Here is a 576716-nt window from a genome sequence, read left to right on the forward strand (position 1 = left end):
TGCAGGAGCCGGTAGAGTGGCAGAATACCCAGGCTAGGCAGGGCTTTGCAGTCTGTTGCTAAATATATAGCTGCTGCATGTGACCCTATTTTTTTTGGTGGTGGGCGAATTTACTATTTTGTCATCCATAGAGTTACGTGCTTTGTGTTCCGTTACAGTGGTATATAACACTCCAAAAAAGCAATGAACATTTTCTCTGCATTCGATTAGTCATTCATAGAGTATTATGTGCTTTCTATTAACTTTTGTTGGTATATAACACTCAAAAAAAGTATTCAAAATTTTTTCTAGAATGAATTAGAAATCCATACAGTGTAACGTGCTTTGTGGGAGACAAGGTGTCAAAGATGGCAGAATCTACGAGACTCATGAGGGAGCGACCAGAGGAATAGCAGAGCCAGAACAAGCTGGCTGTCAGCAAGGATTTGGATTTCTGGATCACGGAGTGAATTGCCTATACGATGGACTACTTGCTAGAGATGGGGTGCACATAACGAAGACTGGAAAACATGCATTTGGAAGTCGCCTTGCTACACTCATCAGGAGAGCTTTAAACTCGTACAATGTGGGAAGGGAAACAAAAGGCCAGAAAAAGCCATACACCTGGCAAATGCTATTGAGAACTCTGGTAATAGAAGTGGGAGGAAAGAACAAAGACAAAAAATCTAAATAAAAATATTGGAGAAAGAGAAACCAATCACAAACTAAAAGGTTTCTATACTAATGCACAAAGCATGGACAACAAACAAGGAGAACTGGAACTACTAACACAGGAAAAGAAATATGATGTCATTGGAATCACTGAAACTTGGTGGGACGATACACATGATTGGAATACAAGGCTAGAAGGATACAACTTATTTGCAAGAAACAGACTTGATAGACGAGGAGGAGGTGTCGCATGGTATGTTAGAAACGCGTATATCTGGACAGAGATTGAAGCTTCAGAGACTGGGAGTTCTGTGTAAACTGTTTGGGTAAGAATACAAGGACAGAACAATGGAAAGGACACCACTGTAGGCATTTACTACAGGCCTCCTGTGCAAGCTGAAAATATGGATGAACTCATTATGCATCAAATGGCCAAGTTCTACAAAAAATATGACATAGTTGTCATGGGAGATTTCAACTATCCAGACATTTGTTGGGAATCTCTCTCAGGCAAAACTAACAGGTCAAGGAAATTCTTATCCTCTTTTGCTAACAATTTTATCTTCCAAAAGGTAGGGGAGAAAACAAGGGGATCTGCTACCTTGGATCTAATACTTATAAACAGGGAGGAAATGGTTGAGGAGGTAAAAGTGGCTGGGACCCTCGGAGGTAGCGACCATGCTATTTTAGAATTTTGGATAACTAGAGGAGGAAGACCTGTGAAGACTCAGACGTCAAGGTTAGATTTCAGAAAGGCAGATTTTAAGGGATTCAGAAAGAGAATTGGAGGGTTCCAATGGCTGGATATCCTTAAAGACAAAAATGTCCAAGAAGGATGGGAAATCTTGAAAAATGAAATTCTCAAAGCACAATAGTTAACAATTCTGAAAAGAGAGAAGAATAGGAAGCATTTAAGGAAACCAGGATGGATGAACACAGAACTTAAGCACATGCTAAAAAGGAAGAAAGAAATGTTTATAAAATGGAAAGAGGGAGGCATATCTAAAGAAGAATATAATGCTGTCTGCAGAACCTGAAGGGTACAAATCAGATTACTAAGGCTGACAATGAATTGAGGCTTGAAAGAGACGTCAAAAGCAATAATAAAGGATTTTGGGGATATGTCAAAAGTAAAGGAAAAGTCAAAAGGTGCTATAGGATTTTTACAGGATGAAAATGATGAAATGGTAAGACAGGATGTTGAGAAGGCCAAAGTTTTAAATTCCTATTTTGCATCTGTTTTCTCTCAGAAAGGAAATGTAACATCACCTGTTCTTCACTGTCCTATTAAGAGAATAGAAGAATCCAGGATATCTATAAACAGAAAGACAGTGAGGAAACACTTAGCTAACACCTTAATGAATTCAAGTCTCCAGGTCCAGATGAATTACACCCCAGAGTACTGAAGGAGCTAGTAGAAGAAATTTTTCAACCCCTCTCCATAATCTTTGAAAATTCTTGGAGAACAGGAGAAGTCCCAGAAGACTGGAGAAGAGCAAATGTTGTTCCTATCTTCAAAAAGGGGAAGAAGGTGGACCCAGGCAACTATAGGCCGGTGAGTCTGACTTATATACCAGGAAAGATCTTTGAGCAAATTATTAAACAACATGTATGGAAGTACCTCGATAAGAATGAAGTGATTAAACAGTCAGCATGGGTTTGTAACGAATAAGTCATGTCAGACTAACTTAATTTCCTTCTATGACGGAATCACTGATTGGGTGGATCAGGGAAATGCTGTAGATATAGTATATCTTGACTTGAGCAAAGCATTTGACAAAGTATCTCACACAATCCATATTGAAAAAATTACTAGGTATGGAATGGACAAGGCAACTGTTAGGTGGATTCATAACTAGCTTAGTGATTGGACCCAAAGAGTGGTCGTAAATGGCTGCACATACAGTTGGAAGAATGTCTCAATTGGGGTACCACAGGGCTCTGTCCTGGGCCCTGTGTTGTTCAACATCTTTATCAACGATTTAGATGAAGGAATTGAGGGTAAACTGATTACATTTGCTGATGACACAAAGCTAGGAGGGATAGCTAATACTAGAGAAGAGAGGATTCAAAAATATATAAATAAACTGGAGCAGTGGGCAGCAACTAACAGAATGGTTTTTAACAGGGAAAAATGCAAAGTACTACATCTGGGCAATAAAAAAGAAAAAAACATATACTGAAAGGGAGGAATAGGGCTAAGCAACAGCACATGTGAAAAAGACTTGGGTATACTAATAGATCACAGACTGATAATGAGTCAACAGTGTGATGCAGCAGCAAAAGAGGCAAATGCAATTCTAGGATGTATTAACAGAAGCATACAGTCTAGATCACATGAAGTCATTATTGCCCTCTACTCCTCTTTGGTCAGACCTCATCTGGAATACTGTGTCCAGTTTTGGAAGCCACATTTTTAAAAAAAATCAGCAAATTGGAGCAAGTTCAGAAAAGAGCGACCAGAATGGTGACCGGTCTCCAAACCCTGTCTTATGAGGAAATGTTGCATGATTTGGGAATGTTTAGCATGCAAAAGAGAAGACTGAGAGGAGACTTAATAGCTGTCTACAAATATCTAAAGGGCTGTCACATTGTAGAAGGATCATCTTTATTCTCATTTGCACAAGGAAAGACTAGAAGCAATGGAATGAAACTGAATGGGAGGAGACACAGATTAGATATTAGAAAAAACTTTTTGACAGTTACAGTGATCAATGAGTGGAACAGGCTGCCATGAGAAGTGGCGAGTTCTCCTTCAATGGAAGTCTTCAAACAGAGGCTGGACAGACATCTGTCTGGGATGATTTAACGAATCCTGCTTTGAGCAGGGGGTTGGACCAGATGGCCCAGGAGGTCCCTTCCAACTCTACGATTCTATGATTCTATGACAGCAGAAGTGGCAGGAGCCTGTGGTCCGGAATCAGCTGCTTTCTCGAAACCACCAAAGCCTGAACTCAAGACGAAGCCTTCAACACTGGGGTTCTTGCGGACTGCAAATGAGAGAGCCAGGATCCAGCAACTAGTAAGCGGACTGCGGGCATAGGCTGGTCAGAAGAGAGGCGGCGAGCCAGGACCAGGGCTAGAAACATGCTAGATGGCCTGCCAGCCGCAAAGTAAAGAGTGTTGGCATGCCTGGGATAGGTCAACAACCGGCAGCGGAGATGGGGGTCCAATGAAGAGTTTGGGACCCATCATCACATCTCATTCAACCATAGGGCAGTAGAGACAAAACTCTTGCAAGAGGAAATTGGAGCGGCAACATCGCTGGTATGCGGTGTGTGATCTGAGTAGGAAGGGAGCAGGATGAACCTTTCTTGCGAAATGAATGGGCATTGGATAGGCTCCTCAAGGTGGCTTGAGACAGGGCTACCACCTCCAGAGAATCTGTATTATCCTTGGGGTTTCTCACCTCCAATGCAGGATCAGGCAAGGGTGCAGGTGACACATGGGAGTTGACACCCATTTCTACATGTCAGGGACTTCGGCACTACCTGAAGCTGCGTGACTTACAGCCCAGGCACCTGAGAATCGGGCTCCATAAAGCAGGTGGAAGCAGTTCTCTCAGCCTCCCGAGGAAGGAGAAGAAGTGGAAACCTGAAGAGGATTACTGTATTATCATCCTTATAATTTTTTCCTGGCTTTGCATTTTGTGCAAAGCCTTTATGAGTGTATGAGTAGGAGTACATCAACTGCACTTTCAATTTATTTATGTTCAAAAATTATTCTCGATTGAATTTGTCATCCATAGAGCATTACGTGCTTTGTGTTTATATCACACTGGTATCTAAAACTTTAAAAAAAGTTCACTTTTTCTTCTAGATTCAGTTAGCAATCCTTACAGTTTAGCATGGTTAATGTTACATTACGGTGGTATATGAAACCTCCAAAAAACATTCAAAATTTTTTACTGGATTCAATTACTCATCCGTACAGTTTGGCGTGCTTTGTACAAAATTATGGCGATTTAAAATTTTTTGAAAACTGCTTGGCCTGGTACAGTTCACAAAATATTTTTGTTCCAAAAATTTACTATTGTCATCCTACTGTATAACCTGCCTTGTGTGAAATTTTGTTGGTTTGAAATAAAAAAGAAAAATTTGCCTGCTACAGGTATACAAATTTGGTAGTTCAAAATTTGACTGTTGTCATATGTACTGTAAAACTTGGGTTGTATGAAATTGTATTTATTTGAAATAAAAACAAAAATTGGTCTGCTACAGGTGTAGAAATGTGGTTGTTCAAATATTGACTATTGTCAAATACCGGTGCTTCTCACAAAATTAGGATATCATCAAAAAAATAATTTATATCAATTCTTCAATACAAAAAGTGAAACTCATATTATATAGAGTCATTACAAAGAGTGTTTATTTCTGTTAATGATTATGGCTTACAGCCAATGAAAACCCAAAAGTCATTATCCCAGTAAATTAGAATAATTAACAAAAAACACCTGCAAATGCTTCCTATGCATTTAAAAAGGTCCCATAGTCTGTTTCCTTAGGCTCCACAATCATGGAGAAGACTACTAACTTGACAGATGTCCAGAAGGCAGTCATTGACACACTCCACAAGGAGGGTAAGCCACAAAAGGTCATTGATAAAGAATCTGGCGGTATTCAAGTATACTAATGGAAAGGTGAGTGGAAGGATAAAGTGTGACAGAAAAAGGTGCACAAGTAACCGGGATAACTGCAGCCTTGAAAGGAATGCTAAGAAAAGGCCATTCAAAATTCTGGGGGAGATACACAAGGAGTGGACTGCTGCTGGAGTCATTGCTTCAAGAGCCACCACACACAAGCGTATCCAGGATATGGGTTACAAGTGTCGCATTCCTTGTGTCAATCCACTCATGACCTATAGACAATGCCAGAAGTGTCTTACCTGGGCCAAGGAGAAATAGAAATGGACTGTTGCTCAGTGGTCCAAGGTGTTTTCAGATGAAAGTAATTTTGATGAAAGTAAATGTGGCCTCCCCGCCTTGTACCAGTACATTTCATTTGGAAATCAAGGTCTCAGAATCTGGAGGAAGAGTGGGTAGGCACTCAATCCAAGCTGCTTGACGTCTAGTGTGAAGTTTCCACAATAAGCGATAGTTTGGGGAGCCATGTCATCTGCTAGTGAAGGTCCACTGTGTTTCATCAAGACCAACGTCAGCGCAGCTGTTTACCAGGAAATTTTAGAGCACTTCATGTTTCCATCTGCTGACAAGCTGCTTGGAGATGGAAATTTCATTCTCCAGCAGGATTTGGCACCTGTCTACACTGCCAAAAGTACCAATACCTGGTTTAAAAACAACAGTATCTCTGTGTTTGATTGGCCAGCAAACTCGACTAACCTTAACCCTATAGAGAATCTATGGGATATTGTCAAGAGGAAGATGAAAGACACCAGACCCAACAATGCAGAAGAGCTGAAGGCTGCTATCAAAGCAACCTGGGCTTCCATAACATCTCTGCAGTGCCACAGGCTGATTCATTTACTGAACATACATTTCAGTAGGCCAACATTTTGGATTTTAAAATCATTTTTCAAGCTGGTGTTTAATTTACCAAGATAATGACTTTTGGGTTTTCATTGGCTCTAAGACATAATCATTAACATTAACAGAAATAAATACTTGAAAATAGATCACTCTGTTTGTAAAGACTCTATATAATATATGAGTTTCACTTTTTGTATTGGTTCGAAATAAAAATAAAAATTGGGCTGCTACAGGTGTACAAATTTTGTTGTTCAGAATTTGACTATATTCATATATATTGTAGAACTTGGTTTGTGTTAAATTTTGTTGATTTGAAATAAAAAACTAAATTGGCCTGCTACAGGTATACAGATTTGGTCGCTCGTTACTAGGTCCCCAGCCGCCATTATTTTTGCTGGTGTGGCCTCCCCGCCTTGTACCAGTACATGTAAAGGAACATCATCATTGCCCTTATTAACGCGGTTACTGGGATTGTCCACTTAGCAACTGACACCTGAACAAGTGTTTGGGGCAAGGGATGCTACATTTCACCGATGGCACACTGGATGAACATTGTGGAGGCCAGGGTCGAATCCCACCCTGGCACGGCACATGTGCTACAGACTTGGAGGATTGCTGGCCCTACTTCTATCAGGGTTTCTTCCACAGCCTACACTAGTTCCTGCAACACCTCCTGCTTATTCTCCATTTCCGATGTACTATCTCAGAGCACAACGTCCACATTAGCTGGAAACTTTCCAACACTGCCTCAGCAAAGTGGCAACTGGCTCTGCTGAAATTAATTTGTCTAGGAGACAAACCGCACACCGCAGCAGTTTTTTTGAAAGGAATAACAGACCAGACAAATTTGTGGGTCTCGCTGCTGAACCTCCATCCAGGCATGGTCGTGTGTGATAATGGCCGTAACCTGGTGGAGGCTGTGAAGCTTGGCAAGCTCACACATGTACCATGCTTGGCCACGCAATCAACTTGGTAATTCAGTGGTTTCTGAAATCCTACCCAGATTTGCCAGAGCTTTTGGTCAAGGTACGCCGCGTCCGTTCCCATTTCCACAGGTCAGCTGAAGCCACTGCTTCACTGGCAGCACATGCAAGTGACAGGTCAGTGACTGTTGTGTGACATCACCACATGCTGGAATTCCACACTACACGTGCTGGCAAGTCTTTGTGAGCAGCAGGAGCCAGTTTTAGAATACCAGCTCCAACACACCTGTTGATATTCTGGTCAGCCTCCAAACCTAACAACTGAAGAGTAAGCATAGTTGTTCTCCAAGACTTTGAAGACTCCACAAGGATCGTGAGCGGTGATGATGCCATCATCAGCGCAACGATCCTGGTTCTGTGCTTACTTAAGCAGTCGCTGCTCACTATTAACCCCTTAGTGACTGCCGATACGCCTTTTAACGGCGGTAATTAAGGGTACTAAAACCACAGCGCCGCTAATTCACGGCGCTGTGGAGAAAGTGAATAGCGCCCCCCAGTGTCGGATTTTCTCCGGGGTCTCGGCTGCCGCGGGTAGCCGAGACCCCAGAGAACATGAATCGGTCAGTTTTTACCGACCCCGCTTTTGCGATCGCCGTTATTAAACCTATAACGGCAAAAAAAAAAAAAACAGCGAATTTACATTTAATTTCTCTTTCCTCTGATGTGATCGCACATCAGAGGAGAGAGAAAGAGGGTCCTCAATCCCCCCCGGTACCTCTCCGTGGTCCAAGGTCCCCTCCCGGTGGTCCCGCGTCCCGCGGGCGTCCTCCGGTGGGCGCCGCCATCTTGGATTCGGGGAAAATGGCGGGCGCATGTGCAGTGCGCCCGCCGGGAATCTGCCGGCTCTGGCTGGCAGATTCCATTCATTCATTTTGATCATGATGATAAACTATCATCGTGATCAAAATAAACAAAATAGTGCATAATCCCCCCGTTTATCACCCCCTTAGTTAGGCCAACATGACGAAATAAAGAAAATATTTTTTTTTTCAGTTTTCCATTAGGGTTAGGGCTAGGGTTAGGGTTGGGCTAGGGTTAGGGTTAGGGCTCGGGTTAGGCCTAGGGTTAGGGCAAACTAGGATTAGGGTTAGGATTAGGGATTAGGGTTGGGATTAAGGTTAGGGTTGGGATTAGGGTTAGGGGTGTGTTGGGGTTAGGGTTGGCGCAAGAATTGAGGGGTTTCCACTATTCACCAACTTTGGGGGTCTAAAAATTGGGTCTAAAAAAATCACTTTTGTGGAAATAAAAAAGACTTTATTTTCACGACTCTGCGTTTATAAACTTCTGTGAAGCGCTTGGGGGTTCAAAGTGCTCACCACACATCTAGATAAGTTCCTTAGGGGGTCTAATTTCCAAAATGGGGTCACTTGTTGGAGGTTTCCACTGTTTAGGCCCATCAGGGGCTCTGCAAACGCAACATGATGCCCGCAGACCATTCCATCAAAGTCTGCTTTCCAAAATGGCACTCCTTCCCTTCCAAGCTCTCCCATGCGCCCAAACAGTGGTTCCCCCCCACATAAGGGGTATCAGCGTATTCAGGACAAATCGCACAATAACTGTGGGGGTATGATTTCTCCTGTTACCCTTGTAAAAATAAAAAATTTGGGGGCGAAAAGATCATTTTTGTGGAAAAAAATAGATTTCTTATTTTCACGGCTCTGTTATAAAATTCTGTGAAGCACTTGAAGGTTCAAAGTGCTCACCACACATCTAGATAAGTTCCTTAATGGGTCTAGTTTCAAAAATGGGGTCACTTGATGGAGGTTTCCACTGTTTAGGCACATTAAGGGCTCTCCGAGCGCAACATGGCATCCGATCTCAATTCCAGCCAATTCTGCGTTGAAAAAGTCAAACGGCGCTCCATCCCTTGCGAGCTCTGCTGTGTGCTGAAAAAGTGGTTTACCCCCACATATGGGGTATCGGCGTATTCAGGAGAAATTGCACAACAAATTTTGTGGTTGATTTTCTCTTTTAACACTTGTGAAAATAAAAAAAATTGGTTCTGAATAAATTTTTTGCAAAAAAAGTTAAATGTTAATTTTTTCCTTCCACATTGCTTTAGTTCCTGTGAAGCACTTAAAGTGTTAATAAACTTCTTGAATGTGGTTTTGAGCACCTTGAGGGGTCTAGTTTTTAGAATGGTGCCACTTTTGGGTATTTTCCGTCATGTACACCCCTCAAAATGACTTTAAATATGATGTGGTCCTTAAAAAAAATGGTTTTGTAAATTTTGTTGTAAAAATGAGAAATCGCTGGTCAACTTTTAACCCTTATAACTTCCTAACAAAAAAAAATTTTGCTTCCAAAATTGTGGTGATGTAAAGTAGACATGTGGGAAATGTTATTTATTAAGAAATTTTTGTGACACATCTCTCTGATTTAAGGGCATAAAAATTTAAAGTTTTAAAATTGGAAAATTTTCTAAATTTTTGCCATATTTCCATTTTTTCATAAATAAACACAAGACTTATCGAAGAAATTTTACCACTAACATGAAGTACAATATGTCACGAAAAAACATTCTCAGAATCAGCGGGATCCATTAAAGCGTTCCAGAGTTATAACCTCATAAAGGGACAGTGGTCAGAATTGTAAAAATTGGCCTGGTCATTAAGCTGCAAACTGGCTCTGTCGCTAAGGGGTTAAACATGAACCTTTGCATGTGACCCAGGTGGAGATGGAGAAATACATGAGTCAGGGAGATACTACCCAGCCCAATCTCAACTGCTCATCATGGATTGAGTGACAATGAGGAGGTGTAGGTTGAGGAAAAACAGAAGCAGGTGTAACAGAGGCTGGTATCCACACAAGCTCTGTCCCCTCTCCTATGTGGATGGGCTGAGGAGGGGAATGAGGCAGAAGAGATGGAGGAGTAGGAGGAGATGGAGAGTAGTCATCACTGTGGAGATAGGGAAGTGTTGGTTGTATGGCACTGCAATGTAGCGCTCACTGAGTGTATTGGGGGATACTCGCTTGGCTGCAATATTGATGCACACAGGAACACTTTCACTTAAAACAGTCCAATGCCATTTATTATGGCATCATAAACTGCACCGTAAGCCATGTTACACTTCACAGGCTTACACATACAGTAGTTCATAACATTTCAACATATGGCTTTTCCTTGCAGTCCCTAAACACGCTGGACCTCCTCACTGTCCAGTTACCATGGGCGACCACACGCCGTACAGTTCATTAATGTCCATAGAACACAACAGGCACCAACAGTCATATCCCCATGTCCGGGGTTACCTCGCAGGAGCTCCTGCTACAGATGCCACTCTTGGTTAGTCCTTTCTTCCGTGGAAGCGGCCGCACTGAGCTCACCGATCAGGACAGTGCCTTATTCACTAGGTGCCCCACGGTTCCAGAACCACAGCCGGGCAGTGGCTTCCCCAAACGCAGGCCGTCACAGACTCTGTTCATGCACGTGGCCTGTCCGGGTGCTGTTCAGGGATCCGACCCTACTCCATCTTGGCCAAAAAAAGAGCACTGGTTGTTCACCCTGCTAGACACACGCTACAAGTAAAATATTGCATCTCTCCTTACTGAGGCAGAGAGGTCTAGTAAAATGGTGCTAAACCAGAATGCCATTGTGGAAAATGTTGAAAAAATTCTCATCAGACAACGCTAGCAGTAGGGGGAAAGCTTCCTTTCCTAACCAAAGAGGAAAAGGCGAGAGAGACACACACCTCGTACAGCAGAGGCAGAGGCACACTGTTAAAGCCCTGAGCCAATTTCATGACACTCTCCCAGTGTCCAGGCCCTGATGATTGGATATTTTTGACAAGGAGGGAAAAATTTTTAAAGATGGTCAAACAATTTCTGCCCAACAAAACCAGTGTACTCCCCAATTACTCTGTGACATTCAGCTATTGAGTCTCAAAGCTGGACATCTGGCATGAGCTGTCTCTTTATGCCTTGGAGGTGTTTTGCTGTCCTGCCCCTAGCGTCTTGTCAGAGTGTGCTTTTAGTGTCGTGGGGGATGTCCTAACAGACAGGCAGTTTCGCCAGTCAACAGAAAGTGCTGACAGGCTTACCTTCATAAAAATGAATAAAGCTTGGATTAGCCCAAACTTTTTCAAACCACCAGATGACAACAACTCATAAAGTATTTTTAATCTTCAATATTTGAATGGGGCATGCCAGTTGTTGCCTTCAAATGTCTACGGATGACCCTTCTTATATTTTTTCTGGCTTTGCACTGTGTGCAGGGCCGGCATCAGCACTCGGCATACCCGGGCAAGTGCCGGGGCCCTGGCGAGATGGGGGGGGCCCACTCGACACCTGAACTAGTTTTTTTTAAATTTATAAGTCCGGGGGTCGGTCCCCCGCTCTACACCCTCTGCCCAACATCATACTGACCACCACCTTTTTTCCTGTGAGAGCGCGCGGTCCACATGTTACCACTCATCAAGGTCATGAATATGGACGCCACTCCTCTCCCATAGGCATGGCACACATATTCATGACCTTAATAAGCAGTACCATGTGACCGCGTGCTCTCACAGGAAAAAGTTACCGGTGCCTGGACTCAGGGGAGCGGCATTGAGAATGAGCGGCGGGGCTAGGGGGGAGAATGAGCGGGGGGCCCAGCGGAGAATAAGCCCAGCCCCCGGGGGAGATGAGAGTGAGCCGAGGGAGATGAGAGTGAGCGGGGGGGAATGAGCCCAATATTCTCTATGGGGCATTATATGGGGCCCATTATCCAGTAAGGAGCATTATATGGGGCCCATTATCCTGTTTGGAGCATTATATGGGGCCCATTATCCTGTATGAAGCATTATATGGGGCCCATTATCCTGTTTGGAGCATTACATGGTGTCCATTATTCTGTATGGAGCATTATATGGGGCCCATTATCCAGTATGGAGCATTATATGGGGCCCATTATGCTGTTTGGAGCAATATGTGGGGCCCATTGTCTAGTATGGAGCAATATATGGGTCCCATTATCCAGTATGGAGCATTATCCAGTATGGAGCATTATATTGGGCCCATTATCCTGTTTGGAGCATTATATGGGGCCCATTATCCAGTATGGAGCATTATATGGGGCCCATTATCCAGTATGGAGCATTATATGGGGCCCATTTTCCTGTTTGGAGCATTACATAGTGTCCATTATTCTGTATGGAGCAATATGGGGCCCATTATTCTGTATGATGCATTATATGATGTCCATTATTCTTTATGGGGTATTATATGGGGCCAATTCTGTATGGAGCAATGTGTGGGGCCTATTCTGTATGGAGAATTATATAGGGCCCATTCTGTATGAAGTATTAAATGTTGTCCATTATTCTGTATGGAGCATTATATGGGGCCCATTATTCTGTATGGATCATTATATGGGGCTCATTATTCTGTATGGATCATTATATTGGGCCCATTATTCTGTATGGAGCATTATATTGGGTCCATTATTCTGTATGGAGCATTATATTGGGCCCATTATTCTGTATGGAGCATTATATGGTTTCCATTATTCTATATGGAGCATTATATGAGGCCCTTTTCTGTATGGAGTTCTGTATGGAGCATTGTATGGGGCCCATTACTCTGTATGAAGCAATATATGGGGCTCATTATACTGTATGAAGCAATATATGGGGCCCATTATTCTGTATGGAGCATTATATGGGGCTCATTATACTCTATGAAGAATTATATGGGCCCATTATTCTGTATGGATCATTATATGGGGGCTCATTATTCTGTATGGATCATTATATTGGACCCATTATTCTGTATGGAGCATTATATTGGGCCCATTATTCTGTTTCGAGCATTACATGAGACCCATTTTCTGTATGGAGTTCTGTATGGAGCATTGCATGGGGCCCATTATTCTGTATAGACCATTATATCATGCCCATTATTATGTAAGGAGCATTATATGAGGACCCCTTTTCTGTATGAAGCAATATATGGGGCCCATTATTCTGTTTGAAGCAATATATATGAGGCCCATTATTCTGTATGAAGCAATATTTGGGGCTCATTATATTGTATGGAGCATTATATGAGGCCCATTATTCTGTATGAAGCAATATTTGGGGCTCATTATATTGTAGGGAGCATTATATGAGGCTCATTATTCTGTATGGAGCATTATATGAGGCTCATCATTCTGTATGAAGCAATATGTGGTGCCCAATAAACTGTATGGAAGACTATGTGATGCCCAGAATACTGTATGGAGTTCAATACTGTCCGGTCTTAAATGAAAACTTTTGAATCCCCACTAGGGCATGCACTGTGCTCTGCGAGGATTTGCTGGTTTCTGAGCTATTGTAGAATTTACAATAGATATCACTCATGTAATGTAAGACGTAAGTGATATCTTTGGCATTGTGCTATACCTATATTTCTTTGCCGTATCTGTGCATCATGAATTGTGGTACATGTTAAAGGGGCCCACTGAGACACTTTCGCCTGGGCGATGAGGGGTACCATGCATACCAGGATTGGGGGGTGAGGGGGCCATGCATACCAGGATTGGGGGGTGAGGGGGGACCATGCATACCAGGATAGGGGGGTGAGGGAACCATACATACCAGGATAGGGGGTGAGGGAACCATACATACCAGGATAGGGGGGTGAGGTGTACCATGCATACCAGGATAGGGGGGTGAGGAGACCATGCATACCAGGATAGGGGGGTGTGAGGAGACCATGCATACCAGGATAGCGGGGGTGAGGGGACCATGCATACCATGATAGGGGGGGTGAGGAGACCATGCATACCAGGATAGGGGGGGTGAGGAGACCATGCATACCAGGATAGTGGGGGTGATGGGACCATGCATACCAGGATGGGGGGGTGAGGGGACCATGCATACCAGGATAGGGCGGTGAGAGGGCCATACATACCAGGATTGGGGGATGATGGGTGCCATGCATACCAGGATAGGGGGGTGAGGGGTACCATGCACACCAGGATTGGGGGATGAGGGGTGCCAAGCATACCAGGATTGGGGGGGAGGGTACCTTACATAACAGGATAGGAATGAGGGGTGCCATGCGTACCGGGATAGGAGGGTGGCAGCACATAGCAGGATAGGAGACCAAATACCAATAAAAATGCTCGCCACCCGGGCGTAGAATGGGTTCATAGCTAGTTGGATTATATAGAGTCCTGTTTTTTTTTTATTAAATACCATCCTCTCTTGTTAGATATATAATGCAATGATGGCTGATGAAGCATGGGAAAGCGTCTTTTCTAATGGAGGAGATAATGGACTGTTAGTGTTAAAGGCTGGCAGAACACACCAAATAATGAAGAAGGTATAAGATATATGATTTGTTCGCAGCCCGGGGTCCACCGTGCAGAGATGTAAACTGCAGCTAGGCAATGACGAATTGGATATAACAGGAGGGTAACCTCTGACCCGGTGCGTGCATGGGCAGACTCTGTTACTTCACAGAGTCCGTACTAGCTGGCGTATAAGAGCGGCCTGTTAACAGTCACAGATCACGACTCAGTGTCAACTACCGCTCAGAGCGAGTACAATGTCTACCCTGGTGACCGCCACTAACCAGCATAAGAACAGTGCTGGAAAGCGCACGTATCAGCGCACGGCGCTGCTCTGGCAGACACTGCGGTATCAGCGGTATGTGAAGCCACCAGGCGCTACAGGAAGGAGAGCTGACTACACTGCGGCGCTAAGCAGTGTTAGGTGCTAACTCTGACTCTAGGACCCTAACTCATGCGTATCAAAGGGAGTCTTAATGAGTCAGTCACCAGTCACATACATCCGTCATCACACACACCACTAGACAATATAGAATCAAAGTCTATCATAGCGCATGGCGGAGCGGCCATGCAAACCTTCCGGGACCTTCCTGATGGTCCAATCTGAACTGGAGAAGGACCTGAGAATGTGACCTCCGATCTTCAATGAGAGATCGTTCCATGGGCATGTTCAGTGGACTGAAACGAGGACTTAGTCCTTGGAGATGTTTGCTGCTGACCAGCATGTGTTGCTATAGCTGGACCAGAGGTGGCAGCAGCAACCAAACCCACAAAGCTGGTCTGAGCAGAGCGCTGGGATCGACAAGTCTGCTGAGTAGGTTCCTCTGTGGCTGGAGAGGAGTGGGAGACCGCCGAAGGCAAGGCTCAGGATTCCTGCTGTGCAGTGACAGAAACCTGACACCTGGCAGGTAGTCTGGTCACCGGCTCCTCCATCAGCAGTCATTTTATATCTAACAAGAGAGCGGACTATGTAATAAAAGATGGTGCTGTGAATAACAAAATAACAAGAATACACTATGTAAGAGACAGCACTGTACATAACAGCAGAGGAAGCTATATAATAAGGGACAGTACCATACAGTTGCGGCCAAAAGTATTGACACCCCTGCAATTCTGTCAGATAATACTCAGTTTCTTCCTGAAAATGATTGCAAACACAAATTCTTTGGTATTATTATCTTCATTTAATTAGTCTTAAATTAAAAAACACAAAAGAGAATGAAGCAAAAAGCAAAACATTGATCATTTCACACAAAACTCCAAAAATGGGCCAGACAAAAGTATTGGCACCCTCAGCCTAATACTTGGTTGCTCAACCTTTAGCCAAAATAACTGCGACCAACCGCTTCCGGTAACCATCAATGAGTTTCTTACAATGCTCTGCTGGAATTTTAGACCATTCTTCTTTGGCAAACTGCTCCAGGTCCCTGATATTTGAAGGGTGCCTTCTCCAAACTGCCATTTTTAGATCTCTCCACAGGTGTTCTATGGGATTCAGGTCTGGACTCATTGCTGGCCACCTTAGAAGTCTCCAGTGCTTTCTCTCAAACAATTTTCTACTGCTTTTTAAAGTGTGTTTTGGGTCATTGTCCTGCTGGAAGACCCATGACCTCTGAGGGAGACCCAGCTTTCTCACACTGGGCCCTACATTATGCTGCAAAATTTGTTGGTAGTCTTCAGACTTCATAATGCCATGCACATGGTCAAGCAGTCCAGTGCCAGAGGCAGCAAAGCAACCCCAAAACATCAGGGAACCTCCGCCATGTTTGACTGTAGGGACCGTGTTTTTTTTCTTTGAATGCCTCTTTTTTTCTCCTGTAAACTCTATGTTGATGCCTTTGCCCAAAAAGCTCTACTTTTGTCTCATCTGACCAGAGAACTTTCTTCCAAAACGTTTTAGGCTTTTTCAGGTAAGTTTTGGCAAACTCCAGCCTGGCTTTTTTATGTCTCGGGGTAAGAAGTGGGGTCTTCCTGGGTTTCCTACCATACAGTCCCTTATCATTCAGACGCCGACGGATAGTACTGGTTGACACTGTTGTACCCTCGGACTGCAGGACAGCTTGAACTTGTTTGGATGTTAGTCGAGGTTCTTTATCCAATATCCGCACAATCTTGCGTTGAAATCTCTTGTCAATTTTTCTTTTCCGTCCACATCTAGGGAGGTTAGCCACAGTGCCATGGGCTTTAAACTTCTTTATGACACTGCGCATGGTAGACACAGGAACATTCAGGTCTTTGGAGATGGACTTGTAGCCTTGAGATTGCTCATGCTTCCTCACAATTTGGTTTCCCAAGTCCTCAGACAGTTCATTGGTCTTCTTTCTTTTCTCCATGCTCAATGTGGTACACACAAGGACACAGGACAGAGGTTGAGTCCACTTTAATCCATGTCAACTGGCTGCAAGTGTGATTTAGTTATTGCCAACACCTGTTAGGTGCCACAGGTAAGTTACAGGTGCTGTTAATTACACAAATTAGAGAAGCATCACATGATTTTTCGAACAGTGTCAATACTTTTGTCCACCCTCTTTTTTATGTTTGGTGTGGAATTATATCCAATTTGGCTTTAGGACAATTCTTTTTGTGTTTTTTCATTTAAGACAAATTAAATGAAGTTAATAATACCAAAGAATTTGTGTTCACAATCATTTTCAGGAAGAAACTGAGTATTATCTGACAGAATTGCAGGGGTGTCAATACTTTTGGCCACAACTGTATATATCTAGAAAGGATGGTAAGTAATAAGGAACGGTGTTATGCATAACAAAAGAGAAAACTATGTAACTAAGGGACTGTGCTATACATAATAAGTGAGTACACTACATTATATACTAAGGGACTGTGTTAAAGGGAACCTGTCACATATTTTGGCCACTATAGGATGCGGCCACTGCCTTTCAGGGCTTATCTACAGCATTCTATAATGCAGTAGATAAGCTCCCGATCTGACCTGAAAGATAAGAAAAATAAGTTTTATTATACTCACCCTGGGGCGGTCTGGTCCAATGGGCGTCGCAGGTCTGGGTCCGGCGCCTCCCATCTTCTTGCGATGCCGCCCTCCTGCTTGCTTCATGGCTCCCTGGAATCGCGCTCCTGCACAGGCGTACTTATCTGCCCTGTTGAGGGCAGAGAAAAGTACTGCAGTGCGCAAGCGCCGGGAAAAGTCAGAGAGACCCAGCACCTGCGCACTGGGTCTCATCATTGCTTTCTCCCCCACCACCCCATCATGGCCTTCTCCGCAATCACTACCCCCATCATTGTCCTTTCCACCACCTGCATCATTGCTTTCTCCCCAACCACCCCATCATTGCCTTCTCCGCAATCACCCCATCATTCCCCACTCCTACACACACACACACTCTCTCTCACCTCTTTGCACACTCTCCCGCAGCATCACCTTCGCCGGCAGCTTCCTCTCTCTGGTACAGCCATCAGCCGCGTGCTGAATGATGACGTCATCCAGCCGTGCCGCTGACTGCTGTGAGAGACAGGAAGCGCGGCCAACAAGCAGGATGGATTGCTGCAGCTCCGCTGCCATTTTCTCTTGTAGGCAGCGGAGCTGCAGGGATCTCTCCCTGCGTGCCGAAAATGAGAGTAATCTGGCCAAGGGCCCCCCCTGGAGCCTCGGGGCAGGATGAACAGGAATGGGCGGGAAATGGCGATAAGGAAGAAGATGACAAGGACATCACATGAGACATGTGGCTGCGGTATAGACATCACAGGAGACATGAGGCTGCAGTATAGTCATCACATGAGACATAAGGCTGCAGTATAGACATCACAGGAGACATGAGGCTGTGGTATAGACATCACAGGAGACATGAGGCTGCGGTATAGATCACAGGAGACATTGGGCTGCAGTATATACATCACATCGCTGGGGCTGCAGTATAGACTTCACAGGAAATGCTGGGGCTGCGGTATGGACATCACAGGAGACATGGGGGGGCTGCTGTATAGTCATCACATGAGACATAAGGCTGCAGTATAGACATCACAGGAGACATGAGGCTGTGGTATAGACATCACAGGAGACATGAGGCTGCGGTATAGATCACAGGAGACATTGGGCTGCAGTATATACATCACATCGCTGGGGCTGCAGTATAGACTTCACAGGAAATGCTGGGGCTGCGGTATGGACATCACATGAGACATGTGGCTGCGGTATAGACATCACAGGAGACATGAGGCTGCAGTATAGTCATCACATGAGACATAAGGCTGCAGTATAGACATCACAGGAGACATGAGGCTGTGGTATAGACATCACAGGAGACATGAGGCTGCGGTATAGATTACAGGAGACATTGGGCTGCAGTATATACATCACATCGCTGGGGCTGCAGTATAGACTTCACAGGAAAGGCTGGGGCTGCGGTATGGACATCACAGGAGACATGGGGGGGCTGCTGTATAGTCATCACAGGAGACATGGGGCTGCCGTTTTGTCATCATAGGAGACATGGGGCTGCCGTATAGTCATCACAGGAGATGCTGCCGATGCTGTCTTCTACTTTGGGATGGGAGCACATCGCATGCTAACTCTGCCTGCAAAGTATGTCCTTACGCTGGTCAGATGTAATATTTCATTGCAGAATTCAGTAGCGAACACTACTTGCGTGCAGAATAAGATAAATTAAAGGACCTGCAGCCATCAAAACATAGCTTCCGGCACAAGCATTGCAGTTCCCGGGAATCTGCCCGAGGGCTGGAGAAAAGGTCATCGCAAACTGTTAGGCTGTGTGCCCACGTTGCTTTTTTTAAGCGTTTTTGCTGCGTTTTTCGGGGTCAAACCGCATCAAAAACGCTTAAAATAAGCATCCCATTCATTTTAATGCATTTTGGCCTTTTTGTGCCAATGGATGCGTTTTTTACCGCTAAGGAAACGCTTAGCAGTAAAAAAATGCAGCATGTTCATTAATTTCCGCTTAGGTCCGCGTTTTTAGCTATTTCCTATTGTCCAGAAGACACGCAGAAAAAAAATTATCAAAAATGCCCGGTTCTTGCTCAAAAACGCGCAAAAATCGCGGGGAAAAAACTCACGGAAAAAAACGCGCGAATAACAATATTTTTTATTTTAAATTCTATTTTTTACAGGGATATGGTACCCACAGCCCAGAGGACAGTCTCCTCTCCTCCGGACCGTGGGTACCATCCGCAAATGTTCTGCTTACTGTTCGCATGGTGTGCACAGCCACATGCGAAAAGTAAGCAGAACAATGCATTCCTATGGGTGCGAGATCGCCGCGATTCCGCTAAATTAATGAGCATGCTGCGTTTTTTACTGCGAAGCGATTCCGCCGCGGAATAAAACACAGCATTAGCACAGCATTGTGAAATCCCATAGGAATGCATGGGATGCTTATTTTTCACGGCAAAATCGCGCGTTTAAAACCGCCGCGGAAGCGCGAAAAAAAGCTGCGTGTGAACTCAGCCTAACAAATAAAGTAAAAAACGTAAAAAAAAATATTAAGATATATTAAAAATCGAAAAATTCCAAGCACCCCCCCCTTTTTCCACTGTTTTTATTTTTTACATTTCTTTATTGTTATCGCTATATCCAAAAAAGTCACATGTATCAAAATAAAAAAATAATTAAGCTGATCGATAAAAGCCATAGTGAGAAAAAAATCCAAACACCAGAACTGAGTTTTCAATCATAATGACCTGAACAATCATGTTTCCAGATAGTTTCTATTGCAAACTGAACGCACTAAAAATAAAACCTAAAAAATAATGGTGGAATTGCGATTTTTCACCACTTCACCATACTTGCAATTGTTTTTCCATTTTCCCTAACTCTCTCTATATATAATGGTTAAATAATGGAGGAAAAAATGAAAATGCCCACTGAGTTATGGTTCAACCATAACTCCCAAGCAGCATGCCCGCTGTCTTGGGGTCATATTCGACACTGAACTTTCCTTTACTCCGTACATCCGATCACTCAGTCGCTCTTGTCACCTGCATCTTAAAAACATCTCCAGAATCCGACCTTTTCTCACCTTTGAAACTGCTAAGACTCTTACTGTCGCTCTTATTCATTCTCGTCTGGACTACTGCAACTCTCTTCTGATCGGTCTCCCTCTTACCAAACTTTCTCCTCTCCAATCCATCTTGAATGCGGCAGCCAGGGTCATATTTCTGTCCAGCCGCTTCACCGATGCCTCCATCTTGTGCCAGTCATTACACTGGCTACCTATTCGCTACAGGGTCCAGTATAAACTCATCTCTCTCACCCACAAAGCTCTCCACTGTTCTGCACCGCCTTATATCTCCTCTCTCATCTCTGTCTATCGCCCTACACGTGCCCTCCGTTCTACAAATGACCTAAGACTGACATCCCCCGTAATCCGAACCTCGCACCTCCGTCTCCAAGACTTCTCTCGTGCTGCTCCAGCTCTCTGGAATGCACTTCCCCAGACGATCAGACTGATACCTAGCCCTGACCTATTCAAGCGCGCTTTGAAAACCCATCTCTTCAAACAAGCCTACCATATCAACTACTCAGCAAGCTAACTTTGCCCTGTTCCCTCCTTCCAAATATTATTCTGAATCTGCACCCTACTATTCATCTGTCTCCACACCCTTCATGCACATGATAACTGCACTTGATACTTGTCTATTGCACTTAAACACACGGGCTGATGACCGGATCATGCAGCTTTATATGAAAATCCCTATTATAATTGCCAGACCTGAATTAACAAGCATTTCTCACCTACTGTGTCCCCCCATTTCCTTGTAGATTGTAAGCTTGCGAGCAGGGACCTCACTCCTAATGTCACTGTTTGAATTGTCTTAACTTGTATTGAATTTATTGTCTGTACATGTCCCCGCTTAATTGTAAAGTGCTGCGGAATATGTTGGCGCTATATAAATAAAAATTATTATTATTAAAATGCCAAAGTAAAAATTGTCTGTGGAGTGAAGGAATTAATATAAGTTCTTGAATATGGCTATTTCTGTATTACATTATTCTGCATGTTACACTATATAGTACACCATGTTATCTATGGGATATTTTTTATTTTTAGTTTGTTTTTCATCACCTATCATTTCGTGCCTATAGATCAGCCGTGTGTCTCACGGAGGAAGAATGAAGCATGCATCATCATCAATTGTACCTACTGGAAACCTGCAGTGTGTAAAGGACAAAATGGATTACCATGAAATCTTAGGAGAAAACGTCATGCCTTCTGTGAGGAAGCTGAAGCATGGGTGTCATTGGCCCTTCCAACAGGACAATATTAACAAGCATATCTCAAAGTCCACCAAGACTTGGTTTCAGAAGAAGTCTTGCAAGATTCTGGAGTGGCCATCACAGTTGCCTGACTTTAACTCCATAGAAAATCTTTGGTGGAATTTGAAGTAGTCATTTGCAGCACACAAATCCAAGAATATCATTGGAGTCTATTTGCTCACAATTGAGGAACGAGCTAAGATTCTTTAGGAATGCTGCCAGAAGTTGGTTTCTAGCCAAGCATCAATGTTGAAGTAGCATCTGGTTATAAGATATAAAGGGTACTCTACTGAGCAGTAAAGACTTCTCAGTAGAGCTCCTTGTCATAAATGTTTTAAATAATTTTTTTACTTCAGTAATCATTAAAAGTGGCATTTTATATTAAATTTAGATAAACCACTTGTTACATCAGTTGTGTTTGAAAGCTTTAAAATTGTGTTAATAAGCCTAATTTGCATAGGTTTGAATAATTTAGATTGCAACTTTATGTTGTAGTGGTCTATGGAGGGTCTAACAACTGAAAATATAGCTCTATATTCATTTGTACCTAGAATATCTGAGCATAAAAAAGCTTTACAACAGTTAATGAGTGGGTAATAAAAGTTTCTCTACCGGATATTTGAGCTAGGAGCCCATATCTTGCTCTTTAACAACTACTCAATCATAAATAAATAAAAAAAATAGTTATGGGTCTCACAATGTGAAACAAAACATTTGTTTTTTTAAGTAGTCAAACAGCAAAAAAAATATTGGAACCATCATAATTGTACTGACCTGCAGAATAAAACTAATACATCATTGCTTTTTGAAGGCGAGAATGAAAAAACAAATTATGGGGGAAAAATTTGTCTGGTTCATAAAAGATTAATCCTGAAATGTTTAACAATTCAATATGGAAAAGCTGAATAAATATAGAAGGGGTTAAATGGTGAAAGCTACTAGAGGAGTTTATTACTACTTATCTCAGACTTTTCATTTACATCCATATATAAAATATAAAGTAATGAATATTTGATATTATTTACCTGGTCTTTCTTCTAGGAGTTCAGCAGAACTATTAAACCTGCAAGTTTGATGATCTACCGTACAGGTACCTGTTATATTACTGGTGCAGTTATAGACATTCATCCGATACATATAGCTGGCATTATATGTTCCATCAGCATTTCTTGTAAGTACAGGATTCTCCAGATACTGGACTCTTCCACAAGTCGCTTTAAAGGAGACATTCACATTCTCTGGATAGAATTCTTGCAGTGAACACTGGGCAGTGACATTATATTGGTCAAGAATGATGTATTTCAAAATCACCTGTGGACAAGCTGGAAACATAGAGAATGATTGTGCTAAGTAGTCACAAAGGTAATTACAATGCGCCGCTGGTTTTTAGTCTTTTGTTCTTCTTTGGAAAATGAGTGTTTGCAGGTTGACATTTAGGCCAGTTTCACAGGTCAGTGTGTCCAGTATGTGTGGTGACAGTTTTACACATACCGGAGACACTTAGACGTGTAGACACATAAAAATCTATGTTGCTGTGCACATGTCAATTTGTTTCCACTGACCTTGTGTCCATTGTGGCTGCAAAATGTCCCGTACACATGCACACAGATGACACACTGGAAGGTCATCATCGATGTGACATGTCCCGGCGCCTGAGAAGCAGCAGTACAGTAAGCGGCTTTCATTATTCTCCCCTGCTCTGCCAGCGATCAGCACGAGCAGAGGAGAATGATGAAAGTTATATTCAAGTGATAACAATGAGAGCAGGAGGGTGGCTGATAGGACTATTACTCCCATCAGTCTACACCTGCTACCACTAATAACAGTGAGAGAAGGAGCGGCTGATGAGAGTATTCATCACCAGCTGCCTGCGCTGTAAATAAATAAATAAAAAAAAATCGGCCTGGGTTCCATTGTATTTTCTATAACCAGTCAGGCAACACTCACAGCTGGGGGCTGCAACCCTCAGCTGTCAGCTTCAGCAAGGCTGGTTATCAAGAATAGAGGGGTCCCCACACTATATTTTTAAATATATTTCAATAAATAATTAAAAAAACAACCAGCCTTGCTAAAGCTGACAGCTGGGCGTTGGTATTCTCAGGCTGGTGAATTTCTCACCATGATCTGCGTTGAAGTCACTGAGCTTGAACTGCAATTACCTTATCAATGACTTTTTCCCATGGTGCTGAGGTCACCGCAGTTCATCCCTGCTGGGAATGCAGCCTCACTGAACGGCGGTAACTTCGATGGTGTCACTACTGGTCAATGATGCTGCATTCACAGCAGCTCCTTCACCACTGGTTCTTAGCCTGGACGGTCGCATCTTGGCACTGTCAGGTTGAAAACTATTTATCCACCAGACATGGATTACATTGTGGGACAGAACAATGGAGAGGTGAGGAATATTGTTGTTTTTTTAAATTTGCTTTATTACAGGAGACGAGGGATTCTGTAGAATTACTGTAGGTGTTAAGTGTGTACTACTGTGTGTGCTTATTTAAGTAAAAATGGAAAAGTGGGTTTTTGGCTTATTTCTACTAAAAGACTTTATACTTGCTATGTCTTTATTTACCATATATCTATAGGATTAGTTGCAATGGATAGGTGTCTTATAGGTACCTCTCCATTACTAAGCTGGGGGCTTGATGTCACCTTTGTCGTGTCTAGTGACATCAACCCCACAAATGTGAACTCCACTTGCCACTACCACAGGGCAAGTGGGAAAAACTGGGTAAAGCGACAGAATTGGTGCATCTAATAGATGTGCCTTTTCTGGGTGGCTGCGGGCTGCTATTTTTAGGCTGGGGGATCAATATCCATGGCCCCTTACCAGCTTGAAAATACCAACCCTCAGCTGTCAGGTTTAGAAAGGCTGGTTGTCAAAAAAAGGGGGTACCCCATGCCGTATTTTTAAATTATTTAAATTATTTAAAAAAATACAGGGTGGGGACCCCTTTATTCTTGATAACCAGCCTTGCTGAAGCTGACAGCTGAGAATTGCAGGCCCCAGCTGTGAATTTTTCCTGGCTGGTTATAGAAAATAGAGGGGAACCCAAGCGGTTTTATTTATTTATAGCGCAGGCGGTGAGTGATGAATACTACCATCAGCCGCCACCTGCTCTCACTGTTATTAGCGGCAGCAGGTGAAGGTTGATTGGAGTAATAATCCCATCAGCCGCTGCTTGCTGTTGCTGGTTTCAGTTGAATATAACTCTCTTCATTCTCCCCTGCTCGAGCTGATCACTGGCAGAGTAGGTGAGAATGATGAGAGCCGCCTTCAGCACCCGGTGCCAGGTAACAGCGCTAACTGTACCGCTGCTTCTCTAGCGTTGGTGTGTGTGGTACTGATGCGGCACACAGGCAGCACACGGTTGCCACATGTGTGCCACAAGTATTACACACACAGACACTGACATCTCTGGTACCGTTTTTTCCGATATAGGAAATATCAGGACGTGAAACCGGCCTTAAGTATGGTATAAATGCGATAACATGATCTTTTGTTACTTCAGCATAGCATTAATTTACCGTATATGCTCGTGCATAAGCCGCTTTTTTCAGCACATTTTTTTGTGCTGAAAACGCCTCCCTTGGCTTATACATGAGTCAATGTCTCAGAAGACAGAGGGGGAGGGGGAGCGGCAGCGGCGGAGCAGTGGATCACAGGAGGCAGGATCCGGCTGCTGCAGCTAAAGCCTGTGCCCACTGCTAAAGAGAAATGAATATTCACTGTGCTGGCAGTGAATATTCATTTCTCTTATAGTGCGCACAGTTACAGCCGCAGCCACAGTCTTCCAGCCGCTACTGGGCTATCACGGGTGCATGCTACTTAAAAGTTATGAATACTCACCTCTCTCCACTCCCATAGGCATGGAGAGAGGTGAATATTCATTCCCTTAATGAGCAGGGACATGTGATTGCTCGGCCAGAGGAGCTGCTGGCACCGGAACAATATGCTGCGAGGGCACGCAGGGAAGGTAAGTAGGATGTTTTTATGCTTTTCTCATGGGGGCCATGCATACAAGGACAGGGATGAGGAGCCATGCATACCATGACAGGGATGAGGAGCCATGCATACCAGGACAAGGATGAGGAGCCATGCATGCAAAGATGGGGATAAGGAGCCATGCAGACAAGGATGGGGATAAGGAGCCATGCAGACAAGGATGGGGATGAGGAACCAATGCATACAAGGATGGGGATGAGGAACCATGCACACCAGGATAGGGATGAGGGGACAATGCATACCCGGCTTATACTCGAGTCAATAAGTTTTCCCAGTTTTTGCGTGGCAAAATTAGGTGCCTCGGCTTATTCTAGGGTCGGCTTATACATGAGTATATATGGTATATTGCTAATTAGTATGAATAAATAGTTAGACTGTGTGCTTTTAAACTTTTTTTCTATGTATTAGCTATATTTATTAAAAAGAATCTTCCATAATAAAATTACATATTGTTTAATCAAGTTTTTATGCTATAAGTATTTTTCAATAAATATATATTTATATTGTTTTAACTTTCCATATTGTTTTTCTTTAAATTACTAAATTCAAACTGGCTACTGAGCCTAATATTCGATTGATAACTTATTTTCTGTACAGATCACTTTTTAGTAGACATCTCACATAATTACAGGCAGGATTAAAATGACAAATATCACCTTTATATACAGTAGAATACACAATTCCCTTTAATCTTTTTCAGGACACCCCATTGTGTCTGGGATAGGGTCCCTCAAGGAACCCTTATCCCAATACATGGTCTGGCTACTCCGCCCCCTTGCTTAAGGGTGTCCCCTTGTATGTGAAAGACACAAATGGATTGTTATACAGTATGCCCTGCAAGATTTTTCCTGGCAAGAAAGCTCACTAGTCTCAATTGACGTGGAAAGTCTCTACACCAGAATACCACAGGAAGAGGGGGTAGATGCAATCTGAGCAGTATTGATGGATACAAATAGTAGTAGGGATTTCATTGATTTTGTTTTTGAGGGTATCAATTTCATCCAAAAACATAATGCCTTCAAATTCCTAGAGAAGTGGTACCTTCAACAGGTAGGTACAGCGATGGGCATCCCACAGCATGTACCTTTGCTAACCTGTTTCTTGCTGTCTCTGAAGAAAAATACATTTATTCTCTCAATAATCCCTTCATAAAATAAATCAGGCTCTACATCAGATACATGGACAACATTTTCATGGTGTCGGATGGCTCTCAGGACTGGTTCCAAGAATTAGTAACATACCTGAATCTGACCAACACCATGAACATGAAATTCACTACCAAGTTCGGTGGCACAGCAGGAATATCTATATGTCAAGATGCAGGTCGATGAGGCCTCTCTGACCACAGAGGTGTTCAGAAAGCCCTCATGAACCAATTCCTTCCTACACTATGGTAGTGCTTAGCCTCCCCACATGAAAAAATCCCTACCATACAGCCAATTCTTGACACTAAGGAGGATCAATAGTCATTATGATCGCTTCAGAGAACAATCTCTTGATGTCCAAAAAAGATTCCCAGACAGAGGTTACCCAAAATCATTATTAGATACAGCCCTAAGTAGAGCTGGTACGTCCTCCCAAAATGACCCTGTTAAAAATAACGAGAACAAAAAAAGCAAAAACCAAGGCAAGAGATTTATTGTTAGGTTTAAATACGGCCCCATGAATAAACAGAACAGGGCAGATATCAGCAAAAATTGGCATATTTTAGAAAAAGATGGAGACATAGCAGACATAGTGTCACGAGGACTGTTGGTCTCCTGCAGGAGGACCACTAACCTTAAAGACGTGTTACTGCATAATCGCATTAAAATAGAAATTGGTTAAAATCAAACAAACCGATGAGCAATTTCAAATGTGGGCACTGGTCTTTTTGCCCCTTTCACCTCACTTCACAATTCCTCCAAATAGGGGATTGTTATGATGAGTCACCGAAGGAGGAAAAAACAAAATACCAGCTAAGTCCAGAAAAACCAGAGAGGTTGGCAGATATCGGATTGCAGACCCCTGAACCTATCCACAACAACTAGCAGTAGCCGTGGGGGGTTCCTATGGTGCCCTAGACCCCTCGATCACAGCCGGAGAACTATATAGCCTAAAGACAGAAAGGGGAAAAAATAAACTGCCCCAGAGCAGACCCCAAAGCAATAGGCAGCCCCCAACATATAATGACGGTGAAGCAAGATGAAAACACTAACACAGATAGAAAGATAGTATATACCAAAAAGATCAAGGAAGCATAATGCCATAAAATGTAATTTACTTTATTGAATGACGTATAACAAAAATAGACATAAAAAATTGACATAAAAAGAGATGGATATATCGGTGGATATCACTGGTACAAATGTGCTAAGCGTGTACAGATACACAAAAAATGATATACCTAATAATCCGATGTCGAAGCTATCATAACCAAGTGTATCAATAAGAGGTATAAGAAGTATATAACGTATGTGCGTTCTTAGGCGACTAGATTGTAAAATGCTATAGTAATATTACTATCAAGAAAAAGAGCTGTAGGCATCCATGGCAGTGATATGGCCACCACCCAATATATATGACCCAAATGGCAAAAAAGAGCTCTTAGCAGCTAATGCATTAATATGGCCAAGTTGAGTGCACGACATTACTATAATAATTTGGACAAAAATTCATGTCCTAACAGAGAGGTAATGATATATGTATTCACCCCCTGTCACCGCTATGACACTGCATAGACACATATACTATTATAATATAACACTGCTATAATTTGGACAACCCAGTCCTAAAAAAGTGCTAATAGTGCAAAATGTAAGTCTGGGTTGGACTGGGTTGTCCAAATACATATATCATTACCTCTCTGTTAGGACATGAATTTTTGTCCAAATTATTATAGTAATGTCGTGCACTCAACTTGGCCATATTAATGCATTAGCTGCTAAGAGCTCTTTTTTGCCATTTGGGTCATATATATTGGGTGGTGGCCATATCACTGCCATGGATGCCTACAGCTCTTTTTCTTGATAGTAATATTACTATAGCATTTTACAATCTAGTCGCCTAAGAACGCACATACGTTATATACTTCTTATACCTCTTATTGATACACTTGGTTATGATATCTTCGACATCGGATTATTAGGTATATCATTTTTTGTGTATCTGTACACGCTTAGCACATTTGTACCAGTGATATCCACCGATATATCCATCTCTTTTTATGTCAATTTTTTATGTCTATTTTTGTTATACGTCATTCAATAAAGTAAATTACATTTTATGGCATTATGCTTCCTTGATCTTTTTGGTATATACAGTAGTTGGGGAGTGCCATGTATTTTCAGGCCCGAATTGTGGATATTTAGATAGAAAGATAGGTTGAGCAAATGATGGGGCCCAAGCTAACTACATAGGACAGGATAGGAAAGCTGCTGTCTGCCATCCACAAAAACCCTATCAAAAAGAGCCAACCGACTGATAGGAAAAACAGGCCCTGAAGTCGCTAGGCTTCAAAAGACTATATCAGCACTCAGGTATATTCTGAAGACAGAGCAAAATATCAACAGATCAGAGACAAAAATGGAGTTCAGCTCACCCCCGGCCGGGGATGGCAGAACTCCCAAAAAACAAGGCAAAACAAAAACAAAACTGAAGAGTACAAAGAAGAGCAGAAAAACTTAGCTTTGAGATGCAGGAACCAGACTGGTCTCCAAGAATCCAGCAGGAAAATCACCAGCCAGGAAGAAGGGCGTCAGCAGCCTTATATCCAGTCCTCAATTCCAGCCACCCAGTCATCATCTAGCTGCCCAGGTGTTTGGTAATCAGCCTCACTACCTTCCTTCACCAGAGGAGGGAGTTCATCAGACCTCAATGGTGAAGGGAAAAATGAACTCACAACAGGGGATACAATGCACCATGTACAAGATTTTATCTCCCGCCGTACTTGCTATATAGTTTACATGTTGCTTTGCACCTGCAACTTTTTCTATATAGGCAAAACGATTCGGCCCCTCTTTCTCCGTTTTCGAGAACATTTTAATTCTATACATTCGGGAAAAGGTTCTCAACATTTAATACATCACATGAGGGCAACCTCGAAGCGTTATGCTTTGCGGGATTGGAAAGGATTAAATTACCTGCGCAAGGAGGAGATCCCCATAAGCTATTCCTCAGAAGAGAAGCCAGGTGGATTATATGTACCCGAGCACAAGGTGTTACAGGATTCAGTAACAAATTTGACATGCTAATCTTTTTGTGACAGTAATGCTGTTTTGATGTTGTAAATTGTTTTTAGGGATCACAATGTTATTTTCCCATTCTATTTGTGTCTAATTTTAAAAGTGGAGGGGCGTTTCCTTGTTACATAATTACGTTATGTGTGTGGAGGTTCTTTTGTTACTTGTATAAGGGCTTTGTCACTTCCCACCCACCATAGGACCCGTTGAAGCGCATGTAGCTCGAAACAATCGTCTTCCAGCATGTTCCACAGAAGACTATCCTGTTTCCACTCGTATTCCTTTTTCTGACAGACATTGCCTTCTTGTAATTAAAATTACAACTATTGTACTCAAAACCTTAGTGCCCCTATTGTCTAACATAGGAATTTATTAGTATTATTCTGATGTACTGGTTATTGGAGCATTATATAATATAGTATGTTCTGGTTCGTAGAAGATAATTCTATATTTAAGTAAAAGTTAGGGTTCTTTGATCCCTCTCCAAAATTCCAAAATTCACGGTCAGCAACGAAGCAACGTGTGAAACACACGTTGGAGTGTGGGGCTGCAGTGTCATCATGCACAGCATGAATCCTAGTTAATATATACTGTAGATTCTTTTATTTACTCAAATGGAGATTTTTTGTGACCAGCATTATAATCAAAAGAACTTTCTAATGTATGAATAATATTACGCTTGAATGCACTGCACTTGGCACACATTACTTCCTTCTAGTTTCATACTCTGACCATGAATTTTGGAATATTTATTATATATATACCTTCTTGATATACTCCTAGATCATGTTACAAAAAATGTGTCTGATGGCCTGCTTCCCCTGCTTTTTTAAATACCCCTTTTAATTTGTTTGTCTACCATGTTTTATCTCTTTTTTATGTTATGTTTGGTGTCTCTAATAAAAGGTCATTTATATTAAATTGTACTATTTATGCATTTGTCTTAAATTACTTCAGTATAATTTTTTGTTGTTCATGTGGTTTTTCATCTTAAGCAGCATAGGAGTTAGGTAGATGGGAGGGGCACAGTGCAGGGAGATATAGGAAAGGGACTTCCTGTTTGGAGACAGACACCTGGGCAGTCTGCCCAAGGGCAGGAAGCATACAGTAAGACAGTTACAGGCCGTGGGGATAAAGCTGAGGATGACAGTAAGGGGCCCCAGGCTGGAGGACAGTGTAAACAGGCTCCAGATCAATAGGATCATCCCCAGGAAGAATTTGGGGTCTGAGACAATGGCAGCAGCAGCTGAGATGGCATTCCCGGCACCTTTTCCTAATAGAACCGGACGAGGGGCTGACAGGGAGCTGGTGATGTGTAACATACAGATGGGGCATGGATTGTCCAAACAGGCTGCCCGGACGGTAGGTACAAGGGAGACATGGGCTGGACATGGATTGTCCAAAGAGATAGCAGGGATTTCCAGGAGCAAAGAAAGAGAGATTATAGAGAGAATAGAGTCTGCCCGGAAGGAAGGGAAAGTACAGGAAACGTTGCCCTGTGTGAACTGTGCTGCTGATATGATGGATGCCTTACTGTTTAGTAAAGTTCAACTGTTGGAAAAGAACTGTGACTTTGTGGTGTTTCATGGAACTTGGAAGCCAGAAGCTGGAGTGACAGAGATTGAAGGGATTCCAGCAATGGAAGTGAGTACTCGGTTGCAACCATCACACACACAGCAAAAAGGACATGGTATTTCATCTGTAGGGCACCAGGGTATGGGAACAGTACAGCCCATTGGCATGACTACCACCCCGGCCACCTTACATATATACGGCAGCCCCATGTCTCCTGTGATGTATATATCGCAGCCCCATGTGTCCTGTGATGTATATACCGCAGCCCCATGTCTCCTGTGAAGTATATGCTGCAGCCCTATGTCTCCTGTGATATATATATACTACATCCCCATGTCTGCTGTGATGAACTTACTGCACCTGCATGTCTCCTGTAATGACTATGCCTCAGCCCCATCTCTCCTGTGATGACTATACATCAACCCCATGTCTTTTTGTGATGTATATGCCACATCTCCATGTCTCCTGTGATGTGTATACATTGAAGTCCCATGTCTCATGTGATGTATATACTGCAGCCCCATGTCTTCAGTGATGAACATATTGAAGCCCCATGTCTGCTGTGATGAATACGCTGCAGCCACATGTCTCCTGTAATGACTAGACCTCAGCGCCTTGTCTCCTGTGATGTATATATGGCAAAACCTTTTCTCCTGTGATGTACATACCGCTGCCCCATGTCTTCTGTGATGAATATATTGAAGCCCCATGTCTGCTGTGATGAATATACTGCAGCCACATGTCTCCTGTAATGCCTATACCTCAGCGCCTTGTCTCCTGTGATGACTATACCACAGCCCCAGTGTCTCCTGTGATGTATATACTGCAGTCCCATGTCTTCTGTGATGTATATACTGCAGCCCCAGCATCTCCTGTGAAGTGTATGCTGCAGCCCTATGTCTACTGTGATATATATATACTGTATATATATATATATATATATATATATATATAAATATATACTGCATCCCCATGTCTGCTGTGATGAACTTACTGTAACTGCATGTCTCCTGTAATGACTATACCTCAGCCCCATCTCTCCTGTGATGACATCTCCATGTCTCCTGTGATGTGTATACATTGAAGCCCCATGTCTCCTGTGATGTATATACCGCAGCCACATGTCTTCAGTGATGAATATATTGAAGCCCCATGTCTGCTGTGATGAATACACTGCAGCCACATGTCTCCTGTAATGACTAGACCTCAGCCCCTTGTCTCCTGTGATGTATATATGGCAAACCCTTTTCTCCTGTGATGTACATACCGCTGCCCCATGTCTTCTGTGATGAATATATTGAAGCCCCATGTCTGCTGTGATGAATATACTGCAGCCACATGTCTCCTGTAATGCCTATACCTCAGCGCCTTGTCTCCTGTGATGACTATACCACAGTCCCAGTGTCTCCTGTGATGTATATACTGCAGTCCCATGTCTTCTGTGATGTATATACTGCAGCCCCAGCATCTCCTTTGAAGTATATGCTGCAGCCCTATGTCTCCTGTGATATATATATATATATATACTGTGTATATATATATATAAATATATATATACTGCATCCCCGTGTCTGCTGTGATGAACTTACTGTAACTGCATGTCTCCTGTAATGACTATACCTCAGCCCCATCTCTCCTGTGATGACTATACTTCAACCCCATGTCTTTTTTGTGATGTACATGCCACATCTCCATGTCTCCTGTGATGTGTATACATTGAAGCCCCATGTCTCCTGTGATGTATATACCGCAGCCCCATGTCTTCAGTGATGAATATATTGAAGCCCCATGTCTGCTGTGATGAATACACTGCAGCCACATGTCTCCTGTAATGACTAGACCTCAGCGCCTTGTCTCCTGTGGTGTATATATGGCAGACCCTTTTCTCCTGTGATGTACATACTGCAGCCCCATGTCTTCTGCGATGAATAAATTGATGACCCATGTCTGTTGTGATGAATACACTGCAGCTACATGTCTCCTGCAATGACTATACCTCAGTGCCTTGTCTCCAGTGTCTCCTGTGATGTATATACTGCAGTCCCATGTCTTCTGTGATGTATATACCGCAGCCCCAGCATATCCTGTGAAGTATATGCTGCAGCCCCATGTCTCCTGTGTTGTATATGCCACAGCCCCATGTCTCCTATGATGTATATGCCACCACCCCATATCTCCTGTGATATATACTGCATCCCCCATGACTCCTATGGTGTACAGTGATGTGAAAAAGTGTTTGCCCCTTCCTGATTTCCTATTCTTTTGCACATTTTCTTCACACTTAAATGTTTCAGATCACCAAGCAAATTTAAATATTAGACAAAGACAACACAAGTAAACACAAATGCAGTTTTTAAATGAAGGTCTTTATGATTAAGGGAAAAAGAAATTTAAATCTACAGGGTGCTGTGTTTAAAAATAATTGCCCCCCTCTTAAAACATAAATTAACTGTGGTTTATCACATAATTGTGAAGCTGAGTTCAAATTCCCTAGCCCAACCAAGACCTGATTACTGCCACACCTGTTCTCAATCATCAAGAAATCACTTAAATAGGACCTGCCTCACAAAGTGAAGTAGACCAAAAGATCCTCAAAAGCTAGACATCATGCCATGACCCAAAGAAATTCTGGAACAAATTAGAAACAAAGTAATTGGGATCTAGCAGTCTGGAAAAGGTTATATTTATAAAGCCATTTCTAAAGCTTTGGAACTCCAGTGAACCATAGTAAGAGCCATTATCCACAAATGGCGAAAACACGGCACAGTGGCAAACCCTCCCAGCAGTAGCCCGCCGATCGTAATTACCCAGAGAGCGCAGCAATGACTCATCCAAGTATTCACAAAAGACCCCACAACGACATCCAAAGAACTGCAGGCCTCACTTGCCTCAGTTAAGGTCAGTGTTCATGACGCCACCATAAGAAAGAGACTGGGCAAAAATTGCCTGCATGGCAGAGTTCCAAGATGAAAACAAATGCTGAGCAAGACTTTTGGGAGAACACTCTGTGGACTGACAAGACAAAAGTTGAACTTTTTGGAAGGTGTATGCCCCATTTCATCTGGCGTAGAAGTAACATGGCATTTCAGAAAAAAGAAAATCATACCAATAGCAAAATATGGTGGTGGTAGTGTGATGGTTTGGGGCTGTTTTGCTGGTTCAGGACCAGAGAAGACTTGCTATGATAAATGGAACCATGAATTCTGCTGTCTACAAAAAAATCCTGAAGGAAAATGTCCGGCCATCTGTTCGTGACCTCAAGCTGAAGCACACTTGGGTTATGTAGCAGGACAACGATCCAAAACACACTAGCAAGTCCTTCTCTGAATAGCTTATGCAAAACAAATTTAAGACTTTGGAGTAGCTTACTCAAAGTCCTGACCTTAATCCAATTGAGATGCTGTGGCATGACCTTAAAAAGGCGGTTCATGCTCAGAAACCCTCCAATGTGGCTGAATTACAGCAATTCTGCAAACATGAGTGGGCTAAAATACCTCCAGAGCGCTGTATAAGACTCATTGCCAGTTATCGCAAATGCTTGATTGCAGTTGTTGCTGCTAAGGGTGGCCCAACCAGCCATTAGGTTTAGGGGCCATCACTTTTTCTCACAAGGCCCTGTAGGTTTGGATTTCTTTTTCCCTTAATAATAAAGACCTTAATTTCAAAAGTGCATTCTGTGTTTACTTGTGTTACCTTTGTCTAATATTTACATTTGTTGGTGATACGAAACATTTAAGTGTGACAAACATGCAAAAGAATAGGAAATCAGGAAGAGGCAAACACTTTTACACACCACTGTATATACTGCATCCCCCACGCCTTCTGTGATGTATACAGTCATGAACAAAAGTGTTGGCACCCTTGAAATTGTTCCAGAAAGTGAAGTATTTCTCCTATAAAATTATTGCAATTATTCATGTTTTGTTATACACATTTTATTTCCTTTGTGTGTATTGGAAAAAAACCAAAAATAGGCAGGATAAAATTGTTCGCACCTTTCCAAAATTGTGGGTAAACAACTAATTTTCAAGCATGTGATGCTTATTCAAGCTCATGTGTGGCAAGCCACCACTCTGAGTATAGAGCATGGCTGCTGTAACTGTGCCTTGCCACTGACTGAAACTGGCTCTGCATTGGGGCCGGTTGTTGTGAATTCTCTGGATCAGACTTCTGAGTCGGGGCTCCCTCTGGTGGTTACTGCGGGTAGTGGAGCTGGTCGGGTTGACAGAAGTCTGCCACCTGACGACGATGATTGGAAATCAGGGGGTACTGACTGGGAGGATATAAGTGAGCAGGCTTCCCTCAGTTGCTGCTGGTGATTAGTTTCTTCCTGTGCATCTTGAGGTCTGCTGTCTCCTGCCTGATCCTGCATTTTTCAGTTAAGGTGTTCATTTGCTAATCCTTTGCATCTGATCTGGTTTTACCTCTTTCTGCTTTGCTGTGAGGGTTCAGTGTGCTCACTGCTGGGGCTGTGCTGGACCCTGCTCCATATGTTACAGTTTGTGTCAGTTTGTTCAGTCCCCTGTTATATTAATCTCTTTTGCTTTGCTGCCAGTTCACACCAGAATGCTGATATAGTGGGGGAGAGGTCGTGAGACCTCAGTGTTTTTTGTACATCAGACGTGTTGAATTTTTTAGGGTTTTTGCGTGATTGCAGACAGTGTCTTTCCTTTCCTATCCTATCTAGACAGTTTTGGCCCCATCATTTGCTCAGTCTATTTTCTGTCTGTGTTTGTGCCTCATCTTGTCTCACTGACAATATATGTTTGGGGGCTATTTCTTTGGGGTTCTACTCCAGGGCAGTTTAGATTTCACCTTTCTTGCTTTAGGCTTAATTAGCTCTCCAGCTGTGCTGAGGCGTCTAGGGCATCGTAGGGATGCACCACCGCTACTGTTAGTTGTGTTGTTAGGATTAGGGGTGTGCAATTCACTAAGTAACCAACCTTTCTGGTTTCCTGGTGGCCTAGCCTATTTCTGCCATTCTCCTCGGTGACCTATTCATAACAGCCAGCTGTCAGTCAGAGCCAGGATCGCAGATACAGCTGCCGATTGGTATACGTAGAGAGGCGACTGAACCAGTGCTGCCATCACCCCCATGCCTGAAACCGGAATGCTGCAGTGGGAATTAAGTTATTTTTCTCCCTGGAGTGTTCAGCTAAGTGCAGGTGCCGGGCACGTTAGTAATGCTATTAACCTACAGATTAAACCCATATTTTCTGATGACAGTTTCCCTTTAAATGTTTGACCAAATAAATCAAGGCAATTTTCAACTTGATCATTTTTGTATGCCCCCCCCCCCCCCCCCCCCGAAAGATGGCATAAATATCCAAATGGCCCTTGGCAGAAAAACAGGTTCCCCACCCCTGCTTTAAGGGTTTCACCCACCCCTGCTTTAAGGGTTTCATGTGCATGCTGTAATTCTAGGCCCTTGAATTTCTGACATGCGGAGATATTTCTTCGGGGCTATTTGAACATTGAAGTATGTACAGGTGTACAATAGGACTTTTTCCTTCCTGCAATACATAGCCTTTGTGTTTTAATTTCTTTATTTAATTTATGGTGGACATCAGTTTCCATGTTTCAGTTCCACAAATTACTTTCAAACACAAAAGTGAAGGACAAAATAATATAAGCATTTCATGTGCAATTATGGCCTTTTGGGGCACAATTTGATTAGTACTTATGGATATTGATGATAAGTACCTTAACTGAGAGATAAAAGTTTGTAACAAGATTTTTCACTACCCATAAAGTTAGTATATATTTAGGTAAATATATTATTGTATTATATCACATATTTACTTTACCTTGGACAAAGAGCTGGATAGAAGTTGTGAAGGTCTTAAACGGTGGTGGTAGTGTGTGACGCATGATACAGTTATACTTTCCAATATGATATATTGTAGCTTTGTCAATTCTAAATGAAGCATCAGATGTGTTTTCTTTCCAATGAACAATCATATCTTTAGTAATTCTGTATCCAGACATGTTGACAAATTCCCATTGGGTGGTATATCTGATCATCTCTGAAAGATTTGTGGAGCAGTTTAAACTGATATGATCACCCCTTGACACAGTGACTTGTTCTTCAGTCATGTGAGTTTCTGTGTAAAAAACTATAAATGAAAAGTTTATTTGTAATAGGTTAGTCTATGTTGTATTTCCTAATATCTTTTATCGCTTTTATTAAAGAGGATAGCAAATTGCTAAGAAAATGTTGGATACTTTTTTTTAAAGAGTTTTATTTTTTATTATGATAATTATTTAAAAAAAAAAAAAAGTAAAATCAGTGTATGATGAAAAATTTTAATATAATATTGTTTAAGTTTCAATTTTTCTGGATTCTCTGCTTGCTGTCAGAAAATTGCAAAAATGTATATTTAGGGTATGTGTACATGACCTCTTTTTCAAGCAGGTCAGCTCTCAAACCCACCTGAAAATGCACCCTAAAACACTCCAAAAATTGAACACATGTATTTATATTTTTAAAGGCTTACTGTTCACATGCTAAGGCTTTTGATCATCTTTTAACTGCTTCAAGTTTCTAAAGACGCCAAGAGGTTAAAAGAAGTGACAAGACCACAAACTAAATAAAGATGTGTGTGGAAAACCCAAAGAGACAGGTGAAAATGCTGGGCATCTTTTGTACTATTTGAAAAACTGTAAAAATTGACAGCATTCCCTGGAGTGGGTTTTGCTCCAAAAATTCAGCTTGAGATTTGATCAAGTTTAAAAAATGTCGTGTGCTCCTACCCTTACATCCAGAGACTGAAAACTCTCACATATCTTATTCTTTTCACAGGAGATTGTTTCATACACTTTCATACTAGCAATTCTATGTCAACTGTACAGTTTGGACTTCCATCTGTCCCCCACATCTAAGGTCAAAAATATAACCTATTGAATATATCTTATTAAGAGGCAGGAACCAGATTACAACATAATATAATAAGTGCATAGTCCATTTCTTTCATCAGAAATCTATGTCATCATTGATAAACAGTATAACAAAAGGACTAATACTAATCTTCAGAACCAGTTTGCCTTAGAAATCCTAACAAATAACACATATAGTCTTGTATGATATAAAAACTTTAATATTAAATTTAACATTTATCTCTAATATAATTGTCCAACAGAAAGAGATTAAAACAAAATGTCTATATAATTAACAGTATATATTATATACATATTTCTATATATTATAGTATATTCTGCATTATATGTTGTGCATTTTAAATATAGAGTCTCACCTATAAGAAGTATCTTCCAACAAACATGAAAAATGTGAACTACCATCTCCATCAGTGTGACCTAGAAACAGGAATGAAACTGCGGGTGTTGTGTATGGCACTTTACAACTAGTAGTAACTCGCTCATACAAAAGCCCACAAAACTAACAAGTTGTGTGATAATACTTCTTACCCACAGGAAATACCAAGGTTGTATGTCACAGATGATTGTGAAAACGTTTGAGAAGTAATGCATAAATATTTCTATTTAATTGAACACTTTTGACTGCCCCATTATTATGAATTTTGGACTTCAAATTGAGTTATCCTAAATTATTCTATACCTATTTTGTGATCATTAAATTTGGCAATGATAATACTTGTGTTCTGCCCATTCATGTGCAGCAAGACATTTCTTAAGTGTTGTTCCAGCTATGGCCATTAGATGTCATAGTTGCCCTTCTCGTTCCAATTCATTTGTTTAGAATCCTCTGTCCCTTTAATGGTTATTCTGTTCAGAACCGCCCCTTCATCCTTCCCGGGTCAGCAACATGTAACCATTTCTCCTGGATTTCTGAGGAACTCACATGTGCTCAGCTCCCTGCAAGATCACTGCTTATATCAAGCGGATTCCGGTGAGGTTTTAATGCAGTTATGTAATATATGTTATGCACCTGTGTTAGCTGGCCATAGTGCATGCCCCATGATATTTGCAGTGCATTTTCAGTTTCTTGTAATGCTCTTGCTCTGCATGTAGTTATATGCATTTTCAGTTCAGTTAATGCAAGGCTGGCAGCCATAAGTTGTTTAGATATCTCTTTCTCTTTTCACTGCATTGTATGTTGTATTGCTCTGTATAATGCATGCTACTGATATAATAGCACTCTGTATCACTGCTTTACTGTTATGATAGCACCTTGTGTATTGCTGTGATATTATCTGCTAGCACTGACGTACTGTATTGTCTGTTTCTTATAGTTTTTACCTGATTCATCCACATTGTGTACAGCCATCTCCGAATCATCCACATTGTGTACAACAATCTCTGATTCATCCACAATTGTGTTTAACAACCTCTGAATTACTGTACTACTGTGTTCACCAATCTCATCTATTATACCATCTGTTATCTCCCATTGTTGTCCATATAATCCCAATAAATATAGACTTAAGCACCTATACAGTCTTGTTACTGGGAGTGGATGAAGGGTTTAGCCGTATGCTGGAATCCACACAGCATCATATGTGGAAGAAGGCAGAACAGTAAAAACGGAACTGCCGGTTGCAGGCGGTAATTGTACAGGCCGCTATCACCCAGACTGCACCGCATATGGGTATTACAGCAGCCGCCATACAGCCGCAGGGAATAAGAGTCCAGGGCCCAGTAAGAACAGACTAGCTGCCTTCAGTGAAACTGACAGCCAGTCGCAAGCTGCAGTTGATCAGACTGTACGTGACCGCTAACACCCACATTGCTCCGCATATGGGTATCACAGCTGCCTCCATACAGCCGCAGAACATTACTGCAGCCCACCAAGGAGTGCTACATCATTCCCGCCATGCGGAAGCCACCAAGCATAGACTGTTTTCCACCAATACACTCAGCAGTACGCAGCTAAACCCACAATGTCTCGAAACAGCACACCCTCACTCAAAATGAGGTCACAAACAAGTTCTAGGAGGTCATCAAAAGTAGAGCTCGTTGCTGTCGCTCGTGCTGAAGCCGAAGAGGCCAATGCAAGATCCTCCTTCGCCGAACAAGAGATGCATCTAAAGCTGAGACAAGCAGATCAAGATACGGAAACTGCACGCATGGAAGCTAAAACCGCATACTTGCAGGCAGAGAGAGAGGAGGAAACCGCCCGCCTCCAAGCCGAAACTGCATGTTTGCAGGCAGAGCTAGAAAGACTTGCGGGAGACAATGAGACAGCAGCTGCAATAGCTAAGGCTGAGTATTTGGAAGCTATGAAGAATCCTGATTATGAGAGATGCAGCAACATTCTTGGACCAGATCTAGAGCTGCAAGATCCAGTGCAGCGCGTCGCAGAGTACGTCCGTCAACATTCCAGTGTGGATGACAGCCCTGATGCATCATATCGATCAGTCCATGCCTATTACCAGCAACCCAACCCCGAACTTCTCTACCATAGATGAGCAGACATCCAGCACAGAGATGTCGACCACAGCTACCGTTCCACTGAGCAGAAGGTACAGCTCCTATCCCGCCTTAAAGAGACACCTTCTTCACCGAGGAGGTACAGCATAGACTATCCAAAGTCAGAAGTGTCTTACAGGTATGGTGATATACCACACACTAGACATGACTATAACACACCGGCTCGTGTTAGCACTGACGGGGCCACCATGGACTTTGCAAAGTTCTTTTCCCTACCGAGAACTGTTTCCAAAATGACTTGTAAAGTTCACTGACAAACCTGAGAACCAGAGGCGTATCTAGGGGGGGCAGCCGGGGCAGTTGCCCCGGGCACAGCCGGCAGGGTGGCGCAGTCGGGCCGCCTAACGCAGCGGTCCACAGTGTCTTCCCTGGCGGCTGCGTTCTGCCGCCCCCCCGCCTGAGAGTCGGCGGTTCTCTGTGTCAGCTGTCAAGCTGACAGCTGGTGCAGAGAAGGTGTGCGTGTCGGCTCCCAGGGAACAATTGTACTGGTGTCTATACAGACACCAGTACAATTGCAGCTCTGACCACCGGGTCAGAGCGACGTCAGCAGCGTGATCAGGTCATGTGATCACGCTGCTGACATCTCTCCCCAGCGCCCAGAGCGAACGCTGGTGGTAAGTGTGCTCCAATGTGGAGCTGAAGAGCCACCGAAGATGGAAGTTAGGAGATGGGGGGTTGTTAATGAGTGGGGATGGGGGTTAATGTGGAGAGGGGGTTAATGAGTGGTGGGTTAATGAGTGGGGATGGGGTTATTGAGTGAGGAGTTAATGTGTGGGGGGGTTAATGTGTGGGGATGGGGGTTAATGTGTGGGGGTTAATGAGTGGGGATGGGGGTTATTGTGTGGGGGTTAATGAGTGGGGATGGGGATTAATGTGTGTGGGGGTTAATGGGTGGGGATGGGGGTTAATGAGTGGGGATGGGGTTAATGGGTGGGGGTATTTGGATTGGGGGGTTCATAATGTGTGGGGGATTTGGGAATAGGGAAGGGGGGTTATTTAATGTGTGGGAGATTTGAAGTGGGGATGGGGGGTTAATTTAATGTGTGGGGGGATTTTGAGTGGGGATGGGGGGTTATTTAATGTGTGGGGGGATTTGGAGTGGGGATGGGGGATTATTTAATGTGTGTGAGGGATTTGGAGTGGGGATGGGGGTTATTTAACATGTGTGAGGGATTTAGAGTGGGGATGGGGGGTTATTTAATGTGTGGGGGGATTTAGAGTGGGGATAGGGGGTTATTTAATGTGTGGGGGGATTTGGAGTTGGGATGGGGGATTATTTAATGTGTGTGAGGGATTTGGAGTGGGGATGGGGGGTTATTTAATGTGTGGGGGGATTTGGAGTGGGGATGGGGGTTATTTAATGTGTGGGGGGATTTGGAGTGGGGATGGGGAGTTATTTAATGTGTGTGAGGGATTTGGAGTGTGGATGGGGCATTTAATGTGTGTGGGAGGATTTGGAGTGGGGATGGGGGATACTTAATGTGTGTGGGGGATTGGGGATGGAGGATTTGGAGTGGGGATGGGGTGGATTTAATGTGTGTGGGGAGATTTGAGGACACAGTATGGGGGATGGGTGCAGACAGTATGGGGAGCGAATGGGTTAACCCCTTCCTGACATCCGACGTACAATCCCATCCATGGGACCCGGGCCCCTATGCCCATGGACGGGATAGTACGTCTACCACGATCAGCGGCGCCCACGTGGTGAGCGCCGCTGATCGCGGTCGGGTGTCAGCTGATTATCACAGCTAACACCCGGCACAATGTGTCAGGGGCGGTCACGGACCGCCCCCGACATGTTAACCCCTTGCACACCGTGATCAAACATGATCGCGGTGTACCGGGGGATAAAGGGAAGCATCGGCAGGGAGGGGGCTCCCTCCGTGCTTCCCTGAGCCCCCCACGGCAGCACAATGTGCAGCGCTGCTGCCGGGGGCTCCTTTCCTGCAGGCCCCCGAATCCAAGATGGCGACGGGGGCCTTCGGGGGCCTTCAGGAAGCTGGCTTCCTCAATGCCTGCAAAGCGCAGGCATGAGGAAGCCTTCTGAACTGCCTGTGACAGATCGCTGATCTGTCACAGTGATCTGTGATGTGACAGATCAGCGATCTGTCACAGAACAGTGATGTCCCACCTGGGACTATTTAATAAAGTAAAAAAAAAAAAAAATAAAGTGTTAAAATAATTTTAAAAAAATCGCCAAATAAATTACAAAAAAAAAATATTCCCCCAAATAAATCCATTTTTTGAAAATAAAAAAAAACCAAAACAATAAAAGTACACATATTAGGTATCGCCGCGTCCGTAACGACCCGCCCTATAAAACTGTCCCATTAGTTAACCCCTTTAGCAAACCCCTTAAAAAATAAAAATAACGCGCGATCAAAAAGACGCATATAAATATCCATGGTACCGCTGAAAACGTCATCTTGTCCTGCAAAAAACGAGCCACCACACAGCATCATCAGCGAAAAAATAAAAAAGTTATAGCTCGCAGAATAAAGCGATGCAAAAATAATTATTTTTTATATAAAATAGTTTTAATTGCATAAAACCGACAAAACATAAAAAAACGACCTAAATGAGGTATCGCTGTAACCGTACCGACCCAAAGAATAAAACCGCTTAATCAATTTTACCGCACGCGGAACGGTGTAAACGCACCCCCCCAAAAGACATTCATGAAACGCTGGTTTTTGTTCATTCTGCATCCCAAAAATCGGAATAAAAAGCGATCAAAAAATGTCACGTGCCCGAAAATGGTACCAATAAAAACGTCAACTCGTTCCGCAAAAAATAAGACCTCACATGACTCAGTGGATCAAAATACGGAAAAATTATAGCTCTCAATATGTGGTGATGTAAAAACTATTTTTACAATAAAAAGCGTCTTTTAGCGTGCGACAGCCGCCAAACATAAAAACCGCCATAAATAGTAAATCAAACCCCCTGTTATCACCCCCTTAGTTAGGGAAAAATAATAAAATTAAAAAAATGTATTTATTTCCATTTTTCCATTACGGTTAGGGTTAGGGCTAGGGCTAGGGCTAGGGTTAGGGCTAGGGTTAGGGCTGAGATTAGGGTTAGGGGTGTGTTGGGGGTCGGGTTGGAGTTAGAATTGGGGGTTTCCACTGTTTGGGCACATCAGGGGCTCTCCAAATGCAACATGGCGTCTGATTTCAATTCCAGCCAATTCTGAGTTGAAAAAGTCAAATGGTGCTCCTTCCCTTCCAAGCTCTGACATGCGCCCAAACAGTGCTTTACCCCCACATGTAGGGTATCAGTCTACTCAGGACAAATTGCAAAACAATTTTTGGGGTCCAATTTATCCTGTTACCTTTAGGAAAATAAAAAATTGGGGGCAAAAATATCATTTTTGTGGAAAAAAATGATTTTTTTATTTTCACGTCCGAGCGTTATAAAATTCTGTGAAGCACTTGGGGGTTCAAAGTGTTCACCACACATCTAGATAAGTTCCGTGGGGGGTCTCGTTTCCAAAATGGGGTCATTTGTGGGGGGTTTCCACTGTTTAGGTACATTAGGGGCTCTCCAAATGCAACATGACACCCGTAGAACATTCCCTCAAAGTCTGCATTCCAAAACGTCACTACTTCCCTTCCGAGCCCCGACGTGTGTCCATACAGTAGTTTTCTCCCACATATGGGGCATCAGCGTACTCAGGACAAATTGGACAACAACTTTTGGGGTTCAATTTCTCCTGTTACCCTTGGGAAAATAAAAAAATGGTGACTAAAAGATCATGTTGGTGGAAAAAATACGAATTTTTTATTTTCACGCCGGGGCGTTATAAACTTCTGTGAAGCACTGGGGGTTTCAAAGTTCTCACCACACATCTAGATAAGTTCCTTGGGGGGTCTAGTTTACAAAATGGTGTCATTTGTGGGGGGTTTCCACTGTTTAGGTACATCAGGGGTTTTCCAATCGCGACATGGTGTCCGATCTCAATTCCAGCCAAAAACGTCAAATGGAGCTGCTTCCCTTCCGAGCTCTGCCATGCGCCCAAATAGTGGTTTACCTCCACATGTGGGGTATCAGCGTACTCAGGACAAATTGCACAATAACTTTTAGGGTCCTGTTACCCTTGGAAAAATAAGAATTGAGGGTGAAACGATCATTTTTGTGGAAAAAATATGATTTTTTAATTGTACTGCTGTACGTTATAAACTTCTGTAAAGCCCTTCTGGGTTCAAAGTTCTCACCACATATCTAGATAAGTTCCTTGGGGGGTCTAGTTTCCAAAATGTGGTCACTTGTAGTGGGTTTCCACTGTTTAGGTACATCAGTGACTCTCCAAACGTGACATGGTGTCCGATCTGAATTCCAGACAATTTTGCATTGGAAAAGTCAAACGGCGCTCCTTCCATTCTGAGCTCTGCCATGCGCCGAAACAGTCGTTCCCCCCCACATATCAGGTATCAGCGTACTCAGGACAAATTGCACAATAACTTTTGCAGTCCAATTTCTCCTGTTACCCTTGGTAAAATAAAAAAAATTGAACCTGAAGTACTTTTTTTGTGAAAAAAAGTTAGATGTTCATTTTTTTTTAAATATTCAAAAAAATTCCTGTGACGCACCTAAAGGGTTAATAAACTTCTTGAATGTGGTTTTGAGCACCTTAGGGGGTGCAGTTTTTAGAATGGTGTCACTTTTGGGTATTTTCTATCATATAGACCCCTCAAAGTGGCTTCAAATGTGATGTGGTCCGTAAAAATAAAATGGTGTTGTAAAAATGAGAAATCGCTGGTCAACTTTTAACCCTTATAACTTCCTAACAAAAAAAAATTTTGGTTCCAAAATTGTGCTGATGTAAAGTAAACATGTGGGAAATGTTAGTTATCAAGTTTTTTGGGTGCCATATCTCTGTGATTTAAGGGCATAAAAATTCAAAGTTGGAAAATTGCGAAATTTTCAAAATGTTCGCCAAATTTCCATTTTTCTCACAAATAAACGCAAGTTATTTGAATGAAATTTTACCACTAACATGAAGTACAATATGTCACGAGAAAACAATGTCAGAATCACCAGGATCCATGGAAGCGTTCCAGAGTTATGACCTCATAAAAGTACAGTGGTCAGAATTGTAAAAATTGGCCCGGTCATGAACGTGCAAACCACCCTTGGGGGTGAAGGGGTTAATGTATGTGGACACAGTATGGGGAGTGAGGGTGATGGGATGTGTGCAGACAGTATGGGGAGTCAGGTGTATGTGTGAGCAGACAGTATAGAGAGTGAGGGGGTAAAAATATGAGGAGACAGTATGCTGAACAGAGGGATGTTAGAGGAGACAGTATAAGGAGGGAGGCGAATAGTGTGAGGCGACAGTATATTGCAGATATTTTTATTTAGGAGCATTATAATGACACTTCTATCTTTAAGCAAAACACAAGCCGCAGAGACACCATCACGTTTCTCAACGCAAGCAATGACTAGCCAGGTCTTTCCCCAGGAAGGAACAACCACAACCCATACTTCCCATAAGGGATGGGGGCATTGCTCTAGAATCACTGCGTTGAGAAACATGTGATGGTGTCTCCGCAGTGTTGGATGTTGATCTCCATGAGTTCATTCATCCTCATTTTTCACAGTCTTCTACTAGGCATTGCTCCTACTGGCCAGTTTCCTACTCCACACTGATGAGGGGCAATACCCCGAAACAGCTGTCTGTGGATGGATACCATGTTTTGGCATAGGTGGTTTCCTTCATTGGAGACTGCCCTTCCCGTGGTTGTTCCTTCCCGGGGAAAGACCTGGCTAGTCATTGCTTGCGTTGAGAAACATGTGATGGTGTCTCCGCGGCTTGTGTTTTGCATATGTTTACATATTTCCCATAAGGGATGGGGGCATTGCTCTAGAATCACTGCGTTGAGAAACATGTGATGGTGTCTCCGCAGTGTTGGATGTTGATCTCCATGAGTTCATTCATCCTCATTTTTCACAGACTTCTATCTTTAAGGGCATCGTGTGAAGTTTTGCTGCAGAAGACCGGAGAAGATGGAAGTCTGCAGAGATGGCTGTGGATGAGAAAACTCATCATGGGGTCTGGACAAGAAGAAGAAAAGGAGAACAACTCCAGAGATGACATCATCTATAAGGTACCTGGATGTAAATATTATTTGTGATACTGACTAATTCTCATGTTTTTATTTATGTTAGGAACATTAAAGGTGTTCTCCATGTTTGTGCTGAGTCTGCAGTCATTCTATGTGACTGCAGACTTCTGAATACTCACAGTGCTCACTGAACACTGTTGTGCCAGTAATTTACATACATGCAGTCACATGTTGACTAGACGTGTGTGGCCTCAATGAAAATTAACAGAGCGAGGCCGGGCACGTCTAGTCGGAATGTGGCCAGAAGTATACAAATCACATACTTGTGCTGACATTACTGTACATCGGCAAGGGAGAATTCTAAATGTGTGCAGTGCATTAGTTGTGAGAATTCAGAAGCCTACAATGTCAGGATTCAGCTCTGCAGGTTCCAGTAGTCATCACATAGACACTTCACTCCTATGCGATTTTCTTAGTTATGGTCCTGTGACAACGAGCTTCTCTTCCTGCTTTCAGTTTTTTACTGAACATTGAGAGCATTAGGGAGAGTAGCTCATGGGTACATGGCTAAGTGTGCAAGTCGCATATGTACTTGGGGGGGGAGGGGGTGCGCCAAACCAAATCTTGCCCCGGGTGCCAGAAAGCCTAGATACGCCTCTGTAGATCATCACAAGCCTCGTTTCTGAACGCCATTCATGGCCTGGACCTTTCTTGTAGTGAGGAGTTAGATCTCCTAGTAAAGTGGCTCGGAAGTGAGTCGGTCAAGCATGCCAAAAGACTGAGAGACATTAATATAAAGCATCCACGCACAGGTCTACGTAAAGTGTGGGAAAGACTTGATGAATGCTATGGGACAGTAGAAGTCAAAGAGAATTCTTTATTTAAAAGAATTGATGATTTTCCTAAGATAGGACCTAAAGGTTCTCAAAAGCTTAGAGAATTGAGTCATTTATTGATAGAGTTACAGGTTGCTCAGGAGGAAGGAGACTTGCCCGGATTGGCATTCTTAGACACCGCTAAGGGTGTCAATCCGATAGTACAGAAACTTCCTTACAACCTACAAGAAAAATGGGTTACATGTGGCTCACGGTATAAACAAAATCATAATGTACCCTTTCCTCCTTTCACTGTATTTGTTGATTTTGTCACCAAACAAGCTAGGATCAGAAATGACCCTAGTTTTGACTTTACTCTGTCATGTTCCACTGCCCCTGGTGTCAAACCTGTTAAGACACCCGTAGCAGTCCACAAAACTAACACTGTTTCCACAGGCCCTCCTCACAATGTGAATAAACCCCCTCCAGACGAGAACAAGCTTCAGGATGTCAGTAAACAGTGTCCTCTACACAAGAAACCACATCCTCTACTAAAATGCAGAGCCTTCAGGGAGAAGTCTTTAGAGCAGGGGTGGGGAACCTCAGGCCCCATGGCCATTTACGGCCCTCGATGACCTTTTATCCGGGCAGATTCTCAGGGACTGCATTCTTGGGCAGGGAGCTCTATTTTGATTGCCACAAGCTCATTAATTTCTTCTTGCTCTGTTAGCACACACACGTAGTGTTCACTACTGAACATTGAAGGGCATGCAATGAAAGATTAAGTCATGAAACCAGTGCCAGAGTCAGGATGTACTTTGTGGGCGGAGTTTGTACGGCGCCCGAAGGATGGTATAAATATCCAAATGGCCCTTGGCAGAAAAAAGATTACCCACCCCTGTCTTAGAGGATCACAAAGGTTTCCTCAAGGAGAACAACATCTGCTTCAAATGTTGTGCCACAACCTCTCACTTTGTCAGGAACTGTGAAGCTAGCGTGAAATGTGCAGAATGTAGCAGCACGGATCACAATACAGCCATGCACCCTGGATCACCCCCGCGAGTGTTGTCACAAGCAGAGGAGCATGATGGGAAGCAGAAGGACACTGAAGAAGACACCCCTGAGGTCAGCTCTAAATGTACAGAGATCTGCAAGGGACTCTCAGGAGGAAGGTGCTGCTCAAAAATCTGCCTTGTCCGAGTCTATCCTGCAGGCCACAAGGACAAAGCCCTCGAGATATATGCAATCCTGGAAGACCAAAGTAACAGGTCCCTAGCCAGGTCCATCTTCTTTGACAACTTCAGCATTATAGGCCCTGGTTCTCCCTACTCTCTGAGGATGTGTTCAGGTACCATTGAGATGGCGGGGAGAAAAGCAACCGGATAAAACGTGGAGTCCATAGATGGCCAAATCTGACTATCGTTACCGACCATCCTGAAGTGCAACCAGATTCCTGACAACAGGTCACAGATACCTTCTCGGGAGGTGGCGACACATCACCCCCCATCTGAAGCGTATAGCCCACCTGATACCTGAGTCGGATCCAGAAACGCCAATAGCTCTACTCCTGGAAAGAGATATACTACGAGTCCATAAGGCTAGAGTCACGTGTACCTGTCCTGTGTGACACAACCCGCAGATCGGTAACTGAAACAACAAAACAATGGGGGAACACCGGGGAAACAGTTACAACAGTGGACCCTGGAATAGGGAATGGGGACGTGGAGACCTCCTGCACTCCCCTGAGGCAGTGTCCCTGAACACTCCTAATGTTCTTTAAACAGGCTTTTCACCTGTCACCGACCAGGATACCTGAATCCCTCACTAACCCTGCACCTATCCTTTACTAGGGAACTGGTTAGTACGGACACTGGTCCCACCGCTGCACTAATACACACGAAGGAAAATACACCAAACGGGGGAAAACAACAAAACACTTATCTTTCTCTGCTGCAGTCACCAGGCAGCAGAGTTCATCAATGGATTAGCTTTTAGCAGTGGCTTGGACCCTCAGAGCCAGCTGCTACCTTCACCATCATTCTCTGCTGCAGTCACCAGGCAGCAGAGTTCAGCACTAGATTAGCTTTCAGCAGTGGCTCTACACCTAAGAGCCAGCTGCTATCTTCACCATCATTCTCTGCTGCAGACACCGGGCATCAGAGTCCAGGACCAGATCAGGTTTCAGCAGTGGCTCAACACCTCAGAGCCAGCTTCTAACTTCACCGTGGTTGGAATCCACCAAGGACCTGCTATAACCAACACCAGCTGATACACCATGTGACCTTTTATAGGAAAAGGGAGTGGTCACATCAGCTGGGAAACCAAACAGACTTGTAATAACACCTGTGGCCACCGGGGGCAAAAACCCATATTAAGCCCCTAGGCCTGAAAGAAAAAAAAAGGTTTAAATGAGGGAATCCAGAATCTGACACAGATCCAAGCATTGGACTGTGACAGATAGAGAATGCATAAACGGCCCCAGGAATGCTCCGTACGCACAGAGGCTCGACCTCGGATGGGTTATCATAGGAGACGTCTGTCTAGGAAGAGCACACACGCTGACCGCAGTCAACAGTATGCTTACCAGTACACTAGAAAATGGACGTCCATCTCTCTTCCGGCCATGTCACAAGAGTCTACTGGTAAAGGAATTGCCAAACAGCACTCCCTTACCCTGCCCTTTCTCAGTACCTACCAACGAAGACCACGCCTGTGAAGGTGAACAAGACCACATGGGATGTACAGTCTTTCGCAGGACAAAGGAAGATGACAAGGTAGCGATGTCTATAGAAGATATGATGTTCTTAGACATCATGGATACACAAATAGTCAAAGACAAATCAAACAGTTGGGTCGCACCTTTAACATTTCGGCCTCAGAGAAGGCGTCTACCTAACAATAGGGATCTGGTCTACAGCCGATTCATCTCCCTCAGGCACAAGCTTCAGAAGTCACCTGAGACGAAGGAACACTTCTTTACCTTCATGGGAAAGATATTCCAAAACAACCACGCAGAGATTGCACCTGCACTTTGGCCCTCAGAGGAGTGTTGGTACCTGCCCATCGTCTGAGTATACCATCCTAAGAAGCCAGGTCAAATACGAGTGGTATTTGACTCAAGCGCAAAATGCGAAGGTGTTTTCACTGTTTTCTCGTCAAAGAGAAACACAGAAACTACTTGAGGTTCTTCTGGTACCGTGACAACAATTCAGAAAAAGACATCACAGAATACCGGATGAGGGTGCACATCTTCGGGAACAGCCCTTCCCCAGCAGTCATTATCTACAGCCTCCGAAATTCCACCATAGAGGGCGAAGAAAAGTATGGGTCAGACGTCAGATCCTTCGTAGAAAAGGACTTCTATGTAGATGACTGTTTGAAGTCCACACCGACAAATGAGACTGCAATCAGCCTACTAAAAAGGGCTCAAGAAATGCTCGCTCAGTCTAACCTAAAGTTACAAAAGATTTCCTCCAACAGCCGAGAGTTGACGGAAGCCTTTCCCTCTCAAGACTATTCCAGTGATCTAAAGGACCTAGACCTAAGCATCGACTCCCTTCCCATGCAGTGGAGCCTTTGATTGCTTTGGGATCTGAAGACAGATGCCTTCACCTTCCAGATCAGCAAAGAGTAGAAACCCTTCACACGAAGAGGAATTCTCTCTTTCGTGAATACTCTATACGACCCCCTGGGATTCGTAGCTCCAGTAACTATCCAAGGAAAAATGATGCTAAGAGACTTCACTCAAGACACGTCTGATTGGGACGATCCACTTCCAACAGAAAAGGCAGACCTGTGGGAAGAGTGGAGGCGTTCTCTCGAGGCCTTGACTGAACTTTGTGTGAAACGACCGTATGCTCCTGTGCCATCCACAGAAGTTAAGACACAAAGACTTTGCATCTTCTGTGACGCATCAGTCAAAGCGATCGCAGCAGTAGCATACCTCAAAACCATAGACATCAACGAACAGAGCCAAATTGGGTTTGTGATGAGCTGGACTAAACTGGCACCACTCTGTGAACACACGATACCCAGACTGGAACTCTGTGCTGCTGTCCTCGCAGTCGAGTTGGCCGAGCTTACCTCAGATGCGATGAATCTGGAGACCAAAGATGCAGAGTTCTACACCGATAGCAAGGTGGTGCTGGGAAACATCTGCAATGAAACTCGACACTTTTATATCTATGTCAGCAACCGGGTACTGAGGATAAGAAGATCCACCTGCCCTAATCAGTGGCACTATGTGCCTACTCACCTCAATTCTGTGGACCATGCGACTAGATCCATTGCTCCAAGTCATCTTAAGGACACCACATGGTTCACAGGCGCTGCTTCCTTGTACCGGTCGATGCCCCACATCGACAGACCCGATACGTTCGAACTAGTGGATCCAGATGCAGACGAAGAGCTCTGTCCTCGAGTGCCTGCTCTGCATACAGAGATTTCAAGTCATCACCTGGAATCTCATCGGTTCAGCAGGTTCTCAACCTCGAAGTCACTTGTTCGAGCCATCGCTTGTCTGCTTCATGTGGCCCAGTCCTACAAGTCAGCATTACCTGCAAGCCAGAGACTTTGTAAAGGTTGTCACCACTACAAGCATGCGTATACCGCCCTCAACCAAAAGAATCAAATAGTGGCATCTGTTTATGCCAAGTGGGGAGTGTTCTGCCCATTCTTAAGTGTTGTTCCAGCTATGGCCATTAGATGCAGTGTGCAGGCATCGGGAGAGGTCTGGCGCCTGCACACTGTAGTATTCTGCTCTGCCCTCAACAGGGCAGAGCAGTGCGCCTGCGCCGGGCTGGCTGTAGATTTGATAAAATCACTATTTATCAGCAGGGGATGCATCACTAGATGACTAGTAATCTCGCGGAGATATAGTCCTCCATATTTATGCAATATTTGGATCACCTTAACATTGTGGCCATTTAACACAAAACCCAAGAAAAAAATAAATGAGCATATGCCCTGTATATAGCCACAGTGTGTACGTGCTCCTACACATTGCACAGATACAACCTTGTGTTGCGACTCGTTTCTTTGGTTTTGCTGTGGTTTCTTGTACTTTGTACAAACGGGCATGGCACGCCATTTTTGAGCTAAGCATTTCATCTATATAGCTTCTCATGGGCAGGTGTCTGTACAGTTGTGCCTTGGTCCTGCTTTTCTCCATCTATATTGAGGTCGGCTGATACAAAGTGAGGTTTTAATACTCAAGATAGGACTGTCCTGATTGGGTACACCTTGTTGTGGTAGGATTGCTTTTACGATTTTTTGATCAAAATAGTGTTAACGAAGTACTGAATGTTATTTGCATGTGCTAGTACTACTTACCGCAGGGTACATGCTCATTTCGTTTGTTTCTTGAGTTTTGTCTGCAAATTGCCACAGTGTGAACGTGCTCCTACATATTGTACATATACAAACTTATGTTCGGATCTCTTTTCTTTTGTTTTGCTCTGGTTTCTTGTACTTTGTACAAACGGGCATGGCTCTCCCTGTTTGAGGTAGGAATTTCATCTATATACTGTAGCTTCCCATAGGAAGGTGTTTGAACAGTTGGACCTGGGTCCTGCTCTCCCCCCTTCTATATACACGTCGGCTTACACAAGGTGAGGTTTTAATACTAGAGATAAGACTGGGTACACCTTGTTGCAGTGGGATGGCTTTTATTCTTTTTTTATGAAAAGAGTGGCACTGGTACCCTATGTTATTTATATGTATTACTACTAGTGATGAGCGAGTATACTCGTTGACTGGGTTTCCCCGAGCATGCTCGGGTGGTCTCCGAGTATTTGGAAGTGCTCGGAGATTTAGTTTCTGTCACCACAGCTGCATGATTTGGGGCTACTTGATAGCCTGATTACATGTGGGAATTGCCTGTTTGCTAGGGAATTCCCACATGTATTCAGGCTGTCAAGTAGCCGCAAATCATGCAGCTGTGGTAACAGAAACTAAATCTACGAGCACTTCCAAATACTCGATCACCTGAGCACACTCGGGGAAACCCGAGCAATGAGTATATTTGCTCATCACTAGTGTTGAGCGATACCACCAGATATTGAAAAATATCAGATTGGATTGGATCGGCCGATCTAAAAAAAATATCGGGTATCGCCGATTCCGATCCCGGAAGTCCCATTCAAGTCAATGGAACAGAAATATCGGAATTGAAAAAACCCTTTCTTTCCTTGTAGGTTAATTCTACATGAAGAAAAACAACTAATAATAATGTAGAATGTATTGGGGGAGGTGGAGGAGACATTAAAGCCATAGAGGTTTAGCCCAATGAAATGGAATAGCAGGAATATTTTTTTTTTATTTTAAGGAAGTTTGGAGTTACAAAGATATTGACTATGTAACCTCTTTTATATTTTGTCAGATATGTATGTTTCACTACTTCCATGCTCTTCACCTTTTTTACTTCTCCCACACTTTCTCCTTAATGATCCTCAGAAGCAGCAGCATCTTTTTCATCAACTTCTTCTTCACCTTATTCATCTTCTTCTTCTTCACCTTCTTCCTATTATTCTTTTTTTTACATTCTTCAGATTCTTCTTATTCAACTATTATTCTTCTTCATATTCTACTTTTTCATCTTCTTCCTATTCTTCTTCTTCATCATATTCTTATTTGTGACAGGCATTCCTGTAGTTGTTATCTATAAAAGTTTGAAGATTACACCTTCCGGTCTGCCTGTCAAAAAAGATTTACAACAGGATTTGTCCGCGTTCAGTTTGGCCTGCAACAGCAGGCATTTTCCAGGGGCACCACGAGGAGGAACGGACTCACCCCCATACACTGCTTAGTCTTCTTCTGCTTATAATTTAGATAATATCATTTGCTCTTATTTTTAGTCTTATGCTTAATGTTCTTCTTTTGGTTATTCTGCTTCTTGGTCTTCTGTCTCTTGTTGTTCTGCATCTTGGTGGTTGCCTTCATGTTCTTTGTCCTCTTGGTCATCTTGAGGGTCATCTTTTTGGTCTTCTTCGGTGTGGTCTTCAGGGTCATCGTCAGGGAGATCCAGAGTGAGAATCAAAAAACAATTCCACAAGCTTGAACTTGGAAAAGTAGCAGAAGGTACAAGAAGGCTGAGGAACTGCCGAGAACCAGCTGACGGTACTGGAACCCATATGGGTAGCAGAAGGAACAATAGAAAATGGAACTAGCGAGGACCAGCTGACGGTGCTGGAACCCGGAGGGGCAGCAGAATGAACAAGAGCCAATGGCACGACCGTGGACCAGCTGACTGTGCTGGAACACGGTTGCTAAGCAGGAGGTACCTGTGCTCTAAAGCACTACCAAGGACCAGCAGACATTGCTGGAACTCGGATACCAAGAAGGAGGCACCTAGGCCAAAGGCGCTGCAGAGAACCAGCTGACGGTGCTGGAACCCGGATGGGTAGCAGAAGCTGCAAGAGCAAATGAAAGTAGCGAGGACCAGCTGACGGTGCTGGAACCCGGAGGGGCAGCAGAAGGAACAAGAGCCAATGGCACAACCGTGGACCAGCTGATGGTGCTGGAACACGGTTACTAAGCAGGAGGTACCTGTGCTACAAAGCACTACCAAGGACAAGCAAACGTTGCTGGAACTTGGATACCGAGAAGGAGGCACCTAGGCCAAAGGCTCTGCCGAGAACCAGCTGACGGTGCTGAAACCCGGATGGGTGGCACAAGGTTCCCATAATCAACAAAGTTGCAAGGCCGCGAGCAGGACGCAGTTACCGAAACCCACAGTCCAACAGGGGGTGCTTGTCCTATTGGCACTACGGAACCAGCATTTATTACCAGAACCCGCAGCCCACATAGGAAGCACCGAAACTGCAGGCACCATAGACTCGGCTAACCCGACCGCAACACGACAGGACAACGTATTGGTGGCAAAGTGACGTTGACACTACCCGGAAACAGCAGGCGTGCTGGAACCCGGCTGGGCAGGAGGGAGTGCCCGTGCCAAAGACACTGCCGAGAACCAGCTGACGGTGCTGGAACCAGGATGGGTAGCAGAAGCTACCAGAGTCAATGGAACTACCGAGAACCAGCTGACGGTGCTGGAACCCAGAGTGGCAGCAGAAGGAACAAGAGCCAATGGCACAACCGTGGACCAGCTGACAGTGCTGGAACATGGTTACTAAGCAGGAGGTACCTGTGCTCCAAAGCACTACCAAGGACCAGCAGACGTTGCTGGAACTCGGATACCAAGAAGGAGGCACCTAGGCCAAAGGCACTGCCGAGAACCAGCTGACGGTGCTGGAACTCGGATGGGTAGCAGAAGCTGCAAGAGCAAATGAAAGTAGCGAGGACCAGCTGATGGTGCTGGAACCCGGAGGGGCAGCAGAAGGAAAAAGAGCCAATGGCACAACTGTGGACCAGCTGACGGTGCTGGAACACTGTTACTAAGCAGGAGGTACCTGTGCTACAAGGCACTACCAATGACAAGCAGACGTTGCTGGAACTTGGATACCGAGAAAGAGGCACCTAGGCCAAAGGCTCTGCCGAGAACCAGCTGACGGTGCTGGAACCCGGATGGGTAGCACAAGGTACCCATAATCAACAAAGTTGCAAGGCCGCGAGCAGGACGCAGTTACCGAAACCCACAGTCCAACAGGGGGTGCTTGTCCTATTGACACTACGGAACCAGCCTTTATTACCAGAACCCGCAGCCCACATAGGAAGCACCGAAACTGCAGGCACCATAGACTCGGCTAACCCGACCGCAACACGACAGGACAACGTATTGGTGGCAAAGTGACGTTGACACTACCCGGAAACAGCAGGTGTGCTGGAACCAGGCTGGGCAGGAGGGAGTGCCCGTGTCAAAGACACTGCCGAGAACCAGCTGACGGTGCTGGAACCCGGATGGGTAGCAGAAGCTACCAGAGTCAATGGAACTACCGAGAACCAGCAGACGGTGCTGGAACCCGGAGTGGCAGCAGAAGGAACAAGAGCCAATGGAACAACCGTGGACCAGCTGACGGTGCTGGAACACGGTTACTAAGCAGGAGGTACCTGTGCTCCAAAGCACTACCAAGGACCAGCAGATGTTGCTGGAACTTGGATACCGAGAAGGAGGCACCTAGGCCAAAGGCTCTGCCGAGAACCATAATCAACAAAGTTGCAAGGCCGCGAGCAGGACGCAGTTACCGAAACCCACAGTCCAACAGGGGGTGCTTGTCCTATTAGCACTACGGAACCAGGGAGTGCCCGTGCCAAAGACACTGCCAAGCAGCAACTGGCGATGTTGGAGCCCAGGATCAATCACGGAGCAGGCTGAGGCCTACTTGGAGCAAGTTTTATATCGGTTGTACACCACTACTGATTGTAACCGTGCTCCACTTATGCCTCTGGCTCTACTGTCTCCAGTATTTCCCCTGGCCTCCAACCCCACCAGTTGCTGCTCTGAAGTGGCGTCTGCACAATCCACACTTGTTCCTGTGTTACAGGGGCTCTGTCAGTGGATCCCCTGATGGGTGTCCAGCAAGGTCTCCTGCTCTGTCCACATTCCCACTACTAATAATGGGAATGTGGACAGAGCTTGAGACCTTGCCGGATACACATCAGGGGATCCACTGACGTGACAGAGCCCCTGTAACCCAGAAACAAGTGTGGATTGTGCAGACGCCACTTCAGAGCAGCAGCTGGCGTGTTTGGAGGCCAGGGGAAATACTAGAGACAGTCGAGCCACAGGTCTAAGTGGAGCACGGTTAAAAATCAGTAGTAGTTTGAATGTGGATGGAGCAGGAGACTTTGCTGTCCACACTGCAGGGGAGCAGCTGGCATTACTGAACCCCACTAACACAGGAGCTAGTGTTTTTCTCTGTGCAGACGACACTTCTGAGCGACAACTGGCTGTGTTGAAGCCCAGGGATTATAGTTCAGGTGGTAGAAACATGAACACAACAGGAGACCTGGATACTGTTGCCAACCAATTATTTATTCGGGAAGAGGACTGGCAAATTCTGGCGAGATCCAGGCCTTGTTCATTTTCAAGTAAGCAGGTCAACGTTATCGGAAGATAGTCGCGGGCGACGGTCTGTTAGTACACCATCTGCGGCACTAAAGACGTGTTCCGATAATACACTGGCAGCAGGGCAAGCCAGCACCTCCAATGCATACTGGCTAAGCTCCGGCCATGTATCCAGCTTAGAGACCCAAAACTTGAAGGGGGAAGAGCCATCTGGGAGTACACTGACAGGGCAAGACATGTAGTCTGTCACCATCTGACGAAAACGTTGCCTCCTGCTGACTGGAGCCGTCTGTGATGGTGTAGACAATTGTAGCAGACACACAAAACTTTGCCACATTTGGGCCATAGTGGTCTTGCTTTGTGCTGAGGCGCTGCCTCTGCTCCCTCTTTGTGCCGAGTTTCCTCCACTGCCTCGACGCACAGAGCTGCTTTGTAAAGCACTAGCACCACTGCTGTCGGGTGGAATGGAAAACATGATGGACTGCACCAGTGTGTCTTGGTACTCCTGCAGTTTACGCTCCCGGTTCAACGGTGGTATGAGGCTTTATAAGTTGTCCCGGTAGCGAGGATCTAGGAGGGTGTACACCCAATAATCAGTCGTGTTGAGAATGTGGGCGATGCAGCGGTCGTTTCTCAGACACTGCAGCATGAATTCAACCATGTGCTGCAGACTCCCAACTGCCAAAGAAACGCTGTCCCCTGCTTGAGGCGTCATCTCTGCCTGCTCTGCATCACCCCACCCTCGCTGTACATACTGACTAGAGGATTGTGTACCTCCCTCCTCTGGAGAGATGTCTTCCTCCTCCATCGACTCCTCCTCATCCTCCTCACAAAATGTCCCCTGCCTAGGTCTTTGTGAGGAACCACGTAGCGCAGACTGTCCAAAAGCAGATGGCATTTGGGACTCCTCATCCTCCACCTCTTCCAAAACCTCCTCCCTTAGTGCTTGCAGTGTTTTTTGAAGCAGGCAGATAAGGGGGACAGTCATGCTGACTAGTGCATCATCTGCACTCGCCATCCGCGTGGAATCATCGAAGGCACGCAAAACGAGGCAGATGTCCTTCATAGAGGCCCACTCAGTGGTGCTGAAGTGTGACCGGCGCACAGTGCGACTTGTTTGCGCCTGATGCAGCTGGTACTCCTTGACTGCTGCCTGCTGCTGACACAACGCCGCAAGTGAGCGCACTCTATGCGGACCTTGTGCAGCAGTGCATCAAGATCCGGATAGTCCCTCAGAAAGCTCTGCACGACCAAGTTCAGCACATGTGCCAGACATGGGATGTAAGTGAGGTTGCCTAGGCCAAGAGCTGCCACCAGATTTCGGCCATTGTCACACACTACCAAGCCCGGCTGGAGATTCGCTGGCAGAAACCACACGTCGCTCTCCTGCTTGATGGCATTCCAGAGCTCCTGCGCTGTGTGGCTTCGATTCCCCAAAGAAATTAATTTGAGTACGGCCTGTTGACGTTTGGCCACGGCTGTGCTCATATCGGTCATAACAGGCTCCTGCTGCGCTGTTTCTGAGGAACTTGAGTAGGAGGTGGAGTCAATGTGTACAGACTCGATTCCTGCAATCCGTGGAGTTGGCAGAACACGTACAGCGCCACTCTCCAGATCTGTACCCGGCTCCACAACATTGACCCAATGGGCAGTGAGGGAAAGGTATCGTCCCTGTCCATGGTTACTGGTCCACGCATCGGTGGTCAGGTGGACCTTGCTACTGACGGCATTTAGTAGCGCATGTTGTATTTTTCCCTCCACATGTTTTTGCAGGGCAGGGACGGCTCGCCTGCTGAAATAAAAGCGGCACGGTGTATTGTGGTACTGCCAATGCCATCAAGTCCCGGAAGGTGTCAGTCTCCACCAGCCTGAATGACAGCATTTCAAGTGCCAGTAGCTTGGCAATGCCAGCATTCAGAGCCTGTGCTCGGGGATGGTTTGCCGAGTATGGCCGCCTTTTATCCCATGCCTGTGCTACCGATGGCTGTAGAGTGGCCTGGGAGTGTGAGGAGGACTGGGAACGTGGTGCTGTGAGTGGAAGTTCACTGGGTCTCCGGACAACAGTGCCAGAGGTTCTTCCTTGGCGATCCTGTGAGGAAGCCGAACCAGCTGTGTGTGAGCTGGAGGAAGAGGCCCCAACACGAGCTGAAGAGGTGGTAGGTGGTGCTGTACTTTGGCCTACATCTTCAGTGTGTCTGTGTAGCTCCACCTCATGCTTGGTCCGCACATTTTTCCACATATTTGTGGTATTGAGGTTGCTGACATTTTTCCCTCTTTTGACTTTCTGATGACACAGCTTGCATTTGACAAAGCAAATGTCATCTGCAACTGTGTCAAAAAAGGACCACGCACTGCAAATCTTGGGAGCGCCCGTTTTGCCTTTTGAAAGAGGAATGCTCCTACAGGGTGCCAAAGTGGAGGCTACAGGCAACCAAGTCTCCTTCTGTTTTGGCTGTTCGGGGAATCTCTTCCTCAGAGCTGCTCCCACCACCTTCCTGTTCCTCACGCCATGATGGGTCAAGGACCTCATCATCTACACTCCCCTCTTCAAACACCTGCTTCTCCTGGGTTGTCTCGCCAGCACCGTACGCACCAGAAAGTGGTAACTGAGTCTTGTCATCATCTGATGCGTACTGAGGTGTGCTGACCATAGGCACTGGCCCACCCGCCTCTTCAGATTCCGAGGGACAAAGAAGTTGCGCATCACTGCATACTCCCTCTTCTTCACATTCTTGAATGCTGCTTGGCTGGCCCCCTCTTTCCAAGCCAACAGATTCAGAGAACAGAAGTAGAGACTGTGATGGCTCCTGTCCAGGGCTCTCTGACTGCCTAGGCACTTTGGCAGGTGGTGAAGAGACAGATGGTTGCTCTTCGGTGCTCTGGCCCTGAGAGGACGTGGAAGTAATGGAAGTCGATGCGTTAGCTGCCATCCATCCGATAACGGCTTCAATTTGTTCCTCCCGCAGAAGTGGGGTACGGCGAGGTCCTACAAAGCTGCGCATAAAGGACTGTTGCCTGCTAAAACTGGGGGATGCTGACTCACTGGTTCCCGCAGCAGGCACAGAATCCCCACGTCCTCTCCCTGCAGAATCCCCACGTCCTCTCCCTGCTGAAACTCCACGCCTACGCCCCTTACTCCCTGCCTTCTTCATCTTGCTAGACTGATAAAGATAGGCAGAAAAGTACAAAGGGGGGGCTTAGTGTGCTTATTCCTGAACAGCTGGTAACAGGTATAAGAAACACTAATTTTATGAAGTGTGTGTGTGGACTATACTTTAATAGGAGCTAATGTGGCCTACACAACTGTCAAATGTAGTGTTTGGTGAACTTTATTTTGTTTTTTGTTTTTTTAAAAAAAACTAAAAGGATGTGACCAAAGATTTGAAAGTGATAGTATCACAAACTTTTTGGAGCTATTACAATGCAGGCAGGTAACCCACAATGCAAAAGATGAGGCTCCAAAAAAATTGGGTAATACTAATCTGGCTGCAGCTGAAGGGCACAAGCCAGAAAAAAGGCTCCTCTATCTACTCCTATATAGTGTTTGCAACCAACCAATGTAGATGGATACGGATGGATGCACACTAATAGGAGAAAAAAAAAGGAGCTGCAATAAAAGAAAAATGTGTGAGGCAGTGATGCACGCTGAGCGGCCTACAACCAGACGTAGCTGCAGGACACACTACTCAGCGTGAGCTGCACTCACGCACAGTCAGAGACCTCTCAGACAGCCGTGAACAGTGCAGAGAAGTGGGCACTAGCACTGAAAGGCTGCAGAAAGGCTCCACTGTGTACTCCTATAGTGTTTACAACCACCGTATATGGATACGGATGGATGCACACTAATAGAATAAAAAATTAGCTGCTAGAAAAGAAAAATATGTGTGAGGCAGTGACGCACGCTGAGCGGCCTACAACCAGACGTAGCTGCAGAGAAGTGGGCACTAGCACTGAAAGGCTGCAGAAAGGCTCCGCTGTCTACTACTAGTGTTTGCAACCAACGTATATAGATACGGATGGAAGCACACTAGATAGAATTTATGAAAAATAAGCAGCTAGAAAAGAAAAATATGTATGAGGCAGCAGTGATGCACGCTGGGCGGCCTACAACCAGACGTGGCTGAAGGACCCACTACACAGCGTGAGCTGCACTCATACAGCCCTTGCAGACAGCTGTGAACACTGCTGCTAGGCAAAAGAAAGCTACAGTGGTGGTTTATGTAGCCTGGGTAAAGCACAATAGTTTTTTGAGAATCGCTATTTCTAACTGTCCCTCACAGTCTTCAACAGCAGCCTGTCCCTAACTGAATTCACAGCACACAGCAGAGTGAACAGAAATGGCGGCGGCGGCTTTTATAGTGCATCATGACATCATTTCAGCAGCCAATCACAGCCATGCCAATAGTTAACATGCCTACATGCCTAACAGGATGTGCCCACACTTCTGAGGATTCCCATTGGCTGAATCAAATCGAGCGGGCTCATAGCATTATGGGAACTTCCGATTCCGGTATTCGATATGAAAAAAGTTTCGGAACTAAGTATCGGAATTCCGATACAGCTAATATCGGCCGATACCCGATACTTGCGGTATCGGAATGCTCAACACTACTCATAAATAATTACTGCTGTTTACTTACTACAGGATATATGCTCATTTTGTTTTCTTTTTTTCTTGGGATTTGTCTTTTAAATGTCCATAGTGTGAATGTGCTTCTATATATTGCTTGTATGCAAACTTATGTTCTGGCTATTATCTTTGATTTTGCTGTTGTACACTAAAATGCTGCAATTTTTGGCAGCAAAAATATGGAAAAAAGCTGTAAAAACTGCAACGTGTGAACAAGCCTTTAATGCCACCTATAACCTGTTCAAATCCACTGAGAAACAAACTGAAATTATTTTGAGGCGGAAAATAAAAATAACAAAACTAAACTATTATGGTTGCCTAAGTGTGAACACCTCCTGATATTTGTGGTTGTGTTCAGAATTAGCCAATCACATTTAAATGACAGAGCGGATCCAGAAGACTGCAGTGTTTGATTTCTCCTACTCCTGTACTGTTTAAAACTACTTCACCTTCTTATTAAATGGTGTAAATTTCTTTTAGAAGTTGCAGGGGTTAGTCTGCTCAGGTGAGAGCTCCTGGAAGCTTTCCTGACATAAGGCTCTCAGCTGTGCACTGTTAGCCACTCCTATCTCCTATATAAACTGGGTCCTGGCTAGTTCTCATTGTCAGAGTTAGCTTTTGCTGCATGGCTGGAGGTTGCTGATGGTTATTATTAGAGAAGGCATTTGGTGGATTTATCTGTGACTGTTGCTAGGTTTTGTGTGTGTGATAATTCCCTTTCTTCTCCTACTTTGATTTAACCCCATCCTCCACTAGCTAATGCATTCCTTAGTTGTCTGTGTGAGTATATTTGTATGTTTCGTATTTTTTGTTATTCGTGTTCTTATTACCTTGTGAGTCTGGTTAGTGTATTACGGTACACTACTACACCCCTCTTCCCTGGGTGGGGGAAAGGTACAGACTGAGGGCGGATTCAGGAGCTTAGGCAAAGTACTTGGCCCAGGTGTCTTCATCATCAGAAGTTATCTGGGGAACAGGGCGAGTTAGGGCGCCCCTAGCATTAGGAACAGGGAAGGAGCCCTGTTCCCGGGACATTCGACAACAGAGTCGTGACACATCATTTTTGGTGATTCCAATTAACCACTTACAAAGGTTTGTTGTTCTAGTAGGATTTTCCTGATATTTTCTTAGTTGCATTTACAGCAAAAGCTGTGGTCCATAAACAGCTTACAACACAGCAAAGGGATGTCAGAAGAAGGGCACAAAACATTTCCAAGGCATTACCTAGAACTGGACGTTGCTAAAAAATTGATGAAGAGACAAGAAGAAAATTTGTCCGATAGGGAGTCAAAAGTACTATAGCAACATTATAGAAGCTGCAGGAATTTCTGGTAAGTCCTGGATGTGTACTGCATGAGGCAACAATCTCCCCTATTTTTCGTATGTCTGGCCTGTGGGGTAGGGTGGCAAAATAGAAGCCTTTCCTTACAAAAAAATACCCTATCCAAGCTTGTCTATGTTTTGCCAAAAACACGTCTACAAAGAAGCTTGTTGAAAACCTTGTTATGGTGTGATGAGAGCAATGTTGAACTTTTTGGCTATAATTTCAATAGTGCATTCAATGTGAAAAAACATCTCATCATGAGCATATACTTGCATATACCTCATAACTGATAACACAGTTAATAAATGAATTAATGTTTAATGTTTTAGATTCCGAACTTTTGATTATACTTTTTTCCACAAATTTTCAGCTTCCCTTTGGCTACTGCTGCAAAACCATGTTTTAAAATGGTTTCCAGAATATTATCTTGATTCAAACTAGGAATGTATTTTTTTTAGAATGCTTTTAATTCCTTGACATTGCCTGCTGTATAGAGCAGAAAATATTACCCAATTGTTTTTACCATGTAAAAATTAATTTTGTGTTATACTAATTAACCCTGTCCACCACACCACATATAGTGCACTGGAAAATGGGGGGGAAAATTCCAAGCATTGTTTTTTTTTTTATTTACCATGTTCACTATATAGTTAAAACTTACTAGGCAGTATGATTCAATTTAAGTGGTGACATTTTGTTCCCATTTTTCGAGACCAATAAAGTTTTCATATTTCAGTATATGGGGCTGTGTAAGGGCTTAGTTTTTGCACCCTGAGCTGTCCTTTTTACTGACACTATTTTGAGGTAGATATGATTTGATCGCCCCTTATTGCATTTTATTGCAATGTTGCGGCGGCAAAAAAAACAGTTTTGGCGTTTTTAATTTTTTTTTCGTTTTGCTGTTTATTGATTGGATCATTTGATATTATTTTGACAAAACTTTTCTGAACGCAGAAGTACCAAATATAAATATTTTTTCTTTCTTTTATTTTCAATGGGGTAAAAGGTGATTTGAACTTTTGTGTTGTTTTTAGAGATGGATGGACACCTGGATGCTCGGGTTCGGCGGGTTCAGCTCAACAGTTACAAAAAGTTCGGGTTTGGGTACTAGAACAGTACTTGAATGGGGGGCCCGAACATCCAGTGTTTGCTACACTGTCATGTAAGATCATCACCGCCGGTCAGACAGCTGTGGCTCCCATGCTGTCAAATGATTGCGGGACCATGCAGCTGTGATCGGAGGTATAAAGTTTACCTCCGGTCACTGGTGTCAGCTGATGGGACTACTGCTCCCATTAGCTGCCGCGACTACTGCTAACATTAGCTGCCGCCTGCTGACGCTATTAACAGTGAGAGCAGGAGCGGCAAATGAGAGTATTCATCAGCCAGCTCCTGTGCTGTAAATAAATAATTTTAAAAAAATTGGCGTGGGTTCCCCTGTATTTTTAGAGATGGACAGACACCTGGATGCTCGGGTTCGGCAGGTTCAGCCCAACAGTTACAAAAAGTTTGGGTTCGGGTACCAGAACAGTACTTGAATAAGGGGCCCAAACATCCAGTGTTTGCTACACCGACATGTGCATGAGAGTGCCGCAAACACTGCTTCTAATTGGCGGTAAAATAATCACCGCTGGTCAGACAGCTGTGGTTCACACGCTGTCAATTGATTGCTTGAGTGCGCAGCTGTGATCGGAGGTATAAAGTTTTCCTCTGGTCACTGGTGTCAGCCTACGGGACTACTGCTCCCATCAGCTGCTGCTGCTAATAACAGTGAGAGCAGGAGCTAATGAGAGTATTCATCATAAAAAATGGCATGCGTTCCCTTGTATTTTTGATAACCAGCCAGGAAAAACTCACAGCTAGGAGCTGAAACCCTCAGCTATCAGCTTCAGCAAGGCTGATTATCAAGAAAAGAGGGATCCCCACAACATATTTTTTATTTATATAAATAAATAATAATAAAAAAAAATGTGTGAGATCCCACCCATTTTTGACAACCAGGGCAAGTGGGAAGAGCCTGGCAAAGTGCCAGAATTGGCACATCTAATAGATGCGCCTTTTCGGGGCGGCTGCGGGCTGCTAATTTAGGCTGAGGAGAGCCAATATCCATAACCCCTTACCAGCCATAGAATACCAGCCCCCTGCTGTCTGCTTTACCTTGGATGGTTGTCAAAAATAGGGGGGATAGAAACCCAACGCTATTTTTTTTAAATTATTTATTTAAATAATTAAAAAATATGGCATGGGGACTCCTCTTTTCTTGATAATTACCCTTACTGAAGCTGATAGCTGAGGGTCGCAGCCCCAGCTGTGAGTTTTACCTAACTGGTTATCAGAAATATGGAGAAACTCATGCTGTTTTCTTTTTATTAAATTTTTTATTTACAGCACAGGACCGGCTAAAGAATACTCCCATCAGCTGCTCCTATTCTCACTGTTATTAGCAGCAGCAGGTGTCGGCTAATAGGATCAATAGTCCCGTCAGCTGACACCAGTGACTGGAGGTAAACTTTATACCTCCGATCACAGCTATGTGCTCACACTGTCTTTTGACAGTGTGAGAACCGCGACTGTCTGACCGGCAATGATGATTTCACCACCGATTAGAAGCGGTGGCAAACACTGGAAGTTCAGGCCCTCATTCAAGTGAATGGGGTCCGGGTTCGGGTCAGGTACTGTTCTGGTATCCGAACCCGAACTTTTTGTAACTGTTTGGATGAACTCGACGGATCTGAACATCCAGGTGTCCGCCTATCTCTAACCATAACCATAAGAAAAGGCAACTTGGTTTCTGGTAATATCTTGGCTATCAGGTGTCTCTCACCTATCCATCATTCTGTCCCGTGCCGTAATCCATGTCTGAGGGATAGACAGTTTTCAACTTGGACGGTGCCAAGATGTGACCGTCCAGGCTGAGAACCACTGTTGAATGAGCTGCTGCGAGGACAGCATCAGTGACCAGCGGTGACATCATTGAGGTCACTGCCAGTCACCGAGGCCACGTTCCCAGCCAGGCTGATCTGCAGTGACCTCGGGGAAATCCCCACTAGCACCATGAGACTGTCTCACAGTGCAAAGGTGAGTTCACCACAGTTCACCGGGAGAATTTCACTGTGGTGAATTTGAACTGCGGTAAACTCGCCTATCCGTCATGAGACTTTCTCATGGTGCTAGCGGGCAAAGCACCAGAATTGGCACATCTAATAGATGCGCCTTTTCTGGGTAGCTGTGGGCTGCAATTTTTAGGCTTGGGGAAGCCAGTATTTATGGCCCCTTACAAGCCTGAGAATACCAGCCCCAGCTATCTGCTTAAGCAAGGATGGTTACCAATAGGCAGGCAGCTTGGTGTGATGAAATCACCTGTGGGAGCAATAATAAGAAAACGGAAGACATGCAAGACCTCTGATAATCTCCCTCGATCTGGGGCTCCACGCAAGATCTCACCCCGTGGGGTCAAAATGATCACAAGAATGATGGGCAAAAATCCCAGAACCACAGAGGGGGACCTAGTGAATGACCTGCATACAGCTGGGACCACCGTAACAAAGGCTACCATCACTAACACTCTATGCCGCCAGGGACTCAGATCCTGCAGTGCCAGACGTGTCCCACTGCTTAAGCCAGTACATGTCCGGGTCCATCTGAAGTTTGCTAGAGAGCATTTGAATTATCCAGAAGCGTATTGGGAGAATGTCATATGATATGATGAAACCAAAATAGAACTGTTTGGTAGAAACAAAACTCGTCATGTTTGGAGGAGACAGAATGCTCAGTTGCATCCAAAGAACACCATACCTACTGTTAAGAATGTGGGTAGCAACATCATGCTTTGGGGCTGTTTCGTGTGCATGAAAGAAAGAATGGGGCCTTGTATTGTGTGATTTTGAGTGCAAACCTCCTTCCATCAGCAAGGGTATTGAAGATGAAACGTGGATGGGTCTTTCATCATGATAATGATCCCAAGCACACTACCAGGGCAACGAAGGAGTGGCTTCATAAGAAGCATATGAAGGTCTTGGAGTGGCCTAGCCAGTTTCTAGATCTCAATCCAATAGAAAACCTTTGGAGGGATTTGAAAGTCTGTGTTGCCCAGCGACAGGCCCAAAACATCTCTGCTCTAGAGGAGATCTGCATGGAGGAATGGGCCAATATAGCACCAACAGTGTGTACCAACATTGAGAAGACTTACAGAAAAGGTTTGACCTCTGTCATTGCCAACAAAAGGACATATAACAAAATATTGAGATGAACTTATTTTAATGACCAAATACTTACTTTCCACCATAATTTGAAAAATAAATCTTGTCAAATCAGACAAGGTGATTTCCTGGATTTGTTTTCTCATTTTGACTATTATAGTTGTGGTCTACCTATGATGTCAATTACAGGTCACTCTCATCATTTTAAGTGGGAGAACTTGCACAATTGGTGGCTGACTAAATACTTTTCCCCCCCACTATATTAGTGGCAGCAGGTGTCGGATGATGGGAGCAGTAGTCCCATCAGCCGACACCAGTCACCGGAGGTAAACTTGATACCTCTGATCACAGCTGTGCTCACGCTATCTTTTGACAGCGTGGGAAGAGTGGCTGTCTGACCAGTGGGGAAGAGTTTACTGCCAATCAGAAGCAGTATTTGCCACGCTGTCATGCACATGACAGCATGACAAACAATTGATGTTCGGGGGGGCGAACCTAAAAAGTAACAATGACTTCCTGGTGAAGTGTTCAGTACGGACGCCGAACTTTACTGTTTGGGTTCACCTATCTCTATTTATAATTTGTCTCCCACCTTTATATTTACCGCATTTGCGTAAAAAATCCTTTGTAAAAACTAGTTTAACAAAAAAGGTGCCCCCTGTGTGCCCAAGGACACTGCTTAAATGTGCGGTTTTGGTGCTTTTTTTTCTCTCTTGTCTTCTATGCGGAGCGTTAAAAAAAAAAGCATGTTAAAAAGATGCAGTTACTTTTTAAGTGCAGAATCAAAGCTTTTCTGTACTATAAAAAGCACATTAAAAATGGGGCTTCCCATCTGGACTAAAAACGCATCAAATAAGGGGGAGAAGATTGTTACTGTGCAGTTTTTTGCAGAGCCTGCAGAAAACAAAATACAGCATTTCTGCAACGTGTGAACACGGCCTTACAGACACAAAAAGCCAGATGTCATATAGGGAAGCTACATAAAGATGAGAAAGTTCTGATGGCTTCAACTGTGAATGGTGGAACTAAAGATAATCCACAGGTCCCAACAACAGGAACGTCAGAAAGCTAGAGATTCGCGGCCTCCCACCCAGCCGAGAGTTAACAGTGACCTGGCCGCTGGACCAGAGACCCGTGAATAGGTCCACTCATCTCTAGTCCCAACTGTCTGGGATACAGCGGATAGTCCTGGATTTGAGTCTATGCCCTGCAGTCTTGAGTGTCTGTTGAATTTCCCTCACTGCCAGAGCCCCTCTGACATCTCCTCCTCCTGGGGTAGAAAGAAATGGTAAATGGCCACGGATTGGGGTTTAACCAGGGGCATGGCTGGGTGGAGTTGCATGCCTCCCCGAAACAAAGCATCAAAGAAGCTAAGCAACAAGAAAAAGCAGTTAATCTATTGCAAAGAATTAACATTCATCTTCTCTCTTCACACAGGTACAACACCACATTTCTGCTAGCTGTCTCATCCGCTGCAATATATTCTAATGGTACAGCTCCACATTACTGCTAGCTGTCTCACCTGCTGCAATAGATTTTAATGAACTCTGCTTATTGAATATTTGCTATAATTCATCTGTTGCATTGTACTCAGTACTCATGGCTGTATATCCATGGTTGGGGGTCACTGAGATGTTATCTTGGGAAAGGTGTTATAACATAGAGATGGAGCCTTGTGTCTTTGATCATCTATCCACACTTGGGTGTGTAGGGCAGCTGGTGCTAATTTATCACAAACCAGCTCCCACAATCCCTCTCTCCTGACCCTGTAGTGTGGCCTATAAATTTAGAAGCATTCTAAGGGGTGCACGCATTGTGGGGTTGCACGCCTCCCAGAAGCAAAGCATCACAGAAGCAAATCATCAAGAAAAAGCTGTTAATCCATGGCAGTTAGTCAGGTAACCCACACTTTGCTCTCCCTTTTAGCCTTGTGCTTTATTTCTAGCCTCCTGCGTTCCCTTGCCATCCACATTCACTGCCCCATCCCCCCTCAATCATGACTCATGCACATCAGCCCCTCTATACTTCCCTCTCCCATGTACAGCTCCCATGCACTTCTCACCTTCCTGAAAAACCTCAGCCCATCTTGCACAAAAAACCACTTACTCTTTATCTTCCGACTCCTACAGATTTCAGGGGACATCTCCCCTAACCCTGGTCCACCATCCCCTAACCTCATCCCCTACCCTACCTCACATCGAAACCTTACTTACCTGATTAACATTTGTTGCTCTACGTCATCTCCTTCTTTTAAATGTGCCCTCTGAAATTCATGGTCTGTATGTAACAAACTTCCTTTCCTGCACAACTACTTTATGACCAACTCTCTTAATCTGTTGGCTCTCACTGAAACCTGGATTTAGGTTTCTGACACTATCTCTCCTGCTGCCATTTGGTGGCTTACAATTCTCCCATTCCCCGAGACCCACAAACAGACCTGGTGGTGGAGTTGGCATACTCCTGTCCACACAATGCATCTTCCAGGTCATCCCCACAGTTCCATCACTTTCATTCCCTTCTTTTGAGGTTCACACCATCAGGCTCTTCCATCCCCTCTCCCTCAAAGTAGCGGTCATATATCGGCCCCCAGGCTCACCCACCCAATTCCTTGACCATTTCTTGGCCTGGCTGCCGCACTTCATGGCCTCAGAACCACCAAACCTTATCCTGGGAGACTTCAACATCCCCATTAACAGCCCCACTTCCACATCTGCATCCCAGCTTCTATCACTAACCACTTCTCTAGGCCTCTCACAGCTCTCAACCTCTGAGACACACAAGGACAGTAACACCGTTGACCTGGTCTTTGGCCAGCTATATTCAATCTTTTACCTAGATAGCTCAATGCTTCCCCTCTCTGACCACAACATTCTTTCCTTCAGGCTGTGTGCCCACATAAGCATTTTTCAAGCGTTTTTGAAGCGTTTTTGGGGTCCAACCGCTTCAAAAACGCTTACAATAAGCATCCCATTCATTTTAATGCATTTTGGCCTTTTTGTGCCAATGGATGCGTTTTTTCCGCATAGGAAATGCTTAGCGGATAAAAACGCAGCATGCTCATTAATTTTGCGGAAAAGTCTGCGTTTTTAGCCATTTCCTATGAGTCCAGAAGACGCGCGGAAAAAAACGCATCAAAAACGCGCGTTTTTGAGCAAAAAAACACACGTTTTCTGGGAAGGAGTCCATTTCTGAAGCAGAAATTTTCTGCATACGTGGGTACATAGTCTCACGCTCACAATTCCTCGCCCACCCCAGCACACGCCTACCTACCACACATTCAGAAATCTACATGTCATTAACCCTCATACACTTTCAGACTCACTACACTCATCACAGTCCCCAATCTCCTCTTTTTCCTGTAATGATCTGGCTGTACACCACTACAGTGACACTCTCAGAAGCACCCTTGACCAAGTAGTGCCCCTCACCCTCAGAACCTCCAAGCACAGAGTAAAACAGCCCTGGCTCACATCGCTAATTCTATTTCTCCAAACAAAAAAGAGAAAAAGCACCACTGCATAACAACGCACACTGACCCCATATAATACTTAGAAGTTTATTAATGCAAAAGAGTTATACATAAAAACATATAAAAAAAACACACACAGGCATCCCACAATATACAATGATAAAGTATAGAGCGCAAAATCATATATAATATAATTGCCTATCACAACTGATCCAACCACGTAATGCATCTATAACCTACTGTTGAGCTCATGAGGACCATTAAGTCCTAACACTATTCAGTAAATAAAACATAAATCCATCCCTACTAACTGATATGGATATATAGGCCATAATAAGCCACCAAAGTAATCCCCAGGGTGCTGAAAACACCCTATAACAGGGTAATATCCAAGAGTAGCCAGATCAACACATATGCATCCCTATAATAGGGTAATATCCCAGGATGGACAGACTGAGCAATGTGAATATAACCCCAGCAGGTTAGAAACCATAGTAAGGATCAGAATAAGTGGGCGCCCTGCCCAGAACCATACCCCACGCGTATCGCTGCAACAAGTGCAGCTTCGTCAGGGGAAGTGAATGAACCATGGTCCAAGGGGCTTTAAATACCTTGTTGAAATCCAAAGTGGGAGTGTGCGCGCACCGGTGAAAATCACCCTCAGTCATAAAACATGGCGACTGCATGAAGACCGGCGTCCCGGTCACATGACCAAAATAATAATGGCCACCACGCATGCGCTGTACTGTTCGCCTCAGCTCGATAGAGCAGCTCCAATGCGCCTGCGTCCAGTGGAACGCATAAGGCAAAACGCCTGCGTCCAACCGGACAGGCGCCAATTTACATGAGGCGCCTCAGAATTGCCCGATATTAGTCCTTATAAAGCGCGCGCCGCTCCCGGGAGCATTATACATAAAGCAACCAACATGGACATGGGACAAATACATAGACATATTTACAAGAGAAAAAAAGAGGACACCAGACAAAACATACACATAAAAAAAGAATAATAATAAGGCGATCACAAAACCAGACAAAACATACATATAAGGAAAAAGCCACCATGACATATAAATTGATATAGATAAAGGCCAATTGTAATCAAGAACTCTCTTCATCAATAATGCCTGATAATCAAGGATATCCACATCAAGGAGAGAATCCAAGTCATATTGTGGGGCCATTTTCCTATGTTTATATGATCCAAATCGGGGGAGCAATTTCTAGAAAAAGACCCCCCCAGGTACCCACCAAATCGGACATGTCCCACCACAAAAGTGGCCATAACCCTCATATTCAACCAACCAAAACTATATCCCAATGTTGGTCACTCCAACAATCAGTACCACCAATGTGACACCCTAAATGTGATCCCCATGAGCCCAGAATACCCAAATACATCTTATAAATATGAGCATCCATCAAAAGAGAAACAATTGATCTATCCAAGGAATAGACTTCAAGATCTATGAAATTATTCAAAAAATGAAGAGCCCTGATGACACAAATATACATATCGAAAGATCACTTGCTGATTTTATTAATCAATATATACAAATATTCCATAGGATGAATATCCCATTTATCCAATGGTTCAAGTCCAATATATCAGGGTTTGCCAACCATATAAGCAAAAGGAAACAGAATTGAGGCCAAATACATCCATGGCACGAATCCAATCAGACCATAGAGGGACCATAGTTCCTATTCATACCGATTTCCAAAGAAGATAATCACCTAAGGGAAGAAAAGAAGAGAGGGCATGGTGAATATTCAACCCAGAAACCCCGTAAACAGGAGTTCCTCATTCAAGCCCCCTGGGCTTAACGAATTCAAATTGAAAATCCATCGTGACTCCAGTTGTAATAGTCGTTTCCTGGGTGAGCCCCCTCTAATCAACACTGATATTTTCTCCAATCCCACCACCCTGGCATTGGCGACCTTCCCAGCATGGTGGATCAGAAAATGGGCTGCCACGGACATCAGGGCCTTACCCTTTGCATAGTCAACTCGCGCCAAATTGATTGTTGAAAAATGTTTCTGTATTCTTCGACGTAACTCCTGGGAGGTCTGCCCAACATACACCTGGTGACATGGACAAATCAACGCATAGATCACACAACTGGTTTTACAATTGATGTATGACCTTAACCCATGTCTAATTCCATCCCCTGGATTAACAAAATAATCTCTAGTGGGAAGCATGTAGGGGCAAACATTGCAGTCACCACACGCAAAGGAACCCCTAAGTGTTATTCCCCTACCCAACCCAATGGTGGGTCTCGTGTAGTGACTCTTAGTTAGGATGTCCTTGAAACTTGGAGCCCTTCTTGCTGTTATACAAGGGCGCTCCGGCACCAAAGCGGCAGTTTGTAGGTCCGTTGTAAGAATACCCCAATGCCTCCCAAGTATTCCTCTCACCTGTGACCATTGACTATTGTATTGCGTGATGAACCGGGGCCCCGATTCCCGCGCCTTAATACGTGTGGTCAAAAGCGAGTCCTGTGTACATCCATTTGCTCGTTGATATGCTCGCGAAATACTGCCCTTAGGATAGTTTCTCTTCTTGAAACGTTTCGTAAGGCATGAAGCCTCCTCCCGGAACACCTCATCCGATGTACAATTTCTCCATGTTCTTAAAAATTGCCCCACAGGTATTCCATTTCTAGTGTGAACTGGATGGAAACTTGTATAATCCAATAGACTATTTGTAGCCGTGGGTTTCCTAAACAATCTCGTGGCAATGCCCCCATTTTCGTTTGAGACCAAAAGGTCCAAGAAGGTAACTGAAATAGAGGACATTGTATAGGTCAGCACAATATTATACGGATTGGAATTCAATGATTCCATAAAACAATCACATTCCTCTACTGTGCCAGTCCAAATGAAAAAAATGTTGTCGATAAAGCGCGACCAATGTCGCACTTTATCTCTAAACCCTTCCATGTGATATACCCGGGTAGCCTCCCACCAACCAAGAAACAAATTCGCCAATACCAGGGCACATCTGACCCCCATGGCCACACCGGAGATCTGAAGATAATATGATCTATCAAAAATGAAAAAATTACGTTTCATAATGAATCCCAACAATTTCACAATGAATGAATCATGCATCCTGTCGGACTGTATTGCCTGATCAAGAAAATACAGAACCGCCATGACACCATCAGAATGATCAATGTTGGAATACAATGATTCCACATCACAGGTAACCAACAGGGCCCCGGGTGTTAGAACCACATCACGACATTTCCTGATAAAATGGGAGGTATCCTGAATATAGGAGGGTAATCCCTTCACTACGGGCTGCAAAAAATAGTCCACATAAATTGATGCCTTCTCACACAGACTCCCTATGCTGGCAACAATGGGTCTACCCGGGGGTCTCACAAGATCTTTATGAACCTTAGGCAACATATAAAAGGTAGGTATTACAGGGTGCTCCACCCACAAAAATTCCAACTCCTTTTTGTTAATAATCCCTAATTCAAATGCCCTATCCAATAACCTTCTGAATTTGGCTGAGAAGGATCCCGTAGGGTCCGATGGCAATTTTTTATAAAAACGGCCATTATCCAATTGACGAGAGGCTTCCTCCTGGTACAATTCATGTGGCCACAAGACCACATTGCCACCTTTATCAGCCTCCTTAATCACAAATAGTTTATTGGACCTCAGACCATCCAGGGCTGATATTTCCCCAGCATGTAAGTTATCGATGTACCGTGATCTAGCAGGGATAGCAAAAAATCTTTTTTAACAAGTTAAAAAAAAACCCTAATAGATGGAACCAGGGCAAAGGGTGGAGCTACCATCGACTTGTTCTTATATGGGAAACGATTATTACCGGTATTCGAATCCTCTTGCAAAAGATCCATTAGGTCTTGTAGCACCTGACGGTCCGTCTGATCAAGACCATCGACCACCTGTGGTTTGTTGTGTAGTACCTGAAGTACCAATTGCCTGCAAAAAATATAGAGGTCCTTAACCAAAGTGAACTTATCCACATCCTTGACAGGGGCAAAAGTCAGCCCCCTCTGAAGTACAGAAATTTCCAAGGGCGAGAGTTCATAATGGGATAGGTTAATAATTTGTAACACATTGTCCGTTACCTGTGCATCCATAATCCCATCACCAACACCATCCCTGTCCTTTATTTGCGGAAATTTCTGTACTGATTGTACTGTGGGGGCCTGCGTCCCCTGGATCGGGTACTCCTCGTGAATGTCCCGCCGCTTGCGACGGCCCCTTCTGGTCCGGTGTCGACCTCGCTCTCGGCTGATGATAAAAAAAATCACTGCCCGATGTATAGTCCGGTTTACGGATCACCTCCACTTTTCTGTCCGGCGCCCTATTCATGGGGGCCCCATGCCTAGTATTACCCTTATGTTTCCAAAGGAATGCCCGTTTCTCCTCAAAATCACTACGATCCCTCTGAAACTTGGACTTTTTCTTTTGGGTAATTTCTCTATCATACCTATCTAGAGTTTCCTTTAGTTTATTTTTAAAGGGCTGTATCTGGGTCACTTCATCAAAGGTACTCAACTTGGTATCTAGCTCCTTGATCTGCTTCTTAACTGATGCTAATAACTCCCTATCATGCTCCAACAGCATATTCATGATAATACCTGAACATCGAAGGAGCCCCTGTTCCCAAGTAGTGCGAAAACCAGGGGAGGGTTCCCATGCTGGATAAATGGCAACCCTCAAACCCCGCGGCACAATATTGGACTTAATGTATTCCTCCAAAGACCGAGTATTCCACCACAGTCTAATACCCAATTTATGTGCTGCGGTCAATTCCGAAGTGACCTTAACAAATTCTGAACTAGGTGTACCAACGTTAGTGGAAGAGAAAATGTCCGAAGACTGCGCCCTCCAAGCCGCCTCTCTTGTGTCCCAGTCCATTTACAGAACCAACAAGGAAAAAAAGCTGAAAAATACAAGATAAAACACAATAAAACTTACTACCAATAGAATTAGTAGATAATCATAACACCATGCATCAATGATAAAACGTATGCAAAAAACATACAATAATGTTTCAAGCCAATAAAATAGCACATACACCCCCAATTCTATTTCTCCAGTGATGCTCTTAGAGTGCTGAACGCTGAACGCTTTTTTTTTCCTTAATAGGAGCTTGGTGGGTGGTTATTATTCCACCCTTTCAGGTCAGGCAGGTCTCCAGGGCTCGGTTAATACTCTGCACACGTAGTGAGTATGTGATATTCATCTCATTGGCCCTGCTGGCCATTACGCTTCTGTGCCTTTGCCTCATATGGTTTATAGTAGACAGGATTCTAGTCCATTGGTGGATTTTGTATGGGCTCTCTTATGAATTGCCCACAGTCCATCCTGATGGGCTCTTATTGCTTGCAGTGATTTGACATTGGCATAAGGGGACTTATATTCCTATTTGGGTTATATGTGTCATTTGGATACAGGGGTGTGCTATTGGGACATTTATTGTCATATTTTAACTGGTTTTAATTGTGTGTTCTGTTTTTCCAAATAAAGCATTTTTTACATATCTATTTCTCATAGATTTATTAGGTTTGCATACCATTCTTTTGCTTGGTCTGTTCTCTTATTATTTTCATGGATTATCCCATGCAAGGTCTTTGCACCCTCTCATATGTTTACATTGATAGTTGACATTATGGTGCACCCTTTATCCTACTATTCATGATGACCTGGCCTCCCACTTTATAAATAAAATAGATAGTATCCGACAGAAAATCCTCTCCCAGCCACCAAGTGCCGTGACTCCCATCCCACCCTGCATTTCCTCTGGCTCACTCTCCACATTTGATCCCATCACAAAAGAAGAAGTCTCCGGGCTCCTCTCTTCTTCTCGTCCAGCTACATGCACTACTGACCCCATTCCCTCACATCTCCTCCAGTCGCTCTCTCCAGTTGTCACAACTCACCTAACTACAATCTTTAATCTCTCCCTTTCCTCTGGCATTTTTCCATCCTCCTTCAAACACTCTATCATTATTCCATTATTAAAGAAACCTGCCCTTGACCCATCCTGCACAAACAACTACAGACCAGTCTCCAATCTCCCCGTCATCTCTAAACTCTTGGAGTGCTTTGTCTACTCTCACTGTACCCGTTACCTCTCCACTCATTCCTTCCTAGACCCTTCACAGTCTGGCTTCCGCCCCCTACATTTGACAGAAACTGCACTCAAAGTGACCAATTGTCAGGGTCCTGACAGCGCCGACGTACAGCCTTCTAATCCTATCCTGTGTGATACTGTCTGCTGAGCTGTTTATCTAATCATATCCAGTTTGTTACTGTCTGCTGAGCTGTGTATCTAACCCTATCCTGTGTGATACAGTCTGCTGAGCTGTGTATCTAATCCTATCCTGTGTGATACTGTCTGCTGAGCCGTGTATCTAATCCTATCCTGTGTGATACTGACTGCTGAGCCATGTATCTAATCCTATCCTGTGTGATACTGTCTGCTGAGCTGTGGATCTAATCATATCCAGTTTGTTACTGTCTGCTGAGCTTTGTATCTAATCCTATCCTGTGTGATACAGTCTGCTGAGCTGTCTATCTAATCCTATCCTGTGTGTTAGGCCGGGGTCACACTGGCGAGGAATACGGATGAGTGAGAGGCGTTAAAAGCACGCATTACACACGGACAAATTATTCTCTATGGGTTTGCTCCCAACCGCCGTATATTTCTCGGGCGTATTCTACAGTCCGTGCCAATCGCAGCATGCTGCGATTGTCAGCGTACTACGCCCGTAGTACGCCAATGAAAGTCTATGGGTGCGCTAAAAATACGCATTACACACGGACCACACATGTGACTTGCGAGAAATTCGCACCCGGTGTCTTTTAGAAAAGCCGGCAATTCAGTGCGCTATACAGTAAACTCACATTGACAGGTTTAATAAAGAAATGAAAGAATAGATATACACACATAGAATGCATATATATATATATATATATATATATATATATACACATACATGTCATTGTTACAAACATGTATATATATTTATACTTCACAGAGTTCTTCATAGCAGAATAGCCGCTAATTAAATTTCCGGCTTCTATCAAATCATTCCCCAACCCAACATGAAATGACACATGGTTTACATTCAGTAAAGCATTTCATTTCATGTTTTTCTTTATATGTCCCTGACTAATAATTAGATGAGGGTTTGTGTGCAAAATTTGGGAGTTGTAGTTGTTATTTTAAGGGGTTAATTCGCTGTTAAAAAATGCGTGGGGTTCCCATTGCCCTATAGTGGTGGCGAGTGGGTTAATCTAACAAAGGGTTAATGTCACCATTCGATTGTAAAATGACATTAACCCTTTGTTAGATTAACCCATTCGCCACCGCTACAGGGCAATGGGAAGCCTACGCATTTTTTAACAACGAATTAACCCCTTAAAATAACAACTACAACTCCCAAATTTTGCACACAAACCCTCATCTAATTATTAGTGAGGGACATATAAAAAAACATGAAATGAAATGCTTTACTGAATTTAAACCATGTGTCATTTCATGTCGGGTTGGGGAATGATTTGATAGAAGCCGTCAATTTAATTAGCTTCTATTCTGCTATGAAGAACTCTGCGAAATATAAATATATATATATATACAGTGGGGCAAAAAAGTATTTAGTCAGTCAGCAATAGTGCAAGTTCCACCACTTAAAAAGATGAGAGGCGTCTGTAATTTACATCATAGGTAGACCTCAACTATGGGAGACAAACTGAGAAAAAAAAATCCAGAAAATCACATTGTCTGTTTTTTTTCATTTTATTTGCATATTATGGTGGAAAATAAGTATTTGGTCAGAAACAAGCAATCAAGATTTCTGGCTCTCACAGACCTGTAACTTCTTCTTTAAGAGTCTCCTCTTTCCTCCACTCATTACCTGTAGTAATGGCACCTGTTTAAACTTGTTATCAGTATAAAAAGACACCTGTGCACACCCTCAAACAGTCTGACTCCAAACTCCACTATGGTGAAGACCAAAGAGCTGTCAAAGGACACCAGAAACAAAATTGTAGCCCTGCACCAGGCTGGGAAGACTGAATCTGCAATAGCCAACCAGCTTGGAGTGAAGAAATCAACTGTGGGAGCAATAATTAGAAAATGGAAGACATACAAGACCACTGATAATCTCCCTCGATCTGGTGCTCCACGCAAAATCCCACCCCGTGGGGTCAGAATGATCACAAGAACGGTGAGCAAAAATCCCAGAACCACGCGGGGGGACCTAGTGAATGAACTGCAGAGAGCTGGGACCAATGTAACAAGGCCTACCATAAGTAACACACTACGCCACCATGGACTCAGATCCTGCAGTGCCAGACGTGTCCCACTGCTTAAGCCTGTACATGTCCGGGCCCGTCTGAAGTTTGCTAGAGAGCATTTGGATGATCCAGAGGAGTTTTGGGAGAATGTCCTATGGTCTGATGAAACCAAACTGGAACTGTTTGGTAGAAACACAACTTGTCGTGTTTGGAGGAAAAAGAATACTGAGTTGCATCCATCAAACACCATACCTACTGTAAAGCATGGTGGTGGAAACATCATGCTTTGGGGCTGTTTCTCTGCAAAGGGGCCAGGACGACTGATCCGGGTACATGAAAGAATGAATGGGGCCATGTATCGTGAGATTTTGAGTGCAAACCTCCTTCCATCAGCAAGGGCATTGAATATGAAACGTGGCTGGGTCTTTCAACATGACAATGATCCAAAGCACACCGCCAGGGCAACGAAGGAGTGGCTTCGTAAGAAGCATTTCAAGGTCCTGGAGTGGCCTAGCCAGTCTCCAGATCTCAACCCTATAGAAAACCTTTGGAGGGAGTTGAAAGTCCGTGTTGCCAAGCGAAAAGCCAAAAACATCACTGCTCTAGAGGAGATCTGCATGGAGGAATGGGCCAACATACTAACAACAGTGTGTGGCAACCTTGTGAAGACTTACAGAAAACGTTTGACCTCTGTCATTGCCAACAAAGGATATATCACAAAGTATTGAGATGAAATTTTGTTTCTGACCAAATACTTATTTTCCACCATAATATGCAAATAAAATGAAAAAAAAACAGACAATGTGATTTTCTGGATTTTTTTTTCTCAGTTTGTCTCCCATAGTTGAGGTCTACCTATGATGTAAATTACAGACGCCTCTCATCTTTTTAAGTGGTGGAACTTGCACTATTGCTGACTGACTAAATACTTTTTTGCCCCACTGTATATATATGTTTGTCTCAATGACTTGTGTGTGTGTATATATATATATATATATATGCATTCTATGTGTGTATATCTATTATTTTGTTTCTGTTAGAAACCCTGTCGTAGGGCTCCATTATAGGTCCATTTTGCAAGGCGGCGAGAAAATCTCGCCATACGGATGCCATACGGATTACATACGGATGCAGACATGCGCAAAATACGCAACCACACCTTGCTTACGGATGACATATGGAGCACTATTTAGGGGTCATTCATCCGTATTACGCCTGTAAACTACGGACCGTATTTTGCGTCGGTTAGTGTGACCCCGACCTTACTGTCTGCTGAGCCGTGTATCTAATCCTATCCTGTGTGATACTGACTGCAGAGCCGTGTATCTAATCCTATCCTGTGTGATACTGTCTGCTAAGCCATGTATCTAATCCTATCCTGTGTGATACTGTCTGCTGAGCCATGTATCTAATCCTATCCTATGTGATAGTCTGCTGTGCCGTGTATCTAATCATATCCTGTGTGATACTGACTGCTGAGCCATGTATCTAATCCTATCCTGTGTGATACTGTCTGCTAAGCCATGTATCTAATCCTATCCTGTGTGATAGTCTGCTGTGCCGTGTATCTAATCATATCCTGTGTGATACTGACTGCTGAGCCATGTATCTAATCCTCTCCTGTGTGATACTGTCTGCTGAGCCGTGTATCTAATCCTATCCTGTGTGATAGTCTGCTGAGCCATGTATCTAATCCTATCCTGTGTGATAATGTCTGCTAAGCCATGTATCTAATCCTATCCTGTGTGATAGTCTTCTGAGCCGTGTATCTAATCCTGTGTGATACTGTCTGCTGAGCTGTGTATCTAATCCTTTCCTGTGTGATACTGTCTGCTAAGCCATGTATCTAATCCTATCCTGTGTGATAGTCTGCTGAGCCGTGTATCTAATCCTATCCTGTGATAGAGTCTGCTGAGCGGTGCATCTAATCCTATCCTGTGTGATACTGACTGCTGAGCCGTGTATCTAATCCTATCCTGCGTGATACTGTCTGCTGAGCCATGTATCTAATCCTATCCTGTGTGATACTGTCTGCTGAGCCATGTATCTAATCCCATCCTGTGTGATGCAGTCTGCTGAGCCGTGTATTTAATCTTATCCTGTGTGATACAGTCTGCTGAGCTGTGTATCTATTCCTATCCTGTGTGATACTGACTACTGAGCCGTGTATCTAATCCTATCCTGTGTGACACTGTCTGCTGAGCTGTGTGTCTAATCCTATCCTGTGTGATACTGACTGCTGAGCCATGTATCCAATCCTCTCTTGTGTGATACTGACTGCTGAGCCGTGTATCTAATCCTATCCTGTGTGATACTGACTGCTGAGCTATGTATCTAATCCTATCCAGTGTGATACAGTCTGCTGAGCCGTGTATCTAATCTTATCCTGTGTGATACAGTCTGCTGAGCTGTGTATCTATTCCTATCCTGTGTGATACTGACTACTGAGCCGTGTATCTAATCCTATCCTGTGTGATACTGACTTCTGAGCCGTGTATCTAATCCTATCCTAGAATCATAGAATCGTAGAGTTGGAAGGGACCTCCTGGGCCATCTGGTCCAACCCCCTACTCAAAGCAGGATTCACTAAATCATCCCAGTCAGATGTCTGTCCAGCCTCTGTTTGAAGACTTCCATTGAAGGAGAACTCACCACTTCTCGTGGCAGCCTGTTCCACTCATTGATCACTCTAACTGTCAAAAAGTTTTTTCTAATATCTAATCTGTGTCTCCTCCCATTCAGTTTCATCCCATTGCTTCTAGTCTTTCCTTGTGCAAATGAGAATAATGATGCTCATTTTACAATGTGACAGCCCTTTAGATATTTGTAGACAGCTATTAAGTCTCCTCTCAGTCTTCTCTTTTGCAAACTAAACATTCCCAAATCCTGCAACCTTTTCTCATATGACATGGTTTGCAGACCGGTCACCATTCTGGTCGCTCTTTTCTGAACTTGCTCCAGTTTGTTGATGTCTTTTTTAAAATGTGGTGCCCAAAACTGGACACAATATTCCAGATGAGGTCTGACCAAAGAGGAGTAGAGGGAAATAATGACTTCACGTGATCTAGACTGTATGCTTCTGTTAATACATCCTAGAATTGCATTTGCCTTTTTTGCTGCTGCATCACACTGTTGACTCATATTCAGTCTGTGATCTATTAGTTTACCCAAGTCTTTTTCACATGTGCTGTTGCTTAGCCCTATTCCTCCCATTCTGTATATGCTTTTTTCATTTTTATTGCCCAGATGTAGTACTTTGCATTTTTCCATGTTAAAAACCATTCTGTTAGTTGCTGCCCACGGCTCCAGTTTATTTATATCTTTTTGAATCCTCTTCTCTAGCCCCTTCACCCCCAAGGGTGGTTTGCACGTTCATGACCAGGCCAATTTTTACAATTCTGACCACTGTCCCTTTATGAGGTTATAACTCTGGAACGCTTCAACGGATCTAGGCGATTCTGAGAATGTTTTCTCGTGACATATTGTACTTCACTTTAGTGGTAAAAATTTTTCGCTATAACTTGCGTTTATTTATGAAAAAAACAGAAATATGGCAAAAATTTTGAAAATTTTGCAATTTTCAAACTTTGAATTTGTATGCCCTTAAAACAGAGAAATATGTGACACAAAATAGTTACTAAATAACATTTTCCACATGTCTACTTTACATCAGCATAATTTGGGAAACAACATTTTTTTTTGTTAGGAAGTTATAAGGGTTAAAATTTGACAAGCGATTTCTAATTTTTACAACAAAACTTACAAAACCATTTTTTTTAGGGACCACCTCACATTTGAAGTCACTTTGAGGGGTCTATATGGCAGAAAATACCCAAAAGTGACACCATTCTAAAAACTGCACCCCTGAAGCTACTCAAAACTACATTCAAGAAGATTATTAACCCTTCAAGTGCTTCACAGGAGCAGAAGCAACGTGAAAGGAAAAAATGAACATTTAACTTTTTAGTCACAAAAATAATATTTTAGCAACAATTTTTTTATTTTCCCAAGGGTAACAGGAGAAATTGGACCCCAAAAGTTGTTGTCAAATTTGTCCTGAGTACGCTGATACCCAATATATGGGGGGGAACCACTGTTTGGGCACAAGGCAGGGCTCAGAAGGGAAGGAGCCCCGTTTGACTTTTTCAACCTAAAATTGGCTGGAATTGAGATCGGACGCCATGTCGCGTTTGACGAGTGTCTGATGTGCCTAAACAGTGGAAACCCCCCACAAGTGACCCCATTTTGGAAACTAGACCCCCTAAGGAACTTATCTAGATGTGTGGTGACCACTTTGAACCCCCAAGGGCTTCACAGAAGTTTATAACACCCGGGCGTGAAAATAAAAAATCATATTTTTTCCACAAACATGATCATTTAGTCCCCAATATTTTGTTTTCCCAAGGGTAACAGGAGAAATTGGACCCCAAAGGTTGTTGTCAAATTTGTCCTGAGTACGCTGATACCCAATATTTGGGGGGGAACCACTGTTTAGGCACATGGCAGAGCTCAGAAGGGAAGGAACCCCGTTTGACTTTTTCAACCTAACATTGGCTGGAATTGAGATTGGACGCCATGTCACGTTTGATGAGCGTCTGATGTGCCTAAACAGTGGAAACCCCCCACAAGTGACCCCATTTTGGAAACTAGACCACCTAAGGAACTTATCTAGATGTGTGGTGACCACTTTGAACCCCCAAGGGCTTCACAGAAGTTTATAACACCCGGGCGTGAAAATAAAAAATCATATTTTTTCCACAAACATGATCATTTAGTCCCCAATATTTTGTTTTCCCAAGGGTAACAGGAGAAATTGGACCCCAAAGGTTGTTGTCAAATTTGTCCTGAGTACGCTGATACCCAATATGTGGGGGGGAACCACTGTTTAGGCACATGGCAGGGCTCAGAAGGGAAGGAGCCCCGTTTGACTTTTTCAACCTAAAATTGGCTGGAATTGAGATTGGACGCCATGTCACGTTTGACGAGCGTCTGATGTGCCTAAACAGTGGAAACCCCCCACAAGTGACCCCATTTTGGAAACTAGACCCCCTAAGGAACTTATCTAGATGTGTGGTGAGCACTTTGAACCCCCAAGGGCTTCACAGAAGTTTATAACACCCGGGCGTGAAAATATAAAATCCTGTTTTGTTCCCACATAAATGATCATTTAGTCCCCAATTTTTAATTTTCTCAAGAGTAACAGGAGAAATTGGACCCCAAAAGTTGTTGTCCAATTTGTCCTGAGTACCCTGATACCCCACATGTGGGAGAAAACTACTGTTTGGGCACACGTCAGGGCTCGAAAGGGAAGTAATGACGTTTTGGAAAGCAGACTTTGATGGAATGGTCTGCGGGCATCATGTTCCATTTGCAGAGCCCTTGATGTTCCTAAACAGTAGAAACCCCCCATAAGTGACCACATTTTGGAAACTAGACCCCCTAAGGAACTTATCTAGATGTGTGGTGAGCACTTTGAACCCCCAAGTGTTTCACTAAAGATTATAATGCCCAGGCGTGAAAATATAAAATCCTGTTTTGTTCCCACATAAATGATCATTTAGTCCCCAATTTTTAATTTTCCCAAGAGTAACAGGAGAAATTGGACCCCGAAAGTTGTTGTCCAATTTGTCCTGAGTACCCTGATACCCCACATGTGGGAGAAAACTACTGTTTGGGCACACGTCAGGGATCGAAAGGGAAGTAATGACGTTTTGGAAAGCAGACTTTGATGGAATGGTCTGCGGGCGTCATGTTCCATTTGCAGAGCCCTTGATGTTCCTAAACAGTAGAAACCCCCCATAAGTGACCCCATTTTGGAAACTAGACCCCCTAAAGAACTTATCTAGATGTGTGGTGAGCACTTTGAACCCCAAAGTGTTTCACTAAAGATTATAATGCCCAGGCGTGAAAATATAAAATCCTGTTTTGTTCCCACATAAATGATCATTTAGTCCCCAATTTTTAATTTTCTCAAGAGTAACAGGAGAAATTGGACCCCAAAAGTTGTTGTCCAATTTGTCCTGAGTACCCTGATACCCCACATGTGGGAGAAAACTACTGTTTGGGCACACGTCAGGGCTCGAAAGGGAAGTAATGACGTTTTGGAAAGCAGACTTTGATGGAATGGTCTGCGGGCGTCATGTTCCATTTGCAGAGCCCTTGATGTTCCTAAACAGTAGAAACCCCCCATAAGTGACCACATTTTGGAAACTAGACCCCCTAAGGAACTTATCTAGATGTGTGGTGAGCACTTTGAACCCCCAAGTGTTTCACTAAAGATTATAATGCCCAGGTGTGAAAATATAAAATCCTGTTTTGTTCCCACATAAATGATCATTTAGTCCCCAATTTTTAATTTTCCCAAGAGTAACAGGAGAAATTAGACCCCAAAAGTCGTTGTCCAATTTGTCCTGGGTACTCTGGTACCCCACATGTGGGAAAAAAACTGTTTAGGCACACGTTGGGGCTCGAAAGGGAAGTAGTGTTGTTTTGGAATGCAGATGGTCTGCTGGCGTCATGTTCCATTTGCAGAGTCCCTGATGTGCCTAAACAGGAAAAAACCCCACATATGACATTATTTTGGATACTAGACCCCCAATGAACAAATCTAGATGTGCCCCCAACTAATCTAATGTAAATTAGTAGTGCATGGAGGTGTGGTACAATTTGAAGCAATCCTTCATGCACAGGCCAGGTTTTTCGGGGCAGGTGTCGCACTGGTAAATGGTGTCCCTGCGTATTCCTTTTTTGTAACACACTCAACACCTTTTTTGCGGCTTACCTTTTCTTTGGGTTGGCGGGACCACCCCCGGAAAATGCTGACCTGGGACAATAGGAGCACCTTCAGTTCCTGAAGTACTGGGGCCCGCTCCTTCCTGAGCGCCAAACATCATGGCCTTAACCACTACCTCCTGGAAATGAAGGTACGACGTATCGCTGGGCATGCACATTGTGACAGCAGGAATGCGTTGAGCATTGCCATTTGGACGATGTGCACGGCCAGCTTTTTGTACCACACCTTGGCCTTCCTCAATGCATTGTACGGTTGGAGGAGTTGATCGGAGAGATCAACTCCCCCCATTTTTTTGTTGTACCCCACTACACATGTCGGTTTGAGGACCTGTGTAGAGGTACCCCGTACAGTGCAGAGGGTACTGCCATCACCGTGTATGGTGGTCAAGAGATGGACATCTCTCTTGTCCTTGTACTTGACCACCAGCAGGTGGTCGCTACATTGGGCTCTGCTCTCACCTTTTCGGAGCATCTGCCCAAGTAGCGTCTTCGGGAGGCCTCTCTGATTTTTGCGGACAGTACCACAGGCTGCGGTACGTCGCTCAGAGAGGGATTTGTAGAGTGGGATGCTGGTATAAAAGTTATCAGTGTAGAGGTGATAACCTTTATCCAGCAGTGTGTGCACCAAATCCCACACAATTTTCCAACTCACTCCCAGGAAAGGAGGACACTCAGGGGGTTCAATCCGGGTGTCCTTCCCTTCGTAAACTCTAAACTTGTGGGTGTACCCTGAGGTACTCTCACACAACTTATAGAGTTTGATTCTGTACCTGGCCCTCTTACTGGGCAGGTATTGACGGAATCGCAGCCTTCCCTTGAAGTGAACCAAGGACTTATCCACGCAGATGTCCCTTTGGGGCACGTACACTTCAGCAAACTTTTTGTTGAAGTGTTCGATGACCGGCCGAACTTTGAACAGACGGTCAAAGTTGGGGTCATCTTGTGCGGGACACTCTGCATTATCAGTATAATGCAGAAACTTGTGGATGGCCTCAAAACGCGTCCGGGCCATGACCATTCGGAACACTGGAGTGTTGTATAAAATATCAACACTCCAATATTGCCGAATTTCCGGCTTCTTCAGTATCCCCATATGGAGGACCAGGCCCCAAAACTGCGTCATTTCAACTGCGTCTACAGGAGACCAGTTTGAAAATGTTGAACGCGGGTTTTGCTCCAAAAATTGACGAGCGTACAAATTAGTTTGCTCCACCATGAGGTTAACAAAATCCTCAGAGAAAAAGATTTTGAAAAAGTCAATTTCTGTGAGGCCGGTGGTGTCAAACTTGATTCCTGATTCTGCCACAAAATCAGGAATCAGTGGCTCGTAATTTTCGGGGGGCGAGGTCCATACGGGGAGCACTGGGTCAGCTGCGGGCATGGTGGGCGCTGCCTCATCTTCTGTCCTGGAGCGTCTGCGTGGCGGTTCCGCAGGACCCGAGGAGGAAGATGAGGAGGGGGAAGAGGAAGAAGAAGAGGATGAAGAATCCGAAAAATAAAGAAAAGTCGGATCGTCATCCAAATCGCTATCAGTTTCGGAGGCAAGTAAAGCATATGCCTCCTCCACTGAATAGCGCTGTTGGGATGAATTTGATGACATTTTTGTGTAAATATGGTGCTTGGGTGTACACTTTATTGAAAACTGTATGTGTACGTGAGGGGGGGGAGTGATTGGTGTAAACTTTCTGTAAAGAAAAAGCTGTGGAAAAAAAGTCTAAAACAGCAGGCCCTAGCTGATAAGTGTCACTTATCAAAACTAGGCTGCTGGATGTGCGCACGGGGTGGCGCAAGGGGGGGGGTGGAAAAAAAAAGAAAAGGAAAATGGCAAACTCTGATAAGTGAACTGTGTCACTTATCCAAGTTTCGCAGCTGCGGGATGTGTGTACGGAGGGGCTAAGGAAAAAAAAGCGAGCTCAAGTGTTGATCGGTGAACTGCGTCACCAATCAACGCTCGGCGGCTGCGCACGGAGGTGGCGCAAAAGTGGGGTGGAGGGGGGTAAAAATAGGGGGAAGGGGGATGGGGGGATTGGGGTGGATGAAGAGAGATTGGGCAGGGATCAACAGTTAGGGTTGTAGTTAGGTGGCACAAAGGGGGGTGAAAAAAATGAAAAGCGGCAGGCACAAGCTTGGATAAGTGACGTGTGTCACTTATCCAACTTTTGCGGCTGCGGGATGTGTGTACGGAAGTGGCGCAAAGGGGGCTAAGGAAAAAAAAGCGAGCTCAAGTGTTGATCGGTGAACTGCGTCACCAATCAACGCTCGCCGGCTGCGCACGGAGGTGGCGCAAAAGTGGGGTGGAGGGGGGTAAGAGGGGGCGTGGAGGGGGGATGGGGGGATGAAGATAGATTGGGGGGGTGAAGATAGATTGGGCAGGGGATCAGGGATCAATTAACACTTACAATTGTAGTTTTCTTTCTTCTGCAGGGATTGTGATGCTACAAGCTGTGGCACCACAATACCCAGCACAGGAGCTCTTGCTGCGTCCGACCTCTCTGCAGGAATCCTCAGCTAGAGTGAGGACCCCTGCAGACAGGTCAGACAGGTCAGAGGCAGGTCAGGGGGCAGGTCACAGAGCGGTCACATCGCTGCTGTGACCTGTCATTGGTGGGATCGAATGATTACATCGATCCCACCAATCCCTGATCTGCCTGGTGACCATGGCAACTGCCTAGAATCAGAGCTCACAGCTCCGATTACTAGGCAGGTCATGCCCAGGTCACCAGCAGGGCACAGAGCGGTCACATGGTGACCGTAGCTGTGCCCTGTGGTTGGCGCGATCGCCGATCTAATTGATCGTGCCAGCCAACTCCTGCAGACCCTGCTGGGCCTGCATCAGGCTCCAGCACGATCGGTGCTAATATAGCACCGATCTTGGCCGGCACTGGCAGGGCACAGCGGCGATATAGCGCCGCTGTGCACTGCGATTGGCGCGATCGATCAGATCGGCGATCGCGCCAATCCGGGTGCTTTTTGCGGGTGCCTGGCGTTGCCAGGCACCGGCTCTAGGATCGAGTACATCGGTACTCGATCCCAGCCTAGGACATCATTGTTTCAGCCAAGCTGATTGGCTGAAACAATGAGAAACGCTGCGATTGGCTGTTCAGAATTGAACAGCCAATCACAGCGCTCTGGATGCCGGGGGGGCGGGATCGCAGCCCGGGATGCCGACGCCATATTTTCTAAGGTGAGATGGCGTCGGAATTTTAATGCGATCACCGCAAGTTTAGTCGCGGTATCGCATTAAAGGGCCCGACGTACTATCCCGTCCACGGTCATACGGGCCCGGGTACCGTGGACGGGATAGTACGTCGGATGGCAGAAAGGGGCTAGTATTAGCTATCCCTCCTAGCTTTGTGTAATCAGCAAATTTAATCAGTTTACCCTCAATTCCTTCATCTAAATCGTTGATAAAGATGTTGAACAATACAGGGCCCAGGACAGAGCGCTGTGGTACCCCACTTGAGACATTCTTCCAACTGGATGTGCAGCCATTTACGACCACTCTTTGGGTCCGATCACTAAGCCAGTTATGAATGCACCTAACAGTTGCCTTGTCCATTCCATACTTAGTCATTTTTTCAATACGGATTGTGTGAGATACTTTGTCAAATGCTTTGCTGAAGTCAAGATATACTATATCTACAGCATTTCCTTGATCCACCCAATCAGTGATTCCGTCATAGAAGGAAATTAAGTTAGTCTGACATGACTTATTAGTTACAAACCCATGCTGACTCTGTTTAATCCTGTGTGATTCTGACTGCTGAGCCGTGTATCTAATCCTATCCTGTGTGATACTGACTGCTGACCTGTGTATCTATTCCTATCCTGTGTGATACTGACTGCTGAGCCGTGTATCTAATCCTATCCTGTGTGATACAGTCTGCTGAGCCGTGTATCTCATCCTATCCTGTGTGATACAGTCTGCTGAGCCATGTATCTAATCCTATCCTGTGTGATACTGACTACTGAGCCGTGTATCTAATCCTATCCTGTGTGATACAGTCTGCTGAGCCATGTATCTAATCCTATCCTGTGTGATACTGACTACTGAGCCGTGTATCTAATCCTATCCTGTGTGATACAGTCTGCTGAGCCGTGTATCTAATCCTATCCTGTGAGATACTGACTGCTGAGCTGTGCATCTAATCCTATGCTGTGTGATACTGACTGCTGAGCCGTGTATCTAATCCTATCCTGTGTGTTACTGACTGCTGAGCCATGTGTCTAATCCTCTCCTGTGTGATACTGACTGCTGAGCTGTGTATCTAATCCTATCCTGTGTGATACTGACTGCTGAGCCGTGTATCTAATCCTATCCTGTGTGATACTGACTGCTGAGCCATGTGTCTAATCCTATCCTGTGTGATACTGCTGAGCTGTGTATCTAATCCTATCCTGTGTGATGCTGACTGCTGAGCCGTGTATCTAATCCTATCCTGTGTGATCCTGGGCTCCCCCTGCAGTCTGTATCAGGGGGTGGTCTGTGTTGGCACAGTAATAAATTGTGTAATTTCTAGCTTTACAGAAGGACAATAACACCATAGAATAATAGGCCTCAGTTACCACAACTGTCTACAATGAAAACTGTTGCTCATAGAAACCAATCACAGCTCAGCATCTTTTAAACAGCTCTGGTGAAATTAAAGATGCTTAGTGATTGGTTGCTCTGTGGAGTGGGCGTGGCTGATACACACACACACATACACTCACACACACACATACACTCACTCATTTTTATATATAGATTATGGCTGAAATTTGCGACATCGTGCGTTCTGTCCGTCATCTCATTCTTCAAAAGTTTGGAGTTATGGGATTGATCAGCATGAATCGCCTGAAAGGTTCTATTTGAAAAATATTTCTGTTGTACTACAGGCTATCCCCTCTATCTATGCTGTGTACATGATCTCTTCTGACATCTAGTGGCAAAAACTGGATTTACAATATGTTTACTAGGAAAAGTGAAACTAATTGTTATCAGTAGAGAAATGAAACTAAACTGTCAAAGCTATGACTCCGGAAGCCGTGCAAATTGCAAAACTAATGGTGAGTAACATTCTTATTAGGCTGCATGCTCAAAAATAACCCCTTTACGGCGATGTTATGAGCGGCATCCACCAGTAAGCTGTACAGCAAAAAGTGAGGCTAAGGAAGGCCATATTTATGTGGTATAAGCAGCCTCGGCTGTGCCTGTCATCTCACCACCACCCTTCCACCTGCTTCGGGTTATGTTTGTATATGTGCAGGTCTACCTCAGCAGATTTTGGTGTCAGATTTACTGAAGTTGTTGCTGTGTTTTTCTACATATACCCCTTTTGCTTATGAAACCTCAGATGAGTGGCTACAAAGGGGATGCCTCTTTGCCTGCCTCAGTGGTCTGCCAGATTGCCTGCTCCTACTGATGCCTCCTATTACATCCCAATAGATATTACCCTTACTAATTGGTGGGCAATAAAATCTCACAATCAGTGGCGTAACTACAAAGTTATGGGCCCCAGTGCAAACTTTAAAATGGGGCCCGCCCATGCCAAAATACACGCACATCTCTGCTCCGTACACCTCGTACATGCACGGCTCCGCTCCGTACACCTCGTACATGCGTGGCTCTGCTCCGTACACACACGGCTCCGCTCTGTACACCCCGTACACACACTTACAATTATTATAACATTTAGTAAGTGAAAACAAGGTATAAAAAATGCATTTATAATGCCCCCGTTTCTATGCTAATGAGGGCTTTGACTAGTTGCTGTGGTGTTAGTTGCCCCAGACTAGTCAGCCATTTTATCACGGCCACAGTGGGCGTGATAACATAATTTGCAAGAGCAGAAGCTATTTTGTAAACTTTAGGACATGTGCACTGCGCGCCTCTTAAGGCTAGTTTCACATTAGTGCTTTTGAGCGCAGCGACGGCCCGCGCACGGCCGCCGCTAAGCTCCGCCCCCTGCCGCGCCTCCGGCGGTAGCTCAGCCTACCGGCGCATGACGCTGCATGCGTCCCCTATCTTTATCACTGGGGGCGCAGGCTGTGCGCAGTATGCGTTTGGCGGAGCATGCGTCCTTTTGATGGTACGCCGACCAGCACCAAACGCAACCTGTTGCAGTTTGGTTGCGCTCGGCGCACCGTGAAAACGACGCATGTGCCGCCAAACGCATACTGCGCACGGCCTGCGCCCCCAGTGATATAGGGGACACATGCATCGTCATGCGCCGGTAGGCGGAGCTACTGGCGGAGGCGCGGCAGGGGGCGGGGCTTAGCGGCGGCCGTGCGCGGGCCGTCACTGCGCTCAAAAGCGCTAATGTGAAACTAGCCTAAGCCGGGAAGCGTGCATCCAGCTTCAGAGACACAGTGACGCTGCCGGAATGAGCGGTGTGCATGCGCTTGATTTGCATGAGCAGCGATTACACCACTTGTGCAAATTATGTTATCATGCCCACAGGAGTGTAATGGAAAGAGGGCTGACTAGTCAAAGCCCTCATTAGCATAGGAAAAGCAGAGGTTAAAAATGCTTTTTTTATACCTTATTTTCACTTAATAACATTATACAGGGCTGGTTAGGCAGGGAGTTTGCTCACACATAGGTGAATGCTGTTGGGTTGGAGGGCTTGGGGGACCAGGCAGGTTCCCTTTAAGAAATTTGGCTATCTACCCTCTGTAAGGCTGGTTTCACATTAGCGCATTTTCAGCTCCGCCCCCGAGCCGGCTCTCTGCCCGGCGTGCCCGCCCCTTGCTTGTAGCGCCGCCTACTAGCGGACAGCGGCACCTGCGATCGGCGCACCCTATCTTTAGCATAGGGTGCGCAGATCGTGCGCAGGCCGTGCGCTAGTTGCGCTTTGACCTGCGCTGCGCACTTTTGACGGTGCGCCGTGCGCGCCAAAATCAAACTTTTCGGATTTTGGCGCGCACGGCGCACCGTCAAAAGTGCGCAGCCCAGGTCAAAGCGCAACTAGCGCACGGCCTGCGCACGATCTGCGCACCCTATGCTAAAGATAGGGTGCGCCGATCGCAGGCGCCGCTGTCCGCTAGTAGGCGGCGCTACAAGCAAGGGGCGGGCACGCCGGGCAGAGAGCCGGCTCGGGGGCGGAGCTACCCCCGGCCGTGCGCGCGCTGAAAATGCGCTAATGTGAAACCAGCCTAAGAGTGCTTTCACATTGCGTTCTGTGTCCCTGGCCGGGAATACGTCCGAAAATCCCCATCCAAACGGAGCCAATAGACTGTAATGGTGACGGAAGAGGGAAAGTGCACTTTGCCGTGCATCATTTTTGGGAGTGTACGCCAGTAGAAGGTAGACACAAAGACGTGGTAGACTATGTCTGAGTTTCTGTCACCTATAGGTACACGTTCCCGAAAAAAGTGCAAGGCAAAGCTCAAGTTTGCTGTGCCATCACTATTACTGTCTATTGGCCTCATCAGTGCATGTGTTCGGATGCCGTTTTGATTTTTTTTCTCGTGTGCAAAAAATAGAATGACTTTCATCAGTGCTTTAGTTAAAATTTTCATGGGAGATTTTACCATCAGAGTCTCAGCAGTTTTTCTCGCATGCAAACTCTCCCGTCCCCAAAAACTAGAGGTTTCTCTGGTTTCTTCTATTAGAAAGTCAGGAGAAAATGAACAGTGCATGGATGGCACCCAAGCGCTGTCCAATTTTTTTTGAAGGATTCATACACTTGCATTGGAGAGTTTGATACGGGTCTTGAATCAAAATCATTTAGGTCTCTGTATTTTGGTGTGGACTGCCCCATTACTAACAACATAAATCCCCCTTTATATTCAAGATGGAGCTTTTGCTGTCTTAAATGTTTTTTATGCCCTTCAGCCAAATGGGATATTCAAAATCCTGGTTTCCTTAAATGCTTCCTATTCTTCCCTCTTTTCGGAATTGTTTGTGATTGTGCTTTGAGAATTTCATTTTTCAAGATTTCCCATCCTTCCTGGACATTTTTGTCTTTAAGGATATCCAGCCATTGGATCCCTCCAATTCTCTTTCTGAATCCCTTAAAATCTGCCTTTCTGAAATCTAACCTTGACGTCTGAGTCTTCACAGGTCTTCCTGGGTATGTTCAGAAAGAGTTTATTAATGTAAATATTGAAGCAGATCAAAAAACTCCTTGTGAACATGCCATTAAGGTTTTAAAGAGGTTGTCTGATAGTGACATTTTTTTTTAAGGCATAGATGGTTTTAAATTAATACATGGAGGCAAACTCACCTTTCAGTGTGCAGCTGCTGCACAGTGTTCTACTCTGCTCGAATGTCAGAGAATCACTGCAGCCTGTGATTGGCAGCAGCGGTCAGGTGACGAGAGGAGTGCATCATCAGAGGTCTTAGGGTGTGTGCACACGCTGCGGTTTTTTGCTGCAGAAAAATCTGCATCGCTTGGCAGAAACCGCATGCAGTTTTCCCTGCGGATTCCTATACTTTGTCCAGCGGAATTGATGGAGATTTCATTGCGGTTTGGGCTGTGCGGATTGTGGAAGGAGAGAGAGACAGAGAGAGAGAGAGGTTTGTATGTTCGTTCTTGTCACTAGGAGTATGCCTCTGTTTATTGTTTTAAAACCATCCATGCTTATAAAAAATAAATTTCACTATTGTGCACCTCCTTTAGGTGTTTTGTCTGTGATTTCATGAATACATTATTGTGGGCAGTGAATTAATCTCTGTATTGTTCAGCCGTTCAACAGTGAATGTATTCAGGAATAAATATAAGGCCTCTTTCACACATCTGTATTTTTGATCAGTATTTCATCAGTATTTGTATGCCAAAACCAGGAGTGTCTCCAAAACAAAGAACAGACATCAGTCTTTCAATTATATTTTTTTCTTGGTAAGTTCCATTCCTGGCTTTGGCATACAAACACTGATACAAAATACTGACCAAATACTGATGTGTGAATGAGCCTTAGCACAGCTTACAACTGTATTTCTTATAGCTGGTGATCTTAGCATCTGGTCTGTCAGCTTGCAAAGTGAAAGTAAAATCTGCTCCAGCCACACACACAGTCAACAGGAACTTCCAGTTTTTTGTTTTTTTTAAACAGGGTTTTTCTGTCAATATAAAGGCCCCTTTACATTTAGCAATGCTCCAGCGATCCCGACCACGATACGACCCGGTCAGGATCGCTAAATGGTCACTAGTGAGCTGCCAAACAGGCAGACTCACCAGCGATGTAGCGACGCAGCAGCGGTCGTTACTTACCATTCAGACGCGGCGATCCTGATGTCCTCGCGTCGCTCGTCGGCGCCAGCAGGAAGCGTCCGAAGAGAAATGGAGCTGCGCGATCAACGACAGACAGCGGGGGAGCCGGTCGGAGGTAAGTATCACACATAGCGATATCGCTAGCAATATCGCTGCTGCGTCACCAAATCGGTGACGCTTTAGCGATATTACTAGCGATATCACTATGTGTAAAGCCTCCTTAACACTATTACTGGAGACAGAAACTCATACACTATTAATCAGTGGTAAATAGTAGTTGTTGCAACATATACAATGATAAGCATTATTCCAACAATTTCGTTAGGGAATTACCGTACTGCAATTTAAATTGTTATTCCACTTTAGATGACTGTCAGGGTGGTAAGTCCCAATCCCAAACACACAATGTAGTCACTGCCCGCCAGCCATACATATGTCACAAGTACAAGCTTAGAATTTCCAGAATCGGGCAGCAAGATAAAACTATTAAAAAGTTAGGATAGTTAACAATACAAAACAGTTCAAAACGCACATGATTTAAAATGCCCATGACAATTAATTTTCATTTCCGCTTGTCAATTGTGGGTAAATATGTTTTGTATATAGGTAATAATGTACGGCTGGTTTCACACTTGCGTTTTTTAGCGCTGCGCCTCGTGCGCATGCGCATTGCTCCCCTATCTTTAACATGGCGGGCGCATGGTATAGCGCTTGTATGCGTTCATGTGTGTTTTCGTGCTCTGCGTTTTTTCCAGATGTGCGCCCAAGCACGCCAGATGCAACATGTTGCATTTTTCTGTGCGCCCAACTGCTGCCAAAAAATGCATGCACACGTTAGCGCACGGAATGCTCAAAAAAACATTACAGTCTATGAGATCACACACGTGCTCTAGGACATGCGCAAGCATGCGTTTAAAATCTCATGCGTTTTTAAAGTTAACATGGCGACAAACTGGTTAACTCGCATGCGCAAAAAAACAGCAAACGCATGCAAAACGCTTGATGCGTTTTTTGCATCCGTTTGGAATGCGCACGAGGCGCAGCGCAAAAAAAACGCTAGTGTGAAAGTAGCCTAAGAGTGTATCAAATAAGATATATAGTATAAAATGCACATAAATAAATGCATATAAATATGTTTGTTAGACTGATGTACAATATTAGAAAAGACATGCGGTTATATTGAAAGATAAGGCAAGTGTAAAGAAAACTATTTATTGTTGCTTAAGGCTGTGTGAACACGTTGTGGATTTGTTGCGTTTCCACAGCGTTTTTTCCACGTGGAAATGCTCCAAAAACGCAAGTGCTTACTTAAGCAATGTTAATCAATGGCATTCATGAATTGGTGTTCACATGCTGCAGAAACTTCCGTCCTTATTTGCAGCATTTTATTTTCCGCAACATGTCATTTCTTTTTGCTGATCTGCAGCGTTTCTGCACCCATTGACTTCCATTGAGTCGGTCAAATCTGCAGCAAAACCGCAGGTGTAAAAAGGTTTGCGGATTTGCTGCGGATGTGCTGCCAAAACCGCTGCAGAAAAGGAAATGATGTCAGTAGGCGGAAGAATGTGTGGACGGAGAATATGTGAATGTCTGTCTATGGGTGTATGCAGGTGTCTGCGTGTGTCTGTGTGTGGGTGTCTGCGGCTGTGAGCAGTAACGCTACCACCGGTACTGTCGGTCATAGCGCTGCGGGATTATGCTGTCACATGTCAGCGTGACCCCGCAGCTGTGACTGTCACCCGCGGTAATGCTACCACCGGTAATGTCGCTGATGGGAGAGTAGTATCATCTGCCGGCACCTGTGCTCACAGTTATAAAAAAAAAAAACTAAAATTACATACTCACATAAAAATAAAAACCATTTAATACCCACCTCACACCAAATCCTCGACGACCTCATCTCCTAGAAATAATGTAAAATAATAAACCAACATATAATCCCTGTCCGCCGTAGTCCAGGTAATCCAGATTGGCCCACGGCGATCTCACGTGTAGAACAGTCACATCGGGAGATGTGACTGCTCTAGCCAGCCTCCGGCGATACACTGACAGGATGTAATCCCTCTAGTAGTGTATCACTGCACTACCATGAGAGTTCACCGGAGTACATCAGCTTACGGCACCGCTGCTTGGGAAAGTTCTCATACAGAGGTAGTGCCGTAAGTGAGAGCACCGGAGCTGATGAATTCCAGTGAACTCTCACAGCAGTGCAGTGATACACTACTGGAGGGATTACCTCCTTTCAGTGTATCGCCAGAGGCCAGGTAGAGCAGTCACATCTCCCGATGTGACTGTTCTGCACGTGAGATCGCCGTGGGACACTCGGAAAATGGACTACGTCAGACAGGGAGTATTATATGTTGGTTTATTATTTTATTTTTGTTACAGAAGATGATGGAGTAAGGGATTAGGCATTCAGTAAGTATGGTAAATTAAGATTCAATAAAGGAGTCTGTGTGATTATTTCAAATAAAGGACTATTCTGGCTGTGTGTTTATTTACCATATAACTATAGGATTAGTAATGGATAGATGTCTTATAGACGCCTCTCCATTACTAAGCCGCGGGCTTGGTGTCACCTGACAGTACAAAGGTAACATCAACCCCACAAATATGAACTCCACTTGCCACAGCTACAGGGCAAGTGGGAGAGTGAGGCTAGGTGCCAGAAATAGCGAATCTATAAGATGCGCCATTTCTGGTGCGGCTGAGAGCTGATGTTTTTAGACTGGGGGGTGCCAATATCCATGGCCCCTTCCCAGGCTATTAATATCAGCCTGCAGCTGTCTGCCTAGCCTTTGCTGTTTCGATTTTATAGGGGGACCCATGTCAATTTTTTTCTGGGATTCCTCTGTAAACTAGCCAGTAAAGGCTAAGCAAACATCAGCCCTCAGCTTTCCCTCTGCTGGTTATGAAAAAAAAAATATTTTGAAAAATAAGCAGAAATTGCGTTTCACGCAGATTTCGCATGTGTGTGTGTATGTGTCTTTAACTCTTTATGTACCGTTTTATTAATGAGGGTATGTGGCTGACACCTGCTCATTACTAAACCTCGGGCTTGGTATTACACAGGTTTCGAACAACAGGTAATCTACTACTTGTTACTCATGTGAACACAATATTTTTTGCTCTGTTTTGGACTTGTTTTTAACAATAAATTGGACTTGAATTTGCAAAGCTGACCTTTTTTCTTTTTCCTTGGTTACTGCGTGAAGACTGCACGTGATCCGGGCTATCCACTACACATGACTTCAGGTGAGCTGGCTTCTTTTTCTCTTTTTGGATGTTTTACACACACCAATAGACTTGAATGGGTGTTCGATATCTGATCTGCGGACCCACTCACAGCATGCTGCAATTTTTTTCATCAGACCGATTTGGTCTGTAGAAAAAAAATGTAGATCTGTACTGCCACACAGTAAAACATTGCTCCAAGTGCTATCTGATCATGTGAGCGAGTCCCTAGAGTTTGCTTACACTCAGTATTTTAGCAAGGATTTTAAAAATAGAAATCACAAAGCGCTTCAAATACTTGTTGACTACACTTAATATTGACTTCCATGGAAAACCCACCTTATTGTTCATACAGTCAATTTTTCCAACAAGGTTTTTTTTAATTTTTTTATTTAGAATGTGACATGTCATTTTTTTATGTCGATTCCTTGTGGAATCCACACCAAACTTGACACTATCAAGTGAAAAGTCTGCAAAAGACCACATCGAGAAAAGTGCATCAAAAATGATGTCAAAACTGATTGAAAGATCGCTTAAAAAATTGCATCAGATTTGAAAAATTCTGCAGCCCCATCTCAAATGGAACGGGTGTGCTGGCTCGACTTCCGCTCCATTCATTGTCTAGGGGACTGGCAAAATTGGTGGAAAATTGTACACGCCTTTCTTGTTCAGTCCCATAGATAATTAGTGGACTGGAAGTCGAGTAAGCGAACCTATGAATTTTGGGAATAACCTTTTATTTATTTTGCAACTTGTGAACACAAATAACGATTGCTTTTACGTGGCCTGATGATCAATCCAAACTAAAGACCCTGAGCAGTCAGTTTTAGTAAACTATAGGGATAATCCATTCACACTTCTTACTACACATTTTACAATATCTTGTATAAATTTTTTCTACAGATTTTAAACAGCTCATCATAATTCTTCATTGGGGACCTACAGAAATCCACAGCTTTACCGGCATGTATAAAGGAAACAGGAATCAGTTTCAAGACCTTTAGTAAGTACTAACCTTCCCAGAAGAGACAGTACTCACGTACCCTGAGCATCATTGACCTGTACAGTGAGAGTTATTAAATGTTTTATATATTAAACGCTATGTAACAGATCTGATGACGGCTCGTTCACATGATTGTATTTTCGGTCCAAGTGTTGAATGTTATTCAATGGGGCAGTGTAGATGAGTGGTTTTATTTCACTGTCTGAATCTACGTGTGAAAAGAATCGCAGCATGCACTCATTTATTTTCTGTAAATCGGATGAGACTCACTCATTCAAGTCTATGGGTGCGCAAAAAAATCAGATGCCATACGGAGCCACAGTATAGCATCCGATTTTTACAGATACATTGCAATAAAGTATCATAAGAAACAGTAAATGTTCTTGTAAATGATGAATAACTGCTGCAATAAAAAAAACTGATTGTACAGTATATGGGCTGCACATGGAAGAAAAGTTAGAAAAAAATTGTCCAACTTTGCTTTTTGAAACTCTGACGATTGCTTATACACTTATGTGAACCTGGCCTTATGGTGATAATACTAGTATAACTGTAATAACTTAGTATAGTATATAATATCATATAGGGCTATTCAAACTGTGTATTTTCCTTTGTTTTTAGACATTTTTTTCTATCCTCATCATGGATTCACAGAGCGCCAGTGAGAGACTAGTTACAACAAAACTTGCATCAAAGGTGAGCAAATATGAGGCACTGTGAAATACCGCAGAGTGTCAAACTCAAATACACAGTGGGCCAAAATCAAAAACTTGGCCAAAGTCGTGGGCCAACGTTGATATGTTGATATTTCTAAATTAAATGCAACAGAAAAAAAATTAAGGGGGGGGGGGATAATGGGTTTGGGAAATCTGTCTAGGATAGGGAGAGCCCCAATACTGCGGAATAAATTAGGGTTGTGAGGATGGGCAGATAGCAGTATACAGGGAAATGCAAAGGGTGTGGTGACTCTCAATTAGGAAATATAGGGAAGTACAGAACATCAGAAATACATAAACAGCACTGAAAAAATAATATTCTCTGAGTCAGAATGGTAGGTAGTGAAGAAAAAGAGTAAGAACTCAATACATAGGGAAATAATAACAATGTACAAAAAACCAAAATGGAGAATACATGATAAAATAAAGTAATAAGATAAATCATGGCATGAGCGCACCAGCTCCATGGCATACCTGCGACCAGCTTACGGAGGACATAGAGGATAGTAGGTACTATGGGTGCTGAGATGTATGGGAGAGCACAAGGGAAGTGCACGCTGATGTAGGGAGGAGAGAACTTGCGTGTCATAGCTGGGGAGCAGGTTACTACGCAGCAAGTTGAAAATGACCTTGTAGTAACCAGGGAGCGGGACCAGAAATGTGGGATTTGTAGTATTAGGCCAGAGTCACACTACCGTAGAATATGGACGAGTGCTATGCGAAAAAAAATTGCATAGCACTCGGACCAGTGTTAATTTATGGGGCAGCTCCCGTCATCCGTTTTTTTCTCGCCCCTATTATACGTGCGATAGAAATCGCAGCATGCTGCGATTTTCACCGTATTACGGCCGAGATTCGCAAATGCAAGTCTATGGGTGCGAGAAAAAAAACGGATTACACACTGATACTGTAAAATCACACTGACAGCTTACAATAGAATATTTAGAATACATGTATACACATAGTATAGGTATATGTGTGTACATATATATATATATATATATATATATATATATATATATATAATATTTCATAGAGCTATAGATAGCAGAATAGGTGATAATTCAATTGTCAGCTTCTGTAAAATCATTTCAGAACCCGACAGAATATAAGACATGATTTACATATAGTAAACCATTGCATATTCGTTAGCTTTATACTGTATATGTCCGTCACTAATAATGTTAGTAGTGTAAGTGTTTAAAAAATTGGAGCTGTAGGTGTTAAATTAAAGAATTAAATCACGGAAAAAACTGGTGGGGGCTCCCGCACAATTTTCTCCGCCGGAGAGGGAAAGCCATTGAGTGAGGGAAGATATTAATAGCCTACAGAGGGACCATGGTTATCGCCCCCCCCCCCCCCCCCCCCCGGCTAAAAACATCTGCCCCCAGCCACCCCAGAAAAGAGGCATCTGTAAGATGCACCAATTACAGCGCTTATCCACTCTCTTCCCATTGCTCTGTAGCAGTGGCTTATGGGGTTATAAGGGGTTAATGTCATCTTGCTATTGTAAGGTGACATTAAGCCTGGTTAATTATTTTGCCTTAATTATTGTATTGTTAACGTTGTTACTTATTACTTGTGTTTCGAAGCTGTTAAACTGTAAGGCGCTGTGGAATATGTTGGCGCTGTCACGCCGCGCTCACCTGGGGGCGGGACCTCTGTCCCGACGTCATCTCTCCCGGAGCTGCTGCCACTCCAGGAGTCCCACCGGGTGCGCAAGCGCACCTCTCGTACTTAGGTTCATGTTTTCTCCATGTTCTGTGTGCGCACGCTCGCTCTTCTCAGCTCTGTCTCCAGGTCCGTCCTCTCTATGGTATTGGAGGACTTGACCCGGAAGCCCTAGTGATCATGTGCTATATCAGGCTACCTCTTCCTATGGGAGGTGCCTGATTATTGTTGTACTTCCTGGCTTGGTCTGCCGTGTTCCTGCCTGGCTGTGAGCTGTATTCGGGTCATCTGCCTTGTACTCTATTGTGCCTCTTGGCACACGCTGTGAACCTGTACTCTGCCTTGTACTCTGTTGTGCCTCCTGGCACAGGCTCTGATCCGGTACTCTGTCTTATGCTCAGTTGTGCCTCCTGGCACACACTCTGTTCCTGTACTCTGTTACACCTCCTGGCACACATGCTGCCTAACTCAGTACTCTGATGTGCTCCTTTGCACGCGTCCTGCTTTGCTCACACCCGGACGTACTAGTCGCTGCACGCCATACATGCTCCCGTGTACCCGTCTTGCACTATCCTGTATCTAACGCACTCCCGTGTACACGCCTTGTGTTCCCAAGTAGGTCCTGTACCGTCCTGTACACCACATGTCCCTGTGTCTACGCTTTATACATTCCTGAAGACACACTCATTCGTGTGTCCTGTGAGCCGGCCACCTGGTGCCCGCAGTCGTGGTACCTTACCCCCTTGGGCTTGCCCCTGACACTCCCTGTATAGGGGGTGGTCCTCACTAGGTCAGCTCGCCCTGGGAGGGTTGGTGCCACGACCCAGAGGGTCCACTCCAGGAGTCGTCACAGTATAATCAGGCCATGGACCCCGCTGGTACTGCGGCTCCCGTCCAAAAGGAACTGGTGTTCCTCCGGGAAAACCAGACTAGGATTATGTCATTTCTTAAGTCCATGGAGACCTGTTTATCTGCCTTACAGTCCTCTGACCCTGGGAATACTTCCCAGTTGGCCAGCCTCCAGCAAGAACTCACACAGCAACGCGACACCCAGCCCCATATCCTCAACTATATGGCGTCGGTAGATAATCGGCTCCTTTCCATGCCTTCCGTTTTCGTACCTTGTCCTCCGAAGTCGGTTGGAACAACGAGGCCCTCGTAGGGGTCTTTTGGCGTGGTCTGTCCGGTCGGATCAAAGATGAACTGGCAGGCAGGGATACTCCCACCTCTTTAGAGGATCTGATCTCTCTGGCGACACGCATAGACCTGCGTTTCTAGGAGCGTGCCCGTGAATCAGTCAGAGAGAAGGCCTTCCCGCCTCCTGTCGACTAACCGCAGACCTCTCCACTCGCGCCCTGTGCCTTCTGCGGCCTCCGTTTCAGAGCCTACGGAGGTGGACCGTGGCAAGTCGGTCGAACAGCGTCGCGAGGAGAGGCTTACTCTTGGTCTCTGCCTTTACTGTGGGAGTTCCTCTCATCTCCTTCGTTCTTGTCCCAAGAAGCCGGAAAACTTCTCTGCCTAGGATTGTTGGGAGAGGCCTCCCTAGGTGTACGTGACTCCTCTCCCTCCCTGGTCGTGTCCCTGTTACTGAATCTTGGTACCAAGCGTTATTCAGAGGAGGCTTTTCTGGATTCTGGCGTGGATGGGAATTTTATCACACTCGAGGCGGTTAAAAAATACCGGATTCCTGTCAGATCCCTGGAGACTCCTCGGTCGATAGTTTCGATCAATGGTACATCCTTGCAGGAGATCGTTACCCAGGCCACCGAAGAGATCGAGCTGCAGGTCGGAGCCCTGCACCGGGAGAAGATCTCCTTCCACGTCATGTCTACTATGTCTCACGCTCCTTCTAGGTCTCCCTTGGCTACGGACTCATGAGCCAACCATGGACTGGCAGTCGGGCGATATACTCCGCTGGGGACCGTTCTGTCAGGAGAAGTGCCTGTTGCCTGTCCATCCGATAAAATCTGCCTGTCCATCCTCGGCACCTACGGGATTGCCGTCGGCTTACTGGTCCTTTGCAGACGTCTTCGACAAGAAGGAGTCCGAGACTCTGCCCCTCCATCGGCCATACGACTGTCCGATTGATGTCGTTCTTGGTTCTATGCCATATATCCGCTATCCCCTGCTAAAACCCAAGCGATGTCTGAGTATATCCAGGAGAACCTTGCTAGAGCTTTTATCCGTAAGTCCTTCTCACCTGCAGTAGCGGGGTTTTTCTTTGTCAAAAAGAAGGACGGCTCCCTTCGTCCCTTCATAGACTACCGAGGGCTGAACAATATCACGGTCAAGAACAAGTACCCATTGCCATTGATCCCAGAGCTCTTTGACCGGCTTAGAGGAGCTCGAAGTTTCACCAAACTGGATCTTCGTGGGGCCTACCACTTGATCCGCATTCGTTCCGGTGATGAGTGGAAGACCGCCTTTAACACCCGAGACGGTCACTACGAGTACTTGGTCATGCCCTTCGGCCTCTGCAATGCCCCAGCGGTGTTCCAGGAGTTCGTGAATGACGTCTTCCGGGATATGCTGTACTCCTGCGTGGTAGTCTATTTGGATGACATCCTCATTTTTTCTCCAGACCTCACCGCACACAGAAAGAACGAGCGTCAAGTCCTCCAGCGCCTGAGGGAGAACCGCCTTTATGCCAAGCTCGAGAAATGTGCCTTCGAGCAAACGTCACTGCCATTCTTGGGGTACATTATCTCAGACTCTGGTCTACGCATGGATCCGGCGAAGGTGTCCGCCTTCCTCGATTGGCCACGGCCCCATGGGGTGAAGGCAATCCAACGCTTCCTTGGTTTTGCGAACTACTACCGACAGTTCGTTCCCCATTTCTCCTCGTTGGTTCGCCCCATCTCGTCCCTTATCCGCAAAGGAGCTAACCCAAAGGCTTGGCCCTCTGAGGTTGAAGAGGCCTTCCAGTCGTTGAAACAAGCCTTCGCCTCTGCTCCGGCGCTTCAACGACCTGAGGTTAGTAGACCTTTCACTCTTGAGGTGGACGCATCCTCTACGGGGCTGGGGCAGTCCTTCTGCAGAAACCTTCTTCTGGACGTTTTGTCACCTGTGGCTTCTTTTCTAAAGTATTTTCCTCCACTGAGCAGTACTCCATTGACGGCAAAGAGCTATTGGCCATTAAATTGGCCTTGGAGGTACTTACTGGAGGGTGCCATACATCCGTTCAAGATCTTCACGGACCATAAGAACCTGGCGTACATCCAGTCCGCACAGAGGATCAATCCTCGGCAAGCCAGGTGGTCCTTATTCTTCGCCCGCTTTGACTTTGAACTACATTTTCGGCCCGGCGATAAAAACGTTAGAGCGGATGCGTTGTCAAGATCATTCCTGTCATCAGATGCAGAAGAAGAACCCTCTCATATCATTGACCCGTCCAAAGTAATTACCATGGCTCCTATCAAGTTAACCACGTTACCTCCGGGAAGAACCTTTGTGGCTGAGAATAACCGAAAAACGAGTGTTAAACTGGGGACATTCATCCAAGATTGCCGGCCACGTTGGTGTCAAAAAGACTTTGGGCTTAATCTCTCGCTATTATTGGTGGTCTTCTCTCTCCCAGGACGTTAAAGACTTTGTAGCATCTTGCCCTTCCTGTGCCCAGAACAAGATACCCAGACAACCACCCTCCGGTCTTCTGCTCCCGCTTCCCGTTCCATCGGCTCCATGGCAGCACATAGCCATGGATTTCATTACTGATCTGCCTCGCTCTTCCGGTTCTACTGTGGTCTTAGTGGTTGTAGACTGATTCTCAAAGATGGCCCACTTCATTCCTCTTCCCGGACTACCCTCTGCTCCTGACTTGGTGAAGATCTTCATTTCTCATATCCTCAGAATTCACGGCTTCCCTGGGCACATCGTGTCGGACAGAGGGGTCCAATTCACCTCCCGGTTCTGGAGAGCTCTATGCGGACTCATGAAAGTGTCATTGGATTTCTCTTCCGCCTATCACCCCCAAACCAATGGGCAGGTGGAACGTACCAACCAGATCCTTACATCCTACCTCCAGCACTTTTCAAATGCTCATCAGAATGACTGGGTCAGTCTACTTCCTTGGGCTGAGTCCGCCTACAATAATCACTCCAGTGAATCGTCCACCAAGTCTCCTTTCTTCATCGTCTTTGGACAGCATCCCAGTGTGCCTCTACCGGTACTTCCTGTCTTGGGGGTACCTGCTGCCGATTCTCTGTCTGTGGAGTTCTCCAGGGTAAGGCAGGAGACCAAAACCGCTCTCGAGAAAGCACGGGACAGAATGAAATTACACGCTGACAAAAGGCGGACGTTCCTCCATATCTCCCTGGTGACAAGGTGTGGCTTTCCACCAAATACATCTGCCTTAAGGTACCGTCTTACAAACTGGGTGTTAGGCGTCAGGTTTCTGCATCTGCTCTGCAGGAATCCAGAGCCTCACATTCTGTGGTCTCCTGCTGTCTTTCTACTGCAGAGGAGATTACTTTGCAGCAGACCGCTCCAGAGACTAAGTCCCTCTGTGCTACTACTGGGCATGCTCACGAGACGATCTCCCATTGGAGATCGGGAGTTATGTGTCCAGGTCTTGTTCCAGATCTCATTGGTCCATCTCGGAGATCTGGAAGGTCCCGCACGGCTATAAAAAGTGCGCATGGCCGTTCCGCCATGCGCTAGTATAGACTATACTGCTATGTGTGAATGGTGACGGATGTATGATTCTGGTGACTGACTTATTATGAAACCCCTTCCCTCTGATATTACGCATGTGGTTAGGGAATTAGTTCAGTAGTCTGCGCCAGTCTGTGGCAAGCCTTAGGCCACTGTGCACACCGCACCTCTGCGCAGTAGTGACGACGCACACACGGTAGGTCTAGAGGAACGCAGCCCCTCTGTCTTAGTTCCTGCTCCTGTGACCTTATACCTTGTGTGCATTTACCTGAGGCCTGTGACTCTAACAGGCTCAGCCTTTTGTATGTTTTTGTTGCGGTGCCTCTGTGTGTGAGCAGAGCCCGCTCTGCGCACTTCGGTGAAGTTGAACCCCAACTGCACGGTGGACCCCGAGCGGCGAACGCACTCTATTATTATTTTATTTAGTGCGTTTTGCCGTTCCTAACACTGGGTCCCCGTTACATTGGTCCTTTTGAGGTCCTCAGGCGTATTAATGATGTAGCATACAAACTAAAGCTACCTCCTTCGCTCCGTATTCCCAATTCCTTCCATGTATCTCTCCTTAAACCTGTGGTACTTAACCGATTTCATCCTTCTCCAGGCCACACACCCCAGCCTGTTGGCATCGGGGATGAGTTTGAGGTGAATGACATTTTGGCCATGAAGAAGGTAAGAGGGAGAACCATGTTCTTGATCGATTGGAAGGGTTTTGGCCCTGAGGAAAGGTCATGGGAACCCAGGGAGAATATCCATGCACCCCAGATTTTGTCTAAGTTCCTCTCCAGCTTTAGAAAGAGGGGCGTAAAGGGGGGTACTGTCACGCCGCGCACACCTGGAGGCGGGACCTCGGTCCCGACGTCATCTCTTCCGGAGCTGCGGCCACTCAGGGGGTCCCGCCAGGTGCGCACGTGCACCTCTCGTACTTTGGTTCATGTTTTCTCCATGTTCTGTGTGCGCACGCTCGCTCTTCTCAGCTCTGTCTCCAGGTCCGTCCTCTCTATGGTATTGGAAGACTTGACCCGGAAGCCCTAGTGATCATGTGCTATATCAGGCTACCTCTTCCTATGGGAGGTGCCTGATTATTATTGTACTTCCTGGCTTGGTCTGCCGTGTCCCTGCCTGGCTGTGCGCTGTATTCGGGTCCTCTGCCTTGTATTCTATTGTGCCTCTTGGCACACTCTCTGAACCTGTACTCTGCCTTGTACTCTGCTGTGCCTCTTGGCACACACTCTGTTCCTGTACTCTGTTACACCTCCTGGCACACCTGCTGCCTAACTCAGTACTCTTGAGTTACACCAGATCTCATTGGTCCATCCGCTGGGTGGGGCTTATTCAAGTGCTCCCCCCCTCCCTGTCTTGCTCTATGCATTTTTTCTTGTGTAGAGCAAGACGGGGGGGGGGAGCAGTTGAATAAGCCCCGCCCATTGGACCAGACCGTGGCAGTTTACATACATCTGAACCGATATAAAAAAGGTATTTATGCATGAAAGGTGCGGGGTCAGGGGGAAGCAAAAGTACTAAGAGAATCCTTATGTAACACACAATTGAATGATATCATTATATGATATTTCAAAAAAGGGGTGACAGATTCCCTTTAAAGCATAAATGCCATAGAGTGATGTCCACAGCTTGTGACCACTGTCTATTAGGTAGAAAGAAGAACCGAAACAAAGTGCAACTCCCTCTGGAGGACCTGTCTCATCTCCACATGGATGGTCCATTGCATTCAGTCGGCAATTTGGAATACAGCATTTCTCATGCAGAGACTCTGAAATATTGTACTTATTTTCAGAGTACCTTTCAAGGGAAGGGTTGCCAAAATGTTTTGGTTGTTTTTCCCTGTAAATTATGGAGAGTTCCTTTTTTTCTCACCTTTGAAGCGATTGTACAGCAACATACAGATATGTTCTGTTGTGTATGAATTGCTATGTAATTACAGTTAATAATTTACTTTATTGTTTGCCTTGATGTCATGTTTTTAAACGTTCCAATCCTCATTATGGGAGCTTCACTTTCACATTAATCTCAACACTGAAAAGGGTAAAATGTCCCTTCCTGTGTCCTAACATCCCTGGAGATGGAGATGCTGGTAATGTACATGAGAAAGCTCAATTATATAATATTTCATACCAAGTAAAACATGCTTTTGAGTTACTGGGCAACCCTATGAATAATATTATACACACAACTTTAGGTTCTGTGTATTTATTTCAGTTGTTGGGCCTTTCGGGATTGGTTACCCTGTAAAAGAGAGGCTGGTGTTAGATTTAGGCCAGATTTACATATCCATGTTTCGCTATTCAAATATGGACCATGATATATGGACTGGACGAGGATTTCCTGACCCAAACGTGACAGCCTCATCTATGTCTATGGGACTATTGAGTTCAGGAAGAGAGTCCCAAGACCGGTCTGTGAGTCACAAACCATGGCACACAGATGTCTGAATACAGTACTTCTTACAGAAGACTTGCTCCTTAGCAAAGTCACTGTATGAACACACATGGAATTCAGTTCATGTAAAAACTGCTTTCTATCTATATAATGATTGGGGCTTTAGTTTTGAACTTCTCTATGTGAATAATAAGTGCTTGTGAATACTTGCCAATAAATAATCTGTACACACTAACAATATAAATACACGTATATACATGTATACAATGCTTACATAGGAATTGTGTTAACATTTGTCTTATATTGACATTTCCAACAGACTATCAGAAGAAACCAGCACTCACTTACCCTTAAAAATCTATATATGAAGTTGTTTGGCTCTATTATCTTTTTGCCTGGTAAGTGGGTTTGTTGTTTTTTTTACTGTTATTAAAAAACTATTTTGGATACAAAGTGTCATAATAAAACAACAGATCACTAAACAGCATAAAATCTCATTGACTTTACAAAAAAAAAAAAGCATAGTTATTCAATTAGGTAAATACCTTTCAATGTGTATATCCAATCCAGTGACAAATGTGTGAAATTTGCTTATTTCTTATCTTGCACTGATCCTTCGTTTTAGCCAATTAACTTTCTCGCAAAATGATGTAACTTTATGTTCATCTTGCAGTAGATTTTCCACAATCCGAAGTACAGTTGCATCAGAGGGATGCTGCTGTCATTCATAGTTAGAATTCATACCCATCAGCGTGAATAAAAACGGTCTGTAAGCCCAGTGGGCAGGAGATTTGTATAAGTCCCATCCACTTTGATGTAATAGAAAAACGCCGCGTTTTCTGCTCAGTGAAATTACGCAGCGTCAAAAATTCAACGTTGGATTACAGCCTTAATGTGCATGGTGATCGCCTAGGCTCATGTATGTGTTTAGTTGAGCTTCATCCCCTTGGTTTACCTAAAAGCTTAGGCTACTTTCACACATCAGGTTTTCGGCGTCAGGCGCGATCCGGCGTCGTGCCGGAATGCCGGATCCGGCAAATGTTTTGTAAAACCTGATGTGCCGGATCCGGTTTTCTGCCGGATCCGTCTTGTTCTTGACAGACAAAACCGGATCCGTCTCATCCGGTTCATCCGTTTTTCTATCCGTTTTTCGACGGATTACGCCGGATCCGGTTTTTAAAATTGACCCTTGTGGCCTTCCGAACGGGATTGGCTACTGGAAAACTATATATAGCATGTTCCTACAGCCCTTCTTTGACAGGTTGTAGTGGGCAGAGCTACTGAGCATATTCAGACCAAAAAAACCGGATCCGGCCACCGGATCCGGCTTTCGCCGGATCAGGCGCATTGCGGCGCTCATAGGCTTTCATTGTGTGAAAAAGCCGGACGCGCCGGATCCGGCGTGTCCGGCTTTTTCGCCGGAGACAAAAAACGTTACAGTAGCCGTTTTTTCCAGACACCGGATCGCGACACATTGCCGGATCCGGCGAAAACCGGATGAAACACATGGCCATTCGGCGCGATCCGGCGCAAATGCAAGTCAATGGGGGGGAAACCGGATCCGGCATTGCATTTCGCCGGATCCGGTTTCTGTCAAAAGCGCCGGATCGCGCCTGACGGCGAAAACCTGATGTGTGAAAGAGGCCTTAGTTAACTTCATTTGTCATTGACTTCTAAAAAAAAAAACCTATATACTTCAGGCATATACAGTATTATCATTTTAGAATTGCAGTCAACTAAACTTTTCAATATATTTAAGGCAAGGATATACAAATGTGCATAGACAAATGACAAAAAGATGTTCTTTTCCCATGGTATAAGTCAAATGTAGTGTCACAGTGTGAACACCGACTTTACTGTGCTCCTATAGTAATGTGGGGCTAAAACCTGCAGACTTGTGAATGTAGTTCAGATTATGGGCTATAATGAGGATGAGTACGAGATAAGCCATTACAAAGTTAGGGTACATACATCAGAGAGTTAATTTATTTTCCAAACTTATATAGCGCCATTAATTCCACACTGCTTTACAGACATCATCATCACTATCCCCATTGGGGCTCACAGTCTAGATTTCCTATCAGTATGTCTTTGGAGTGTGAGAGGAAATCGGAGGACCTGAAGGAAACCCACGCAAACACGGGGAGAACATACAAACCCCAGGCAGATGTTGTCCTTGGTGGGATTTGAACCCAGGACCCCAGATCTGCAATGCTAACCACTGAGCCACTGGACTGTGTTATGTTATTTTATGTTGTGTATTCCCCTGCTGTATAACTTAGTAGTGCTACTGGAGTGCTAAGTGCTACTGAAACTTAGCATTATGTTTAGTAGTTACTGTAGACATGCACTAAATTTTGTAATTACCTATGCCTAGTCTACACCATAACAGTTATTATGATTGTGATGTGTAGTACTACGAATATATGCACTAGATGTGCGACAATTAGGAGATGTGTTACTTGAGTGATGTATGTGAATAGGAGAAATGCCCCTGTCAGATAGTGCCCGACAGGATTCTACTATTTAAGACTTATTGCAGCTCATCAAGGATGGCACATCAATGCGAGCTGTGGCAAGAAGAGTAGATGTGTATGTCCGCACAGTGTCCAGAGCATAGAGCAGATACCAGGAGACAGGCCAGTACACCATGTGACGCGGATGGTGCCGTAGAAGGGTAACAACCCATCAACAGGACTGTTACCTCCTCCTTTGTGCAAAGGGGAGCTGTGCCAGAGCCATGCAAAATGCTTTCCAGCAGGCCACTAACATCCATGTGACTGCTAAAAAGTCAGAAACAGACTCCATGAGGATGGTATGAGGGCCCTACTTCCACAAGTGGGTGTTGAGCTTACAGCCCTATGCAGGGCGATTGGCATTTGCAAGAGAACACCAAGATTGGCAGATTCGACATTGGCGCCCTGTGCTCCTCATGAATGAGAGCAAGTTCACTCTGAGCACGTGACAGAAGTGACAGGGTCTGGAGACGACATGGAGAATGTTTTGCTGCCTGCAACATCCTCCAGCATGACCGATTTTGCACTGGGTCAGTAATAGTGTGGGGAGGCATTTATTTCGAGTGCCACACAGCCAAACTCAGAGTGTAGGAAAGGTCCAATAGCTGAATGTTCTAAAGGACAGAAATGTCCAAGAAGGGTGGGAGATTTTGCTAAATTAAATTCTCACTGCACAACCTGTAACAATCCCGAAAAGAAGGAAGAATTGGAAGCATTTAAAGAATGAAGTGAGGCTTGCAAGGGAGACCAAAACAGTAAAAAAAGGATTTGGGGGGTATAGCAGAAACAAAAGAAAAGTCAAAGATGCTATAAAGCTTTTACAGGATGAAAAGAGTGAAGTGGTCAAAAATGATGTTGAGAAAGCCGAACTTTTAAATTCCTTTTATGCATCTGTGTTCTCTTAGAAAGCAACTGTAACATCAACAGTGCCATAGAAGGAATAAAATAATTCACACTATCTATAAAGAGTGAGATGGTGAGGGAACTTTTAGCTAATTAACCCCCGGTGCTGTTTTCGGTTTTGCATTTACGTTTTTCGCTCCCCTACTTCCCAGAGCCATAACTTTTTTATTTTTCTGTCAATATGGCCATGTGAGGGCTTATTTTTTGCGGGATGAGTTGTACTTTTGAGTGACATCATTGTTTTTACCATGTCGTGTACTAGAAAACGGGAAAAAAATTCCAAGTGCAGTGAAATTGCAAAGAAAAGTGCAATCCGACATTGTTTTTTTAATTTGGCTTTTTTGCTAGGTTCACTAAATGCTAAAATTGACCTGCTATTATGAGTCTCCAGGTCATTACGAGTTCATAGACATCAAACATGACTAGATTCTTTTTTATCTAAGTGGTGAAATAAATTCCAAACTTTGCTAACAAAAAAAACACGCCATTTTCTGATGCCCGTATCATCTCCATTTTTCGTGATCTCGGGTTGGGTGAGGGTTTATTTGCGCACCGAGCTGACGTTTTTAATGATACCATTTTGGTGTAGATACGATCTTTTGATCGCCCATTATTGCATTTTAATGCAATGTTGCGGCAACAAAAAACTTAATTCTGGCGTTTTTTAATTTTTTCTCGCTACGCCATTTAGTGATCTGGTTAATCCTTTTTTTATTAATCGGGCGATTCTGAATGTGGCTATACCAAATACTTGTATGTTTGGTTTTATTTTTATTGCTTTATTTTGAATGGGGCAAAAGGGGAGTGATTTGAACTTTTATTTATTTTTATTTTTTTTTTAATATTTTTAAACACACTTTTTTTTACTTTTGCCATGCTTCAATAGTCTCCATAGGAAGTTAGAAGGTGGCTCAACTCAACCGGCTCAGCCACATAGAGGCGATGAGCAGATCGCCTCTATGTAGCTGAATTACTGACTTGCTATGAGCGCCGACCACTGGGTGGCACTCATGGCAATCCGGCACTGACAACCATAGATGTCTCCAGGAGACCTCGGGTTGTCATGCTGACACACTGGTGACCCTCGATCACCGGTGAGTGTATTTACGTTACGCTTGCCAGAATCGTGTGTTAAATGCTGGTGTCAGTGTTTGACAGCGGCATTTAACTAGTTAATAGCCGCAGGTGGATCGCGATTCCACCCTTGGCTATTGCAGGCATATGTCACCTGTTGAAATAGCTGACATGTCCCAGGAAAGATGTGGGCTCACCGCTGGAGCTCACATCAAAGGGAGCGATACCGACATCGGCGTAATTTTACGTCCGATGTCGGTAGGGGGTTAAATTAATTTAAATCTCCTGGTCCAGATGAATTGCATCCTAGGGTCCTAAAATAATTAGCAGACAAAGGTGCAGAACCACTAGCCAGAATGTTTGAAAAATCCTGGAGAGCAGAAGAAGTCCTAGAAGATTGGAGAGGGGCAACTGTTGTCCCTATCGTCAAAAAAGGAAAGAAGAGGGGACCAGGAAATTACAGGCCAGTGAGCCTTACGTCTATACCAGGAAAGATTTTTTAACAAATTATTAAACAGCATGTATGCAAGTGCTTGGATAAGAATACAGTAATTAACCATAGCCAGCATGGGTTTATGGCAAGTAAGTCATGCCAAACTAATGTATTTTCCTTCTATGATGGAATCACAGACTGGGTGGATCAGAGAAATGTGGTAGATATAGTATATCTCGACTTCAGCAAAGAATTTGATAACGAATCTCATAATAGCCTTATTGAAAAAATTACTAAGAATTGGATTGACAAGGCTACGGTTAGGTGGATTCATAACTGTATTCAAAGCGTGGTAATAAATGGTTGCACATCCAACTGGAAGAGTGCTTCAACTGTGGTACCACAAGGCTCTATCCTGGCCCCAGTGTTGTTCAACATTTTTATAAATGATATAGATAAGGGAACTGAAGGTAAACTAATCAAATTTGCAGACAATGCAAAGTGAGGAGGGATAGCTAACACTGCTGGAGAAGATAGAGAAAGGATTCAGAAGTATCTAGATAAGCTTAAATGATGGGCAGTGACTGATAGAATGGCAAGGAGAAATGCAAAATTGTACACCTGGGCACGAAAAATGAAAATTACTGTACATCTACAGAATGGGAGGAATAGAACTAAGCAACAGCATGTGTGAAAAAGACCTGGGTATACAAATATTCTGCACAGGAGTCAACATTGTGATGCAACAGCAAAAAAGTCAAACACGGTTCTAGGATGTATTAAGAGAAGCATACAGTCTAGATCACGTAAAGTAATTATCCCCCTCAACTACTGTGTCCAGTTCTAGGCACCACGTTTTAAAAAAGACATTGAAAAACAGGAGCACGTTCAGAGAAGAGGTACCAGGAGGGTGAGGGACTGCAAAGTATGTCCTCCGAGGAATGGTTAAAGGATCTGGAAATGCTTAGCTTGCAACAAAAAGGCTAATAGGAGACTTAATAGCTGTCTACAAATATCTGAAGAGATGTCAGTGTAGAAGAATCATCCTTATTTTCATTTGCACATGGAAAAACGAAAAGCAATGGAATGAACCTGAAAGGGAGACGATACAGATATTGGAAAAAACATTTTGACAGGGTGATCAATGAGTGGAAAACATTGCCACAAGAGTTCTCCTTCAATGGAAGTCTTCAAACAGACATCTGTCTGGGATGGTATAGTGAATCCTTTGCTGCATTGATCAGGGGGGTTGGGCACAATGACCCTGGAGGTTGCTTTCATCTCTAAAGGGCCGTTTACATTTAGCGATGCACCAGCGATCCGACCAGCAATCCGACCTGGTCAGGATCGCTGGTGCATCGCTAAATGATCGCTAGTGAGCTGTCACACAGGCAGACCTCACAGCGATGCAGCAGCGATGCAGCGCACGATACTCACCTTTCACACACAGCGATCCTGCCGTCCTCCCGCCCGCCTCCACGCGTCGCTCGACGTCACAGCAGGAAGCTGACGACGAGAAATGGAGCCGGACATTCTCGCGCGATCAGCGATGGACAGCGGGGGAGCCGGTCGGAGGTAAGTATCACACATAGCGATATCGCTATAACGCCACAAAATCGGTGACGTTATAGCGATATCGCTATGTGTAAAACCCCCTTAACATTCTATGATTATATGAATAAAGATCTGGAACTGGGATATTTCATTCAGTGATATCCAGGATGTGGTATTTTAGTCTTCCATTTATTTTTTGGAGCAATGTATTTAAACTCCTCTGTATCTCGTATGGTGCAGTGGATATTAACACTATAAAACAATATTTATAATATATATAATAGCACGTTATAATTTCTACAAATGTTTTAAATATGTCTTTTCTTTTGCCAGTTGTCAACTTTGCGTCCTTAGATGTTGAAGGACAACTACATGAAGATGTTCTCCTTCCATGTATTGTCATCTACAAGGATGAATTTGACTACAATTTGCTTGTAGTTCACTGGCAGCGACCAGAGAATGATGTTGTGGTCCATTCCTTCTATTATGACTCAAGCCAATCTGAATATCAATCAGATCAATATCGAGGTAGAACACAGATGTTTTATGATTTATTGCCCTCTGGTAATCTGTCATTGCTTCTCAGGAACCTCTCTGAATCAGATGCTGGGAGTTACACTTGTCAGAGTGTACTGCAAGAGACATCAGGGATCACCATTCAAGGTGTGAACCTTACACTAAAAGGTAATATTTGTTTAATTATCTTTACAAAAAATAGTAGATTATATTGTATAGTTGTTAAGTCATCCATGGCTGTTTGGACAACATAGTGTCCTCTTACCTGGTTGAATTTGATGAACTTAAATCTATTTTTATCCAAACTGATATTTTTATTACGATGTTCAGTATACTATAAAACTGAGCTGGCAATATGATTCTCCAGGTTATAAGTAAGCAGATACAAAACATGTATAGTTTTTTTCATGTAAGTGGGGGGAAAATTTGGAAAAAATCAAAAAACGTTGCTTGTTTCGCCATTTTCTGAGACCCATAACCCTTTCAAGTTTTGGGATATGGTGTTGTGTAAGTGTTTCTTTTTTGTGCCCTGAGCTGATGTTTTTACTGATAACATTTTGGGGTAGATAAAATGTTGCTAGCCTCTTATTGCATTGTTGCAGCAGCCAAATAATCATAATTCTGGGTTTTTTGATTTTTTTTTCTCATCCTTTTCTGATTGGATTAGTTTACTTTATATTTTTATAAATTGTTTTATTTTTAACCCCTTACTGCCATTGGACATTATAGCACGGCAGTGAGCTCGCATCAAAGCAGGGATATGTCAGCTATTTTGAACAGCTGACCATGTTCCCACAGTAGGTGCGAGTGGAATCGCGATCCACTTGCGCCTATTAACTAGTTAAATGCCGCTGTCAAACGCTGACAGCGGCATTTAATTTATCGCGCGCTTCCGGCTGTCATCAGTGCATCAGCATAACAATCAGAGGTCTCCTTGAGACCTCTATGGTTGTCAGTGCCAGATTGCTATGAGCACCACCCTGTCATTCTGCTACATAGAGGCGATCTGAGCTTTGCCTCTATGTAGCAGAGCCGATCAAGCTATGGCAGCTTCTAGTCTCCCATGGAGGCTATTGAAGTATGCCAAAAGTAAAAAAAATGTTTTTAAAATATGAAAAAGTTTAAATCACCCCCCCTTTCGCCCCATTCAAAATAAAACAATAAAATAAAAATCAAATATTAGGTATCGCCGTGTTCAGAATAAAAAAAAGGTTTAACCTGATCGCTAAACGGCGCAGCGAGAAAAAAATCGAAATGCCAGAATTAAGTTTTTTTGGTCACTGCATTAAAATACAATAACAGGCGATTAACCCCTTTCCTACATTAGATGTACTATTCCGTCCATGTGACCCAAGGACGGAATAGTACGTCTAATGCGATCAGCTGCGCTCATGGGGGTAGCGCAGCTGATCGCGGCCGGGTGTCAGCTGATTATCACAGCTGACACCCGGCACAATGTGTCAGGGGCGGTCACGAACTGCCCCCGACACATTAACCCCTGGCACATCGCGATCAAACATGATCGCGGTGTATCGGGGGTTAAAGAAAGCATCGGCAGGGAGGGGGCTCCCTCCGTGCTTCCCTGCGACCCCCAAAGCAGCGCGATGTGCAGCGCCGCTGAGGGGGTCGCCTTCCCTGCAGGTCCCCGGATCCATTAAGGTGACGGGGACCTTCGGGGGCCTGCAGGGAGCTGGCTTCCTCACTGCCCGCAGAGCGCAGGCATGAGGAAGCCTGCAGCATTGCCTGTGACAGATCGCTGATCTGTCACAGTGATCTGTGATGTGACAGATCAGCGATCTGTCACAGGACAGTGATGTCCCCATGGGACATTATAATAAAGTAAAAAAAAAAAAAAAGTGTAAAAATAATTTAAACAAAAATCGCTAAATAAATTAACAGAAAAAAAAAATATTCCCTAATAAATTCATTTTTTGAAAGTAAAAAAACAATAAAAGTACACATATTTGGTATCGCCACGTCAGTAATGACCCACCCTATAAATCTGTCCCATTAGTTAACCCCTTTAGCGAACCCCTTAAAAGATAAAAATAAAAAACGAAGCGAAAAATAATGATTTATTATCATACCGCCAAACAAAAAGTGCAATAACGCGCGGTCAAAAAGACGCATATAAATATCCTTGGTACCGCTGAAAACGTCATCTTGTCCCGCAAAAAACGAGTCACCACACAGCATCATCAGCGAAAAAATAAAGTTATAGCTCGCAGAATAAAGCGATGCAAAAATAATTATTTTTATATAATATTGTTTTCATTGCATGAAACCACCAAAACATAAAAAAAATGAAATAAATGAGGTATCGCTGTAACCATACTGACCCGAAGAATAAAACCACTTTATCAATTTTACCGCACGCGGAACGGTGTAAACGCACCCCCAAAAGAAATTCATGAAACTCTGGTTTTTGTTCATTCTGCATCCCAAAAATCGGAATAAAAAGCGATCAAAAAATGTCACGTGCCCGAAAATGGTACCAATAAAAACGTCAACTCGTCCCGCAAAAAATAAGACCTCACATGAGTCGGTGGATCAAAATATGGAAAAATTATAGCTCTCAAAATGTGGTGATGCATAAACTATTTTTACAATAAAAAGCGCCTTTTAGCGTTTGACAGCTGCCAAATATAAAAACCGCCATAAATAGTAAATCAAACCCCCCGTTATCACCCCCTTAGTTAGGGAAAATAATAAAATAATTTTTTTTTTATTTATTTCCATTTTCCCATTAGGGCTAGAGTTAGGGTTAGGGCTAGAGTTAGGGTTAGGGCTAGGGTCAGAGCTAGGGTTAGGGCTAGGGTTAGGGTTGGAGTTAGAATTGGGGGGTTTCCACTGTTTTGGCACATCAGGGGCTCTCCAAATGCAACATGGCGTCCGATCTCAATTCCAGCCAAAAAAGTTAAATGGCGTTGCTTCCCTTCCGAGCTCTGCCATGTTCCCAAATAGTGGTTTACCCCCATATATGGGGTATCAGCATACTCAGGACAAATTGCACAATAACTTGGGGTCCTGTTACTCTTGGGAAAATAAAAATTTGGGGTGAAAAGATCATTTTTGTGGAAAAAATATGATTTTCTTTATCGCCTTATTGGGGGACACAGAATACCATGGGTGTATGCTGCTGCTGCTAGGAGGCTGACACTATGCAAAAACAAGAAAATTAGCTCCTCCCCGGCAGTATACACCCACCGACAGGCACCAAGCACCTCAGTTTGTGCTTAGTGTCTGTAGGAGGCGGACCGGGGTCTCCCCAGATCCGCAGCTTTAATACAATTTTCCTTTCAGGTTTAGTTTGAACTTTTTAATTTTCTCCCTCTTTTGTCTTTTAGGTTTTTTCCATTGGGAAACAGGGTATAAGTTATCACCCTGATTTCCTATATCATGCGGCTGAGCGAGCAGTGTGGTGTCACCCACATCGCACCTCTCAGTACCGCAGGCAGGACTTTTCCCTATCACCATCTGGTGATAAGGGTTGCGGACAGGTGGCTGGTCCTTGCCGAATCCCCCTCCTCACCCCTTTCTCGGGACAGGGCTGAGAGGAAGACGGCGATCGTAGGTGTTCTAAGAAAGCCGTCTTCTGCAGGATGCGGGTACAGAGGACTCCTTCCCCTCCCAGCGGCCTGCCGTTTCCCCGTGAGCCCCTGTGTTCATCCTCTTCAGGGACGTCAGGTAAGTGCCTGTACATTCCCTCCGGCCCCGCATAAGCTTCAGTGACATGGGAGAAGAAGGGACCTTGTTGGTTTCAGGTCCACAGATTTGAATCTCCCGCCCTTCTCTGCCTGCCGCGCGCTCAGCCGCTTGCGTTCCTCCACTTTCCCTGCTCTAGTCGGGGAGTCTATGGGGATCTCCTCACTCACCGCAGCGTCACAAGCAGCAGGACCTGGTCAGATTGCATCCTTAGCGCGGTATGTAACGACTTCGAAAAAGTCGCTTACCAATCTGCCATTCCATGGTTGTAGGCTCTTTGGAGCAAAGCTGGATCAGATAATTTCCGATGCCATTGGAGGTAAAAGTACTTCGCTTCCCCAATCTCGACCAAAACGTCCTTTCAACAGAAGTGGTTTTCGACCATTCAGGCCCTTTCGTCCCTTCTCTGCCACGGAGAGAGCCACTCAACAGGATCGGCCGCCCGCCACCAGGGAGCGGGATCAGAGGAAACCTTCCTACAAACCCACTCCTCGCTGGAGATCTAGAGGACAATATTCCAGATCTGCAGGAGCCAATTCCGGCAGATTTTCGTCTAAGTGACGGGTCACCCCCACCTGGAATTTCTTCCAGGGTGGGAGGCAGACTTTCCTTTTTCGCGGATGCTTGGCTGTCCGTTGTCGACGACGCTTGGGTCAGAGAACTCGTCGCATCCGGATACAAGATCGAATTTGCTTCACTCCCGAACAGACGGTTTTTCCAGTCTCGGCCTCCGCGACAGCGGGCCCAGCTTCCGGGTTTTCTGCAGGTCATTTCCTCCCTTCTTTCCGCCGGAGTCATTGTTCCCGTTCCCTCAGACGAACGGTTTTCCGGGTTCTACTCCAATCTCTTTGTAGTCCCGAAGAAAGACGGCTCTCTTCGTCCTATTCTGGACCTCAAATTGCTCAATCGCCACGTGAAGATTCTTCACTTCAGGATGGAGTCTCTTCGGTCGGTGATTGCTTCCATGGAGCCCGGGGAATTTCTCTGCTCTGTGGACATTCGGGATGCCTATCTGCACATTCCAATTTGTGTGCAACATCAGAAGTATCTTCGATTTGCGTTTCAGGGAGACCACTTTCAGTTCACAGCTCTCCCTTTCGGCCTAGCTTCAGCGCCCCGTGTTTTCACGAAGGTGATGGCGACCGTCATGGCCATCCTTCGCTCTAGAGGGATCCTCATCATCCCTTATCTGGACGATCTTTTGATCAAGGGTTCGTCTCGCCAGGACTGTCTCCGGAGCCTTCAGATAACCCTGGACACTCTCAGCCGCCTAGGTTGGCTGGTCAACAAGGAGAAGTCCATTCTGATCCCCACCCAGCGTCTGACCTTTCTGGGTATGGAATTCGACACGAAGCTAGCCCGTGTTTTTCTTCCAAGGGAAAAATGTACAACTCTGTCCAAGGGCATCAGAACTCTCAAGAGGCCTGTTCCTATTCCCATTCGGTTCTGCATGAAGGTCCTGGGGAAGATGGTGGCCTCCATGGAAGCAGTACCCTTTGCGCAGTTTCATCTTCGCCCCCTCCAGCTGTCTCTGCTTTCAGCCTGGGACAAGACCACGATGTCCTTGGACCGTCCTATTCGGCTTCCTCTCAGAGTGAGGCAGTCTCTCACTTGGTGGTTACGGCCAGCGTCAGTTCTCCAAGGGAGGTCCTTCCTTCCGCCTCAGTGGCAAGTCATCACCACCGATGCGAGCCTTCTAGGATGGGGAGCCGTGTTCCATCAGAAAGCGGCCCAAGGCCGCTGGAAGCCACAGGAGTCTCTCCTCCCAATCAATCTTTTGGAGATCAGAGCAATTTTCCTGGCCCTTCTTCATTGGCAGCCCCTCCTCTCCGGCAAGCCGGTCCGTATTCAGTCGGACAACGCCACGGCCGTGGCGTACATAAACCATCAGGGGGGCACGCGCAGCAAACAAGTAATGTCAGAAGTGGCCAAGATATTCCGCTGGGCAGAACGTTACGTTCCGACAATCTCCGCCGTCCATATTCCAGGGGTGGAAAATTGGGCAGCCGACTTTCTGAGTCGCCAGGGCCTAGCGTCCGGCGAATGGTCCCTGCACCCCGCAGTTTTCTCTCAGATATGCGACCGTTGGGGCACCCCGGATGTCGATCTCATGGCATCTCGGATGAACCACAAGGTGCCACAGTTCGTAGCCAGGTCCAGGGACCCTCTAGCGACGCACTGGTGACTCCGTGGTCCCAGTTTCAACTTCCGTATCTGTTCCCGCCTCTGGCATTGATCCCTCGAGTGGTCAAATAGATAAAATCGGAAGGCGTACCAGTGATTCTAGTCGCTCCAGATTGGCCAAGACGGCCTTGGTACGCGGAACTGGTCAACATGCTCGCGGACGTTCCCTGGAGGCTTCCAGACCGTCCAGATCTTCTCTCGCAAGGCCCCCTTTACCACGAGAATTCTCAGTCTCTGAGTTTGACGGCATGGCCGTTGAGACCGCAATTCTGAAGGAATCAGGTCTGTCCAGTCAGGTTATTCAAACTATGATCAGAGCCAGGAAACCAGCCTCTTCTCGCATTTACTATAGGTACTGGAAGGCTTTTTTCCGTTGGTGCGACGATAAAAGAGTGTTCCCAATGTCTTTTTCTATCCCATCTATCCTGGGGTTTCTTCAGTCTGGGTTAGACGCGGGTCTGTCCCTCAGTACGCTCAAGGGCCAGGTTTCCGCTCTCTCTATCCTCTTCCAAAGAGAGCTGGCTTCTCTACCACAGGTCAAAACCTTTCTGCAAGGGGTTTCCCACGTGGCTCCTCCTCATCATTTGCCAATAGACCCGTGGGATCTCAACCTCGTCCTTAGCGCTCTCCAGAAGGCGCCGTTCGAGCCTCTCCAGGACATTCCTTTGTCCCTTCTCTCTTGGAAGGTCACCTTTTTGATCGCCATCTCATCCATCAGAAGAGTTTCTGAATTGGCGGCCTTGTCATGTCGTTCCCCTTACCTCATTCTCCATCAGGACAAAGCCGTCCTCAGGCCCGTTCCTTCTTTTCTTCCAAAGGTGGTTTCCGCTTTCCATATCAATGAGGATATCGTCCTTCCTTCTTTTTGTCCGGCTCCATCTCATCCTCTTGAGAAGTCTCTCCACAAACTGGACGTAGTTAGAGCCCTGCGTGTCTATCTCGCCAGGACTTCTTCCTTTCGTCTGTCCGATTCCTTGCTGATCATCTCTGAAGGTCGCCAGAAGGGCCTTCCGGCTTCCAAATCCACGATCGCTCGCTGGATTCGTTCTACCATTCTGGAAGCGTATCGTCTTCAGGAAAAGCGGCCCCCTCCGGGAGTAAGAGCTCATTCCACCCGGGCTGTGGCGGCTTCGTGGGCTGCTCGTCACCAGGCCTCGGCCATGCAAATTTGCAAGGCTGCAACCTGGTCATCTTTGCACACCTTCACGAGGTTCTACAAGGTTCATACCCAGGCCTCGTCTGATGCTGTGGTTGGTAGGAAGGTTCTGCAGGCGGCGGTGGCTCACCGGCCGACCTAAGCCTTTCAGTTTCTTTCGTTCCTTATTGCTGTTCCCACCCTTGGGACTGCTTTGGGACGTCCCATGGTATTCTGTGTCCCCCAATAAGGCGATAAAGAAAGATGGATTTTTGGTTCTTACCGTAAAATCTCTTTCTTGGAGCCTTCATTGGGGGACACAGCACCCTCCCTGTTTAAGTTGTACCGTGTTGGGTCTTAGAGTCCCTTGTTGGGTTGGTACATATGGTTCGAGTTTTTTCTCGTTGCTTCTCCTACTGCTTTTTCACCAACTGAGGTGCTTGGTGCCTGTCGGTGGGTGTATACTGCCGGGGAGGAGCTAATTTTCTTGTTTTTGCATAGTGTCAGCCTCCTAGCAGCAGCAGCATACACCCATGGTATTCTGTGTCCCCCCAATGAAGGCTCCAAGAAAGAGATTTTACGGTAAGAACCAAAAATCCATCTTTTTTTAATTGTACGGCTGTACGTTATAAACTTCTGTGAAGCCCTTGTGGGTTCAAAGTGCTCACCACATATCTAGATAAGTTCCTTGGGGGGTCTAGTTTCTAAAATGGGGTCACTTGTGGGGGGTTTCCACTGTTTAGGTACATCAGGGGCTCTCCAAACGTGGCATGGCGTCCAATCTGAATTCCAGCCAATTTTGCAGAGAAAAAGTCAAACGACGCTCCTTCCCTTCCGAGCTCTGCCTTGTGCCCAAACAGTGGTTCCCCCCACATATCAGGTATCGGCGTACTCAGGACAAATTGCACAATAACTTTTCCAGTCCAATTTCTCCTGTTACCCTTGGTAAAATAAAAAAATTGAACCTGAAGTAATTTTTTTTGTGAAAAAAAGTTAAATGTTCATTTTTTTTTTTAAACATTCAAAAAATTCCTGTGAAGCACCTGAAGGGTTAATAAACTTCTTGAATGTGGTTTTGAACACCTTGAGGGGTGCAGTTTTTAGAATGGTGTCACTTTTGGGTATTTTCTATCATATAGACCCCTCAAAGTGACTTCAAATGTGATATGGTCCCTAAAAATAAAATGGTGTTGTAAAAATGAGAAATCGCTGGTCAACTTTTAACCCTTATAACTTCCTAACAAAAAAAATTTGGGTTCCCAAATTGTGCCAATGTAAAGTAAACATGGGGGAAATGTTATTTATTAAGTTTTTTGAGTGCCATATCTCTGTGATTTAAGAGCATAAAAATTAAAAGTTGGAAAATTGTGACATTTTCAAAATTTTCTCCAAATTTCCATTTTTTTCACAAATAAATGCAAGTTATATGAATGAAATTTTACCTCTAACATGAAGTTGTCCAATATGTCACGAGAAAACAGACAATGTCATAATCACCGGGATCCATGGAAGCGTTTCAGAGTTATTACCTCATAAAGGGACAGTGGTCAAAATTGTAAAAATTGGCCCGGGAATTAACATGCAAACCATCCTTGGGAGTAAAGGGGTTAAAAGATCGTATCTGCACAAAAGTGGTATAATTAAAAACGTCAGCTCAGCGCGCAAAAAATAAGCCCCCCACCCGACCTGAGCTAATGAAAAATGGAGACTTGGAAAATGGGGGAATGGGGTCTCGGAAAATGGATTTTTTTTTTAGCAAACTTTGGAATTGTTTTTCACCACTAAGATAAAAAAGAACCTAGCCATGTTTGGTGTCTGTGAACTCGTTATGACCTGGAGAATCATAGTGGCAGCTCAGTTTTAGCACTTAATGAACCTAGCAAAAAAGCCAAAGAAAAAAACAGTGTGGGATTGCGCTTTTTTTTGCAATTTCACCGCACTTGGAATTTTTTCCTGTTTTTGAGTACACAACATGGTAAAACCAAAAGTACAACTCGTCCCGCAAAAAATAAGCCCTTACATGGCCATATTGACGTAAAAATAAAAAAGTTATGGCTCTGGGAAGAAGGGGAGCGAAAAATGAAAACGCATTAACGGTCATTAAGGGGTTAATGGGTGCAAAGGAGTGGGTATTTGAACTTTTATGTTTTTTAAATTCTTTTCATATTCGTAAAAACATTTCTTTTCACTTTTTATTGTATATATTAATCCCTTTAGGGGACTTGAAGCAGTGATCGTACGATCACTTGTACTATACATAGCAGTGCATCATCATTTCTATGTATAGTGAAGATCACAATCTCTTATGAACGTCAGCTACAGGCTGACATTCACAGAGGAATTGTCATGACATGCATGGACGTCCTCAGCAGACCTCTGGTTGTCATAGCAATCCATTGGTACTCTGTGATCACGACACGGGAGTGCCAGTAGGCGCATGGAATGGCATGCCTCCCTGCCATCGCGTGTTAATGAGCACTGTCAGAGACTGACAGTGGCATTTTAGGCTGTGTTCACACACAGCGTTTTTTTAGCGGTTTTTACCGCGGTTTTCACTATAAAACCGCTAAAAATAAGCTTCCCAGTCATTTCTATGCATTTTGCACTTTTTGTGCACATTGATGCGTTTTTTACCTCGAAAAAACCGCATCGCTGTAAAAAACGCAGCATGCTCATTAATTTTGTAGATTTTTCCGCGGTTTTGGCTTCTTCCATGCGGTTTGAAACCGCTGCGGAAAAAAACGCATCAAAATCGCCCAAAAAACACGCAAAAACCGCAGCGGAAAAATAGGTGCGGTTTCTGGGAAGGGATTCAGGTTTTTGAGCAGAAATTTTCTGCAACATGTGCACTTAGCCTAACAGTTTAACAGCCGTGGTCAGAGCTCTGCTCCACCCTTATCTGTTAAAGGCAGATGATTGCTAGTTAAATCATCCATCATCTGCCAGGAAAGATGCGGACTCGGCGTGCCAGCCCGCTTCAAAGTCAGGGACATGACACAAGATGTTCAACCTTTCTCTACCAATTGTACATTACATTATTAAATTAACTATAACCCACAATGCTATGTGTATTAAGAAAATTATCCAGCCCTTTTTTAAAAGCTGTAATAGTGTCTGCCATTACTACCTCTTGTGGTAGGGTATGCCACAGTCTCACTGCTCGAACAGTAAAGATCCCTTTCCTATTTAGCTGCCAGAATCTCCTTTATTCCACCTGTAATTTGAACCCCCTGGCCCTTAATATGGTCTTTGAAAGGAATAAGTCATGTGCCAGTCCTTTTTGTTGACCACACATATATTTATACATTGCAGTAGTTTAGGTATCCATGGTTACGACCACTAAGGCCTGTTTCACACTTCAGTTTTTGTCCATCAGTCAAGATCCGCCGTTTTGCAAAAAAAACGGATCCGCCATTTTGCTTGGCAGATCCGTTTTTTTCCCATTGAGTTGCATTACCGGCGGATCTTGACGGATGGCCATGCGTTGGATCCGTTTTTTTGCGGATCCGCCAAAATTTTGACGTCCGCCGACATGCCCGAATGGAGCATGTAACTTTTTTTTCGGGCGGCAGGATCCGCACTTCTCACTGCGCATGGCTGAAAGACTTCACTCAGCCGGAAATTTAACCCTAAAATCTATTCTGGCGGCTGGAAAAAATCTCTCTCTCTCTCTCTCTCTCTCTCTCTCTCTATAACAACTAGATGACTGTCACTTCTGTATATGAGTTGTCCTAACCATAGATATATTTGTATACTTTTTTTATGTGGCTTCTTTAATTTAATCAGTAAACTTTTTTTCTACATTGAAAATACATTGTAAATTATTAGCAAAAAAAAAACTATATCAAAAAATTGCAATCTTTTGTTACCTAGTGAAATATGACTGTATGCTAAACGGCAAGGCTTGTGGTTAATTAGCCTAGGTAAATAGTGATGCTTTGTATGTCAACACCTCAGCCATGAAATTGTCACTTAATATAATTTTAACTACATCTGTCTTAAAGGAAGAAGTGAGGGCCAAATTCCAACGACTGGAGACACACTCCGAAAACGTACTTTGAGCATTACCAACACCGTTGCTGTTTGCATTTTGGACTTGTGTCTCTTTTGCTTTCTAATTAAACTAAATAGAAAACGAAATAATGATGAAGGTAGGTGGAGTCATTGAGATCAAACTTGCTGCATAAATAAAAGCTGCTGCTTAGTTGCTCATTTTCATTAAGGGTTAAATTGTGTATTTTCCGATCTGGTTTAGATTTTATATACTTTTATTTTGGGCTAAAAATTGCCATTATGTTGATGATCATGACAAAAAAATTCCAATAACAAATGTGTCATCGTGTTATCGGAAGAGTATGGTAGCAGTACATTGAGATATTGAGGAAGGGATTCTGAGAGATCTAGAATTCAGATAGCGTGTTGTACTTCTGTCTTTTTGTGTTTGGAGCGAAGTTGTAACAACATTATGGTAAAGCCATCGCAAGGGGAAACGCTGCCTCCCCTAATCCACCATCAACCAGTGCCCTACTCTGCACACGTGAGGTGTTAGGGGGCAAGAGTTTGTGTGTGGGGTGGAAGGCGAGAGTACAGTTGCTATATTTATTACTTCATGAAGGATCACATGTTTGATCACAGTAATGAAGATGGGAGAAACTGGGAGCTCACCTACAGCTTCATAACAAGTACAGTATGTACAGAATAGTGGGCTGAGGGTGAAGGTGCAGGGCTCCAGTTTTTAACACATGACGGACATGGAACTGGTAGAGGGTATACACTGATAAAAAAAAAAAAAACATGATACAGATATCATTGTTGTCATATTGTATATAATGCTATTTCTCATGTACACACATTTTGATTCTCTCTCATGAAGTTAAAAAGCTATTCTTACCTTGTGAATTCATAACATATGTCTAGGATATGCGATCACTTTATATCGATCCCACGAGGCCTTAGGATAAGATCTCTTTAAGACGTCCGTTTATTGCATACAATGCTATCTGTGCTTTTCAGGGATAACATTTGGACCTATAATAATGAATGGGGCTGTTCACATTTTCATTATTTTTCAAGAACCGAGCCAATTCGCGGAGACATGTCCAATATTGATCTCAGTGTTGGATTAATATTGGCAGTGCATGTCTATGGATCCATGAAAAAAATTGGACAGCACTCAGATGTCAACCAAATGTGGACTGATGTTCATGGACTGTTACATATGAGAAACTTTTTTTTCACCTACAAGAAAAACTGATGAGTATCAGACTAAACTCTGATGAAACTTGGACCAAACCCTGACCAAAGTCACTCGGTCTATTTTTCTCGTGAAAATAACTGAAACCCGAATGAGGCCTTAGGGAGCACAGTGCTAGTTAAGCTCTGTATTCCCTGCATTGCTTTCTTCCTATAGTGATTCATCCCCAGGGTAGGTGCACACTACTCTTTTCTCTCCATCCGAGAAAAACGGTCTGACTATGCTAATCAGATTCCGATCAGAGTTTGATCAGAGTGGGATCCATATTTCTTGGAGGTGGAGATAAACAAAAATTGGTTCTCCACCTTCTACATTCAGTTAGTTTGTGAAAATTGGACCACACTTGGGATGTCATCCTTGGGTGATCTGATGTTGTCCGCAGACCCATAGACTTGCATTGCCAATTTTGATCTTACACTCAATTCAAAATCAGACATGTTACCAATTGGACATGTTCACAGCTCCATAGAATAACATGGATACAAGTATTATCAATCAAAACCATGGATAGCACTTGTCCAACTTAAATGGTCATGTGCACGAGCACTTAAGGACATAAGTGGCAAGTTTTTTTCTCTCCGTTGCCATGAGTGTTCCAAATTTTATTTTAATTACAAATCTGTCATATAATTCCAGGGATATGGGTCTTTTTACTTAGTGCTAATTTTTATGGTTTTTAGCCCCTTACTGCCATTGGACGCAATAGTACATCTAATGGCAGTACCCCTGCTTTGATGAGGGCTCCGGCAGTAAGCCGGCATCAAAGCCGGGACATGTCAGCTGTTTTCAACAGCTGACATATGCCCGCAATAGGTGCAGGTGGAATCGCAATCCACCCGCGCCTATTAACTAGTTAAATCCCACTGTCAAATGCGGGATTTAACCTGCGCTTCCGGTCGCCGGGCCAGAAATACGCTCATCACCAACCTCCATCACATGATCTGGGGTCAGCGATGCGTTGCCATAACAACCTGAGGTCTCCTAGAGACCTCTATGGTTGTTGATGAGGCATTGCTATGAGCGCCACCTGGTGGTCGGCCCTCAGAGCTATGCTATAATTCTGCTACATATAGTCGAACTGCTCATCGCCTATATGTAACAGAGCCGATCAAGTTGTGGATTCTTCTAACCTCCCAAGGAGGCTATTGAAGCATGGCAAAATTATTTAAAAAATGTTTTAAAAAAATATGAAAAAAATAAAAAAATATAAAAGTTTAAATCACCCCACTTTCGCCCCATTCAAAATAAAACAATTAAAAAAAATCACACATACACATGTTAGGTATCGCCGCATTCAGAATCGCCCGATCTATCAATAAGAAAAAGGATGAACCTGATCGCTAAATGGCGTAGCGGGAAAAAAAATCGAAATGCCAGAATTACTTTTTTTGGTCACCGTGACATTGCATTAAAATACAATAATGGGTGTTCAAAAGATCGTATCTGCACATAAATGGTATCCTTAAAAATGTCAGCTCGGCGCGCAAAAAATAAGCCCTCACCCAACCACAGATCACATAAAATGGAGACGGGTATCGGAAAATGGCGCAATTTTTTAGCAAATTTGGAATTTTTTTCACCATTTAGATAAAAAAGAACCTAGACATGTTTGGTGACTATGAACTTGTAATGACCTGGCAAATCATAATGGCGTGTCAGTTTTAGCATTTAGTAAACCTAGCAAAAAAAGCCAAACAAAAACAAGTGTGGGATTGCACTTTTTGCAATTTCACCGCACTTGGAATTTTTTTCCCGTTTTTGAGTACACTACATACTAAAACCAATGATGTCGTTCAAAAGTACAACTCGTCCCGCAAAAAATAAGCCCTCACATGGCCATATTGACGGAAAAATAAAAAAGTTATGGCTCTTGGAACTAGGGGAGCGAAAAGCAAAAGCCGAAAAAAGCTCTGTTCATTAAGGGGTTAAAAAGTGGGTGGTGCTCACTACATACTAAGCACTAAATAAAGAGTGACATATCTCTGGAATCTTAGGGTGTATTTATAAAAAAGCTTAAAAAAATGGAATACTAAGGGGAGCAGCGGGAATAAAATAGGAGCAAAAACTGGGCACTGTTGACCTGATGACAGGTCCTCTAAGAGGATGGACCTCGGTGCATTTCCCTGCTGTCAGCTGGCCAGGACCAATGTGCTTTGATTTCAAATGGGAATAACATGTGCAGCTGTAATTCTTGCACTGTCTCATACAAGGGACATTTTGACTAAGGCCGGTTTCACATTTGCAATTAAGACCGCAGCGTCGGCCTGCGCACGGCCACCGCTAAGCCCTGCCCCCTGTCGCGCCTCCGCCGGTAGCTCCGCCTCCGGGTGCATGACACTGCATGCGTCATGCGTCCCCTATCTTTATCACTGAGGACGCAGACCGTGCGCAGTATGCGTTTGGCGGCGCCTGCGTCCTTTTGACGGCGCGCCGAGCTCCACCAAATTGCAACAGGTTGCGTTTGGCGCTGGTTGGCGCACCGTCAAAAGGACGCAGGCGCCGCCAAAACGCATACTGTGCACGGCCTGCGTCCTTAGTGATAGGGGATGCATGACGCATGCAGCGTCATGCGCCCGGAGGCGAGCTACCGGAGGAGGCGCGGCAGGGGGCGGGGCTTAGCGGCGGCCGTGCGCAGGCCGACGCTGCGGCCTTAAACGCAAATGTGAAACCGGCCTAAGTCAGTTAAGTTCTCGCTATGGTTTTGGCATTTGAGAAAATAGCAAAGTGGTAGCATTCTACAGGCAAATGTTAATGATAACAAGAAGTATATGGTAAGTTGGGAAATTAATAATTTTTTTTGTGTGAAGAACAGTAATACAGTATTCCATTGTTACACAATATACGGTAGATCATTGTTTGTAACAAGATGTACTTGTCTTTTTCTTGCAGAAAATCCGGCCCTCATTGATGCAAAGTCGCAAGGTATCTAACTGTATTTTGCAGATATTTTAATTTTTGAACCATATTTAACCCCTTCCCGACATCTGCCATACATGTATGGCGCAGGTTGGGAGCGGGTGTATGGAGTGGGCTCACAGGTCGATCTCGCACCATAAGCGGGATATAATAGCTGCATATCACAGCTCTGAGTCTAACAGTAGCAGGATGGAGCCTAGCACCCACGACTGTTAACCTGATAAATGCTGCTATCAGTCTCTGACAGCAGCATTAAAAACTCACTCTTATCAAAGTTTATTTTAGAAAATACATATATTTGTTGTAAAATAACAATTATGCAGCATTATCTCTTAGAACTCTGCATTTTTCTAGTCCTCTTGAATTCCTCCTAGAAATATATGAATAAATTGAAGGAGTTGCCACTACTCTGACAACCCCCTCTCACGGTAAAGGTACTGTCACACTTAGCGATGTACCAGCGATCCTGACCAGCGATATGACGCGGTCAGGATCGCTGGTACATCGCTAAGTGGTCGCTAGTGAGCTGCCACACAGGCAGATCTCACCAGCGACATCGCTGGGGACGGGGATCGCTACTTACATGTCACAACAGGCGATCCTGCGTCCTCCCGCCCGGCTCCACGCGTCGCTCGTCCTCACAGCAGGAAGCGCCGCAGGAAGCAGACGACGAGAAACAGTCCTGAACGTTCTCGCGCGATCAGCGATAACCAGCGGGGGAGCCGGTCGTAGGTAAGTATCACACATAGCGATATCGCTAGCAATATCGCTATAACGTCACTAGTTATAGCGATATTGCTAGCGATATCTCTTAGTGTGACATGCCCTTAACAGTTCACCAAGCAACTGATCTACTCTGCTCGACTTTTTGATAATTTGTGCATTATTTGCTCCATATCTTTCAGGTAAAAAAAAATCCTGGTTATGCAACACTTAGGGAAATAGTTGAACTGATTAGAATCCTTCAGCTGTCTAATCTCTTTTCTTCAACCTTCATCTCAGGTTTAGTGTTCTGCTGGGCCCTGAACTTTTATAATAGGTGGTTATTGTGTCATTAGGGTTTGTGGTTACATTGATGGAAATAAGCCAAATGAAGAATGAAAATAATGTAGTGCCAGAGCACCATAGCAGAATATATGCTTTTCAAAGCTATCATGCAAACTGTCTCTTCAGACACGAAGAGGACTTGAACTCTAGTGAAACCTATAGGAAGTAGCAATTCTAAAAGTCAATAACGACTCTCCGTCCTAAGCCGAATGTATGGACATGTAGGTCATAAGAAGCTAAATAAAATATTATCTGTGATCAGATGCCTTATTCAAGTGAGATCAACGTTTTCTTATATGTACTGTAAATGAAATGTTAAAGCAGGCTTGCACAATATATGACCCCCCATAGGATGTTGTGCTGCCTGCAGACAACCAGGAGACTCCAGTTCTCATTTTCCCATGTTCAACTGTATTTGCATCCTTCAAGAATTGTAAAATGGCACAGTAGCAAAGGAGCAGTGTGGGGGATAATTTGGAGAGGGGCAGTTTGGCAGGGTATATTATGGAGATGGGCAGAGACTGGGGTATATTATGGAGAGGAGTGGTGTGGGGATATATTATGAAGAGGGGCAGTGTGGGGGGATATTATACAGGGGGCAGTGTAGTGAGATATTATAGAGAGGAGCAGTGTGGTGGGGATGTTATTTTTCAGGAAACAGAGTGAGGAGCAATAGACTTGCATTGCCAATTTTGATCTTACACTCAATTCAAAATCAGACATGTTACCAATTGGACATGTTCACAGCTCCATAGAATAACATGGATACAAGTATTATCAATCAAAACCATGGATAGCACTTGTCCAACTTAAATGGTCATGTGCACGAGCACTTAAGGACATAAGTGGCAAGTTTTTTTCTCTCCGTTGCCATGAGTGTTCCAAATTTTATTTTAATTACAAATCTGTCATATAATTCCAGGGATATGGGTCTTTTTACTTAGTGCTAATTTTTATGGTTTTTAGCCCCTTACTGCCATTGGACGCAATAGTACATCTAATGGCAGTACCCCTGCTTTGATGAGGGCTCCGGCAGTAAGCCGGCATCAAAGCCGGGACATGTCAGCTGTTTTCAACAGCTGACATATGCCCGCAATAGGTGCAGGTGGAATCGCAATCCACCCGCGCCTATTAACTAGTTAAATCCCACTGTCAAATGCGGGATTTAACCTGCGCTTCCGGTCGCCGGGCCAGAAATACGCGCATCACCAACCTCCATCACATGATCTGGGGTCAGCGATGCGTTGCCATAACAACCTGAGGTCTCCTAGAGACCTCTATGGTTGTTGATGAGGCATTGCTATGAGCGCCACCTGGTGGTCGGCCCTCAGAGCTATGCTGTAATTCTGCTACATATAGTCGAACTGCTCATCGCCTATATGTAACAGAGCCGATCAAGTTGTGGATTCTTCTAACCTCCCAAGGAGGCTATTGAAGCATGGCAAAATTATTTAAAAAATGTTTTAAAAAAATATGAAAAAAATAAAAAAATATAAAAGTTTAAATCACCCCACTTTCGCCCCATTCAAAATAAAACAATTAAAAAAAATCACACATACACATGTTAGGTATCGCCGCATTCAGAATCGCCCGATCTATCAATAAGAAAAAGGATGAACCTGATCGCTAAATGGCGTAGCGGGAAAAAAAATCGAAATGCCAGAATTACTTTTTTTGGTCACCGTGACATTGCATTAAAATACAATAATGGGTGTTCAAAAGATCGTATCTGCACATAAATGGTATCCTTAAAAATGTCAGCTCGGCGCGCAAAAAATAAGCCCTCACCCAACCACAGATCACATAAAATGGAGACGGGTATCGGAAAATGGCGCAATTTTTTAGCAAATTTGGAATTTTTTTCACCATTTAGATAAAAAAGAACCTAGACATGTTTGGTGACTATGAACTTGTAATGACCTGGCAAATCATAATGGCGTGTCAGTTTTAGCATTTAGTAAACCTAGCAAAAAAAGCCAAACAAAAACAAGTGTGGGATTGCACTTTTTGCAATTTCACCGCACTTGGAATTTTTTTCCCGTTTTTGAGTACACTACATACTAAAACCAATGATGTCGTTCAAAAGTACAACTCGTCCCGCAAAAAATAAGCCCTCACATGGCCATATTGACGGAAAAATAAAAAAGTTATGGCTCTTGGAACTAGGGGAGCGAAAAGCAAAAGCCGAAAAAAGCTCTGTTCATTAAGGGGTTAAAAAGTGGGTGGTGCTCACTACATACTAAGCACTAAATAAAGAGTGACATATCTCTGGAATCTTAGGGTGTATTTATAAAAAAGCTTAAAAAAATGGAATACTAAGGGGAGCAGCGGGAATAAAATAGGAGCAAAAACTGGGCACTGTTGACCTGATGACAGGTCCTCTAAGAGGATGGACCTCGGTGCATTTCCCTGCTGTCAGCTGGCCAGGACCAATGTGCTTTGATTTCAAATGGGAATAACATGTGCAGCTGTAATTCTTGCACTGTCTCATACAAGGGACATTTTGACTAAGGCCGGTTTCACATTTGCAATTAAGACCGCAGCGTCGGCCTGCGCACGGCCACCGCTAAGCCCTGCCCCCTGTCGCGCCTCCGCCGGTAGCTCCGCCTCCGGGTGCATGACACTGCATGCGTCATGCGTCCCCTATCTTTATCACTGAGGACGCAGACCGTGCGCAGTATGCGTTTGGCGGCGCCTGCGTCCTTTTGACGGCGCGCCGAGCTCCACCAAATTGCAACAGGTTGCGTTTGGCGCTGGTTGGCGCACCGTCAAAAGGACGCAGGCGCCGCCAAAACGCATACTGTGCACGGCCTGCGTCCTTAGTGATAGGGGATGCATGACGCATGCAGCGTCATGCGCCCGGAGGCGAGCTACCGGAGGAGGCGCGGCAGGGGGCGGGGCTTAGCGGCGGCCGTGCGCAGGCCGACGCTGCGGCCTTAAACGCAAATGTGAAACCGGCCTAAGTCAGTTAAGTTCTCGCTATGGTTTTGGCATTTGAGAAAATAGCAAAGTGGTAGCATTCTACAGGCAAATGTTAATGATAACAAGAAGTATATGGTAAGTTGGGAAATTAATAATTTTTTTTGTGTGAAGAACAGTAATACAGTATTCCATTGTTACACAATATACGGTAGATCATTGTTTGTAACAAGATGTACTTGTCTTTTTCTTGCAGAAAATACGGCCCTCATTGATGCAAAGTCGCAAGGTATCTAACTGTATTTTGCAGATATTTTAATTTTTGAACCATATTTAACCCCTTCCCGACATCTGCCATACATGTATGGCGCAGGTTGGGAGCGGGTGTATGGAGTGGGCTCACAGGTCGATCTCGCACCATAAGCGGGATATAATAGCTGCATATCACAGCTCTGAGTCTAACAGTAGCAGGATGGAGCCTAGCTCCACCCACGACTGTTAACCTGATAAATGCTGCTATCAGTCTCTGACAGCAGCATTAAAAACTCACTCTTATCAAAGTTTATTTTAGAAAATACATATATTTGTTGTAAAATAACAATTATGCAGCATTATCTCTTAGAACTCTGCATTTTTCTAGTCCTCTTGAATTCCTCCTAGAAATATATGAATAAATTGAAGGAGTTGCCACTACTCTGACAACCCCCTCTCACGGTAAAGGTACTGTCACACTTAGCGATGTACCAGCGATCCCGACCAGCGATATGACGCGGTCAGGATCGCTGGTACATCGCTAAGTGGTCGCTAGTGAGCTGCCACACAGGCAGATCTCACCAGCGACATCGCTGGGGACGGGGATCGCTACTTACATGTCACAACAGGCGATCCTGCGTCCTCCCGCCCGGCTCCACGCGTCGCTCGTCCTCACAGCAGGAAGCGCCGCAGGAAGCAGACGACGAGAAACAGTCCTGAACGTTCTCGCGCGATCAGCGATAACCAGCGGGGGAGCCGGTCGTAGGTAAGTATCACACATAGCGATATCGCTAGCAATATCGCTATAACGTCACTAGTTATAGCGATATTGCTAGCGATATCTCTTAGTGTGACATGCCCTTAACAGTTCACCAAGCAACTGATCTACTCTGCTCGACTTTTTGATAATTTGTGCATTATTTGCTCCATATCTTTCAGGTAAAAAAAAATCCTGGTTATGCAACACTTAGGGAAATAGTTGAACTGATTAGAATCCTTCAGCTGTCTAATCTCTTTTCTTCAACCTTCATCTCAGGTTTAGTGTTCTGCTGGGCCCTGAACTTTTATAATAGGTGGTTATTGTGTCATTAGGGTTTGTGGTTACATTGATGGAAATAAGCCAAATGAAGAATGAAAATAATGTAGTGCCAGAGCACCATAGCAGAATATATGCTTTTCAAAGCTATCATGCAAACTGTCTCTTCAGACACGAAGAGGACTTGAACTCTAGTGAAACCTATAGGAAGTAGCAATTCTAAAAGTCAATAACGACTCTCCGTCCTAAGCCGAATGTATGGACATGTAGGTCATAAGAAGCTAAATAAAATATTATCTGTGATCAGATGCCTTATTCAAGTGAGATCAACGTTTTCTTATATGTACTGTAAATGAAATGTTAAAGCAGGCTTGCACAATATATGACCCCCCATAGGATGTTGTGCTGCCTGCAGACAACCAGGAGACTCCAGTTCTCATTTTCCCATGTTCAACTGTATTTGCATCCTTCAAGAATTGTAAAATGGCACAGTAGCAAAGGAGCAGTGTGGGGGATAATTTGGAGAGGGGCAGTTTGGCAGGGTATATTATGGAGATGGGCAGAGACTGGGGTATATTATGGAGAGGAGTGGTGTGGGGATATATTATGAAGAGGGGCAGTGTGGGGGGATATTATACAGGGGGCAGTGTAGTGAGATATTATAGAGAGGAGCAGTGTGGTGGGGATGTTATTTTTCAGGAAACAGAGTGAGGAGCAATTATTTATTCAGTGGCACAGCATGGTATATATTTTTTATTCATGGGGCATTATAATGATACTTTTTATTTTTAAGTACTGCAGAAGGCCAGAGAAGAGGGAAGTCTGGAAAGATGAGCTCTAGGCGTAAAATCTCATAATTGTGTCTGTACTATGACAAAAGGATTGGAGACAAGAGATGGGAACAACTTCAATCAGAGAAGATGTCAAGTATAAGGTGCATGGATACAAATGTTTTTGTGATACTGGCTGATGCAAATATATATATATATATATATATATATATATATATATATATATATATATATATATATATATATAGGGCTGACCTGAAATTGCAAATTATCATAGTACTAAACTTGGTGATGTACTCCTGTACTTACAGTGTTTCTGGTGATGTATTCATGTACTGACAGTGGTTTTGGGAATATATTCATGTACTGTTGGTGGTCCTAGTGATGGATTCATGTACCGATGGTGGTTCTGGTGATTGTATTTGTGTCCTGTTGGTGGTTCTAGCACTGCATCCATGTACTGACGGTGGTTGTGATCATGTAGCAATCCATAATGTGCTTCATGCTAAAACTGAAAAATCATCAAAACTTAATTTTGAGATTAAGAGGAGGATTTGGTTGAGTTTCCACTTAGTTTCTGCTCCAAAAACTCGATGTATTTTTGGGTGTGTTCAAACTGAGCATTTTGGAGCAGAAACTCTCCAAATCCTTCTAAAATACTCAAAAATTTGTTCTAATGATGTATTAGTTCTGATGATGTATTAATGTACTGACGGTGGTTATGGTGATATATTCATGTAAACACCCCTTTAGATTATTTTGCAGCCTTTTGGATTGGTTCAATATGAAAATGTGGGCCTTGGACCAAAAAATGTTGTTCACCCCTGTGTTAGGGTGTGTGCACATGCTGCGGAATCTGCTGCGGATTCATCCGCGCGGATTTTGCAAAATCCGCAGAAAAATCCGCAGGTCAAAAGACCTGCGGTTTATCTGCAGATTAGCTTGGGGTTTTGCCCTGCGGTTTATCATCTCCACAATGGAGGAGATGGTAAACCGCTGCGGAATCTGCAGAAAGAATTGACATGCAATTCTTTCTGCGGATTTGAAACCGCAGCAAAATCCGCGCGGAAAATTCCGCAACGTTTGCACAGCGGTTTTTAATTCCCATAGGGAATAATGGTACTATACACCGCAGCTAATTCTGCTGCGGATCCGCAGGGCCAAATCCGCTGCGAATCTGCAGCAGAATCCACTTCGTGTGCACATACCCTTAAAGACAATGGGCAAAACACATCTCCCTGAGAATCTTCAGAACTTAATTTTTTTTAAAAAGGGGAAGTTACCAGTGTGAGACATGTAACTAACACAGAACAGTAAAACTGAGCTTTGTCTTCTTACAAACACATTTACTGCAGCACTGCTGTGTTACGACAATATTGTAACCCTGCCTGGCTGTGAGATGGAAGCTGAAGCACTGAGATCTCTCCAGTGAGATCAGTAAGAGTAGTAAGCAGCCATAACAAATCATACAGGTAACTCCCCCTTTTATTTAAAATAAGCTCTGGAGTTAGATTCTCATGCAGATCAGTGTCCGACCCATAACCTGGAACAGCTCATTTACATACATAAAAAAACTGGATTCCTCTAGAATAAGACATCAGACCACAAATATCAAGGTATCATTTTATTAACTTCCTATCACCTACATGACGATATAGATGGCTTAGGAGGGTTGATCCTCCTAACAGATTCCCTTTAAATACAGCCTTGTTATCTATGATTGAGACAGAGCAGAACTGGCTATGGCATGCAGATATCTTTTGAGCACATTATGGTAAATGTATTATTTACTTTAAGTTCAAGCATTCATGCAAAAATATTATATGTAATGGACCCATAAGTGTGTTCCAGAATTACTCTAGATGTAAGATATTTGCCCACACCTGTCCATGAAATAGCCTTGGAGTCAATTGTCCAATTACTTTTGGTCCCTTTAAAAGCAGGGTGGCACATGTTAAGGAGCTGAAACTCCTAAACCCTTCATCCAATTTTAATGTGGATACCCTCAAATGAAAGCTGAAAGTCTGAACTACAACTGCATCTGAATTGTTTTGTTTAAAATTCATTGTGGTAATGTCTAGAACCAAAATTAGAAAAATGTTGTCTCTGTCCAAATATATATGGACCTAACTGTATACACTGCTCCAAAAAATAAGGGGAACACCACATCCTAGATATCATTGAATGAAATATTTCAGTTTTAAATATTTATTCATTACATAGTGGAATGTGTTGAGAACAATAAAACTTAAACATGATCAATGTAAATCAAAATATCCCATGTAGGTCTGGATTTGGAATGATACTCAAAATCAAGTGCAAAATCATTTTACAGGCTGATCATTGGAAATGCCTCAAGACAAGGAAATGATGCTCAGTAGTGTGTGTAGCCTCCACGTGCCTGTATGACCTCCCTACAACGCCTGTGCATTCCCCTGATGAGGTAGCGGATATTCTTCTGTGGGATCTCCTTCCAAACCTTGATTAAAGCATCAGTCAACTCGTGGCCAGTCTGTGGTGCAACGTGGAGGATGGAATGAGACATGATGTCCCACATATGCTCGATTGAATTCAGGCCTGGTGAATGGGCAGGCAAGTCCATAGCATCAATGGCTTTATCATGCAGGAACTGCTGACACACTTCAGCCACATGAAGCCTAGCATTGTCATACATCAGAAGGAACCCAGGGCCCACTGCACCTGCACATGGTCTCACAATGGGTCTGAGGATCTCATCATAGTACCTTACGGCAGTGAGGGTACCTCTGGCTAGCACGTGGGGGGCTGTGCAGCACTCCAAAGAAATGCCTCCCCTCACCATTACTGACCCATTGCCAAACCGGTCATGCTGAAGGATGATGCAGGCAGCAGAACGTTTTCCACAGCGTCTCCAAACTCTGTCATGTCTGTCACATGTGCTCAGTGTGAACCTGCTCTCATCCATGAATGGCACAGGGGCACAGGACGCCAATGTTGAATTTGCCAATCTTGATATTCCCTGACAAATGGCAATAGCCTGCACAGTGTTGGGCTGTAAGCACAACACCCACTTGTGGATTCGGGCCCTCGTGCCACCTTCATGGAGTCTGTTTGTGACAGTTGGAGCAGAATCATGAACGTTGGTGGCCTGCTGGAGGTCATTTTGCAGGGCTCTGGCACCGCTCCTCCTGTTCCTCCTTGCACAAAGGGGAAGGTAGCAGTCCTGCTGCTGGATTGTTGCCCTCCTATGGCCTCCTCCACATCTCCTGGTTTACTGGCCTGTCTCCTGGTATCTGCTCCATGCTCTGGACACTATGCTGACAGACACAGCTACCCTTGTTGCCACAGCTCACATTGATGTACCATCCTCGATGAGCTGCACTACCTGAGCAACTTCTGTGGGTTGTGGACACTGCCTCATGCTACAGTACCTCTAGGAGAGAGAGCAATGACAAAACCAACAGCCAAAAAGGGAAAAGAAAAGAGAAATGGTCTGTAGTACCTGAAGAACCACTCCTTTATAGGGGTTGTCTTGCTAATTGCTTATCATTTCTACCTGTCATCTGTTCCATTTGCACAACAGCAGGAGAAATCGATTCACAATCAGTGTTGCTTCATAACTGGACATGCTGATTTCACAGAAGTGTGATTGACTTGGAGTTAATTTGTGTTGTTTAGTTGTTTAAGTGTTCCCTTTATTTTTTGAGCAGTGTACATGATCAAAGTGAAGGGGTGGGAAAGAATAAAGTATTTGATGTTGTCTAGCGAGTTGATGATATTCATAATGTGACTATTGAGCAATCTCTCCACTTATTGTACTGTGTATATGTGTGCCTCATTTTAAACATGATCTTCTAAACCTTTTCTTTGTCATTTTATAGAATCTATAATACAACATTATAAAAAAAGTGTGGCCTACATTATGCAACATAAAGATTATTCTCTATCACAAAGACATTTACTTGTGAAAAAATGTAGTTTTCTTGAATCTTCTGGAAAAATGAAAGCATATACAGAGGACAAGTCTGAGACTATAAATGCAGAAGAACTTTTTACACCGGAAAAGCAGCAGCTTATATCCAGAAGAATGTGTTTACTGGGGGATGCCGGGAGTGGAAAAAGCTATTTCTGTAAATGGCTTCAAACTGAATGGATACAAGAAAAACTTACAATGTATAAATGTATTGTATACCTACCCAGCAAAAAATTCAAGAATAACATGAGCCTGGAGGCTGTATGTGATGAAACATATTCTAACCTTTCTTCAGTTCTCAGCATGGATAATATCCTGCTCATTTTTGATGGACTTGATGACCTTGTGTGTGAAAACAGAAACTCAGACTCAACTCAGAAGAGTGAAATAACTAATTGCTCTTTAAATATGTACCCCTTGTTGGAAAAAATCATGAAAAAAATACTTGTGCCTGACATGGATGTCTTAATTGTATGTCGCAATGACTCTTTGATTGACTTACAGAAGGAATGCAACTCAGCTTTTATTCTTCTAGACTTTACTGAGCAAGAGACTGAGAATGTCTATAATACAATTACTGTAAAAGAGCAAAAATCAGACAAGAGATGTAAAAAAATATCAGATATCACACACATGCCTGCTTTTGTTGTAATGATGAGTCATTTCAGCAATAACCACCATCTGGAAACAATCAGAGATTCTAGTCCATATACGATTCTTACTGATATTTTGTTGGAGTGGACTACAAATGTCATAGGAGAAAGAATAAAGCAGAATATTTTTATAAATATGGCAAGTCAATCATATGTAAACCTTATTAAAGGTGAGCCAAACAGCACAGAGACTATAGAGTCCTGGGACACATTTCTGAAATTTTATAACTGCCAAGAGCAAAGTAAGTACCAGCGCAATATTCTGAGAGACATGTTGGCAGCTGCACACTGCGTATGGGAAATACACCGTACAGGAGGCTTAAAAGAGTGCCTGAATTTCTGGGTGTTTGGAAGCAATATACATAGGAATACTGAGTTGCTAAAATCTGTTGCAGATGAGCACAATGCAAAATATTATCACTTCATAAGATTCTTCATGAGACTTCTCAATTATCCAGATTGTGAGAGTCTGTGTAATAATATGCCCATGAAGAACAGTTGTATGGAAGACTTACTTTCAGACTGGTTCAAGGAGAACATTTGCAAATGTAGACCTTCTGAAAAGCTGAAACTCCTCCATTGCATTTTTGAACTTCATGATGAGATGATGACAATAGAAGTTCTGTCAAACTTGAAAAAGTTAGAGCTCTTTAACACCCCTCTGAACTTTAAAGATATCCAGGCCTTGGATTACTGCTTCAAAGACATTGAATTGGAAGAACTGGACTTGAGGCTTTGTGCTCTTGAGGACAAAAGTGTTAAACGACTCAGAAGTGTGATTAAGAACACCAAAAATGTTATGTAAGCTGATCTGTTTGTTTGTTCCAATACAGTTGTAGAGTAATACCAGTAAAAGATACCAATGCAATGCACAGATCATTTTATCTTTATGTGCCATAGATTGGTTGGCATTACGGACAGGGTCACTATTGGGGTACGTGAACACATTGAGTAATTACAGCTGATTTTTCTGCACAAGAAAAACGTGGCAGGATAAATGCTGCACAGAATACTTGTTTGTTGATACATTTTTACATATGTTTTTAATGTGTTTTAACTTGCGTTTAACACTACATAAAAGCTAAAAGAATCAACCTGCTGCAGATTTGAAAAAACTTTTTGTTGGTTCAAATCCGCAAGGAAAAAAATAAGCAACATGTTTGTGTCATTCACTTTGCTGGTACTGTAAAGTGCAGCATTGTTTACCCTTCAAAAATGCAGGTAAAAAAAGTAGCAAAAACACAGCCCACGCAAACTATGGTCAAACACTCACCAACTCCAACAATTGTTGTACGGGAGTTATAAGGTTTCCATTCTAAAGTAAAAGTGACCTTTTAATTGGGAAATGAGGTTCAAACCTTTTATCTGGCGTAGTGCATTTTCTTTAACATTAATTTAAATGCATGTTCAAAAAGGGATAGTATTCACATAATACTCACTTTTGGGTCTTGACCATTTGTCCTTATGGAGACCAGATAGTTCTAATGATAGTCCTGACAACTGATTGCGGCACTGTTGCCATGTATTGAAACATACCCAGGATAAAATAGCATACCTGTAGGAATAATTTGAATCTCAGCGATAAAATATAGGCTCATCCAGTTTTGTATTGTCATAAACAAACTGGATAAAATAAAAATTGAGATTTATAGAAACTGGAAATGTATTTTACATCAGGCTTCATAGAATGGCACAGCTCTTGAGAACATCAAATATGTGATTCCAAAAGCATACAAGTTTGGGAATATAGATACAATTCGTTGGCCATTGATACCTGTACATAAATACCCATACATAAACACTCGCTGTACATAAATAGCTATATTACATAAAATATTTATTTCTGTGGTCATCATATTTGGATTGATTTTATTTGTTTCAGGCTGTCTTCTAACTACTTGACTGAAGAAGCTGGAAAGGTACTAGGAGAAATTCTGGTAGAGCCTGGCTGTATTATTGAAAAACTTTCGTGAGTATAGAAATCTGCATATTTTCTACATGTTCATATTTAATCAAAGAACAAACAGATGAACGGCAAACTAGGGCACACAAATCACCACATTAACAGACGGAGCTATTTATCTGAAGTATTGCGGTATATGTTTCAGTCAAAAAACGGAGGTGCTTGCATAAAAAAACATGAATACTTCAATGTGAAATGGAAGTATAGCTGAAAAACTGTGCATCTTTATTTCACATCAATTCCATCAACAGGTATGTGGACATACAGGACGTTAGAGGAATGCTAGGGGAGGGAGGTGCACAGGATGCACGGTTCTTCAGCTATATTGGTGAGTGCTGCATATTTTTTCTTCTTCGATTTCACATTGAAATGTTCATATTTAAATCAATATATTTTTGGTCCAGGTATATATTCACAAAATTTTGTGGACCATAAGACGCACCTTTGAGGTGCAAAATAGGAAAAACCTTTTTTAAATAAAATGGTGGTGGTCTTATAGTCCTTTTTAACGTTAGCTTACCTTGGGATGGCTACAGAGGAGTGGGGCCAAAGGAGGCAAGGTTGCTGCTTCCGGAGGCCGGCCGGCAGGAGCAAGGCGATGCTGCGTTGTCTGGGATCTCAGATGGTGTCGGCGCTGATGAGCGGAGTCCATTTTCCAAATGATATTGCTGCGGTGGGCTTTGGTACGATGACCACCGGAAGCGGTGCATGCACAGTTTGAAATCTCAGGAGACGAGAGCTCCTGCTGCTGCCGGCCTCCTGAAGCAATGACCCTGTCTCCTGTGACCTTGCTCCATTGCAGCCGCCCCTCAGTAAACTCACTTCGGATTATAAGATGCACCCCCTTTTTCATTTCAAATTTGAGGAAAAAAATGCATCTTATAATCTGAAAAATACGCTATTACAAAGAATAAAAGAACATCAGCGACCCTATTGAAAGAAATACTCAGGGTTGATGCTTCTTTGTAGGTGTGCATCTCAGCCTGACAAAAAGTTGTACAATTTAAGCATCTGTCCATGTTCCATAAGCTGGACACAGAAACACAATTTGCTCCTTAGACTATATACCCAATAAAAAAAATTCAACCATTGCATACTATAAGTAAAATTTTATTTTTGCAGGGTGGGAACCAATCAGTTGGGTGATCATGGCGCTCAAGAACTTTGGAAAGCTGTTAAACATAATAAAACGCTAACTGGTCTATATGTCTATGATAACAAAATCACAGATGGAGGAACACATGGGATGGTCGAACACCTACAGGAAAATCTGTCACTTCAGGAACTACAGTATGCTAGTTTATTATGTTTTTCTTTTGGCTTTAGCCACACTTCTGCTCTTTTCTTTTGATATACAGTCATGGCCAAACGTTTTCACACACTTGAAATTGTTCTAGAAAATGAACTATTTCTTCCAGAAAATTATTGCAATTACACGTTTTATTATACACATGTTTATTTCTTTTGTGTGTATTGGAACATCACAAAAAAAAGAGGAAAAAAAAGGCAAATTGGATATAATGTTACACAAAACCACCAAAATGGGCCGGACAAAATTGTTGGCACCCTCAACTTAATATTTGGTTGCACACCCTTTGGAATAAATAGCTGCAATCAATCGTTTCCTATAACGATCAACAAGCTTCTTACACCTCTCAACTGGAATTTTGTTTTCAAATAATTTTATTGTTTTTTTTTAAATAAACAGGGTAGGGAAAGGAAGGTAGGAAGGGAGGGAAGGGAGTGGGGAATAAACAACCTTGTACAGGTACGGAAAAAAAATTTAAAAACTAGAGAACCCACAAACAGGCATAGAATAACATATATCGAATACCAACATAAAAGAAAAAAAAAAAAATCGACAATCCTTATTACGGGGTAACATTCTTGGAAGGAGATACAGCATCCCATTACTAAAGTGCTCAACTGGAATTTTGGACCACTCTTCCTTTGGAAACTGCTCCAGGTCTCTTATATTTGAAGGTCGCCTTCTCTCAACAGCAATTTTAAGATCTCTCCACAGGTGTTAAATGGGATTTAGATCAGAACTCATTGCTGGCCACTTCAGTACTCTCCAGAGCTTTGTTTCCATCCATTCTTGGGTGCTTCTTGATGTATGTTTATGGTCATTGTCCTGCTGGAAGACCCATGACCTAGAACACAAACACATCTTTTTGATACTGGGCACTACATTGCAACCCAAAATCCTTTAGTAATCTTCAGATTTCATGATGCCTTGCACGTAGTCAAGGCAAGAGGCAGCAAAACAGCCCCAAAACATCTTTGAACTTCCAGCATATGTCACTGTAGGTACTGTGTTATTTTCTTTATAGGCCTCATTCCATTTTCGGTAAACAGTAGAATGATATGCTTTACAAAAAATGCTCTATCTGCGTCTCATCTGTCCACAAGACAATTTCCAGAAGTATTTTGGCTTACTCCTGTACATTTTGGCAAACTGCAGTCTAGCATTTTTATATCTCTGTGTCGCACTGGGGTCCTCCTGGGTCTCCTGCCATAGCGTTTAATTTAATTTCAATGTCGATGGATAGTTTGTGTTGACACTGCTGCACCCTGTGCCTGCAGGACAGCTTGAATTTGTTTGAAAGTTGATTGAGGCTGCTTATCCACTCTCTGAACTATCCTGCATTGCAACCTCTCACCAATTTTTCTCTGCCGTCCACGTCCAGGGAGATTAGCTACAGTGCCATGCAGGGCTGTGAAGTTGGACTCCGACTCCTAAAATATATAATAAATTGGGAACAGTAGCTCAATGCAGTTTGTGGGGAATATTTTTTTTCATAAGAATTTGGGAAAGTTATGAAATGTCCTATAAATATCAGTCCTATTCCTGATCTAAGGTCTAGACTTTTAGCTGAAATGAATCTGTCCAGCAGTTTATGTCCATGATAAGTAGTGAAGCTCCTCCTCTACAGATAAGGGGGAAAAAAAGCAAACACACAGGGAAGGAATGCTTGCATTCATCTCAGAACTTCGGGAGTGAACAGGAAAGCAGGATTAAGGTAAAAACTTCTTAAAGCATATCTAAACTTTCAATAAACTGTGGTCAATAGTCCAGTATATGTTGTCTCTGTATGCTTGATGTTTTAGTTTGTTTTTCCTCTTAGCTCATGTTTGGAGAAATAAGCTGCTCTGATGACTTGTATACACTATACATATAGTATAAGGGGAAAAACTGTTTTCTAACATCTCAAATTTGGAAATGCAGTAACAAGATCGATGAGGACATATATTTTTGTGTGTGTTTTCTGGAATATGATTCACCACAAACATGCTTCCTCACTCCTCCCCTCTTCATAGACTGTGAAGAAATATGATGTGAAGCATTTAGTGAGCTGTACCCTGAGACAAGCTTGACATTGAAAGTTCAGAGTAAGGCTGAGTTCACACGTTGCATTTTTTTCGCGTTTCCGCGGCAGTTTTAACTGCGTGATTTTTGCCCCGAAAACACGAAAAATAAGCATTCCTATGGGATTCCGCAATGCTGTGCTAATGCTGCGGTTTTTACCGCAGCGGAATCGCTTTGCGGTAAAAACCGCAGCATGCTCATTAATTTTGCGGAATCGCGGCGATCCCGCACCCATAGGAATGCATTGTTCCGCTTATTTCCCGCATGTGGCTGTGCCCACCATGCGGAAAGTAAGCAGAACATTTGCGGATGGTACCCACGGTCCGGAGGAGAGGAGACTGTCCTCCGGGCTCTGGGTACCATATCCCTGTAAAAAATAGAATTTAAAATAAAAAAATATTGTTATTCTTACCTTCCGACGTCCCGCGCAGCCTTCCCGCCTCTCTCCACGCTCTCGTTCCCAGTAATCCTTTGCGAAAATGCCCGCGATGGCGTCCGTTCTCGCGGGATTGCGAAGTCTCGCGGTCATTCGCGCGACGTCATCGCGAATAACCGCGAGACGTCGCGATCCCGCGAGAACGTACGTCATCGCGGGCATTTTCGCAAAGGATTACTGGGAACGGCTGCGCGGGACGTCGGAAGGTAAGAATAACACCATTTTTTATTTTTTTTTACATTTTATCTTTTACTACTGATGCTGCATAGGCAGCCTCAGTAGTAAAAAGTTGGTCACACTTGTCAAACATTATGTTTGACGAGTGTAACCAACCTGTCAATCAGTTCTCCAAGCGATGCTACAGATCGCTTGGAAAACGCTAGCATTTTGCAAGCTAATTATGCTTGCAAAATGCTAGTTTTTCCGCGGGAAAATCGCGGGAATTTAAAATGCGATTTTCCCGCGGAATGGAATTCCGGAATTCTCGCGGTAATTTCCGCGAGAGTTCCGGTACGTGTGCACATAGCCTAAAGCTATCTAGCAACATATGCAAACTTAACACATTTACAAATTTTATACTTATCATCTGTCCTATTGATTTATGCAAAGATTGTTTTATTTCTATCCTAAACTCTCTCATGATTCCCTATTCTTGAAAGAATTACAATATACCTTTTTTTACAGAACATGAGAGCGAATTTGCATAATTACAAAATGTCTAAGGAGCATCTTATGAAGTAAGATGTATTTGAGTATTTCACAGTGACTCAAGATAAAAAAAATGTTGTGTGTCAGTGTATAAGTGACCGAGATGAAAACAAATGCTGTGGTGCCAAAATCATTGCATACTCAGGCAGTGATAAAAATGCTCATTCAAGAGCGTCCAATCCAAAAAAACATTTACAATGCTGCTACCCAGAAGTTTACAAAGCTGTGATTGAAAAAGATCACAGCACCACCAAAGCAAAGGAGGAGGAAAGAGCTCCTCAAGCATCAGTTACAAGATACTTTGTAAGTGACAAAGTTACTGTAACAATGACAGTAGATGTGTTTAAAACACAGTTCATCGAGCTTGTTGTGAAGGACAGTGTGCCATTCTCATTATTTGCACGACCAGCTTTTACAGCTCTTAATGGAGAAATGGCCCGCAAACTTGGTGTTTCTCTGGAAAGAGGAAGTATTAGAAAATTAGTGATTGAAGAACCCTTAACCAAAAGGAAGATCTTAAAAAGACTCTCAAGAGATGCTTTGTGTTTCTTAAAATGGATGTCTGCACACGTCACAAAGTGAACTATTTTGCTATCAACGTTTGATATGTTTGTGACAACAAAAAAATTGTTACTGGCAGTAAAAGCTACTAAAGCTCATCACAGCAGCCAGTTTCTCCAGACCTTAGTGAAAAAAGTTCTGTAAGATTATGAATCATAAAAGAACAGTTTACAATTAGATGATCTTGTTGAAGCTGCTTCACACCTCTTTCCTATTAATCACATTCGCTGTGTTGTGCACACGCTGCAGCTGGCAATAAGATATAGTCTGCTAGAGGGACATTCTGGAACTCTGATTAGCAAAGTGAGGAAATTGGATATTGCTGCCAGAACCCCTGAAGAGACGTGCTGGAAAAGGGGCAATTGTTGATCAAGCCACTCGGTGGGACAGCAGCTATTTGATGATTGAGTGATTGCTTGAGCTGAAACCCTTCCTTGTAGATATGGCCAATCCTCAGGTAATACTACATGAAGGTCAATGGACACAGGTGGCTGAATTGAAGGAATTGCTTCATCAACCATTTACAGTGATTAAAAAGTTACAAGCTGAGGTTTTAACTCCTGGCATTTTTAGAAAGGAGTGGAAGAACTTGTTGTTTTGCCTGTCCCAAAGAGGAGGTTTAATCACAGAGGGCATTGCTGATTCAATGAAATGGAGAGAGACACTGCTATTAGAAAATAAAATTCTTCTGGCAGCTGTTTGTGGACCCGAGTCATCGTATATTGCTGGAAGATCGACCGCTTACTAAAGGAAAAGAAGCTCTGATTGAGGTAGCATTTAGGAAGAGTGGGCTACAGGACAGCCAAGAGCAAGCGGACTTGGCTCCTGCCAGTGCTGCTGCTGCTGTTTCTTCATCCTCATCACATGAGGAGCTTGATTTTGACAAGTATTTGGTCGACATGGAGCAGGCAAAGCGTTACCGCAGGGAAAAAGATTCCACTCCTATAGAAAACAGATTGACCATATTTCAGCAAAATATTTCACTTGCTCTTGAAGTAGAAAAGTTGAATCGTTCATCAAAACTGACTGTGCACAAGACAATTTCTTTATACCCTTAAATTGTTAGAGATGTTGCCATGTGGTTACTGCTTTGCCACCTACCCAAGTTAGTATAGAGAGGTTGTTCTCTAGCCTTAAAATAATTAGTTCAGATTTGAGGTCATTTATGAAGGAGGATCTGATGGAGGCGATACTATTTCTCAGAACAAATTCATAGACTGCACAAATGTTGTTCAGTACGTTTTTGTTGAAAACTGTTTTTATGTTCTAATCTAAATGGCTTGATTATTGTATCATAATAATGATTAAAAGCCTGATGTTACCATTTTACTACGGGAAATGTATCACTTAAACTTAAACATGAGCCATGTTTTAGGGAGTCGGAGTCGTGGAGTCGAAGTTGGTGTCATGGAAATTGAGGAGTCTGAGTCGGAGGTTTGGCTTACCGACTCCACAGCCCTGGTACCATGAGTTGTAAACTTCTTGATTATGTTGCACACCATGAACAAAGGAACATCAAGATCTCTGGAGATGGACTTGCAACGTTGAGATTATTGATATTGAATTGTTCAACAATTTTGGTTCTCAAGTTCTCAGACAGTTCTCTTCTCTTTCTGTTCTCCATGCTTAGTGTGGCACACACAGACACACAATGCAAAGATTGAGTCAACTTCTCACCTTTTTATCTGGTTTCAGATGGGATTTTCATATTGCCACTACCTGATACTTGCCATAGGTGGGTTTGAATGAGCATCACATGACTGAAACAAATTTGTTTACCCACAATTTTGGAAAAGTGCCAACAATTTTGTCTGGCCCATTTTTGAGGGTTTCTGTGAAATTATGTCCAATTTGCCTTTTTTTCTCATTTTTTGTGTGTTGTTCCAATACACACAAAGGAAATGAACATGTGTATAACAAAACGTGTAATTCCAATATTTTTCTGGGAGAAATACTTTATTTTCTAAAACAATTTCAATGGTGTCAACACTTTTGGCCATGACTGTATAATGTACCATATATATCACACTGATTAGTTCATGACAAAGGCACCTATTGGGTGTTTTAATATACAGCTCTTTTATTAAACAGCTCTTGAATTTGATGTATTGGAAACAGGAAAAGTGGGTAAGCATAAGGATCTGGAGAAACTTTGACATGGCACAAAAAATAAGCCCTCATACAGCCCCATCGACCAAAAATTTAAAAAACTACATGTCTCGGATACCAAGCAATTTTTCTTTTTTTTTTTTTTACAAATTTTTTTACCTCATTGTACTGACCTGCAGAATCATATTGCTTGGTCATTTTTACCGTATAGTGAACATGGTAAATAAAAAAAAAAAAAGAAACAACAAGTGTGTGGAATTGCACTTTTTTTGCAATATCGCTGCACTTGGAATTTTTTCCCCGCTTTCTAGTACATCACATGATAAAGTGAATGGTGTCATTCAAAAATACAACTCGTCTCCCGAAAAACAAGCCCTCACATGGCTATTTTGATGTAAAAATAAAAAAGTTATCCCTCTTGGAATAAGGGGAGGAAAAGACGAAAGCCCAAAACAGCAAGTTGGAAAGGGGTAAAAGTGTTTGAAAGTATGATTTAGGGATAAATGTGATATCTGTGCAAAGAATTCTTATGTTACCCATTACAAAGTACTAACTTTCTGTTCACATTAACCTCTTTCTGCCATTAGATGTACTTTCCATCCATATGCCCTGGGACTTAATTCCCATGGACGGAATAGTACATCATACGCGATCAGTCGCGCTCACGGGGGGATTGCAGCTGGGTGTCAGCTGATTCTCACAGCTGACACCCAGCACTAAGTGCCAGGAGCGGTCGCAGACCGCTCCCGGCACTTTAACCCCCGGAACACTGCGATCAAACATGATCGCAGAATTCCGGAGCAGGCAGAGGGGCTGACAGCCTCAGCATGACGCGGGGTCCCGATCGCTGCCATGGAGACCCGATGTCGTCATGATGACATCCGGCACTCCAGGCCTGAGAGACTTCCTGTCATGCGCAGTGATGACCAGGAAGTCTCTCAGGTCAGTGTATTGAAGCTGCAGCACTGACACCTTCTATAGCATGCAGATCTGCATGCTATAGAAGCGATCAGCCTGCACAAAATAAGTGTCTCATAGTGGGACAAAGTGTAAAAGTAAGAATTAAATTAAAAAAATTAAATAATTGTAAACATTTGAAAAAAAAAAGAAAAAATCAATATTTATTCCAGCAATAAATATTTGAATTATAAAAAAAGCTAAACAATAAAAGTACACATATTTGGTATCCCCGCGTCCGTAACGACCCAACCATAAAATTGTGCCACTTTTTAACCCCTTTAGTGAAAACCATTGAAAAAAGCAAGCCAAAAAAATGCTTTATCATCATACCGCCGAACAAAAAGTGCAATAACACGCGATCAAAAAGATGGATATAAATAAATGTGGTACCGCTGAAAACGTCATCTTGTCCCGCAAAAAACAAGCCCCCTCACAGCTCCATCACCGGAAAAATAAAAAAGTTATAGCTCTCAGAATAAAGCAATGCAAAAATAAAGATTTTTTTTTTTATATATAAAATTGTTTTTATTGTATGAAAGCACCAAAACATAAAAAAAAAATAAATGAGGTATCGTTGTCATCGTACTGACCCGAAGAATAAAACTGCTTTATCAATTTTACCACACGTGAAAGCGGTATAAACGCCCCCTCCCAAAGAAATTCATGAATTGCTGGTTTTTGTTCATTCTGTGTCCCAAAAATCGGAATAAAAAGTGATCACAAAATGTCATGTGCCCGAAAATGGTACCAATAAAAACATCAACTCGTCCGGCAAAAAATAAGACCTCACATGACTCTGTGGGTCAAAATCTGGAAAAATTATAGCTCTCAAAATGTGGTGATGCAAAAACTAATTTTTGCTATAAAAAGCGTCTTTTAGCACGTGACAGCTGCCAAACATAAAAACCCGCTATAAATAGTAAATCAAAACCCTCTTATCACCCCCTTAGTTAGGGAAAAATAATAAAATTAAAAAAATGTATTTATTTCCATTTTCCCATTAGGGTTAGGGCTAGGGTTGGAATTAGGGTTAGGGGTGTGTTGGGGTTAGGGTTGGAGTTAGAATTGGGGGGATTCCACTGTTCAGGCACATCAGGGGCTCTCCAAGCGCGACATGGAGTCTGATCTCAATGCCAGCTAATTCTGTGTTGAAAAAGTCAAATGGTGCTCCTTCCCTTCCAAGCTCTGCCATGCACCCAAACAGTGGTTTACCCCCACATATGGGGTATCAGCCTACTCAGGACAAATTGCACAACAACTTTTGGGGTCCAATTTCTCCTTTTACCTTTGGGAAAATAAAAAATTGGGGGCAAAAATATTTTTGTGGAAAAAAATATGATTTTTTAATTTTACGGCTGTATGTTATAACCTTCTGTGAAGCCCTTGGAGGTTCAAATTTCTCACCACACATCTAGATAAGTTCCTGGGGGTCTAATTTTCAAAATGGTGTCATTTATGGGGGGTTTCCTTTGTTTAGGCACATCAGGGGCTCTCCAAATGCGACATGGCGTCCAGCCAATTCTGTTGAAAAAGTCAAACGGCGTTCATTCCCTTCCGAGCTCTGCCATGCGCCTAAACAATGGTTTACCCCCACATATGGGTTATCAGCGTACTCAGGACAAATTGCACAACAATTTTTGGGGTCCAATTTCTCCTTTTACCCTTGGGAAAATAAAAGATTGGGGGCAAAAATATCATTTTTGTGGAAAAAAAATGATTTTTTAAATTTTTATGGCTCTACGTTATAAACTTCTGTGAAGCACTTGGGGGCTCAAAATGCTCACCACACATCTAGATAAGTTCCTTGGGGGCTCTAGTTTCCAAAATGGGGTCATGTGTTGGGGGTTTTCACTGTTTAGGTACATCAGGGGCTCTCCAAATGCGACATGACACCTGCAGACCATTCCATCAAAGTCTACATTCCAAAACGTCACTACTTCCCTTCCGAGCCCCAACGTGTGCCTATACAGTAGTTTTCTCCCACATATGGGGTATCAGCGTACTCAAGACAAATTGGAAAACAACTTTTGGGGTCCAATTTATCCTGTTACCCTTGGGAAAATGAAAAAATTGGGGACTAAAAGATCATGTTTGTGAAAAAAATATGATTTTTTTTATTTTCACGCCAGGGCGTTATAAACTTCTGTGAAGCACTTGGGGGTTCAAAGTGCTTACCACACATCTAGATAAGATCCTTGGGAGGGTCTAATTTCCAAAATGGGGTTACTTGTGGGGAGTTTCCACTGTTCAGGCACATCAGGGGCTCTCCAAACGCGACATGGCGTCCGATCTCAATTCCAGCCAATTTTGCTTTGAAAAAGTCAAACGGCGCTCCTTCCCTTCTGAGCTCTGCCATGCACCCAAACAGTGATTTACCCCCACATATGGGGTATCAGCGTACTCAGGGCAAATTGCACAATAACCTTTGGGGTCCTGTCTCCCTTGGGAAAATAAAAATCGGGGGTGAAAAGATCATTTTGTGTAAAAAAAAAATAGGATTTTTTAATTTTACGGCTGTATGTTATAAACTTCTGTGAAGCCCTTGGGGGTTCAAAGTTCTCACCACACAGCTAGATAAGTTCCTTGGGGGTCTAGTTTCCAAAATGGTGTCATTTATGGGGGGTTACCACTGTTTAGGCACATCAGGGGCTCTCCAAATGCGACATGGCGTCCAGCCAATTCTATGTTGAAAAAGTCAAATGGCGTTCATTCCCTTCCGTGCTCTGCCATGCGCCTAAACAATGGTTTGTCCTGTTTCCCTTGGGAAAATGAAAACTGAGGGTGAAAAGATCATTTTTGTGGAAAAAAATATGATTTTTAAATTGTTTAATTGTATGGCTATACGTTATAAACTTCTGTGAAGCTCTTGGAGGTTCAAAGTTCTCACCACACATCTAGACAAGTTCCTTGGGGGGGATAGTTTCCAAAATGGGGTCACCTGTCGGGAGTTTCCACTGTCTAGGCACATCAGGGGCTCTCTAAACGCGAGATGGTGTCCAATTTCAATTCCAGCCAATTTTGCTTTGAAAAAGTCAAATGGCACTCCTTCCCTTCCGAGCTCTGTCATGTGCCGAAACAGTGGTTCCCCCTCATCAGGTATCAGCGTACTCTGGACAAATTGCACAATAGCTTTTGTGGTCCAATTTCTGCTGTTACCCTTGGTAAAATAAAAAAAATTGGACCTGAAGTAATTTTTTGGTGAAAAAAAGTTATGCTAAATGTTCATTTTTTTTAAACATTCAAAAAGTTCCTGTGAAGCACCTGAAAGGCTAATAACCTTCTTTAATGTCATTTTGAGCACCTTGAGGCTATGTGCACACGTAGCAGAAAATTTCTGCTTAAAAACCGGACTCCCTTCCCAGAAACCGTGCGGTTTTTGCGCAAAAAACGCGCGGTTTTTATGCGTTTTTTTCCGCGCGGTTCCAGACCTATTGAAATAGCCAGAAATGCGGAAAAATCCGCAAAATTAATGAGCATGCTGCGTTTTTTACCTCGAAGCATTTTTTTTGCGGTAAAAAATGCATCAATATGCACAAAAATTGAAAAATGCATAGAAATGAATGGGAAGCTTATTTTTAGTGTTTTTTATAGCGGATTTATTGGCAAATCCGCTAAAAAAACGCTGTGTGTGCACACAGCCTGAGGGGTGCAGTTTTTAGAATGGTGTCACTTTTGGGTATTTTCTATCATGTAGACCCTTCAAAGTGACTTCAAATGTGATGTGGTCCCTACAAAAAATAGTGTTGTAAAAATGAGAAATCTCTTGTCTTTTAACCCTTATAACTTCCTAACAAAAAACAGTTTTGGCTCCAAAATTGTGCTGATGTAAAGTAAACATGTGGGAAATGTTACTTATTAAGTATTTTGTGTGCTGTATTTCTGTGATTTAAGGGCATGAAAATTCACAGTTGGAAAATTACGAAATTTTCGCCAAATTTCCGTTTTTCACAAATAAACGCAAGTTATATCAATGAAATTTTACCACTAACATGAAGGACAATATGTCACGAGAAAACAATGTCAGAATCACCAGGATCCATGGAAGCGTTCCAGAGTTATTACCTCATAAAGGGACAGTGGTCAGAATTGTAAAAATTGGCCCGGTCATGAAGGTGCAAACCACCTCTTGGGGGTAAAGGGGTTAAATACAGCTGCTCACCTCCATCCTCCTCAGCTCCTAAGGGAGCTGCTGTTATAAATCTTGCCCTTATCAATCCAGTGTAGAATCACAATCCCAGCACGGTGCATCACTGCTCTCACTGTCTGGAGCTATGTGCTTGTTTAACTGCACTGCTATCTACATATGTAAATATAGTAATATACAGTGGGTACGGAAAGTATTAAGTCCCCTTTAAAGTGGTCAGAATTGTACAAATTTGCTGGTCATTAACATGCAAACCACCCTCTGAGTGTGAGAATGCGGCTGCATCAAACCGGCAGTAACCTTAATGATGTCACCACCGGTCATACGCAACTGCGTACTCATGCTCAGCTTGAGCTAGTTGCTGGACTGAGTGGTAACATTACTGATGTCACCGTTCAGTAATATGTATTAGTTTGGGCACGTCGTGGGACATCAGCATTGTGGATTATCGGCAGACAGGTGAGTATAACTACCATAAGATTTTTTAATTTTACGTTAAATGGGTAAAAAAGTGAATTTGTTGGGGAGTGTTTTGTTCAATTAAAGGACTTTTTTGTGTGTGTCTTTATTGCTTTTCACTATGGAGTTAGCAATTGGGGTGTCTGATAGACTTCTCTCCATTACTAACCCCTGGGCTTGATGTCAGCGGACATAAAACAGCTGACATCAACCCCAAAAAACATTATCCCACTTGACAACACACCAAGGCAAGTGGAAAAAGCCGAGGCTAAGTGCCAGAATTTTATGTATTTAATGGATGCACCATTTCTGCGGCAGCTGAGGGCTGATGTTTTTAGTCTGGGAGGGGACCAATATCCATGGCCCCTTCCCAGCCTGTTAATATCATCCCTCAGCTGTCGTTTAGCCTTTGGTGGTTATTAAATATAGAGGGGGCCCCATGTATTTTTTTGGGTGACCCCCCTCCCCCCCATTTTAATAACCAATAAAGGCAATGCAGACAGCTATGGGCTGATATTAATAGCCTGGGAACCTTTTATGGACATTGGCCCCTTCCCAGAATAATAACACCAGCTCCTCAGCTGTCTGCTTTCCCTCAGCTGGTTAGTAAAAATAAGGGGAGAACAACGCTATTTTTTTTCATTTATTTATTAACAAAATACATATACAGTAAGCTACAGACGCACTGCACTAATTATCTCACTGACATATTTCTCACTATGCACAGGCACCGGCTGGTGAATACTCTCATCAGCGTATACCTGCTCTCACTGCTATCAGCAACACCAGGCATACGCTGATGAGAGTAGCAGTCATCGGGTGATGCCTGACCAGCGGTAACTTTTTCATCGCAGCTGCTGGCTCACACCCTTTATCTGTGTGACAGTGTGGGAACCGCAATTGCTGTGACTAGTGGTAACCTAAAAGGTTACCATCGATCAGAGACTTTGTTTCCCGCGCTATTACACAGATGGGAACTGACGGATGTTCGAGCACCCCATTCACTTGAATGGGGATCAGGTTCAGCATAAAGTTTGGGTACCCTTGGGCACTCGAACCAGACTTTTTTATAAAGTTCGGCGAAACCCGACAGACCCACCCATCCCTTAGATTATTGCATCTCCTTGTTAAATTTTTGCTTAAATTAGAAAACATACATAGATTATTCAAAATTTGTGTCATAATGTAATTAGTTGTTGTTTTTTAAGTTATATTATCTCCCTTCTTTTTTATAAAACTTTTAAACCCTTCTAGACCACCGACGGTAAATTAATGTCAGTGCTTGTTGGGCTTTGTGCAGCACAGACGTTTGTTTACGGTCGCCAGTTTTGCAGAGCCCCACATACTTGCAAGCACTGACATTCCAGTGCACAATGCTAGCTGTGACCACTGACTTTATTGAAACCTGATTGGTTCATGTCACTGTCATGCTAGCCAATGACAAACTTTCAGGTTGATTTGCCTCATATAAAACTGTTTCTTTCCAAAATGGTGTCACTTCAAGGGGATTCTGCTGTTCTTGCACTTAGAGACTGCAAATGGAGTCTGCAAGCTATTCTAGGAAAATCTATGCTCCAATAGTCAAATAGCATTCCTTGCCAAACAGCACTGCACAGCCAAATATGGGGTATTGCAAACATTTTGAGACAAGTTAAGGGGTCACTTTTACCTATTTTCCCATTCAAAATCTTTGGCAAAAAACAACATTTTAGTGGTAAAAATGTAATTATTTTTTCTTCGCTGCTGAACGCTATAAAATTATATGAAGCTGCTGTGGTGTTGGTATGCTCATTGCAGCATTAGATGAATTAATTCAGGGTAGTAGGGAGTAAAATGGCATCACTTATTGGGGTTTCTGCTGTTCTGGCACCTCAGGGGTTCTGCTAATGTGACATGTCAACCACAAACCATTCCAGCAAAATCTGCTCTCCAATATGGCGCTCCTTCCCTTCTAGTCTTTGCACTGTGGCTGAAATATAGTTTCTGACCACATATTGGCATACTCAGGATAATTTGCACAATTGATTGTGCTGTTCATTTTCTCCTCTTACCCTTGCAAAAATGAAAAATTTGAGGCTAAATCAACTTTTTTGTGGAAAAAAGTCATATTTCATTTTCACTTCCTAATATTTTAAAATTCTGTGTGGCACCTGTGGTATCAAGATGGTCATCACACCAGCAGATGAATTCCTCATGAGGTGTAGTTTCCAAACTGGGCACACTTGTGAGGGTTTTTCACTGTTTAGACACATCAAGGACTCTGCAAACATGACATGGCATCTACTCTCTATTCCAGCCAATTTAGTATTCCAAAATTCAAATGGTGCTCCTTCCATTGCAAGCACCACCGTACGCCCAAACAGTAGGTTTCCATCACATATGGGGTATCGGCGCACTCAGGAGAAGTTGCACATGAAATATTGGAGTTCACGTTCTCCTGTTTCTCTTGTAAAATAAAAAAAAATTTGTCCCACAAGGGTTGCCGTGACGTGGCGGGATGGCTTGTACATTATTTTGATCAAAATTATGTTTACTAAATACCCTTATTATTATTACCTTTATGCATTATTTGCAGTATATTTTTTACTTTTTAGGTCAGGATATTTGTGTTTTTTGCAAATTTGGGACTAGCACAACATTTTTATGGGAAAAATGTGTTTTTTTATTTTCTATGGTCAAAGTTATAAAATTCTGTAAAGCACATGGGGTTCAAAGTGATCACCACACATCTATGTAAGTTCTCTCAGGGGTGTAGTTTCCAAAATGGAGTCACTTGTGGGAGGTTTCCACTGTTTAGGCACATTAGGGGCTCTGCAAAGACGACATGGCGCTATTGATTCCAGCCAATGTTGTGTTTCAAAAGTCAAATACTACTCCTTCAATTCCGGGCCCTACCATGCGCCCAAACAGTAGTTTTCCACCACATATGGGGCATCAGCTTACTCTCAAGAAATTGCACAACAAATTATGGGTTCTCATAAAGCAACATTTTTGTTGGAAAAAATTAAATTTCCATTTCTTCCTTCTGCATTGGTTTAATTCTTGTGAAGCGCCATTGGTTTTGTGCACTTTCAGAGGTGCAGTTTTCAAAATGCTGTCACTTTTGGGTATGTTCTGTCATACAGGCCCCCCTGGCCAACTTTTAACCCTTCTAACTTCATAACAAAAAAAAATTGTTTAAAAAGATGCTGATGTAAAGTAGACATATGGGAAATGTTATTTATGAACTGTTTTGTGTGATATAACTCTCTAGTTTAAGGTCACGAGAATGAAACGTTTGAAAATTGTGAAATTTCTAAATTTTTGCCCAATTTCTGTAGTCTGATTTCCATATATACAGTATCTTTTTCCTTCTCTAAAAATGGCTTGTGGGTTACCATTCTCTGTTCTCTCTCTTAGGCTGTGGCCACACTAATGTATGGCATCCGATGCGAGAGCATCGGATGTGATATGCTAATGACCCTCGGATCCTGCTCTGCTGCATATGAGAGGCGAGTGTCATTCTACTGTGCTCCGAGTCTCTCGCACAGAGCGGATCGAATCACAGCTGCGGAGGAGGCAGAGAAACTAATTTCTCTATCTCCTCCATTGCCGGCATTGGCGTATATTGCACAGCACTCAAATGATATCCAAATGATGTGCGCTGTGTCACTCGCACCCATAGACTTATATGGGTGTGAGTGCGCCGAAACTCGGCGAGTGTCGGTGACAGTCGCAACATGCTGGGTTTTCACTTGCACGTAGAATACGCCCGAGAAAAAAAACGTTGATGGGAGCTGCCTCATAGATTAATACTGGTCCGAGTGCTATGCGATGTTTTGTTGCATAGCACTCATCCATATTCAACCCAAGTGTGACCTTGGCCTTAATCCCATTTCCAAGACTTCTCATTTGTTCTTATAATAACATCACTTTTTCCTCCTGTGATCCCCCTGCTCTCATAGTGTCATAAATCTCTTCTCCTGTGATGCCCTTTTATCACAGTGACATCACTCGTGCTGTGAATCCACAGTTCTCATAGTGACATCACTCTCTTCTCTTGTGATTCCCGTGTTCTCATTTTGATATCACTATAACATACTTTTTTTTTTTCTACAAAAGTTAAAACAATTTAAATACAAATTATGCACAACCCATAGACAATAAAAGTCTATGGCATCTTATCCAGCTATTTACCGCACTTTACCCTGGCCCATCCAAAGTCACATTCAGTAGAGAGAAGCCTGATGATGACACAAAGTTTTATATCATTTAACATCGCTTGCCAACTTAATACGGAAACTACTAATATATGCCTATATTTAATATATATTTTCAGTCTTTGTGGAAATACTTTTGGTGGTGATGGTCTCACAAACATACTGCAGCTTAAAGACACCAAGAAAAAACTAGATGTTGTTCTGTGGATTGCAGAGAATTTGGAGCTTTTCGAGTATGTGGAGAACAAAATTAGGTGCCTGAACCAAACATGGAAGAGCTACGATCAAAAATATCTTGACACACTGCTTGCAGCTGTTTTAAAGGATTTGGAGAAACAGGACTGCAATAAAGACCCCCAAATCACCTGGGAGAGAGTGGACAACCTTGTTCAAGAGATTAAAAAAGTACAAAAAGAATAGAATAGAAAAATATTACATTCTGGAACTGTGGAGATTTAATAGCTCTTGGCAGTCAGTGAGGAATACTGTTAAGTGTTTTTTTATGTTGACTGCTAGTTGGTTGTTGATTGTCAGAAAGTAAAACAACATACTTTTATTGTTTGTGTTAGTGGCATGCTCAACATTTGCATATCTTTACACTTAAAAAATGTATTCTCAAATTACTTCTATAAACACTAAATGCTGACTTTTTTATATTAAAGCAATTTTAAGATGATAAAGCTTTTGTAAATGTAGACGTACCGTAGTATTTGCAAATTTTACTCATTCTCATCTACTATATTTTAGTTATTATATCTAAAGGTACTGTCACACTTAGTGATGCACCAGCGATCCCGACCAGCGATATAACGCGGTCAGGATCGCTGGTACATCGCTAAGTGGTCGCTAGTGAGCTGCCACACAGGCAGATCTCACCAGCGACATCGCTGGGGTCGGGAGTCGCTACTTACCTGTCACACCAGGCGATCCTGCGTCCTCCCACCCACGTCCACACGTCGCTCGTCGTCACAGCAGGAAGCAGACGACGAGAAACAGTCCAGGACGTTCTCGCGCGATCAGCGATAACCAGCGGGGGAGCGGTCGGAGGTAAGTATCAGACATAGCGATATCGCTAGCGATATCGCTATAATGTCACAAAAACCAGTGACGCTATAGCGATATTGCTAGCGATATCGCTTAGTGTGACAGGCCCTTTAATGTATTAGATGGATCTGGTGGCAATAACCAGCTTTTTGAGACTATTGAAATGTTCAGACGCCACACTTTCGATAAGTACATGCATCTTATTTGGGGTGTTTAATAATTTTATATTATTAACCTTACATTACCACATGTTTATTTTGAGATCAAACGCAACTTGCTTTGAGCTTTAATTTTTGGGAAGATTTTTTTTTTTTACAAATAATGTATTTAATTCAGTCTAAACAGCATGAACGTAAAAGTAAGAGCTTTTAAAGTTTATTGGTCATCTGAAAAAAGTGATTTTTTTTTCTCTGTCTGCACAAATAAAGCTCTTTTGACACATTTGTGACTTCATCTTATTTCCTTGGCCTTTTTCTTCCATGTTATTGACAGAATTACAAAATATCATGTTCTTTTTTTTTTTTTAAGAAAATATCCATCTCTGAGACTCTTTTAAACAGCCAGACACTGTTGATTACTTTTTTATTTACATTTTAGCCCATGTTGCGTGCATATGTCAAAAACACACTAGCATTTTTATTCAGTTTATTTTATCCTGTGGTTTTTGTGTGTATGACCAAAGTACACATCTCTCTATATAAAAATGAATGTGTGTGTATCACCAACCAATCACGAAACATCTTTCATTTCACCAGAAATGTTCAAAAGAAGCTGAGCTGTGATTGGTTGCTATGAGCAACAGTTTTCCTTACAACCAATCACTAAGCATCTCTCATTTCACCAGAGCTGGTTAAAAGAAGCTGAGCTGTGATTGGTTGCTATGACCAACAGTTTTCCCACTTGACAACACCTCAACAGGCACTGACATGGTGGGAGAAATATAGCCTCCCTGGGAACGTAAGCTCCCAGCCATTGTCTGCCCCCCTGAGAGGAGCAGAGAGCACATGACAGAAATGAATCCCCCCTCCCGTGCCCATATACTCATCACACATCCTCCATCCCATAGGCACATCTTCCTTCTTAAAGGGATCATTGGTATGGAAGTCAGAGCAAATCCATCCAGCGCTTTGGTTTTGACCCCAGGCCTCTCTTAAAGGGATCCCCAGTATGGAAGTTAGGACAGTTCCACTCCGCTCTGTGGTTCTGACCCCAGGGTCTCTTAAAGGGATCATTGGTATGGAATTTAGGGCAAATCCACTCTGCGCTTTGGTACTGACTCCAGGCCATTCTTAAAGAGATCTCTGGTATGGAAGTCAGGGCAAATCCATCCAGCGCTTTAATTCTGACCCCAGGCCTCTCTTAAAGGGATCCCCGGTATCGAAGTCAGGGCAATTGCCTTCAAATGCTCTGGTACTGACCCCAGGCTCTGTTAAAGGGATCTCCTGTATGGAAGTTAGGGCAAATCCCTCAGTGCTCTGATTCTGACCCCAGGGTTCTATTAAAGGGATCATTGGTATGCAAGTCAGGGCAAATCCACTCAGCGCTCTGGTTCTGATCCCAGGCTCTCTTAAAGGGATCCCCGGTATGGAAGTTAAGGCAAATCCACTCAGCGCTCTGGTTCTGACCCAAGTCCCCTCTTAAAGGGATGCTCGGTACGGAAGTGAGGGAAAATGCACTCTGCGCTTTGGTACTGACTGACCCCAGGCCTCTCTTAAAGGGATCTCTGGTATGGAGGTAAGAGTAAATCCCTCAGCGCTCTGATTCTCACCCCAGGCTTTTATTAAAGGGATCATTGGTATGGAAGTCAGGGCAAATCCACTCAGCACTCTGGTTCTGATGCCAGGCCTCTCTTAAAGGGATCCCCAGTATGGAACTTAGGACCGTTCCACTCAGCGCTCTGATTCTGACTCCAGGCTGACGGGATGATGTGGGATATTAGTGGTAATTGTCCGGTGGCTGTGGCTGATGGGATTATGTGGGATATTAAGGGTAGTAGTCCAGTGGCTCTGGCTGACGGGATGATGTGGGATATTATAGTGAATGTGGCTATGTGGAATGGGCGGGGCTCTACACCCAACTTTATATATATATATATATATATATATATATATATATATATATAGATATAATCATTATAATTTCAAGGAAATGCTGTAGATATAGTATATCTTGACTTCAGCAAAGCATTTGACAAAGTCTCTCATACAATCCTTATTGAAAAAATGACTAAGTATGGAATGGACAAGGCAACTGTTAGGTGGATTCATAACTGGCTTAGTGATCGGACCCAAAGAGTGGTCGTAAATGGCTGCACATCCAGTTGGAAGAATGTCTCAAGTGGGGTACCACAGGGATCTGTCCTGGGCCCTGTATTGTTCAACATCTTTATCAACGATTTAGATGAAGGAATTGAGGGTAAACTGATTAAATTTGCTGATGACACAAAGCTAGGAGGGATAGCTAATACTAGAGAAGAGAGAGAGAGGATTCAAAAAGATATAAATAAACTGGAGAAGTGGGCAGCAACTAACAGAATGGTTTTTAACAGGGAGAAATGCAAAGTACTACATCTGGGCAATAAAAATGGAAAAAGCATATATAGAATGGGAGGAATAGGGCTAAGTGACAGCACATGTGAAAAAGACTTGGGTATACTAATAGATCACAGACTGAATATGAGTCAACAGTGTGATGCAGCAGCAAAAAAGGCAAATGCAATTCTAGGATGTATTAACAGAAGCATACAGTCTAGATCACGTGAAGTCATTATTTCCCTCTACTCCTCTTTGGTCAGACCTCATCTGGAATATTGTGTCCAGTTTTGGGCACCACATTTTAAAAAAGACATCAACAAACGAGCAAGTTCAGAAAAGAGCGACCAGAATGGTGACCGGTCTGCAAACCCTGTCTTATGAGGAAAGGTTGCAGGATTTGGGAATGTTTAGTTTGCAAAAGAGAAGACTGAGAGGAGACTTAATAGCTGTCTACAAATATCTAAAGGGCTGTCACATTGTAGAAGGATCAACTTTATTCTCATTTGCACAAGGAAAGACTAGAAGCAATGGGATGAAACTGAATGGGAGGAGACACAGATTAGATATTAGAAAAAACTTTTTGACAGTTAGAGTGATCAATGAGTGGAACAGGCTGCCACGAGAAGTGGTGAGTTCTCCTTCAATGGAAGTCTTCAAACAGAGGCTGGACAGACATCTGACTGGGATGATTTAGCGAATCCTGCTTTGAGCAGGGGGTTGGACCAGATGGCCCAGGAGGTCCCTTCCAACTCTACGATTCTATGATTCTATGAATTTGTTATAACTAACCGCAGTTAGTTACTATGCCCGGGCAGCACCGGGCTCTTCAGCTAGTGCTTTATAAAAAATTGTCTATTTTATTGAATTTCTTATAGCCTGTATATGACACAAACACTAATGTACGTTCACATATTTTATGTACACTTATTTATTTTTACATTTCATACAGATAGGAGGCATGAGCATACCTAGCAGGGTTGTGGTATAGCTCCTGCAGTTGGGCAAATAGTGAACCTCAGGTGACTGAGAGTAGGAAAAGTTACAGTGAATGGAGCAATAGCCATGAAATCATAATATTTCCCTTTTTTCAAGTGAAAATCTAGATTCCCTTGGTTCGTTCTTTCTACCCCCATCCCCTGATATGGTAGTTGCAACCAAAGAATATTGATTAGCTCATTGTGGTGACCATATAGCTTGTGGTAGTTTTTAGCTATTAAACTGACCCCAGTGTGTTGCTAATGATACAATGTGCATCACTAACATGGTTTACTCAAAATTTCCCAGTATTATGTTTAAAAAACACTTTACATCACTAGGTGATTGCCTCACATACCTTTTATTTCAGTCATAGTGGTGTGGTGGTGCTTTTTATCGTTTCAGTCAATGTCCTGTTCAAATTATGCACACCTACTGAATTGTGTTTGATAGCCATGATAGCCCAACGTCATGGCAACCACATAGCAAATCCTGTGCGTGTGCACTGCCCATCCGCTCTTGGGCATTCACACTGACTCTCTGGAGTGCAGAGTGGAGGGGACACTGGTGAGCATAGCGTGTGCTCTCGTCATACAGCCACTGGCATGCACACATCTGATATGAAGCTGGGGCTGTACACTCTGATTCAATGGTGCATGCTCATGGAGCGGATAGACAGTGCACATGCTCGGGATTTGCTACCGTATGTGGTTGCTGTGACGTCGGGCCAGTCACGGCAATCAATTGCAATACTGTGTACGTGCATAATTTGAACAGGACACTTGCCTGATCTGTGACTGAAACAATAAAATGCACCACCACTATGACTGAAACAAAAGGTATCTGAGGCAATCCCCTAATGATATAAAGTGTTTTTTAAACCTTTAACGACCACCGATACACCTTTTAAAGGCGGGAATTAAGGGTACTTATTCCTCAGCACCGCTTTTTAACGGCACTGAGAATTAAGGGTACAGCACCTCCCAGCGTCTTAAAATCTACTGGGAGTAGCTGAGACCCTGGAGAACATGATCAGGGCCGGTTTTACAGTCCCTGATCATGTGATCGCCGTTATTCACCAAATAACGACGATCACAAAAAAAGTACAATTTTCAATTTATTTTTCTCCTCTGATATGATCCAGCTTATCAGAAGAGAGAAATGGGGTCCCCCGAGCCCCCAATACTTCTGCCATCCCTGGACCCTTGGCCCTAGGTGTCATCTTCCTGGAAGAAAATGGCAGGTGCATGCGCAATGCGCCCGCCAAGATCTGCTGACTGGTACCCGGGAACAATAGGAAATGTTTCCTATTGCTTCATTTTGATCACTGTGATAAATGCTGTCAGAGTGATCAAATTAAAAAAAATAGTAAATCAAATCCCCCTTTGTCACCCCTTTAGTCACATAAAAATGATAAAATAAAAAAATTATATATTTTTTCCTTTCTTTGCAGTTAGGGATAGGGTTGGGGTTAGGGTTGGCTTTAGGGTTGTGATAAAGTTAGGGTTGGGGTTAGGGTTGGAGCTAGAAATGGGATTTTTTTCAAAAGTAAAAATAAGTGATGACAATGTGACTACTAGTGTCGAGCTCAAGTGCTCGCTTCTCAAGTTTGCATCCGTGGCTCGGGTATGCACCAAGTATCGCAGATCCCCGCATGTTTTTTTTGGGTGTGTCATTCGAGCACCCGCGATATTTGGTGCATACCCGAGTACCCGATACAAACTGGAGTAGCGAGTGCTCAACAATAATGGAGACATTCAATATGATAAACACAAGCCGCGGAGACACCATCACATGTTTCTCAATGCAAGCAATGACTAGCCAGGTCTTTCCCCGGGAAGGAGCAACCACCTATGCCAAAACATGGTATCCATCCACAGACAGCTGTTTCGGGGTATTGCCCCTCATCAGTGTGGAGTAGGAAACTGGCCAGTAAGAGCAATGCCTAGTAGAAGACTGTGAAAAATGAGGATGAATAAACTCATGGAGATCAACATCCAACACTGCGGAGACAACATCACATGTTTCTCAACGCAGTGATTCTAGAGCAATGCCCCCATCCCTTATGGGAAATATGTAAAACATGCAAAACACAAGCCGTGGAGACACCATCACATGTTTCTCAACGCAAGCAATGACTAGCCAGGTCTTTCCCCAGGATGGAACAACAACGGGAAGGGCAGTCTCCAATGAAGGAAACCAGTAGTAGGAAACTCGCCAGTAGGAGCAATGCCTAGTAGAAGACTGTGAAACAGTGGTTTCCTTCATTGGAGGCGGCTTGTGTTTTGCATGTTTTACATAGTTCCCATAAGGGATGGGGGCATTGCTCTAGAATCACTGCGTTGAGAAACGTGATGGTGTCTCCGCAGTGTTGGATGTTGATCTCCATCAGTTTATTCATCCTCATTTTTCACAGTCTTCTACTAGGCATTTCTACTGGCCAGTTTCCTAATCTGTAAGAGTTTCCTTTGAACTTTTCAGCTTTGTTTTTATGGACATTGGACCACAGGACTTGTTTGGTCACCACCCTTGTACATAGTTCACCATTTGCCCAGAAATGGACCATGGACATTGATGCTTGGAATTTTATCATAATAGGACTATTTTTGGAGCTTGTGGTTTTTGTAATTTTTTCCTTTCTCAAATCTTGTAACCTTCATATTGTTATACAGTGCCTACAAGTAGTATTCAACCCCCTGCAGATTTAGCAGGTTTGATAAGATGCAAATAATTTAGAGCCTTCAGACTTCACACAAGAGCAGGATTTATTAACAGATGCATAAATCTTACAAACCAAAAAGTTATGTTGCTCAGTTAAATTTTAATAAATTTTAAACATAAAAGTGTGGGTCAATTATTATTCAACCCCTAGGTTTAATATTTTGTGGAATAACCCTTGTTTGCAATTACAGCTAATAATCATCTTTTATAAGACCTGATCAGGCCGGCACAGGTCTTTGGAGTTATCTTGGCCCACTCCTCCATGCAGATCTTCTCCAAGTTATCTAGGTTCTTTGGGTGTCTCATGTGGACTTTAATCTTGAGCTCCTTCCACAAGTTTTCAATTGGGTTAAGGTCAGGAGACTGACTAGGCCACTCCAACACCTTGATTTTTTCCCTCTTGAACCAGGCCTTGGTTTTCTTGGCTGTGTGCTTTGGGTCGTTGTCTTGTTGGAAGATGAAATGATGACCCATCTTAAGATCCTTGATGGAGGAGCGGAGGTTCTTGGCCAAAATCTCCAGGTAGGCTGTGCTATCCATCTTCCCATGGATGCGGACCAGATGTCCAGGCCCCTTGGCTGAGAAACAGCCCCACAGCATGATGCTGCCACCACCATGCTTGACTGTAGGGATGGTATTCTTGGGGTCGTATGCAGTGCCATCCAGTCTCCAAACGTCACGTGTGTGGTTGGCACCAAAGATCTCGATCTTGGTCTCATCAGACCAGAGAACCTTGAACCAGTCTGTCTCAGAGTCCTCCAAGTGATCATGAGCAAACTGTAGACGAGCCTTGACATGACGCTTTGAAAGTAAAGGTACCTTACGGGCTCGTCTGGAATGGAGACCATTGCGGTGGAGTACGTTACTTGTGGTATTGACTGAAACCAATGTCCCCACTGCCATGAGATCTTCCCGGAGCTCCTTCCTTGTTGTCCTTGGGTTAGCCTTGACTCTTCGGACAAGCCTGGCCTCGGCACGGGAGGAAACTTTCAAAGGCTGTCCAGGCCGTGGAAGGCTAACAGTAGTTCCATAAGCCTTCCACTTCCAGATGATGCTCCCAACAGTGGAGACAGGTAGGCCCAACTCCTTGGAAAGGGTTTTGTACCCCTTGCCAGCCTTGTGACCCTCCACGATCTTGTCTCTGATGGCCTTGGAATGCTCCTTTGTCTTTCCCATGTTGACCATGTATGAGTGCTGTTCACAAGTTTGGGGAGGGTCTTAAATAGTCAGAAAAGGCTGGAAAAAGAGATAATTAATCCAAACATGTGAAGCTCATTGTTCTTTGTGCCTGAAATACTTCTTAATACTTTAGGGGAACCAAACAGAATTCTGGTGGTTTGAGGGGTTGAATAATAAATGACCCTCTGAATAAACTTTTCACAATTTAAAAAAAAATTACACAAAGAAATAACATTCTTTTTTGCTGCAGTGCATTTCACACTTCCAGGCTGATCTACAGTCCAAATGTCACAATGCCAAGTTAATTCCGAATGTGTAAACCCGCTAAATCTGCAGGGGGTTGAATACTACTTGTAGGCACTGTATGTTTATATGGTGTTTTATGTTTTTCATCAGCCCAGGAGTGCTGACTTGCACTAGGGGGGAATGTGGCGCGCCCAGGAGTATGGTCGCCACAGTGGCATTGCCTTCCTTCAGGGAGGGTGATGTTATGCTTGGAAGCAAGGAAGGGTCTCTCTAACAGTTAACCATGTCATGCATCACAGTTCCTACTCCAGGCCAGCAGAGGGAGCTCTGAACCAGGATTGGGGAGGAGCGCACTCTGAGGGCCAGGAGGGGAAATAGTGTGAGGAGGGCAACATGTGTAGACATGTGGAAAGAAGCTGGAGGTTGAGCTAAGGATAGAGAACTCCCAGTGAGAGTGCATGATCTGGAGCCTGGTCTCCACGGTTGTATGGATACTCAAGGTCCAGCAACAGAAACAAGAGGAGTAGGAAGCTGTAAATGCTCTATTCCCACCTAAGACTTGGAGGCACAACAGCGACCGGTGAGCCAAGAGAGATAGAGGGCTACAGCTGTCTGCCATACGAGGTAGCTCTAAGAGAAGATAAGAAGGAGGAACTTCAGTGTAACATAGTACTGGATGTACCTCAAGCCAGCACTAGGAAGGAGACTACACAACCCATCTGATAGAGAGATCCCTGATTTGCTTCCAGGCTAGCCTGCTCCTGTGCCATCTGTAATCAGGACCCTGGACTGCGTTTGCCAAGTAACGGTAAAGAAACTGCACCCTGTTGTGTCCTTGCCTCCTTCCTGCAACATCCTCAGCACTGCTACATCTCTGTGCCAAACACTGCACCTTCTTCCTAACCCTTTTAGCTACATTGCCCTGGGACTACAGCCCTGCCTGTGGAGGGCTACAACATCTAGCTGCACTACACCATCAGTCCCAGCGGATCTGCATGCAGCGTCGGCTTAACATCTCCCTTGCCGAACACCACAGGTGGTGTCACAAATCATTCATCTATAAATTTTATTACCAACTCAATCCCTTTTACATGGGCGCCCAGGGCCACGGACCGGGTCACCGCTGCTGTGACATTCCCTTCTGAGAAACCAGCCCGGTACCGAGTACCCCACGGCCCTGGGAGGGCGACCCAATGACTTTTGGGTTTTCATTGGCTGTAAGCCATAGTCATCAACATTAACAGAAATAATCCACTCTGTTTGTAATGACAGTATGTAGTATAGGAGTTTCACTTTTTGTATTGAAGAACTGAAGTAAATTAACATTTTGATGATATTCTAATTTTGTGAGAAGCACCTGTATTGTCCCATGAAGATGGAGTACTGAGAAAGATTGCACCTCCCTCCACTGCTCCAAGGATCCGCTCCTCATCCTCCCTGGTATAAATAAACACATCGGGAATATGTGAAGATATATCCATGGTCCACCAGCAATGAAAAAAATCAGACAAAATGGCTGCAATCAGTTATTCAAAAAAGTTTGCATGCTTCCAGAATTCAATATAAGTAGAGAAAAATGAAGCAGCACAACATGCAGTAAAATGCAAAAAATTCCAAAAAACTCATGGTATTAGCCTCCAGGACCAACAATCTCATAATCTGTCAGATATACAGCGTCTTCCACACAGGGCAGCCAGACCACAGACCAGGGCTTCACCAGCGCAATTCAATTCTAGAGGATGTATACCCACTGCTATCAGTGCTGTCTTCTTATTTTAGTGACCCTGGAGGTCCCTTTTCTGAAGCCCTATGCTGTACAGTCCACATACGCTTTCCAGACGCCAGCCATTTAACATTTCCACTGGCCATCCAGACTCTCTACTTTGTCCTTCTTTTGGCTACCATTGCAAGGATTTATTTATTTCAGTAAACGAGATTTTTCTGATGAAGGTCCTATGCTGGACAGAAAACGTTTAAACCTTTCTGTCTGGATGCACAAAATAAAAGTGTCTGAATATTTCACATATTGAGTGCCAAGATTTTTGCCATTTTTGATTGATGGGTTGGATACCCGACTTGAGCACCAACAACCAAACTATTCCTGAGTGCCGTGCTCTCTTTATAAGATATACAGGGTGGACCATTTATATGGATACACCTAAATAAAATCATGTTGAGGAGAACAAAAGGGATGGCACTCACCGTTCTGAAGAAGTGAATTTATTATCAGATAAAAAGCATAGGCTCGGGAGAGATGTAAGAACTGTGGACAACGGCCGTTTCACGCACCTGCGTCAGCCATTTTGGATCCAACTTTATTTTTTTCAGTGGGAAGAGGGTCATGTGACACATCAAACTTATTGAGAATTTCACAAGAAAAACAATGGGGTGCTTGGTTTTAACGTAACTTTATTCTTTCATGAGTTATTTACAAGTTTCTCTTTGTTTACAGCCATTGACATGTCGCAGAGGTTAACACGTGAGGAGCGGATAGAAATTGTGTTGATGTCTGGTGAACTCAGTACCCGGGTCATTGCAGCAGATTTCAATGCAAGACACCCTATACAAGAAAACTGTCACCATTCCCATTGTATTTAGGGGTATCCAGATAAATGGCCCACCCAAAAAAGTTTGCCTCATCACTGAACGCAATGTTCTTTGTAAACTAAGGGTCCTGTTCCAATTTTTGTTTTGCCCATTCTGCAAACTCAACGCGCCGATCTGGGTCACCAACCATTCCAATTTATTTAGGTGTATCCATATAAATGGCCCACCCTGTACAAATAAAAAAAATAAGCCGCCCTCCATTAATAAGCAAAAAGTGTGGACTTTGTCAGCCCATGTGGCGACCTTTCGACCCTATCGCAGAACCTTTCTCTTATTAATGCTCCACTGGGAAATTTAATATGCAAAAAAGTCTCTTCAGGGTGCAATAGGGCTTGAACTCTATAGCGCCACCCGTTGGAAGCAACAATCTCAGAGGAGCATTGCATGGCGAATAAAACTCCTTCCCTTGGCATGCCAGAGCCAGTATGTCACTCTATGTGTGTCACAAGCCATATCAGTTCTCATACTTTGCACTGACGAGGGCCAATAGCCAGAAACACAGTGTCAGCAAATTGAAATTCTGATTTGGATTTTATTCTAAGTCATATTGTAAGACTCGTTAAAGGGTCAAAATTGACTTGTAGGATCGCTACTACCAGTAGGTGGTGCTATACCTTTCAAGTCCTCTTCTTCTCTAAAGAGGCAATTTGCATAGAGAGAGAGGCAGCCTTCATCACCTGCATCTCGCCTCCCAGATCCATGACTCCTCCCTACATCTGCTGTCTTTTCTTCCAGTGTCTCTTTTTTTTTACCGAGTCTGTCTATTAGATGCTGTGTGTCATCATCTGTCTTCCCCATCATAACCCCCCTGCTGTCTGTCTATCCATTGTGTATGTATTAGTCGGACACATCACACTGCATCATCATCGTGCTGTAAATCCCCAGTCCCCGCTGCATCTCCCATCCTCAGTCACACAGCTGCAGTATGGAGGATGTGGATGGTCAGAGCTCAGCCAGAGCCCAGCAGATGACAGGTGATGATGTTCTTGATCATCCATTTCACCATAGCTTCATACATTGCTGATTTCTCCTGCTTGCATTGCTCATCATACAAGCCACCATTATGTAATAGCCTCTCTCCTTCATACAATGATCACATATGTTACAAGGGGATCACACAACGTCACTGCATGCACCATGTGCTGGTCGTGATAGTCGGCATCACCATGCATGGGGCATATGCTGCCATTCTCTATCATAGCCTGAGAGCTGCTGCAGAAGATGTAGTCTGAGATTTGACTTTATGCCAGATGTCAGAAATCTATGCAGCGATGCGGCTCTATATCACATGCTTTAGGTTTTATTTCTTATCGTATGATAAATGTACCACTAATGCTTTTAGATCGCGTGTATATGGCTTCTGCCGTCAGTGACTGTGGATGACCTTGTAATATGCCTTGTTACTGCAGCAGATGTCATACTGGGTTACGCAGTGACTAATAATCATATTCTAGGACTGTGCTCTATGTCGGTTCAGATTTTACCAATGCGTGAATACAAGAAGCTGGTCAGAGACGTAAGAGTCAATGTCTAATCCCTTGCTACAATAGACATGGAGCATAATGACTGCAAATCTTCTCATACACCTAAAGGATGCAATTTGGGCGGCTGCTGCTGCCACAGAGGGGCTTATGGCTGCTTACAGTCTTGGAAGAAAAGTCTGCAGTCACGCTATATGACTGCAGGATGCAGAATCGTGATGGTCTCACCCGGCTCTCAATAAAAGAGAATTGAGAGAAGTGCAGTAGTCTAGTCAGCACGTGACCGCCGGCATGCAAATCACATATGTGGATCACATGATCGCCCACTAGCACGGAGAATACAGGGGAGTCGTGACATCGGGGCATCGCACATTGTCTCCATTCAGAAGACTGCAGTCATTATGAGTGACTACAGACCTTTCCTCTGAGACCAGACAACTCCTTTAATAGAGTGTCTATACCCGGAATCAGAAAATATGAGGGCATTAGTACGACTGAATGCCAGCCGTATAACAATTACGTTGAGCACTTACCTGATCAGTTATGCAGTTTTCTAATGCTGCTTTTAATGTTTGTATATACTTACAAATACATAGTGGTGCATGTCAATAAGGTATATAAATTATATTTTTTACTTTGTGGGGAAGAAATGCTTTAATACCCAGTTATTATACCTTTTCAATCACAGCATTGTTCTCCTGCTTTTTCCATTTATATTCTTAGTTATAACTAGCTGAAGAGCCCGGCGTTGCTTGGGCATAATAACTAACTGTGGTTAGTTACAACAAATTGTAATGATTATATTGCACATAAAAACATTTCAAACTTATTACGTGAGTGTGTGTTAGTGGTACGTGTCCGAGTGTGTTAGCTGAACATGTGCGAGTGTGTGTTAGCTGAGCATGTGTGAGTGTGTGTTAGCTGCACATGTGTGAGTGTGTGTTAGTGGTACGTGTCCGAGTGTGTTAGCTGAACATGTGCGAGTGTGTGTTAGCTGAGCATGTGTGAGTGTGTGTTAGCTGCACATGTGTGAGTGTGTGTTAGTGGTACGTGTCCGAGTGTGTTAGCTGAACATGTGAGTGTGTGTTAGCTGAGCATGTGTGAGTGTGTGTTAGCTGAACGTGTGAGTGTGTGTTAGCTGAACATGTCCGAGTGTGTTAGCTGAACATGTGTGAGTGTGTGTTAGCTACGCATGTGCGAGTGTGTGTTAGCTGAACATGTGTGAGTGTGTGTTAGCTGAACGTGTGTGAGTGTGTGTTAGCTGAACGTGTGTGAGTGTGTTAGATAAACGTGTGTGAGTGTGTTAGATGAACACGTGTGTGTTAGCTGAACGTGTGAGTGTGTGTTAGCTGAACGTGTGTGAGTGTGTTAGCTGAACGTGTGTGTGTTAGCTGAACGTGTGTGTGTGTGTTAGCTGAACGTGTGAGTGTGTGTTAGCTGAGCGTGAGTGTTAGCTGAACGTGTGTGAGTGTGTTAGCTGAACGTGTGTGTGTTAGCTGAACGTGTGTGAGTGTGTGTTAGCTGAACGTGTGAGTGTGTGTTAGCTGAGCGTGTGAGTGTTAGCTGAACGTGTGTGAGTGTGTGTTAGCTGAACGTGTGTGAGTGTGTGTTAGCTGAACGTGTGTGAGTGTTAGGGTATGTGCACACAGTGCGGATTTTGCTGCGGTTCCGCAGCGTTTCTGCACCTGCGGGTCCGCAGCAGATTCTGCTGCGTTGTACAGTACCTTTAATTCGTATGGAAATAAAAAAATGCTGTGCACATGCTGTGTTTTTTTCCTCGCGGTTTTGCTGCGGTTTACAAACCGCAGCATGTCAATTGTTTGGTGCAGAAACGCTGCAGTTTTACACCTCAGGCAAAACCGCAGATAAACCGCAGGACTTTTGTCCTGCGGATTTATCTGCGGTTTTCTCTACAAAATCCGCACACCCAAAAAACTACGTGTGCACATAGCCTTAGCTGAACGTGTGTGTGTGTTAGCTGAACGTGTGTGAGTGTTAGCTGAACGTGTGTGTGTTAGAGGAACGTATGTGTGTGTGTTAGCAGAACGTGTGAGTGTGTGTTAGCTGAGCGTGTGAGTGTTAGCTGAACGTGTGTGAGTGTGTTAGCTGAATGTGTGTGTGTTAGCTGAACGTGTGTGAGTGTGTGTTAGCTGAACGTGTGAGTGTGTGTTAGCTGAGTGTGTGAGTGTTAGCTGAACGTGTGTGAGTGTGTTAGCTGAACGTGTGTGTTAGCTGAACGTGTGTGAGTGTGTGTTAGCTGAACGTGTGAGTGTGTGTTAGCTGAACGTGTGTGAGTGTGTGTTAGCGGAACGTGTGAGTGTGTGTTAGCTGAGCGTGTGAGTGTTAGCTGAACGTGTGTGAGTGTGTGTTAGCTGAACGTGTGTGAGTGTGTGTTAGCTGAACGTGTGTGAGTGTGTTAGATGAACACGTGTGTGTTAGCTGAACGTGTGAGTGTGTGTTAGCTGAACGTGTGTGAGTGTTAGGGTATGTGCACACAGTGCGGATTTTGCTGCGGTTCCGCAGTGTTTCTGCACCTGCGGGTCCGCAGCAGATTCTGCTGCGTTGTACAGTACCTTTAATTCTTATGGAAATAAAAAAATGCTGTGCACATGCTGTGTTTTTTCCTCGCGGTTTTGCTGCGGTTTACAAACCGCAGCATGTCAATTGTTTGGTGCAGAAACGCTGCAGTTTTACACCTCATCCATTATGAGGTGTAAAACCGCAGGGCAAAACCGCAGATAAACCGCAGGACTTTTGTCCTGCGGATTTATCTGCGGTTTTCTCTACAAAATCCGCACACCCAAAAAACTACGTGTGCACATAGCCTTAGCTGAACGTGTGTGTGTGTTAGCTGAACGTGTGTGAGTGTTAGCTGAACGTGTGTGTGTTAGCTGAACGTGTGAGTGTGTGTTAGCTGAGCGTGTGAGTGTTAGCTGAACGTGTGTGAGTGTGTGTTAGCTGAACGTGTGAGTGTGTGTTAGCTGAGCGTGTGAGTGTTAGCTGAACGTGTGTGAGTGTGTGTTAGCTGAACGTGTGAGTGTGTGTTAGCTGAGCGTGTGAGTGTTAGCTGAACGTGTGTGAGTGTGTGTTAGCTGAACGTGTGAGTGTGTGTTAGCTGAGCGTGTGAGTGTTAGCTGAACGTGTGTGAGTGTGTTAGCTGAACGTGTGTGTGTTAGCTGAACGTGTGTGTGTGTTAGCTGAACGTGTGAGTGTGTGTTAGCTGAGCGTGTGAGTGTTAGCTGAACGTGTGTGAGTGTGTTAGCTGAACGAGTGTGTGTTAGCTGAACGTGTGTGTTTTAGCTGAACGTGTGAGTGTGTGTTAGATGAACATGTGTGAGTGTTAGCTGAACGTGTGTGAGTGTTAGCTGAACGTGTGTGAGTGTTAGCTAAATGTGTGTGTTAGCTGAACGTATGTGTGTTAGCTGAACGTGTGTTAAAACAAATTATAATGATTGTATTGCACATAAAAACATTTCAAACTTAATTGGACAATTACGTGAGTGTGTGTTAGTGGTACGTGTCCGAGTGTGTTAGCTGCGCATGTGCGAGTGTGTGTTAGCTGAACATGTGTGAGTGTGTGTTAGCTGAACATGTGTGAGTGTGTGTTAGCTGAACGTGTGTGAGTGTGTGTTAGCTGAACGTGTGTGAGTGTGTTAGCTGAACGTGTGTGAGTGTGTTAGCTGAACGTGTGTGAGTGTTAGCTGAACGTGTGTGTTAGCTGAATGTGTGAGTATTTTAGCTGAACGTGTGTGAGTGTTAGCTGAACATGTGTGTGTGTTAGCTGAACGTGTGTGTGTTAGCTGAACGTGTGTGTGCTAGCTGAACGTGTGAGTGTGTGTTAACTGAACTTGTGTTAGCTGAACGTGTGAGTGTTAGCTGAACGTGTGAGTGTTAGCTGAACGTGTGTGTGTTAGCTGAACGTGTGAGTGTTAGCTGAACGTGTGTGTGTTAACTGAACATGTGTGAGTGTGTTAGCTGAACGAGTGTGTGTTAGCTGAACGTGTGTGTTTTAGCTGAACGTGTGAGTGTGTGTTAGCTGAACGTGTGTGAGTGTTAGCTGAACGTGTGTGTTAGCTGAACGTGTGTGAGTGTTAGCTGAACGTGTGTGTGTGTTAGCTGAACGTATGTATGTGTTAGCTGAACGTATGTGTGCTAGCTGAACGTGTGTGTGTTAGCTAAACGTGTGTGCGTGTGTGTTAGCTGAACGTGTGTGAGTGTATGTTAGCTGAACGTGTGAGTAGCCACCAGACACGATACACAGGGGGAGGGGGAGGCGGGCATGACACTGGAAGGGAGGGAGTGACATAAGGATGAAGTTGGGGAAAAAGGAAGGGGGGGAATGGGGGAGGCTGACAAAAGGTGAGCCAGTGGGTATGGGCCGAGGATAGGGAGGAAATGATATGGGCAGAGGTGGGGTTCCAGGGACAAAAAAATAGAGCAAGGGGCGATTTGCCCTCTTTGGCCACAGACCTCTGGACAGCAAGACACAGTAAGAAAACCCGCTGATACTCCCCTCCTTATACAAAGGCCCCACTCTGTTCCTTACCGGTATGGACGTGCTTCTAGGCAGGCTGCAGGCAGTAGCCAGGGATTGCCCCGGAATTTTAAACGGTGGCGCGGGTAGCGAGGTCATTCAGCCGGCCGCTCGGAGGTCGGGAGCAAGGGCCCATAGGAAGCAGGGTCCAAAAGAAGAAAGGCCGCAGTGTCTCCAGCGGTGAGCGGCGCTTTGCAGGAGCAGGGTCCGTCAGGTAGAATGCTTCCCACAGATGCTGCACGCGCCTTCGGCAAGCGCAGCGAACCCCCCACCAAGCAGAAGAATTGTGGGTCCCGGGTGGCGCCATCTTACTTCCGGGGTCCTGTACAAAGGACCCAAGAAGACGAGCTTCCAGATGAGGTGCCTTCGGAAAAGGAGGCAGGAGGGGGGTGGGCTAAAGAATTGACTGAGACATCTCACTTCCGGTGTCCTTTACAAAGGCCCCAGTAAGACAGGTCGTCCGGTGAGGAGCCTTTTAGGAAATTAAAAAGAGTAGGAATGCCTGTAGAGCAAAAAAAGGGGATAGAAAGGTCCAGTAGGCCTTCCAACAGTACTAGGCCCCCAGATAGTCTATCACTAGAGATGCCTGTGCGGGCACAGCGGCACGGAAGAAGCCCCTCCAGAGACCATCCAGTCCCGGGTCATGTTAGAAGGAACAGGCCCCGGTTGAGGAGGGATTCGATAACACGGCGGGATGAGAGCCAAGGTTCCGGGAGAGAGACTGCAACCATGCCCCCCATTGCAACTGTAGAGGGTCAGTTGCCATCATGGCGATCATGGGGGTGCTTCGGACATCAGAGCGGCAGAGGCACAGAGCATGCACATCAGTTCCGGCAATCAACAGAGGGACGGGCGTTCAGGGATTTTGAGAGAGGTTTGACAAGAACCCCTTTACGGCTGACCCAGGACCAATTTGAGGAGGAGGACGACGTGGAGGATTCCAGAACCACAGCGGCCGGTGGGATGACGACTCCCAGGCGGCCTGGTAATTTTGATTCCATGTTTTGTATGTCTCTTTTTGCAGGTCCATCACAAGGGGGTGGGGGTTATCAGGGATCCCTGGGAGGAAATTTATGTCCCAATGCATTAACCCCAGAGTCACCCAGCAATGAGTTAAAAACATTGATATCAAGCTTAAAAAAGAGTGTAGACCGCTTCAAGTGGTCTGGACCAGCACATATATCCGCCTGGACTAGTCCCTACACTCCTCTAAGGAGGAGCGTAAGTGAGGGAGCAATATTCGTGTCTGAAATTATGTCGGCTGGGGACAGAGAAAGTGCTCATTTAGATGACAGTGCGCGGGGGGAGTTCTATATTTGTTTCTCGGGTCCGATAGGTGCTCATCTTAAAAATGAAGTTAAGGAAAAAATTTGGAAAGATGAGTGAATCATAGAATCATAGAATCGTAGAGTTGGAAGGGACCTCCTGGGCCATCTGGTCCAACCCCCTGCTCAAAGCAGGATTCGCTAAATCATCCCAGTCAGATGTCTGTCCAGCCTCTGTTTGAAGACTTCCATTGAAGGAGAACTCACCACTTCTCGTGGCAGCTTGTTCCACTCATTGATCACTCTAACTGTCAAAAAGTTTTTTCTAATATCTAATCTGTGTCTCCTCCCATTCAGTTTCATCCCATTGCTTCTAGTCTTTCCTTGTGCAAAAGAGAATAAAGTTGATCCTTCTACAATGTGACAGCCCTTTAGATATTTGTAGACAGCTATTAAGTCTCCTCTCAGTCTTCTCTTTTGCAAACTAAACATTCCCAAATCCTGCAACCTTTCCTCATAAGACAGGGTTTGCAGACCGGTCACCATTCTGATCGCTCTTTTCTGAACTTGCTCCAGTTTGTTGATGTCTTTTTTAAAATGTGGTGCCCAAAACTGGACACAATATTCCAGATGAGGTCTGACCAAAGAGGAGTAGAGGGAAATAATGACTTCACGTGATCTAGACTGTATGCTTCTGTTAATACATCCTAGAATTGCATTTGCCTTTTTTGCTGCTGCATCACACTGTTGATTCATATTCAGTCTGTGATCTATTAGTATACCCAAGTCTTTTTCACATGTGCTGTCACTTAGCCCTATTCCTCCCATTCTATATATGCTTTTTTCATTTTTATTGCCCAGATGTAGTACTTTGCATTTCTCCCTGTTAAAAACCATTCTGTTAGTTGCTGCCCACTTCTCCAGTTTATTTAAATCTTTTTGAATCCTCTCTCTTCTCTAGTATTAGCTATCCCTCCTAGCTTTGTGTCATCAGCAAATTTAATCAGTTTACCCTCAATTCCTTCATCTAAATCGTTGATAAAGATGTTGAACAATACAGGGCCCAGGACAGAGCCCTGTGGTACCCCACTTGAGACATTCTTCCAACTGGATGTGCAGCCATTTACGACCACTCTTTGGGTCCGATCACTAAGCCAGTTATGAATCCACCTAACAGTTGCCTTGTCCATTCCATACTTAGTCATTTTTTCAATAAAAATATCTTTTCATTATTGCCAATGGATAAGTTTAGTTGTGAAAAGTTAGGAAAGGAAGGAAGTAAAAAGGATGAGGAGGAAAGGTGATGAGGTCAGATGATACTGCAGACGTTCATAAATTGGTTACAAGCCTTTGCGATCTTAGCCAGCATCATAGAGGAAAAAGCCTCAGAAAACTGCTCGCAATTGTTTTGCTACATGGACTCCATTGGGTAAGCTTAGAGGTTGCGATATGACTAGCAATTTCATCAGCGTAAGGCCATTCGCCCGTCAATTGGATGGGATCAGAAAGATATTGGCCTCTGGCTTAAGTTTATGGCCCCTAACAATAGGTATGGGAACCCTTTTGATTGGTGGGCTGGTAATGCCAGCCATGCAGGGTATAGTTCAGGAAGTCAGGTGTCAGGAAGCTTTCAGGGTCGGGCTGTCAAACAGAAATCTGGCCTGTGTTGGCAGTTCAATGAAAGCCAATGCAGGTTTGGCCCAGGTTGCAAATTCAAACACGTGTGTTCTATTTGCAGTGGGACACCACATGGAGCCATCAAATGTCTCAGAATGAACAGTGGTAGGGCAAGAGGAGCCAGCTATGGTCAAGGGCCAAATACTAATCAGACTTCATGCGATGCTTTCTTATCTAAATAGGTACCCGGATAGGCACGAAGCTGACCTATAACCAGAGGCTTCAGAGACGGTTTCATTATCCCCTCCCTGACATTCCAAACACAAAGAAAGTTAAAAAAATCTAAGTTTAGCTTATCAGCATCCTGGAGTGGTTAAACAAAAATTAAGAAAAGAAGTGCTGATGGGCCGAATGGCGGGTCCATTTAAGTCCCCGCCTGTTCCGGATTTGGTGGTTTCTTCTTTGGGTATCATGTCAAAGAAAGAATCAAATAAGTACCGAATAATTCACCACCTGTCTTACCCTCGGGGTGAGTCCGTCAATGATGGCATTGATCTGGGTTTAAGTTCAGTCGCATACGCATCTTTCGATGAGGCAGCGCAGTGGGTGAGAAAATGCGGAAAGGGAGCTCTGATGGCAAAAACAGACATGGAATCAGCCTTTCGGTTATTGCTCGTTCACCCAGTTAGCCAGCGTTTGCTCAGTTACTATTAGGAAGGAGAGTATTTTGTTGACAGGTGCTTACCTATGGGCTGCTCTTTGTCTTGTTCATTGTTTGAGGCTTTTAGTACCTTTCTCGAATGGGTTGCAAAGGACATCACAGGTCTGGGCTCTTTAATCCATTATCTGGATGATTTTTGGTGTGTAGCCCCCCCCCAATCGCATGTGTGTGATACCATTTTAAAGAGCCTGGAGTGGGTTGCAATAGAATTTGGGGTCCCGTTAGCTCCTGAAAAACCGGTCCGGCCAACATCTTGTATTTCCTTACTGGGTATTGTGATCGATACAGTTCAATGGGAATGTCGGCTTCCAGACGATAAGTTGACAGCATTAAAAGCAGAAATAGGTAGGGCATTGAAGCTTAAAAAACTGAGGCTACGGGAGGTTCAGTCCTTGCTAGGCAGCATAAATTTTGCGTGCCGGGTCATGCCTATGGACAGAGTTTTTTCAAGGAGATTAGCAGGCGCAACGGCAGGAATTAAATCGCCTCATCATTATGTTTGGTTATCGGCTGAAAATAAAGTGGATCTGGCAGTTTGGAGCTCATTCTTAGAAAAGTATAATGGCCAATCCTTGATGATGGAAGGATTATGTTGCAATTCGGACATTGATTTATACACAGACGTAGCAGGCAGTTTTGGAGCTTACTTTCAGGGACAAAGGTATGCGGACAAATGGCCAAACGAATGGGTTCGGTCGGGGCTGGTCAGGAACATAGCTTTACTGGAGATTTTCCCTATCTTAATAACAGTGACATTATGGAAAAGACGGCTAGAAAACAAAAAGTTTCGATTCAGATGTGATAACATGGGCGTGGTTATGGCCATAAATAATATCACCGCATCTTCCCCACCAGTGGTTAGAGTGTTGCGCCAGTTGGTGTTAGAGTGCTTGTCCATCAATGCTCATTTCACCGCATCACATGTCCCTGAGGAATATAACTCAATAGCTGATGCACTTTCTCGTTTCCAGTGGGAGCGGTTTCGGGCGTTGGCTCCAGACGCAGAAGGGCCTATTCTGCCCTCCTGGACTCTGGAGTGTGGCATCAGGGCTGCCGAGCCACTGATCAAGTCATCATTAGCGGGTAGCACTTGGGCAGCTTATATACGGACATGGCAGTTGTGGGAGCAATGGTTAGGACGAGGGAAGGAACACTTGACAGAAGGGGAGCAGATAGGGGTGTTATTGATGGGAATTAGACAAGCTTCAGATGGTAAGTGGTCTACAGCAAAGATAAATCAATTAATTTCAGGGTTAGTGTTTGGGTTTAAAATCAGGAATAGAACAGATTTGACAAATAATTTTTTAGTCAAACAGGAGCTTAAGGGTTTTCGGAAAGGAAAAAGTCAGAGGGATAGCAGGGGGCCAGTGTCATTTGAGTTATTGGAGAATTTAGGCTTACAATTAAAGGCAATTTGCAGGTCACGTTTCGAGATAGGGTTGTTTAGATTGACGTTTTAATTGGCATTTTTCGGGGCAATGAGACTAGGGGTACTGGTAGCACCGAGAAGAACCAAGATAGGGCATTTTATCAGAAGACATCATGGAGACTCACAAGGGGATAGAATTTTGGATCAGGAAGTCAAAAACCGACCAGATGGGAAAAGGAAAAAGGGTACTGTTAGGAAGGGTGAAAGGTTCTGTCATGTGCCCTCTGCAATGTTTTGAGGTATTTATGGCCTTTAGGCCGCAGCAGGGTGGAGCATTGTTATGTCATGAGGACGGGTCGTTCTTGTCTAGGTATCAGTTCATCAAGGTCTTTCGGAAGTGCTTGGTGGGGCTGGCATTGAACCGTGCTTTTATGCGGGCCATTCTTTTCACATTGGAGGTGGCAGTGGGAGGTTGGAACTCAGAAATTTTAAAAAGAATTGGTCGGTGGGACTCACAAGGATACAGGTCCTACGTACGACCTCATGGATATGAGGGAGCCAACCCTTCTAGCAACTAAAATGTCCACTAACTTATGTTTGTTTTGTTACAGGAAAAGTTCCAACTCTAATCTGAATTCTGGGACATTCTTACGTTCATTGGGGGCACGGCAAGCAGACAGACGGACTGACGGGAGACAGTTGAGTTTTACCAAGGAAGTGGTGTTAAGTGGCTTGGGTATAGGGGTTTGGTTTGGAACCGGGTACTCCACGAATTTCATCGGGCGGTCTACCTCCATGGAGCCCCAGATATATTAGTCTTGCATGTGGGGGGCAACGATCTGGCAACATGCTCAGGAAAGGGTTTGACTAGCAACATAAAAAAGGATCCACACCACTTTCATATTTGGAAATGTCACTCTTAGCTGCCTTAGCAGCTAAGAGTGACATTCCCAAATATGAAAGTGGTGTGGTCTGACATTGTACCTAGGAAATGTTTGCGTGGGGCACGGTCAGTTCAAAGCATCAACAAGGCCCGCATTAAGGTCAACAAAGCTGTGTCCAAATTTGTTGTGTGGAATGGGGGAGTAGCAGTACGCCACACAGGTCTAGACTTTATGGAAAAGGATTTTTGGTTGGCAGATGGGGTACATTTAAATGCAGTGGGGATGGATTTGTGGATTATGGGCTTGCAGGAAGGGATACAAAGGGCCACAGCATAGCTGGTTGGTGGGGTCTTGAGCACTTGATGGAGCAAGGTGCTCTCTGCGTGGCATTGGTGGGTCCTCAAAGTTGGTTTAAAATTTGGAAGAGGAGATTCTTGCATTACATTGATCCCCTTCCTTGGATGTTATGTCTGGGTGATGGTCTGGCGAAACTTGGGCGATACCCGGCGATGGAAGTTGGTATCACATTGTGATGAGATTTGGGGTACCTGGCAATGGAAGCCGGGTGCACGTTAACGGTGTGAGATTTGGGGTAACCTCTTCCCACGGTTCACGGTGCTTCCGAGAGGAAAATAAAACGTGGCCGGGAGTTAGGCTGTGGGGAAGGGGCAATGCCATGGTAAATCACCAGATTTTGGTAACTTCGAGGACCTCACCAAGTGTCTTTAAATAATTAATAAATTGGCTACTGTGGCCGTTATAATCGAAAACTAATGGTTGTGGCTTGTTCTTTGTTCTGGGAGTAGGCGTGAGGTTGGGGGGGAGTGGTGGAAGTCACAGAAATTCGACCACTGTGAGTTCTCCTTCAATGGAAGTCTTCAAACAGAGGCTGGACAGACATGTGACTGGGATGATTTAGCGATTCCTGCTTTGAGCAGGGGGTTGGACCAGATGGCCCAGGAGGTCCTTTCCAACTCTACGATTCTATGATTCTATGAGTCATGTGTTAGCTAAACGTGTGTGTGTTAGCTGAACGTGTGTGTGTGTTAGCTGAACGTATGTACATGTGTTAGCTGAACGTGTGTGTTAGCTGAATGTGTGTAAATGTGTTAGCTGTACTTGTGTGTTAGCTGAATGTGTGTGAGTGTGTTAGCTGAACGTGTGTATTAGCTGTACATGTGTGTGTTAGCTGAACATGTGTGTATTGTACACGTTTACCTAGCTTTATTATAAGTTATATTTTACCGCCGTCACTCACCTACTGCATAATAACTGAGAGTGAGACTGCTGGGATTGTGTACACTTATTGGGGTCTTCAACCCTGTATGCTCCTTCAGTGTCTGTTTACTAATTATTATATTACTATAGATTATATCCTGTATTATCATCCCCCCTGTGCAGTGTGAGCCCCCTGTGTATTATGAGACACCCCCACCCCTGTGCAGTGACACCCCTATGCAGTGTGAGAATTCTTGTGAATTGTGAGACCCCGTGTATCGTGAGCACCCTTCCCCTTGCAGTGTGAGACCCCTATGTACTGTGAGCACCCCTTTCCTTGCAGTGAGACCCCCTTTGTAATGTGAGACCCCTGTGTATTGTGAGACTCCTTGTGTATTGTGAGTCCCCCTCCCCTTGCAGAGTGAGCACCCCTCCCCTTGCAGTGTGAGACCCCCCTGTATATTGTGAGCACCACTTCCCTTACAGTGTAAGACCCCGTATATTGTGAGACCCCCCTGTGCACTCTGAGCCCCCTTGTGTATTGTGAGCACCCTTCCCTTGCAGTGTGAGAACCCCTCCCCTTGCAGTGTGAAACCCCAGGTTTTGTGAGCACCCCTTCCCTTGCAGTGTGAGACCCCCCGTGTATTGAGAGACCCCGTGCAGTGTGAGCACCCTTGTGTATTGTGAGCACCCTCCGCCTTCTGTATTGTGAAACCCCCCCGTGTATTGTGAGCCCCCCTGTGCAGTGTGAGCTCAGTCTAAATGCCAGCCATGACAGGGCTGTGACAGGCTGGGGACAGTGAAGTCATGTGGGGACGCGGGGAAGTCTGTTTGGTGAGAGGGGGAGGACTCGGAGGAGTGGTCTGCGCTCCCCTCCTGTCCGCGGCTGCTGCCTTCTCCCTCAGAGATCCCGTGGCCTCCTGTGCAATGATTACCTGCTCCTGGCTCCTGCACTGTCCTCCTCCGCCGCACCAAATCCTCCATTCCTCTGTCAACTGTCACCCGCATTCCCCTCAGTCAGTCCTTCCCCCTTCCAACCCACCACTGCTCTCCATTGGCTATGTGTGGAGTGTGCGTGGCTTGATACATACACACACACACTCATCTTTATACAAGTGCTTGAAAATTACCAAATTTTGCTCAAAGTGTCAATATCTTGTGTGGCCACTATTTGTCATGATCCAGTTTTGGATCTGACAGTTTAAATGGATAAGTTGAACTTTTTTCCTTTGGTAAGGTGTCAAAGTGACGTGATTGCCCCCGGTGGCCATTAGAATTACTACACATGGTGTTTCATTCTAAGTTGCCCGGTGGTGGTTAGTGGTATCGCACGTTAGTTTAGGTTTAATATGCACGTAATTAGTATTCAGGTGTGACGCTCTATAAAAGTGTGTCAGGTGGGTTTAATCACTGCTGGTGATATTGTGTCATTTTGAAAGCAAGCCTGGGTGAAGATGGAGCTGAACATGAGTCCTGCGCAGCCCAGCCAGAGGGGACGAGTGGCAGCTATGTGGTCTGCAAGAAGGGCTGGAATGGCGTGGAGGAGTCGCAGTTTATGGTGTCAGCAGGAGGTGCTTGCATGGCTTGGTGGAGTGGCGACTATGAAGAGAGTTGCCCTCGGCATGCTCGACTTGGTTGCTGAGAGCTGGACTCAAGCTTGCTTAAATTCTTGGCAGAGGCTGACTCATCTTTGGGATTCTGTTACTGGACTACTACAATTGGTGGTGGACTCTGCTCCAAGGCTGCACTGTGGTGAAGGATCCGGGATGGTGATGGATCCGGGTGGAGGAGAAGACGCACGCAGGTGGTGGGGCTCTGTTGCAGGAGCATAAGCACAGAGCATAAAGATAAGTGGTGTCCCCCTGTATTGTCTTCTTTCCTTTTGTGTCTCTAGTGCAGTGGTGGGATTAGTCTCTGCACCGACCAATTCCCTAATGAGGGATTAGGGTCAGGGTGAGCAAGGGTTTTAAGGTACGCGTGCGGCGCCCGGTGCGGAGCCGGCATAGGGAACGTTAGGAGTGCAGGGACACTGGCTCAGGGGAGCTCAGGAGGTCTCCACTTCCCTATTCCCTATTGCAGGGCCCACCATTGTTAATGTTACCCAGGTCCCCCTTATTATTTAAATTTGCCTTACTGGAGGCGGGGTTTCCAGAATGTATGTATAACGTGTAATACCTAAATTCGCCAGTTGGAGGCGGCGTATCCAGCTGCACGTTTTATTATTTAAATTCGCCCCACTGGAGGCGCTGTATCCAGGGTCACGTTGTCGTATGGGTTCGCCTTGCGGTACCCGCTGCGTCCAGAGACACGTGACCCTGACACTATTCTTTTCAAGCAATGCCTTAACTCTTTTGGGCATGGAGTTCACTGGAATCTTCTTTCACATCCTCCAGAGCAGGTGGATGTTGGAGGCCTTGTGTTCCTCACCTTCCACTGGAGGATGCCCCACAGATGCCTATTAGGATTTAGGTCTGGAGACATGCTTGCCAGGCCAGCACCTTTACCCTCAGTTTCTTTAGCAAGACAGTGGTGGTCTTGGAGGTGTATTTGGGGTTGTTATGATGTTGGAATACTACCCTGCAGTCCAGTTTCCAAAGGAAAGGGATCATGTTCTGTTTCAATATGTCACAGTACTTGTTGGCATTTATGGTTCCCCCAATGAACTGTAGCTCCCACAAATGGCAGCATTCATGCAGCCCAAAACCATGACACTCCCACCACTATGCTTGACTGAGGTAGGACGTACTTATCTTTGTACTCCTCACCTGTTTGCCGCCACACACGCTTAACACCATCTGAACCAAATATGTTTAACTTGGTTTCATCAGACCACAGGACATTATTTCAGTAATCCATGTACTTAGTCTTTTTTTCTCAGCAAACTGTTTGTGGGCTTTCCTATGCATTATGTTTAGAAGCGCTTCCTTCTGGGACAACAGCCATGCAGACCAATTTGATGCAGAATGCGGCGTATGGTCTGAGCACTGACAGGCTGACCCTCCACCCCTTCAAACTCTGCAACAATACTGGCAGCACTTATACATCTACAGTATTTTGAAAAGAAAACCTCTGAATATGATGCTGAGTACGTGCACTCAACTTCTTTGATCGACCACAGCGAGGCCAGTTCTGAGTGGAACCTATCTTGTTAAACCCCTGTATGGTCTAGGCCACCGTTCTGCAGCTCAGTTTCAGGGTGTCGGCAATCTTCTTATAGCTTAGGCCATCTTTATGTAGAGAAGCAATTCTTTTTTTCATATCCTCAGAGAGTTATTTGCCATGAAGAGCCATATTGAACTGTAAGTGACCAGTATGAGAGAGTGTGACAACGATAACACCACATTTAACACACCTGCTCAACATTCACACCTGAGACCTTGTAACTAGAGTTGAGCGACTTTTGGTTTTTTAGGGTCGCGTTTCGTTTCGTGAAACCCGACTTTTCCAAAAGTCGGGTCGAGCAAGATCGTCCGATTATAGGGAAAAGTCGGGGTCGTCCCGAAACACGAAACCCAATGTAAGTCAATGGGGAATAAAAGTCGGCAGTGAGAGGAGGACAGGAAACACACCTACAGTGCCCATTTGAATGCCAAAAGCATCAATTCTTCTTACTTAAGCTTGTCAACCTTAATTAACTTCATAATACAAGTTACGCACTGAAAAATGGGGGTTATTTGGCTAAAGTTGTGGGGGGGGGGGGCTGGCTGCAGGTTTTCATGTGCCCTGGGCGAAAGAGCGCCCCTTTAACACATACCACAACTCATCATGCTCCGATACGGCAGATAGATAGCGGTATAGTACAATGAAAAATACCTCACTTTTTACATCTCATGACGAGGCCCATCTATTTCTCCATACAGAATCATTGGTCCCATATAATGTTTGAAACAGTATATGATGAGCTCCACATAATGCTACAGTATATGTTGGTCCCCATGGATGAAGCTCCACTGTCTTATGGGCCCAAATAATTCTCCAAACATAATGGGCCCCATTTCTAATGCTCTAGTGTATAATGGGCCCTGTAAATGCTGCTCCAGTGTCTGATGTCCACCTTTGGAATGTTCCAGTGTATGGTGGGCCCCATCTATCATTCTCCAGAGTATAGTGCTCCCCAAAAATTGCTGTCCCAACATTGAAAACAATCAAATAAGTCTCCTCGCTAGGGAATCCCTGTACTTGTCTGGACAGGTGCTGTAGCTTGCTTAACAGCTCGCCAGCCGTTCTCACGCCCAGTATGGATTGCACGTGATTGCACAAAGGTTAGAAAGGGTACCGTATCCCTGGATAACATGTATGGATAGCGTACACATTCAAAATATATGTCTCAGGAGGCAGGCTCAGACGGTGTCAGGCCCAGTATGGATTGCACGTGATTGCACAAAGGTTAGAAAGGGTACCGTATCCCTGGATAACATGTATGGATAGCGTACACATTCAAAATATATGTCTCAGGAGGCAGGCTCAGACGGTGTCAGGCACAGTATGGATTGCACGTGATTGCACAAAGGTTAGAAAGGGTACCGTATCCCCGGATAACATGTATGGATAGCGTACACATTCAAAATATATGTCTCAGGAGGCAGGCTCAGACAGTGTTAGGCCCAGTATGGATTGCACGTGATTGCACAAAGGTTAGAAAGGGTACCGTATCCCTGGATAACATGTATGGATAGCGTACACGTTCAAAATATATGTCTCAGGAGGCAGGCTCAGACGGTGTCAGGCCCAGTATGGATTGCACGTGATTGCACAAAGGTTAGAAAGGGTACCGTATCCCTAGATAACATGTATGGATAGCGTACACATTCAAAATATATGTCTCAGGAGGCAGGCTCAGACGGTGTAAGGCACAGTATGGATTGCACGTGATTGCACAAAGGTTAGAAAGGGTACCGTATCCCCGGATAACATGTATGGATAGCGTACACATTCAAAATATGTCTCAGGAGGCAGGCTCAGACGGTGTTAGTCCCAGTATGGATTGCACGTGATTGCACAAAGGTTAGAAAGGGTACCGTATCCCTGGATAACATGTATGGATAGCGTACACATTCAAAATATATGTCTCAGGAGGCAGGCTCAGACGGTGTTAGGCCCAGTATGGATTGCACGTGATTGCACAAAGGTTAGAAAGGGTACCGTATCCCCGGATAACATGTATGGATAGCATACACATTCAAAATATATGTCTCAGGAGGCAGGCTCAGACGGTGTTAGGCCCAGTATGGATTGCACGTGATTGCACAAAGGTTAGAAAGGGTACCGTATCCCCGGATAACATGTATGGATAGCGTACACATTCAAAATATATGTCTCAGGAGGCAGGCTCAGACGGTGTTAGTCCCAGTATGGATTGCACGTGATTGCACAAAGGTTAGAAAGGGTACCGTATCCCTGGATAACATGTATGGATAGCGTACACATTCAAAATATATGTCTCAGGAGGCAGGCTCAGACGGTGTTAGGCCCAGTATGGATTGCACGTGATTGCACAAAGGTTAGAAAGGGTACCGTATCCCCGGATAACATGTATGGATAGCATACACATTCAAAATATATGTCTCAGGAGGCAGGCTCAGACGGTGTTAGGCCCAGTATGGATTGCACGTGATTGCACAAAGGTTAGAAAGGGTACCGTATCCCCGGATAACATGTATGGATAGCGTACACATTCAAAATATATGTCTCAGGAGGCAGGCTCAGACGGTGTTAGTCCCAGTATGGATTGCACGTGATTGCACAAAGGTTAGAAAGGGTACCGTATCCCTGGATAACATGTATGGATAGCGTACACATTCAAAATATATGTCTCAGGAGGCAGGCTCAGACGGTGTCAGGCACATTATGGATTTGACGGCCCAGATTACACAGCGGAGGAGCAGGGAGAGGTAAAGATTGCAAATGCTGGGGCCCTGCCCAAGCAAGGGGGGCCCACTCGTGGGCGTCGGTACTGGCACTGGGCCCCTCATAGTACAGCGGTGTGTCTGACGGCGGGTGTGCACCACCGCCGTCAGAGACACTTGATTGCACTATGAGGGACCCTGTGCCAGTGCCCGCGCCCAAGAGTCGGCCTACCCACCTGTCCAGGGCAACGGCACTCGCACGGTGTCGTGCGGTAGGTGGTGACCACGGCCATGGGGGGGGAGGCAGCACAGTTAGGGAGTTTTAGAAAGTGGCATATGTTGATGTTGGACATTCAGCTGATGCAAAAGGCGAAATAGGTGAAGTACCAGGAAGAGGTGGACCAAAGCAAGCCATTTTTCTGTCACCCTATGTGTCATCAGGGGAAGGTGGGACAAAATCCTTGGAAACCCATGCGTGGTTCATTTTAATGAAGGTTAGATCATCCACATTTTGGGTTGACAGACGGGTCCTTTTTTCTGTCAGGATTGATCCAGCTGCACTGAAGACTCTTTCCGATAGCACACTTGCAGCTGGGCAAGCGAGCTCCTGTAAGGCATATTGGGCCAATTCAGGCCAGGTGTCCAGTTTAGCGGCCCAATAGTCAAAGGGGAATGACCTGTGTGGGAGAACATCGATATGGGAGGAAAAGTAGTTTGTAACCATAGTTGACAACTGCTGTCTCCTGTCACTTTCCATCGATACAGTATTACCAGTTGTGTGAGCGGTATTTGAAAAATCAGTCCACAACATTGTCATGAAACCCCTGTCTCCAACGCCACTTCTGCTGTGTGCACCACGAACACCTCTGCCAAGCTGCCCCCGGCCCGTACGGCTCGTGTGAGAACCATCACCGCTGCTGTGTGCTGGGAATGCCTCAAGCAACCGATTTACCAGAGTTGCTTGTTTATTAGCCAATATTAGGTCAAGGTTCTCCTGTGGCATGATGTTTTGTAATTTGCCTTTATAGCGTGGATCCAGGATGCTGGCCAACCAGTAGTCGTCATCGTTCATCATTTTGGCAATGCGGGGGTCCCTTTTTAGGATCCGCAAGGCATAATCTGACATGTGGGCCAATGTTCCCGGTGTCAATGATGCACTGCGAGTGCTGGGTGGAGGAGCACTTTCTGGCAAATCCACATCCCTCCAGTCACGCACAAACCCTGTACCAGACCTTGCCACGCCAACATTTTCACTTGCCCCACGAGATGCATCCTCCTCCCCTAAGTAATCATCCCCATCATCCTCATCCTCCTCTTCTTCCTCCACCTCGTCCAGGAGAGGTCCCTGAGCAGACAATGGCTGAATGTCATCAAGGATTCCCTCCTCCTCTTCCTCCTCATCAACATTGGCTGCAGACGCCTGCTCCTTAAGGTGCGTCAAAGTTTGCATGAGCAGACGCATAAGTGGGATGCTCATGCTTAGGATGGCGTCGTCTGCGCTTACCAGCCGTGTGCATTCCTCAAAACACTGAAGGACTTTACAAAGGTCTTTCAGCTTCGACCACTGCACGCCTGTCAACTCCATGTCTGCTCTCAAAGTGCCTGGCCGTGTATCCTCCCACAAATGCATTATGGCCTGCCTCTGCTCGCACAGCCGCTCCACCATGTGCAGGGTGGAGTTCCACCTTGTTGCAATGTCGATAATGAGGCGGTGGTTGGGAAGGTGGAGCAATCGCTGCAGCTTCTGCATACGAACGGAGTGTACAGGCGACCGGCGGATGTGCGCACACAGTCTTCGCACCTTCTGGAGCAGGGCTGTTAACTCCGGATAATTTTTGAGGAAGCACTGCACCACCAGGTTCAAGGTGTGAGCCAAGCAAGGTATGTGGCTGAGTTTTGAAAGGGCTATGGCTGCCACAAAATTACGGCCGTTATCACTAACTACCTTGCCTGCCTCAAGATGTACACTGCCCAGCCATGACTCAGTTTGTCGCTTCAAGTACTCGGCCAGCACCTCGGCGGTGTGTCTGTCGCCCAAACACATCATCTGCAACACAGCCTGCTGACGCTTTCCACTAGCTGCTCGATAGGGGGACACATCGTGTGCAACAGTGGCAGCTGCAGATGGAGTGCTCGTACGACTGCGCTCTGTGGACGAGCTTTCGCTTCTGGAGGAGGAGGAGGAGGAGGGTCGAACGCCTACAGCCAACTGTTTCCTATACCGTGGGCTAGGCAGCACTGTCCCACCACCGCTGTCCCCTGTGGACCCTGCATCCACCACATTAACCCAGTGCGCAGTGATGGACACGTAACGGCCCTGGCCATGCCGACTGGACCATGCATCAGTTGTGAGGTGCACCTTTCCGCTCACTGACTGCTTGAGTGCATGGACAATGCGGTCTTTCACATGATGGTGGAGGGCTGGGATGGCTTTGCGAGAGAAGAAGTGGCGACTGGGTAGGTAATAGCGTGGTACTGCATAGGCCATGAGTTCGCGGAAAGCTGTGCTTTCCACCAACCGAAAGGGCATCATCTCAAACGAGATTAGTTTGGCAATGTGGGCGTTCAAACCCAGTGTACGCGGATGAGAGACAGAGTACTTTCTTGACCTACTCATAGTGTCTGGGAGGGTGAGCTGGACTTCAGAGCTGCATATGGTGGAAGTAGCGGTGGACAGGGCGGACTGAGAGAGGGTTGATGATGGTGATGGAGTTGGTGTTCTTTCTGATGGCCTAGAATCAGTCTTTCGTTGACATAACAGTGGGATTCCCTGACTGCTGTGGTCTTGCAACGACACCTCAACATTTGCTGCTGTGCTAACCGGTGGGCTTACAGTGGGGGAAACAATGTAGCGTTGCTGACTACCTTCGTTGTGATCAGTTGCACATGTGGCACTTGAGGTTTGGTGTTGTGTCCTCGCTTGCAAGTGCATGCTGGTTAAATGTCTAAGCATGCAACTGGTATTCAAATTTTTCAGATTTTTCCCTCGGCTAAAGGTCTTTGCGCACTTCTTACAGATAACCTTGGCCTGATCATGAGGATTTTGTTCAAAAAAGTGCCACACTGCACTCTTCCTACTTTGGCAGACATTTTGCGGCCTAGCACGCTGTGATCTTTTGACCCTCTGGACAAGCTGTCCAGCAACTCTTTTGATGTTTGGAACCTGTCTTTGGAGTGCTCCGGGCCTGCCAGATAACAGCTGTTGCGATGTCGATGTCTGCTATGGATGCTCCTCATCTGAGCTATTGGAAGCAGCACCCTCTTCCCCCAATGGATGCCAATCTGGGTCAACAACTGGGTCATCCATCACCTCCTCTTCTATGTCATGTGCACCTTTCTCTGTGTCACCGTGTATGGTGGTATAGTGTGCGGGAAGGGGCACCTGAGTCTCATCAGGGTCAAAATCTGGCTCTGTACACTGCGAGGACAATGTAGTGCTCTGAGTGAATGTACCAGCAGAATCATCCATCAGCGGCTGTGCATCAGTGCACTCCATGTCAGATTCATCTTGGCCTGGGTAATTCACCATTTCACTTGATAATCCAGGCATGGTATGTGAAAACAGCTCCATGGAGTAATCAGTAGTATGGCCTGCGTCATCCTTCAATCTTGGTTGGGGTGAAGGACACAAGGAAAGGTGTGGTTCATGAACATGAGCCTCCAATGACGACTCAGTGCTTTTACTTTTTACAACTGAAGAAGAGGAGGCGATAGAGCTGGAGGCTGAGTCAGCAATGTAAGACAAAACTTTTTCCTGATGCTCTGAATTTAAAAGCGGTTTGCCAACTCCTAGAAAACTAAGCGTTCGAGGCCTTATGTAGCCAGACGATGACGCAGGGTCAGCACCTCCTGCATTCGGTCCTATTTTGCTCTTGCCACTACCATCAGATCCACCACCAACACCATCATTACCAGCTGCCAACCCCCGCCCAATTCCACGGCCTCTTCCACCAGCCTTCCTCATTTTTGGTAGAAATGTAGACAAAATCCAACAAACTATATAGTAATGTTAAACAAGGTACAAGGTGTCTATAGGACAGGGGAGATTTAGAATTTCTGCACACACTTGTGGACAGTGGACACTTGTGGATTGTGTGAGGCCCACTGATATCTGAGCGCTATGTGACAGGCTCGATGGTACAGCTGCCTGTGACCAAAGTGACGAGAGGATAATGGAGATTTTGAATCTCTGCGCACACTTTTGGACACTGGACACTTGTGGATTGTGTGAGGCCCACTGATATCTGAGCGCTATGTGACAGGCTCGATGGCACAGCTGCCTGTGACCAAAGTGACGAGAGGATAATGGAGATTTTGAATCTCTGCGCACACTTTTGGACACTGGACACTTGTGGATTGTGTGAGGCCCACTGATATCTGAGCGCTATGTGACACGCTCGATGGCACAGCTGCCTGTGACCAAAGTGACGAGAGGATAATGGAGATTTTGAATCTCTGCGCACACTTTTGGACACTGGACACTTGTGGATTGTGTGAGGCCCACTGATATCTGAGCGCTATGTGACACGCTCGATGGCACAGCTGCCTGTGACCAAAGTGACGAGAGGATAATGGAGATTTTGAATCTCTGCGCACACTTTTGGACACTGGACACTTGTGGATTGTGTGAGGCCCACTGATATCTGAGCGCTATGTGACACGCTCGATGGCACAGCTGCCTGTGACCAAAGTGACGAGAGGATAATGGAGATTTTGAATCTCTGCGCACACTTTTGGACACTGGACACTTGTGGATTGTGTGAGGCCCACAGATATCTGAGCGCTATGTGACAGGCTCGATGGCACAGCTGCCTGTGACCAAAGTGACGAGAGGATAATGGAGATTTTGAATCTCTGCGCACACTTTTGGACACTGGACACTTGTGGATTGTGTGAGGCCCACTGATATCTGAGCGCTATGTGACAGGCTCGATGGCACAGCTGCCTGTGACCAAAGTGACGAGAGGATAATGGAGATTTTGAATCTCTGCGCACACTTTTGGACACTGGACACTTGTGGATTGTGTGAGGCCCACTGATATCTGAGCGCTATGTGACACGCTCGATGGCACAGCTGCCTGTGACCAAAGTGACGAGAGGATAATGGAGATTTTGAATCTCTGCGCACACTTTTGGACACTGGACACTTGTGGATTGTGTGAGGCCCACTGATATCTGAGCGCTATGTGACAGGCTCGATGGCACAGCTGTGACAAAAGTGACTAGAGGATAAGGGAGATTGGATTGCTTTTAAAAAAGCAGTTTGCGGAGCAGTGGGTAAACAGCAATGCCAGCGTGTCAGGAAGCCTTAAAAGGCAGCCCAACAACCAACACCACTGATACACCACAATATAGCCTCCCCTTGCACTGCACACACAGTGACTTGTGTGTTGTGCAGGCCAAATCGCTAGCAGCAGAAGCAGTTTTTTTGTCTTCTTCCCTGCCTAACGCTCTCCCTACAGAATCAGCAGCAACCTCTCCCTATACTAAGATCGGCAGAAGTAAGATGGCGGTCGGCGTGCACGCCCTTTTATACCCCCTGTGACGCCCACCAAAGCAAGCCAATCACTTGCATGCCCTTCTGAAAGATGGTGGTGACCCGTGCCTAGGTCATCACGTTGCCCACAGTGTCCGTGGATCCTGATTGGCTGAAAAAGAGCGCAAAACAAACTTTTGAAACGCGACTTTGGCGCGTAAGTCGCCGACCTCGTGGCCAACCTCATCCTAGGGTCGGGTTTCGTTTCATGAAACCCGACTTTGCCAAAAGTCGGCGACTTTTGAATTTTTTCGACCCGTTTCGCTCAACTCTACTTGTAACACTAGTGAGTCTCATGACCGCAGAAAGGGAAAATGGCTAATTGGCTACAATTTGTCCATTTTCATTTAGGGGAGTACTCACTTTTATTGCCAGTGGATTAGACATTAATGTGTGTTGAGTTATTTAGAGGTCGCACCACATTTACACTGTTATACAAACTGTACACTAACTACTTCACATTGTATCAAAGTGTCATATCTTCAGTGTTGTCCCATGAAAAGATATAATAAAATATATAGAAAAATGTGCGAGGTGTACTCACTTTTGTGATATACTGTATGTATATACATAAACAATTATACGGTCATGGCCGAAAGCGTTCCATTTCTCCCAGAAAATTATTGCAATTACACATATTTTGTTATACGCATGGTTATTTCCTTTGTTTGTATTGGAACAACGCAGAATACAGAGAAAAAAGGCAAATTGAACATAATTTCACACAAAATTCCAAATATGAGCTAGATAAAATTGTTAACAACTTTCCAAAATTATAGGTAAGTAACTTTGTTTCAAGCATGAACAAAAAGAAGAAGTGATGGTGAAAAGTACAACATAATGAAAAAATTTCAAATTTTATTTAATAAGAAAGATTATTACAGGACAAACTGCGGATGGGACATATATATATATATATATATATATATATATAATCATTATCATAGAGTCATGGAATGGTAGAGTTGGAAGGGACCTTCTGGGTCACCTAGTCCAACCCCCTTTCACAGCAGGATTCACTAAATCATCCCAGACAGATGCCTGTCCAGCCTCTGTTTGAAAACTTCCATTGAAGGAGAACTCGCCACCTCTCATGGCAACCTGTTCCACTCATTGATAACTTTAATTGTCAAAACGATTTTTCTAATATCTAATCTCTGTTTCCTCCCATTCAGTTTCATCCCATTGCTTTTAGTCTTTCCTTGTGCAAATGAGAATATAGATGATCTTTCTACAATGTGACAGCCCTTGAGATATTTGTAGACAGCTATTAAGTCTCCTCTAAGTCTTCTTTTTTGCAAGCTAAACATTCCCAAATCCTGTAACTGTTCCTCATAGGGCATGGTTTGCAGACCAGTCACCATTCTGGTCGCTCTTCTCTGAACTTGCTCCAGTTTGTTGATGTCTTTTTTGAAGTGTGGCGCCCAAAATTGGACACAGTATTCCAGATGAGGTCTGACCAAAGAGAAAGAGGGGGATAATTACTTCACGTGATGTAGACTGTATGCTTCTGTTAATACATCCCAGAATTGTATTTGCCTTTTTTGCTGCTGCATCACACTGTTGACTCGTGTTCAGTCTGTGATCTATTAGTATACCCAAGTCTTTTTCACATGTACTGTTGCTTAGCCCTATTTCTCCCATTCTGTATATGCTTTTTTCATTTTTATTGCCGAGATGTAGCACTTTGCATTTTTACCCCTTAAAAACTTTTCTATTAGTTGCTGCCCACTACTCCAGTTTATTTATATATTTTTGAATCCTCTCTCTTCTCTAGTATTAGCTATCGCCCTTCCTAGTTTTGTGTCATCAGCAAATTTAATCAGTGTACCCTCAATTCCTTCATCTAAACTATTGATAAAGATGTTGAACAATACAGGGCCCAGGACAGAGCCCTGTGGTACCCCACTTGAGACATTCTTTCAACTGGATGTGCAGCCATTTACGACCACTGTTTGGGTTCAATCACTAAGCCAGTTATGAATCCACCTAAAAGTTGCCTTGTTCATTCCATACTTAGTCATTTTTTCAATAAGGATGGTGTGAGATACTTTGTCAAATGCTTTGCTGAAGTCAAGATATAATATGAATACAGCATTTCCCTGATCCACCCAGTCAGTGATTCTGTCATAGAAGGAAATTAAGTTAGTCTGGCATGATTTATTAGTTACTTCCTGGTATAGAAGTCATACTCACCGGCCTATAGTTCCCTGGGTCCACCTTCTTCTCTTTTTGAAGATATCGACAACATTTGCTCCTGTTCTCCAAGAATTTTCAAAGGTTATGGAGAGTGGTTCAAAAATTTCTTCTGCTGTCGCCTTCAGTACTCTGGGGTGTAAATCATCTGGACCTGGAGACTTGAGATCATTTATGTAAGCTAAGTGTTTCCTTACTATCTTTCTGTTTTTAGATATTCTGGATTCTTCTATTCCTTTAATAGGACAGTGAAGATCAGTTGATGTTACATTTCCTTTCTGAGAGAAAAGAGATGCAAAATAGGAATTTAAAAGTTCGGCCTTCTAAATATCCTTTCTTATCATTTCATCATTTTCATCCTGTAAAAATCCTATAGCATCTTTGACTTTTCTTTTGCTTTTGACATATCCCCAAAATCCTTTTTTGTTGCTTTTGATGTCTCTTGCAAGCCTCAATTCATTGTCAGCTTCAGTAATCTGATTCTTGCCCTGCAGATTCTGCAGACAGCATTATATTCTTCCTTAGATATGCCTCCCTCTCTTCATTTGATAAACATTTCTTTCTTCCTTTTTAGCATGTGCTTAAGTACTGTGTTCATCCATCCTGGTTTCCTTAAATGCTTCCTATTCTTCCCTCTTTTTGGAATTGTTAACGATTGTGATTTGAGAATCTCATTTTTCAAGATTTCCCCATCCTTCCTGGACATTTATATCCTTAAGGATATCCAGCCATTGGATCCTTCCAATTCTCTTTCTGAGTCCCTTAAAATCTGCCTGTCTGAAATCTAACCTTGACGTCTGAGTCTTCACTGGTTTTCCTCCTCTAGTTATCCAAAATTCTAAAGTAGCATGGTCGCTACCTCCTAGGGTCCCAGCCACTCTTACCTCCTCAACCATTTCCTCCCTGTTTATAAGGATTAGATCCAAGGTAGCAGATCCCCTTGTTTTCTCCCCTACCTTTTGGAAGATAAAGTTGTCAGCAAGAGAGGATAAGAATTTCCTTGACCTGTTAGTTTTGCCTGAGAGAGATTCCCAACAAATGTCTGGATAGTTAAAATCTCCCATGACCACTATGTCATATGTTTTGGAGAACTTGGCCATTTGATGCATAAAGAGTTCATCCATATCTTCAGCTTGCACAGGCGGACTGTAGTAAATGCCTAAAATGGTGTCCTTTCCGTTGTTCTCTCCTTGTATTCTTACCCAAACAGTTTCCACAGAACTCCCAGTCTCTGAAACTTCAATCTCTGTGCAGATATACGCTTTTGTAACACACAATGCGATACCTCCTCCTCATTTATCAAGTCTGTTTCTTGCAAATAAGTTGTATCCTTCTAGCCTTGTATTCCAATCGTGTATAGTCCCACCAAGTTTCATTGATTCCAATGACATCATATTTCTTTTCCTGCGTTAGTAGTTATATATGCTGTGACAGGCTGACATATATATTGTGACAGGCTGTGAAAAAGGGGCGCACAGTTGGAACAATTACAATGAAATTGTTATATTGTATTTACTAGTATAGAACAAGATATAAGGAAGATGTTAAATCATGCAAAAATTCTTACCATGGTACCAATGTAATACACTATAACATCATATGGAATATCCAGTCATAATGACAATACAATACAGTCTAATATCATGCAGAATATCTTGTATTGGTAACTGTGTAATTATTATTATTTTATTTATATAGCGCCATTGATTCCATGGTGCTGTACATGAGAAGGGGTTACATAGAAATTACAGATATCACTTACAGTAAACAAACTAACAATCACAGACTGATATATAGGGGAGAGAGGACCCTGCCCTTTTGGGCTTACATTCTACAGGATGGTGGGGAAGGAGACAGTAGGTTGGGGGGTTGCAACAGCTCCAGTGATGGTGAGGCGGTAGCTCCAATAGTGGTGAGGGGGCAGCAGGGCTCATTGCAGGCTGTAGGCTTTCCTGATGAGATGGGTTTTTGGTTCCGTCTGAAGGATCCGAGTGTGATTGATAGCCAGACATGTTGGGGCAAAGAATTCTAGAGAAAGTCGGCCATTCGGGAGAAGTCTTGGAGGCGGTTGAGTGAGGAGCGAATAAGTGTGGAGGAGAGAAGGAGGTCTTGGGAGGATCTGAGATTACGTGAGGGAAGATATCGGGAAATTAGTTCAAAGATATATGGAGGAGACAGGTTATAGATGGCCGTGTAGGTCAGTATTAGTAATTTGAATTGGATACACTGAGGGAGTGGGAGCCAGTGAAGAGACTTGCAGAGGGGAGAAGCGGAGGAATAGCGAGGAGAGAGATGAATTAGTCGGGCAGCAGAGTTAAGGATGGACTGGAGAGGTGCGAGGATGTTAACAGGGAGGCCACCTGCAGCCGCCCTGCTCTCACCCGTGGCCGCGGCAAGTCCAGTGCCGTCGGCGGCCACCACTGTCCCACTCCGGTCCGCGGCAAGGGCTGGGCTGTTGCTCGCCGTGGATTCCCCGTCACAGCTGTTATCTGCACAGGTGGCCTGCCAATTTCCACCCCGCATCGCTGCCACTTGCCCCAGTCCAGGGGCTTCTCCGGGGCTTGTGGTGCCCCGGTGTCACCGTAGCGTCGGAACGCTCGAAGACTACGTCAACTCTTCAGCAGCTGGGCCCAGCCTCTGCTACGCCGAAGAACCACCATCCAGAACGCCGAGGTATGTCAGGACGGCTAAGTTGACTATGTAGTTAAGGACCCGTAGTCGGCCATACCGCGGCCCTATAGTGACCGGCTTTCGCCGGACGTAGTCGTGTTCTACTCTGTTCGTGTTTGCTTGTATTGAGCCCCTGCGAGGGCAACTCTTGTTACCTCTAGGCCTATAAATGTTATTACTAAAAGCACTAAACCGTCTCGCACCTCGTCACTGCATCCTGCGTACCTGCTAGTACCACATTTGGCGTAGTCGGCAGGATGCAGTCTCCGAGCGCAGACGGCGGTGCGCCCGATCAGAGTGGGGCTGCGGATGCTGCCGATAATGGGGGCCCCCGCTCCAGCATCTCTCTGTGGGCTATGCTAAGTAACTTGCACCGCTTTTCTGGCTCTAATACACTGCTGTGGAGCTGGACAGAGCGCATGCGCGGCCTCTTCAGCATGCATCTGATGACCCCCAATTTAGAGGCTGAGGTGGCCCTCATCGCGCTAGATGGGGAAGCCCAGAAGTCAGTGATGTTGAGACCCCCGGGACACCGCAACACCTTTGTCAGGGTCTTGCAGATTCTGGAAGAGACCCACGGGGATCAAACAAACGTGGGAGAGTTGAGGACCCGGTTGTTCAGTCGGATGCAGGGGGAGGGAGAGACCATCACCCAGTATATGAACACTCTCCAGGAACTATACACAGCCATAGAGCGGAAGGACGGAGTAGGGGTAGGGTCCATCGACATTACCCTGCGTGACCTGTTAGTGACTGGACTCCGGGACCCGCTAATCAAGCAGGCATTGCGGGAGCAGATCCGAGTGAACCCACGCATAGCTTTCTCTGAGGTGGGCAGTCAGGCCTGGGTGCGAGAGCAGGAGCAGGGGATGACGGTTCCTGTGGGGAAGGCCCGGGGCATGGAGGCTCCCGTAAATGTTATCGGAGAGCCTCAGTGGATTGAGGAAGTGAGACAAGAGCTGAAGAGTATCCGGGGCGAGCTGGCCGGAGTGAAGAAGAGAACTGAGCCTGTGCCCGGCCGGCTTGGCTACAATCCTGGGCCCTGGGGGCCTCGCTATACCCGGGGTGGCCGGGCCTCACTGCCCCGGTGTTATGAGTGTGGAGAACTGGGCCACTTTGCCCGAGAGTGTCGGCGGCGTGGGAGATACCCACCACGGCGGACATTAAACTAGAGGGCTCCGGGCATGGGGGATGCCGCTCGGAGCCAGAAGCCACAACAAGGGGTGGTGGAAGTCCCGAAGATCTGGTCGCTAAGTGCCCAATAGTGTGGGCCGAAGACGAGGGTCGTGCTGTACGGTGCCTAGTGGATACGCAAGTAACGACCATGCCTGCAACTTACTTCCGGCAGCATTTCCCGGAAGCGGCAAGGCCCCAGTGGGGGCCCATGATACAACTAGTAGCTGCGAACCAACTGCCGGTTCCTGTCGCCGGAGTGGTGTGGCTCCAAATGACACTGTGTGGTATATCCCTCGGCTGCCAGGGAGTGGTCCTAACCGAAGGAGAAACGACCATCATCCAGTTATCTTGGGCATGAACATACTACGGGAGTTCGGCAATCTACTCCTCAACGATCCCACGCAGGAGACCCTGAGTCAGTGGGGTTCTCGCACGGCCCAAGGGCAGGTCTTCCAGCGGTTGGTGCGGGAAGCGCAAGTGCTCGAGTGCTAGGAGGGTGAGGCGCTGGGCAAAGTCGTTGCACCGGTGGCTTCCCTGCTCATGCTTCCTCCAGGGCAGATGGTGGTGGCCCTGCTGATCCACACCCCGATGCCACTGGAGGGCGTGGAGGTGCAGGTGGAGCCATGCTACTCAGAGCGCCTGCACCCTGGCATACTGGTAGCCCGCTCCCTGGCCACGGTGCGGGAAGGGACCGTCCTGGTGCGTTGCGTCAACCTGGAAGACCAAGATATCGCCTTGAAGCCCTGGGCGAAATGGCCAAACTAGTAAGGCCTCTGGAGGAAATGCAGGACCCCGCAGTCCAGTTGAAGGTGCAGCCCGAAGATCCTTGGGCAGTAACAATACGGACCCTACAGACTGCCGTATCCTCGACCCAGGAGAAAGGTCGAGCCATCCTGGAGAGAATGCGGGCCGAACTTTCTGGCCTAGCGCAAGCCCAACTTCTCCAGGTAGAGACACTTCTCGGACAATATTACAGTGTCTTCGCCAGTCATGATGATAACTTTGGATGTACCACGGCCATCACGCATGGGATCGCCACGGCAGGAGCGGCCCCCATCCGGAAGCGATATCGGCAAATTCCACAGCAGCTATACCAGGAAGTGAAAACCCTATTACCTCAAATGCTTCGGAAGGTGGTCATACGAGAAAGCCAGAGCCCCTGGGCAGACCCCATTGTACTGGTTCACAAAAAAGATGGTGCTCTGTGTTTTTGTGTGGATTACCGAAAGTTGAACGCCTGCACCATCAAGGACTTGCATCCACTGCCCCGCATAGAAGAGTCTTTGTCCGCCTTGGGGAACACAACGTACTTTTCGACTCTAGACCTGGCCAGTGGGTACTGGCAGGTGCCGATGTCGGAGGAAGACAGAGCCAAGACGGCATTTATCCTCCCTATGGGACTGTTCGAGTTGAATCGGATGCCGTTTGGGCTGGCCAACGCCCCGGGAACCTTCCAGCGGTTGATGGAGCGGTGTCTGGGAGACCTCAACTTTGAAGCCACGTTGATATATTTGGACAATATCATCATCTATTCCGCCACGTTCGAGGACCACCTTCGGCGGTTGGGGCAGGTGCTCGGCCGGCTGCAGAAGTACGGGTTGAAGGTAAAGCCCCAGAAATGCCACCTGTTCTGCACCCAGATTGAATATCTGGGGTATACCGTCTCGGCGGAGGGTGTCAGACCATCCCTGGAAAAGGTTGCTGCCATCCAGGGGTGGCCTACCCCCGAGGCGGTGAAAGATGTGCGGGCCTTCCTGGGGTTGGCCGGCTACTACTGTCGGTTCGTGAAGAATTTTGCACGCCGAGCCCGAGCCCCACAGGACCTGCTGAAGGGGACTCCAGCCGGGGTGAATGGACGGAAGGTCCAGTGGCAGCAACCGCAAGAGGATGCGTTTCAAGATCTCAAAGCTGAACTCTCTTAAGCCCCGGTATTGGCGTATGCGGATTTCTCGCAACCATTCATCCTGCATACTGACGGGAGCCTCCAGGGACTGGGAGCTGTGTTGTCACAGGTGCAGGACGGCAGAGAGAAAGTGATCGCCTATGGTAGCCGGTCGCTGCATGACTCCGAACACAACCCGGACAATTACAGCTCCTTTAAGCTCAAGCTCCTCGCGGTAGTGTGGGCAATGACGGAGCGGTTCGCAGAGTACCTGGCGGGCTTCGAGGTGGTGGTGCGGACTGACAACAACCCACTAGCCCATTTGGAGAATGCCAAACTGGGGGCCCTGGAGCAACGGTGGGTGGCCCGGATGGCCAAGTTCAACTACAAGATCATCTACAAAAGAGGGGCTGAAAACGTGCATGCTGACGCACTCCCCAGAATCCGACACACTACCCCAGGGAGGCACAGAGACAACGAACTAGAAGAAGAGGAGACGCCGTTTGCCCTCACCACCGCCGCGCTTACAGCTGCCGTGCAAGAAGCGCCTCATCCGGGACCATTAGGGGAAATGCTGGAACAGCCGCGAGACAAGTGGATCCAGCAGCAGCAGGAAGATGGAGAAATTGGACTCCTGCGCCGATGGGTGGCCACCGGCAAATTGCCCACTGGCTCACAGAGACAGACTTTGACCCAGGATATGTTGCTGATGTTGCACCAGTGGAAGAAACTAGTCATCAAAAAGGGACTTTTATATCGGAAAGCCGTGTCACGAACAACGTCTGCTACAATATGGCAGGTGATCGTGCCCGGAACACAACTCAGCCACCTGGCTCGGGAAGCCCACGAAAAGGGGGCTCACTTTGGTGCTCAAAAGACTTTGCAATGGTTGCAGCAGATAGTGTACCATTCACGCTTGCATGCTGCTGTGGAAGAAGTTTGCCGAACCTGCCGCCCGTGCGAGCTCGCTAAACCTCCTGCGCAACGAGCCCCGGTGCAGACAATTGTAACATCAGCTCCCCTCGAGCTCCTCACAGTGGACTATCTGACCATAGGTCCTGCCTACCAGGGGTATGAACATTGTCTCGTTATGGTGGATCATTTCACCAAGTTTGCCCCACCCGAGACCAGACAGCGGAGTCGGCCGCCTATGCGATTTGTAAAAACTTTATCCAAGTGTACGGCTACCCGCAACGAATACATTCGGACCAAGGAGCGTGCTTCCTAGGAAGAGTCATGGAAGAACTACATCATCTCTACGGTATCGATAAGTCTCAGACTACACCATACCACCCGCAGGGGAACGGAGCATGCTCATACTAGATCAACGCCCCCAAAACAAGTTAGAACCACGGTGGGAGGAGAACCCGTACTGAGTGTTGCGCCGGATAAGCCCCGACGGGCCTGTGTATGAAATACAATCTGAAGGAAACGACGCACCTCTCACTCGTGTTGTGCACCGTAACATGTTACGGCCTTGTGCATCCACTGATCCCATGCAACCCGGACCAATCCCTCAGGTCCCCGACCACCTGCCCATGGTCTGGGACCTGGACGATGAAGAGGACTCCCCAACTGCATCTGCGGGTCACCCAAGTAGTGAAACTACAGTGGACCTGGGCACCCCACCAGAATCGACTATCCCACCACCATCCACCACCCCAGAAGACTCCTCCATACCCAAACTTCGACGCTCCGAGCGATCAACAGCTGGTAAACCCCCTGAACGTTACGAACTGGGCCAGTTCGTATGGCTACAAGGACTGTCGTCCCGAAAGGCTAACCCGATTCTACTAAAACCCTCGCCCAAGGACTGGCGAGCATACAGGACGGGGTGTCCGGGCCGGAACCAAGGGGACCATCACCTAGGTTCCGGGGGAAACTGTTCCCGGGGGCAGAGTTCAGGGACGATGAGATTGACAGATGGGCTGGGGGGAAGAGCCAGTATAAAAGGGGCGTGGAACGCTAGTCATGGTGAGTCAGCAGACCGGGACAGAAGCAGCAGGAGACCGTGGGAGCGACTGAGAGCCAAAGCGACTTACCAGAGCCAGGAGAGACATACACCTAGGACATCAGAGGGACAGTGCCCAGACGACTGTCCAAGAACCGCTGCCCTGCTTCAACCCGCGGCCGCTGCTGCCTCACCCCAGCCCGCGGCTGCGGCCTGTCTCCCGCCACCCCCAGCCGCCCTGCTCTCACCTGTGGCCGCGGCAAGTCCAGTGCCGTCGGCGGCCACCACTGTCCCGGTCCGTGGCAAGGGCTGGGCCGTTGCTGGCCGCGGATTCCCCATCGCAGCTGTTAACTGCACAGGTGGCCTGCCAATCGCCACCCCGCATCGCTGCTGCTTGCCCCAGTCCGGGGGCTGCGGCCCATCCGTCCAAGGACTTCTCCGGGGCTTGTGGTGCCCCGGTGTCACCGGAGCGTCGGAACACTCGAAGACTACGTCAACTCTTCAGCAGCTGGGCCCAGCGGCTGCTACGCCAAAGAACTACCATCCAGAACGCCGAGGGACGTCAGGACGGCTAAGTTGACTATATAGTTAAGGACCCGTAGTCAGCAATACCGCGGCCCTACAGTGACCAGCTTTCGCCGGACGTAGTCGTGTTCTACTCTGTTCGTGTTTGCTTGTATTGAGCCCCTGCGAGGGCAACTCTTATTACCCCTTTGGTTTGTCAGGCTGCGACTGAGGACAGTTACCTCTAGGCCTATAAACGTTATTACTAAAAGCACTCAACCGTCTCGCGCCTCGTCACTGCGTCCTGAGTACCTGCTAGTACCACAACACTACCAATTAATTCAAGTTAATTATTGTTAATTATTTTTCACCTGTTCAAACAAATGGCATCAATTCCAATAGCAGAACTTAAGTATGTGAGTAAAAAATGAAATAATTGACATAATATACCTATAACACCAAGTGAAAACATATAAAACCTATAACAAAGATTTAAAAAATAATAAATATAACATCGGACACTACTTACTAATTTAGAAAATGAAAAAAGAAAAGGAAAACAAGGATAAGATATATGTGGTCATACTATATATAATGATACGTCAGATCTTGTTTAAACACATAAAATAGTTATGTGTTAAGAGGAATTCTGTTGCAATTAAAATAAATTCTCTAATCACTGAAGTACAGTATAATCACTATGTATTTCTAAAAATTATGATAGTGCTTTATAGCCAAAAGGTGGGGAATCCTAGGATAAAGGCTAATAACATCACAGGAAAGCCACCGACCTTGTTAATGACCTTGTAGGGGGCATAGAGAGTAGAATTTCAATATTTGCAGATGACACTAAACTCTGCAGGGTAATCAATACAGAAGACAATTTTATATTACAGGAGGATTTATGTAAACTAGAAGCTTGGGCTGATAAATGGCAAATGAGCTTTAATGGGGATAAATGTAAGGTCATGCACTTGGGTAGAACGAACAAGATGTATAATTATGTGTTTAATTGTAAAACACTGGGCAAAGCTGTCACTAAAAAAGACCTTGGTGTATGGGTGGACGACAAACTCACATTTAGTGGCCAGTGTCAAGCAGCTGCTGCAAAGGCAAATAAAATAATGGGATGCATTAAAAGAGGCATAGATGCTCATGAGGAGAACATAATTTTACCTCTATACAAGTCACTAGTGCGACCACACTTAGTATACTGTGTACAGTTCTGGTCTCCGGTGTATAAGCAAGACATAGCTGAACTGGAGCAGGTGCAGAGAAGAGCGACCAAGGTTATTAGGGAACTAGGGGGAATGCAATACCAAGACAGGTTATTACACTTGGGGTTATTTAGTTTGGAAAATCGAAGGCTTGGGGGTGATCTTATTACAATATATAAATATATGCGGGGACAGTACAAAGACCTTTCTAATGAACTTTTTACTCTTAGACCTGTGACGGGGACAAGGGGGCATCCTCTACGTCTGGAGGAAAGAAGGTTTAAGCATACTCACAGACGCGAATTCTTTACTGTAAGAGCAGTGAGACTATGGAACTCTGCCATATGATGTTGTAATGAGTGATTCCCTACTAAAACTTAAGAAGGGACTGGATGCCTTTCTTGAAAAGTATAATATTACAGGGTATATTGTTGTGAGTTCATTTTCTGGTCTACCAGTTGTGAGTTCTCCTTCCAGGCTCCCTCTGGTGGTAACAGGAGGTAGTGAGGCTGATTTAATCAGTAGAGATCTGCCACCTGATAATGAGGATGACGATTGGACCTCAGGAATCTCAGATTGGATTTAAGACAGCCGACGCCCTACTCTGGTGCTGGTGATTCCTTCTGCTTGTCAGGTCTTGGTTCTCAGCTCTGCTCGAGTCAGCTCAAGCTAAGTTTTTCTGCTAATGTTCACACTTGATTTTGTTGTTGTATTCAGTTTTTCGTGTGGTCAGCCAGCCCCGGCTGGGGCTGTGCTGAATTTCCACTCTTATTTATCTGTATTTGCCAATTTGCTTTTTGTCCCTTATTAGATTGGCCTCTTTTTGCTCTGTCTCAGAATATTTCAGAGTGCTGATATAGTGGGAGAAGTCTAGTGACTTCAGGGTTAATTTTGTTATCAGAAGTGTTGGACATTATTTTGTAGGGTTTTGGGCAGATTGCAGACAGTATCTTTCCTTTCCTTTCTAGTTAGTTTGGGCCCCATCGTTTGCTCAGCCTATTTTCCTGCCTGTGTATGTGTTTTCATCTTGTTTCACCGTCAATACATGTGTGGGGGCTGTCTATTCCTTTGGGGTCTGCTCTGGGGCAGTTAGTTTTCCCCTTTTCTTGCTTTAGGCCTATTTAGTCCTCCGGCCGTGACGAGGCGTCTAGGTTCATCGTAGGTACGCTCCACGGCTGCTGCTAGTTGTGTGGTTAGGATCAGTTATCTGCAAACTGCATAGCTACCAACCTCTCTGGTTTTTCTGGGGCTTAGCTTGTTTAGGTTTTTTCCTCCTCGGTGACCCATTCATAACAGTATATACACTAGTTTCCTTAATATTGTGTTGATCCAGGGAGCTAGTTCTGATTGCCATATTGTCACGATCCATGCTGAATTGTGACAGATAAAAGCACATGTAACCTTTTTTTTTGCTTTAAGCTGTTTGTTTAAAGTTAGTTTTGCCCCCGGTGGCCATTAGGGTCATTACACAGTGGTGTCTTTAGTTCTAGTTTTGCCCCTGGTGGTGGCTAGTATTATTACACGGGAATCACTAGCAGGTGTGATTGCTCTAGCTCTTGTCCATAAAGGAGAGTCAGGTGGTCTCACTCACTGTTGGTGATATTGGACATTTCCAACTATCCTTGGTGGAGGAAGGAGCTAGAGAGGGGGTTCCTTGCAGCTCAGTCAGAGCAATGGTGTGGAAGGAGCAACAGTGAGAAGTTCCTTGCAGCTCTGAAAAAGCTTTGGTGAAGTAGCAGCTATTCAGGAGGAAAGCTGCACTCAGGTGCTGGACTGTGTTGCTGGGAGCAATAGCAACAGAGCAAAGCTAAGTAACTTTCCTTATGTGTGTTTTAGTACAGTAGTGGGATTAGTTTCTGCACTGTCCAATTTATTAGAAAGGGATAGGTGCAGGGCGAGCTAGGGTTTTTAGGTATCCTGCTCGTCGCCAGGTGCGGAACCTGTCTAGGGACCATCAGGAGTGTAGAGACACTGACTCAGGGTAGTGCAGGTGGTCTCCACGTCCCCGTTCCCTATTGCAGGGCCCTCCATTGTATCGTTTTCATGGTGTTTCCCTTATCTCTGTAAATTCGCCCTGCTGGAGGCGGTGTATCCAGATACACGTGTAACTATAGAAATTCGCCTGCTGGAGGCAGTGTATCCGGCTGCACGTTTCTTCGCCCTGCTGGAGGCGGTGTATCCAGGGTCACAGGTGTCATAGAAATTCGCCCTGCTGGAGGCGTGACATCACATTATCACCAACCATACATTTTTTTTCTGCTGAACCATGGACCCAATGCAGACCTTTTCCCAAATGCTGCAGATATTTACTGATGAGATTAGGGGACTGCGCGGTGAGTTGGTGCAGCAACTGCAGCTGTTGGTGGCTTTTGGGGGCTTGGTTCAGGAACAGGCTCAGCCAGAACCCAAGATATGCCTCCCTGACAGGTTTTCTGGAGAGAGAGATCAATTCTTGGTTTTTCAGCAAGCCTGCAAATTATAATTCAGGCTGTGCCCTCGTTCATCAGGGAGTGAAGAGCAACAGGTGTGAATCATTATGTCCCTTCTTAAGGGGGATCCCCATTCCTGGGCCTTCTCCCTGCCGGACTATTCACCATCATTAGAGTCCGTGGACGAGTTTTTCGCGGCTTTGGCGCTAATTTATGGGGATTTATGGGGATGACGTCTCCCTGGCGGAATCCCGACTCCGTAGGTGTAAACAGGGAGCCCGAGTTGCTGAGGAGTACTGCTCAGAGTTTAGGAAGTGGGCCACTGACACTCAATGGAATGACCCTGCACTTAGGAGTCAATTTGTGCAGGGTCTGTCTCCAAAGTTGCAGGATACTCTGGTGCAGTACGCCGCCCCCAGGTCGCTGGAGGCCGCCATGTCCCTTGCCATCCAGGTGGATAGACGCCTTAGGGAGAGACATACACAAAATGTGCCCCCTGTTGTCCTCGCTAGGGAGGAGGACCCACCAGTGCGGACGGAGGAACCCAGGCAGCCCGGTGTTGTTGGTACAAAAAAGGGGTTGTCTGTGGCTCACCGTGGGGGGTATGCTTTTCCTGTGGGAAGCTGGGCCATTTCATGGGAGCCTGCCCAGTGCATGCCAAGTCTCCAGACAAACCCATGCAAGTAGGAGGAGCTAGTTTGTGTTCAAGGCTGCCTGCGGTTCAGGGAGTGGTGTCGGCATGTTTCCACTGCGGGCAGACTGGTCATGTCCTTAAGGCTTGCCCTACGCGTGCCAAATTATCTATGCCATCTCAGAAGCCGCATTTCCCTGGTCGCTTGGAGGGAGGCGACCAGGGAGCGTATATTTCCTCCATTTTGCCCTCCCAAGGTACTATGTCAGTGGAGGTGTTGGCTGGCGGGGTACCGGAGGTGATACCGGTGCTTGTGGACAGTGGAGCAGGAGTCAGTCTCGTGGACGCTCGCTTTGTCCAGACTCATGGCCTGAGGTGTAGGACGCTAGCCCAACCTCTAAGCGTCCAGGCCATTAACTCTGTTCCACTGAGCCAGGGGAGCTTGACTCAAGTCGTAGAAAATATCCATCTGCAGATAGGACATCATGAGGAGTCCTTGGCATGCTATGTCTTGGAGGGAATGCCGGTCCCTATCGTTTTAGGCCTTCCTTGGCTGAAAAAACACAACCCGGTAATAGATTGGCGGGCTAGGGAAGTAGTCAGCTGGGGGCAGTCGTGTGATGGCTGCTGCCTAGGGGCTACTGTCTGCCGTCTCTCTGCAACTGGCCCCTTCCCCTCCTGTGGGAGCAGCAGATGTGCTGCAGGAGAGTAGGGGAAAGTCTCAACCTTCGCCATTAGCCAACCCTGGGAAGCGCAGACCTCGTGGTGGAAGGGGTTGGAGGGTGGTGAGCCCCTTGGTGAATTGCTGGGGTGTGAGTTTGGTGACACAGGGGGATGCCTCTGTTGTCAGTTCCAGTGAGAGTTCACCGTATTGTGACAAACTAATGTGTGGCAATAAACGTTCAGGTCCAGACCAGTGTGTGAACGAGCATGTATGGGTGGCCACCAAAAAAACATCCAGTGGAAGTGTGTTGCAGAGTCTTGCCAGCTCGAGCTACCCCCAAACATGCACATGCACAACTCGTCCCTCAGGTCGGCAATTTGGAGAGGTGTGGTGCCTCCAGAACATATATTGCCAATACCAGCGGTGTTCATGAACCTGAAGTTCAGGTAGTGGCTGGGGTGAACTCTGGATCTGGGCGTCCCCTCTGTAGGTGGTTCCCTGATGAGGAGCGGTCTTGAGGGTCCAGAGGCCCCTCATTGAGGGAGGGTACTGTCACGATCCATGCTGGATTGTGACAGATAAAAACACATGTAACCTTTTTTTTTTGCTTTAAGCTGTTTGTTTAAAGTTAGTTTTGCCCCCGGTGGCCATTAGGGTCATTACACAGTGGTGTCTTTAGTTCCAGTTTTGCCCCTGGTGGTGGCTAGTATTATTACATGGGAATCACTAGCAGGTGTGATTGCTCTGGCTCTTGTCCATAAAGGAGAGTCAGGTGGTCTCACTCACTGTTGGTGATAGTGGTCATTTCCAACATCCTTGGTGGAGGGAGGAGCTAGAGAGGAGTTCCTTGCAGCTCAGTCAGAGCCATGGTGTGGAAGGAGCAACAGTGAGGAGTTCCTTGCAGCCCTGACAAAGCTTTGGTGAAGTAGCGGCTATTCAGGAGGAAAGCTACACTCAGGTGCTGGACTGTGTTGCTGGGAGCAATAGCAACAGAGCAAAGCTAAGTGGTTTTTCCCTGTTTGTAACTTTATGTGTGTTTTAGTGCAGTAGTGGGATTAGTTTCTGCACTGTCCATTTCATTACAAAGGGATAGGTGCAGGGCGAGCTAAGGTTTTTAGGTATCCTGCTCGTCGCCAGGTGCGGAACCTGCCTATGGACCATCAGGAGTGTAGAGACACTGACTCAGGGTAGTGCAGGAGGTCTCCACGTCCCCGTTCACTATTGCAGGGCCCTCCATTGTATCGGTTTCCCTGGTGTTTCCCTTACCTCTGTAAATTTGCCCTGCTGGAGGCGGTGTATCCAGATACACATGTAACTATTGAAATTCGCCTGCTGGAGGCGGTGTATCCGGCTGCACGTTTCATTGTTTAAATTCGCCATGCTGGAGGCGGTGTATCCAGGGTCACGGGTGTCATAGAAATTCGCCCTGCTGGAGGCGGAGTATCCAGTCACCCGTGACATCATACGTATGTGGAGTCGGGAAGAAATTTTTTTCCCCAATGTGAAGCTTACTGTTTGCCACATGAGTTTTTTTTGCCTTCCTCTGGATCAACATGTTAGGGCAAGTTAGGATAGGATATGGGTTGAACCTAATGGACTTAAAGTCTTCCTTCAACCTTAATAACTATGTTACTATGTTACTGTTTAGACCATATTGTATCATCTAACGAGGAAATTACGTGCTTTGTATCTCTAAGTTAGCCTGGAGTATTTTTAACTAGTGGTTGTAGATATAAATCAAGCCATGAACTATTTTTCTTTCAATCAGAAATTCTATTTACAAAAGCAAGGAGCCCTGATGGTTGCAGGCTTTTCACCAGCCATTGCAAATATCTATATGGCTGTTTGGGAAAAGAAATAACAGAAAACTGATGGCACATCAACAACTAGTCTGAACAAGTGCATACCAAAAAACAGCCCACACATCAAAACGAGGAAATGGCTGCACTCAACCACATTAAGGCATGTCAATGCGAAACACATGAAGCGCGAACAGCACAATGTATTCCGAAACTTAAGAAAAACACATGAGATGCTTAGCACAAAATTTGGCCAAAAATGTAAGCCCATCTACCAACGTCCAAGTAATCTCATGGAACGGAGGGGTCCCTGACCTAACTGCCTAGTGTGAACACTTACCTCTGGCTAATAACTTGGTAATGCCTATATTTATAGGCAGGTCGGAACCAAATGTAATTGGATGTAATTAAAACCACAGAATGGTGAAGGGCGGAGTGCTCAGTCAGAAAGCTAGCATATAAATAACAGAAAACTGACGGCACATCAAGAACTAGTCTGAACAAGTGCATACCAAAAAACAACCCACACACCAAAACGAGGAAATGGCTGCACTCAACCACATTAAGGCTTGTCAATGTGAAACACATGAAGCGCAATGACTTCCAAAATGTAAGAAAAACATTTGAGATGCTTAGCACAAAATTTGGCCAAAAAATGTGAGCCCATTCACCAACAACAAGGTAATCTCATGGATCGGATGGGTCACTGACCTAACTGCCTAGTGTGAACACTTACCTCTGGCTAATAACTTTGTAAAGCCTATATTTATAGGAAGGTTGGAACCGAAATATACCATCCTATAAATATAGGCTTTACCAAGTTATTGATATTGACTTTTAAGATTGCTAATCCTAAAAGGTGGCATTAGCGTTCTAGTTCTCTTTCTCTCTAAAGAGGCTATTTGCATATTCATAGAACATAAAATATATAAATTTAAATATGTAAGCTACATCTAACAGCACCACTATTACTATATGACACGTACTAGAACATTATGAAAATTCAACCAAATATGTTACAGTACATCTCCTACCTCAAACAAAAAGACTTTGGCCACTTTCATATCTGGGTGTGCAGCCCTGTTTTTATTTTTTTGTATACATTGATATGTTTTTTCCATTATTGTTACCTGTTTCTTGTGTAAATTAATAAATATTATTGCTTTTTCACTACACTACGTTTTGACTTCATAGTCGGCTCTTCCTGTTTTTTTTAACCACCTACCTTAGTAGCGTTTATATAGTCTCTGCTCAACATCCAGTGGGTTAAAAGTCAGAGTTGCCCTTTGATCGCTATTGTTTTCTCCCGTGTCATATAGCACCATACACAGCAGAGAAAAGTCTGTCAAAAAAGACGATTTCCGTGGAAGATGAACCCCTTTATTCTAAAAACCCCCCATCTAGTGGCACAAACAAAAGTAGCTCTTAAAGAATACTTTGAGCTCAATGCAGACTTGGTCACTAATTACTTACATGTATGAAATGCCCATAAAGCGTTTATCAGGGGCCACTTTATTAAAATAGGCCATATCCTTAAAAAGCAAAGAGAAAATCGCTTATCAGACCTTACAGCATCGATCAGTTCACTGGAATACATGAATAAAAGAGCCCCATCCTCTGCCCAAATGTGTAAACTACGTGATCTTCAACTGGAATTGTGGAAATTACTCTTACACAATTATGAAAAAAAATCTTGTGATCACCAGAGCCCATTACTACTCCTAAAATAATAAAGCGAGTAAACTGCTAGCATCCAGAGTGAAAATTAAAACTTCTAAAACTAAGATCTCCTTTTTGAGGAACTTATCTCCCAATTCTAAGATATACACTCCTCGGGAAATCGCCAATAAATTTAAGGATTACTATGCTTCCTTGTATAACTTAGATCCAAGACCAGACCTCCATGACCCAACAGCCCCTGATACGAATCTGTTTTTGTCAAACATTAATCTCCCAACTCTTGCACCAGACCAGTTAGAAATCTTAAATGCACCTTTGACGGAGACTGAATTGACCAAAGTGATTAACTCTCTCCGAAAGGCGAAGGCCCCCAGGCCCGGACGGTCCCACACTTATGCAAAACCCTACAATTAGCAGCAAATGAAGGGAGCTTTCCTAAAGAAATGCTGACAGCTACTGTGATCACACTCCCGAAACAGGGAAAAGCACCGGAGGCCCCAAAACATTGTTAAACACTGATGTCAAAATTTATGCTAAGTGTATTGCTCTGAGATTGGTGCCTATCATTCCATCCCTTATTAACCCAGACCAGGCTGGTTTTGTGCAAGGGAGGACTGCAGCTGACAACACCAGTAAAGTGATTGATTTGATAGATGTAATAAATAGAAGGGGAATGCCAGCGGTAGTAGTGGCCTTATACACCGAGAAGACATTCGACCGAGTGAGATGGTCGTTTGTCTTCTCGGTTCTGGAGCGTATGTGGTTTGGGGGTCGGGTGCTGACTGCTATTAAAGATCTGTATTCTGCTCCATTGGCCAGGTTTTTTGTGAATGATACCATGTCGGAGGCATTCCCCATTACAAATGGCACTAGGGGTGTCCTCTCTCCCCCCTAGTGTTCTTTTTAACTTTAGAACCACTTGCCCAAGCAATCAGACAAAGCCCAGATATCTGGGGCATAGAGGTGGGGAAACAATCTCATTGCATCACGTTGTATGTTGATGATGTGATATAGACGTTAGCACGCCCTCTGGAGTCTTTGCCGGCAGCTCTAGAGATTATTGAAAAATTTGGCCGCCTATCTTACTACAAAATTAATGAGAATAAATCTCAAATTCTACCCCTTAACATACCAATACCGCAGTTGAAACGCCTTAAGGCCATTATGAGGATGGACTGGCAGATGGAGCAAATTTCATACCTGGGATCGTTGGTAACATCATCCTACACTAATTTGTACAAAGCCAATTACCTCCCCCTACTCGCAGATATTGAGAATGAGATGAGCAGACTCCGGAAATTTGAAGTCTCCTGGGTGGGTTGTATTGCACTATTTAAGATGTTATTACTGCCCAAAATGTTATATTTATTTTGCATGGTGCCGATATCACCTCTGAAGGTGTTTTTTCAAAGTTCTCATAAGCTCCTGAACGCCTTGATCTAACGTAGTAACATAGTAATTAAGGTTGAAGGGAGACTTTAATTCCATCTAGTTCAACCCATATCCTATCCTAACTTGCCCTAACATGTTGATCCAGAGGAAGGCAAAAAAACCCTATGTGGCAAACAGTAAGCTTCACATTGGGGAAAAAAATTCCTTCCCGACTCCACATACGCAATCAGACTAGCTCCCTGGATCAACGCAACACTAAGGAAACTAGTGTATATACCCTGTAATATTATACTTTTCAAAAAAGGCATCCAGTCCCCTCTTAAATTTCAGTAGGGAATCACTCAATACAACATCATATGGCAGAGAGTTCCATAGTCTCATTGCTCTTACAGTAAAGAATCCGCGTCTGTTAGTATGCTTAAACCTTCTTTCCTCCAGACGTAGAGGATGCCCCCTTGTCCCCGTCACAGGTCTAAGAGTAAAAAGATCATTAGATAGGTCTTGGTATTGTCCCCGCATATATTTATACATTGTAATAAGATCACCCCTAAGCCTTCGGTTCTCCAAACTAAATAACCCCAAGTGTAATAACCTGTCTTGGTATTGCAGACCCCCCTGTTCCCTAATAACCTTGGTCGCTCTTCTCTGCACCCGCTCCAGCTCAGCTATGTCTTTCTGGGGAGGAAAGCAGCCTTGGTTGTCGAGACATTTGTTGCAACTCACAAAGCCAATGGGGGGTGGGACTCCCTAATGTGAATGATTACTATATAGCAACTCAACTCAGCCGGTTGAAGAACTTGTGGAATCGCGACCCCCCAAGTAGGTGGTCCCAAATAGAGGCACATTTTGCACACTCACACGATCTCAAGGCGGTGCTATGGGCAGCTCTGGTTGACCCACGGAACCTGGGGGCCCTCCTCCCACTGACTAAGCACTCCCTGTCTAATTGGATTCCGGTTCACTCCTCCACTCAGGCACACATCCCTGCGTTGCCTCTGGAGGCACCTTTAGAACTTGTGGAGGTGTTATCAGAGGACCTTGACCTGTACCATTGGAAGATAGGCGGGATCACGGTATTAAGCGATAGAGTTGAAGATCGCACTCTTTTACCCTTTGCCCAGTTGCAAAATAGCTTTGGCTTGACCCTTAAAGACCATTTCCCATATCTCCGGCTACAATACATTTTAAAGAAATATCTAAACTTCCCATATAGGGTTAATAGTGATATAATTAGGACCCTCTCATCTTCCTCATCCATAGATATGGGCTTGAGACCGCTTTATGATTCCTTGGGACATAAGAGCAGATTTGTAAAATCTAAACCCTTCATAACTTGGGAAAAAGACCTTGGTAAAGCCATACCTGACAAGGACTGGTTAAGAGCAATTAAATAGGCAGGACGGACGTTTAGATGTGCGGCCCACTTTGAATTACACTTGAAGCTGATACTCCGCTGGTATTTTACTCCCATGAAGCTCCATTCCATGTTTCCCAACACCACACACCTATGTAAGGTGGGTCCTTATATCATATATTTTGGAATTGTCCACTTATAACCTCTTTGTGGGATCACGCCTTTAGACTTATTTCACTTGTAGTGGGACAGACCGTCCAGCCGACTCCCGAGGTGGCGCTCCTCCTCTTAAACATACATTCATTCCCTCCGTGCTCTAGAGTGGTAACGGCTCATATTGTATTAATGACAAGACTCCTATTAACTAAACAGTGGAAAACAGATGTTATTCCTAAGAAAGAGGCCATAGCTCAAGCGGTTAATACCACGTTTATTTTTGAAAAAATGCTAGCTCACAAAAATAACACCTTACAGAAGTTCACCAGGGATTGGCACACAGTTAGCGAGTCACAGTTGAACCAGTCAAATAAAGGTTGGGAGTGGGCCCTGGGTGGGAGAGGGTGAAGACCGGAGCTCTTTGTTTATACTGCAGTGGTTGCATAATTACACATTTATGTTACTTTGACCTGTGTTGTACATTTGTGCTAATGTTGTATTATAGCATTTTCAATAAAAACTAATTAAAAAAACAAAAAAAAGATGATTTCAACAATAATGAAAGATCCTCGGCTGCCTCAGTTTAATGATCGTTCATTTATACAGATAGGTGTCTGACAAATGTTCATTATCATTCAAAAGACTGTTGGATTGTTTTTGGCCAATCATAAGCACTGGCTGTATCAGCTAAAAAATCCAAAACAGCAGATGTGGTCAGGGATGGTGTTTATCTTCTGACAAACTACTGATTTACTGATACTTTGTCGGCCCATATTTGTCTTGTTTGTGGCCTTTAAGAGTGTGCGACTTACATGGTTGCTAGGGTGTATCAATTATCTTTACAGAAGGGGCTCCACTCGCCTTGATGTATTGGTCACCTGAAACCTTTACCTTTGTCCCACACTTGGAATCTGTACAAATGGAAAGGACGCTTAGGGTACTTCTTGATTCCTCAGTTTATAGATTAAACAGTGTTATTTAGTGAACTGTCTGGCAATGTTATTTGGGCACCATATGTAACTGTATCCTTCTGCACTATTCCTAACATTGTATGATCTGTGCACTATTCCTAGCAGTATCCTCAGCATCTTACCAACATAAATGAGGATTATCTGTAGAAGATTCATCACAGGTCATCATCCATGATCTGCCTTCTTTTCCATTGTCTTTTTTGTTGACAAGTAACACATCACTTGAATAAGGTTGTTTGCCCCTAAATAAAGCTGGGAAGCACAAGCCAGGTGACAAATTCCCTTTAAAGGGGTTGACCAGGCTTATAATATTGATGACCCTACTCCATGGAATAAGTTATCAGTATCTGATCGGAGGGGGTCTGACAACCTGCACCCCATGAATCAGCTGTTTCTAGCTGTTTTCTCAGTGGTGTTTGGGGCCTCGATTTGTTTTGGGGCCTAGGTGCCTCAAGACACACTCTGCTAATGATTATGTAACATGCTGTCTGTTACTTTGTACTATAAATGTATCTAACTTTCCATTATAGGATCCAGCCCAGGCTCAGGTTCTTCCGTTCGTTGGCTGCCTCAGCCTCTCACCAGAAGGAATCATTCTTACCCTAGAGAGTTGCTGAATGGTGAGTGTAAGTAAAACTATATATGCTTTATTCATATCTTGAACAATGTTTTGTATGTTAAGTTAAGCTAAAAATTTAACAGAAGAAAAAATAAATTGAGTGTTGTACTGCCAGGTAAAATTTGAATATATAAATATTTTGTTATAAGTGTAATCTGGCTTTATAATAAATGTATATGTATGTGCAAAATAAGCCTAAAGACTAGCAAGTCAAACATAGAACATGAGAAAATCTGTAATAAGAATAATAAAAAGAAATCAAAGAATAAAGTAATAAATAAAAAAGAGAATGCTTAAAATAAAGAAGGGTTCTAGTTTATAAGACTCATGATGGTGCTAATTTAATCAGTGGAAATGATCTTAGTTTTTTTTTACTCATATCAAACATTTAGTGTGTCTATGGGCTATGCCTTTATACAGTATAAATTATAAGGCCGATATCCAAGAAGTATCATTTCTCCTTGTGGAGAATGACATGCTAAGCACGTCGAGATGAGGAGACTTAAAGCCGCAATGCTCTCCTCAAGGAGAAATGATACTTCTTGGATATCGGTCAAACGCCTCTCACACAGCCAAACCAGATCTCACACTTTGCACTGACGAGGGGCAGTACCCCGAAACAGTGTCTGCAAATTGAGATTCTAGCTTGGCTTTTATCCTAAGTCATGTAACAAGGCTCGTTAAAGGGTCAACATTGACTTTTAGGATTGCTACTTCCAATTGGTGGCACTAGAGTTCTAGTCCTCTTCCTCTCGGAAGAGACAATTTGCATAATTAAATTATAAGGCCAAAATTGTCGCACTTAAATACCACATTCACAAGCAATTGGTGAGAATTTCATTCTGAAAGTCTGTACCTTATTATGGGGCTGCCCCTTTTCCCTTTTTTACTAGATTTCCACAGCCCATTAATCCACAAGAATATTGCAGATTCCAGACACTGATATTGGACAATAAGGTTTAGAGCTAATTTTTCAATTGATGCCGATTGTCAGTGCTCAGTGAATACCAGTCAAGTTATTCCCCACATGTTTTGTAAAAGATTGAATGATACGGTGAGTTACAGAAGACTAAAAGAAAGGGGATATGGACTTCTACTTGTCCTGATAGAGCAGAAAAGGCCTTAGCCAGGATATTGTTACAAAGTCATACAATTTTAGAGAATGACATTCTATACATACTGTGGTAGGTCGGCTCACTCGGCTGCACACAGAGGTGGACACGGGTACACTGCGGCTTTAAGAACTTCCTTTTGGTTTATTATAGGCAGCATAAACCAAGAGGTACTAAAGAAAATACAGCCCACTGGGCAAAACATGAAAACAAAGAAAACAAAACAATATGGTAGCAGAGCAAACACCGTCCTTCTTTGAGCGGGGTTCCTCACACTCATGTCTGACAGAACACACACGGTTCACTTTCTCTAGTCCATGCAGCATTCTTCTGCAGTGCTCCTTCTCCAAGCTGACCACTGAACACTGAAAGCTCAACCACCTGACTGATCACATGACTGTGACCTCACTCAGGTCCTGTCAGCACACAGTGGTGCTAGTGTAAGGGAGGTCCAGGACAGTAGTCGTAGCCAAGGACACTGGGGCTCTGGTGTCCAGGCCTCTCCTCACAGAAAAATTATGCTCACTAGTCAGCATACCTGTGTCTCTGGATTCAGCTTCTTCAGGGTCCTCCCTATGCAGTGGGAGACCGGTTCCAGGAAAATTCACATCAACTGAGACACAGTCCATCATAACTTCAACAAATACATCTTTACTTGGTTCATTACACAGCTTTTTCAAAGACTTCACAGCGTTTACAACAGGCTTCACATAATTAGATTTCTTCTCTTTCCCTGCACTGTTTCAACGGTTACTCTGCATGGGCCCAGATCGGACCATCCCTGATGGTTTCCCAGTTTCCTCTCTATCCAGCTCTGCCACAGCCAAGCATCCCTCGGTCTGTTTCGCCCCAGACACAAGATCATTAGTTGCCGGAGTCAGTAGCCACTGACAGAGAAGAGGATGAGCCCTGTTCTCATCTACTGCTCTCTATACTGGTCCAGCTTCTTCTCCATCTGTACTTACTGCTTCTGTGGGTTTTTCTGACCATTTCGCCCTGGTTTTAAAGGTGTGTGCCCAAAGTAATAAGTTGCCACATCCTGAAGTACTAGCCTATTGCTGTGCTGGTGCAGAGGAAGGCTGGGCTTCTCACTTAAATGTTGCTAGACTCCTGCCAAGTCCTGGGCTTATTTCCCGTGTGGACCCTTCGGGCGCCTCTGGCCCTCTGAACTATTCTAGAAGCTATCCCCTGACTTACCAAGCAGCAGCCCCTCCTACCAAATTAACCCTGTATTGTACTACACACTAGCTAGGAATTACGTGCACTAAAATGCCCCCCCATCTAGTGGTCAATGTGTGCACTGCGCTTACCCTATCCAAAAATGTTATTCACACATTTAACAGAATGTAAAAACAGAACAGAACATATTATACATAATACAATTAGGAGAAATGGTAATACACATAACTGTGTAGCAGTACCAGTAAAGCAAACCTTGGTAATACACCGAGTAGTGTAGCAGTACCAACATAAAGATAAATATGTTTTTCTCATCCCCTTACACTAGCTCTTTAGGGGAAGATATGGGGGACACTCTTCCACCTGCTCTATGAATGTCCCCCTAAAAAACAGCCCATAACATAACTTAACCCTCGCAAAACACTTACTGTGCTGGAGGAAATAACACTTTGGATTCTATATCACTGACGCCATTAGGCATAGTGAAACATATCTCCCCTCTATTACATTACCAGTGACTCTGTCACAATACCAAGGGTTGACTTTTTTGAGTGGTACTAACTTAAATACTGAAAACCAGATGCAGTACATTAAGTCTGGATTTAGTAAGCATTAGTGCTACCCCTTCTGGAATAAGCATTTAAGTTCTGGGCACCAGTTCATATAAAAGCTGCCCTGGAGATAGTACAGGTACAAAGAAGAGCCACAAAATTGATAAGGGGCATGGAGGATCTTAGTTATGTGAAAAGACTAAAAGAATAACATTTATTTAGTCTTGATAAGAGATGTCTAAGAGGGGACATGAATGTTAACTTATACAAGTACATAAACAACACATACAGTACAGAACCCACTTAAACGACAAGCCATACTCCCGTCAATCTCCAGAGGAGACCAACATTCCTTATCATAATAACTAATAATTTGCAGAATAGTCTAGAGCTACTCATAGTTGGAATCATTGATTATTTCAAAAAAGGCTTGGTTTCTATTATAGATGAAAATATCATAAAAGCCAGTGTAAATGTGCAAAGTCTTTTCTGAATGTTTGGTCACTTGGATTGTCAATTGGGATCAAGAGGAAAAGATTACCTCTTTTAGGATGGATTGGATCATGCATTATGGTAGTGCATGTGCTCCTTCCCTTTATCATTTTCCAATCCTGGATTGAAGACTTGAGTCTTTTTCACCCGTATTAACTATTTAACTCTATGGAACTCTGACTTACTTTACTGCAGATTCAGAAGATGAAGAACCACCAGACCTTGAGTCAGAATCTGGAGATGTTCAAAGTGGTTCAGAAAGTGGCCCTAGTAGCATGCTCTTGGAAAGCCAAGATTTAAGAACCCAGATCATACAGTTGCTCACAGAGCTGGAAGAAACCCGGGACCTGGCACTAAAACATGAAGACAGCTTTTTGGAGATGCAGGGTAAATACTCCAAAGCATTGCAAGTTTTCAGTGAAGTACTGCACTGTTACATATGTATGATTTTCATAACATTCACAGTTTCACAAAACATTTCTGATTTATTTTTTTCTTGTTTCTGAATTACCGTAACATTCTTCTTTACAGCACGCCTAACCCTCATTTAAAAGTACACCCTTGTTTCCCTTCTGGCATTACATCTGTGCCCTACTGACACCACATTCTTAGCATGACGGCAGTACATCTATTTCTCTAGCTGAACATTTCCTCTAGCATCACATCTCATCATTCTGGCATCAAATGTTCCTGATCTTACTTATACTAATATAAAACAATATAAATATGTCAATTTAATAAACTGATTTGACATTGGTAATGCTACCTGCAGTTATTGTTTTTACAGGTATTTTGGAGGAAGAACGACTGGCAAGTGCTCAACAAGCCGAAATCTTTACCAAGCAAATTCAAAGACTGCAAGGTGGGTTACACAGTGGCACAAATCTCAATGATTTGCAAAATCTGTCACCTTTTAAGTGTAAATTCATCATGGCATAAAAATTCACCATGTTATCTATTTAAAGGATTTGTCTTGTCTTCTGTCTTCACAAGCCAACCGTTCCCCTCTTCCGACCTTCCTGATTGTCAGGGGGCAGTGTACTTCTTATAACTGATTTTTTGGGCCAATGACATGGCCTTAACTGTGTGATCTCCTGTGTTGAAAACTGAGGCAGTTTTATGCCTGAAGTATAGGAGGAGCACTGAAGCTGGCTGAATCCAGTGATCCATCAAGCTTCAATGCAACAGTTGCAAGCTGTATAGTAAAAATCTTGGAATCTAAGTGCTCCTTGCCAATCAGACTGGTCACCACAGACTGTAAAGTTAGCCACTAACCTAAGCAATGAGCAGTAACTATAGAAATAAAAATCCCTTTGTTCTTGAGAATAGAAAGGATTTTTAAAAAGAGGTAAATTGCTGAACCCATGAAGGAATGTTTGGAAGCCGCAATGAGAATACAAGCTTTCCTCCATTCAAAGCGCCACCCCTTGTTATACCCGCGCTGTTTCCGGATGTGTTCATTGAACACAAGTGGAATCACCTCATCGTATACATAGACTGGGTTATTTATCTTGCGGAGATGGAACGTCTCCTCATGATTAATAGACATGCTGCGGTCTTGAAAGATGCGCTGCATCTCCGGTTACGCAGGGCGGCTGGATGCGGCCGTGCACGCATAGTGGAGCCCGGATTTCATAAAATCCCCTCCACTATGCTGTAACATCTGGACGCTGCGGATTGGACGCTGCGGCTGTACGCAGAGTCCAATTCGCAGTAAATATTGAAATATTACGCCCCTTGGAGACATACCCTAAAAGAAATCAAGGACACTTTGCAAACTATCTCTAGCAGGAAAACACCTGGCCCTGACGGGTTCCCGGTTGGGTATTATAAAAAAATTTCTGAAATTCTTCTCCTCCACTTAGTGAACCTTTTTAATTCTTTTATAGAGGGGAAAACTCCACCCCGACAGGCTTTAGAAGCATACATCGCTATCATCCCGAAGGAGGGGAAAGATGACAGCCTTTGCAGCAATTACTGTCCTATCTCGTTACTTAATACGAATATAACATTGTGGGTTGTGAGCTAAGATTCTCACCTCAAGAATCAATGGGGTCCTGGAAAGGTTAGTCCACCCCGACCAAGTTGGTTTTGTTAAAGGGAGGGAAGGCAAAGACAATTCCACAAAGATCCTTCAGGGTATTTCTTATGCAAATCTCGAACAGCCTTAACTATTCAATCTAAAGACGCTGAGAAGGTGTTTGATATAATAAGCTGGAATTATATGATTTGTACTTTACAAAAATTTGCTTTCCCACCCTCCTATATAGACGCTATCATGACTTTCTACGCGAACCCAACTGCCAAGGTCAGGGTGAATGGGATATTCTCGGACCCTTTTTGAAATAAGAAACGGGACTAGGCAGGGCTGTCCTCTTTCCGGCCCTCTTCGTCCTGGTAAAGGAAACCTTGATACAGAAAATTAGACAGAACGAAGTTATTAAAGGTCTATCCGTTGGCCAGCTAGAACTCAAAGCGGCAGCCTTTGCCGATGATCTCCTGCTTCTGACATCACACCCCAAATTAGCATTTCCCAGACTCTTGGATCTGTTCGCTGAGTTTGGTGTTATCTCCAATTTTAAAATAAATATGAATAAGTCGGAAGCTCTGAATATCTCTGCTGCAGACGCAGATATCTCGGCTCTCAAAAAAGATACCCCTTTTAATTGGCCTTCAGAGAAACTAAAATACCTTGGGATTTTTTTTAACTTCGGACCCTTCCTCCCTGTACAAACATAACTACTAACTACTCATGACATGCCAAATGGTATGCTTAAATCGTACGACCTCCCATATTTATCCTGGATAGATAGGATTAATGTCATAAAATCTTATAACCTTCTAAAAATCTTTTATACCATGAACATGGTATCTATATTTCTTCCCAACTCCTTTTTTTCTTTCTGTAAATCTACTTGTTTCTAACTTCGCCTGGAAGTACCTTCCTAAAGGAAGCGGCGGACTGGGTCTCCCTGATTTCAAAACATACTACAATGCCATTCCATTCACCTCGCCCGTTGGATAAAATTGACCAAACACAAAACAGAACATTTAAACACAAACTTGGAATTCACTCTGATGGGGAAAGATGCCAAATATTTTCTCTGGTCATCTAGTATTCCTCCACCTCATAAGTTTGACGAAATTACTTCAAATACTCTATCCATTAGGTGTTCCCTCATTTCGAATCACCTCCCCCACTGCTTCTTTTGAGGCAACGCCCCACTCAAAATTATCTCGTGGAACCGCCAACAGAACCAAACTACAAAGATGCCTATGGATGCCTAACATTCCAGTCTCTCATCGTCTCTCTAACCAGGTCCCATGCATAGACAACTGGCCGACTGCAGCAAAAAAACACCCCTCTGATTTCCTCCAATACCAACATATATGCTATATCATTATGAAATTCAGGACCGAGTTGAAACTTAAGACTTACTGGCTCTGGCTTGAGCTATTGGTCAGACTAAACTCCCCAATTCCCAAACTTGTTTCTAAACTTTATGAAAACCTTATTAAACCTTTAACCCATTTTAAACCTCTTTACCTTCTTTCTTGGGAATCGGAGTTCAATATTTACTTATCCTCAAAAGAAACACATCAAATCTTAGCAAACTCACATGGGTTCTCCAGATGCAGCCTATTACAAGAAAATGCCTTCAAAAACCTCTCCCGATGATACAGAACCATAGAATCATAGAATCATAGAATCGTAGAGTTGGAAGGGACCTCCTGGGCCATCTAGTCCAACCCCCTGCTCAAAGCAGGATTCGCTAAATCATCCCAGTCAGATGTCTGTCCAGCCTCTGTTTGAAGACTTCCATTGAAGGAGAACTCACCACTTCTCGTGGCAGCCTGTTCCACTCATTGATCACTCTAACTGTCAAAAAGTTTTTTCTAATATCTAATCTGTGTCTCCTCCCATTCAGTTTCATCCCATTGCTTCTAGTCTTTCCTTGTGCAAATGAGAATAAAGTTGATCCTTCTACAATGTGACAGCCCTTTAGATATTTGTAGACAGCTATTAAGTCTCCTCTCAGTCTTCTCTTTTGCAAACTAAACATTCCCAAATCCTGCAACCTTTCCTCATAAGACAGGGTTTGCAGACCGGTCACCATTCTGGTCGCTCTTTTCTGAACTTGCTCCAGTTTTTTGATGTCTTTTTTAAAATGTGGTGCCCAAAACTGGACACAATATTCCAGATGAGGTCTGACCAAAGAGGAGTAGAGGGAAATAATGACTTCACGTGATCTAGACTGTATGCTTCTGTTAATACATCCTAGAATTGCATTTGCCTTTTTTGCTGCTGCATCACACTGTTGACTCATATTCAGTCTGTGATCTATTAGTATACCCAAGTCTTTTTCACATGTGCTGTCACTTAGCCCTATTCCTCCCATTCTATATCTGCTTTTTTCATTTTTATTGCCCAGATGCAGTACTTTGCATTTCTCCCTGTTAAAAACCATTCTGTTAGTTGCTGCCCACTTCTCCAGTTTATTTAAATCTTTTTGAATCCTCTCTCTTTCTTCTCTGGTATTAGCTATCCCTCCTAGCTTTGTGTCATCAGCAAATTTAATCAGTTTACCCTCAATTCCTTCATCTAAATCGTTGATAAAGATGTTGAACAATACAGGGCCCAGGACAGAGCCCTGTGGTACCCCACTTGAGACATTCTTCCAACTGGATGTGCAGCCATTTACGACCACTCTTTGGGTCCGATCACTAAGCCAGTTATGAATCCACCTAACAGTTGCCTTGTTTATTCCATACTTAGTCATTTTTTCAATAAGGATTGTATGAGAGACTTTGTCAAATGCTTTGCTGAAGTCAAGATATACTATATCTACAGCATTTCCTTGATCCACCCAATCAGTGATACCATCATAGAAGGAAATTAAGTTAGTCTGACATGACTTATTAGTTACAAACCCATGCTGACTCTGTTTAATCACTTCATTCTTATCCAGGTATTGACATACATGTTGTTTAATAATTTGTTCAAAGATCTTTCCTGGTATAGAAGTCAGACTCACCGGCCTATAGTTGCCTGGGTCCACCTTCTTCCCCTTTTTGAAGATAGGAGCAACATTTGCTCTTCTCCAGTCTTCTGGCACTTCTCCTGTTCTCCAAGAATTTTCAAAGATTATGGAGAGGGGTTCAAAAATTTATTCTGCTATCTCCTTCAGTACTCTGGGGTGTAATTCATCTGGACCTGGAGACTTGAATTCATTTAGTTTAGCTAAGTGTTTCCTCACTATCTTTCTGTTTATAGATATCCTGGATTCTTCTATTCCCTTAATAGGACAGTGAATAACAGTTGATGCTACATTTCCTTTCTGAGAGAAAACAGATGCAAAATAGGAATTTAAAAGTTCAGCCTTCTCAACATCCTGTCTTACCATTTCATCATTTTCATCCTGTAAAAATCCTATAGCATCTTTGACTTTTCTTTTACTTTTGACATATCCCCAAAATCCTTTAACCCCTTCACCCCCAAGGGTGGTTTGCACGTTCATGACCGGGCCAATTTTTACAATTCTGACCACTGTACCTTTATGAGGTCATAACTCTGGAACACTTCTATGGATCCCGGTGATTCTGACATTGTTTTCTCGTGACATATTGTACTTCATGTTAGTGGTAAAATTTCATTCAAATAACTTCCGTTTATTTGTGAAAAAAACGGAAATTTGGCAAAAATTTTGAAAATTTCGCAATTTTCCAACTTTGAATTTTTATGCCCTTAAATCACAGAGATACGGCACACAAAAAACTTGATAACTAACATTTCCCACATGTTTACTTTACATCAGCACAATTTTGGAACCAAAATTTTTTTTTGTTAGGAAGTTATAAGGGTTAAAAGTTGACCAGCGATTTCTCATTTTTACAACACCATTTTATTTTTAGGACCACATCACATTTGAAGCCACTTTGAGGGGTCTATATGATAGAAAATACCCAAAAGTGACACCATTCTAAAAACTACACCCCTTAAGGTGCTCAAAACCACATTCAAGAAGTTTATTAACCCTTTAGGTGCGTCACAGGAATTTTTTTGAATATTTAAAAAAAAATGAACATCTAACTTTTTTTCACAAAAAAAATACTTCAGGTTCAATTTTTTTTATTTTACCAAGGGTAACAGGAGAAATTGGACTGCAAAAGTTATTGTGCAATTTGTCCTGAGTACGCTGATACCTGATTTGTGGGGGGAACGACTGTTTCGGCGCATGGCAGAGCTCAGAATGGAAGGAGCGCCGTTTGACTTTTTCAATGCAAAATTGGCTGGAATTCAGATCGGACGCCATGTCACGTTTGGAGAGTCCCTGATGTACCTAAACAGTGGAAACCCCCTACAAGTGACCCCATTTTGGAAACTAGACCCCCCAAGGAACTTATCTAGATATGTGGTGAGAACTTTGAACCCACAAGGGCTTTACAGAAGTTTATAACGTACAGCGGTACAATTAAAAAATCATATTTTTTCCACAAAAATGATCTTTTCACCCCAATTTTTATTTTCCCAAGGGTAACAGGACCCTAAAAGTTATTGTGCAATTTGTCCTGAGTATGCTGATACCCCACATGTGGGGGTAAACCACTATTTGGGCGCATGGCAGAGCTCGGAAGGGAAGCAGCGCCATTTGACGTTTTTGGCTGGAATTGAGATCGGACATCATGTCGCGATTGGAAAACCCCTGATGTACCAAAACAGTGGAAACCCCCCACAAATGACACCATTTTGGAAACTAGACCCCCTAAGGAACTTATCTAGATGTGTGGTGAGAACTTTGAACCCCCAAGGGCTTCACAGAAGTTTATAACATAAAGCCGTACAAATAAAAAATCATATTTTTTCCACAAAAATGATCTTTTCACCCTCAATTCTTATTTTTCCAAGGGTAACAGCACCCTAAAAGTTATTGTGCAATTTGTCCTGAGTACGCTGATACCCCACATGTGGGGGTAAACCACTATTTGGGCGCATGGCAGAGCTCGGAAGGGAAGCAGCGCCATTTGACGTTTTTGGCTGGAATTGAATATCGGACACCATGTCGCGATTGGAAAACCCCTGATGTACCTAAACAGTGGAAACCCCCCACAAATGACACCATTTTGGAAACTAGACCCCCCAAGGAACTTATCTAGATGTGTGGTGAGCACTTTGAACCCCCCAGTGCTTCACAGAAGTTTATAACGCCCGGGCGTGAAAATAAAAAATTCATATTTTTTCCACAAACATGATCTTTTAGTCACCATTTTTTTTATTTTCCCAAGGGTAACAGGAGAAATTGAACCCCAAAAGTTGTTGTCCAATTTGTCGTGAGTACGCTGATACCCCATATGTAGGAGAAAACTATTGTATGGGCACACGTCGGGGCTCGGAAGGGAAGTAGTGACGTTTTGGAATGCAGACATTGATGGAATGGTCTGTGGGTGTCATGTTGCCTTTGGAGAGCCCCAAATGTACCTAAACAGTGGAAACCCCCACAAATGACCCCATTTTGAAAACTAGACCCCCTAAGGAACTTATCTAGATGTGAGGTGAGCACTTTGAACCCCCAAGGGCTTCACAGAAGTTTATAATGCCAGGGCATGAAAATAAAAAAATCGTATTTTTTCCACAAACATGATCAATTAGTCCCCAATTTATTTATTTTCCCAAGGGTAACAGGAGAAATTGAACCCCAAAAGTTGTTGCCCAATTTGTCCTGAGTATGCTGACACCCCATATGTGGGAGAAAACTACTGTATGGACACACGTCAGGGCTCGGAAGGGAAGTAGTGACGTTTTGGAATGCAGACATTGATGGAATGGTCTGCGGGTGTCATGTTGCCTTTGGAGAGCCCCTAATGTACCTAAACAGTGGAAACCCCCCACAAATGACCCCATTTTGAAAACTAGACCCCCTAAGGAACTTATCTAGATGTGAGGTGAGCACTTTGAACCCCCAAGGGCTTCACAGAAGTTTATAATGCCAGGGCATGAAAATAAAAAAATCGTATTTTTTCCACAAACATGATCAATTAGTCCCCAATTTTTTTATTTTCCCAAGGGTAACAGGAGAAATTGAACCCCAAAAGTTGTTGTCCAATTTGTCCTGAGTACGCTGACACCCCATATGTGGGAGAAAACTACTGTATGGACACACGTCAGGGCTCGGAAGGGAAGTAGTGACGTTTTGGAATGCAGACATTGATGGAATGGTCTGCGGGTGTCATGTTGCCTTTGGAGAGCCCCTAATGTACCTAAACAGTGGAAACCCCCCACAAATGACCCCATTTTGAAAACTAGACCCCCCTAAGGAACTTATCTAGATGTGAGGTGAGCACTTTGAACCCCCAAGGGCTTCACAGAAGTTTATAATGCCAGGGCATGAAAATAAAAAAATCGTATTTTTTCCACAAACATGATCAATTAGTCCCCAATTTTTTTATTTTCCCAAGGGTAACAGGAGAAATTGAACCCCAAAAGTTGTTGTCCAATTTGTCCTGAGTACGCTGATACCCCATATGTGGGAGAAAACTACTGTATGGACACACGTCAGGGCTCGGAAGGGAAGTAGTGACGTTTTGGAATGCAGACATTGATGGAATGGTCTGCGGGTGTCATGTTGCCTTTGGAGAGCCCCTAATGTACCTAAACAGTGGAAACCCCCCACAAATGACCCCATTTTGAAAACTAGACCCCCTAAGGAACTTATCTAGATGTGAGGTGAGCACTTTGAACCCCCAAGGGCTTCACAGAAGTTTATAATGCCAGGGCATGAAAATAAAAAAATCGTATTTTTTCCACAAACATGATCAATTAGTCCCCAATTTTTTTATTTTCCCAAGGGTAACAGGAGAAATTGAACCCCAAAAGTTGTTGTCCAATTTGTCCTGAGTACGCTGACTCCCCATATGTGGGAGAAAACTACTGTATGGACACACGTCAGGGCTCGGAAGGGAAGTAGTGACGTTTTGAAATGCAGACATTGATGGAATGGTCTGCGGGTGTCATGTTGCCTTTGGAGAGCCCCTAATGTACCTAAACAGTGGAAACCCCCCACAAATGACCCCATTTTGAAAACTAGACCCCCTAAGGAACTTGTCTAGATGTGAGGTGAGCACTTTGAACCCCCAAGGGCTTCACAGAAGTTTATAATGCCAGGGCATGAAAATAAAAAAATCGTATTTTTTCCACAAACATGATCAATTAGTCCCCAATTTTTTTATTTTCCCAAGGGTAACAGGAGAAATTGAACCCCAAAAGTTGTTGTCCAATTTGTCCTGAGTACGCTGACACCCCATATGTGGGAGAAAACTACTGTATGGACACACGTCGGGGCTCGGAAGGGAAGCAGTGCCATTTTGGAATGCAGACTTTGATGGAATGGTCTGCGGGTGTCATGTGCGTTTGGAGAGCCCCTGATGTACCTAAACTATTGAAACTCCCAACAGGTGACCCCATTTTGGACACTAGACCCCCCCACGGAACTTATCTAGATGTGTGGTGAGCACTTTGAACCCCCAAGTGCTTCACAGAAGTTTATAACGCTCGGACGTGAAAATAAAAAAATCATTTTTTTCCACAAAAATGATATTTTTGCCCCCAATTTTTTATTTTCCTAAGGGTAACAGGAGAAATTGGACCCCAAAAATTGTTTTGCAATTTGTCCTGAGTAGGCTGATACCCTACATGTGGGGGTAAAACACTGTTTGGGCGCATGGCAGAGCTTGGAAGGGAAGGAGCATCATATGACTTTTTCAACTCAGAATTGGCTGGAATTGAGATCAGACGCAATGTTGCATTTGGAGAGCCCCTGATGTGCCCAATCAGTGGAAACCCCCAATTCTAACTCCAACCCGAACCCCAACACACCCCTAACCCTAATCTCAGCCCTAACCCAAGCCCTAACCCTAGCCCTAACCCTAACCCTAGCCCTAACCCTAGCCCTAACCCTAGCCCTAACCCTAGCCCTAATGGAAAAATGGAAATAAATACATTTTTTTAATTTTATTATTTTTCCCTAACTAAGGGGGTGATAACGGGGGGTTTGATTTACTATTTATGGCGGTTTTTATTTTTGGCAGCTGTCGCACGCTAAAAGACGCTTTTTACTGTAAAAATAGTTTTTGCATCACCACATATTGAGAGCTATAATTTTTCCGTATTTTGACCCACCGAGTCATGTGAGGTCTTATTTTTTGCGGGACGAGTTGACGTTTTTATTGGTACCATTTTCGGGCACGTGACATTTTTTGATCGCTTTTTATTCCGATTTTTGGGACGCAGAATGAACAAAAACCAGCGTTTCATGAATTTCTTTTGGGGAGTGCGTTTACACCGTTCCGCGTGCGGTAAAATTGATAAAGCGGTTTTATTCTTCGGGTCAGTACGGTTACAGCGATACCTCATTTAGGTCTTTTTTTATGTTTTGTCGGTTTTATGCAATGAAAACTATTTTGTATAAAAAATAATTATTTTTGCATCGCTTTATTCTGCGAGTTATAACTTTTTTATTTTTTCGCTGATGATGCTGTGTGGCAGCTCGTTTTTTGCGGGACAAGATGACATTTTCAGCGGTACCATGGATATTTATATGCGTCTTTTTGATCGCGCGTTATTGCACTTTTTGTTTGACGGTATGATAATAAATCATTATTTTTTGCTTCGTTTTTTATTTTTATTTTTTAAGGGGTTTGCTAAAGGGGTTAACTAATGGGACAGTTTTATAGGGCGGGTCGTTACGGACGCGGCGATACCTAATATGTGTACTTTTATTGTTTTGTTTTTTTTTTATTTTCAAAAAATGAATTTATTGGGGAATATTTTTTTTTTTTTTTACTAATTTATTTGGCGATTTTTTTAAAATTATTTTTACACTTTTTTTTAATTTTTTTTTTACTTTATTACATAGTCCCAGGTGGGACATCACTGTCCTGTGACAGATCGCTGATCTGTCACATCACAGATCACTGTGACAGATCAGCAATCTGTCACAGGCAGTGCACAAGGCTTCCTCATGCCTGCGCTTTGCAGGCACTGAGGAAGCCAGCTTCCTCCAGGCCCCCGAAGGCCCCCGTCGCCATCTTGGATCCGGGGGCCTGGAGGAAAGGAGTCCCCTGCAGCAGCGCTGCACATTGCGCTGCCGTGGGGGGCTCAGGGAAGCACGGAGGGAGCCCCCTCCCTGCCGATGCTTCCCTTTAACTCCCGGTACACCGCGATCATGTTTGATCGCGGTGTGCAAGGGGTTAACGTGTCGGGGGCGGTCCGTGACCGCCCCTGACACATAGTGCCGGGTGTCAGCTGTGATAATCAGCTGACACCCGGCCGCGATCAGCGGCGCTCACCACGTGGGTGCCGCTGATCGCGCTAGACGTACTATCCCATCCATGGGCATAGAGGCCCGGCTCCCATGGACGGGATAGTACGTCTGATGGCAGGAAGGGGTTATTATTGCTTTTGACATCTCTTGCAAGCCTCAATTCATTTTCAGCTTTAGCTAATCTGATTTGTGCCCTGCAGGTTCTGCAGACAGCATTATATTCTTCTTTAGATATGCCTCCCTCTTTCCATTTTATAAACATTTTTTTCTTCCTTTTTAGCATGTGCTTAAGTTCTGTGTTCATCCATCCTGGTTTCCTTAAATGCTTCCTATTCTTCCCTCTTTTCGGAATTGTTAACAACTGTGCTTTGAGAATTTCATTTTTCAAGATTTCCCATCCTTCCTGGACATTTTTGTCTTTAAGGATATCCAGCCATTGGATCCCTCCAATTCTCTTTCTGAATCCCTTAAAATCTGCCTTTCTGAAATCTAACCTTGACGTCTGAGTCTTCACAGGTCTTCCGCCTCTAGTTATCCAAAATTCTAAAATAGCATGGTCGCTACCTCCTAGGGTCCCAGCCACTTTTACCTCCTCAACCATTTCCTCCCTGTTTATAAGGATTAGATCCAAGGTAGCAGTTCCCCTTGTTTTCTCCCTTACCTTTTGGAAGATAAAGTTGTCAGCAAGAGAGGATAAGAATTTCCTTGACCTGTTAGTTTTGCCTGAGAGAGATTCCCAACAAATGTCTGGATAGTTGAAATCTCCCATGACAACTATGTCATATCTGTATCACCTGGGCTTGGCTGATTCATCACTGTGCTGGAGATGCTCTAAATCCATAGATTCCCTCACACACATTTTCAGGGGGTGCCCAGGAATATTTAAATTCTAGACAGACATAAATAATTTGTTTCGTAGCTTGAGCTTGAAGAAGTGGGATTTCACTCCCCAAGAAATTTTATTATCGCTTCCTTCTAAAACTCCTAAGAAACACGATCTAATCCCACTACTGCTAGCTGCAGCAAAACATCCGATATCAACACACTGGAAGCAACTACTCCTCCAACGCTGAGTGAATGGATTGCTAAGGTCCATGACATCCGCCCACATGAGAAATTTCTAACTAATTGGCATCCCTGGATCAATTACTCCCATACTCTTTCATAGAGTTCTCTAGATAAATCCCCCTCTCTGTCCTGACCTCCAATAGATCCTTGCCTGGTTTACCCCATTGTATGGCCGAGAGTCCTTTGTTCTTTCTTACCTACGCCACGGTGGTCAGGCCTGTCGCCCCGTCTGGAAGTTTCCTATTAGCCGCTTTCATAGTTTTTGCATTACTCTTTCTGTCCTCTTCTTGTTAGCTGACACTGCCTTTTAAGAAGTCCTACCATCATATCAATTAAACTTCCCAGCCATTTCCTTGTGGAACAGTAGTGCTGGGTTAGTGCCAAACTTTCTGTCTGAACTTGAAATGAGAGTCCTCAGTGGTTGATACCTTTTAATGGCTAACAGAAAAGATGGTAAGACATTGCAAGCTTTCGAGACTACTCAGGTCTCTTCATCAGGCATTGACTAATGCAAAATCTGAAGAGTCACATATTTATGCACAACACAGCACAGAAAAAATGCAATAGATAAGACAAGTGACGCGAAGCAGAACTATCATTATGGGAGAGGGAAAAACATAAATATTGGACCAGTTCATAGATAAGGAGTGTGGATGTTTTATTGTCCTCTGATTGGGGTCTCCTAATGTGTTGTGATGCCCCACAAGGTCTTAGGAGAAAATTCCTTAATTGATGTAAAAAGACATAAATCCATGTTACACTGTTGTGAGTTCATTTTCCCCTTCGTCACTGGGGTCTGGTGAACTCCCTATTCTGGTAAAGGAAGGTAATGAGCCTGATTATCAGGCACCTGAGTCTAATGAGGATGACTGGCTGAGTGGAGTCACGGACTGGATATAAGGCTGCCGACGCCCTTCTGCCCTGCGGGTGATTTCTCTGTGGACTTCTAGGACACCAGTCTGATTCCTGCTCCTCTCAAGCTAAGTTTTCTGTTTTGCCTGTTAAGCTTTTGGTTTTGTTTTTTGTTTCCTTGCTTTTCTGTATTCTGCCATTCCCTGCTGGAGTGAGCTGAATCTCCTTTTGCCTTTAGCTCTGTCTTCAGTATATTCCTGAGTACTGACATAGCTTTTTGAAGCCTAGCGTCTTCAGGGCCTTTTTCACTGTCAGTCTGTTGGCTCTTATTTTCATAGGGTTTTTCACGGATTGCAGACAGCAGCCTTCCTGTCCTTTTCTGTCTAGTTAGCTTGGGCCCCTCTTTGCTCAGTCTATCTTTCTGTCTGTGTTAGTATTTTCATCTTGCTTCACCGTCATTATATGTTGGGGGCTGCCTATTGCTTTGGGGTCTGCTCTGGGGCAGTTTAGATTTCCCCTTTCTTTCTTTAGGCCTATTTAATTCTCCGGCTGTGATCGAGGGGTTTAGGGCATCGTAGGAACCCCCCACGGCTACTGCTAGTTGTGTTGATAGGTTCAGGGGTCTGCAATCCGATAGCTGCCAACTTCTCTGGTTTTCTGGACTTAGCTAGCATTTCTGTTTTTTGCCTCCTACGGTGACTCAATCATAACAGAATCACCCGCCATACCGCAGATCCTAGGGTACTCAATAGCAGGAAAGAATTGTGTTTAAAAAAAAAAAAAAAAAAGGTGTGTGTATATTCTTTCCTCTATATCTCTGAGGCCGTAGGGGGAATTTTTTTTTTCTCTCTCAATGGAGATAAAGCAATTGTCTGATCGTGTGGAGCAGCTCGCTGCGGAAGTGCGGGGAATTTCCGCCTACCTTGCTCGTTCGCATGCTGTTGAACCAAAGATCCCTACACCTGATGTATTTTTTGGGGATCGATCTAAATTTTTGAGTTTCAAAAATAATTGTAAATTATTTTTTGCCTTGAAGCCTAACTCGTCAGGGAGCTCCGCGCAGCAGGTTAAAATTGTCATCTCTTTGCTGCGTGGCGATCCCCAGGATTGGGCGTTTTCTTTGAAACCAGATGATCCTATTCTGACTAATGTGAACGCATTCTTTCAAGCTTTGGGGTTGTTGTATGACGAACCTAATGCTATTGATCAGGCTGAAAAGACCCTGTTGGCATTGAACCAGGGTCGAGATTCTGCAGAGTTGTACTGTCAAAAGTTCCGAAAGTGGGCGGTCCTTACTACCTGGAATGATAATGCCTTGGCTGCCCTCTTTCAGAAGGGTTTGTCAGAAGCCGTAAAAGATACTATGGTGGGATTTCCTGTTCCCTCTGGTCTGGACGATTCTATGTCATTAGCCATTCAGGTTGATCGGCGTTTACGTGAACGCAGGATTGCACGAGAGGTGTGATAGAGTTTTGTCTAAGGCGCAACGTCAGGAGTTCAGAAGGCGTAATAAGCTGTGTTTTTTCTGTGGAGATGCCTCGCATATTATTTCTGTTTGTCCTAAACGAGAGAAACGCTTTGCACACACGTTTTCTGTTGGTGGTGTTCAACCTAAGTTTCTTCTGGCAATTACTCTGATCTGCTCCCTGTCCACATTTTCCGCCAAGGCTTTTGTGGATTCGGGAGCAGCGCTAAACCTAATGGACTTGGATTTTGCTAAACGTTGTGGATTTCCGATGATACCTCTGCAGATGCCTATCCCTTTGAGGGGGATTGATGCTACTCCTTTGGCTAAAAATAAACCTCAGTTTTGGACCCAGGTGGTCATGCGGGTCACCCCAGACCATCAAGAAAATTGCAGATTTTTTGTATTGCATGGTCTGCATGATGCCGTTGTTCTGGGGTTTCCCTGGTTGCAAATTCATAATCCAGTTTTGGATTGGAAATCTGTGTTTGTGGTGAGTTGGGGTTGTCGGTGTGCTTTTAGTGAGGCTCCGGTTTTTTCCACCTCTCCTCAGTCGCATGATGTTCCTGACTATTTGGCGGACTTTTATGATGTATTTAGTGAGAATGAGTCTGCGTCCTTGCCTCCTCATAGGAGTTATGACTGTGCAATTGAACTAATCCCGGGGTGTAAATTTCCCAAGGGTCGGCTCTTCAATTTATCTGTACCCGAGCACGAGGCTATGCGGTCCTATATTAAGGAGGCGTTGGAGAAGGGTCATATTAGACCATCCTCTTCACCCTTAGGTGCCGTTTTTTTTTTTGTGGCCAAAAAGGATGGTTCTTTAAGGCCTTGTATTGATTATCGTGCCCTCAATAAAATTACTATTAAATATCAGTATCCGTTACCCCTGATTTCGGATCTATTCTCTAGAGTTAGAGGTGCTTGCTGGTTTACCAAGCTTGACCTCAGGGGGGCGTATAATCTTATCCGCATTAAGCAGGGGGATGAATGGAAGACGGCGTTTAATACCCCAGAGGGACATTTTGAGTACCTGGTGATGCCTTTTGGGCTCACTAATGCCCCTTCTGTCTTCCAGTGCTTCATGAACGTTATTTTCCGAGACTTTGTCGATAAATTTTTGATTATCTATCTGGATGATATTTTGATCTTCTCCAAGGATTGGGATTCTCATGTGGAACATATTCGGACTGTGTTCCGGATCTTGAGGGAGAATTCCCTGTATGTCAAAGGATCGGAATGCCTTTTTGGAGTACAGAGGATTTCATTTTTGGGATTTATTTTGTCTCCGTCAACTATTGAAATGGACCCGGCCAAGGTACAGGCCATTTATGATTGGGTTCAGCCCACTTCTTTGAAGGCCCTCCAGAAGTTTTTGGGTTTTGCTAATTTTTATCGGAAATTTATAGCAAAATTTTCTAGTATTGCCAAGCCATTGACTGATCTGACTAAGAAGGGTGCTGATGTGTTGAATTGGTCTCCTGAGGCTGTTGCTTCCTTTCAGGAGCTGAAGCGAAGATTTACCTCCGCCCCGGTTTTGCGGCAACCTGATGTCTCACTCCCGTTCCAGGTAGAGGTGGATGCTTCTGAGATTGATGCAGGAGCTGTTTTGTCCCAAAAGGATCCTGTAACATCTAAAATGAATCCCTGTGCTTTCTTTCCCCGAAAGTTCTCTCCATCTGAACGTAACTATGATGTGGGGAATCGGGAACTGTTGGCCATGAAATGGGCATTTGAGGAGTGGAGACATTGGTTGGAGGGAGCTAAACATCAAGTTGTGGTCCTCACTTACCACAAGAATTTGATTTACCTAGAGTCGGCTAAACGCTTGAACCCTAGACAGGCTAGGTGGGCCTTGTTTTTTACACGTTTTGATTTTGTGGTCTCTTTTCTTCCTGGAACTAAGAATGTCAAGGCAGACGCCCTCTCTAGGAGTTTCTTTGCTGATTCTCCTGTGGTGACCAAGCCTGCTACCATCTTAGGCGAAGGGGTAGTTCTTTCTGCCATCTTGCCCGATTTGAGACTTGCTCTGCAAGAGTTCCAGGAGGACAAACCTGAGCGTTGTCCCAGTGGAAAGTTGTATGTTCCTGACCAGTGGAAGAAGAGAGTGATGTCTGAAGTTCATTGCTCTGCATTGGCTGGTCATCCAGGTATTTTTGGTACTAGAGATCTGGTGAGTCGCTCTTTTTGGTGGCCCACCTTGTCTCATGATGTCAGGAATTTTGTGCAGTCCTGTGGGACTTGCTCCCGGTCTAAATCTTGTTCTCGCTCTAGTGGGTTGTTGATGCCTTTGCCGGGCCCCAGGAGGCCATGCACCCATATTTCAATGGATTTCTTCTCTGATATGCCGGTCTCTCAAAGAATGACTGTTATTTGGGTGATTTGTGATAGGTTCTTTAAGATGGTTCATCTTGTTCCACTCCCTAAGTTGCCATCTTCCTCTGAGTTGGTGCCCCTGTTTTTGCAACAGGTGGTTCGCTTACACGGGATTCCTGAGAACATTGTATCTGACAGAGGAGTTCAGTTTGTGTCTAGATTTTGGAGGACTTTCTGTTCCAAGCTGGGAATTCAGTTGTCCTTCTCCTCTGCTTTTCACCCTCAGACCAATGGGCAGACAGAGAACAAACCAGACCTTGGAGTCGTATTTGAGATGTTTTATTTCCGCTGATCAGGATGATTGCGTCTCATTTTTGCCCTTGGCCGAATTTGCTTTAAATAATAGAGCTAGTTCTGCCACTTTGATGTCACCTTTTTTTTGTAACTTTGGGTTTCATCCTCGATTTTCTTCAGGGCAGGTGGAGCCTTCTGCCTGCCCAGGTGTTGACACTGTGGTGGAGAGAATGCACCAGATCTGGGACCAAGTGGTGGATAAGTTATCTCTCTCCCAGGAAAAGGCCCAGCGGTTTTCCAATCGACATAGGACCATTGGTCCCCAGTTTAAGATTGGTGATATGGTGTGGTTATCATCAAAAAATATTGCTATGAAGGTGGCTTCTCCTAAGTTTAAGCCTAGATTTATTGGACCTTACAAGATTTTGGAGATTATTAATCCGGTCTCTTTTCGTTTGGCTCTTCCTGTCACATTTAAAATCCATAATGTGTTCCATAAGTCCTTGTTGAAGAGGTTTGTTGAACCAGTTGTTCCTGGGGTGGCATCTCCAGACCCTGTATTGGTTGAAGTTAACATGGAATATGAGGTAGAGAAAATACTGGATTCCCGTCTGGCTAGACGGAGACTCCAGTATTTGGTTAAGTGGAAGGGTTATGGTCAGGAGGATAATTCCTGGGTCTCTGCCTCTGATATTCATGCCAAAAGATTGGTGCGTGCATTTCATCGGGCTCACCCTGATCGCCCTGGTGGCGTGGTTGAGGGTTCGGTGACCCCTCCTCAAGGGGGAGGTACTGTTGTGAGTTCATTTTCCCCTTCGTCACTGGGGTCTGGTGAACTCCCTATTCTGGTAAAGGAAGGTAATGAGCCTGATTATCAGGCACCTGAGTCTAATGAGGATGACTGGCTGAGTGGAGTCACGGACTGGATATAAGGCTGCCGACGCCCTTCTGCCCTGCGGGTGATTTCTCTGTGGACTTCTAGGACACCAGTCTGATTCCTGCTCCTCTCAAGCTAAGTTTTCTGTTTTGCCTGTTAAGCTTTTGGTTTTGTTTTTTGTTTCCTTGCTTTTCTGTATTCTGCCATTCCCTGCTGGGGTGAGCTGAATCTCCTTTTGCCTTTAGCACTGTCTTCAGTATATTCCTGAGTACTGACATAGCTTTTTGAAGCCTAGCGTCTTCAGGGCCTTTTTCACTGTCAGTCTGTTGGCTCTTATTTTCATAGGGTTTTTCACGGATTGCAGACAGCAGCCTTCCTGTCCTTTTCTGTCTAGTTAGCTTGGGCCCCTCTTTGCTCAGTCTATCTTTCTGTCTGTGTTAGTATTTTCATCTTGCTTCACCGTCATTATATGTTGGGGGCTGCCTATTGCTTTGGGGTCTGCTCTGGGGCAGTTTAGATTTCCCCTTTCTTTCTTTAGGCCTATACAGGGATCTGGATTTATAGCAGAGCCCAGGAGGCGCTGTCTGAATAGGAGCAGTGGCCAGAGCAGGACAGTCGCCAGAAAGGTGTTCCAAAACAGGACAAAAATGTAGTGGTATCCGGGTCTAAACCAGTCGGGCCGCAAGGTACAAAAACAGTAGACAGTAGCAGAGTCAGATTCAGGCCAAGGTCAGAGTCATAAACCAGGAGGGCAGCTTAGGTACAGAATCGTTAGGCAGAAGCAGAGTCAGAAGTCCAGGCCAAGGTCAGAGTCATATCCAGGAGGGCAGCAGAGGTACAGAATCGTTAGGCAGAAGCAGAGTCAGAAGTCCAGGCCAAGGTCAGTCAGTCAACTATAGCAATTCACACAGTAACACACAGGGGAACCAAGAATATATCCGGCGGCTTGCAAGCCCAGTCGCAAGGTATTTGAGGGCTCATGTCATCCCTCACAGGCTCCCGGGCTGATGATGTCATCAGGACCGCCCCCAGGACCAGACCTGATGACGATGCACCAACCCCTTCATGACTAACAGAGGAGCGGAGTCTGCGTCCACTAGACGCCTGCGCAGAAGCCCTTTCACTGTTGCCGCTATCACTCGGGCGCAAGCCACGGCGCCTCCTAGTGGCTGAGGGCGGAACAGCAGGCCCCAAGTTCGACAACGACATGTCAGTCCGGCGCCTCCTGGTGGCCGAGGCCTGGACAGCAGGCCCTGAGCCCGAGGGCGGCGTGACAGTCCGTCGCCTCCTAGTGGCTGAGGGCGGAACAGCAGGCCCCGAGTCTGACGGCGACGTGACAGATGCTTCTTAGATTTAAGAATACTCGGACACCACCCGAGCAACGAATATACTCGCTCATCACTAATAGCAAGTGTACAGCAAAGAAATCCGAAAAGAGCAAGGCTGTATAAAACCTGTTGGTTGACACATTAGGCCACCCAGTCACAGAATGGTATACGGAGGAGAAACCTTTTAATACAGTTAGGTCATTATATATTTGGACAGAGACAACATTTTTCTAATTTTGGTTCTAGACATTACCACAATGAATTTTAAACAAGACAATTCAGATGCAGTTGAAGGTCAGACTTTCAGCTTTCATTTGAGGGTATCCACATTAAAATTGGATGAAGGGTTTAGGAGTTTCAGCTCCTTAACATGTGCCACCCTGTTTTTAAAGGGACCAAAAGTAATTGGACAATTGACTCCAAGGCTATTTCATGGACAGGTGTGGGCAAACCCTTCGTTACGTCATTCTCAATTAAGCAGATAAAAAGCCTTGAGTTGATTGGAGGTGTGGTGCTTGCATTTGGAAGGTTTTGATGTGAAGGAAGCATTCGGTCAAAGGAGCTCTCCATGCAGGTGCAACAAGCCATCCTTAAGCTGAAAAAAACCATCCGAGAAATTGCTACAACATTAGGAGTGGCAAAATCTACAGTTTGGTACATCCTGAGAAAGAAAGAAAGCACTGGTGAACTCATCAATGCAAAAAGACCTGGGCGCCAACGGAAGACAACAGTGGTGGATGATCGCAGAATAGTCTCCATGGTGAAGAGAAACCCCTTCACAACAGCCAACCAAGTGAACAACACTCTCCAGGAGATAGGCATATTAATATCCAAATCTACCATAAAGAGAAGACTGCATGAAAGTAAATACAGAGGGTTCACTGAACGGTGCAAGCCACTCATAAGCATCAAGAATAAAAAGGCTAGACTGGACTTTGCTAAAAAACATCTAAAAAAGCCAGCACAGTTCTTGAAGAACATTCTTTGGACAGATGAAACCAAGATCAACCTCTACTAGAATGATGGAAAGAGAAAAGTATGGCGAAGGCGTGGTACAGCTCATGATCCAAAGCATACCACATCATCTGTAAAACACGGCGGAGGCAGTGTGATGGCTTGGGCAAGCATGGCTGCCAGTGGCATTGGGCCACTAGTGTTTATTGATGATGTGACACAGGACAGAAGCAGAATGAATTCTGAGGTATTCAGAGCCATACTGTGTGCTCAGATCCAGCCAAATGCAGCCAAACTGATTGGTCGTCGTTTCATACTACAGATGGACAATGACCCAAAACATAAAGCCAATGAAACCCAGGAGTTTATTAAAGCAAAGAAGTGGAATATTCTTGAATGGCCAAGTCAGTCACCTGATCTTAACCCAACTGAGCATGCATTTCACTTGATAAAGACTAAACTTCAGACAGAAAGGCCCACAAACAAACAGCAACGGAAAACCACCACAGTGAAGGCCTGGCAGAGCATCAAAAAGGAGGAAACACAGCGTCTGGTGATGTCCATGAGTTCAAGCCTTCAGGCAGTCATTGCCAACAAAGGGTTTTCAACCAAGTACTAGAAATGAACATTTTATTTACAGTTATTTAATCTGTCCAATTACTTTTGGTCCCTTTAAAAACAGGGTGGCACATGTTAAGGAGCTGAAACTCCTAAACCCTTCATCCAATTTTAATGTGGATACCCTCAAATGAAAGCTGAAAGTCTGACCTTCAACTGCATCTGAATTGTTTTGTTTAAAATTCATTGTGGTAATGTCTAGAACCAAAATTAGAAAAATGTTGTCTCTGTCCAAATATATATGAACCTATCTGTATATTTGACTACCAGAAAACTCAAGATAAAAATTGATCATAATAGGCAAAAACAGTTTTGCCTCTGTGTTAGCTACAAGCCACTGTAGATCTAGCTGGGTTGTTATCTATACACTTAGTCGCCCAATAAATATTGCACCTACAGTATGTAGTGTTCAAATTACACTATTAAGGTCCAAATGTTTTCACATTGACTTTTCCCTCAGAATAACATGTTGTTTTCTCCTCTTTGAAGCTCAGCTGCATTCTGTGCAGGAAGAAGTTGACAGCTTGGAGCAGGAGAAGGAGTGTGAGCTGCTGGAGGTGACCCAAGAGTTACGATGCGCACAGGAGGAGATCATGTCTCTGAGGCAAGCTGCGGAGGAAGCGGCAGCTGAGAGGGAGAGTGACATTGCTTCCTTGCAGGAGGAGCTGTGCAGGCTGCGAGCAGAGCTGCATGAATTGCAGGAGACAAGACAGGAGTATGAAATGGAAATAACCACTCTTAGAGCAGAGATCAGCATGAAAAGCTGTAGTGGCCATGCAGGCCAGGAGCCAGGGACCCTGCAGGGTAAGCACAACATTTGTCTATCATGATGTACGCACAAAGGGTCCTATTCATTGCAGAAGCACGCCAATGAAACTTTGTATGCCCTAAACCTGTAGTGTTAGTGTATTAATGTACTGTACTCACTAGTCATTTCATCTGCAGTTTTCCAGTGCCTCTCTGGTCCTCTTTTCACTCACATGACTGCAATTCTGACTTACCAGATCCCACTGGGGTCTATGTGGTAGCCGGAAGTCTCTTTTACTGTGTTAGCCTAGGTCCCCAACCTGTAGCTCGAGAACCACATGTGGCTTGGGGGCCCCTGATTTGTGACTCACAGCTGTTTGCCAAATTGGTGCATCAGAACCAGGTGTAGAAAACTGTTATTAAGGATAGATCTTTGGATGGTGACTTTTGTATGTGGCCGTGCACAGTTGAGCAGTCCTGAATGGGGGTAAGATAGAAAACACTGGAGCTTGGTATATTGCCTTGGTGTGATTTCAGTGGAAAAGTTTGGCTGTCAATATACCGGTAATAAGGGGCACTGCGTGTCACTACTGTGAGAGGGCCCGGAACTGGGTGTGCCTCGTGACACTTTTTCAAAGCTGCATGTGGCTCTAAAGGTCAGAAAGGTTGGGGATCTCTAGCCTATGCTGTTAAAAAGACGTACATTGTAAATGCAGCTTCTGGCTAACACCCCAGTGCGATCTGTTCAGTCGGAGTAGAAGTTCCATATGATCCAGAAAAGGATACAAAAGGTGCTGGACCCGGGGAAGATGTTGATCGGTGAACATATTAACACACTGGAACAAATATACATTACACAGGCTTAGGGCATAAAGAATTTCATGAGTGTGCTATTTTAATTCCAAGTATCTCTTTTTTTGCATAGTTTCTAGGTTTTGATGTTTTTCATTTGTGCATTATTCTTTCAGTTTGCATTTTTTTAAAGTGTAGTTTATGTACTTACCTGTGTTTTTTAATTTTCTCCACCAGGTGCATGGTTTGGGGTTTACATTTTTTTTGCTCAATTCATCAATTGCGACTTTTTAAAGAGTTGCTATATTTGTGCACAAATGTACTCCAGTTTCTGGACTCGACATATGTCAGGCAGAAACACATGGACATCTACATGCATATTCACATTAGGCGTAGTGTAATAAAATATACGCATGCTAATTCATCAAACATCTGCATTTACACATTAAGCACAGATACATATATTACACATAAGCACAAGGGCATTTGTAAAATACGCAAGGATAACATTCATAAATTCATAAACACAATGATTAGGTTTCATGATTTTATTAGTAATTTTCTAGAGAAAGGAATCATATAGACCAGACCCAATATGTGGGTCTGGTCTATAGTGATACACTAGTGTTTAGAGCACTATTGATTCCATGGTGCTGAACATGAGGAGGAGTTACATACAAAACACAAATAGAAATTACAAATGAACAAATTAACAATGACTGAGAGGTACAGAGGTGAGAGTGCCCTGCCCTTGTGGGCTTACATATATAAAATAATGGGGAAGGAGACAGTAGGTTAGAGCAGGGTTCCCCAACTCCAGTCCTCAAGGCCCACCAATAGGTCTTGTTTTCAGGATTTCCCTTGCATTGTACAGGTGATGCAATTATCAATACTGAAAGAGGTACCCCAGCTTGGGTAGACCCTGTTACACTGGTGGCAGACAGCGGGATTTGATACCTCTTCTACAGGAGGAAAGGAATGAATGGAAAATAACTACCAGAAGTTAAAGAGGACTACATTAAAAGATCTGGTGGGAGCCCGAGGGTTGATCGCCAGCAACAAAACAAAAGCGGATTTGATAGCAGCCATCATGGAACACGACAGTGCAGCGCCCCCCAATGTGAATGTGGAGGAGACCGAATTCCAGAGGGAGGTAAAGAACAAACTGGCATTCTATGGCCTAAACCCTGCAGTAGAGATCATACGAGAGGTGATGGCTGATGTGCGTACTGATCTGAAGGAAAAGATGGCCGAGCGGACCAGGATAGAGCTAGCCAAGATGGAGATGGCAGAGCGGACCAAAGTGGAGCTGGCCAAGATGGAGATGGCAGAGCGGAGAGAGGAGAGTCAGCGAGCAGGGGGAGCTCTGGCCTTCGACCAGGTACCTTCAACAGTAAGCCACAAAAACATTCAGTATAATGCCTTCCGACAGTTGGGGGAGGCAGAGGAAGACATTGATGGCTTTCTGCAGGACTTTGAGCGGCAGTGTGCCCTTCATCAAGTGAAGCCGGAGGAACGGGTTCAGATTCTGGCCAGCAAGCTGACAGGCCGGGCAGCGGACGCCTATCGCACGGTATGAGGACTGTATGGACTATGAGGGGATCAAAGAAGTGATCTTGGCCCGGTATGCGCTGACACCAGAGACCTACCGCCAAAAGTTCCGTGGACTTATAAAACGCGTGACCGATACCCACTCTGAATGGACCTGTAAATTACGGCGGTCACTGCTACAGTGGGTACAAGGGAGCCAAGCAACCACTAAGGAGGACGTCATCCAGCTCTTCCTGTTAGAACGATTCTTTAATGGACTAAACCCCAAGACACAGGAATGGCTTCGGGACAGGCGGCCAACGACTCTTGAGTAAGCTGCTCGTCTGGCCGATGAACATCATGATGCCAGGAGGCCGCAGTTGTCCGGATCAAAGGTGGTCACTAGGGGCCCACCCATGGACCTGGAGGGCCCCAAACCACAGAAGATTGTAGGGGGACCAGCTAGAAACCCGGCCTACCACAGTCCCCCTGGGGCGCGATGCCACACCTGTCGTCAGCTGGGCCACCTGCAAAGACAATGTCCCAACTGGACTCAGCATACCCAGTGGCCAAAAGCGGGAACAGCTACCTTCAGCTGGGCTGCTGTATACTGCTACCAAGGTGAAGCTGACCCGGCATTGGGGGCTACGACTAACCAAGGGGTGGAAGAGATGGAGGAAGTGCTGCATGAAGTAGACCCCGTGCAGGCAGCCCAGGCAGATAATTGACAACAGCATCAACAGGTCGTGTGGGTTAATGGGAAACGTATGCAGGGACTAAGAGATTCCGGGGCAACTTTGACCCTTGTGAAGCCTCATCTCGTCCGGGACCAAGAGAAAACGGACCGGACAGTGGCAGTCCGTGTAGCAGGGGGAGCAATACATCGACTACCCACTGCCAGGATTCACCTGAACTGGGGAGTCGGGGATGGCATTCTTGAGGACAGGTGATGAGCAGTACCTGGTTTTCTCCACTCATACCACTTAGAATTATCACCAAAAAGTTCTATCTTCGTCTCATCAGACCAGAGATTTTTATTACTCATAGTCTGGGAGTCCTTCATGTGTTTTTAGCAAACTCTTTGTGGGCTTTCATATGTCTTGCACTGAGGAGAGGCTTCAGTCGGGCCACTCTGCACAAAGGCCCAAATGGTGGAGGGCTGCAGTGATAGTTGACTTTGTGGAACTTTCTACCATCTCCCTACTGCATCTCTGGAGCTCAGTCACAGTGATCTTGGGGTTGTTCTTTACCTCTCTCACCAAGGCTCTTCTCCCATGATTGCTCAGTTTGGATGGACGGCCAGGTCTAGGAAAACTTCTCGTGGTCCAAAACTTCTTCCATTTAAGGATTATGGAGGCCACTATGCTCTTTGGAACCTTGAGTACTGCAGAAATTCTTTTGTAACCTGGGCCAGATGTGTGCCTTGCCACAATTCTGTTTCTGAGCTCCTTGGCCAGTTTCTTTGACCTCATGATTCTCATTTGGTCTGACATGCATTGTGAGTTGTGAGGTCTTATATAGACAGATGTGTACCGTTATAAATCAAGTCCTATTGTCAGGCTGCTGCAATGCAGATAGGTGCAGGCTCCACTAGATGGCAGTAGAGTGAACACAGAACTGCACCTAAATAGAGCAGGCTTGCAATGCTGCAGCAAGACTACCACAGGTGGCAGCAGAGTAGTCAAACAGACCAAATCAAGCAACACACTGTAGCGCAGTACAAAGCGGACTAACAAAACTCAGGGTCAGAGGCAAGCTGAGAAGGTCAGCAGTGGTCAGGAGCGGATAAGACAAAAGACATAAGCAGGTCAGGATACAAGCCAAGTCAGAAACCGGGAGGTCAATACACTAAAGAAGAACACTGAGTCAAAACGGGAATGGGGGGAAAACAAAGACACAGGTTCAGAGAGCAAACGCAGGAGGACAAATCAGAGCAATCAGAGTCAGCTACAGCAGCCCTAGGCAGAACTATATCAGACATCGCCTGCAGGAATCAGCGGCGATAAATAGCTAACCTGAACCCAGACTGAGGCTGAGCAAGGCTAACCCCTGACATGACCAGACCGGGGAAAAGGGAAAACAGGACTCAAAACCTGATCTGGATCATGACAGTACCCTCCTCTCAAGGGGGCCAAAGGACCCCAAGGCAGGTTTCCCAGGATTCCACGTATGAAACACATTGGGAATCTGAAGCGACGGAGGCAGGCGTAAGCGAAAGGCAACTGGATTGACAACCTCAATTATTTTATAAGGACCTATAAACCTGGGACCCAGCTTAGCAGAAGGAACTTTCAGCTAATTGTTCCTGGTAGATAGCCATACTTTATCTCCTACCAGGAATACAGGTCTTGTAGATCGTCGCTTATCCACAAAATGTTTATGCTTGCCCTGAGCCTCCCTTATGTTCCTCTGGACCTCCCTCCATACCTCTCTCAACCACTGAATGGCCAAATCAGCCTCTGGACACCCTGAGCCCATCCTGGAAAACTCCCCAAAATGGAGGTGAAAGCCGTAATTACAAAAGAACAGGTAGGTGCCCGTGGACTGATTAATACGATTATTAAGGGCAAACTCAGCCACTGTCAACGAAGAGCACCAATCATCCTGCTGGGATGTGACAAGACACTGCAAAATTTGTTCAAGGGACTGATTGGTCCTGTAACGGGGTCTACCCAAGCTGGGGTACCTCTTTCAGTACCACCCCGTGTTTTCGGAGGTCCACTCTGCGTTGGCTGGAGTCTGAATGAATGACGCTGGCTGGAATTCCTTGGTTACATGGGCGCATATAAAAGATCACTGCTTCTCCACGTATTTCCAGTCTGACAACACTTTACTCACAGGACACAGAATATATCACACAGATACAGAGGGCAGGCCAATAGAAAAGCGGCAGGCCAGACATGCATTACAAAGCCGCAGGTGGCCGGAGCCTGCCGATGTTTACTGTGGGAATTACAAAGGTGGGGGAGGGCAGACAAAAGGAGAATATCGTGTCCCCTCTGCCCAGGGGCGCAGCCTGTGGGCTGATGCATTAGGGACATGCATCTCACATAGAACCTATTATAAATACATATAACTGCACAACATATTCTGGGTGCTGAGTAGTTCTGTAACACATAACAGGTCCTCTCAGTCTGACCGTTTCAAGATGGTAGACCAAGGAGAAGGTCAAAGTAATACCCAACCTTTTATAAAAAGCCCTCCAAAATCTGGACAAACTGTACCCCTCTATCCAAAACCGCACTCAAAGGCACACCATGCAACCACACCACGTGTTCAATAAACAATCTCGATAGTGTTTCTGCATTAGGCAGTCCTGCCAGAGGTACAAAATGTGCCTGTTTACTGAATCTGTCCACCACCACCAAGACCACAGATTTGCCATTGGAAGGTGGGAGATCAGTGATAAAGTCCATGGACAAATGAGTCCTTGGTCTATCCGGAATTGGCAATGGCACCAATTCCCCGGGCAGCTGGTTATGAGAGCTTTTAGCATGGGCACAAGAATCACAGGAAGACACAAACACGGCAGCATCAGAGGCCATAGAGGACCACCAAAACAGCCTAGCAATAGCCCTATGAGTAGCCGAGACTCCAGGATGCTCCAGGAACTCCTGGAGCACCTCAACCGGTGCTGAACTAGGACAAAGAGCCTGTTGTCAGGCAATGACGGAGGAGCAAGAGACTGAGCCTCATGAATCTCCCGCTCTAATTCTGAGGACACCATTGCCACAACCACCTTGTGCTGAAGAATGGAGGCAGGAGGTTCGGGAGGTGATATTGGATCCAAGCTGCGAGATAAGGCATCCACCTTGACATTCTTGGAACCCGGTCGAAAGGTGATAGAAAAATTAAAGCGTGAAAAAAAAGCGACCACCTAGCCTGTCTGGGAGTTAAACATTTGGCAGACTCCATATAAGACAGATTCTTGTGGTTCGTAATCACCGTGATCCGATCAACAGCCCCCTCCAAAAAGTGCCTCCATTCTTCAAAGGCCAACTTGATAGCTACATTTTTTTGAGAAGAAGGCACAGGTCTCAGGATAGTCAAAGTGGCGGGTCCTTTGGACAACACCACCCCCACCTCCGACGCATCCACCTCAATGATGAACGGTTCAGACGGATTGGGCTGGACCAAAATAGGGGCAGACAAAAACATTTCTTTAATAAAGCAATTGCTTTAGCTGGAGATATCCAGTTTTTGAGATCAGCCCCTTTACGAGTAAGATCAGTGAGGGGCTTGACCACCTGTGAAAACCCCTTAATGAATTTCCTGTTATAGTTTGCAAACCCCAAAAAACTTTGAAGACCCTTCAAGTCTCTGGGTTGCACCCAATCCACAATGGCCCGTACCTTTCCAGGGTCCATACGAAAACCCTTGTCAGACAAGATGAACCCCAGAAAGGACAACTCTTGAACAAAAAATGAGCATTTTTCAAATTTCACATAAAGCAAGTTCTCCCGTAACCTCTGGAGAACCGCACGTAGATGATCCATATGAACTTGTTTGTCAGATGAGAACACAAGGATATCATCCAAATACATCGCCCGCCCAATAAAATCAGAAAATACATGGTTAATGAAATTCTGAAAAATAGCTTGCGCATTAGTGAGACCAAAGGGCATAACCAAATTCTCAAATAACCCTTCAGAAGTGAAAAATGCCATTTTCCACTCATCCCCCTCCCAAATACGGATTAGATTATATGCTCCACTGAGGTCCAATTTAGAAAACCACATAGCCCCCGATAATTGGTTGCACAGATCAAGGATGAGCAGGAGGGGATAGGTGTTTCTCACTGTGATCATATTTAATTCCCCAAAATCGAGGCATGGGGGCTAACCACCATCTTTTTTCTTTACAAAAAAGAATCCAGTCACCACCGGGGAAACAGAGGGATGGATGTGACTTTTACATAGGCTTTCAGAAATGTACTCCTTCATAGCGGTTCGCTCTGGGCCAGAGAGGTTGAACAGGCGGGCCTTGGGCAATTTAGCACCCGGAACCAGATTGATAGCACAGTCAAACGGGCGGTGTGGTGGTAAGACCTCGGCCTCATTTTCGGAAAAACATCCTTAAAATCTTTCAGGTACTCCGGAATACCCTCCAGACTCACGGATGTCACAAGTACAGTAGTAAGACAACTTTTAACACGATTAGGACCCCATTTAACAATGTCCCAAGATTCCCAGTCTATCACAGGATTATGTAACTGTAACCAGGGGAACCCCAACACCAGTCCCGCAGGCATATTGTCCAGAACAAAACATGAAATACATTCCTGGTGCAAGGAACCCACTTTAAGGAGGAACTTCTCTGAGACAAATTTAATGACCCGCTGAAATCTCATCTCCCGAGATTTCAGTGCCGAGATCTCCATCTGCGCTTGCGCGGTGGCCATTTTCCAGGAAGCAAGCCACCGCACAGGCATAGATGTAACGGCAGAGCCCCCCATGCAGCACGGGACAGAGCCCGGCGGCGGCAGCGGCAGGCACCGGGAGACCCAGCGCGGAGTCAGCAGCACCCGAGGGACCCAGCGCGGCGGCAGCACCCGGAGGACCCAGCGCGGTGGCAGCAAGTAACGGACACCCGCAGTGGCAGCACAGAAAACGTATGTTTGCATTGTAAGACGCACCCCTATTTTCCCCCCAAATTTGGGGGGAAAAAAGTGCATCTCACAAAGCGAAAAATACGGTAAATTTGCAAAAATGTCTAAATTTCTATTTTTTCAGTCAAGATGGGGTGCAGAGTGTATATTAATGAGAAAAAAAAGAACTTTTTTGATTTTACCAAATGGCTGCAATGAAATAAAGAATGAAAAATTAAAAGCGGTCTGAATACTTTCCATACCCACTGTACATTTAATCTTTAATGACCTTGCTGTGTTATTTGAGTCAGTATAACATTTGCTACATAGTTTATATCACCAGGAGTTGTTCCATTACTACCCTGCATTGTTGAGGTAGGAATATTGAGCACTTACTGTTGGGTTTCCTCAAAGTTAACAGCTGATCACTAGGTGTCAACAGCTTTCATACTGGGACAATTTAAGAAAGAATCGTAAAGGACTCAACCTCTTCAACATGTAGACTGACAATGCATTTCTTTTATTCATCACAAAAATAAATATACTGTACATAAGTCTCAAAATGCTGGATTGCCCACCTTCCAAATACAGCCATGAAAACCAATATTACTATGTATTACCATTGTGGTTACCTTTTTATGTCTCTTTAACTAGTCCCCCTGAGCTCCAATGATTTTTTGTCATGTCTGCTCTGAGTTCAAAGTTAGATTCATATTTTATGCCCCCATGACAGGGGAGCTGCAGTTCCTGCGAGACCAGTGTCAGCACCTCCAGATGGAACGCAGTATTCTGCAAGAGAGCAACAGTCAACTGAAGAGTCATCTCTTGCTAATGGGCGGAGAAAGGTAAACCTTTATGTATTTGCCTCAATATAAATTTCTCATTTAGTTTGGTTCTATATGGTAATAAAAAGCAACAATGACGTTAAAGACATTTTATTATAGGCATCTGTATACATTCTGCATATATCACATTATTCTTAATATACAGTAGCTGTCTGTTTGCTCATTTGTTATTTCTTATATTGCATAGTGTTGTCTAATTTCATGTAGTGGAGAACCACAAAAACCATGAGGAGTACAAAGTCCAAATTGTATAAAAATATATATATATTTATTAAACATATATGCCACAAACAATGGGTACATACACATACAAGACAGGATTAGGTAATGTAGGCTAGGTCACTGATTAAATATTCACATAAAGTGCCAAAGTGCTATTCATAGTAAACATAACGCCATGGGAATTAATTATAAAGATACTTGCCAGTATATATAGTGTCCCCCAGAGTTGGAACTGGTCAAAGTACAATTAGTTATAAACCATGATTAAATGCATCAAGTGCTTACCCATGAGCGATATAAAACAGGACCAGAGCCACCCGCCACCGACGGGCGTTTCGCTGCTCTTTTTCAAGGTGTGGTACTGTGTGTAATGCCAGGCCTATTTTTATATCCCTCCATATTGCCGTCCACAAATCACGGCGCATATATCCGGTAACACCCCCCGGAAATTACATCACTAGTGTTATGGCAACATAACGCTATGCACCAACATAATCAGAAGGTATCAATGACCTGCATTACTATCGCCGTTCACAAACAACGGCGCATACTTCCGGTAACGCCCCCCAGAAATTACATCACCGGTGGCATGGTAACATGACGCCGCACGTCAGCTAGTCCATAGACGTCACCGGCCTGCAAACGTCAGTACCCAGCGCCTCCTGCAATGCTCCGTGTAAGGGACAGCTGGAAATAAGCGCACTTGTGAAACAGCCCATAGACACCGGAGCGTCACTCCGGAAAATCCCACCAAGACCACGTGTTGTAAAAAAATATATACTGTATCACATAACGTGCCAAAACCAAATCTAAGTGTGCAATATTATATCTGTCATAACAATAATATAAAGAATCATATTCAATATTATGTGACAAAAGGTGAAAGCTAATTCACAATAAGAGACAAATCTGCCATATAATATAAATGTGAACACATGTGAAAAATACATAGCAGTGTACAAAAATAAATAAAAAATAAAAAAATATATAAAAAAAAAAAATCAGTACACGACCAATCAATTCCATACATACATTATAAAAACATATGTATAGTGAAAATACAAAAAATATATAATAAGTGTAAAGTTGTCTTGTGGGATAAGCCGGATTTGCGCCTGAATCGAGTAGATCATAGAAGGCCCGCAATGTGAATTCATCTCTCCAAACATCCAATCCAAACATAATAATAACTAAAAGACTAGAAAAAACAAACAATTAGTATAAAAGAGACAAAGCACAAAAAAGAGACACACATAGTTAATAGAAAACCAGGATGCTAAGGAGACCAAAAGATCACCCTAAAGAAACGAGCTAAAACTCAATTACTCATTGAGACCTGCCGGGGCTACGGTATCAAGAACCGCAATCCACCGGAATTCTCGTTGCGATAGTACACGCTTTAGGTCACCCCCTCAGATGCCAGCACTAATCCGATCAATTCCACAGGCAACAAGGCCTGAAGAATTGCAATCATGTATGAGGCGAAAATGCTTAGGGATGGCCTTCAGTGTATTAATGTCCAATACTTCGCGAGCAGCCTCAATGTCTCTGATATGCTCCCTTATTCTTATGCATAGCTGTCTTGATGTCAAACCAATATATATTAGTCCACATGGACAGGTAGCATAGTACACCACAAATGTGGTTCTGTAGTTAATATGTTTTCTAATTTTGAAAACATTGAGGCCACTAGAAGAAGAAAAGGACGTAGCACGTCTCAGATTTTTACAGGCCAAACATTCACCACAAGGGTAAAAACCCACTCTAGGTTCACCTATACCAAACAACCTAGGAGTACTTTTCACAAAATGATTCTTAACCAAAGTGTCACATAAATTTTGACTCCTTCGTGTCGTCATCAAAGGGAGTTTAGGAAGACATTGGTGTAATATGGGGTCTGTTTGAAGAACCGACCAATGGCGATTAAGGATCGTTCTCATCACATCCCATCTGTGGTTAAAGGTTGATATAAAACGTAAATCTGCTTCTGTTTTCACAGACATTGAATCCCCCACCCCTCTCATCAAAAAATCAGCCCTAGAAGAACTTCTTGCTCTCTTTTAACCTCTCTTAATTGCCCGATTGCTGTATCCCCTTTCTCTAAATCTCCCCCCCAGGTCCATTGACTGTTTTTCAAATAAATCATCAGTAGTACAAATCCTCCTGGCCCGAAGAAACTGACCAACCGGGATGGAACTGATTGTGGATCGCGGATGGGAGGAAGACTCGTGTAAGAGGGCATTCACAGAGGTCTCCTTGCGATATAGATCCGTACATATCAAACCATTATCCTGCACCCTAATTGTAACATCAAGGAAAGAAATCTCTTTCTCATGGAAAACATACGTGAGTCGAATATTGGAATCATTGCAACTCAATCCCGTCATAAAGGTATGCAAATCAACAATGGGGCCCTGCCATATAAAAAGGATGTCATCAATATATCTAAACCATCCTATAATTTGGGGAGCGGCATGTGCACCATCCAAAAATAAATCACGCTCCCAAAAACCCAAAAATAAATTTGCAAAAGATGGCGCACAAGCCGCTCTTATGGCAGTCCCCTATCTCTGTAAAAAATATTTATCATTAAAAGTAAAAAAAATTATGGGTAAGGATGAATTACAACAGTTCCAATACCAACTCACGCATGTCTGGGTCCAGGTTACTATTTTCAAGGAAAAATCTGGAAGCCCTCATACCGTCTTCATGTCTGATACTCGTATAGAGTGCCTCCACATCCGCTGTAACGATGACCATGTCCGAATCCACAAACAGCCCATCCAGGCGGCGGAGAATATCATTGGTATCTCTGATGTGTGAGGGTAGCGTCTCCACCTGAGGACGCAAATAATACTCAATAAACCTGCACGTGGGTTCACATAATCCCCCCACACCAGAAACAATCGGATGGCCAGGAGGGGAAACTGGATCCTTATGGACCAGTCTTTTAGTTATTATTATGTTTGGATTGGATGTTTGGAAAGATGAATTCACATTGCGGGCCTTCTATGATCTACTCGATTCAGGCGCAAATCCGGCTTACCCCACAAGACAATTATACACTTATTATATATTTTTTGTATTTTCACTTGTAATACATATGTTTTTATAATTTATGTATGGAATTGATTGGTCTTGTACTGATTTTATTTTTTTATTTTTATATATATATTTTTTTATTTTTTATTTATTTTTGTACACTGCTATGTATTTTTCACATGACTTCACATTTATATTACAGTATATGGCATATTTGTCTCTTATTATTAATTAGTTTTCACCTTTTGTCACATAATATTGAATATGATTCTTTATATTATTGTTATGACAGATATAATATTGCACACTTAGATTTGGTTTTGGCACTTTATGTGATATATATTTTTTTACAACAAGTGGTCTTGGTGGGATTTTCCGGAGTGACGCTTCGGTGTCTATGGGTATATCATCCCCTGAGGAAGAAGTGATTTTCACTTTGAAACGCGTTGGGGATATGAATAAAGCAGTGATCTGTTCATGTACGAGTGATTGTTTGTCATGTTAAGCAGCACATAAAATCCACTAAAAGTTCCATTAAATCATACCATTTACATGGATGCACACATACACAGGTCACCACAGAGGCACAAACATCACCATGTGCACAGACACATGCATGTTACCATTTACACGGATGCACACATTCACAGATCAACACAGAGGCTCAAACATCACCGTGTACACAGACATACGCACGTTACCATGTACATGGATGCACACATACACAGGTCACCACACAGGCACAAACATCCCCACGTACATAGACACACGCACGTTACCTTTTACATGGATGCACACATACACACGTCTCCACAAAGGCACAAACATCACTATGTACACAAACACACGCAAGTTACCATGTACATGGATTCACTATGTGAGGCAGTGACCCCTGTTACAGCTAGGGGGCACTGTATGTTCTCTCCAGGATATGCACAGAGTCGTATTGAGGCTATGAGGATGCATTGCAGTCACAGGTGTAGCTGGGATTGCAATGGGGGAAGCAGTGATCGATGTCACAGGTAGGGGTTGCAGTGTAGTCTCCCCAGGATATGCATGGAGTTGTATGAAGGCCATAAGTGTGCATGACAGTCACGGTCGTAGCTGTGACTGCAATGCAAACTGATAATAAAAGTTAGTATTAGTCTTGGACATGTTAGTGTCCAAGACAAAGGTATGCAAACTGCCTCTCCAGAGAGGAAGAGGACTTGAACTCTATAGCGCCACCTGTTGGTAGTAGCGATCCTACAAGTCACAATCAACCCTTTAACGAGTCTGTTAATATGACTTAGGATAAAAGCCAAATCAGAATCTCAATTTGCAAGACAAAGGTAGGGAAAACCAGCTCTGGATGTTGTGTTTGAAACAGATTGCAGCCTTCTTTTCTGCTCGCTTTCTCAAACTGAACATGCTCAAAACAGAATTCATCATCTTTCCCCCATCTCACTCTACCCCTCCACCAGACTTATCCATCAATGTCAATGGCTGCTCACTTTCCCCAGTCCCGCACGCTTGGTGCCTTGGGGTGACCCTTGACTCTGCCCTCTCTTTCAAACCACATCCAAGCCCTTGCCTCCTCCTGCCGCCTCAAGCTCAAAAATATTTCCCGGATCTGCGCATTCCTCAACGATGAAACCACAAAAACACTAGTGCCCGCCCTTATCATCTCCCACCTCGACTACTGCAACCTCCTACTCTCTGGCCTGCACTCCAGCACTCTGGCACCACTCTAGTCCATCCCACACTCTGCTGCCCGACTAATCCACCTGTCTCCCCTCTATTCCCCAGCCTCCCCCCTATGCCAGGCCCTTCACTGGCTTCCTATTGCCCAGAGGCTCCAGTTCAAAACCCTAACCATGACATACAAAGCCATCCACAACCTGTCTCCTCCATACATCTGTGACATGGTCTCCCAGTACCTACCCGCATGCAACCTTCGATCCTCTCAAGATCTCCTTCTCAACTCCCCCCTCATCTCTTCTTCCCACAACCGGATACAAGACTTCTCCCGTGCCTCCCCCATACTCTGGAACTCTCTGCCGCAACACATCATACTCTCACCAACAACAGAAACCCTCAAGAAGAACCTGAAGACCCACCTGTTCCAACAAGCCTACAGCCTACAATGATCCTCAGTCTACTGAACCACTGCACAACCAGCTCTACCCTCTCCTAGTGTATCCTCATCCATCCCTGTAGACTGTGAGCCCTTGTGGGCAGGGTCCTCAATCCTTCTGTACTTGTGTGTCCCATGTCTTGCACATGTTTATTGTACTTGTCTATATTTCCCCTTTTCACATGTAAAACGCCATGTAATAAATGGAATAAATGGCGCTATATAAATGTATAATAATAATAATAATAATGATAGTGTTGCAGTCTGGTCCATTCTGGATCCAGGTTTTCCAGGTGGCTGAAAGCCACAGGTTTCTGTGATAAAAGCCCTGCAGGAAAGGGTTAGAGAGATCTGAGTAGGTCTAAGTGAGTGCTTAGTGAGTCTCAGGTGTGTCAGGGCCAGAGTGAGGCCTGGCAACCCGCAGGATACACAGAGATGCAAGTCGTCCACGGTGACTGGTGTCGGATGTAGATAGTTCTGTACCCGGAGGTGAACCGGAGGTGGATGTCCTGTGCCCAAAAGAAGACTGGCATGTGTAACGATTGCAAAACAGGTGGATATGGTGCCCGGCTGCAATCTGGAGGATATTCTGGACTGTGTACGGCTGTGTGAGTAAAGAGAATGTGATGTAGTGGTGTAAGACACCCACAGGAACTAGTCAGAGGAGCGTGTGTAGTGCCTGCAACATGTAATGCTGTGTGAATAGAGTTTTGGATACGGTGCATAGACACTCACGGGAACTAGTCAGAGGAAGACTGGCGTGTATAGTGTCTGTAAAATCAAGGATGCTGTATAATATATTCTGCAAATGGTGAAATGGATACTAATTATATGCACTGAAGTTATATGCACTTGTGTGGTTTGGGCTTTTATTTGTGAAGATAACACAATAAAGAGACTTTTGTGTTTGAATTTTGTGGGTCACTGCCTCTTCACTGCGTATGGTGCTACCGCTGCCTTACAACACGTACACACGTCACCACAGAGGTATGTTATGATTGAGTCACCGAGGAGGAAAAAACAAAACACAAGCTCAGCCCAGAAAATCAGAGAGGTTGGAAACTAGCGGATTGCAGACCCCTAATCCTATCACACAACTAGCAGTAGCCGTGGAGTGTTCCTACGGTGATCCTTGACACCTCGTCACAGCCGGAGATCTACATAAGCCTAAAGAGAGAAAAGGGAAAAACTGACTGCCCCAGAGCAGACCCCAAAGCAATAGGCAGCCCCCAACATATAATGACGGTGAAGCAAGATGAAAACACTAACACAGATAGATAGATAGGTTGAGCAAACAATGGGGCCCAAGCTAACTAAAAAGGACAGGACAGAAAAGCTGCTGTCTGCAATCCGAGAAAACCCTGCTAAAAATATTACCAACACAACTGATAAGCAAAAATGACCCTGAAGTCACTAGATTTCAAACCCTATATCAGCACTCAGAATATTCTGGAAGCAGAGCAAAAGAGAACACTGATCAAGGAAAAAGAATCCAGCACACCCCCGGCCGAGGATGGCTGAACTCCAAAAAACAAAGTAAACAAAACCAAAACTAATAAGTTCAATAGCAGAGCAAAAACTTATCTTTGGGAAGCAGGAATCAGACTGGTCTCCAAGAATCCAGCAGAGAAATCACCAGCGACTCAGAAGGGCGTCGGCTGCCTTTTATCGAGTCTGAAGTTCCCGTTACCCAGTCACCATCCACCTGATCAGGTGTTTGGTTTCTTTCATCTAAATCAGCCTCACTACCTTCCTTCACCAGAAGAGGGAGATCCTCAGACACAAAAGATGAATGAACAGATGAGCTCACAACAGAGGTACCAGCATCACCATGTACACAAACACACACAAGTTACCATGTACATGGATGCACACATACACAGGTCACCACAAACTCACATATATCACCACGTATATACTCACACACATACAGTACACATGTCACTATGTACACATACAAATGCATTCATATGCACATCACCATTTAAACGGACGCACATATACATACATCACCGCAAACTCACATACGTCACCATGTACACGGATGCACACATCACCACATACACACTCATGTCACTATGTACACACTCATACTCACACAAATCACCACGTGCACACTCACCCATGCAGGTTACCACATACATGGTTGCACATATACATAGTACACATACACAGACGCACATGTACACATATCACCACATATACTCACACATTTCACCACATACACAGGTGCACACATACACACTTCATCAAGAACATGCATGTACACATACACATGTCATCACGCACACATACACACAAACATATGTAAGGGGGTGGCAGTGCTATGTAGAGACAAGCTGACCCTTTAAGAGACGGCACCCCCTTGGTTAGAGCAGTGGGACATTCTGTGCTTCCCTGCTGTAAAGGCTGTTTGGTTTCATCTGCAAGTCTACAGAGGGGAGGGGCTGCTTTTCTGTGTGGAGAACAGACTTGAGATTTCTGCAGGAAGAAGGGTGTGCCTGCATGAGCTGTGAGTAAAAGAACGTTTAGTCTGCGACTGTGACTTTGTAAACTATTCTGGGGAATAAAAGGTGACTTTCCTGTCTTGCCGTGAGAAGCCACGAGGAAAGGACAAGAAAGGAACCCAGAGGAGGAATCCATTGTCCCTAGGAGCATCATTGAACTTGCACACAAGGAAAACAGCTCCCAGGAAGAAGTGCGCACCATCTTGTAAAGCTTCAGGGGCCCCAGGAATGAACTGACATACCAACTACTGTGAGTGTTAACCCCATGTGCGCACATGTTTATGGCTTAGGATAGGCTGCAATAGACAGAGCACGGTAGCCGTGCGGCTGGAGTGGCCAGTCAGGCTATAGTTAGAGTAGGAGCACACTGTACTTTATTGTATTGTTTTGCCTTTTGCAAAATACACTGATCTGTAATAGTTGGTGCTCCGTGCCATTTGTACAGCCCAACTAGAGAATATCGCTTTTGTACATTGTTTTATGTCATACCTGTCACGCTCACCTCCCCGGCGCATCCTCCGGCTTCTGTGGCCGCCGCTCGGACCGCTGCCGCCACAGCGCGCCCTGACCCTGCTTCGGGCCCTGCTCCTGCCGCCGCCGCGCCGCCCGCCTCTGCTGCGTCCCCTGTTGCCATGACGCCGGCGGTCTCCGCTCTCCCCTCTGGCTCCACGCTGTCCAGACACTTCCGGTCCTCTCGGCCCGCCTCCTCTGCTTCTCTCCAGGTACGCAGGCGCACCCCCCCCATCCAGGCGTCCTATCCCTCGGATCCCAGACTCCGCCTCTCCCTAACCCGGAAGTCCTCCTGCGTGCCCTATATCAGGCAGCCTCTCCCTAGGCTCCTTGCCTGATTATCAATTGTGCTTTGCGCTCTGATATCGGGTCCACGCTTCCTAGCGCTCTGTCTGTCTCTGTGCCTTGTACTCCTCCTGACTTCCCGCTAGTCTGCCTGTCAGTTACCCTTTCGTGTTCCTTTCCAGGTCTGCTCCGTTCCTGTCCTCGTCCGCCTGTTCCAGCTTCCCTTCTGCTACATGTTCCAGCATCCCTCCTGGTGGTCACCTCCTTCCTCGCGGCAACAGCAGTCTCCCCTGTGGTCGTCTTCATTCCCCACCGGTTCTCCAGTCCTTAGCCTCTACTACCGAAGCGCTGTTTAATCTCCACCAGGGGGCGCTCTCGGTAGGTCAGTACGCCATTCGGTTCCGTATCCTATCTTCTGAGTTGGGGTCGAACAATGAGGCCTTGGTGGGAGCCTTTTGGCGGGGACTCTGCTCGAATTAAAGACGAGTTAGCAGGCCGTGATATTCCAGTCTCCCTGGAGGATTTGATCTCCTTGGCCACCCGCATCGATCTACGATTCCAGGAGCGATCCCGCGAGGCCGCCAGAGAGAGAAGATCTCGTGTCCTTCCGGTCGCACGCAGCCCTCCCCGCTCCCGTCCTGCGTCGTCTTCTGTGGTTCCTGCACCGGAGCCCATGCAAGTAGATCGGCTAAAACCGGTGGAAGAACGCCGGAGAGAGAGGATCGAACAGAGGCTCTGCTTCTATTGTGGGAGTGCTTCCCACTTCCTCCGTTCCTGTCCTAGCCGCCTGGGAAACGCCTCCGCCTAGGACAGGTAAGAGAGGCCTCCCTAGGTGATTATGATTCCTCTCTACCTTTGGTTCTCTCCATTCTTCTGCACATAGACTCCAAACGTATCTCTGAGTGGGCTTATCTTGATTGAGGCGCAGCGGGCAACTTCATTCAGTTCGAGGCGGTTAAGAGACTTCGGATCCCTGTGCGATCCCTGGAGACTCCTCGGCAGATTGCTTCGGTCGACGGCCGACCCTTGCGGATGTCCGTTACTCAGGTCACCGAAGAAGTGGAACTTCAGATTGGAGCCCTACACCGGGAGAAAATTGTCTTTTATGTACTGCCCGCGCTATCCCATACTATCCTCTTGGGCCTACCCTGGTTGAGAACGCACGAGCCTACCTTGAACTGGCGCTCTGGGGACATCCTGCGCTGGGGACAGTCTTGTCAAGACCGATGTCTGTCTGCCGTTCTACCGAAGAACTTCACGCCTCTCACTTTGGCCTCCACTGATCTTCCATCGGCCTATTGGGCTTTCTCGGACGTCTTCGATAAGAAGGAGGCAGAGGTTCTACCCCCGCATCGACCCTACGATTGCCCAATCGATCTGGTCCCAGGCTCGACTCCACCTCAAGGTCGGATCTATCCTTTATCCCCTCCCGAGACTCTGGCCATGACCGAATATATCCAGGAAAACTTGGCCAGAGGCTTTATTCGCAAGTCGTCGTCACCTGCAGGGGCAGGCTTCTTTTTCGTCAAGAAAAAGGATGGATCTCTTCGTCCCTGCATTGATTATCGGGGCCTCAATAACATCACCATCAAAAACAAATACCCGCTGCCTCTCATTCCGGAGCTATTTGACCGTCTACGGGGAGCACAAGTCTTCACGAAATTGGATCTCTGAGGGGCCTATAATCTAGTCCGCATTCGCTCTGGAGACGAGTGGAAGACCGCTTTCAATACCCGAGACGGCCACTACGAGTATTTGGTTATGCCTTTTGGCCTGTGCAATGCTCCCGCAGTGTTTCAGGAGTTTGTCAACGACGTGTTTCGAGATCTTCTCTACTCTTGTGTGGTGGTGTATTTGGACGACATCCTCGTATTTTCCCCGGACCTGGCTGCCCACCGAAAAGACGTCCGTCAAGTCTTACTACGATTAAGAGAACATCGTCTCTACGCCAAACTCTAAAAATGCGCCTTCGAGCAATCTTCTCTGCCGTTCCTGGGTTATATCATTTCGGACTCGGGCCTACGTATGGACCCAGGAAAAGTGTCCGCCGTGCTCAAATGGCCGCGTCCCCAGGGAATCAAGGCGATCCAACGTTTCCTTGGTTTTGCCAATTATTATCGGCAGTTTATTCCACACTTTTCTACCTTGACCGCTCCAATCTCCGCCTTAACCCGAAAGGGAGCCAATACTCACCTCTGGTTCTCGGAAGCTGAGGATGCTTTTCAAGCCTTGAGACAAGCTTTCGCTACGGCTCCCATCCTCCATCGTCCTGAGATCAACAAACCTTTTATTCTCGAGGTAGACGCATCAGCCATCGGAGCAGGGGCGGTTCTTTCCCAAAGATCTTCCTCCGGCCGTCAGCTCACCTGCAGTTTTTTCTCAAAGATGTTCTCCACCACAGAGAGGAACTACGCCATTGGTGACAGAGAGCTGCTTGCCATCAAATTGGCCCTGGAGGAGTGGCGGTACCTTCTGGAGGGAGCTGTGCATCCGTTCAAAATCTACACCGACCACAAGAACCTGACATACATCCGGTCAGCACAAAGACTTAACCCCTGGCAAGCCAGGTGGTCACTATTCTTTGCCCGCTTCAACTTTGAACTGCATTTCCATCCTGGAGACAAGAATCTCAAAGCAGATGCGTTGTCCCGGTCCTTTCTGGTCTCGGATCATGAAGAGGAGCCATCGCACATCATGGATCCCAGTAAAGTTATCATGGTCGCACCCGTTAACTTGACTTCATTACCGTCGGGTAAGACCTTCGTGCAGGAAAGTGAGAGGAGACGAGTACTACGTTGGGGCCATGCCTCCAAACTAGCCGGCCATGTAGGCCTCAAGAAAACGCTCCTTCTCATTTCTCGTTTTTATTGGTGGCCATCGCTTCGTCAAGATCTCCGAAACTTCATCGCCTCGTGCCCATCGTGTGCCAGAAACAAAGTCCCACAGCATCTACCCTCCGGACTCTTACACCCGCTTCCGATTCCTTCGGCCCCCTGGCAGCATGTCGCAATGGACTTTATTACTGATCTGCCCCGGTCTTCTGGTCACACGGTCATCTTGGTCGTGGTGGATCGGTTTTCTAAGATGGCCCATTTTATTGCTCTGCCCAGCTTACCCTCCGCGCCTGAATTGGCGAAGATTTTCGTCACCCATGTGTTCCGGATTCACGGCTTCCCCAAACATATCGTTTCCGACAGAGGGGTTCAGTTCACCTCACGGTTCTGGAGGGCCCTGTGCAGTATGATGGAGGTAACGTTGGACTTCTCTTCCTACCATCCCCAGACCAACGGCCAGGCTGAACGCACGAATCAAATCCTTGTTTCTTATCTCCGGCATTTTTCCAACGCCCACCAGAATGATTGGTCCAACCTACTCCCTTGGGCTGAATTCACCTACAACAACCATACCAGTGAATCCTCCTCCAAATCACCCTTCTTCATTGTCTATGGACAACATCCAGGTGTACCTCTGCCGGTACCTCCTGTCTCGGGTGTGCCGGCGGCCGATCTTCTGACCGAGGAGTTCTCCAGGGTCTGGCAGGAGACCAAAATCGTGCTTGATCTGGCTCAAGGTAGGATCAAGAGACATGCGGACAAAAGACGTCTGGATTCTCCACTGTACCAACCCGGAGATAAAGTATGGCTGTCTTCAAAATTTGTCCGTCTAAAACAACCCTCGTACAAACTGGGTCCTCGGTATATAGGTCCATTTGAAGTCTTGGCTCGTATCAATGATGTGGCCTACAAGTTAAAACTTCCCGCCTCGCTGAGAATTCCTAATTCGTTCCATGCTTCTCTCCTAAAGCCTGTTATCCTGAACCATTTTCACTCTTCCACTGGCTGCTCACCCCTGCCTGTGTACGCACAGGATGTCTTTGAAGTTAAAGACATTCTTGCGATGAAAAGATCCAGAGGTAGGACCCTCTTCTTAATTGACTGGAAGGGATTCGGCCCCGAGGAGAGATCTTGGGAGCCCAGCGAGAATATTCAGGCTCCTCGTATCCTAGCCCGATTCCTTTCTGGCCTTAAGAGGAGGGGGCGTAAGGAGGGGGGTACTGTCACGCTCTCCTCCCCGGCGCATCCTCCGGCTTCTGTGGCCGCCGCTCGGACCGCTGCCGCCACAGCGCGCCCTGACCCTGCTTCGGGCCCTGCTCCTGCCGCCGCCGTGCCGCCCGCCTCTGCTGCGTCCCCTGTTGCCATGACGCCGGCGGTCTCCGCTCTCCCCTCTGGCTCCACGCTGTCCAGGCACTTCCGGTCCTCTCGGCCCGCCTCCTCTGCTTCTCTCCAGGTACGCAGGCGCACGCCCCCCTGTCCAGGCGTCCTATCCCTCAGATCCCAGACTCCGCCTCTCCCTAACCCGGAAGTCCTCCTGCGTGCCCTATATCAGGCAGCCTCTCCCTAGGCTCCCTGCCTGATTATCAATTGTGCTTCGTGCTCTGATATCGGGTCCACGCTTCCTAGCGCTCTGTCTGTCTCTGTGCCTTGTGCTCCTCCTGACTTCCCGCTAGTCTGCCTGTCAGTTACCCTTTTGTGTTCCTTTCCAGGTCTGCTCCGTTCCTGTCCTCGTCCGCCTGTTCCAGCTTCCCTTCTGCTACATGTTCCAGCATCCCTCCTGGTGGTCACCTCCATCCTCGCGGCAACAGCAGTCTCCCCTGTGGTCGTCTTCATTCCCCACCGGTTCTCCAGTCCTCCCCGAGCCTACGTCATCCTCCGGTTGTCCCCGGGTATCAGCTTCCGCGGCAATAGTCTCCCTTGGGTCTGCCCCTAACACTCCCTGTATAGGGGGTGGTCCACCTGGTCAGCTCGCCTAGGGGAGGTTCGTCGTCGCGGTCCTGAGGGTTCAGCTCCCGGAGGTTTCCAGCCTCACAGCAAAACAATACCCCTGTTTGTACTTTCCTAACACTGCATTCCTTGCCCGTAAATAAATTAACCCTTTGTTGCTTGCACCTCATCTTGTGTACCGTAGTCTCCCTGCATTGTGGTGGCCCCATGGCCATCGCTTCAAGTGGTGCGGCGAGCATGGTGACTATCACCAAGATGCAGGCAGCAGGCAGCAACGGCGAGAATACTAGTGTTAGTGGGGATGCTGTGGGCATTGGTGGAACCCCTGCAATGACACTCCCATATTTAGTGTGCTTCCAAAATTTGACGGCAATAATATGCCCCTGTCTGATTGGGTGTTCCGGCTGCAAAGCACCCTGAAGATTTATAACATCAGCGCAGACCTTGAAGTGGACATTGCTTTGACTGTCTTGGAGAGAGAGGCCCATAAAAACGTCTGTCTATAGCCGGAACTCACCCGTAGTACCCTGAAGGAGTTAATGAAATTCCTGGAAGAGATGTACAGCGAGACTGCTAGCGCGGGACACCTCCACGCCAAATTTTTCTCTAGACTGCAGCAGGAAGAAGAAGGGGTCTTTCAGTATGCGACTGCACTGCAAGAAGTGTTGAGAGAAGTGCAGAGGAAAGAGATGGATGGGCTCGGTGGCATGGGCTCCAAAGACCGGATACTCCGGGATCAATTCATTCTGGGACTGCATAGCACATCCTTATGGAGAGCACTGTCAGAACGGGTCTGTGCAGATCTGGCTCTTTCATTCCGTCAAATCCTGGCAGAAGCAGTGGCCCAAAGCAAGGAAGACAGTTACGCGTCTGGTGTGACGCGTTTCCAGGATGCCAATACCAGAGGGGACCCAAATCATCAGGAGGCGCTGGTCCAGGTAGTGCACGACTTGCAGCAGTCTCTTGTCAGTATGCAAGATAGATTAACACGGATGGAGCAAAGATGGGAGAACAACAGTCTGACTCAACGCACTCATATAACCATCCTTCTGCCCGACCTTTAAGGGGTCAGTGGGTGCAAGCTCCCTCCCCACCAGGCATCAGAGGAATGAAGACAGGATCGGGGTGCCCCTCGGCGAAGAGGAGGCATCCAATGTTGGGAATGTGGAGGACAAGGGCACCTTGCCAGGAACTGCCGGAATTATGCTCAAAGCCAGCAACAGCCGCCGTTAAACTACCATCTCCCGCAGTAACGCGGCACTCTGTGGGGGAAGCAAGAATAGAGGCCGCTCCTTATCATAATGAACACTTGATTGCTGGGAGTCCCTTCCTGCGTGCTGAATTTGAGGGCGTTCCAGTGGATTGCTTGCTAGATACCGATTCACAAGTGACAACAATGCCAGAATCATATTTCAAACAGCATTTTCAGGCCCTGGCTAAGCCAGAGAAGGAGACATTGATCCGATTGTTTGCTGCCAATCAACAGCCGATTCCGGTCACAGGGGTTGTGTGGATGAACATTCGAATCTGTGGGCAAGAAGTAGGAAAGAAAGGGATCCTGCTAGTCCCTGAGCCCATAAAAGAAGATGTGCCTGTAATAGTGGGAATGAATATCCTACGAGAACTCGATCAGATAATGTTCACCAAACAGGGACCCAGTTATTGGAAGAAGGCTGCCACACACAAGCCTACTCAAGAAGCCCTTCAGAGATTGATCCGCGTCTGTGGGACGCAGAAGAGTGTGCCGTCTTATCAGGCGGTAGGGGTCATCAGGGCCCCTGAGAAGGAGTCTGTAATCCTACAGAAAGTATATTACACCTTCCAGTGGGGACTCATCACAACCTTGACGGGCTGGAGGTGATAGTTCAGCCTGTGGTAGGCGGAGGAGCAGACCAAGAAGTCATGATAGCTCGTACGATAGCTGTGGTTCAGCGCGGACACTTCCCCATAAGAGCATTGAACGTGGGCCCCGGGGAAGTCACCTTGCCACGGGGGACAGATCTGGCCCGGGTGTACCTACACAAGGGCGAAGTGGTGAGTCAGAAAGTGATGTCTTTATTGCCGATCGAAGGTGCGGGGTGGACCCTGGCAGTCGCTGCGGGGCTCGAAGAGAAGCCATCCCTGGAGTGGAATGGGCTAATCATCCTTGACCAAATGGAAGTGGATGTGAAGACTCTTGGCCCTGAGTGTGTGCGGGTGATAGAAGCTATGCTGTGGGAAAATCAGGCCGCATTCACCCGTCACGCCGAAGATTTTGGCTGTACCAAAGCGATACACACGAGATACCGACCGGGAACGCTCGCCCAATTCCAGAACGATACCGGCAAATCCCACCCAAGATGTACCAAGAGGTGAAGACATTACTGAGGAAGATGCTGGATTCAGGAGTAGTGCAGAGTAGTCAGAGCCCTTGGGCGGCACCGGTGGTGCTCGTCAAGAAGAAGGATGGGACCATCCGGTTCTGTGTAGATTACAGGAAACTCAATGCCTGCACTGTGCGAGACTCATATCCATTACCCCGCATCGAGGAATCCTTGACAGCATTGGGGAAAGCCAAGTAATTCTCCACCTTGGACCTAGCAAGCAGATACTGGCAAGTGGCCGTGGTCGAGAAAGACAAGGAAAAAACTGCCTTCATCCTCCCTATGGAATTGATCGAATTTAACTGGATGCCCTTCGAGCTCTCCAATGCTCCGGGCACGTTTCAACGGCTGATGGAAAAGTGCTTGGGAGACTTAAGCTTCGAGGCTACCATGATCTACCTGGTTGACATCATTGTGTTCTCTGCCTCGTTCGAAGACCATCTTGCCCGGCTTGGACAGGTACTCGGAAGACTGCGGGCTCATAACCTGAAGGTGAAGCCAAAGAAGTGCCACCTCTTCAGGAGAGAAATCGAGTACCTGGGCCACATAGTGTCACAAGACGGAGTTCTGCCTTCACCAGAAAAAGTGGCTGCTATCCAGAAGTGGCCAGTTCCTCGAACCGTGCGGGAACTCCAGGCCTTCCTTGGACTCGCTGGGTACTACCGACGGTTTGTCAAAGATTTCGCAAAAGTGGCAGGTCCTCTGAATGAACTGCTGAGGGGGACCGCCAGAGTGCCGAAGACCCAGTGCATCCCCTGGGACTAGAGACGAGATGAGGCCTTCCAGGCTATAAATAATGCTCTTACTTCAGCCCCGATTTTGGCCTATGCAGATTTCAATCAACCATTCCTGTTGTACACAGACGGTAGCCTTCATGGACTCGGTGCAGTACTTTCCCAAATACAGGATGGACATGAGAGAGTCATTGGGTATGCCAGTAGGTCCCTGCGAGACAGTGAAAGAAACCCCCATGATTACAGCTCTTTCCGGTTAGAGCTCCTGGCCCTCATGTGGGCCATGACAGAGAAGTTTGCGAGCTTCCTGGCAGGGACCAAGATTCAAGTTCAAACGGACAATAATCCCCTGGTCCACCTTGAGAATGCTAAATTGGGGGCCTTAGAACAACGGTGGGTGGCTCGCCTGTCCAAGTTTGACTTTACCATCCGTTATCGCTCAGCTACTGAAAATGCAAATGCCGATGGCTTGTCACAAGTGATGGGGGAAACTCCAGTGGGGGATCTCGATGAACAACTCGAAGAGGAAGAAACCCCAGACTTCAGTAAGTTCAAGACCCCCAGTGGTTGCGGTCCAGTCGAGTACGGAGGCCTGCGCACTACCCCGATCTCTGGGGAGAACCAATGAAGAGTGGGGAAATGTTCAAGATGAAGACGGAGGGCTGAGACAGATGAAATGCTGGGTAGCACGGAAGCCAGGCAAACAAGAGAGAGATAGTCTGGATGCTGAGATGAAGAGTGTCTTACACCAGTGAGATAGGCTGGAGGTGCGAGAATCGGTGCTATATCGCAAGAGACAACAGCCAAAGGATACTGAAGTAATGTGGCAGGTGGTCATCCCAGGAGGAATGGCCCAAGAAGTGGATAAAGATGCCCACGAATTCGGAGCCCACTTCGGGTCCACAAAGACCTACCAGTAGTTACAGCGGCACGTGTACTGCCCCCGTTTGGAGTCCTTGGTAGAAGAGGTTTGCCGGCAATGTCGGGTATGCGACCTCATTAAGAGTACTGAACAAAGGGCACCCATCCAGACCATACATACTAAGGAACCACTAGAAGTCCTGATGATCGACTATCTCCTCATGGGACACTCAGCCCAAGGGCCACAGTACTGTTTGGTGATGACCGACCATTTCTCCAAGTTTGCGGTAGTCACCCCGACTAGAGATCAGACTGCTGAGTCGGCGGCATGGGCCATCTGTCAAGACTTCATCCGAGTGTATGGGTGCCCAAAGCGCATCCACTCTGACCAAGGTGCATGTTTCCAAGGCAAGGTGATGGAAGAACTGTACCGTTTGTATGGCATCGAGTGGTCCCGGACCACCCCTTACCATCCTCAAGGCAATGGAGCATGTGATCGCTTCAACCAGACCTTACTTCAAATGCTGAGGACGTTGGAAGAGGACAAGAAGGCATGCTGGCCAGATTTCCTGCCAGAGTTGGTCTGGACCTACAACAATCGGGTCCATTCCACCACGGGTTTGGAAGAGCTGGACAAGAGATCATTGAATTGAAGTTGGAACAGCCAGAGGAGCTGACGGAGCGAAATGTCACTTCATGGGTGAAAGAACAACAGAAACGACTGCAAACAATACGGCGGTTGGTGGGTCAGCAGCTACAGGAGAATGAACATATGGGCTGTAAACCTATTCAAGGGATACCGCTCCGGCCCGGGGACCGAGTATTAGTCAGAGAGAAACACCTCAAAGATAAACTAAGCGAGAGATGGGAAATACAGCCTTACAAAGTCATCGAGCGAGTGTATGCTGACGGTCTGGTCTACAAGGTGCAGGTTGAGAATGGGGCGTCCGCCCCTAGAGTGCTCCACAGGAAACTGCTACGGCCATGCCGGTCTAAGGCCCATCCTGTACCAGTGCCACTTGAGGGTGATGCTCCACCTCCTGAACCTGTCTTGCCTGCTGGTGAAATCAATGATGAATGGTGGATCGGCCCTGACACCATGGGGGGCCCTCAGCCAGACAGATATGGTAATCTTCTGGAGGTACCACTGCCGCCACGTGACAATGAGTCCAGACAAGAGCTTACTACAACTCCTGCAGCAAGCATTCCTCTGGAGGATAGTCATGACATCCGGAGATCCCAGAGGTCTACTGCAGGGGTTCCACCAGCCCGATACATAGAACAGTGTTCTCTGTCTGTTTCTCCGCTTGTGTTTTCTCCCCTATAGGTGCTGTTCCGCATTGCAAGTGTCTCTATTCCACTACAACCTTGATGCTGTGATGGTCGAGGATGACCATCTTTAAGAAGGGAGGCATGTAAGGGGGTGGCAGTGCTATGGACAGTAGAGACAATCTGCCCCTTTAAGAGACAGCACCTCCTTGGTTAGAGCAGTGGGACATTCTGCGCTTCCCTGCTGTAAAGGCTGTTTGGTTTAATCTGCCAGACTACAGAGGGGAGGGGCTGTTTTTCTGTGTGGAGAACAGACCTGAGATTTCTGCAGGAAGAAGGTGTGCCTGTGTGAGCTGTGAGGAAAAGAACGTTTAGTCTGCGACTGTGACTTTGTAAACTATTCTGGGGATTAAAAGGTGACTTTCCTGTCTTACCGTGAGAAGCCACGAGGAAAGGACAAGAAAGGAACCCAGAGGAGGAATCCATTGTCCCTAGGAGCATCATTGAACTTGCACACAAGGAAAACAGAGCTTCCAGGAAGAAGTGCGCACCATCTTCCAAAGCTTCAGGGGCCCCGGGAATGAACTGAGATACCAACTACTGTGAGTGTTAACCTCGTGTGCGCACATGTTTAGGGTTTAGGATAGGCTGCAATAGACAGAGCACGGTAGCCGTGCGGCTGGAGTAGCCAGTCAGGCTAGAGTTAGAGTAGCAGCACACTGTACTTTATTGTATTGTTTTGCCTTTTGCAAAATACACTGATCTGTAATAGTTGGTGCTCCGCGCCATTTGTATGACCCAGCTAGAGAATCTCACTTTTGTAAATTGTTTTATGTCATTGCATACCCCTGTTTACACTTTCCTAACACTGCATTCCTTGCCCGTAAATAAATTAACCCTTTGTTGCTTGCACCTCATCTTGTGTACCGTAGTCTCCCTGCATTGTGGTGGTCCCCCGGCCATCGCTTCACAAAGGATTACACTGAATTGAGGACTTGAAACTGCATTTAATCACACAGAATGAGACGTACAGAAAATCCCACTCCTATTTCTGCCTACCTGACAGATATGTACCCTAACTGCTCCCCTCCAGCTGAGTTTCAACCATACATCCCCCCAAACAACTAAGAGGCAAAAAGACCCCTTATCATAAGCCTCCTTGAATGCCTGCAGCTACTCACACTTTGACATGGTGTGGGGCAGCCGGCAGCCTCCTCAGTGGTGCTGCACTGTCTGCTCCCTGCTCTCCGATTGGTAAGGGAGCACACTGAGCAGGAAGAATACAGTACAACCCCTAGGGATGGCTTCTCCACCAATCAGAGAGCTGGAAGGACATTGCAGCCTTGAGTGACCTCTGCTCCACCAATCAGCATGATGCTGCTTGTTGGGAAGAGCAAATGAAGGCCTTTTGGAAGTGCATTGAGCAGCAGGGTGGTGTGCTGGTAAAAGGGAAAAAAAATCTCTTTTAAATCTTCTGCCTGAGCGAGTGTGAATGAGCTGAGTGTGACCTGAGCGTAAGTGCGAACTGTGGTAAGTGTGTGACTTGTGATTCAGTGACCTTGGATTCAGGGAGTTTCCAAGGGAGGTATTACTGTATTGCTGTTATATTTTATTAATACTTTTTATTTATTTTTGCTTATCTTTTCTGTCTGGTGCAATCCCCATTAGGATGTGCTCCACTATTGCCAATGCCATCCAGTGTACGTCTTGCCGCATGCATGAAATCCTTGAGCAGCCGGTCGAGGGTGCATACTGCTGTGCGAGATGTGAGCACGTTGTGAATTTGGAAGCCCAGATACTGGATCTAAATGTGCAGCTGTCAACACTGAGATCAATAGACAATATGGAAAGGAGTCTTCTGCTCACTGAGCAGATGCTCAATGGGATAGATGAGGGGGGATGCTAGGTTGGAGCTGCAGGACAATGAAGCAGCTAACTGGGTGACAGTTAGAAGGCAGGGTAGAGGGAAGAGCACCAGGGAGGCTAGTCCTGATCTTGCACACCCCAATAAGTTTGCTAAGTTGGCAGATGAGGGGAGTGTTAGTGCAGGAGTAGCACTGCTGCAGCAAGGCATGTCCTCTGAAAGCCGGAGGATTGTCTGCTCCAGTAAGGGGGGAAATAGGAGAGCAGGGCAGGCCAGACAGGTGCTGGTAGTGGGGGACTCAATTATTAGGGGAACAGATAGGGCAATCTGTCACAAAGACAGGGATCGTCGAACGGTGTTCTGCCTACCTAGCGCTCGAGTTCGACACATCGCTGATTGGGTTGACAGATTACTGGGAGGGGCTGGTGAGGATCCAGCGGTCATGGTGCACATTGGCACAAATGACAAAGTTAGAGCTAGGTGGAAGGTCCTTAAAGATGATTTCAGGGAATTAGGCTGCAAGCTTAAAGCAAGGACCTCCAAGGTGGTATTTTCGGAAATACTTCCTGCACCACCTGCCACGCCAGAGAGGCAATGGGAGATTAGGGTGGTTAATAAGTGGCTCAGGAATTGGTGTAGGAAGGAGGGGTTTGGGTTCCTGGAGAACTGGGCCGACTTCTCAGTTGGCTACAGGTTCTAAGCTTGGGCGGGCTGCACCTCAATGGGGAGGGTGCAACTGTGCTGGGGAGAAAATGGCTAGAAGGTTGGAGGAGTGTTTAAACTAGGGACGGGGGGAGGGTATTCCTTTTATAGGAGGGGAAGACAGTGCAGATAGAGACCTGGGCACAAATAATGAAATTGGGGGTGGGGGTGGGGTTAGAACAGTTAATAATTTAAGAAAGAATAGAGGTACAGAGAGATACTTAAAGTGCATGTATACTAATGCCAGAAGCCTCGCCAACAATATGGAGGAATTGGAGTTAATGTTGTTGGAACATAATTATGACATGGTGGGGATATCTGAGACATGGCTGGATAAGAGCCACGATTGGGCGGTTAATTTACAGGGCTATAGTCTGTTCAGAAATGACTGTACAAATAAGCGAGGGGGAGGTGTGTGTTTATATGTAAAATCATCCTTAAAACCCATCCTGCGTGATAATACATATGAATCTAATGAAAATGTAGAGTCCCTGTGGGAGGAGATTAGGGGAGGGGGAAAAAATAATAAATTACTGATAGGGGTTTGTTATAAGTCTCCTAAAATAATGGAAGCAACAGAGAATATCCTCATCAAGCAAATAGATGAAGCTGCGACTCAAGGAGAAGTCATTATTATGGGGGACTTCAACTACCCTGAAATACATTGGGGAACTGAAACCTGCAGTTCCAGCAAAGGTAATGGGTTTTTGACAACTATGAGAGACAATTACCTTTCACAACTGGTTCAGGACCCAACAAGAGGGGGGGGGGCACTGCTAGACCTAATATTAACCAACAGGCCAGACCGCATATCAAATATAAGAGTTGAGGGTCACTTGGGTAATAATGATCACAAAATAATAAGTTATCAGGTGTCCTTTAATAAGATGTGTAGTAGAGGGGTTACAAGGACACAAAACTTCAGGAAGGCAAATTTCCAACGGATGAGAGAAGATCTTGGTGCAATTAACTGGGATGATATCCCGAGACATAAAAATACACAAAGAAAATGGGAGACGTTTATTAGCATCCTGAATAGGACCTGTGCACAGTATATACCGTATGGGAATATACTGTACATGCTAGAAATAGGAGGAAACCACTATGGTTAAATAGAGCTGTAAGGGCCGCCATAAGTGACAAAAAGAAAGCATTTAGAGAATTAAAGCAAGTAGGTAGTAGTGAGGCATTAAATAAATACAGAAAATTAAATAAATTCTGTAAAAAGCAAATCAAGACAGCAAAGATTGAGACAGAGAGAATCATTGCCAGAGAAAGTAAAAATAATCCCAAAATATTCTTTAACTACATAAATAGTAAGAAGCTAAAAAATGATAGTGTTGGCCCCCTTAAAAATAGTCTGGGTGAAATGGTGGACGAGGATGAGGAAAAAGCCAATATGCTAAATGACTTTTTTCAACAGTATTTACACAAGAAAATCCCATGACAGATAACATGATCAGGGATAAAAATTCTCCATTAAATGTCACCTGCTTAACTCAGCAGGAAGTACGGCGTCGTCTAAAAATCACTAAAATTGACAAATCCCCGGGCCCCGGATGGGATACACCCCCGAGTACTGCAGGAATTAAGCACAGTCATAGATAGACCATTATTTTTAATTTTTAAAGATTCCATAATAAAAGGGTCTGTGCCACAGGACTGGCGTATAGCAAATGTGGTGTGAAAATTAAAAAAGGGGACAAAAACTGAAGTTGGAAATTATAGGCCAGTAAGTTTAATCTCAACTGTGGGTAAAATCCTGGAGAGTTTTCTAAGAGATACTATACTGGAGTATCTGAAGAAGAATAACCCCATGACCCAATATCAACATGGGTTTACAATGGACCGTTCCTGTCAGACTAATCTGATAAGCTTTTATGAAGAGGTAAGTTCCGGACTGGACCAAGGGAATGCAGTGGACGTGGTGTACATGGACTTTTCAAAAGCTTTTGATACGGTGCCACACAAAAGGTTGATACATAAAATGAGATCCCATAAAATGAGATCAATGGGGATAGGGGAAAATATGTGCAAGTGGGTTAAGAGCTGGCTCAGGGATAGGAAACAAAGAGTGGTTATTAATGGAGCACACTCGGACTGGGTCACGGTTAGCAGTGGGGTACCACAGGGGTCAGTTTTTGTCCCGCATATTTATTAATGACCTTGTAGGGGGCATAGAGAGTAGAATTTCAATATTTGCAGATGACACTAAACTCTGCAGGGTAATCAATACAGAGGAGGACAATTTTATATTACAGGAGGATTTATGTAAACTAGAAGCTTTGGCTGATAAATGGCAAATGAGCTTTAATGGGGATAAATGTAAGGTGATGCACTTGGGTAGAACGAACAAGAGGTATAATTATGTGCTTAATTGTAAAACACTGGGCAAAACTGTCACTGAAAAAGACCTTGGTGTATGGGTGGACGACAAACTCACATTTAGTGGCCAGTGTCAGGCAGCTGCTGCAAAGCCTAATAAAATAATGGCATGCATTAAAAGAGGCATAGATGCTCTTGAGGAGAACATAATTTTACCTCTATATAAGTCACTAGTGCGACCACACTTAGAATACTATGTACAGTTCTTGTCTCCGTTGTATAAGAAAGACATAGCTGAACTGGAGCGGGTGCAGAGAAGAGCGACCAAGGTTATTTGGGAACTAGGGGGTCAGCAATACCAAGACAGGTTATTACACTTGGGGTTATTTAGTTTGGAAAATCGAAGGCTTAGGGGTGATCTTATTACAATGTATAAATATATGCGGGGACAGTACAAAGACCTTTCTAAAGATCTTTTTACTCTTAGACCTGTGACGGGGACAAGGGAGCATCCTCTACATCCAGCGTCGGACTGGCCCACCGGAGAACCGGAGGATTCTCCGGTGGGCCCTGGCATCTGGTGGGCCCTGGCACCTGATGGCATACAGGGCCAGCAGTTGCCTAGGGCCCCCGCTGCTCCAGGGGCCCCCAGCCAGTGGTGTGTCGCACACCATGCAGCTGCTATGGGGGGCCCCTGCCAGCGGAGCAGCAGCGGGTGTCAGGAGGCAGGAGCCCCTGTCCCCGCTGCTAAAGAGAAATGAATATTCACTGCGAAGCAGTGAATATCATTTCAGGTCTCCACCCCCAGAGGCCCCGCCCCCAGCCCAGTGAGCTGCTCTGCAGACTACAGCTGTAAATCAGGGCCGGCGCCGCCCTCAGTCCTCTCTGCTCCTGGCTCACAGCCAGTGCGCGATGACGTCACTACACGTGCACCCGCTGTGTGTCTGGCAGAGGGGGCAGCTCCTGACACTGAAGCCGGGATCAGCGTGGGAGCGAGGAGGAGAGGTGAGTATTGTGTTTTGTTTTGTTTTTTATATCTCTCTCGCTCTCTCTATCTGTCTCTATCTATCTATCTATCTATCTATCTATTTATCTCTATATCTCTCTCTCTCTATCTCTCTTATATCTATCTATCTTTCTATCTCTATCTATTATCTATATCTATCTCTATATCTATCTCTATCTATAATCTATATCTATCTATTTCTATATCTATCTCTATCTTTATATCTATCTTTCTATCTCTACATCTATCTCTATATCTATCTATCTCTATATCTTTCTATATCTATCTATTATGTCTATCTATCTCTATATCTATCTATCTTACTCTATTTCTATGTCTATTATCTCTATATTTATTATCTATCTAGCTACCATCTATATCTATCTATCTTTATCTATATATATCTCTATCTAATATCTATATCTATCTATCTCTATACCTATCTATCTATTTATCTATCCGTTATCTATCTCTATATCTTTTCTCTGTATCTATCTATCTCTATATCTATATCTCTCGCTATCTATCGCTCTATCTCTATATCTATATCTATCTCTATAGCTATCTTTATATCTATATATCTATCTCTATCTATCTCTATATCTATCTCTATTTCTCTCTATATCTATCTCTATATCTCTCTCTATAGCTATCTATCTATATATCTCTATCTATCTCTATATCTATCGCTCTGTATATCTATCGCTCTATCTCTATATCTATCTTTCTATCTCTATATCTATATATCTATCTATCTTTCTCTATCTATTTATCTCTATATCTTTTCTCTGTATCTATCTCTCTCTATATCTATATCTATCTATCTCTATATATATCTATTATCTCTATATCTATATCTATTTCTCTCTATATCTCTCTCTATATCTATCTATCTATTTATCTCTATCTCTATATCTATCTCTCTGTATATCTATCTATCTTTCTATCTCTATATCTATCTATCTTTATCTATCTATCTATCTATTTATCTCTATCTTTTATCTATATCTATCTCTATCTATCGCTCTATCTCTATATCTATCTTTCTATCTCTACATCTATCTCTATATCTATCTTTCTATCTATCTCTATATCTATCTATATCTATATCTATCTATTATGTCTATCTATCTAGCTATCTCTATTATCTATATCTACCTATCTCTATATCTTTCTATCTTACTCTATCTCTATATCTATCTGTTATCTCTATATTTATTATCTATATTTATCTATCTATCTCTATCTATTATCTATATCTATATCTCTCTATTTATCGATCTCTGTATCTATCTCTCTCTATATCTATCTCTATCTCTATCTATCTTTATATCTATATCTATATCTACCTATTATCTCTATATCTATCTACCTATCTATCTCTATATCTATCTCTATATCTATATCTGTTTCTCTCTATATCTATCTCTATATCTCTCTCTCTATAGCTATCTATATATTATCTCTATATCTATCCATCTATCTATCTATCTATCTATATATTATCTCTATATCTATCTATCTATCTATCTATCTCTATATCTATCTATCTCTATATCTATCTGTTATCTCTATATCCATATCTATCTATATATCCATCTATCTCTATATCTATCTATCTCTATATCTATCTTTCTATCTAACACTATATCTCTATATCTATCTCTATATCTCATTATCTATCTATCTATCTCTATCTCTATCTCTTTATCTATCTATTGATCTATCCATCTATCTCTATATCTATCTCTATATCTATCTATTATATCTATCTATTATCTCTATTATCTATATCTATCTATCCATCTATCTATCTAGCTATCTCTATCTATCTATATATCTCTCTCTATATCTATCTATCTTTCTAACTCTATATCTATCTATCTCTATACATATCTCTATATCTAGCTATTATCTCTATATCTATCTCTATATCTATCTTTCTATATCTATCTGTCTCTATATCTATCTCTATATCTATCTATCTATCTCTATATCTATTATCTCTATATCTATCTCTATGTATATCTCTATCTATTTTTATTTATAGCCATCTATCTATATATATTTATCTCTATATCTATCTATATATGTCTATATTATTATTATTATATCTGTATATCTCTATCTATTATCTTTCTCTATCTATTATCTATCTCTATCTATATATCTATCTATCTCTATATCTTTCTATCTATAGCTATCTATCTCTATATCTATCTATCTATCTATCCATTATCTATTTTCTATCTATCTCTATATCTATCTACCTATCGATCTATCTATCTATCTATATTTCTATATCTATCTTTATATCTATCTCTATCTATCTCTATGAATCTTTCTATCTATATCTATCCATTATCTACTATCTATCTCTATATCTATCTATTTCTACATCTATCTTTCTATCTATATCTATCTAACTCTATATCTATATATCTATATAGCATTATACCCTATGAGGGGGTGCATTATTCCCTATGAGGGGGGCAGTATTATACCCTATGAGGGGGCAGCATTATACCCTATGAGGAGGGCAGCATTATTCCCTATGAGGGGGTGCATTATTCTCTATGAGGGGGGCAGTATTATACCCTATGAGGGGGGCAATATTATACCCTATGAGGGGGGCAGTATTATACCCTATGAGGGGGTGCATTATTCCCTATGAGGGGGTGCATTATTCCCTATGAGGAGGGCAGCATTATTCCCTATGAGGGGGGCAGTATTATACCCTATGAGGGGGTGCATTATACCCTATGAGGAGGCAGCATTATACCCTATGAGGAGGGCAGCATTATTCCCTATGAGGGGGTGCATTATTCCCTATGAGGGGGGCAGTATTATACCCTATGAGGGGGGCAGTATTATACCCTATGAGGGGGGCAGTATTATACCCTATGAGGGGGCAGCATTATACCCTATGAGGGGGTGCATTATTCCCTATGAGGGGGTGCATTATTCCCTATGAGGGGGGCAGTATTATACCCTATGAGGGGGGCAGTATTATACCCTATTAGGGGGTGCATTATACCCTATGAGGGGGTGCATTATTCCCTATGAGGGGGGCAGTATTATACCCTATGAGGGGGGCAGTATTATATTCTATGAGATGGCTGCATTATATTCTATGAGATGGCTGCATTATACTATGTGAGGGGGCTGCTTTATATTCTATGAGGGGGCTACCCCAACTCCTGCTACATAATTATGACATGTACAACCTTATATTATACCCGGATATTAGCGTGTTTTACCGCATAATTGGTGGTCTGGTATTTAACTCTATGCAGCTACATAGTGGGCCCCAAGAATGATTTTCTCTGGTGGGCCCAAGGTGTTCCAGTCCGACGCTGTCTACATCTGGAGGAAAGAAGGTTTAAGCATACTCACAGACGCGGATTCTTTACTGTAAGAGCAGTGAGACTATGGAACTCTCTGCCATATGATGTTGTAATGAGTGATTCCCTACTAAAATTTAAGAAGGGACTGGATGCCTTTCTTGAAAAGTATAATATTACAGGGTATATACACTAGTTTCCTTAATATTGCGTTGATCCAGGGAGCTAGTCTGATTGCCGTGTGTGGAGTCGGGAAGGAATTTTTTTCCCCAATGTGAAGCTTACTGATTGCCACATGAGTTTTTTTGCCTTCCTCTGGATCAACATGTTAGGGCAAGTTAGGATAGGATATGGGTTGAACTAGATGGACTTAAAGTCTTCCTTAAACCTTAATAACTATGTTACTATGTTACAGTGCGGCTTCTAAAGTAATGTGTGGCTGAACGGCCCAAAGCTGCTGCTAGGAGACCAGCCCAGGGGGCAATTGCCTCTCTGCCCCCCGGCCCAGCCCGCCCCTGTTCCCGAGCATGCTCGGGTGTCCTCCGAGTATTTTGGCGTGCTCAGAGATTTAGTTTGTGTCACCGTAGCTGCATGATTTGCTAGACAGCCTGAATACATGTGGGGGTTGCCTGTTTGTTAGGAAATCCCCACATGTATTCAGGCTGTCTAGCAGCTGCAAATGATGCAGCTGCAGCGACACAAACTAAATCTCCGAGCACCTCCAAATACTCGGAGGACGCCCGAGCATGCTCGGGAAAACCGGAGCAACGAGTATACTCGCTCATCACTAATGTTGAACATACTGTATATATTTCCATCTATGTCGTCTTCCGAGATCTCAGGATGAGATCTCGTTGCCGAGATCTCAATGCACCACAGAGCACCGCCGAACCTGCCACGCCAGCCTGGGATGGAATTTCCCGGAGGCCACCGCATTACAGCACTGGATGTGCAGGGTCTCCGGGCTTTCAGCAAATGTCAGTGAAGCCCCCGCACCACTATCACTGCCAAACCTGCCGCACCAGTCTGGGATGGGAGTCATATTGCAGGACCACCGAACACCACCTGTGACCGCGCTCCACAAGCGCTGCCGATCCTCCCTGGTAAGCTGTAAGACGGACCCCCATTTGACACATTAATTTTTTTTCCCCTATTTTCCGTCTTGTAGTCCGAAAAGTAATTATTGAAATTATGTTCAAATTATTACCAAATATGGGGGAATTCAAAGTACTATTGACTCTAGTTTTCTGTGTAACCGTAGATGTATAATGTCATTGTTACTTTTTTATGCCAGTCTAGGCACTTTTTTTTGAAAAAAAAAAGTAGCTTAATAGGAGAGTACATGCCAAACACAGCCTGACAGCATAGCTATAAATTATAGTGGCAAGCTATTCAAACTCATAACTGGCATACATTAATTAGCATTTCCAAAAAGGATTCAATTATGAAGTAGGCTCCTCTAATGAGTTTGACTAATCTTACTCTACTGCAAACTCCATTCTTTATTAATTGTCTCCTGTGTGTCTCCTTCCTTAAAATCCACCGTTCCCTTCTATGACCTCATTCAATATTTTACATTTACACTGTGCAGTCCATCCCCAATGACATTTACAACACATTGTACTACTGCTGCAAGTGCGGACCATCATTATAAGTGTTGCTGCAAACAGCTGTGGAGATGTACTGTAGCAAGCAAGCAAGCATGTACTCCTATCGCTTAAAGGGAAAGTGCCATCAAAAATTTTTAATCAACAATTGAAACACAATTGAAAAATAGTAAAGTGTTAATGTATTAATTTTGTTACAAAATATTATCAATTGCTTTTAATTAAATAAAATATGAAAAATAATTTTAAAAGGTTTGGTATTTACATTTTTAAACACTAGGGGGAGCTGATGAAATTTACCATGAAATCCTAGTGCACTGCCAGCTGAATCTGCTTGCATGGGTGTGATGTCACTCCTCTCCTCCCCTTCTGGGTGTTTGCAAAAAGATAAAAGGATGAAGTTTAGGATCACAGTGCGAAGCCATTATGTTGGTGACTGCAAAGTGATACTGAAAAGTAGACAGTGTCAAACAACGGCATGATTAGATACGCTTAGAGTAACACACTGGGATTAGAAACAGGGCTAAGTGTAGTGTATCACATAATGGGATTAGATATTGAGCTCATCGGAGTGTATCACACAGGAGGGATTAGATCTAATTTATGTAAGATGTGACCCTGCTCCATCTACTTCTATAGGAGCAGTGGTGTAAAGTGTGACCCCACTTCATCCACTGCATTATTACTCCCATAGAAGTAAACAGAGCAGGGTCACACATTACACCACTGCTCCCTTAGAAGATGACGGAATGGTGTCACACATTACCCCACTGCTTTTGTAGAAGTGGACGTAGCAGGTCACACATTGCAGAACTGCTCCCATAGAAGTGGATGTAGTGGGGGTCACAAATTGCACCACTGTGCCCATAGAAGTGGACCGAGCTCAATGACAGCTGCAAACCCTGTCTTATGAGGAAAGGTTGCAGGATTTGGGAATGTTTAGTTTGCAAAAGAGAAGACTGAGAGGAGACTTAATAGCTGTCTACAAATATCTAAAGGGCTGTCACATTGTAGAAGGATCAACTTTATTCTCATTTGCACAAGGAAAGACTAGAAGCAATGGGATGAAACTGAATGGGAGGAGACACAGATTAGATATTAGAAAAAACTTTTTGACAGTTAGAGTGATCAATGAGTGGAACAGGCTGCCACAAGAAGTGGTGAGTTCTCCTTCAATGGAAGTCTTCAAACAGAGGCTGGACAGACATCTGACTGGGATGATTTAGCGAATCCTGCTTTGAGCAGGGGGTTGGACCAGATGGCCCAGGAGGTCCCTTCCAACTCTACGATTCTATGATTCTATGACAGAGTACACCACCACTGCTCCAATATGGCCCCCATCCTATTATATGGCCCCTGGTATATGGCCTAGTAAGTGGCCCCTCGGTCCTTGAATATGGCCCCCATCCTGATATATATCCTCGATCCTGGTATATGGCCCCTCCATCCTGGTATGTGCCCCCATCCTAGTATATGGCTCCCAGCCTCGTATATGGCCCCATCCTGGTATATGGTCCCCAATCTGGTATATGTTTCCTGGAATATGTCCTCCATTCATATATACGGCACCTCCATCCTGGTATATGCCCCCATCCTGGAATATGGCCACATCCTGTTATATGTCCCCTTCCAGGTATATGGTCCCTGAGATATGACCTCCATCCTGTTATATGGCTCCCATCCTCGTATATGGTCCCTGGTATATGACCACTCCATCCTAGTATATGGCCTCATATATTTAATGCATAGAAAAAAAATCAAACACTTGTGCTTACCTTCCCTACGCTCCCATGCAGTGCGATGTCCTATTCAGTGTGTTCAGAGCACAGCAGTGTGATGATCTCCCTGCTGTGCTCGGAATAGGTAGGTGGTGAGCAGTGATCTGCAGCTTGTACTGTAAGGGTACGTGCACACGCTGCGGATTGGGGTGCGAATTTGGCTGCGCGGATTTTGTAAAATCCGCAGATAAATCTGCAGGTCAAAAGACCTGCGGTTTTACCTGCGGATTGGCCTGCGGTTTTTCATCTCCACAATGGAGAAGATTGCAAACCGCAGCGGAATCCGCAGAAAGAATTGACATGTCAATTCTTTCTGCGGTTTCAAAACCGCAGGAAAACCGCGCGGAAAAATCCGCACCATCTGCACTGCGGTTTTTTTATTCCCATAGGGAATAATGGTACTGTACACTGCAGCAAAAATTGCTGCGTACCCGCAGCGGCCAAATCCGCTGCAGAACTGCAGCAGAATCCGCAGCGTGTGCACACACCCTAATACTAATGACAGGCTGCGATTACCTCTCAATGCCGCAGATACTTGCTGCCCCCTGGGACCTCCGCTCCCCCACTTCCTCTCCCCTACAGCTCTTCTTATTGCATACTGAGTAATATGTGCGATGACAGGTGGAAAATGGAGCCCGTAGCATACACCGAGGGCTTCACAAAGATTGTCGTAACCTCCTCCCACAGCTGTGACCTGGACAGTCCAGGGGTCATGCCCAGGTCACAGCTAAGGTAGCCTCAATACAAGAAATGCGGTTGGGTGGCGACTGCAGTCTCTTATGCCCAGTGGCTGCTGTATTTCAGGTTTGTGACATGCTCAGACACATTCCTAAATGCAAATGGAAAATTAAAAAAACTATTAAAGATGTACATATAATTTTATATTAAAATAACTGATTATATAATCAATAATTATTAATACAAAATTAAAAGTTGCGGCAATATTCCTCTACAACAATCCACCAGTAATTGTGAACTCTGAAGCTTATAAGCTCATCCCCCCTCCCAATTTATAGTAGGAAACTGCTCTTAAAGAGACTCTATCGGCACAGAATGACTGTTCAAACCAAGTACAGGCGCTCAGCGCTTCACGGCGGGGACAATCATTTCTATGCACCTCCCCACCTGCTCGGTTTCCATCTATCTCCACCTTTCTTTGCCTTTATGAAACCAGAGCTATCAATAAAAGAAGAAGATAATGGATAAAGTGGGAAAGCAAGCAGTTAGAAAGGTGTATTTAATTGTTTAGCCATGCTATAATGCACCAAGCTGCCATACTTGGCTTCAATAGTAGTTCTGTGCTGATAGAGTCCCTTTGAGATGATAATGGTCCAGTAAGCTATTGAGCCCCAACTTCACAGGTTACACTAATGAGATGTTCACCCATGCATAAAAGCGGTTGCTTTACTAATCCATGAGGATCAATCACATTTTATTCCCAATAAGTCCCTTCCCCTGTGAACCTAAGAATCTATTTCGTAATCTGCAGATACTTCTGCAGACACTGGAAACAAGGTCATTCAATTGGAGCTATTTATGGGCAGTGATGGAGAAGATGCCTGGGATTTAGTTCTAATTTTGCTGCTCTTGTAAGATTATTGTATGGCTTTGCGATGGCAAGACAGCTGGCAAATGGGATTCTTTTGCAGAAGTTTGCTTTTGATGTGGCAACAGACATGTAGCTTAAGAGCGTTGGGTGAAAGTTTCGTGTTTAGGTGTAGTCCTGTGGAGGAGAACATGTCTCTATATGCAGATGACATTCAACTCTTCCCGGGTGATGTGGAATCATCTATTATCAATGAATATTAATATAGAGTTTGGTAGAGGGTCGTGCCCTCTGTTAAATTGTGATAAATCGGTCCTGCTGCCAATCCCTTATTGCTGTCTTCTCATTTAGAGACAATTCAAATTCAAAATGTAGACAACTTAAATTGGGATTTCTAAATTTGACTCTGTTACTGGATTGCTTTAGAACTAAAATGAATGCAATGCTACATATCAATCTCTTAGTCATTGGTGGAGGGAATCTTATTTAAATCATGTCAATGCCACTGTTGTTATATACAGTTGTGCTCAAAAGTTTACATACCCTGGGAGAATTTTTGCTTTCTTAGACTTCTTCAGAAAATACGAATGATAACACCAAAACTTTTTCTCCACTCATGGTTAGTGGTTGGGTGAAACCATTTATTGTCAAACTACTGTGTTTTCTCTTTTTAAATCATAATGACAGCCCAAAACATCCAAATTACCCTGATCAACAGTTCACATACCCTGCTGATTTTGGCCTGATAACATGCACAGAAATCGACACAAATGGGTTTGAATGGCTACTAAAGGTAACATCATCATACACTGCCCCTATTGGTCAAACAATCAGTAGATTTGATTTCCAGTACCATCTCTATGCTGATGACACCCAATTATACGCTTCTTCTCCTGACATCACGCCAGCCTTTCTAGAAAACACCGGCGATTGTCTAAACGCTGTGTCTAATATCATGTCCTCACTATATCTGAAACTGAACCTGTCAAAGACTGAACTCCTGGTGTTTCCTCCCTCTACTAATGTACCTATACCCGACATTGCCATTTCTGTGTGTGGTTCCACTATTACTCCCCAGCAACAGGCCCGCTGTCTTGGGGTCATACTTGATTCCGAGCTTTCCTTTGCCCCCCACATTCGATCACTGGCTCGCTCTTGTCATCTGCACCTCAAAAACATTTCTAGAATTCGACCTTTTCTTACCTTTGACTCTGCAAAAACTCTTACTGTTTCTCTTATTCATTCTCGTCTCGACTATTGTAACTCTCTTCTAATCGGTCTCCCTCTTACCAAACTCTCCCCCCTCCAATCTGTCTTGAATGCTGCAGCCAGGATCATATTCCTCACCAATCGTTACACCGATGCCTCTACCTTGTGCCAGTCATTACACTGGCTACCCATCCACTCCAGAATTCAGTATAAACTTATTACCCTCACTCACAAAGCCCTCCATGGCTCAGCACCACCCTACATCTCCTCCCTTGTTTCAGTATACCACCCTACCCGCGCCCTCCGTTCTGCTGATGACCTGAGATTAGCATCCTCAATAGTCAGAACCTCCCACTCCCGTCTCCAAGACTTTACACGTGCCGCGCCAATTCTTTGGAATGCACTTCCCAGGTCAATACGATTAGTCCCCAATCCCCACAATTTTAAGTGTGTCCTGAAAACGCATTTATTCAGACTGGCCTACCACCCCAACACATTAACCTAATCTATCCCTGTGTGGCAGAGCCAAAAGTTTTACCATAACCAGGTTCCCCGCATCATGTTCCCACATGCTTTATGCCTCCATTAGCCCTCTGTGTCTGTACTGTTACACACTTAACATTATGACTGGTCCATACAATCAGGGTAACTGTTACCACCCACCTTTCGTGTCTCCCTCTTTCCTCATAGACTGTAAGCTTGCGAGCAGGGCCCTCTTTCCTCTTGGTATTTGTTATAATCTACTGTATGTGATTATTGTTATGCTGTAATGTCTATTGTCTGTACAAATCCCCTCTGAAATGTAAAGTGCTGCGGAATATGTCGGCGCTATAAAAATAAAATTTATTATTATTATTATTATTATCATCACCTGTGACCTGTGTGCTTGTAATCTGTGTGTGTGCATAAAAGACGAGTGAGTTTCTGAGATCCAGATAGACTCTTGCATCTTTCATTCAACCACTGACGTTTCTGAATTGTGAGTCATGGGGAAATCAAAAGAATTGTCAACGGATCTACGGGAAAAGGTAGTTGAACTGTATAAAACAGGAAAGGGATACAAAAATATTTCCAAGAAATTGATAATATTTGTGAGCAGTGTTCGAAATGTGATTAACAAATGGAAAATCAGGGGCTCTGTAAAAGCAAAACCATGGTCAGGTAGACCAACAAAAATTTCATCCACAACTGCCAGGGAAATTGTTCAGGATGCAAAGAAAAACCCACAAATAAGATCAGCTGAAATACAGGACTCTCTGAAAATTAGTGGTGTGGCTGTTTCAAGATGCACAATAAGGAGGCACTTGAAGAAAAATGGGCTGCATGATCGAGTAGCCAGAAGTAATAAATTTCTGCGCAAATGCCACAAAGTATCTCACCTACAGTATGCAAAACAGCACAGAGACAAGCCTCAAAACTTCTGGAACAAGGTAATTTGGAGTGATGAGACCACAACAGAAATTTTTGGCCACAACCATAAACGTTACATTTGGAGAGAGGTCAACAAGGCCTATGCTGAAAGGAACACCATTCCTATTGTAAAACACGGAGGTGGATCGCTGATGTTTTGGGGATGTGTGAGCTAGAAAGGCACAGGAAAATTGGTCAAAGTTGAAGGAAAGATGAATGCAGCACCTTATCAGCAACTACTGAAGGCAAATTTGCACTCATCAGCCCGGTAGCTGTGCATGGGACGTACTTGGATGTTCCAACATGACAACGATTCCCAACACAAGGCGAAGGCGATCTGTCATTGGCTACAGCAGACCAAAGTGAAGGTTCTCGAGTGGCCATCTCAATCTCCTGACCTCAATATCATTGAGTCACTCTGTGGAGATCTCAACCGCGTAGTTCATCCTAGACAGCCCAGGAATTTACAGGAACTGGAGGCTTTTTGAAAAGAAGCGTGAGCAGCTTTACCATCTGAGAAAATAAAGAACCTCATCCACAACTACCACAAAAGACTTTAAGCTGTCATTGATGTTAGAAGGGGCAATAAACGGTATTAAGAAATGGGGTATGGGAACTTTTGATCAGGGACATTTGGATGTTTTGGGTTGTGACTATGATTTAAAAAGAGAAAACACATTAGTATGACAATAAATGGCTTCACCCAACCACTAACCATGAGTGGAGAAAAAGTTTTTGTGTTATCATTCATATTCTCTGAAAAAAAGGGCAAAAAAAATCAAAAATTCTGCCGTAGTATGCAAACTTTTGAGCACAACTGTATATTGCATACCTACCATGTATGGGTCCCCGTGTTGTTGTTTCCCAAAATTAAGGCTCTATTCGTGGAGCTTTTATAGCACAAATATCAGGCAAGAATTAAACTGGAAATGCTCAAGTGTGAAAAAGACATGGGAGATTTGTTCATCCTAGACCTGTGGATATACTATATTACTTCTCATATGCAGCATTTTCATGGTTGGAGTCAAAGAGAGACATTGGTGTGGTTGGGTAGATTGATTCTACAGAATCCTAAATATATCTCCCCACTGTGTGTACTGGAGGCATTGATGTCCTCAGATGGTAGCCCCTGAATTCTATATTGGCTGTGATGTAAAAGGTATGGAACATTTGCAAGAAACTGTGGAGAGTTACAGGTTGCACCAAATTTATACCAATAAGGAACAATCTTCTCTCACCAAAATTATGCAAGATAAAGGATTTGACTGATTACAAGGAAAATAGAGATAAACAAGTGGAACAACTATTACAAGAAGCTGTTTTTAAGTTTTACAAGCTATTTACTGAGAGACAGAGTACTTGTGTTAATTCTCCTTTCTCGGACGCACAGCTCTTGGTTGAGTAGTTTAATTTTAGAACAATGTAGCTTTGATACTGTGAGGCTGCGATTCACTTATTTGGGCTATACAAATTGTGATTGGTATATAGTGATAGTGATATTGTGTATTGAAGCTCTTATTCCCGCGTTTCTGTGGATTTTCTATGACATAGGGTGGGCAAACTTTATTTTTACCTTCATATCCTCTCCATAATAGTAATGGAAATTAGTTCTTGTCCCTCTTTCATTTCCATTTTATTTGCTGTTATCTTTGTGTGAAAATCAAAAATGTTTGTGTTTCGTTTAATAAAAACAATCTGATTAAAAAAATATACAGTTAATGGAAATGGTGCGAAATGTAAAGGAGTGGACACCACCCAAATGATTATAAATTGGGATCAACCTAATGTATACAATAAGTAATAAAGAAGGGAGAAGGAAAGAGTTTGCCAAAAAATGGTGATCACCAAGGAGTATAATATTTATATACCAAAAAAAGTTTTATTGTAACATGATGGACAACACATGGGAGAACAAACAGATTAAAAACATTTAAAAAGGAGAACCAGATATGGCCTACCAAAAAACACAGACCAAAACAACCTGGAATATGGTTGTTAATGAATCCAAGGATGGATTGTGACGCATATGTATATGTATAAGGGACAAAACATATAAACATGGACAAAAGGTGCAATAGTGCTAAATGATGGTGTTCTGTCCTCACTGAATAAGGCAGACTTTATTGCAGTTTATACAAGCAGCTAAACCAATATACCGGGGTCCAATAAGGAGACTGTAGGTTGAGTCTGTGCTTTTATTGAACTTGATATATTGGCACGGTGAAACTACAATACAAGCATAATATACAGTCAGGACAGGGTACAGCGGAAATACATATATACATAACATACATTATAAAGGAACATTTGCACACTAATAGCTGACCAGGAGCAGGACTGATTAAACCAGGCTAATATTAGGACAGGAGTTAGCTACAGAAAGCATGAGTACATACCGGCGATGCAATCGCAAGGGGAGAGGAAAAGACGAGATCCTTCCTGGATTCAACAGGCTGAAGGAAAATGGAGGAAAGTGGAGGGAAGCTACCAAAATGCTTTGCAAAAGCTACCATAATGCATTGTGAAGCTACCATAATGCATTGCAAAAGGAGGGAAAAGATTCAGACATGAAAGAGAAACAAAACAAGATAAGACTGCGGTTATGACTCTGGTCACTAGAGGGAGACAAACACTGCAAACAAATACAGTCTATGTAAATGTAAATTTCTCCATATTCTCACCAGTAAATCATTGCAAATACTTACAAACAAATAATCAGAGATTACAAAATAGATGTCGGAGACAGAACAGATGGACTCCATAAGAAAATTTAGATAAAGCACAGAAAAAGGTGATGCTACAATATGGACTCAATAAACAATTATAAGCTAAATAAAGTTCACACATAAAAAATACACATAGTAACTTGTAAGCAGTCTCAATAAAATTATGTCTCCTGTCCCATAAGCACACCGTGTTAAATGCACAAAACCACATGTCCATGCCAAAAAGCAGTTATCTATGCAAATATATCATAAAGGCCGCAACAGTGCCAAGTTAAGAGAGCATGTAAAGTAATAGCTGGCAAAATAGCAAGTCAGAGAACAGCTATAAACAGCACCAAGCGTGGTAAATGTTCCTATGCACACAAAGTGCAATCCATCATGGGCGTGGAACCCCACGCATATCGACACAGGGTGTCTTCCTCAGGGGTAGCTTGTCATATACATATGCTTCACAATCCATCCTTGGAGTCATTAACAACCATACTCCAGGTTGTTTTTGTCTGTGTTTTGGTAGGCCATATCAGGTTCTCCTTTTTAAATGTTTTAATCTGTTTGTTCTCCCATGTGTTGTCCATTATGTTAGAATAAAAATTTTTTTTGGGTATATAAATATGATATATGATCACCATTTTTTGCATACTCTTTCCTTCTCCCTTTGTTAATGGAAATGGTATAATCACCCAAACTTTACCTTACCGTAATAAATCATAATAAATCTATGTATTACCTTACAGAGTGGTGGACACAAATCCTGAGGATGGCACAGAAGAGTCCCATCAAGATCATGGAGATGAGAATGATAGTCTGATACTGGAAAAACTCCCACAATATGATGCTGAAAATATCATTGCCCTGAGCGGAGTTATTGAGACAAAGAGCATGTGCGAGCATGAGAAGCAGAAAACGACTCGTGAAGAGGACAAGAACAGACTGAATGTCCAGCTACAGAGTGCTGAAGAGAAAGTGCAGATAGCACAAAGCGAGGTCAGTGAGGTTATTTAGTGTAATATCTGATGACTGAGAGCAAAAAACCAAACAAGAAATGCAATTCTTGGGAGATTCACCCATTTTAATAGGAGCATATATGGAGGTTCCTAATTGGAAGGATTTTGACATGAAGGTGAAAGAGGAAAGATAACACTGTGCTACCAAGGTTTTGTCCCTTGGACAATTTTGAGTGTTCCTGATAGATATTTTTCATGCTGATTTCAGAAATAACTACAGATTTTTCCTATCACGTAAGGTTTTTGAGAAATGATACAAAACATTATAACATTCTGTTATAATTCTAAAAACTCATATATGAACTTTTTCTGGAACAGTATATTCTGAATTTTCCACTGAAATAACATAAATTGCTGATCTACACATATGCAAGCACTTATTATGCGAATTCCGCGCAGGCGCAGTGAATCATTCGGCTGACCGTGTACGGAGCATACCACATCTCCTGGGCAGGGGAGGAATCAAAAGACAATACTGACATTACAGCAGGGGATCACAGAGGATTCATTTTGTGAGGTAAAATATTTCACTGTTTTTAAACAATATTTTACCTCACAAAATGTATCCTCTGAGATCTCAAGAGAGCACAGATGGGAGAAGTCAGCACATGGGGAAAGAGAGAGTGGATAGGTGGGTGAGCACATGGGGGGAGAGATTCTCAATGCTGCAAAGCCTGCCCTCATCGTGACACTACCACCCTCCCATCGGGCCTCCATCTAGTTACTATCATATATGCGATTCGCCTGAATACTTTTCATTTTAAAAACAGAAGATTTATTTTTAAATGTTGCATCGTTGTCTCAACAGCAGTGATAATTTCTGCTACATATGCGGAGAATATACAATGAAAGCACAAAAGAAGAAAATGACTCCACTTGTTAAGAAAGCATATGAACTATACTTTGAATGTTCAATTGGAGATCAGGACAAACAGTGGGCACCTCATATATGCTACACATCTTGTTCTAGAAGTCTTAGAGCATGGCTGAATTGATCACGACCTTCAATGCCATTCGCTGTCCCAATGATATGGAGAGAGCAGAGAGATCATGTAACAGATTGTTACTTCTGCCTTACAAATGTAACAGGATATTCAGCAAAGAACAAAAAATCAATAGAAGATCTTAATCTTTCTTCAGTCATAAGACCAGTGCCACACAATGAAAGTCTTTGTGTCCCAAAACCGCCCAAAGTATGGACAATGGAGGACGACGAAGATGAACTAACAATGTCAGTGGAAAATGAAACTGCTGCAGACCCAGACTTTGAGCCTTCTAGATCTAACCAACATCTGTGCAGTCAAGCTGATCTGAGTTGTAAGGAGGTCAGGCCCTAGCCCTGTAAAATATTGCTAGCGCTGTTTACCTTTTATGATTGACATGCTTGAATGTGTTATATGTACTTATTTGTGCATTATATGTAAGCTGTGTATATGTGTTTTCTGCCATATTGTGTTATATAGGTATACTTGGTAGAGACAGTGTTGTTAGTGGACACAAGATGGGGGCACTGAGCACATTCATATGGGATCACACTAGGACACTAGAGGGTTAATTAGGGGGACACTAGAGAGTTAATTAGGAGAGTGTTAAACCAGGTATTAGCTGAGATAGATTTCCTGGTTTAGGTCAGTCGGGGGTAGCCCCTGGTACGAGTCAGAAGGCATTGTTCCTGAGAAGCCTAGCTGTCACACAAAGTGTGAAGCAGAGCAGAGCCCCTAGCCATCCTTAGCAGAGAAGAAGTGTGTGGTACCTACAGCAGAGAAGAAGCCAGTGGAAGAGCCACTGTGGAGAAGTCAGCCATAGTCTGGGAGCTGATGAAATAGAGAAGCCAGTGGATGAGTCACTGTGGAGAAGTCAGCCATAGTCTGGGAGCTGATGAAATAGAGAAGCCAGTGGATGAGTCACTGAGGAGTTGTCAGCCAGAATCTTGGAGCTGATAAAGTAGTCGAGCGGGCACCCAGCGAGTGCACGGACAAGATTACCAAAAGTGGGTGGACGTCCTAGTAGACGAGTATCTTCGTGGGCTGATGTCGGTCACAGGAAGGGAGGTCGAAGTGCCATTTTCACCGGGCTTCTCGTTCCACTGTTACTTTATGGTCCACTCCGGTGTAGCTGAAGAAGATAAGTGCTGCTGTAGAATATGTATTGTTGGTACCATGTTGAGAGTCCTATAGGTGTATTGGATGCTCTGTGTCATGCGGAAAATAAAGCTGAACTGTTTGAAGTTATTCCGGCCTCTGCCTCCAGTCTTTTGAACCCCAGGAGGAGTGAGAAATGTACCAGGAATGAAGCAGCCTCCAGCGCAGAGAGTACTGGAGCGGCTGATGGGACTACCCCCCGTCGGTGCTTTTACAGAGTAACTTGGTCAGAGATTTGAAATTGTCAAAGAGGCAGGCAGAATTATTGGGATCAAGGCTACAAGAACGGAATCTCTTATTACCAGGCACAAGATTTTTTGTTTTTCACAGTCGTCAAGAAGACCTTAATCAATTTTTCAACCATGTCGACCATTGGCAATGACGTCTTGGGGTTGTTTGGTGCTCTTGGATGTGAACATGACCCGAAGGAATGGCAACTGTTCATTGACTCATCAGTTTTAAGTCTGAAGGCTGTTTTACTACACAACGGAAATATCTATCCTTCTATACCTATTGGACATTCTGTACACATGAAAGAAATGTATGAGAATATGGAGTTACTGTTGATTCACATTAATTATAGAAATTATAACTGGAACATATGTGGTGATCTAAAAGTTTTTGCACTTCTTCTTGGACTTCATCTTGTATATACCAAGTATTGTTGTTTTATTTGTGAGTGGGACAGTCATGCACAAGAAATGCACTATTTCAGAAAGGACTGACCACTCCGCGAAAACCTGGTTGGTAGACAGAAGAATGTTAAACATAATCCTCTCGTTGATCCAGCAAAGATATTTCTCCATCCTTTGCATATTAAACTTGGGCTTATGAAGAATTTTGTCAAAGCAATGAACAAAGAATCTGAAGCCTTTTCTTACTTGCGACAGGAATTTCCAAGAGTAAGTGATGCAAATATTAAAGAAGGTATTGGCCCACAGATCAGAGATATAATGAAGGACATTAGCTTTGATGGTGTTTTTCAAGGTGCTGAACAAGTGACATGGAGAGCCTTTAAAGATGTGACCTTCAACTTCTTGGCAACAGCAGGGCACCAAACTTTGAACAACTCGCGGACAACATGCTCACAGCATATCATTTGATGAAATGCAATATGTCACTAAAAATGCATTTTCTACATTCTCACTTGGACTTTTTTCCAGCCAATCTTGGTGCCGTTAGCGATGAACACGGTGAAAGATTTCACCAAGACATTGCGCTGATGGAGAAAAGGTACCAGGGAAAGTGGAGTATGTCAATGCTGGCTGAATCTTATTTGAGAAGCATCTGACATGGATTATAGACGAAAGTCGTCTGCAAAACACTTTTGAACAACTGCTTTTGCTACTGACATCAATGCACATATATGTAGTGTCTCGGATGTCATGATGTAACTATAAACTGTTGTTTCTTAGAAACCTTACGTGATACTGACTTTTGGAGCATATATTCGTGTTCAGAATATCAAAATCTCTAAGATAAAATAACATTTTCTCAGGGGACAAGAACTTCCTGAAATTTGTTGCTGCGCAGTGTAATGAGTTTGATTTTTGTGAAATTGACCTGGGAGAAAGTAAAAATTAGGGCCTTTATCTTGGTACAATAAACATTTTATGGGACAGGGGATGAAACCATGGAAATAGACTTTAAAGAAGTTCTCCAGTTCAGACAACCCATTTTCATGTATTCTATTCAGAAATTGAGGTAAAAGAAGAGGTCCTCTTTTCTATCTTGTGCCCATGGTGACAAGCAGCTACAAAGAGCTTCTCTTACTCTGGAGGACCTGCCATGTCCTGCCTTACACAAGTAGCCAATTGATAGGACTGGGCACTGAGTAATACTTCATTTACCCTGTGGTGGCACTGCAAAGAAACTGAATAGCAGATTTCCTCACAGATTACATCTAATCACTGGGGGAACCTTGTGATCAACTTGTTACCAAGGCACCCCAACTAAGAATTGTCAAAAGAAGAGAGCTCTTTAAAGCTGTGTGCCCACGTAGCGATTTTTAAGCATTTTTGCCGCAATTTTCGGCGCGAAAACGCTGCGAAAATGTTTACAAATCATGTACAGAACGCCCCCATGCATTCCTATGGCATTCCGCACATGCTGTGCTAATGCTGCGCTTTTTTCCGCAGTGGAATCGCATCGTGGAAAAATCGCAGCATGGTCATTCTTTTGTGCGGAATCGCAAATAATTGCTGCGATTCCGCACCCATAGGAATGCATGAGAACTGCTTACTTCCCACATGTTGCTATGCCAACCATTCGCGAAGTTAAGCGTCTCATGTGCGGTGGGTACCCACGGTGTGGAGGAGAGGAGACTGTCCTCCAGGCCCTGGGCACCATATCCCTGTGAAAAAAAGAATAAAAAATAAAAAATCGGGGTATATTTACCTTCCGGGGTCACGCGCTGCATTCCCGGCCCCAGTGTTCCTAGTAATGCCTTGCGGCAAGGTCCTATGATGACGTAGTCTCGCGTGACTCTAGCGGCCTCGCGAGATCGCTATAGCAACGCGAGACCAACGTTATCACAGGTCTCGCAAGGCATTACTGGGAACGCTGAGGCCCGGGAAGGCAGTGCGTGTCGCCGGAAGGTAAATATACACCGATTTTTTTATTTTTTTTAGCATTTTAACATTCTATCTTTTACTATTGAGGCCGCATAGGCGGCCTCAATAGTAAAAAGCTGCTCACACTTGTCAAACACTATGTTTGACGAGTGTGACCAACCTGTCAATCACTTTCCAAGCAATGCTTCAAATCGCTTGGAAAGTGCTTGAATATCGCACACGAAAATCGCGGCAAAATCGCGAACATAATCGCGGTAAAATCGCGGTGAAATTGCGCGGAAAAAAACGCGCAATTTCTGGGAAGGAGTCCGGTTTTTAGTGTCTGGAATAAAACGCTACGTGGGCCCATAGCCTAAAGAGAACCTGACAGCTCCACCTTGCTCCTCAAACTGCCACCACGCATTTATTCTTATATTAACCCCTTACCTACAATGGACGTAATATTCTGTCCATGTGACCCTGGACCTAATTACCATGGATGGAATATTACGTCACAGCGATCAGCGGCGCCCACGTGGTGAGCGCCGCTGATCGCGGCCGGGTGTCAGCTGATTATCACAGCTGACACCCGGCACAATGTGTCAGGGGCGGTCACGGACCGCCCCCGACACGATAACCCCTTGCACACCGCGATCAAACACGATCGCGGTGTACCGGGGGTTAAAGGGAAGCATCGGCAGGGAGGGGGCTCCCTCCGTGCTTCCCTGAGCCCCCCACGGCAGCGCAATGTGCAGCGCTGCTGCGGGGGCTCCTTTCCTGCAGGTCCCCGGATCCAATATGGCGGCGGGGACCTCCGGGGGCCTGCAGGAAGCTGGCTTCCTCAGTGCCTGCAAAGCGCAGGCATGAGGAAGCCTTCTGGACTGCCTGTGACAGATCGCTGATCTATCACAGTGATCTGTGATGTGACAGATCAGCGATCTGTCACAGGACAGTTTTGTCCCTCCTGGGACATTGTAATAAAGTAAAAAAAAAAGTGTAAAAATAATTTTAAAAAAATCGCTAAATAAATTAAAAAAATAAAATATTCCCCAATAAATTCATTTTTTGGAAATAAAAAAAAAAAACAATAAAAGTACACATATTTGGTATCACCGCGTCCGTAACAACCCGCCCTATAAAACTGTCCCAATAGTTAACCCCTTAAGCGAACTCCTTAAAAAATAAAAATAAAGAACGAAGCAAAAAAGAATGATTTATTATCATACCGACGAACAAAAAGTGCAATAACGCGTGATCAAAAAGACGCATATAAATATCCATGGTACCGCTGAAAACGTCATCTTGTCCCACAAAAAACGAGCTGCCATACAGCATCATCAGCGAAAAAATAAAAAAGTTATAGCTCGCAGAAAAAAGTGATGCAAAAATAATTATTTTTTATATAAAATTGTTTTCATTGCATAAAACCGACAAAACATAAAAAAACTACCTAAATGAGGTATTGCTGTAACCGTACTGACCCGAGGAATAAAACCGCCTTATAAATTTTACCGCACCCGGAACGGCGTAAACGCATCACCCAAAAGAAATTCATGAAACGCTGTTTTTTGTAAATTCTGCGTCCCATAAAACAAAATAAAAAGCGATCAAAAAATGTCACGTGCCCGAAAATGGTACCAATAAAAATGTCAACTCGTCCCGCAAAAAATAAGACCTCACATGACTTGGTGGGTCAAAATACGGAAAAATTATAGCTCTCAATATGTGATGATGCAAAAACTATTTTTACAATAAAAAGCGTCTTTTAGTGTGCGACAGCTGCCAAACATAAAAACCGCCGTAAATAGTAAATTAAACCTCCCGTTATCACCCCCTTAGTTATGGAAAAATAATAAAATTAAAAGAAAATGTATTTATTTCCATTTTCCCATTAGGGCTAGGGTTAGGGTTAGGGTTAGGGCTAGGGTTAGGACTAGGGCTAGGATTAGGGCTAGGATTAGGGTTAGGGGTGTGTTGGGTTTAGCGTTGCAGTTAGAATTAGGGGTTTCCACTGTTTGGGCACATCAGGTGCTCTCCAAATGCAACATGGCGTCTGATCTCAATTCCGGCCAATTCTGCGTTGAAAAAGTCAAATGGTACTCCTTCCAAACTCTGCCATGCGCCCAAACAGTGTTTTACCCCCACATATGTTGTATCAGCCTACTCAGGACAAATTGCAAAACAACTTTTGGGGTCCAATTTCTCCTGTTACCCTTAGGAAAATAAAAAATTGGGAGCAAAAATATCATTTTTGTGGAAAAAAATGATTTTTTTATTTTCACGCCCGGGCGTTATAAACTTCTGTGAAGCACTTGGGGGTTCAAAGTGCTCACCACACATCTAGATAAGTTCCATGGGGGGTCTAGTTTCCAAAATGGGGTCACTTATGGGGAGTTTCAATAGTTTAGGTACATCAGGGGCTCTCCAAACGCACACGACACCCGCAGACCATTCCATCAAAGTCTGCATTCCAAAACGTCACTACTTCCCTTCCGAGACCCGACGTGTGCCCATACAGTAGTTTTCTCCCACACATGAGGTATCAGCATACTCAGGACAAATTGGACAACAACTTTTGGGGTCCAATTTCTCCTGGTAACCTTGGGAAAATAAAAAAATTGGGGACTAATTGATCCTGTTTGTGGAAAAAATACGATTTTTTTATTTTCATGCCCGGGCATTATAAACTTCTGTGAAGCCCTTGGGGGTTCAAAGTGCTCACCACACATCTAGATAAGTTCCTTAGGGGGTCTAGTTTCCAAAATGGGGTCACTTGTGGGGAGTTTCCACTGTTTAGGTACATCAGGGGCTCTCCAAAAGCTACATGACACCCGCAGACCATTCCATCAAAGTCTGCATTCCAAAACGTCACTACTTCCCTTCCGAGCCCCGACATGTGCCCATACAGTAGTTTTCTCCCACATATGGGGTGTCAGCGTACTCAAGACAAATTGGACAACAACTTTTGGGGTTCAATTTCTCCTGGTACCATTGGGAAAATAAAAAAGTTGGTGACTAAAAGATCATGTTTGCGGAAAAAATGCGATTTTTTTATTTTCACGCCCAGGCATTATAAACTTCTGTGAAGCACTGGGGGGTTCAAAGTTCTCACCACACATCTAGATAAGTTCCTTGGGGGGTCTAGTTTCCAAAATGGTGTCATTTGTGGGGGGTTTCCACTGTTTTGGTACATCAGGGGCTTTCCAAACGCGACATGGTGTCCGATCTCAATTCCATCCAAAAACGTCAAATGGCGCTGCTTCCCTTCCGAGCTCTGCCATGCGCCCAAATAGTAGTTTACCCCCACATGTGGGGTATCAGTGTACTCAGGACAAATTGCACAATAACTTTTAGGGTCCTGTTACCCTTGGTAAAATGAAATTTGGAGGTGAAAAGATCATTTTTGTGGAAAAAATATGATTTTTTAATTGTACCGCTGTACGTTATAAACTTCTGTGAAGCCCTTGGGGGTTCAAAGTGCTCACCACACATCTAGATAAGTTCCTTAGGGGGTCTAGTTTCCAAAATGGTGTCATTTGTGGGGGGTTTCTACTGTTTAGGTACATCAGGGGCTCTCCAATCGCGACATGGTGTCCGATCTCAATTACAGCCAAAAACGTCAAATGGCGCTCCTTCCCTTCCGAGCTCTGCCTTGCGCCCAAATAGTGGTTTACCCCAACATGTGGGGTATCAGCGTACTTAGGACAAATTGCACAATAACTTTTAGGGTCCTGTTACCCTTGGTAAAATGAAAATTGGGGGTGAAAAGATCATTTTTGTGGAAAAAATATGATTTTTTAATTGTACCGCTGTACGTTATAAACTTCTGTGAAGCCCTTGTGGGTTCAAAGTTCTCATACATATCTAGATAAGTTCCTTGGGGGGTCTAGTTTCCAAAATTGGGTCACTTGTGGGGGGTTTCCACTGTTTAGGCACATCAGAGGCTCTCCAAATGCGACATGGCGTCCGATCTGAATTCCAGCCACTTTTGCATTGAAAAAGTCAAACGGCGCTCCTTCCCTTCTGAGCTCTGCCATGCGCCGAAACAGTGATTCCCCCCCACATATCGGGTATCAGCGTACTCAAGACAAATTGCACAATAACTTTTGCAGTCCAATTTCTCCTGTTACCCTTGGTAAAATAAAAAAAATTGAACCTGAAGTATTTTTTTTGTGAAAAAAAGTTAAATGTTAATTTTTTTTTAGATATTCAAAAAATTCCTGTGACGCACCTAAAGGGTTAATAAACTTCTTGTATGTGGTTTTGAGCACCTTAAGGGGTGCAGTTTTTAGAATGGTGTCACTTTTGGGTATTTTCTATCATATACACTCCGCAAAGTGGCTTCAAATGTGATGTGGTCCGTAAAAATAAAATGGTGTTGCAAAAGTGAGAAATCGCTGGTCAATTTTTAACCCTTATAACTTCCTAAAAAAAAAAATTTTGGTTCCAAAATTGTGCTGATGTAAACATGTGGGAAATGTTACTTATCAAGTTTTTTGTGTGCCAAATCTCTGTGATTTAAGGGCATAAAAATTCAAATTTGGAATATTGCAAAATTTTAAAATTTTTTGCCAAATTTCCGTTTTTTTCACAAATAAACGCAAGTTATTTGATTGAAATTTTTCCACTAACATGAAGTACAATATGTCACGAGAAAACAATGTCAGAATCACCGGGATCCATGGAAGCGTTTCAGAGTTATTACCTCATAAAGGGACAGTGGTCAGAATTGTAAAAATTGGCCCGGGAGTTAACATGCAAACCACCCTTGGTAGTGAAGGTGTTAATACCCTTAATTTTAATTAATACTCTCACAATTAATACCTTTATATTAATACTATTCCTAACAAGCAAATTGTACTGTATATTTAATTACACTATATGGCAAAAAACATTTTATAAATCCATTTACAATATGCTAATTAGCCTCAGAATATTCGAGGGGTTGTCTGTGTTCCTACATTAGTCATCTCATTAATCTTGTTGCCATGAAAATTAGCCAACCCTTTGCAAATGTTGTGCATGCTCGCAACATTTATCCTTTCATGTTAGTGCACATTGAAGCCTGGTCTTCGTTCTTCAGACAGAGCATTTCCGAAAGTTACATATGTGAGTGATATTTGCAAAGACCCAGCAGTGACACTGGGGTGTAATTAGTTGAATAGTGTGATGACAAGTCTGGGGAAATCAACACCCCCCGGTCTAATTGTCTGATACTAATTAGCATATTGCAAACAGTTATGGGGGACCTGTCAGATTCATTTTAAAGAAGAGATATGAAATTATTAGTGTCAATTATGTAAATTCCAGAGTACAAATCTAGAAAAATGTGGCTCTTGGATTAAGCATGAAAAAGGTAATTGAAGCAAAAACCAGCAAATAATTCCAGCGGATGCTTCCTGCTTGGCCATAAAATCCATTTTATTTTTATCTTTTAAAATAGTTCCATGTGGCAGAAACCCAAATATATACAGGGGGTCAGAAGAAAAAAAGGGCACACTGCTGCTTTATGCGTGCAGACTATGCGTTTCGACCTTACTAGGTCTTCTTCTAGGTCTTAAGTGTGAGTAGTGTTCAAGATAGTAATATACCCTGCTTCCAGGAACTTGATCCAATTACAAAATTTGGCTTAATTAAAATAGGGTGTATACCCTTACACAGGGATAAAACTTTGTTAGGGTATGAGCACTAGGGTGACCGCAAAAAATCGATGTCGGAATTTTGTCCGTCTGGACCCCACAAAACGATTCCCCTTTCCAGATATTGAGATAGCCAAAATTTGAGCTCGATCAAACGACGTTAACCCGTGCCGCTCGTCGCTCAAAGTTTGAAAAAATCCAAATTGAGGTATTTTAAGATTTAGGTATTTTGCATAGTCTGTTAGACTATAAAGAATGTGACAACAACATTGCAGAAATAGCCCTGACCAAATTTTCGAACCATTTGTGGTATTTGAATGCAGAGTTGGTGGGATTATTGTTTTTTGATCCCACCATTACAGACAATGAAAAGTTGTTAATGGCTAATAAATTGCTCAGTAGCACAGATGAACCATCAGAGCACGCTAGGGTTGTAAATCCAAAAGTTAGGAAAGAAAAATTAAAAGAGGTAGGAAGTAACCGACTTTAACGACCTTCTGACAAAAGATGAAGAACAAAAGCAATATGTCCTGCAAGTTGTAAGCAAATGCCGAGCATTATATTCTGACGTTTCAAAAACTACTTTAACAAAAGCTCTAGAATAGATTAGATAACTATGTAAAATTATCAACTCATGTAGGTTAGCGTGCTCTGATGGTTCATCTGTGCTACTGAGCAATTTATTAGCCATTAACAACTTTTCATTGTCTGTAATGGTGGGATCAAAAAACGATAATCCCACCAACGCTGCATTCAAATACCACAAATGGTTCGAAAATTTGGACAGGGCTATTTCTACAATGTTGTTGTCACATTCTTTATAGTCTAACAGACTATGCAAAATACCTAAATCTTAAAATACCTCAATTTGGATTTTTTCAAACTTTGAGCGACGAGCGGCATGGGTTAACGTCGTTTGATCGAGCTCAAATTTTGGCTCTCTCAATATCTGGAAAGGGGAATCGTTTTGTGGGGTCCAGACGAACAAGATTCTGACATTTTTTCCCCCCCATATGAGATCCGGTCACCCTAATGTGCACACACTGCAGATTCACCTGCGGGTTTTTTTCCCGCGGAACCGCAGGTAAAATCGCAGGTAAAGTGACCTGCGGTTTTGCTGCAGTTTGGCCTGCGGTTTTGCCCTGCGGTTTCACACCTCTACTATGTTAAAGGTGTGAAACCGCAGCAGAATCCGCAGAAACAATTGACATGCTGCGGAAAAAAACCCGCTGCTTTTCCGCAGGTAAAAAACCGCAGCGTGAGCACTGCGGTTTTGAAAACCCATAGGCTAACATGGTAATGTACCATGTCTGCGGAAATGCTGCAGTTCTGCAGGGCCAAAACCGCAGCAAAACCGCAGCATGTGCACATGGCCTTAAATACAAAATGTACTACATATTTAAAGCATATCGCTGCAAAGTGCTCCTGTGTACTCCTCAGAGGAAAACATGGAATCCTCTGATGAATCCGGAGAAGAAAGAAGGACTATGCTGGAAAATTCTTCTAAGGCGGCATTTCCAAAAAACGGAGGAAGCGTTTCTTCTGACCCCCTGTATATATTTGGGTTTCTGCCACATGGAACTATTTTAAAAGATAAAAATAAAATGGATTTTATGGCCAAGTAGGAAGCATCCGCTGGAATTATTTGCTGGTTTTTGCTTCTATTGCAACATGGGTGTGCCTCTCCCATTACAACTCCGTGCGGCTTCCTGGCAGTGAGCAGAACCACTAAGGACGTCTAACTGGGTGAGCTGGCTATAATTTTTCTTGTTTGAAAAAGGTAATTCACCACTTTTGTCGGAGCTGTTTCAGTAGAATAGGTGGGAAATAACAGATCTAAAGAGTCAAGGATGGTGAAAAGAAATAATGTATATGATAATGTAGTTTTATATGAATTTCCGACACTCTTCACAAAAAACAGTCCGTATTTTTTTCCCTTTGTATTTCATCTCTCATCAAACTCACTCCATCTTGTTGCTTACTCTTACAGTGTGCTGGTCTTATTTCTGAGATTGAGGAACTGCAACAACGTCACCGCCTCAGCCAGGAGGAACAGGAGAAGCTGCAGGAAGAGCTGAGGTTGTGCAGAGAAGAGATCCATAGGCTGAAGGAGAGTGGCTTGCAGGTAACTAATGTTTATTTTTCTAAAACGTAGTGATATTTAAAGTACAATATATGCTTCTTCTAGCAAATATAGCGTTTTGTTGTTCCACACTGCATGAACCCTGGGTCACTGATCAGTATTCTGTGTGTATGCATGCTGCCGAGTCACCTTGCTTTTTATACTTTAACTGAAAAACTGCTAACTTTCTTCTTCACTTCTTTACAAACATGGCAATTTATTCTCCAGTGAGTTTCCTATTTCCTATTGTATTTATTCATCAGCGGGTCTTTTTTCAGATTCTGAAATGTATAACATGTACAAATGCAGAACTTGTCAATGACTGCTTAGATGAGTTAAGTTCAATACAGAGGTGGCCACTCTGAATCTCCGCACTGTTTTTGGAGACCAGCATCTAGACCTGTGCTGGTTTTGGGTCCTGTTGAATTTTTGCCTCCTGGAATTTTTTTAAGAGAAAATCTCATCTAGAGAGGACCCCAGTGCAACCATGGTGAGGTTTAGGTAAGTAAATGTTTTGTAGCTTGAATCTGATTAGATGCTATAGCCAACTTTTCTACTTCTTGGGACTATATTGATAAATCTCCTGATGTTTTCTGTAAAATTATTATTTACTTCTCATTAGTAGTTTTCATACATAATGGTACATGCAATACATAATATACAGCTCTGGCAAAAATTAAGAGACCACTGCAAAATTTTCAGTTTGTCTGATTTTTCTCTTTAGGCTGGAGTCACACTAACGAATAAATCGGACGAATGCAATGCGATAAAAAATCGCATTGCATTCGTCCCAATGTTATTCTATGGTGTAGCTTCCATCATCCATTTTTTTTTCGGAACGTTTCCTCAGACCGAGACAATCGCAGCATGCTGCGATTGTCACTGATTTTCGGATCGGACTCGCAAATGCAAGTCTATGGGTGTGATTAAAAATCGGATTACAAACGGACAAGATGTATGACTTGCGATAAAATTGCAAGATTTCTCCAGGTCAACAGGAAAGAGCATCAGGCATTGGCATTGGATGTCAATTGGATCCTTAGATGCGAATAAAATTAGTTCATCGCCGGAAATTCGGATGACAGACGGATCCCTGGACAAGAAACCTTTGTGCAATTTTGTACCGTAAAAATCGGACCGATTTTTTAATCATTGTGTGTGACTCCACCCTTATAGGTATACTAGCTGAAGAGCCCGGCGTTGCCTGGGCATAGTAACCAACTGTGGTTAGTTATAACAAATTATAATGATTATATTGCACATAAAAACATTTCACATCATATATTCAACACTACAGATTTGCAACACAAATTAACTAAACGATTACCCAATTATTGATAGTATTTTATTTTCAACTCATTCAAGAGCATGGAGATTGCAAATCGATCCCTACTACTTAAATCGATCCCTACTACTTTCAAGGACTGTCCCTGAGCATTGTTAATGGACATTGCAAATAGCAGTTGAACTGGAAACTGGAGGCGTTTAAAATCAAAAAACAAATCAGATGGAATGAGTGGAATTCTTGGAATGAAAATGTCCTCTCCTTTGGCACATCCTGTTTCTGAGCTGTGTATCTATCCCTATCCTGTGTGATAATGTCTGCTGAGCTGTGTACCTAATCCTCTCCTGTGTGATACTTTCTGCTGAGCTGTGTATCTAATCCTATTGTGTGTTACTGAGTGCTCAGCCATATATCTAATCCTATCCTGTGTGATACTGACTGCTGAGCAGTGTATCTGATCCTATCCTGTGTGATACCGTCTGCTGAGCCGAGTATCTAATCCTATCCTGTGTGATACTGACTGCTAAGCCGTGTATCTAATCCTATTCTGTGTGATACTGTCTGCTGAGCCGTCTATCTAATACTATTCTGTATGATACTGTGTGCTGAGCTGTGTATCTAATACTATACTGTGTGATACTGTCTGCTGAGCTGTGTATCTATTCCTATCCTGTGTGATACTGACTGCTGAGCTGTGTATCTAATCCTATCCTGTGTCATACTGACTGCTGAGCTGTGTATCTAATCCTATCCTGTGTGATACTGACTGGTGAGCCATGTGTCTAATCCTCTCCTGTGTGATACTGACTGCTGAGCTGTGTATCTAATCCTATCCTGTGTGATACTGACTGCTGAGGCATGTATATAATCCTATCCTGTGTGATACTGGGCTCCCCTTGCAGTCTGTGTCAGAGGGTGGTCTGTGTTGGCATGGTAATAAATTGTGTTATTTCCAGCTTTACAGAAGGACGATATCACCATAGAAATGATAAGAATAATAGGCAAAATTGTTTGGTGAATTGGAATGCGTGGGGTTAAAATTCCGCCTCACAACATAGCCTATGACACTCTCGAGGTCCAGACGTGTGACTGTGCAAAATTTTGTGGCTGTAGCTGCAATGGTGCACATGCCAATCTCAGACATAAACACATACGTACATACATACACTTTTTCCCCATTATGTACCTAGGGGCAACATTTTTTAGTGAATTGGAACGCGTGGGGTTAAAATTTCACCTCACAACATAGTCTATGATGCTCTCGGGGTCCAGACGTGTGACTGGGCAAAATTTTGTGGCTGTAGCTGCGACGGTGCACATGCCAGTCCCGAACATACACACAAACATACATACACTTTTCCCCCATTATGTACCTAGGGGCAAAATTGTTTGGTGAATTGGAACACGCGGGGTTAAAATTTCGCCTCACAACATAGCCTATGACGCTCTCGGGGTCCAGACGTGTGACTGTGCAAAATTTTGTGGCTGTATCTGCGACGGTGCAGATGCCAATCCCGGACATACATACATACAAACATACACACACATTGAGCTTTATATATTAGATTTTTGAATAAAATGTAAAATGCTCTTTTATTGTATAAACTACTGACAACATGTTTTCGAATTTCCAAGCACTAAATTTTGTATCTATTTTCAGAAAATGAGAAATGGTCAAAATAACAATAAAATGCAGTGCTTGCAGACCTCAAATAATGCTAAGAAAACAAGTTCATAATCATTTAAACAATACTAATGTTTTAACTCAGGAAGAGTTCAGAAATCAATATTTTGTGGAATAACCATGATTTCATGCGTCTTGGCATACTTTCCGCCAGTCTTTCACATTGTTTTTGGGTGACCTTATGCCACTCCTGATACAAAAATTTAAGCCGTTCTTCTTTGTTTGATGGCTTGTGACTATCCATCTTCCTCTTGATTACATTCCAGAGGTTTTCAATGGGGTTCAGGTCTGGAGATTGGGCTGGCCATGACAGGGATTTGATGTGGTGGTCCTTCATCCACACATTGATTGACCTAGCTGTGTGGCATGGCGCATTGTCCTGCTGGAAATAACAGTCTTCAGAGTTGGGGAACATTGCTTGAGCAGAAGGAATCAACTGTTTTTTCAGGATAACCTTGTATGCGGCTTGAATCATATGTCCTTTGCAAAGATTAACCCGCTCAATTCCAGCCTTGATGAAGCATCCCACTCTTCCACCAAATTTCACAGTGGGTGCTAGACACTGTGGCTTGTATGCCTCTCTAGGTCTCCATCTAACCATTAGACGACCAAGTGTTGGGCAAAGCTGAAAACTAGAATCATCAGAGAAGACTACCTTTCTCCAGTCCTCTATGGTCCAAACCTTATGGTCTTTGGCAAACTTCAGCCTGACTCTCCATTGTTTCTCATTGATGAAAGGCTTTTTTCTAGCTTTATATGCCTTGAGCCCTGCCACTAGGAGCCTGTTATGAACTGTTCTGGCAGTGCATTTAACCCCAGCTGCCATTTGCCATTCCTTTTGTAGGTCACTTGATGTCATCCTGCGGTTGCTGAGTAACATTCCAATAAGATGATTATCCCGGCCAGTGGAGAGTCGTTTTCACCCTCTGCTGGTCTGTAGCTTTGTTGTCCACCCATGTCTGCTGCTTGACCTTGTTGTAATGGACTGCCGTCTTAGAAAATTTAAGGATGGAGGCAACATGACGCTCACTGTATCCCTCTGCTGGTAAAGCCAGAATTGAGCCCTTATTTTCCTCACTCAAGACTTCTCTTTTCAACGCCTTTGGCATAGTTAAAAGTTATTTTTTCATTCCTATTACTTTTGGGATATTACTAGCACTTGTTTTGCCATCCAGCTTGTCCTATTGCAAGAGGATTGTGAACACCACAGCAGGGTTTTTTATACTTTCCTTCATTAAATAAGATTTGGTTCAGGTGATCACCTAATCAGAAGCACATTAAGTAGAATGAGGTGTACTCTGGCTGGAACTCAACTGACACTGGAATGGAATGGCTGTAAGACATGGAGAGAAGCTGATTTTTATAAAACCATGCAGGTGTCTCTTAATTTTTTGCCAGAGCTGTATTTGAGAAAATTCAGATTGTCTACATGAGTACAGATTTGTAAGTTCCCTCTCTAAAAATAACAGGTGTAATCTGTAGGGTTTAGCAGTGGCTACTAACTGTTGTAGTCTCAGCTATTTAAGACAGATTTGTCACTAGATTTCACAATATAAAATATATGCATTATTAAATACATCTCCTAGACCTGATGAGGCTGGTGTACTTACTGTAAGGGGTTGTCCAGTCAGATTATGTTAATGATCTAACTTTAAGGTAGGGCAACAATATTGGATTGATGGAGATCCGACATCCAACAACGCCGCGACAGATACTTAATGAACACAGACAGTGCACCATAACCAGGCCCATGCGATAGGGGGGCCTGCAGACGTGAGTGCCTCTTTCAGTTGGATGTGTGTCAGAGGAAGAAAATTCAGCTGAACTGTATTGCTGCTCAAAAACCTGGCTACTCCCTGCTCTGCAATACAAGCCAGCAGTTAACATCTGCATGTTTGTTATGGGCTGCGATTGGCAGTGATGTCATGCGCTGCCCACTACGGGCACTCTAAAGTCAGCTCACGACCTCTGCGCCAACTATGGATGAGGACGCCACACGTCATGAGGCAAGTGAAAGTAATAAGAATTATTTGTTTTTTAAATGTGTTGTGGAAGAGCAGCAGAAAATAGGACATTAGTACTGAAAGGGGTCTAGGATGGGGGAAATTATTCCAGGAAGAGGACATTGTTACAGGAAGGCGCCCATAATGGGGGACATAATTTCAGTAATGGGCTATAACAAAGGATGTTATTAAAGGAATGGGCCAGGATGGGAACATGGACCAGGATGGGAACATTATTACAGGATGGGCACATTATTACAGGAAGGGGCCAAGATCGGGGACACTATTGCAGAATGGGGGACATTATTACATGGGGGATATTAGAATCATAGAATCGTAGAGTTGGAAGGGACCTTCTGGGCCATCTGGTCCAACCCCCTGCTCAAAGCAGGATTCGCTAAATCATCCCAGTCAGATGTCTGTCCAGCCTCTGTTTGAAGACTTCCATTGAAGGAGAACTCACCACTTCTCGTGGCAGCTTGTTCCACTCATTGATCACTCTAACTGTCAAAAAGTTTTTTCTAATATCTAATCTGTATCTCCTCCCCTTCAGTTTCATCCCATTGCTTCTAGTCTTTCCTTGTGCAAATGAGAATAAAGTTGATCCTTCTACAATGTGACAGCCCTTTAGATATTTGTAGACAGCTATTAAGTCTCCTCTCAGTCTTCTCTTTTGCAAACTAAACATTCCCAAATCCTGCAACCTTTCCTCATAAGACAGGGTTTGCAGACCGGTCACCATTCTGGTCGCTCTTTTCTGAACTTGCTCCAGTTTGTTGATGTCTTTTTTAAAATGTGGTGCCCAAAACTGGACACAATATTCCAGATGAGGTCTCACCAAAGAGGAGTAGAGGGAAATAATGACTTCACGTGATCTAGACTGTATGCTTCTGTTAATACATCCTAGAATTGCATTTGCCTTTTTTGCTGCTGCATCACACTGTTGACTCATATTCAGTCTGTGATCTATTAGTATACCCAAGTCTTTTTCACATGTGCTGTCACTTAGCCCTATTCCTCCCATTCTGTATATGCTTTTTTCATTTTTATTGCTCAGATGTAGTACTTTGCATTTCTCCCTGTTAAAAACCATTCTGTTAGTTGCTGCCCACTTCTCCAGTTTATTTAAATCTTTTTGAATCCACTCTCTCTCTTCTCTAGTATTAGCTATCCCTCCTAGCTTTGTGTCATCAGCAAATTTAATCAGTTTACCCTCAATTCCTTCATCTAAATCGTTGATAAAGATGTTGAACAATACAGGGCCCAGGACAGAGCCCTGTGGTACCCCACTTGAGACATTCTTCCAACTGGATGTGCAGCCATTTACGACCACTCTTTGGGTCCGATCACTAAGCCAGTTATGAATCCACCTAACAGTTGCCTTGTCCGTTCCATACTTAGTCATTTTTTCAATAAGGATTGTATGAGAGACTTTGTCAAATGCTTTGCTGAAGTCAAGATATACTATATCTACAGCATTTCCTTGATCCACCCAATCAGTGATACCGTCATAGAAGGAAATTAAGTTAGTCTGACATGACTTATTAGTTACAAACCCATGCTGACTCTGTTTAATCACTTCATTCTTATCCAGGTATTGACATACATGTTGTTTAATAATTTGTTCAAAGATCTTTCCTGGTATAGAAGTCAGACTCACCGGCCTATAGTTGCCTGGGTCCACCTTCTTCCCCTTTTTGAAGATAGGAACAACATTTGCTCTTCTCCAGTCTTCTGGCACTTCTCCTGTTCTCCAAGAATTTTCAAAGATTATGGAGAGGGGTTCAAAAATTTCTTCTGCTATCTCCTTCAGTACTCTGGGGTGTAATTCATCTGGACCTGGAGACTTGAATTCATTTAGGTTAGCTAAGTGTTTCCTCACTATCTTTCTGTTTATAGATATCCTGGATTCTTCTATTCCCTTAATAGGACAGTGAATAACAGTTGATGTTACATTTCCTTTCTCAGAGAAAACAGATGCAAAATAGGAATTTAAAAGTTCAGCCTTCTCAACATCCTGTCTTACTATTTCATTATTTTCATCCTGTAAAAATCCTATAGCATCTTTGACTTTTCTTTTACTTTTGACATATCCCCAAAATCCTTTATTATTGCTTTTGACATCTCTTGCAAGCCTCAATTCATTTTCAGCTTTAGCTAATCTGATTTGTGCCCTGCAGGTTCTGCAGACAGCATTATATTCTTCTTTAGATAAGCCTCCCTCTTTCCATTTTATAAACATTTTTTTTCTTCCTTTTTAGCATGCGCTTAAGTTCTGTGTTCACCCATCCTGGTTTCCTTAAATGCTTCCTATTCTTCCCTCTTTTCGGAATTGTTAACAACTGTGCTTTGAGAATTTCATTTTTCAAAATTTCCCATCCTTCCTGGACATTTTTGTCTTTAAGGATATCCAGCCATTGGATCCCTCCAATTCTCTTTCTGAATCCCTTAAAATCTGCCTTTCTGAAATCTAACCTTGACGTCTGAGTCTTCACAGGTCTTCCGCCTCTAGTTATCCAAAATTCTAAAATAGCATGGTCGCTACCTCCTAGGGTCCCAGCCACTTTTACCTCCTCAACCATTTCCTCCCTGTTTATAAGGATTAGATCCAAGGTAGCAGTTCCCCTTGTTTTCTCCCCTACCTTTTGGAAGATAAAGTTGTCAGCAAGAGAGGATAAGAATTTCCTTGACCTGTTAGTTTTGCCTGTGAGAGATTCCCAACAAATGTCTGGATAGCTATTTTTTGGAGAACTTGGCCATTTGATGCATAAAGAGTTCATCCATATCTTCAGCTTGCACAAGCGGCCTGTAGTAAATGCCTACAATGGTGTCCTTTCCATTGTTCTGTCCTTGTATTCTTACCCAAACAGTTTCCACAGAACTTCCAGTCTCTGAAGCTTCAATCTCTGTGCAGACATATGCGTTTCTAACATACAGTGCGACACCCCCTCCTCGTTTATCAAGTCTGTTTCTTGCATATAAGTTGTATCCTTCTAGTCTTGTATTCCAATCATGTGTATTCAGAAAGTTGTGGGAAGCAGGGTGTGTTGCAGTCCGCGCTGCCGAGATTAACAAATCACCTGGGATGCAAGATGTTGTAGCAGTGTACTCCTTTATTTCCTCCTACGCATTTCGGCGCCCTTCCTGGCACCTTCCTCAGGGATATTACATCAGCCATAGGAGCAGGGAATTTATAGCCCCTTACATTAGCAATTATGGGTGTGTTCTGTTTACATGTGATGTCATAATGGTCATCACTGGGGGAGGGGCCAGCATTTTTGGCGGAATTTCACATAAATAGCATAATAAAACAAGAAAATGGTCCAAAACACTTGCTAAAATGTACATAAAAATCTTACAAACAGAATGATGTAAAAATTTCCATGAAAAATGCAGCAGAAACGTTGCTAAAATATCCAGACTATCACTGCAGAAAAAATGTTTTATAAACCCATTGCCACCCGACTTTCAGGGTAGTAGAACCCATGTATTTGCTGGTTTCGGTGTTTTCTCTTGTGACTAATGTTGAGCGCCACCGTCTCACTGGTATCAGAGCTGTTGGATCGAAGGTTCTATAAACTGCTTTTTCATGACACTATCCTGTTAAATATATGGTCCTATGGTTGTTATAAAAGAAAAAATTGTCAAAGAAATATGTCAAAAATAATATTATTATGTTGACAAACAATCTTCTTTATTTTTGTTTTAGGAGGGGAGCAAAGAGTGGTGCTGCTATTAAAATAAACTTCATAAAATATAAACCAGATTATTCCTAAGATCAACTGCTTCTTAAAAGTTTTTATTTTTATTTTATTGTAATTATTTATTATCAATAAAAAATTATCTAAAAAATTTGTATTAAAACTATTAAAAATGGCTTAAAAACTGTGTTTCTCATCTTCCGTGTGTTTATGGTCACTCTTTTATATATTGGTTGTGGTGGTATCACCCATAGATCGTGTGTCTGTTGGTACAGCAAACCTAGGTTCTAATACCCAGGAAGATCACAGGTCTCCATACAGGTGCAAACAATATAGCACAAGCGTGGTGTGGGAATTCATATCAATTCAGAAGTTATATTAAAGCCTTTTGGTTTTAATGTGTCCAGCTTAAACATCCAGTATTTCTCACGTTTTTTTAGGTGTTCAAACCTATTTGGTACATAGTCTGCTATGTGATCAATTGGGATTAGTTTGATTGCTCTTATATCTCTGTTGTGATGGGTGTCATAATGGAGTGACATACCATGGGCTCTATAACCATTCTTTATATTTGATCGGTGTTTGTTTAGCCTTTTGTGAAGCGGTCTGATGGTCCTCCCTATATATTGCAATCCGCACGGGCATTCAAGCAAATAGATAAATTCTGCTAAACAATTCATACCATGTTTGATGGAAAAGGATTCTTTTGTCGAGGTAGATTGGAAGGTGGTTGTCTGTTGTATACTTTGACAACAGAGGCATCTATTTCTTCTGCACTTTGAGACCTTTTTCAGTGGTTCTTTGCTGGGTTTCGTGGTCATTTTTTGTTTAAGCCGACTTGGAGCTACTATTCCTTTTATATTTGGGGCTCTGCGGAATGTTATCCCTGGTTTCCCAGGTATGATTGATTTCAAAATGGGGTCACTCTGAAGCAGATGCCAATGAGTGTTCAAACATTTCCTGATTGTTTTGTGGCAATGTTTTTGTGGTATGTTGTTATAAAATTCAGTACTTTCGTTTCCTCGGTCTTTTCCTTATTCTTCTGTGTTAGGAGAATTGCTTGAGGGATTTCTCCACTGTGTCTCTGCGTACTGGATATTAATTCCTTCGGGTAACCTCTCTCTAAGAATCTATCTTTGAGGATTTGGGACTGTGATGTATAATCTTCTTCTGAAGTGCAATTTTTCTTTATTCTTCTGAATTGGTTAGCCGGAATATTACGCAACCATTTTGTGTAGTGTCCACTCATATAGTTGATGTAGGAGTTCTTGTCTGTCGGTTTAAAATATGTTTTTGTGTAGATCTGTGTATCAACAGAAAAGATTGTAAGGTCAAGGAAATTGATGTTGTTTTCATGTATTGTTGGCTCGAACTTGATGCCCCAGTTGTTATTGTTCATATTATCAAAGAAATTGTCGAAATTGCCAAGCTCAGTGTCCCAGATGGGGAACAGGTCATCAATGTACCTTTTGTATAGGACCAGGCCTTTCTTATGTTCATTGTCATATATATGTATTCCTTCAAAAAGACCCATAAATAGGTTTGCATAAGAGCAAGCTGTTTTTGAGCCCATTGCTGTGCCATGTTTTTGATGATACATTGCACCATCAAATGTGAAATAGTTGTTGTTAAGTATAAAGTTCAGCCCATCGAGGATGAAATTGATGGTTCCTTTATCCAATTGTGTATCCTTTTTCAGGTAGTATTCTGTGCACAAAAGTCCTATGTCGTGTCCTATGTTCGTATACAATGAAGTAACATCCATAGTGACAAATCTGTAAGATTTCTTCCATGTCATTCCTTTTTAGGATCCTGATCATGTCTGTCGAATCTTTGATGTAGCTGTCTAATGTCACCACATATTTCTGTAGATTTTGGTCAATGTAGGTTGCGAGATTACTTGTGAGAGAGTCAATACCTGAGATTATTGGTCGTCCAGGGGGATTGGCCAGATTTTTGTGAATTTTAGGTAGATGGTATAAAAACGGGGTGGGGGGTTGCCTTTTTATCAGAAATTTCTTTAAATCTGCAGTGATTATTTCTTTTTTGAATGCTGTATTTATTTTTGGTTGTAAAGCTTTGTCAGAGAGGGATATGGGTTGTCTTTAATTTTTTCATAATATTTCGTATCTGATAATAATCTTGATGCTTCTTTTTTGTAGTCTCCAATATTTTGTATGATGATGCCCCCACCTTTATCGGCTGCCCGAATCACTATTTCTCTATTCTTGCTCAGATTCTGAAGTGCTTCTCTTTCTTTTTCCGTCAGGTTATTTTTGTCCTTCATCCTGCCTGTGTAGGTGTTATTATTCTTCATAAGAATATCTTTCTTGAGGTCTTTCAATAGTAAATCTTGGAATGTCTCAAGTATGTGGCCCCTGCTCTCCAGGGGATAAAAACTGGACTTTGCTTTTAAATTGGGATTGGATTGTATTATGTCTCTATTATCACTGTTGTTGTCAGGTTTAAGTAAAAAGTGTCTTTTGAGGGTCAACCTCCTAATAAATTGATGCACATCTAAGAAAAGTTTAAAATCATCTGGCTGGTTAGTGGGGCAAAATATTAAGCCTTTATTGAGAACCCTTGTCTCCTCTTCTGTTAGTGTATGGTCTGACAAATTGATGATGTTCTCATTATTATTGGTAATTTTTTGTTTCAATCCCGAAAGCTTATTCTTACTTTTTTCCTTGCTTCCTTTTCCTCTTTTTCCCCTTTTTTTTCTTTTTCCTGTAGTAGGGCTGAAAAACTTCGTTATATTTTGGTTTGTTCCTTTTACTGCGGCTAAAAAAGGAACTATGCCATTGTTGTCATTTTTCGAGTTGTCCAGTATGACTCTTTGTGTGGGTGTGTCACTGTTCAGTTCTATCGCTGTTGGTGTTGTTATGTTAATTGGATCTTCCTGGATTTGATTGGTGTCTGAGATGACCATCAAATCTGGTTCTGGATTTTTGTTATTGTTTGTTGTCCTGCCATTACTATGCAATATGATTGGATCAAGGGGCTTCTCCCTATTGATTTTATTAATGAGTTCTTTGATCTTCTTTAGGTGTTCTTCATCACTTGTTGTTGCTTTTTTAATGGGTGTGTTGTCCTTAGAGCTATTGTGAATTTGTGCCACAGTGGTTATTTGGTTGTTACTAGCTACTTTATTTGTAGGTGTTGCACTATTTTCACTGTAAATCCTGCTGTCTGATCCCATCAAATTGCCGGGTAGTTTTACCATATCAATGAACCCGTCCTCATCAAATATTTCATCTGGGAATAAACTGGATTCCTCCTCACTATTGATTTCCTCTTCGTCCATTATTTCAATCTCATCTATTGTTTCGGAGCCCGTATTTCTATCTACTGCCTGTGTTTGATTTGGTGTCTGTGGGTTGGATTTGTTGGGGACGTTGTTGGACACTGTTTTAATCACTGGCTGTATTTCTTTACTATTAGGTGGCATGACAGTGCTGTCCTTAATGTTGTTCTTTTTATTGTCTATGGTTTTTTTGTCCTGATTATTATTATTAATATTCTTGTTACTACCCCTATCTCTCTCTTCCTGATTTCTGTTTCTCCTAAAGCTATTGGAAAAACTCCTCTCTCCTTGTTCTCTAGAATGTGTGCGAGTTCTGTTCCTTCTGTATGTATTGTTTTCCATGTCTGGTTTGCCTTGAACGTAATCCTGTCTGTCTCTGTTGAGTTTCCTACTCTTCATAATCACCGTATCGTGCCCAATTTGCAATAAGCTGGTGCTGATATTGTAATAAATCCTTTTGAATTCAGTACATGTGTGAAATCTATTCAAACTTTCACTAATCAGGTTAATTTCATCTGTCGTGGCATCTGCTAGCTTAGACCTTTTATCACATAAAATACTTAACAATGTGTTCATACATTTTCTTAATACAAAATTCCAGTTCGTAGTAAAGTCATTATCATCAGGGAATGGAGAGTTCAATACTAATCTAAGGCCCCTAGGGCAGATGTTCTCTTCTATGTAAACAGATAAAAAGCAGGCATCAATGCCATACTGCACCTCCTTCTTGAGGGCATCCTCCAAAGCATGCAAAAGTTCTTTCATATTCTCAATTTCCTCAGTGCTAAATGTTCCACTCACAGTCACATTATCCTCAGAAGATGTCTGTACAGCGCCTATGGTCCGCTGTATCAGTTTCTCCCTGGAAGCATATCTTCCACGTAAATAATCCATCTTGTTACTCTATTTATGCTGCACTCTGTTCCAACAGGGATGCTATGTCCCAGACCAACGTTCCTTTCCCATCAAGTTCGAGCCAACAATACATGAAAACAACATCAATTTCCTTGACCTTACAATCTTTTCTGTTGATACACAGATCTACACAAAAACATATTTTAAACCGACAGACAAGAACTCCTACATCAACTATATGAGTGGACACTACACAAAATGGTTGCGTAATATTCCGGCTAACCAATTCAGAAGAATAAAGAAAAATTGCACTTCAGAAGAAGATTATACATCACAGTCCCAAATCCTCAAAGATAGATTCTTAGAGAGAGGTTACCCAAAGGAATTAATATCCAGTACGCAGAGACACAGTGGAGAAATCCCTCAAGCAATTCTCCTAACACAGAAGAATAAGGAAAAGACCGAGGAAACGAAAGCACTGAATTTTATAACAACATACAATAATTGCCACAAAACCATCAGGAAATGTTTGAACACTCATTGGCATCTGCTTCAGAGTGACCCCATTTTGAAATCAATCATACCTGGGAAACCAGGGATAACATTCCGCAGAGCCCCAAATATAAAAGGAATAGTAGCTCCAAGTCGGCTTAAACAAAAAATGACCACGAAACCCAGCAAAGAACCACTGAAAAAGGTCTCAAAGTGCAGAAGAAATAGATGCCTCTGTTGTCAAAGTATACAACAGACAACCACCTTCCAATCTACCTCGACAAAAGAATCCTTTTCCATCAAACATGGTATGAATTGTTTAACAGAATTCGTTATCTATTTGCTTGAATGCCCGTGCGGATTGCAATATATAGGGAGGACCATCAGACCGCTTCACGAAAGGCTAAACAAACACCGTTCAAATATAAAGAATGGTTATAGAGCCCATGGTGTGTCACTCCATTATGACACCCATCACAACAGAGATATAAGAGCAATCAAACTAATCCCAATTGATCACATAGCAGACTATGTACCAAATAGGTTCGAACACCTAAAAAAACGTGAGAAATACTGGATGTTTAAGCTGGACACATTAAAACTAAAAGGCTTGAATATAATTTCTGAATTGATATGATTTCCCACACCACGCTTGTGCTATATTGTTTGCGCCTGTATGGAGACCTGTGATCTTCCTGGGTATTAGAACCTAGGTTTGCTGTACCAACAGACACACGATCTATGGGTGATACCACCACAACCAATATATAAAATAGTGACCATAAACACATGGAAGATGAGAAACACAGTTTTTAAGCCATTTTTAATAGTTTTAATACAAATTTTTTAGATAATTTTTTATTGATAATAAATAATTACAATAAAATAAAAATAAAAACTTTTAAGAAGCAGTTGATCTTAGGAATAATCTGGTTTATATTTTATGAAGTTTATTTTAATAGCAGCACCACTCTTTGCTCCCCTCCTAAAACAAAAATAAAGAAGATTGTTTGTCAACATAATAATATTATTTTTGACATATTTCTTTGACAATTTTTTCTTTTATAATAACCATAGGACCATATATTTAACAGGATAGTGTCATGAAAAAGCAGTTTATAGAACCTTCGATCCAACAGCTCTGATACCAGTGAGACGGTGGCGTTCAACATTAGTCACAAGAGAAAACACCGAAACCAGCAAAGACATGGGTTCTACTACCCTGAAAGTCGGGTGGCAATGGGTTTATAAAACACTTTTTCTGCAGTGATAGTCTGGATATTTTAGCAACGTTTCTGCTGCATTTTTCATGGAAATTTTTACATCATTCTGTTTGTAAGATTTTTATGTACATTTTAGCAAGTGTTTTGGACCATTTTCTTGTTTTATTATGCTATTTATGTGAAATTCCGCCAAAAATGCTGGCCCCTCCCCCAGTGATGACCATTATGACATCACATGTAAACAGAACACACCCATAATTGCTAATGTAAGGGGCTATAAATTCCCTGCTCCTATGGCTGATGTAATATCCCTGAGGAAGGTGCCAGGAAGGGCGCCGAAACGCGTAGGAGGAAATAAAGGAGTACACTGCTACAACATCTTGCATCCCAGGTGATTTGTTAATCTCGGCAGCGCGGACTGCAACACACCCTGCTTCCCACAACTTTCTGAAGGTTTTTCCACGTGCGAGTGGTTGGTGGAGGTCCTGCAGCAGCTGATTCTGTGATATGCTCTCAAGCCAGTTGTGGGTTACACAACTGGAATAGGTGAGTGGAACTGTATTATACCGCTCATACTTCTAGTGTCACTAGTGATAGGGCACTATTGCGCCTCTTGTTCCCCCCACCATTTTTTGTATTGAATCATGTGTATTGTCCCACCAAGTTTCAGTGATTCCAATGACATCATATTTCTTTTCCTGTGTTAGTAGTTCCAATTCTCCTTGTTTGTTGCCCATGCTTTGTGCATTAGTATAGAAACATTTTAGTTTGTGATAGGTTTCTCTTTCTCCAATATTTTTATTAATTAGATTCTTTTGTCTTTGTTCTTCCTTTCCACTTCTAATAGCAGAGTTCTCAATAGCATTTGTCAGGTGTATGGCTTTTTCTGGTCTTTTGCTTCCCTTCCCATGTTGTTCTAGTTTAAAGCTCTCCTTACAAGTGTAGCAAGGCGACTTCCAAATACATGCTTTCCAGTCTTCGTAAGGTGCACCCCATCTCTAGCAAGTAGTCCATCGTATAAGTAATTCACTCCGTGATCCAGAAATCCAAATCGTTGCTGACGGCACCATTGGCGTAGCCAGTTGTTCACCTGCAGAATCTTATTCCACCTCCTTTTCCATGGCCATCCACTGGGAGGATGGAAGAGAAGACCACCTGTGCTCCCAGTTCTTTTACTTTCTTGCCTAAGTCTTCAAAGTCTCTGCAGATGGTTTCCAGGTCATTTCTTGCCGTGTCATTTGTCCCCACATGTAGTAGCAGGAATGGGTAGTCATCTGTAGGTCTGAAGAGTCCTGATATCCTGTCAGACACATCTTTAATTTTTGCACCTGGAAGACAGCACATTTCTCTTGAAGTTATATCCGGTCTGCAGATAGTGGCCTCTGTTGCTCTCAACAGGGAATCCCCCAAGACCACCACTCTTCGTTTCTTCTTCACAACATTTTTCTTTCTCCATCCAGGAGGACTCTGAAGGCGTACAAGGTTGCTGTTTGTTGGCAAAGTCTTATCCTGATGTATTTCTTCATCGTTTTCCTGCGTGAGAGCCTGGTACTGGTTCCTGAGCAGTATGGGTGCTGACTGCCTCCTGATCCTCCTGCTTCTCTGGGTCACATGTCTCCATTCCTCTGTTTCTTCAGGTGCACTTCGAATTTCTTCTTTCTGTAACATGAAGAGATAATTCTGCTCTGTCTTCACCTCCTTAATGATCTTCAACGTAGCTAACCTCTCTTCGAGATTTTGCAACTTTTCCTCCAACAGGGACACAAGCTTGCATTTGTGGCATGTGAAGTTTGGCATTTCCACTGGTAAGTCTGTGAACATGTAGCAAGAAATGCAGCTCACCAAATGGCTCCTGGCCTCTTCCATATTGAGATTTCTTAAAAACGATGAAAGATGAGCCAAAATTTGCGCGCCGACAGGCGCGCAGTTTTCCGATCTCCTCTTTTCAGCTGCAGCGGCCAAAACCCAGTGATCGTTGAGCTCGCGGAGACTCTTCACTTATCCCAGAAGGCACTGGGAATATGCAAATGATCTCCTCAAGACTCTTCCCCTGGTTTTCCGATTTCCTCTTTTCAGCTGCAGCGGCCAAAACCCAGTGGATCGTTGAGCTCGCGGAGACTCTTCACTTATCCCAGAAGGCACTGGGAATATGCACATGATCTCCTCAAGACTCTTCCCCTGGTTTTCCGATTTCCTCTTTTCAGCTGCAACGGCCAAAACCCAGTGATCGTTGAGCTCGCGGAGACTCTTCACTCTTCCCCTGGTTTTCCGATTTCCTCTTTTCAGCTGCAACGGCCAAAACCCAGTGATCGTTGAGCTCGCGGAGACTCTTCACTTATCCCAGAAGGCACTGGGAATATGCAAATGATCTCCTCAAGACTCTTCCCCTGGTTTTTTATTGTTACATGGAGGACAAACACATATACCTTTATAGTATCTAGAACGCTACAAGGGCACATACATCTGACATGGGAGGTCCAGATCCAAATTTTTCACTAGGCCCCATCAGACTATAGTTACACAACTGCCTGTCGAGCAGCTGTTATTAGCTCCAGCAGCACTGCACAGCTCCCATCAGCATTTATCGGCTACTGCCAAGTACAGCACATCAGCTTCTACTCAATAGAATAGGAGATGATCTGCAGCACCAGCAGTACCCCCATGGATCTGATATTAATTGACCTATTCTACAGATAGATCATAAATATAATTTGCCCAGAAAGGGACTCATTAGGATTAAGACATTCATGTAATAATGTATTTAGTTTGTTCTGTGAAATCTATTGACAAGTCCTATTTAAAGTTTATGTGAAATAAAATCTGCATGGAGCAAAAGAACCTTTATCAGTCTGAGCTACTGAGAATTTATGATAAGCAAAATTTTGCAGCTTATATCAATCTAATTTTATTTAGTGCAATTTCCTTTGTAGCTTAATAGAAATGACTTCACCTCCTACCTACTGGTATGCACGAGCGATCATCTGGTATCTTGCATATGTCCTATTCCAGTGAATAGGACAGGTGCACGGCACCTGCTGATCATATATGAATCAAACATAATCAATCATGGAAGGTGCCATAAGAGATAAAAAAGTTAGGTGAAACCAAGTAAATTAAAAAGTATTTTTTATTCATTACCAAATTAAAACAATGAATACGAATAGTAAAAAGACAGGGCAAAGGGGCCTCCAAAAGAAAGGGGGAAGGAATGACCAGCAATGAACTAATGATTATACCAGTTGGTATAGATAAAGTGCACAGGAGCGAGATTCCGGAAGTCCCATTAGCCAAAGGGGGTGGAACCGGATGCGCGCGCTCCAACGGATCCTCCGGACTTACCCTGCAACGTGTCCGCATCCAATACCCTCTTAGCACCTTGCATAAATACTCTCCAAACACCCCTTTGACCTGTCTTTTTACTATTCGTATTCATTGTTTTAACTTGGTAATGAATAAAAAATACTTTTTAATTTACTTGGTTTCACTTCACTTTTTTATCTCTTATGGCACTTTACATTATTGATTATGTTTGAAATATGTTCATTGAAGTGACTTCAGCCTTTTGAAAATAGTATTATGGGAAGAATGATCATACATGTATGTGGTAAAGCATTGTCATCGATACCGCTCACCTACCATTATGGAAGTGTCGCCAGACACTATATGGACAACCTCTTATAAAATCCCTGTTTATCCCCCCCTTGAAATAATAACACCTACACTCACCTCTGGTGCCCGGTTTCACTCTCCCCTCCTTCAGATGTAAAGAACATTCAGCGAAAGTGATATCTGCTGCTGTTTTGCTAATAACAACCGTTGATTGGCCAATAGCAATGTCACATGATCTGCGGGAGAGCCAGTAACACCAATGGCACCACCGGAATGGCGCAGGCGTCATTATTTTGCAGGGGGTAAAACTTAGGGATTCAAAAGGGGTGACAAAAAGTGATAAATGCCATTAGAGTTTTTACCACAAGTCAATTGCGAAAATTATTTTTTTCTAACTTCTATAATTTTAAATAACATTTAAATAATATTGCAATGAAGATCACATTAGAATGCATGATTCTTTGTTATATAAGCAAATAATCAATTATTATGTCCATCTTAATATCCAGTATAAAGTCGTCCATTTTTTACCACATTGTTGTGAGCTAGTCCTGTATTTTAGTGAAAGTTGTCATTTTAACTTGTGCCAGTTCTTTTTCTTTAACCAGGTAAGCAAATTCAGTACATCCTTATAGCATTCTATACTTTTGGTAGCCAATAATTAAGGTTGTTCTTCAAAAATGTTTTTTTTTTCACTTGGCGAAAGTAATTCCTCTTCACTCCCAATGATTATTTACAGGCTGCAGTGGTGACAGCATGAATATGGCACATATCACATAGACATTCCTTTTGAATTATGGTTTAACAAAAATTTAAAAAAGCAAAACAAACCAACGAACTAATGAAAATGGCATGGCCAAAATTTATGGACCAATAGAAAAGATTTAAAAGATCATTTGTCCATAAGGACATACTAATGTTAAACTAATGTGTATCCTGTAATTAGCAGCACAGGTGTCTACAACTTGTAATCAGTCAGTCTGCCTATTTAAAGGGAACCTATCACAATGAAATTCCAAACCAACCTGCAGGAATCATCTTATAGACTAGGGGGAGCTGAGTAGATCGATATATAGTTTTGTGAGAAAAGATAAAGTATAACCTGTGTTTAATGTAATCTTCTGCTCTGTCTGGGATTTTCCAATCAGTAGACAGATCTTTAAGTGACTGACAGCTATCTCTGTATGCACACTTATACAAAGAAAGCTGTCAGTCACAGATAGAATAGTGACCATTTCTTTCCTCAAAGACAAAGAATCTCCACAACCTGCCCTCCAAAACCATCTCCTCATACAGTTCCAACAGGTCCAGACAGCTAAAGTCTCCCATGCTACATAGAGCTCCGCAGGAAAACAGTCACTGTCCGGGGTCCTGCCAGTCCTATAGGATTTAGATCACCATCACAGGGACTGCTATATGCACCGTACCTGCAGGATTAAGATGGTTAGTGATACTTGACAGGATCTTATTGGAGGCTTTGGGATCGGTAGTCTTGTAGGAGTAGAAGTCACTGACAACCTTCATCACGTCCTCCTTTCCACGTCGCATGTTTCCGCTCTCATCTCTCATCTCGTTCAGGGGCGTGTGTGGAGTTTCCTGAAAATGAACGAGTTGCATTTCTCACCCTTCTCCTGGTTCTCCAATGGAAAACGTAAGACAATTCGCTGGGACTCCCCCTCAAAGTGCCTTTTTAGGCTCTTCTGGGTCACCTCCAGCTCCTCCCTCACATCCCAGTTGCAGTGAAGAAAGTCTTGCAGCGACAGCAGCTCGTGCTGCAGTCATCTGAAGTGCCTCTTTTCACAAGCCTGTTGTCGACACTTGGCCTGAAAGAAACAGTGAAACTCAAGTTTAACACACTCCCACCAGTCTCAAATGGTTTCGAAGCTCCCCTTTTGGGACCACCATGTGGCTTATGTGACTCTAGTCCCTCCACGACTTCAGCCTTTTCCAGCAGAGAACAAATCAACTTCCTGGAGCTGGAGCCAGAGGGAAATCCATGGCCAATGACACTTTGAAACTGAATGGCTCTTTGGTCAGAGAAAAAGCAGGGGACCATAGAGTGCCTACTCTGCCTTACTGCCCGAGGTGAGCACAAAATCAATCCTGGAGTGGAGAAAGCCTCTCTCCATGGAACCCGCAATGTTTAGAAGAGAGGCCTTGGTCACCATCTTGATAAGCAGCTTGGATGTGACATCCAACTTAAAAGATGTGCCGGAACTACATCCATCCTCTTTGATGGGGCAGCTGAAATCCCCGGCTATTACTATGATCCTGGTGGTGGCAAACTGAGGACACATGGACTGGAGGAGCTTCAGGCACTCATCCTTTACAGGAGATGCATGTACATTGATGACCTGACAGGTTCCCCCCACCCAGGTGCCATCTGCAACCACTTGAAAGGAATCAAGCGTGAAAGCACCTCCCCTAATCAGGATGATTGTCTATAAAATAAACGTAGTCTCATGTTCAAAGCAGTAGTGGATGGTAAGATATGGAGCTTGAAATTCAAAAGTTCAACAGTGTTACCCTTTTGCTCATCAGTGTATAAACATCACACAACTGAACAGAAGATAGACATAAAAAGGTCTAATATCTGAACTTCCACCTGATGAAGACGGATTCTCCGTCGAAACGCGTTGTGGTTTAACCCCATCTCTTGTCTGAGTCTCTTTCCTGCACTCCTAAGACCATTTCCATTTTCTCATTGCTCCTATCCTCCATTGGAGGTTTTCGGCTGGAGCTGCGGAGGAGACCTGACATTTTTGTCTGCCCCTGGGTTGCTTCCTAAGCGCTCCTCTATGACCACTTATCACTGACTCTTAATATCTGAACTTGTCTTTGATGCTCTTAACATTGATGGAAAAGATGTTTAGGTTAGCCATCATTGGGAAAAAAAAGAAAAGTTACTGCAAACTATTTGCTCTAGTTACCACTCCAGTCAGGTGCATCTTTGTCAAATGACGTGACCTCCAACAGGTTCTCTTCTTCTGGCCAATTGAGCAGCGAAGTTGGGATCTCAGGAACTTCCAGTTCCTCTGGTTCGGTCACCAGGGATTCCACTATCTGCTCCATCTCTTCTGGCTCTTGGAGGATGGTCTCTTTCTCTCTGCTTTCCACGACTTCAACTATAATTTTCTTGGAGGCTTCAGCAATGGGGCTGTCCTTCATTTTCCTCTTCCTCTGTGTTGGAACTGAGGAGACAAGATCTGAAAAGTCCTCCTTGGCAAGGAATGTGGTATGTGGAGAAAGATTAAGGTCTATAGCAACCATGGTCTGTGGAGGGAGAGGGGCCTTCAGGGTAGATGAAAGGATATTGTTAGGCGTTGGGTTACTGCAGCTGCACAGCAGGAATCCAGAGCCATGCAGCCAGCGGTCTCCCATGCTCCTCCGACCTCTCAGGGACCTGCACAGCAATCTCAGCGATCCAGACGCCCTGCTCAGACCAGCTCTCTGGGTCTGGCTGTTGCTGCCACCTCTGGACCAGCAATGGTAGCGCAGCTTGCTCTGCAGGAAACCACTTCAGAGGCTAAGTCCTCTCGCCGCGCTACTGGACATGCTCACGAGACGATCTCCCAGTGGAGATCGGGAGTCACGTGCTCAGGTCCTTCTCCTGATCTGATTGGTCCATCTCAGAGATCTGGAAGGTCCCGGAAGCGCACGGCTATAAAAGGCCTGCATGGCCGCTCGGCCATGCGCTAGTATAGTCTCTAATTGCTACTGTGTGAATGATGATGGATGCATGTACCTGCGAATGACTCAATAAGATCCCCTCCCTCTGATATTACGTGTGTGGATAGGGACTTAGCTTTAGAGTCAGCGCCAGTCAGTGGCATGCTACAAGGCACAGTGCTCATCTCCACAGAGCTAGCGTCCAACAGTGTGCCCCTCCTGGGCATTGTCGTATAGCGACTGAGTCAGTTGCCACGCTGCAGTCAGCAGCACTGGTGGGCGTCCGCGGTAGCGACGCCGCACGCTCGGTAGGTCTAGACGGACACCGACCCTGTGCCTTGGGCCCGAGTCCTGTGACCATATACCATGCGTGCACACCGCTGAGACCTGTGAGGTCAACAGGCTCGGCATTTATGTTTATGCCTTAAGGCGCCTCTGTGAATATAACAGAGTATGCCCTGTGCACACCGGGTGACGTTCAACCCGTGTGCGTTATACCGCCATATTGTGCATCTGCCATTACATAGCAGCAGTTTAACACCTCTGCACGGTAGACCCCGGACGGCGAACACACTTTCTATTATTTTATATTTAGTGCGTTCTGCCGTCCCTAACATTATACTAGCGCCAGGGTCTGGCTAGTAATGGTGGACCTGCAGCAGCTACAGCGGTACATTCTGCAGCTGGAGAGCAGGTTGGCGGCTATTGAGAGCTCCACCTCAGCTGCGAATGCTACAGTGGCCGCTGCTCAGGCAGTCGCAGTGGCTGTCTCACGCTTGTCCACACCCACGCCTATGCCGACAATAACCCGCCTCCCGTTGCCCGATAAGTTTTCCGGTGATAGCAACGCCTGCAGGGGTTTCGTGAGCCAGTGCTCTATCCAGCTGGAGTTACTTGCCACGCGATTTCCCACAGAGCGTACACAGGTGGGGTTTATTGTTTCTCTCTTATCAGGTAGGGCGTTAGAGTAGGCTGCGCCATTGTGGGAGCGTGATGACCCCATGGTTCAAGGCACTGCTCAGTTCCTCACGGCCCTGAAGCAGGTCTTTTTGGGACCACGGATCACGCACGACACCTCCCTCCAATTATTGGCCCTAACACAGGGGTCTCTCTCGGTCAGCCATTATGCCGTCCGATTCCGGACATTGGCTTCCGAACGAGAGTGGCCTGATAAAGCACTCGTCCCTGTGTTTTGGAGAGGGTTAGTGGAGCATGTCAAAGATGCTCTAGCAACCAGAGAAGTCCCCAAAAGCTTGGAGGAGTTGATTGCCATCTCCACCCGCATTGATCTCCGGTTTACGGAGCGCGGGCTGGAACGTGCGCAATCCAGAAGGAAGGATTATTTTGGCTCCCACCTTCTCCGAGCCACTAAGATTTCCCACTCAGGAGCTTACACCTTCTGAACCTATGGAGGTGTCCTGCACCGGCAGCAAGCCACGTCCGGTCCGAAGCTCCGCACGCTGTTACCAGTACCGGCAGTTTGGTCACTCGGCTAGCACGTGTCCTCTGCGGTCAAAAAAACGATCACGTCCAGTGGTCATAGGTGGTGGTCTAACTAATATGAAACCCTTTTCTCCCAAACCAGCATTCCGAGGGACCCTAGATAGCGGGGCTTCCACTTGGGAGGTAAAGGTCATGGTGGATTCTGGGGCAGAAGGGAATTTTATGTCCTCGACCTTCGCCCTAAAGCACGCTATTTCTCTGGTGTTACTGCCCCAACCCCTGAACATCAGGGTGGTTAATGGTGCACCTTTACCATCTCAGGTGACCCACCAGACAGCACCACTCGGTCTCTCAATCTCACCGTCTCATCGTGAGATTTTGTCCTTGTTCATTTTGCCTGATGGCATCGACCAGGTGCTTCTCGGAGTTCCCTGGCTTCGTTGCCATTCCCCTCATATTGTTTGGGCTTCGGGGAATATACTGGGTTGGAGCAAGGACTGTGAGGGAAGGTGCCTGAGGGGCAGTGTTCAGGTAGCTTCCACTGAAGTACCCGCGGATCTCTCCGCGCTTCCCAAACCGTACCATCAGTACGCGGACGTCTTCTCTAAAAAAATCTGCGGAGACGCTTCCGCTGCACTGTCCTTACGATTGTCCGATAGATCTGTTGCCAGGCACGGAACCTTCTAGAGGCTGCGTGTATCCATTATCAATCCCCGAGACGGAGGCTATGTCTCAATATATCTGGGAGAACCTGGCAAGAGGTTTTATCAGAAAGTCGGTGTTGCCGGCTGGTGCAGGGTTCTTCTTCGTGCAGAAGAAGAGCGGAGAGTTACGTCCCTGCATTGATTACAGAGGTCTCAACGCCATAACGGTTGAAAATAAATACCCTCTTCCGTTGATCTCTGAATTATTTGACAGGTTGCGATGGGCCCGGATCTTTACAAAATAAGATCTACGGGGGGCGTACAACCTGATCCGCATTCGCGAAGGAGACGAGTGGAAGACAGCATTTAACACCAGGGATGGCCATTATGAATATCTGGTCATGTCCTTCGGCCTCTGTAATGCGCCTGCTGTCTTCCAGGATTTTGTTAATGACATCTTCCGCGATATGCTCACTGGTGGTGGTCTATCTGGATGACATCCTCATCTTTTCGCCAGATTTGACCTCCCACCGGAGAGACGTCTGCAAGGTCTTTGACCGTCTGTGGGTGAACTCTCTTTTCACCAAGCTGGAGAAGTGCCAGTTTGAGCAGGAGTCCTTGCCATGCCTGTGCTACATCATCTCGGCCCAGGGGTTGGCTATGGATCCAGCCAAACTGCAAGCGGTCATGGACTGGCAGGAACCACATTCACTCAAAGAGGTGCAGCGCTTTTTGGGGTTCATCAACTATTATCACCAGTTCATCCCCCACTTCTCCACACTAGTAGCTCCTCTGGTTGCTCTCACAAAGAAAGGAGCTAATCCTAAGGCTTGCTCTGAACAAGTCTCCCAGGCCTTCTCGTCTCTAAAATCCCATTTTGCTGGCGCTCCCATCTTACACCGTCCCGATGTGGATAAACCTTTTATCCTAGAGGTAGATGCTTCTTCCATTGGTGCAGGAGCAGTCCTTTTCCAGAAGGATGCTCAAGGACGGAAGCATCCCTGCTTCTTCTCAAAGACCTTCTCACCGGCGGTGAAGAACTACTCCATCGGGGACAGGGAGCTGCTGGCAATTAAGTTGGCCTTTTCCAAGTGGAGACATTTCCTGGAGGGAGCCCGCTTTCCCTTCCAGGTGTATACGGACCATAAAACGGCCCAGCGCTTGAACTCTCGTCAAGCTAGGTGGTCGCTTTTCTTCTCCTGCTTCTGCTTCACGTTGCACTATCTCTCTGGAGAGAACGTCTGTGCGGATGCTCTCTCGCGCTCGGTGGTTTCAGCAGAGGGAGAGGAGGCTGAGCCTCTGCAAATTCTCCCTACTGAGAGTTTTAGGACCGTGGCTCCAGTTGCTCTCGAGTCAGTGCCGCTGGGCAAGACCTTTGTCCCTCCTTAGCTATGGCCGGAGGTTCTCGCGTGGGCACACGCGTCACTTGGGTGGTCACTTTGGCAATAAGCAGACCACAGAACTCCTGGCAAGGTCTTATTGGTGGCCGCACATGACTCGAGACACGAAAGAATACATATAGGCATGCGTCTCGTGTGCACGGAACAGGTCCCCTAGACAGAGGCCGGCTGGGTTATTGTATCCTCTGCTCGTGGCAGACAGACCTTGGGAGATGGTTGGCATGGATTTTGTGGTCGGCCTGCCCAAATCTGGTGGCAGTACGGTCATCTGGGTAGTCACCGACCATTTTTCTAAGATGGTGCATCTGGTGCCACTCGCGTGGTTGCCGTCCGCTCGTGGTCTTGCCACACTGTTCATTAAACATGTATTCTGTTTGCATGGCATGCCGGACAAAATTGTTAGTGACCGAGGTCCACAATTCGCATCCTGGTTTTGGAGGGAGCTCTTCAGCCTACTCAGCATTGAACTAAACCTGTCCTCCGCTTATCACCCTGAGACGAACGGGTTGGTTGAGAGAGCCAACCAAATCTTGGTCACGTACCTTCGGCATTTTGTGTCTGCCAGGCAGGATGACTGGGCATCCTTGCTACCATGGGCTGAATTTGTCCTGAACAATGCAGTGGCTGATTCCACTGGTCAGACACCGTTCCTTCTTAATTACGGCCAGCATCCACGTGTCCCTGTCCTGATGCCAGTGTCCTCCACTGATTCCAGGGTGGCAGACTGGGCATTGGAGGCTCGCGACATTTGGGATTGCACCCAGGATGCCATTCGAGCCTCTAAAGAACGAATGAGGGCGTCCACTGACACACATCGGCGTCCCGCTCCAACCTTTTCTCCCGGCGACTTGGTGTGGCTCTCTGCTCGAAACATCAAGCTGCGGGCCGAGTCTACCAAGTTCGCGCCACGATACATTGAACCTTTTAAGGTTCTCGAGCGAATCAGCTCGGTGGTCTACCGCCTGGCTCTTCCACCACATTTGACCATCTCTGACGTCTTCCACGTGTCCCTTCTCAAACCTGTTCTCATGGTACGGTTCTCCGAGTCATCTGCCGGCTCATCAGACTTGTTTTTGGATGAGTTTGAGGTTAATGCCATTGTGGGATGCAGGATTGTGAGTGGCAAAAACTTTACTTGGTGGACTGGAAGGGTCATGGCCCAGAGGACCGGACCTGGGAGCCAGTGGAGAACATCCATGCTCCACTCCTGATCACGGCCTTTGAGCGTAGCGAGGCTCAGAGGCCCTAGGAGGGGGGGTAATGTTAAGTGTCGGGTTCCTGCAGCTGCACAGCAGGAATCAAGAGCAATGCAGACAGCGGTCTCCCATTCTCCTCCGACCTCTCAGGGACCTGCACAGCAATCTCGGCGATCCAGACGCCCTGCTCAGACCAGCTCTCTGGGTCTTGTTGTTGCTGCCACCTCTGGACCAGCAATGGTAGCGCAGCCTGCTCTGCAGGAAACCACTTCAGAGGCTAAGTCCTCTCGCCGCGCTACTGGGCATGCTCACGAGACGATCACCCAGTGGAGATCCGGAGTCACGTGCTCAGGTCCTTCTCCTGATCTGATTGGTCCATCTCAGAGATCTGGATGGTCCCGGAAGCACACGGCTATAAAAGGCCCGCATGGCCGCTCTGCCATGAGCTAGTATAGTCTCTAATTGCTACTGTGTGAATGATGATGGATGCATGTACCTGCAAATGACTCATTAAGATCCCCTCCCTCTGATATTAAGTTTTGTGGATAGGGACTTAGCTTTAGAGTTAGCGCCAGTCAGTGGCATGCTACAAGCCACAGTGCTCATCTCCACAGAGCTAGCGTCTGACAGTGCGCCCCTCCTGGGCATTGTCGTATAGCGGCTGAGTCAGTTGCCGCGCTGCAGTCAGCAGCACTGGTGGGTGTCCGCGGTAGCGACGCCGCACGCACGGTAGGTCTAGACAGACACCGACCCTGTGCCTTGGGCCCGAGTCCTGTGACCATATACTGTGCGTGCACACCGCTGAGACCTATGAGGTCAACAGGCTCGGCATTTATGTTTATGCCTTAAGGCGCCTCTGTGAATATAACAGAGTACGCCGAGTGCACACCGGGTGACGTTCAACCCGTGTGCGATATACCGCCATATTGTGCGTCTGCCATTATATAGCAGCAGTTTAACACCTCTGCATGGTGGACCCTGGGCGGTGAATGCACTTTCTATTATTTTATATTTAGTGTGTTCCGCAGTCCCTAACAGATATCTTCTGAGGAGTAGGGGAAGGAGCTGGAGGTGGAATCCTCAGCAGTGACCTTGGTAAAGGGGGTTGAGATGGGAGTGATCAGGATAGGGAAGACAGTCCTCTTAGCCTCCTATGATTTTTTTCTGGGCTTTGTGGCCACTATTACCACAGCTAGTAATGCAGCTGGGTCCGTGGTCACAGCATCCTTGGTCACTGTAGCCTGGGTCACCAGGGCCTTGAGAATTTGACATAGAGAGATGTTAAAATAAGGTGTGTTCTGTAATTAGCATATCAGGTTTCTGCAAACTTGTAATCAGTCAGTCTACTTATTTAGGGGGTGAAAATTATGCACTGTGTTGCTTTGTATCTTGGTATGTACCACACTGAACATGGACCAAAGAAAGCTAAGGAGAGAGTTGTCTAAGGAGATTAGAAAGAAAATTATAGACACACGAAAGGTAAAGACTATAAAACCATCTTCAAACAGCTTGATGTTCCTGTTACTACAATTGTGCATATTATTCACGGATAATACGAATAGTAAGCAAAGAGTCCAGGGCAACTTCCAAAGAGATTAGAGGTGAACTTCGAGGTCAAGGTACATAGTGCGATCTGACAATTATCTGTTGCTGTCTTGCCCAAAGTGAAAACCACTACTGAAAGCAAATCACAAAACATAGGCTCATAGAAGGCTATTTTAGAATAATTCAATGTTTTGCTCTTAGCCATTCTATAGCATTCTATAATGCTGTAGATAAGCCCCCGGTCCGGCCTGCAAGATAAGAAAAATAAGTTTTATTATACTCACCCAGGGGGCGGTCCGGTCCGATGGGTGTCGCAGGTCCGGTGCCTCTCATCTTCTTGCAATGCTGCCCTCCTGCTTGCTTCCTCGCTCCCAGCATTGGGCTTCTGCGCTGGTGTACTTATCTGCCCTGTTGAAGGCAGACCAAATTACTGCAGTGTGCAGGCGCTGGGCCTCTCTGACCTTTCCCGGCGCCTGCGCACTGCAGTACTTTGCGGTGTCTCAAAAAGATGGGAGGCATTGGACCCGGATCTGCAACACCCATCAGACCGGACCGCATCAGACCGCCCCCTGGGTGAGTATAATAAAACTGATTTTTCTTATCTTTCAGGTCGGACCTGACCGCCCTCCGGCTGAGTATAATAAAACTTATAGATAAGCCCTGAAAGGCAGTGGCCGCATCTTATAGCGGCTGAAAGAGGTGACAGGTTCTCTTTAAGCCTTTTATGTTGCTTAATGTAAAGTATCTTGTAGTATGGAAGATGGGATAACAAACCTACAACAGCGTATTCCCAGAGCTATGACTTTGCATTCCTTGCATTGACCACCAAAGCGACATCTCATATACATTGATGCTTTAATTTGCTGCTTATTATTTGACATCTAATTCCAAAAATCAATTGTCAATTCTGTGTGTTATTTTTGATTGAATGATAAACTTGAGCGGACTAACCTTTCTGCTGACACCTGTGTAACCAATGTATTTTTCTTTCTCTCTCCATCTCTCTTTTTTCCTCTCGTTTCTCATTTCATTCTCTCTGTTATGCTTTTCTCTTCTTGAATCTTATTTTGCTGCTTCTTTAATGAATAATTCTACCTGTCTTTTATTACTATCCTGACTTTACACAATTCTGCTATCATCTTAAATATGTCATGTATTTTGTACTTTTACATACCTAATGCCACTGTCACAATATTTTTCTCCAACCACCCATCTGTCCATATCCTGGTGGAATTTACCATTTCTAAACATTTCGTAATGTGATTTTTCTGGAAACTTTTCTTTATTACATCTAAAATTTGCATACTTAATGTATAAATATTACATTTTATACCGGAATTATGAATTTTGTGTCAATCTGCCATTACAAATTATGTTTAACACATCAATCTCTGCTCACATCCATATTTTCCTGTGATGTCTAATTCTTTATGGCTGAACCAAACACTTTGATGTATAATATCCACCCATATCGGTTTATGTCTATTTCATTGCATTTGACATTCCTGTTACATTCTTCAACCCAAAACCATATTCTTTAATTGTATGATAAACAATCATATCAAATGCCTTCCTTTATAATTTTGCTGGCTACATTTGTCTTGTATCACGTCATTCTGATTCAATACAACCTGGATTCTCTTCCACATTTCACCATTCATCACTTTTTTTCTTACTTTTCTTTCCTGCTTTTTCTCCTTCCTCTTCGTCTCTCAGGCCCCCTGTGGATCTGACCCTCCTGTTCTCTCCCTTCCCCTCCTAGGACTTATTGTTATAGTGGGGACACTCTGGTGCTGGTGGGCTGAGACGTCCTAGTGCACATCAGGTACTGGTTTCCATGTAACTCCTCGTGCTCTGCATGCTTTGCTTTGCACGGCTAGGAGTATCTTGCTGTCTCTGCTTCCATGCCTGATGCCGCTTCTGTCCTTGCAAACTCTTGTCTCCCTTTTCATTTTAACCTTTATTCACCTGTATTTATTATTTATATGCTATGGTTTAAGAATATCTGGTTTAATTCTGTACAATTTATGGCTATAAGTAAATACTCATTTTTATTCTGTCTCATTGTTGGTGTGTCATTGTTCATAGATGGAAGTTGGTAAAGTCTCTGTAACACATTGTAGAGTTCTTGGCATTATCAGTCCGCAACTTGTGTTTGATAAACCATTTTACATGTTATGCTATTATTATAGGTTGCCATACCACTTTTACTAAATCTTGTTCTATCTGTTTACATCCATGGAGATCTATGTCATAGATATTTTCAGAAAACAAGCAATCCAGTTAAAATTCACTATTAAAGTTGAAAACAACACAATGTATAAAATAATAACTATGTAAGATAAATTTCATAAGTACTAAGGATTTTGCTTTTCAAAGTCAAACATCTTCATGGTGTACTAATGCAAGGAAAAACTAAAGGTTTTACTAAATCAAGGAACATTGTTTAGTACTCTAATGGGCCTTATCTAGATAACTCGGGTATTTAAACAGTCATATACAGTTGAGTCCATTATTTTATTATTTTTTATACTCTTTAATAGCTTGTTCAGTGGTAAATACACAAACGAGGCCCATCAGAAGAGATGTGTCTATCCGGAGGCACCATCTCTTGAGGCTGCAGGCCCAATGCTGGACTACTCAAAGATTCTTATAACATGGTCTTACAGACAACATTGCAATGATACTGATATAGTTTCATATATAAAAATTGTGCTATGGACTTCTTTGGGCTATTTGTGTATTTATAGCATCTTCACTTATGGGTTTAATCATGACTTGAAATGGCCAGATAGAAAAAAATATTATTTTGTGTCTCATAAATCTACTGTGAGTCTGAGAAATGAAGGCAATTTAATACAAATAACTACTAATAAACTAAAAATATCTTACAGAGATGTGTAAAAGCCTCTTCAAAGAAGCACAAACTGTTTTCCCACTTATCAGTACAATGAATATCTGAGCATGTTCCCATGTACTGTAGCTCATCCTAATCAAGGACTTGAGAAAAATAAATAAAAGAAGACTGAATAGTGAAAAAACCCTCTATAAACATAAAATTGGTCAAGCCACAAACAATTATTAAAAGGATATTGTCCTCCCCACCCCCTCCTCTTCTTCCCTCATTTACTGTTTAAAAATCTTCTAATAAAAATTATTGGAAACAAAAGGATATTTGTGTGCAACAAGAAGTAAAGTTCTTCAAAAGGTTTTTCTTAAGTTCAAAAATTATTTGTGGCCCTAACTGTTTTCAAGGCAAAAAAAGGGGTAAAGTAGTATTTTCCTCTTTACACTTCAGATAAAATAGTTAATATATTCTGTTTGGGAACTAATAAAAACACTTTGTTCAGGAGATCCTTGTGACAGTGCATGTACCGTTATTAAGACAAGACAAATATGAACATACTATAGTGCAATAAAGCTTCCAAACACTTTAATACCTTGTAATACCAAACAGTCAAAGGCCTTGTAACAGGCTTTATTCATACTAACAGAGAACTGTAAGAAGATTGTATCTAATTATTTATTTTACTCATTTATATAGCACCATTAATTACTCAGCTCTTTACAGACATTATCATCACTGTCCCCAATGGGGCTCACAATCTAAATTCCCTATCAGTATGTCTTTGGAATGTGGGAGGAAACCAGAGTGTTATTGACGGCGGAACGCACTAAATATAAATAATAGGAAGTGCATTCACCGTCCAGGGTCCACCGTGCAGTAGGTGTAACAACCGCTGCTGAGTAATGGCAGACTAGCTATATGGCAGTATACTGCGTTCGGGTTAAACGTCACCTGAGGTGCGCAGAGCAGACTCTGTTAAACTCACAGAGGCACTTTAGTACAAATAAAGCATAAACGCCGAGCCTGTTAGCTCCACAGGTCTCAGCTGGCGTGCACACATGGTATACGGTCACAGGACACGGCCCAAGGCCAAGGTCGGCGTCCGTCCTGACCTACCGTGCGTGCAGCATCGCTACCGCGGACGCCAGTAAGTGCTGCTAACTGCAGCACGGCGGTAACTACTGCCGCTGTATGACAGTGCCGTGAGGCATCACACTATCGGACGCAAGTGTAGCGGTGCGGTATGCACTGTGGCGTATGGCTTGCCACTGACTGGCGCTGACTATAACTCTAGTTCCCTATCCACATGCGTAATATCAGAGGGAAGGGGTTTCAAATGAGTCAGTCACCAGAATCATACATCCGTAACCATTCACACATCTAGCAAGTATAGCCTATACTAGCGCATGGCGGAACAGCCATGCGCGCCTTTCATAGCAGCCGGGACCTTCTGCACGCTTCCAGATCTCTGAGATGGACCAATGAGAACTGGAGCGGGACCTGAGCACATGTCTACCGATCTCCAATGGGAGATCGTCCCATGAGCATGCCCAGTAAGAGGACAGAAGGACTTAGCCTCAGGAGAGATTTGCTGAAAGGCAATCTCCTCTGCAATCACCTCTGCAGTGGATAAATAGGAGGAGACTGCAGAATGTGAGGATCTGGATCCCTGCTGAGTAAATGCAGAAATCCAACTCCTAACATTACCCCCCCTCCTAGGGCCCCCCCCTCCCTGAGCCTTACGATCCACCAACTTGTGCCCGTAAGAGGTATAGGCCTCAGACTCGTCCGCAGGCAAGTCTGATGTCCCGGTAGGTGACAGAGAGACCCGGGACACGTGGAAGGCCTCAGGGGTGGCAAGATCGCCAGGTTTGAGAAGAAACCTGTGGGAGACAGCGGGAGTGGAAGATAAAGTGGAGTGCCACCATGTGTCGGCAGGCGTCTCCGCTCTTCGCTTAAGGAGGCTATTCCGAGCACAAAAGGCGCAGGCCCGAATATATTTTTTAACATCCCGAGCTCTGTGCGGCCACCAGTAAGACCCTGCCAGGAGTTTTGTGGTCTGCATATAGCCACAGTGACCACCCCTCCTGGACGTGTGCGCCCAGGAAAGAACCTTCGGCCGAAGTTGGGGAGGAACAAGGGTCTTACCCGGCGGTACAGAATTTGGCTGTTGCGGGGCACTGTTGTTCTGAGACACCGCGTGTTGACAAATATGACCGCAACTGGAGTCTTGTACCGGACACGCCTGGAGAACGGCGCGAGACACCTCCATGGGCTCTGGGGGTGAAACCTCTGGCTTGGGTAGTTCCAGAGGCTCAAAAAAATTGGGAGCCAGAGTAACCTTCCGTTTGGATTGAGCACGCTCCATACCGCGCTCCGAAAAACGGAGGTCAATGCGGGTGGAGATGGCAATCAGCTCTTCCAAACTGGCAGGAACCTCTCTAGTGGAGAGAGCATCTTTAACGTGCTCTGCCAAACCTCTCCAAAACACAGGGATGAGGGCTTTATCAGACCACTACAACTCGGAAGCCAGTGTCCGAAAACGGACGGCATACTGACTAACCGAGAGAGAACCCTGGGTCAAAGCAAGAAGCTGTAAAGAGGTGTCATGCATGACCCGTGGACTGAGGAAGACCTGTTTAATAGCTGTTAAAAACTGAGCAGCAGTCCGAACCTCTGGGTCACCACGCTCCCACAGTGGTGTAGCCCACTCCAACGCCTTGCCCGACAGTAGGGATACAATAAACCTCACCTTGGCCCGTTCCGTAGGGAATCGCGCAGCCAGTAACTCCAGCTGAATGGAGCACTGGCTGATGAAACCCCTACAGGAGGCGCCATCATCAGAAAATTTATAGGGCAGCGGGACGCGGGTAACTGTCAGCGCGGGGGATGACGTGGACATACGGGAAACCGCTTCTGTGATTGCCTTTACAGCAGCTTCGGTGGATTGTGCAGCTGAGAGAGCCCTCTCAAGAGTGGCCAACTGGCCCTCAAGCTGCTGAATACACTGTAAGGCCGGAGTCACACTAGTGATTAAATCGGACGAATGCAATGCGATAAAAAAATCCCATTGCAGTCATCCCTAAGTTATTCTATGGTGCTGCTCCCATCATCCATTTTTTTTATTGGATCCGTTCCTCGGACCGAGACAATCGCAGCATGCTGCGATTGTCACCGATTTTCAGATCGGATTCGCCAACGCAAGTCTATGGATGCGATTAAAAATCGCATTGAAAACGGACCACAAGTGTGACTTGCGATAAAATCGCAAGACTTCTCCAGGTCACAGGAAAGAGCATCAGGCATTGGCATTGGATGTCAATTTGATGCTTAGATGCGAATAAAATCGGTTCATCGCCGGAAATTCGTATGACAGACGGATCCCTGGACAAGAAATCTTTGTGCGATTTCGTACCGTAAAAATCGGACCGATTTTTTAATGGTTGTGTGTGACTCCAGCCTAACAGTTGCTGCTGTTCTGCCATCACTAGCCAGACCCTGGCGTTAGTATAATGTTAGGGACGGCGGAACGCACTAAATATAAATAATAGGAAGTGCGTTCGCCACCCAGGGTCCACCGTGCAGTAGGTGTAACAACCGTTGCTGAGTAATCGCAGACTAGGTATATGGTGGTATACTGCGCTCGGGTTAAACGTCACCCGAGGTGCGCAGAGCAGAGTCTGTTAAACTCACAGAGGCGCTTTAGTACAAATAAAGCATAAACGCCGAGCCTGTTAGCTTCACAAGTCTCAACTGGCGTGCACACACGGTATACGGTCACAGGACACGGCCCAAGGTCGAGGTCAGTGTCCGTCCTGACCTACCGTGCATGCGGCGTCGCTACAGCGGACACCAGTAAGTGCTGCTAACTGCAGCGCGGCGGTAACTACTGCTGCTGTACGACAGTGCCGTGAGGCATCACACTATCGGACGATGGACCAATGAGAACTGGAGCGGGACCTGAGCACATGATTCCCGATCTCCAATGGGAGATTGTCCCATGAGCATGCCCAGTAAGAGGACAGAAGGACTTAGCCTCAGGAGAGATTTGCTGCAAGGCAATCTCCTCTGCAATCTCCTCTGCAATGGATAAATAGGAGGAGACTGCAGAATGTGAGGATCTGGATCCCTGCTGAGTAAACGCAGAAATCCGACTCCTAACACAGAGAACCCAGAGGAAACCCAAGCAAACACGGGAAGAACATACAAACTCTTAAGCAGATGTTGTCCTTGGTGGGATTTGAACCCAGGACTAGAGTTGAGCGACTTTAGTTGGATCGGGTTTCATGAAGCAAAATTCGTTTCAGATGAAACTGGTCCGACTAGGGCAAAAAAAAGTCGGAGTTTCGTCCAAAACCCGACCCCAATGCAAGTCAATGGGGAATAAAAGTCGGCATTGAGTGGATCAATGATAATAGATAATACTTGGAGAGGAGGGGGGTGATGATACCTGGATAGAGATATGCTATGTGTACTGGAGATAATACCAGTAGGATGAAAGAACCTGCAAGATACATAAAGAGAGAGGATGAGAACCCTGCACATCATCACATGGAGAACATCACCATTTAATTCAGGGGTGCACAAATTTTTTTTTAATCCAAGGGCCACATTGTGAGATTGCCTCAATCTCATGGACAGCAATATGACATTATTAACAGAATATCTATTATCTGTTTATTCCATTCATAGGACTCCGACCTACCAGGAAGATTGATGTTCTCTCTATTGCCCATTTGCAGTGGAGAAAGGAAGACACCATGTATTCCCCTTTTTTGCAGTTCTAGTTTATGTGAGAAGCTGGCACAGTCGAGTGTTTCCTTTCTCCCATAGTCTACAAGGATTATGGCAGCACTCATTCATGGCCACTTAATTACTTCATGTATTCCTTACCAAAAGGAAGACTTTGTCACTGACATTGCCACAAAATACACCATTAATAGTTACCCATCCCAACATTGTTACCTGCCACTCCTCTACTCCCTAACATGGAAAATACATATGATCAGGTACCAGATATGTAAAGCATGTCTACGACCAGCTAGTTGATGGCCGCACAGGAAGTCATCAAGGATCACATGTGGCCCCCTGGCCACAGGTTGTGCACCCCTGATCTAATCTAAAATTGCCCCCCCCACCTTTTTAGTGCCATGTGGACTTAAACTGTTTACTTGGAATGACTCCTTTAATCCTTTGCATATTATCCATAGAATGTTCATTATTTACTTATGGGAAAATGTATATTTTTTCAGAAATCGTCTTTGAAATTTCTCTTGTTTTTTGACATTTTAGTTTGAACTAACTTTCAGAGATAAAAAAGATAAATGTAGGTGATCTATAAATAAATTTACATTGACCCTGGAACTGAGGCAAATTTATGAATGCACGTACTCAAGTTTTCTAATGAAATTCTCCGGTGATAAAAATGGCCCCCAAAGTGAATTCTTCATATATCAATCCCTTTCACTACTTTTTCTGACATTTAGAAAAGATGTTTCTGGCTCACACGGTATAGCTAATTTATAAAGCAACTCTACCACTTTACTGTACAGTGGAGGGACCACCAACCTCAAGCTGCGTGCCCCATGTTGAAAAATATGGCATGAGCGCTAATAAAATTCTATACTCACTTGTAAATATGCCTGCAAATATGATGGCATGTCTTTTCATGGTATTTACTTATTTTACAGTTATCTTAATTACTTATAAGTAATTGTGCTTCACCAAAAATAAACATTTCCATCCTATGCTCCGCCATGTAATTTTTTTCCTGGCATGCAATATCAGTACCCAGAGCCATATTGCGCTACATGTTTATTGTTTGCATTGTGCTGACTATTCCTTATTTCTTCTCTGCTGCTGTGGTCACTTTTTTTAGTTTGTTAATTTTTAATCCATTAACAGCGACACTTTATATTTGGGGTGAAAATGTATTTCTCCCATTTAAAGCTAATGCAACTACTCAACCAAGGATTTGTCAAGTGTTATTCTGGATATCCAGGAGGGTAGACTAAAGCATTTTTAACATTTATGTCTACTTTATTTTAGCTTACATGTTGGTTATTAAAAACTGCATATAGGATAGGTTGACCATCATTTGCTCTACTGGACCTGAACTTACAAATTGCATAGACACTGTTATATTCATTATCTGCAGCAGCAACTTGAGTGATATTTTTGCATGTACAGATCTATACAGTTTCCATTGGAGCATAGTCATATAATAAGTACCATACACAATTAAATCATACCATTATACATACCTTTGTACGTACCTTTTAAACTTGGGAGGACGCCATGTTGTTTATTTGAAATATGTTATCTCACAATGGCTATGATTGGAACTTCATACAAAATTATCAAAAAGAGAAAATTTTGTGTAAAGCCATGTTGAAAGCTACAATTTATAAGTCAAAATACTCTAAAATACATTATTTGTATTAAGCAGCTGCACAAAATATCATGAATTTTCATATATTCATGTTGGGTATGGGGCCAATCAGAAGATTTAATATTTATAAATCATATAATGCCAATGCAATTAAAATGTATACATTCTTTCTGATATATAAAATCCGTACATGATAAGTAAAAATATTAATAAACACATAAATAGAAGTATATATCAATATTTTATATTGTGACAATATAAAGAATATGGATGGGTTATTTGTTTTTACAGTTGTAATCAAAATTATTCAACCTCATTGCAAATTAGGTTTATTAGCAACATTTTCCAACTTTCTGCTGTGTGTAATGAACTAATAAAGCAAGAACAATTTAATTATTTCAATACCACTAATGTATTAAGTGGTTTCTCCAAATTTAGTGCAAAATTACCCTTTTAATGACTACTGCAGCCTCTGAATTATTTAACTCCCTGAATAGAATCTCTCAAAAGAGGCGTTGTTTCAATAACACCTGCTGCTAATAATTAAGGGCTTCATTAGTTGCATCAGGTCTACATGAGATAAATCATCAAATATCTGGACCAGCTGGAGGTTCATTGACTTTAAGTTTTCATAAAATGTCGGAAATATGGCAAGAGAGTGGTTTGAAAGGTTAAAAGAAGAGATCATCACCTTGCCCTTGCACAAACAAGAAAATGGAATTCAAATAGATACAAAGGCATTGAATGATCTTAGACATACAATAAATCCACATAAGTTTTTGAATTCTGTTATATGGAGTGAAATAACCCATCTGAAACATTTTGGGTTTATGGATCACTTGTATGTTAGGAGGAGGAAAAATGAAGAATAAGCTGATAAGAACACCATGCCTACAGTGAAGCATGGGGGTGGCTTGGTGATATTCTAGAGTTGTTTTGCTTCCTCTGGCACTCAAAACCTGCAGAATGTGAAAGGCAAGATGGATTCAATCAATTACTAAGAAATCTGAGGAGAAAACATCATGGCCACTGTGAGGAAACTAAAACTTGGGTGTTCCAATAGAACAATGATTCAAAGCTTGGTTTCAGAAGAACTCCTGGAAGATTTAGAAGCAGCCTTCACATTGATCTGTTATAAGCCTCTAAACCCCTTCCTGACACCCGCCGTAAATGGAATTGGGTGTATGAGGTGGGCTTACAGGCTGAGTCGGCCTTATACCCAGCAGACAGATAATTGCTGTGATTTACAGCCAGGATGTGTGTGTCTAACAGCCACAGATGGAGTGGAGCCTACATCTGTTAATCTATTGACAGTATCTACCCAAAAATTACATTATTATAAACACAAGCTTGGCAGACACAAAATATAAGCCCCCATCAGCCCCTTTGATGGTAATAATAAGCTATGGGTCTTGGAAAATGGAGATACAATACTTTTCTTTTCTTTTACAAAACTAAAAAAATAAGTCTGTAAAATAGTTAAAAAACATACATATTCGGTGACTCCATAATTGTAAACTGACCTGGCGAATCATTTTTCCATGTGATTTTTATTGCACAACTTACATTGTAAAAATAATACCCAAAAAAACAATAGCAGGATTGTGGGGTTTTTCACAATGTCAAAGAACTTAGAATTTTTTTTGCTATTTTAACTTACCGAAAAGTGAATGATGTAAATTACAATAAAAACTGCAAACCATCCCTCAAAAAACAGGTTCTGATATTTCCATATCAGTGCAAAATTAAATGACTTGTGGCTATTTGTAAAAGAACAGAAAAAAATGAAAATGTAAAAACAAAAATTGACTCTGGATGGAATTGATAAAGAGCACCTATCAACGGTCTGGGCTGCCATTTTTATTAAAGAAAAGAGTGGGTAAACTCAGTCAAATTCTAATGAATCCCCTTCCATCCCCCCCCCCCGATAAGCTTTTTCTTGCAAAAATTGCATGATCCCAGCTGAGCCTGCCCTATACCTGGCAGGTGATGGCTGCCTTGCACAGCCGGGACCTGTCTCTAAGAATCCCAGGGTAATCTGTTAAATGTTGCTGTCAAACTCTGACATATAACACAAGCCCACATGGAGGTGCACCATTCCATGTATCCATCGGTTCATTCGTGACATGATTGTGTATCGCTGATGGGTTGCTTTGACAGATGGGAGTCTATTGAAGACCTCTGGGCTTGTCATTATGGCACTCCTTTGAAACCCATCCTGTGGCCCGGCTTCAAAGGAGATTGTGATTTTCACTATAAGTCGCAATGCTATGGTATTGCAGTATATAGCCCAGGCAATCGGACAATCAAACTTCAAGTACCCTAAAGGGACTATTATGAACAGTGAAAAGTAAAAAAAAACTTTTAAAAAAATATGAAAAAAATTAAAAGCTTAAATCACTCCTCTTTTCCTCCATTAAAAATAAAGATAATAAAAAGTACAAATTAGGTATTGCCACATTCAGAAAAGTCTGATCCATCAAAATATAAAAATAATTAACCCGACTGGTGAACATTGTAAATGAAAAAAGTTCAAGAATGCCAAAATTAATTTTTTTTCGTAGCTGCAATACTACAAAAAATGCAGAAACAAAATATGAAAAGGTAATATTTATCCCAAAATGGTATCAATAAAAACATTGTCCGACCTGCAAAAAATAAGCTGCCACATAGCTCCATCAACTGCAAAATGAAAACTTTACGGGTCTCGGAAAATAGTGACACAACCCGGTCAGGATCGCTGGTGCATCGCTAAATGATCGCTAGTGAGCTGCCACACAGGCAGACCTCACAGCGATGCAGCAGCAACGCAGCGCACGATACTCACCATTCACACACAGCGATCCTGCCGTCCTCCTACCCGCCTCCACGCGTCGCTCGTCGTCACAGCAGGAAGCTGACGATGAGAAATGGAGCCGGACATTCTCGCGCGATCAGCGATGGACAGTGGGGGAGCCGGTCGGAGGTAAGTATCACACATAGCGATATCGCTATAACGTCACAAAATCGGTGACGTTATAGCGATATCGCTAGCGATATCACTATGTGTAAAACCCCCTTAACTCCCAACCATTATGATAGCATGTATTTGCTATCTATTATTACATGCACCATGAAAACAAGCATCGAATACAATGTCAAAGGATGGAAAGGAAGGTTTGTGGATGGTTTCTGTGCTTGCCGACAGTTAATGAGACGTATATCCCAGGATATAAAACAAAATGGTTATTTATTCTACGCATTTCAAAGTACAAATGACTTCTTCATCAGGAAAGTATTTGTGGTCTTTCCTGATGAAGAAGTAATTGGTACTTTGAAACGTGTAAACTACCATTTCGTTTTATATCCTGGGATATACGTCTCAACTATCAGCAAGCGCAGAAACCATCCACAAACCTTTCCTTCGATTCTTTGATGTCTTATGGTTAATTGCTGACCTGTGGATCTGCTGCAGCTGAAATTCCATTTGACATGCTTTTTTAATATGTCTAGAAGGTGAGTGTAGTCTGATTTTACCGCCTGTCGTATCTCTCGGATAAGACCCTATTTTTGCGCTGATCTCTCCTACAGCTCTGTGATCAAGTACAATATGAATTTATTAACAACTAAAGAAAAGGGTAGTAATATATATTGAGAACTAATAATTCAGCAAGCTGGATATAAATGCAAGCATAATAGCTCCTAAAAATCCAGCACAGGACCAATGTGAATTATTAAAATAATCTTTAGTATATACAAAGTGGACAAGACATATTGATTAAGACCATATATGATAGGACAAACAAGGCTAATAGAATACAGTAACTTCCCTGACTCCCTGAGGAAGCGATGTGAAACGTACGTTGGAGGGTGAGATGGAAGACTAGCAGAGCATTTTGGCAATATGGGTTTGGAGCCCTTTAATATTATTATATTGCTGTCAACCTTGAGCCAACTTTGATCCATTATTTTTTATATTTTAAGGTTATTTATTCTTTGTATTCCATCACATATTATTTATATCATAAAATGAATTAAGATCTGTGTTATTTATTGTGCACTGGCCCTATTTGTTTTATATATACATACATATTTTTACATGGTGTATATGGTTTCATTTAATGTATTATTTCACTTTGCAATTTTTGTGACTATTATTTTTATATATAGGGATTTTAAGCACCAATCACTTTGGATCAACAATAAGGATTATTGGGATTATTTGATTATTTATTCTTTCCGTTTAACAGGGTCACTGCTTATTTTCTATCGACTTTGCTGTACAAACTATTGTGAGAGACAGGTATGTATCACACAGAGGTCTGCTGCGATCTAAATCCAGGACAGTTTGCTGGGTCTTGTGGTCCCACAAACCTCTATATTTGATTAGGGCTGGATTTAAGGGTTAATTATGGGTGGGGCTGGTTAACCACATACCTCCCAGGGGGTGTGTTCCTGTTATGTCAGAATGGTCCTATATGCTTCCTGGTTACACCACATGGAGAGAGGAAAAAAGGCCGTGAGTCTGGAGCTGGCTGAAGCCCTGAAAGTCCAGGGAGCTAGTGAGGGTCTGGACTAGTGACAGGACCAATATAAAGGTGGTATTTCATTCCATCATCCATGTATGCTGTCTGACAAGTGTGAACTGCATCATATATTGCCAGATATTTTTATGGTATTTCATTCCATCATCCATGTATGCTGTCTGACAAGTGTGAACTGCATCATATATTGCCAGATATTTTTATGGTATTTCATTCCATCATCCATGTATGCTGTCTGACAAGTGTGAACTGCATCATATATTGCCAGATATTTTTATGGTATTTCATTCCATCATCCATGTATGCTGTCTGACAAGTGTGAACTGCATCATATATTGCCAGATATTTTTATGGTATTTCATTCCATCACTCCTGTGGTGGGTCTTTAATTTTTTTTTTTTTTTTTTTTAACTATTTGGTTTCTGCTTTGAAGTGTAGAAAGGTTTTTTTTCCCTTTCTCTGTTTGATGGCCTTGTCCAGCGTTAGTTATTTACCCTGCATAGTAATGCCTGCTCTGTCCTTGTGCTAATTGGTTAATTACTGATTGTGGCCTTTTGGTGGCTGAAGCTAGCAGACATTTCATTTCATATATATTTAGCTCTGGTTGGGAAAGCACGCGTGCGGGCTCACGCGTGCAACAGATATTAAGTGCAACGGGATCAAGTGTTTTGCAGTTAGACAATGCAGTTGGGCAGGAGACAGGTAAGGTGCATAAGTTTTTCATGCACGCATGCTTCTTGGTCAGTCGTACTACATATGCATTGATCATATCAAACTGCTGCTTTTTTGTCTTCACCTCTGCTTTCTAACAACTCGCCTGCCCTTTTACACATTCTGTGCACTCTCTGCATATCCACCCCTCCCTTTTCCCCTCTCCCATGTATAACTCTGAGGCTCTATTGACATTTCTTACCCACACCAAACCATCCAAAACCACCATGCAGCACTCAAAACGTTCATACAAATCATCCCACCACCTGCTTTTTCTGTTTTTTCTCCTTTTAATAGTTGCAGGTGACATCTCCCCCAACCCTGGGCCTCCCTCCACCAGCATACGTTACTCTCCTCCATCTGCATATAGAAACCCTGCTAATCTTATTAACATTCAGTGCATGCCTTCTCTCACTTTCCAATGTGCTCTCTGGAATGCACGGTCTGTGTGTAACAAACTGACTTACATTCACGATCTTTTTCTCTCTAATTCCCTTAACCTTCTGGCTATTACAGAAACCTGGATCCAGCATTCTGACACCACCGCTGCTGCCGCTCTCTCGTTTGGTGGGCTAAAATTTTCACATACCCCCAGACCTGAGAACAGACAGGGTGGAGGTGTTGGTTTGCTCCTTTCATCACAATGTGCTTTCCAGGTCATCCCCCCGGTTCCCTCACTTACATTTCCTTCCTTTGAAGTCCACGCAGTCAGACTCTTTAAGCCCTTCTCCTTACGAGTGGCGGTCGTTTATCGCCCTCCAGGCTCCTCCCGCCAGTTTCTAGACCAATTCACCACCTGGCTTACTCACTTTCTATCCTGTGACATCCCCACCCTCATCATGGGAGACTTTAACATCCCCATCAATGATCCGCTCTCCCAGTCTGCCTCTCATCTTCTTTCTCTAACTTCTTCATTCGGCCTCTCACAGTTTACTAATTCTCCTACACATGAGGACGGGAATACTCTGGACCTGGTTTTCTCCCGTCCCGGCTCGCTGCACGACTTTACTAATTCACCCCTCCCGCTCTCGGACCACAACCTTCTTTCCTTCTCTGTCAAAAATTGTCTCCTCACCCGGAACACCCCCACTTACCACACTTATCGGAATACACGTACCATTAATACCCAACAGCTTAGGGACAATCTCCACACATCTTTAGCCCCCATCTCCACCCTCTCCTGTCCAGACATAGCATTGTCACACTTCAATAATACACTGAAGAATGCCCTAGATGAAGCAGCACCTTCTATACGCAGAAAGACCCGACACAGACAACGGCAGCCCTGGCACACAACGCAAACACGCTTTCTTCAGCGCTGCTCGAGGTGTGCAGAGCGGCAGTGGAGAAAATCTCTCTTAGCAGAAGACTTCATCCACTATAAGTTCATGCTCAAAACCTATAACTCTGCCCTTCATCTGGCCAAACAATCCTACTTCACCACCCTCATCACCTCACTATCCAACAACCCAAGACGACTTTTTGAAACCTTAAACTCCCTCCTGAAACCTAAAGTACAGGCCCCCATCACCAACCTCAGCGGTGAGGATCTGGCCACTTATTTCCTAGAAAAAATCAACCACATCCATCAGGATATCTCAGCCCTATCTCCTCAGTGCCTGGATCCCCTTCCCTGCCGCACCTCAAGCTCACTAGACATCTTTGAGCCTGTTTCAGAAGAAGAAGTTTCCAAGCTCCTCGCTTCTGCTCGGCCTACAACCTGCAACAGTGACCCTATTCCTTCACAGCTCCTGCAGTCTCTCTCACCAGTGGTCACCACTCACCTGACTAAAATATTTAACCTCTCTCTTTCTTCAGGTATATTTCCCTCCTCATTTAAACATGCCATCATAACCCCTTTACTTAAAAAGCCATCCCTGGACCAGAACTGCACTGCTAACTACAGACCTGTCTCTAACCTTCCCTTCATCTCTAAACTCCTGGAACACCTGGTCCACTCCCGTCTAATCCGCTATCTCTCGGATAACTCTCTTCTCGACCCCTTACAATCTGGTTTCCGCTCTTTACACTCTACTGAAACTGCCCTCACTAAAGTCTCTAATGATTTAATAACAGCTAAATCGAAAGGTCATTGCTCCCTGCTGATTCTCCTGGATCTCTCTGCCGCATTTGACACTGTGGATCACCAGCTCCTCCTCACTATGCTCCGCTCTATAGGCCTCAAGGACACGGCCCTCTCCTGGTTCTCCTCCTACCTCTCTGACCGCTCCTTCACTGTATCTTTTTCCGGCTCCTCTTCCTCTTCTCGTCCCCTTACTATCGGGGTCCCGCAGGGCTCAGTCCTAGGCCCCCTCCTCTTCTCTTTATACACTGCCCCTATTGGACAAACAATCAGCAGATTTGGGTTCCAGTATCATCTCTATGCTGATGACACCCAATTATACACTTCTTCCCCTGACATCACCCCTACCCTAATTCAAAATACCAAGGATTGTCTGTCTGCTGTCTCTAGCATCATGTCCTCCCTCTATCTGAAACTAAATCTCTCTAAAACTGAACTTCTTGTGTTTCTCCCCTCTACTAACCTTACTCTACCTAACATCGAAATAACCCTGGAGGGTTCAACCATAACTCCCAAGCAGCATGCACGCTGTCTTGGGGTCATATTCGACACTGAACTTTCCTTTACTCCGTACATCCGATCACTCAGTCGCTCTTGTCACCTGCATCTTAAAAACATCTCCAGAATCCGACCTTTTCTCACCTTTGAAACTGCTAAGACTCTTACTGTCGCTCTTATTCATTCTCGCCTGGACTACTGCAACTCTCTTCTGATCGGTCTCCCTCTTACCAAACTTTCTCCTCTCCAATCCATCTTGAATGCGGCAGCCAGGGTCATATTTCTGTCCAGCCGCTTCACCGATGCCTCCATCTTGTGCCAGTCATTACACTGGCTACCTATTCGCTACAGGGTCCAGTATAAACTCATCTCTCTCACCCACAAAGCTCTCCACTGTTCTGCACCGCCTTATATCTCCTCTCTCATCTCTGTCTATCGCCCTACACGTGCCCTCCGTTCTACAAATGACCTAAGACTAACATCCCCCGTAATCCGAACCTCGCACCTCCGCCTCCAAGACTTCTCTCGTGCTGCTCCAGCTCTCTGGAATGCACTTCCCCAGGCGATCAGACTGATACCTAGCCCTGACCTATTCAAGCGCGCTTTGAAAACCCATCTCTTCAAACAAGCCTACCACATCAACTACCCAGCAAGCTAACTTTGCCCTGTTCCCTCCTTCCAAATATTATTCTGAATCTGCACCCTACTATTCATCTGTCTCCACACCCTTCATGCACAGGATAACTGCACTTGATACTTGTCTATTGCACTTAAACACACGGGCTGATGACCGGATCATGCAGCTTTATATGAAAATCCCTATTATAATTGCCAGACCTGAATTAACAAGCATTTTTCACCTACTGTGTCCCCCCATTTCCTTGTAGATTGTAAGCTTGCGAGCAGGGACCTCACTCCTAATGTCACTGTTTGAATTGTCTTAACTTGTATTGAATTTATTGTCTGTACATGTCCCCGCTTAATTGTAAAGTGCTGCGGAATATGTTGGCGCTATATAAATAAAAATTATTATTATTATTATAAAGCCAGTCTGGGATGCCAGAAAATCTGTTAAGCAGGTATCCCAGAGCATGGGGAATTGTGTGCAATGAGGGGTGTCAGTTATTAAACAGTGTGGACATAACCACAGTTGAAGTGGTCTAATAGGTTAGACCCGTTTCTACGAAATTTGCAGATATATCTGCTAAAGAGAATGGACTGTATGTCGGTTATGTGATGTTTACATGGCCTACCATGGTTTATGGTTGTTCTGCATAATATACCTGGAATGGACTTATGTAAATGTAGAGACTGTTGCTGTTTCAAATATCGCTGCCAAGTGAGTGCACCCCAATCCACTTAGTGATCGCTACGTCACACTACATAATATCTTATGCACTGTGTTCTTCCACCTTCAATTATTTTAGTTTATTTGTCTTGTTTGTCCTGTCGTATATGGTTTTAATCAATGTGTCTTGTCCACTTTGTATATAATAAAGATTATTTTAATAATCCACATTGGTCCTGTGCTGGGTTTTTGTAGGTTTTATAATTTGAATTTAGCCTTATACTTTCAGTGGAGTAAAACGCAAATAACCGTGATGATGACAACTGTGCAAATTACATTCCGTTACTTTTAAAATGATCTGATACTAGAAAATTAATCTAAACTCACATATACAGTGGGTGAAATAAGTATTGAACTCGTCACCAATTTTCTAAGTAAATATATTTTTAAAGGTGCTATTAATATGAAATTCTCACCAGATTTTGGTAATGACCCATCCAATCAACACAGAGATAAAACCATAGATGTCCATACACATAATTTATGGACATTTATGGTTTGATTTCTTTGCGTGTGTGGATTGGATGGGTCGTTACTGACATCTGGTGAGATTTTCATGTCATTAGCACCTTTACAAATATATTTACTTAGAAAATTAGTGATGGGTTCAATACTTATTTCACCCGCTGTATGTAGTCATTTATAAATGTGAAGGAAAGAAATAGAAAACCTTAATCACTTTCACTGTAAATTGTTTTCACTGTCCCATTTTTTCTCCTTTTCCCAGGGTGCTTTCTGGAATCCACTCCTTCTCCTGGCAATGGCGGCCGTTGTGGCATTACTGTATCCGAGTTTGAGGAGAGGCCCTGACTGATTGCGGACCGCAGTGACACTGCACAGAAATTCTCCACGATGCCGTGCGCCATATATACATGATGCCATAGTTATACGCAAACTAACTTCACCACAATGAGGCACAACACGCTATCTGCACAACTCACATGACACATAAGTATGAACATAGCACAGTTCCTCGTGAATCTACAGAACATCCAACATTTTGTACCTAGTGCATTCGTCTCCATATTGTGAAGTTGGCTTACCGTATTGTGCTCATCAAGCACTCTGCTCTTCATTCTACTCAGCATGACGAAGTACGTATAGATTGCAGCAATGTTTGAGACTCCACATTCTGCACGACTCATTCATATGGCGATTGTGCTGAAACATGAGCTATCTTATATTTACCAAGTAGAGTTTAGGATTTTAAATATTCTGTTTTTGGAGTTGTAAACCTTCGTGTCCCACTGACATAATCTTGTACACGGACACTTTTGTGAGTAGTTATACAGTATTGTTTATTAGTCTAGATTTTTGAGGTGCCTATCTCTGTGCATAAATACTTTTAGCAGTAGCAACAGGCTCTGTGTTCCCTAGGTGCTCTGTCTCAATGGTGCGAAGCTCTGGCGCATTTTACCATGTAGACCACGCTTGGGTTTCATTTCCCTATTCAGTTCTTTCATGTCCTGATACATTCATGGATTTGGTGGTAGAAATGCAATGCTTTCAATGATGTTACATCTACGTTAGTTAGAGGGTGGCACACTCACATTAAGCGTTTGATCCTATGGGTGCCAGTTTTATTAATAAGTTTAGTTTGTGTTATATGGGTGCTACGCTTTTGCTGTCTTTGGCGAGACTATCATTTTAAATGAAGCTACTTTTATAGCATATGGTATTTAACCCTACACTTTTTAGAGCCAGTTTTTTATCTTAAAGTATTAACTCACAATATACATCATTATTGCTTATACTGTACATAGCTATAAAATATAGATAGCAGAGAAGCCATTTAACATGTTATTGCTTTGCAAAGAAAACAACCCGGAAGCTACTTTTTAGATAATAATTGCTCTGACTGTTATATTTCCGTGTTGCATAGTAAAATCGAAAAAATACATATGGTGTTGATCCAGAAGAAGACTAACAGCCCCTGTGAGGCTACTGCCAAGTGTTTCTTTTTTTAGAGCCAAAAATATGCTTTTCCAACTTTCTGGGGAACTACCAATTTCCACAATCTGTATCATCTCGACAACCTTAGTACCAGTATGTTGGAAACTAAAAAAATACTAAAATTGTAAATACTGGATATTATCACAAATATGACATATTTGTAAAGTCAATTGTAGTATGTCTCCAATTTAATTCATGAAAGCTACTTTTGCCCATAAGTCCTATTGGGCCATGTAAAGGACCTCCCCCTCTATGAGCCAGAGCCACTTTGTAAGACTGCCTTACACTATGGTGGACATTAGAGATGATCAAATATTTTGAAATTCAAATTCAGCAAGTCCTGCAATTTTTATAAAAAAAATTGATTCACTGCCAATGAAATGCTCCTCATATTGCGGGTGCTCTAACTGAGCTGAAAAAATGTGTATAACACTCTGAGGTCTCTTAAGCCCCCGTCACACATAACGATCTCGCTAGCGAGATCGCTGCTGAATCACAAGTTTTGTGACGCAACAGCGATCTCACCAGCGAGATCGCTGTGTGTGACACTGACCAGCGACCGGCCCCCCTGCCAGTTATCGCTGATCATCCTGGAATGGCCAGGACATTTTCTTGATCACTGGTCTCCCTCTGGCCAGCACGCATCGCTGCGTGTGACAGGCGGGAGACCAGCGATCTGCAATCAGCGTGCTGGTAACTAAGGTAAACGTCGGGTTTCTAAGCGGCGCGCGCTGCTTAGAAACCCGATATGTACCTTGGTTACCAGCTCCCTAAGGTCGCTTGTTACCCTCCTGTTGCTGGTGCTGATCGCTGGTGAAGCTGCCTGTTTGGCAGCTCACCAGCGATCATGTAGCGATGCACCAGCGATCCTGACAAGGAAATATCGTTGTCGGGATCGCTGGTGCGTCGCTATGTGTGACGGGGCCCTTAGAACGGTATATGACCCCTTTCACTCACTTTAATGTAAACACAGCGTTAGTAATGGCAAATTGTCCACCCTATAGAAATGGATGGTAACTCAATATTAACCAACAGCAAATTTAATAAAAGACTACAATAACAGAATTTTCATGTTTTTTTAAATAAAAATGGGCTCAGAAATTAGTCCTCTTAGATATTTGTGATCAGGCAGACTATTCTGTGCAAAACACTGACTCATACTGACGGTATCGCTGTTAGAGGTAATATCATCCTGCGGTGTCAATTCCCCCGCAGTAATACACTTACTGGAGGCAAAGGAGTAAAACTGTGGACATTGGTAGTACTACTGGTGGTGCGTCTGCTAGCGGCTCCCACACTCTTAGCTATTTTATGTTATTTTTTTTCTGTTACACTACCCTGTCCTATACCATTGCCACTTTTTCTTTTACCATACATTTTGTACAACACTAAAATTAACTTTTGCCAAACATTTCAATTCCAATTATTCCACTTTGCCAAAAAAGAATGTAAATAATGTTAAGTGGGTATATGTGCAGAAAGCAAAATTTGGCAGGAGGCTGCAGAATTTGTTTTCTGTTAAAACTATTGTGCTATCTTGCATTTGCTTTCTAGTACAGTGAGAATTATGAAAAAATGAGTAATTGAAATCCAAATACAGAAGGACAAATGCCAGCTACACCATATCACTGATCAATGATACTTTGGCACTTCTGCTTCTGCTAGCACTTCTATCTTTCGCTCTGCCTAACAAATATTCACAGGCTACTACTCTCATCTTTGTCAATTTCCAGTCAATTTTACAAAATTCGACTCAAATTCGATTTGCATTGAATAGATTTGATCATCTCTAGTGGACATGTGTTACATATTTTATCATCAGCCTATGCAGTTGGTTCCATCCCCTTTGCTATTAGGCGGTGGAAAACAGTGGTATATTTCCTAGGACGGAAGATCTGTGTTATTAACAAACTAAGGAATTTGTAATGTCCATTAGTTACAGGTGGCACAACTAGATAATACTAATGGGAATCCCATTTTAGTTCTTGCTATGTTCTTCTATGTTCACCATAGTGGTCACTTATTCATATGAATTGAGGCAGTATTATACTATATTGCCCATGTGGCACATGCTGCAGGGAAAATTTTGGGCTGTGCGTTACAAAAGCCCAAATTGTATTTACCACCTAAATGTTGTTAGGGAAGAGGTTATCTATTAGATACAACACCTTTAAAAAGAATAAGTCTATTCTATAACAAGACAAGTCCACGTTACCTGCTGATTGTGTATCAAACCTGGCAAGTGGCCCTCGGACGTCATGTCATTAGCGTTTCTTAGCTCACGACGTAAGCGAGAGGGTCTGGATAACACCTTTACATTTCACCATCATAGTGACTAAAGTCAAGTCGTACAGTTTTAAACCCAAAAGAAGTTTATCATTGTGTATGTTAGTGTTTTTGTGGGCTGGCAATAGCTGTGCTTTTGTTATTGGACATGTAAAAGTTACCTTCCTTTAGTGTAACCATAACCTTAAAGCTTTACATGCAATGAAAGAATATTCAAATTAATGATACATGGGGAGAGACCGTTAATGCTTCCCATTCTAGGATACGCACCCTAGAGGGAATCTTGACTGCGAATAATGTACCGTATATTTGATATCTGCACCAGGCTGGTAACCCATGTAGGTCTGGCCAGTAAATACTCAGATTAGTATGGCAGGGTTGGTATGAAGTCTGCACACAATTTTTATAAACCTGAGCATTTGATGATACTTTTGATACTGATAGAAAGGTAACATTTATGAAGATTGCAGCATTTGTGCACTTTAGATCTTCTCAGATTTATGCATAACTACATAGTTGGTGAATAAAGCCATAATTAGTGCTTCCAATATAATAATGTTAATGGATATAAAATGTAGATACTTACTCAGATTACTTTACGTCATTTCGTTTTTCACATTAACATTCACATTCTATACTGACCATTATATCATATAGACATAACACATCAGTGATGAAAGTATAAATGGTCCAGATTTTTTTAGTTTCGTTGTTGCTAAAGATGAAACATTTTAGTTGAATGTTTCCCAAACCTAACTACTAAACCATTTATTTTTAGGGGCAAAGACCCAATTAAATGTGTCATTTAACCTGCGTCCTTTACGGTTTCTAATTAAAAGTACGGATAACAGATGAGTACGAGGGGGTGGGAGGCCAATGGAATCCAGCAGAACTGATTCTCTTCCTTATAAGTTTACCTAGTCAAAAAGTGTCATTAATAAGCAAAACTCAGCGTAATACGCTGTTCACTATCTAATTAAGCACTGCATGTTGAGCTGAACATGTTCTGCCTGCCGCAACCTTTATTTTGTGGGGGGATGAGCTTGCTATAATATGGTGGCAATATCATGATCCTTGCAACAAAGTAACCAATAAAGCAAAGAGACAAAAACTTAGGGCCCAATTCCAATTTTGGTGAACTTGTCCAGAACAGACATGAAAACACCAAAAGTCGCAAATTTTTTGTGCAACTTTTTGTCGTGAAAAATGTGACTTTTAAAGGTGTTTTATGCCAGGACACTGATGAAAACACCATAATGAAATGTGGGCATTAGGTATTATATTGCAGCTGCTCAGCAATTTAGTGTTTTGTGACAACACAGTTTTGCCCCTGCATCAAAGCAACAAAAAAAAAAAAGAAAAAAAAAGCTTTGTCATGGAATAAAAGTCACAATTTGCTGACACTTTTTGTACTTTTATAGCACGTGACATTGCTGCGCCCAGCACTGTAAGTGTATTTTCACACATAGCAGAATTGCTGCAGATTATTCCCTTTCCATTGCAAAGTGTGAAGCAATCAATGATTTTGCATAGAGAAGTAACCTACTGCTGATTTTCAAAAATTCACCAGATCGCAACGCCTGTGCATAAATGTTGCACAACGCATAGATGAGGTTTGTTAGAATCTTATCTGCTTAACTGGTACTATGAACTAGATTTTGTCCGAGTCCTTGTATGAACTGTCTTTATCAGTTCATGGGGCAAATTATTGTTGTTTGTAAATGTTCAGTCAAGGGATAATGGGATATGATCACGATTCTGGTATAGACTTTTGATCCCCCCTCTATCAATCTTTAGCCTCTATGAGGAAATGTGTATTATTATTATTAAAGAAGAAGACACCATGGGCCCGAATCATCATTTGTTTTTTTTTTGTTAAGTCACTTTTTTTTTCTAGCTTGTGGTACTCACTGACATTTATTTTGCTAATTTCATCAATGGTTCATGAATTTTGTCCAAAATCAAAAATGGCCTTTTTTCTGTTTTTAACCATTTTTGCAATTTTTACAGTAAGAAGTTTCAAAAACAGTTGAAGAATTCTTGGTGTACATAAAATCAATCCAGTGGGGGTAGGAGTACATTTGCAACAAATTTTGCCACTTTTTGAAAAGTAGCAAGTGATGGATCAGGCAAAAATATCTGAAAACCTTAAACTGATACATACCCTCCAATCCCCGCTCAGAAACCAGCAAATCCCAGCAGCGAGCAATGCCTTCACTGGGAGATTCATAAGTCTGTAGTCACACAGAGTGACTGCAGAATTATCTATTTAGACCAGAAAAACCCTTTAATCCTTAAGCCCGTTACACACTGCGATATCGCTAGCAATATCGCTGTAAAGTCACCGATTTTGTGACGTTGCAGCGATATTGCTAGCGATATCGCTGAATGTGATACTTGCCTCCGACCGGCTCCCCCGCTGGTTATCGCTGATCGCGCGAGAAGCTCCTGGATCATTTCTCGTCGGTCACTTCCTGCTGGGCTTCCTGTGGAGAGACGAGCGACGTGTGGAGCCGGGCGGGAGGACGCAGGATCGCCGCGTCTGACAGGTAAGTAGCGATCCCCGACCCCAGCGATGTCGCTGGTGAGATCTGCCTGTGTGGCAGCTCACTAGCAACCACTTAGCGATGCACCAGCGATCCTGACCGCGTCATATCGCTGGTCGGGATCGCTGGTGCATCGCTAGGTGTAACGGTACCCATAGTCACTGCTATAGACCATGATCCATTACATCCAGGAGTACATTAAAAATTCCACTAGTTTTTTCTCCTTATTGAAGAAGCTAACTATGGTATTACCAGCTATATACATGTATATTACCTATTTATTTCTAAGGTAATAGTGTGAAACTAGCCTTAGGTAAACATGGTCAAAATTTTTGCAAAAGTTGAAAAATTGCTTGCTTCTTATTTCAATAGAAAATTGTTATTGAGACTTGGATTGACAATGCAAAGCTGTGAAGAATAGTTTAGAAAAAGCCAAACATCACCCTTAAATGACAAGGTAATGTTCTGCAGTATCGCTTTTATATACAAGGCACAAGTCACTTTCACTAATTTACAAATTGTAATGGTAGATTACGGACATGGCAGAACGTAGAGTATGTATATTGATTATGCAGCTCACTGGCCAATGCACAATTATATTTTACTGAGGAGCTTTGCAGACAAGCTGTATCAATTCACTAGTATTAGTCACGTAATAATGTTATCCTGGGTGTCCTGCTTAATGTGGTAAATTTGATAAAGTGGCAAAAAAAAAAAAAAAGATTTACACCTTAATGATCTGGTGCTTGTAGCATATTGGTATAGTGCACTGTGCTAGGCTCCAAAAAAAAAAGGTTTTTGTAAATGATTCTAAGGAAGTGAAAAGCTTGATCCTTATATCACTACCTTCCTCCTTCAAAATTTTGCACATGCCCCATAGCCTTATACTTCCCAAATGAGTAAATTGCAGCAAATTTTGCAGCATTATTATGAGTGTACGTTCCATCTGTTAGTAGAGGATTCCTGCATGTGTAGTGCGGCAGTGTAACTGTGTACAGTAAACCTTACTGCACTATGGATGCCCAGGAGTGCAGACTTGTAGTGTGATAGTGTAGTGGGGATTTTAATCAAGATGGAAGGGAAGAGAATAGACAGCAGAATACTTCATTCTTCCCACAAGCTGTAATGTCTGGATGACCACTCATCATCATCACTGGTAATCTGCATACTAGTTAAGTTTAGTGATTTTGCAGTCTCTGAATAAACATACAGGAGCAGGTTTGTGAACTAAGTTAGGCCATCTAATATGCCAGTTTAAATGCTGAAAACAATATGGCATGGCTTGTTGGTGCAAATGCAAAGTGGGGCCTTTGGGGTAAATGTACATAGCAGTTAAACATGGCCTTTAGACAGGGCAGTAGACTGGTAAACTATGAAAGATACAGAAATGTGTTTCTAGCTCATTTGGTTTGCAAAATGCTTTTTCCTTACCTATTTTCTTCATCTATGTTCTAGCCGTTACTTTTGTGTAATTTGACTGCCCTTTCATACATTGGGTATATTGTATTCAGATCAGTCCCTTTCTCCTCCCTTCCACTCATGTATAGCTCACATGCTCTTCATCACATTCTTATAACACTCAAAACTATCCACTCTCACCATTTAACACTAGAGACACTGTCATGCATTACTGAATGATTTCCTTAGGGTCCCGTTGCACGCTTCAATGTCCCAGCGATCCCACCAACGATCCGACGTGGATGGGATCGCTGGGACATAGTTAGCTGATCGCTGGTGAGCTGTCACATAGACAGACCCACCAGCGATCAGGACCAGCGAGCAAGCTGGTATCCAGGGTAAACAGCGGGTAACTAAGCCGCGCGGCTCTTAGTTTCCCGCTGTGCACACTGGTATCCAAGGTAAACAGCGGGTATCTAAGAGCCGCGCGGCTCTTAGTTACTCGCTGTTTACCCTGGATACCAGCGTCGCTGATCGATGGTCTCTCGCTGTCACAGGCAGCGATGTGTGCTGCCCAGGGGGAGACCAATGACAGAATTATGGCCCAGAGCATGAAGCAACGATTAACGATCAGCCATCTGATCATTGCTACATGTCACACGCAACGATGTCATTTCGACATCGGTGCAACGTCACCAAACTGGTGACGTTGCAATGATATCGTTCACAATATCATTGCGTATAACGGCCCCCTTACTCTCTTTAGTCTCCTTCTCCTGGCAACAGGAAATATTTCCCTTAATCCTGGACCTTCTTGTACCAGTGCATTTAACTCCTTTACTGCTGAACACAGAAACCCTGCTAATCTCATTAACAATAATTTCATGCCTTCCCTTATCTCCTTTCATTGTGCCCTCTGGAAATCCCAGTAAATGTACAACAAACTTCCCTGCTTTCATGACTTCTTTCTTCCAAATTCTCTTAACCTTCCACCTTCACTGTTACTCTCTTGTATTGTGGACAACATTTTTCTCATATCCTCAAACCTGACAACAAACAATTTAGAGGTGGTAGCATGCTTCTTTTATCAAAATGTGCCTTTCAAGTCATCCCAACACTTGTTTTCACCTCTTTTAAAGTGCACAGCATCAGTCTTTCCCCCTTCTCTCTGGGAGTGGCGGTTGTGTACCACACTCTGGACTATTCCTACTATTTTCTGGATCATTTTGCCATTTGGCTTCCACACTTTCTATTCTGTGACATTCCCATCCTCTTCACAGAGACTTTAGCATGCCCATTGATAATCCACTTTCCATCTGTCAATTGTCTTCTATTGCTAACGCCCTCTTTAGGCCTATCACACTTTTCTAACTCTCCTATACATAAAGATGGGAATAAACTGGACATTGTATTCTTCCAACTCTCATCAGTGTATGAATTTACTCAGTTCCTTTTCCCGCTCTCCGAATACAATCTTCTAGCCTTCTCTGTCAACCTTTGTCGACCTACTCAGGACACAATTGCATCTGCATGCCATCAGTATCAGGGCGACTTATGGAACATTTACAGCTATCATAGGCCTCAATTTCCTACTTCTCATGTCCTGACTTAGCTTTGCAACATTATAATAAATACACTACAAAGTGGTCTCCATAAATCAACATCATCTACATACAGAACACCTCAGCACAAATGATGGCAACCCTGACACATCCTGCCAACACGTTTTCTCCAAGGGTGCTCTAGGTATGCCAAACATCTGTGCAGAAAATCCCTTTTGGTCAAAGATTTCATCTATTATAAGTTTATGCTTAAACCATATAACTCTGCCCTTCACTTCTCCAAACAAGCCTACTTCACAACCCTCATCACCTCATTATCACAACAATCTCAAATACCACTTTCCACTCTGTTCTCAGCCTTAAATTCTATTTTATTGTTGACAATTTCTCCACTTAATTCACAGAAAAATTAACCGTATCCCATAGGAAATTTTCTCCCACTTCCCAAATAGCACGGATTCCTTTCCCTCCCACATTTCATCAATTTCACTTTCCTTCTTTGAACCAAATAAGCAAATTGTCTCATCAGAGAGGAAGAGGACTTGAACTCTAGTGCCACCTATTGGAAGTAGTAATCCAACAAGTCATTATCGACCCTTTAACGAGCCTTGAAATATAATTTAGAATAAAAGCCAAATCTGAATCTCAATTTGCAGGCAGTATTTTTTGGTATTGCCCTTTGTCAGTAAAAAGTATGAGAGCAGCTGTGGCCTGGTATTTTTAGGCTGGGAAGGACATAATAACCAGTGACCTTCCCAGCCTGATAATATAAGCCCACAGATGTCTACTTTGCCTTTGCTGTTTACCATAATTGGGAGGGACCCCATATCATTGTTTTAATTTATTTACTTGATTAAAAGATATACAGCAAGCTACACATTCTAGGCATAAATTATATATTTCATGGATATCTATCTATCTATCTATCTATCTATTTAACTCATATCTATCTATCTATCTATCTGTCTATTATCTATATATCCATTTTCTATCTATCCATCCATCTTTCTATCTTTCTCATATCTATTATCTATCTATCTATCTATCTATCTATCCCATATCTATCTATCTATCTATCTATCTTTCTTATATCTATCCATCCTATATCTATCTATCCCATATCTATCTATGTATTATCTATCTATCTCTCTATATCTATCTATCTATCTATCTATCTATCTATCTATCTATCTATCTATCTATCCCATATCTATCTATTTATTATCTATCTATCCCATATCTATCTATCTATCTATCTATCTATCTATCTATCTATCTATCTATCTATCCCATATCTATCTATCTATCTATCTATCTATCCATTATCTAATAAAAATAAAATAAAAATCTGTAGTTTCTATTCTGCAGTCTATTCCATAAAAAAAACCGGACATGTCTACATGTGGATCACACGGACACAAGGTCCACATGAAAACACGTACATGTGCACAACACTATAGGTCGTAATGGGTACATGTAGATATGTACAGGAGACACATACATGTGAAGGGGACTTAAATGTGTACAACACCCCATAGCTACATGTCAGTTTCGGAGTTCTACATACTCACCTTTGCCACTGCTGCAACATACTATCTATCTTCGCCCATCTAACTATCTCACAAAACATTATTATATTTGTCTTTTTAATGAAGACATGAAACTGAAGATCTAGAATATTAGGCACATAAAGATGTGGTTAAATTAAAATGACAAGTAATACGTGGAGAACAAAAGGTACTTGTCTGTTCCTCTAACTTAAGTAACTCCAGCATTGCCGAAATAAATGCAGATTGTATGAAAAAGAAAACAAACATTTATACAGGTGACTATCAAATTTTATGGAATATTTATGGGACACTTTTTCCCAACTTTTACTAATAGGTTGGGAAATAAAAGCCAGGGTGTCAGAGTTACAACTCTTTTATCAGCATTTCTACTTTGGTCTGGCCTGCAATTGTTTTTAAAGGGAACCAGGCAGCTGACACAAGCTGCCCAACCAACACACAAGATTGTATTAGACACTGGCTGCATGATTTCAGCCAAGTATTTTTGGCTCTAAAATGCTGAGACGTTTCAGAGAAAAAAAACTATTTATATTTAGCTGAAGACTAAGCCACATGGAGGACTAGTCGTGTATAGGCATTGGCAGCAGACAGGGAGAAGCCGCTGGGGACCTGCTTGTCTGTGTAGTGTCCCATGTGGTTTGGTCACCGGCATTTTGTAAAGTTTGCATTTCTCTGAAATGCAGCAGCGTTGGAGAGTCAAAAATGGCCGAAATCATGCAGCCAATGTCGGATACATGCTGCCTGTGGACAAGACAGTGTATCTGCTGTCAGGTTCCCATTAAGCATTCCCGATTTATCATGCATCAACACGGCATGTATAATAGGCGATCAACAGAACTGTCAATTTAGTTTTGTTATTAATGTAGAAGAAAATCCTTGCTTGTGATAAGTTCAAAATAACTAAACCAAAGCAATTACAAAGTTACTAATTGCCACTTGATTTTACCCTCAAAATGTTGCAGGTTTAAATGATCAAATAGCAAATTAGATATTGCATTACGAGCTGAGTCCTTATTATGACACATAGTAATGTTCTGTTATTGCTCTCATATATATTGAAATCTCTTTTTATAAATAATATAATAATCCAACTTTTTTCTGTAAATGTAACTAAGAAAAAACAACCACCAAGTTTACATATATATATATATATATATATATATATTTCTCAAATTAGACTGCAGAATATTATGGTCATTTGCATATGCAGTATAGATATTTTACTTTGCATGCTCTGTGACATGCTACATATAATAATAAGTGTGCAGAATATTGCATAAATTAAACTCTAAAATCTATGGTGTACACTGAACCTCAGGCATCTGACACTTGGATTCGGCTCCTACTCCAGTCTTAATTAGGGGAGAATTAGCTGGTGTATTAGCTGGCTCCAGTTAAAGGGAATCTGTCACCCATTTTTAGTGATATTGTGTAAAGATATCACCCAATTGTGAGTCCCATAAGGATTCTATTAGGATTTTTTATTCCCACTGACCCCGCACCTTTGAGGCATAAATATCTTTTATCTTGTTGGGGATGTATGCAAATCGCCGCGGTCCGGTCCGATGGGCGTGGCTCAGTCTGCTTCTTCCCCCCTCCTCGGCTTGCTGCACGTAATCTTCATCTGTGAATATCACAGATAACGTTGGTTTTCGGGCTTGCACATTGTAAAGGCCTCTGGCGCCTGCGCAGTATCCTTTGCCCAACTGTGGGTGAAGCATATAATCACTACTGCGCATGCGCCGGTATTTTCCAGCGCGGTCTATGCCCCAGAAGTGTGTCCTGCATGTGAAGACTTCCGGGGCATAGACCGCGCTGGAAAATACCGGCGTATGCGCAGTAGAGATTATATGCTTCGCCCAGAGTTGGGCAAAGCATACTGCGCAGGCGCCTGTGATATTCACAGATGAAGATTACGTGCAGCAAGCCGATGGGGGGAAGACGACGAAGCCACGCCCATTGAACCGGACCACGACGATTTGCATACATCCCCAACAAGATAAAAAAGGTATGCCTCAAAGGTGCGGGGTCAGGAGGAATAAAAAATCCTAATAGAATCATTATGGGATGCACAATTGGGTGACATCTTTACATGATATCACTAAATATGGGTGACAGATTCCCTTTAAGTTGATGAAAAATTAGAAATCAGAGTGAGGAATTTGGTTCTAAATAAATTATAATAAGATTATACAATACAGCATAGTAGATTTCTGTAGTCTCAGATTTTCTCAACTTGGTGGTTGGTTATAGAGACTATACATTTGGACAATCACTTTTTGTTAAAAGGTCATTTAATATATTTGTGGGAGAAGCTAGTGTTTGATTCCTCCAATAGCACCTTCGCAAAATAGAGCTAGGACTACGACATACTATATGTATGTGACACAACATTGCGATCGTGGTGTCGGATCCCATCTAATTATTTTCTATGGGGTTGCACTGCAACCTGTGATTTACCGCGACAGAGTTAGAAATGTTTTCCAAATGTGTTGGCTTTCCTGTTTCTGGCCCAAATGCTATAGACTTTGATGCAAATTGCATGGGACTGCGACTTGTACGAAAATTTTTGGTGATGTAGCTGTGTTTTACTGCAAAATCTCAGACCTAAAATAGCTGTCTGACAGCAAGTTGCACATATGTTTTTGGTTATAAATATTACTGTTGCGTTAAAATCCGATAACGCGGAGTGACCGGCAGCACGATATGACCGCTGATCAGTAAAGCTTTAAATGGTGGAATCTATCTTAAATATCCATAATAGTGTGTTTGAAATTAAATGGTTTTTCTAAATTCCTGAAATCATGGCACCACCATTCACCATAGACGTAAACATTATCTTTTTTGCGAGCTTTCTATTATGTCTTGTTACTTCTAGTGCATGTGGCCATATAATGTTTCAAGATTTGACACATTGATGAATCAATGGAAAAACATCATTTTATTCTACAAGATGTTTAAATTTGCAGCCATAAATATATTTTTACATAATTCATAAAATTACTGGTGCTATTCTGGGGGGGGTCACACTATGAAAATGTTCCTCCTTCAAAAAGGATAAACAATATGCCCAATGCTGCTACAGAACACGAGCACTTATCTTTATTTCTTTTTATATGCAACTAAACTGATTAAAGAATTTTTCATAAGCTTTAAAGAAAAAAACATTTTAAAAAATGAGTTTGTGAATGCTACCTTTTGGAAAGATTTCATATATATATTTATGAAAAGTATTCAGTGTTTTGGAGATGTCCAGTCATTTCTTAAAAACTGGACTTGCCAATTGAGGTTTGTAAGCATTTTGAGCAAATTTTGATGTTAATATATGCTATGCTATTTGGGGCCTGGGGTATTGTAATAGTTTTGGTAACGTGATTATGTATTACACAAAATAGGCCAAATATGACAAAGAGGCTCCTACGTGTCACTATGCCTCGCAACACTCCAGACTACCATCCATGTGCATTAAACTTATTTTATAACATCACAGTCTTCATAATTGTAACTGTACTTATCTTTGCATCGACGGTGTAGTAAAACTTCCACAAGGGGGAGCTGGTGAGGGAAGAGAGGTTACACACTAAGCATAGCAACACTGAGCAACCAGGTGTCACTGGTAATGAGAGAATGGTCAGATGAACCAAATCAGAAACTATCAGGAGCAGACGTACCAGGAGTAGCAGCAATACACGTAGTCAAAATACCAAGCCGAGGGTCAAAAAGCCAAACATGAGCACGGGGTCCAAAAACGTGAGACGGAAGACGTGGTCGGGGTACAAGCCGGGGAATCAAAAGCCAGACAGAGAACGTAGCAACAGAGATGAATACCAAGAGACATGGTGAGAGATCAGTCCTGGTCATACACGTGGATACAAATCAAAGGCAGGAGGAGCACCAAGGTACAAGGGTCAGAGGCTCTAAGCTGGAAGCTAGAGCTATCACTAACACTGGTCAGCAGGCTGTGCCGGACTGAAATAGCCCAGCTAGCTCCAGAACGAGGCAAAGGAGATTGACCCCCTGCTTGACCAGTCCAGAGAGAGGACAACAGAAAATAAACCGTGACAGATGACTACATAAAGTGGTCTTCAACAATTTATCATAGAAAATTTGCTAATGTTCTAAAAATGCTAATGGTATAAAGACCATCCTGAGCCTTCCTAGAGCTTAACGAGTCCCTGCAGTGAAAAATTAAAAAGCCATCGGCACTCTATGTGCATCTGTATGGTGTCTGGAAGAATATTACAGATAAATTTTACTCTAGCAGCGATGTTCCTAAGGTAGAAACCCCTATAATACAGCATTTAAGAGAAAAGAAAATGTTCATGTCCCAATGTGAAATCAGAGGCAAATGAAGTATAAATATGGACTTCTATGGGTACAACTTGGTTCCAAGGGGAGTGACATGTCAAGCATGACAAGGTGAGGAGACTTTTAAGCTGCAATGCTCCTCTGGGAAATATGCAAATTGTCTCTTCAGAGACGAAGAGGACTAGAACTCTAGCACCACCTATAGGAAGTAGCAATCCTAAAAGTCAATATTGACTCTCCAACGAGCCGTGTCACATGACTTAGGATAAAAACCAAACCAAAATAGGTACACCTTGTAAGTTGTGAGCATGAACCCTTGTTTTCAACTATAACTGAAATTCTCTTTACAGGGAAATCCAATGTAATGTTCTGTTTCTTCTTTATCTGTGCATTGATAATAATTATAGTCATAGCAAAATATCCATGCATGAATCTTGTTTACTGACTAATACTGGCTATTTAGGGCTGCACCACAGGATTTGCATTACTTCCCGTCACCATATTTGTTCGGTCCCCGGTGTAGTCTGGCTGTTGTCTTAGGGCTCTGAGTGACAGTCGGGGCCTTTTTGACATCTTCTGCAAATTCTGTAACTTGAAACACATGTAACATCATTCTGCTTTATCAATAGCTTTTTTTAATGATGTTAGAAAATGTGCATATAATTAACATGCCAATAAAGTCATATTTAACCGCTGTATAGCAATCTCTAGTTTTGGTTTGTTTTGGTCTTGTAAATTTGCAAGAGAAGCAATGGATGTATTTATTAACATTGTGTAATGACTCTACACACCAGATAGCTGATATAACAGACTTAATCGATCATATCCATATGCCATAAAAAAATTTCAGCTAAATCTTCTATATCTTAATATATTATAAAATAAAAGATATTTATTGGAAGAGCAGTTCACATAAACTGCTGTGTATAATCTAAATGAGTCTGGAGACATCGTATGCACTTTGTAAAGTCATATGTTAAAGTTTGGGCACCCCTATTAATGTTAACCTTTTTTCTTTATAAGAATTTTGTTTTTTGCAACAGCTATTTCAGTTTCATATATCTAATAACTGATGGACTCAGTTATATTTCTGGATTCAAATGAGGTTTATTGTACTAACAGAAAATGTGCAATCTGCATTTAAACAAAATTTGACCGGTGCAAAAGTATGGGCACCTTAACATAAAAGTGACATTAATATTTCGTAGATCCTCCTTTTGCAAAAATAACAGCCTCTAGTCGCTTCCTGTAGCTATTAATGAGTTCCTGGATCCTGGATGAAGGTATTTGTGACCATTCCTGTTTACAAAACAATTCCAGTTCAGTTAAGTTTGATGGTCGCCGAGCATGGACAGCCCGCTTCAAATCATCCCACAGATGTTCAATGATATTCAGGTCTGGGGACTGGGATGGCCATTCTAGAACATTGTAATTGTTCCTCTGCATGAATGCCTGAGTAGATTTGGAGCAGTGTTTTGGATCATTGTCTTGCTGAAATATCCATCCCCTGCGTAACTTCAACTTCGTCACTGATTCTTACACATTATTGTCAAGAATCTGCTGATACTGAGTTGAATCCATGCGACCCTCAACTTTAACAAGATTCCCTGTGCCGGCATTGGCCACACAGCCCCAAAGCATGATGGAACCTCCACCAAATTTTACTGTGGGTAGCAAGTGTTTTTCTTGGAATGCTGTGTTTTTTAGCCTCCATGCATAACGCCTTTTTGTATGACCAAACAACTCAATCTTTGTTTCATCAGTCCACAGGACCTTCTTCCAAAATGTAACTGGCTTGTCCAAATGTGCTTTCGCATACCTCAGGCGACTCTGTTTGTGGTGTGCTTGCAGAAACGGCTTCTTTCGCATCACTCTCCCATACAGCTTCTCCTTGTGCAAAGTGCGCTGTATTGTTGACCGATGCACAGCGACACCATCTGCAGCAAGATGATGCTGCAGGTCTTTTGAGGTGGTCTGTGGATTGTCCTTGACTGTTCTCACCATTCTTCTTCTCTGCCTTTCTGATATTTTTCTTCGCCTGCCACTTCTGGGCTTAACAAGAACTGTACCTGTGTTCTTCCATTTCCTTACTATGTTCCTCAGAGTAGAAACTGACAGGTTAAATCTCTGAAACAACTTTTTGTATCCTTCCCCTGAAAAGCTATGTTGAATAATCTTTGTTTTCAGATCATTTGAGAGTTGTTTTGAGGAGCCCATGATGCCACTCTTCATAGGAGAATCAAATAGCAGAACTACTTGCAAGTGGCCACCTTAAATACCTTTTCTCATGATTTGATACACCTGGCTATGAAGTTCAAAGCTCAGTGAGGTTACAAAACCAATTTAGTGCTTCAGGAAGTCAGTAAAAAGTAGTTAGGAGTGTTCAAATCAAGAAAATGATAAGGGTGCCCATACTTTTGCACCAGTCAAATTTTGCTTAATTGTAGATTGCACATTTTCTGTTAGTACAATAAACCTCATTTGAATCCAGAAATATAACTGAGTCCATCAGTTATTAGATATATGAAACTTAAATAGCTGTTGCAAAAACCAAAATTGTTATAAAGAAAAAAGGTTAACATTAATAGGGGTGCCCAAACTTTAACATATGACTGTATATGTTAATTGAACATTTCCCCAGGTAAAACTAAATTGGATGCCAAGCCCTGGAAGTTTGGAATTTTTGGCAAGCATTGAAGGATGCTGAAGCCTAAGGACTCATTCAGACGTCAAAAAATTTTCCTCAGTTTTTGAATGCCAAAGCCAAAACTGGAAAATATAGAGAAAACCTATCATTGAAATATTGACACTATGTTTTGGAGACACTCCTGGTTTTGGCACTGATGAAAAATCACTGGCGTTTACATGAGCCCTTACAATGTGTAAGATAAACATTGCTAGGATTTGGATCAGCTTGCTGGTTCCAATGGTCATCACCTGACTGCAAGTATGAGGTCTGCCTGCTTCTTGTCTCAATAGGCCATTTAGAAGTGAGATTCTAGTTGGAATGGAGCAGCTGCAATCGGCAAACAGAGCCAAATCCTAAAAGTTTGTATATTACACACTGTTAGGATTTGGCAAGCTGCAGTACTTGCTGAGAATCCCACCAGGGCTCAACAACACCTGCTGAAAATCCCACCAGCGCTCACAAGTATTTAAGGGGACAATACAAATATCTCTCCGAGAACCTGTTTATACCAAGGAAGGTGACGGTCGCAAGGGGGCATTCTCTGCGACTGGAGGAGAGAAGGTTTTTCCACTAACATAGAAGAAGATTCTTTACTGTTAAGGCAGTGAGAATCTGGAATTCCTTGCCTGAGGAGGTGGTGATGGCGAACTCAGTCGTGGGGTTCAAGAGAGGCCTGGATGTCTTCCTGGAGCATAACAATATTGTATCTTACAGTTATTACCATATTTTTCTGACCATAAGATGCACTTTTTTCCTTCAAATTTGGGAGGAAAGTGTGGGGTGCATCTTATGGTCGGAATGTAGCATATGGGGAGGGGGTAGCAGCGGAGTGGGATCGCAGGAGGCAGGAAAATGTCCCTGCTGCAGGAATCTGGAGCTGGGGAAACCACTGGTCCCGATACTTAAAGTGAAGTGAATATTCATTAGCCGCTTCCCCGCCCACCTGTCAGCGCTGAGCAGTGGGCGGGGAGCATCAAATGAATATTCCTTCACTTAAACAGCGGACCCACATGGTTTCCCCAGCACCGGATTCCTGCAGCAGCTGGGGAGATCTGTGTCTGAAGGAGAAGGAAGTGGAAGGAGACAGGAGCAGAGTGCCACAGTGGATCCCTGCATACCTGACAGCACAGCCTGGGGCAGTGCTGATGCCATAATGAGCTGAGGTCATGAAGAGTGCAGGCTGGAGCATCACATGACTGCACAAAGCCCTTCCTCTTCATGATGTCATCACAGGTCCTGCAGACATGGCGCTACAAACAGTGCAGCTTCCTCTTACATGATCTGTGGTGAGGTCATAAGAGGGAGGGCACTGTGCAGCTATGTGAATGGCCATTACCTCACCACAGTGTGGCTGGCTGCAAGACCTGCACTGAGCACAGCCTGTACAAGAAAGAATTCATTAAAGGGTTAGTAATTACAGCACATAAAAAAGCACTCTGCCACTCCTGTGGTGGACTATAACTCCCAGTATGCCTATAGGTTCTGCAGGACATGCTGGGAGTTATAGTTCTCCCATGGAATCTTAAAGCAGCACTCCAGTGATATTTTTCAGTGCTGGAGTGGTGCTTTAAATATAAGCCCTGTGCTCCCATTCATATACCCACCCTCCAGCATCTTCACCTAGTACTTTACAGACACCACACTGGTCCCGCAGCGCCATCTTCTACCCGTAGCTTCCAGCATAATAACATACTATTATATACACTGCTCAAAAAAATAAAGGGAACACTCAAATAACACATACTAGATCTGAATAAATATTCTCATTGAATACTTTGTTCTGTACAAAGTTGAATGTGTTGACAACAAAATCACAAAAAATCATCAATGGAAATCAAATTTATTAACCAATGGAGGCATGGATTTGGAGTCACACACAAAATTAAAGTGCAATGTAATGTCATTAAAACAAGTCAAAATGATGCTCAGTAGTGTGTGTGGCCTCCACGTTCCTGTATGACTTCCCTACAATGCCTGGGCATGCTCCTGATGAGGTGGCGGATGGTCTCCTGAGGGATCTCCTCCCAGACCTGGACTAAAGCATCCGCCAGCTCCTGGACAGTCTGTGGAGCAATGTGACGTGACATCATGTCTGGGACATCATGTCTCACTCCAGGATGGATCGAGACATGATTTCCCAGATGTGCTCAATCGGATTCAGGTCTGGGGAATGGGTGGGCCAGTCCTTTGCTTCAATGCCTTCATCTTGCAGGAACTGCTGACACACTCCAGCCACATGAGGTCTGGCATTGTCCTGCATTAGGAGGAACCCAGGGTCAACCGTACTAGCATATTGTCTGACAAGGGGTCTGAGGATCTCATCTCGGTACCTAATGGCAGTCAGGTTACCTCTGGCGAGAACATGGATGGCTGTACGGTCCTCCAAAGAAATGCCACCCCACACCATTACTGACCCACTGCCAAACCGGTCATGCTGAAGGATGTTGCAGGCAGCAGATTGCTAGCCACAGCGTCTCCAGACTCTGTCACGTCAGTCACATGTACTCAGTGTGAACCTGCTTTCATCTGTGAAGAGCACAGGGCGCCAGTGGCGAATTTGCCAATCCTGGTGTTCTGTGGAAAATGCCAAGTGTTGGACTGTGAGCACAACCCCCATATGCGGATGTCAGACACTCAGACCATCCTCATGGAGTCGGTTTCTAACCATTTGTGCAAACACATGCACATTTGTGGCCTGCTGGAGGTCATTTTGGAGGGCTTTGGCAGTGCTCCTCCTTGCACAAAGGTGGAGGTAGCAGACCTGCTGCTGGGTTGTTGCCTTCCTACGACCCCCTCCACATCTCCTGGTGTACTGGCCTGTCTCCTGGTGGCTCCTCCAGCCTCTGTACACTATGCTGACAGACACAGCAAACCTTCTTGCCACAGTTCGCATTGATGTGCCATCCTGGATGAGCTGCACTACCTGAGCTACTTGTGTGGGTTGTAGAGTCTGTCTCATGCTACCACGAGTGTGAAAGCACAACCAACATTTAAAAGTGACCAAAACATCAGCCAGAAAGCATTGGTACTGAGATGTGGTCTGTGGTCCCCACCTGCAGCACCACTCCTTTATTGAGTGTGTCTTGATAATTGCCAATAATTTCCATCGGTTCTCTATTCCATTTGGACAACAGCATGTGAAATTGACTGTCAATCAGTGTTGCTTCCTAAGTGGACAGTTTGATTTCACAGAAGTTTGATTTACTTGGAGTTATATTCTGTTGTTTAAGTGTTCCCTTTATTTTTTGAGCAGTGTATAATAACACCACATATAATAGTATGTTATTTATATTATTAAATATTTTACCACATTTTTTGTTTCAAATATATTTTTCCCTATTTTCCACTTCTAAAACCTGGGTGCGTCTTATAGTCCAGTGCGCCTTATAGTCCGAAAAATATGGTAGGTTGCTCAGAAGGATGTAGATCTGGGGTTTTATAGGCTGAACTTGATGGACAAATGTCCTTTTTTGGCCTTGCTAACTATGTTACTATGTTACTTGCTAACACCTTAAAGGCATTTCAACAGAAAACGTAAAGAAATATTTTCATGTTATTAAATTGCTTTAGATAGACAGTATGAAGATAAGAAATTTGCAATAGACTTGCTTTTTCATTCTGCTTTTATTCTCCTCCAATAAGAACTTTTACCTTGCATAGTGTAATATCCGGCATCACTGCATGGCTTCCCATCCCCCACTAGGCAGATACACCCATTTACTCACCACTCCTGGCCATGCAGTGAGTTCTGGTCTCTGCTTGCTGTATGCAGTAAAGCATGTGTCCTCTGCTTCATGTGTGCATACTTCCTGGCTGTATGCTTAGGGTGGCTGTGCCTGCTCTTCCTGATTCTTAAAGAGACAGTGTGAACATTCCTAATGTGCCCACAGCCTATTGCCAAGAGGCACAGGTTACTTAAGGCATCTCCACCAGTAAGATGCCTGAGCAACATTCTCTTTCAGTCTGTGTTCAACTACTGAATTGCCAGGTCCTGTCCTGTTTGTGTCTTGTTTCTGCCACTCTGGGGACTGAGTACCCAGACCTGAATCCTGTATCCTGAACCTGTACCTGTGTCGGTCCTTGTCTGAACTAAGACCTATCCCTGTACCTGTTTATATCCAAATTAAATCCTTATTCGGAATAACACCAAAAAGGTACCCGAAAATTAAGAGGTCCAGCAATATTACAAAAAAATATTAATTTTATTATTACAAGCACGCAAGCATCCCATAAGCAAAGCATCACAGAAGCTAAGCATCCTGCAAAACGGCAGTTATACATGGCATGGAATTAACATTCATCTTCTCTCTTCACACAGGTAATCAACTGAGCCACCCTGCATGTATTTACTCCATTCACTGCTAGCAAGCAGCCTGAATGATACAACTTCCCACCTCTGCTGCCTCTATTCTCTGCTGCTATATATCCAAATGGTAATCAACTGAGCCACCCTGCATGTATTTACTCCATTCACTGCTAGCAAGCAGCCTGAATGATACAACTTCCCACCTCTGCTGCCTCTATTCTCTGCTGCTATATATCCAAATGGTAATCAACTAAGCCACCCTGCATGTATTTACTCCATTCACTGCTAGCAAGCAGCCTGAATGATACAACTTCCCACCTCTGCTGCCTCTATTCTCTGCTGCTATATATCCAAATGGTAATCAACTGAGCCACCCTGCATGTATTTACTCCATTCACTGCTAGCAAGCAGCCTGAATGATACAACTTCCCACCTCTGCTGCCTCTATTCTCTGCTGCTATATATCCAAATGGTAATCAACTGAGCCACCCTGCATGTATTTACTCCATTCACTGCTAGCAAGCAGCCTGAATGATACAACTTCCCACCTCTGCTGCCTCTATTCTCTGCTGCTATATATCCAAATGGTAATCAACTGAGCCACCCTGCATGTATTTACTCCATTCACTGCTAGCAAGCAGCCTGAATGATACAACTTCCCACCTCTGCTGCCTCTATTCTCTGCTGCTATATATCCAAATGGTACAACTCCATACTTCTGCTGCTTTACCATCTTGCTGCATATTTTAATGTGCTTGCTAAAGCTTTGGTATAATTCATTTGTTGCACTGTATGTAATACTTACTGCTTTAGATCCGTGACTGGGGCCTTTCTAGATCTTATCAGGTGGAAGGTGCTATAGCATATTGACACATCTTGGTCTAGTGCCTTTGATCATCTGACCAACCCCTGGTGTGCTGGCCCCAGCTGCCAAATTATACCCAACCAGCTCCCACAATCCCTCTCTCCTGACCCTGTAGTGTGGCCTATATATGTAGTAGTTCATAAGGGGAAGCACGCAGTGTGGGGTACAGCACGCAAGCATCCCATAAGCAAAGCATCACAGAAGCTAAGCATCCTGCAAAACGGCAGTTATACATGGCATGGAATTAACATTCATCTTCTCTCTTCACACAGGTAATCAACTGAGCCACCCTGCATGTTTTTACTCCATTCACTGCTAGCAAGCAGCCTGAATGATACAACTTCCCACCTCTGCTGCCTCTATTCTCTGCTGCTATATATCCAAATGGTACAACTCCATACTTCTGCTGCTTTACCATCTTGCTGCATATTTTAATGTGTTTGCTAAAGCTTTGGTATAATTCATTTGTTACACTGTATGTAATACTGCTTTAGATCCGTGACTGGGGCCTTTCTAGATCTTATCAGGTGGAAGGTGCTATAGCATATTGACACATCTTGGTCTAGTGCCTTTGATAATCTAACCATCCCCTGGTGTGCTGGCCCCAGCTGCCAAATTATACCCAACCAGCTCCCACAATCCCTCTCTCCTGACCCTGTAGTGTGGCCTATATATGTAGTAGTTCATAAGGGGAAGCACGCAGTGTGGGGTACAGCACGCAAGCATCCCATAAGCAAAGCATCACAGAAGCTAAGCATCCTGCAAAACGGCAGTTATACATGGCTTTTAGTCAGGGCAGGAGTCAGGCAACCCACACTTTGCTCTCCCCTTTAACCATGTGCTTTATTTTTATCCTCCTATGTGCCCTTGCCATCCACATTCACCACCCCATCCCCCCTCCATCACGACTCATACACATCAGCCCCTCTATACTTCCCTTTCCCATGTACAGCTGCCACGCACTCCTCACCTTCCTGAGAAACCTCAGCCCATCTTGCCCAAACACATCACAGAATAAAACTACTTACAATTCCAACAACTATTTGCTCTTTATCTTCCTACTCCTACTGATTTCAGGGGACATCTCCCCCAACCCTGGTCCACCATCCCCCAGCCTCAACCCCTACCTTACCTCATATCGAAACCATAATAATTAGAGTTGAGCGACTTTTGGTTTTTTAGGGTCGAGTTACGCACTGAAAAATGTGGGTTATTTGGCTAAAGTTGTGGGGGGGAGGGCTGGCTCTAGGTTTTCATGTGCCCTGGGCGAAAGAGCGCCCCTTTAACACATACCACAACTCATCATGCTCCGATACGGCAGAGAAATAGCGGTATAGTACAATGAAAAATACTTCACTTTTTACATCTCATGACGAGGCCCATCTATTTCTCCATACAGAATCATAGGTCCCATATAATGTTTGAAACAGTATATGATGAGCTCCACATAATGCTACAGTATATGTTGGTCCCCATGGATGAAGCTCCACTGTCTTATGGGCCCAAATAATGCTCCAAACATAATGGGCCCCATTTCTAATGCTCTAGTGTATAATGGGCCCTGTAAATGCTGCTCCAGTGTCTGATGTCCACCTTTGGAATGTTCCAGTGTATGGTGGGCCCCATCTATCATTCTCCAGAGTATAGTGCTCCCCAAAAATTGCTGTCCCAACATTGAAAACAATCAAATAAGTCTCCTCGCTAGGGAATCCCTGCACTAGTCTGGACTCCTCGTCGTCCCCATCTTCCATCTCACTGCACAGTATTTCAACCTTGCAAGTGCTGTGATCCTGAGCAACCAGGGGGGGCCCACTCGTTGGCGACGGCACTGGCACAGGGCCCCTGATAGTACGGTGGTGTGTCTGATGGCGGGTGGGCCGAACCTGCACTTTCATCTGCAGATTCCTCTTTGTCACAGTGTAAGATGGAACTGTATATGGGAAGGGTAACCTGAGTTTCATCAGGGTCAGATTAAGGCCGTGTAGCGTGCGAGGGGAATGTAGTGGTCTGGGTCAATGTACCAGCAGATTCATCGAGCAGTGGCTGGGCATCAGTGCACTTGTGTCGCCCCCAGGAGTACGGTCGCCACAGTGGCATTACCTTCCTCCTAGGGAGTGTGATGTCATGCTTGGGAGCAACGAAGGATCTCTCTAGCAGGTTAACTGATTGGGCAGCGTTATTCCCACGAGTCATGACCCTCCAAACAGCGTTCATGAAGGCAAAGTGTTTGTTTTACGTGGGCAGTATGGTTGCAAAGCTGAACCTTAAAGGAATGTCCAGAAGGGCACCACCAGGAGTGGAGCCTACAGTTTAATTCGACTCCACCTGGGAAACCTCAACCATGCAAGCTACAGAAAAGATGCACAGATTGCAAGCTTAATTCCGTTAACGAACGAGACTCCGTCATGCCCCGCGGTCCGAGTCCGGCTTACTAGAGGGACACGTGAGGCTCTGGCACATGAGAGTGGCCAATAACTGGTGTGTCATGGCCTTACATGTCCGTGGCTGCATGTGCGCTACACTGAAAAGGCCAGCGTTTGTCGCTCACAGGTGAAGATAACCCGCTGAACAACGTTAGTGATGGGGATCTGTGATTACAATTATTACCCGCGAACGCTGATTTCCCAGTAAGTGCAGGTCAACCGCAGTTCCGGAATTAGGCCTAACCGTCATTCCTGAAAAAATGAAAAACTGACGTGTGCAAACCACAGGTGCTGTAGCTTGCTTAACAGCTCGCCAGAAGTTCTCAGGCCCAGTATGGATTACACCTGATTGCACAAAGGTGAGAAAGGGTAGCGTATCCCCGGATAACATGTATGGATAGCGTACACATTCAAAATATATGTCTATACATCAGGAGGCAGGCTCAGACGGTGTTAGGCCCAGTATGGCTTGCAGGTGATTGCACAAAGGTGAGAAAGGGTACCGTATCCCCAGATATGTCTATACATCAGGAGGCAGGCTCAGACAGTGTCAGGCACAGTATGGATTTGACGGCCCAGATTACACAGCGGAGGAGCAGGGAGAGGTAAAGATTGCAAATGCTGGGGCCCTGCCCAAGCAAGGGGGGCCCACTCGTGGGCGTCGGTACTGGCACTGGGCCCCTCATAGTACAGCGGTGTGTCTGACGGCGGGTGTGCACCACCACCGTCAGAGACACTTGATTGCACTATGAGGGACCCTGTGCCAGTGCCCGCGCCCAAGAGTCGGCCTACCCACCTGTCCAGTGCAACGGCACTCGCACGGTGTCGTGCGCTAGGTGGTGACCCCGGCCATGGGGGGGGAGGCAGCACAGTTAGGGAGTTTTAGAAAGTGGCATATGTTGATGTTGGACATTCAGCTGATGCAAAAGGCGAAATAGGTGAAGTCCCAGGAAGAGGTGGACCAAAGCAAGCCATTTTTCTGTCACCCTATGTGTCATCAGGGGAAGGTGGGACAAAATCCTTGGAAACCCATGCATGGTTCATTTTAATGAAGGTTAGATCATCCACATTTTGGGTTGACAGACGGGTCCTTTTTTCTGTCAGGATTGATCCAGCTGCACTGAAGACTCTTTCCGATAGCACACTTGCAGCTGGGCAAGCAAGCTCCTGTAAGGCATATTGGGCCAATTCAGGCCAGGTGTCCAGTTTAGCGGCCCAATAGTCAAAGGGGAATGACCTGTGTGGGAGAACATCTATATGGAAGGAAAAGTAGTTTGTAACCATAGTTGACAACTGCTGTCTCCTGTCACTTTCCATCGATGCAGTTTTACCAGTTGTGTGAGCGGTATTTGAAAAATCAGTCCACAACATTGTCATGAAACCCCTGTCTCCAACGCCACTTCTGCTGTGTGCACCACGAACACCTCTGCCAAGCTGCCCCTGGCCCGTACGGCTCGTGTGAGAACCATCACCGCTGCTGTGTGCTGGGAATGCCTCAAGCAACCGATTTACCAGAGTTGCTTGTTTATTAGCCAATATTAGGTCAAGGTTCTCCTGTGGCATGATGTTTTGTAATTTGCCTTTATAGCGTGGATCCAGGATGCTGTCCAACCAGTAGTCGTCATCGTTCATCATTTTGGCAATGCGGGGGTCCCTTTTTAGGATCTGCAAGGCATAATCTGACATGTGGGCCAATATTCCCGGTGTCAATGATGCACTGCGAGTGCTGGTTGGAGGAGCACTTTCTGGCAAATCCACATCCCTCCAGTCACGCACAAACCCTGTAACAGACCTTGCCATGCCAACATTTTCACTTGCCCCACGAGATGCATCCTCCTCCCCTAAGTAATCATCCCCATCATCCTCCTCCTCCTCTTGTTCCTCCACCTCGTCCAGGAGAGGTCCCTGAGCAGACAATGGCTGAATGTCATCAAGGATTCCCTCCTCTTCCTCCTCATCAACATTGGCTGCAGAAGCCTGCTCCTTAAGGTGTGTCAAAGTTTGCATGAGCAGACGCATAAGTGGGATGCTCATGCTTAGGATGGCGTCGTCTGCGCTTACCAGCCGTGTGCATTCCTCAAAACACTGAAGGACTTTACAGAGGTCTTTCAGCTTCGACCACTGCACACCTGTCAACTCCATGTCTGCTCTCAAAGTGCCTGGCCGTGTATCCTCCCACAAATGCATTATGGCCTGCCTCTGCTCGCACAGCCGCTCCACCATGTGCAGGGTGGAGTTCCACCTTGTTGCAATGTCGATAATGAGGCGGTGGTTGGGAAGGTGGAGCAATCGCTGCAGCTTCTGCATACGAACGGAGTGTACAGGCGACCGCCGGATGTGCGCGCACAGTCTTCGCACCTTCTGGAGCAGGGCTGTTAACTCCGGATAATTTTTGAGGAAGCACTGCACCACCAGGTTCAAGGTGTGAGCCAAGCAAGGTATGTGGCTGAGTTTTGAAAGGGCTATGGCTGCCACAAAATTACGGCCGTTATCACTAACTACCTTGCCTGCCTCAAGATGTACACTGCCCAGCCATGACTCAGTTTGTCGCTGAAAGTACTCGGCCAGCACCTCGGCGGTGTGTCTGTCGCCCAAACACATCATCTGCAACACAGCCTGCTGACGCTTTCCACTAGCTGCTCGATAGGGGGACACCTCATGTGCAACAGTGGCAGCTGCAGATGGAGTGCTGGTACGACTGCGCTCTGTGGACGAGCTTTCGCTTCTGGAGGAGGAGGAGGAGGAGGGTCGAACGCCTACAGCCAACTGTTTCCTATACCGTGGGCTAGGCAGCACTGTCCCACCACCGCTGTCCCCTGTGGACCCTGCATCCACCACATTAACCCAGTGCGCAGTGATGGACACGTAACGGCCCTGGCCATGCCGACTGGACCATGCATCAGTTGTGAGGTGCACATTTCCGCTCACTGACTGCTTGAGTGCATGGACAATGCGGTCTTTCACATGATGGTGCAGGGCTGGGATGGCTTTGCGAGAGAAGAAGTGGCGACTGGGTAGGTCATAGCGTGGTACTGCATAGGCCATGAGTTCGCGGAAAGCTGTGCTTTCCACCAACCGAAAGGGCATCATCTCAAACGAGATTAGTTTGGCAATGTGGGCGTTCAAACCCAGTGTACGCAGATGAGAGACTGAGTACTTTCTTGACCTACTCATAGTGTCTGGGAGGGTGAGCTGGACTTGAGAGCTGCATATGGTGGAAGTAGCGGTGGACAGGGCGGACTGAGAGAGGGTTGATGATGGTGATGGAGTTGGTGTTCTTTCTGATGGCCTAGAATCAGTCTTTCGTTGATATAACAGTGGGATTCCCTGACTTCTGTGGCCTTGCAACGACACCTCAACATTTGCTTCTGTGCTAACCGGTGGGCTTACAGTGGGGGAAACAATGTAGCGTTGCTGACTACTTTCGTTGTGATCAGTTGCACATGTGGCACTTGAGGTTTGGTGTTGTGTCCACGCTTGCAAGTGCATGCTGGTTAAATGTCTAAGCATGCAACTGGTATTCAAATTTTTCAGATTTTTCCCTCGGCTAAAGGTCTTTGCGCACTTCTTACAGATAACCTTGGCCTGATCATGAGGATTTTGTTCAAAAAAGTGCCACACTGCACTCTTCCTACTTTGGCAGACATTTTGCGGCCTAGCACGCTGTGATCTTTTGACCCTCTGGACAAGCTGTCCAGCAACTATTTTGATGTTTGGAACCTGTCTTTGGAGTGCTCAGGGCCTGCCAGATAACAGCTGTTGCGATGTCGATGTCTGCTGTGGATGCTCCTCATCTGAGCTATTGGAAGCAGCACCCTCTTCCCCCAATGGATGCCAATCTGGGTCAACAACTGGGTCATCCATCACCTCCTCTTCTATGTCATGTGCACCTTCCTCTGTGTCACCGTGTATGGTGGTATAGTGTGCGGGAAGGGGCACCTGAGTCTCATCAGGGTCAGAATCTGGCTCTGTACATTGCGAGGACAATGTAGTGCTCTGAGTGAATGTACCAGCAGAATCATCCATCAGCGGCTGTGCATCAGTGCACTCCATGTCAGATTCATCTTGGCCTGGGTAATTCACCATTTCACTTGATAATCCAGGCATGGTATGTGAAAACAGCTCCATGGAGTAATCAGTAGTATGGCCTGCGTCATCCTTCAATCTTGGTTGGGGTGAAGGACACAAGGAAAGGTGTGGTTCATGAACATGAGCCTCCAATGACGACTCAGTGCTTTTACTTTTTACAACTGAAGAAGAGGAGGCGATAGAGCTGGAGGCTGAGTCAGCAATGTAAGACAAAACTTTTTCCTGATGCTCTGGCTTTAAAAGCGGTTTGCCAACTCCTAGAAAACTAAGCGTTCGAGGCCTTATGTAGCCAGACGATGACGCAGGCTCAACACCTCCTGCATTCGGTCCTATTTTGCTCTTGCCACTACCATCAGATCCACCACCAACACCATCATTACCAGCTGCCAACCCCCGCCCAATTCCACGGCCTCTTCCACCAGACTTCCTCATTTTTGGTAGAAATGTAGACAAAATCCAACAAACTATATAGTAATGTAAAACAAGGTACAAGGTGTCTATAGGACAGGGGAGATTTTTAATTTCTGCAGACACTTGTGGACACTGGACACTTTTGGATTGTGTGAGGCCCACTGAATATCTGAGCGCTCTGTTACAGGCTCGATGGCAGAGCTGTGACCAAATTGACTAGAGGATAAGGGAGATTTTTAATTTCTGCACACACTTGTGGACACTGGACACTTATGGATTGTGTGAGGCCCACTGAATATCTGAGCGCTCTGTCACAGGCTCGATGGCAGAGCTGTGACCAAAGTGACTAGAGGATAAGGGAGATTTTTAATTTCTGCACACACTTGTGGACACTGGACACTTATGGATTGTGTGAGGCCCACTGAATATCTGAGCGCTCTGTCACAGGCTCGATGGCAGAGCTGTGACCAAAGTGACTAGAGGATAAGGGAGATTTTTAATTTCTGCACACACTTGTGGACACTGGACACTTATGGATTGTGTGAGGCCCACTGAATATCTGAGCGCTCTGTCACAGGCTCGATGGCAGAGCTGTGACCAAAGTGACTAGAGGATAAGGGAGATTTTTAATTTCTGCACACACTTGTGGACACTGGACACTTATGGATTGTGCGAGGCCCACTGAATATCTGAGCGCTCTGTCACAGGCTCGATGGCAGAGCTGTGACCAAAGTGACTAGAGGATAAGGGAGATTTTTAATTTCTGCACACACTTGTGGACACTGGACACTTATGGATTGTGTGAGGCCCACTGAATATCTGAGCGCTCTGTCACAGGCTCGATGGCAGAGCTGTGACTAGAGGATAAGGGAGATTTTTAATTTCTGCACACACTTGTGGACACTGGACACTTATGGATTGTGTGAGGCCCACTGAATATCTGAGCGCTCTGTCACAGGCTCGATGGCAGAGCTGTGACCAAAGTGACTAGAGGATAAGGGAGATTTTTAATTTCTGCACACACTTGTGGACACTGGACACTTATGGATTGTGTGAGGCCCACTGAATATCTGAGCGCTATGTCACAGGCAGAAATTGGCTAGTGTATCACAAACTACAAGGTGTATGTAGAATTGGGCAGAATAGGAATCTCCCTAGAGTGCAGGTCTGTAAGAACGGAACATGTCCTCGACTTATTCTCACAGAGTGACACACTGATAGCTTCACTGTGGCTGTGATAACAGCCGTTACACGGTACTGTGTGAGGAGCGTACACCGCTGTATGGTGTGAAAAAATGCACGCTCAGTACCTCAGCAGGACAAAAAAAAAAATTGGGATTGCTTTTAAAAAAGCAGTTTGCGGAGCAGTGGGTAAACAGCAATGCAGGAATGTCAGGAAGCCTTAGAAGGCAGCCCAACAACCAACACCACTGATACACCACTATATAACCTCCCCTTGCACTGCACACACAGTGACTGGTGTGTTGTACAGGCAAAATCGCTAGCAGCAGAAGCAGTTTTTGGTGTCTTCTTCCCTGCCTAACGCTCTCCCTACAAAATCATCATCAGCAGCAGCTCTCTCTATTCTGAGATCAGCATGAGTAACATGGCGGTCGGCGTGCACGCCCTTTTATACCCCCTGTGACGCCCACCAAAGCAAGCCAATCACTTGCATGCCCTTCTGAAAGATGGTTGTGACCCGTGCCTATGTCATCACGTTGCCCACAGTGTCCGTGGATCCTGATTGGCTGAAAAAGAGCGCAAAACAAACTTTTGAAACGCGACTTTGGCGCGTAAGTCGCCGACCTCGTGGCCGACCTCATCCTAGGGTCGGGTTTCGTTTCATGAAACCCAACTTTGTCAAAAGTCGGCGACTTTTGAAATTTTTCGACCCGTTTCGCTCAACTCTAATAATAATCTTATTAACATTACTTGCTCTCCCTCATCTACATCTTTTAATTGTGCCCTCTGGAATCCACGGTCTGCTTGTAACAAGCTTCCTTTCCTACACAACTACTTTCTGAACAACTCTCTTAATCTGTTGGCCCTCACTGAAACCTGGATTCAGGATTCTGACACTGTCTCTCCTGCTGCCATTTCCTACGGTGGCTTACAATTCTCTCACTCCCCGAGACCCACAAACAGACATGGTGGTGGAGTCGGCATACTCCTGTCCCCACAATGCACTTTCCAGGTCATCCCCCCAGTTCCATCACTCTTATTCCCTTCTTTTGAGGTCCACACTATCAGGCTCTTCCGTCCCCTCTCCCTCAGGGTAGCGGTCATATACCGGCCCCCAGGCTCACCCACCCACTTCCTTGACCACTTTTCAGCCTGGCTGCCGCAGTTCATGTCCTCAGAACTTCCAACCCTTATCCTGGGAGACTTCAACATCCCCATTAACAGCCCTACTTCCACATCTGCATCCCAGCTTCTATCACTAACCACCTCTCTAGGCCTCCCATAGCTTTCAATCTCTGAGACACATAAGGACGGTAACACCCTTGATCTGGTCTTCTGCCGGCTCTGTTCAATCTCCCACCTAAATAACTCACCGCTTCCACTCTCTGACCACAACATTCCCTCCTTCACGCTCACAAATCCTCACCCACCCCAGCACACTCCTACCTATCACACATTCAGAAATCTACAAGCCATTAACCCTCAGACACTTTCAGATTCCCTACACTCATCACTGTCCCCAATCTCCTCTCTTTCCTGTCCTAATCTGGCTGTTCATCACTACAATGACACTCTTAGAAGCACCCTTGACCAAGTAGCTCCCCTCACCCTCAGAACCTCCAAACACAGAGTAAAACAGCCCTGGCTCACATCGCAAACTCAACTTCTCCAGCGATGCTCCAGGAGTGCTGAACGCCTATGGAGAAAAACAGGCACACCAGAAGACTTCATCCACTTCAAATTTATGTTAAGAACCTATAACGCTGCCCTTCACCTCGCCAAACAGACCTACTTTACCACCCTGATCTCCTCACTAGCCAACAACCCCAAGAAACTTTTTGACACTTTTCACTCCCTCCTCAGGCCAAAAGCACAAGCCCCTATCACAGACATTTGTGCTGATGACCTGGCCTCCCACTTTACAGAAAAAATAGATAATATCCTTCAAGAAATCTGCTCCCAACCACCAAGTGCTGTGACTCCCATCCCTTCCTGCATCTCCCCTGGCTCACTTTCCACATTTGATCCCATCACAGAAGAAGAAGTCTCCAGACTCCTCTCTTCTTCTCGTCCGACTACATGCACTACCGACCCCATGCCCTCACATCTCCTCCAGTCTCTCTCTCCAGTCGTCACAACCCACCTAACTACAATCTTTAATCTCTCCCTCTCCTCGGGCATTTTCCCATCCTTCTTCAAACACGCCATTGTTACTCAATTACTAAAGAAACCTGCTCTCGACCCATCCTGCACAAACAACTACCGACCAGTCTCCAATCTCCCCTTCATCTCTAAACTTTTGGAACGCCTAGTTGACTCCCGCCTTACCCGTTACCTCTCCACTCACTCCCTTCTAGACCCTTCACAGTCTGGCTTCCGCCCCTTACATTCGACTGAAACTGCACTCATCAAAGTGACCAATGACCTTCTGACAGCAAAACGTAACGGTGACCACTCTGCAGCTTTCGATACTGTTGACCACCATCTCCTACTCTCTAGGCTCCAGTCACTAGGCATTAAGGACACTGCTCTCTCCTGGTTCTCTTCCTATCTCTCTGACCGCTCCTTCAGTGTTTTGTTCTCTGGCTCCACATCATCTCCTCTTCCTCTTGCTGTTGGGGTACCTCAGGGCTCAGTCCTTGGTCCCCTTCTTTTCTCTCTCTACACGGCCCCAATTGGACAGACCATCAGCAGATTTGGCTTTCAGTACCATCTTTATGCTGATGACACACAACTATACACATCTTCCCCCGACCTCACCCCCGCTGTACTACAGAACGCCAGTGACTGTCTGTCCGCAGACTCCAATATCATGTCCACTCTCTATCTGAAACTCAACCTCTCTAAAACTGAACTTCTTCTGCTCCGGCCGTCTACTAACCTCCCTAAATCTGACATTTCCCTCTCCGTGGATGGTACCACAATAACACCCCGGCAGCAGGCACGCTGTCTGGGTGTTTTGTTTGACACCAATCTCTACTTCGCATCCCATATACAATCTCTTGCCCGCTCTTGCCGCTTACACCTAAAGAACATCTCTAGAATCCGCCCTTTTCTCACTATGGAAGCAACAAAAACCCTCACTGTTGCATTGATCCACTCCCGCCTGGATTACTGCAATGCTCTATTAATTGGCCTCCCCGTCACTCGACTATCCCCCCTCCAGTCCATACTTAATGCAGTGGCCAGGATCGTCCATCTGGCTAATCGGTACTCGGACGCGTCCGCTCTTCGCCAGTCCTTACATTGGCTGCCCATTCATTATAGGATCCAATTCAAAGTACTTGTTCTCACCCACAAAGCTCTCCACAGTGCGGCACCCCCTTACATTTCTTCCCTCATTTCTGTCTATCGGCCTAGCCGATCGCTGCGCTCTGCAAACGACTTTCGACTGACCTCTGCACTAATCCGTACCTCCCACTCCCAACTCCAAGACATCTCCCGTGCTGCTCCTATCCTCTGGAATGCTCTACCCCAAGAAATCAGAAATATCCACAATTTGCATAGTTTTAGGCGCTCCCTCAAAACACACTTGTTCAGAGCGGCCTATCACGATCACTGATCAAAGTAATTCTCTGTGTAAGTGTGCGTGTGTAGCCCATTCACTATCTCCATCCATCCTTCACTCCCTCAAGATAGCTGGACCTTCATTGTAAATACACAATTGTAAATACACCCCTGTACTTTGTATGTCCCCCACCTCATTGTAGATTGTAAGCTCTCACGAGCAGGGCCGTCTCATTTCGTCTTATTTTGCTTCAATTATTGTATTGTTAACGTTGTTACTTATGACTTGTGTTTTGAAACTGTTAAACTGTAAAGCGCTGCGGAATATGTTGGCGCTATATAAATAAAATATAAATAAAGATTATTATTATTATTATTATAATATATATTAAACAGCAATGCCCAGTGGAAGACACGACAAAACACTGATTAATATACTGCCACTCTAATCTATTTCATGTAGTATAAATATACCAAATTATGCAACATAGAAGTTTTATAGCTTATATAGATATAATTATCAAAGAACAATGTCTGTAAAAAACTTAATTAATATGCCACATTTTCCCTAATATAAGAGGATAAACCTATATCACTTCCAAAGCGGTACCCATTATAATAAAGAAACAATCACTATACCCATAGCCATATGTAATGAAATATCACGGCCATAAAACTGAAAAGCGCTTGTAAAAATAGCCTGGGTAATTCCAATATAAGTATTCAACATGGGAAAACTATGAAGTTACCTTAAAATTAGTGGAGCATTGGTGGCGCAGTGTAGCGTGTCCTCCCTCACCCCTTGTTCGCCAAGACGTTTCCTTGGCTTTAAGATCAAGGAAACGTCTTGGTGAACAAGGGGTGAGGGAGGACACGCTACACTGCGCCACCAATGCTCCACTAATTTTAAGGTAACTTCATAGTTTTCCCATGTCGAATACTTATATTGGAATTACCCAGGCTATTTTTACAAGCGCTTTTCAGTTTTATGGCCGTGATATTTCATTACATATGGCTATGGGTATAGTGATTGTTTCTTTATTATAATGGGTACTGTAATGTATAATAATTAGATCTGTCTCTTTAAGCAAGCCAGACTTATGGGACTTGGGGGGTGGAGACAAGAGGGATGAGAAGGGAAGTTTCAGTTTCACTTCTGTGTAGCATGGTAATGCAACTGTTATGCTGTGTGCTGGAGGACGAAGAATAAAAGATATCTAAAGTTTAATACCTTGAATTCTTCATAACGTGTGGATATTACAACTGGCGACGAGGATGGGATATAATCACCTACTGCTGTGAGTACGGACTATATTTTACCGCTTCACACGCCAGCACCACTGAGAGACTCTATCATGGCTGACTACTTGCACACATTCCCACAATTCGATATGACTGATGTCATTAATCTCTCCCATAACTGGAGAAAATGGCTAAACAGATTTGAGAATTTCCTAGAAGCCATGGACACAAAGGAGGAAAAAAGAAAGAGAGCTTTGCTCCTGCATTGTGCAGGCACAGGAGTCTATGACATATACAGTACGTTACCTGCAGCAGAAACAGACACATACAGCAACTGCACTAAAGCTCTCACTGGCTACTTCAACCCCAAACAGAACATCAGATATGAAAGATATAAATTCAGGATTGCCAAGCAGCTTCCAGAAGAGTCCATAGACACTTATGTCACACGGCTGAAAGAGTTAGCACATGGATGTGCCTTTACAGATGTAGATGATGAAATCCTAACTCAAATAATTGTCACCTGCTCGTCTAATAACCTAAGGCGTAAGGCTCTGCAGCAGGATATCTCTCTACATGATTTGCTCAAAATGGCCCGTGCTATAGAAATAGCAGATCATCAGGCTACCGTAATGGAGAATGGGGATAAATTACATGTGCATAATCTCAAACAGAAAAATTTACCAGACAAACAAGCCCAGAAACAGAAGAAATGTTATAGATGTGGCAGGATTTCCCTCACCACCAGAACAAATGTCCAGCTATGGGACAAACCTGCAGTAAATGTGGAAAAGGGAATCATTTTGCAGCTGTTTGCAAATCAGCGCACTACAAGCCTCCGCTGCCTATGACAAAATCTGCAGATGTAAAAGTGATAAATCAGGACACAGAAGAAATATCTGCAACTGAGAACTATGTGTTCACTACCTCTGTCACTGGTTCAGTACAGTCTCCCTGTGTTACACTCTCAATCTGCAACACTGACATTACCTTTACAATAGATACAGGAGCTTCAGTGGATATCATAGATGGCACTACATATGAACAATTGAAAACAAGGCCAGTCTTACAACAAGTGCAGACTAAAATCTTTCCTTATGGATCTAAAACACCTCTAGCTATAATGGGACAATTTGATGCTGAAATTAGATATAAAGAAAACAGGCAGAAAACCACTTTCCACACATTACAAGGATCGGGAGGCTGTCTTCTCAGCTATCACACTGCCTTGGAGCTAGGGCTCATCCAGATTATTCATGCCATAACTGACCCTGCGGATATGGATGTACAAACTATGGTGAACAGCTTTCCCTCCCTATTTAGTGGTTTGGGAAAACTAAAGGACTCTCAAGTACACCTTCATGTGGATGACAATGTTCGTCCAGTAGCCCAGCCTCACAGGCGTATTCCATTTCACCTGAGACAGAAAGTAGAAAAGGAACTCCAATTGCTCATGGATGAGGACGTTATTGAAACTGTTACTGGTCCCACTCCGTGGGTCTCTCCACTTGTGGTAGTTCCAAAACCAAAGACTCCTGATCAAGTGAGACTGTGTGTTGACATGCGCCTGCCCAACACCGCTATCCAGAGGGAAAGACATATCTCACCTACGATTGATGACATTATTCATTTATTAAATGGAGCCACCGTCTTCTCAAAGCGCGACCTCAATAAGGGATATCATCAATTGGAACTGAGTCCAGAGTCCCGATACTTGACCACATTTTCCACCCATGTGGGCCTCAGAAGATACAAAAGATTGACTTTTGGAGTCTGCTCAGCAGCAGAAATTTTTCAGGATGCAATAAGGAGTGTCATTCAACACATCCCAAATGCCTTTAATTACAGTGATGACATATTGGTTTTTGGTAAAACTCAAGCTGAGCATAATCGTGCTCTATATGCTATCTTCGAATGTCTGCTTTCTGCTGGACTCACTTTAAACAAAGAGAAGTGCGAGTTGGACAAGGGTTCATTAGAATTCTATGGTCACATCTTCTCGGCAAAAGGAGTACAACCAGACCCCAAGAAAGTGGAAGCTATCAGAACAGCCTCAATTCCACAGGATGCCAGTGAAGTGCCTTCTTTCCTTGGAATGGCAAGTTACTGTGCTAGATATATTCCGAATTTTTCAACAATCAGCAATCCACTACGGGAACTTACAAAACAAAGTTGTATTTTTCAATGGTCTCAAGACTGTCAGGCCTCTATTGAAACAATTAAAAATGAACTCTGCTCGACGACCACTATGGCTTATTTTGATCCAGCTCTTCGAACTGAACTGATTGTGGACGCCAGTCCCGTGGGACTGGGTGCTATTCTAGCGCAGTACAAGGATAACAAACAAAATCCTCACATCATTTCTTATGCAAGTAAGAGTTTAACAAACACTGAAAGAAAATATTCTCAACCTGAAAAAGAAAGCTTGGCAGTTGTCTGGGGATGTGAACATTTTCACTTATTTCTCTATGGAGCTCCCTTCACCATTGTCACAGATCATCAAGCACTTCTTACAATTTTTGGAAATCCCAGAGCAAAAATGCCTGCACGAATTGAACGATGGGGCCTACGTCTACAGGACTACAACTATAAAATTGTTCACAAACCTGGAAAATACAGTAATCCGGCTGATTATCTTTCAAGACATCCTACTAATGATGATATACCTGTGCATTCCTCTATTGAAGAATACCTACGTTTTGTTACAGATCATGCCGTGCCAAAAGCACTTTCTCTTGATCAATTTATAAATGAAACAACAAAAGACAACACACTCTGTGCCCTAATACAAATCATCCAAAATCGAAGGTGGCATGAAATTCAAAAGGAAAAATTTCCTGATTCTGAGATTGATCTGAAAGAGTTAAAACTATTCTCAAACGTACGTGAGGAATTATCAGTCACTGAAGAACACCTCATTCTTCGAGGTACCAAACTAGTTGTACCTAAGACTTTGCGTAACTTAGTCATACAGATAGCACATGAAGGTCATTTAGGAATTGTTGGCACAAAGAAGTTACTCAGAGAAAAAGTGTGGTTCCCAAATATGGATCACTTGGTGGAAGAAAAGATTAGACGCTGTTCTACTTGTCAATTAATCACTCCATCATCAAACTTAAACTGCTGTCTGGGAGGAAGTGGCAGTCGATATATATGGACCATTGCCAAATGGCCAATACATTCTCGTAACAATTGATGAATATTCTCGATACCCTGTCATTTCATTTATCTCTTCAACATCTGCTAATAATGTCATACCAGAGCTGGACGACATTTTCTCGGCATATGGTATTCCAAGAGTGGTCAAAACAGACAATGGACCTCCCTTCAATGGACATGTGTTTACACAATTTTCTGAATACTTGGGATTCAATCACAGGAAAATCACACCTTGCTGGCCGCAAGCTAATGGAATTGTGGAACGTTTTATGCGCACTCTGGGGAAACGTATCAAGGCAGCGAGTCTGGAGCACATCCCACTGAAACAGTCATTATACAAATTCATGCGTAATTACCGCAATACGCCACACTCCACTACTAATGCTGCTCCAGCTCATTTAATGTTCAGCAGAACCCTGCGTATACGTCTCCCTGATGTGACCAGCCATCCCCGACCGAGTGACTCCTCAGTGAGATCCACAGATTTCTCCAACAAACAAGCCATGAAACGTTATGCAGACAGAAGGCGAAGGACACAGTCAAGTGCCATCAAAAGAGGGGATGTCGTGGTGGTACGTCAAAGACCAACCAACAAGACCTCACCTGTATATGGTCCTGCAAAATATTATGTTACTAAAAGGAAAGGCAGCATGATCACGGCTGAACGAGATGGACACTCCATAACGCGAAATTCTTCATATTTTAAAATCATACCGCAGAATGATGACAATGAACTCTCTTTGGTGGAAGATTTGGTATCCGATGGTGGAGAGGACCAACAAGAGGTAGCTGGTCCATCAATAATGAACCCTCTCAATGAGCCCAGACGTTATCCTACACGAGAGAGAAGAGCTCCATCGAGGCTTATTGAGGAAGTATAACTACAGTTTTGTTTTGTTTTTTTTTTTGTTGTTTCTCTGGTCTTGGAATTGAACAAATAAGACTAAACGGACACATGATTTCTTTGGACGTTTTCATGTTGTTGCATTTATCAGTAATATGGGTTATTTATAGTAAAAAAAAAAAAAAGAGGGGATGATGTAATGTATAATAATTAGATCTGTCTCTTTAAGCAAGCCAGACTTATGGGACATGGGGGGTGGAGACAAGAGGGATGAGAAGGGAAGTTTCAGTTTTCACTTCTGTGTAGCATGGTAATGCAACTGTTATGCTGTGTGCTGGAGGATGAAGAATAAAAGATATCTAAAGTTTAATACCTTGAATTCTTCATAACGTGTGGATATTACAGGTACCGCTTTGGAAGTGATATAGGTTTATCCTCTTATATTAGGGAAAATGTGGCATATTAATGAAGTTTTTTACAGACATTGTTCTTTAATAATTATATCTATATAAGCTATAAAACTTCTATGTTGCATAATTTGGTATATTTATACTACATGAAATAGATTAGAGTGGCGGTATATTAATCAGTGTTTTGTCGTGTCTTCCACTGGGCATTGCTGTTTATTATGTATTAAAAAAAATTGTAATAATAAAATTAATATTTTTTTGTAATATTGCTGGATCTCTTAATTTTCGGGTACCTTTTTGGTGTTATTCCGAATAAGGATTTAATTTATGTATTTGAGTGCCGGCTCTTGGGTTAGCATTTATCAGGACACTTTGAATTTAATACTGTTTATATCCAAGTCTGGATCCTTCCCTAACCTGATATGTCTGTCACTGTCTCTTTTCCCTAATCTTGCACTTTCTGAACCAGCATCTATATTCTGTTGCCTCTGCACAACGTTAGTGATCTTTGTGTACATTTGCTATTTCATTGTAAGTACCTATGTGAATCTAGTCCTGTCATTTGTACCACACCTGCGGCTCTGCACCTGTTCCACACCTGCGGCTCTGCACCTGTTCCACACATGTGGCTCTGCACTTGTTCCACACCTTATGCCAACAGCCTGCATCTACATAAATTCCTCAGCGTTCTTCTGAATCCAAAGAACAGCTATCAGTCTCACCAGGGGATCAAGCAGAGTGAAGTATCAACTAAGTGTGGCACGGTAGTTGTGGGCGAGGTACTTGTGTTTCACACCCCAGCACACTACATGAAAATGGAGGTCCTGGCTGGGTGTGTGGACTGTAACTACAGGGCGCTTTACCCTTACAGGCTGCATGATGTTAATGACTTAGGCTGACCAGGACCGGATGTTTTAGAATTCAATGAGGGAGACCATCACTTAAAAACAATCCGTCTTTTACTGAACCATAATGTGGGAGGAGTTTTTACAAAGGATAGAGGATTAAGTAAAAACACGAACACCAGATGTAGTATTATATATATAATATATATAGTTTTATATATAAACAAAAGTAAAAAAATAGGCAGCACTCAAATTTAATGTGAAAAAAAGTGGATACTTTACTGATCCTCAAGTATCCACTTTTTTTCACATTTAATTTGAGCGCTGCCTATTTTTTTTACTTTTGTTAATTTGGCTGTTTGGACACTGCTGAATAGGTTTTGCACCAACTATTTAATTTTGGTAGTGCTGCCCTTTTTTTGATTTATTTTTTGATTTAGTTTTATATATATATATATATATATATATATATATATATACAGTTATGGCCAAAAGTATTGACACTCCTGCAATTCCGTCAGAAAATACTCAGTTTCTTCCTGAAAATGATTGCAAACACAAATTCTTTGGTATTATTATCTTCATTTAATTTGTCTTAAATGAAAAAACACAAAAGAGAATGAAGCAAAAAGCAAAACATTGATCATTTCACACAAAACTCCAAAAATGGGCCAGACAAAAGTATTGGCACCCTCAGCCTAACAGTTGCACAACCTTTAGCCAAAATAACTGCGACCTACCGCTTCCGGTAACCATCAATGAGTTTCTTACAATGCTCTGCTGGAATTTTAGACCATTCTTCTTTGGCAAACTGCTCCAGGTCCCTGATATTTGAAGGGTGCCTTCTCCAAACTACCATTTTTAGATCTCTCCACAGGTGTTCTATGGGATTCAGGTCTGGACTCATTGCTGGCCACCTTAGAAGTCTCCAGTGCTTTCTCTCAAACCATTTTCTAGTGCTTTTTGAAGTGTGTTTTGGGTCATTGTCCTGCTGGAAGACCCATGACCTCTGAGGGAGACCCAGCTTTCTCACACTGGACCCTACATTATGCTGCAAAATTTGTTGGCAGTCTTCAGACTTCATAATGCCATGCACGCGGTCAAGCAGTCCATTGCCAGAGGCAGCAAAGCAACCCCAAAACATCAGGGAACCTCTGCCATGTTTGACTGTAGGGACCGTGTTCTTTTCTTTGAATGCCTCTTTTTTTCTCCTGTAAACTCTATGTTGATGCCTTCGCCCAAAAAGCTCTACTTTTGTCTCATCTGACCAGAGAACATTCTTCCAAAACGTTTCAGGCTTTTTCAGGTAAGTTTTGCAAACTCCAGCCTGGCTTTTTTATGTCTCGGGGTAAGAAGTGGGGTCTTCCTGGGTCTCCTACCATACAGTCCCTTTTCATTCAGACGCCGTCGGATAGTATGGGTTGACACTGTTGTACCCTCGGACTGCAGGGCAGCTTGAACTTGTTTGGATGTTAGTTGAGGTTCTGTATCCAACATCCACACAATCTTGCGTTGAAATCTCTTGTCAATTTTTCTTTTCTGTCCACATCTATGGAGGTTAGCCACAGTGCCATGGGCTTTAAACTTCTTGATGACACTGCGCACGGTAGACACAGGAACATTCAGGTCTTTGGAGATGGACTTGTAGCCTTGAGATTGCTCATGCTTCCTCACAATTTGGTTTCTCAAGTCCTCAGACAGTTCTTTGGTCTTCTTTCTTTTCTCTATGCTCAATGTGGTACACACAAGGACACAGGACACAGGTTGAGTCAACTTTAATCCATGTCAACTGGCTGTAAGTGTGATTTAGTTATTGCCAACACCTGTTAGGTGCCACAGGTAAGTTACAGGTGCTGTTAATTACACAAATTAGAGAAGCATCACATGATTTTTCGAACAGTGCCAATACTTTTGTCCACCCTCTTTTTTATGTTTTGTGTGGAATTATATCCAATTTGGCTTTAGGACAATTCTTTTTGTGTTTTTTCATTTAAGACAAATTAAATGAAGATAATAATACCAAAGAATTTGTCTTTGCAATCATTTTCAGGAAGAAATTGAGTATTATCTGACAGAATTGCAGGGGTGTCAATACTTTTGGCCACAACTGTATACTGTATATATGTATATATATATATATATATATACTATCTGAAGAGCCCGGCGCTGCCCGGGCATAGTAACTAACTGTGGTTAGTTATAACAAATTATAATTATCTTCCATCCCATAGTCCCATGCCCATATACCCATCATACATATCCACCATCCCATAGGCCCGTGCCCATATACCCATCATACATATCCTCCATCCCATAGTCGAGTGCCCATATACCCATCACACATCCTCCATCCCATAGTCCCATGCCCATATACCCATCATACATATTCTCCATCCCATAGTCCCATGCCCATATACCCATCATTAGAGTTGAGCGAAACGGGTCGAAAAAATTCAAAAGTCGCCGACTTTTGCAAAGTCGGGTTTCATGAAACGAAACCCGACCCTAGGATGAGGTCGGCCACGAGGTCGGCGACTTACGCGCCAAAGTCGCGTTTCAAAAGTTTGTTTTGCGCTCTTTTTCAGCCAATCAGGATCCACGGACACTGTGGGCAACGTGATGACATAGGCACGGGTCACCACCATCTTTCAGAAGGGCATGCAAGTGATTGGCTTGCTTTGCTGGGCGTCACAGGGGGTATAAAAGGGCGTGCACGCCGACCGCCATGTTACTCATGCTGATCTCAGAATAGGGAGAGCTGCTGCTGCTGCTGATTTTGTAGGGAGAGCGTTAGGCAGGGAAGAAGACACCAAAAACTGCTTCTGCTGCTAGCGATTTTGCCTGTACAACACACCAGTCACTGTGCAGTGCAAGGGGAGGCTATATAGTGGTGTATCAGTGGTGTTGGTTGTTGGGCTGCCTTCTAAGGCTTCCTGACATTCCTGCATTGCTGTTTACCCACTGCTCCGCAAACTGCTTTTTTAAAAGCAATCACAATTTTTTTTTTTGTCCTGCTGAGAAGAAGAAAAAAAAACTGCTTCTGCTGCTAGCGATTTTGCCTGTACAACACACCAGTCACTGTGCAGTGCAAGGGGAGGCTATATAGTGGTGTATCAGTGGTGTTGGTTGTTGGGCTGCCTTCTAAGGCTTCCTGACATTCCTGCATTGCTGTTTACCCACTGCTCCGCAAACTGCTTTTTTTAAAAGCAATCCCAATTTTTTTTTTGTCCTGCTGAGAAGAAGAAAAAAAAACTGCTTCTGCTGCTAGCGATTTTGCCTGTACAACACACCAGTCACTGTGCAGTGCAAGGGGAGGCTATATAGTGGTGTATCAGTGGTGTTGGTTGTTGGGCTGCCTTCTAAGGCTTCCTGACATTCCTGCATTGCTGTTTACCCACTGCTCCGCAAACTGCTTTTTTAAAAGCAATCACAATTTTTTTTTTTGTCCTGCTGAGAAGAAGAAAAAAAAACTGCTTCTGCTGCTAGCGATTTTGCCTGTACAACACACCAGTCACTGTGCAGTGCAAGGGGAGGCTATATAGTGGTGTATCAGTGGTGTTGGTTGTTGGGCTGCCTTCTAAGGCTTCCTGACATTCCTGCATTGCTGTTAACCCACTGCTCCGCAAACTGCTTTTTTAAAAGCAATCACAATTTTTTTTTTTTGTCCTGCTGAGGTACTGAGCGTGCATTTTTTTACACCATACAGCGGTGTACGCTCCTCACACAGTACCGTGTAACGGCTGTTATCACAGCCACAGTGAAGCTATCAGTGAGTCACTCTGTGAGAATAAGTCGAGGACATGTTCCGTTCTTACAGACCTGCACTCTAGGGAGATTCCAATTCTACCCAATTCTACATACACCTTGTAGTTTGTGATACACTAGCCAATTTCTGCCTGTGACATAGCGCTCAGATATTCAGTGGGCCTCACACAATCCATAAGTGTCCAGTGTCCACAAGTGTGTGCAGAAATTAAAAATCTCCCTTATCCTCTAGTCACTTTGGTCACAGCTCTGCCATCGAGCCTGTGACACAGCGCTCAGATACTCAGTGGGCCTCACACAATCCATAAGTGTCCAGTGTCCACAAGTGTGTGCAGAAATTAAAAATTTCCCTTATCCTCTAGTGACTTTGGTCACAGCTCTGCCATCGAGCCTGTGACAGAGCGCTCAGATACTCAGTGGGCCTCACACAATCCATAAGTGTCCAGTGTCCACAGTGTCCACAAGTGTGTGCAGAAATTAAAAATCTCCCTTATCCTCTAGTCACTTTGGTCACAGCTCTGCCATCGAGCCTGTGACAGAGCGCTCAGATACTCAGTGGGCCTCACACAATCCATAAGTGTCCAGTGTCCACAAGTGTGTGCAGAAATTAAAAATCTCCCTTATCCTCTAGTCACTTTGGTCACAGCTCTGCCATCGAGCCTGTGACAGAGCGCTCAGATACTCAGTGGGCCTCACACAATCCAAAAGTGTCCAGTGTCCACAAGTGTCTGCAGAAATTAAAAATCTCCCCTGTCCTATAGACACCTTGTACCTTGTTTTACATTACTATATAGTTTGTTGGATTTTGTCTACATTTCTACCAAAAATGAGGAAGGCTGGTGGAAGTGGCCGTGGAATTGGGCGGGGGTTGGCAGCTGGTAATGATGGTGTTGGTGGTGGATCTGATGGTAGTGGCAAGAGCAAAATAGAACCGAATGCAGGAGGTGTTGAGCCTGCGTCATCGTCTGGCTACATAAGGCCTCGAACGCTTAGTTTTCTAGGAGTTGGCAAACCGCTTTTAAAGCCAGAGCATCAGGAAAAAGTTTTGTCTTACATTGCTGACTCAGCCTCCAGCTCTATCGCCTCCTCTTCTTCAGTTGTAAAAAGTAAAAGCACTGAGTCGTCATTGGAGGCTCATGTTCATGAACCACACCTTTCCTTGTGTCCTTCACCCCAACCAAGATTGAAGGATGACGCAGGCCATACTACTGATTACTCCATGGAGCTGTTTTCACATACCATGCCTGGATTATCAAGTGAAATGGTGAATTACCCAGGCCAAGATGAATCTGACATGGAGTGCACTGATGCACAGCCGCTGATGGATGATTCTGCTGGTACATTCACTCAGAGCACTACATTGTCCTCTCAGTGTACAGAGCCAGATTCTGACCCTGATGAGACTCAGGTGCCCCTTCCCGCACACTATACCACCATACACGGTGACACAGAGGAAGGTGCACATGACATAGAAGAGGAGGTGATGGATGACCCAGTTGTTGACCCAGATTGGCATCCATTGGGGGAAGAGGGTGCTGCTTCCAATAGCTCAGATGAGGAGCATCCACAGCAGACATCGACATCGCAACAGCTGTTATCTGGCAGGCCCGGAGCACTCCAAAGACAGGTTCCAAACATCAAAAGAGTTGCTGGACAGCTTGTCCAGAGGGTCAAAAGATCACAGCGTGCTAGGCCGCAAAATGTCTGCCAAAGTAGGAAGAGTGCAGTGTGGCACTTTTTTGAACAAAATCCTCATGATCAGGCCAAGGTTATCTGTAAGAAGTGCGCAAAGACCTTTAGCCGAGGGAAAAATCTGAAAAATTTGAATACCAGTTGCATGCTTAGACATTTAACCAGCATGCACTTGCAAGCGTGGACACAACACCAAACCTCAAGTGCCACATGTGCAACTGATCACAACGAAGGTAGTCAGCAACGCTACATTGTTTCCCCCACTGTAAGCCCACCGGTTAGCACAGCAGCAAATGTTGAGGTGTCGTTGCAATGCCACAGCAGTCAGGGAATCCCACTGTTATATCAACGAAAGACTGATTCTAGGCCATCAGAAAGAACACCAACTCCATCACCATCATCAACCCTCTCTCAGTCCGCGCTGTCCACTGCTACTTCCACCATATGCAGCTCTCAAGTCCAGCTCACCCTCCCAGACACTATGAGTAGGTCAAGAAAGTACTCAGTCTCTCATCTGCGTACACTGGGTTTGAACGCCCACATTGCCAAACTAATCTCGTTTGAGATGATGCCCTTTCGGTTGGTGGAAAGCGCAGCTTTCCGCGAACTCATGGCCTATGCAGTACCACGCTATGACCTACCCAGTCGCCACTTCTTCTCTCGCAAAGCCATCCCAGCCCTCCACCATCATGTGAAAGACCGCATTGTCCATGCACTCAAGCAGTCAGTGAGCGGAAAGGTGCACCTCACAACTGATGCATGGTCCAGTCGGCATGGCCAGGCCGTTACGTGTCCATCACTGCGCACTGGGTTAATGTGGTGGATGCAGGGTCCACAGGGGACAGCGGTGGTGGGACAGTGCTGCCTAGCCCATGGTATAGGAAACAGTTGGCTGTAGGCGTTCGACCCTCCTCCTCCTCCTCCTCCAGAAGCGAAAGCTCGTCCACAGAGCGCAGTCGTACGAGCACTCCATCTGCAGCTGCCACTGTTGCACACGATGTGTCCCCCTATCGAGCAGCTAGTGGAAAGCGTCAGCAGGCTGTGTTGCAGATGATGTGTTTGGGCGACAGACACACCGCCGAGGTGCTGGCCAAGTACTTTCAGCGACAAACTGAGTCATGGCTGGGCAGTGTACATCTTGATGCAGGCAAGGTAGTTAGTGATAACGGCCGTAATTTTGTGGCAGCCATAGCCCTTTCAAAACTCAGCCACATACCTTGCTTGGCTCACACCTTGAACCTGGTGGTGCAGTGCTTCCTCAAAAATTATCCTGAGTTAACAGCCCTGCTCCAGAAGGTGCGAAGACTGTGCGCGCACATCCGCCGGTCGCCTGTACACTCCGTTCGTATGCAGAAGCTGCAGCAATTGCTCCACCTTCCCAACCACCGCCTCATTATCGACATTGCAACAAGGTGGAACTCCACCCTGCACATGGTGGAGCGGCTGTGCGAGCAGAGGCAGGCCATAATGCATTTGTGGGAGGATACACGGCCAGGCACTTTGAGAGCAGACATGGAGTTGACAGGTGTGCAGTGGTCGAAGCTGAAAGACCTCTGTAAAGTCCTTCAGTGTTTTGAGAAATGCACACGGCTGGTAAGCGCAGACGACGCCATCCTAAGCATGAGCATCCCACTTATGCGTCTGCTCATGCAAACTTTGACGCACCTTAAGGAGCAGGCTTCTGCAGCCAATGTTGATGAGGAGGAAGAGGAGGAGGGATTCCTTGATGACATTCAGCCATTGTCTGCTCAGGGACCTCTCCTGGACGAGGTGGAGGAAGAAGAGGAGGAGGAGGATGATGGGGATGATTACTTAGGGGAGGAGGATGCATCTCGTGGGGCAAGTGAAAATGTTGGCGTGGCAAGGTCTGTTACAGGGTTTGTGCGTGACTGGAGGGATGTGGATTTGCCAGAAAGTGCTCCTCCAACCAGCACTCGCAGTGCATCATTGACACCGGGAACATTGGCCCACATGTCAGATTATGCCTTGCAGATCCTAAAAAGGGACCCCCGCATTGCCAAAATGATGAACGATGACGACTACTGGTTGGCCAGCATCCTGGATCCACGCTATAAAGGCAAATTACAAAACATCATGCCACAGGAGAACCTTGACCTAATATTGGCTAATAAACAAGCAACTCTGGTAAATCGGTTGCTTGAGGCATTCCCAGCACACAGCAGCGGTGATGGTTCTCACACGAGCCGTACGGGCCAGGGGCAGCTTGGCAGAGGTGTTCGTGGTGCACACAGCAGAAGTGGCGTTGGAGACAGGGGTTTCATGACAATGTTGTGGACTGATTTTTCAAGTACCGCTCACACAACTGGTAATACTGCATCGATGGAAAGTGACAGGAGACAGCAGTTGTCAACTATGGTTACAAACTACTTTTCCTCCCATATCGATGTTCTCCCACACAGGTCATTCCCCTTTGACTATTGGGCCGCTAAACTGGACACCTGGCCTGAATTGGCACAATATGCCTTACAGGAGCTCGCTTGCCCAGCTGCAAGTGTGCTATCGGAAAGAGTCTTCAGTGCAGCTGGATCAATCCTGATAGAAAAAAGGACCCGTCTGTCAACCCAAAATGTGGATGATCTAACCTTCATTAAAATGAACCATGCATGGGTTTCCAAGGATTTTGTCCCACCTTCCCCTGATGACACATAGGGTGACAGAAAAATGGCTTGCTTTGGTCCACCTCTACCTGGGACTTGACCTATTTCACCTTTTGCATCAGCTGAATGTCCAACATCAACATATGCCACTTTCTAAAACTCCCTAACTGTGCTGCCTCTCCCCCCCATGGCCGGGGTCACCACCTAGCGCACGACACCGTGCGAGTGCCGTTGCCCTGGACAGGTGGGTAGGCCGACTCTTGGGCGCGGGCACTGGCACAGGGTCCCTCATAGTGCAATCAAGTGTCTCTGACGGTGGTGGTGCACACCCGCCGTCAGACACACCGCCGTACTATGAGGGGCCCAGTGCCAGTACCGACGCCCACGAGTGGGCCCCCCTTGCTTGGGCAGGGCCCCAGCATTTGCAATCTTTACCTCTCCCTGCTCCTCCGCTGTGTAGTCTGGGCCGTCAAATCCATACTGTGCCTGACACCGTTTGAGCCTGCCTCCTGATGTATAGACATATCTTTTGAATGTGTACGCTATCCATACATGTTATCTGGCGATACGGTACCCTTTCTAACCTTTGTGCAATCACGTGCAATCCATACTGGGCCTAACACCGTCTGAGCCTGTCTCCTGATGTATAGACATATATTTTGAATGTGTACGCTATCCATACATGTTATCTGGGGATACGGTACCCTTTCTAACCTTTGTGCAATCACGTGCAATCCATACTGGGCCTAACACCGTCTGAGCCTGCCTCCTGATGTATAGACATATATTTTGAATGTGTACGCTATCCATACATGTTATCTGGGGATACGGTACCCTTTCTAACCTTTGTGCAATCACGTGCAATCCATACTGGGCCTAACACCGTCTGAGCCTGCCTCCTGATGTATAGACATATATTTTGAATGTGTACACTATCCATACATGTTATCTGGGGATATGGTACCCTTTCTCACCTTTGTGCAATCACGTGTAATCCATACTGGGCGTGAGAACGGCTGGCGAGCTGTTAAGCAAGCTACAGCACCTGTGGTTTGCATACGCAAGTTTTTCATTTTTTCAGGAATGACGGTTAGTCCTAATTCCGGAACTGCGGTTGACCTGCACTTACTGGGAAATCATTGTTCGCGGGTAATAATTGTAATCAGTGATCCCCATCACTAACGTTGTTCAGCGGGTTATCTGCACCTGTAAGCGACAAACGCTGGCCTTTTCAGTGTAGCGCACATGCAGCCACGGACATGTAAGGGCATGACACACCAGTTATTGGCCAATCTCATGTGCCAGAGCCTCACGTGTCCCTCTAGTAAGCCGGAGTCGGACCGCGGGGCATGACGGAGTCTCGTTCGTTAACGGAATTAAGCTTGCAATGTGTGCATCTGTTCTGTAGCTGGCATGCTTGAGGTTTCCCAGGTGGAGTCGAATTTAACCGTAGGCTCCACTCCTGGTGGTGCCCTTCAGGACATTCCTTTAAGGTTCAGCTTTGCAACCATACTGCCCACGTAAAACAAACACTTTGCCTTCATGAACGCTGTTTGGAGGGTCATGACTCGTGGGAATAACGCCGCCCAATCAGTTAACCTGCTAGAGAGATCGTTCGTTGCTCCCAAGCATGACATCACACTCCCTAGGAAGAAAGTAATGCCACTGTGGCGACCGTACTCCTGGGGGCGACACAAGTGCACTGATGCCCAGCCACTGCTCGATGAATCTGCTGGTACATTGACCCAGACCACTACATTCCCCTCGCACGCTACACGGCCTGAATCTGACCCTGATGAAACTCAGGTTACCCTTCCCATATACAGTTCCATCTTACACGGTGACAAAGAGGAAGCTGCAGATGAAAGTGCAGGTTCGGCCCACCCGCCATCAGACACACCACCGTACTATCAGAGGCCCTGTGCCAGTGCCGTCGCCAACAAGTGGGCCCCCCCTGCTTGCTCAGGATCACAGCACTTGCAAGGTTGAAATACTGTGCAGTGAGATGGAAAATGGGGACGACGAGGAGTCCAGACTAGTACAGGGATTCCCTAGCGAGGAGACTTATTTGATTGTTTTCAATGTTGGGACAGCAATTTTTGGGGAGCACTATACTCTGGAGAATGATAGATGGGGCCCACCATACACTGGAACATTCCAAAGGTGGACATCAGACACTGGAGCAGCATTTACAGGGCCCATTATACACTAGAGCATTAGAAATGGGGCCCATTATGTTTGGAGCATTATTTGGGCCCATAAGACAGTGGAGCTTCATCCATGGGGACCAACATATACTGTAGCATTATGTGGAGCTCATCATATACTGTTTCAAACATTATATGGGACCAATGATTCTGTATGGAGAAATAGATGGGCCTTGTCATGAGATGTAAAAAGTGAAGTATTTTTCATTGTACTATACCGCTATTTCTCTGCCGTATCGGAGCATGATGAGTTGTGGTATGTGTTAAAGGGGCGCTCTTTCGCCCAGGGCACATGAAAACCTGGAGCCAGCCCTCTCCCCCCACAACTTTAGCCAAATAACCCCCATTTTTCAGTGCGTAACTTGTATTATGAAGTTAATTAAGGTTGACAAGCTTAAGTAAGAAGAATTGATGCTTTTGGCATTCAAATGGGCACTGTAGGTGTGTTTCCTGTCCTCCTCTCACTGCCGACTTTTATTCCCCATTGACTTACATTGGGTTTCGTGTTTCGTGATGACCCCGACTTTTCCCTATAATCGGACGATCTTGCTCGACCCGACTTTTGGAAAAGTCGGGTTTCACGAAACGAAACTCGACCCTAAAAAACCAAAAGTCGCTCAACTCTACCCATCATACATATTCGCCATCCCATAGTCAAGTGCCCATATACCCATCACACATCCTCCATCCCATAGTCCCATGCCCATATACCCATCATACATATTCTCCATCCCATAGTCCCATGCCCATATACCCATCATACAAATTCGCCATCCCATAGTCGAGTGCCCATATACCCATCAAACATTCTCCATCCCATAGTCTCATGCCCATATACCCATCATACATATCCTCCATCCCATAGTCCCGTGCCCATATACCCATCATACATATCCGCCATCCCATAGTCCAGTGCCCATATACCCATCACACATCCTCCATCCCATAGTCCAGTGCCCATATACCCATCACACATCCTCCATCCCATAGTCCCGTGCCCATATACCCGTCATACATTTCCACCATTCCATAGGCCCGTGCCCATATACCCATCATACATATCCTCCATCCCACAGTCCAGTGCCCATATACCCATCACACATCCTCCATCCCATAGTCAACCATTATGACATCATAATGAGCGGCGGGGCTTGATGACATCAGCGTCGCCATGGCAACCATTGTGACATCATAATGAGGGGCGGGGCTTGATACGCACACACTGTTTCTCCATTATGTAGATAGGGGCATTATGACATCATAATGAGGGGCGGGGCTTGACGCACACACACTTTTTCCCCATTATGTAGATAGGGGCAAAATTGTTTGGTGAATTGGAACACGCGGGGTTAAAATTTTGCCTCACAACATAGCTTAGGATGCTCTCGGGGTCCAGATGTGTGACTGTGCCAAATTTTGTGGCTGTAGCTGCGACGGTGCAGATTGGTATCCCGGACATACACACACACACATACATACATACATACACACTTTGAGCTTTATATATTATATATATTAATCAATAAAATTACGCAAAAAATGACCATAAAAGGTATAGTATTAATCATACAGACTACCACCAGTGATCAGTGAAGGTAGTGAGACCACTAAGATAAGGAAGCAACAACCAAACAACCTGGTTGCTTGGTTGTTGTTTAAAGGATAGAGGATGCAAATTGTTAAAACAGAGAACACCAACCTCCCCTAGATGGCAGCAGAGATGAGAGAGAGTTGAATATCCAGCTCACAAGCAGACCAGCAGTAACACAGCGAAACAACCACTAGGTGGCAGCAGAATAGAATCATAGAATCATAGAGTTGGAAGGGACCTCCTGGGCCATCTGGTCCAACCCCCTGCTCAAAGCAGGATTCGCTAAATCATCCCAGTCAGATGTCTGTCCAGCCTCTGTTTGAAGACTTCCATTGAAGGAGAACTCACCACCTCTTGTGGCAGCCTGTTCCACTCATTGATGACTCTAACTGTCAAAAAGTTTTTTCTAATATCTAATCTGTGTCTCCTCCCACTCAGTTTCATCCCATTGCTTCTAGTCTTTCCTTGTGCAAATGAGAATAAAGTTGATCCTTCTACAATGTGACAGCCCTTTAGATATTTGTAGACAGCTATTAAGTCTCCTCTCAGTCTTCTCTTTTGCAAACTAAACATTCCCAAATCCTGCAACCTTTCCTCTTAAGACAGGGTTTGTAGACCGGTCACCATTCTGGTCGCTCTTTTCTGAACTTGCTCCAGTTTGTTGATGTCTTTTTTAAAACGTGGTGCCCAAAACTGTACACAATATTCCAGATGAGGTCTGACCAAAGAGGAGTAGAGGGCAATAATGACTTCACGTGATCTAGACTGTATGCTTCTGTTAATACATCCTAGAATTGCATTTGCCTTTTTTGCTGCTGCATCACACTGTTGACTCATATTCAGTCTGTGATCTATTAGTATACCCAAGTCTTTTTCACATGTGCTGTCACTTAGCCCTATTCCTCCCATTCTATATATGCTTTTTTCATTTTTATTGCCCAGATGCAGTACTTTGCATTTCTCCCTGTTAAAAACCATTCTGTTAGTTGCTGCCCACTTCTCCAGTTTATTTATATCTTTTTGAATCCTCTCTCTCTCTTCTCTAGTATTAGCTATCCCTCCTAGCTTTGTGTCATCAGCAAATTTAATCAGTTTACCCTCAATTCCTTCATCTAAATCGTTGATAAAGATGTTGAACAATACAGGGCCCAGGACAGAGCCCTGTGGTACCCCACTTGAGACATTCTTCCAACTGGATGTGCAGCCATTTACGACCACTCTTTGGGTCTGATCACTAAGCCAGTTATGAATCCACCTAACAGTTGCCTTGTCCATTCCATACTTAGTCATTTTTTCAATAAGGATTGTATGAGAGACTTTGTCAAATGCTTTGCTGAAGTCAAGATATACTATATCTACAGCATTTCCTTGATCCATCCAGAATAATCAGAGTAGTAACCAGAGACTAATGTAGTACAAAGGGGGAAATCCAGAACACTGTGTCAGGAGAGAGAAACAGGTCAGTACCAGTCAGTAGCAGAGGTATTATAAGAGAGAGACAAATCAAGTCAGGGACGTGCCAAAATCTAATACCAAGGAATCCAAATACACAGAGAGATAAGGAGCAGGGGTGAGCAGAAGGAAGGAAAACAGACACAGGTAAGGTTAGGTGTATACAGCAGGACAAATCAGAAGCTCACCAGAGCCAGCTACACATGCTGAAGGCAAGCAATATAACTGGCACTGCACACAGATTCCACCACATATATATAGTAAACCTGACACAGGAACGAGGCCGGGAAAATTAACCCATGACATGACCAGACTGGGAATGGAGAGACAAAACAAAACCCGGCCTGGATCATGACAGTACCTTTCTTTCAGGGGAGGCCACCGGACCCCCTGGTTTCCCAGGAAACCGTGTATGAAAAGCACAAACCAACCGATTAGCATGGACTGATTGCACAGAGACCCAAGATCGATCCTCCGGACTGTAACTCCTCCAATGTACCAAGTACTGATGTCGTGGATTTATTTTTGATTTGGGTAGATTTACCCCTGTGCATACTGTGGCCTGTCCTAATTAGACAGAGTCTTATTGAGCGCTCAAAGAAGGAAAGACGCCAGACTTGGTTGGCAGCAATACCTCCCAGCAAAACTCTGGAAGTTTATTGAATATACTTGGTTTTATCAATTGTACAGAAAAGGAGTGGCTACTCATTAACATAGAGGCTTTACTTCTTAGCTAATTGGTCAGTTTTAATGCATAAACATATATGGGCGTCGACCTAAGGTGACTTAAGCGTCAGATGATATACTGCTCTTTGTCTTAAAATGTCAGCAATGTTCTGATATCGGCTGGCACATCTGGCCTAAACTTCCTCTTTCTATGTCTGGGACAAATATCACAAGACAATGCTGTCATAAAATACCATCTGCTCCCCAGACTATCTCATGGGGGGGCAGTAGGTCATTTCCACCAACTAGTTACAAGGTTCAAACTGTGAATATGTATCTGTGTGCATATAAGAATATATAAGAGTACATGAGTATATAGCAGTATATGGAGTATATAGCCTATAGCAGGCAAGTGAGATCTATATGAAATACATAAACATATATATTTCCATAACAATCCCCCCTTAGATATCACTTGCCCTAAAACCCTGCTCCTGGCCCAAAGCGCAGCAACTCTTTTATGCTGCCAGTGGACTGACATATGCCTAGTGCATACATCCTCCTCTGTACAGACTTTTGCTAATGGGCGGTCAGGAGATCTGTCCCTAAAGGGGGTGTGGTGCAATGTAATCAAAGTCTCTTAGTTAGCAGTCTATGCAGTCAGTGCATGTGTATTCTCCGTCAGGTAAGTAATTTATCCAGTCAGGGAGGTCATCCACAGCATCATTCCAGCTCAGGTGTATCTTCTGGTATGAAGGCCTTTTCCTGCAATGCGATGCGTGGATCCAGGTGGGGTTTCCCTCCAGGTCGGTGGAGTCAGCACTTGGAGAAGGGCCATCGGATCTGGGATTGAGTGCTTCTCTTTGTGGACTTTTCTCCACCCACACTCAGTCTCCTGACTTCAGGACGTGTATACCAGGCACCGAATCTGGACCTGGCAATGAAGGAGAGAAACTCGAGAATGGACATTAGCAAAATTCTTGATAAATTCAATTACACATGCAGACAAAGTATCATATTGCATAGTCAACTGCTAAGTAAAGAATACCCCTAAACTGGGTTTTTTACCCAAATAGAGTCTCATATTGGTGACAGCTTTCTCTGAGCCTACGGGAGTGTCTAATGCCAGGGTTTGTCTGTCTCTTGGGCAGATCTTTTAGCATGCTGCTCTTAAGTGTCCCACCTAGTCTATGGTGTGGGATGGTGAGTAGTGTGTAGGCCTAAGTCTGACCCTACTGCTGATCAAGTCTCTTGTGTTAGGTTTGCTGTGTATGCGGGTCCCTGATCACTTGCTATTGCTTCTGGAAACCCCATATCTGCACACTATTTTTGAGAGTAGCTTCTTTGCAGTAGTCTTCGCCAACTGGTTCCTTACTGGGAAGTCTTCAGGCCAGATGATGTGGGGGAACTTTTCCCGCTTGTCCGATGTTGAATTTTGTCGGAGGCCAAACAGCTGCTGGGAATCTTTGCTGTTAAGGTGTGAGTTGAGTCCAATCAGGTCATTCATCTGTGTCTTCAATTCTGTGTGGGGGCCATGTGCCCATTGAACCACCGTAGGGTACACACTTTGAGATAGACTGGGACTGTCTTGAGGTAGACGTTTTGAGGTAGAGTAGGCCTGTCTTGAGGTAGACGTTTTGATGTGGACGGTTTCTTGGAGCCCAGTGCTTTTGGCCTTCAGCATCCAGCTTTCCTTCTCCTTCCGAGTCTGATCCTGTTACTTCTTGTACAGGTGTCAGGAAGTCATTTTGTCAGGTTTAGTGACTGGGTTGTGGTAATTGACGCTCTCTGAGCTGATGGTGGGATTTTAGCTGAGGTTTCGTCTCTGTCCGCGCCTCCCTCTGTATGAAGACTCGGGTTAGACTGTGTCAGAGGAGGACTTGGGACTCTTTGCATTGGTACAGGTCCAGCCGGTATTCTCCGGGGATGAGGGGGAAGGTCAAACTGTTGTAGCCTTGGGATGCCTTCGGACTCATGCAGCTCATCTCGGGGAGTGTTGCCGTGGACTGCCAATCATAGGACTGTGCTGAAGGAGAAGCTTCCCCACGAGAGGATGGTGGAGGATAATCTTTTGGAATGTTCTCCATCAAATACGTCCTTTCTGGTAAAGGTGGGCACCATTCTTCTTCTGCCTCAGAATTCATATCCATGTCAGAGTCTTCATCCTGGAAGTGATTCAGCTTGTTGGCTGGTGGAGGAGGAGGCAGCACTTCTGTCCAATTCAGAGATGGCATCTTCAACGGTTTTCCCATTGACTTCTGTTTGCCAGGTTTTCTCGTCTTCAGTCGTCATGTAGTAGCCGTCCGGCTATACGACCTCTCCCATTTTCCATATTGTCTTCCTCTGGCTGCTTCTTTGGCTGCCACGTCTGCTGTTGATGCCCCGTGTCTCTACTGTGTTCAGTTTTCCGTGTGCCTTGGCCTTCAGCACTGCCACCACTTTTAGTAGTTGAAGAGCATCCAGCAGGTCTCTGATGGCTCCATGGTGCTTCACGGTCGATCCGCTTGCTGTGATGAAGTTTTTTGCAGCCCAGATGGGTCCGAAGTCAGGTGCCATGTCATGCGAGTACCTGGAAGTTTTCGTTCTTCGCAATCTGGCAGGTCTTTCATCAGCTCTATCAGCTCCGTTTCTTGGGCTCTTGGGCTGACAACCTTCTGGACCATAGAATGTCTTGATTGCTGGTCGCTGCACATCCCGTGTGGAACTTTCCTTCATCATTTGCAAGGCTGGAGCCATGTATGGTATCTTGCAGATTTTTCATCTGAGGGTCCGTATCCGCATCCATCTGAGGGTCCATATCCGCATCCCCCCTTGGGAGTGGGAGTAGAGACAGGTAACGGCTGAGAGCACTGAAGAGTGGTGGAGAGCAGCCTTGTCAGGAGGACGTGTGCTGCAGATATTGTTTTCATGCAGGAGGGCCCCCCCCTTGCAACTGGATCAAGGCCGGCTGAGAGGTAGTCTAGAGGCCTCTGGTTTTCCTCTGTGGGTCTGTTTTAAGCCTGGCCAGTAGCATGACCTTCTCCATCTTGGTCCTTCTTTTTCCGTTTTGGTCAGGACGGGATGGCTTCTCGTAGTCAGGGAGGCTTAGAGCTGGCGTAGAGACTATGAAGTCTTTCAGTTTCCTGTACGAGATGAAGGCTGCAATGCGTTGATGCAATTGTACAGAGGCTGCATTAAGCCTGGAGCACCAGGGATCCAAGTTCTGCAGTACGAGACTTAGACTAAGGAAGGCCTGCATCTTCGGAGTTGTTGAGGGAGCCATCTTCTCCTCCGCGGTCTTCCAGTCATCTGTCAAGTGTTTCGTCCAGTGGGCGATACGGTGTCTTCAAGAACTTGCTTTTGACACCACTGGACTCTGTTTTTGCAGAACTTACGTTGCTGCTCCGTCAGGCAGTGTAGAGGAGGCATGGAAAACGCTGTGCGGGTAGCGGTGTCGATGACTTCTTCATGCTCCGCAATCCAGTTGGTGGGGACGGAGGGCAATGCTCTGGCGAGCTTTGAAAGGCTGTTCCGGGCCCTCTTGGGCCTCACTGTCCATTTGTTCCGCACCCCCCCTGTGAGTTTTCAGGAACTGGTCGTCCAGTTGAGGGGGAACATTGAGGGAAGCTTCGGGCAGATCCATTGCCGTGAGCACCGTTGCTATGGCTGGCACGTTTGTCAGCAGAGTGTTCAGATCTGGCACAACTGAGGTTTCAAACACGGTTGCTTCGCTCACAGTCCTCAGGTTATGCTCCATTCAATCTGGTCTGGTTCTCCTTTCACAGTCTTCCTCTTGATCGAGAGAAGCTGGGACCGCATGATGATTCCCGTGGGTGAGGCGGCTCAATCTGGCCTTGCTCTTCACAGTGCCATGGGTGACTCCCATCTTCTGGCACAGGGCTGGCAGGAAACCAGCCGTTTGCTGGCGTCCTCTTCGTCAGAGATGACGTCCAGCTGAGCTTTCTTGCTCTCACAGGGGGTCTTCTTGCTGGGGCGTCTTCTTTACCAGCCAGCAGCAGCTCCTTTCACCCAACTTGATTTCTGGTCAGCATCTTGTTAACCAATTTGAGGAGCTGAGTGGCTGTCTTCTGGTCCAGATCCTGAATTAACTTCAGGGAGCACCTTCAGAATCTTGTCCAAGATGATCCTCTGGCGCTGGAGCCGGAAGCAGTGCAGCCATTCCACGAAGCGGGTGTGGTCCCTCCGGGTTGAGAGTTTTCCTGGCCCATGCCAAAGTTCTTAGGCCGTTTCTTGAACAGCAGTTCCACTTAGACCTCCAGCTGGTCAGAGTCAGTTTAGCTCTAGGTGATGAGCTGCGGATGCTGGGCCTTCGGAGCGTCCGGGGTTGTAGACTTGAGTGACACCCGCACTGGCGCAACTTGAAGTCTCCCTTGGGCCATAGGCTTCTGGGTGCTATGTCCAGCACCTCCTTGGGTAGGCTTGCACCGGTTGTTCGAGCGAGGCTCTTGTAGGGCCACCAGCATGATTGATTCTTCTTGGGTCTGAGGTGGGCAAGTGGTCAAGGTCACATCTTCATGGGACACTTTGGTCACCTTCAGTTCCTGCAGTAGGTCTGCGCTCATCAGGTGGGGTGGGCAGGTCTCCACCGTAAACTGGAACAGGATGGAGTGTCCTGGCAATGTCCTCATGCTTAGGGGCTTGCAAGCTGGGGAACATCTGTCTTGACCTTTAATCCCCATACAAGACACGGAGTGTTCTGATAGACTGGTGGGGTCGGGGATTTTCACTTCCGACTGCACCAGTGTCCACAAGGAAAGATATGACAGCCCCCAGTGATTTGAGGTATTGGGTTCGCTGATGGGGTTTCACATGTCAGGGGCGTGACGTCTGGCGGACCTGGTTTGCCTCTGTCCTATGGACAGGGTTCTTCAATGTCTTTTGTGTTTCTTTCTTGGCCTACTCCTCCGCGTGATGACCTGGGTTGCCGGGGTGCTGTGCACTGGTTCCGGAAATGGCCAAAGTTGCCACAGTTGAAACACCTGACAGGTCTTCTGTCTCTGCAGGGTGGTTGCTCCTCCACGTCAGTGGCCATCACGGGAGGGCCTGTCCTCCGTACTCCTGGGAGGGACTCAATTCTTCTGGCTACTGTAAGCAGGACACCTACTGCTATTGTCCTGTACTCAGGCATGGCCACTATCAGCAGTCTCTTGATTGGTTCTCTTAGTCCATGCACAAAGGCCTGTGCCAGCATTTGTCCATGTACCTAATCATGAATAGTGAAGCCTAAAATTTGGAATATTTGCCTCACTCTGCCATGAAACTCGTCTACAGACTCTGTCTCGGCTTGGCTCATGTTATGCAGGCTGAGTGCTTGTCTGGCGTTGGCCCACTCTCTGAGCTGTTCAATTAGCTTTGATCCTGATTCCCAGGAATGCACATCTAATTCTGATGGAAGCTTGAAGTGTTCCTTCATGATTGGCCAGAGTGTTTCACCTGCTTTAATCTCCATTATGGACCAGAGATCACTCCAGGTTGCTGCATATGTCTGCTGGCTTTGCTGCATTCTTCGGTAAAATGGCATGGGGTCCATAATTGGGTCTGGCAGATTTCTTAGAATACTGAACACCTGACTAGGGGTGAAGGGCACATAGTGTAAGAGTTCTGGCTCTATCTGCCCCTGCCTACTATGCAGCATAATCTCCTCTTCATGTTCATCAGAGGAGGAACTGTGCCACTGTGTGATTGTCTTTCTGTGTGTGTGTGTACTCCCCCCCCTTGAGACTGGAGCTCCGTGTGGCACATAGGATCTTCAGTCTCAGCAAGTGCAGTGTCTGATGGCCCACACCTCCCTTCTGCTATCTGTTGTATTGGGAGGGCACCTGTGTTGTCATGTGTGGGGAGTGATTCACTTTCTTCCCCCGGTGTTATAACTGTCTCTTTAGAGAGAGTGCCCTGTGGAACTAGGGACACTTCATTGTCTGGATCTGGCACTGGGCCAGCGGGTGACGATGAACTGAGAGGTGGGTGAGAAAGAAGAAGAAAAAAGAAGAAAAAAAGAAAGGGTGGGGGAGATGGTGAAGACAAGGAGGAGGGGAAAAAAAAAGGAGACGGGTGAAGTGGATGAGAGGGGTGAGAGGTGGGCGTTGGTGATGAAGATGGAAAGGGAGGAGAGATAGGCGGAGGTGAAGAAGATAGAGGAGGGAGAGATGGTGAGGGAGGATGAGGTATGGGAGGAGAAATAGATGAGAGAGGGGAGGAGGTTGTGAAAATAGCGGAGATAGAGGGAGGAGGGAGATGGGAGGAGGGAAGAGTGAGGAGAGAGAAGATGGGGGGGCGGACTGCTCCCCCCCCCTGCCATCACGGAAGGCATTCTTCGACCTGTGGTCCTCCTCAGACGGCACAGATTACTATGAAAACACTTTTTCCTACACGTAAAACAAAAAAAACAATCCTGTCTTGTTCACACTATCTGCTAGCACCTACTGCGGTGTTAAATGCTCTGTCACTTTAAGAAATGCAGACTGCAATTGAGCTCAACTAGCTACTTCCCTTTTTTCCTTCCAATACATTATGCCATGCTAGAGCATACGGAGCTGCCCGTAGAAACCGACATGCTTAACTTTCTGAATAACACCTACTGTGTCTGTTCCAGAAACTTCAAAAAAAGTGAGTGATTAAACCTTTAAACACCTTGCAATCCCTTTTAACCTGCTTAAAAGGGAACAAAAAGAAAACAAGAATATGGAAAATCAAAAATTGGCAAGATAACACAGGAATTACCAAAGCAGGTAAAAATTCAAAATTCTTTTTTAACAAAAAAACTGGAAGAAAGAAGTGAAAACTAAAACTTAAAAAAAACTGATAAAATGTCACAAAAAGTAGAAGAAAACTAAAAAGGGAAAAATGATTTTTGTTTCTTTTCTTCTTTTCCCTTAAAAAGATTTTTAAAGGATGAAACCCAAAAAAATTGATAAAATCAAAAAGTATATAGTATATAAAACTTTAAACCAACAATAAAAGGGTTAATGTAGAATGTAGGCACCCAACTTCCTCTTTTTTTTTTTTTCCCTTGCCTGAGTCTCTCAGTGACATGAAGAGGAAAAAAACAAACATTGATATGCTCAAAAAGACCCAGCTTTCCCAAAAATTCTCACACTGCAGTAACAAAAGCCTCTACCAAAAATGCAAAATAAAAGATAAAATAGGGAAAAACAGAGTCCAAAAATATAACAATATGAAATATATATTTATCTCAGGGACCACACCCTGCAGGCAAAAGAGGAAGTTTACAATAAAAAAAAAAAAAAAAAGCGAAACTCTTTCTGCTTCAGATCTTTGCGGAACCTGCAATAAATTCACATATAGACGTCCGGGGAGAGAGATCGAAAGCCCTTCTGTGACACGTCAAACAGCTGCTGACAACCGGCAACTGCCAATCACCCATGGCGCTTTGGTTAGCACCGGGATGTATCACCCTCCGTCTGCTGGGAGCCGGGAGCCGTGATATCCCATTACATTATCACCCCTCCGTGTGCACCCGAGAACCATGATAATCTCTCCAGTGATCAGTCTGTGATATCCCCCCAGTCTGCCGCATCCGCGTGTGTGCGGGGACTGTGGCAGCCGAGAGATTCACCTGTGATGTCTCCCTGAAGCTGACACCTCCGTGTATGTGTGCGAGGACCGTGACAGCCGTGGGGTGGGATTCACCTGTGATACCTCCTTGAAGCTGACACCTCCGTGTGTGTGTGCGGGGACCGTGACAGCTTTTTCAGAGGAAACCACCTGTGATATCCCGTCTAAGTCAAAACCTCCGCATGGTGCGGGGACGTGATCTGACTTAGTCAGAGAGACTCAGTCTTGTTATCGGTGTCTCAGCAGCTACAAATCAAGTCACAGTCTCCACCAACTCTCTCACCCGAATCTCAGACACACAGGATCACAGTAGACACTTAGCTTATCCCAGGGTTTTGATTTTCTCGTGGACTTTTCAACACTACCTGGGTTTGGTGACCACACTGACCAGCTAGAGTTGCTGACCCGGACTGGGCACAGGGAACATTCAGGTAAGATAACTAGATTTTCTTACCTTACTTATGGAGTTGCGCAAATCTCCATTCCCATGAGCCAAGACCTTGGCCGGCACCTCTGTCCTCTCCGGTCAGCAGGATCCCCGTGCGTTTTCGTCCACTGCCTCGCTGGGCGCCACTTGTCGTGGATTTATTTTGGATTTGGGTAGATTTACCCCTGTGCATACTGTGGCCTGTCCTAATTAGACAGAGTCTTATTGAGCGCTCAAAGAAGGAAAGACGCCAGACTTGGTTGGCAGCAATACCTCCCAGCAAAACTCTGGAAGTTTATTGAATATACTTGGTTTTATCAATTGTACAGAAAAGGAGTGGCTACTCATTAACATAGAGGCTTTACTTCTTAGCTAATTGGTCAGTTTTAATGCATAAACATATATGGGCGTCGACCTAAGGTGACTTAAGCGTCAGATGATATACTGCTCTTTGTCTTACAATGTCAGCAATGTTCTGATATCGGCTGGCACATCTGGCCTAAACTTCCTCTTTCTATGTCTGGGACAAATATCACAAGACAATGCTGTCATAAAATACCATCTGCTCCCCAGACTATCTCATGGGGGGGCAGTAGGTCATTTCCACCAACTAGTTACAAGGTTCAAACTGTGAATATGTATCTGTGTGCATATAAGAATATATAAGAGTACATGAGTATATAGCAGTATATGGAGTATATAGCCTATAGCAGGCAAGTGAGATCTATATGAAATACATATACATATATATTTCCATAACACTGAAGCGAGCTGAGAACCATCCAAGAGTCAATACGTTCAACTTCATATTCAGTTTGACCATCCACAGAAACAGGAGGCAGAGGAGGTGGAGACTCAGCAGAGGAAGGTACAAATGATTTAAGAAAGGACCTATGAAATACATTGGAGATCCGAAGTGACAGAAGCAATCATAAGCGAAAGGCAACTGGGTTGACAACCTCAATGATCTCGTACAGACCAGTAACCTTGGGACCCAGCTTAACGAAGGAAGTTTCAGACGAATGTTCTTGGTAGAGAACTACACTTTATCTCCTACCAGAAACAGGTCCTACAGATCGTCGCTTATCAGCAAAATGTTTCTGTCTGCCCTGAGCTACCTCAATGTTCCTCTGAACCTCCCTCCAAACCTCCCCCAACTGTTGAACCACCGAATCAGCCCCTGGACACCCCAAATCTAGCCTGGAAAATTCACCAAAATGAGTGTGAAAACCGTAATTACAGAAAAACGGAGAGGTGCCAGTGGACTGATTAACCCGATTATTGAATGCAAACTCAGCCAGAGGTAACGAGGAACACTAATCATCCTGCTGAGATGTGGCAAGACACCGCAAAATCTGTTCCAGACACTGATTGGTCCTCTCCGTCTGACCGTTGGTCTCGGGATGGTAGGCAGAGGAGAAAGTCAAACTAATACCCAATCTCTTGCAAAATGCCCTCCAAAACTTAGATATGAATTGCACCCCTCTGTCAGACACCAGGTTCAGAGGCACACCATGCAACCGTACAATGTGCTCAATAAACAATTTAAATATCAGAAAAAATAGAAAAAAATGCGGCACTCACCCGTGAGCCATTATAAAATGCAGTCCTTTATTCAAACATACGTGGCATTTGGACACACTTCATGGGACAAACAGGTATAGGAGGACAGTGGGAAAAAAGGTGGACAACGATCGTTTTGCGTCAAGAGACGCTTCTACGGCTTCCGAGTGCTGGCGGCAGTGCCGGGTATTAAGATGTGAGACTCGTCCGAGTTTCTCGCATGTGTGATCCCGGCCTAATAGTACAATCATAGGGGCGATGTGGTGGCAAGACCTCAGCCTTTTTTTCGGAAAACATGTCTCCAAAATCTTTCAGGTACTCCATAATACCCTCCAGATGAACGGAAGACACCAGAACAGCAGAAAGACAACCATTTGAACAGTTAGGATCCCATTTAACAAAATCATGAGATTCCCAGTCTATAACAGGATTACGCAGATGTAACCAGGGGAATCCCAACACAAGTCCCGCTGGAAGGTTATTCAGAACGTAGCATGAAATTTGTTCCTGGTACAAGGAACCCATTTGGAGGAGGAATTCCTCAGAGACAAACTTAACCACATTTTGAGCCAATGGTGTCTTATCAATGGCAATGATATGAATGGGAGTCTTTTGCCTAACTGTCCCTATCTTACTCTTGGACACCAGACTAGATTCAATAAAGTTCATGGATGACCCACAGTCCACAAAAGCTGAAGTCGGTGCGTAACCATCTCCACAACAAAGTTCCACCTTTAACAGAATTTTTTGAAATGAGGAAAATGGTACCTAAGAGTCCGTGTGACCTCCTCAACAATCACACAGACTTGGCAGCTTGTTAGTCTGTGGGCAAGAGGGACAGTCCTTCTTCCAATGTTCCATATTTCCACAATAAAAGCATAATTTCCCTTCACGTCGCCGCTTCCTCTCCATTTCCATAGAGAGAGAGAGAGAGGAGAGAAAAAAAATGTGTGGCCATTTATAAAGTCACGCCGTGATACGGAGGGTTAAAACAGAGTACACCAACTCCTCTAGATGGCAGCAGAGATGAGAGAGAGTTGAATATCCAGCTCACAAGCAGACCAGCAGTAACAAAGTGAAACAACCATTAGGTGGCAGCAGAATAATCAGAGTAGTAACCAGAGACTAACGTAGTACAAAGGGGAAATCCAAAACACTGTGTCAGGAGAGAGAAACAGGTCAGTACAAGTCAGCAGCAGAGGTAGAAGAAGGGAGAGACAAATCAAGTCAGGGATGAACCAAAATCAAATACTGGGGAATCCAAACACACAGGCGTGCAGAAGGAAGGAAAACAGACAAAGGTAGGGTCAGGTGAACACAGCAGGACAAATCAGGAACTCACCAGAGCTAGCTACACACGTTGAAGGCAAGCAATATAACTGGCTCTGCACACAGGTTGCACCACAGATATATAGTAAACCTGACACAGGAATGGGGCCGGGAAAATTAACCCCTGACATGACCAGACCGGGAAAGGAGAGACAAAACAAAACCTGGCCTGGATAATGACACAAATCTTCTTGGACGTTTCTCTTAACACACGGATCATCTTTACACATATTATTTTCTTATTTCCTAAACTCACACAGTTCGGCCTCAGTTCCTGTACCTTCACCACAACCCACCACAGTGTTTCAGGAACTTCCGTTGTCACCAATAACAGCACTAAAGTTCAGTAAGCGAGAGTCCTAATTCTCAACCCGTGGTTTTGCATCCTTTTCCCATTATAGGAGCTACTATCCATTGCCTCAGTTCCTCTGACTTTAGGGACACTCACTCTACTGCACACTGGGCCCTATCTGACTTCCTGATAGGAAACTTCCTCTGTCCATTCACTTTAGCCCCTCCCACTCTGGGGTAGTCACAATTTTTAACCCTACCAATCTCTGTTAACTCCCTCCTTCTGGACAGAACACAATCTATCACTAATAACAAACATTATTAAACACATTACACATCAAAATGAGCTTCAACAGTACATATGTCTTCAAGTGGGAATGTGGGCAGTATGTTCATTTCTTTACATATGTGCGGACCAGCATCCAGTAAAGCACCCTCTATAGATGTCCATAGGAATATGATCCCCTCCGTCAAAATGTACCATACTATATATTAGTATAATATATTTCAGAGTGCCATTTATATATATGATATAAAGTCGATATAAAAGTACTGCAATTATATCTCAGAAAATTATAAAAGCAAAATTAAATATAGTTAAAAAAGAATAGCTTTACCATGCATTAACATCAACCTTATTGATCAAATGACTGAGTATAATGTAAAGTATTAATGATATTAAAACAAAATAATAATAATTTCATATATGATGGAACTATCTGAGATTTTACCTGCCATTTTTTAAAAACAAGAAAACTAACAGCATAGTTTACAGCATTACTTTGACTGTCAAAAATACCTGTAACTCTCTTTAAATCATTTGGATTCATCAGTTAGCATTTGGATCTCAGTATCAATGCAAGTGTTGTTATGATAATGGATATTTTGCCTATTGAATTTGATACAGGTAACATAGACGGACGCTAGATGGTGCTCTTGTGGCAGTATATGCTGTAAACTAATGTGAAAGAATGCACACATTGGGATATACTCCAAATGTATTCTATATCTGTATAGCGGTGGCCAAAAGTTTTGAGGCTATAATCTAGGATTTTATAAAGTTTGCCACTTTAGTTTTTATACTGGCAATTTGCATTAACTTTAGATTGTTATGAATAGAGATTAGGAAATTGATTTGGAAATTTCTGCAAGTCATCTAATAATAATAAGAAATAAAATTTATTATTATTATTAATATTAGATGACTTGCAGAAATTTCCAATTTGTTCTTTGCCGTGAAATTATCTTCAACACATATAAACTCTCTGAAGAGGCAAATTGCATATTAAATTTCCCAGAGGAGCATTGCATGGCGAATAAGTCTCCTTACCTTGACGAGCACTAGCTGGTATGTCCCTCTCCACAAGGAGAAACCTTACCCCTTAGACCTCAGTCCAGAGCCTCTCACCTAGCCAAATCAGTTCTCACACTTTGCACTGACGTGGGTCAAAGTTTCCTGAATACCTTGAGTGCTGTCTCTTGGCCTTCCGGCATCGCCACTTCGGTGGCTTAAGCCGGTCACTGCTTTTGGGAGATAGCCAGGAGGATTCGGGGAGGAGATCCTTGGAGCTGTGGATGATGGGAGTCAGAATTCAGTTCTCTGGGATCGGTGATAGCTGGTTCAATAATGGATTCAGGATTGATATTGCTGAAGATAAGAAGTTTTATGACATCCTGAAGATTCGGAAGTCTGATATATGCCTGCAGGAGTTTAGGAGGGAAGGCAGGTATGTACTGGTGCTATCTTCTATGGCGGCTTGCCAGAATTTGTTTACTTGCCTGAAAAATGTAGTCGCAAATCCTTTGCTGGAAGGTCTTACCTTCTGTACTCTAAGGGAGATATCCCTCTTGTATTCTTCATGCACAACCCTTTTGTTTCCCTGGAGGACATTATTTTTGAAAAGACATTGCATTTATGCAGGCTCTGGACTGGAAAATACAAATTTTTTGTGAGATTTGGGTTGGATCCCCAAGGTCCGGGAGGCATACATTACCCCCTCTTAATTTTTCAATTGGGAAAAATAGTGGGTTTTTGTTCTTTCCAGATGCCCCGATGTATTGCAGGAGGTGTAAAACTTTCGGGCATACCCAGGATAGTTGCAAGGAGATGCCAACTTGCAGGAATTGCAATGCTTCTAGCCATATGGCAAAAAACTGCACAAATCCTGTTATGTGTAATGCTTGTGGTGAGGAGCGCCATAAATATCGGGACTGTAAGGACAGGATCAGTCCTAGGTCTTATGCTGAGGTCTCAGGTGGGGCAGCTGCACCCCCTACTGCTGTTGTTGACATTCCACAGGTTTCAGACCCAGATCTTATTGAGGAACCTGAAATCATGGATGCACATGAGGAGGCCCTGCCCCAAATGGAGTCTCCCAGCCCAGAGGTGGCAGTTTTGGAAGTTGCTGATGTTGAATGTGAGCTCCCTCATCAGTCTGATGTCTGTGGGGAGGGGGAGTTGGAGGGTACTCTTGGCAATACCCCCAGTGTGTCTTGGTTCGCTACTGAGGAGGAGTTGGCCAGTTGTGGAGATCAAGGTGACTTCACTCTTGCAAGGTCCTCTGATGATGTGGAGCCTGGAACTTCCTGTAAGAAGCCCAGAACTGATTGGGCAGACCCCGGTGAAGTTGGTTTAAGTCCGGTGAGTGAACGTAGTTACCCTCAGAATGTCTTCTCTCCTGACACCAATGCTTTTTTAGGCATTCCCGAAGACGTAAACAGATTCAGGGAGTTTCAGTTCCAGATGGAAGACGAAAACGACTGAAGAAGTGGCGTGTTTGTCGTCATGTAAATAACACAGTCATGTTATGGCTCCCCAAGCTGGATGGGGCATTGCGTCCCTGAATGTCAGGCAAATTAGATCCAAATTCAGGAGGGCAATCGTTCTAGATTATATTAAACAGATGAATGCTCACATCTTTTGTCTTCAGGAATGAGGGATTGTGGACTCTCCAAGCGATAAGGACTGGCCTTACGGACAGCATGTATAGTATGGCTCATGTGTTAATAGGAATGATGGTGTAGGGATATTAATGGGTAACAGGGAGATTAGTTTAGATAGCTACACGGTGGTAGAGGTGGGTAGATGTATAATTGCACATGTTCGCTATATGGGGTGGCGGGCAAGAATTATTAATGTGTACTGTCCATCAGGACATGACAGGAAAAAGGAGTGTCTGGCTCTTTTGGAAAAATTAAGTTTGTTTCTTCTGGGCAAAATGCCTACAGTTTTAGTTGGAGAATTTAGTTGCGTCACAGAAAGGAATTGTGACATAACTGGTAAAAAGTTATCCAATCTTATTTCTGTTTTTGCCCTTCTAGATGCTGCTGCTGCTCTGAAATTTGGCATCCCACCACCGCCAACGTACCATGCTGATAGGGGTGGTATTGCATCCAGGGTAGATAAAATGTTGTTTTCCAAAAATATGTTCTGTATGAATTTTGAACAAAATGCTGTACCTTTTTCTGATCATGAGTGTTTGAGAGGTGTGTTTAGTGCGATTGATGACCGTGTGTATGGGGGAGGGGTTTGGAAGCTGAATGTAAGATTGTTAGAAGATGAGGATGTGATGAATGAATTAAGAATAAAGTATAAAGAGTGGAGAGTATGTAAGATGGATTTTGCGTGTGTGCTGGAATGGTGGGACTGGGATAAGGTGTTGTCACGGTCACGTGTGTCTGGACGCAGCGAGTACTGCAAGACGAACCCATATGACACACGTGACCCTGGATACACCGCCTCCAGTTGGGTGAATTTAAATAATAAGACGTGCAGCTGGATACACCGCCTCCAACTGGCAAATTTAGGTATTACACGTATTTATACAATAGTCTGGAAACCCCGCCTCCAGTAAGGCGAATTTAAATAATACAGGGGAACCTGGGTAACATTAACAATGGTGGGCCCTGCGATAGGGAATAGGGACGTGGAGACCTCCTGCACTCCCCTGAGCCAGAGTCCCTGCACTCCTAACGTTCCCTATGCCGGTTCCGCACCAGGCGACGCACAGGAATCTTAAAACCCTGACTCACCCTGACCCTAAATCCTCACTAGTGAACTGGTCAGTGCGGAAACTAATCCCACCACTGCACTAAACACACACAAGGGAAAATGACAATACAGGGGGAACACCACTTAGCTTTGCTCTGTTGCGTACGCTCCTAGCAACACAGCCCACCACCTGCGTGCATCTTCTCCACCCGGATCCATCACCATAACCGGGTCCATCACCATAGTGCAGCCTTGGAGCAGAGTCCACCACCAGTTGCAGCTGCGCAGTAAACAGAGTCCCATAGATGAGTCCAGCTTCTGCCAAAAAGCCCAGCATGCTTGAGTCCAGTTTTCAGCAACCAAGTCCAGCATGCTTAGGCAACTCACACCATCGTCGCCACTCCACCAAGCCATGCAAGCACCTCCTGCTGACACCATAAACTGCGACTCCACCACGCCATGCCAGCCCTCCATCCAGACTCCATAGCTGACTCAATCCCTCTGGCTGGGCTGCCCAGGACTCTCATTCAGCTCCTTCTTTCACCCAGGCTTCCTTGAGAATTACTAACTCACAATATCACCACCAGTGAACAAACACACCTGAACTCTTTTATAGAGCCTCACACCTGATTTGTAATTAAGTGTACATTAAACCAAAGAAACTAAAGTGCACTACCGCTCACCACCACCGGGGCAACTTAGAATGAACGACACCATGTGTAATAATTCTAATGGACACCAGGGGCAATCAACCCACTTTGGCACCAAGCCAAAGGAAAAAAGTTCACCTTGTCCATTTAACTTGTCATATCCAGCCTGGATCATGACAGGTGTGTTGCAAAAAATTCTTCAAAAAATGGGGCTATAAAAAAGCTGCTATTTATCGGAGTAGATTTAATGATTTAAACAGGTGTTTAGACTGGTTAAGGAAGTGTGGAGAAAGTGGGATGGATGTGTGTGATCTGCTGGCTGAGACAAAGAGTGAATTAAAGAATGTTATGGATGAAAAAGGGAAAGAAATCATCTATCGCACCAAAATAGAACATCTTGAGAAAGACTAAAAGTGCACGAGGTTCTTTTTTAACAAAATGAGAAAGGTTGATATGGATAAATTACTGGATAGGAACGGTTTGTGTGTGTCAGGTGAGAATGTGATAAAGGCGGGAAATAGGTTCTATAGCAAGTTATATGATAAAAAATGGATTTAGAGAATTGGAGACCTAGAACATTGTTGAATGCAGATGATAAAATCTATAGCAAATTGTGGGCGAATCGTATGCGTGAGGTGATTGGTAGTGTTGTGGATGAGGATCAAGTGTGTGCTGTGCCTGGAAGAAGTATGAGTGATAACTTATTGCTATTAAGGGATTTGATTGGAGACTGCATGGGACGGAAACAAGTGTATGGTTCTGTCAATTGATTTTGAGAAAGCGTTTGATAGGGTCTCGCATGTGTTTTTGTTTAAAGTTCTGGAGAGAATGGGATTTCCTCAAAAATTTGTGAATGGGATGTCTTTGTATGATTGTGTGTCAAGTGAGTTTCTTGTTAATGGGTGGTTGAGTGAGAAAGTGAATATTAAGTCTGGTGTAAGGCAGGGGTGTCCCATGTCCCCTGTCTTGTTTGTATGTGTGATTGAAACTTTGTGGTGCTTGGTGAGACGTGATAAAATGATGCAAGGTTTGCTGGTACCTGGGAGTGGTGGGAAGCATGTGAAAGTTCTTGGATATATGGATGATGTTGTGGCTGTGAATGAAAGTGTTGCATCTATGAGTAGGGTTAAGTTGCTTCTGGAGTTTTTCTGTGGTGCATCTGGCTTTAGAGTGAATTGGAATAAATGTAGTTTTAAATGTTTTGGGGATGACAGGGTTAAAATGGAGGGGGTAAAGTGTGAGGAGGGTTCTATCAAAGTGCTGGGAGTAGTATTTAATAAAGACTTGGAAGGTAAGGAGAGCTGGGAGGAGTGTGGATTGCGCATAGAGCGTAAGTTAAATTTTTGGCTACTGAGAGACTTGACCTTGAGTGGTAAGATTTTGGTCATAAAAGCAGTGATTCTTCCGATTTTGCTTTTTATTGCAACAGTTTTTCCACCGTCGTGTAGGAAAATAAAAAGAGTGGAAAAGTTTTTACTTTTTTTCTGGAGCAGTAAAATAGAGAAACTTAAGAGAGAAAGTCTTTTTAAGGCGTGTCACCATGGTGGCATGGCGTTTCCAAACATTGAGATTTTTCTGGGGCTTCAGTATATCAAAACTGTTGTTATTTTGCTGAATAAAGGAAATAAGGGAGCGTATATGGCAAGTTATTCTGCTGGTTGGATGTTATATCGCTTATGTTGGAGAAAGAGGGATGCGAGAGTGCCTGTTGCTTTCAAGTGTCCGGTCTGGTATGAGGTGATTGAGAAGTTTGTGAGGAAGCATGATTTACTGAGTGTGCCGATGAATGATTTTAGAATGGCTAAGAATGTGATGAAAATAATTCGTAAGAATGATGTGGAATGTAATATTGTGGGGTTGAGAGGGAATGCAGTTTCGGTTGCATGGAAGAGTTTGGGAAAGCACGGGATGTCTAATAGACAAAGGGATATTGTATGGATGTCCTTGCACAGTATTTTGCCTGTGCGACAGGTTAAGAAGAGACGAGGTCTGATCAGAATTGATGTGTGCCCGAGAGAAGGATGTGGTGGATGTGAGACTGTGTGGCATACTATGTGGGACTGTGATTACGCGTGCAGTGTGTGGAAGTGTGTAGATGGGTTGTGTAAGGAGTTAGCGGGTGTGAGTTTTATTGACTGGCGTGTTGCGATGTTTGGAATTGGTGCATGTGGTCGTGTGAAAAATAGAATCCTATGGTTGATTATGACTTGTGTGATGCAGAGTTTGTGGGATGTGAGGAATTTAGGAATTTTCAAAGAGAAGCATGTATCTGTGAATAAGTGTGTTGGGCAGATCCTTTCTAGATTATACTTGATTTATAAATTAGAGAGCGAAGGCGGTGGTGGTTCTGATGCAGTGTGTCTGGAAATTTAAAAAATGGCAAATATCAGTGAATTTTAGTGATGTTTATTGATGTTTAGGATGTTTTTTGTGTATACCCTTGGTTTGCTATACTAAAATAAATATGAACCATGATGATGAGAGTTGAAACAACGACGTTTAAGTTGATGAGCTTATATTGAGTTGTTTATAACTAACCTGAATGGTTTAAAAAAAAAAAAAAAGAAACACCGTGTCTGCAAATTGAGATTCTGATTTAGATTTTATCCTAAGTCATATTGCAAGACTCGTTAAAGGGTTGATTGTGACTTGTAGGATCGCTACTACCAACATGTGGCGCTATAAAGTTCAAGCCCTCTTTCTCTCTGAAGAGGCAATTTGCATATTAAATTTCCCAGAGGAGCATTGCATGGTGAATAAGCCTCTTTACCTTGACAAGCCCGAGCTGGTATGTCACTCTCCACAAGGAGAAACCTTAGTGATGTACAGTACTATGTTATCCTATGGAAAACAAAAACCGCTGTGCACATGCTGTGGAAAATTCAGCACGGAAACGCAGCGGTTTATTTTCCACAGCATGTCAATTCATTGTGTGGCCAAATCCACACAAAACCTGCTAGAAATCTGCAGTAAATCTGCAGGTAAAACACAGGCATTTTGACTTGCGGATTCTGCAGATTCCACGCAAAAAAATCTGCATACGTATCCGCAACGTGTGTTCATACCCTTAAAGTGCTGTACAGATTTGTTTCCAAATGAACGATGAATGTGGGGTCAAAGTGAGTTGCCAAACTGTGGGGTGACAGCTAAGAGCAGTAGGGTTGAATGCACGAGTTCCAGTCAAAAAACCTTTCATCTCTGCAAAGAGCCGAAAGGTCCGACTTTAGTTTGCCAAAGAACACAGCCAACGGAAAGAGTCAGATCGGTCTAAGGTGTTGTGGTCGGATGAATCCAAGTTCTATCTGTTTGGTAGTGATGGCAAACCCTATATACAGTATATACTGCCCAATTGGGAAATGTAATGATGTAAGGTACCAATCATTTGCAGTGAATCATGGTGGTGGCAGTGTCATGGTTTGGGGCTATTTTTCTGCATCTACCATTGGCCCTCTGCATAGAATTCATGAAAATATGAATGCTACCATGTACAAGGATATTCTAGAGAATGTAATGCTGGCACATGGTAAAACCAAAGTAGGCAAGGGTTGGAAATTCCAGCAAGACAATGATCCTAAGCACACTTCCAATTTGGTAAAATAATGGTTAGCAAAGAAAAATGTTCTTCTTTTGTAAAGGCCAAGCCAATCACCTGATTTAAACTCTATAGAGCACCTTTGGGATGAGTTAGGGCAAAGAGGTGGGGCCCATTCCCATAGCAATAAGGATGAATTGTTTGCAGATTTGCAAATGGAATGGATCAAGAAACCCTCAGGATGTCATGAATACACTACCGGCTTCAATGCCCCTTCGGTGTGGTGCAGTAATTAAAACAAGAGGTTATGCTGCAAAATACTACGTTATGGCATTGTGAACAATGAATTACTCTGTGTTGTGATCAATAAATTATATATGCAAAACTTTTGATAGTCACTCAGTTTTCTTTAATTAAGTGACCATACCTATATTCTAAAGCACTTTGGTAAAAATGAAGGTCTTGCATGATGACAACTTCATGCACTTTCTAGTCATCAACAGGAAAATGGCATCACAACAACCAGACAGAAGTAATCACACCTTAAAAAATACAAAACTTTTGATCGCCACTGTATAAAACCCTCAAAGGTACTTAAAAACTAAAAAAAATTGTAAAGTTTGTAAAATATAGTATTTGTATATTTCCTTGAAAAAAATGAAAAATTGTCATTAAACTGTTGACCATTCTAACATCCTAACAAAATAACAGGACATTTGAAAAATGATGCTGAAAGAACGTGTAAGTTTAAAAGTGTAAGCATTCAGTCTGAAAACTGCACATTTTTTGACAAATTTCAGATATTTTCATAAAAAAACACTAAAGATATCAAGCTAAATTTACCACTAAGTACTTATGGGAGAAAATGTGGATGTTCGGGTCCAGCGGGTTTGGCCAAACTTTTTAAAGTTTGGTTCGGGTACCAGAACGTTACCCAAACCTGAACCCGGACTCCAGTCAAAGGAATGAGGGGGCTCGAACATCCGGTGTTTCCACATTACACGTTACCGCTGGTCACAGCACTGTGGCTCCAATGCTGTAAAACACATGACAGTGTATGAGCCAGTCCAGCAGCTGTGACCGGCAATAAAAAAAGTAACCTCTGGTCAGGTGTCAGATAATGAGTGTACTATTACTCTCATCAATGTACGCCTGCTCTTGGTGATAGGAGTGAAAGTATGCAATGATGATGAGAGCTGTACTCTCATCAGCCGGCACCTATGCATTAAATTTAAAGATTTTAGTGTGATATAGTGCAGTCAGTGTATGTGTATTTTACTGTACAATGTTATTATTGAATAAATAAAAAAGTAAGTGAAAACAAACAGATTGGTTCCCCCTTAATTTTCATAACCAGCGGAGGGAAAGCAGATGACTGGGGGACTGATGTTAATATTCTGGGAATGGGCTAATATCCATAAAGTTTCCCAGGCTATTAATATCAGCTCAAAGCGGTTTGCTTAGCCTTTGCTGGTTATTATAGGGGAGACCCCCCAAAAATGACGTGGGGTTCCCTATATTCCATAACCAGCAAAAGCTAAACAGACCGCTTCAGGCTGATATTAATAGCAATGGAAAGGGTCATGGATATTGCCCCCCTCTCAGACTAAGAATATCAGCTCTCAGTCACCCCAAAAATGGTGCATTCATAAGATGCGCAAATTTTGGCGCTTAGTCTCCGCTCTTCCCATTTGTCCCCTTGCGGGCCAATTTTGCTTCAACAAAATGGTGCCAGCAGTGTGTAATGCTCGAGCCCAGACTGGATGGAGTGAGCGAGGATTGTGGCCCCACTGTGCCACGAACCAGACGAACCATGGAGGGGCGTGACTAAGCAGGTACCTTGGTGTTCACTGGAGTCTCTAGTGGTGAGGTCAGCTTGTGTGGCAGGTAGCTGCCAGGTACCAATCCAGGGCGGCATCTGGCAGAATCAGCTGATCCCACAGGGGGATAGGACACTAAAGACGGGTGCAGGCAAGTATTAAAGGAAGCAGAGGTTTAGATTGGCAAGTACAGGTGGGCACGGATAATGTACTGGCAGGCAGGCGGGCACGGTTGGCACTTTGGCAGGCACAGCTGGCACTCTGGCAGGCAGACTGGCATGGCTGACACTCTGGCAGGCAGGCGGGCACGGCTGACACTCTGGCAGGCGATAAGGGAACAGTTAGGAACCAGTTCAGACAGGAGGGACAGGAACTGATTCGGGAAGCACAGGAACACGGGCAAGTACGACTGGGATAAGGGAACAGGTAGGAACCAACTTAGACTGGAGAGACAAAGAGCCATAGATGTGGAACAGGAATAGAACAGAGCCGCAGGATGCGGGACAGGAGCAAAGCAGAACTGCAGGATGCAGGATGGGAGCAGAGCAGAGCCGGAGGATGCGGAACAGGAGTAGAGAAGAACCACAGGATGCGGAATGGGAGCAGAGCAGAGCCGCAGGATGTGGAATGGGAGCAGAGCAGAGCCGCAGGATGCGGGACGGGAGCAGAGCAGAGCCACAGGATGTGGAACAGGAATGAGCAGAGCCGCAGGATGTGGAACAGGAGCAAAGCAGAACCACAGGATGCAGATTGGGAGCAGAGCAGAGCCACAGGATGCGGAACAGGAGCAGAGCAGAGCCACGGGATGTGAAACAGGAGCAGAACAGAGCCGCAGGATGTGGGACGGGAGCAGAGCAGAGCCACAGGATGCGGAACAGAAGTGGGGAAGAGCCGCAGGATGCGGAACAGGAGCAGAGCAGAACCGCAGGATGCAGAACTGGAACAGAGCAGAGCTGCAGGATGTGGAACAGGAGCAGAGCAGAGCCACAGGATGTGGAAAGGGAGCAGAGCAGAGTTGCAGGATGCAGGACTGGAGCAGAGCAGAGCCACAGGATGTGGAACAGGAACAAGCAGAGCCACAGGATGCGGGACAGGTGCAGAGCAGAACAGCAGGATGCGGAATAGGAGTGGGGCAGAGCCACAGGATGCGGAACAGGAGCAGAGCAAAACTGCAGGATGCGGAATGGGAGCAGAGCAGAGCCACAGGATGCGGAACAGGAGCAGAGCAGAGCCGCAGGATGTGGAACAGGAACAGAGCCTCAGGATGCGGGACGGGAGCAGAGCAGAGCCGCAGGATGCGGAACAGGAATGAGCAGAGCCGCAGGATGTGGAACAGGAGCAAAGCAGAACCACAGGATGCAGATTGGGAGCAGAGCAGAGCCACAGGATGCGGAACAGGAGCAGAGCCACGGGATGTGAAACAGGAGTAGAACAGAGCCGCAGGATGTGGGACGGGAGCAGAGCAGAGCCACAGGATGCGGAACAGAAGTGGGGAAGAGCCGCAGGATGCGGAACAGGAGCAGAGCAGAACCGCAGGATGCAGAACTCGAACAGAGCAGAGCTGCAGGATGTGGAACAGGAGCAGAGCAGAGCCACAGGATGTGGAAAGGGAGCAGAGCAGAGTTGCAGGATGCAGGACGGGAGCAAAGCAGAGCCGCAGGATGTGGAACAGGAACAAGCAGAGCCACAGGATGCGGGACAGGTGCAGAGCAGAACAGCAGGATGCGGAATAGGAGTGGGGCAGAGCCACAGGATGCGGAACAGGAGCAGAGCAAAACCGCAGGATGCGGAATGGGAGCAGAGCAGAGCCACAGGATGCGGAACAGGAGCAGAGCAGAGCCGCAGGATGTGGAACAGGAGCAGAGCCTCAGGATGCGGGACGGGAGCAGAGCAGAGCCGCAGGATGCGGAACAGGAACGAGCAGAGCAGAACAGCAGGATGCAGAACAGGAGTGGGGCAGAGCCACAGGATGCGGAACTGGAGCAGAGCAGAACCGCAGGATGAAGAACCGGAACAGAGCAGAGCTACAGGAAAGGAATGGCAGGGTAGCGAAGGCTATGGACAAGGAAACAAACAGGTACAGGTATAGAACGAACTTCAGACAAGGACAGACATGGGAACAAGTTCAGGACAAAAGATTCAGGCCTGGGTATACAGCCCTCAGGGTGGTGAACACAAGACACATATGTGGCGCCCCTGGGGCTCAGTCGCCACAGAGGTACTGCACCTTCTCCTAAGGTGTAGTGCCCCACCAACTAGGTAAGTTGGGAACTCCTTTTCACACTCCAACACCTGCACCCACACACAGGATAGTTCAGCAATGGACCAGATTGAGGCTCCATGCTTGGAGGATAGCAGAGCACCTTTCGTAGGTCCTTGCTTCGTAACACGAGATGTGCTGGGAGGTGGGTGGAGTTAGATATAAAAGAGTGGGAAAGCTTAGTATTACAGATGAGTCTGGAGATGAGTCTGAGGAGAGCAGGCTGACAGGAGGTCAGCCTGAAGGGAGCTCAAGGTGGAGGAAGACAGTCAGTCAGGCGAGGCTGAGGACTGGTCTTAGTGGAACGAGCTCCCTAGGAGAGGAACAGAAGGAGAAAGACGTAGAACTGCAACCTAAGCTTCCATAAGAGAGAGAAGGAACAGTGCGGAGCGAAGGAGTAGAAGAACAGAGAGGAGTTGTGGGTTGGAAGAGGAACCCTGCCTATAGGTTCTCAGCGCAAGGGCGGGGCCCGGTCCCCGAGGTTGTATGGACACTTATGGTTCTGCAGCAGACACCGGTGGCGTAGTTGGCTGTAAATGCACTGCTCCCATCCAAGACTTGGGGCATAACAGCAACTGAATAGAGAGCCAGGACTCTGGAGAAAGGAGTCCCCAATAGAGGCTACAGCTGTCTGTAATGCAAGTAGAGTTGTTAGGAACATCTGACAGGAGGAACTTCAGAGTACCACGGTACTGGAGCTCTTCACACTAAAAGGTGCAATAGAGGAGTCGTTCAGGAAAGGTACATGTTGGCAGAGTGTTGGAGAGGAGAAGCCTGACTTGCCCGGGAGGTTGATTGAGTCTCTACCCCAGAGGACACGGCACGGAGGCAGGCACCAGTGTGTACCACGAACTGTGAGTAAAGCTTTGGAACTACAAGCCCTGGTGTCTTCCAGTCATTGTGCACCAACACCGTCAGCACCGCTACATCTGGGTATCCTCCTTTACACTACCTGCGCCTATACACTGCCCTGGGGTTACAGCTTCACCTGTGGGGAGCTACACCATCTATGCTGCAACACACCATAAGCCCCAGAGGATCTGCACACAGCGTTGGCTTAACATCTTGTTTGCCAAACACCACAGGTGGCGTCACAAACTATTCCATTACACCATTACAATTCCCCATTACTTGGGCGCCCAGGGCCACGGACCAGGTCACTGCTGCTGTGACACATCCCACTGACACCGGCCCGGTACCGAGTACCCACATAGAATACAGGTACGGGCCTGGGTATACAGCCACCAGGGTGGAAGAAACAGGACAGGACCTGGCAACTCAGTAGCAGAAAGCAGTCTGAGAGAGTTTGTTGCTCAGGCATCTACTAATTAGTGGAGATGCCTTAAGTAACCAGTACCTCTTGGCAATAGTCTGGGGACTCATTAGAAGGGTGCACACAGTCTATAAGAAACCGGAAGTGCAAGCGCTGCCTCCCTAGAGCACACAACCAGGATGTATGCACACACCAAGCAGAGGACACATGGTTCACAGCATGGAGCAGGCGGAGGACAGAACTCTCCGCATGGCCAGAACTGGTGAGTAAATGGGTGTATCTGCATAGTGGGGGATGGGAAGCCATGCAGTGATGCTGGCAGGGATGTTATACTATGTACGGTAAAAGTTCTTATTGGAGGAGAATAATAGCAGAATGACAAAGAAAGTCTATTGCAAATTTTCTTATCTTCATACTGTCTATCTAAAGCAATTTAATAACACGAAAATATTTCTTTAAGTTTTCTATTGGTGTATCAGCCTGATGGGAGATTGGAAGCCATGCAGTGAAGCCGGCAGGGATGTTACACAGCGGTGTATGTGCAGTAGTATCTATCGACAAGCAATGCTTTCAATCTGCGCATGCACCGCTCACTGTGTTACAATGACCAGTACGGGAATGTGCACAAGAAGAGAAAATTGTCGCCACTGAAAAAAGAAATGCTCCCACCCTGGTTGTCAGAAAACAGTGGGCGGTGTATGCGCAGATTGAGAGAATCACTTGCCGATAGATGCTTTTGCGCATGTGTCGCCACTGGCGCCATTTTGTTGAAGTAATTTTTTATTTTAAATACCAGAATATTAAATATACAGTATTTAAAACAGAAGGCAGTTCACTGAAAGTTTAGTGACCTGTCATTTAAGCCCAGAATCATGATGCAGCCAAAGCACCAAAAAAGATCCACCCACAGGCACGTCCCATAGCATGAGAATTTCATTAACTCAAAACGGCAAACCCAGGTTAAACAAGAGGGTAGGAGGTGTTGCATTGCCTGTTAGGAAAAGGTAAATATCCACAGAGATCCAAGCTCCAGAGACTGGTAGCTCTGTAGAAACTTTTGGGTTAAGAATAAAAGGAGAGAAGAACAAAATGGACACTATTGTAGATGTTTAATATAGGCCACCTGGACAGACTGAAGATATGGATGAACTCTTTTTACATCAGATGTCTCTGTTCTCAAAAAAGTACAACATATTGATCACGGGAGATTTTAACTATCCAGAAATTTGTTGTTGTGACGATTAGGAGCAGGTTATGTCCAAGAGTGGACCCTCTGGATCGCGGATCTGGAGCCCCTGGGGCGAGCACGCCAGGTGAAGACCGAACCCTATACAGGGATCGTTTGGGGCAGGACCACAGGGGACTGAAACGCAATAGCCGGAACCAAGAGGGACGGCTCGAAGGACAGAAAGGCTATGGGAGACAGACGGAACTAAAGGAACTAGAGCAGGAGTTCCTGGGCAGGAAGGAGGAGCAATAGAAACAGCAGGGAAAGGTACAGAGAGACTGGCGGAGAGGCTCATACACAACAGACAGACGGAAGACACTGGGGGAACGCACGGACAGAGCAGAGCAAAGGCAGGAAAGGAGGACGGCACAGGAACAGGGACAGAGGCAGAACAAACGGGTGACAAGGAATGCACGTGAAATGAGAACTACAGTGGAACTGTAGCGGCCAGAAAGGTGCAGGGGTACCACACGATCACCAGGCGCCCTCCTCATAGGGAGGACGCCTGAAATATCCTAGAGCCAGGAAGTACGTCCTCCAGCCCCGCCCCTCAGCGACGCCCCCCACCAGAGAAAGAGAGAGGGAGGACGCGCGCCCGCGACCTAAGGCCGGTGCGTGTGCCCGCCACAGGGCGGAAGGCAGAGCGGGCGTGCACGTGGACGGGGGCGTGCAGGTGAGGTGACGCTGTGGTGGGCACTGCCGCTGAAGGGGCATCGGCGGTCACGGCCGCCGATGTCACAGTTGTTATCTTACTGACAACTTTATCTTTCGAAACGTAGAAGAGAGAACAAGAGAATCTGCAATCTCGAACCTAATTTTTACCAACAGGTAGTAAATGGTTGAGGAAGTAAAGGTGGCTGGGAATTTAGCAGGCAGTGATCATGCTATCCTTGAATTTTGGAAAAATTGTTACCACCAAGATGATGCTGTCCGTGCCTGTGCAGTAGCATCTATCGGCAACATTTTTTTCCCTCTAGCAAAACAGCGCCACTGACACCTGCACAGTGGCATCTATCGGATCGTCAATAGATGCTACTGCGCAGGCGCCATTTTGAGAAAGATTTCTATTTTCATAATCAATGTATATGACTAAATGAAAGAATATAATGCACATTATACATGCGAACATGCTGTCACCAGCGCCTGCCTGCTGAAGTTGATTTTTTTCTCAATACATATAATAATCAGTATGTAAAATAGGTGGCAGATCACTGAGGGATCCCCCCACAGGCCGCCTCAAAGCACGAAAAAAATCAAAACTGAAAATAAACAGCTGACATGTCACGGAAAAGATGTGGGCTCACCGCCGAAGCCCACATCAAAGGGAGGGAGTCCGACATCGGCGTACTACAGTATTACGCCCGATTTTTGAAAGGGGTTAAAGGTTTCTATGGTAACCACTCTTATTCATTGCTGCAGACTCAATATTATCTTTAGAAATTATACCCTGCAATATTTGATCATATGTACTGTGGAAGTTTGGCTCACTTAGCTGCTCCTCGAGGTAGACACAGGCACATGTGTGGTTTAAGTCTCTGGGTGGTTTATTGCATCATAAACCAAAAACTCAAAATGATAACAAAATGATAACAGAAAAACAGCCTGTGCGGCTCAAATGAAAATAAAAAGTTCATATCCAGTCCTGCCCACGTCCTCTGGGACAACACATACGGCAGCTCACACAGGAGCTAGCAGACAGGAGGCCTCCTACCTACACACAACACAGCCACCAGAAAAAAACTGGCTGGACATTTATTTCTCCAGCCACACCCTTGAGGTGGAGATATGGTGAGTAGGCGTCCCGCCCATCTCTTTACCTACTCACCTAAAGACCTGCACATAACATGGCCGCTTAACTCCTTCAGCACATAGCACGCCGAAAAGAAATTTATGGGTTTCTAGATCATGGAGGAAAGCAATCTCCATGACACATATCTCCCCTCACATACAGTGCCAGTGACCCTGTCACAATACTTAGGGATATATAATGGATCTATACATTTACAGTTATACTGCTATTAATTGAATATTTAGCGACCTGACATCGACTGTGAGAATGGCAATCTGTGGTGAACTCAGTGACTTCTTCTCACAGTGCTGAGGTCACGGCAGTTCAGCCCACCTGGAAATGCAGCCTCAGTGACCAGTGGTAACCTCGATGATGTCACCGCTGGTCACTGAGGCTGCGCGCGCAGCAGCTCATTCACTAATGGTTCTTAGCCTGGATGGTTGCATCTTGACACCGTCCAGGTTGAATACTATTTCTCCCCAGACATGGATTACAGCGTGGGACAGAATGGCGGACAGGTGAGGGATATGGTTGTTTTTTATTTTTATTTTATTACAGGAGATGAGGGCTTCAAGGCATCAACGGAATGGGCGTTAGGTGAGGAAAAGTGTGTTTTGTTTTTATTTCAAATAAAAGACTTCATACATGCTGTGTGTTTATTTACCACACAGCTAAAGGATTAGTAATGGATAGGAGTCTTATAGATGCTTCTGCATTACTAATCCGTGGGCACCAGACAAAGATGACATCAACCCCACAAATATTACCCCACTTGCCACAGTTACAGGGCAACTGGGAAGTCAGGCAAAGTGCCAGAATTCGCACATCTAACAGATGTGCCTTTTCTGGGCAGCTGCAGGCTGCTGTTTTTAGGCTGTGGGGTCAATATCCATGGTCACTTACCATCCTGAGAATACCATCCCCCAGCTGTCTGCTTTAACAAGGTTGTTTGTCAAAAGTGGGGGGGACCCCAAGCCAGTTTTTTTATTACTTACTTAAATAATTAAAAAAAAAAAAAAGGGGATTCCTCTATTCTTGATAGCCAGCCTTGCTAACGCTGACAGATGAGGACTTAAGCCCACAGCTGTCAGTTTTGCCTGGCTGGTTGTCAAAAATACAGGAGAACCCATATATTTATTTCTTTATTTGTAGGCATTGGTTGATGAATACTCCTATCAGCCGGCGCTTGTTCTCACTGTCAATAGCAGCAGGTGTATGCTGATGGGAATAGTAGTCCCATTAGCCCCTGCCTGCTCTTGCTGTTATCAGTTGAATACAACTCTCAACATTCTCCCCTGCTCGCACTTAGCACTGGAAGAGCAGGGGAGAATGATGAGAGATGTCTTCAGCAGCTGGTGCAGGGGAACAGCGTTAATTGTACCACTGCTTCCCAGGTGCCAGCGATGGTCATCCATGTATCATCACTGTGCACGTGTTCGGGATGTTTTGCTGCAGTCAAAAAATAGAAATGTCAACATATTTTGCCAACGTACACACGCGGTTGAATGTGTCTACATATACAAGTGTCTCCAGTACATGTGAAAGCTGTCACCATACGTACTGGACACACTGATGTGTGAAAGAGGCCTTATGCTGTTTGTACATCACTTGTGCATTATAACATATTTTAATGAGCTAAGCTAATTAGTGCACTGGTTTGTTCACTGGATAGACAACATAAAAGAGGTCACTTCCTAAAACTAGGCATAATGATTAAGGGTGCACAGAAACCTGAAACGCGTTGATGAGGTTTGTGTGAATGTGTATTTCTGACTGTGTATGTTCTCTGAATTGCTTACAGTAGGTGAATAAAGAATCACAGTTCTTGGAGCTGGAGTCTCTTTATTTTCTTTCTTTTACTATCCTTATTGAAAAAATGACCAAGTATGGGATTGACAAGGCTACGGTTAGGTGGATTCATTACTGGCTCAGTAATCGTACTCAAAGAGTGGTAATAAATGGTTGCGCATCCAATTGGAAGTGTTTCAAGTGGGGTACCAGAAGTCTCTGTCCTGACCCCAGTGTTGTTCAACATTTTTATAAATCTAGATTAGGGAACTGAAGGTAAACTAATCAAATTTGCAAACAATGCAAAGCTAGGAGGGATCACTAAAGGCCCCGTCTCACTAAGCGATCTCGATAGCGAGATCGCTGCTGAGTCACAACTTTTGTGACGTAACAGCGATCTCACCAGCGAGATTGCTGTGTGTGACAGCGATCAGCGACCGGCCCCCCTGCCGGTATCGCTGATCGCTGGAAGAAACCTCTGGACATTTCTTTGGTCGCTGGTCTCCCGCTGGCCTGCACGCATTGCTGCGTGTGACAGGAGGGAGACCAGCGATCAGGTGTAAAAAATAATAAAAAAATAAAAAATATAGTTATTCTCACCTTCCGAAGTCCCGTTCAGCCATCCTGCCTCTCTCCACGCTCCGGTCCCAGTGATCCTTTGCACGAATGACCGCGAGACTTTGTTATCCCTCGAGACCGTGACATCTCGCGGTCATTCGTGCAAAGGATCACTGGGACCGGAGCATGGAGAGAGGCAGGATGGCTGCTCGGGACGTCGGAAGGTGAGAACAACTATATTTTTTATTTTGATTCTATTTTTTACAGGGATATGGCATCAGCGCTAACGACCACAGCGATGCCGGGCGCTCGGCATCGCTGTGCTGATCGCTGGTGAAGCTGTCTGTGTGACAGCTCACCAGTGATCACATAGCGACTTACTAGCGATCCTGACACCTTGATATCGGTGTCGGGATCGCTGGTAAGTCGCTATGTGTGATGGGGCCGTAATGCTAGAGAAGACAGAGAAAGGATTCAGAAGGATCTAGATAAGCTTGAACAATGGGCAGTGACTAATAGAATGGTATTTAAGAGGGAGAAATGCAAGATTCTACATCTGGGCAAAAAAATGAAAACTACATCTACAGAATAGAAGGAATAGAACTAAGCAACAACACGTGTGATAAGGACTTTTGTATACTAAGAGATCACAGACTAGAGTAGAGTTGAGCGAATTTGTTCAGGTTCCCTCTTATTCGGCAAGCAATAGCGCTTACCGAATAAGGTGCAGAAGGAATCCGGCTTCCTGGATCGCGCCGGCTGATCAGCTGATCGTCGCCGCAGCTGCATGTGTCGCGACTGTTTCACAGTCACAGCACATGCTTGGAGAGCCTGTTTGTTGAGATCTCATGCATGTGCTGTGACTGTCACACAGCCGTGACACATGCAGTTGCGGCGCCGATCAGCTGATCAGCTGGCGCAATCCAGGAAGCCGGGTTCCCTCTGCAGGGAAAGGAGACGTAACAGCTGCTACAAATATCTGAAGGGATATCACAGTGTAGAGGGATCATCCTTATTCTCATTTGCACATGGAAACACCACAAGAAGCAATGGAATGAAACTGAATGGTTGAAGATACAGATTAGATATTAGAAAAAACTTTTTGACAGTGAGGGTGATCAATGAAGGTAACAGGCTGCCACAAGAGGTGGTGAGTTCTCCTTCAAACAGAGGCTAGAGAGACATCTGTCTGAGATGATTTAGTGAAAACTGAGCCATATTGAGAAGGCGGTTGAACACGATGACCCTTGAGGATCCTTCCAACTCTAAAGGGGGTTTCACACATAGCGAGATCGCTAGCGATCTCGCTAAGTGTGAAATGTAGCGGCAACCGGACCCCCCACTGGCTATCGCTGATCGAGCTAGAATGAACAGGTCCATTTTTCCATCGTTGGCGTCTCGCTGGCCCGCACTCATCGCTGTGTTTGAAGCTTAAAAACGAAGAGCGACATCGTTAGCGACGCAGAGCTCAGCGATACAGTTCTGAATCGGTTACAATTAAGTTGTGTGAAAGGTACTCAATGACCAACGAGGTCGTTATGCAGATCGCTGATCTGTCTTGCGTCGTTGATGAGATTGGACTGTTTGAAAGCTATCTAGCGATCATGTAACGACGCACCAGCGATCTTTGCCAGGTCGGATCGTTATCGTTGGTGCATCGCTATGTGTGTAGGGGCCTTAACACTCTATGAATCTATGAAACAAGATGGATATCTTCAACGCAGGTGTCATTTTAATGAATGTAACATCGCCAATCAGAAAATGCCTGTAGTTTGCTTAGCAAAATCCTAATGACACGCTCGCTTTAAGGATACCATTATATTATTTCCTGTATTAACTTTAATAGGTCCACTCAAATTTGTATGTATAAAGAAAACAGAGCAAAGGATACTCAAAAGGCAGATTGACAGAAATGGCCGAAAGATAGGATTAGATGCTAGCATATGAGACTCTGGTAACAGACCAGGAGTAAAGCATATGGAGCAAGGCCAAGTATACAAAACAAATACAATAGAAAATACACCAAGATTGGCAAACAGATAAACTGCAAAGAGAAAGATGCTCAAAACGGAGCTTATACAGTACCATCAAATGAGCGTACACATGGGGTATAATTATATACATACTCGTAAAGGAATTTTACAGCACTTAAAAAGATCCTAACAGCTGACACATGCTGCCCCATCCAAGAGCAGCATGTATCAGACATTGACTGTATGATTTCAGCCATGTACTGTATGTTTGACTCTGAATTGCTATGGGGTTTCAAAGAAAACATACTTTAAAAGCCACTTGGATTTGAGCCATGCTGGAGACTAGTCAGATAGGTGGGTTCCCAGCCCTCTCCACTGGCAGGACAGGTCTCTCCCTGCCTGTGTGTATAGGGACAGACCTGTGAGTTACTGGCAGTTGGTAAAGCCGCCTGGGACCCTCCTTTCCAACTATTCTCCCATGTGGCCCAGTTCCGCCATAGTTTTCAGAGTCAAATATACTTGAATGAAATTATACAGCCAGTGCATGATACTTGCTGCCCATTGACTTTTTATCTGTATGTTGTCTTTTGGATTTACAGTGGGTACAGAAAGTATTCAGACCCCTTTAAATTTTTCACTCTTTGTTTCATTGCACCCATTTGGTAAATTCAAAAAAGTTCATTTTTTTCTCATTAATGTATACTCTGCACCCCATCTTGACTGAAAAAAACAGAAATGTAGAAATTTTTGCAAATTTATTAAAAAAGAAAAACTGAAATATAACATGGTCATAAGTATTCAGACCCTTTGCTCAGACACTCATATTTAAGTCACATGGTGTCCATTTCCTTGTGATCCTCCTTGAGATGGTTCTACTCCTTCATTGGAGTCCAGCTGTGTTTATTTAAACTGACTTGATTTGTAAAGGCACACACCTGTCTATACAAGATCTCACAGCTCATATGTGATGTCATTGCCATCACTAAAACTTGATGGGATGATGCACATGATTGGAAGACAAGGCAACAAGGATACAACTTATTTGCAAGAAACAAACCTAAAAAACGGGAAGGAGGTGTCGCATTGTATGTTAGAAAAGCGTATAACTCCACCGAGATTGAAGCTTCAGAGACTGGGAGTTTGTGGAAACTGGGTAAGAATACAAGGAGAGAACAAAGGAATGGGCACCATTGTAGGTGTTTACTTCAGGCAATCTAGGCAAGCTGAAGATATGGATGAGCTCATGCATTAGATGGCCAAGTTGTCAAAAAATATGACTTAATGATTATGGAAGATTTCAACTATCCAGAGACTTGTTGGGAATCTCTCTCAGGCAAAAGTAACAGGTCCAGCAAATTCTTATCCTCTCTTCCTGACAACTTTATCTTTCAAAAGGAAGGGGAGAAAACAAGGGGAACTGCTACCTTGGATCTAATCATTATCAACAGGGAGGAAATAGTTGAGGCGGCAAAAGTGGCTTGGACCCTAGGAGGCAGCGACCATGCTGTCATAGAATTTTGGATAACTATAGGAGGATGAACTGTTAAGACTTCAAGGTTGGATTTCAGAAAGCAGATTTAAAGGTACTTAGTGGCTGGATATCCTTAAGGACAGAAATATCCGGGAAGGATAGGAAATATTGAAAAATGAGATTCCCAAAGCACAAACATTAGCAATCCCTAAAAGAGGGAAGAATAGAAAGTATTTAAGGAAAACAGGATGGATGAACACAGAACTTAAACACATGCTAAAAAGGAAAAAAATATTTATCAAATGGAAAGAGAGAGGCATATAATGCTGCCCACAGAACCTTCAGGGCACGCATCAAATTATCTAAACCTGATAATGAATTACGTCTTCCAAGATACCTCGAAAGCAATAAAAAAGAATTTAGGGGGTTTGTCAAAAGTAAAAGAAAAGGCAAATATGCTATAGGATTTTTACAGGAAGAAAATGGTGAAGCAGTAAAAAATGATGTTCAGAAGATCAAACTTTTAAATTCCTATTTTGCATCTGTTTTAATAAATACATTTGCAAAAATTTCTACAATTTTGTCTTTTTCAGTCAAGATAGCGTGCAGAGTGTAGATTAATGAGAAAAAAAATGAACTTTTTTTAATGTACCAAATGGCTGCAATGAAACAAAAAGTGAGAAATTTAAAGGGGTCTGAATACTTTCCGACGAGAACAAGTCAAATGTAGAGGAACAAAGTAAATCCGCACTGCTGCGCTTACAATATACCAGCTCTGAACCATAGGGTCACACATACATGTAATGCTTCTATGCTAAAAAAAAAAGCGGGTGCTCTATCCAAGAAAAAACAACATATGTCCATATGATGAGAAAAAGAAAGGATGGCACTCACTGTTCTTAAAATCCAAAAATTTTTATTGCAACATTAAAATCTTCGGCAGGGGAGCAATGTGAAGGGTGAACAGATAATGGACATTTCGCACTATCGAACTTCCACGGGTCCTAATGGCCCAACAGTGAGTGCCATCCTTTCTTTTTCTCTTCATATGGACAGTGGACAAGAGCACCCACTGACCCCTGTGTCTCCACACTTATTTTAACGTCAGACAGGAAAACTTTGTAAAAGGATTATATATTCATTATATATTCATTCTAACAGAGATTTTCTCCAGTTAATATTGTACAAAGATTGTATTGATCTCCCAAATCGCTTAGTTAACCACTATATTTTAAGCAGGATTTTCTGACTCCTTACCCTCCTCCTTTCCTTCCTGTGTCCCTCCCCACCACTGCTCCTTGTTTTTTAAACACTTCTTACAACCCTTTTGGTCCGCAACTCCGCAGCCTTGTAGTGTTATCGTTGTGGTTTATTACGATTGTTTGTTTTTTTTAATCTCATTCTTTCTTTTACTATTTCTGGAAAATGGAATTTTCCTTTCCTGTTATATTATTGAAATTTTTTAAATAAAGAATATATACAAAAAAACGATTGTATTGTAAACTCTAGTGACAGATCCTCATTAAATATTGATGATCTATTCTTGGGATAGTCCAGTAATGGCTGATTGGTGGAGGCTTGACCTCCAGAATGCCAGACAACTAGCACAATGAAAGGAACATGACACATCGGAGAGTACCATGACCTCTTGGTTTACATCATTGCTTGTCCATACCTCTCAGGACCATTGACGTGACTACTGTGAGTTCAGTTCCAGACCAAACCATCCGCATTGATGAACAACTGTGTCTGTAAAAAGAAAGGGCATGCGAAGGAGCGAGACAACCTCTTCAGTGGGCTTTTAATTACAGAGATTAAAAGAGTCAGATATATACATTCCCTTCTGTACTACACCCTGCATGAACATTTCACTTATTTCATATGCTCTGAAACACATGCACACCAGTATAGTCATAACATCATTATTAAAGGAGTGGTCTGAAATGCAAAATAATTTAATCCTAAATGCCTATCTATTTAATACAACAATCACATCTATTTTCTAATAAACTTTAATTAAAAAAATCCCTATTCTTTCCTAACCACACTAGCTGCTTTTCTTTTAACTTTTTTGATGATGTTTTGTTTGAGAAACCCAGTGCATGGTGGGATACACAAACAAAGCTTCACCAGGGGAAAAAGGCTAGAATTACTGGCACAGCCCCTGTCCTCTCACCAAAATACAGCTTCATCAGTGACCTTTGTTTCAGAGGCTGAGTTAGTCCCTGCTCTGTTGCTCTGCAATGTGCACAATGACAGTGCACTCTCTCTCCGAAGCATATCAGTAGTAACAAGCTGGCAACAGAGCACACTGTCAGTGTGCATTGTACAACAAATTGAGACCAGTGCCGTCACCACATGTTTTATTCTGTAGCGCTTATTACATCATGTGTCCAGTTCAACTTGAAAAATTTGGTGGAAGGTGCTCTTTAAACACAAAACAAAAGACTGTGCTACTCAGAGCAAAAGGGAGATGCCAGGGAACATTTAGTGCTGAGTGCATGAGACACTGCTCATAAAAGCGCTGTCTCATAGGTATTTGCAATCATAATGCCAGGGTGTTAAAGCACCTGCATGACTACCACCTCAGCTATTGTATATTTACTCTGCTCTCCGCATCCTCTATCTAGCACTCTTACCAGCACTTAGGAGTTAAAACTACTAACAGACAAGCTTATAAAATGCCATTGACAGTAAAGTTGCATATCACTTTTTATTTGGAAACACTGATGAGATCCACTTGTGTCCTTTCTCAAGGGGAAGTGCAGGGTGGGAACTCTCAGGCTACATGCTGGCATCTTATAAAAAAGAGTGTAATAGTCGTAAGTATTCTAGGAAAACTCTATGCTCAGCCATCAGACACATCACATTTTGTGCAGAACTGAATCAAGCAGTTAAATGTGACGGATTAAAACAATGACATAATACTAAGAATAACACATATATTTTACTGGTATGATTTTTGTGTTTTGTAATTGAAAAACTGGATCTTCCAATTTTTTAAAGGGAATCTGGCAGTAAGATCACCCCCCACTGTCAGGATTCCTGTTGTCTTTCTCTAGTTTGACCACTAGTGGCTGCTATTGTTAACCTTAATAATTGTGCTGCAGTTTCACTGCTTAACACTGGACGCTGTTGTTGTCTTCTGCAATTGCCCTTTACTAAGATGGCAGATTCTGAACCCATGGAGTCCATCTTGTTTCATGTTTGGGCCTACTTAAAGCCACATGGATCCCTCACTCATTGTTGAGTATTATGTCTAGCTGTTAGTCTAGTTCCAGGCTTCAGCTCCTGAACTTTCTTACCCAAATTGTTTTCACTCATCTCCAGATTGTTTCCTACAACCTTTTGCTGTCTCCAAGAACATCTTGCTGTTCCTGCTCGTGCTCCCTCGGCCAGTGGTTTCCAGCAGTGCTACTCCAGTATTGTAACACTCACTTGTAACCAAACCAAATACTGTATGTGGGCATTCAGTGTGACAGATGACTTCCTGTGCCTTTGCTTTCTGGAATTGTTCCCCCACCCAGCATCAGCGTTTTAGCTTGACTAGGTCCGGAGGTGGGGGGGGCTGTTGCCTCCTGTGCATATTTCAGCTGGATGTACTTCCAAGGATGCACACTCAGCTGAAATGCATTGCGGCACAGAGACCTGCTCTGTCTCTGCATGTCAATACATGCCGCTGCCAATCAGTGGCTGGCAGCTGACATCTGCATGCTAATCACTAGCTGCGTATGACAGTGACCTCATGAGCTGTCTGTCTCTTGCACACTGAACTTGACGGCTTCTGCGCCAGCTACAGAAAAAGATACCGCAATTCTTTGGTAGGGAGGAAGGTGAGTAGAATAATTTATTTTTTTATGTGATACAACATTAGAACAGGAAACATATATACCACGATGAGCCCATGATGGGGGACATATATATACACCGGGGTGGGCCAACAATGGGGGACATATATACCAGGATTGGAGAAACTTATATCAGGATGGGGCCCAGGATAAGGGACATGCATACCAGGATAGGCCCAGGATGAGGAACATATATACCAGGATGGGCGCAGGGGCAACATGTATGTATTTATAGGATTTAGATCGCTACAAAGTGCCCATACATGTGACCAAACGAAGGGAGCCCAGGTCCAAATTTTGCCTGGTGACCTATTGGACTCTAGTTACATCACTGCTAATTGCCTGCACTTTGATTGCCTGGCCTAGCAACTAATCTTACACAGACAATGAGCTATCAATAAAGCTAAAGTGGCTGGTCCTGTGCAGGGCAATACAGCCTTGAAAGCAGTGGCTCATTAACACCTTTACCCCCGAGGATGGTTTGCACATTAATGACCAGACCAATTTTTACAATTCTGACCACTGTCCCTTTATGAAGTAATAAGTCTGGAATGCTTCAATGGATCCCTGTGATTCTGAGACTATTTTTTGTGACATATTGTACTTCATGACAGTGGTAAATTTCTTTAATATGACTTGTGTTTATTTGTGGAAAAAATGGAAATTTTGCGGAAAATTTCAAAATTTTGCAATTTTCCAACTTTGAATTTTCATGCCCTTAAAATACAGAGATATTTCAAGCAAAATACTTAATAAGTAACATTTCCCACATGTCTGCATTACATCAGCACAATTTTGGACCCAAAGTTTTTTTTGTTAGGACGTGTTAAGGGTTATAATTTATGAGCGATTTCTCATTTTTACACCATTTTTTTTAGGGACCATATCACATTTGAAGTACTTTGAGGGGTCTATATGATAGAATATACCCAAAAGTGACACAATTCTAAAAACTGCACCCCTCAAGGTGCTCAAAACCACATTAAACCTTCAGGTGCTTCACAGGAATTTTTGGAATGTGGAAAAAAAAAAATGAAAATTTTTCTTTTTTTTCCCCCAAAATTTACTTCAGATGCAAATATTTTTATTTTGACAAGGGTAACAGTAAAAAAATGGACCCCAAAACTTGTTGTGCAATTTCTCCTGAGTATGTCAATAGCTCATATGAGGGAGAAAACCACTGTTTGGGTGACGGCAGAGCTTGGAAGAGAATGAGCACCATTTGACTTTTTGATTGCAAAATTTGCTGGAATAATTGGCAGACGCCATGTCACGTTTGGAGAGCCTCTTATGTGCCTAAACAGTGAAAAGCTTCCAACAAGTGACACCATTTTGGAAATTAGACCCCTCGGGTAACTAATCTAGATGTGGGGGTGATCACATTGAACCCTCAGGTGCTTCACAGAAGTTTATAATGTTGAGCAGTAAAAATAAAAAAAAGTAATTTACCCCACAAATGTTTTAGCACAAAATATTGCATTTTCATAAGGGTAATGCCGGGGTCACACTAACCGACGCAAAATATGGTCCGTATTTTACATGCATAATACGGAGAAATGTCCCCTAAATAGTGCTCTGTATGTCATCCGTAAGTAAGGTGTGGTCGCGGATCTTGCGCATGTAACCATCCGTACGTAATCCGTATGGCATCCGTATGGCGAAATTTTCTCGCAGGCTTGCAAAATGGACATTTAACGGTTTTGAGGCCTGCAAACTATTTAAATCATTAGCCTGCACCCTATTTATTGGCTCTGGAACAGGTGGCTGCCTCCATTCTGTCCATTTGTGACCTTGCCTTGACTACGTGTGTTGGTGTTGTATGTGCAACATGGCAGACAGTCTGGGTTTCAACACAAGTGAGCATGTTCTCTTCAACTGGCTTTTGTCATGCCGCTTTGGTCACCCATACCCAGTGATAGTGGATCCGCAGAGGAAGAGACGCATGTGGGTCCATCCACTTTTAAGGCAACGACTCACAAGAGGTCATTTTCACCGCCTCTATTCTTCTCTGCGGGATCATATGGAAAATTTTTCCAATACTGTCGCATGAGCCTTGCAACATTTGATTTCCTCTTGGAGACAGTGCGCCCTGGGATAACCTTTCAGGACACAAGGATGCGCAAAGCTATATCTGCAGAGGAGCGACTTCTACTCACATTACGGTATGTGCTACACAACCACATTCTCTATGTTCATGATGTGTTGCCCAAAGTATGTGCATTTTTGTTTTTTGAAGAATTTTTTTGCCCTCATCTTACTCCAGATATATTAAAAATTACATACCAGAATGTTATGCGTAATATGTACTGAATATCACGTAGTCATTATGCTATAAAAAATATGTGTGTTAGTAGATATGAAACAATAAGAAGTTTGGTATGTCTGTAGCTGGTCTTTTTATCATTTTTGTCTTCTAAAATGTTCCATTTCTGTTGTTCTTCAGCTTCCTAGTCCACTGGTCTGTCTTATGCCGCCCTCCACCATGAGTTTCTCATTGGAAGATCTACAATTTCTGGCATAGTCAGGTCAACATGTAGTGAAATATGGTCAAGACGCCATCAACTGGTCATGCCCAAGCCCAGGATGGAAGACTGGTTGAGGATCTCAAGGGACTTTGAGGAGGAATGCCAGTTTCCTAATTGTATTGGGAAAAATGAGGATGAATGAACTCATGGAGATCAATATCCAACACTGCGGAGACACCATCACATGTTTCTCAACGCAGTGATTCTAGAGCAATGCCCCATCCCTTATGGGAAATATGCAAAAACATGCAAAACACAAGCCGCAGAGACACCATCACATGTTTCTCAACGCAAGCAATGACTAGCCAGGTCTTTCCCCGGGAAGGAACAACCACGGGAAGAGCAGTCTCCAATGAAGGAAACCACCTATGGCAAAAAATGGTATCCATCCACAGACAGCTGTTTCGGCGTATTGCCCCTCAACAGTGTGGAGTAGGCTAGTCATTGCTTGCGTTGAGAAACATGTGATGGTGTCTCCGCGGCTTGTGTTTTGCATGTTTTTGCATATTTCCTATAAGGGATGGGGGCATTTCTCTAGAATCACTGCGTTGAGAAACATGTGATGGTGTCTCCGCAGTGTTGGATGTTGATCGCCATGAGTTCATTCATCCTCATTTTTCACAGTCTTTTACTAGGCATTGCTCCTACTAGCCAGTTTCCTACTCCACACTGATGAGGTGCGGAGTTTCCTGAACACCTTGAGTGTTGTCTCTTGGCCTTCCGGCATCGCCACTTCGGTGGCTTAAGCCGGTCGCTGCTTTTGGGAGATAGCCAGGAGGTTTCGGGAGGAGACCCTTGGAGTTGTGGATGATGGGAGTCCGACTTCAATTCTCTGGGACCGGTGATAGCCGGGTCAAAAATGGATTCAGGATTGACATCGCTGAAGATAAGAAGTTGCATTTTTCCCTGGGATATTTGGTCAACATGGTGTTTTATGACATCCTGAAGATTCGGAAGTCCGATATAATATGCCTGCAGAGAGAAGGCAGGTATGTACTGGTGCTATCTTCTATGGCGGCTTGCCAGAATTTGTTTACTGCCCTGAAAAATGGAGTGGCAAATCCTTTGCTGGAAAGTCTTACCTTTACTGTGCTGTACTCTAAGGGAGATATCCCACTTGTAGTTTTCATGCACAACCCTTTTGTTTCCCTGGAGGACATTGCTTTATTTTTGAAAAGACATTGCATTTATGTTCAGTACTCCCACAGGGTCCTGAATGGAGAAGGGCTCTGGACTGGGAAGTACAAATTTTTTGTGAGATTTGGGATGGATCCCCAAGGCCCGGGAGGCATCCATTACCCCCCTCTTAATTTTTCAATTGGGAAAAATACTGTTTTTTTGTTCTTTCCAGATGCCCCGAAGTATTGCAGGAGGTGTAAAAATTTCGGGCATACCCAGGATAGTTCCAAGGAGATGCCAACTTGCAGGAATTGCAATGCTTCTGGCCATATGGCAAAAGACTGCACAAATCCTGTTATGTGTAATGCTTGTGGTGAGGAGGGCCATAAGTATCGGGACTGTAAGGCCAGGATCAGTCCTAGGTCTTACGCTGAGGTCTCAGGTGGGGCAGCTGCACCCCCTGCTGCTGTTGTTGACATTCCACAGGTTTCAGACCCAGAACTTATTGAGGAACCTGAAATCATGGATGCACATGAGGAGGCCCTGCCCCAAACGGAGCCTCCCAGCCCAGAGGTGGCATTTTTGGAAGCTACTGATGTTGAATGTGAGCTCCCTCTTCAGTCTGATGTCTGTGGGGAAGGGGAGTTGGAGAGTACTCTTGGCAATACCCCCAGTGTATCTTGGTTTGCTATGGAGGAGGAGTTGGCCAGTTGTGGAGATCAAGGTGACTTCACTCTTGCAAGGTCCTCTGAGGATGAGGAGCCTGGAAATTCCTGTAAGAAGCCCAGAACGGATTGGGCAGACCCCGGTGAAGTTGGTTTAAGTCCGGTGAGTGAACGTAGTTACCCTCAGAATGTCTTCTCTCCTGACACCAATGCTTTTTTAGGCATTCCCGCAGACGTAAACAGATTCAAGGAGTTGCAGTTCCAGATGGAAGACGAAAACGGCTTTAGAGGAAGTGGCGTGTTTGTCGTCATGGAAATAACACAGTCATGTTATAGCTCCCCAAGCTGGTTGGGGCATTGCGTCCCTGAATGTCAGGCAAATTAGATCCAAATTCAGGAGGGCAATCGTTCTAGATTATATTAAACAGATGAATGCTCACATCTTTTGTCTTCAGGAATGAGGGATTGTGGACGCTCCAAGTGATAAAGACTGGCCTTACGGACAGCATGTATGGTCTGGCTCATGTGTTAATAGGAATGATGGTGTAGGGATATTAATGGGTAACAGGGAGATTAGTTTAGATAGCTACACGGTGGTAGAGGTGGGCAGATGTATAATTGCACATGTTAACTATAGGGGGTGGCGGGCTAGGATTATTAATGTGTACTGTCCATCAGGACACGACAGGAAAAAGGAGCGTCTGGCTCTTTTGGAAAAATTAAGTTTGTTTCTTCCGGGTAAAATGCCTACAGTTTTAGTTGGAGACTTTAATTGCACCACAGAAGGGAATTGTGACATAACTGGTAAAAAGTTATCCAATCTTATTTCTGATTTTTCCCTTCTAGATGCTGCTGCTCTGAAATTTGGCATCCCACCACCGCCAATGTACCATGCTGATAGGGGTGGTATTGCATCCAGGATAGATAAAATGTTGTTTTCCAAAAATATGTTGTGTATGAATTTTGAACAAAATGCTGTACCTTTTTCTGATCATGAGTGTTTGAGAGGTGTGTTTAGTGCGATTGATGACCGTGTGTATGGGGTGGGGTTTGGAAGCTGAATGTAAGATTGTTAGAAGATGAGGATGTGATGAATGAATTAAAAATCAAGTATAAAGAGTGGAGAGTATATAAGAGGGATTTTGCTTGTGTACTGGAATGGTGGGACTGGGTTAAGGTGTGTTGCAAAAAATTCTTCAAAAAGTGGGGCTATAAAAAAGCTGCTATTTATTGGAGTAGATTTAATGATTAAAACAGGCGCTTAGACTGGTTAAGGAAGTGTGGAGAAAGTGGCATGGATGTGTCTGATCTGCTGGCTGAGACCAAGAGTGAATTAAAGAGTGTTATGGATGAAAAAGGGAAAGAAATCATCTATCGCACCAAAATAGAACATCTTGAGAAAGATGAAAAGTGCACGAGGTTCTTTTTTAAGAAAATGAATGGGAGAAAGGCTGATATGGATAAAATCCTGGATAGGAACGGTTTGTGTGCGTCAGGTGAGAATGTGATAAAGGAGGTGAATAGGTTCTATAGCAAGTTATATGATAAAAAATGGATTGATTCTCGTCTTGTTTCAGAAGTGCTGAATGGGTTAGAGAACAAGTTGGATAGTGGAGAATGTGATATTTTGAATGAGGACGTAATTATGGAAGAAGTAGAAAATGTGATGAAGAGTGCTAAAACGAATAAGACTCCAAGGAAAGACGGATTGCCGGTAGAATTCTATGTGAAGGCGTGGGATTTTCTGGGTGCTGATTTGACTGAGATATGTAAGTATAAGTGGGAGAGTGGTAAGTTGTGTGAATCAATGAAAGAGAGGGTGGTTGTGCTTGTGCATAAGAAAGGTGAGAGAAAGTGTTTAGAGAATTGGAGACCTATAACATTGCTGAACGCAGATTACAAAATCTATAGCAAATTGTTGGCAAATCGTATGCGTGAGGTGATTGGTAATGTTGTGGATGAGGATCAAGTGTGTGCTGTGCCTGGAAGAAGTATGAGTGATAACATATTGTTAGTAAGGGATTTGATTGGAGACTGCATGGGAAGGAAACGGAAGTGTATGGTTCTGTCAATTGATTTTGAGAAAGCGTTTGATAGGGTCTCGCATGTGTTTTTGCTTAAAGTTCTGGAGAGAATGGGATTTCCTCAAAAATTTGTGAATGGGATAATGTCTTTGTATGATTGTGTGTCAAGTGAGTTTCTTGTTAATGGGTGGTTGAGAGAGAAAGTGAATATTAAGTCTGGTGTAAGGCAGGGGTGTCCCATGTCCCCTGTCTTGTTTGTATGTGTGATTGAACCTTTGTTGTGCTTGGTGAGACGTGATAAAATGATGCGAGGTTTGTTGGTACCTGGGAGTGGTGGGAAGCATGTGAAAGTTCTTGGATATATGGATGATGTTGTGGCTGTGAATGAAAGTGTTGCATCTATGAGTAGGGTTAAGTTGCTTCTGGAGTTTTTCTGTGGTGCATCTGGCTTTAGAGTGAATTGGAATGTAGTTTTAAATGTTTGGGGGATGACAGGGTTAAAATGGAGGGGGTAAAGTGTGAGGAGGGTGCTATCAAAATGCTGGGAGTATTATTTAATAAGGACTTGGAAGGTAAGGAGAGCTGGGAGGAGTGTGGATTGCGCATAGAGCGTAAGTTAAATTTTTGGCGACTGAGAGACTTGACCTTGAGTGGTAAGATTTTGGTCATAAAAGCGGTGATTCTTCCGATTTTGCTTTTTATTGCAACAGTTTTTCCACCATCATGTAGGAAAATAAAAAGAGTGGAAAAGTTAGTTTTTACTTTTTTCTGGAGCAGTAAAATAGAGAAACTTAAGAGAGAGAGTCTTTTCAAGGCGTGTCACCATGGTGGCATGGCCTTTCCAAACATTGAGATTTTTCTGGGGCTTCAGTATATCAAAACTGTTGTTGTTTTGCTGAATAAAGGAAATAAGGGAGCGTATATGGCAAGTTATTCTGCTGGTTGGATGTTATATGGCTTATGATGGAGAAAGAGGGATGCTAGAGTGCCTGTTGCTTTCAAGTGTCCGGTCTGGTATGAGGTGATTGAGAAGTTTGTGAGGAAGCATGATTTGCTGAGTGTACCGATGAATGATTTTAGAATGGCTAAGAATGTGATGAAAATAATATGTAAGAATGATGTGGAATGTAATATTGTGGGGTTGAGAGGGAATGAAGTTTCGGTTGCATGGAAGAGTTTGGAAACGCACGGGATGTCTAATAGACAAAGGGATATTGTATGGATGTCCTTGCACAATATTTTGCCTGTGCGACAGGTTCAGAAGAGACGAGGTCTGACCAGAACTGATGTGTGCCCGAGGGAAGGATGTGGTGGATGTGAAACTGTGTGGCATACTATGTGGGACTGTGATTACGCGTGCAGTGTGTGGAAGTGTGTAGGTGGGTAGTGTAAGGAGTTAGCAGGTGTGAGTTTTATTGACTGGCGTGTTGCGATGTTTGGAATTGGTGCATGTGGTCGTGTGAAAAATAGAATCCTATGGTTAATTATGACTTGTGTGATGCAGAGTTTGTGGGATGTGAGGAATTTAGGAATTTTCAAAGAGAAGCATGTATCTGTGAATAAGTGTGTCGGGCTGATCCTTTCTAGATTATACTTGATTTATAAATTAGACAGCGAAGGTGGTGGTGGTTCTGATGCAGAGGGTGTCTGGAAATTTAAAAAATGGCAGCACCTGATCAAATATCAGTGAATTTTAGTGATGTTTATTGATGTTCAGGATGTCTTTTGGGTATACCCTTGGTTTGTTATACTAAAATAAATATGATGATGAGAGTTGAAACAACGAAGTTTAAGTTGATGAGCTTATATTGAGTTGTTTATAACTAACCTGAATTTTTTTTTTTAAAAAACCAAACAAACAGCTGTCTGTGGATGGATACCATGTTTTGGCATAGGTGGTTTCCTTCGTTGGAGACTGCCCTTCCCGTGGTTGTTCTTTCCCGGGGAAAGACCTGGCTAGTCATTGCTTGCGTTGAGATGGTGTATCCGTGGCTTGTGTTTTGCATGTTTTTCCTAATTGTATTGGGGCCCTAGATGGGAAACATATCCGGGTGTGTAAGCCGCCAAACTCTGGCTCCCAATTCTTCAATTAAAAGCAATATTTTTCTGTTGTATTGTTGGCTCTGGCCGACCCTCAATACAAGTTCATAATTGTCAACATTGGGGCCTATGGAAGGACGGGAGACTCTAGAGTCTTTAATACTTCCATTATGGGTCGGTGGCTACGCACCAACCAGTTGGATCTACCCCCTCCACGCCAGCTACCAGGCTCCACTCAAGAATCAGTCCCTTATGTCCTTGTGGTAGATGAGGCGTTTCAGTTAACGCGCAATGTCATGAGGCCATATCCCTGGCGCAACCTGGACCACCGGCGCAGAATTTTTAACTTGCCCCTATCACATGCTCGGCGACTGGTGGATTGTTCCTTTGGCATTCTTTGTGCCAAATGGCGGGTCCTACAGTCTGCCATTCAGCTGAGTGAACAAAATGTGAATGAAGTTATCAAAGCATGTGTCGTTCTTCATAACTTCACCAGGATACATGATTATTCCTCCTCTGCTGGTGTTGTGCGTGGGTCGGACAATGTGCGTAGGGCGAGACCACATATCAACCCTCAACGTAAACCGCTCTCTGGGCTCAAAGTGCGTGATATTTTCACAAATTATTTGATGTCACCTGAGGGGGAAACTTCTTGGCAAGAGCATGCTGTGTCTGTTATAAATTTTTGATTTCTGTCTGTGTAAATATATATTTTTCAACCCCTTATGATTCTCTGACTGTTTAATTGCCTTGGTAAGCGTATGTTAGTATGCTGATAACTTTTTTCATCATTGAGACAGACGTAAAATGTAGTAGACAAATTTTTACTTTTGACTTTCTTTTTTAAACACATATTATTGCCATATGGTAAATGTGGCAATGGCCCAAAGTGGCCTTTTTGCAGATTTGCAAAATTACAAGCAAAACATTTTCAGAAAACAAAAAAAAAAAAACAATTATGCAAGACCAATATTCCTACATTACAAATGTTGGTAAGTCGGGGGAGGAAAAGGTGGAAGACCAGCCTGTGTTTGCTGCTGGCTACTTTGGCCAACTTGGCCATCGTGTGGGGGCATACTGTTGCCCATGATGTGGGTAGCGTACTGCCTCCTGTGATTGTGGTGGGTACTGGGCTGACTGAAATTGGAGAGGGGCCTCTTGTTGGGGCTGTTAGGCCCGTGGCTCATACCCACCAAAATAGCCATGTCGTCCCCAATCAGGTTGGGACCAGCCTCCAACACTGGGTGGGAACAAGTGGCCATATTGGTGAGGTTGGCTAGAGGCAGACATATGTGGCTGCTGTGGGCAAGGTTGGGTAGGGGGAGGAAGGGGGTGAGGTGTAGGCCCATGTGTTTGAGGATCCTCAGAGCCTGCTTGAGCAAGCATGTGTGTGGGGTGTCTAAGGCACATCAGATTCCTTGGGGAAAGCTGCCACCTCTCCAGATATTGAAATAACTCATATGGGGTATTGGGGTGTGTGCTTCCATCAAGCAGGAGCTGAAAACATCCTTGAATACGTAGCCTCACCTCAAGGGAAAGGGCCCGAAGACAGCGGGCTATGCTGCGTGAGTACGCCTCCTCCCCATCATCATTATTGACTCGAGCAAGGTAGTTCAGTACCCCTGTGTCAACATTGGTACGGGAATTTTGGGCAGGGATCTGGCGCCTTCTTCTTCCTTGCCGGGATGGTCCAGCAGGCTGTGGGAGCCCTGTATCTGGGCAGTTGGGCTGCTGCTGATGTTGCCCTGCTCCTCCTGTATGGCGGATGGTGGTGCAGCAGACGGTCCTGCTTGTGGATGTGCTCCTGGTGGTGGGGTTTGTGGTGCAGGCCCTGGGTTTTCAGGAGAGGAAACTTCACCCATGCTTCTTGGAGGGGGAGAAGATGGGCCAGCCACCTCTTCTCCTCCACTCGCAGGATCAATGATGGGCTCTGTATCTGAGCCAGTTTCCCTTTCCGTAAGGTTTGACTGAGTTCTGTTATGAAATAGAACATATCCAAAATTCCAAACATTAGTTTTGGCCCTGTAAAGTAACTGTGTAATGTGGTGTGAGGTATCTACTTACGGTCTCAGATCCAGAATTGGAACGAGGAAGGAGAGGCGATCATAATAGATATATTTGCGCTTTGTGTGGCCCGCATCACCACTCCTGGCCCACTGCTGATGTTCCCGCCTGTATTGGTCGCGGATGCTGCGCCAGCGTCTCATCACATCTTCCACTGCAATGTGACAGGAAAAATTCTAAATTTCACATATTTGCTAGTTAAAATTTGCAAAAACTAGCCTAGTCATGTGGCCTTCTAGGGTGTGCTTTCTACCCAGGGTGGCATATATAATTGTGGCATCCAGGCCAGATACACAGGGTCACAATAGTTCAGGGGTCAAGTAACTACTCTAAACTTGGTTGCCTAGGAGGATGAGGAGCTTGTGGCCAGGGACAAATTATGTCAGTGTAAACAATGGTTCAAATAAAAATCTACATGCCTCGTGAGGCAAAAAGGCCAAGCACAGGAAGGAAGGTGGGGTGGGGGCTTATTCAAAATGTATTTTTTTGATGTGAGGTAATTTTAAACACTTTCAGGTTGTTCATACTCATTTGCTGCTGCTCCTCACGTGGCCGATCACCAAAATCGTGGAACATCTGGCAACATGCGCCTCCATGACGCCTCCTTTCTTGCCCGATTTTCATAATGGGCATCACGTTGGTCCCAGATATTCGGGCACTCCTGCACTAACACAATCAGCATCTCCACATTGAGATAGTAGGGTGCCATGATGCTGCAGGACTCCGTGGAGGCATACTTCCTGGATGTCTGGAGCGCTTTTTGAGCTAATTAGCATGTCTAAGCTTCCTGATGATGGATTGGCCCATTTCCTGTCACTTGCCAAAGACCTGCGTATTTCTCGCAAGTCACACGTGTGGTCCATGTGTAATGCGTATTTTTTGCGCACACATACTCTTGAATTGGCGTAATATGGGCATAGTACGCTGACAATCGCAGCATTCTGCAATTGGCACGGACCGTAGAATACGGCCGAGAAATATACGGCTGATGGGAGCTGCCCCATAGAGAATCATTTGTCCGTGTGCAATGCATGGTTTTTACGCCTCTCACTCGTCCGTATTTCACTCTAGTGTGACCCCGACCTAACAGGAGAAATTGCTCCATACAATTTGTTGTGCAAATTCTCCCGAGTACGCTGATACTCCATATGTAGGGGAATACTACTTTTGAGGCACAGTGCAAAGCTCAGAAGGGAAGAGGTGCCATCATAGAGTACAGATTTTGCTGGAAAGGTTTGATGGTGACATGTCACATTGGCAGAGCCCTTGAGGTGCCAGAACAACAGAAACCCTCTATATGTGAACTTATTTTCCAAACTACACTCCCCAATGAATTCATCTAGACAGGGCCGCCATCAGGGCATTACTGCTCTTACTGGCATATGGGGCCCGATGAGCAGAGAGGGCCCGCAGCAGACCCTCTCTGTTCTGCTAACTGGGCCCAAGCGGCAGGATCCTGCCACTTCAGTAACTGGCAACGTGTCCTCCAACGCAAGATCAGTTAAAATCTATTGCCGTGCAGGAAATTCCTCCCACATGGCAACAGTTAACAGCCGCCAGCCAATCAGAGGCCAGCAGCTGATACCAGCGCGCACATCGCTGACATATGACGTCACTGTCATATGCCGGAACGACGCTGTGCGCCACAGCTGAATCATAGGGGAGGACATCGCTGGAGCTCGGCCAGTAAAGGAATTTTTTTTTTGTAAAGCCGCGGTATGGGGCATATTATACCCATAGGGGGTGCATTATACTACTATGGGGGAGGGAAAGGGGATGCATTATACTATGGAGTGCATTATATTGTGGAGTCCATTATATTATGGGACTGCTGCTTTATACTATGGGGCTGCTGCATTATACTATGGGGCTGCTGCATTACAGTATGGGTGCATTATACTGCTGTGGTGCTGCTGCATTATAATATGGGTTGCATTATACTATGGGGCTGCTGCATTATACTGCTATGAGGCTGCTGCATTATATAATGGGGTTGCTGCATTATACAATGGGGCTCCTGCATTATACTATGGGGTGCATTATACTGCTATGGGGCTGCTGAATTTTACTATGGGACTGTTTCATTATACTATGGAACTGCTGTATTATACTCTGGGTGCATTATACTATGGGGCTGCTGAATTATACTATGGGGCTGCTGCATTATACTATGGGTGCATTATACTGCTATGGGGCTGCTGAAATATACTATGGGGCTGCTGCATTATACTATGGGGCTGCTGCATTATACTGTGGAGCTCCTGCATTATACTATTGGTGCATTATACTGCTATGTGGCTGGTGCATTATACTATGGGGCTGTTTCATTATACTATGGGACTGCTGCAATGTACTGTGGGTGCATTATACTACGGGGCTGCTGCTTTATACTATGGGTGCATTATACTATGGGGCTGCTGCATTATACTGCTATGGGGCTACTGCATTATACTATGGGGCTGCTGCGTTATACTATGGGTGCATTATACTATGGGCTGCTGCATTATACTATGGGGTGCATTATACTGCTACAGGGCTGCTGCATTATACTATGGGGTGCATTATACTGGTATGGGGTGCATTATAGTAATATAGGGTGCATTATAGTACTGTAGGGTGCATTTTACTGCTATGGGGGTGCATTATACTGCTATGTGGGTGCATTATACAGCTATGGGTTGCATTATACTACTATGTGGGGTGCATTATACTATACATGACTATGGGGTACATTATACTACTATGGGGGTGCATTATACTGCTATATATGACTATGGGGTACATTATACTTTTATGGATGACTATGGAGGCAATATGGAGAGACATAGGGGAAGTATGGAGACATGAGGCAGAATGGGAAGATACATGGGGTTCAGAATGTGGAATAATATCACTGTAGTGGCAAATTAAAAGATATTATTTTTGAGGATACTGTTTTCAGTGTGGGGTGTTATGAATGGGTCACTGAGGAGAAAAAAGCAAAACAAGCTAAGTCACAAAAAACCAGACAGGTTGGTAACTATGCAGATTGCAGGTCCCTGATCCTACCACACAACTAGCAGCAGCCGTAGAGCGTACCTGCGATGTTCCTAGACGCTTCATCACAGTCGGAGGACTAAATAAGCCTGAAACATGAAAAGGGGAAAACTAACTGCCCCAGACCAGACCCCAAAGGAATAGATAGCCCCCACACATGTATTGACGGTGAAACAAGATGAAAGCACAAACACAGGCAGGAAAATAGGCTGAGCAAACGATGGGGCCCAAACTAACTAGAAAGGAAAGGAATGGCACGTCTGCAACCTGCAAAAAATCCTACAAAAATAATGTCCAACACTTCTGATAGCAAAATTAACCCTGGAGTCACTGGACTTCTCACACTATATCAGCACTCTGAAATATTCTGAGACAGAGCAAAAAGTGGCCAATCTAGTAAGGGACAAAAAGTAAATTGGCAAAATACTGATAAATAAGAGTGGAAATTCAGCACAGCACCCAGTCGGGGCTGGCTGACCACACCAAAAAACTGAATAGACCAACAAAATCAAGTGTGAACATTAGCAGAAAAACTTAGCTTTAGATGACTGGAACAGAGCTGAAAACCAAGAGCTGACAAGCCAGAAGGAATCACCAGCAACTGAATAGGGCGTCGGCTGTCTTAAATCCAATCTGAGCCTCCTGAGGTCCAATCGTCATCCTCATTCTCAGGTGGCAGATCTCTACCAATCAAATCAGCCTCACTACCTCCTGTTACCACCAGAGGGAGTCTGGAAGGAGAACTCACAACTGGTGAACCAGAGAATAAACTCACAACAGTGGGGGAGGAAATGTTCTTTTACTGTGCAGGGCGACACGGTCGCTTTTTTCTTCATCTGGCGTAGTGTAGAGGTTGGGGAAAAATTCGGGAATGTGCTCTACATAGCTGTGTTATTTTTTGCAGAGATGAGTCCTGGCTGGAAAAAGTGAAGGCGGTGTGGTGTCTGGATGACGTTGAAGAGGGAAGATGACGGACTTCAACTAGCGATGTCACCGGTGAGTCAGTGTGTTACCTGTACACTGACACTATACACTGTATACTATACAGTACAGATCTCCTGTGTATAATGGCTCTTATGGTGATATTAGTTTTGTGGGTTTTTTTTTATTAATGATCAGTATTGTAGTATTTGGTAATATGTGATCTGGTCAAGGTGTGGCAGCTTTTGTTACTTGTATGTGGTATTATTTGATCACTATATGGTGGTAATATGTGGTCTGGTCATGGTGTGCCGGTATTTGTTTCTTGTTTGTGATATTATTGGTCATTTTAAAAATTGAAAAATAAATAAAAATATACCGGTACCTAAATTGTATTGGATATTTTAACATGTTTAGTAAGTTACAGTAGAGTAGAGCCTGGCCAAAAGAGTTTACCTTCTCATGGTGGCGGATTAAAAAATCTTTTGGCCAAAACAAAAGCTGCTGGATGTGTGTGTGGTGAGGGGAACTGTAAATGTGTGATTGGTGAGAATGTGGTGCAGAAGTGGAGTTTTTCCAAGAGAGGGCGGTGGGACTGTGGACGGTTCGAGGTGGGGCTGGGGTGGAGCCTGGGTGGAGTCTTAAGGGGCCCCCCAAATTTTGCCAGTATGGGGCCCCAACATTCCTAGTGGCAGCCCTGCATCTAGAGGTGCAGTGATCATATTGACTCCACATGTGCTACACAGAGTTTTATACCACTGAGCGGTGTAGAAAGAATAAATTACATTTTTACCACTAAAATGTTGTTTTAGCCCCAAGTTTTTAATTTTTCTAAGGGCTAATAGGATTTTTTTTACAACAACCTGAGGTCAGGTCCATTTTTCCTACAATCAATACCCTACATGTAATCAGGAAATATTTTTCAGGCAAAGTGCAAAGCTCAGATGGCAAGGAGCACCAGATTTTACTGTTTTGGTTTACAGGTGCCATGACCCACTGGGAGAGCCCATGAGGTGCCAGAACAGCAGAACTCCCCATAAGTGACCCCATTTTACAAACTACACCTACAATGAATTCATATAGGGATGCAGTGATCATATTGACACCATGGGTGTGTCACAGAATTTTATACCATTGGGCAGTGAAGACAAAATAATTACATTTTTACCGCCAAAATTTTGTTTTAGCCCCAGATTTTACATTTTCACACAAGAAGCATGTAAAAATGAAACCAAAATTTTTCCCACAATTTCTATTGAACGTGGCAATACCCCATATGTGGCTGTAGAGTACTACTTAGCCATACGGAGAGACTCGTGAGGAACGGAGCGCTATTTGCCTCCTGGAGCGCAGATTTTCCTAGAATAGTTTGGGGATTCCATATACAGAGCCCCTAATTGCTAGAAGAGCAGAATCCACACTCATGTAACCCCATTTGGGAAACTATACCCCTTGGGTAATTTATCTATAGGTGTAGTGATGGTTTTGGTTCCATGAGTATTTTCCAGAAACAAGTAGCAATGAATGTTGCCGAGTGAAAATTGCAAACTGCCGTTGTAGTGATGAGTATGCTGTAGTAACCAGTAGGTTGCAGTCACCAGTACGGTATGCCCAGCCCAAGCTTCTGGAGGCATGCACCCGTAACTTAGGTGGGCTTTCATTGCTTCAGAAATGCTAAACGTGGATGCATTATATGGTTGGGGTACACTGTGCGGCTAAGAAGGGAGGGGGGGCATTTGGATTTGGAAGCAGAGAATTTGCTGAATTTCTTTTCGCGAGTGAGGAGCCATTTCGCTTTTCCAGAGCTTTTGTGCTGCCTGTAACGTGGAAGCCACCTATATTTCCGTTAACAGATGATGGATCTGAGCCAGGGCTTGCTTTTTTCTGGAATGAGTTGAAGCTTTTATTGGGAACAGTTTACATAACATTTGGGATCACATTTATGCAGTGCTCTTCGCTGACCACTTACTTTGGGATTTCCATCTAAATCTCCGAGTGTCGTGATTCAGATGAAACCCTTGAGGGAGCCAATCCCTATAATGAGGCAGGAGAGTTACTCTGGACTCCGTCTGGCCTCTATTCAGCAGTGTCCTTCTTTTCAGTAGTGCCCAAAACTGTGGCAGATGGCACTTTTATGCAATCCTAAAAAGACGGATACCGCCGGATCACAGGTCAGACAGCGTGCACAGTGCCTCCATCTGCCTCATTATAGGAAATCTTCTGCCAGAGGTTACGTCTGAATCACGTATTTCAGCAGAAAATGAAGAATTGGTTTAATTTATATTTTGTGCTGTTCCTCGTGCAGTATAAGTGATTAGGCGACTTTATTCTTCGGCTCGGTGCGATTACAGCGATACTAGATTTATATCGGGTTTTTATGTTTGGCTCCTGTCACACAGTAAAAGACGCTTTTTATTACAAAAAATAGTTTTTCCATCACCACATTTTGAGAGCTATAATTTTTCCATATTTTGGCCCACAGAGTCTTGTGAGGTCTTCCTTTTTTGCAGAACGAGTTGACGTTTTTATTGGTACTATTTTCGGACACATGACATTTTTTGATCGTTTTCTATTCGGATTTTTGTGAGTCAGAACAAAGAAAAACCAGCAATTCAGGTATTTCTTTTGGGGAGGCAGGGTTTATGCCATTCTGTGTGTGGTAAAATTCATAAGGCAGTTTTATTTTTTGGGTCAGTACGATTACAGCGATAACTCATTTATATATTTTTTTATGATTTGGCGCTTTTATACAGTAAAAACTATTTTATAGAAAAAATTATTTTTGCATCGCTTTATTGTGAGATCTATAACTTTTTTATTTTTCCACTGATGGAGCTGTATTATAGCTTGTGTTTTGCAGGACAAAATGATGTTTTCAGCGGTACCATGTTTATTTATATCTATCTTTTTGATCGTGTTTTATTTCACTTTTTGTTTGGCGGTATGATGATGAAGCACTGTTTTTTTGCCTTTTTATGGTGTTCAATAAATGGGTTAACTAGTGGGACAGTTTTATAGTTTGGGTCTTTGCAGATGTGGTGATACCAAAGATGTGTAATTTTATTTTTTTATTCAAATATTTATTTAAAGATACAATATCTTTTGACTTTTTTATATTTATTTTTCATTTTTTTAATTAAAATTATTATTTTTTTTTTACTTTTTTTTACTTTGTCCTAATATGGGACTATTATTTTTTGCATGCATCATCCCCATGCTTCAGAAACTTCCAGCTCAGCAGTGAGAGATAAACTTGTTCATCATGCACCTTTGCTAGGTCTGGTGACTCAGATGGTCGCTCAAAACGTAGTAACAGTCACAGATAAATCCACCAAACGCCTTCTCCAATAACAACTAACAGCAACCTCCAGCCATGCAGCAAAAGTCAACTGTGACAATGAGTGCTACCCAGGGCCTAGATGGGAGCAGCTAACAGTGAACAGCTGATCCTTAACGCAAGAAAGCTTACAAGACCTCTCAACTGAGCAGATTAACCCCTGCACTGCTAAAATAAACTTGCACCATTTAATACGAAGGTGAAGTGCTTCTAATCAGTGCAAGAGTAGGAGAAATCAGACGTCGAGGTCTTCTGGCTCCTCTCTGTCGCGGTAAACAAGTGACACCTGCATATCTATATGTGATTTGGGGGATTGAACTTATAGACATGTTTCCTTTTAAAGGGAATCTTTCACCCCCTTGGGACGTATACAACCTATTTATATGGTGTGAGGACACAGCATTTATCTTAATTACCCAGACATCTATTTTCAGCAAGACAGGAGGAATAGACTTATCTATATGTTGACTTTTAAATTTATGTATTTTTTTCTTCAGTTGGTCAAGAGCCTGAAATGTTGACTCTTTTTTCATGCAGGATCATTGAACAATGAACATTGAAAGATACCACCAGATATACAGAGAGAGATATCCAGACAGCCAAGAAATCCAGAGATCCAAAGAATTAGATACTATCTACAGGACAGCAGCCAAGACATCATGGCTCAATCATGAGGGACACAGATTTGTCATTCTACAGAATGCCAACCTATGGGACCTCAGCCCTGGCTGGAAGAACACAGATCTGCTCCATTAACCATCGTAAATCCATGAATATATTTGGGAGACAGGAATGGGACCCGCCGGTTGCCTGAGTCTATTGTGATGTTCTGAGAAACCAGGTTGTGACCCTCCTGTCAACTGACCTGGTACCTGAATGGACTGTCATCTTCCTAAGCTTGTCGTTACCTACTCTCTGTGCGTGCCACAGGTGGGCTAGTTGGCCCTGGAAGCTGAAGCCAGGTTGTGACCCTCCTGTCAACTGGCCTTGTACCTGAATGGACTGTCATCTTCCTAAGCTTGTCGCTACCTACTCTCTGTGTGCATGCCACAAGTAGGGTAGTCGGCACTGGAAGCTCTGAAATAACAGCTGCTCTTATCCTGGCTAGTCAGCAGAAGGGTGAGACACTGTAATTTACACTATTTTGTGTATTTTGCTTGGACTGTTCTACATGTTATCTGCCTGTTTTGTGGTTCAGTAAAGCATTGCCACACTGTTTTCCCCTCACCCTGTGTTGTCTGAGTAGTGTTATGCCTACAGTAAAAGGAGAGAGGGTGTTCAGTGGGATGATCCCTGGTCCATGCGGTTTCAGTTAGCAGACCAGGGCTCCCAAAGAACCAACGTGTCACCACATATAGGCATACAGGTGTTAGAAATGTTAAACCAGTCCTACGTGTAGGCCTCATATAAGAGGTCTTTTGGTGAAAAAACTTATTTTATTTCTTTACGCTTTCTTCCAGGCTCCGAGGCGAATGGTGCCTGGAAGAAATACCTGCCTGAGTTCTTCCATGCATGTCACAGTGCCCTGTAACATGCAGTTGTGGTGCCGGAATCTGGCGCCTGCGCCATGCACTCCCTCCACAATTCATAACTTTTCCTCACTTCCATGGGCAGTCTATTCAGGGACCTTATGCACAGGCGCTGGCGAGTCACTTAGACTTCTGCTCCAGTGACCTCCGGAGCGGAAGCATAAAGAAATAAAATAAGTTTTCCCAACAACAAGACCGCTAATATGAGGCAAACAGGTAGGACTCGTTTAACATTTCTATAACCTGTGTAAGGGGTTACAGAGGACAATTTATACCCTGCACCTCCTTCTAAGTTCTTGAATGGCTGATATATACATATCTATATGTTGTTTTGTTGTATAATGCCTTGTATCATAATGCTGCTATGATATACAATATATATAGTACATACAGTTGTGGCCAAAAGTATTGACACCCCTGCAATTCTGTCAGATAATACTCAGTTTCTTCCTGAAAATGATTGCAAACACAAATTCTTTGGTATTATTATCTTCATTTAATTTGTCTTAAATGAAAAAACACAAAAGAGAATGAAGCAAAAAGCAAAACATTGATCATTTCACACAAAACTCCAAAAATGGGCCAGACAAAAGTATTGGCACCCTCAGCCTAATACTTGGTTGCACAACCTTTAGCCAAAATAACTGCAACCAACCGCTTCCGGTAACCATCAATGAGTTTCTTACAATGCTCTGCTTGAATTTTAGACCATTCTTCTTTGGCAAACTGCTCCAGGTCCCTGATATTTGAAGGGTTCCTTCTCCAAACTGCCATTTTTAGATCTCTCCACAGGTGTTCTATGGGATTCAGGTCAGGACTCATTGCTTGCCACCTTAGAAGTCTCCAGGGCTTTCTCTCAAAACATTTTCTAGTGCTTTTTGAAGTGTGTTTTGGGTCATTGTCCTGCTGGAAGACCCATGACCTCTGAGGGAGACCCAGCTTTATCACACTGGGCCCTACATTATGCTGCAAAATTTGTTGGTAGTCTTCTGACTTCATAATGCCATGCACACGGTCAAGCAGTCCAGTGCCAGAGGCAGCAAAGCAATCCCAAAACATCAGGGAACCTCCGCCATGTTTGACTGTAGGGACTGTGTTCTTTTCTTTGAATGCCTCTTTTTTTCTCCTGTAAACTCTATGTTGATGCCTTTGCCCAAAAAAGCTCTACTTTTGTCTCATCTGACCAGAGAACATTCTTCCAAAACATTTTATGCTTTTTCAGGTAAGTTTTGGCAAACTCCAGCCTGGCTTTTTTATGTCTCGGGGTAAGAAGTGGGGTCTTCCTGGGTCTCCTACCATACAGTCCCTTTTCATTCAGACCCCGATGGATAGTACGGGTTGACACTGTTGTACCCTCGGACTGCAGGGCAGCTTGAACTTGTTTGGATGTTAGTCGAGGTTCTTTATCCAACATCCGCACAATCTTGCGTTGAAATCTCTTGTCAATTTTTCTTTTCCGTCCACATCTAGGGAGGTTAGCCACAGTGCCATGGGCTTTAAACTTCTTGACACTGCGCACGTTAGACACAGGAACATTCAGGTCTTTGGAGATGGACTTGTAGCCTTGAGATTGCTCATGCTTCCTCACAATTTGGTTTCTCAAGTCCTCAGACAGTTCTTTGGTCCTCTTTCTTTTCTCCATGCTCAATGTGGTACACACGAGGACACAGGACACAGGTTGAGTCAACTTTAATTCATGTCAACTGGCTGCAAGTGTGATTTAGTTATTGCCAACACCTGTTAGGTGCCACAGGTAAGTTACAGATGCTGTTAATTACACAAATTAGAGAAGCATCACATGATTTTTCGAACAGTGTCAATACTTTTGTCCACCCTCTTTTTTATGTTTGGTGTGGAATTATATCCAATTTGGCTTTAGGACAATTCTTTTTGTGTTTTTTCATTTAAGACAAATTAAATGAAGATAATAATACCAAAGAATTTGTGTTTGCAATCATTTTCAGGAAGAAACTGAGTACTATCTGACAGAATTGCAGGAGTGTCAATACTTTTGGCCACAACTGTATATAGGGAAAGCGTAGTACTTAGATTTGGCCACAATAGGTTAAGCTAGGAACTAGTTAAGTTAGGAGGGGCCAACTGTGTAAGATAGAGAGCTTCCTGAATTTGGTCAGTAGGGCTTGGGAGTCCGGACAGGGCAGTTGTGCCCACATAATGTTTAAGTAAAGGAGCCCAGCTCGTCCAGAGCCTAGGAGCAATGGTCACTTGGGAAAAGAAGGAATACAGGGCAGCTTCAACATGTTTGCAGTAAACTACGTGGGAAGACGCCCGAATGTCTGTGGTGAAACGGACAGGGAACTCCTGAAGGTAGTTAGGCTGGCCAGACAGAACGCTGCGGTATCGGAGACGACGGTATGACCCTGCAATATTCCTGGAGGCATAAGGGACAGCACAGGGAAAGGAAAGGTTATGATGTGTGAAGGATCCTGTGTTGTACATGTGACTAATCTGGATGAGCTGAGACAAGAGCTGAGTGAAGTTGTGTGTTTAAAACTGGATCTGGACTCTGCCTGTCTTTGCATGGTATTTGGGAAAGGAAACCCTCAACAGACTGGAGAGGACTCTGATGTGCAAGTAAGTGAACCATCAAATGCACCACAGAAGAGACAATGTCTTTATGTGAAGGAGGGCCAGGGTGTACTGCCACCCTCAGCCACGATTACCCCCCTGGTCCCCATTACACCTGTATGCCCATATTAATAGGTTATACATGTCCCAGGGGGTCACAGATTCCCTTTAACTGCTTCCCGACTGCCCACTGTAGATAAACGTTGGCGCTTGCTTGGCTTTGTGCAGCGCCGACGTTTATCTACTGTCGGTGGTTTTGTGCCCCCCAGAACCCCACATACCTTATAACGCGGGGATCCTGGTGCACAATGCATGCTGGGACCCCCGACGTCATCGAGACCTGATTGGTTCAGGTCCTGATGATGTCAGCATCACAGCAGCCAATGAGAGTGCTCGCTGGGAAAGCTGCTTGTTTCCCGGGGATCTCACTCATTGTAATGCAACTTCTCCTCTGATCTCACACTGACAGATGATCAGAGGTGAAGCAGCGTTACTGTATGACTAGATCGCTGCCTGGCACAGCTGTGCCAGGCAGCGATCTTGTCACACAGTAGCGCTGCTTCTCCTCTGATCATCTGTCAGTGTAAGATCAGAGGAGAAGTCACGTTACTGTGTGCCAGGCAGCGATCTTGTCACATAGTAACGCTGCTTCACCTCTGATCATCTGTCAGTGTGAGATCAGAGGAGAAGTGGCGTTACTATGAGTCAGATCGCAGGGCAGTGATCTTGTCACAAAATGAAAAAAAAGTAAAGAAAAAAGCAGGTACACAGGTTAGGGCTTGGGTTAGGGTTAGGGCTAGGGTTAGGGTTAGGGCTGGGATTAAGGTTTTGGGTGTGTTGGTGTTAGTTTTGTGGTTAGGGTTATGGTTAGGGCTGAGATTAGGGTTAGGGGTGTGTTGGGGTTAGGGTTGGAATTAGAATTGGGGGTTTCCACTGTTTGGGCACATCAGGGGCTCTGTAAATGCAATATGACGCCCGCAGACCATTCCATCAAAGTCTGCATTTCAGAACGTCACTACTTCCCTTCCGAGCCCCACCGTGTGCCCAAACAGTAGTTTTCTCCCACATATAGGGTACCAACGTACTCAGGACAAATTGGACAACAACTCTTAGTGTCCAATGTCTCCTGTTACCCTTGGGAAAATAAAAATTGGAGGCTGAAAGATCATTTTTGTGGAAAAAAAATGATTTTTTTTATTTTCACGGCTCTACATTATAAACCTTAGTGAAACACTTGGGGGTTCAAAGTGCTCACCACACATCTAGATAAGTTCCTTTGGGGGTCTAGTTTCCAAAATGAGGTCACATGTGGGGGGTTTCCACTGTTTAGGTACATCAGGGGCTCTGCAAACGCGACATGACATCCGCAGACCATTCCATCAAAGTCTGCATTCCAGAACATCACTACTTCCCTTCCGAGCCCCACCGTGTGCCCAAACAGTAGTTTTCTTCCACATATGGGGTACCAGTGTACTCAGAACAAATTGGACAACAACTTTTGGGGTCCAATTTCTCCTGTTACCCTTGTGAAAATAAGAAATTGGGGGCTAAAAGATCATTTTATGGAAAAAAAATGATTTTTTATTTTCATGGCTCTACGTCATAAAGTTCTGTGAAGCACTTGGGGGTTCAAAGTGTTCACGACACATCTAGATAAGTTCTTTAAGGGGTCTAGTTTCCAAAATGGGGTCACTTGTGAGGGGTTTCCACTGTTTAGGTACATCAGGGGCTCTCCAAATGCGACATGGCATCCGATCTCAATTCCAGCCAATTCTGCATTGAAAAAGTCAAACGGCACTCCTTCCGTTCTGAGCTCTGCCGTGTGCACAAACAGTGGTTTAGCTCCACATACGGGGTATTGGCGTATTCGGGAGAAATTGCACAAAAAATTTTGTGGTTCATTTTCTCTTTTTACACTTGTGAAAATAAAAAAAAAATGGTTTTGAAATAAAATGTGAAAAAAAGTTAAATGTTTATTTTTTCCTTCCATATTCCATTCATTCATGTGAAGCACCTGAAGGGTTAATAAACTTCTTGAATGTGGTTTTGAGTACATTGAGAGGTGCAGTTTTTAGAATGGTGTCACTTTTGGGTATTTTCTGGCATATTGACCCCCCAAACTCACTTCAAATGTGAGGTGGTCCCTAAAAAAAATGGTGTTGCAAATTTTGTTGTAAAAATGAGAAATCGCTGGTCAACTTTTAACCCTTATAACTTCCTAAAAAAAAATTATGTTTCCAAAATTGTGCAGATGTAAAGTAGACATGTGGGAAATGTTATTTATTAACTATTTTGTGCGATATCTCTCTCTGATTTAAGGGCATAAAAATTAAGTTTGAAAATTGCAAAATTTTCTAAATTTTCGCCAAATTTTGATTTTTTTAACAAATAAGCGCAGATCATATCTAAAAATTTTACCACCATCATGAAGTACAATATGTCATGAGAAAACAATGTCAGAATCAGTAGGATCCGTTGAAGCGTTCTAGAGTTATGACCTCATAAAGTGACACTGGTCAGAATTGAAAAAATTGGCCCGGTCACGAAGGCAAAAACAGGCTCGGGTGCGAAGGGGTTAAGCAAAATATCAGTTGATGAAATTGAAATATATAGTAATCTTTAACTCACAGACCATTGCGCTCTCCTTCTTTGAGTTTCCTGTTGACTCTATTTTTCCACTGGACCATGAAAATCAAGTCCAGTAACATGTTAGCATGAATTATATATTGATATGCTTTCAGACTTATATGAAAATAAGTGATAAGTAAGATGCCGGCGTATAAACAGCAAGAAATCACAGTAATTGAATGGAACACCCAAGCTATAGATGCATTTTATTCATTCATTGCAGAAAATTCTTTGCTGCAGCTGAGAATGGTGATAAGAAGACAACAGGAAAAATAACAAACATTCACTGAATGCCAGACACATGTACACATATTAATAGTTGGGAATGTCACCTGTCAACCAGTTAACAGCTTTATAGGGCAATCCCACTAGACAAAAGGTTAGCATAATCATTAACTTAGCCCTTTTCTCAATATATTGGATTCCCCTAAATTTCAAATATGCAAATAAACTTTCAATAAAACCAGCCAAGGGTATAACATCCTTAGTAGCAGCCCATGCAGTCGCTATGCGGCCCGTGAGTGAGGCCAGTAAGTCACAGGACGTGGATACTGTGTAACAAAATGGTAGATCAGAGAGCTCAAAGCTCCCTGATCCATCATTCGGCCTGCACCTGTGAATCATAAACTCCTTGAACTGCAGGCGCGATTATGTCACTACTGTAGTGTGGAGCCTCGACATTCACACTACAGAAGACAGAGCACTATGCCATGGAGAACAGGGTTAGGTAAGTAGTGATGTTTGCTTTCAATGTCAGTAATTGTGGAGGCCCTTAAACTTTGTGGGGGCTAATGGGGGTCCTCATAAAGAACGGGCCATAAAACTGAGTGCGGGGGCTAGTTGGGCCCATTATACTGAGTGGGGGGCTGTTGGAGACTGTGAGGGCTCTTATTCTCAGTGGGGGCCCTCATACTGAGTCTAATCCTCATTCTGTGGAGGGCTGTGAGGACTCACATACTGAATAGAGAGCTGTGTGGACCTTCCTACTGATTAAAGGGCTTTCATACTGAGTAGGGTGCTGTGAGGGCCTTCATACTGAATAGGTCGCTTTAGGGGCATTCATACTGATTAGGGGGATCTGTTAGCTCTCAAATGGAGTGTGGGCTCTGGGGGCCATCATACTATGAGGGGGAATGAAACTGGTGAGGGGGTGAGGGAACTATGGTGATATCATTCTATGGCGGGGCACTTAAGTGGTATCATGCTGTGGTATTATTATAATGTATTAGTAGGTAGCATTATAAGGACATCATACCTTACTGTAGGCACTGTGGAGCCATCCTAATGTAGCGCTTAGTTGAAAGTCTGATAGCTTCTGCTGGGTCCTGATGTAGTAGTGCCAAGTTTGTTGTGTTGAGCTCTTCCTCCAGGTTAACTGATCTGTCTTCTTCTTGATCCGGGTAAGTCTTGCTCCCACTTTCAATGTTGAGAGAATACTAGTACCACAGTGTTGTTTTCTCTCTCAAGTTACAGGTGCTCGAGGAGAACTATCCTCCTGACTGTGCGATGTGACTCTTTCCTTCTGACACGGTGAAAGATCCTGCGGTAACTATACACTATCTTCTCCCTTGAAGCTGTTAGTTCATTTATCAGTCTCTCGCTGTTAGGAAACACTTATTGTCCTGCCTGTCACTCACTGGCATGAGGATCCCCTTTCACTTCACGAACACTTACTGCCTCTTGTTCAAAACCAACACACAGCAATTTGCAGGGGAGAAAGGACTAATCCAAGTGCATACAAATCAGAGGGGAGCATTGTCTCTTAAAATCACATTGTAATTCAGTTCTTAGCAGGGGCTGACCCCTTACAACTGCACTCGTCCTGTCCTGGTCAGTGAACATTGTAATGCGCACTCATGATACCTGCCAGGATGCTGCCCTCATCCAACATTTGTCTCGAGCAGATGTCTTTACGCTACTTGTCTTACTAAGTCGCTGCTGGGACCTTTGGCAAACTGCTATAGATGACAACTGAAATACTGTCACAGGGTTACATCGAAAGTGTTGAGCCAAAAGCCTGCAGTGTCTGAATGCTCCTACTCCGGTGCTGAGAATAAGCACTTCTCTTTTATTTTAATGGTGTTTATTCCTTCTGGCAGAACAGGGGATAATCGGCCATGTTCAAAATCTGAGCTCACAGCTGAGATCCTCAGTTAGCCACTCCTTTCCCCTATATAATCTGAGCTCTGTTGCTAATCCTTGTCAGAGAAAGCATTTATTGCATGGCTAATGGAGGGAGAGGTGTTCATATGAGAAGGAGAGTTGGAGGAGTTATTTGTGACTGTTGTTTGGGTTGTGTATGTGGTAATACCCTATCCATCTCTATTTTGGTATATTCCCCTACCTCCACGCCCCGATGCATTCCTCTGTTATAAATGAGTGAATATTTTGCATGCTGGAGTTTTCTGTTAACCCTTGTTTGTGTTGCCTTTTTTGTTGTATTGGTGTACTACTATTGGTGCATAGCAGTGCCTCTACAGTATTCTCTGGTGTACTACTATTGGTGCACAGCAGTGCCTCTATTCTCTGGGTGGGGGGGAAAGAACACACGAAGGGCTGACTCAGGAGATAAGTCAAGGGTGGAGGCCCCGGCATCTTAACCTTCAAAAGCATCCCAGGGAATAGGTCGAGCTAGGGCACCCCCTAGTGTTAGGTACAGGGAAGGAGTCCCTGGTCCTGGGTCACCCAACAGCTGTGTCATGACATTAGCTCTGACCGTAACCATTTTTTCTGAACCATTATACATCCAATCGCTGCTCTGACAGGACATCTGCAACAGCCCCACCTGGAGGTGTCACGAAGTGGCTTGCCCTGTGTGACGCGACCCGCCGATCGGTCGGTAACTAAAACAACAAGACAAACAAGGGGACACCGAGGACACAATTACAACGGTGGGCCCTATAATAGGGAACGGGGACACCTCCTGCACTCTCCTGAGGCTGTGTCCCTGAACACTCCTAACGTTCCATATACAGGTTCTTTCAACCTGTTACCGACCAGGATACCTCAGTCCCTCTCTAGCCCGCACCTATCCCATACTAGGGAACTGGCTCCCACCACTGTACTAATAAACACCAAGGAAAATAGCAGACAGGGAAAAATAAACAACACTTAGCTTTCTCTGCTGCCAATGCTCCTGAGGCAGCAGAATACGGCACGCGGACACAGCTTCCAGCTGAAACACCAAGGCTCTAAAATGAGCTGCAACAGCACTGCTCCAAATAGCTCCTCTTTCCTCCAAGGTTGGTTAGGGAATGACCAGTATCACCAACAGTGATCCAGAGCACCTGACAACCTTTTATAGGAAGGAGGGGGGTGGTAACACCTGCTGGCTAATTTAAACGTGTAGTAACCCCAGCCGCCACCGGGGGCAAAAACCCATTAGCAGAGCAACTAAGGTTATAGTAACACCGGCGGCCACCGGGGGCAAAAACTAACATTAAGCCAGAGGCTTGAAAGAAAAAAAAAGTTATATATGAGCCCGGATCTGCCACAGATCCAAAAATGGATCATGACAGGAAGTGACAGATTTACACATGGTGGTTTTGCAGCACCTTAATACATCTGGTGTGGGACTCTCATCTCCCAGGCAAATCATAGTAGAGCCCAAGATCCCTTTGCCTGACAGGTTCTCTAGGGGGGCGTGACAAGTTTGCTGTGCTCCAGAAGGCCTGTAAACTGTACTTCAAGTTACGTCCGGTTTCCTCAGGTACAGAGCAATGCGTGGGGATAGTAATCTTGCTCCTCCAGGGAGACCCCCAAGCATGGGTGTTTTCTCTCCCGTCTGACTCTCAGTCGCTTCAGTCGGTGGAGGAATTTTTTCTGGCACTGGGCCTTACATATGATGACCCAGATCATGTCTCCTTAGCTGCACCAACTTCAGCAACTTCAGCAAATTTGATCAACATTAAGTTTGTCTAGGTCCAAGGCCTCAATCCACATACGTTGTCCAGACCCATACCCATAATCACCATCGACTACGCCCCCTTGAGACAGAGGCATTTTACTCAAGTTATCCGAGACTTACAGCTTCAGGTGAAGGCAATGCACTCTGAGGTGAAAGACTTTTATGTATGTAGGAAAGGTGACCTGACGGACGGACGGACTAGTCAGAATGGAGAAAGATAGGTATGCACAGTGTAGGTAGGTGTCAGTTATTATAGAGGGGAAACAGCTAGGAAAGTGTAGTGGACGTGCAGTACCTTGGGTGGACATTAGATGGCAGGGAGGAGTGTGAGCAAAGGACTTTACAGCAGCTTAGGGCTTTAGAAACCGTTGGTCATGGGGGGCGTGGTGACAGTTAGAGTGACAGTTTCAAGGAACCGGGAGAGTTATAAATACTGAGGGAGGGTTCCAGAAGGTTCCAGTCCCCAGGGGGAGCTCAGGTGACAGGACTACGCCAGTCTGTGTGCCCTGAGGAGAATCCGACCAAGGGGTCTGAGGAGAGGAAACGTCAGGGGGGTGGTCCTGACAGGAAAGGACCGCAGCAGAGACGAGGATCTGGGTGAGGGACACCGTATGTAACACGACGACTGAGCAGTAGAAGCGCTGTTGGTTTACGGGCCTAAGGCGGCCACAGTGATGGACCTGTCAGGAGCGTCGACAGTAAAGGAGGGGACGGTGTGTGCAGACACGTCCCTAGTGTACGGTGTGAGAAGCGGCTCTGGAAACGGAGGGCCGCGAGGTGTGCCGTCAGTCGGACGGCCAGCGTGAATAAACTTGGACCTGTTGCACCCAGAATCTGCCTCCATCGTGTCTCTGTTATCATCTCTGCGCGGTAAGAAGTGGGACCACCCCCTATCATCCCCCAGCTCGGCCCACTACCGACACTACATTTGGCGTAGTCGGCAGGATAGCCGCCGCTAATACCTCATCTTCTGCGGCAGACCTGCCTCAAAGAATGGAAAAGGACTCGGACTACTCAGTTTGGATTACAATTACCGGTGGATTACGATTGGCTTACCAGTGGATTACAAATGAGGAGCGCAGTGATGAATCTGTGTGGCCAGTAGAGGATCCGGGGCGGTACCAGGGACAGTGCAGTATGGCGGTGCTCCTTCAACGCAGAGGCGAGGTCCAGGTGTTCGCAGTTGTTCAGAATGGACTGGGACCCCCTCCAACGTACCCCCGTGGACAGCAGTATGGGCCCGGAGGCCGACGTTTCCATATATTGGACCCTGACAGGTGGGTGGAGAGGCCTGCCAACGCCCCACCCCACAGAGGGAGTGACACCGAAGAAAAGCTTGGGAGCGGCTGTTTGGCGCCATTCGATTGCTGCCCACCGGATGGTATGAGACGCTGCGGGTGTCGGGGCATTGGCTGCTTAGAATGGCAGTGGCGGCAGGAGAACGAGCTGAGACAGAAGACGTCATCTTCGGGTCCATGGGCAAGAAGAGGAGTCTGTGCGGAGCCCGTGCGGAGACAGAAGGAGCGGCCGCCATTGATACCGGCGGAGAGTCTCCCCGCGGAGCCCCTGAGTCTGGAAGCTAGGCCCGCTGAGCAGCGAGTTGGAGAGCGGAGGCTGCGGGATGAGCCGTGCGGTGGTGTGACGGAGGCCGCGGCGCCGGGGAAGGTGAGAGTTCCCCCGGCCCTGCCGGCGGCTTCACAAGCGGCCCCTATCATTTTGCCACAACACGCAGCCTCCAGTGTACCGGAAGGCCCGGCTGCGGAGGGCCCTATGCTATACGTGGAATTGAGCAAGGCCCTAGCTCCCGTTCCCGAGCCTTCCCGCCCGGAGTCACCAGGGCGGAGCTTATTTACAGAAGGCGCGGTTGCGCTCCCTCGGCCAGTGTCAGCCTCATCACCCGAACCGGCCGTTACTCCGGCTTTGCTGGAAGTTGTGGATGCGGCCTACCCTGCGGCCGCGGTAATGCCAGTATTGGAACCGGCTAGGGTCTGTTTAACGGGCCCTGTGGACCAGCCCTCCGGAATCACGGCTGCTCCCATCCGCTACCCAGCCCCAGCGGCTGCTGGGCCACAGATATCATCGACCGCCTCTGCCCCGTGCCCTTTCTCGGCAAGGTCCCGCCCACCGGACTCTGGGACTGGCGCGGTACCCTCCGTTTGGGTTGCGGAGGTGGTAAAACAAAAGAAGGTTCGAGAGCAGGAGGTATGGAGCCTGCTTCATTCAAAAGGGGAGGCTGGCATGGCGGTGGAAAGATCCCCGGGGCGGCTGGTGTACACCAATGTGGCCCGGGGGTATGGCTTCATACGTGATCAGACTGGTCAGAAGGTATACGTGAACGTAGCCTCCATACGCCACGGCCGTGCCCTGGAAATAGGGGACTTTGTCTCTTATTATAAAGAATACTGCCCCCGCGGGTATTATGCGGTGGCGGTACTGGCGGTACCTGAGGAACGCGAACCCCCATAAAGAGGTCTGTATTGGACACTCCCTTCACCCCAGGAGTTCCACGGCTGTGGGCCCCTTGCTACCGGCCATCGGGAGATGGCCTGGACTGTCAGAGTCTGAAAGAACAGTTCTAGTTTAAAAAAAAAAAATGTTTTATGTGATTAAGCTGTTTTTTTAGAATGTTCCTCTTACAGGATGTTATTTTACTGATTTGGAAACTTGACAGAACGGGGATACGAAGACAAGAGGGAGTGTTCATGTCCAAGGAAGGGGGAGGGAAAAGGAGTACTGGCGATGTTTATTGTTGAACGTTGAGTTTTAAAGCAAAAGAAAATGAAAAAAAAAAATTATAAAAATGGGTACTTGTGCTATTATAAAGTTGTTTGATGTATAATATGCCAAGGTAATATGCAACAGGTCCGGGTAAGGGAAGGTCTGCGGGACCAAAGGAAAGTGTGAGATCCGGTAGGGATCTAAGAGTTGAGGTCTGGGAGACCGGGACGCCGACCATGACATGTAATTGAAAGAAGGAAAATGAGTTGGAAGACGTGAGAGAGACAGCCGTCCTAGGTCAGGTCCCCAACACCACGGACACCCCTGAAGGAGAAAGGTGGGCGCTGGTAATGATCTGGTAGGTGTGAGGCCTCGATCATGGCGTACCGGATAGTGGAAGGTAACTGAAGGGGAGAGTAGGGGAAAGGTACACGCCATAGAGAGAATATGGGTGTACCTAGCCCAATTTGAAAGACGTTGTCATGTGGCGTGCGCGCTGGTGAGTAGCAGTAGGCTGCTCAGAGCATAGTGCTCCCAGTATGGTTCGGCCCCCGCAGATAGTGGGTTTGGCTCAACAGCTGGTCCGACAACAGAATGTAGGTGTAGCTTCAGAACGACGAAGGCAGGGATGACGATTGTCGAGGACGACAATGGACAAAGGAAGGGGGAGTGTAGAGAAGGTGACCTGACGGACGGACTAGTCAGAATGGAGAAAGATAGGTATGCACAGTGTAGGTAGGTGTCAGTTATTATAGAGGGGAAACAGCTAGGAAAGTGTAGTGGACGTGCAGTACCTTGGGTGGACATTAGTTGGCAGGGAGGAGTGTGAGCAAAGGACTTTACAGCAGCTTAGGGCTTTAGAAACCGTTGGTCATGGGGGGCGTGGTGACAGTTAGAGTGACAGTTTCAAGGAACCGGGAGAGTTATAAATACTGAGGGAGGGTTCCAGAAGGTTCCAGTCCCCAGGGGGAGCTCAGGTGACAGGAGGACTACGCCAGTCTGTATGCCCTGAGGAGAATCCGACCAAGGGGACTGAGGAGAGGAAACGTCAGGGGGGTGGTCCTGACAGGAAAGGACCGCAGCAGAGACGAGGCTCTGGGTGAGGGACACCGTATGTAACACGACGACTGAGCAGTAGAAGCGCTGTTGGTTTACGGGCCTAAGGCGGCCACAGTGACGGACCTGTCAGGAGCGTCGACAGTAAAGGAGGGGACGGTGTGTGCAGACACGTCCCTAGTGTACGGTGTGAGAAGCGGCTCTGGAAACGGAGGGCCGCGAGGTGTGCCGTCAGTCGGACGGCCAGCGTGAATAAACTTGGACCTGTTGCACCCAGAATCTGCCTCCATCGTGTCTCTGTTATCATCTCTGCGCGGTAAGAAGTGGGACCACCCCCTATCATCCCCCAGCTCGGCCCACTACCGACACTACATGTACTAGAGGGTCTGCCCTCACCTGTGGTACTGGGTCTTCCTTGACTCGCTTTTCACAATCTTGTGATGGATTGGCAGACTCAAGAGATAGTAAAATCGAGTGTGTATTGTCAAGGACACTGCTTGGGTACCAGGGTTGCTATGATGGATACCCAGTATGTGTCAAGTAACCTGTCAGATTTTGGGGATGTGTTCTCAGAGCAAGGGTGCAAATAACTCCCTCACCATTGTCCTTATGATTGCACCATAAATCTCATCCTTGGTGCCACGCATCCTTAATGTCAGACTCTATAATATCTCTGGTCCAGAGGAGCAGGCAATGAAGGATTCCACTGTGGAAAGTCTGGCTAAAGGTAATATCAGACCATCCTCATCCCCCATTGCCGTGGGGATCTTTTTTGAAAAGAAAAAAGATGGAAGTTATGCCCATGCCTGTATTTTCGCGAACTTAATACGATCACTGTCTGTGATCCTTATCCGATACCTCTCATTCCCTACCTCTTTAATTAGATCGTAGGGGCAAAGTGGTTCGCAAAGCTGGGCCTCAGGGAGGCTTATAACCTCATTCGCATTAAAGAGATGGATGAGTGGAAGACAGTGTTCAATACACCTGAAGGACACTATGAGATGCATTTTGGCTTGACGAATGCGCCCGCCGTCTTTCAACACTATAAACGATGTCTTTAGTCACCTGGTAGGCAGGTTCATGGTTATCTATCTGGATGACATATTCATTTATTCACCTGACCTTAATACACATCAGGTACATGTCAGGCAAGTGGGTCGCCCTCCCAGGGCTGTGGGGTACTCGGTACCGGGCCGGTGTCAGGGGAATGTGTCACAGCAGCGGTGACCCGGTCCGTGGCCCTGGGCGCCCAAGCAATGGGAGATGTAGTTAATGGTAGAATAGTTCGTGACGCCACCCGTGGTGTTTGGCAAGTATGGTGTTCGGCCAACGCTGCATACAGATCCGCTGGGACTGATGGTAGGGTGCAGCAAAGATGTAAAAGCTCCCAACAGGTGGAGCTGTAGTCCCAGGGCAGTGTAGATGTAACCAGCACGGGGATGTAACAGTGCTGGAAGCGTAGGGAACAGACAAGACACAGCGGTTGCAGTTTCTGTACCTTTACTTAGTATATGCAGTCCAGGGTCCTGATTACAGATGGTGTTGGAGCAGGTTAGCCTGGAAGCAGATCAGGATTCTCTCTCAGCAGAAGGGCTGTGCAGTCTCCTCCCTAGTGCCTTGTGGTGTGAAGCACCCCAGTACTTAGTTACTCTGGAATGCCTCTCTTCAGATGTTCCTAGAACTATACTTGTATGACAGACAGCTGTAGCGTCTCTCTGGGACTCCTCTCCTGAGTCCTGGCTCTCTAGTCAATTGCTGTTGTGTCTCAAGTCTCTGATGGGAGCAGGGCATTTACAGCCTCCTACTCCTCTGGTATCTGTGGCAGAACCGTTAGTATCCATACCACCGTGGAGACCAGGCTCCAGTTCTTGCGCTCTTGCCGTGAGGGAGCTCTCCACCCGGAGCTCAACCTCCACTTTCCTCCACACGTCTGCACATGTGGACCTCCTTCAACTAACTGACCACTCCTTCCTCTCAGCCCTCAGGGAGCACCCCCTCCCCTTCATCCTGGTTCAGAGTTCCCCCTGCTGGCTTGGAGTGGAACTGTGCTGCATGCATTAGGTTAACTGCTGGAGAGACCCATCACTGCTTCCAAGCCTGGCATTACCCTCCCCTGGAGGAAGGCAAGGCCAGTGTGGCGATCATACCCCTGGGGGCGCCACACAAGTCTTACAAATACTCAGAGGCAATAAGTTATATGTCAAACCCGAAAAGAGTATGTTAACGGTTGAGGAGATTCCTTTACTAGGATATGTCCACTGGCTTTTGCATAGATCCGGCGAAAGTCCGGGCAGTATTGGATTGGGCTCATCCAGAGGATTAGAAGGCGTTACAAAGGTTTTTAAGTTTCACCAACTACTACTGTAAGTTCATAAAACCTTTTCGGTAGTAGCCAAACCTCTTATGCATATGACCAGAAAGGAAAGGAGACAGCTCTCTCCAAGTGGTCCAGTCCCATCAGGGAGATATGACCAGGAAGGGAACAAACTTTTCCAAGTGTTCCAGTCCTGCCAGGGAGGCATTTAATACATTCAAGAGGTGTTTTTCATCTGTGTCAATCCTTATTCAGCCTGATATCTCTCAGCCTCTTATTGTTGAGGTCAATGCGTCTGACGTGGGAGTGGGGCCTGTGTTGTCGCAGGGTGCGTCTCCTAGTAAATAGCATCCATGTGCTTATTTTTCAAAGAAACTGCCACCTGCTAAGAAAAATTATGACATTGGTAGCACGGAGCTCTTAGCAATCAAATGGGTTTTGAAGAGTGGCGTCATTTTTTGGAGGGAACGGTTCATCCAGTGATGGTAATCAAGGATCATAAGAATCTGGTATATTCGGAGTTGGCGAAATGTCTAACGCCTCAACAGACAAGGTGAGCATTGTTATTTACCAGGTTTAACTTTTTTGCCACATATAGGCCAGGGAAAAATATTAAGGCCGATGCATTATCTCGTTTTCTTGGGGGAGAAAATAAGTGTTAACCGTTACCTATTCTTCAAAAAGGGGTGGTTATGGCGTCTACAGTATATGCTCCGATCTGGAAAGAGAGGTTGCTGACGCTTAGAGGGATGCCCCTGCTGCCTGTCCACTTGGTAAACTTTTTGTTTCTGTTAATCTTCGTCTTAGAGTCCATACATCCTGGTAATAAAGCCACCATTGATCTTCTTACTCAGCATTTTTGGTGTCCAAGTGCTCATCAGGATGCCCAGGAGTATGTAGCCACCTGCAGTGTCTGTGCGCATTCTAAAACCGTTCACTTCGAAAAATGGGTAAAAATGACATTAAAATGTTTTCCATATGTTTTGCTGAATGTAAAAATACCCCCAATGTGACTGCACAGTACTGCTTAGCCAGACGGTGTGATTCGGGAGGGATGGAACGCTATTTGCCTCCTGGAGGGCAGATTTTCCTAGAATAGTTTGTGGACTCCCTATACAGAGCCTCTACTGTAAGTTCTAGAAGAGCAGAATCACCCTCAAGTGACCGCATTTTGGTAATTACAGTGGTGTGATAAAGTGCCCCTTCTTGATTTCTTATTCTTTTGCATGTTTGTCACACTTAAGTGTTTCAGATCACAAAAAGTTAAAATATTAGACAAAGATAACACAAGTAAAGACAAAATGCAGTTTTTTAACTCCTAGGTCTCTTATCAGTCGATGCGGAAAAGGCCTTTGATAGGGTCCTCTGGGGTTTATGAAAGAGGTGCTGAGTTAGTTGGGCATTGGTCCTCGTTATCTGCAAAAGATACATTCCTTCCTTTATATAAAGGCCCTACTGCACAAATTAGGGTAAACGGAACATTATCTTCTCCCTTTACGATTCAAAATGGAACCAGACAGGGGTGACCTGTCCCCTCTGCTCTATATATTAGTAATGGAACATCTTGCTAATGCAATTAGGAACAATCCTAACATACATGGGATAAATATAGGATCAGCACTGCCCCCATCTGACATCCCGCCACTCCGCCGCCGACCACTGTCTCCCTCTGTGCATAGACCACAAAACTGAGGATGAGGAGGATGCGGCATACTCTGGCCAGGGGACCAGGCAGTGCCCCTTGGACACCCAGAGCAGGTTGTAAAGCGGCTAAATGAAGACTGAACAGTTGTTTCAGAGAAGTTACTGCTATAACTTCTCTATAACTAACTACTGCAATAGATATAACACTATAACCAGTGCAAGCAGTGACGAAAAACTCCTTGATGGAGCTGGAGGGATGATGGACTTCCATACCTTGGAAGATGACCACTTATTGGCGACACCTCTTTGGGAACACACTACACCATGACAAACGGAGGATCCAGCAGCAGCTCTACTCACCTGTTGGACTTGTTGAATGAGCCTATTCCAGGGGCTGGCACATATGATGATTTCCATACCATTGACTGGGTGCAGGAAAAGTGCAAAAACCGAGAATGCCATAGAAGGATTAATAGTAAGAAGAAGGAATCTGCATGGGAATTATCAAAAAGTCTCTACGGTGCTTGGTCAGGATGGCTGGTCATTACACTAACTGGTTTAGCTTCAGCTGCCCTGGCAGGCTTAATAGGTATTGCTGCAGACTGGATGGCAGATTTGAAGCAAGGAATTTGCATGTCTGCATTTTGGTTTAGCCATGAACAGTACTGCTGGGGATCATATGAAGCCACATCTGAAGAACGTGACAAGTGTCCTCAGTGGAGTACATGGGCAGACATCATAATAGGACAGGTAGAAGGTCCAGGCTCATACATAATGAACTACATAATGTACATCTTCTGGACTCTGAATTTTGCCTTCTTAGCAGTCAGTCTGGTAAAAGTATTTGCTCCATATGCTTGTGGCTTAGGGATTCCAGAAATTAAAACAATTTTAAGTGGCTTCATCATCAGAAGTTATTTGGGAAAATGGACTTTGCTGATCAAAACTGTCACGCTGGTACTTCCCGTGGCCTCAGATGTAAGTTAAAGGAAGGACGGACCCTTGGTGTATGTGGCTTGTTGCTGTGGAAATATATTTTCCTACCTCTTTCCCAAATACAGCACAAACGAAGCAAAAAAAAAAAGGGAGGTTCTTTCAGCAGCATCAGTGGCTAGTGTCTCTGTAATGTTTGGAGTGCCTATTGGTGGAGTCCTTTTAGTTTGGAAGAGGTCAGCTGCTACTTTCCTTTCAAGACACTGTGGAGATCTTTCTTTGTCGCTTTAGTGGCTGCTTTTTTTTAAGGTCAATCAACCCATTTCAAAATAGCCGTCTTGTGCTTTTTTATGTGGAGCATCACACTCCTTCGTACTTATTTGAACTCCTTCCTTTTATCCTGCTCAGTGTGTTTGGTGGCCTATGGGGAGCATTTTTCATCCGTGCAAATATTGCCTGGTGCCACCGATGCAAGACTACAAAATTTGGAAAATACCTAGTCCTAGAGGTTATTGTGGTGGCTGCTATCACAGCCGTCATTGCATTTCTAAATCCATATACACGATTCAACACCAGTCAGCTAATTAAAGAGCTGTTCACAGACTGTGGGCCTCGCAAACCGTCCACACTGTATGACTACAAAAATGACATGAATGCTAGCAACATTTTAGATGATATCCCAGACAGGCCTGCTGGTACTGGTGTATGCTCAGCCATGTGGCAGATATACTTGGCGCTTGTATATAAGATCGTTATGACGGTGTTTACATTTGCCATTAAGGTTCCCTCCGGACTGTTTATCCCAAGCATCGCAATAGGAGCTATCACAGAAAGAATTGTTGGCATTGCTGTGGAGCAGCTGGCATACTACCACCATAACTGGTTTATATTCAAGCAGTGGTGTGAGGAAGGGGCAGACTGCATCACTCCCGGTCTGTATGCCATGGTTGGGGCAGCCATGTGTTTGGGTGGCGTTACTAGGATTACCGTGTCACTTGTTATTGTCTTTGAGCTGACAAGAGGCATAGAATACATTGTGCCATTGATGGCAACTGTGAAGACCAGTAAGTGGGTTCGAGATGCTTTTGGATGTGAAGGCATCCATGAATCACACATACCTCTTAATGGATATCCGTTTTTGGACGCAAATGAGGAATTCACACACACAACTCTGGCCCGTGATGTATTGAGGTCAGAGAGAAGTGACTTCCCACACGCTGTGCTCACGCAAGATAACATGACCGTCAGTGACATTGAAAACTTAATCAATGAAATAAGTTACAATGGTTTTCCTGTCATCATGTCTAACTTGTGGGGTTCGCAGAAAGAAGAGATTTAACACTAGCAATAGAAAATTCAAGAAAGAAGCAAGAAGGTATTGTTGGAAGTTTTCGTGTTTGCTTTGCCTAGCACACCTCAACTCTTCCTGCAGAAAGCACTTGACCTCTGAAACTGTGCAGTATCCTGGACATGAACCTATTTATTGTGACTGACCACACACCAATGGAGATAATGGTGGATATATTCCGCAAACTGGCCCTCAGGCAGTACCTTGTCACACACAATGGGTGTTGTGAGTTTCCAACCGACATAGGACCATTGGTCCCCAGTTTAAGGTTGGTGATATGGTTTGGTTATCATCAAAAAATATCGCTATGAAGGTGGCTTCTCCTAAGTTTAAGCCTAGATTTATTGGACCTTACAAGATTTTGGAGATTATTAATCCGGTCTCTTTTCGTTTGGCTCTTCCTGTCACATTTAAAATTCATAATGTGTTTCATAAGTCCTTGTTGAAGAGGTTTGTTGAACCAGTTGTTCCTGGGGTGGCACCTCCGGACCCTGTATTAGTTGAAGGTAACATGGAATATGAGGTAGAGAAGATTGTTGTGAGTTCATTTTCCTCTTCGTCACTGGGGTCTGGTGAACTCCCTATTCTGGTAAAGGAGGGTAATGAGCCTGATTATCAGGCACCTGAGTCTTATGAGGATGACTGGCTGAGTGGAGTCACGGACTGGATATAAGGCTGCCGACGCCCTTCTGCCCGGCGGGTGAGTTCTCTGTGGACTTCTAGGACACCAGTCTGATTCCTGCTCCTCTAAAGCTAAGTTTTCTGTTTTGCCTGTTAGCTTTTTGTTTTCCTTGCTTTTCAGTATTCTGCCATTCCCTGCTGGGGTGAGCTGAATCTCCTTTTGCCTGTAGCTCTGTCTTTAGTATATTCCTGATTTCTGACATAGCTTTTTTGAATCCTAGCGTCTTAAGGGCCTTTTTCACTGTCAGTCTGTTGGCCCTTATTTTCATAGGGTTTTTCATGGATTGCAGACAGCAGCCTTCCTGTCCTTTTCTATCTAGTCAGCTTGGGCCCCTCTTTGCTCAGTCTATCTTTCTGTCTGTGTTAGTATTTTCATCTTGCTTCACCGTCATTATATGTTGGGGGCTGCCTATTGCTTTGGGGTCTGCTCTGGGGCAGTTTAGATTTCCCCTTTCTTTCTTTAGGCCTATTTAATTCTCCGGCTGTGATCGAGGGGTCTAGGGCATCGTAGGAACCCCCCACGGCTACTGCTAGTTGTGTTGATAGGTTCAGGGGTCTGCAATCCGATAGCTGCCAACTTCTCTGGTTTTCTGGACTTAGCTAGCATTTCTGTTTTTGCCTCCTACGGTGACTCAATCATAACAGAAGATACTGGATTCCCGTCTGGCTAGACGGAGACTCCAGTATTTGGTTAAGTGGAAGGGTTATGGTCAGGAGGATAATTCCTGGGTCTCTGTCTCTGATATTCATGCCAAAAGATTGGTGCGTGCCTTTCATCGGGCTCACCCTGATTGCCCTGGTGGCGTGGATGAGGGTTCGGTGACCCCTCCTCAAGGGGGAGGTACTGTTGTGAGTTCATTTTCCCCTTCACCATTGAGGTCTGATGAACTCCCTCTTCTGGTGAAGGAAGGTAGTGAGGCTGATTACAAAGCACCTGAGCAGATTGATGATGACTGGGATTGCTGACTGGATATAAGGCAGCCGACGCCCTTCTGCCTTGCGGGTGATTACTCTCAGGGATTCTTGGAGACCAGTCTGATTCCTGCTCTACTTTTTGCATTTGTGTTTTGGTTTTGTTTTGCCTTGTTTTTCTGGATTTCTGCCTTTCCCTGCTGGGTGAGCTGAATTCCTTTTTGCTCTGTCTTCAGATAATACCTGAGTACTGATATAGTATTTTTGATGCCTAGCGTCTTCAGGGCTTTTTTCCCTATCAGTCTGTTGGCTCTTGTTTTTGAGAGGGTTTTGGCAGATTGCAGACAGCAGCTTTTCTATTCTGTCCTATTTAGTTAGCTTGGGCCCCATCATTTGCTCAGCTATCTTTCTATCTGTGTGAGTGTTTTTTCATCTTGCTTCACCGTCATTATATGTTGGGGGCTGCCTATTGCTTTGGAGTCTGCTCTGGGGCAGTTTAGATTTCCCTTTCTGTCTTTAGGCTATGTAGATCTCCGGCTGTGATCGAGGGGTCTAGGGAACCGTAGGAACCCCCCACGGCTACTGCTAGTTGTTGTTGTTAGGTTCAGGGGTCTGCAATCCGATAGCTGCCAACTTCTCTGGTTTTCTGGACTTAGCTAGTATTTCTGTTTTTGCCTCCTACGGAGACTCATTCATAACAATGGGATTGTCTTGGGGATCATCACAAAGAAGAACATATTAAAACATCTCGAGAACCTAAAGCAGCACATGGAACCCTTGATGCCTCCTTGACATTATCACAAAAAAGATATATTCCATTAGTTTATGCTTGTTGAGAACAGGGAATAACCTAGAATTAAGTCATCCATTAAGATTTGCTGCCCTATTTGATGCTGGGGAATAGAAAGTGTGTGCAGTCAACTGATTACACTCCACTATTTGTACATTTCAAGACAGATTTTACTGTTGGGGGACTGGACTGAGCTAGTCAGGGGTATGTTTAGAATGCACCCCATGACCCCCGCAATGGAGGCAGATGTTGCAATGATGGTCTTGGACGGAGAGTTGAGGAGCTCCATCATGTTCTGGGCTCCCTATGAGCGAGACACCTTTAGCAAGTTGTTACAGATCTTAGAGAGGATGCATGGAGACCCCACAGATGTCGGAGAGTTGCGCATGCGCTTGTTTAGCCATGTCCAAAGGGAGGGGGTGTCTGTGACCCAATACATGAACGCGCTGCAGGAGATCCACGCTGCGATAGCTGAGTGAGATGACAAAGGAGTCGGGCCTCCTGATATAATTCCAAGAGATCAGCTAGTGGCAGGCTTTAGAGATGCGCTGTTTAAGCAAGCCTTGTGTGAGTGCCTGCGAGCTAATCCACGCATGACTTTTTCAGAAATGGGGGCGGAATTGCGCGAAAGGGAGCAGGAGCAGAGGAACGCAGCCTTGACAGGGATGGTCCGGAGCCGCGAAGCACCTACCCTGATCAAGGAAGAGCCAGAGTGGTCCTGTAAATTACGGCAGGGAATGCGGAAAATGAGGGCAGAAATCGAGAGCCTGAAAGAAGCCCTTGCTGCTACCTTGGAATGCAATTCCATACCCCAAGGTAACTCACTGCAAGAGATGAAAGAAGTTAGAGGAGAGATGCGGGGAATAAGAAAAACTTTACCAGCCTCAAGATTTAATACCATTTCAGGCAGTGAAGAGCGATTGCAGAGAGGTATCCTTCCTGTTAAGGATGGCGATTCAGACTTAAGCACCCACCAGATAGGAGCAGAAGTGAGTGTTGGATGTGTGGGAGAATGGGACACCTGTCAAGAAGTTGCCCTACAAGAGACAGCCGATGGTGAAGATTCGCTCACCCTTCCCAAGGTCATGCCTTTTGGAGAGAGCGCTGCCCCTGGAAGAAATGGTACGGTGAGAGGAGAGGAACCTCCCCCAGAGCAAGGCAGAGCCATGGCATCAGACACTGAGAAGGGAGGGAGAAGATCTCAAATGTCTACAGTGAGATGTCTGCGCTGCTCAGTTGTGTTGAAGTGAATCGGGTGGAACGCCAAATTGGATCCAATGGTCCTGTCTGTGAGGATCAACCCGAAGGGGAAGAATAGTCCAAGGGAAATAGTCCCTGCCTGTTACAAGGTCCTGAAGGAGGGGAGAAAGTGCCAAGTGTTCCTGAAGCACCTACTCCCATGGTTCCCGATTGTGAGGAGGAAGAACCACTTGCTTTGTTCTCTGAAATGGATAGTTCGCCACCCGACAGTCAAAGGGAAGTACGTAGGCCGGAAACTCCAGAGATGGATGCTCTGTTGAGCCCGGACGTACTCCCATCATCTACGACTCAACCTGAACTACGCCGTGCTGAGCGGACAACAGCTGGAATACCTCCCACCCGATATGACCAAGACCAGTCTATCTGGCAGCGTATGGTGCGAGAAATGGAAGAGTGTGAATGCCTGATGAAGGAACTCTCGCCCGTGGAATGACGAGTTAAAGGAGAGGAGGAGTGTAAGGGGGAGGAACGAACCGCGGGTACCTGCTTGCTGGGGTTGGAACTGTTGAGGCTGGATCCCCTGTTGCCTGGGTGAAAAAACAGTAAGCCGGACCAACCTCCTGACCAAGGGGGGCGGTGGGATATAACGCAAAAGTGCGCACAGCAGAGGGGAGTTTGGCGCCAACCCAGGGCAGCGCACAGTGAGGTGAGCGACTCGCTTTGTTCCTCCCCACCGAGTAGTGGCACTGTGGCAGCCCCGTCATTTGCAAAGTGACTGCTGCAGAGAGGAGCCAGGCGTGCTTCAGCAGTTTAGAGAGAGGAGTGCTCCATCCTGGGAGCACCAGCATCGCGCAGGCCATCTGCCATCTCCCACCACCAACAGCGGGGACCAGAGAGAGAGACGTGCAGTGTGTGCCCAGTGACTACCATAAAGTAAGGCGCCGTATGCTCCGTGTCCATGAGTACAATGCACGTGCCACATAAGAGTGACCGGGTACGGGACAGACACTAGTGCCCTGATTTTGCCAGTTTATATTTGCCGAGCCACTTTGGGCTCATACAGGACTGTGGCCCGCACCCTTGTCAGCCACTGCAGCATATGGACTAGGGGCTCAGTGGAAGATACCGGAGACCGACCGCTGCTGCCAGAAGATGGGGCATTGTTGTCTACAGGGTCCCATTGGAAAAGACACCGCACCAGCTGTTGTCGGCGCTATTAACTTCATAGTCTGAGGAACTACTGACTTTCTAGCCGGATTCAACAGAACTGCCTTTAGCCGATCCTTTGTTCTTTAATTCTGAATATTCAATGCCAATTGTGCTGCTTAATCCCCCATCAAAAAGTAACTTCCCTGCGTAGAGTATTCCACTGTTATTTAAAATTGTTAACCCTTGCTCTGCCTCCTGTCCGTCACTGCATCCCGCAACCTGCTTACACATATATGATTAAAGTGGCAAAAACTTAGCCCCCAAACCATAACATTTTTGGAAAAAAATATTTCTATCCTATGGAATTTAACATTTTTCATTTTGATCACTATGCATGAACCATGTTTAAAACACAGCAACACCAACCTCCTCACGGTAATGCTGAGGCCTAATAGTGGTAAAATACCTCTAAATAAGCTATAAAACACAATAGCCAAAACTAAAATGGTAATCCTAATTAAAGGGGAAACTGGAACTACTCACCAATAAAGATGGCTGCTGCCACTTCACCCCAAGTTTATTTGATTAGATAATCCATTATTAGGGAGCCAATTAAGCTCATTACCATCACAGGAACTGCCGCATTGTGGGGTTATGTCTTTATTTCGCTGCTGTCTGGTAGCATAAATATTGTAAAAATCCTTGGAAAGTGCATTGTATTCTGATGAGCCTTAAGTCTAAAGTTTTACATTGTAAGAGCAACAGAGTTGTTCCAAGGATTGTTATAAGGATGATGGCAGTAGCATGGATGCAGTTCTAGAGTAAGTTACTATTCAAGCATTCTGATTATATCATCTACATTACTAACCAACTGGAAATGACAAGTGGAGTTGTTCCGTATTGTGGAAATCCAAATGAAATTATTGGGGAAACTAAAATATAGGCTCAGAAAATTACAAAACAGCATTATATGCAGATGATCTCCTTTTGTACGTATCACAGCCCCAAATCTCTTTACCCTCTGTAATATCCAAGAAGTATCATTTTTCCTTGCGGAGAATGACATGCTAAGCATGTCGAGATGAGGAGACTTAAAGCCGCAATGCTCCTCTGGGAAATATGCTAATTATGCAAATTGTCTTTTCAGAGAGGAAGAGGACTAGAACTCTAGTGCCACCTATTGGAAGTAGCAATCCTAAAAGTCAATGTTGACCCTTTAACGAGCCTTGTTACATGACTTAGGATAAAAGCCAAGCCAGAATCTCAATTTGCAGACACTGTGCTTCGGGGTACTGCCCCTCGTCAGTGCAAAGTTTGAGATCTGGTTTGGCTGTGAGAGAGACGTCTGACCGATATCCAAGAAGTATCATTTCTCCTTGCGGAGAATTGACATGCTAAGCATGTCGAGATGAGGAGACTTAAAGCTGCAATGCTCCTCTGGAAAATATGCTAATTATGCAAATTGTCTCTTCAAAGAGGAAGAGGACTAGAACTTTAGTGCCACCTATTGGAAGAAGCAATCCTAAAAGTCAACGTCTACCCTTTAACGAGCCTTGTTACGTGACTTAGGATAAAAGCCAAGCCAGAATCTCAATTTGCAGACAGAAGTATCAGAAATGATACTTCTTGGATATCGGTCAGATGCCTCTCTCACAGCCAAACCAGCTCTCACACTTTGCACTGATGAGGGGTAGTACCCCGAAACACAGTGTCTGGAATTTGAGATTCTGGCTTGGCTTTTATCCTAAGTCATGTAACAAGGCTCGTTAAAGGGTCGACACTGACTTTTAGGATTGCTTCTTCCAATAGGTGGCACTAGAGTTCTAGTCCTCTTCCTTTCTGAAGAGACAATTTGCATAATTAGCATACCCTCTGTAATGAAAGAGTTTGATAGATTTAGTTTTCTGAGCAACTTCAAAGTGAATTCTTCAAAGTCAGAAGCGTTGAATATCTCACTTTTCCAATGAGGAGGTTTATTTAGCAACATCAAACTTCCCTTTCAAATGGCGTGCAAAAGCTATAAAATATTTGGGAGTCTTCATTCCTTCTGACCCATCCAAACTTTTATCACTTAACTATCAAAAACTTTTAGACCGAACTCTTAAGGACTTCGGATCATATAGCAAACTGAAATTATCATAGTTTAAAAGAATGAATACCATTAAAATGGATACACTACCTCAATTTCTCTATATTTTTCAGACCACACCTGTTTCTCCTCCCTGCAGTTTTTTGGCTAAGAAGCAATGGGTTGAGATTGAGCAAGAAGGAGGGGAGATACCTTTGAAGCACTTGCCTTGGATCCCGTGGACAGAGGCTTCCAGGCTGGGTTGCTTAAATAATTTGAAAGTAGAGACACTCAAAATAAGGCACACTTTCTGTAAAGGAAAATATCCCTCTGGGAGTGTCATTAGAGTACCCTTACATCACTTTTTTTTTTTACTCTGTTTTTTTTGCCCAGGTTACTTGAGAGAGACTTTACTCGGTTCGACTGTAGTGGAAGACACCCGTATACATCATGTTCTTATTGATGGTAAGTTGCCCACATTCAATTCTCTGCAGGCTAAATCCCTGTCCAAGGTCCGTTCTTGGTTTGAATATGTACAATTGCAATCTCTTATATCTTCTAGGGGTCTAGACCACTTTTGCCAATTCACACCTTCCCTTTTTGAACAATTATTTTTACAGGAACCTACGCCTAAGCATGAGATTTCAGTTATACTCGAATATAACTACTTAATCAGAGAGGGATGCAAGGGTAAAATGGGCTATCAGTTGACATGGGAAGGGAACTTGGGGAATCTTTATTTCAGTCAGAGTTCAAGAAAGGATTTCTATTTACCCATAAGCTATCAATCGCTTGTCCTGCTCAGGAAAAAAACTATAAAATTATTACAAGATGGTATCATTATCCCTCAAAATTGCATGCTATTTTTCCATCTGTTCCTGACACATATTGGTGATGTGGAAGAGATAGAGTTAATATGATACATATATGGTGGGATTGCAGTAGAATAAAGCCATTCTGGGAAAAGGTTTTTTCAAATTACTCTTTGGTTACAGGTACAAGTTTGGAGCTCAGCTCTAAGATTGCTCTTCTTTCTATTTTTCCCTCTTCAATTGGTTCCCAAAAGATAGTCTACGGTTTTATTTAACTGCAGCGCGGTCAGTGATTCTAAGACATTAGAAAACAATCCATACTCCTCTTGTGGCGTCCCTGAGGCTCAGTCACCACAGAGGTACTGCACCTCCTCCTGAGGTGTGGTACCCCACCATCCAGGAAAGGTGGAGACTCCCAACCACACGCCAATATCTGCACCCCACACCACAAAGTAGTGTAGCAAAGCACCTTCGGCGGCTCCCTGCTTGGAGTGTAGCAAAGCACCCATTGGTGGCTCCCTGCTTGGAACACGAAACGTGCTGGGAGGTGGGTGGAGTTAGTTTATATTACACAGAGCGGGAAGAGTTCAGGGACTCAGTCATTCAGTCACTGGGAGTGAGTGAGGATGCAGAAGGACAGCGAGTGAGACAGAGAAGATCCCCGGGAGAGGGATGGATGAAGGAAGTGCTGCAGCAGGCCACAGTGACCTGGGTCTGCTGGCACAGGAAAAAGACATAGAAAGGAAACCTGATTGTTCCATAGACAGAAAGGTGTCATGAACTCATTTTCTGCTCCACCAGTTGAGAGTTCCCCTTCCGTTCTCCCTCTGGTGGTGACAGGAGGTAGTGCTGTTGGTTTAAGAGGTAGTGATCTGCCACCTGATGAGGAAGATAACGATTGGATCTCTGGAGTATCAGACTGGATATAAGACAGCCAACGCCCTATCCGGGTGCTGGTGATTCAGTCTGCTTCTCAGGTCCTGGACTTCAGCTCTCTTCCAGTCTTCTCAAGTTAAGTTTGTTTTTTGCTAATGTTCACACTTGCGCTTGTTGGTCAATTCAGTTTTTTGTGTAATCAGCTTGCCCCTGCTGGGGCTATGCTAAATTTCCACTCCTATTAATCAGTATTTGCCAATCTGCTTTTTGTTACTTATTAGATTGGCCTCTTTTTTGCTCTGTCTCAGAATATTTCAGAGTGCTGATATAGGTTTAGAAGTCTAGTGACTTCAGGGTTAATTTTGCTATCAGAAGTGTTGGACAATATTTTTGTAGGGTTTTTTTTGGCAGATTGCAGACAGTGTCTTTCCTTTCCTGTCCTTTTTAGTTAGCCGGGCCCCATCATTTGCTCAGCCTATTTTCCTGCCTTTGTTTGTAATTTCATCTTGTTTCACCGTCAATACATGTGGGGGGCTGTCTTTCCTTTGGGTCTGCTCTGGGGCAGTTAGTTTTCCTCTTTTCCTGCTTTAGGCTTATGTAGCTATCCTGTTGTGACGAGGCATCTAGGACCAACGTAGGAACGCTCCACGACTGCTGCTAGTTGTGCGGATAAGTTCAGGGATCTGCAATCTGCATAGTTACCAACTTCTCTGGTTTTCTGAGACTTATCTTGTTGTTTATTTTTTCCTCCTCGGTGACCCATTCATAACAGAAAGGATTAGTACGGAACGTGAGGAGTAAAGGAGAACAGAGGACATGGGTTAGAGGAGAACCCTTCCTAGAAGTTCTGGGCGCAAGGCCGGGGCCCGGTCCCCGAGGTTGTATGGATACTAATGATCCTGCAGCAGACACTGGAGGAGTAGAAGTTAGCAATACTTTATTCCCACATCAGACTTGGGGGCACAACAGCAACTGAATAGTGAGCCGGGACTAGGAAACAAGGAGTCCCCGAAGCAGGCTACAGCTGTCTGCCGTACAAGGAAAGTTCATAAGAACATTGGACAGGAGGAACTCCAGTGTAACTTAGTACTGGGAGCACTTCATATATAGGCGCTATAAGAGGAGACGTTCAGAAAGGCACATGTTGGCGGAGTATTGGAAAGGAGTATTCCATCTGGCCTGGAGGTTGACTGAGTCCCTGACCCGGAGGACACGGCACGGAGGCAGGCACCGGTTTGCACAACAGACTGTGAGTAACGCTTTGGAACTACATGCTCTGGTGTCCTCCACTTATTCCTGCACCAACACACCCGGCACTGCTACATCCTGGTGCCCGACATTGCCTCACCTACGCCTTCCCTTTGCCTCTATATCTACACTGCCCTGGGACTACAGCTCCACCTGTGGGGAGCTATAACATCTTTGCTGCACCATACCACCAGTCCCAGAGGATCTGCAAACAGCCTTGGCTTAACATCTCCCTTGCCGAACACCACAGGTGGCGTCACGAACTATTAATTTAATCCACTACATTACACCATTCAATTTCCCCTTTTTACATTGGGCGCCCAGGGCCACGGACCGGGTCACCGATGCTGTGACATTCCCATCTGAGACCGGCCCGGGACCGAGTACCCCGCAGCCCTGGGGGGGCGTCCCAACTTGGTGTCACGAACAGGATGACGAGACCCGATGCCATCGGGTTCTGTGTGCCTAAGACTCAAAGTTTTTGAAGATGTCCCTAAGACCCAATTTAATAGACTGTAAAATGAACGCTAAAAATGGCCGCTGGTGCGGTGAGGAAGGGCGTGACAACATGGGTGGTCCTAGGAAAAGACCGTGAACTGTCCTGGGCCTCCCCTGTCTGAATTTCTATGCGACAGCCACATGGTCCACCCCCTGAGGGGTTCGTATACTGGCCTGGTATGGAGGAGTTGGAAGAAGACGCAGCCCCTGGAAGGAGGAGCGGAGGCCAGTGGCGGGAGAAGAGTCCAGACAGGAAGAAGAACACCAGAGTGCCATCTTGGAAGGAGAATGGAGGAGGCCTGTGGAGCGTGCAGAGGTTGAGTTGAATCTCTCCGGTGCCATGGCTGAAGGCTCCAACCCCGTCTCCGGGATGAACCGCCAACAGCTGGAGGACGAGATCGCCCAGCTGACGTGCCGCCTGCAACTGAGGCAGGAAGCGCTATGGACATTGAACCTGCAGCGCACCCAGGAGGGGCCTACACCTGCGGTACCCGCAACACCGGTACCTGTCACCGCCGCACCGGATCTCCCCCAGGAAGACACTGTAGCACTTGAGACGGCTGCAATGACCCTGGCAGCGTCTGTGGGCATCTCCCCGCTGCTCCATGGTGCCAAGGGAGCCGAAGCGGAGGAAAAGGAACTCCCGCCTGGACCTGATGCGGCTGCGCAGATCCCACAGGAGACCCCCGCAGATGGGAGCCGTCAGTTGTCCTACCGCCATCTCCGGTATTTACCCAAGCAGCCACGACCATCGCCACTGCCACCGAGAACCACATCGTGCCTGTACCGGACCCAAGACAACACCACCGGGAGGCACCAGGTATAGATCCGGGCCCTCCTAACGGGTTACCCCCTGAATTTACATTGTCGGAGGCTGGCCTGCGGGAGCTTGAAATGGGGGTGTTGGACGAGCCGTCCAGGGGCAGCAGACTGTCGAAAATGGGGAGGTGGAAGAGGTCCCTACTGAAAAGGGTCCGGCTGTAGCAGGCGCGCACGATTCGACACCTTTAGGGCTTGGAGGAGTCCACGCTGTTTGGGGATATAGAAATCTCTTGACCAGAAATCCCCCGTGTAACAGCCTAACAACGCCAACAGGCCGTGGCGTCCCTAGATGTCAGGCCACGCACCAGAGCAGCAGTACCAACCGCAAGGGAGGAACCGTATCCATTAGTACCAGTTGCTACGACTACTGAACTCCTGGTAGCAGAGACACCACCAGCAACCGTTGACGTCACCACCCCTGCTGCACCTCAGGCAGCAGCCATGCCAGATGAGAATCGGCAATTCCTCAACCCATCTGGACAACCAGAGCATCTCCTGTCATGAACTCATTTTCTGCTCCACCAGTTGAGAGTTCCCCTTCCGTTCTCCCTCTGGTGGTGACAGGAGGTAGTGCGATTGGTTTAAGTGGTAGTGATCTGCCACCTGATGAGGAAGATAACGATTAGATCTCTGGAGTATCAGACTGGATATAAGACAGCCGACGCCCTATCCGGGTGCTGGTGATTCAGTCTACTTCTCAGGTCCTGAACTTCAGCTCTCTTCCAGTCTTCTCAAGTTAAGTTTGTTTTTTGCTAATGTTCACACTTGCGCTTGTTGGTCAATTCAGTTTTTTGTGTAATCAGCCTGCCCGTGCTGGGGCTACGCTGAAATTCCACTCCTATTAATCAGTATTTGCCAATCTGCTTTTTGTCCCTTATTAGTTTGGCCTCTTTTTTGCTCTGTCTCAGAATATTTCAGAGTGCTGATATAGGTTTAGAAGTCTAGTGACTTCAGGGTTAATTTTGCTATCAGAAGTGTTGGATAATATTTTTGTAGGTTTTTTTTTGGCAGATTGCAGACAGTGTCTTTCCTTTTCTGTCCTTTTTAGTTATCCGGGCCCCATCGTTTGCTCAGCCTATTTTCCTGCCTTTGTTTGTATTTTCATCTTGTTTCACCGTCAATACATGTGGGGGGCTGTCTTTCCTTTGAGGTCTGCTCTGGGGTAGTTAGTTTTCCTCTTTTTCTGCTTTAGGCTTATGTAGTTCTCTGGTTGTTACGAGGCATCTAGGACCAACATAGGAACGCTCCATGACTGCTGCTAGTTGTGCGGGTAAGATCAGGCATCTGCAATCTGCATGGTTACCAACTTCTCTGGTTTTCTGAGACTTAGCTTGTTGTCTTTTTTTCCTCCTCGGTTTTCCATTCATAATAATCTCCCCTGGAAGAAGCCCAAGCACTCAGCTTCCAGAACCCCAGGAGGGGATCAGCACTAGCAATTTACAGTAAACTAACTTTGCTGCCCAGGAGGGTATTTGAACCATTGTGCCTGTTTTTCAGTTTTCTAATATTTTTCTACTTTTTGATTATGTTCTCTGTTGATCCAGTTGTTGCCTAGGTCCATTGGCAGACTTTACACTTGAACTGTGGAGATCTAGGACGCTGAGAGATCCAGAACTGTACTTGTAAATAGTTTGCACCTCTTTAGGTGCTCTCTCTTGGTTTTACATAGGAAACTTCCCTTGAACAAGGATTACCTCATAATAAGGACATTTCAAGACATGATGGCCGGACCAGTGTCTACTATTGCACTTCTTAATAATGCTTAATGTTTTTGAATAAGAAGCTAGACAGTGACAGTGTGAAGTGAAAGTATTAATGACAGATTTTAAATATAGTGAATGTCTTACAGAATTCGAATAAAGATATGAGAGTTAAATAAAAATGTGAAAGATAAACAGAAAAGGAATATTTCGCTAGCAAATGTGTTGCTCAAGTTGATAGTGAATCTGTTGCTATAGCACTTTGAATTAGATAGCATAACTTTAAATATAGATAGGCAGTTAACTTGTTTGTGACGTTCAAGAAACAGTGCCTCCCACATTGGGAAGTTTAGTATAAGGAATGTTTGTTATGCAATATAAAATTTTGTATGTTCCTGCATTGTCAACTTTGTTTACCTTGCAGCCCACGGATGTGCTGTTTTTAACGAGGGGGTATGTGGCGCCCCTGAGGCTCAGTCGCCACAGAGGTACTGCACCTCCTCCTGAGGTGTGGTACCCCACCATCCAGGTAAGGTGGAGACTCCCAACCATGCTCCAACACCTGCACCCCACACCACAAAGTAGTGTAGCAAAGCACCCATTGGTGGCTCCCTACTTGGAACACGAAACGTGCTGGGAGGTGGGTGGAGTTAGTTTATATTACACAGAGCAGGAAGAGTTTAGAGATTCAGTCATTCAGTCACTGGGAGTGAGTGAGGATGCAGGAGGACAGAGAGTGAGACAGAGAAGATCCCCGGGAGAGGAATGGATGAAGGAAGTGCTGCAGCAGGCCACAGTGACCTGGGTCTGCTGGCACAGGAAAGAGACATAGAAAGGAAACCTGATTGTTCCATAGAAAGAAAGGATTAGTACGGAACGAGAGGAGTAAAGGAGAACAGAGGACGGGGGTTAGAGGAGAACCCTTCCTAGAAGTTCTGGGCGCAAGGCCGGGGCCCGGTCCCCGAGGTTGTATGGATACTAATGATCCTGCAGCAGACATCGGAGGAGAAGAAGTTAACAATACTTTATTCCCACATCAGACTTGGAGGCACAACAGCAACTGAATAGTGAGCCGGGACTAGGAAGCAAGGAGTCCCCGAAGCAGGCTACAGCTGTCTGCCATACAAGGAAAGTTCATAGGAACATTGGACAGGAGGAACTCCAGTGTAACTTAGTACTGGGAATACTTCATATATAGGCGCTATAAGAGGAGACGTTCAGAAAGGCACATGTTGGCGGAGTGTTGGAAAGGAGTATCCCATCTGGCCTGGAGGTTTACTGAGTCCCTGACCCGGAGGACACGGCACGGAGGCAGGCACCGGTTTGCACAACAGACTGTGAGTAATGCTTTGGAACTACATGCTCTGGTGTCCTCCACTTATTCCTGCGCCAACACACCCGGCACTGCTACATCCTGACATTGCCTCACCTACGCCTTCTCTTTGCCTCTATGTCTACACTGCCCTGGGACTACAGCTCCACCTGTGGGGAGCTATAACATCTTTGCTGCACCATACCACCAGTCCCAGAGGATCTGCATGCAGCGTCGGCTTAACATCTCCCTTGCCGAACACCACAGGTGGCGTCACAAACTATTCATTTAATCCACTACATTCCACCTTTCAATTTCCCCTTTTTACATTGGGCGCCCAGGGCCACGGACCGGGTCACTGCTGCTGTGACATTCCCATCTGAGAGACCGGCCCGGTACTGAGTACCCCGCAGCCCTGGGGGTCGGAAAGGTTTGCAGACATGGTTAATATTTGTAGGATGAAAAAACTCACATCCGAAAGCTCTGGGCACGGTGAGAGATTTAGGAGATTGTGTAGCGACTGGATCCTGTTTCAGGACTCAGTGGATTTTTATAAATTATTCCAATAGATAGACTGTTCTTACATGAAGCGTTTCTGGGTTGGTGCTGTGTGCTTACCTCATGATTGTCACCTCATTTCCTTCATCTTCCCATCCCTTTTTCCATACCCCTTCTCCCTGTTAACCCTCCCCACCTCATCTCTCTTCTCCCTTCTAACCCCCCTCAAATGTTTTTTTTTTGTTTCTTCTTTCTAGTTATAGTTACATACTCATATGGATTCCCACATATGTTTTTTTCCCTCTTTATCTTTTTAACCTCTATGTTGGAATACTGGAATTTTCAGAATAATTCTGCATTTGCTGATATGAAAATTTTGGCTGTTTTTTTATGCAGCTGCAATGATGAGTGACCTGTTTATATTTCGCACGAATACTGTTATCTTTACAAGCATTGCGAAGTCCTGCGTGACGTATTTGATCATAATATATTTGGTCGAATGTTGTGTGTTTTTTTGTGTTTTCACTATTGATTATTAAAAACAAATTGAACATAAAATGCAGTTTTTTATTATTAAGGGAAAAGATATCCAAGCAGGGTCCTTTGTGAAAAAGTGATTGTCCCCCCACCCTTCCCGTAAAACATAAATTAACTGTGATTTATCAAATCTTTGGGAAGCTAAGTTCCCGAGCTACATGCAGGCCTGATTAGTGCCACACCTGTTCTCAGTTAAGAAATCACATAAATAGGACCTGTTTGACAAAGTGAAATAGACCAAAAAATCCTAAAAACTTAGACATCATGCCGCGATCCAAAGAAATTCAGAAACAAATGAGAAACAAAGTAATTAAGCGTTATCAGTCGGGAAAGGGATATAAAGCCATTTCTAAAGCTTTGGGACTCCAGCAATCCAAAGTGTGAGCGATGGCAAATGGCAAAACCATGGAACATGGATTGAAATCGTTGTTTATAGTGATGAGCAAGTATACTTGTTGCTTGGGTTTTCCCGAGCATGCTCGGTTGTCCTCCGGTTATTTTGGCGTGCCCGGAAATTTGGTTTCTGTCCACACAGCTGCATGATTTGCGGCTGCTGGACAAGCTGAATACATGTGAGGAATGGATGTTTGTTAGGGAATCCTCACATGTATTCATGCTGTCCAGTAGCAGCAAATCATGAAGTTGCGTCGACAGAAACTAAATCTCCGAGCACGCCAAAATACTCGGAGGACACCCGAGCATGCTCGGGAAAACCTGAGGGAGTATACTCGCTCATCACTAGTTATATATTCAACGTGTTTCAAAGTACATATAACTTCTTCATCAGGAAAGACCACCAATATTGAAATGTCTTATGGTCACTTGCTGATCCATCAAAGATCCAATACAGCTGATTTTCATATGACATGCTTTTGAAATACTTGAAACAGGTGGGTTTAATCTGATTATACCACCAATCATATCTCTCGGATAAGGCCCTATGTTTGTCCTGATCTATCCTACAGCTCGGTGATCATACCAACAGTAAAATATGGTGGTGGTAGTGTAGTGTGATGGTCTGGAGCTGTTTTACTGCCTCAGGACCTGGAAGACTCACTGTGGTAAATGTAACCATGAATTCTGCAGTCAACCAAAAAATCCTGAAGGAGAATGTCCGCCATATGTTTGTGAACTCAAAATGAAGCACACTTAGGCTATGGAGCAGGACAATAATCCAAAACACATCAGCAACTTCACCTCTGAATGGCTTAAGAAAAACAAAATGAAGACTTTGGAATGGCCTAGTTAAAGTCCTTTCCTTAATCCAATTGAGATGCTGTGGCATGTCATTAAAAAGGTGGTTCATGCTCTGAAACCCTCCAATGTGGCTGAATTACAACAATTCTGCAAAGATGAGCGGGCCAAAATTCTTCCAGAGCATTGTAAAAGAACATGGCCAGTAATCACAAACACTTGATTGCAGTTGCTACTGCTAAGTTTGTCCCAACCAGCTATTAGGTTTAGGGGGCAATTACTTTTTCACACAGGGCCCTGTAGGTTTGAATTTCTTTTTCACTTAATAATAAAGACCTTAATTATAGTGGTTTGAAAAAACCACTATCTTGTAATCCGAACGCTGCTAACTTATTCTTCTACTTATTATTCAGTTGATTTCCGCAATTAATGCGGCCCGAACCGCTACACGCACAGACTCCGTTGAGGTGTCGTTTCGAAGCCAGCGTCCATGAGAGGTGTGCTAAGTATTTTTCGTGTTGATCGGATTTGTAGTTTTTGCGCAATTTGCGTTAGAAAAATGTTTTTCTCGTCATTGGAATGCATTGTCTCAATGCATTTGAATGGGGAAATTTTGCTATAGACAAAACATGCCCTGAGGCGATTGAAATGGCAGTTAAGCTCATTGATATGCGCAGGCACACCCAGTTACTATGCCAGCACCTGTGAACGTCACATGACCTCTCCAGGACAGAGTTTCTGGCAGATAATTTCAGCTCTTAAAGCGAAACCCACAGCACAAATGCAAATCTAGCTTCATCACATGACGCATGCCCCTGAGAGAGAATGTGCGCCAAATTGGATTTAGAAGCCCAGTTAGCCAAACTGGCTCTTAAAGGGCCAATGTGCGAAAGTGATTCTTAAAGGGCTGCGCACCGAAATGAGTCTTAAAGGGCCGGCGCGCCAAATCGAAAGCTGAGTAACCCAAGGCTCCAAATCGGAGGCTGAGCCACCCCGGCCTCCAAATCGGAGGCTGAGCCACCCTGGCCTCCAAATCGGACCCAGCGTGGCCCCGCTCAAAAAATTGGACCCAGAGTGGCCCCGTCCACCAAAACGGACCCAGAGTGGCACAGCCCACCAAATTGGACCCCGAGGGGCCCCGCCAACAAAATCAGACTCATAGTGTCCCCGCCCACCAAATTCGCCCCGCCCTCCAAATCGGTCCCAGAGTGGCCCCGCCCACCAAATCGGACCCTGAGGAGCACCGCTTACCAAATGGGACCCTGAAGGGCCCTGCCCACCAAATCGGACCCAGAGTGGCCCCGCCCACCAAATCGGACCCTGAGGGGCCCCGCCCACCAAATCGGACCCTGAGGGGCCCCGCCCACCAAATCGGACCCTGAGGGGCCCCACCCACAAAATCGGACCCTGAGGGGCCCCACCCACAAAATCGAACCCTGAGGGGCCCCAGCCACAAAATCGGACCCTGAGGGGCCCCGGGCACAAAATCGGACCCTGAGGGGCCCCACCCACAAAATCACCCACAAAATCGGACCCTGAGGGGCCCCACCCACAAAATCAGACCCTGAGGGGCCCGTCACAAAATTGGACCCAGAGGGGCTACGCCCACCAAATTGGACCCTGAGGGGCCCCGCCCACCAAATCAGACCCAGAGTTGCCCCGCCCGCCATATCGGACCTTGATTGGCCCCGCCCACCAAATCAGACCCTGAGAGGCCCAACCCACCAATTCGGACCCTGAGGGGCCTCGCCCACCAAATCGGGCCCTGAGGGGCCCCGCCCACAAAATCGGACCCTGAGGGGCCCCTGCCACAAATCGGACCCTGAGGGGTCACGCCCACTAAATCGGACCCTGAGGGGCCCCGCCCACCAAATCGGACCCTGAGGGGCCCTACCCACAAAATCGGACCCTGAGGGGCGCCGCTCACCAAATCAGACGCTGAGGGGTCCAGCCCACCAAATAGGACCCTGAGGGGCCCCGCCCACCAAATCGAACCCTGAGGGGCCCCGCCCACCAAATCGGATGCAGAGGGGCTCCGGCCACCAATTCAAGCCCCGAGGAGCCCAGGCCACTGAATTGAATCCTGAGGGGCCCCATAGGACAAAGTGGCCCCTAAAGGGCCCCGCTCACCAAATCAGACCCTGAGGGGCCCCAATCACCAAGTCGTACCCTTAGGGGACCCACCCACCAAATCGGACCCTGAGGGGCCCCACCCACCAAATCGGACCCTGAGGGGCCCCACCCACCAAATTGGACCATGAGGGGTCCGCCCACAAAATTGGACCCAGAGTGGGGCCGCCTACCAAATTGGACCCTGAGGGCCCCCGCTCACCAAAGCGGATTCTGAGGGGCCCCACCCACCAAATCGGACCCTGAGGGGCCCCGCCCACCAAATCGGACCCTGATGGGCCCCACCCACCAAATCGGACTCTGAGGGGACCCGCTCACCAAATCGGACCCTGAGGGGCCCCGGCCACCAAATCGGACCCTGAGGGGCTCCACCCACCAAATCGGACCCTGAGGGGCCCCGCCCACCAAATCGGACCCTGAGGGGCCCCGCCCACCAAATCGGACCATGAGGGGCTCCGCCCACAAAATTGGACCCTGAGGGGCCCCGCCCACAAAATCGGACCCTGAGGGGCCCCTGCCACAAATCGGACCGAGGGGCCACGCCCACTAAATCGGACCCTGAGGGGCCCCGCCCACCAAATCGGACCCTGAGGGGCCCTACCCACAAAATCGGACCCTGAGGGGCCCCGCCCACCAAATCGGACCCAGAGGGACCCCGCCAAAAAAATCGGTACCAGAGGGGCTTCGTCCACCAAATCAGACCCCGAGGGGTCCGGCCCACCAAATCAGACCCTGAAGGGCCCCGCCCATCCAAATTAGACCCAGAGTGGCTCCACCCATCAAATCAGACCCTGAGGGGCCCCGGCCACCAAATTGGATCCTGAGGGGCCCCACCCACCAAATCAGACCCTGAGGGGCCCCGTTCACCAAATCAGACCCTGAGGGGCCCCGCCCACCAAATCAGACCCTGAGGGGCCCCGCCCACCAAATCAGACCCTGAGGGGCTCCACCCACCAAATCAGACCCTGAGGGGCTCCACCCACCAAATCGGACCCTGAGGGGCCCCGGGAACAAAATCGGACCCTGAGGGGCCCCACCCACCAAATCAGACCCTGAGGGGCCACGGCCACCAAATCGGACCCTGAGGGGCCCCACCCACCAAATTGGACCCTGAGGGGCCCCGTCCACAAAATCGGACCCTGAGGGGCCCCGTCCACAAACTCGGACCCTGAGGGGCCCCACCCACAAAATCGGACCCTGAGGGGCCCCACCCACAAAATCGGACCCTGAGGCCAAAGTGGCCCCTGAGAGGCACCCACAGTTAAAACGGATCCTGAGTTGAAAGTCTTGCAGGGGCGGCAGGCAAGTCTCTCTTAAAGGGGCAGCCCGGGCACCATTTCAAACCACTATCTGTACTTCCTTCAGGAAATACACATCTAGTTTAAAAATATAATTTTGTGTTTACTTTTGTTTAATGATCTTAAACATTTAAGTGTGACAAACATGCAAAAGAATAAGAAATCAGGAAGTGGACAAACACTTTTTCATCTCACTGAATACCCCTATGGGAATTTATCTACAGGTGTAGTGACAATTTTGACTCCATGGGTGTTTTCCAGAAACAAGCAGTAGTGGATGTTGCTGAGTGAAAATTGCAAACTGCCATTGTAGTACTCAGTACATTGCAGTGCCTAGTATGTTGAAGTCATCAGCTCGTTCTACTGGAGACATTTGGATTTGGTAGCGGAAAATTTGCTGAATTTTCTTTGGAGGGTGGGTTAGCCATTTCACTTTTCCAGAGCTTTTGTACTACCAGTAAAGTGGAAGCCCCCTATATTTCCGTTAACAGATATCTGACCTGAGTGGGGATTTGCTATTTTTATGGATTGATTTGAATCTTATGTTGGGAACATTTTTCATAACATTTAGGATCACATTTATCCAGCTCTCTAAATATGCTGAGCACTTTGCAGTTTCCATCTAATTCTCAGAGTGACGTGATTCAGATGAAACCCCTAAGGGATCCATTCACTATAATGAGGTAGCAGAGTTACTCAGGACTTTATCTGGCCTCTGTTCAGCAGTGTCCTTCTTTTCAGAAGTGCACAAAACTGTGGCTGATGGCACTTTTATGCAATCCTAAAAAGACGGACACCGCTGGATCATAGGTCAGACAGCATCCACGGTGTCTCCATCTGCCACCTCATTATAGGGAATTTCCGCCGGGGGCTCCATCTGAATCACGTGTTTCAGAGCTTTACTCAAAAAACTCGATGTAAGCACTCAGCGTAGAGTGCATGATAAATGTGTGCCATGTTTACTGCAAAGTTGGGCAGGCAGAATGAAAAAATCAACAGCAGGTGAAGAATTGGTTTTATTTATTTTTTATTCCATTCCTCATGCGGTATAAATGATTAGATGACTATTCTTCAGGTCGGTGCGATTACAGCGATACCAGATTTATATAGTTTTTTTATGTTTGGCTGCTGACACATAAAAAAAAATTTTTAATGCAAAAACAAGTTTTTCCATATTTCGGCTAACAGTCAAGTGAGGGCTTGTTTGTCAAGGGACAAGTTTATGTTTTTATTGGTACTATTTTCACATAAAGTTTTTTGATCACTTTCTACTCCAATTTTTGCAAGGAAGAATGAAAAGAAACCAGCATTCCAGGAATTGTTTTTTTGCCGTTCTGCGTGTGTGGTAAAATTGATAAGGCAGCTTTATTCTTCGGGTCAGCACGATTATAGCAATATCACATTTATTTTTTTTATGTTTTAGCACTTTTACACAATAAAAACTATTTTATAAAAAAATTATTATTTTTGCATCACTGTTTTCTGAGAGCTATAGCTTTTTTACTTTTCTGCTGATGGAGCTGTATGGCGGCTTGTTTTTTTGTGGGACAAGATGATGTTTTCAGGGATACCATTTTTATTTACATTCATCTTTTTTATTGTGTTTTATTCCACTTTTTTGTTTGATGAAAAAGTAAAGTTCTAATGGGACAGTTTTATTTGGCGAGTCGTACTACACGTGGCAGTACCAAACGTGTATTTTTTTTTCTTTTTTACAAAAAATACAAATTTATACAATACATATTTTATTATTATTTTGTAATTTCATTAAAAAAATTGTTTTCCCAATTTTTGTTAAACTTTTTTTTTTACTTAGTCCCTCTATGGGACTTTCATTTTCATCAGTCTGATCGCTGCACTATCATTGCAATGCATTATAACTATGCTCTAATCATGGTCTAACAAGCATGCTAGAGCCCGGTGACCCGGGTGTTGTCATGACAACGTGGGGTCACCATGGCAATGAGCCCCCTACCTCTGCCTGCCTTTTTTAATCGATCACAGCATTCAGGGGGTTAAACAGTGAGAGTTTGGTCTCAGCTATGATATTAGGCTAGTTTCACACTAGCGTTTAAACGACGCGCGCACGGCGCCGCTAAGCCACGCCCCCTGCCGGCTCCCTGCCCACCCCTTCCTGTTATCGCCTCCTCCGAGCGCAGAGGGCTGCATGCGTTATGCGCACCCTATCTTTAGCATAGGGTGCGCAGGCCGTGTGCAACTATGAATATAGCGTGCGCTGCGCATTTTTGAATGTGCGCCGTGCGAGCCAAAATGCAACATGCTGCGTTCGGCGCGCACGGCGCACCTCCAAAAATGTGCAGCGCACGCTATATTCATAGTTGCACACGGCCTGCGCACCCTATGCTAAAGATAGGGTGCGCATAACGCATGCAGCCCTCTGCGCTCGGAGGAGGCGATAACAGGAAGGGGCGGGCAGGGAGCCGGCAGGGGGCGTGGCTTAGCGGCGCCGTGCACGCGTCGTTTAAACGCTAGTGTGAAACTAGCCTTAGCTGTACACCAAGCAGCGATCGCGCACACTCAGCTTTTGTACGTGTTATATCGCCAGGATGTACCCTGCATGTCCAAGGTCAGGAATGAAATCCCAGCCAGGACATATTGGGTACGTCCATTGTCCTGAAGGGGTTAAATGTATTTTTACTTATTTTATTACATTTCTCGGTGAACGCCTTTAAGCAAAGTGTCCTCCAACTGCCTTATATACTTAACATAATAAACAGAGCAGGGGTTCTCCCTGGGTGCAGCGCGGGCGCTCCTCAGCTACATTGGTCTCAGTGCTTTGGCTGCAGAGGTGACGCATCGTCAACAGCTCACATTACCGCTGCAGCCAATCACTGAGCTTGGCAGCTCATGCCATCTAAAGTGACAGAGCTGCAGAACAGAGTGATTGGCTGCATCAATGATGTATGCTGTAAACCTGATATCAAATCACAAAGACCCGAGCATTGGTGAGAATGAGTACTTGCTCTGTTTGTTATGTATAAGTGTTTGAAATCCACTTTTTTAAGGTGGAAAAACCATTTAGGGCTCTTTAATTTAGTAATCTATGTACAATCATAATTAATTTTTCTCTTTTATTGCTTTATTAAAGTCATCGCACATTAGTATTCTCTATGTCTTTAATGATCTTTATTGCTATTTTATGTTTTTAATACCATATGGTATCTAATTTTATTACTATACCCATGATGTCATCCAAGTGCAGTCCGATTTACGTGGACACAGACAAAGGAGAACACAAAATTAAGCTCCCCATCTTCTCCACTCCTGTGATACGATTGTGTCATGTGAGAGAATTGGATCATACTAAGGTGGCACTGGAATCAAACTCTGACAGAGTTTGATCTAAGTGACATTAGCATAATCGACTCATTTATCTCACATCAGAGATTTGATGGCTGTGTAAGCGAGCGCTTACCATGGCATTTGTTTAGGATCAGATACTTATACGTACAGTGGATAGAAAAAGTATAAACACCCCTGTTAAGATGCCAGTTTTTTCATGTAAAAAATCATAAGAAGAATCATTTCAGAACTTTATCCACCTTTGATCATGTTACCTATAAACTGTACAATTCATAGCCTTAGGCTATGTGCACATGTCCGGAATTCCTGCATATTTTATGCGTTTTTGCCGCATTTTTTCGCCGCGAAAATGTGGCGTAAACGCTCCGAAAACGCTTAAAATAAGCAACCCATTGTATTTAATGGCATTCCGCACATGCTGTGCTAATGCTGCATATTTTTCCACGGCAAAATCGCATAGCGGAAAAATACGCAGCATGCTCATTCTTTTTGCGGAATCGCGTGAATTCGGCACACATAGGAATGCATTGTTCCGCTTACTTTTCGCATGTGGCTATGCCCACCATGCGCAAAGTAGGTGGAAAATGTGCGGATGGTACCCAGGGTCTGAAGGAGAGGAGATTCTCCTCCAGGCTATGGGTACCATATCCCTGTAAAAAATAGAATTAAAATAAAAAATGATGTTATTCTCACCTTCCAGCGTCCCTCGCAGTGTCCCCAGGCCTCAGCGATGCTCCTGCCAAGTCCCATTCCCAGCGATGCCTTGCGACAATGACCTTTGATGATGTAGTGGTCTTGCGAGACCGCTACGTCATCAAAGGTCTTTGTCGCAAGGCATCGCTGGGAACGGGACTTGCCGGGAGCATCGCGAGGGACGCCGGAAGATGAGAATAACACCATTTTTTTTTTTTTAATTATTTTTAACTTTATAACTTTTTACTACTGATGCTGCATAGGCAGCCTCAATAGTAAAAAGTTGGTCACACTAGTCAAACACTATGTTTGACAAGTGTGACCAACCTGTCAATCAGTTTTCCAAGCGATGCTACAGATCGTTTGGAAAGCGCTAGCATTCTGCAAGCTAATTACACTTGCAAAACAGTAGCTAAAATGCGGGAAATACGTGGGAATTACGCAAGCGGAATTCTAGCGTATTTCCCGCGACAGGGAGTTGCGGAATTCCGGCGGAAATTTCCACGGGAATTGGGCAACGTGTGCACATAGCCTTACACTAATATTTTGTTCAAGTAGCCTTTGAATTTATGACAACATCCAGTCTCTTTAGAGTGGGGGTCTAGCAGCATTGCACATCTAGAATTGACAATCTTTGCCCACTCTTACTTGCAGTAGCGCTCCAAATCTATCAGATTGCGAGGGCATCTCCCATGTACTGCGCCCTCTTCAGATTAAATCACAGATTTTCAATTGGATTCATGCCTGGGCTCTGGCTGGGTCATTCAAAAGCTTTGATTTTCTTCTGTCAAGACATTCCTTTGTTGATTTAGAGGTATGGTTAGAGTCAATGTCGTGCTGAAGCACAGAATTCATTTTCAACTTCAGCTTTTAAGCAAAGACCTGAACGTTTTGTTGCATAATTGATTGATATTTAGAACTCTTTATAATTCCCTCAACCTTTATTAAAGCCCCAGTGCCAGCTACTGAAAACCAGTCCCAAAGAATAATGCTGCCTCCACCATACTTCGATGTGTGTTCTTTTGATAATGCGCAGGGCTGGCTTTGTGCCAAACATACCTTTTGGAATTAAGGCCAAAAAGTCCAGAAAGTCTCATCAGACCATAACAAATTTTCCCACATCTTTTTGGCAGACTTGATGTAGGTTTTGTCAAACCATAGCAAAGCTTGAAAAGGCTTCCGTCTTGCCACCCTATCCCACAAGCCATGCATATGAAGAATATGGGTGATTGTTGACACATGCGGTACACAACCAGTACGTGCCAGAAATTCTTGCAGCTCCTTTAATGTTGCTTTCTACTTCTTGGCAACCTCCTGGACCAATTTTTTCATCAATTTTGAATTTTTAAGGGACATCCAATTGTAAATGATGTCACTGCTGTGTCAAATTTAAGCCATTTCTTGATGAAAGTCTACATGGAGTTCCACGTTATAGCTTATTCCTTAGTGATTTTTTGTGTGTTGTGCATCTGTGTTGGGAACAACTTACTGCTGCGAGCATTTATTTTCAAAACTGGTCTTCGCAAAGAATCGACTACAAACTGATGAAAGCAATTCTGGATAAGCATTTGTGAGTAGCACCATCATCAATACCATCTAATATCACACACCTAACAAAAGAGAAGCAATTATAGCCATCACATTAAAGATGAATTAATTAAATATTGGACCAAATATGGCAGAATCAACCAGGCCCTGATACAGTTGGATCATGGTTGTACCTGTTTAGGAAAAGCCCAACTCTGATCCTTTTAACCTATATGTAGTGAACATAGCCTATACGTTTGAAGAAGGGTTTTTCACACGAAGCATTGCGTAATACTGTGCTTATAGCAGTGTAACCAATGGATATGAAATATTGTGAATAAATCCTATTTGAAGTATCTCCATGTGCCTTTAGATGTGCAGTTCCTTCACTTTGTCTACTGTTGTTCTACAGGAGCTCAGTGGTTGGCTCCATATGAACTAGCACCTATCCCAAGCTAACTAATCTGCTGGGTGTGCCACCTACCTGTTGGAATACTACATTTAAATCATACATCAGAAACTGAAAGCCCCATTTTATGTAGTCTGATCGGAGTATAATAAACCCTATGAAGGATTTGGAGTTGGATCAAAATATCCCTTACACTAACCACTGATGTAAAAAAAAAAAAGAGTCTGCTATCTCATCTCAGGCCTCATCCATCAGACTTGCAGGTCTTTTTTCCTTTAACTAAGAGCTCTCTAAAAGGGATTAACCCCAGAAGAGCCCAATAACTCATAAATACAGGTCAAGGGATTTTTAAGATTCTCAGTTTTCAACGGTGTTTCAAGTTTGGAAGAACCCATTTTGACCTGGGGGAGTCAAATTGTATCTGAATTGCACAGCATATTTAACAGCGAAAAAAGTAGTGTTAGGCAATTCAAATCTCATCTTTAGGCTCTCAAGAGTTTGAAAAACGAGACTTTTCAAATAACTGCCAAAAATATTTCAGACCTTTACCTGCCCAAAAACTAACTGCAGGATGACTAATGAAATACGGAAGGTTAGGATTATGCCATAGGGAATATAAAGTAAAGGTACTGTCACACTTAGCGATGCACCAGCGATCCCAACCAGCGATATGACGCGGTCAGGATTGCTGGTGCATCGCTAAGTGGTCGCTAGTGAGCTGCCACACAGGCACATCTCACCAGCGACATAGCAGCGGTCGGGGGTCGCTACTTACCTGTCAGACGTGGCGATCCTGACGTCCTCGCGTCGCTCGTCGGTGCCACAGGAAGCCCAGCAGGAAGCTGACGATGAGAAATGGTCCAGGACGTTCTCGCGCGATCAGCGATAATCAGCGGGGGAGCCGGTCGGAGGTAAGTATCACACATAGTGATATTGCTAGCAATATCGCTGCTACGTCACAAAAACCAGTGACGTTACAGCGATATTGCTAGCGATATTGCTTAGTGTGACATGCCCTTAAAAGTACAGTCAAATCCAATTTAAATAAGGTTTCATCAGTAGAGCAAGTAAGTACAACAGTCTGCAAGGGAAAAAGTCAAGAATGAGAGTGGGCTATGTACCGGTGTACATAGTTAGTAAGACTCTCACAGCAACCCAAAAGTGCACCATGTATGGCAGTACCAAGATTACTACAATTGATGTCCAATTACCAGTTAGTCTACACCAACTGTTCAGCAAGTGTGATGCTTTTGGGGATGACGGGTGTCCGAGAGTGGACCCTCTGGGTCGCAGCACTGAGGCTCCCAAGAGCGAGAGGACCAGGTGGAGCAGACCCCTATACAGGGATCGTTAGGGGCAGACTCGAGGGAGTCAGATACCATGACAGCTGAAACCAAGAGGGACGGCTCAGAGAACTTAGGGAACGCTACGGACAGGACTAGGTGTACAGGACGGGTCAGGAGGTACAGGACGGAGCAGGAGATACCGGACGGAGCAGGAGGTACCGGACGGAGCAGGAGGTACAGGACAGAGAGGGAGGTACAGGACAGAGCGGGCGGTATAGGATGGAGCGGAAGATACAGGACGGAGCGGAAGATACAGGACGAAGCAGGAGGTACAACATACAGGGAAAACCCCTATAAACACGGCCAAGATTCATGCACGGAATGCACACGGTAATCAGGCATCTCCAACATGGAGAAGTCGCCTGATATACCCAGTGACAGCAGCTGATTGGAAGGCAGAGGCTTCTGGGCAGATGCTGCAGGGCTAAGGAACCTGCAGAGCGCGCGCCCGCGGCCTAAGGCGCATGTGCGGGACCGCTGCTGGCCGGAAGGAGGAGAGCGAGGAGGAGACAGGCCAATCCTACGGGCAGCAGGCGTGCGGGGAGAGAGCGCAGCATGGCATGGCATGCGTCGGTGAGTGGGGGCAGCGGAAGTGCCTGCAGGATATTTGGAGGCAGCAAAACCCTGTCATTTTTTGATACCTGCAAAGCTGCCAGTTTAAAGGGTTGATCCAAAACTAACATTGAATTAATCCTAAATGTCTATCTCTTTAATCTAATCACTTTCTTTCTAATAAACTTTAATTACTGCAGTAGCCTCTGTCCTCCTCTCAAGATGAATCAATGATGTGCATTCAGGAGCTGAGCTAGTCCCTGCTCTAATAATCATGCGTCAGTTGATAACACCAATATATGCTCAGTATGAGCTCTCTTGTCATTGTGTGATATCCTTTTCAATGCATAGTAACAGTGCACTGATACGCCAGCTCTATTGAGAAGTGTTGAGCTGGCAAGGGAATGCACTGTCAGTGTGCATTGTAATGAAGGAACCTGGTAAGCAAGAAAAGAAAAGAGAATGCCTTCCCCGAAACAGACAGCATTTTCTTGGGCAGAGCTGGTCTCTGCTCAAAGCATTTTCTCCTTATAATGTGCACTGACAGTGCACTCTTTTACCAGCTCATCACTTCTTATCAGAGCGCAAGAGTGAACGCACTGACACTTTGCATTGAAAATTAAAAGGATATCGCAGCATGACAAGAGACCTCATATTGGCATATATTGAAATTGACAACCAATGTATGCTTAAGTAGAGCAGAGACTAGCCCAGGCCCTGAGCTGTACATCATTGATGATGCTTCGTTTCAAGATGGGGATAGAGTCTGAGGCAGCGACCATAGCCTCTGCCCCTGGTGAAATGATCTCAAATGAAATGTCATCAAACCAAAAGAAGGTAAAAAAAATCAGAGTAGAGAGTAATATACTTAATTGAAGTATACCAGAAAAGCTGTTGTATTAAAGACATTAGGATTACATCAATGTTAGTTTTGGACCAGCCGTTTAAATCATGAAGCACGACCTTGCCAATAAAACTAATTGAGCACCTTATCAAGGCCTTAAAAGAATATCTTGGGTAAAACAATAAGGTAGGCATGAAACAAGTAAATAAGCTTAGCTTAGGACGATAAATAATTTTGAATATATTTAGTGTACCTAATAAGGATTAACTAAGAAAAGACCATGCTTAAAGTTTTACAACTGCTTAACTGACCAGAGGATCCAAGTTCATCTCCCTGAAGTGCTCCAGAAAATTCAATATTTGTACCCCCAAGTATTTGAATTGTGAAACACAACAAACGTTATGCGATATTGAGTTCAAGGTTAATTCTAAGTCAATAAGGGAAAGAGCACAGACTTGGACCAATTAACCTTCATACCATAGAAAGCACCAAACCTTTCAATAAGATCTAGTAATGAAGCCAGGGAAGTACAACTATCAGTGAACTAAACACGGGTATCATTTATGTATAGAGGTACCCTTTCTGTAATTGTACTCTGTGAAACTCGCACTATGGTTCGTGACTGACAGATAGTGGATCTATCGCTAAGGCAAACAGGAAAGGTGACCGGGGAATTTCCTGTCTGATGTTTCTTCTAAGGGAGAAAGTATCAGACATAGTAGAACTAGTATGAAACTTTGCTATTGAAGGATCATATATAAGTTTATTCTAAGACAAGCATCTAGGACTAATATTCATCCTGGAGAGTTAATCCCACAAATACAGCCATTCAACAATGTCAAATGCTTTTCCAGGTACCAAGAGATACCATATAACCAGGGGTGTTACTCAACTGAAAAGCATTAATGTTAAGGAATTGTTTCCGGATGTTGTATAGCCTTACCGATCATAAACTCAGTTTTGGCAAAGTGCACTAAATATAAGATTATATTTTAGAGACTTAACAGAAGAATTTTAACAAAGGAGATTAATGTGATGGTACAAGTCTGGATTCCGAGGGACCTTCCCAGATTTCAGCAATACGACAACCAGTGGTTCCTGCACTGAAGAGGGCAGTCCTCCCATTACCTGTACAGTGTTAAAGGTTTCAAACAGCAATGGAGATAACTCCTCTATATAAAGTTTGTACCAATGATTGGGCAAGCTGTTTGAAAGTTTTGGGTTTTTTTCATAACCATTTTTCAGTGTTTTTAGGGCATCTTTTTACTGGATTTTCCATAAGCAATGAAAAAAACGCTAGCAATTTTTGAAGTAAAAATGCTCAAAAAACACTTAAAAAGGCAGAATACCCACTGACTACTATTGTAAAGTACTGAGTATCTATTAGAAAACACCAGGAGAATGTACTGTACATTACTTCTTTTAAATACTTTGCGTCTTTGAAAATCTGAACCGTTTATGACGTTCAAAAGCCTGAACATAATAAACAGCAAATCTTTTACCCATACAAATTAATAACAATTATTTTGATTGTTTTGTTAACTCTTTATCTGCTAAAAATTTTTTAGCGGATCTGCTCAAAAAAATTCTGAAAAAGACACAGTGTGAAAATCCTTAGCATATAATATTCCATTGATTGATTGTTAAAAAGGTAACAGTCACACTATCAGTATTTAGTCAGTATTTTATCTCAGTATTTGTAAGCCAAGACCAGGTGAGGAACAAACACGTCACCACTTCTGGATTTATCACCCACTCCTGGTTTTGGCTTACAGATACTGAGGTAAAATACTGACCAAATACTGATAGTGTGACCATGGCCAAAGAGAGAGATCTGCAGATTTCTCGGAGAGAGTAGCTGTTAATCCTTTGCTTGGTTTGTGACTGTGCTAATCTCTGCATTAGAGTATTCTAAGATGTCTTTGCAGTATTCTAGAAATAAGTGGTCACATAAGAAGATGATGCTTAACTGTGGCTCAGTCAGATGGTCTGGATGTCACAGTCCTGATTTAGAGGGTGAGGCATCCCCCTGGGCTCGCTGACTCATCCAGACCAGGACAGACTGTATTCCAGGCACAGCTGACAACCCCCCATGAGGAATATCGAGGGGCAGCTGTCTGATTCACTCTTGTAACCCCTTGTATCTTTGCAAACCTTCAACAAAACCACTACTCCATTACAAAATCTTTGTAAAGTACTTTTGTAAATATAATGTACCTCTGAAAACCATAAATAGAATCTACACTTCTTCAATGTGTCATCCTTCAGTATGATGCCGAGTCAGTACTGTTAACTCTTTATAATACATTATTGAGGACATGCTGATTTGGGGGGTGCGTCATGGCAAGTACACCATGTGTATGTGTGTTTATTATTAGGACATATGGACTTCATAGAAGGAGCTCCCCTGCAATTTCCCTCTAAGTGCCAGTGTGGTTTACCCTGTCTAGATTGCACGGATGGTCATTCATAGGAATACCCACCATGCAAAGCTACATTCCCCTATATATTGTGAGGTAGCGCTGTCATTTACTTAGGGGATTCTCGCTTGCAGCCACAAAACCAAGTTCCGGCACGGATTTTCCAACAAATCATACAGTCCTTGCGGTTTATTCACGCCTCATAAACCACAGCAGCAACAGAAAGTTCACTTAACAGCATTACCAGTATAGCGTCCATTATAATGCTTCACTCTTATTATCAATGTCCAGTACGCAGGCTCTCTTAGCCTCACAACTATCTCACCCAAGTCAGGGCTCCTCATGCGGCTTCAGCATTCCGCACACGTTCGTTCCCTCCAGGGAACTCTCAGGCACACATCGCCATTGCTCACAGCCACTTCACACGCGCTGTCAGGCAGGAAGTTCAATGTCTGCAGGACCTTCCACACTGGACCAACGAGGTCCCAGCATTTCTCACATGTGACCTACCCTGGCCACATTATATGGTCTATAGCCACGCCCACCGGGTCACGTGACTATGACCTCATCATAGGTCGTTTACACACTCACATAGCTTTTTAATACAGGCATTTTCAGACACACCCCTGGGTGGGTTTGTAGGTAACTGGCCCGCCCAACTCCCAAGTTACCTGGAGACTTCTCCCTTATACCTTGAAACAATACTTCAGCAATATCATTGCTGATCAACACATAACTAAGTCTCCATCTCAAAGCCACCCACTTTGAGATACATAACCATCCTTCAGGATTCTGCCACTCATCATCTTGGAACCTCCACACAGCGCCCCCTAGCGGACATAGTGGTTACTACACCACAATATATGCATACATATGGTTTTGCCCTCATTATCAGCTGATATTTTGGGGTAGAAATGCCATGCACATGCAATCAGTTGGTCTCTACAGTACATCCTTTTTTTTTAACTCGCCTTTGCGAGTATCGACAGAAGAAGGTGGATTAAGCCATTTTAAGATGGATAGTAAGAAGGGAGTGGAGCTGTGAAAAGATATTTAGCACAGTATGCAAAGTCAAAACCAAGCAAGACATAAAGTGTGGTCAGGAGTAGAGATGAGTTGTTCAGAAAACGATCGCCGAATTCGAATTTGCCATATGTGTGCCGAATTTATGCTTGATGATCGTTTCCGAACATATTCGCTCATCTGTACTTCCATAGGCTCCAATGGCATTCAGCGAATATTGCAAATATGGCAATCGTAATCTGAACCAAATATTGAAATATTCGCTCATCTCTAATTAGGAGCAGCGAGGGCACAATATAAAGGTTTATAGTTAGAGAAGGGGTGACTCCAGTTGCTGGGTCAAGTGGTTAACTAGGACGATACACTTTGATAATAATTCACAAGACATTGGTGCAGCTAAGGGAATATTCCACTTATAAATGGCACTGCAGCCATTAAACTATACATACAGAGCACCTAGTACTCCCTCTGATTGCCTTGGTGTTACAAAACATAGAAGCCTTTTTACAGGGCTTGTACATTTGTGTACATTTTTATTTATTTTTTTAAATTCCCGATTTCTCCACATATTAGCTACAGTTATCCTGGTCTGATAACATCCACCAGCTAATGTAGATGCTGACCAGTAAGTTGTATTATTGCTTAAAGAGCTGTGTACACAGTGCTATATTCAACGTTCAGAAAGGAGAAGTCTCCGCCTTTTTGCTGGTAAGTCAAGTGTCCTCTCTTGAGAATGTATGATTTCTGTGCAGCTGCAGACAGACAAAATTTAGATATAGAGAGCCTCACTGCCCAAAATGTTAGTATGTATAACAAAAATATCAAGATATGGTCAAAAGCAGGTCATTTTCACAATATTTGGGCAGGATGGAAGATTAGTCGTTGTGGGTGTGCGGAAAGATTACTGCCCTGAATTGATATGAAAAGGGTTGTCCAGGTGACCCAGGGGCTTTAATCTGTAAAAAAAAATAATGCACTAATTGATACTGGCCTACCAGCACTTACATGGATCCAGGGCAGGTCACTCCATGATGGTCACTGACACAGGAAGAGTTTGATCACCATTCCACCAACAGCAGGACATATGCAGCTTGGGATTGGCTGCAGCAGTCAGCAATTATATTTTTTACTGATCCAAACCCATAGTAAACATTTTGCCTAGAAACAACTATAAGTGACCCTGGCAACCAATCACTAACCAAACCATCAATTCTCAACAACAGTGACCAAAGCCAACATTTGACACCTCAAATAACTCAATAGAAGGTTCATAATGTTTGTATTTGGGAGGGAAGAAAGCTAGTAAAAGAAAAACAAAGGAGGAAGGTAAAAAAAAGATGAAAAAGATAACAAGAAAGGTAAAAACGATTGTGTGTGTAGAGGTTTCTCTCTTTCAGAATCAGATTAATATTTATACAGTACTGTTAAAAAGTTTTAGGCAGGTGTGGAAATAATTCTGCAAAGGAGCAACATTTTCAAAACTAGAAGTGTTAATAGTTTATGTTTAACAATTAAAAAATGCAAAGTGAATAAACAAAAGAGAAATCTAAATCAAATCAGTTGGTGTGACAACCCTTGGCCTTCAAAAAACATAATTTCCTCCAGGTACACCTGCACACAGGTTTTAAAGGAACTCAGTAGGGAGGTTGTTTCAAACATCATGGAGAACCAACCACAGATATTACGTGGATGTAGGCTTTCATAAATGCTTCTGTCTTCTTATCTAAGCCCATACAGACTCGCTGTGAGCTCTGTGGGGGGCATCATTTCTAGGACTTCTTGTTCTTTACGCTGAAGATGCTGTAGTTCTAAATGACATTGCCTGGATGTTTGGAGTTGTTGACCTACTGCAGAACAAAATTTGTAGCCAATGAGATGGCTCTCTGATGGTATTGCACAATAGATACATATCTCTATGTATTTCCCAGCATTAAGGACAACATTAATCCTGACCAAATCACCAACTTCATTTGATGAAATGCAACAAACAAATTTGCAAAAAAATTAATTTAAAAAAATGACAGAAACAATTCCTGAATTGCTGGTTTCTGTTCATTCTGCTTCCCAACAATCTTAATAAAAAAGAAATTATAAATGTAATGTACCCAAAAAATTTCAACTTATTCTGCAAAAAACAAGCCCTCATAAAGCTCTGTCAGACAAAAAAAAATACAAAAGTTGTACGGTAGCTCTCAGAATACGGTGACAAAAAAATATTTTTGATGATAAACTAATCGTTATTAGTTAGTAAAAGTAGCAAAACATTAAAAACGACATAACTCTAGTATAGCTATAATTGCATTAACCCAAATAAAGCTGTCTTATCATTTATATTGCATGGTAAATAAAAAGCAATAAAATAAGATAAAAACAATTCTTGAACTGCTATTTGTGTTTGCTGATTCTGCCTCCGAAAACTCAATATAAAGCTCAGTTCGCATAGAGAACTAGCTTGAGGTTTCCGTGTAAATATCCAAAAACTGCATTTGAGAAGTAACCCCCACCAGAATCATACAGTATAAACAGGCATATCGAGTCACTTTTGACTGTCTAGCTTCTGTCCCAACAGTGTCTGTCATTTTAGTGTGCTCTGCCACAGTCGTGTGAATGCCTAACAACATGGGACCAGCGTCGGACTGGAGCACCTTGGGCCCACCAAAGAAAATCATTCTTGGGGCCCACTATGTAGTTACATAAAGATAAATACAAGACCACCAATTGTGCGGTAAAACATGCTAATATCCGGGTATAATATAAGGTAGTACAAATCTTAATTATGTAGCAGGAGTTGGAGTAGCCTCCTTCATAGAATATAAAGCAGCTCCTTCATATAGTATAATGAAGTCTCCTCATAGAATATAATGTAGCCCCCGCATAAAATATAAAGCAGCCCCCTCATATAGTATAATGCAGCCTCCTCATAGAATATAATGCAGCCATCTCATAGAATATAATGCTGCCCCCTTCATAGGGTATAATGCTGCCCCCTCAGGGTATAATGCTGCCCCCCTCATAGGGTATAATGCACCCCCTCAGAGTATAACGCTGCCTCCTCATAGGGTATAACGCTGCCTCCTCATAGGGTATAACGCTGCTCCCTCATAGGGTATAATGCTGCTCCTTCATAGGGTATAATGCTGCCCCCTCATAGAATATAATGCTGCCCCCCATAGGGTATAATGCTGCTCCCCCATAGAGTATAATGCTGCCCCCCTCATAGGGTATAATGCTGCCCCCTCATAGGGTATAATGCCCCCACTCATAGGGTATAATGCACCCCCTCATAGGGTATAATTCACCCCCTCATAGGGTATTATGCTGCCCCCCCTCATAGGGTATAATGCTGCCCCCCTCATAGGGTGTAATGCTTTTATACAAAGATAGATAGATAGATAGATAGATAGATAGATAGATATAGAGATAAATAGATATGGGATAAATAGATCTATGGATAGATAGATAGATAGATATAGAGATAGAGAGATAGAGATAGATATAAAGATAGATAAATATAGAGATAGATATAGAGATATATAGAAATATATAGATATAGATAGATAGATAGATAGATATCGAGATAGATAGATAGATAGACAGATATAGAGACAGATATAGAGATAGATAGATATAGCGATAGATAGAGAGATAGATAGATATAGAGATATAGAGAGATAGATAGATAGAGAGAGAGATATAGAGATAGATAGATAGATAGATAGATATAGAGAGATAGATATAGAGAGATAGATATAGAGAGATATAGAGATAGATAGATAGATAGAGATAGATATAGAGATAGATATAGATATAGAGAGAGATAGATAGATAGAGATATAGACAGAGATAGATATAGAGATAGATAGATATAGAGATAGATAGATATAGAGATAGATAGAGAGATAGATAGATATAGAGATATAGAGAGATAGATAGATAGAGAGAGATATAGAGATAGATAGATAGATAGATAGATATAGAGAGATAGATATAGAGAGATATAGAGATAGATAGATAGAGATAGATATAGAGATAGATATAGATATAGAGAGAGATAGATAGATAGAGATATAGACAGAGATAGATATAGAGATAGAGAGATAGATAGATAGATATAGAGAGATAGATGTAGAGAGAGATAGATAGATATAGAGAGATAGATTGATAGATAGAGATAGATATAGAGAGAGATAGATAGAGATAGATATAGAGATAGATAGATATAGAGATAGATATATAGAGAGATAGATATAGAGATAGATAGAGATAGATAGATAGATAGATGGATAGATAGATATAGAGAGATATATTGATAGATAGAGATATATAGAGATAGATATAGAGATAGATATAGAGAGATAGATAGATATAGAGAGAGATAGATATAGAGAGAGATAGATATAGAGAGATAGATAGAGAGATAGATAGATATAGAGATAGACAGAGAGGTAGATAGATAGATATAGAGATAGAGAGAGAGAGATAAAAAAACAAAAAACAATACTCACCTCTTCTCCTCGCTCCCACGCTGATTCCGGCAGCCGGCTTCAGTGTCAGGAGCTGCCCCCTCTGCCAGACACACAGCAGATGCGCGATGTAGTGACGTCATCGCGCATCGGCTGTGAGTCAGCAGAGGGGACTGATGGGAGAGAGAGAGAGCGCGCTCTCTCCCATTACAATTGAGGGTGGCGCCGGCCCTCACTGCCGCATAGCGGCTTACTGGGTTGGGGGGCGGGGCCTCTGGGGGAGAGTGGAGTGGAGACTGTGAAATGATATTCACTGCTTTCCATGCCCATGTGGGCGTGGGAAGCAGTGCATATTCATTTCCTTTTAGCAGCGGGGACAGGGGCTCCTGGCTGCTGCTCCACTGGCACAGGGCCCCCATTAGCAGCTGCGTGGTGTGCCGCTATTAGCGACACGCCACTGGCTGGGGGCCCCTGGAGCAGCGGTGGCGCTAGGCAACTGCTGGCCCTGTATGCCAGCGGGTGCCAGGGCCCACCAGATGCCAGGGCCCACCGGAGAATCCTCCGGTTCTCCGGTGGGCCAGTCCGACACTGCATGGGACACTGCCAGGGCAGAGACAAAACTCAGTTCAAATTTACTCCATCTGCTTTATAAGGCTGGGTTCACACGTAGCGGAACTCTCGCGGAAATTACCGTGAGAATTCCGGAATTCCATTCCGCGGGAAAATCGCATTTTAAATTCCCGCGATTTTCCCATGGAAAAACTAGCATTTTGCAAGCGTATTTAGCTTGCAGAATTGCTAGCGTTTTCCAAGCGATCTGTAGCATCGCTTGGAGAACAGATTGACAGGTTGGTCACACTCGTCAAACATAGTGTTTGACGAGTGTGACCAACTATTTACTATTGAGGCTGCCTATGCGGCATCAATAGTAAAAGACAGAATGTAAAAAATAATAATAAAAAAAATATTGTTATTCTCACCTTCCGACGTCCCGCGCAGCCTTCTCGCTTCTCTCCACGGTCCCGGTCTCAGTAATCCTTTGCGACAATTACCGCGATGACGTCTGTTCTCGCGGGATCGCGATGTCTCGCGGTCATTCGTGATGACGTCGAGCGAATGACCGCGAGACTTCGCGATCCCGCGAGAACGGACTTCATCGCTCGAAAAGGCATACTGGGACCGGGAGCGTGGAGAGAGGCGGGAAGGCTGCGCGGGACGTCGGAAGGTGAGAATAACAATATTTTTTATTTTAAATTATATTTTTTACAGGGATATGGTACCCAAAGCCCGGAGGACAATCTACTCTCCTCCGGACCGTGGGTACCATCCGCAAATGTTCTGCTTACTTTTCGCATGGTGTGCACAGCCACATGCGGAAAGTAAGCAGAACAATGCATTCCTATGGGTGCGGGATCGCCGCGATTCCGCAAAATTAATGAGCATGCTGCGTTTTTACCGCAAAGCGATTCCGGGATTAAAAAACGTGAGAAAAAACGCTTATGTGTGCACATACCCTTACAGTTATGTTACACCACCTGGATAATATACTACATTTATAATATATATTTTGAGGTCAATATGCTTAGAAAATAAGCAATATCTCTACCCAAGGACAAATATAGATAGTGAGGCTAAAATACAGCACTAGAGAACAAAGTGACCCGCCCATACAGGGGTAAGTATCACAGTTATGTCATTGTGCAGGAATAATGGCACTGTACCTGAATAATGAACATTGTGAACTCCGAAAAGAGTTATTGCATACAGTGATGTCACAGTGCATTAGTCATTGTGAGCAGGGCTGCCACTAGGAATTTCAGGGCCCCATACTGGCAACATTTTCGGGGCCCCTTGAAACTCCCCCCAGGCTCCACCCTAGCTCTGCCTCTACCCCTCAAACCTTCTAAAGTTCCACCACCCTCTCTTGGAAAAACTCCACTTCTACACCATGTCCTCAACAATCTCACATTAACAGTTCCCATCACCAGATCACACATATAGTCAGCAGCTTTTCTTTTGGCCAAAAGATTTTTTAATCCGCCACCATGACAAAGTAGACTCTTTTGGCCGGGCTCTACTCTACTGCAACTTATTAAACATTTGTTAAAATATCCAATACAATTTTAGGTATATTTGTATTTATTTTTCAATTTTTAAAATTACCAATAATGCCATATACAAGGGACAAATACCACCACACCATGACCGAATCACATGTTAGCACCACATGGTGAATTATAATCCCACATACAAGGAACAAATACCATCACGCCATGACCAGACCACATTTTACCACCACATAGTGACTGAATAATAGCACATACAAGGATCAAATACCGCTACACAGTGACCAGATCACATATTACCAACAAATAGTAATCAAATACTACAATACTGATACAATACTGATCATTAATGTAAAAAACACAATACTAATGCCATTATACACAGGAGAGCTGTACTTAGTATACAGTGTCCTTGTACAGGTAATACAGTGATCACCGGTGACATTATACACAGGAGATCTGTATATAGTGTACGGTGTACAGGTAATACAGTGATCACCGGTGACATTATACACGGGAGCTCTTTATATAGTGTATAGTGTACAGGTAATACAGTGATCATGGGTGACATTATACACAGGAGCTCATTATACAGCATATAGTGTACAGGTAATACAGTGATCACCGGTGACATTATACACAGGAGCTCTGTATACAGCTGTCATGGTTAGGACATGGTTAATGTCCTGTTCTCACAGGGTTAACTTTTGCCGGCCTCTCTTTGGATCTGGGAGGGGTATTTATACTCACTCCAGACTAGGATTCCCTGTCAGCTATACTGTTATTCTGGCTGTGTGTCTGACCCCCCTGGTGTGCGTGTATACTGCATTGCTTGTTTGATTCCCGTGTATGACCCGGTCTGTGCCCTCACTCTGTACAACGTCTCTCATTTTAGTACTATTGTCTTCTCCAGTTCTGACCTCCTGTCTTGGCTATTGTTACTCCGTCACAGTTTGTCCCTATTGTACCATCCATTGCCTGTTCTGGTTTTCTGATCTATTGCTATGTCCTGACTATTCGCTCTGTCTAACCCTTTGGTACTGTTCTGCTATCTCGTGCTTTGACCCGGCTTGATCTGGTTTACGTCCCTGTCTATGCCCCTTAGTAATTTGTCCCGTACTTACCTTTCTAGGAGTTTCCCTGCAGCTCCTAGCTCTGTGGAGCTTAGGTCACGCCCCCAGCAGTCGTGCTTCAGGTCCTGATAGTCTGAAGCAGGCATCGTCACCGCTGCTGCCCCGCTCCACAGGTATCTTTGAGCACTGTTTTTGTACACAGGACATGCGCACTGGCTCAGTGAGCAAGTGCAGTGCGATGCTCCTGACAACAGCATACAGTGTATAGTGTCAGTGTACAGGTCATCCAGGAATCATCAGTGACATTATACACAGGACCTCTGTATATAGTGTATAGTGTCAGTGTATGTGTACAGGTAACACACTGACTCACCGGTGATGTCTCTAGTTGAAGTCCTTCATCTTCGTTTTTCTTCTTCATCCAGTTCAGACCGCCATCACTTCTTCCAGCCAGGACTCTTCTCTGCAGAAAATAACACAGTTATCTAGTGCACATTCCCCAATTTCCCCCCCTTCTATACACACCAGATGAAGAAAAAAGCAATCATGTTGCCCTGCACAGTAACAGGATCTCTCCTTCCCCACACTGAAGACAGTGTCTTGAAAACTTATATCCTTTGATTAGCCCCTACAGTAATAAAATCCCACATTCTAGACCCCATAGGTCCTCCCATTCTGGACCCCTCGTGTCCACCCATTCTGCCTCATATCTTTCCATACTGCCCCATGTCTCTACATATTACCCCCATAGTCATCCATAATAGAATAATGCATCCCATAGTCATATATAGTAGTATAATGCAGCCCCATAGTGGTGTAATGCAGCCCAATAGCGGTATAATACAGCCCCATAGCGGTATAATGCACCCCCATAATGTATAATATGCCCGATTGTGTGGCTTTACAAAAAAGTTTCTCCTTACCTGATTGAGATGCAACAGTGTCCTCCACTCGATGCATCTGAGGCACAGACCTTCATTCCGGTGTATGACAGTGATATCATACGCCAGAGATGTGCCCGCTGACGTCAGCTGCCGGTCTGTGATTGGCTGGCGGATGTTAACTGTTGCCGTGTGGTAGCAATCTACCACACAGGAACAAATTTTAACTGCCTGTGCATCTGAGGACACAAGATCAGTTACTGAGCTGGCAGAAGCCTTTAGTTGGGGCTCGCTGAGCAGAGGAGAGGGGACCCACTGCGGGCCCCTTCTGCTCATCGGACCCCATCCAGTAAGGGCAGTAATGCGGCCCTGCTTAGGTCAGTGGGTTTGGGAAGAAGGATACTTATATTATAAAGCCTTCGGGAATATTAGCAATAATTATGGTATATAAAAGAATTGTCCAGCTGAAAAAAGTGTAAGGCCGGGGTCACATGAGTGATGATTCTCTCATGTGAGAGAATCAGCTCAATTATGTTACTGACACTCGGCTCAAACTCTCATCCGAGAGTCATCTAATTCTCTTGCATGAGATAATCGGAGCACATTGAGAAGACAGGGAACTTAATTTCTCCATCTTCTCCATTGTCTGAGGCCGTGGATTCGGACTGCACTCGGATGACAGCTGAGTGCAGCCTGATGTTTGACATCACAGACTTGGCCCTATCCTGATCTCATCATACCTAACAGACCGAACATTTAGTGTCTCCCTCTCACACACCACCTCCTCACCTTGCCCCCTGTCTGTCGGTGTTCCTCAAGGCTCTGTCCTAGGACCCCTGCTATTCTCCATCTACACCTTCGGCTTGGGACAGCTCATAGAATCCCACAGTTTGCAGTATCACCTCTAGATCTACCTATCTGGACCCAACCTCGCCTCCTTACTGACTGAAATCCCACAATGTCTGTCTGCTATCTCAGCCTTCTTTTCCTCTCGCTTTCTCAAACTGAACATGGACAAAACAGAATTCATCATCTTTCCCCCATCTCACTCTACCCCTCCACCAGACCGATCCATCAATGTCAGTGGCTGATCTCTTTCCCCAGTCCCGCATGCTCGGTGCCTTGGGGTGATCGTCGACTCTGCGCTCTCTTTCAAACCACACATCCAAGCCCTCGCCTCCTCCTGCCACCTCAAACTCAAAAATATTTCCCGGATCCGCTCATTCCTCAACCACGAAACCACAAAAACAGTAGTGCATGCTCTTATCATCTCCCGCCTCGACTACTGCAACGTCCTACTCTCTGGCCTCCACTCTAGCACTCTGGCACCACTCCAGTCCATCCTACACTCTGTTGCCCGACTAATCCACCTGTCTCCCCGCTATTGCCCAGCCTCCCCCCTATGCCAGGCCCTTCACTGGCTTCCTATTGCCTAGAGGCTCCAATTCAAAACCCTAACCATGACATACAAAGCCATCCACAACCTGTCTCCTCCATTCATCTGTGACATGGTCTCCAGGTACCTACCCGCACGCAACCTTCGATCATCTCAAGATCTCCTTCTCTACTCTCCCCTTATCTCTTCTTCCCACAACCGCATACAAGACTTCTCCCGTGCTTCCCCCATACTCTGGAACTCCCTGCCGCAACACATCAGACTCTCACCATCAACGGAAACCTTCAAGAAGAACCTGAAGACCCATCTGTTCTGACAAGCCTACAGCCTGCAATGATCCTCGGTCTACTGAACCAACGCACGACCTGCTCTACCCTTTCCTAATGTATCCTCACTAGTGTTGAGTGATACCATCCGATATTCAGAAATATCAGATCGGATTGGATCAGCCCGATACCCCAATAAGTATCGGTATCGCTGATTCCGATACCGGAAGTCCCATTCAAGTCAATGGGACAGAAATATCGGAATTACAAAAACCTCTTTCTTGCCTTGTACATCCTGTTCGGGAGGGGGGAAGAGTGTGGGCGGACACTGTGCGTGTCTGTGTGTGCGGGCGGGGTCTGTGCGGGCCTCTCGGGGGTCTGTGCTGACTGTCGGGGGCCTGTGCTGGCTGCCGGTGGTCTGTACGGGCCTCTCGGGGGTCTGTGCCGACTGTCGGGGGCCTGTGCCGGCTGTCGGTGGTCTGTACGGGCCTCTCCGGGGTCTGTACAGGCATGTCGGGGGGCTGTGCTGGCTGCCGGTGGTCTGTACAGGCCTCTCGGGGGCCTGTACCGGCTGTCGGTGGTCTGTGCCGGCTGCCGGGGGCTTGTGCCGGCTGCCGGTGGTCTGTACGGGACTCTCGGGGGGTCTGTGCCGACTGTCGGAGGCCTGTGTGTGAGAAAGTTCCCACGCAGCTTTTGCCATAAAGTGAGACTAGGGACTATTTTTTAACAGTGGCGGAGGAATACAGTGCGGAAGGATACCTACCTCCCGTAATTGGATTATTGAAGCCCCTGGAGAGCGGTCGCATCAGCTGATGCTGCTGTTCTCCACGGGAAATCGGTGTGGGACCCTCGTGGATTTCTGCGGATCAGGGAGTATATGGCTTGTTTGTTATTTTCATATTTTTTCATAGATGACACTGACTTTGGGGATCAAAGTGACAAGTGATGGTGAGTATGTACTCTATGTTATATGTACTGTGTGTCTATGTATGTATTGTATGAATGTATTGTATGCAGTATGTATGTAGTATGTATGCAGTATGTAGTATGTATGTATGTTGTATGTATGTTGTATGAATGTAGTATATATGAAGCATGTATACATATGTATGTACGTTGTATGAATGTAGTATATATGTAGCATGTATGTAGTATGTATGTATGTTGTATGAATGTAGTATATATGAAGTATGTATGTAGTATATATGTATGTTGTATGAATGTAGTATATATGTAGCATGTATGTAGTATGTATGTATGTTGTATGAATGTAGTATATATGTAGTATGTATGTATTATGTAGTATGTATGTATGTTGTATGAATGTAGTATATATGTAGCATGTATGTAGTATGTATGTATGTTGTATGAATGTAGCATATATGTAGTATGTATGCAGTATGTAGTATGTATGTATGTTGTATGAATGTAGTATATATGTAGTATGTATGTAGTATGTATGTATGTTGTATGAATGTAGTATATATGTAGCATGTATGTAGTATGTATGTATGTTGTATGAATGTAGTATATATGTAGTATGTATGTAGTATATATGTATGTTGTATGAATGTTGTATATATGTAGCATGTATGTAGTATGTAGTATGTTGTATGAATGTAGTATATATGTAGTATGTATGTATGTTGTATGAATGTAGCATATACAGTGGGGAAAAAAAGTATTTAGTCAGTCAGCAATAGTGCAAGTTCCACCACTTAAAAAGATGAGAGGCGTCTGTAATTTACATCATAGGTAGACCTCAACTATGGGAGACAAACTGAGAAAAAAAAATCCAGAAAATCACATTGTCTGGTTTTTTTTCATTTTATTTGCATCTTATGGTGGAAAATAAGTATTTGGTCAGAAACAAAATTTCATCTCAATACTTTGTGATATATCCTTTGCTGGCAATGACAGAGGTCAAACGTTTTCTGTAAGTCTTCACAAGGTTGCCACACACTGTTGTTGGTATGTTGGCCCATTCCTCCATGCAGATCTCCTCTAGAGCAGTGATGTTTTTGGCTTTTCGCTTGGCAACACGGACTTTCAACTCCCTCCAAAGGTTTTCTATAGGGTTGAGATCTGGAGACTGGCTAGGCCACTCCAGGACCTTGAAATGCTTCTTATGAAGCCACTCCTTCGTTGCCCTTGCGGTGTGCTTTGATTCATTGTCATGTTGAAAGACCCAGCCACGTTTCATCTTCAATGCCCTTGCTGATGGAAGGAGGTTTGCACTCAAAATCTCACGATACATGGCCCCATTCATTCTTTCATGTACCCGGATCAGTCGTCCTGGCCCCTTTGCAGAGAAACAGCCCCAAAGCATGATGTTTCCACCACCATGCTTTACAGTAGGTATGGTGTTTGATGGATGCAACTCAGTATTCTTTTTCCTCCAAACACGACAAGTTGTGTTTCTACCAAACAGTTCCAGTTTGGTTTCATCAGACTATAGGACATTCTCCCAAAACTCCTCTGGATCATCCAAATGCTCTCTAGCAAACTTCAGACGGGCCCGGACATGTACAGGCTTAAGCAGTGGGACACGTCTGGCACTGCAGGATCTGAGTCCATGGTGGCGTAGTGTGTTACTTATGGTAGGCCTTGTTACATTGGTCCCAGCTCTCTGCAGTTCATTCACTAGGTCCCCCCGCGTGGTTCTGGGATTTTTGCTCACCGTTCTTGTGATCATTCTGACCCCACGGGGTGGGATTTTGCGTGGAGCACCAGATCGAGGGAGATTATCAGTGGTCTTGTATGTCTTCCATTTTCTAATTATTGCTCCCACAGTTGATTTCTTCACTCCAAGCTGGTTGGCTATTGCAGATTCAGTCTTCCCAGCCTGGTGCAGGGCTACAATTTTGTTTCTGGTGTCCTTTGACAGCTCTTTGGTCTTCACCATAGTGGAGTTTGGAGTCAGACTGTTTGAGGGTGTGCACAGGTGTCTTTTTATACTGATAACAAGGTTAAACAGGTGCCATTACTACAGGTAATGAGTGGAGGAAAGAGGAGACTCTTAAAGAAGAAGTTACAGGTCTGTGAGAGCCAGAAACCTTGATTGCTTGTTTCTGACCAAATACTTATTTTCCACCATAATATGCAAATAAAATGAAAAAAAAACAGACAATGTGATTTTCTGGATTTTTTTTTCTCAGTTTGTCTCCCATAGTTGAGGTCTACCTATGATGTAAATTACAGACGCTTCTCATCTTTTTAAGTGGTGGAACTTGCACTATTGCTGACTGACTAAATACTTTTTTTCCCCACTGTATGTAGTATGTATGTAGTATGTAGTATGTATGTATGTTGTATGAATGTAGTATATATGTAGTATGTATGTATGGTGTATGACTGTAGTATATATGTAGTATGTATTTAGTATATATGTATGTTGTATGAATGTAGTATATATGTAGCATGTATGTAGTATGTAGTATGTAAGTATGTTGTATGAATGTAGTATATATGTAGTATGTATGTATGTTGTATGAATGTAGTATATATGTAGCATGTATGTAGTATGTATGTATGTTGTATGAATGTAGTATATATGTAGTATGTATGTAGTATATATGTACTGTATGTTGTATGAATGTAGTATATATGTAGAATGTATGTAGTATGCATGTATGTTGTATGAATGTAGCATATACACTCACTGGCCACTTTATTAGGTACACCATGCTAGTAAGGGGTTGGACCCCCTTTTGCCTTCAGAACTGCCTCAATTCTTCGTGGCAGAGATTCAACAAGGTGCTGGAAGCATTCCTCAGAGATTTTGGACCATATTGACATGATGGCATCACACAGTTGGCGCAGATTTGTCGGCTGCACATCCCTGATGCGAATCTCCCGTTCCACCACATCCCAAAGATGCTCTATTGGATTGAGATCTGGTGACTGAGGAGGCCATTTGAGTACAGTAAACTCATTGTCATGTTCAAGAAACCAATCTGTTATGATTCGAGCTTTATGACATGGCGCATTATCCTGCTGAAAGTAGCCATCAGATGTTGGGTACATTGTGGTCATAAAGGGATGGACATGGTCAGCAACAATACTCAGGTAGGCTGTGGCGTTGCAACGATGCTCAATTGGTACCAAGGGGCCCAAAGAGTGCCCAGAAAAAATTCCCCACACCATGACACCACCACCACCAGCCTGAACCGTTGATACAAGGCAGGATGGATCCATGCTTTCATGTTGTTTACGCCAAATTCTGACCCGACCATCCGAATGTCGCAGCAGAAATCGAGACTCATCAGACCAGGCAACGTTTTTCCAATCTTCTACTGTCCAATTTCGATGAGCTTGTGCAAATTGTAGCCTCAGTTTCCTGTTCTTAGCTGAGAGGAGTGGTACCCAGTGTGGTCTTCTGCTGCTGTAGCCCATCTGCCTCAAAGTTCGACGCACTGTGCGTTCAGAGATGCTCTTCTGCCTACCTTGGTTGTAACGGGTGGCAATTTGAGTCACTGTTGCCTTTCTATCAGCTCGAACCAGTCTGCCCATTCTCCTCTGACCTCTGGCATCAACATGGCATTTCCGGCCACAGAACTGCCGCTCACTGGATTTTTTTTCTTTTTCGGACCATTCTCTGTAAACCCTAGAGATGGTTGTGCGTGAAAATCCCAGTAGATCAGCAGTTTCTGAAATTCTCAGACCAGCCCTTCTGGCACCAACAATCATGCCATGTTCAAAGGCACTCAAATCACCTTTCTTCCCCATACTGATGCTCGGTTTGAACTGCAGGAGATTGTCTTGACCATGTCTACATGCCTAAATGCACTGAGTTGCCGCCATGTGATTGGCTGATTAGAAATTAAGTCTTAACACACAGTTGGACAGGTGTACCTAATAAAGTGGCCAGTGAGTGTATGTAGTATGTATGCAGTGTGTAGTATGTATGTATGTATGTTGTATGAATGTAGTATATATGTAGCATGTATGTAGTATGTATGTATGCTGTATGAATGTAGTATATATGTAGTATGTATGTATGTTGTATGAATGTAGTACTGTATATATGTAGTATGTATGTAGTATGTATGTATGTTGTATGAATGTAGTATATATGTAGCATGTATGTAGTATGTATGTATGTTATATGAATGTAGTATATATGTAGTATGTATGTAGTATATATGTATGTTGTATGAATGTTGTATATATGTAGCATGTATGTAGTATGTAGTATGTATGTATGTTGTATGAATGTAGTATATATGTAGTATGTATGTATGTTGTATGAATGTAGCATATATGTAGTATGTATGTAGTATGTAGTATGTATGTTGTATGAATGTAGTATATATGTAGTATGTATGTATGTTGTATGACTGTAGTATATATGTAGTATGTATGTAGTATATATGTATGTTGTATGAATGTAGTATATATGTAGCATGTATGTAGTATGTAGTATGTATGTATGTTGTATGAATGTAGTATATATGTAGTATGTATGTATGTTGTATGAATGTAGTATATATGTAGCATGTATGTAGTATGTATGTATGTTGTATGAATGTAGTATATATGTAGTATGTATGTAGTATATATGTATGTTGTATGAATGTAGTATATACAGTTGTGGCCAAAAGTTTTGACACCCCTGCAATTCTGTCAGATAATACTCAGTTTCTTCCTGAAAATGATTGCAATCACAAATTCTTTGGTATTATTATCTTCATTTAATTTGTCTGAAATGAAAAAACACAAAAAGAATTGTCCTAAAACCAAATTGGATATAATTCCACACCAAACATAAAAAAGAGGGTGGACAAAAGTATTGGCACTGTTCGAAAAATCATGTGATGCTTCTCTAATTTGTGTAATTAACAGCACCTGTAACTTACCTGTGGCACCTAACAGGTGTTGGCAATAACTAAATCACACTTGCAGCCAGTTGACATGGATTAAAGTTGACTTAACCGCTGTCCTGTGTCCTTGTGTGTACCACATTGAGCATGGAGAAAAGAAAGAAGACCAAAGAACTGTCTGAGGACTTGAGAAACCAAATTGTGAGGAAGCATGAGCAATCTCAAGGCTACATGTCCATCTCCAAAGACCTGAATGTTCCTGTGTCTAGCGTGCTCAGTGTCATCAAGAAGTTTAAAGCCCATGGCACTGTGGCTAACCTCCCTAGATGTGGACGGAAAAGAAAAATTGACAAGAGATTTCAACGCAAGATTGTGCGGATGTTGGATAAAGAACCTCGACTAACATCCAAACAAGCTCAAGCTGCCCTGCAGTCCGAGGGTACAACAGTGTCAACCCGTACTATCCGTCGGCGTCTGAATGAAAAGGGACTGTATGGTAGGAGACCCAGGAAGACCCCACTTCTTACCCCGAGACATAAAAAAGCCAGGCTGGAGTTTGGCAAAACTTACCTGAAAAAGCCTAAAATGTTTTGGAAGAATGTTAGAGACAAAATTAGAGCTTTTTGGGCAAAGGCATCAACATAGAGTTTACAGGAGAAAAAAAGAGGCATTCAAAGAAAAGAACATGGTCCCTACAGTCAAACATGGCGGAGGTTCCCTGATGTTTTGGGGTTGCTTTGCTGCCTCTGGCACTGGAATGCTTGACCGTGTGCATGGCATTATGAAGTCTGAAGACTACCAACAAATTTTGCAGCATAATGTAGGGCCCAGTGTGAGAAAGCTGGGTCTCCCTCAGATGTCATGGGTCTTCCAGCAGGACAATGACCCAAAACACACTTCAAAAAGCACTAGAAAATGGTTTGAGAGAAAGCACTGGAGACTTCTAAGGTGGCCAGCAATGAGTCCAGACCTGAATCCCATAGAACACCTGTGGAGAGATCTAAAAATGGCAGTTTGGAGAAGGCACCCTTCAAATATCAGGGACCTGGAGCAGTTTGCCAAAGAAGAATGGTCTAAAATTCCAGCAGAGCATTGTAAGAAACTCATTGATGGTTACCGGAAGCAGTTGGTTGCAGTTATTTTGGCTAAATGTTGTGCAACCAAGTATTAGGCTGAGGGTGCCAATACTTTTGTCTTGCCCATTTTTGGAGTTTTGTGTGAAATGATCAATGTTTTGCTTTTTGATTCATTCTCTTTTGTGTTTTTTCATTTAAGAAAAATTAAATGAAGATAATAATACCAAAGAATTTGTGTTTGCAATCATTTTCAGGAAGAAGCTGAGTATTATCTGACAGAATTGCAGGGGTGTCAATATTTTTGGCCACAACTGTATATAGAATGTATGTAGTATGCATGTATGTTGTATGAATGTAGTATATATGTAGTATGTTTTTTTTTTTTTTGTTTTGTTTTTACATTCAACACATTAGCCGGATGATGGGACTACTACTGTCCCATCATTGGCTAATGTGTTAATCACTGTCATTGTAGCAGGCATCGCCCAATGGGACTTGTAGATAGGGACAAAATTGTTTGGTGAATTGGAACGCACGGGGTTAAAATTTCACCTCACAACATAGCCTATGACGCTCTCGGGGGCCAGACGTGTGGCTGTGCCAAATTTTGTGGCTGTAGCTACGATGGTGCAGATGCCAATACATACATACATACACTTTTGCCCCATTATGTACATAGGGGCAAAATTGTTTGGTGAATTGGAACGCGCGGGGTTAAAATTTCACCTCATAATATAGCCTATGACGCTCTCCGGGTCCAGACGTGTGACTGTGCCAAATTTTGTGGCTGTAGCTGCGACGGTGCGGATGCCAATCCCGGACATACATACATACATACATACACACCCACATTGAGCTTTATATATTAAATATATATATATACAGTATATATATATATAAATTTGAGATTGTATATGTATGTATATATATATATATATGTAGTGTATGGTTATGTTACATAACATTTCTAGAAGGTGAGCCTATTCATCAACTATAACGCATGTGGGGGTGCACGCATCACAGAAGCAAAGCATCACGAAGATAAGCGTCGGGATACAGCAGTTATTACATGGCACAGAACTAAAATCCATCTTCTCTCTTCATACAGGTAAAAATTCCCTCTGCTTGCTGTCTTCTGCAACATATTCAAATGGTACAACTTCCCACCTCTGATTGCTGTCTCATCTGCTGCAATAGACTCTAATGGTAAAAATTCCCTCTGCTTGCTGTCTTCTGCAACATATTCAAATGGTACAACTTCCCACCTCTGATTGCTGTCTCATCTGCTGCAATAGACTCTAATGGTAAAAATTCCCTCTGCTTGCTGTCTTCTGCAACATATTCAAATGGTACAACTTCCCACCTCTGATTGCTGTCTCATCTGCTGCAATAGACTCTAATGGTAAAAATTCCCTCTGCTTGCTGTCTTCTGCAACATATTCAAATGGTACAACTTCCCACCTCTGATTGCTGTCTCATCTGCTGCAATAGGCTCTAATGGTAAAAATTCCCTCTGCTTGCTGTCTTCTGCAACATATTCAAATGGTACAACTTCCCACCTCTGATTGCTGTCTGCTGTGTCATCTGCTGCTTTACCATTTAGAAACATATTTTATTGTGTCTGCTAATTCATTGTTATAAATCATTTGGTGCATTGTACTTAAAACTCACTGTTGCATTTCCATGAATGGGATCAGTGTAGATCTTATCTGGTGGAGGTGTTAAAATAGATGTTGCCAGGCTGAATGTCTTTGATCATCCCAAAAAAAAAAAAAAATAAAAAACCCTGGTGTGCTGACCCCAGCTGCCAAATTATCCTCAACCAGTTCCCACAATCCATCTCTTCTGACCCTGCAGTCTGGACTATAAATTTAGAACCATCCATAGGGGTGCACGCATCACAGAAGCAAAGCGACACGAAGATAAGCGTCGGGATACAGCAGTTATTACATGGCAGTTAGTCAGGGCAGGAGTCAGGTAACCCACACTCTGCTGTCCCTTTTATCCATGTGCCTTATTCCTATCCTCCTATGTTCTCTTGCAATCCACTTTCACCGACCAATCCCCCCTCCATCACAACTCATATACATCAGCTCCTCTCTCTTTCCTTCTCCCATGTACAGCTCCCATGCACTTCTCACCTTCTTAAAAAACCTCAGCCCATCTTGCCCAAACACACTGCACAAAAAATCTTCATACAATTCCAAAAACTACTTGCTCTTTATCTTCCTGCTCCTACTGATTTCAGGGGACATCAACCCCTACCCTACCTCACATCGAAACCTTAATAATCTTACTAATATTATTTGCACTCCTTCATCTCCTTCTTTCAATTGTGCCCTTTGGAATCCACGGTCTGTATGCAACAAGCTTCCTTTCCTACACAATTATTTTCTGAAAAACTCTCTGAATCTGTTGGCCCTCACGGAAACCTGGATTCAGGATTCTGACACTGTCTCTCCTGCTGCCATTTCCCATGGTGGCTTACAATTCTCCCATTCCCCGAGACTGACAAACAGACCTGGTGGTGGAGTCGGCATACTTCTGTCCCCACAATGCACTTTCCAGGTCATCCCCCCAGTTCCATCACTCTCATTCCCTTCTTTTGAAGTCCACACCATCAGGCTCTTTCGTCCCCTCTCCCTCAGAGTAGCGGTCATATACCGGCCCCCAGGCTCACCCACCCACTTCCTGGACCATTTCTCTGCCTGGCTGCTGCACTTCATGTCCTCAGAACTACCAACCCTTATCCTGGGAGACTTCAACATCCCCATTAACAGCCCCACTTCCACATCTGCATCCCAGCTTCTATCACTAACCACTTCTCTAGGCCTCTCTCAGCTCTCAACCTCTGAAACACACAAAGACGGTAACACCCTGGACCTGGTTTTCGCCCGGCTCTGCTCAATCTCCTACCTAGATAACTCACCGCTTCCCCTCTCTGACCACAACATTCTCTCCTTTACACTCACAAATCCTCGCTCACCCCAGCACCCTCCTACCTACCATTCAGTCAGAAATCTACAAGCCATTAACCCTCATACACTTTCAGACTCCCTACACTCATCATTGTCCCCAATCTCTTCTTTGTCCTGTCCTGATCTGGCTGTACATCACTTCAATGACACTCTTAGAAGCACCCTTGACAAAGTAGCTCCCCTCACCCTCAGAACCTCCAAACACAGAGTGAAACAGCCCTGGCTCACATCGCAAACTCGATTCCTCCAGCGATGCTCTAGGTGTGCTGAACGCTTATGGAGGAAAACACGCACACCAGAAGACTTCATACACTTCAAATTTATGTTAAGGAGATATAACTCTGCCCTTCACCTCGCCAAACAGACCTACTTCACCACCCTGATCTCCTCACTATCCAACAACCCCAAGAAACTTTTTGACACCTTTCACTCCCTCCTCAGGCCAAAAGCACAAGCCCCTATCACAGACATTTGCGCTGATGACCTTGCCTCCCACTTTATATAGAAAATAGACAATATCCGTCAGGAAATCCGCTCCCAATCACCAAATTCAGTGACTCCCATCCCTCCCTGCATTTCCCCTGGCTCACTCTCCACATTCGATCCCATCACAGAAGAAGAAGTCTCCAAGCTCCTCTCCTCTTCTCGTCCGACTACATGCACAACCGACCCCATTCCCTCACATCTCCTCCAGTCTCTCTCTCCAGTCGTCACAACTCACCTAACTACAATCTTTAATCTCTCCCTCTCCTCTGGCATCTTCCCCTCCTCCTTCAAACACTCTATCATTACTCCATTACTAAAGAAACCCACCCTCGACCCATCCTGCACAAACAACTACAGACCAGTCTCCAATCTCCCCTTCATCTCTAAACTCTTGGAGCGCCTGATATACTCCCGCCTTACCCGTTACCTCTCCACTCACTCCCTCCTAGACCCTTCACAGTCCGGTTTCCGCCCCCTACATTCGACAGAAACTGCACTCATCAAAGTGACCAATGACCTTCTGACAGCAAAACGTAATGGTGACCACTCTCTGCTCATTCTTCTCGACCTTTCTGCAGCTTTTGACACTGTTGACCATCCTCTCCTACTCTCTAGGCTCCAGTCACTAGGCATTAAGGACACTGCTCTTTCCTGGTTCTCCTCCTATCTTTCCGACCGCTCCTTCAGTGTTCTGTTTTCTGGCTCCACTTTATCTCCTCTTCCTCTCGCTGTTGGGGTACCTCAGGGCTCAGTCCTTGGCCCCCTTCTCTTCTCTCTCTACACGCCCCAATTGGACAGACCATCAGCAGATTTGGCTTTCAGTACCATCTTTATGCTGATGACACACAACTGTACACATCATCCCCTGACCTTACCTCCGCTGTACTACAGAACGCCACTGACTGTCTGTCTGCAGTCTCCAACATCATGTCTGCTCTCTATCTGAAACTCAACCTCTCCAAAACTGAACTTCTTCTGCTCCCACCATCTACCAACCTCCCTAAATCTGACATTTCCCTCTCTGTGGGTGGCACCATAATAACACCCCGACAGCAGGCGCGCTGTCTGGGTGTTATGTTTGACTCCGATCTCTCCTTCACCTCCCATATACAATCTCTTGCCCGCTCGTGCCGCTTACACCTAAAGAACATCTCTAGAATCCGCCCTTTTCTCACCATGGAAACAACAAAAACTCTCACTGTCGCCCTGATCCACTCCCGCCTGGACTACTGTAATGCTCTATTAATTGGCCTCCCTCTCACTCGACTCTCCCCTCTCCAGTCTATCCTTAATGCAGCAGCCAGGGTTGTCCATCTGGCTAATCGTTACTCAGACGCGTCCGCTCTTCGCCAGTCGTTACACTGGCTGCCAATTCATTACAGGGTACAATTCAAAGTACTTGTTCTCACTCACAAAGCTCTCCACAGTGCGGCACCCCCTTACATCTCCTCCCTCAATTCTGTCTATCGGCCTAACCGACCGCTGCGCTCTGCAAATGACTTTCGACTAACCTCTGCCCTAATCCGTACCTCCCACTCCCGACTCCAAGACTTCTCCCGTGCTGCACCAATTCTCTGGAATGCTCTACCCCAAGATATTAGGACCATCCACAATTTGCATAGTTTTAGGCGCTCGCTCAAAACACATTTGTTCAGAGCGGCCTATCACATTCAGTAATCAAAGTCATGTTATGTTTGTGTGTGTGTAGCCCATTCACTATCTCCATCTAACCCCCACCCCCTGAAGGTGACTGGACCATCATTGTAAATACATCATTGTAAATACAAACCTGTGCTTTGTATCTCCCCCACCTCATTGTAGATTGTAAGCTCCCACGAGCAGGGTCGTCTTATTTCGCTTTAATTATTGTAATGTTAACGTTGTTACTTATGACTGTTGTGTTTGAAACTGTTTAACTGTAAAGCGCTGCGGAATATGTTGGCGCTATATAAATAAAGATTATTATTATTATTATTATTACAAGGCTGTGTGCCCAAGTTGCGTTTTTTATGCGTTTCCACCGCGTTTTTGCCCTTGGTACCATATTCCTGTAAAAATAGAATTAAAAAAAAAATAAGGATATACTTACCTTCTGGCGGTCCACGGAGTCGTCCCTCCATCAGCGATGCTGCCAGCATCTTCCATTCCCATGGATGCATTGCGCGCATGACCTCTGATGACACACCGGTCTCTGGGAACCGAAGATGCCGGCAGCGCCGTTGAGGACCAGGACGACTCCGAGGGCCGACGGAGTGTAAGTATATCCCTATTTTTTAATTTTTTTTATTATTTTTAACATTCTATCTTTTACTATTGATGTTGCATAGGCAGCATCAATAGTAAAAAGTTGGTCACACTTGTCAAGCACTATGCTTGTGTGTGTCCAACCAGTCAATCACTTTTCCAAGCAATGCTTCAAATCTCTTGGAAAAGCGCAAGCATTCTGCAAGCTAAAAATGCTTGCAAAACGCTTGTGTTTGGCGGGAAAATGCATGCGAATTCCACATGCATTTTACTCGTGGCAGGGAGTTACGGAAATGCTGTGGACAATGCTGCAGAGTCCCTGGCTGACCTAAGATGAACTGGTGGGCATGGGAAAAAATGCAGAAACGTTCCCACGCTCATTAGTTCATCTCCGGTCAGCCAGGGAGGCTGCGCAGAGATGAAATAATTCATTCTGGCAGTGGTTTATAGTGGCCTGGTCGCATTAGCACCAGCCCCGTTGTAAACCACTTAACCCCTTCTGATGGATTACAGCGGGGGACCTGACTGACCTGCGGAGAGGTAAGGATATTGTTGCTTTTTTGTTTTATTTTTGTTATAGGACCATGTTTTTTTTATGGATTAGCAGAGGAATAAATATGGTCAAAAACTTGGTGTCTTTATTTCATTAAAATAATTTTTTATTAATGTCTGTGTGTTTTTTTAACCCTTTAATAGACTAGGGTTAATAATGGAGAGGTGTCTTATTGACACCTCTCCATTATTAATCGGCTTAATGTAACCTTCCAATAGCAAGGTGACATTAACCCATTAATATTAACCCATTAGCCACCGCTACAGGGCAATGGGAATAGAGAGGCTAAGTGCCAGAAAAGGCGCATCTTATATATGTATTCTATATGTATATATCTATTCTTTCGTTTCTTTATTAAACATGTCAGTCTGATTTTACTGTATCGCAAAATTAACTGCCGGCTTTTGTTAAAGGACACCGGTGCGTAATTCTCATAAGTCACACATCTGGTCCGTGTGTAATCCGTATTTTTTTCGCACCCATAGCCTTGCATTGGCGTATATTTTGGCTGTAATACGATGACAATCGCAGAATGCATGTAGAATGGGAGCGCTAGCGAAATGGGACTTAATGGAGGAGAAGGCCTTGGAGACAGGTTACGACCACAACTTGGGATTTGCACCCTTCTTGGTGAGGGCTACCAAGGGGGCTACCAACGTCGAGAAGTGGGGGATGAATTGCCGGTAATAATGTATGGACCCCATAAAGCGCTGCACCGCTTTGAGAGAATGGGGCTCCTGCCAATCCATCACCGCCTGTAGCTTGGCAGGATCCACGGCTAATCCCTGGGCGGAGATGATATAGCCCAGGAAAGGCAAGGACTCCTGCTCAAACACACACTTCTCCCACTTGGCGTAGAGGGAGTTTGCCCACAGGAGGTCGAAAACTTTGCAAACATCTCTCCGATGGGAGTCAATATCTGGAGAGTAGATGAGAATATCATCCAGATAGACTACAACTGAGGTGGTGAGCATACCCCGGAAGATGTCATTTGCAAAGTCTTGGAAGGCAGCTGGAGCATTACAGAGCCTGAAGGGCATCACCAGGTATTCATAGTGCCCATCCATAGTAACATAGTAACATAGTATCATAGTAAGGCCAAAAAAAGACATTAGTGCATCCAGTTCAGCCTATAAAATTCTGTCAGAATAAATCCCCAGATCTATGTCCTTCTAAAGAACCTAACAATAACTGTAAGATACAATATTGTTATGCTCCAGGAAGACATCCATGCCTCTCTTGAACCCTTCAACTGAGTTCCCTTGTGTTAAAAGCTGTCTTCCATTTGTCCCCCTCACGGATGCGAATCAGGTTGTAAGCCCCCCGCAGATCAAGCTTAGTAAACAATCTCGCTCTCCGTAGCCTATCGAACAGTTCCGATATCAGGGGCAGAGGATACTTATTCTTAACGGTGATTATTATTATTAATATTTATTTATATAGCGCCATTGATTCCATGGTGCTGTACAAGAGAAGGGGTTACATACAAATTACAGTTATCACTTACAGTAAACAAACTAACAATCACAGACTGATATAGAGGGTAGAGAGGAACCTGCCCTTTTGGGCTTACATTCTACAGGATGGTGGGGAAGGAGACAGTAGGTTGGGGGGGTTGCAGCAGCTCCAGTGATGGTCAGGCAGTAGCTCCAGTAGTGGTGAGGGGGTATCGGGAATTATTACAGTCTGTAGGCTTTAATGAAGAGATGGGTTTTCAGGTTCCGTCTGAAGGATCCGAGTGTGGTTGATAGCCGGACGTGTTGGGGCAAAGAATTCCATAGAATGGGGGCTATTCGGGAGAAGTCTTGGAGGCAGTTGGGTGAGGAGCGAATAAGTGTGGAGGAGAGGAGGTCTTGGGAGGATCGGAGATTACATGAGGGAAGATATCGGGAGATTAATTCAGAGATATATGGAGGAGACAGGTTATAGATGACCTTGTAGGTCAGTATTAGTAATTTGAATTGGATACGCTGAGGGAATGGAAGCCAGTGAAGAGATTTGCAGAGGGGAGAAGCAGAGGAGTAACGAGAGAGAGATGAACTAGTCGGGCAGCAGAGTTAAGGATGGACTGGAGAGGTGCGAGGGTGTTAGCAGGGAGGCCACAGAAAAGAATGTTGCAGTAGTCGAGACGGGATATGATGAGGGCATGCACAAGCATTTTAGTAGAGTGAGGGTTTAGGAAGGGACAGATTCTGGAAATATTTTTGAGCTGGAGGAGGCAGGAAGTGGAGAGAGCTTGGATGTGCGGTTTGAAGGACAGGGCAGAGTCAAGGGTTACTCCGAGGCAGCGGACCTCTGGTGCGGGGGAAAGCATGATGTCAATTGTTATAGAAAGGTCAGGTAAGGAGGATCTGTGAAATGGGGGAAAGATGATCAGTTCAGATATGTCCACATTCAGTTTGAGGAAGCGGGAGGAGAAGAAGGAGGATATGACTGATAGACACTCCGGGATTTTGGACAGCAGAGAGGTGACGTCTTTGCCAGAGAGGTAGATCTGAGTGTCATTGGCATAAAGATGGTACTGGAATCCATTGGACTTTATGAGTTGCCCAAGGCCAAGTGTATAGATTGAGAAGAGTAGGGGTCCTAGAACAGAGCTTTGGAGGACTCCAACAGATAGAGGGTGGGATGAGGAGGTAGTGTGGGAGACGCTGAATGTGCGGTTGGAGAGGTATGAGGAGATCCAGGATAGAGCAAGGTCTTTGATGCCAAAGGAAGAGAAGATCTGTAGTAGGAGGCAGTGGTCAACTGTGTCGAAGGCAGAGGACAGGTCTAGAAGGAGGAGTATAGAGTATTGTCCGTTTGTTTTGGCTGTAAGTAGGTCGTTAGTAATTTTGGTCAGGGCTGTCTCAGTGGAGTGATGGGGGCGGAAACCAGATTGTAGATTGTCAAAGAGCAGGTTAGATGAGAGATGGGAGGAAAGTTCAGCGTGGACGTGCTGCTCCAGGAGTTTGGAAGCAAATGGGAGCAGCGATATTGTCCGATAGCTAGACATAGCGGCTGGGTCGAGGGTTGGCTTTTTGAGGATAGGCGTGATTGTAGCATGTTTGAAAGCAGAAGGGAAGGCACCGGAAGTTAGTGATAGGTTGAAGAGGTGGGTTAAAGATGGGATAAGAGTGGTGGCGAGGTTGGGGAGGAGGTGGGATGGGATGGGGTCAAGTGCACAAGTGGTGAGGTGTGATTTGGAGAGAAGATGAGCAAGCTCCCCTTCAGTGATGTTGGATAAGGAGGTTATGGGGTTTGGGCATTGGTCTGGTGTACAAAGGGGTTGTGGTGGTTGAATAATAAAGACTTGCCATGTTTGGTCTATCTTGTTTTTGAAGTGCATGGCGAAGTCCTCAGCAGAGATAAGGGAAGTTGGAGGGGGCAGTGGTGGGCGGAGGAGGGAGTTATAAGTATTGAACAACTGTTTGGGGTGGTGGGATAAGGAAGATACAAGGGACATAAAGTAGGCCTGTTTAGCAGAGGTGAGAGCTGATTTGAATGCGAGTGTTGCTTGTTTGAGTGCAGTGAAGTCGTCTTGGGAATGTGTTTTCTTCCAGCGCCGTTCAGCAATCCTGGATGCTTGCCGAAGTTTTTTAGTGGTGTTATTGTGCCAGGGTTGTCTATTGATTCGTCGCACTCTGTTACGCATGACAGGGGCAACCGAGTCGATGGCTGATGCAAGAGTGGCATTGTAGAAACTAGTGGCAGTGTCTGTGTCGTGGAGTGAAGATAAGGAGGACAGTGGTAGGATAGAGTCAGAGAGCATGCGAGTGTCTAGATGTGCAAGGTTTCTGTGGGGGGTGTGCGTGTTGCTGGACATGGATACCAGGTGAGGAGGACAGGGATGAGAAAGTGAGTAGATGGTGGTCAGATAGAGGGAGAGGGGAGGTTGTGAAGTTAGAAAGAGAGCAGAGGCGAGTGAAGACCAGGTCTAATGTGTGTCCGTCTGTGTGGGTGGCTGAGGAGGACCACTGAATAAGTCCAAAGGAAGAGGTGAACGACAGAAGTTTTGCGGCTGCTGACTGGTGGGTGTCAATGGGGATGTTGAAGTCACCCATGATGATGGTGAGAATGTCAGCAGAGAGAAAGTGGAGGATCCAGGTGGAGAATTGGTCAATAAAGGCAGTGGTGGGGCCTGGAGGTCGGTATATGACAGCCACTTGGAGGTTGGAGGGAGAGTAGATGTGGACAGAGTGGACTTCAAAAGAGGGGAGGATAAGGGAGGGTAGAGGTGGGATTGGGTTGAAGGTGCAGTTGGAAGAAAGGAGAAGGCCCACTCCACTATGTCTGTTGCCAGGGCAAGGAGTGTGGGTGAAGTGGAGGCCGCCATAGCATAGCGCAGCAGGGGAGGCGGTGTCGGAGGATGTCAGCCATGTTTCAGTGAGGCCAAGGAAGGAAGAATTGCGAGAGGTAAAGAGGTCGTGAATCACATGGAGTTTATTGCAGACGGAGCGGGCATTCCAGAGTGATACAGAGAGAGGGAGCAGGGTGGTGAGCGTCAAAGGCACGGATATGAGGTTGGAAAGATTTCGGGTGTTTTTTTGGATTGGGAGTGATAGAAGGGGGTAATAATGGGAGGTATGAGCTGTGGGGGTCCAGGATTGGGAGATATATCGGAGGCAGAACAGGTGAGAGGAGGAGAGAGGGAGACGTGTTTTGTGTGTTATTAGGTGCGATCTGAAGTTGAGAAGCAGGTCAGCGGAGGCGGTCAGATGGGGGGGAAGAGGGAAGGAGAGATTATTACTTGGTTAGAGGGTGCTGGGGTCTGTGGATAGCGAAGGAGAGTCAGGAGTAATGGAGGCAAAACCATTAAACCATATTTCAGCATGGTAAGAGTAAGTATGGAGCTGACAGAAAGAAATTTGGTGTATTTAAACAGAGTTTTGGCATACCATCTGGTCACTTCTGGCTCATTTCTGGCATATTTCAATATTTATCCTTAGAATGGCATCCTTGCAATCGCAGACCAGGGTCTAGGCAGACCAATCTCTAAGAATTTATAACGGCTCAAATGCACATCAAACAGGCCCAGGTGTGATCAGGAGGGAGGAGCAGCAGGGAGACTGGTTACACACACAGGTGGGGATTAATTAGAAGTCAGGATGATGGCGTTAAGACCCCTGTAATCGATGCAGGGACGTAATTCTCCATTCTTCTTCTGGACAAAGAAGAATCCCGCCCCCGCTGGTGACACTGACTTCCTAATGAATCCTCTGGCCAGATTCTCCCTGATATACTGAGACATGGCCTCATGGGATATATCTTTTTGAATCCTCTCTCTCTCTTCTCTAGTATTAGCTATCCCTCCTAGCTTTGTGTCATCAGCAAATTTAATCAGTTTACCCTCAATTCCTTCATCTAAATCGTTGATAAAGATGTTGAACAATACAGGGCCCTGGACAGAGCCCTGTGGTACCCCACTTGAGACATTCTTCCAACTGGATGTGCAGCCATTTACGTCAACTCTTTGGGTCCGATCACTAAGCCAGTTAGGAATCCACCTAACAGTTGCCATACTTAGTCATTTTTTCAATAAGGATTGTGTGAGATATTTTGTCAAATGCTTTGCTAAAGTCAAGATATACTATATCTACAGTATTTCCCTGATCCACCCAATCAGTGATTCTGTCATAGAAGGAGATTAAGTTAGTCTGACATGACTTATTAGTTACAAACCCATGCTGACTCTGTTTAATCACTTCATTCTTATCTAGGTACTTACATACATGTTGTTTAATAATTTGTTCAAAGATCTTTCCTGGTATAGAAGTCAGACTCACCGGCCTATAGTTGCATGGGTCCACCTTCTTCCCCTTTTTGAAGATAGAAACAACATTTCCCCTTCTCCAGTCTTCTGGGACTTCTCCTGTTCTCCAAGAATTTTCAAAGACTATGGAGAGGGGTTCAAAATTTTTTACTGCTATGTCCTTCAGTACTCTGGGGTGTAATTCATCTGGACCTGGAGACTTGAATTAATTTAGGTTAGCTAAGTGTTTCCTCACTATCTTTCTGTTTATAGATATCCTAGATTCTTCTATTCCCTTAGTAGGACAGTGAAGAACAGTTGATGTTACATTTCCTTTCTGAGAGAAAACAGATGCAAAATAGGAATTTAAAAGTTCAGCCTTTTCAACATCCTGGCTTACCATTTCATCATTTTCATCCTGTAAAAATCCTATAGTATCTTTGAATTTTCTTTTACTTTTGACATATCCCCAAAATCTTTTATTATTGCTTTTGACGTCTCTTGCAAGCCTCAATTCATTGTCAGTTTTAGTAATATGATTTGTGCCCTGCAGGTTCTGCAGACAGCATTATATTCTTCTTTAGATATGCCTCCCTCTTTCCATTTTATAAACATTTCTTTCTTGCTTTTTAGCATGTGCTTAAGTTCTGTGTTCATCCATCCTGGTTTCCTTAAATGCTTCCTATTCTTCCCTCTTTTCGGAATTGTTAACAATTGTGCTTTGAGAATTTCATTTTTCAAGGTTTACCATCCTTCCTGGACATTTTTGTCTTTAAGGATATCCAGCCATTGGATCCCTCCAATTCTCTTTCTGAGTCCCTTAAAATCTGCCTTTCTGAAATCTAACCTTGACGTCTGAGTCTTCACTGGTCTTCCTCCTCTAGTTATCCAAAATTCTAAAATAGCATGGTCGCTACCTCTTAGGGTCCCAGCCACTTTTACCTCCTCAACCATTTCCTTCCTGTTTATAAAGATTAGATCCAAGGGAGCAGATCCCCTTGTTTTCTCCCCTACCTTTTGGAAGATGAAGTTGTCAGCAAGAGAGGATAAGAATTTCCTTGACCTGTTAGTTTTGCCTGAGAGAGATTCCCAACAAATGTCTGGATAGTTGAAACCTCCCATGACAACTATGTCATAATTTTTGGTGAACTTGGCCATTTGATGCATAAAGAGTTCATCCATATCTTCAGCTTGCACAGGCAGCCTGTAGTAAATGCCTACAATGGTGTCCTTGCCATTGTTCTGTCCTTGTATTCATAGAATCATAGAATCGTAGAGTTGGAAGGGACCTCCTGGGCAATCTGGTCCAACCCCCTGCTCAAAGCAGGATTCGCTAAATCATCCCAATAGAATCATAGAATCGTAGAGTTGGAAGGGACCTCCTGGGCCCAAACCGTTTCCACAGAACTCCCAGTCTCTGAAGCTTCAATCTCTCTGCACATATACACGTTTCTAACATACAATGCGTCACCTCCTCCTCGTTTATCAAGTCTGTTTCTTGCAAATAAGTTGTATCCTTCTAGCCTTGTATTCCAATCATGTGTATTGTCCCACCAAGTTTCAATGATTCCAATGACATCATATTTCTTTTCCTGTGTTAGTAGTTTCAATTCTCCTTGTTTGTTGCCCATGCTTGTGCATTAGTATAGAAACATTTTAATTTGTGATTGGTTTCTCTTTCTCCAATATTTTTATTATTTAGATTCTTTTGTCAGAAAGCAGAATCCTCAATAGCATTTGTCAGGTGTATGGCTTTTTCTGGCCCTTTGCTTCCCTTCCCACATTGTTCTAGTTTAAAGCTCTCCTGATGAATGTAGCAAGGCAACTTCCAAATACATGTTTTTCATGTCCATGTCCCTCTGACATCTATCCTCACAGGATTTACTCCACCCGAGAATTCTCCCTGAGGACCACTCTATATGGGGAGAGTGATGACGCAACCAGGGGACCCCTAAGAGGACCTGGTCGATACCCTCGGGTATGACAAGGAGAGATAGCGTCTGCTGATGGGAAGGAGACAAAGAGAGTATCAGCGGGGTGGTCTGGTGGGTGATCTGGGAGGGTAATGTTGCTCCATTCACCACTCTGATGGTGACTGGCTGAGGTAGCAAAACCAGAGGAATTGCGTGCCGTTGGGCGAAGGCAGACGACATGAAATTGCCCTCCGCCCCGGAATCTACGCAAACCTCCACCATCAGAGTGGAAGAGCCAAACTCAAGCGTGCCCTCAAAGGACAGCTTGGAGGAAAACGTTGCAGTATCTAGTAGACCTCCTGCAACAGCCACTAGACGTGAGCATTTTCCTGGCCGCTGTGGGCACCTGTTGGCAGGGTGCCCAGACTGCCGGCAAATGTGACAGATCACAGGTGCTTGCGCGAACCGGGACCTGGACCTGGATCCCGCGCAAGAATTCCCCATGGCCTCTTGGAGCTCGGACGCCCGATCGGGAGGTTCCAGAGGTTTAGTAAAGCTAGGTGCCAACCTATACCTCTGCCTACACTGGGACCGCTCCGAAAAACGAAGGTCTGTAAACCGTTTTCTATGTACCTATTAAAATCAAATGCTATAGGAATGCTCATTATGAGATACATCTTTTTTTGTGCATCCATAGTCTTGAATATACTTGTCTAAAAAAGCAGTCATTTCAACAATCAATTTAAATAACATTGGTCTGAGTGCTCTCCGTGTGATGTCAGTTTTTTACATGCACAGCGCTTGGACCAGAAACACGTCTGTGTGAACAAAAGTTGAATACATACTGGCATAACTGTGTTGACACATGACGACTGGGGCTCTTCATTCTTTCAATGGGATTTTATTTCTTTTCACTACACCATGACAGCACCAATTATTACAATGTATCATTGAAGGACATCTATTAGAGGATTTTTAGATATTCTCACTATACCATAATATTACACTGTATCTGTATCATTGAAGGACCTCTATTGGAGAGTTTAGTTCTTCTCACTAATATCATCAGTTATTAAACTGTATCTGTATCATTGGAGAACATACATTGATGGGGTTTTAGTTTTTCTAACTACATAGTTGTTAGGCGTCAGGTTCCTGTTGCTGCACAGCAGGAATCCCGAGCCTTGCTTCCGGTGGTCTCCCATTCCTCTCCAGCCGTAGAGGAGGTTGCTCAGCAGACTCGTCGGTCCCGGTGCTTTGCTCAGACTAGCTCCGTTAATTTGGTTGCTGCTGCCACCTCTGGTCCAGCTATAGCAACACATGCTGGTCAGCAGCAAGCTACTCCAGGGACCAAGTCCTCCTTTTGGTCCACTGAGCATGCCCGTGGGATGATCTCTCATTGGAGATCGGAGGTCACATGCTCAGATACTTCTCCAGCTCGGATTGGACCATCAGAAAGGTCAGGAACGTCCCGGAAGGACGCGGCTATAAAAGGTTCACATGGCCGCACGGCCATGCACTAGTATAGACTGCATTCCCAGACTATGAGAAGTGAGTGTTGTATACAAGTATGAATGTCTCTGGTGACCGACTCATTTGAAACCCCTACCCTTGGTACGCATGTGTTGTGCAGCCTAGCCTGTTAAGCTCCCAGGCTTAGGTATAGGTATAGGCAGAGTCTGAGACTAACATCAGTGTCCACCGGTGGCTCTGCGCGCCACGGTGCACGTGCTCGACACGCCACCTTAGTCAGCAGCTATAGTGGCGTCTGCAGGTGTGATGCCGCGCGCTCAGTAGGTCTAGAGGGACTCAGACCTCGTGTCCTTGGGGCTGAGTTCTGTGACCGCATACTGAGCGCTCTCTTACCGAGTGCTGTGATTTTAACAGGCTCTGGCATTTATGTTCAGCGGTGGCGCGGCTCTGTGTCATAACAGAGTTTGCTTCTGTTCACACTGGGTGACGTTAACCCATGTGTGATCTCTTGTATACCGCTTTATATTTCCGCCATTACTAAGCAGCAGTTTACCGCCCCTGGATGGTGGACCCCGGGCTGCGAACACACCTTACTATTATTTTATTATTTGGTGCGTTCCGCCATCCCTAACAATAGTTAATATCACCAGTTATTATACTGTATCTGTATCATTGGAGAAAATGTTATTTTATTTATAAAGGGGACACTATGATCGTTATTCTGTCTGTTCCAGTCTATAAACTATTTCCCTGGCACTTCTCTCCATATGAAATATGAGCAGAGTGACCTAACGACACTGATATATTTAGTGAGTTAAAAGGTCTGTCCCTCCCGGGACTAAAGTGACTTCATGAATGACTAGTTTCATGTGTGAAAAGGTCAGTCCGGCATCACCAAAGTGATGTGGGGAAGGCAATAAGTTCCTAGTACTGTAAATCATTCTTTATGACTGAATTGAATGGAGCACTGTACAGTTCACAAAATAATGACACAAGCAAAGCCTATGGCTTAACTATCCACATATTGTGAATTATTGTAAAGCTGAGATAGAGACACATTATAGAGAAATCCAGTGAACGCAGAAAGAGAAGAAAGTTAGCAGAGGATTAATCATATGATTCATGTTTACATTCCTGTATCATTGGGTAGTTGAGCTGTGATGGGAACACTGTTTCAGAAAATTCTCTATGCCTCAGACACAGAATCCGAAGACAGTTTCATCTGGAATTAAAGCATTACAGACAAATGAAATGGTGGCTGTCTTTTATTTTAGAGCTCTTTTTACTTGGCCAAAAGGTTGTTAATGCCAAAAAAATTATGGACAGTCAATAACAATACAGTATTTTTTTTTAACTAAATATGAAAATATCTTTGATCCCTTTACCATCCGAGACATATTCGTACGTCCCTGTGACCTGGAACTTATTGACCTGGGACGTATGGATACTGAGGCTGTGCGTGCGTGATTACCGCCGAGTGTCAGCTGATTCTGACAGCTGAAACGCGGCACTCAGTGCCAGGAACGGTCCCGAACTGCTCCCCACACTTTAACTCCCTAAATGCTGCGATCAAACTCGATCGTAGCATTTCGGGAGCAGGCAGAGGGAATAAAACCCTCTCTGCCATTGGATCAGAGACCCTGCAACGTTATTGTAGGGTCCCAATTGCTGACATGGTGACCCAATGTCGTCTTGATGACATCCGGGTCACCAGAGCTAGCAAAGTTGCTTGATCATTCTCAGAGTATGATAAATCAACTTTGCCTGTCAGTGCAGCGCTGACAGTTTGCATAGCGTAGGCATACTCCGGCATCTTTATGCTATACAACCATCAGCCTGCAAAAAATGAAAGTCCCATAGTGGGACAAAGTAAAAAAATTAAAAAATGTAAAAAGATTAAAAAAAATCAAAATATATTGCACTCATGAATAAATATTTTTATGAAAAAAAATATGCCTATAAACAACAAAAGTACACATATCTGGTATTGGGATGACCTGACCTATAAAACTGGCGCACTAGTGAATGCCATAAAAAAGATAAGCAAAAAAACAAGAAACAAAAAAGCGATCAAAAAGAGGAATATAGATAAACATGGTACCTCTGAAAATGACAAGCCATCATACATATCCATCAGCATAAAAATAAAAAAGTTATAGCTCTCAGAATAAAGCGATGCAAAAATAATTATTTTTTCTATAAAATAGTTTTTACTGTGTGAAAGCTCCAAAACATAAAAAAATATAAATGGGGCATCACTGTAATCGTATTGACCCGAAAAATATAACTGCCTTATCAATTTAACCATATGCAGAAAGATTTTATAAAAAAAATCCTGTTTTTTTGTTCATTCTGCCTCTCAAAAATAAGAATAGAAAGTGATCAAAAAATGTCATGTGTCTGAAAATGGTACCAATAAAAACGTTAACTCGTCCTGTAAAAAACAAGCCCTCACATGACTGACTATATGGGCCAAAATATGCAAAAATTATACCTCTCAAAATATGGTGATGCAAAAATTAGTTTTTGCAATAAAAAGTGTTTTTTAGTGTGTGACAGCAGCCAAATATAAAAAAACCATAAATCTGGAATTGCTGTAATCGCACCGACCCAAAGAATGAAGTTGCCATATCACTTATACCACACAAGGAATGGCATAAAAAAATGAAACCAATTCTTCATCTGCTGTTGATTTGTTCCTTCTGCCTCCCAATGATCACAGTAAGGCTCGGCGCACATTTATCCTGCACTCTGCGCTTACATCGGGGTTTCCATGTAAATCTTTGAAATATCTGATTCAAACGGAACCCCCATCGGAAGATTCCCTATAATGAAGCAGATGGAAAAACTATGAACAGTTGAACACCCATAGAACCTGTTATCCGGCAGTGTCTGTCTTTTTAGGATTGCATAAAAGTGCCGTCGGCCACAGTTTTGTGCACTCCTGAAAAGGACACCGCTGAACAGAGGCCAGATGGAGTCCAGTGTAATTTTGCTGCCTCATTGTAGTGAAAGGATCCCTTGGGGATTTCATTTGAAATGATAGAATCTCAAATGTAAATGCTCAGCGTAATGTGCCAGATAAATGTAATCTCAAATGTTATGTAAAATATTCCTAAAACAAGCTTCAAATCAATCCGCGAAGAAAGTAAGTCCCCACTCAGGTCCGCCATCTGTTAACAGAAATATAGGGTTTTCCACATTACTGGATGCACAAAGGCTCTGAAAAAGCTAAATGGCTCCTCACCCCTCATAAAAAATTCAGCAAATTCTGTGCTCCCAAATCCAAATGACCCACAGTGTACCTAAATCACATATAGCGTCCACATGTTTAGCATTTCTAAAGCGGTGAGAGCCCCCTTAACATATGGGTGCAAGTCTGCAAAAGCCTGAGCTGAGCATAAAGTTCTAGTCACTATAAGGTGCTGGTCTCTACAACGTACTGGTCACAACACAGAATTGGTCACTACAATGGCAGTTTGAAATTTTCACTAGGCAACAATCATTGCTATCACGCTGCAGCTCTGCAGGTAAATGCAAACTCCACAAGATGGCAGCAGAGTGGAGGGAAGACTGAAATTCTGCTCAGAGCAGGCCATCAGCAGTGCAGTGAGGCTACCACCAGGTGACAGCAGAATAGTCAAACAAGCCAGGTCGATACCAGAGAGTAGCGTAGTACCAAGAGGAATACCAAACACAGAGTCAGAGGAATGCCAAAAAGGTCAGTACTGGTCAGGAGCAGAAGTACCAGAAGCAAGAAACAGGATCAGGTCAGAGCCAAAGCAGAGTCGAGTACCGGGGAGTCCAAACATGAAGGGAAACACTGAGTCGGGGAGGGAAGAGAGGAATGAACAGACATTAGCAAAGTCAGCTAAACACAGCAGGACAAATCAGGGTATCTCACCAGATTCCGCTACTCACACCGTAAGCAGAAAATATAGCTGACACTGCCTGCAGGATGCAGCGCAGTGAAATAGCAAATCTGACACCAGAACGAGGCAGAGAAGAGTTAACCCTGACATGACCTTGCCGGGAAAAGGAGAGACAGGAAAAACCCGGTCTGGATCATGACAATTGCTGTTTGTTTCTGCAAAAGACTCATGGAGTGAAAATCGCCACTACACCTGTAGATAAATTCTCAAAAAGGTATCATTTCCAAACTGGAGTCACTTGAGGGAAGAATTCCTCACTTCTAGCACTTAGGTGCTCTGTATATGGAGTCCATAAACTGTTCTAGGAAAATCTTGGTTCCAGGAGACAAATAGCGCTTTGTCCCTCCTGAGTCTCTCCGCATGATTAAGCAGTGCTGTACAGTCACATATGGGTATTGCCGCATTCAGTAGAAATTGTGGGACAAGTTATGGTGCCATTTTTACCACTTCTTTTGTGAAAATGTAAAATTCTGAGCTTTGCACTCAGGGAAAAAATAACCTGTTTGTTGAAAAAAAATACTATTAGCCCTTAGAAACATTAAAACCTTGGGGCTAAAGCAACATTTTAATGGTAAAAATGTAATTTATTCTTTCTTCACCGCTCAATAATTTAAAATTCTGTGAGGCACATGTGGTGTCAATATGATCACTGCACCCCTTGATGAATTAATTGGGGATTGTAGTTTGTAAAATGAGTTCACATATGTAAGTTTTCTGTTGTTCTCGCACCTCAGGGGCTCTGCCAATGTGACATGGCACCCTCAAACCATTCCATCAAAATCTGTACTCCAATATGGCTCCTCTTCCCTTCTGAGCTTTGCACTATGGCTCAAAAGTAGTATTCCCCTACATATGGGGTATCAGCGTACTCAGGAGAAATTGCACAGCAAATTGTATTGTGCAATTTTTAATGTTACCCTTATGAAAATGCTAAATTTGGGGCTAAAACTATTTTTGTGGGGAAAATGTTATATTTTTTATTTTCACAGCTCAAAGATAAAACTTCTGTGAAACACTTGGGGGTTCAAGGTGCTCATTACACATCTAAATACATTCCTTGAGGGGTGTACTTTCCAAAATGGGGTTACTTGTGGTGGATTTCCACTGTTTAGGCAAATCAGGGATTCTCCAAAAGAGACATGGCGGCCGCTAATTATTCCAGCAAATTTTGCGTTTCAAAAATATAATGACGCTAATTTCCTTCTGAGCCCTGCCGTTTGCACAAACAGTAGTTTTCTCCCTCATATGGGGTATCTACGTACTCAGGAGAAATTTCACTACAAATTGTATGGTGCAATTTCTCCTTTACCCTTATGAAAATGCAAAATTTGGGGCTAAAAAACATTTTTATGTTGAAAATGTAATTTTTTTTTTTAAATTCTCACAGCCTAACATTATAAACCTCTGTGAGGCACCTGGGGGTTCATTGTGCTCACTATACATCTAGATAAGTTCCCTGAGGGATCTAGTTTCCTAAATGGTGTCCCGTGTGTGGGATTTTCACTGTTTAGGCACATCAGGTGATCTCCAAATGCGACATGCATCCACTAATTTTTCTATTTAACTTTAGAAGAAGAACTTTACAATTTTGACTGCAATTGATTCTTGACTAGAGTTGAGCGATACCATCCGATACTTCAAAGTATCGTATCGGATGGTATCGGCCGATCTTTAAAAAAAGTATCGGTATCGCCGATTCCGATACCGGAAGTCCCATTCAAGTCTATGGGACTTCCGGTATCGGAATAAGAAAAACCCTTTCCTGCCCTTGTACAGCCTCTCTGGGGTCTGTACGGGCCTTTCGGGGGGCTGTGCCGGCCTGCCAGGGGGTCTGTGCAGGCTCCGGTGGTCTGTGCCGGCCTGCCGGTGGTCTGTGCAGGCTCCGGGGGGCTGTGCCGGCCTGCCGGGGGGCTGTGCCGGCCTGCCGGGGGGCTGTGCCGGCCTGCCGGGGGGCTGTGCCGGCCTGCCAGGGGGTCTGTGCAGGCTCCGGTGGTCTGTGCCGGCCTGCCGGTGGTCTGTGCAGGCTCCGGGGGGCTGTGCCGGCCTGCCGGGGGGCTGTGCCGGCCTGCCGGGGGGCTGTGCCGGCCTGCCGGTGGTCTGTGCAGGCTCCGGGGGTCTGTGCAGGCATCGTCCGATGGGACTACAAGTCCCATCGAGCGATGCCTGCTACCATGACAGTGATTGACACATTAGCCAATGATGGGACAGTAGTAGTCCCATCATCCGGCTAATGTGTTAAATGTAAAAAAAAAAAAAAAAAAATTACATGCTACATACATACAACATGCATACTACATACATGCTACATGCATGCTACATACATACTACATATATACTACATGCATGCTACATACATACTACATGCTACATGCATGCTACATACATACTACATACATGCTACATATATACTAAATACATACTACATATATACTACATGCATGCTACATATATACTACATACATACTACATATATACTACATGCATGCTACATATATACTACATGCATGCTACATACATACTACATATATACTACATGCATGCTACATACATACTACATGCTACATGCATGCTACATACATACTACATACATGCTACATATATACTACATACATACTACATATATACTACATACATGCTACATATATACTACATACATACTACATATATACTACATACATGCTACATATATACTACATACATACTACATACATACTACATACATACTACATATATACTACATGCATGCTACATATATACTACATGCTACATACATACCACATACATACTACATACATGCTACATATATACTACATGCATGCTACATACATACTACATATATACTACATGCATGCTACATACATACTACATGCTACATGCATGCTACATACATACTACATACATACTACATGCTACATACATACCACATATATACTACATACATACAATACATTCATACAATACATACATAGACATACAGTACATATAACATAGAGTAACATACTTACCAATACTTGTCACATTGTTCCCCGAAGCCATTGTCTTTCCGGAATAAATATTAACATAACAAACCACAAAAATACTCACCCACGATCCGAAGCAGTCCACGAGTGTGTCCCACGACGATCTTGGGTAGAGAACTGCAGCATCAGATGATGCTGCCGTTCTCTACGGGCTGCAGGAATCCAATGACGGAAGGTAGGTATCCTTCCGCACTGTATTCCTCCGCCACTTAAAAAAAAAAAAGTCCCTAGTCTCACTTTATGCCATTGCTGTGTGGGAATTTCCCACACAGCAATGGCATAAAGTGAGACTAGGGACTTTTTTTTTTTTAAGTGGCGGAGGAATACAGTGCGGAAGGATACCTACCTTCCGTCATTGGATTCCTGCAGCCCGTAGAGAACGGCAGCATCATCTGATGCTGCAGTTCTCTACCCAAGATCGTCGTGGGACACACTCGTGGACTGCTTCGGATCGTGGGTGAGTATTTTTGTGGTTTGTTATGTTAATATTTATTCCGGAAAGACAATGGCTTCGGGGAACAATGTGACAAGTATTGGTAAGTATGTTACTCTATGTTATATGTACTGTATGTCTATGTATGTATTGTATGAATGTATTGTATGTATGTAGTATATATGTGGTATGTATGTAGCATGTAGTATGTATGTAGTATGTATGTAGCATGCATGTAGCATGTAGTATGTATGTAGCATGCATGTAGTATATATGTAGTATGTATGTAGCATGCATGTAGTATATATGTAGCATGTATGTAGTATGTATGTGGTATGTATGTAGCATGTAGTATATATGTAGCATGCATGTAGTATATATGTAGTATGTATGTAGTATGTATGTAGTATATATGTAGCATGTATGTAGTATATATGTAGTATGTATGTAGTATATATGTAGCATGTATGTAGTATATATGTAGTATGTATGTAGTATATATGTAGCATGTATGTAGTATGTATGTAGCATGCATGTAGTATGTATGTAGCATGCATGTAGTATATATGTAGTATGTATGTAGCATGCATGTAGTATATATGTAGCATGCATGTAGTATATATGTAGTATGTATGTAGTATATATGTAGCATGCATGTAGTATATATGTAGTATGTATGTAGCATGCATGTAGTATATATGTAGTATGTATGTAGCATGCATGTAGTATATATGTAGCATGTATGTAGTATGTATGTGGTATGTATGTAGCATGTAGTATATATGTAGCATGCATGTAGTATATATGTAGTATGTATGTAGTATGTATGTAGCATGTATGTAGTATATATGTAGTATGTATGTAGTATATATGTAGCATGCATGTAGTATATATGTAGCATGCATGTAGTATATATGTAGCATGCATGTAGTATGTATGTAGTATGTATGTAGTATGTATGTAGCATGCAGTATGTATGTAGTATGTATGTAGTATATATGTAGTATGTATGTAGCATGCATGTAGTATGTATGTAGCATGTATGTAGTATGTATGTAGTATATATGTAGTATGTATGTAGCATGTAGTATGTATGTAGTATTTTTTTTTTTTTTTTTTTTTTTTTTTTTAACATTTAACACATTAGCCGGATGATGGGACTACTACTGTCCCATCATTGGCTAATGTGTCAATCACTGTCATGGTAGCAGGCATCGCCCGATGGGACTTGTAGTCCCATCGGACGATGCTTGCACAGACCCCCGGACATCAGCACAGCCCCCCGGCAGGCCGGTACAGACCCCCACAGGGTGCACAGCCCCCCGGCAGGCCGGCACAGCCCCCCGGCAGGCCGGCACAGCCCCCCGGCAGGCCGGCACAGCCCCCCGGCAGGCCGGCAGAGACCCCGGGCAGTCCACACAGCCCCCCGGCAGGCCGGCACAGCCCCCCGGCAGGCCGGCAGAGACCCCCGGAAGGCCCGAAATGACGGCGCATCATGATGCGCACACACCGCGCATCATGATGACGTCAGGCCGTCAATCAACTGAACTTCCGATTCCGATGCCGAATTCCGATATTGAAAAAATATCGGAAGTCGGTATCGGAATTCCGATACAGCAAGTATCGGCCGATACCCGATACTTGCGGTATCGGAATGCTCAACACTATTCTTGACACCATGCCACGTCAAAACTACATCACTCAAAGAATTCATCTTGAAATATAGTAACCTTTTCAGAATCATGGGTGTTTCATGAAGGTTTATGACATTAAGATGTGAAAATTAAGAATTCTATTTTTTTCCCCAAATTTTATTTTAGTCCCAGTTTTTTCCTTTTCACAAGGGTAACAGGAGAAAATAGACCACGCAATTTGTAAATCAATTCCTACTGAGTACAACAATACCCCATATGTGGTTGGCATCTACTATATGGGCACATGGCAGGGCTCAGAGGGGAAGGTCTGCTATTTGTCTTTTGGTGCAGTTTTGCTTTGAATAGATTTTGGATTCAATGTCACATTTGCAGAGCCCCTAAGGTACCAAAACAGCAGAAACACCCCCACATGTGACCCCATTTTGAATACTGCATCTCTCAAGGAATTTATCCTGCCAGGTAGTAACCTTTACAGACTCACAGGTGCTTCATGAAAGTTTATCACACTGAGACAAGAAAATGAAAAATTTTATTTCCACATAAATGTTGTTTTAGCCTAATCTTTTCACTTTCACAAGAGTAGTAGGATAAAGTGGACCCCACAATTTGTAAGGCAATTTCTTCTGAGCATGCTGATATCTTATCAGTGTTCAGAAACTATTGTTGGAAGCTAAGGTTTGGTACATACCACGGCTCAGAAGGCTTGATTTTTGGAGTGCAGTTTTAATTTTAATAGATTCTGGAAACCATGTTATATTTGCAGATCCCCAAAAGGTGCAAAAGCAGCACAAATCCCCCACAGGTAACCCCATTTTGCAAACTACACCTAGACTCAGACTCAGACACTCAGACTCACATGTGCTTCACAAAAGTTTATAACTTTGAAACGGTAAGATTAAAATTGACTTTTCTACAAAAATGTTGTTTTAGCCCCAAATGTTTCCCTTTCACAGGGGTAACAGATGAAAAGGGATGACACAATTTGTAAAGCAATGTCTCCCGAGTACACCGATACCACATATGCAGTTGGTTACTATTGTTTGGACACACAGAAGGGCTCAGAAAGAAAGGTGTGCTATTTGACGTTTTGTCACATTTTAAGTGACCCCAATATAAAAAAGCAGAAGAAACCATCCACTAATGACACAATTTTGGAATCTACAGTCCTAAAAGAAATTATCTAAGGGTGCAGTGACCTTTATGATAATTTTCAAAATGATGCTTTAGCATCAACTTTTTTTTTACAAAAGGTAGTAGGAGAAAATATAAATGTAGCAATAGCCCATATGTTGTCGGAAACTGCTTTTTGGACACACAGCATGGCTTAGGCTACTTTCAGACTTCAGTTTTCTTTATCCAGCAGGATGCGGTGAAATACCGGACTACCGGATCCGGCCGCAAACGCTGACACTGGATCCTTCTTTCTGCCGGATATATTCCTGGCAGAGAAGGTCTTCCGGGCATGCGCAGTGCGAAAAACCGGTCCGGCGTTTGGAAAAAACGTTGCATGCAACGTTTTTTCCAGACGCCGGACTGGCAATTCTTGCCGTATCCGGCAAAAAACAGACGAGCAGCATTGCCATCCGGCGCAAAGCGGCGACAATGAAAGTGTACGGGCAAAAAGCCGGATTCGGTCGTAACAGGCGCCGGATCCGGCTTTTACATATTTCGCCGCATCATGCTGGATAGCAAAAAACTGAAGTCTGAACGTAGCCTAAGAAAGAGAGAAATGCTATTTGACTTTATGATTGCAGATTTTTGCCTGGAATAGTTTGCAGGTGCCACTTGCAATGCTCTCAAGGTGCCAGAAAGGCAGAAACCCTCACAAAGTGACCACATTTTGGAAACTTCACTACTCAAGAAATTGATCTAGAGATGTGGTGAGCGTTTTGAACACACAGGTACTTCACAGAATTTTATAATTCTGGGTCATTGAAATGAGAATATACGTTTTTTTACACAAAAATATTGTATTATCCCTAAATTTTTCATTTTCACAGAGAATAAAGAGAGGAAATGGACCCAAACATTTATAAAGCAATGCACAATATGTGGTGGGAAACTATTGCTTGTGCACACAGTAGGGCTCAGAAAGAAAGAATCATTATTTGACTTTTGGAGCACAAATTTGGCAGTAGTAGTTTGTGGGTGCCAATTTCAGAACTTTCGAGGTACCAGAACAGCAGAAACATCCCTCATCTGACCCCATTTTGGAAACTACACCCCTCACAGAATTCACACGATAATTTTAATCAAAATGTTTAACCTTTATCATGGTTACAAAGGAAGAACTTACCTCATAAAATATTACTCTATTTATCCCAAGTACAGCAATAACCTATATGAGGTTGTACACTTCTTTTCTTTGGGCAAACTTCAGGGCTCAGAAGAGACAGAAAGCCATATAACTTTTAGGGCACAGGGTTTCCTGGAGTAGCACCATTTTCAGAGCCCCTAAGCTTCCAAAACAGCAGAAATATTCAAAACTTACTCTCGGGGAAATCATTTATGGTCGTAGTGACTATTTTGACCCTACTAACATTTTCCAGAAATTAACAAACAATGGATGTTGCAGTGTGAAAATTGAAAGTATGCCATTTTGTACTCAATACACGGTAACCAGCATGTCCATCCAGAGACACATTTCCCATGGATTGTTAAGAGTTGTCCAGGACATAAGAATTGATGACTCATTTCAATATGAGATTGGTGGGGTCCTTTACTCTCACAATCAGCTGAAACTGCTCCGCAGCAGCCGAAACTAGGGCTTGTGAGCTAGCAAGATAATTGTGATGTACATATATAGCGGTTTGCAGGAATGCACTTCCTGCTACGCCGTCGTATATGCATAGCAGATATCGAAAGGGAGTTAATGATATGCAAATGATAAAAAGTGGAAACAAAATGTTCAAAACATTTCAATTTATTCAGTTTCATGTATTAGCACCACATGCAGAAATACATGCACTTACAGTATTTGACATGCTATAAATGAGGTTATTAATGGTTGTCTCAGGAATGTTTTGCCATGCTGAATGCACTTGGGCATGCAAAAAAACAACCATTTCTGGCAGCTACATTTGCAGTTGTTGACCAATGATGTCCCATATGTGCTTAATAGGAGACAAGTCTGGGGACTTCGTAGCATGTTTGGGCAATGCATTATGCTCTACTGACCAGAATAGATGTGTTAGGGACGGCGGAACGCACTAAATATTAAATAATAGAAAGTGCGATCGCCGCCCGTGGTCCGCCATGCAGTAGGTGTTAAAACCGCTGCTAGACAATGGCAGACGCGCTATATGGTGGTATAGCACACGCAGGTTATACGTCACCCGATGTGCGCTGGGCGTACTCTGTTGATTCACAGAGTCGCCTGAGGCATCTGAGGCATGAACATAAATGCCGAGCCTGTTGACCTCACAGGACCCAGCGAAGTGCATGCACGGTATGTGGTCACAGGACTAAGCTCAAGACTCAGGGCGATGTCCATCTAGACCTACCGTGCATGTGGCGTCGCTACCGCGGATGCCAACTAGTGCTGCTACAGCAGCGCGGAGACTGACCCAGCCGAAATGCGACAGTGCCTAGGAGGGACGCACTGTCGGACGCTAGCACTGTGGAGGATGTGCCGTGTGGCCAGTAACTTGCCACTGACTGGCGCTGACTCTATAGCTAGATCCCTAAACGCACTCGTAATATCAGAGGGAGGGGAATCTTAATGAGTCATTCGCAGTCCATACATCCATCACCATACAACACAGTAGCAATTAGAGTCTATACTAGCGCATTGCTGAGCGGCCATGCAGGCCTTTTATAGCCGTGTGCTTCTGGGACCTTCCAGATCTCTGAGATGGACCAATCAGATCAGGAGAAGGACCTGAGCATGTGACTCCCGATCTCCAATGGGAGATCGTCTCGTGAGCATGCCCAGTAGCGCGATGAGAGGACTTAGCCTCTGGAGAGGCTTGCTGCAGGACAGCTTGCACTGCTATTGCTGACCCAGAGGTGGCAGCAACAACCAGTCCTACAGAGCTGGTCTGAGCAGAGTGTCTGGGATGCCGAGATTGCTGTGCAGGCTCCTGAGAGGTCGGTGGAGAATGGGAGACCGCTGGATGCAAGGCTCTGGATTCCAGCTGTGCAGCTGCAGGAACCCGATGCCTAACATTGACCTCTGAGCCTCGGTACGCTCAAACGGCGCGATCAAGAGCGGAACGTGGATGTTCTCCACTGGCTCCCAGGTCTGGGCCTCAGGAACATGACCCTTCCGGTCCACCAAATAAAATTTTTTGCCACGCACAATCCTGCGTCCCACAATGGCATTGACCTCAAACTCATCCGAGGACAGGTCTGATGTCCCGGCAGATGACTCGGAAAACAGCCATGTGAACAGGCTTGAGAAGAGACACGTGGAAGGCATCAGAGATTGCCAAGTGTGGTGGAAGAGCCAGACGTTAGACCACTGAGCTGATGCGTTCGAAGACTTTGAAGGGACCAATGTATTGCGGAGCAAACTTGGAGGACTCGGCCCGCAGCTTGATATTTCAGGCAGAGAGCCACACCAAGTCGCCAGGGGCGAAAGTTGGAGCGGGACGCCAATGTGTGTCGGCGGACGCTCTCATTCTCTTTTTAGAGGCTCGAATAGCATCCTGGGTGCGATCCTAAATGTCGCGAGCCTCCACTGCCCAGTCTGCCACCCTGGATTCAGTGGAAGACACTGGCATCGGGACAGGGACGCGCGGATGCTGGCCGTAATTAAGAAGGAACGGTGTCTGACCATTGGAATCAGCCAATGCATTGTTCAGGACAAATTCAGCCCATGGTAGCAAGGATGCCCAGTCATCCTGCCTGGCAGAGACAAAATGCCGCAGGTATGTGACCAAGGTTTGGTTGGCTCTCTCAACCAAACCTTTTGTCTTGGGGTGATAAGCGGAGGACAGGTTTAGCTCAATGCTGAGTAGGCTGCAGAGCTCCCTCCAAAACCAGGACGCGAATTGTGGACCTCGGTCACTAACAATTTTGTCTGGCATGCCATGCAAACAGAATACATGTTTAATGAACAGTGTGGCAAGACCACGAGCGGACGGCAACCACGCAAGTGGCACCAGATGCACCATCTTAGAAAAATGGTCTGTGACTACCCAGATGACGGTACTGCCACCAGACTTGGGCAGGCCAACCACAAAGTCCATGCCGTCCATCTCCCAGGGTCTGTCTGCCACCGGCAAGGGATACAACAACCCAGCCGGCCTCCGCCTAGAGGACCTGTTCCAAGCACAAGAGACGCATGCTTGAATGTACTCTTTTGTGTCCCGTGCCATGTGCGGCCACCAATAAGACCTTGCCAGGAGTTCTGTGGTCCGCTTAATGCCAAAGTGACCACCCACCCTGGACGCGTGTGCCCATGCGAGGACCTCCGGCCACAGGTGGGAAGGGTCAAAGGTCTTGCCCGTCGGAACTGCCTCAATAGCGACCGGAGCCACGGTCCTCAGGCTCTCCGAGGGGACGATTAGCCAAGGCTCAGCCTCCTCTTCCTCCGCTGAGACCACCGAGCGAGAGACAGCATCCGCACGGACATTCTTCTCTTAAGACAGATAGTGCAAGGTGAAGCGGAAGCAGGAGAAGAAGAGTGACCACCTAGCTTGACGAGAGTTCAAGTGCTGGGCCATTTGCTAATAGACCAGGTTTTTATGGTCAGTGTACACCTGGAAGGGAAACTGGGCTCCCTCCAGGAGATGTCTCCACTCAGAAAAGGCCAGTTTCATGGCCAGCAACTCCCTGTCCCCGATGGAGTAATTCCTCTCCGTCGGTGAGAAGGTCTTTGAGAAAAAGGAGTAGGCATGCTTCCGACCTTGAGCATCCTTCTGGAAAAGGACTGCTCCTGCATCGACGGATGATGCATCCACCTCTAGGATAAAGGGTTTATCCACATCGGGACGGTGGAGGATAGGAGCGCCAGCAAAATGGGACTTCAGAGAAGAAAAGGCCGTGTAGACCTGCTCTCACCAAACCTTAGGATTGGCTCCTTTCTTGGTGATAGCAACCAAATGAGCAACCAGTGTGGAGAAATGGGGAATGAACTGACGATAATAATTAACAAACTCAAAAAAATGCTGCACGGCTTTCAACGAATGGGGCTCCTGCCAGTCCATTACTGCTTGCAATTTGGCAGGATCCATAGCCAACCCCTGGGCTGAGATGATGTAGCCCAGGAACAGCAAGGACTCCTGCTCAAACTGGCATTTCTCCAGCTTGACGAAGAGAGAATTTACCAGCAAACGGTCGAAGACCTTGCAGACGTCTCTACGGTGAGAGGTCAAATCTGGAGAAAAGATGAGAATGTCATCGAGATAGACCACCACCGAAGTAGAAAGCATATCGCAAAAGACGTCATTTACAAAGTCCTGGAAGACATCAGGCGCATTACAGAGGCCGAAGGGCATGACCAAATACTCGTAGTGGCCATCCCTGGTATTAAAAGCTGTCTTCCACTCGTCTCCTTCGCGTATGCGGATCAGGTTGTAAGCTCCCCGTAGATCCAATTTCGTAAAGATCCGGGCCCCTCGCAACCTGTCAAGCAACTCAGAGATCAAAGTAAGAGGGTATTTGTTTTTTACAGTAATGGCGTTGAGACCTCTGTAGTCAATGCAGGGGCGCAACTCTCCACTCTTCTTCTACACGAAGAAGAACCCTGCACCAGCTGGCGACACCGATTTTCTGATAAAACCTCTTGCCAGGTTCTCCCGAATATATTGTGACATAGCCTCTGTCTCGGGGAGAGATAGAGGATACACACGGCCTCTAGGAGGTTCCGCGCCTGGCAATAGGTATATCGGGCAATCGTATGGACGGTGCAGCGGAAGCGTCTCCGCAGACTTTTTGGAGAAAACATCCGCGTACTGCCGGTAGTGTGTAGGAAGCTCGGAAAGGTACGCAGGCACTTCTGTGGAGGCTACTTGGACACTGCCCCTCATGAACCTCCCCTCACAGTCCTTTCTCCAACCCCGTATATTCCCCGAAGACCAATCAATATGAGGGGAATGGTAATGGAGCCAGGGAACTCCGAGAAGCACCTGGTCGATGCCATCTGGCAAAATGAACAGGGACAAGGTCTCGTGGTGAGATGTTTAGATAGAGAGACCAAGAGGTGCTGTCTGGTGGGTGACCTGAGATGGTAAAGGCGCACCATTAACCACCCTGATTGTCATGGGATGGGGCAGTAGCACCAGTGGGATAGCGTGCTTTTGGGCGAAGGACGAAGACATGAAATTTCCTTCTGCCCCGGAGTCCACCGTGACCTCTACCTCCCAGGTGGAAGCACATCTAACATCCCTAGGAATACCGGTTTGGGAGAAAAGGGTTTCATATCAGATAGACACCCTCCTATGACCGCGGGGCGTGATCGTTTTTTCGACCCCTGTGGACATGTGTTAGCCGAGTGACCAAACTGCCGGCACTGATAACAGCACGCGGAGCTTCGCACCGGACGCGGCTTAGAGCCGGTGCGAGACACCTCTGTGGGTTCAAGAGGTACAGAGAAGGCAGGAGCCAACCTAACCCTCTATCTGGATTGAGCTCGCTCCAACCCGCGCTCCATATATCGGAGATCAATGCGGGTGGAGATAGTAATCAACTCCTCCAGAGTTATGGGAACCTCCCTGGTAGCTAGAGCATCTTTGACATGCTCCGCCAAACCCCTCCAGAACACAGGGACAAGCACCTTATCAGGACACTCCAACTCGGAAGCCAGTGTCCGAAAACAAACGACGTAGTGGCTGACCGAAGGGGGACCCTGTGTTAAAGCTAATAACTGGAGAGAGGTGTCGTGAGTGACCCGTGGTCCCAAAAAGACCTGTTGTAGAGAGGTTAGGAACTGAGCAGCGCTCAGAACAACGGGGTCACCACGCTCCCACAGCGGCGTGGCCCATTCTAAAGCCCTGCCTGACAAGAGGGAAAAAATAAACCCCACCTTAGCCTGCTCTGTAGGGAATTGCGCGGCCAGCAACTCAAGCTGGATAGAGCACTGGCTCATGAAACCCCTGCAGGCGGCGCTGTCACCAGAAAATTTACCGGGCAACGGGAGGAGGGACATTGTCGGCAGTGGCGTGGGTGTGGGCACACGTGAGACAGCCTCTGCGACTGCCTGGGCAGCGGCCACTGTAGCATTCGCAGCTGAGGTGGAGCTCTCAATAGCCACCAACCTGCTCTCCAGCTGCCGAATGTACTGCCGAAGCTGCAGGTCCGCCATTACTAGCCAGACCCTGGCGCTAGTATAATGTTAGGGACGATGGAACGCACTAAATATTAAATAATAAAAAGCGCGTTCGCCGCCCGGGGTCCACCGTGCAGTAGGTGTTAAAACTGCTGCTAGACAATGGCAGACGCGCTATATGGCAGTATAGCACACGCGGGTTATACGTCACTGGGCGTACTCTGTTGATTCACAGAGTCGCCTGAGGCATGAACATAAATGCCGAGCCTGTTGACCTCAGAGGACTCAGCGAAGTGCATGCACGGTATGTGGTCACAGGACTAAGCTCAAGACTCAGGACTCAGTGAAGTGCACGCACGGTATGTGGTCACAGGACTAAGCTCAAGACTCAGGGCGATGTCCATCTAGACCTACCGTGCGTGCGGCGTCGCTACCACGGACACCAACTAGTGCTGCTACAGCTGCGTGGAGACTGACCCAGCCGCAATGCGACAGTGCCCAGGAGGGACGCACTGTTGGATGCTAGCATTGTGGAGGATGTGCCCTGTGGCCAGTAACTTGCCACTGATAGGCGCTGATTCTATAACTAGATCCCTAAACGCACTTGTAATATCAGAGGGAGGGGAATCTTAATGAGTCATTCGCAGTCCAAACATCCATCACCATACACACAGTAGCAATTAGTCTATACTAGTGGCTTGCCCCATGCCAGGGCCGTGGGGTACTCGGTACCGGGACCGTGGGTTTCAATGGGAGTTGTCACGGTAGCGGTGACCCGGTCCATAGCCCTGGGTGTCAATTGTAAAAGGGAAGATGTTGAACGTGTGGATGGTGATTGAAGTTTATAAGTGTATGATTCGTGACGCCACCTGTGGTGTTCGTCAATGAAGATGTTAAGCCGACGCTGCAGTCAGATCCTCTGGGACAGATGGTGTGGTGCAGCAATGATGTTGTGGCCCTCCACAGGTAGGGCTGTAGTCCCAGGGCAGTGTAGATGAAGAGCTCGTGAGGAGACGTAGATGGTGCAGTGTTAGGCACCGCGATGTAGCAGTGCTGAGTGTGTTGGCGCAGGAATAAGTGGAGGACACCAAGGCATGTAGTTCCAAAGCTTTACTCACAGTCTGTTGTGCGTACAGGTGCCCGCATCCGTGCCGTGTCCTCCAGGTCAGGAGCTCAGCCAACTTCCAGGCAAGATGAAGTACTCCGTTCCAACACTCCGCCAACATGTGCCTTTCCTGAATGTCTCCCTTCTAGCGCCTATTTGAAGTACTAACAGTACTGAGTTACACTGGAGTTCCTCCTTTCAGATGTTCTTAGAACTCTACTTGTATGGCAGACAGCTGTAGCCTGCTGCGGGGACTCCTTGCTACTAAGTCCCGGCTCACTCACGTTGCTGTTGTGCCCCCCAAGTCTTGTGTGGGAATAAAGTGGTGACAACTTCTATTCCTCCGGTGTCTGCTGCAGGACCATTAGTATCCATACAACCTCGGGGACCGGACCCCGGCCATGCGCTTAGAACTTGAGGAAGGGCTCTGCTCTAACCCTAATCCTTAGTCCTCTTCTTCTCCTTACGTTCCGTACAAAACTATCTTTCTTATGGAGAATTAGGCTTTCTGAATATCTCTTTCCTGTGCCAGCAGACTCAGGTCACTGAAGTCTGCTGCAGCACTTCCTTCAATCCATCCCACTCAGGGGATCTTCTCTCCCAGACTGACCTCGTTAGACTGCCCTAGTCCTAATAATCTTCCGCTCTCTTGTGCAGACTAAGCTCCACCCACCTCCCAGCACTCTTCGTGTTCCAAGCAGGGAGCCACCAAAGGTTCTTTGCTACACTACTATGTTGTGCGGGATGCAGGTGTTGGAGTGTGGTCAGATGTCTCCACCTTACCTGAATGGTGGGGCACCACACCTCAGGAAGAGGTGCAGTACCTCTGTTGCGACTGAACCCTCAGGGGCGCCACACTAGTGCATGGCCGAGCGGCCATGCAGGCCTTTTATAGCCGCGCGCTTCTGGGACCTTCCAGATCTCTGAGATGGACCAATCAGATGAAGAGAAGGACCTGAGCACGTGACTCCCGATCTCCATTGGGAGATTGTCTCGTGAGCATGCCTAGTAGCGCGAAGAGAGGACTTAGCCTCTGGAGAGGCTTGCTGCAGGACAGCCTGCGCTGCTATTGCTGACCCAGACGTGGCAGCAACAACCAGTCCTACAGAGCTGGTCTGAGCAGAGCGTCTGGGGCGTAGAGATTGCTGTGCAGGCTCCTGAGCGGTCGGTTGAGAATGTGAGACCGATGCAAGGCTCTGGATTCCCGCTGTGCAGGTGCAGGAACCCGACGCCTAACAAGATGCTTGCTTACAAGAGAATGATTCAAAATGACTAACATGAATATCCCCTTCCAACTTTACTTTAGTTGTATAAATTTGAAAGAACATCTTCACAAAAGTTGTGAATGTACACTAATAAAATATAGCAATAATTTATGTACGGGTTATCACAAAGATACTGGATTAAACATACATCCATTCATTATGTGTCTCTTCATTCTTAGAATCATAGAATCGTAGAGTTGGAAGGGACCTCCTGGGCCATCTGGTCCAACCCCCTGCTCAAAGCAGGATACGCTGAATCATCCCTGACAGATGTCTGTCCAGCATCTGTTTGAAGACTTCTATTGAAGGAGAACTCATCACCTCTCGTGGCAGCCTGTTCCACTCATTGATCACTCTAACTGTCCAAAAGTTTTTTCTAATATCTAATCTGTGTCTCCTCCCATTCAGTTTCAGTCCATTGCTTCTAGTCTTTCTGTCAGGAACACCGCACTGCACTTGCTCACTGAGCCAGTGCGCGTGTCCTGAGAACAAAAACAGTGCTCAAAGATACCTGTGGAGTGGGCAGCAGTGGTGGCGATGCATGCTCCAGGACCTGAAGCATGTGACTGCTGGGGTGTGGCCTAAGCTCCACAGAGCTAAGAGCTGCAGGGAAACTCCTAGAAAGGTAACTACAGGACAATGTTACCAAGGGGCATAGACAGAGACAGAAACCAGATCAATCCGGGTCAAAGCACGAGATAGCAGGACAGTACCAAAGGGTTAGACAGAGCGAATAGTCAGGACGTAGCAATAGATCAGAAAACCAGAACGGGCAATGGACGGTACAAAACTGCAACAGAGTAACAAGAGCCAAGCCAGGAGGTCAGAACCGGAGAAGACAAAAGTACCAAAACGAGAGACGGAGTACAGAGTGAGGGAACAGGCCGGGTCATACACGGGAATCAAACAAGCAATGCAGAATACACGCACACCAAGGGGGTCGGTCAGACACACAGCCAGAACAGTATAGCTGACAGAGAATGCTAGTCTGGAGTGAGTATAAATACCCCTCCCAGATCCAAAGAGAGGCCGGCAAAAGTTAACCCTGTGAGAACAGGACATTAACCACATCCTAACCATGACACTTTCCTGGTGCAAATGAGAATAAAGATGATCCTTCTACAATGTGACAGCCCTTGAGATATTTGTAGACAGCTATTAAGTCTTCTCTCAGTCTTCTCTTTTGCAAGCTAAACATTCCCAAATCCTGCAAACTTTCCTCATAAGACAGGGTTTGCAGACCGGTCACCATTCTGGTCGCTCTTTTCTGAACTTGCTCCAGTTTGTTGATTTTTTTTTTTAAATGTGGCGCCCAGAACTGGACACAGTATTCCAGATGAGGTCTAACCAAAGAGGAGTAGAGGGCAATAATGACTTCACGTGATCTAGACTGTATGCTTCTGTTAATAAATCCTAGAATTGCATATGCCTTTTTTGCTGCTGCATCACACTGTTGACTCATATTCAGTCTGTGATCTATTAGTATACCCAAGTCTTTTTCACATGTGCTGTTGCTTAGCCCTATTTCTCCCATTCTGTATATACTATTCTGTTAGTTGCTGCCCACTGCTCCAGTTTATTTATATCTTTTTGAATCCTCTCTATCTTCTCTAGTATAAGCTATCCCTCCTAGCTTTGTGTCATCAGCAAATTTAATCAGTTTACCCTCAATTCCTTCATCTATATCATTGATAAAGATGCTGAACAATACAAGGCCCAGGACAGAGCCCTGTGGTACCCCACCTGAGACATTCTTCCAACTGAATGTGCAGCCATTTACGACCACTCTTTGGATCTTATCACTAAGCCAGTTTTGAATCCACCTAACAGTTGCCTTGTCCATTCCATACTTAGTCATTTTTTCAAAAAGGATTGTGTGAGATACTTTGTCAAATGCTTTGCTGAAGTCAAGATATACTATATCTACAGCATTTCCCTGATCCACCCAATCAATTATTATGTCATAGAAGGAAATTAAGTTAGTCTGACATGACTTATTAGTTACAAACCCATGCTGACTCTGTTTAAACACTTCATTCTTATCCAGTTACTGACATGCATGCTGTTTAATAATTTGTTCAAAGATCTTTCCAGGTATAGAAGTCAGACTCACCGGCCTATAGTTGCATGGGTCCACCTTCTTCCCCTTTTTGAAGATAGGAACAACATTTGCTCTTCTCCAGTCTTCTGGGACTTCTCCTGTTCTCCAAGAATTTTCAAAGATTATGGAGAGGGGTTCAAATATTTCTTCTGCTACCTCCTTCAGTACTCTGGGGTGTAATTCATCTGGACCTGGAGACTTGAATTCAGTTAGAGTAGCTAAGTGTTTCCTCACTATATTTCTGTTTATAGATATCCTGGATTCTTCTATTCCCTTAATAGGACAGTGAAGAACAGTTGATGTTACATTTCCTTTCTGAGAGAAAACAGATGCAAAATAGGAATTTAAAAGTTCGGCCTTCTCAACATCCTGTCTTACCATTTCATCATTTTCATCCTGTAAAAATCCTATAGCATCTTTGACTTTTCTTTTACTTTTGACATATCCCCAAAATCCTTTATTATTGCTTTTGACGTCTCTTGCAAGCCTCAATTCATTGTCTCATAGTGGAGTTCAGTGCCCAAGATATAGGGCTTCCTTGTGTCTTTATTCAAACATTACCTGCTCTAAGGTGGTCCCAGCTGCAAGAAATAATATTAATATACCATATGAGATATGTGGTATATTACTATACTACATTTCTATGTGTTAACATTTCTTAAAGACAAATAAACTTCTGAAATCCTAAAGAGTGATCCCACATCTAGATATATGGCAATCTTGATACGTTTGCTGATGGATGGTCTTGATCATAAATTAATTTAAAAAAATGAGTTTGAATTTTTGGTTTAAACTTCACAACTAAACCGTCTTTCTGTGACCTGCCAAAATTTCACAAGGGCACAAACCCTCTTAAACGACAACCGATTGTGTCAGGGGTAATTTCCATTAGCCAACACACTGGGATATACAGTATGTAGATAAGATAATCAGCCCCTTTGTTACATCATTACATTCATACATCAGGAACACTTCTGATCTTCTGGGAAAATTGGATAGGGCAATCATAAATGCAACACTTTCTTGGCATCTATAGATGTCAAGGTTTGTATAGCAGTATTTCACACAGGGCTGGTTAATGTTTTTTAAATCAAGAGCTGTATAATATGAGGACCATAACCAATTCATCTCCAACCTTCAGTCATACATACTCACCCACAATTATTTCAATTTTAACGGAAGAATATACCATTAGTTCAGGGGGAAAGCGATAGAAAGTCCCTGTTCCCTATCAAATGCCAAAGTCTTTCTTAGCTGGTGGGAAGAGACATATGTCTTCCAGGAGGGACACCTGGCAGAACCAAAATATCTTGCTATGGGTAAGATATATTGATGATGTGTGTCCTAGTCCGCAGATGATTTTCCACTCTTCAATGATTATCTTAATGATAATGACACTGGTCTCAAATTTACATAGAATTAATCAGTTAGAGAACTACCTTTTTTGGACCTGGTCATTAGTAAAGAGACAGAGTAATATCATGACGCGGACACACCGTAAACCAACAGCTACAAACAGCTTACTAAAGTGGGAAAGTTATCAACCTGCCCCTAAAGAAATGGATTACAAAAAGCCAGTATCTGTGGATTAGAAGAAATGTGAATGATTTTCGTAGAAAGGCAAAAGACCTTAGGAAGAGATTAATCCAAAGAATCTTTTGGACTTTTTTATCATGCATTGGATCAGGATAGACAGTAACTTTTGCATCCCAAAGCAGAATGAGATACAAATAAGCTAGCTAGAATTATCAGAACATTTTATAATCAGTCTAACCCTCTAAACCTTTGGAGGGAGTTGAAAGTCCGTGTTGCCAAGCGAAAAGCCAAAAACATCACTGCTCTAGAGGAGATCTGCATGGAGGAATGGGCCAACATATCAACAACAGTGTGTGGCAACCTTGTGAAGACTTACAGAAAACGTTTGACCTCTGTCATTGCCAACAAAGGATATATCACAAAGTATTGAGATGAAATTTTGTTTCTGACCAAATACTTATTTTCCACCATAATATGCAAATAAAATGAAAAAAAAACAGACAATGTGATTTTCTGGATTTTTTTTTCTCAGTTTGTCTCCCATAGTTGAGGTCTACCTATGATGTAAATTACAGACGCCTCTCATCTTTTTAAGTGGTGGAACTTGCACTATTGCTGACTGACTAAATACTTTTTTGCCCCACTGTATATTGAAGAGGTCGATCTGTACGTGATCGCCTTGTACAAAGTTTCTATCAGGAAACAACCCCACCAGGTACTTGGCTGCATTGAAAAACCTGTAGTATTTTTTGTTGTGGCAGATGCAAGTTCTGTAATTGGGTGAGGCCAAGTAAGAATTTTTCGGGTACTTCTACTTCAAAAACATTCTCGCAAAAGGACTTTGCAAATTGTAAGACAGCGAGGGTTGTCTATTTGGCCACTTGTCTATGTCCACTATATTATATTGGGAAGACAAAAAGAGAACTGAGAAGACATATTGGGGAACGTTTATGTGATATTACATATAAGAGAGACATACCACTAGCAAGACACGTTAAGGTGTACCACAATAACAATACTAGAGCCATTTCATTCTGTATTTTGGAATTTGTGAAACAAAAACCACGTAGTCAATCTCTGACAGCGGGATTTAACTCATGCTTCCGGTAAACATGCCAAGCCAGGGGAGGAGTCCTGTGGAGATCATTTGCATATTCCCAGTGCCTTCTGGGATAAGTGAAGAGTCTCCGTGAGCTCAACGATCACTGGGTTTTGGCCGTTGCAGTTGAAAAGAGGAAATCGGTAAACCAGGGGAAGAGTCCTGAGGAGATCATTTGCTTATTCCCAGTGTCTTCTGGCATAAGTGAAGAGTCTTCCAGGTGCAAAAATTAAAGATGTGTCTGACAGGATATCAGGACTCTTCAGACCTACCGATGACTACCCATTCCTGCTAATACATGAGGGGACAAATGACACAGCAAGAAACGACCTGGAAACCATCTGCAGTGACATTGAAAACTTAGGCAAGAAAGTGAAAGAACTGGAAGCGCAGGTGGTCTTCTCTTCCATCCTCCCAGTGGATGGCCATGGAACATGGAGGTGGAATAAGATTCTGCAGGTGAACAACTGGCTACGTTGATGGTGCTGTCAGCAAGGATTTGGATTTCTGGATCACAGAGTGAATTACCTATACGATGGACTACTTGCTAGAGATAGGGTGCACCTTACGAAGACTGGAAAACATGTATTTGGAAGTCCCCTTGCTACACTCATCAGGAGAGCTTTAAACTAGAACAATGTGGGAAGGGAAGCAAAAGGCCAGAAAAAGCCATACACCTGGCAAATGCTATTGAGAACTCTGGTATTAGAAGTGGGAGGAAAGAACAAAGACAAAAAAAATCTAAATAATAAAAATATTTGAGAAAGAGAAACCAATCGCAAACTAAAATGTTTCTATACTAATGCACAAAGCATGGGCAACAAACAAGGAGAACTGGAACTACTAACACAGGAAAAGAAATATGATGTCATTGGAATCACTGAAACTTGGTGGGACTATACACATGATTGGAATACAAGGCTAGAAGGATGCAACTTATTTGCAAGAAACAGACTTGTTAAATGAGGAGGAGGTGTCGCATTGTATGTTAGAAAAGCGTATATCTGCACAGAGATTGAAGCTTCAGAGACTGGGCGTTCTGTGGAAACTGTTTGGGTAAGAATAAAAGGACAGGACAATGGAAAGGACACCATTTTAGGCATTTACTACAGGCCACCTGTGCAAGCTGAAGATATGGATGAACTCTTTATGCATCAAATGGCCAAGTTCTCCAAAAAATATGACATAGTTGTCATGGGAGATTTCAACTATCCAGACATTTGTTGGGAATCTCTCTCAGGCAAAACTAACAGGTCAAGGAAATTCTTATCCTCTCTTGCTGACAACTTTATCTTCCAAAAGGTAGGGGAGAAAACAAGGGGATCTGCTACCTTGGATCCAATCCTTATAAACAGGGAGGAAATGGTTGAGGAGGTAAAAGTGGCTGGGACCCTAGGAGGTAGCAACCATGCTATTTTAGAATTTTAGATAACTAGAGGAGGAAGACCTTTGAAGACTCAGACGTCAAGGTTAGATTTCAGAAATGCAGATTTTAAGGAATTCAGAAAGAGAATTGGAGGGATCCAATGGCTGGATATCCTTAAAGACAAAAATGTCCAGGAAGGATGGGAAATCTTGAAAAATGAAATTCTCAAAGCACAATTGTTAACAATTCCAAAAAGAGGGAAGAATAGGAAGCATTTAAGGAAACCAGGATGAATGAACACAGAACTTAAGCACATGCTAAAAAGGAAGAAAGAAATGTTTATAAAATCGAAAAAGTGAGGCATATCTAAAGAAGAATATAATGCTGTCTGCAGAAGCTGCAGGGCACAAATCAGATTACTAAAGCTGACAATGAAGTGAGGCTTGCAAGAGACGTCAAAAGCAATAATAAAGGATTTTGGGGATATGTCAAAAGTAAAAGAAAAGTCAAAGATGCTATAGGATTTTTACAGGATGAAAATGATGAAATGGTAAGACAGGATGTTGAGAAGGCCGAACTTTTAAATTCCTATTTTGCATCTGTTTTCTCTCAGAAAGGAAATGTAACATCAACTGTTCTTCACTGTTCTATTAAGGGAATAGAAGAATCCAGGATATCTATAAACAGAAATATAGTGAGGAAACACTTAGCTAACCTAAATGAATTCAAGTCTCCAGGTACAGATGAATTACACCCCAGAGTACTGAAGGAGATAGCAGAAGAAATATTTGAACCCCTCTCCATAATCTTTGAAAATTCTTGGAGAACGGGAGAAGTCCCAGAAGACTGGAGAAGAGCAAATGTTGTTCCTATATTCAAAAAGGGGAAGAAGGTGGACCCATGCAACTATAGGTCGGTGAGTCTGACTTCTATACCTGGAAAGATCTTTGAGCAAATTATTAAACAACATGCATGTCAGTACCTGGATAAGAATGAAGTGATTAAACAGAGTCAGCATGGGTTTGTAACTAATAAGTCATGTCAGACTAACTTAATTTCCTTCTATGACGGAATCACTGATTGGGTGGATCAGGGAAATGCTGTAGATATAGTATATCTTGACTTCAGCAAAGCATTTGACAAAGTATCTCACACAATCCTTATTGAAAAAATGACTAGGTATGGAATGGACAAGGCAACTGTTAGGTGGATTCATAACTGGCTTAGTGACCGGACCCAAAGAGTGGTCGTAAATGGCGGCACATCCAGTTGGAAGAATGTCTCAAGTGGGATACCACAGGGCTCTGTCCTGGGCCCTGTATTGTTCAACATCTTTATCAACGATTTAGATGAAGGAATTGAGGGTAAACTGATTAAATTTGCTGATGACACAAAGCTAGGAGGGATAGCTAATACTAGAGAAGGTAGAGAGAGGATTCAAAAGGATATAAATAAACTGGAGCAGTGGGCAGCAACTAACAGAATGGTTTTTAATAGGGAAAAATGCAAAGTACTACATCTGGGCAATAAAAATGAAAAAAAGCATATACAGAATTGGAGGAATAGGGCTAAGCAACAGCACATGTGAAAAAGACTTGGGTATACTAATAGATCACAGACTGAATATGAGTCAACAGTGTGTTGCAGCAGCAAAAAAGGCAAATGCAATTCTAGTATGTATTAACAGAAGCATACAGTCTAGATCACGTGAAGTCATTATTGCCCTCTACTCCTCTTTGGTCAGACCTCATCTGGAATACTGTGTCCAGTTTTGGGCGCCACATTTTAAAAAAGACATCAACAAGCTGGAGCAAGTTCAGAAAAGAGCGACCAGAATGGTGACCGGTCTGCAAACCCTGTCTTATGAGGAAAGGTTGCATGATTTGGGAATGTTTAGCTTGCAAAAGAGAAGACTGAGAGGAGACTTATTAGCTGTATACAAATATCTCAAGGGCTGTCACATTGTAGAAGGATCATCTTCATTCTCATTTGCACAAGGAAAGACTAGAAGCAATGGAATGAAACTGAATGGGAGGAGACACAGATTAGATATTAGAAAAATGTTTTGACAGAGTGATCAAAGAGTGGAACAGGCTGCCATGAGAAGTGGTGAGTTCTCCTTCAATGGAAGTCTTCAACCAGAGTCTGGACAGACATCTGTCTGGGACGATTTAGCAAATCCTGCTTTGAGCAGAGGGTTGGACCAGGAAGTCCCTTCCAACTCTACGATTCTATGATTCTATGAAATCCCGCCCTTCGGTGACCCCATCAGTTGATTGCAAGTCACTGATGGGTTGGCATGGCAACCAGAGGTCTCCAGCAGACCTCTATGGTTGTCATAGCTGGATTGCTGTGAGCACCACCCGGTGGCTGGCGCTCATAGCAAGTAAGCATTTCTGCTACATATAGGCAATCTGATCATCGCTTGTGTGCAGCAGAGCCGATCAGACAGTTGTCCCATGAAGACTATTGAAGCATGCAAAAAGGAAAAAAAGTTTTTAAAAATATTAAAAAATAAAAAATATAAAAGTTCAAATCACCCCCCCTTTCGCCCCATTCAAAACAATAGCAAAAATCAAACATACAAATATTTGGCATCGGCGCATTCATAATCGCCTGCTATAGCAATAAAAAAGGATCGCTAAACGACATAACGAGAAAAAAATTCAAAACATCAGAATTACATTTTTTGGTTGCGCTCCATTGCAATAAAATGCAATAAGGGGCAAACAAAAGATCGTATCTGCACCAAGATGGTATCAATAAAAATGTCAGCTCGGCGAGCAAAAAATAAGCCCTTACCAACCCCCAAATCGCAAAAAATGGAGACGCTACGAGTCTCGGAAAATGGTGCTTTTTTTTTTTTTTTACCAAAGTTTGGATTTTTTTTTAACACTTAAATAAAATGGCAGGTCAGTTTTGCATTTAGTGAAGATGGTAAAAAAAACAAACAGTGGAATTGCACTTTTTTTCAATTTCACCACACTTGGAATTTTTTACCATTTTCCAGTACATGATCTGTTAAAACCAATGGTGTCATTCAAAAAAGTACAACTTGTCCTTAGTGTTGAGCATTCCGATACTGCAAATATCGGGTATCGGCCGATATTCGCGGTATCGGAATTCCGATACTGAGTTCCGATACTTTTTGCATATCGAATACCGGAATCGGAAGTTCCCATAATGCTATGAGCCAGTTTGATTTGACTCAGCCAATGAGGAATCCTCAGAAGTGTGGGC

The 576716-nt window shown here is 44.3% G+C and overlaps 3 protein-coding genes and 1 pseudogene across 10 annotated transcripts; 3 read left to right on the top strand and 1 right to left on the bottom strand.

Annotated features, from left to right (window-relative positions):
- Positions 1–72820: 72820 nt before the first annotated feature.
- Positions 72821–94726, bottom strand: LOC141092888 (uncharacterized). Of its 3 annotated transcripts, none has more exons than XM_073579210.1 (7): positions 94602–94726; positions 76147–76237; positions 75417–75582; positions 75152–75267; positions 73723–74087; positions 73296–73386; positions 72821–73038 (listed from the first exon to the last, which is right to left on the bottom strand). In XM_073579210.1, the coding sequence occupies exons 3-7, from the start codon at positions 75446–75448 to the stop codon at positions 73010–73012; spliced, it is 633 nt and encodes a 210-aa protein (XP_073435311.1). In that variant the 5' UTR covers positions 75449–75582; positions 76147–76237; positions 94602–94726; the 3' UTR covers positions 72821–73009. The 3 variants fall into 3 exon arrangements, with proteins under 3 accessions (XP_073435311.1, XP_073435312.1, XP_073435313.1); XM_073579211.1 differs by having other exon boundaries at positions 76143–76237; XM_073579212.1 differs by lacking the exon at positions 75417–75582 and having other exon boundaries at positions 94602–94723.
- On the top strand, positions 91289–162493 carry LOC141092886 (NACHT, LRR and PYD domains-containing protein 1 homolog). Of its 3 annotated transcripts, none has more exons than XM_073579207.1 (13): positions 91289–91440; positions 98804–98843; positions 99726–99825; positions 100447–100521; positions 109579–109657; positions 116073–116423; positions 127284–127430; positions 131423–131455; positions 135672–135704; positions 141355–142900; positions 143982–144068; positions 145185–145352; positions 161128–162493. In XM_073579207.1, exons 4-13 carry the CDS (start codon positions 100468–100470, stop codon positions 161426–161428), a joined length of 2799 nt encoding a protein of 932 aa, XP_073435308.1. In that variant the 5' UTR covers positions 91289–91440; positions 98804–98843; positions 99726–99825; positions 100447–100467; the 3' UTR covers positions 161429–162493. The 3 variants fall into 3 exon arrangements, with proteins under 3 accessions (XP_073435308.1, XP_073435310.1, XP_073435309.1); XM_073579208.1 differs by lacking the exon at positions 91289–91440 and adding an exon at positions 94760–94894; XM_073579209.1 differs by lacking the exon at positions 145185–145352.
- A 10480-nt stretch (positions 162494–172973) lies between these two features.
- Positions 172974–464020, top strand: CCDC136 (coiled-coil domain containing 136). Of its 4 annotated transcripts, none has more exons than XR_012232949.1 (10): positions 172974–173288; positions 219988–220083; positions 223606–223797; positions 224198–224272; positions 244990–245304; positions 253890–254001; positions 292943–293192; positions 305535–305669; positions 352849–353215; positions 463340–464020. XR_012232949.1 is itself a non-coding variant. In XM_073579215.1 (10 exons), the coding sequence occupies exons 1-9, from the start codon at positions 173240–173242 to the stop codon at positions 335494–335496; spliced, it is 1239 nt and encodes a 412-aa protein (XP_073435316.1). In that variant the 5' UTR covers positions 172974–173239; the 3' UTR covers positions 335497–335544; positions 352849–358204. The 4 variants fall into 4 exon arrangements, 3 of the variants coding, with proteins under 3 accessions (XP_073435316.1, XP_073435314.1, XP_073435315.1); XM_073579215.1 differs by lacking the exon at positions 463340–464020 and adding an exon at positions 335482–335544 and having other exon boundaries at positions 352849–358204; XM_073579213.1 differs by lacking the exon at positions 463340–464020 and having other exon boundaries at positions 352849–358204.
- Positions 464021–481317: 17297 nt separating this feature from the next.
- LOC141092853 (H(+)/Cl(-) exchange transporter 3-like) lies at positions 481318–485883 on the top strand (annotated as a pseudogene).
- Positions 485884–576716: the final 90833 nt, after the last annotated feature.

Source organism: Dendrobates tinctorius, unplaced genomic scaffold (genome assembly GCF_039654945.1).
Source record: "Dendrobates tinctorius isolate UK_male_01 unplaced genomic scaffold, ASM3965494v1 ptg000062l, whole genome shotgun sequence".
NCBI lineage: Eukaryota > Metazoa > Chordata > Amphibia > Anura > Dendrobatidae > Dendrobates > Dendrobates tinctorius.

What these genes read in the sequence shown, in the direction of transcription:
- LOC141092888 (XM_073579210.1), bottom strand. Translation starts at nt 75,448, where the DNA reads ATGGTGTTGGTGATGGGATTATGGATGCACAG. An exon ending in ACAATAGTCAATGGTCACAG is followed by an intron (nt 73,387 to 73,722) that starts GTGAGAGGAATA and finishes CCATGTCACCAG; the next exon opens with GTGTATGTTGGGCAGACCTC. An exon ending in GCGAGTTGACTATGCAAAGG is followed by an intron (nt 73,039 to 73,295) that starts GTAAGGCCCTGA and finishes TTCTTCCCTTAG; the next exon opens with GTGATTATCTTCTTTGGAAA.
- LOC141092886 (XM_073579207.1), top strand. Translation starts at nt 100,468, where the DNA reads ATGGATTCACAGAGCGCCAGTGAGAGACTAGTTACAACAAAACTTGCA. An exon ending in CATTGATGCAAAGTCGCAAG is followed by an intron (nt 131,456 to 135,671) that starts GTATCTAACTGT and finishes TTTTTCTTGCAG; the next exon opens with AAAATACGGCCCTCATTGAT. An exon ending in CTGTCACTTCAGGAACTACA is followed by an intron (nt 145,353 to 161,127) that starts GTATGCTAGTTT and finishes ATATATTTTCAG; the next exon opens with TCTTTGTGGAAATACTTTTG.
- CCDC136 (XM_073579213.1), top strand. Translation starts at nt 173,240, where the DNA reads ATGGAGGATGTGGATGGTCAGAGCTCAGCCAGAGCCCAGCAGATGACA. An exon ending in CAGAGCCCAGCAGATGACAG is followed by an intron (nt 173,289 to 219,987) that starts GTGATGATGTTC and finishes TTTCCATTATAG; the next exon opens with GATCCAGCCCAGGCTCAGGT. An exon ending in TTGCTAATGGGCGGAGAAAG is followed by an intron (nt 254,002 to 292,942) that starts GTAAACCTTTAT and finishes ATTACCTTACAG; the next exon opens with AGTGGTGGACACAAATCCTG.